We start from the raw sequence: 542,290 nt of genomic DNA, 5'->3' as shown, positions 1-542,290 counted from the left end.
GTTTTTTTTACTCGTTACTGCCAGCATTGACCTGAAGTTTAACTGCAGCTCATGTATGGTGCGCACATGCTTGTACGTACAGTACATAAAGCAATGAGTGTTTGGCCTATAAAATCAGCACCAGAAATGTAAAAAGTTAGTAGCAGGTCTGAAGTGGGTTAGAAATGTGTTTTTGCCAAGAGGGGATTAGGTGGAGGTTCGTTGAAATAGCGCTGCCGTTGCGGGAACGTGCGTAGACGTGCACAGGTGTGAGTTCGCCCAGAGTTGTTGACGCAAACCCTTCTTTATTGAAGGTACGAAAAAGGACTTTTTGGGAATTTTTGAGTTAAAAATTCAGTGGTCTGTGTACTCATCATCAAGACATTGGTGGAGCATGCATGGAGGAGAAAAGTATTTTAAATGGACTCTAAAAATCCCGTGTAGTCCTTTTAAATACTTTATAGTACTAGTAGATACTTTACAAAAAACGGCTGCAGGCTTTTGTAGCTGCTCCAGGGAGAGGCATGTGAGCCTTTTAGGTTTCTGAAAGTTCCTGTTCACCCCGAGATCGGCCAAAACAAGTGTACGACAACTGTAGGACCACTGGACCTACGAGGAAGTGAGTAAACATCGTGTTTTGTATTATATCAAATACTGGGATAATGGCACACCTTTTAATATGGAGGTGGCTTGCATTTTGTGGCTGACTGTCCACCGAAAATGCCATTCAGCCGACGACTGGTGGCTTGTCGCACACCCTCCTGCCGGGAGGGCGCGATACTTGGCTTACTGCCCTCTTTGTGTGCCCGGTGTTCTGTCAAATTTTCGACCCAATCAGAAATTGCAACTTTGTGGTAAAAATGGCCGCGAATACAGCGATTACAAAGTAAACACTACAAACTTTCTTCAAAAAAGGAATATTTACTTACGTTTGATCATGGACGGGCATGTAGAAAAGTTCTCCTCAGACACATCCTGTCTTGTTAGCTGCACACAACAACTGCACGCCGGTCTCCCACTGTTTACATCTTTGCCGTGTACTAAAGCATTAATTTACGCCATATTCGTGTTAACCATGTGGCAGCTATGAGCTCCTCCGACTTCGGACAAAGAAGATAATCGACAACCCCACCGCCGTGTGACATGTTCCGGGGTAGTAATGTGTGATTTTTCGCTTTGAAACGCGAAAATAAGACTTTGAGACGTCACTCAGTTCGCGTTAGCATGTCGGCTAGCTGTCACGCCTCCTGGTTTGTCTACGCTCGCCGAAGCCAGGGCAGGGAAATGACAAAAGCCAGACTGACTCCGGTGGCATAAAATATCGTGGGGAGGTGCCAAGAAGTCGACAGTTTTGACCATTATTGAGTAATTTTGCCATATGCTACTAAATAAATGCATTTTTAATATTTTATATTTTATTTAGCACAAGACTATTATTTGTCATGACCATACTATTTATTTAGCAATTGGGGAAAAAATACTTTGATAAAAAGATTATCCTGTAAAAATATTGTAGTAGATAGATTGAAACAATGACATTTTGCTACTCTCTTCGTTGCCTTTTTCTCGTTCTGAATAATTCCCCCTCAATGGGCCGAATTCTAAATCAGATGAACTCATGACCTTGCCGATACATCCTCTATTTGGGGACGCTGGAGCGCTACAATAACAGGCGTGGCTAAACAGCAGATTAAAAGACTAATTTCTCGTCATCTGTGCTTTGCCAAATTGTTGTATATAGTCGAATTGTCTCAAAATATGATTCTAATTCACATAATAATGCTATTTAAGACTTTTTTTTTTTTTTTTTAATCCTGTCATATAGACTTTAGGGATACAATACACCTTGATAATGTGCACCCCAGCAGGGAGAATCTTGTTTAATGAAGTGAAAAGACACAGAATTTCATTTTCCAGGGTGTGTTAGAGTGGCAAGAACAGGATTTATGTGCCGTATCCACATGGCGTGATGGACATCACGTTCGCCACACAATGGCCTCGCTCATAAACTGTGTAATTTTTTGTGTTTAAACATTATTTTCTCCATTATCAGATGTCTACAAAATGTAAATACTTTTTGTAATTGTCTTTCACATTGCTTTAACACTATCAAACACCAAAGACATATTTCCCCTTCTTTTTTTCTAGTTTTGGCGGAAGAAAATGTTCTATTGCGGTTTTATCTACTGTGTTCTTATATCAAAATAGGTTGATTTCTACTGATAAGGTTATTGTCAAACTAGCTGGTTTCCATTAGGTAGCATTATTCAAAGTAGGAAAAACTAGAAAACTAATCATATAATCATCAATTATATACAGTACAGATCAAAAGTTTGGACACACCTCATTCAATGCAACACAAATGAAGGTCCCAACCCCATTGATAAAGCAATAAATTCCACTAATTAACCCTGAAAATGTATAAGGGCATACATGTGAAGTCAAAAACCGTTTCAGGTGACTCCCTCTTGAAGCTCATCAAGAGAATGGCAAGAGTGTGCAAAAACGTAATCAGAGCAAAGGGTGGCTACTTTGAAGACACTACAACAGGGGTCCCCATCTGCTGGGCCGTGGCCCGCTACCGGTCCGTGGCGCATTTGCTACCGGGCCGCATAGAAATAATAATTTAATAACGACCGCATTCTGGCCGAATTAACCCTGTGCCCCTGTTTAACACACCAATATCCTTGTCTACTCTAGATATAATACTACAGGATAGATTAGAATGTTGTCATAGAAATCCATTGATTTGACTGCTAGCAGTACATCTTGTTTGTGTAAAAAATATATCTATGTGCGCTTGTCCTCGATAATAACTATTACTAGGCCGCGGGCGCAGCACGTTTGTTCCCGGAAATAATTAGCCCCCACACAAGCAAAGATGACTGGAAAACAAACGTCTTTGGAGATGTTTTGGAGAAATATTGGAGATATAAAAATTCTTCAAATTTGTAACGACATGGGACTGGTCAATTGGCCACTGTCCTGCCAGAACCTGGACAACGCGCCTGCCTGGAAAACATTTTTACGTCTGGATATTGTGGAGGATAGCTGGGGTAGATGGCGGCCGCTGTGTCTGACCACACTCGAAGAGGAACGATATCGAGGATGTTTCCTTATGGTGCGCTGCTGGCAGTTTCTGATTGTGCCAGGTGGGACAGTGATCGCTGGGACGGTCCTTCTGAAGGACCTAGCGACGCCAGTCCCCCAGGCCATGAGTCCACAACCGAAATGGCGATGCAACCTACTACGAAGCTGCGCAACCTTGAGATGAATGTTCGTCGGGAGTCAGCAAGGAACAAAAACTGCGACGAGGATTAAGTCAACAAAAGGAGTGTGGCGGACACGGCCTGCCATCGGTCCTCAGCTATTCCCTATCTTCTGGATCGAATCGACTGAATAAACTAAGTACTAAATTATGAACTAGTCTACTGGATCTAATCAACATAACGAGCACATCGATCGACTATGGACTATTGGGAAAATGAACAATCAGAGGGGATGGTTATTATTTAAAAAAAACAACAACTTGTGATCATTACGAAATCTGAATGTCAAAAATTTGATATTTGATATTTTCTGCGTCCTTTATGGTATACTGGGGACGGGTTAGGGTTAGGGTTAGGGCACCTGACGAGCCTACAACCTCGAAGACCCACGAACTGCAAAGGAGTGGATTCGTGACCCGTTTGTGAATAAACCGAGTGTTTCGAGCATGTCTGTGCAACAGGATTATCAGCTTGTAGAGATCGCAAATCACGGCGACCCTTAACGTACATTTGAGACAACAACTCTACCGAGGTTCTGGATTAAAGTCATTCCGGAATATCCTGACATCGCTACGAGAGCATTGAAAACCTCGCTACAATTTCCAACATCGTATCTTTGAGAAGCGGGCTTCTTAATTAATGCTTAACGACAAGACAAAGTCGTTCATGGTGAGAGCGGTGTGCAGTTGTTGTGTGCAGCTAACATGGCAGGATGTATCTGAGGAGAACTTTTCTACAAGTCCTTCCATGATCAAACGTAAGTTAATATTCCTTTCTTTCAAGAAAGTTTGTAGTGTTTACTTTGGAATCGCTGCATTTGCGCATTTTGCGGCTGTGTTTAACGTTATGCGCAGGTGCAGAACCGCATTGTTGCAATTTTTTAAGGGTTGCAAAATTTGTCAGAACACCGGTAGGTGAAAAAAAGACCCAAATAACACCGGTCCATCCATCCATCCATCCATTATCTTCCGCTTGTTCCGGGGTCGGGTCGTGGGGGCAGCAGCTTTAACAGGGAAGCCCAGACTTCCCTCTCCCCAGCCACTTCAACCAGCTCCTCCGGCGGGATCCCAAGGCGTTCCCAGGCCAGCCGAGAGACATAGTCTCTCCAGCGTGTCCTGGGTCGTCCCCGGTGCCATAACACCGGTCCGTGGTGCAAAAAAGGTTGGGGACCCCTGCACTAGAATATTATACATGTTTTTATTTATATCACCTTTTTGCTAAGTGCATAATTCCACACATGTTCATTCATCGTTTTATGACCTTCAGTGAGAATTTACGAAGTAAATAGTCATGAAAGCTAAAAAAAACAAAACAAATATGCACGACAGAGAAGGTGTGTCCAAACTTTTGGCCTGTACTGTATATCGCTCAAAACACAAATACACACCATATGACCTGAATTGCACAATAGAAAATAGTTTTAATAAATTATGACATCACGATACTCATGTGTAAGAGTGTGACAATATCTCGATACAGCGATATATCGCGATATTTTGCAACCCGATGGGTTATCGATATGCTCCCGCCAAGAATCGATACTTTTATTTAACATATTGGCCATACAATGGAGTATGGATGCTGTAAACAGCTCAATGTTTGTTGAGCAATTCCTTGGCGGTCCACTAGGGGCGCTCGGGAGTGGCGGTGAGGGTAAAGTGCGCACAAGTTGTCTCGAGAAGAAGAGAAACTCCAAGTGGGTTGAAAAAATAAAAAAGCTCCGTGAGAACGGTGGAGGGAAAAAATGAGAAAAATATTGCTACAAATCACACATGGGGACACACTTTAGATTTTACACCAACAAGAAAGGAAGCAAGGTGAACAAGGACTTTGCTGTATGCAAGAATTGTCTAAGAAAAATAAGTTTCACTGGGAGCTGGTGACGTAGTGGACACTGGAGTTTGTGAGCTTTGCTTTCATCACTTGAGGTAAGAAAGTTTTGCAATGTAATTGACTTTTTAATTTACATGTATTATTTTGATGACATTTGGTGTTGAATGATATAAAATAAACCAGGACCCTAAACTGGATGAAAATAAATATCGAACAAGCCCACATGAATTTACCGATTTATTTGAGAACCAATTTCCATCTAGTTTACTACACAAACTGTTATTACTGTCATTTTGATACAATAAGCTATAAAAATGGTTTGAATAGGTTCCAAGATATATAAAGTGATGTGCATAATTAATGTAGCCTACATATTAAAAATAGGTAATTATTGATGTAGCCTACATATTAAAAATAGGTAATTATTGAATTTTTAATTTCTATACATTCAATTCATATTTTTTTTAATTCAATACTTCCAACACAAAAAAAAAAAATCAGGATTTCAACTCAAACGCTATGAAGTAGCTAATATTTTTTGTTTTATTTTGTTGTTTTTAAGGTGAGGAAGACTGTGACTGAGCAAGTCTGACATCTTAATTGCTGAAGCAGATAGCGGAAGTGCTCAAACCAAGCAACAAAGTTCATATACGAAGAAAAGACCCACCAATTTTATCATTGCCCCACTCCAAGCTCAACTGCTGACACCTACGGCACTTTTTATTTATTTTTTGATCTCTCCAAGCGATATCAGTGGTCGTGGTTGGTTTCTTCTATATGTGCAGGGGCACAATTTGCAGTAGATTTATATTTTACAGCAATGTTGCACAGAAAAGGTGTCACTGTTTAATAAATGACTTAAACAGTATTTTTTTCTATTTTCAAATATCTTTTTTTTTTTTTTTCCGTTTCAACAGTTGTATCGTAGAATTTCATGTATCCAATTTCTGACCAATACATCGATAATCGCTGTATCGTGATATAATCGTTATCGTGAGCCTTGTATCGCGAATCGTATCGTATCGTGAGGTGCCCTGAGGTTCCCACTCCTACTCATGTGTACCGTAGGCATCAATTAAACAGCAGTTTCACAGAGTTTCTGAGTAGTTTGCCAGCAGGTAGCGCTGTTTGTCAAACAACGAGAAACATTTTAAGGCTCTCTACAGGTATTCCTGCTATCAGTTTACATTCCCAAACCATACAATTTGGGTAGCTTTAAAATTCTTAATCATCCCAAGGTAATATGAATGATTGTTTATAAAGTGAGGGGCAGAAGAATTTGCACCCCTTGTGATTTTGCAAGTTCACCCACTTAGAAAATAGGTAGAGGTTTGAAATTTCAATCATAGAAGCATTTCCACTTATAGAGACATAATAAACAAAAAAATCCAGAAATTACATTGTATGTTTTTTCAATATTTGCAATTTACTGGGGTTTATAAGCATTTTTACCCCTGAGAAAATAGTGCTAATATTTAGTGCAGAAGCCTTTGTTTGCAATTACAGAGGTCAGACGCTTCCTGTAGTTCACCAGGTTTTCACATATGAAAGCAGGGAGTTTGGCCCATTTCGCCACAGAAATCTTCTCTAGATCTGTCAGGTTTTGGGGTTTTCGTTGAGAAACATGACGTTTTAGCTCCATCCAAAGACTTTCTATTGGACTGAGGTCTGGAGACTGCCTAGGCCACTCCAGAACCTGGATATGCTTTTTTCGCAGCCACTCCTTGGTCAGCTTGGCTGTGTGCTTCGGATCATTGTCGTGTCGGAAGATCCAGAGCACAACTCATCTTCAAGTCTCTGACTGACGGAAGGAGGTTGTGGCTCACAATCTAACTGTACATTTCACCCTTCAACCTCTGCATTATACAGTACAGTCCATAAGCGGAGTTAAAGGGGGGGGCAGGCTCATTGCACGAAATTGACTTTCCTACATATACTGTATGAAAGTTGTAAAGCAAGAAAACAAACAACAAAAATGAATGAAATGAACAAAAAAAAGATAACTTTATAATGGGTCAAATATTTTTCGAACAGATCATGTGACTAGCACCTTAGATGGTCATTTGCTTTGCATATTATTTTCACACAAAAAAAAATAGGGGAGGGCAATTTTATTTTTCAAATGATTTATTCTTTGATTGAAAATATTTTTATATGATTGAAGCAACTTTTTGGGGGATTGAATGATTTAGAGACAAATGTCCTACCCGTAATATGGCGCAAAAACAAAAAGGATTGCCAAAATCAAAGAAAACTTTTTTTTAATGAAAATGTATGTTTACATGCAAATTTTTGAGTCTCATTTTTTCACATTCAAAAACTTTTTTCTATGATTGAAAATTTTTTTTTGATTGAAGTGATTTTTCTTTTGAAAATATATTTTTTTTGTATGAAGCTTCTATGAAACTTATTTTTTGATTGAATAATAAAGACACAAAAGTCCTAGCCAAAATGTGGTCCAAACATAAAACAACATTACTTCAATCAAAAAAGTTGCTTCAATCAAAAAAAAAAAAAATTAATTAAAATAGCTTTTCAAATGATTTTTTTGAATGTTATTTTTGCATTCAAACACATTTTTTTAATTGAAGTCACTTTTTTTTAAAAATTTAAAATATATATTTTGATTGAAGCAACTTTTTTTTTTTTTTTGATCGAATAATGAAGACAAAAATCTACCTCCGTATGGTTCCGCCTTGGGGATACAATTTTTGACTGAGGTAACTACATTGGCACAACACCAGCGGGCGTACCATATTCAATGGATGACGATCTTGACGAAAAGTATTGCCTGATTTACAATTCCCCTCAAAAATGATCATCATTTTCAACTTATTATTATAAATATTCTTGTAAGTTAATTTTATTGCTGACACTGCATTTAGGGGTCATCAACATGTTGTGCCCCCTCTGCCCCAAAGGTCAAGTTCTGCCTATGGTACAGTCGTCTTGTCCCCTTTGCCGAAAAGCAGAGTTTCCATCCCCATACTTCACAGTGGGGATGGTGTTCTTGGGATTGTACACACCCTTTTTTTCCTCCACACACGTCGAGTAAAGTTTGCACCAAAAAGTTATACTGTGGTCTCATCTGACCACATGACTTTCTCCCATGACTCCTCTGCATCATTCAGATGGTCCCTGGCAAACTTCAGGTGGGCTTTCACATGTACTGGATTCAACAGGGGAACCATCTGAGCAATGCATGATTTTAAACCATGACACCGTAATGTTCTATTAACAGTAGCCATTTAAACTGTGCATCTAGCTCTCTTCAGGTCATTGACCAGATCCTGCTGTGTAGTTCTAGGCTGAGCCCTCACTTTTACCATCATGAGTGATGCCCTACGAGGAGAGATTTTACATGGAGCCCCTGTCCGAGGTAAATTATCAGTCATGTTTAGCCTTTTCCATTTTCTAAGAATTGCTGCAGCTATTGATTTATTCTCACCAAGCTGCTTTCCAATTATACCATAGCCTTTTCCAGATTTGTGGAGCTAGTGGACAATTGTGGATTTTTTTTTTTCTCTGGTGTCTTTCGAAAGTTCTCTGGTCTTGCCCATGGTAGCAGTTGGATTATGGCTGACTGTGTGGTGCACAGGTGACAATATTGAGCTCAAGCGGGTGGTGGGTGGTTACTCATGGGGTAGAGGTGGACTTTTTTAAGGTTGACATTAGGGTTGTTCCGATCATGTTTTTTCTCCCGATCCGATCCCGATCGTTTTAGTTTGCGTATCTGCTGATCGCGGTATTTCCCGATCCGATTGTTTTTTGTTTTTTTTTGCTCCCGATTCAATTCCAATCATTCCCGATAATTTTTCCCGATCATATACATTTTGGCAATGCATTAAGAAAAAAATGAATAAAACTCGGACGAATATATACATTCAACATACAGTACATAAGTACTGTATTTGTTTATTATGACAATAAATCCTCAAGATGGCATTTACATTATTAACATTCTTTCTGTGAGAGGGATCCACGGATAGAAAGACTTGTAATTCTTAAAGGATAAGTGTGACTTTGTATATTATGACTAAATATTGCCATCTAGTGTATTTGTTGAGCTTTTAGTTAATGATACTGCAGCCATTTAACTTCTGCCCAAATGCATGATGGGAATTGCAACCATGACTGTGCGTAGGGGCACCAATTGATACATCTTCTCTGCGTTGGGAAAGAACATAGGGTGTTAAGAAAATGATCAACTACTACCTTTCTTCCCCACATTGCCTCCCACGCCAATTTTAATTGCTGAAAGAGGTATTGCAAGGCTTCAGCCACATATAAAATGGCTCCAAAGGCTGTCAAAATTTTCTCTTCTCATTATACGCTGCCTTTTAGCGCTATCTATAGGTAAAACGGCGTCTTTATAGAGTGAACGCGACAATGCGTGAGTGGGTCGTGCAGCGCATACGTTAATTATTGAACGTGATTAATTAAAAAATTTACTTACCGCCGTTAACGCAATAAATTTGATAGCCCTACTTTAAGCCAAAACTACTCTGGATGAGTGTAAGACATTTTGTCTGTAATGTTAAATACAATTAGAAAACGATTTAAATAAAAAATATACAGTATATAGATTAAAAAAAGGCATGTCCGATATTTTTTTGCCGATTCCTATACTTTGAATATGATGTGATGCCGATCGATCGGGACATCTTTAGTTGACATACAACTCTTTGATTGTCATAATTATTGCTGATTCTCAGGGGTACAAATACACATGAACCCTAGTAAATTACAAATAAATTATTGAAAAATGATACAATGTGATGCAGATTTTTCTTTAAAGATTGTGTCTCTACGTGTGGAAATGCACCTACTGTGTGTTTGAAATTTCAGTCCTCTACCTATTTTCTAAGTGGATTAACTTGCAAAATCACTAAGGGTGCAAATACTTCTGCTCCTCACTGTATGTTGTCTCAGTCTACTTGACAGCTCGGCTGTATAGCCCGTATTTCAAGCAGTCAGTAAATCTATAGAAAAAGAATGACCACTTTGCCGATGTTCTACATACATATTTATTTTGCAGAAAAGTGTTTCTGGCACAAGAATAACATACAAACAAACACAAGTTAAATAATTCATAGGTCCTATAGTGGAGGATATACTGTGTGTGTATCATGCAGTCTTGAAAATATACTTCATGGCAGGTGCACGTTAAACACGAGTGCACATTTAACTGGATTGTCAGTTAAGTCAGTTGATTCTTTGTGCAGTTTTTAATCAAATTAAATAATGTTTTTGTTTCTTAACTCATCGCTGCTATTGACGCTGTCACTGTCAGCCCGTCCCATTTCAAATGGATTGGACGTCTATCTCCGTCAATGGCAGGCAAGCAGCATTATTTTATCCACGATTTAAAAAAACAAAATTATACACAACGGGGGCCTGGTACTTTTCCCAAGTCACTGCTTTTCAAGGCCAACCTTCACATTCCATGTTCTAGGTTCCTCCTTGCAGTCCTAGAGCTGAGATGAGGTCTTCCAGCGGTTCTGTGTCTTCGGCGTCCAGCAGTCCGTGCTGCCGGCAGAAGAGTGTGAGGTGCGAGAAGAGCGTGTTGAGGTGCGGGTGGAGGCCCATTGCGTGCGTCTGCCGGAAGTGGGAGCAGTAGATGTGGGCCAGAGTCCTGAACAGCAACAAAAACACTTTCTGCACCAGGAAAATGAAGCCCGTGGGGAACACTGAGCCTGAAATTGAAAGGTACATAAATGATGGCCGTGCATCATCATGTTTCTGTGCCATTGACTCAAAAGTCAATTTGCAGTATTTACCTGCTTTTGTTGGGAATACATCTTCATCTGTGAGTAGGTCCTGAATGTAGGACATGGCATAGTCAAAGTAGAGAGGAGCAGAGCACTTCAGCTTCCTGCCATGGTCGTCAATCCAAAAATAAACTCTAAATGGTAAAGGTAGGAGAAGCCAGTGTTGTTAATCTTACTGAAAAAAAGTAATTAATTATAGTTACAAATTACTTCTCCCAAAAAGTAATTGCGTTACTAACTCAATTACCTGAATGTAAGAGTAATCAGTTACTTGGCAAAGTAATTGGTGATAATTAGTTTTTTTTTTTTTTTCCCTCCAAAAAAAAAAAAAAAAAAAAAAAACATTGGCCACACTATGTGAAGTTTTTTGTGGAGGTTTTTGGTACAATTGGCCCGAGCTCAATTCTTTACCCTAATTTACCCTTTACCCTGAATCAACTGTTAAAAGTTGTTAAAGTTGCTCCCATTATTGCATTAGTTCCCTTCTCTCTACTTTCGACATATGAAAGTTTTAAAACTGTTTCATCATTTAAAGAAAGATTCAAGTCAAGATTTTGCCGATTTAGAAGTATTTTAGATAAAAAGTTACTTAGGTTCGCGAGGTTCTTCTCTACAACAGAGCCGTCCTAAAAAGCCTACTGCTTTAAGATGGCGGCTGTCATTTTGCATCTAGTTATATCTATAACCAGTACATGGGATATCTACTATGTCTACCATATCTACCATAACATGCGGGCGTAGTTTGTCCGGCTATCGGCTACAACATGTATTATTGGAGCTACCTAGCATCGCGTTTGCTCGGCGTCACAACTTTCTTGCCTCCTCCCCGCTCCTGCTCTGCTCTGTCGTCTCGGTGAGTCCGTCTCCCTCAGACTTTTCGACCAATATAGTAACGCATAGTAACGCATGCCTTTCCGTCCTCAGTAACGGTAACGCCGTTGCCAAGATGAGAAAAGTAATTAATTAGATTACCCACTACTGAAAAAAAATAACGCCGTTAGTAACGCCGTTATATTGTAACGCTGTTATTAACAACACTGGAGAAGGCATAGTATTAAAGGGGAAATAAAGTAGTTATAAACTATTGAACACAAGTACAGTAATTTTCGGACTATAAACCGCTACTTTTTTCCCCTCAATTTGAATCCTGCGTCTAATAGTCTAGTGCGGCTTATTTGCTGATTTATTTGTGTTAACAGGTAACACTCTATTTTTACAGTGCCATCATAAGATTGCCATAAGACCGTCATAATTATGACATGACACTATCATGGGCATCAATGAATGCTTATGACAGATGTCGTTAAGTGTCATCTTGCAAATTATGTCACTAACTCCATTTATGTCCTGCTCAGATCTTTTACATCCATTCAAAAGTGAGATCATTTTCCGGATGACTCAAAATGACATCTGTCATAAGCATTCATCAATGCTCATGGCTGTGTCATGTCGTTATTATGATGGCCTTATGACAGTCTTATGACGCCACTGTCAAATAAAGTGTTACCAAATACCATAACTAGCAATTAATGAAACAACTGGAACAGTAACTGAAGAAATAATTAGCATAGAACATGAATTGTGATTGGTTTTTACACCTGTAGCGCTGCAATGCATGCTAGGGGGCCTTTTGGACGACAACAGTGTTGACATCAGATGGCAACAGAGTCACCCCCAAGGGAGCAGTGATGGCCAAATGAAGTTTCTCGAAGCTGCTAATTGGTTCCAAGCTTCTTGGTGGTTCATTTGGTCTTATGACAGTCTCATGATGCCGCTGTCAAACAAAGTGTTACTGGTTACTATGTTTTGGTGTTGATATCCCATAATACAGTGAGGACAGCTGCGGCTGATAGTCCAGTGCGGCTTATCTATGAACAAATGCCGTTTTTTTTGTCAAATTTAGTGGGTAGCAGCTTATAGTCAGGTGCACCTAAATAGTCCGAAAATTACGGTAGTTGTCTAAATAAAATCTAAAAGTAAATACATTTTTCAACAAGATAAAAAATGTTTAAAGTGGACCTCCTTACAGTCAAATCATGTTTAGTATGTGGCTGACTGCATTGCAGGGTCACTACAGTGGACAGCTATTCAAAAGTTGACACCTTTAACTAGTGCTGCAATGATTAATCGATTAACTCGAGTAATTCGATTAGAAAAAAAAATTCGAATTTAATTTTGCTGCTTCGAGTATTCATTTCATTCAAGTGGCGTTTTAATGGTTTGTTTTGAAAGTGTTTGCATTTAGTTTTATTGATTTGGGACTATACACTGCCCTCTAGTGGCAACAGCGAATGTGACAACTCATTTCACATGGCTGAATCAAGCTGCTTCCTGTAGAGACCAGTATAAACTACTTTTTTTTTTCTCTTTTTTTTAGCAGTTTTTTTTCGTGCATTCTTAATTTAGTTTATAGGTATATTTAGCCATTTTTTGTAGGAATACGTGTTTGAACTATTTGTTAAGAGCATTGTAAAAAAAAAAAAAAAAAAAGTCAGTATTTTATAGCATTTAAGCTAGCAGACTTCTGCTATGTAAGTTAGCCAATTGTTTTTGTTGTTGTTGTTGTTGTACTTAGATTCTCATGTATTTATTTATTTATTTCATACCCTTTGAGGCTCAGCTCAGGTATTTTATTTTTTTATGTTCCTTATCTTATTACTCGATTATTCGAACTAACTAGGGTCATCGATTAATCGACTACTAAAATAACCGATAGCTGCAGCCCTACCTTTAACCCTTTATAGAGCAAGTGACTATTTTTGCTCATTTAAAAAAAAACTTAAATTATTATTATTATGTTTTATTTATTATTATTAATAATTAAAGTATTTTTTGCACTTATAAACAAATTTATAAATTGATGCAATGTTAATAAAAACAATGAAAATAAAAAAAACAAATACACATTGGTTCTGGCCTTACGTAACACTCTAAAATTGATTTTTTTTTTTTCCTCATACAATTTAATTAATTGAATGCCAATGATGGCAAAAGACATCAAATTTATTTAAATCGGAAGATTGGCTGTGACTGCTTATATTTCAGTGTCATTGGACGTCCAGCGGCGTTAATTGCAGCCAATTAGTTAAATGAGTGCCTTGAAGGGTTCAAAACAAACAAACAAACAAATAAAAGTATCATAATTCATGCACGAAAGGGTTAATAGTACATATTAACTCTTAATACCCACTGGTGAGTGAGTGTGTCGGAAGCACAAATTGGACAGTTTTATGTTTTTGTTTTGTTTTTTTGTTTTTTACAGAGTAGACAGGTACTTGCATAATAAAGCGGGGTGTGACGTCACACACTAACTGATTTGAAACGTGCTCACATAGCGATTCAAATCAAATCCCAAACTGCCTCGAAGGCAAGCATCAACCTGGACACACCTAAATTTTAATCATGGAACTGGAAAAAGTTGAAATCTGACAAAAGGTCATCTTCAAAACCTGCCTAACGGCTTCACTGGGTTTCTTCCCTTTATATGGCAGCAGAATTGCACATAAAACACGGACACTTTGAAAAGGTTCATTTCACAAAATAACATGAGCATAAATATCCTTATTATCTGACAACTCCATTTCACGGTGCGGATTGCCATTAACTCACGTGTCGCCCGGTCCACAGGCGGTCGGGCAGGTGCTGGGGGTGCAGAACTCGGACAGCGCGCTGGAGAACAGGTTTATGTGCTTGAAAAACCACACGGCTGTGGGGAGTGGGGACAATGAGGTGTCACATCCTCTTTAGCTGGGTTGTCATTGAAAATCAAGAGTTATACTCACTATTGCTGGCCAACCACTCGGTTTTGTCCACGCCGGGCGGTAGGGACGTGAGCGCGCACATGTCCATGTTGTTAATGTGCTGGCACGTGTACTCATGCTGGAGGTACGGACGCGCGTCCAAGATGTTGTTGTTGATTCCCCTTTAAAGAGAGTGCAGAGACTATAAAATGTGATTCTGAAATACCGTATTGGCCCGAATATAAGACGGCCCTGATTATAAGACTACCCCCTCTTTTTCAAGACTCAAGTTTGAAAAAAGACTTTTTGAACAACAAATTAATTTTTATACAGAAAATAATTACAGTACATCCAAAACAAATGATTATAACAATATATTTGAGAGAAAAAGCATGTTATTTTGCCTCAATCAAATCTTAATATCTGAACATCTAAATATTTAAACTAAAGTACAATCACATTCGTAAATGAATGGCTTCTGGTTTTTGAAATGTAAATAAACCAATCTATTTTGATAAAACAACAAAATTGCAATAACTGCATTAACCATCAAAGTGAGGTCTAATTGTAACTGTAGTCATGAAACAAATCTGAATAAGGAAAAACATTGCAATAAAATAATGCAAACTGGTTAACCCTGAGAGTAGCTGAGATCTCTCATGACAGAACATTACTCCTCAAGTTCAGCATTCGCTTAATCTTAATCTGGCGCCATCTAGGGTCGTGAATGGGTATAATGTCTAGACCCCGAATATAAGACGACTCCCACTTTTTCAGTCTTATTTCAATGTAAAAAACACCGTCTTATATTCGGGCCAATACGGTACTAGGATATTTTCAAAAATGGTTTGATTAGATTTTTATTTGATTGACTGTTTTCCCTTTAATTCTTTCATGGAAAAATTATGATTTTTTTTTTCCTTCAATGTTTTTATTTAGTTCATATAGGACAGATGTCATGATTATTTTGCAGCTCTCATTTGACATCCAATTGTAGTACAATATTACTGTTGCCCAGGTGTATTTTTGCCAAGGCTAATAAAAACATATATTAATAACTTGAATTAAATGAATTCATTAAAGGATCCATTTTCGGAGTAAAAAAAAGCAATTATTTAAATAGTTAAAAAAAAAAAAATTACATTTTTCAACAACAACAAAAAAATCCCACAAATAAAGGCCTCGTCTACACGAACATGCATTTTTTGGGCATTGAAAACGAGGATTCTTAAAAACTCCTACCAAAGTGAATACGTGCAAATTCTGTGTTTGTAGCGCCATCCTATGGACACTGATAACCGAAGATTTAACTGTGGAAACATCACTGTCTGCGACAAACTGTTTTCCTACGTAACACATGAGACCAATATTTACATTTAGAGTCAACTATATACAGTGCCTTGCAAAAGTATTCTTCCCCCTTGAACCTTGCAACCTTTCGCCACATTTCAGGCTTCAAACATAAAGATATAAAATTTTAATTTTTTTGTCAAGAATCAACAACAACTGGGACACAATCGTGAAGTGGAACAAAATTTATTGGATAATTTAAACTTTTTTAACAAATAAAAAACTGAAAAGTGGGGCGTGCAATATTATTCGGCCCCCTTGCGTTAATACTTTGTAGCGCCACCTTTTGCTCCAATTACAGCTGCAAGTCGCTTGGGGTATGTTTCTATCAGTTTTGCACATCGAGAGACTGATATTCTTGCCCATTCTTCCTTGCAAAACAGCTCGAGCTCAGTGAGGTTGGATGGAGAGTGTTTGTGAACAGCAGTCTTCAGCTCTTTCCACAAATTCTCGATTGGATTCAGGTCTGGACTTTGACTTGGCCATTCTAACACCTGGATACTTTTATTTTTGAACCATTCCATTGTAGATTTGGCTTTATGTTTTGGATCATTGTCCTGTTGGAAGATAAATCTCCGTCCCAGTCTCAGGTCTTGTGCAGATACCAACAGGTTTTCTTCCAGAATGTTCCTGTATTTGGCTGCATCCATCTTTCCGTCAATTTTAACCATCTTCCCTGTCCCTGCTGAAGAAAAGCAGGCCCAAACCATGATGCTGCCACCACCATGTTTGACAGTGGGGATGGTGTGTTCAGGGTGATGAGCTGTGTTGCTTTTACGCCAAACATATCGTTTTGCATTGTGGCCAAAAAGTTCAATTTTGGTTTCATCTGACCAGAGCACCTTCTTCTACATGTTTGGTGTGTCTCCCAGGTGGCTTGTGGCAAACTTTAAACCAGACTTTTTATGGATATCTTTGAGAAATGGCTTTCTTCTTGCCACTCTTCCATAAAGGCCAGATTTGTGCAGTGTACGACTGATTGTTGTCCTATGGACAGACTCTCCCACCTCAGCTGTAGATCTCTGCAGTTCATCCAGAGTGATCATGGGCCTCTTGGCTGCATCTCTGATCAGTTTTCTCCTTGTTTGAGAAGAAAGTTTGGAAGGACGGCCGGGTCTTGGTAGATTTGCAGTGGTCTGATGCTCCTTCCATTTCAATATGATGGCTTGCACAGTGCTCCTTGAGATGTTTAAAGCTTGGGAAATCTTTTTGTATCCAAATCCGGCTTTAAACCTCTCCACAACAGTATCTCGGACCTGCCTGGTGTGTTCCTTGGTTTTCATAATGCTCTCTGCACTTTAAACAGAACCCTGAGACTATCACAGAGCAGGTGCATTTATACGGAGACTTGATTACACACAGGTGGATTCTATTTATCATCATCGGTCATTTAGGACAACATTTGATCATTCAGAGATCTTCACTGAACTTCTGGAGTGAGTTTGCTGCACTGAAAGTAAAGGGGCCGAATAATATTGCACGCCCCACTTTTCAGTTTTTAATTTGTTAAAAAAGTTTAAATTATCCAATAAATGTTGTTCCACTTCACGATTGTGTCCCACTTGTTGTTGATCCTTGACAAAAAAATTAAATTTCATATCTTTGTTTGAAGCCTGAAATGTGGCGAAAGGTTGCAAGATTCAAGGGGGCCGAATACTTTTGCAAGGCACTGTATATAGTCTATATATTAGACAGGTGCTTTTTGCTTCCATTTATTTATAAACTGTAGCATTGCTCCATATTAAGGAACACATGTGAAGGACTTAAAAGCGAATAAATGCCGTTTGCAGAGGTTGTTTTTTTTCTACAAACGTGGTGGTGCAGACGTAATTATTTTTTTCAGGACGTATGAGGGCAGGATCCTCAGTTTAAAAAAAAAAAATCCCTTCTCGGCGTAGACATGGCCTAAAAGTGCTATATGGAGTTTGTCACTTTTTTACTCACGACTGTGTAACTGCAGCATGTGTTAAAGGGGAAGTTCAGAATTTTTAACATAAGGCTTAATCTTCGAGTTAGCGTGGGTTTACTTAGTCAGTGGAGTTGATTTCAACAAATTCTGTGCAATTTGTTAGTTACTTGTTAGTTTCAAGGCTCCAGAGTGGCTAAACTAGAGTAAGTCAATGGTGCCTGCTTAGCACACCAATAAAAAACAACATATGCACACATGAGAACCACCAATGAACCATGCAATCAATAGTATTGGCTATGTTTTTAGGATAAAGTTATTAAAACTTACCACTGCATGTCAATGTTTGTAGTATGAACAGCAGAATTTGTAATCCAGCAGCTCTGCAGGGAACAGGCTGTCTAAGCAAGCAGGGCGGAGTGATATCACATCGTTTTTTTTCACCGCTGATTTTGTTGCGGGAAAGGGACTGTCAAGCAGACTGAGCACGAGTGGCCGAAACACTCCTCTCTATTGTGGTCGCATTACGCAACTAAAAAAATAGTCCCGTGGAATGAAATGAATTACGGCAGTTATGTGTGACATTGTTTTGGCCACATGGGAATTTGGAGAAATGATCTGCATTTTAAATTTATTTGACTATTTTAGATCTGTTAAGCACGTTTTTTTTTTGTTTTTTTTTATTGCCATGCTAAGCAGGCACCATTGACTCGTGCTAGTTTAGTCACTCCGGAGCCCTGGAACTAACAAATAACTGACAAACTGCACGGAATTTGTTGAAATCAACTCCAATGAGCTCAACTCCCGGTATCTCTAAGATTAAGCTTAATGTAAAAAATTCTGAATTTCCCCTTTAAGTTCGTGCATTGCACACATGCATGTACGAGAGTGAAAATAAAGCAAAATGCATTTGGCACCAGAAATATAAAAATGGCAATCGTAACTTTTTACTGTTTGTAGCAAGTCTAATGTGGGTTACAAAAGTTTTTTTGCCAAGCGGGGACGAGACGGAGGCTCGGTGAAACTAGCCGCGGGGATGCGCATGGACATGCACAGGCGCGTATTCGCCCAGAGTGTTCAACACAAACTCACTCTATTGAAGGGAAGGAAAAGGGCTTTTAGGGGCAGTCTCAAAATGTCAGGGCACTGTTTACTCATCATGGCATTGGTGGAGCATGCATGGAGTAAAAAAAAATGTATTTAAAATGACCACTAAAAATGCTGCATCGTACCTTTAATAATAATTTAAAAGTTTTTTTAAAAAAAACATGAGTAATAAAAATATAAATAATTTGAAATGAAATAAAATTAATTTAAAAATATAGAACTTGAAGAAATATATTGTAATGAATTGAAAAAACAGAATAAAGACATATTCAAATAACTGTGGCCTGTGTGTATGTTGCTCTGGGATTTTTGTCGGCTTGGTTTTGTTTTATAGATCTTTTGTGACTTAGCATAGCTTAACTATTTGGATGCCATTGACAGCAATAGACGTCCAATCCGTCATTGGATTGCTGCCAGCCTTTCCTAGTTGAAATGGGAAATAAATGTTTCAATATCAAGGGGTTAATAAAAAGCAGAAAGTGAATTTCTATGCTATTACTCCTCTCGCCCACAAACGAGGGAAGTGAACAAAAAAAACAAAACAAAAAAAAATAGATGATTTGCAAAATTTGAATACTCTACATGCAAAGCAGTAAAGCAGCGCACAGTGAAGACACGTGCTGTTACACTTCATTTTTTAATACTAGGAGGATAGTAGTGGTTAGCATGTCTGAGACAGTCAGGAGATCTCTGTTTGAATCTCCATTGTGTTTTCTCAGGGATCCTCCCAAGACGCTTTTGAAGTCCATTTAATTAAGGATCCTACATTTTTACATTTTATGTTATGAGTAGGGCTGTCAAACGATTAAAATTTTTAATCGAGTTAATTACAGCTTAAAAATTAATTAATCGTAATTAATCGCAATTAATTGCAATTCAAACCATCATAAAATATGCCATATTTTTCTGTAAATTATTGTTGGAGACACAAGATGGATATATACATTCAAAATACAGTACATAAGGACTATTTGTTTATTATAACAATAAATCAACAAGATGGCATTAACATTATTAACATTCTGTTAAAGCGATCCATGGATAGAAAGACTTGTAGTTCTTAAAAGAAAAATGTTAGTACAAGTTATAGAAATTTTATATTAAAACCCCTCTTAATGTTTTTGTTTTAATAAAATTTGTAAAATTTTCAATCTAAAAATAAACTAGTAGCCCGCCATTGTTGATGTCGATAATTACTTCCACAATGCTCATGGGTGCTGAAGCCTATAAAATCAGTCGCACCCAAGCGCCAGCAGAGGGCGGCAAAACTCCATAAAACACAATTAACAAGCGGTTTACTGTACTGTCATTTAAATCTGTCTGAGCGGGGGGAGTGCGTTAATTGCGTCAAGTATTTTAACGTGATTAATTTTTTTAAAAAAATTAATAAACGCCCGTTAACGCGATCATTTCGACAGCCCTAGTTATGAGCCACAATTTAAGGTACGGGCAAATTCACATGCTCTGCCAAAATTAGGTAATATCTCTAATGGAGAATAAGCGGGTTTTAGTCAAAGATTCGCTTTCAGAATTTTATTGAACGGAACAAACAGTCAAATATACAATGTTAAATAAAAAACTAACAAAATAGTACGTACAATGACTGCACTTTTTAAAGACCACTTTTCTTTTCATTTTTTTTTTTTTTTTTTTTTTTTAAATTGTCAACAGTCACTGATGATGTAGTGGTATGCTCATCTGCTGAAGTATGGGTTCAGTTCCAACTCAGTAACTGCTAAGCTCCAGTAAGTGTGAATATTTGTCTTGCAGTCCAGGATTCAGTATTTGATAAAGAGGTCAATTGAACTACAAGCTTGGTCATGAAAAAAATTACACTTGCAGTCGGAAACGGACAGCTGCCATCTGCTTTTAGACAGCAGCTGGGAGTTTGCTCGCTGTGACCTCGCCTGCTTACTATCAGTTGTGTGCGGGGCGCTGAGAAGAACTCGAATAGCCCAAGTCCAACAAAAAGGTCAGTGAGGTTGTTGAAGGTTTGACGAATTTACGGCGGTGCACTTCAAAATGGGCTGTTTTTGAACAAAACATCCTAACTTGTTCAGTGTTTCTACTGTTGGATGGCATTGTTAGTGCTGTATAGTGCTGGCCAAAAGTATTGGCAATTCTGTCAGATAATTCTCAATTTGTCAGAAAAAATGATTGCAATTACAAATGCTTTGGAGCTTTGGAAAGATTTTTTTTTTTTTTAAATCACTATCATTTTACACAAAACTCCAAAAATGGTCCGGACAAAAATATTGGCACCCTCAGCCTAATACTTAGTAGCACAACCTTTAGACAAAATAACTGCGAACAACCGCTTTCCAGTATCCATCAGTGAGATTCTTACAATGCTCTGCTGGAATTTTAGACTATTCTTCTTTGGCCAACTGCTCTAGTTCTCTGAGATTTGAAGGGTGCCTTCTCCAAACTACCATTTTCAGATCTCTCCACAGGTGTTCAATGGGATTCCGGTTTGGACTCATTGCTGGCCACTTTGGAAGTCTCCAGTGCTTTCTCTCAAACCATTTTCTAGTGCATTTGAGGTGTGTTTGGGGTCATTGTCCTGCTGGAAGACCCATGACCTCTGAGGACGACCCAGCTTTCTCACACTGGGCCCTACATTATGCTACAATATTTGTTGGTAGTCTTCGTACTTCATAATGCATTGCACGCAGTCAAGCAGTCCAGTGCCAGAGGCAGCTAAGCAACCCCAAAACATCAGGCAACCTCCGCCTGCTTGACTGTGGGGACCGTGTTCTTTTCTTTGAAGGCCTCGGTGTTTTCCCCTGTAAACTCTATGTTGATGCCTTTTCCCAAAAAGCTCTACTTTTGTCTCATCTGACCAGAGAACATCCTTCCAAAACATTTTTGGCTTTCTCATGTAAGTTTTGACAAACTCCAACCTGGCTTTTTCTATGTCTCTGGGTCAGAAGTGGGGTCTTCCTGGGTATCCTACCATAGAGTTGCTTTTCATCCAGACACCGACGAATAGTACAGGTTAACACTGTTGTACCCTAGGACTGCAGGACAGCGTTAACTTGTTTGGATGTTAGTTGAGGTTCTTTATCCACCATCCGCAATCTTTCATTGAAATCCCTTGTCAGTTTTCTTTTCAGTCCACATCTAGGGAGGTTAGCCACAGTGCCACGAGCTGTACACCTATTGATGACACTGCGCACGGTAGACACAGGAACATTCTGGTCTTTGGAGATGGACTTGTAGCCTTGAGATTGCCCATGCTTCCTCACAATTTTGCTTCTCAAGTCCTCAGACAGTTTTATGGTCTTCTTTCTTTTCTCCATGCTCAATGTGGTACACACAAGGACACAGGACAGAGGTTGAGTCAACTTTAATCCATTTTAACTGGCTACAAGTGTGATTTAGTGATTGCCACCACCTGTTATGTGCCACACTTGTACGGCTCACTTTTGGAATTTTGTGTGAAATGATGATATCTTTTTTTTTTCTCCATTCTCTTTTGTGTTTTTTCATTTCAAGCAAAATAAATGAAGACATAACTACCAAAGCATTTGTAATTGCAATTATTTTCTGGGAGAAAGTAAGCAATATCTGACAGAATTCCAGGGGTGCTAATACTTTTGGCCAGCACTGTATATTAACTTCATAGCTGCCAGAAATACTATAATTGATTATAATTAAATAATAATTAATTAAATTGCCTGCCTTTAACAACAATAGATGTTCAATTAATTTGAACTGTGAGAATCGTCTGTGAACGCTTGAGTTTCCAAGCCATTAACGCAGTTAGACGTCCAATTCATGATGAAAGCGAGGGAGCGATTGAACGTTCGTTCATTGGCCCCCGTCAAGGGCAGATAATAGGTTAACGATTATTTTTTCTGACAAAAAAATACTACATTGTTCATAAATGACGCCGAGGGAAACAGTGCGTTGACTAGAAGACAATGCGCTGTTTGATTTCTCTCGAGCAGACGTAACAATGTTGATGACAGAATTGCTGGGATTCTTTGCCTTAGTTATGGCAGACATTTTTGTTCTTAGGCAATATTCTCTTAGGGCTCAATCTTTTGAATTCTTAAACTTCAAATTTTGTGACTCAAATTGCGCGTTTTCTGGATGGAAAACACAACAAATGTCTGAGTGTTATTGTTCTATGTAGAGCACAGAACGGTATAAAAAAGGATTAGGCACCTTTGATTACAATTCTTTGATTGACTATGTTGGGTATTGCGGATGCTCCAGGTGTCCCAAACCTGTGGCGCATTTGCTACCGGGCCGCACAGAAATAGTAATTTATTAACGACTGCATTCTGGCCAAATTAACTTTGGCGTGTGCCCCTTCACACCAATATCCCTGTCTACTCTAGATATAATACTACACGATAGAATGTCGCCATAGAAATCCATTGATTGGACTGCTAGCAGTACATCATGTTTTTTATATCTATGTGCGCTTGTCCTCGATAATAACGTATGACGTAGGTCGTCGCCCATCACATTGGTTCCCGGAAATAATTAGCCCCGACACTAGAATGACTGAAAAACAGACGTCTTTGGACAGATTTTTTACGGGGAAAAGGGCACCTGACGAGCCAGAAGATGAGCCTACAACCTCGAAGAAAACAAAATCTATGCTACTTCTCAATCACTAAAGACCCACGAACTGCGAAGGAGTGGATTCGTTACCCATTGGTGACTAAACCGAGTGATTCGAGCATGTCTGTGCAACCGGATTATCAGCTTGTACAGATCACAAATCACGCCGACCCTAAACGTACATTTGAGACAACAACTCCACCGAGGTTCTGTATTAAAGTCATTTCGGAATATCCTGACATCACTAGGAGAGCACTGAAAACTGTGCTACAGTTTCCAACATCGTATCTTTGTGAAGAGGGCTTCTCTCACTCTCCCATCTTGGGACCATCTCCTCTCAACGAAACAAGCTCAGGCCTCCCACTGATTCAGCGGGTGAGTTGTATTGTCCCTGCACTTAACACGACGGGTCTGAAAACAAATGTTATTTTATATTTGCTGTATTTTTCTGCCGCACATATGTTGGTGTTCTGACAAATTTGGCATGCGCGTAACGTTAAAAATGATCGCGAATGCAGCGATTCCAAACTAAACACTACAATTTTTTTTACAGTGTCGTTAAGCATTGATTCACGCCATTTTCGTGTTGCACATGTATGTTGATGATGGACAGTGGGGCAAATAAGTATTTAGTCAACCACTAATTGTGCAAGTTCTCCCACTTGAAAATATTACAGAGGCCTGTAATTGTCAACATGGGTAAACCACAACCGTGAGAGACAGAATGTGGAAAAAAAAAACAGAAAATCACATTGTTTAATTTTTAAGAATTTATTTGTGAATCATGGTGGAAAATAAGTATTTGGTCAATACCAAAAGCTCATCTCAATACTTTGTTATAAACCCTCTGTTGGCAATAACGGAGGCCAAACGTTTTCTGTAACTCTTCACAAGCTTTTCACACACTGTTGCTGGTATTTTGGCCCATTCCTCCATGCGGATCTCCTCTTGAGCAGTGATGTTTTGGGGCTGTCGTTGGGCAACACAGACTTTCAGCTCCCTCCACAGATTTTCTATGTGTTTGAGATCTGGAGACTGGCTAGGCCACTCCAGGACCTTGAAATGCTTCTTACGATGCCACTCCTTTGTTGCCCTGGCTGTGTGTTTGGGATCATTGTCATGCTGAAAGACCCAGCCATGTCTCATCTTCAATGTTCTTGCTGATGGAAGGAGATTTTCTCTCAAAATCTCTCGATACATGGCCCCATTCATTCTTTCCTTTACACAGATCAGTCGTCCTGGTCCCTTTGCAGACAAATGGACCCAAAGCATGATGTTTTCACCCCCATGCTTCACAGTGGGTATGGTGTTCTTCGGATGCAATTCAGTATTCTTTCTTCTCCAAACACGAGAACCTGTGTTTCTACCAAAAGGTTCTATTTTGGTTTCATCTGACCATAACACATTCTCCCAGTCCTCTTCTGGATCATCCAAATGCTCTCTAGCGAACCGCACACAGGCCTGGACGTGTACTGGCTCCAGCAGGGGGACACGTCTGGCAGTGCAGGATTTGAGTCCCTGGCGGCGCAATGTGTTGATAGTAGCCTTTGTTACTGTGGTCCCAGCTCTCTGTAGGTCATTCACTAGGTCACCCCGTGTGGTTCTGGGATTTTTGCTCACCGTTCTTGTTATCGTTGACGTCACGGGGTGAGATCTTGCATGGTGCCCCAGATCGAGGGGGATTTTCAGTGGTCTTGTATGTCTTCCATTTTCTAATAATTGCTCCCACAGTTGATTTCTTTACACCAAGCGTTTTACCTATTGCAGATTCAGTCTACCCGGCCTGGTGCAAGTCTACAATTTTGTCTCTGGGGTCCTTCGACAGCTCTTTGGTCTTGGCCATAGTGGAGTTTGGAGTGTGACTGACTGAGGTAGACAGGTGTCTTTTATACTGATAATGAGTTAAAACAGGTGCCATTAATGTAGGTAACGAGTGGAGCCTCGTTAGACCTCGTTAGAAGACGTTATACCTCTTTGACAGCCAGAAATCTTGCTTGTTTGTAGGTGACCAAATACTTATTTTCCACTCTAATTTGCAAATAAATTCTTTAAAAATCAAACAATGTGATTTTTTTTTTTTTTTTCTTCTCCACATTCTGTCTCTCATGGTTGGGGTTTACCCATTTTGACAATTACATGCCTCGCTAATCTTTTCAAGTAGGAGAACAATTGGTGGTTGAATAAATACTTATTTGTCCCACTGTATATATATTTAAAGCAAAAATAGGTAACTTTTCAGTTTTGGTCGCTCTTAGCAACACCGGTGGACAAAAGCAGTAGTGTTTTGCTTTAAGAGGGACCAGCGCACACCCGCACAGTGTCGTACAATCGTTATCTCATGGTCGCCCGCGGATGGATTAAATGACATTTCTGTTTCCAGCGATTCCCCCCCCCCCCCCCACATTCTCTCTCTCATAGTTTACCCATGTTGACAATTACAAGCCTCTCTAATCTTTTCAAGTAGGAGAACTTGCACAATTGGTGGTTGACCAAATACTTATTTGCCCCACTGTAAATAGTTTTTTTTTAGCACCGTTGGATAACATTGAGAGTCCAACTGACTATAAGAGAGGGCTTGTTTCACCGCCATAAAAGCTTTGGGAGCAAAATTTTGTAAGGGTGAAAAATTTGACAGAACACCGGTCCGTGAAAAAAAAAAAACAAATTACACCGGTCCGTGGTGCAAAAAAGGTTGGGGACCCCCAATGTAGCACAACAGGGAGGTGCATGCGCACCCATACTAGGCGTTCAAATCACCCGTTCCAGACTACACTGTGACCAATGTAGCGGGTTAGGTGAGGCGTTGCATTAAAGGGTGTGTGTTTATGTTTCAATCCGTGTCCTTCATCAGTTGCATAGGCCCTTTGTCTCTGTGTCTTCTGATGATGATGATGATGACAGTCACAGGCAAGCCTTGTCTGGGACATAAGTACACAAGAGGAAGCAGTAAGTGAAAGAGATGCCAGACTAAGCTTCCTGTCTGCATAACAGACAGGACAGTGACATGATAACAGCCTATAATGACTGGTTTGCCAATGAAGTCAGTAGTTTTGGATGAAGCTGACTCTGGTATTTTTCATCAGCCTTGAGTCTCCGTGGCTTCTCAGTCATTAATTGTCCAAATCCGGTTGACCATTTCTGCCGAGCAGTCAACTTGTTCAAGTCTGCATACATTTTGCAAAGGAGTTCATGCATTGAATTCGGCCCATGATTGAGCTCCCAAATTTCTGGAGTCTGGAGGGTTGTCCATTCCCTCAGTCATGGTGGCAAGCTTCTCAAGTACAAAAGTGCTACCAGCCCCGTTCGAACTTTGGGATGAACCAGGAAACTGCTCATTCTAAACAGCAGAATACATTCAAATCAAGGAAGCATCTGCAAAATCCTTGACGGAAAGGATCGGCATGTACATGATCGTCCATTTCTCACAGGAGTCCGTCCTGTATCTAGCTGCAAATATTCTTTCAGGGCCGGCGGGAACTGTACTGTGGTTGTCAGTACAGCCTGGACTGGTCGCAAGTCAATTACAAGGCACGTATCGACAAAGTATTCACACTCCCATTCATATCTACGAGAAATTGAGTCTTTAGTGCACCATGCATGCATGTTGTAGGAATTTGGGAGGAAATCGGAGTACCCAGAGAAGACCTACGAAAGAATGAGGAAAAACAAACTCTACGGAAAAGAATGGAAACCAGAACTGCGATGCAGATGTGCTAACCACAAGTCACCGTACTGGCCTATTTTGGTACCCCTTAGTGGAAATACCCCCCACCCACAAACTGTGGTGCTCGGTGGAAGGAAATGGAGTGAACATCCTGTCCTGCCTCGACTTCTTTGCTCGGAACCCCTTTAAGGCCTCAGGGTCTATAATGGAGATCCACTCTTGAACACACAATGGACCCACAGCTGGTGTGTTTGTGTATAAACACACTGCAGGTGACGTGTGTTTACCTTTTCCTGCTGTCCTGTCGCCCGGGTGGAATCGACACCCATGTATTCAAAGAGCAAACATTTGCACAGTAACTTCAGCTCCCTGCTTTCGCTTTGCACGACTCCTCTGCCTTAGGAATCCACTGATGCCATCACACAAGTATGCAATGCACATAAGCTGTTATCTGGAGAACATTTTTCCATTTTTTTTTCCCTTGAAAGGATTGGACTGGAAAAGAAGCAAACGTAAAAGCACAACTTACAGTTTGTCATTGCAGACGTCGGGAGGAGCGTTGCCGTCCGCCTTGGTGGCGGTGGGGTAACTATGGCAACCCCCCATGGCGGAGAGCTAAGAGCGGAGCCAGCCCCTCTTTGCCATCCCAAGCACGTTAATACACACGTACTTTTACACACAACATATGGCAACACAACTTATGGATCCAAACAGCTGGAAAACGCAGAGCTCCCCCTTTTTGACAGCTTTGTTAGCCAGGGGGGTGAAAAAAAATAGAAAAAGTAGTCCCAGGAGTTGGAGATCGTTTCCAGCTGTCCGAGTCGACTCTTGTGTGTGTGAGCGTTGTGCGTGAGTGTGTGAGTGTGTCTTCTTTGTCTGGAGTCCCACGCCCCACAAGCGCCGCCTCCCCAGCCCTGAGCGGACAGGCAGGTTTCTCCTACACTAGTTGAAATACTCAACACAACTCCACCCCCTTCCCCTCTCCGTAACGCGGTTTGTGTGGGTGTGGGTGCATGTGTGTGTGTGTGAGGAGCGGACAACACATAACAACATAAAGGTGACTGAAAAGAGGAGGGACAGATTGCGTGGAGCGCCGTTTTTGTAAAAGTTGATGATCGATGCGCAGCAACTTAGCAGTGTTGGGCACGTTAGTTTAAAAAAGTAAGTTATAGTTACTCACTACTTCTTCCAAAAAGTAACTGAGTTAGTAGCGGAATTACTCTATAGGAAAGGTAACTAGTTACCAGGGAAAGTAACTATTTCCGTTTCTTTAAAAAGAAGTTGTTGGATGTCAAAGAATCTGAAATTTTCTGAGCAGTATTCGAGTCAGTTGAAAAGAGAAGAACAGACAGGTAGTTGTGTTATAGAACCTTGTAATATTTATTGCACCTCACCAGCAACAGATTTATCCTACACTTGCAAGTGCAACAAAAATAAACAGATTTGAATGGCGTACCGCAAGCAATACGTCACTTCCGCTCATTAATATTCATGACATTAGCTACTGTTGCTAACCGTTTGTGTAGCCACCGTTTGTCCCTAATAGGAAATGAATGGAAATCGTGTACGAAGGAGATGTTTACAGAGTTAAACCTACCAATTCTCTCTGAAAATGATGTGCCTGGTGCCAAATTCACTAGCAAAGATGTGGAAGAACATAAAAATGTTCAGTTAAAGAGATGGCTTTAGTGTCGAAGGCTGAAAAAGACGAAAAAAACGAGCCGACCTAAGCATAGCTTTAGCTTTTTTATTGACGCGACTGACAATGACGTTCTCCTGTTTCAACAAGCTATCCTTTACCATCAGCCCTGTCTTTCTTATATATCCTCTGGTTGTCCTACGTCTCTTACCGTTCTTGGGGGTAATTTAGTTAGCTTTGTGTAGCGATCGCAAATGCTACTCAGTGACAGCCAACGAACACTTTTAATTTTTTCATTGATAACACATCTTAATCCTATAATTTATTTACACTTTTCCCTTACTAAAGTTGTTTTATATATATATATATAACAGAAACGGTAACAGTGGCAGTCGGATACTATTGTAAATTCTTTTCAGGTCATTCATTGTCAGACAGAAGCAGTACGGCACAACGTTACGCTAAAAAAATAAGTTAAAAATATAAAAATGGCTTACCTCTTTGTCCTCTGAAAGACCATGCCAACCCAACATAATGTTTACTGCATATGAAACGTGAATGGATTCGCCGAGCTGGTGTTAAAGTCCGCGCAAGTTGATTCGGTCTTCACAGTTTTTCCTCTAGAGTTTTTGGTTTCCGGAAACGTATGAAGAAAACATCCTTCATGTGTCGTAATGTCTAGAGTCGTTTCTACAAGTTCCAAAAAAGCAATGCGTGATCGGCATGTTCGCTTTTGAAAGATTACCGGAGAAAAGTAGCACTTTTTATGTTGGGTCTATGCGAGGGTGGGTCTATAATGTCCCACTTCGGCTTTACTTCCGCTTTACGATGTTACGTCACGGTCTAAAAATAGCCTGCATGCAGTACGCCATTGCTTACACCTCGGGTTGTTCCGATCATGTTTTTTGCTCCCGATCCGATCCAGATCGTTTTAGTGTGAGTATCTGCCGATCCCGATATTTCCCGTTCCGATTGCTTTTTTTTTTTGCTCCCGATTCAATTCCAATCATTCCCGATAATTTTTCCCGATCATATACATTTTGGCAATGCATTAAGAAAAAAGTGAATAAAACTCGGACGAATATATACATTCAACATACAGTACATAAGTACTGTATTTGTTTATTATGACAATAAATCCTCAAGATGGCATTTACATTATTAACATTCTTTCTGTGAGAGGGATCCACGGATAGAAAGACTTGTAATTCTTAAAGGATAAATGTGACTTTGTATATTGTGACTAAATACTGCCATCTAGTGTATTTGTTGAGCTTTCAGTAAATGATACTGCTGCCATTTAACTTCTGCCCAAATGCATGATGGGAAGTGCAACCATGACTGTGCGTCGTGATACCAATTGATATATCTTCTCTGCATTGGGAAATAACAAAGGGTGTTAAGAAAAAGATCAACTACTACCTTTCTTCACCACATTGCTTGGCACGATAATTCTAATGGTTAAGAGGGGGATTGTAAGTCTTTAGCTAATTAAAAAACATCTTCAAAGGCTGCCAAAATTCTCTCTACTCATTTTACGTTGCCTTTTAATTCTATGAATACGTAAGATGGGGCCATAATAGATTGAACGTGAAAATGCGTGAGTGGGTAGTGCAGCGCATGCGTTCATTGCGTTAAATATTTAAATGTTATTACCGCCGTTAACTCAATAAATTTGATAGCCCTACTTTAAGCCAAAACTACAGACTCTGGATGAGTGTAAGACATTTTGTCTGTAACATTACATACAATTAGAAAACAATTTAATTAAAAAATATATATATTAAAAAAGGCATGTCCGATATTTTTTTGTGATTCCGATACTTTGAAAATGACGTGATCGGACCCGATCGATCGGCATCCAATCGATCGGGACATCTCTACTTACCACAGATGTCGACAAAAGCTTTGCCCCGGGACATAAATGACACTTTACATGCACGTTCTTTCTTTTAATTTTGACCAAGTTGAAATAGTGTTTATATTTCCACCTCGTAAAGGACAAAATTTCCTCTGAATGCTCTGCCATCATATCCCTCTGCATCTGTTTTGCGTGTGTGTGTTTGACGCACGCACTTTTCCGGTTTGTGTGTGAAAACACTGGCTCTGAAGTACATGCACTATTAGGCTCGAGCGTTTACGTCACAGAATGGGGGATTACGTGAGATTTGACAACAACGCAGCCATATTGGAAGCAGGTCTGGCTCACGGGATATTAAACTTTAATTTGCCAGTTCGATAAAGAGACAAACTCGTTACTAAGGCTAAGAACAGATATGTGATCAAACTTAAGGATGTGAACAATGTTGACCCTTACAAGCAAGCCGAAGACAAATGGAGTAAAGGTGTCGACGGGCTTCCACAATTACGCAAAATGGACATTCTGCTGTGTGTATTGTTTGGTGTATGTTACTAAACTCATCAGCGATTCCGAAATTACAAATCGCTACAAAGCTACAGTTTTGCTGCGGATGGGTGCAGGACCTGCACATTATGACCGTATCAAACGGCAACTCCATCGTTCTTGCAAAGGTAGGCTATGTGTGTTTACTATTTTCATTGCTATGAACCTGAACGCACCCCAAGTCTTGGATGACAAATAAATAGAGCAAAGTAGACTCGCTGCGGCTGGTAGTTTCTACAATTTATTCAAAGTAAGTAACGCACCGCTTCTGAGCGTCAGTAACGGTATTGGTGTTGTAACGGCGGAAAAAATAATTAGTTAGACTACCCCGTTACTGAAAAAAAATAACGCCGTTATGTAACGGCGTTATTTATAACGGCGTTATTCCCAACACTGGTGGTTAGCATGCATGAACAAAGGTGTAGGTTTGGGCTCAACATTGGTAGGGAGGATATAACAGCATAACATGCATGTACACTTTTCGCTGGGGACGGGACATTAATAAGGCCAAACAGATTGGGTAAACGGGGGTCAGGGCTACATTTTTCACAAATATGAACCTAATTAACTGATAGGCTAACTGTTAATTGCAAAATAAATCTGTATTGAGTTATACCAGTGCTTCTCAATTATTTTCTGTTACGCACCTCATAGGAAGACACTATGCGCTCATGCGCTGGTCCTCATGGGAAACACAGTCTTCAAAAACTACCACTTTTGTCCACCAGCGTAGCTAAAATCAACCAAAACTGAAAAGTTACCAAGTGTTACTTTAAGACCACAAAAACAAAATGAAAATTAGGTAGAAGGGGGTAAACCTCTGTTCACTACATTTGTCACAGTTTAATTTACGTTAACAGCAGAAAATACATACAAAAGTGGAGGACACTTCTAAGCAGCTTCCTACTCAAGTTTTGCAGGTTAGGAAATTCACACAGTTTAATGTTGTGCAAACTCTGATGCAGGTTGTAGCAAAATTTCAGTAGCAAAATTAGTGGTGTGTTCCCCACCTCCATAACATTGACATCTTTTTACTAGGGCTGTCAAACGATAAAAAATTTTAATCGAGTTAATTACAGCTTAAAAATTAATTAATCGTAATTAATCACAATTCAAACCATCTATAAAATATGCCATATTTTTCTGTAAATTATTGTTGGAATGGAAAGATAAGACACAAGACGGACATATACAGTTATTTGTTAGTTTTAGAGCTCCGGAATGGCTAAGGTAGGGTGAGTCAATGGTGCTTGAAATCAACTCCATCGACTAATTAAACCCCCGCTAACTCAAAGATAAAGCCTTATGTGAAAAACTCAATTACACGCGAAGACGTTTGTCTGTTATTTTTATGTTGAGGCAGCAAAAGGAGAAAAGTTGGTAAAAGGTAACTGATAAGTTACTTTTAAAGTAACTTAGTTACTTTGATAATAATCAGTAAAGTAACTAGATTACTTTTTTGAGGTGTAATCAGTAATTAAATTACTTTTTTAAGTAATCCGTGACAACACTGAAAATGACCCAAATTATGATGTCCACATATGAGGACACTGGTCTCAATTATGATGTACTTGTTATTATTTATTTTTCATAAAATATTATATTTAATTCATAAAATTAAGGTGAATAAGAACAGAAAAAGACTCTGGCTATGGCCGATAAACACATTTATATTTTTAAATTATCTAATAAAGTGATCCCTTGCTACTTTGCGCATCATACTTCGCAGTCCATCGCGGATTTTTATTCAATTAAAATAAAAAAAAATAAAAAATTTTTAAAAACAGATGAGCTGTTCCGAACCGCTCGCGTAGTCTCACTTCGATTCCTCTCCCTGCTCATTGTTGGTAAGGCAGTGAGTGCACTCCAGTTGCATAAAGTTAAATATGATTGACAGGCGTTGATGTTTGATGTTGCCAGACAAGCGAGCTTCAAAGTGCCGGATGCCCCAATCATCGTTTAACATGTTAACCCTTTACTGCCAAATGTATTACATTTGATACACCTAAAATTTTATGATTTTGAGAGTAATTCAGAATTTTGACTTTTCTTTTTGAAAAAAAAAAAAAAAGATGGATGCAAGTCCATACATGCATCTGCAGGTTCCATGAGGGGAAAAAAAAAACAGGATTTAGCTAGGGTTATAGATAATAGAGCGCTTATTACACATATTCATTTTGACATTTCTTTTTACAAATTAGGGACTTATTTTTCAAATTTTGGGATTCTCTGATAATTGCTTCATGTAGCAGGTCTTTAAGGGTTAAACAATTGCTGTGGCAACTCAGTGAAAGTGAGCAGCTTGAGCGAATTTGGGTGGACTCACTCAATAAAGCTTTTAATAAAAACAAGCATTTTCTACATTATTCTTGTTTAAAAATAATTCGGTGGGACATTAAGATGTTCGAAACTAACAATAATTATTACATTTGAAGTGCCTAAAAAATATTTAAAAATATATAGGCTATACATAAAAGTAAAAAAAAATTGTGGTGGGGCTACTTCACGGTTTTTCACTTATCGGGGTTCTGGTCCCCATTAAATGTGAAAAACGAGGAATCACTGTATTTTAACTAATTCCCTGCTATTCATGCATTGTAAATTGTGACGACTGGCTGTGAATGCTCATGTTTCAAGTAGTGCTATGGTGCTAAACGTCAATCCATTTTCACTAGGACGGCTGGCAGCAACCTTTGCCGTCAGTCTTGCCGAGCCAAAACGGATTGGTCATCTCAGTGCAATCAATGGCAGCCAATGAGATGTGTCCTATCACAGATTAGGAAAAATGTTACCTGTGCGTCCAAATAACAGTTGGCAGCTCTCCCACCCATTAGTTAAACTAGCCTCAACGTAAACATATTTGAGCTTGCCGTACGTGTCCTTGTCACACTAGACTTCACAAACACACAGACTCCCATTTCTTTTAACATCTTTATTCAGTTTATATATGAATTTACAAGCTAAAGTGACAAGTAACAGACAATTGCTTCCAAAAAAATAACAGTTTGCATGACAAAAAAGCCAAATGCATTTTACAACAAAGCTGTACTTTCTAACACATACACACAAACAATACACAGTCACATCTACCCAGCAATTTATTCATCCCGGAACCCTGACTTCTCTGTGGACTTCACAAGATGTAAACAAAGCCATAGCGTCACATTCAGAAAGAAAAACAACACGGCACAGCTTTGGATTTTAATGGGCACCAAAGCTGGAGCCTAGAACTACTCAAGGGGAAGACTTTGGCAAAAAGTAAAACATATTCTTAAAATATATTTACTTTAGTGTCCACCATTCCACATTCGAACCCTAAACCTCAGAACTGCAAGGCAGACACGCTTACACTAGGCCGATGTGCTGCTTGCAAATAAGTCCACAGATAGGCAAATGTGTAACTAAAGTCACCAACAGCACTGAGAAGAGTGGAAAGATAAAGTGCCACTGAGAGTAAACAACCGCCCAACAGTCACTGTATGACCAAATATTCAAAGTTAACTCATCGGCTGCCATTGACAATGATAGTTGTCAAATCTAATTCAAAACTGCGAGATCTGGCAGTAAATGAATTTTATTTAGCACTATACCCCTGAATCATTTTTTTTGTACCATCTTCAGTTGAGTAAACAGTTTTGGACTTTACTTTATCCTGATGAAATGCTTGATACTGGCTATTTTCTCTTTAATGCCTCATGAGTGGCAACAAGAGTTTTGCCCAGTGTGCTAAAAAAACATGTCAATGATAAGGAAGACAACTACTATACATACATAGTCACACTCCTAGAACTGCTGCTGGCATACCAAACATTATTATTGCCTCATTTCACACACATACCGCACACCCATTCTACTTTTCTGTCTTTTGTTCCAAAAATAGATGATTATATGTATTATGTATATATATTTATAGTATACATTTATATTACGTTTCTTACCGAATAGCCACAACCTAATACAAGTGCAAATATGACAATAGTACACTGACACAGCTTCTTAAGAGGAGGGAACAGGAAAGGGTACGTGCACATCCATGTGTCTTTTGGAGATTTTTTTTTAAATAACACATTTTTTTGGGTGACACGCTTGTTGTTTATGTACATCAGGTCACAAATCTAAATGGATTTGTCAGAGGAGTGACACATTTAACGCTTCCGTGTCTGATACGCCCGGTTGGGCATGAGTAAAATATTTGAAATATTTGCCCACGAGTATGAAACTGTGTCAGCAATTTCTTTTTCAATACCCTTGACATCCAAATACAAAGTGCAATAGTACACACTATTAGTAGAAAGGCTTTTTTTCTACTAACAGTGCCAATTTTAAATAATTCTGCCATTGATGGCGATAGACGTCGAATCGAAAATTCGCTGCCAGATTCTCCCAATTCAAATGGATTGGACGTCCGTCACCGTCAATGGTAGTCAATGAGGGTCGCCGATGATAATGATGGTGATGTGGTTAAGCTGGTCCGTTGGCTGAGGGTTTCTTCTCTCTGTAAAACCAAAAAAAGGACATATTAGCATAGGCGGAGTTTGACTGATTTTATGGGTTTCAGCACCATGAGCATTGTGTAATTATTGACATCAACAATGGCGAGCTACTAGTTTATTTTTTTGAATGAAAATTTTACAAATTTTATTAAAACGAAAACATTAAGAGGGGTTTTAACATAAAATTTCTATAACTTGTACTGACATTTATCTTTTAAGAACTACAAGTCTTTCTTTCCATTGATTGCTTTAACAATGTTAATAATGTTAATGCCATTTTGGTGATTTATTGTTATAATAAACAAACACAGTACTTATGTACAGTATGTTGAATGTATATATCCGTCTTGTGTCTTATCCTTCCATTCCAACAATAATTTACAGAAAAATATGGCATATTTTATCGATGGCTTGAATTGCGATTAATTACGATTAATTAATTTTTAAGCTGTGATTAACTCGATTAAAAATTTTAATCGTTTGACAGCCCTAGTTTTTTGTTTCCCATCATTCTTGAGGGGAATTGTAAATCAGGCTGCTGGCAGGACAGCTATACTTTTCACCAAGATCATCATCCATTCAATATGGTACGCCCACCGGTGTCGTGCCAATGTAGTTACCTCAGTCAAAAATTGTATCCCCTGGGTGGAGCCATATGGAGGTAGATTTGTGTGTCCAATATTCGATGAAAAAAAAAAGTTGCTTCAAACAAAAAAAAGTTGCTTCAATCAAAATATATATATATATTCAATAAAAAAAAGTCACTTCAACCAAAAAAAAATGTGTTTGAATGCAAAAACAAATTTGAAACTCAAAAACATGCATTTGAAAGCTATTTTTTATTTAAATTTGTTTATTTTTTTTGATTAAAGTCAACTTTTTTGATTGATGTAATGTGGTTCTGTGTTTGGGCCACATTTTGGCTAGGATATTTGTGTCATTATTAATCAAAAAAATAGGTTGCTTCATACAAAAAGATATATATATTTTCAAAAGAAAAATCACTTGAATCAAAAAAAAAAAAAAAAAAAGAAATTTAAATCATAGAAAAAAATTTTTTGAATGCGAAAAAATAATTGAGACTCAAAAATTTGCATTTGAACACTTAGTTTTTCATTTAAAACTGTTTTCTTTGATTTTAGCTATCCTTTTTGTGTTTGGGCCATATTATGGGTTGGGCATTTGTGTAAAAATCATTCAATCCCCCCAAAAAGTTGCTTCAATCATAAAAAAATATTTTCAATCAAAGAAAAAAAATCCTTGTAAAAATAAGAATTGCCATCCCCATTTTTTTTTTTTTTAAATGATATACAAAGCAAATGACCGTCTAAGGTGCTAGTCACATGATCTGTTCGAAAAATAATTTTGACCCATTATAAAAATTTTTTTTGTTTATTTCCATTCATTTTTGTTGTTTTCTTGCTTTACAACTTTTATATATATAGGAAAGTCAATTACATGCAATGACACTTTTCAGCCACCGGGGGGGGGGGCTGCCCCCCCTTAAACTCCGCTTATGCATATCAGTTATTTCTTTTGAATGAAGACTCGCATAATCATAAGCATTCATTCATATTCATGACAGGTATCATGTCATGATTATGACAGTCTTATGTCATAAGAAGCATTCAAATAAAGTGTTACCCAAATATCTAGTTGACGAGTGTTTCCCGCAAAAACTTTAAAAGCCTGGTGGTAGAGAAGCCCACTGATAGCTCACTAAGTTTTTGGGAAAAAAATCAAATGTTGACAGGAATTTTGAAATAATGACTTGTGCGATAAGAAGCCAGTTATTATTAATACTTAAAGGTAGAAACCTAAAAAAAAAGGCACAGTGCAATGACAGAGAGGTGGGAAAGGTTTTTGCATATACAGTGGAAAAAAATAAGTATTTGAACACACTGTTATTTTGCAAGTTCTCCCACTCAGAAATCATGTAGGATTCTGAAATATTCATTGTTAGGTGCATGTCCACTGTGAGAGAGAGAATCCAGAAATCACAGTGCATGATTTTTGTAACAATTTATTTGTGTGATACACCTGCAAATAAGTATTTGAACACCTGTCGATCAGCTAGAATTCTGACCCTGAAAGACCTGTTAGTCCGTCAATTAAAAGTCCACCTCCACTCCCATGTATTATCCTAAATCAGATGCACTTGTTTGGGGTCGATAGCTGCATAAATACACCTGACCACCCTATATAATCAGTAAGACTCAAACTTGTAACATGGACAAGACCAAAGAGCTGTCCAAAGACACCAGAGACAAAATTGTACACCTCCACAAGGCTGGAAAGGGCTACGGAGCAATTGCCAAGCAGCTTGGTGAAAAAAGGTCCACTGTTGGAGCAATCATTAGAATATGGAAGAAGCTAATCATGACAGTCAATCTCAATCAGAGCTGAGCCCCATGTAAGATATCACCTCGTGGGGTCTCAATGATCCTAAAACAGGTGAAGGATCAGCCCAGAACTACACGACAGGAGTTGGTCAATGACCTGAAAAGAGCTGGGACCACCGTTTCCAAAGTTACTGTTGGTAATACACTAAGACGACATGGTTTGAACTCATGCATGGCATGGAAGGTTCCCCTGCTTAAACCAGCACATGTCAAGGCCCCTCCTCAAGTGCCTACGACAGCAGGATAAAAAAAAAAAAAAAGTCTTGAATAGCATGATGTGAATTAGAATCATATTTTGAGACAATTCGACTATATACAACAATTTAGCAAAGTGCAGATGACGAGTCTTTTAATCCGCCGTTTAGCCCCGCCTAGCGTCCCCAACAGGAGGATGACAGCAGGGTCATGGTTTCATCTGATTTAGAATTCAACCCACTGAGCGGGAATTATTCAGAACGAGGAAAATACGACAAAGAGAGCTGCAAAATGTCATTGTTTCAGTCTCTCTACTCCAATATTTTTACAGGATATTCTTTTTATTGAAGTATGTTTCCCCAATTGCGAAATAAATTGTATGGTCATGACAAATAACAGTCTTGTGCGAAATGGAATATGAAATATTAAAAATGCACTTATTCAGTACAACATGGCAAAATTACTCCATAATGGTCAAAACTGTCCACTTCTTGCACCTCCCAAACTATATTTTATGCCACCTGAGTCAGTCCGGCTTTTGTCATTTCCCTGCCCCGGCTTCGGAGAGCGTAGACAAACCAGGAGGCGTGACAGCTAGCCGCCATGCTAACCAGAACCGAGTGACGTCTCAAAGTCTTATTTTCGCTTTTCAAAGCGAAAAATCACACAAAACAAGCCCGGATCATGTCACATTGCGGCGGGGCTGTCGATTGTCTTTGCCGATCGGCAACCCGCCCGGCGACGAGCAGGGGGAAGCGGACAAACCGGCAGACGTCGGAGGAGCGTGTAGCTGCCACATGGTCAACACAAATATCACGTAAAATAATGCTTTATTGCATGATGAAGACGTAAACAGTGAGAGCGGCATGCAGTTGTTCTGCAGCTAACATGGCAGGATGTGTCTGAGGAGAACTTTTCTAGATGTCTGTCCATGATCAAACGTAAGTAAATAGTCCTTTATTTAAAGACAGTTTGTAGTGTTTACTTTCTGATCGCTGTATTCGTGGCCTTTTTTAACACAAAGTTACAATTTCTGATGCGGTGGAAAATTAGAACACCAAGCACACGAAGAGGGCAATAAGCCGAGTATAGCGCTCTACCGGCGGAGGGGTGTCCGACAAGCCGCCAGTCATTGGCCAAGTGGCATTCTCGGTGGACAATCAGCCACAAAATGCAAGCCACCTCCGTATTAAAACGTGTGCCATGATACCAGTATTCGACAAAATACAAATACGATGTTTACTCACTTCCTTGTGAGTCCAATTGTCCCACAGTAAGTAGTAGGGCTTGTTTTGGTCAATATCCACGGTGAATGGGAACCTTTTGAAATCCAAAAAGGCTTACACGCCTCTCCCTGGTGCGGCAACAATTTTCTGCAGCACATGTGGCTGGCGTGATGCGAAAAATACACCAATTAATCCGCAAAATCAGCTGAATCCGCAGTCCATCTGCATGCTATAAAGCAATACTGTATTGTGAGATGCTGCCTCGGGTGACGTCACATTCGCATTCATCCTAAACCCGATGCTGGAGCTGGAAATCACTCATTTTCATGGCGCGGGATTCAAAAATTGAATATATAAAACAATCGCTTCCACACACATCCTGGCGGTCCATTTCATTCAGGAGCAAAAAATACTGCGTGAAATATGAAATAAACATGCTTTTTGGTGTCATACACACTTTAAGTTTGCCTATGACCATTTGGATGATGCAGAGGAGTCATGGGAGCAAGTTTTGTGGTAAGACAAGAGCAAACTACAACTTTGTGGTCGTAATTCCACTCACCGTGCTTGGAGGAAGAAGAATGATGAGTACTATCCCAAGAAGACCGTCCCTACTGTGAAGCATGGGGGTGGTAGAATCATGCTGTGGGGTGTTTTTTCTGCGCATGGGACAGGCCGAGTGCACTGTATTAAAGAGAGGATGACTAGGGCCCTGTATTGTGAGATTTTGGGAACAACCTCCTCCCCTCAGTCAGAGCACTGAAGATAGGTTGTGGCTGGGTCTTCCAAGATGACAATGACCTGAAGCACACAGCCAGGAAAACCAAGGAGTGGTTCCGTAAGAAGCATAACAAGGTTCTAGCATGGCTGAGCCAGTCTCTAGACCAGGGGTGTCCAAACTTTTTGCAAAGGGGGCCAGATTTGGTGTGGTAAAAATGTGGGGGGGCGACCTTGGCTAACGTCCTTTACGTAGAACAATATATTTAAGCAAATTTTAGCAAGCCATTCTGTGTCACATTTGCTTTATTATTTTTCTTAATAATTTCAAAAATCTCCCAAATAGCCTTTGTGATGTTCTCTTTTGACTCTCGGGGTCTTGCGAAATACTGCTGCTGTGGAATTAAACTAGCTTCAAGTTGCTTCAATTTCCCGCTACGTATCTTCCCTGTAATCTTGTCGTAGGCCCTACATGTCAGCGTGTCCTGTTTGGTAATATCGCCTCACATTCAACTCTTTAAAAACAGCGACTGTCTCTTTGCAAATGAGGCAGTCACAGTTGTTGCATATTTTAGTGAAAAAAATAGTCCAATTTCCACCTATCCTTGAAGCGTCGGCCGTCGCAGTCAAGTTTCATTTTTTTTTGTTGATTGTCGCCATTTAGAAAATTGGGTCACACGGGGTAATGTTGCTTAGAGTGCTGCTGCCTTTTAGTGGGTAAATGAGGAGCAGTATTTAGTGTGTAAGCTACTTCATTTGCTGGTATCAGTACTGCTGACCAATTTATTAAGTCTGTCTGTGGGCCAGACGTTATTGATTTTATGGCAGAGGCTGGGGGCCGGATGAAATTTGACCATGGGCTGCATTTGGCCCCCGGGCCAGACTGCTCTAGACCTAAACCCAATAGAAAACCTTTGGAGGGAGCTCAAACTTCATGTTTATCAGCAACAGGCCAAAAACCTGATTGATCTAGAGTAGATCTGTGAAGAGGAGTGGGCCAAGGCCCCTCCTGCAGTGTGTGCAAACAAAGGTTACTGTACGAAATATATAACATTCCTTTTCTGAGGTGTTCAAATACTTATTTGCAGCTGTATCACACAAATAAATTGTTTAAAAAAATCATACATTGTGATTTCTGGATTTTTCTTCTTACATTACCCCTCTCACAGTGGTAATGCACCACCGATGAAAATTTTAGACCCCTCCATGATTTCCAAGTGGGAGAACTTGCAAAAAAGCAGGGTGTTCAAATACAAATTTTCTTCACTGTAGCGATAATAAGATGTCGGCATTGCGCCTTCAATCATATCACCAGACGCGGTTAGAATATGTACACTTTCTTTTGTAGCACTGTTTTAACCTGCTGGGGATTGGTGGGGGAGGGCAAGAAAAAACGTGCAGCCCGCCAGGCTTATAAAGCACTACGTTGACACATCCTGTGCGATAAGAGGATGTTTAAGTGAGGAACTCACTCCACCAATGTGCATTCAGTCTATAGAGACTACTGTACTTACTGTGTAACAGTAGAAGGTTGCTGGGTCGGACTGGCCTTAGCTGGACTGGCACAGTCTCCGTGTTCCGCCTCATTTCCTTTGGCTTTGTCATCTGCTGCCATCTTCTCTGTGTGACTTCAAAACAAACATAAGAAGTGTTTTTAGTAAAGAATTGGGAAATTGTTAGCCGGAACAAAAAAACTGGTTGCAGTTTCTGTTTAAAAGCTCACCAGTGTTATCTGCTGCTGCCCCGCCCAGCAACCCAAACAAGGATCAATTTGTGCATGCTTGTAAGGGTGGCAGTGTTTGTTAGTAAATTGCGTGCTAAAGCATTGACTTGGGCTGAAAAGACTTTTTGTTCAAAGCATGCAATGTGGCAAAATAGGGAACATCCCTACGCAATAGCTGGACGTTTAATAGAGAATGATGCACTGGATGTGTCATTATTACAAACATCTGCGCCACATGTGTGGCTGCAGACACGCCTTTGGCTATTTACGGAGGGTTAATGCCGGACTTGATACAGGGACTAGCTAAACTGGGTTAGTGATGAATTAGTCCTCATAACATCCTTGTTCAAGGCAACAAGCACTTCCTTTTTTGTTATCAACGGCAATTGCCTTTGTCATACAAACTTCAGGAAATCATTGCACGCTCCACATACCGTCTAGTGGCTGGTCTGAATACTCTGAGGATGGAAGGGGGTGGTATCAGAACAGCATAGGGAGAAGGAGGGAGAGGGAAAGGCTTTGAAGAACGGGTGCTCTATGTGAGCAGCAGAGGATCAGTAGTAGATATAGTCTAGCACTGATTGTGCATTGGATAAGGGAATGTTGATTTTTCTCATTTAAGGACAGTGGATATCAACTCAAAAGTTATTATATTAACGCATTCACTGCCAGCACAGGTCAATAAGTATGTGTTGTGATAGTTAGTAAAAGAGAAATATTAAAAGCACCTATTGGTGGCAACTGACATCCAATCCATTTCAACCCGTTGAAATAGCTTGGACATCTGTTGCTGTCAATGGCAGGAAAAGAGTTCAGCTATTTGAGGTCACAAGAGAACATATAAAAACTGGGGGGGAGGGGGGGGGGGGGGGGAATCAGAGCAAAATGCACACAAGTCACACTAATTTGAAAGAAAATATATTTCTTTATTCTTTTTTAGAGCTGTCCCGACTAGTCGACATAGTCGATGTCATCGATGACGTAAATCCGTCGACGGGGGTTATAAAAATATATGCGTGGAAAGTTCAGAATGCCGGACGCTCTGTATGCAAGCGGGGCAAGCGGCACAAAGCCAAAAGAGAGCACCAGAATGTCCAAAACATGACTTATTTCAAAGAAACAAAGGAGGGTACACTCTTGTGTTCTGTCTCTTCGATGCCAAGCTTGGCTGCACGTCGGCCGTGAATAAACACCTAAAGCGCCATCACGCAGTTTGTAAGTCCATCTAAATAACCAACTAACAACATGTTTTATTGAAGTTGCCAAGCCTGTCGCGATATGCAATGAGTCCATTTATCGCACGGCAAATAAAAATGAGGGCGGTAATTTTCACGGCTGTGTCTCATCGCTGCGCACGTGCGTGCGTGCGTGCGTGCATACATTGGTGCGTGCGTTCTGATGGCATATGAGACTCCAGTTCCTTTCTCTTATCAACTCGCTGTGGAATTAAAGTTCAGACATACAAAATAAGAAAACACATCTATATTAAACACTGTAACGTTAGCACTGCTACACTGAGGTGAATGGGGGAAAAAAGGCAACCTACTTTAGCCTGCTATAAAACATTGGCCGTCGTCTCGTGAAAGCAAACTCGCGGTTAAAAGGTGACACTTCAAACATGAAAAATTGTTGGTTAACAACATTTGCAAATGAAAAAAATGGAAAAAAAAAAAATCTATTACTGACACTACCAGTGTTGTTAATCTTACTGAAAAAAAGTAATTAATTATAGTTACAAATTACTTCTCCCAAAAAGTAATAGCGTTACTAACTCAATTACCTGAATGTAAGAGTAATCAGTTACTTGGCAAAGTAATTGGTGATAATTACTTTTTTTTTTTTTTTTCCTCAAAAAAAAAAAAAAACAAACAAAAAAAAACATTGGCCACACTATGTGAAGTTTTTTGTGGAGGTTTTTGGTACAATTGGCCCGAGCCCAATTCTTTACCCTAATTTACCCTTTACCCTGAATCAACTGTTAAAAGTTGTTAAAATTGCTCCCATTATTGCATTAGTTCCCTTCTCTCTACTTTCGACATATGAAAGTTTTAAAACTGTTTCATCATTTAAAGAAAGATTCAAGTCAAGATTTTGCCGATTTAGAAGTATTTTAGATAAAAAGTTACTTAGGTTCGCGAGGTTCTTCTCTACAACAGAGCCGTCCTAAAAAGCCTACTGCTTTAAGATGGCGGCTGTCATTTTGCATCTAGTTATATCTATATACAGTACATGGGATATCTACCATGTCTACCATATCTACCATAACATGCGGGCTCGGCGTCACAACTTTCTTGCCTCCTCCCCGCTCCTGCTCTGCTCTGTCGTCTCGGTGAGTCCGTCTCCCTCAGACTTTTCGACCAATATAGTAACGCATAGTAACGCATGCCTTTCCGTCCTCAGTAACGGTAACGGCGTTGCCAAGATGAGAAAAGTAATTAATTAGATTACCCACTACTGAAAAAAATAACGCCGTTATTAACGCCGTTATATTGTAACGCCGTTATTAACAACACTGGACACTACATGCAATGACAAAAAGTGCTTTTTTTGCGGAGTGTAACGCTAAAGTTAGCTGTTTAGCGAACGTACTTCCGGTGAACATTTCAAAATAAAACTATGTCATGTTCGTCATATAAATAACGCTTTCTGGAGTTAATCCCACATACTTCAGAATTCAGATTCTACACTAAGAATACCTTTAAAATGACACCCTTTATGAAAAATCTGATTGGCAATGAATAATTACTATAATTATTATAATACTATAATATTAATGCTAGGTGTTTTTTTAAGAATTGTTTTGAATCATGTTGGAAAGGCGAAGTCAGTGTTCTGAATCTGTTTACGTTCCATTCTTTTGCACTACCGTAGTTAATTCTATCAGCATTTGAACTCATTGTTTATTTGTGATTTATTATTGTTATTTACATGTTTATTTGTACTTAAATAAATCATTTAAGTGTTCCAAAATGTTTTTGTGAATTGATTAGCGTCACTCCGCGACCCTCGTGAGGAAAAGCGGCATGGAAAATGAATGAATGAATGAATTAGCGTCAACAAAAAATTCATTGCTAAATTATGTACAAAAATACAAATTAAAAAAAATTTTTTTTTTTAATTATTAGATTAGTTGACTAATCGTAAAAATAGTCGGCTGACTAACCGGGAGAAAATTAGTCGTTTGGGACAGCCCTATTCTTTTTACCAACTAATTAAATTAGTTTAAATATATTTTTTCAAGTTTTAATTTTATATTTCAACTTTATTTACAATGTTATATTTTGTAATCCTTGTATCCAATACAATTCAATGTGGTCGAAAAATTTGAATACTTGGGGATTCAAATTCTGCCCCAAATGGAACGTGTGGTTAAAGCAAATTATTGTCCTTTAAGGAAAGAAATAATAAATCAATAAACAGATGAACTTCATTACCAATATCAGTCATTGGAAGAATGGAACACAAGAAAATCTAGATTGAGATTAACACTGCTGTACCTCACATTTGACCGAGGGGGCTTGAAATGCCCCAACCTGAATTGGTACCATCAAGCAGCTCAACTGAGAGCCATTATGTTTTATTTTTTGATCAAAGACCCTCCATGTTGGGTCGAAATGTAGTCATGTGGTCTTAAGTTGCCGATGTTTTTATATATCTATACTCTGATTTGAATAAAAGGTTGCTCAAGCAGACCAAAAACCCAATCTTGAAAAACATTATAAAAATATGGCATCAAATAAAAGAATGTTTACAAGTACCAAATACGTTATCCCGGTTTAGTCCACTCTGGGGAAATAATTTGTTCGTTCGAGGGAGGGCGGATGCTATAGTTGAGTTGTGGCACTCGAAGGTACTTAAAACAATTAATGACTTTTATATTTCTGACACCAATATTATGATGTCCTTTGATCATTTTAGATTGAAATTTGGACTTGATAGGAATTTTTTTTCTTAGATACTTGCAACTCAGGAGTTTTATTAAAACAAATCACAGTCTCTATCTCCTTAAACCTCCTCTCTCCCTCTTAGAAGATTTAATGACTAAAGACATCCTTGGGAGAGGGGTTATCTCGAGGTGGTATACAATTTTAATGTGTAACTCTCCTGAAAACTCAAAGGACAAAATGAGGGCATAGATTAATAGGGGTGCACAATATCCAATTTTTGAAACCAATACCAATATCGATAATTTCCTGCTCCTCAAGGCCGATACCGATACGATAACCGATTATATATATATATATATATATACATACATATATAATTTTTCAATGTATATTCACCTGAGTTTTTGAACACCTGTAGGTCAAAAATACTAGCGGTTGATTCAGCATAGCATTTGCCGTTGACCAAACCAGAATTTTCATGATGACATGAACATTATTATAATGAACAAAACAAAGACAAGAACAGTTTTGACTTCAAATAAAGTGCCCATATTAATTTTTTCAAATAAATATAATTTGAGTCAATCACAATTAATCAGTCAATATCATTGACAATGCGTTCCCCTGAGCAATGAGCACTGATCTAAAACAAACATAAACCGAACAGGTATTGTGCTTTGTCAGCAGGTAAAACATTTGGTGCAATAGAACAGGAGACTTTTGTCGTCTTGGTCCATGAAACAACTTTCTTAACCTGCCGATTATAGAACAGCAAGCCTATCAATAACCAAAAGGCCTCTTAAGAACTTGTAAACATAACACTGTAAAATGCAAACATTTGCTAATTGCCATTGTAAGGTTTATAACTCAGTGAAGGAAAAATATGGACTCTAGAACAGTAACAAAACTTTGCATACTGGCAAAACAGGAGTGGAAACAAATGCATACATCCCAATCCGACACAGTGCCAAAAATATTATTAATAGGCCCAATAACATATTGTTATCAGATTTATTGGGATGACGTCATAATTCCTATTATCAGACCGATAATTATCGGACCGATAAATATCGTGCACCTCTAATCGATTCATAATTTGGTTGAGGACATAACAGAAAGGGATCGGGCTAAATTGTGTGTGAATGCTCAAACTAAATGCATGAATACACGGCTGAGACTTATTCAATATAAGTGGATAATGCGAACAAACATAACACCTGTAGAACTAAACAGATATAATAAAAACATTCCTAATATCTGCTTTAAATGTACAAGAGAAAAAAGTACTCTATTTCACTGTGTATGGCAATGCGGAGAAGTTAAATTTTGGCACGAGGTAAAAAAGATGTTTGAGGAAGTGATATTAAAAGACATTCCATTCGGACAAAAGTTTTTTTTTGTTGGGACTGTTTCCAGAAGAACATAATTTAACCAAACATGAACAGACACTTATCAATCTTGGTTTAACCTTGGCGAAGAAATGCTTTGCACTGGTATGGAAATCGAATTATGGACCTTCTCCCAAACAGTGGATGAATCAGATGTTGTCAGTAATGCCTCTAGAACGCATGACATACATTTTGAAGGGCAAACAACAGACTTTTGAGGACATGTGGACACCTTTTATGAGTTATGTCAGGAAGAGGAAACTAACATGAGGTCCAATGGATCAAATTGTGAACTGTGATTCTGTGTTATGGAGGATAAAAGGGGAAGAAGGAGGAGGAATTAAAAAAAAAAAAAAAAAAAGAGAGGTAAAGCTGGAGCTTAATAATGGTAGAGGAACAACTGTTTGTTTGTTTATTCTTTTTTTGTTGGTTTTTTTTTGTTCTGGTGTCTTTTTTATGGTATTGTTTTTGATGGTGTGAATTATTTGTTGGAAAATCAATAGAAAATATAGTGGGGGGAAAAAAAGAATGTTATATTTTGTAATCCTAATGGCCTTTTTCATTTGCTTATTTCATTAAATTATTTTCTTATTTACAGTGATTCCTTGTTTTTCGCAGTTAATAAGGATTGCCCATTTTTTGTGCGTTCAATGTATTTTCTCAGATTTAACATTGGCAAGAGATACATATAAGGCATGTTTTTCCCCCAATCAAAAAAAAATTGTATATTGTAATAAATGTGTTTGAAGCACTTCAAAGTAATAATTATGATAGGTTTTAAACATGTTACTGTCCCGCCGAATTATTTTTTTAAAAAGTATAACATAGCAAAATGCTTGTCTTTATTCAATGCTTCATTGAGTGAGTCCACTCAAATCCGCTCATGCAGCTCTCTTACACACACAATGAGTTGCCACATGTTTAACAAGCTAAACGAGGCAGCTCCTTTGAAGCGCAGCGCTCCCAAGCTTCTCTGGCAAGATCAAAGGTTGTACGCCTGTCACTCACCGTTACCTTTAACAAACAAACTGCAGCTGCCCTGGTGAGTAAGAAAAGCAGCAGGAGGGAAGGTGAGAGGCTGTACTTGATATATGATCGGATCGGGACATCAAAACAACACATTATTTACAGTGGGGCAAATAAGTATTTAGTAAAACACTAATTGTGCAAGTTCTCTCACTTGAAAATATTAGAGAGGCCTGTAATTGTCAACATGGGTAAACCTCAACCATGAGAGACAGAATGTGGAAAAAAGAAAACAGAAAATCACATTGTTTGATTTTTAAAGAATGTATTTGCAAATCATGGTGGAAAATAAGTATTTGGTCAATGCCAAAAGTTAATCTCAATACTTTGTTATGTACCTTCTGTTGGCAATATTGGAGGCCAAACGTTTTCTGTAACTCTTCACAAGCTTTTCACACACTGTTGCTGGTATTTTGGCCCATTCTTCCATGCAGATCTCCCCTAAAGCAGTGATGTTTTGGGGCTGTCATTGGGCAACACGGACTTTCAACTCCCTCCACAGATTTTCTATGGGGTTGAGACCTGGAGACTGGCTAGGCCACTCCAGGACCTTGCTACGAAGCCACTCCTTTGTTGCCCTGGCTGTGTGTTTGGGATCATTGTCATGCTGAAAGACCCAGCCACGTCTCATCTTCAATGCTCTTGCTGATGGAAGGAGATTTTCACTCAAAATCTCTCGATACATGGCCCCATTCATTCTTTCCTTTGCACAGATCAGTCGTCCTGGTCCCTTTGCAGAAAAACAGACCCAAAGCATGATGTTTTCACCTCCATGCTTCACAGTGGGTATGGTGCAATTCAGTATTCTTTTTCCTCCAAACACGAGAACCTGTGTTTCTACCAAAAGGTTCTATTTTGGTTTCATCTGACCATAACACATTCTCCCAGTCCTCTTCTGGATCATCCAAATGCTCTCTAGCGAACCGCAGACGGGCCTGTACGTGTACTGGCTTCAGCAGGGGGACACGTCTGGCAGTGCAGGATTTGAGTCCCTGGCGGCGCAATGTGTTACTGATAGTAGCCTTTGTTACTGTGGTCCCAGCTCTCTGTAGGTCATTCACTAGGTCCCCCCGTGTGGTTCTGGGATTTTTGCTCACCGTTCTTTTAATCATTTTGACGCCACGTGGTGAGATCTTGCATGGAGCCCCAGATGGAGGGAGATTATCATTGGTCTTGTATGTCTTCCATTTTCTAATAATTGCTCCCACAGTTGATTTCTTTACACCAAGCGTTTTACCTATTGCAGATTCAGTCTTCCCAGCATAGTGCAGGTCTACAATTTTGTCTCTGGTGTCCTTCGACAGCTCTTTGGTCTTGGCCATAGTGGAGTTTGGAGTGTGACTGACTGAGATTGTGGACATGTGTCTTTTATACCGATAATGAGTTAAAACAGGTGCCATTAATACAGGTAATGAGTGGAGCCTCGTTAGAAGAAGTTAGACCTCTTTGACAGCCAGAAATCTTGCTTGTTTGTCGGTGACCAAATGCTTATTTTCCACTCTAATTTGGAAATCAATTCTATAAAAATCAAACAAAGTGTTTTTTTTGTTTTTTATCCCCACATTCTGTCTCTCATGGTTGAGGTTTACCCATGTTGACAATTACAGGCCTCTCTAATCTTTTCAAGTAGGAGAACTTGCACAATTGGTGGTTGACTAAATATTTATTTGCCCCACTGTATATATTTTTAATTGCCCGTCACACAATACGTGTGGACAACTCTAATATTATAGTTGGATGTTCAATGGGGGATGCAAAATAATGTCTCGAGGACCGCAATTGGACACGAGGCAGCGAGTGAGATCCTTGTCTTATATAAATGTATCAAAACAATTTGATAATATTATTTTTTTATTAAAAGAAAAAAAATGTGTATGAAAGGGGTAGGCCATTTTTAACTCATTGGCTGTCACTGACGGCGATAAAAAACATCCAATCTGGGAGGCCAGCTCTCACAGTTGAAATGGATCATATGTCTATAACCGTCAATTGCATTGCAGCTAGATCATCTAGGTTGTGCAGTGTTAAGAAAAGAAAGTTTTTTATCTTTTCTGTTAAATGTGTTTTTTGGATGTCAAGTCAGGCGCAAAAGTAATTTTTGGTAGTTTGTGATATTTTCAAGCAAAAGTAATGTTTCTTCTTGTACCTGCTGAACACAGCGCGTTCATTTTTGGCATCGACGGTGAGCCGGATGGTTTCCTTGCCGTCGCCCATGTTGATGGTCTCCATGGTCGCCGCCTGGCCGGCTCCGGACCCAGTCTTGCTCTCATCTTCATCGGTGTCTGAGCTCCCGGAGGAGGAGCTGTCCGAAGCCACCAGGGGGGCTTTCCTTGCTCCGCATACGCTCCACACACAGGCTGGAGAGATTTTAGATGAGATCACTGAATTTATTTGACATGGAGTAATCCCGCTAAAATGTTTCATTTTCACATAAATCATCTTACGGTTCTGGCTTGGTTTTGTGCTGAAGTCCGAGTCGATGGGGGAGCTGCATCGGGGACCTGTTTCAGAACTGAAGATATATACTATTTCACAAACATGATAGAGCACCTTTGACACACTGCAACTGTCTGGCAAAAGTCCGGGAGGTCACATTCCTCGCATTCCTAGCTCTAAATTTCATTTCCTACATGATCCAAACATTCAGTGGCTGACACCTTGGACAAGAAAAAAAAAAGTTGACCAGTCAAAAGTGAACCCTGGTTCCAAAAATGCCTGTAATCAAAATTTAGGATATAGACTACATTAACTGCTGCCACTGACGGCAACAGATGTCCAATCCATTTAAACTCGGAGGTCTGGCAACAATCATTCGCTCATTTTCAACAAAGACTGTTGTGGACGAGATGACTCAGAGTGGGCTGTAGGACGAAGGAGTAAATTCACTGTGCGTGTTTGGTGGTTTTTCTTTTGGAATGTCGCCCCGGCCTTGTTCTGCCACTCGTAAATGCCACTAACTGCACGTTGCTAAAGTTTGCCACTAAAGTTAGGGGTTTGCCTCTCACAGTTTTGTGGCCAATGAGAGGAAACAAAACCCTTGTGGTGGTTGGGGACATTTTGAATTTCCAGTTGTGTACGGGAGAGTATTTAGCAGGCTCACCAACAGAAAGGCTGGAAGTCTGTAAACTTGGCCCAGCCCTTCTCATCTGTCTCGGTGGCGGCCGGCTGGGGATCGTCCCAGGCTGCGAAGCCGGCGCCTGCTGCGGGAGCCTTTGAGTTCACCTCTCCGAAGTCTGCAATCCATCCAGAGTCTGTGAAACAATGTACAAGAAAGAAGCAATTACTCAAAGCCTGTCATTCAGAGAAAGCGAAACAATGGTATGATGCTATGCTTGATCTCACTCTTTGTGGCCTCAGTCTGGCTGGAGAAAGGGTCCATGTTGTCTTTTAGCTCCTCTCCTTCGTCAGAGTCTGAGCTCGCCGCTTTGTCAGAAGACGTGGACCTTTCACGTGTTTTACCTGGGGCTTGGCCTTGGGCTGCCTGCGACCCACCGAACCTTGTTTGGGTCGATCAGATGAGTATCTCTACACCAGGATACCATAGAGGGGACAAACGCCAACATGACAACATCTGCAAACCTGTTCCTCGACTTGGCTTGTGTTGCATAGTTGATCTCCTTTTCCTCCCAGATGTCCTCTTCGTCGTCATCGAAGGCTTGAATCCTCTCTTTGGTGCAGGCATCAAACGAAGCCATATTGGCCTGTAAAACAGCAAAAATATCAATTACTGTAATTTTCTGACTATATGGCGCACCTGACTATAAGCCGCCAGTGGCCCGCCACCCACCAAATTTGACACGAAAACAGCATTCGTTCATTGATAAGCCACAGCTACCAAAGTTGACAAGAAAACCATTCGTTCATGTATAAGCCGCACTGGATGATAGGCAGTGTTATTAATAATGACGTTAGAATATGACGGCGTTACTAACGGCATTATTTTCTTCAGTAGTGAGTAATCTAAGGCTACGTTCATATTACAGGTCTTAATGCACGAATCCGATTTTTTGTCATATCCGTTTTTTTGGTGTGCCCGTTCAGACTGCCTTTGTCCATTGAGACCGTTCAAGTATTACGCATGCACACTAATTCGCAGTCCGACACGCGCTGAGCAAGAAGACCCGCATGCGCAGAAGCATCAAAACAAATGACACACGTCATCCGCTGTTTATGTGACGTCGTGAAGTGTAAATCGCATAAGTAGAAAACGTCGTAACCCGGAGAGTACCTGTATTTTCAACTTGATATCTATACTCCAAAAATACCATATGCCATTTGAAATACTACTTAATTATTTTTTTAAATGTTTTTTTTTTTTTTTGGGGGGGGGGGGGGGGGGGGGGGGTCTCTTTCAGTGCCATTGGACGATGATAGACATCCAGTCTTGTGGCTCATGAAAAATTAAAACTTTTTAAAAGAGTTTATGACTAGTACCGTCATTTTCGCACTACAAGGCGCACCGGACCATCAGCCACCACCCACCAATTTTGACACGAAAACGGTTTTTGTTCATAGATAAGCAGCAGCTGTCCTCACTGTATTATGGGATATTTACACTAAAAGATATTAACCGGTAACACTATTTGACAGCGGCATCATACCACTATCATAAAAGCAAATGAACCACCATGAAGCTTTGAACCAATTGGCTGCAACACTTCATTTAGCCATCACTGCTCCCTTGAGGGAAACAGTCAACCTCTGCTGCAACCTGCTGTCAACACTGTTGTTGTCCAAAATTCCTCCAAGCATGCATTGCAGCGCTACAGATGTAAATAGCAATCAAAATTCGTGTTCTGTGCTAATTATTTCTTTAGTTACTGTTTAAGTTGTTTCATTAATTGCTAGTCATGGTATTTGGTAACATTTTATCTGACAAGGGCGCCATAAGACTGTTAGTGGACAATCAAAATTATGATACGACACTGTCATCCGCACAAATGCTTATAAAAGAAGTCATTTAGTGTTATCTGGCAAATTATCACACTTTTGAATGGATGCAAACGATCCGAGCTGGACATAAATGAAGTTAGTGACATAATTTTCCGGATAACATTATCAATGACATCTGTCATAAGCATTCAGTAATGCCCAGGATAGTGTCATGTCAAATTTATGACGGTCTTATGAGAATCTTATGTTGCTGCTGTCAAATAAAGTGTTATCTATTAAACCAAATAAAACAAATAAGTCGCACTGGACAATAAACCGTAGGATTCAGAATGAAGGAAAAAAGTAGTGGCTTATAGTCAGAAAATTACGGTAGACGTCAAATCCATTAGAAGTGTAAGGTCCGGCAGCGAATGAATTTTCATCTTCATACCCTCCTACTTCAAATAGGTTTGAACGTCAAGCGCAGTCAACGACATCCAATGCGTTAACAAGGCGAATGCAAAAATATCCTGCATGACTACCAGGAGTTGTGCAGAATCAAATTCACCCCATGACAACAAAAGTCTATTAACCTGTGGTAGCCAAAAAAAAACAATAGATAACTGAGTAGTAAAATATCATATCCCGATACAACATTTCAGTATCGATACAATTCAATACTTTTAACAACCCTACTAAAGACATACAGCCTATCAGCCTGCAAAATCTGCATTTAAGACACACTGGACTATAAGCTGCAGTGTTCAAAGCAGAGGGAAAAAGTAGCGGCCTTATAGAAAATGACGGTATAAAACTTGTACTGCGTAGTGAAAATAGTTTCTCCATTGGGGTATCTCTATGCGATTCTTAACAAACTCACGCTGTCCTGGCCCACGTCAATGTTGATATTGATCTCAGCAATTCGATTAAACGTTGCCCTGCAACATGAAAAACATTGGGTTTGTCAATGTACGCATACTTAACAAAACGTGTAAAACATCCACCACTGGCGTATACACACCCGATGCCCTCATCGTGATCAGTAAACTCGTCGTCGTTGAATCCAAACTGATCCACAAAATTCGCAGTCATTTGCTGAATTTGGTAGTCGGAGAAAGCCTGAAGAATAAATCGAAATAGTTAGCTCACAAGACATCTAGCAAAAGGCCTTTTAAACTTCTCATGTGTGGTGAAACCTGCTGTAGTGTGAGTTCTTTTGGGAAAGGGCTCTCCATTTCATCTTCTGAGGAAGGCCGTGGATTACCGCTGCCGACCTGAAAAACACAAACATAACATTGAGAGTTTGTATGTTAAAAATCTGACATGATTTGCATGTGTTCTTGTTTACCAGATCGATGGTGTTTCTCCTGTTGGTCTCTGACAGGGTCTGGCAAACAAAAGTCTCCCAGCGCCCTCTGCAGTCATCTGGTAGCTCTACAACCAAAAAGGGAACAACCCCAATAAGGGAAGGACAAATTAAATGATAATTTTGTGCATACATATACTGTGTCTATATTAGCGGTCTCCAAACTACGGTCTGTGGGCCAACTGCGGCCCATCTACCAAAAATTATGTACATATCATCAAATATGGCCTGCACAAGAAGCTTAAATTCAGCCTACATTCTGTTGCACTTCTCAACTTTAACACTTGATTGAAATAGTCACTTAAACAGTGCCGCTCCATTAGCTCAGGGGTCGAAAGTTAAAATCTGACAAAATCTTTAAATCAATGTCGGAAACTGTAGAATTTCATTATTTTGTTTTACATTAATAAATGTATATAAAAAATATATTAAGTGTGATAAATTGATCTTGGTTGTGATTTTCTTGACTTTTTGATTGTCGTCGGATATTTTCTATACTCTGCAAAGTTTAAGTAGTATAAATAGAAAAATATATATATTTTGTAATACCGATACTGTATATTTCAGGATTATTTTGTTCACTTACAGTTATATACATCAAACTATTCCAACTGGGAAGTCTGGCACTGTCAATGATGGAGATAGACGTCTAATCCATTTTGACAGACAGTTGGCAGCAATCAAAATAAATACATGTTTAAAAAGCTATCTTTTTTTACCTGATTGTGATCCTCTGTTTAACAAATGAAAGTGGAAGGATTTCAAGTTTGAACACCTATATTGTGACCAGAATTCATAAAAAGAAATGAATACCATTTCGCACAAATTCATTGGTGTCGACACGTACCGCTGATAAGATTACTAATCTGTGTGTGAACAGGGCCTTTTTCCAGATTGTGCACAATTGTGTTGGCAATTCTAGTCAGATGTCCCATGTAGCCTCTTCTCATTCCACCTTCTGATCTAAAACGGACCATTTCCACCATTAGATCGTTCCGTAGTAAACAGTCCTATAACCTCAATCATCTAAACACTTACTGGGTTTTGTCGTTCTCTTCCCAAGCCAGTAGAATCCGTTGAACGAGGCGGCAATGTTGAAACAACTAAAAAAAAAAAAAAAAAAAAAAAGAATTAGGCCATGAGTGGTCAAATGCAACAGGACGCTATCAGCGATCAAGATACTTACGTGAGTCACCAACAAATTATGTGCAGAATTGTCATGGGGGACTGCGACCTCCGCCGAAGCCTGCGACGCATCCTGAGGAGGATGGACGGTGTCCTGGGAGACGGCGCCCAGCTGAAGTCTCATTTCGTGGGCGCAGGGCCGCAAAATGGCTGCCACGCAGAGCTCCACTTGGAGGTGCAGGAAGTTATTCCATGTGTACTTAAAAAACGAGTTCTGAAAATACAATTGGGTCATTTAAAAAATATATATACTGTATATCGACACTTTAAAAAGTGTGGGTTCGTCTCACCAAAAGCAGGTCCATTGTATTAAGTCTGCAGAGCTCCTGCGCTATGACTGCGTGGCTGGCGGAGCTGGTATAGAGAAGGGAGGCCACTAGTCTAGATACGTGTAGCCGTGTGCTCCCCAAAGGTTCCTCCAGCACACCCAAAGTTGTCAGCATAGGATTTCGCTACACAAGTTCAAGAAATCAAAGACACATAAATCTTCCAGGAGTGTCAAACATTTTTCCATTACCTAGTTCTCAAAGAGAAACCCATGATTATCAGTTGAAACATGAGGAAGTAATCATTTATTTTCAATATACAGTACCATGCATTGCCTTTGATAGGAATATTGCCCTTGTCAACCTGGCTGCAACATAGCTTTGTCACTTAAGCCCCTTTCAGACTTATATCCCGGTAAATTCCCATGAAAGGTGACTCGGGATTTACCCGCGTCATTGCTTTCACACATGGAGAAATATCCCAGGAATGACGCAGGTTGGACACTTTCACGGACTTGTCCTATGTTGCTGACTCCGCACTCTCTGTGTGGGGAGGGCGGCTAGCGCGATTGTATAACCCGGACATTACATCATTTTTGGTGGGCATCGGGAATAAAATAAACCACACATTTCCAAAGATTCTTCTTCGGCTTTATGATCCAGTAGCAATTTAATTTCGTTACGTTTTCCGCTTAATTTAGCTACTTCCAGCTTGCCATGTTGATAATTGCGATGTTTGTTTACCGCTTTTCGTCTTACTGCGAAGAAAGAGGAAATGACGATCAGCCCGCCATGATATTTACGTCCTTACCCGTTAATTTAACGGCTGCTTTGACACATACCGCTTCCCGGGAAAGTCCCGGACATTATACTAGGACGCGACTCGGTAAATGTCTTCGTCATCCAGTGGCGCCACCAGGGGGTGGCCAGGGGTGGCCATGGCCACCCCTATAAATTGGTTGGCCACCCCACTGGCCACCCCGCTTGTCAGTATATCGTTAGATTGTTGTAGCATCAGTTATGCATTTCATCCCAAATGAATACATTTATTTTGTTTTGTTAAATGTAGGGCTGTCAAATTTATCACGTTGACGGGCGGTAATTTTTTTCCCCTTAATTATTCACGTGAAAATATTTATCGCAATTAACGCATTCGCAGTACGACTCATTCACGCATTGCCGCAAACAGCCTACAATGGTGCAGTTTTACTTATATACAGAGATAAGAGGCAGAGTGGAGTAGATACAAGCATTCATTGGGGCCATGCTTTTAATTGGCAAAAGCTTTGTCATCTCGCCCACAGCAACTATAATTATTGTGGGAAGCGACGTGGGGAAGAATGACAGGAGTTGATCTTTTTCTTAACACCCTGTTGTGTACCCAACGCAGAGAAGATATAGCATTTGCAGCCACCACACACAGTCACGGTTGCACCTCTTCCCATCATGCATTTGGGCAGAACAGTTAAGTGTCTACAGTATCATTTACTGAAAGCTCAACAAATACACTAGATGGCAATATTTAGTCCCAATATACAAACTCACATTTATCCTTTAAGAATTACAAGTCTTTCTATCCGTGGATCCCTTTCACAGAAAGAATGTTAATAATGTTAATGCCATCTTATGGATTTATTGTTATAATAAACAAATAGAGTACTTATGTAAGTATGTTGAATGTATACAGTATACAGTACAGTCTTGTCTTGTCTTTCCATTCCAACAATAATTTACAGAAAAAAAAAGCATATTTTAGAGATGGTTTGAAATGCGATTAATTACGATTAATTTTTAAGCTGTGATTAACTCGATTAAAAATTTTAATCGTTTGACAGCCCTAGTTAAATGTACATCTTATACCTAGTATATACATAACACAATAAAACAGAATTGTTGTGGAACTCAAAATGTTGACTGGACAGTTATGGACTATGCACATTAAATCATTAGTAACATCAGATATTACACAATACACCAAAGTATATCAGTAGCTGTGTCCTTAAGTCTTTTTGATAGTTTTCCCCTGACCTTTTTACTGCAATGATATAATGAAAACCTGAAATTATGGCTTTTAGTTTTGGCCACCCCAAGATTTTAAGTGGCCCCATCTGGCCACCCCTAAGAAAAATTTCTGGAGGCGCCACTGTCGTCATCTCTGTGTCAGTCGACCCGGGAAATCGCTTTCACACATAAGGGCTACACGTTTAAATCCCAGGATTTAAACAGCATTTAAGTGTGTGTGAAAAGGGCTTTAGTAATTGGTATTAACCCTTTTTTCCCGTTTGTTTTTGTACTAAAAAAATAATATCGAAACTAAGTTTACATTTTAAACAAATAAGAGAATATTTACTATCTCTTATTCCCTGCCATTGACAACAATAATCATCAAGTTCATTTAGCCCAGGAGGACTGGCTGTAAGTGCTCATAATTCAGTGCCATTGACGACACTAGACAACCAATCCATCTTGACTGGGAGGGTTGGCAGCAAAAAGTCAATTGCTAGCTTCTCTTAGTCAAAATGGATTTGGCGTCAATCGCTGTCAATGGCAGCCAATGAGCTCAATGAGTGCCCTATAAAGGCTTAAGGATGTAGAGTTTAAGTGATATATTTTAACTGCGTGATCTACAAGAAGCTCGTCAATAAGAGCTGCAAATGTTTTCATGTGTCTTGTTGACATACCTTAGGAGGCTCCAGAAGAAGCTGGTGGAAGTGGAGCAAATGAGGCTGAATGGCCAACAGGATGCTGCTGTTCACGGTGTAACTTCTTTCAAACCCTTGCGCGTCCATAACACCATCCACGCTGCAGTTTCAAAAACAAATCAGGAGCGTTCAGACAATTTCACACAAATGCAAATGTTCATAAAGCGCTAAGGGAAAGATACTCACACAGGTCTCCTAATTTCTAGCAGCGTGAGCAGAACCTGAATCCCATTGACAATGCAGCTTTCAGTTCTTTCTCCTGAGAACATGTTCTGTAGCAGCTGCTCTACACACTCCTGCCTGCAGAATAGAAACAGACATTTTTTTGTATTCCTTCCAAAGATAATGATATGGTACAGTTACATCTATGTGACTTACGATTCCAGCACAGTCAGCAAAGGGTCGGCCTGGGACATCTCCTGAAGCTGGTTGGCCTGGTCCCTGCTTAAACGAATGATGTCGCACAAAGTCTGAGAAGCGTTGGACTGCCTCTTAACAGGAAATACAAAAAGTTGTGAACTTTCAAGGTTGTAAACACCAAAGCAATAAGGCCATTGGAGTTAAACAGTGCCTCCTTGACTGTTTACTTCTACCATATATCAAAGTTTGAATTAATTATAGAATATGCAGGTACCTCTTCATCCATCTCTGGATGAATTATTTGCACAAGTCTCTGGGCCAGCTTTTCTTCATTTAGCCACTGTAAACGATAAACGCAAAATATTCTAGCGGAAAATTTAAGTGTTTGTTTTATTATGTAAAGTATGTATTCAATCATCTAATACAGTTAAAGTTTCCAGCCGAAGAGGGGGCGGCTCCACACAACTAATGAGTCGTAGCAGGACATCCATCATTGCCGACGTGTCGATGTGCTTTAGAACCAGGGTGAGGAATTCCTCCTTTCGCCGCAGGAAACGAATCACCTTGACACAACGGAAACACTTGTCACAAGAACATACAAATGTATGGCACTTACACTGCTGGCCAAAACTATTGGCACCCATGCAATTCTGTCAGATAATGCTCAATTTCTCTCAGAAAATGATTGCAATTCCAAATGCTTTGGTAGTTTTATATATATTTATTTTGCTTGCAATGAAAAAACACAGAAGATTTTTTTTTTAAAAATCACTATCATTTTACACAAAACTAAAAAATGGGCCAGACAAGGGTATTGGCACCCTAAGCCTAATACGTGGTAGCACAACCTTTAGACAAAATAACTGCGAACAACCGCTTCCGGTATCTATCAATGAGTTTCTTACAATGCTCTTCTGGAATTTTAGACCATTCTTCTTTGACTAACTGCTCCAGGTTTCTGAGATTTGAAATGTGCCTTCTCCAAACTGGCATTTTCAGATCTCTCCACAGGTGTTCTATGGGATTCAGGTCAGGACTAATTGCTGGCCATTTTACAAGTCTCCATGCACACAGTCAAGCAGTCCAGTGCCGGAGGTAGCTAAGCAACCCCAAAACATCAGGGAACCTCCACCATGTTTGACTGTGGGGACCGTGTTTTCTTTGAAGGCCTCATCTGTAAACTCTATGTTGATGCCTTTTCCCAAAAAGCTCTACTTTTGTCTCATCTGACCAGGGAGCATTCTTCCCAAACGTTTTTGGCTTTCTCAGGTAAATTTTGGCAAACTCCATCCCGGCTTTTTTATGTCTCTGGGTCAGAAGCGGGGTCTTCCTGGGTATCCTACCATAGAGTCCCTTGTCATTCAAACGCCGACAGATAGTACGGGTTGTCAACTTTAATCCCTTTTAACTGGCCGCAAGTGTGATTTACTTATTATCACCACCTGTTATGTGCTACAGGTAAGTAACAGGTGCTGTTAATTACACAAGTTAGAGAAGCATCACGATTTTTCAAAGGGTGCCCATACTTTTGTCTGGCTTATTTTTGGAGTTTTGTGTAAAATGATAATGATTTAATTTTTTTCCATTCTCTTTTGTGTTTTTTCATTGCAGGCAAAATAAATTAAGACATTGCTACCAAAGCATTTGTAATTGCAATAATTTTCTGGGAGAAATTGAGCATTATCTGACAGAATTGAAGAGGTGCCAATACTTTTGGCCAGCAGTGTAGGTCATTGCAAATGTCAACCTGTTCAGTCTTTCGTGCAATAAGGTTCCCAACGGTTTTGCTGAAGAAAGATGACAGAAGAGGGTTGAGAGGGGAGGGCTGTTCCAGGAAGGAATACAGGCTTTCCAGTAGCGGCTCCTCATTGCCCAGCTTGTCATTGATCACCCCCACGTCGCTTGTCAACAACTCGCAAGCTATATTTGAATACCTGCGAATCAACACAATACACAAAAATGAGTGTAGTACAGTAGCATCATTATTTTTATATTATTGCATTTTTGAAAATCAACGAGGAAAAACCATTGAAAAAAAAACTTAAATTGTAGTACTTTCAAATCAAGCTACACTAGTCTAATTTACTCCAAGAACACCCACTTAAATCGCTTGGTCTCCTCGATACCAGCAGGAGGCTCTGTGGTAATCTTGCGTACCAGCTCCTGCATACACTTGTCCTGGCACAGGAACAGGAGGAGTCTAGAAAAAACACATTAAAAAGAAAAAAAAAAAGTCAGCTCACTCAGCGAGATGCAGAGAGCAGAGATGAAGTCAAAATGACCTTTTGTTCTGAGCCTTGCACTCCTGCAGCACGTCATCCTCATCCATGAGCTCAGTGAGCGTGACATCCTCTTTGTCCAATAAAGCCTCCAGATGAGAAGCCGTGTGTAGGTCAATCTTCCAAAACATGGCTGACGTCAGTGGTGACCTTTGCACTTAGCTATATGGACAGAGACAGACAGAGTAGCATTGTAGTAGGTACTATGAAAACGCACGTCATGCAATTTGGAGCTCATCCCACAAATTTCAGAAATCTGGAAATTGCACCCAAGGATTAAAATAGATAGATTATAAGTGTGATTGAAACATTACTTCAGTTTTATACTTAACCCTTTCATTCATGAATTATTACTTTTTTACCCTTGCAGGGCACTCATTTAACTCATTAGTTGTCATTGACTGCACTAGATGTCCAATTCATTTTGATGGTCAAAATGGATTAGACGTCAAGTGCCGTAACACACACTGAAAGATGAGCATTCTCAGCCGGCCCTCTCAGTTTAAATACTATGGAGAGGGGGTCTACTTTAGCTTGTTACTTTTTACCAGAGTTGAATTCTGTTTTTAGACATTTTATTATTTAGCTTTTATTATGTTGTATTAACTCATTTATGATTACAGAAATGACCAAAAATAGTCACTTCCCCTATAAAAGGTTAAAGTTCGTTAAGTGTCAACCAACTTCATAATGATATTGATAGGACATTTCCCCAGACACTGCGCCACGCCTTCAAGTAGGGGGCCGTCCCACACTCCGCTTCGGTCGAAGTCGGTCGCAGTCATTCTCAAACGCACGCAGCGATCTATCCCCGAATTTAGGCTGAAAAGTATAAAAACTGTACCGCATACAAACTGGAAGGATTGTCTCAGGAGTGATTGTTTGAGGATTCAAGGTAATTATTATATATTTCGTACCATGCATGCATTTTGAAACGTTGAGAAAAAAATCAATGGGAGAAATTAGCCACTACAGCATTGACGTTATTATCGCATTATTTACATAAAATAAATGCTAACTGCTCGGTTTTATGCTTTTAACATACAATCGAGACTGTTTTACATCCATTTCTATAAGAAATTCAGGGATTTAAGCATTTATTCACAAGAATTTTCAACGTAAAAAGCTCTTTGTGGTGATAAGGCGGCGCCACAGTGGCTTAAAGACTAGCAGCACATTCGACATATTTACGTAAACTAAATGCTAACTGCCCGTTTTTTTTCTTTTCTGCTTTTAACCAAGAATCGACACTGTTTTACGTCCATATCTATAAAGAATTCAGGGATTTAAGCATTTATTCACAAGAATTTTCATTGTAAAAAGCTCTTTGTGTTTCCACTCTGTCAGCTTGGACGGAGATAGCCCCCCTATGATTAGCTCCAGGCCCTGTTTCCCGTCAATACATTATGAAGTCTATGTGTCAACTTTTGAATAGGTGTCCACTGTAGTGACCACTGTTCCTGAAATAGTTCAATTAATATAGTGAGTATATATTACTCTATAACCTTTTTTGTATAATTTTCTGAGTTGTGCTGTTATTTCCCTCATGTGATATCATTTGACAAAGGATAAGAAAAATGTTTAACAGCATTTTATCTTAAAAGTACAATGTTTCGCGCAAGTGCGACTTGTTTTCAAGATGGTCTCAAGAAGAGAGGTGGGTAGTAACGCGTTACATGTACTCCGTTTAGGCATGTGCCGATTACCGGTTTCAAGGTATACCGTGGTATGAAAACATCAAGGTTTCAAAACTGCAAAAATTTTCTATCATACCGTCCTAAGGTATTAGCTACTCGTTATGTCCCAAAAATGCATGGAGAAATCCCTCACATGCAGCTGTAAGGCTCAACCCTCCCCCACCGGTTGTTACTCAGTGTCAGTGAGTGAGCAGTGCTACACGACAGCTGGAGGAGGTGAAACTCCTGAACTTTTTCCCCCATCGAAGAAAATGAAATCGCTGGAATGGGAAAACTTCAGCTACAGAAAACTTACAGACGACAGCGGCTTAGAGGAGGGCCAACCAACATGTAAAATGTTGCGGAGGGTGCCTGCCGAGGAGGCAAAACTTCCAATATGATTTCACATTTATAAAAAATTAAAGGTTAGTAAACAATGTCATGAACGTTTCCCACCAGCTACGAGTATTAACTCCAGCATGTTTAGTGTGTCTAGCGGTGGTAAAATATGTTTTTTTCTTTCTGGCACTGTCTGTGTTGAAAAAAAAAGAGTGTGAGTAGAATGTAAATATCATACGAGTTATACACACGTGCTTTTTATGGAAAATAATTCAATTATTTTTGTTCTGATGGTAATAATGTTGAGCTGTGGCTGTGGGTTTAGGCATACTTAAAGGACTTCATTTATTTAAATTTTATTTATAACATTTCCGTTATAATTTTTTTCTAAATTCATTTTAACTTGACATTATACTTTTGTTGTAATTTGCTAACATGTTTTCCAAAAATAAAAATCTTGTTCAATGGAAATAAGTTTTTTTGTTTTTTTTTTAACCCAGATATCTCAAAGTAACACATTAGAGCTTTAATTGCAATACCGTGATACCGAATAACCGTGATATTTTTGCTTAAGGTTATCATACCGTGAGAATCTCATACCGGCACATGCCTAACTCCGTTACATTTACTTAAGTAACTTTTTGAGAAAAATGTACTTCTAAGAGTAGTTTTATTAAGCCTTACTTTTTACTTTTACTTGAGTAGATTTGTGAAGAAAAAACGCTACTCTTATGCCGCTACTTTGAGCTACACTAGAGTCGTTACATTTTTCCTCTTTTTATTCTACGTATTAGATTTATTGTTTTTTTTTTGCCAGCGATGCGAAGAGTAGCTCTACCAATTTCACAAATGAGACGTTGCAACAATAATCACATGACTCCATAACACCAATCCAACGTAAGCATTTCTATGATCACGTCAGCCTGTTCAATCACGTGGCATCTTTAAAGAAAAAAAAATGAAGTACATGTAGGTACAAGTAAAAGTAGGATGAGAAGCTCAGTCATCTGGGAGGGACTTTGCGTCGAGCCGCTACTCCTCTGCGTTGAGAGGAGCCAGCTGAGGTGGCTTGGGAATCTGGTTTGGATGCTTCCCCTGGAGAGGTGTTACGGGCATGTCCCAAGGCGTGAGGCCTCGGAAACGTCCAGGAGGACTATGTCTCTCGGCTTGCCTGGGAACGCCTTGGAATCCCGCCGCAGGAGCTGGTTGAAGTGGCTGGGTAGAGGGAAGTCTGGGCTTCCCTGTTAAAGGTGCTGCCCTCGCGACCCAACCCCGGAGCAAGCGGAAGATGATGGATGGATGTATTTGACATAGAGCGCTGCCCTCAACATGAATCGAAAGCGCGGAAAGCCTTCCAGTTTTTATTTGGCACCGACTGACCACGGAAACCCGGAGATATGATCCTTCCGATTTCATAAAACTATGAAGGAACTATTCACTATTCAAATTCGGAACTATTTTCTCCACTAAAGGGCACTTATACTCTTTGGACGAATAATGCTTCATTTCTGTCTTTTTTTTTCCTCTCGCCAGAATTCAAATTTTTTTTTGTATTTCTGTAATGGGTTATTGTAAAATATCATTATAACAACAGTTCATATTACCGATCACGTCATTTTCAAAGTATCGGAATCGGCAAAAAATATCTGACGTGCCTTTTTTTAATACATATTTTTAATTAAATTGTTTTCTAATTGTATTTAACGTTACAGACATAATATGTTACACTCATCCAGAGTCTTTATTTTAGGCTCAAGGTAGGGTTATCAAATTTATCCCATTAACGGCGGTAATTAATTTTTTAAAAAAATGTATCACGTTAAAATATTTAACGCAATTAACGCATGCGCTGCACGACCCACTCACGCATTGTTGCGTTCAATCTGTAATTGCGCCATTTTACCTATATATAGAGAGAGCTAAAAGGCAGCATAAAATGAGTAGAGTGAATTTTGGCAGCCTTTGGAGACTTTTTTTAATTGGCTAAAGCCTTTCAATCCCTCTCCCTACGATTAGAAACATCGTTGGAAGCAATGTGGGGAAAAAAGGAAGTAACTAATCTTTTTCTTAACACCCTATGTTATTTCCCAACGCAGAGAAGATATATCAATTGATACCACTACGCACAATCATGGTTGCACTTCCCATCATGCATTTGGGCAGAACAGTTAAGTGGCTACAGTATCAACAAATACACTAGATGGCAATATTTAGTCACAATATACAAAGTCACATTTATCCTTTAAGAATTACAAGTCTTTCTATCCGTGGATCCCTCTCACAGAAAGAATGTTAATAATGTAAATGCCATCTTGAGGATTTATTGTCATAATAAACAAATACAGTACTAATGTACTGCATGGTGAATGTACTGTATATATTCGTCCGAGTTTTATTCATTTTTTTCTTAATGCATTACCAAAATGTATATGATCTGGAAAAATGATAGGGAATGATTGGAATTGAATCGGGAGCAAAAAAAAAAAAAAAAAGCAATTGGATCGGGAAATATTGAGATCGGCAGATACTCAAACTAAAACGATCGGGATCGGCTCGAAGCAAGAAAACATGATCGGAACAACCCTAGTTCATAGAGAAGTTTTTTTTCTGAGAAAAAAAAATACCATTGTTTACAATGTTCACAATGTTATTCATTACTTGAGTACTCTTTTCACTGGATACCTTTTTTACTTGTACTTTACATTTTTTGGATGACTACTTTTACTTGAGTGATATTATTTTGAAGTAACGCTACTCTTACTTGAGTAAAATTTTTGGCTACTCTACCCACCTCTGCTCAAGAGTGACTTTACATTAAATGTAACACAACAATGACACATCTTAATTAGCTTACACGTTTAATTTACAGCACAGCGCGTCCAGTTTCCTTTTCTCCCGTTTACAACACATGCCCCAACAGAGTTTCCACTTGCGACTGCAGCATCTCGTACATATGATTTAAATATTGAGATAGCGAGGCCATTTAAACGCAGTGCTAAATGACAAGCTAGCTCGATGAGACCCTCAGTTCGGCGTCGCCGCCTTCAACTTGGCTTTCTTTTCCCCCCCAATTCCAAATCTTTCACCATGACAAACAAGGCTTACCTCTCAGTGGTCATCCAGGTTCGCGGTGTCAGGTGACCCTGAGCGGCCCATTCCAAGGTTCTTCTCTTGGAATTGTGGCGTTTGTTAGCTCCACGCTAGCAATGCCCTCCACTCAGCATCCATACGCAGGTGGTCCGTCTGTTGTCGACCCTACCGAAACCGGTCAATTCAACTTCTAGCGGCGGGCGACGCTGGTGTCGTCGATCAAAATGGCCGAGTAGATAAAACGCAGTCCATATGTTCGGCTGTCTGTCAAGTCGTGTTATCATCAACCTGATGACATTTTGACTAGAGGAAGGAAGGAACGCTGTTGTTAGGAGTTACATCTCTTCAATAGGTTTAAAAACAACAACATCGATGGAGTCACGTTACATTTCACGTAAGGAATTATATATATTAAACGATTCGACCCGAAATATTTGACCATTTGAATTAGTTTTCCATTCGTTTCTGTTCCATCTCTGCTGTGGTCATGGATTTAGGGAGTGTCTTTCAATTTTCGCAATTTCAATCAAGAGTTAAGGGACCTGCGCAAATTTCTCCAATTTGGGGTGGCTCCAAGGACCAGTTTCACGTAACGTACCGATACAGGAACAAAGGGCGTAGGTTTGGTGTCAACATAGGTAGGGACGCTATAAATTTTCAATGGTTGTGTATTTGTGTGTATTTTACTTTTTTTTCTTTTTTTTTTTCTTCTTTTTTTGGGAGGGGGGGTGTAAAAAAAGTTCTATATAGGCTGCAAATACAAATATTTTAAATAAATGATGTAGAAAAGAAAGAAATATTTAATTAATGAATAACTGAACTTAATGCACAGTTGAATTTACAATAAGAGTAGAAAACATACAGAAGGACGCGTCTCTCTAAGCAGCTCTATACTTGAGTTTTACAGGTTAGCAAGTTCACACAGTTTAATGTGATGCAGACTCTGATGCAGGTAGGACTTTCAGTAGCAAAATTTGTGCCGTGTTCCCGATTACCACCACATTCAAGTCTTTTTACATTACTTACAGTGGCTGCTGCTAGCCGAAAAAAAACTTCTAATATCCTCTCTCTTCTAAGGGGGTGGTATGTTGTCGACACAAATCTGTCGAGGCTGTGTCTGTGTGGTGGGGGTTCAAATCATCAGTCAATCATACGTGTTTGAGGGGGGGAAATGCAAGTGAAAAGGGATACATGTAAGTCTGAACATAATGAAAATAATTCACTAAATAATGGTATGGTCTATTCTATCCATTCTATCCTTACAACATTTGGGAAGACAGTCTAACTGAACTCGTTATATAATGCAAATAAGGTTGATTAAAAGTTGGTAGGGACAATTTGAGCATCCCAAAAAGTTGGTAGTGTTATGTTCCTACCGTCCCTATGCAAATCTATGCCCTTGGCAGGGACATATAAATATTTTAATTATTTTAGGAATCTGCATGTTTTTATAGGCTGAAGAGTTTTAATGTGCCACATGGGAGTTTGTCACATTAACCGTATATTAATTCAGACGTTTATAAATTCAGTTGTATGTATCCACTGAAATTGATTGAAAATGACAGAAATCACATGAACATCACTTTTTGTTACTTTTTTTTTCTTTCATTTTTTTTAATCTGTATTTTGTCAAAATACAAGCATTACCCCTTCAGAGGATACTAATTGGCTGCCATTGTCGGCGCTAGACGTCCAATCCATTTTTCCTTTTTTGCTGCCAGTCCCAATCAATGGCACTGAAATATGAGCATTCATAGCAGTCCTTCTAATTTAAATGAATTGGGTGTATGTCCATATGGTCTGTCATTGTGAAAGTATTTCATAGTATTTAATTTAATGATTGCTTCCAACCTTATCAGCATGACAAGGAGATCCCACCTGAGATGTTTTTCGAAACAAATTTATGAAATGATTAAAAAAAAAAAAATGACGGAGCTACTAATTACTGTTTTTATTTTTTATTTTTTTTACTTAAGTAAAAGTACAGATGCAAGTGCAAAAAATACTTATGTAAAAGTACAGGTATCTAAGAAAAAAAAATGACTCAAGTAAAAGTACAAAAGTACTTGCTTAAAATTTACTTTACAACTAAAAAGTAAAAGTATTTTCTCCTGATGCAAAAATGTAATATGTATATATATATATATATATATAAATACAATGTAATATAAATGTTATATAATTTTTTAAATATACATACAGAGATATGAGTCAATACTCAAATAAAGAACCAGAAAGTTCATTGACTGCTTAGTTTTAATTAAAACTGATAAAACTGTGCAAAATGGGGAAAAAACAAGCAATCAAATTGACTGAACTCTAAACAGAAGCTTCACAAGCTCAAAAATATCTAAAATTTGCTTAATGGTGGATTGCAAGCAACTACCTGGTGCACCCACTGTACAAGAGTGTCCAGCACCCATCTAAAGGTGCGCTACTCTATTGTTTTTCATTGGTCAATATCTTGTTCCCCTGCTTAATCTTGCCTGTACTCGTGTTGCTGCCTCAAGTGCTCAATTACAGTATAGTTGCACAGGGGTTTATCGATTGCGCTGGAAGCATGAAAACGAAACTATCAATTCACAATGAGAAAAAAAAAGCAAACAAACAAAAGTAAAGCGTAACACAGGCAACAATTTGAAAAGGAGTGGAGTAAAATGTAGTGAAATAAAATGTGGTGAAGTAAACTTTGAGAAGTTTTTTTATGTTGTTATTTTGTGAGCAAATGTCTTGTCGTGGCGCAGTTGGTTGCTCCAGTTGTCCTGGGGCAGAAGGATCGGCGGTTCATTTCCCGGCTACAACTGCCCACTATCGAGGTGCCATTGGGCAGGCACTGAACCCTCATTTGCCCCCAGTGGGTTGGCAGCGCCTTGCACAGCAGCAGCACCATTGTTGTGTAAATGTGTGCTAATGTAAAGCACTTTGGGCATTGTAACAATGTAGATAAATGCGCTATATACACTGCTGGCCAAAAGTATTGGCACCCCTGCAATTGTGTCAGATAATGTTCAATTTCTCCCAGAAAATAATTGCAATTACAAATGCTTTGGTAGTAATATCTTCATTTATTTTGCTTGCAATGAAAAAACACAAAAGAACACAAAAGAGAATGGAAAAAAATTAAATCATTATCATTTTACACAAAATTCCAAAAATGAACCGGACAAAGGTATTGGTACCCTTTGAAAATCATGTGATGCTTCTCTAATTTGTGCAATTAACAGCACCGTTACTTACCTGTGGCACATAACAGGTGGTGGCAATAACTAAATCACACTTGCAGCCAGTTAAAATGGATTAAAGTTGACTCAACAACTGTACTGTGTCATTGTGTGTACCACATTGCGCATGCAGAAAATAAAAAAGACCAAAGAACTGTCTGAGGACTTGAGAAGCAAAATTGTGAGGAAGCATGGGCAATCTCAGGGCAACAAGTCCATCACCAAAAACCTGAATGTTCTGTGTCTACCGTGCGTCGTGTCATCAATAAGTGTAAAGCCCATGCCACTATGGCTAACCTCCCTAGATGTGGACGGAAAAGAAAAATGGACGAGAGATTTCAACGAAAGATAGTGCTGATGGTGGATAAAGAACCTCGACTAACATCCAAACAAGTTCAAGCTGTCCTGCAGTCCGAGGGTACAACAGTGTCAACCCATACTATCCGTCGGCGTCTGAATGAAAAGGGACTCTATGGTAGGATACCCAGGAAGACCCCACTTCTGACCCAGAGACATAAAAAAGCCAGGCTGGAGTTTGCCAAAACTTACGTGAGAAAGCCAAAAATGTTTTGGAAGAATGTTCTCTGGTCCGATGAGACAAAAGTAAAACTTTTGGGGAAAAGGCATCAACATAGAGTTTACAGGGGGGAAAAAACGAGGCCTTCAAAGAAAAGAACACGGTCCACACAGTCAAACATGGCGGAGGTTCCCTGATGTTTTGGGGTTGCTTAGCTGCCTCTGGCACTGGACTGCTTGACCGTGTGCATGGCATTATGAAGTCTGAAGACTACAAACACATTTTGCAGCATAATGTAGGGCCCAGTGTGAGAACGCTGGGTCTCCCTCAGAGGTCATGAGTCTTCCAGCAGGACAGACCCGAAACACACTTCAAAAAGCACTAGAAAATGGTATGAAAGAAAGCACTGGAGACTTCTAAAGTGGCCAGCAATGAGTCCAGACCTGAATCCCATAGAACACCTGTGGAGACATCTGAAAATGGAAGTTTGGAGAAGGCAAAGAAGAATGGTCCAAAATTCCAGCAGAGCATTGTAAGCAACTCATTGATGGATACAGGAAGCAATTGATCGCAGTTATTTTGTCTAAAGGTTGTGCTTGTGCTACCAAGTATTAGGCTTAGGGTGCCAATACTTTAGTGCGACCCATTTTTGGAGTTTTGTGTAAAATGATAATGATTTTATTTTTTCATTCTCTTCTTTGTTTTTTTATTGCAAGCAAAATAAATGAAGATATTATTACTAAAGCATTTGAAATTGCAATTATTTTCTGGGAGAAATTGAGCATTATCCGACAGAATTGCAGGGGTGCCAATACTTTTGGCCAGTAGTGTAAGTACTTTCCATTTAAACTTTAATCAGCTGATAAATACTCTATTTTAATTTTTGTTTTGAAAAAAAAAAATTGTATTCAAAAAGTGCTTTTTGCCACACTCCCACTTCTTGTTTTTGCATATTGTAGCTGTACTGAAAACCTCATTAGTATTAGAATGTGCAAAACAGTAAATTCAAGGTATTTTTCAAAAGGTTGTAAGATTTTGATCAGGTCTAAAACAATGAATGGAAGAAGAATACAGCTGAAACCTTAGACATTCATATTTATACATTAAAAATATATATTTATTGGTATATTATTTTGATTTAATGAACTCAATGTACATTTGCATAGCCTTTATTTTTAACATACATGTAAATATATATTTTATAAATAATATTTTTTCAACAAGAAGAAAATATGTAATTCATAGAGCTTATCCCATATCTTTTTTTTTTTTTTTTTTTCCCGGCGTGTACCTTGTATACAAATGAGCGAGCAGGTCTGCCCCTGTTCGACCCCGATGTGTATTTTGGTCTTCATACAAACACAATTGGTCTCTACATTGGGTCGTCATAAAGAGCGTCATGGTACGTAAGGCTAATAATAAAAACTGATCTGAAGTTCTAGAATTGCCTTCTCCCCACCCCCCGGAAATGCGACCACTGTGGTACGGGGGCGTCAACGTCAGAGGGGGGACTTTGTGTGCGAATCTGGCAACCCGGGACGATCCCAGCCGGTTTAGCTTGTGTTTCCTTCCTCACTCAGCTGAACGTCCGCTCTAGGTAGCCGGCGCCGAAGCATCATGTCCAAAGTCGCGGACACTAAGCTCTACGACATCCTCGGCGTCTCCCCGTCGGCATCGGAAAATGAACTTAAAAAGGTGAGACTTATGGAAATGACAAAAATGAAGCGGCGATGTAGGTCACCTGCAATATGGGCCTAGAAATTGCTTACCCAACATGAGCTAGCTCGCTCGCTAGCTTGTAAACTAAGCGAGAGAACTGTCGAATAAGTTCACGGCGTTCCCGAGCCTAACAGTGCTACGCATTTTTGTGAAGTCACGCGGAATAGGTTATGTTTTATGGATACACAGAAAAAAGCCAACGTTGAAAGGAAACACGAGTGACCTAGCTCGGCGGATATTAGACGATAAATTGCAGGAAATAGTCGCCGCCATGTAGCCCACTAAATAATAGTACTTTTTATATTAAATGCACCAGGGCAATTAAAACGATTTTGTTTTTACTGCTCATACATCTCCATATGGCGATCTTTGCTAGGCTTACGGTGAATCATCAGAATGTATTTGAATTCTTCGCATGAATGCATTAATAATGGATAGGCTTGTGATTGTTTAATCTTCAGACTACCATAACCTAATAACATGCTTGCCATATCTCTTGGAAAAAAAAAAAAGCCATAAAATATGAAGCCACGCATAGTTTTTTAAAATATATTCAGGGTGCTTTGAAAGAAGTTCAAATAGATATGAAAGCAGCCCTACAATTCTAATCCTAACATTGCAGATTTCTAACTGAGGTGCTAAGCTTTGTAAATATCGCCCTATCAAAAGAATGGTTGATATTTTCAATTGAAGCATATCTGATGATATGTCAAGACTGTCGGAGGTGTCAAAGACAGAGATGTCCCTGCTGGTGTCCTGATGTTTTTGACGGCAGGCCCACCAGTTGATCCCGGAGCTTTTTTAGAAACATAGCTGGTACCTGAGATCAAGGTCTTTGTTTGTGTTTTCTTTAATGTAGGAATTTTAACAATTTATGTCTCAACCTTTGTATGTTACAGGCCTACCGAAAATTGGCTAAGGAGTACCATCCCGATAAGAACCCAGATGCGGGAGACAAGGTATGAAATGGATGGCTGTGAACCAACTACTTCGACAGGCTAGATTCAAATCCCGTTAAAAAATAAGGGAATTAGGGTGTTAACATTATGCAGGTCATTTCAGGATTTTTTTTGCCCGTATTTGACATCATGAATGGAACCATTCTGATGTTATTTTCATATCCGACTTGACGTCTGTGATTTACCCCAGAAATTTGAAATGTGAACTAGACATGTGCCGATTACCGGTTTCAAGGTATACCGTGGTATGAAAACATCAAGGTTTCAAAACCGCAAAATTTTTTCCGTCATACCGTCAGTAAGGTATTAGGTATTTTTTATGTTCGAAAAATGCATGGAGAAATCCCTTGCTTTCAGCTGAAAAGGCTGAGTTATGCTTCTGCGGCAGACCTACGGCGTCAAGGCAGACCCGATTTATGACCCTCCGCCGTAGCCTGACGTGCAGCTCCACAAAATTCTGACTAGGCGTGGTGTCAACGTGTGGTGACGTGGTGCACACTCAGACTGTGCTTTCCAGTTCAGCGCGAAATCACCGCCATTTACAAACATTCTTGCGCTAACGACCACCTCCCAACCGTCTTCTGTGTCGCCTGCGCCTCAACATTTGTATAATCAACATTTGTTGTTCAATGTTGATGAGCTGAAGATCCACATTCAAGCGTTCCATTTCCGTTGGGATTGTTGTGTAACCGGAGGAAAACTAGAGAAAGTCGACAGGAGTCCCCCAAAACCATACAAATACAACGCCACACCCCTTTAGTGGCTTGGCGGTGAATTACAGAGCAACGTGTTCCCTTGCCACGAACTATCAAATGCTCATTGACGCCATAGTCGCTACGTTGTCACCGCAACGCAGAAGCATAACTCTGGTTTAAGGCTCAACCCTCCCCTACTGGTTGTTGCTCAGTGTCAGTGAGTCAGCTGTGCTACACGATGGCTGGAGGAGCTGAAACTCCTGGACGTTTTCCCCCTATCTAAGAAAACGAAATCGCTGGTATGGGAATACTTCGGCTACAGAAAAGTTACAGACTGCCGCGGCGTAGAGGAGGGCCAACTGACGTGTAAAACATGTCTGCGGAGGATGGCTGCCGAGGAGGCAATACCTCCAATATGATTTTGCATTTATACAAAATTTAAGGTTAACCCTTTAACACCTAAGCCTATTTTGGCCGAATTTGCATGCATTTGATGTTGCCTTTATATTTCAAAGAAAAAATTGTTCACAATGGCCAAGTTGGGTCCCTTTTTTAAGGACACCTTGAACTTCATGTCCAAACTGTTGTTTTCTTCACTGACCAATTATAATCCACGTTTTGGACCCAAAAAGACAAAAAAATCCCAAAATATTTTTTCAAAATTTGTAATGTTGATGTCCCATTGACAACCAATCATGCTGGCCCAAACGTTTTGAAGCTTGATAATATTTATTCTACTTGTTAGGATAAACATTCAATAGAAAAAAATAAGATTGAATAGTTTTATGTCTGACAATTCAACACAAACAGCAAGTATGGTCATAGGCGTTTTTGGCCTTTACACATACTATGGTCAAAACGGGTTATATACAGTGCAAAATAGTGAGGAAAAAAAAATATATATATATATATATATTATCTAACACAAAAAGGGTTTGGAGGATATCTCTTTATGAAGTTAGGTATTATACCCATCACCTTATCTAAAGTATTTACGTACATGCAACCAAGCTTCTCGAACACTCATCTTTATAAAAATTTTCTTGAAGAAAAATGTATATAACATTGAAAAAAAGTATTTAGTAAGCAGTAAGCAGTTCAATTCAAATTTTTCTGGCATACGACCCAATAAAGTGTTTTTTTTTTTTTTTTTTTTTTTTTTTTTTTTTGCGAACTCAATAAAGCTTCTGCATGAACAGGTCACGGAGCTGCGTCACACACAACGTCACACAGCCTACTCCGTCCCGTTTGCGCGCTGCTGTCAGTCTGTCACTTCTACTCATAGAAACGCCGACTCATCCCAGGAAAACAACGGCAAATACTGCTCATCTTCTTCCTTGAGTTAATGAAATAATGCATTAGCTTGCGCTAAATTTAGTTTTAGATTCATTCTGCACGTTTCAAAGTCGCTCACTCAAACTGGCCGTTGTTTGCTTCAGCATGCCTCCTTTTCCTTAGTTGGCGCCTCGCTCGGAAATGTATTTAATTTTTTTTTTCAACAAATGTCCACATTCGGTTCGTCCTTCTTGACATCACAACGACTCTTGGGATATGTAGTCTTTTGTGCTTCTTTCGGTTTTGAAAAAGGACAAGAAATGATGGAAATATGGAGATAGATACATGGTCCATGAAGCGTTTTAATGCATATTTATGAGTGCAATAAAACTATAAAACTCAAATGACAATATCTCCCGTTTTTCTTGGTCGATTGACTTCAAATAAAAACTGGTGTGGACATCAACTTCCGTACGTTCAAATGAGACCAACCAGCGGCACGTGGGTGACGTAATTACAGCGTGACAAAGCTTCAAAGACGACATGGGTAAACGCGACGCTGCCGACACGTTCGGTGTTAAAGGGTTAATAACCACTGTCATGAATGTTTCTCACCAGCTATGAGCGTTAACTCCAGGGTGTTTAGTGTGTCTAGCGGTGGTAAAACATGTTTTTTTTCTCTGGCAACTTTCGGTGTTGACAAAGAGTGTATAATGTAAACATGATACGAGTCATACACACATGCTTTTTATGGAAAATAATGTAATTATTTTTGTTCTCATGGTAATAATGTTGGGCTGTGGCTATGGGTTTAGACTCACCTAAAGGACTGCATTTTAATTTAGAATATTTTGTTAGTTTTCTTTTATATTAACAATATACTTATGTTCCAATTTGCTAATGTTTTGAAAAATAAAAATCCTGTTCAATGAAAAAAACTTGTCAGACCACGGTATGCATTTTCCCTTAATTCCAATCAATCTCAGATTTGCTTGTGCCGACAGAAGCTAGTGTTGTTTCAAAGTATTGTTGTTACGTGGCTGTTTATTTGGCAGAGTTTTATCTTGCGTTTGTAGATGTAGTGATTAATTGTGTTCACTGAAATTGGTTTTTGGAAGTATCCCTGAGACTACGTGGCAACCTGAGTGGTGGAAGGAAGGTCATGAGAAATTATTGTTGGTTCTTGGCCTTTCTGCTCAACATCCTGTTTGTTTCTTTATTATTGAATCCCTAAATCTTTTGAAAATGTACAATGAGACGTTTTCTTTGAACCATTATAAGACTTATTTATTTTTTTGCTTGTGCAGTTCACAAATTGTTGAATTTAGTGCCATCCTAGTTTCTGAACAACTGCGGTTTTTGGGGATTGCTATTCTCATTCCCCAAAAAAAGACTCTCACTTGTTTCTAATATATCAGTTTACCTGAGAAAGGTTTCAACTTTCAAACAAGTGTTTTTTGAGCATTCCTCAACTTTGACAGTCTTTTGTTGACCCAGGTCCAGCTTTTGGATATGTGTTGCAAGCATCAAATTCCAAATAACAGAATATTAGCCTCTTAAGTTGAAAATGATTTTAAGATCATTGTGTCACTGTTTTTATTTTACACAACCTTGCAACTTTTTTTTTTTTAAATTGGCATTCATAATTTGAGTACTGTTGGAATTCTCACATCAGCAAAACCATTTTGTAACATGCCAGAAACATACACAATTTGTTAAGTCATTAACACTGTTTTGTCAAAGGCAGCAATCATCTTTGATACTCATGACTGGGCAGTCAAATATAAAAAATAACTCATGGAGACTGACCAATACAAAGTTTTTAAATAAAATTGACATTGACGGAAGATGGAAACGCTATTGCCCATTCATTTGTATCTGATGCATCCAGTCTGTGCACTCGCGTCTGACCTTACCTTTTTCAAAATGCTATAAACATCACAGTTCATCAAAAAGAAAGATGTGCATGAAAAACAGTAGCGGACAAAATGGTAGAGAAAAAGTCTGCGGCTTAAAAATACATAGAAAATAATTTGAAGTTTTAGCAGTTGGTGGTCATTTATTACCTTTACAAACATTGTAATACGTAACATTTTAACATTCCAGAATCGAGAAGATCAAATGAGTAAACAGATTTTTATACTATGAAACAGTCCCAAATTATTTACCCTTCCTTTAACACATGAACTGTGTCGGTAAAGTATTTCTTTTCATGTTGACAATGTAAGGTTCTTAAAAAATATAAATAAATATGTTCGACAATATAGAGTAGAACTCGCATATGTCATTTTCCGGTATCTGTTCCTCCGTATTATACTGACCCACTGGGAGTACAGCTCTTGAATATTTTCAATTTTTGTTGCTCAATTAGCATTTTGACAAAACTCGTGATATTCTTAGCTTTCATACATACTGTAAGTCTGTAGAAAATTTCCATCCGTCAGCATTGTTCACTAAGCTGTAGGAGCGCCATGACCTAGGACAGGAATAGGAAGTCAGGTCAGAGAGAAAACAACATGTGTGTTGCAAAACAATAGTTTATAAAAGCGGTAATTCAGTTTATACAAGGCAGGTGTAGATGTGGTAAATCAACAACTAAGATATATTTCATTTTTAATGATCACACTAACCAAACATTTTGGTATGCTAAACTAAAATACTAAACATTCATGTCAGACCATTTTTCCTTGTGCTTTGTACTGCTTTGTTCGCTACGTTGGGAACTTCGAGCATGTATTAAATACCTGCAAGCTAGGGGTTAGGCCTGAACAATATATTGTTTGAACTAGGGCTGTCCCAAACGACTATATTTCTCCTGATTAGTCAGCAGACATTTTTAACGATTAGTCGACTATCCTAATAATTTTTTTTTTTTTTTTTTTTTTTGGTGCTAATCTAGCAGTTAATTTTTGTTAACGTTTATTCGTTCACAAAAACATTTTGGAACACTTAAATTCACATTAAAGTACAAAAACACATAAATAACAAATCACAAACGATGAGGTCAAATGCTGATAGCATTAACTAATGCAAAAGAATGGAATGTAAACAGATTCAGAACACTGTAACTTCACCTTTACAACATGATTCAAAACAATTATTTAAAAAACTACATATTAAAATTATGTAGCATTAATATTTAGAGCTGGGAATCTTTGGGCACCTAACGATTCGATTACGATTCAGAGGCTCCGATTCGATTATAAAACGATTATTTATACACCCCCCCCCCCCTCCTTTTTAAAAAAAAATTATTTAATTTTTTTTTGTTTAATGTTTTGTACATTAGTTCCAAAATTGTTCAAAAATCCTCTCAGGCTAAACCAAACTACTATTTTAGTATCAAGTTAACATATAACAGTAAACAAATATAAAAAAATAACAGTAAATAAAATACTCCAGTCCCCATTCTGTATCAGCAGCTTTAAATTACATTCAATTAATTTAATGTTGTGAATCAACCGTTACAGTTGTTAAAATTGCACCCGTTATTCCATAATTTCCCTTCTGTCTACTTTTGACATGTCAAAGTTTTAAAACTGTTTTATCATTTAAAGATAGATTCAAGACAAGATTTTGCCGATTTAGGAGTATTTTAGCTAAAAAGTTCATTAGGTTCGCGACAACAGAGCCTTCTCGAGAAGTCTACTCCTTTAAGATGGCGGCTGTTTACTAACGCCGGCAAGTCTGTCATTTCGGATCTCTGTTCAATAATACATGTTCTAACACCACCGTCGTCTGTCATTTTGCATCTAGTTCTACATATATATGATATCTACTCTAGCCGTATGTTTGTAGCAACTAGCAACTGGGCGTTGTTTGTAGCCGTTGTCGGCCCCAGTCAGGTATGATTGTTTTTTTGTTTTTTTTTATCTAACGGCATGAGTTGAACATGATATTTACTCTCGGTCCGTTCCTCATTGCGTCCCAAAGACCGCGCTGACTGTGTTTTACTTCCGCTTTACCTGGTATAATTCAATAATCGGAATTTGGATGTTTGTGAATCGTTCTCGAATCTTCCACTGCCGAATTGCGAATAAACTAAGAATCGGAAATTTCGCAGGCTTCTATTAATATTATAGTATACTACTAGACGTATATGGCGGAAAACACTCAGACCGCTCCGAAACCCCCAATTTGGCCAAATTTCAAAATTGGAGGGCAATTTTGAAAAAAGAAAAAAATAATTTTTTTGACAGCAAAATCCTAACTGGAGGCGAGAGCACGCGAGAGCAGAATTAAAGACGCCACATTTTTAACGAGATATTATCGCGTACCTACCCCTTTTAGATCCCAAAACTCCATGTAGCATCTATCACCGAGTGTCAAGACACAGTTGTGAATGGCCATAGCCGGATTTTGGGGGAATTTTAAGGGTGAAACATGGTCATATAACAAGGGTCGCGATGCAGAAATCGCAGACATCAAGGAGTGGTCGAGCTCTTCATTTTCATATATTTACCCTTTTAAACGTTTTTTTTTTTTTCAATTTTTCTTTGTTTGGATCGATTATTTATCATCTAAAATATTGGGGAAAATGGGACAGTAACGAAAAAATACAATTAAGCGATAGTTATGAGGTAGATATCCGTGACTTTTTTTACAGACGCCAATTTTTTCATTGTGACATAATTTGTTTAAAATTTTAAAATATGCGAGTGAATCATTTTTTAAAGTAGTTTTTTTTTTTTTAACTAAATATTAGACCTCAATTAATGATTCTAAGCTAAAAATGACAGGCATTTCAAATAATAAATACGATTACTTACCTTCTTTTTATGGCTGGGTTGAAACAAAGGCGGTTGCGCGACGTCTGTAAACGGGGGTTTTCAGGGTAAAACGGACAAATTAAGAATAGTTCGGGGCCTTAATGCGCCATGAATCTGCTATGGCAGCATATAGACATATTGTTCTATCAAACACAACAGTTGTTTTGGCTGAGAATACAGCAGTTTCTTTTAAAGAGAAGTGCAAGAGCAGAAACTGCTTTTTCAGTCTTGTCTGTGTTTTCCGCCATACACATAATACAATACAATATAAAGGAAGATTAGTGCAGTCGTGGACTATAGTAAGCAGGCCAGTGTTTGCATTTTTGGTTTTTTAAATCCCACAAGGTGGATATTTGTGGTCATTCAAGAAAAGTTATGGGCAAGTGACTATTTTTGGTAATAAAAACCCAAAACAAATTATTATGTAGTTGTTATGTTTTATCTAGAAGGACAACACCGACTTGGTGATGCTAATGCATACTCAACAGGAAAATGCTAATGCAAGTGAGAACACAAATACTAATCTAACGCTACGATGTCCGAGCAACCTAGCATCGCGTTTGCAACTGCGTCACAACCCCCTTCCCTCCTCGCCCTCCTGCTCTGCTCTTCGTGTCTCCCAGATCTCTCTCACGTCATTCAAGTTACCAAATTATAGTAAAGCAAGCCTTTACATCCTCAGTAACAGTAAGGGCGTTGCAAAGATGGGAGAAGTAAGTATTTGGATGACTCACTTCTCACAAAAATACTGCCATTATTAACAACACTGGTTATATGGACTTACGATCTGCCAGCTTGTGTCTCCTGTCGTCTTCCAATATTACAGCTGGGTGCCTGCGCTTCAGGTGTTCATTCGCAACCGATGTCCAGCCGTGGTATGAAATTGCAAGCGTAGCATTGAAGAGACCGCACACACAGTCTACCCTCCTTTGTTTTGTTGAAATAAGTCTATAGTTTGGGCACTCTAGTGCGTTTTTTTGGATTTGTGTCGCTTTCTCCACTTGTGCTCCCTCATTCTCAACTTTTCACGCATACGTATATTTTAAAATCTTTATTCACCGTTGACGCATTTACGTCATCGATGACGTCGACTAGTCGGGACAGCTCTATGTGTTATAATTTCAAGAATTTAGACAAGCTTAAGGTGAAGAAGGTCCTAAACGATTATTCGGTTATCAAAATGGTTGTCGATTAACTTGCTAATTGATTAGTTGTCAATTAATCGATTAATTGTTGCTCCTATACTTATTTCATTTTCTCACCAGTTCAAAGAGATCAGTTTTGCATATGAAGTACTGACTAATCCGGAGAAGAAGGATCTATACGACCGCTATGGAGAACAGGGCCTGCGGGAAGGTGGAGGCGGCGGCCCAGGCATGGACGATATCTTCTCTCACATTTTCGGCGGAGGACTCTTCGGTTTCATGGGGGGCCAGGGTAGAGGACGCAATGGCGGACGGAGGCGAGGCGAAGACATGGTGCACCCTCTCAAGTAAGTCACCTTGGAAATCGTTGGCTGCCATTGACTGCGATAGATATCTAATCCATTTGTGACTGGGAAGGTTGGCAGTGACCGAGCGCCGCTGCCAACCCTCCCAGTCAAAATGGATTGGATGTTTAGCGCATTGTGTTGTTTTATTTGCGTACTGATGTGCTTATTCTTCTCTGCTAGAGTTTCTCTTGAAGATCTCTACAATGGTAAAACTACTAAACTACAGCTAAGCAAGAATGTGCTTTGTGCTGCCTGCAACGGGTTAGTCTTCTTCGATCCATTTTGACTCGACTGTATGTGGACAGTATTGACATTCTGCCGTTTGCCATCCAGTCAGGGGGGCAAGGCGGGCGCCGTGCAAAAGTGTGTGGCATGCAGAGGACTAGGTATGCGGGTGGTGATAAGACAGCTGGCCCCTGGAATGGTCCAACAGGTGCAGTCGGTCTGCACGGACTGCAAAGGAGACGGTAACGTGACTGGAAACAATTTCCACAATTTGATGTTTCAAGCGCAGGATCAAAAACTAATCAGTCTGTGTTTGTGCAGGCGAGGTGATCAGCGAGAAGGATCGTTGTAAAAAGTGTGAAGGTCATAAGGTCAGTAAGGAAACAAAGCTGCTGGAGGTGCACGTGGACAAAGGCATGAGACACGGACAGAAGATCACCTTCACCGGGGAAGCCGACCAAGCGCCGGGTGTGGAACCTGGAGACATTGTCCTGGTCCTGCAGGAAAAAGAACACGAGGTAGAAAAATAACATTCAAATGACAAATGAACGAGGTCGTTGTTACTTTTTTTATTATTATTATTATTTCTCTATCTCAGGATTTTCGCCGGGAAGGCAGCAACCTTCACATGGTGCAGCGCATTGGCCTGGTTGAGGCTCTTTGTGGCTTCCAGATAACCGTCACACACCTGGATGGACGGCAGCTGCTTGTCAAATACCCACCTGGCAAGGTCATAGAACCAGGTACACAAGCCTACTAGGAGGGCGAACATCTGGGTACCTCACTATACTATATGATTTGCGATACAAGTAGCAACGATTAATAGATTAACTCGAGTAATTTGGTTAGGGAAAAAAAGCTTTGAATCAAATTTTTTCCTTTCTAGTTTTCGTTTCGTTCGAGTGGCGTTATAATGGTTTGGTTGAAGGTGTTTGCATTTAGTTTTATTGATTTGGGTGGATACAGTGCCTTCTATTGGCAACAGTGATTATGACATAACTCATATGTTATAACTCATATGTCTTAACGCGTATGAATCCAGCTGCTCCCTGTTAAGACCAACATAAGCTAATGTTTTTTTATGCAGTCATCATTTACCGTATTTTTCGGACTACAAGTCGCACCTGAGTATAAGTCGCACAAGCCATAAAATGCCCAACAAAGAGAAAAAAAACATATAAGTCGCACCGGAGTATATGTCCCATTTTTGGGGGAAATTTACTTGATAAAATCCAACACATAGAACAGATATGTCATCTTGAAAGGCAATTTAATATAAAAATACAATAGAGAACAACATGCTGAATAAATGTACAGTGTACAGTGCATGAACAACGAAATGCGAATATACTGTCCTCACCAGGACGCTATCGCTCGGCCCTGGCTATATACAGCGAACTCCAAAAAGACAATGCTGGACGTCCGCATAATTTGCTGAATCAATTTGGTCCTCGATAGCAAACAGGTTCGCATCAACGTAAATAAATGATAATTAGGTACTATTACAGCAATAACGTAACAGGTTAGCATGGGTTCGCTAGCATTAGCACACCGTTCAAACAACCACACAACTGGCTCTAAGTGTCCGATCGCGGGTGGAAAACACACAACAACAACAGAAAAGATGATACACGCAGGCGTTGGCTCTGTAGAGATATTTTGAAAGCATAAACAATGAACGTAGGTTCGCAGCCGTCTTTCTCTCTCGCTAACTCGCCCACTCACTCACTCAGAGCTACGTAGCTGTCCGTCTTCTTCTGGTGTGCGAGCGCTCTTTTTCACGTAAACAAGTGCGAGTGCGCTCCCAAGTGGGCGTGAAAGCGCCACAAACTAAATGCATCCATTTCAATATAAAAAAGTCAATAATACAATTGAACATACATTGCCAAAGGCAGAACGCGAACGTGGCCGTAGCTATTAAGAGTTATTCAGATAACTATAGCATGCTAACAAGTTTACAAAACCATCAGTCCAAAACACCAAAATAACATGTGAAATTATATCATAATGTGTTAATAATTTCACACATAAGTCGCTCCCGTGTATAAGTCGCACCCCCAACCAAAATATGAAAAAAACCGCGACTTATAGTCCGAAAAATACGGTAGTTTATAGGTATGTTTAGCTGTTTTGTGGGAATATGTGTTTCAACGATTTGTTAGAGGTATTGTTTAAAAAAAAAAAAAAAAAATGTTAGCATTTTACAGCACTTAGGCTAGCAGACTTTTACTATGTTAAGCCTAAGTTCTTTTGCTGCACTTAGATCCTCATTATTTTTTTCAATACCGTTTGAGGTATTTTAATTCTGTAATCAGTAGATGAAGATGATGATGTATTTTAATTCATTTTTAAATGAAAGCGTAATTCTGCATAGTTTCAAGAAACACTCAGGAATTGTCTGTTCGCATTTAATGCTCTTATGAAAGTGAAGTCTTAGTAAGCCTTTGTTTTACATCTCCTATAATTTATTGTCCAATTCATTAAATGTTCCTAGTTCCTACTCCGATTAGTCGAACTAACTAGTTGATGGATTAAATGACTACTAAAATAATCGATAGCTGCAGCCCTAGATACAAGGCTAACGATATCGATTATCTCACGATGCAATGCAACTATCATCGATCCATGGGTGAAGAAATCATTCTACAACATACAATGTATTGATTTTTTTTTTGTCCCTCCCTGTTGATTTGGGGGAATTTCTGGGTCATTTTCTGTTGATTTTGGGTTTGTGAACAGGACATGACCTGGGAATGTTCCCCAAATGAATAGGAAGTGACTCAAAATCAACAGAAAGTGACCTGAAAATGTCTTAAAATGAACATGACGTAACTGTCAGGAAATAAAACACAACCAGTATTCCATTTCAAGGACAGTTGCAAGGAGAAAAAGCTCACTCAAATCAGGAATTACTCGAGTTCCATTTTTAACGTGGCACGGGGATCATCTCCCCCTCTCTGCTGCCCATGCACGCTTTTTATTAGGGAAAATCACATGATAACAGAATATGCAACAAGTGAGTCCATGGTGTTGTTTAAGCAACACCAAATAAGGCACTTCCCAAACTATTGCTACTCTGAACTAACCAATAACTGCATGCCATGGATAATTCCTGATTTGAGTGAGCTTTTTCTCCTCGCAACTGTCCTTGAAATAGAATACTGGTTGTGTTTTATTTCCTGACAGTAACCTATAAATGCCCTCAAAACCGGGAAGACTGGCTGTGAATGCTCCATTTCAGTGCCATTGACAGCACTAGACGTCCTATCTATCTTTGGCCCTGCCAGTCAAAATTGAACGTCTAGAGCCGTCAATGACAGCCAATGAGCTAACACGAACACTATTCTAGTGAAAGATTTTAGTAGCAACCTGTTGGTTGCTTTTTTTTTTATTATTATTAATTTTTAAAACAATATATCGATTCTTGGCAGGAGCATATTGATAACCTTTCGGAATACAAAGTACTGAGGGCTGAACGATATTGGAAGAAACTGACATAGCAACTTTTTGGGGATTTGCGTTATTTTGCGATATCGAAACTAGAAGAATTTTCACCAGATGACTTGAATAGATCTGTTTGGGAAGACTTTGGTTGAGTCGCCATCACCGCACTGTATTCATATACAGGAAGTCCCCGGCCCGGATTTACATGATTTCAACTTTATGATGCCAGAGCCTATTCTGCCATATTGTGTCCAGTCGATTTTTAGTCGCGTAAACAGTATATACAAAACAAGATGTACTGCTAACAGTCCAATCAATGCATTTCTATGACGACCTCCTATCCAGTAGTTGTATATCTAGAGCAGACAGGGATATTGGTGTGTTAAGCGGCACAGGCCAAAGTCAATCAGCCAGGATGCAGTCGTTAATAAATTATTTATTATTTCTGCGCGGCCCGAGACCAAATGTGCCACAGACCGGTACTGGTCCGCGGCCCGGTCGTTGGGGACCCCTGCTTTAAATGTGCCGACTGCGCTATGAAAATGCCGAAGTGACACAAATGAGTCAGGAAGCGCACATGACCAGAAAGCAGCATTCCTTGTTAATTTATTTGAAAGAGAGTTTACGACTAATGATTGCGATACTAAAAAAGACCTACACCCCTATGAAATTTTTACAAAGCACTGATTTCTCCACACAGACCAAATTTCAAGTTTCTGCTAGGTTTACTTGTGATCTAGATCTACTAAATAGCTGTGATTGTCTTCTTGTATGTCAGGCTGCATTCGTGTGGTTAAAGGCGAGGGAATGCCACAGTATAGAAACCCTTTTGAGAAGGGCGACCTCTATATCAAGTTTGACGTGCAGTTCCCTGAGAACAACTGGATAAGTCCTGATAAACTAAACGTGAGTCCCGTCCGTAAGACGCTTCATAAGAAGAGTGCCGTAGACAGACGCTGATCAAAAAATCGCTCCCTTAGGAACTGGAGTGCCTGCTGCCGAGCCGCGCCGAGGACCCTCTAATTTCCGCCGACGCCGAGGAGGTGGACCTGACGGATTTCGACAGAAGTCAAGGGTCGGGCGGGGGAGCCAGGAGAGAAGCGTACAACGACAGCTCCGACGAGGAGGGCGGCGGCCATCACGGTCCGGGGGTGCAGTGCGCACACCAATAAAGAAGACATTGACGCGTTTACATGCATCATCTCTCCAGTTCCGCTTATACAAACCCCATTCAGAACGAGACAGCACACACAAACACACTTGCACCTTCTTCTGTTCTATGGTGCCCATTAAGAGGTGCTGGAGTTGTGATGATCATTTTGTGTTTAAATGATGTTAGTGCTCAAAACGCCTCAGGCCAAAACTTGACTCAGACCTCCGCGACGGTTCTTCACTCAGACAAACAGCAGTTGTTCTCACGAGGAAAAAAAACTCCAGTATTCTCAACCCGTGTAGTCTACAACACACGAGCATGCCGCTTACTTACTGATGACGTCGTACAAACTGGGTCCACACACAACCAACACAAAATATTTTGTGACATCACACAAATGACGTCAAGCCTGAAGGTTCCACACAGCCTCATCCATGTTTTTTTTTTTTTTTTTCAATTTTGTCCCCTATGCTGTCACCTCACTAGAAAATAACAAAGTCCTAAATTGAAGTATCAATCTTTGAAGTTTTATGTTTAAGGCGTGTTCTTGAGACCACTCAACCTAATCTGTGAACTTTTATTGTGTTTAAAGCGGCGACCCGTCAAGTCGGAGCTGCTGTTCGAATGTTCGGCTCTCGCTTTCGATGCCTTTTTGTTCAAACTGTATAATCGTGGGTGGACGCTGTCAAACTATTGAATGTTTGTCAAGAAATCGCCAACCTGAGTTGACAGCATCAAATTCATCTCACAAGCGCAAAAGACAATGTTACATATCCTAATTGTTGGAGAAAATTCTGTTACTACGAGATGTAACCCTGAACCTTGTCAATAGTCATGGATCTTGTTGCGTAATTAAAACTACGCCCTGTATAGTATGGATCTTTACAAAAAAATACAGAGCTTAAAAGTGTACATTTGTTCACAGACCACAAAGGGTTATCATTGGTTTAGTGATATAACTGTTACTGCTTATGTTTGTCCAGATAATTGTATAATAAACAAACTGCAAGTTCTCCATTTTTGACATGCGAAGCTTTTAATGTTAGTAGAAGTAGTAATTCAGCCTGCCTTTAGCTCAAAACTCATTGTGAGCCATTTTCTTGGTCCTCTTCTGTTCTTCCACTCCGGAGATTGACTGGTATCAAGAGTTCCCTGAAGCCTGCAGTGTTTCTTTGCAGAAACAGAAAATGGGTGATATTGCAAAAATCCAAATGCACCATGAATCTACCTGTTTCTTCTGGACTGCATGATAAAAGAGCGTTCCCGTCGGAGCTGCTCCAGTTGCTCTCTGACCAGTGTCTTCTGTTGATTCTTGTTTTCCTGAACAGTAAACGAGTGCATTGATTTGCCATGTGCCACATTAGTATTTCCATTCATGTCAAATTGTTTACTTCTCGCTCTCTACTGATGCGTCTTATCCTGTCTCTGTGCTTGGGCCCAAATATATCCTCGTCGGCCTTCCTGCTCTGGATGATGGACAGACGTTCTTGAACCTAAAAGGAGGGTTACCTCTGGTTAGCCTTTACCACCTTTCTTTTTTCCCTTCCTTTTACCCTCAGCTGCTGTCTCTCTCTGTCCCAACGCTGCCTCCTCTCAACTCGACGATGAACATCCACCAGCTTTCTCATGGTCTTCTCTCTCTCAATTGCTGACAGGGGTTCTCTTGCTCGAACACACTCCATGCCCGCCTCTCTCTTGCTTACACTGCTGTGGACCTTCAAGCAAGCAAGTTTATGGTGATAGTTGTCCAGCCCATTGGAACTGGGAGGGTTGGCAGCCATCATTTGCCTTCAATTCCCGATTGGTGGCTATTCAATTGAAATGTAAAATCCAAAAACATCTATAACTGTCAATTCTGAATAGAGCTGTATCCGTCAAATCCGATGACTGCTGTATCTGTCAATAGCGTACCCATAAGCAGAGTTTAAGGGGGGCAGGCTCCCCCTTGTGGCTGCAAAGTGTCATTGCATGTAATTGACTTTCCTATATATGATTTTAAAATGAAGAATTTTCTGGTAAAATATTGTCTATAAAAGTTGTAAAGCAACAAAACAATCCACAAAAATGAATGAAATGTACAAAAAAAGATATTCGAACATGATCATATCACTAGCACCTTAGACGGTCATTTGCTTTGCTTGGCCAAAACCACCCGAGGACCAAAGAGGCAAGATAGATGTACATAGTTTTTTAAAACCTAAGCTTTCAGAAGCGACATCAACTACCGAGCAAGAACCAAGGATTGAACCAAGCCCCACTAAAGATTAAAGATTAATTGAAGCCAGAGAAGAACCAGTTATATATTTTGGACATCAATCATCAATGTTTATTAAACTGGAGAAACTCCATACAGGACTTGAATTACAGTAATAACAGTTACAGGTCATCCTACGAGTAAAACAGTGAAACATTGCCTTTTTTTAAGTTCAGTACGTATGTTACGTGATACGACTGAATTTTTTTTTTTTTTTGATGGATGGGCCATGTTTTAAAACCTCGTAGATACCTACATCACCAAAACGCGGAAATCAAGCAAATCAGTGCAGCGCAGTGGCGCCGCCCAGGGGATACAAATTTTGACGGGGGTAACTACATTGGCACGACACCGGCAGATGCACCATATTCAATGGATGACGATCTTGGCGAAAAATATAATTGTCCTGAGCAGCCTGATTTAGAATTCCCCTCAAGAATGATGGGAAACAAAAAAATGCTCATTTTCAACTTCTTGAAAGTTAATTTTATTGTTCGCACTGCGTTTCGGGTTCATCAACATTTTGTGCCCCCTCTACCCCAAAAGTCAAACTCCACCTATGAGCGTACCCCACTTAACACGTCACCTTTGCTCATTAATATTCATGACGTTAGCAACTGTTGCTAGGGGGTCAAACTCACGTTTGTCCGTCATGCTAAGTGCATGTAAATAATGTACGAACGAAATGTTTACTGAGGTAAACCTACCAATTCTGTCCGAAAATGATGTACCCGGTGCCAAATTCACTGGTAAAGATGTGGAGGGACCAGGGGTCACGTTAACCGAATATTTTCCGTCGTTGACCGGTTTTTATAAAACGGTGACGGAAAAAACTGAAGTCCATCCATCATTTTGACAGGTTGCAATTCACACCCCAGACCACAGGGTGGCGAGTGAGCATATTAATTAGCTATTGTCTCTCTTGATGCATGACGTCGTTGGCCTTACTCGAAAAACGTCAAGGCAAATGAGCGTCCGAACTAAGGCTACGTTCATACTACAGGTCTTAATGCACGAATCCGATTTTTTCGTGTTTTTCCGACTCAAGTGAGGCATTAACTTGACGGTCTGAACGTGACAAGTCGCATAGAACGGGACCATTTCAAATCCGATCTGGGTCACTTTCGTATGTGGTCTAAATCCGATCTGGGCCACATTTTTCCAGACTGTCGCGGCGGTCTGTACTGTCCAGTCCCGCAAATCGGATTTAATGCAGCAATTACGTCATCAAAAAGCGAGAGACGGTACGGTAGCTACGATAGCGATGCAGCAGTGCGTTATTAGCGCCTAGCTTGCCTTGAACACGGCTCTTTAGGAAGGGTCGGACTTGACAACAGTCATAAAAAAATAAAAATAGGTTTGAGGATAAGCCTGAGAATGATCGGTTTTCTCTCTGCTCCATATAAGCAATATTTCAACATTGCTTACACGGCCGAGAGTCGGGCCAAACTGCCCGTATGTGTGTGTGACATGCACGAACAGTGCGTGCATGCTATCGGTCCATATACTTTGAATAGAAGCCTAAACGGGGATTATATATGCCTGTTATTTGTGTCCTCTTTTTAACAGCAACAAGCCTGTGGCTACGTTCATACTACAGGTCTTAATGCACGAATCCGATTTTTTGTCATATCTGCGCACTAATTCGCAGTCCGATATGCGCTGATGCCCAGAAGCATCAAAACAAATGACCATACAATCACACATGCTGGCTGTCATCTGTCATTCCAGGCATATCATATTTTGCTTATTAAAAAGAGGACACAAATAACAGGCATAAATAATCCCTGTACAAGTTTATATTCAAAGTATATGGATCGATAGCATGCACGCACTGTTCGTGCATGTCACACACAGATACGAGCAGTTTGCCCCGACTCTCGGCCGTGTAAGCAATGTTGAAATATTGCTTATATGGAGCAGAGAGAAAACCGATCATTCTCAAGATGAATGAAAACTAAATAGTATTGAATATGTGACTATGTGATTATGACCGGATTTTTATGACCTTGTCAGTCAAAATGACAGACAACGAAAAAGTCTAGCGCAACCTCTGGTCCGAGGGACATACAAATGTTTATTTAAAGAGATGGCTTGAGTGCGAGGGCTGAAAAAGACTGGGGGAAAAGTGCCGGCCTGATCCAGAGGTAGCTTTTTTATCGATACGTTTTTCTTATATTCATTTCCTTACACCACTGCAAGCTATTCCTTGCCTCCAATTGCCATGTCTTATATTTTATAATCCTCTGGTTGTCTTACGTCTCTGACCGTTCTTGGGGGTAATTTATATGGCTATTTTTGTGTAGCGATCGCAAATGCTACTCAGTGACAGCCAACGAACACTTAATTTTTTCATTTATAACAAATCTTAAGTCATTTCATTTATCTACACTTCCCCTTACTAAGGTTGTTTCATTACAACAGAAAAGGTAAAGCTGTTAAATCTAGAGCCTACTGTAGGCATGAACAGGCTTACTACAAAAAGACCAAGGCCAAACATGGCAAATTTATTTAAATATCCGTATTTTAGGAAAAATAGGCTTACATAACTGTTGAGATATACAGTATACATTAAAAAATTTTCAGGTCATTCATTGTCAAACAAGCAGCACGGCAAAACGCCACGCTAAAAAAATAATTAAAAATATCAAAATAGGTTACCTCTTCATGGCAGGTAATGGATCAGGATTGTCATCTGTAGGACCATGGCCCCCAACAAAATGTTTACTGCATATAAAGGTGAATGGCTTCACCTGACTGGCGTTAAACTGGTCTTTTGGACGTCAATACAAGTTGATCCATTGTTCACATTTTTTCCCTCTTGAGTTTTTGGCTTTGGAAAACATATGAAGAAAACATCCTTCATATGTGGACGGTCGTAATGTCTAGAGTCGTTTCTACAAGTTCCATAGCAGCAGTGTTTAATCGGCATGTTCATTTTTGAAAGATTAATGGCAGAAAACAAGCAGTACTAGCATGGGTTGTATGCAAGCGAGCTTCTATGTTGACCACCTTCCGGTTTATGATGGTGATGTCACGTAGCGTTGTGGTCTAAAAACAGGGTTAGGGTTTTTTGTGTTCCCCATCATTTGTGAGGGTTAACATCTTTAGTGGAGCAAACTGAAACTCTCTGGTGTTTCATGGTCCACATCTTCAATTAATGGTTCTTGCTCAGTAGTTGTTGTCTTTTGAAAGCTTTGGTTTGAAAAAAATATGTATAGCTATCTTGCCTCTTCTGTCCTCTGCTGTTTTTTTTTGGATAAGAATAGCAGTTGACTGTCTCTAAGGTGCTCGTCACATGATATGTTTGAAAAATAATTTTGACCCATTATCTTTTTTTTTTTTAATTCATTTTTGTTGTTTGTTTTATTGCTTTATAACTTTTATAGACAACATTTTACCAGCAAAGTCTTAATTTTGAATTTAGATATTGGAAAGTCAGCTATATGCAATGACATTTTCGGCCATCGGGGGGGGGGGGGGGGCGTATGGTGACATCACAAAACTGATGTTGCAAAAAGAAGTAACCACTTATAAAAAGGGGGTTGTCCCAAAATGTGTTGAAAGCTGTAAAAAAAAAACAACTTACATCTATTTGGGTTTCTTTGGTTGAATGGTTAATTTTAGTGCTGACATAATTTTTATATACAAGTAGTCCCCAGGTTACTAACGAGTTCTGTTTCTACGCTGGCGATGTAACCAGAATGTCTGCGTAAATCGGAATCCACCCATTAAGAAAATTTCAATATATCTATATAAAAAGTCCAAAAGTACTATACTGCATTCTGTCTAATGATGTAGGATACGCTGCCCTCTAGTGGCAGCGTTGGGTCTGGATGGACTGTCACCTTGTATGACTGAGAAGCAGACTCGGACGTCTGACATTGATAAAGGATAGCTAGGCTGTAAGTTGTTTCAGCTAATATATATTTGCGTATGCATTTCTAATTTAGCTTTACAGCTACAGTTTGTGGAGTTACGTGTGAGCGATTTGCTATGCGAATTGTAAATACGTTGGCATTCATAGCATTTAAGCTAGCGGACTTTTGTTAGGCAAATTAAATTTACATATTGATCAGACTAGATGGACGTTTAAACACCAATAGTTTGTGTCAAGTGTTTTATTGGTAAAATGCATGTTTTTTAAGTGTACAAATGTTTGTTCCAGCTTTACAAATTGTCAAAAGTGAAGGAAGTAAAAAGCTCAATTCCCTTGTTTGTTGTCTGTAGAGCTGAAAAACTTCACTTTTAGTGAGGACAGAACACGTCTTATTAATAATGTAAAAAATAATATACTGTGATATACAATAAGGTAGTGTTTATGCGGTTAAAAAAAAAAAAAAGACGAGACAAAATGGTGGACGAGACTCCTGTGTCGTAAATTCATTAAAATTGCGTAAGTCGAGTGCGTTGTAACCCGAGGACTACCTGTATAAACCTCATAAGTGCAAATGTTAAACCTATATTTAGGTCCTCTTAAGCCGACCCAAACACATTGCCAATCATTCAGAGACATACTGTAGGCTGAGCAGGAGGTCCAAGGTCCTTCACCATATCCCTGTCCTTGTCGCTCGTCTTCATGTCCACAGAGTCAACCAAGGCTTGCTGTGCTGCGTGCAGGACATTTGCTTTCTCTGGTTCCCCCTCCAAAAAAGAATCGACTGTCAACCAACAGTAGATATTTTACATGTTACACCTCTCGATTCCTCACCTTTGACTCTCTGCCCGTGTGTTCGACTATGCCACCTTCACTTGGCTGCATATGGACATTAACAACATGTGCGGTCTCAACCCCCTGGTGACCTGTCTTGGCCTCAAGCTGTGTGCTCCAAGCCAGTGCAATCAGCGAGTCCTGCTCCTCGCTATTGAGCTGCTTTGTCTCACTGTCCTGTTTCTCAACTTCTCCATCAGCTTTGGTCATTTCATCTGGCGCGCACAAGATCTCCAGGTAGGGGACACCCCCCAGTGTCACACCACAGCCTGGTAGAAAAACACATCAATCCAAAAAGATGGCAGTACAATGAAGAGATGCTTGTATTTGTGGTACCTGCGCAGACGCCCTGCTTGTCAGGAAGATCTCCAGTTTGGACAACCTCAAGTGGTGCGCTGGTCGAAGAGTCACATAATCCGGCAGCAGACTTCTGCACCAGTACAGATCCGCTACAACTCGTCTGATGTGCGACTTGCTCCTTGCTGCTTAAATCAGAGTTTGAATTCGTGGAGGGGCCATCGGGATCAAGGACTTGGATAAGGTTGATGTTCAGCTTCTGTGTTTGGAATTTGGACTGGTATTCTTGTCTTAGCGTGTGGAGATGTTCATTCTAAAACCAAGTCAAACTCCTCAGTCAAATTGCTGTCATCTGATCTGATTACATCCTCGCTCGCGTTACCTCGTCCAACAGTGCTGGTAGAACGGAAGATGTTTCCCTGTCGTGGATTTCCAGGAGATGCACCACAAGGGCCGAGGCGGCTCGTTCCAGCTGGTCCTGCGACCAATTAATTGGGGGTCCGATCGTGCTATGCTGGGCTTGATTCTCACAGATTTGTTGCAGCTTCTTTATACAACCTAATTGGCAAAAAGTTTAGTTTTCATACAGTTCAGATTAAGAGTTGGCGTATATTATCGGGTAGCCGATAATATCAGTCAAGTTTAGCACAGCAGTTAAAATTATGGTACTTATTTTACTTGAAAAGTTATTGCCAGTTGGTTTTCAAATGCCAACCTTTTACCTCATTGACTGTGCTGAACCTGTGTGCCTTTGTTGTTATTTTGAGCCACAAGTACTGTGTGAGGCATACAGTATGTGATATGGCAGTGCCTTATTGGCACTTTGCACGTGCACTTGATCCAAAAAACTGATTTTTGCACTATTTTAATTTCAACAATAAATATCGTGGTGCAATATAAGAAGTTTTTCCTTAACTTCAGTTGAAGTTATTCCCTTATTTTTCCACAGAATGTTTATTTGGAAAACCTTGAAGTTGTTACATTTATCATTACTAAAGCATTCAGTGGGGCATCACAATACAATTAGCCGTAAAATGTTAAGTCCACGACCGCATATATCGATATCAGATTTTTTGAGTTGGACAATATCGGGATATTGGTTAAAAAGTCATTATCGGACAACTCTAGTCAAATTGTCCAATGGTGCCTTGCATTAGTGCTTCAATTTGACCTTGATCACAAGAGAAATGAGTGGAAAAGAAGAATCATAATCTCTTATCATACGTTTTTCCTTGCTAGTAAAAGCAAAAACATTGACCAAGCCACAGCTGATGTCTCATTGAAACATGTAAATCTGATTACCGTAAATTTGGACTATAAGGAGCACCTGACTATAAGCGTCCGCCCACCCAAATTGGACACGAAAATGTCATTTGTTCATAGATAAGCCGCACCCGACTATAAGCCGCAGCTGTCCTCACTGTATTATGGCATATTTACACCAAAATATATTAACCGATAAAACTTTATTTGACAGCAGCATCATAAGACTATCATAAAACCAAATTAACCACTATGAAGCTTTGAAGCAATTGGCTGCAAAGTTTCATTGCTTCAAGAAGCTTCATTTGGCCATCAATGCTCCTTTGGGGGAGACAGTCAACCTCTGCTGCCTTCTGCTGTCAACATTGTTGTAGTCCAAAATGCCCCCTAGCATGCATTGCAGCTGTTCTATGTTAATTATTTCTTCAGTTACTGTTCTAGTTGTTTCAGTAATTGCTAGTTATGGTGTTTGGTAACACTCTATTTGACAGTGGTGCCATATGACTGTCATAAGGCCATCATAATTATGACATGACATTGCCATTAGCATTAATGAATGCTTATGACATATCATTTTGTGTCATCCGCAAATTACCTCACTTCCAATGGATGTAAAAGATCTGAGCTGGATCTAAATGGAGTTAGTGATATAATTTGACGGATGACACTTAATGAAATCTGTCATAAACATTCTTTAATGTCCATAATAGTGTCATGCCATAATTATGACGGTTTTATGGCAGTGTTATGACGCCGTTGTCAAGTAAATTGTTACCGATTAACCCAAATAAATCAACAAATAAGCCGCACTGGTCTCCAAGCCGCAGGATTCAAAATGAGGGGAAAAAGTAGCTTATGGTCCGAAAATTATGGTACTACTAATTGGAGGTACGATTCTAAATATTGAACATCACTTGTTTTCGATGCGTGTGCAGTTGTTAGAGTTTGTACTTCCTCCAGAGTGACTCCACGTAACAGATGAACTAGCTGCTTTCTCTCCTGTTGCTGAGTCAGCAGCAACAACTGGAGTAATGTCTGCAGTCAGAATAAAAGAATACAGTTTAGGAGACATTTGCAGGTTATTCCAGAATTGGAGGACAATTTACGCCCCTTCAAATTTTAAATCATCCATATATGAAGTATTAAAACATCCAGTTTTTGAGTAAATGTACTTTTCTTGAAACACAATCTTAAAAACAACCCTAAGAGAAAAGAATGATTGAAAATGTATTTTACACTACCTAAAATGTTTGTAGGCAGGGGTTAAAGCGGCTAGAATTTCTTGCAGCAACGCCCTGACAAAAAGGTCACCACGGAGCCAGATGCTTAATGTATCATTTATGATACAAAGAAGAGACCATTTATATACAAATTGATTTTTTAAAAATGTTCAATTTTTCCTATTACATTTAAGGACCAGATTAAGCTGTTTATCGCATTAATTCAACAAGTTTGTTCCTTTTTTTTTGTCCCAGAAAACGTGCACTTGAATCAGAGCTAACTATCCATGCTGATCACATCAGTATGTCAGCCAATTGAACTGGAGTCCAGGCCAGGGATGGTGAGCGCAACGCACACATCGACAAGACACATCAGACACATGCTGGGAGAACTCCGTGCTGCCCGTAGAATAGATAAATAATAAATATCGGGATAAGGGATGACTTTATAAGCACTTTATTATGCTTGCTGTCAACACTTGTGTATGTAAATCTGACGTTAGTAGATTGTTTTCCTCTCGGAGATGCCTGTTTGGCAGCCAGGCAGGTTGTTTTTAGCATGGGGTTTTCACAGTTGCTGTCATATTTTCGGGATCAAAGCACCGTTCTGCCCCGTTCCGGCCCACTTTCACCCCTGTCTGTAGGTACTACAGGCATTTTAGGTATTGGGTACTTATTCGCTGATACACTGGAATTGACATCATCAGAAAGTTGGAAAAAAAAAAAAAAAAACGGTTTTGTTTTCTTTGTTTTTCTTATTTTTGATTTCAGAAGGAAATTTGTCCTCTTGGTCAGTAGTAACAGCGAGCTAAACAGATTATGCCAAGTATTCTTAATACGAAAAAAAAAAAGATGATAAATTAAGCTAATCAAGCTTTTGATAGTTTATTGTTCCTACTGTAAAGCGTCTCTGAGCATTGGAAAAAAGCGCTCTATAAATAAAATGTATTATCATTATTATTATTATTATTACCAAGCAGAAAACCAGAAAAGTGAAGGCTGATTTTTAAAAGAATTTTGTCCCAGAAATTTCCTCCAATTCTGGAATGACCCACGCATTGGCCCGCAAATGAAAGCACTCTGAATTATTAAGTAGTGCTGTACCTGCTGTGCAGATAGTGAGTTGAGTTCCATCACTTGCTCTTGAGCATCCTCGTCACTGCTTAGCAACGCAACTGCAAACTCTTCTCGGCATGGACTCCGAACATGCGGCCTGCAAAGACACAGAACCAATTTGTCCAGTATTTAAAGCGTCAAATTGAAATTTTAGTCTTAAACCCACCATGTGTCCCAGGATTGCCAGACTGCCATAAAGGCATTGTAGACCGTGGTTTCTCTTTGAGCCCTGAGCGTTGCTGATTGAATGTACAAACAAATCAGCCTCAGGTTCTTCTTGTCCAACCTACAAAGTGCAAAAATCAAGAGTGAATGCATGAAAAAAAAAATGTTCAGATGTTCATGAAGTGTTGCTTGTACCTCTCAACTAAAGCAGACAGAGCTTCCTTCTCTTGTTGACGGCATGTGTTTAATTTATACAAGAGGGAAACTGCAGTGAAGCACTCGTTTCTGGATTCAGGATAAGCAATATTTGAGATGACACGTTTCTATTTACTCATTAGCTGCCAATGACAATGATAGTCGTCTAATCCTGTGCTTCTCAATTATTTTCCGTTACGCCCACCAGAAGAAGTGAATGTTTCGCGCCCCCCCCACCCCCAACTTTCTGCTGCCACTGTAAACAGTATCATTTGTCTATAAGATTTTTATAAGCACGCCTCTGCATAACATTGTTCCTTGTTAACATTAAACAAAAAAATATAGATCAGTTTACAATAAAATATAACTTTATTAACATCGTTTTTGTTTGTAACAGAAAAGACTTAAAGCACATCAATTTGCCTGAATAAAACAAAAATACACTCAAGGCACATTTTTGGACTATTTGATACTGAAAAATACATTTTAATAAAATCAATAAATGATAATAAATTCAAATTAATTAGCAAACATTAACTCAGAGCACAATATGCCAAACAAAATTAATTTTAAAAAAACAATGAAATTGTGACGCTGTCATAAATTGACGCATTTTGAGCATTTCGTCGGATGTAGAAACAATTGGCGAGTGAAATTTTACGTCGGATGTCCCAAAAAATCGGGTGTCGAAGCGATCGCAAGTCGAGGTACCACTGTATCCTGCTCTTTGCTGTGTGCTCTTGTTTAAAGTGAAAATACTGTGCACACTCTGAAAAAGAGAGCGCCTCCCACTGAGTGGATGTGCAATTACACGTTATTTTAGTACGGCAGAAAAGTATGTTATGTAAGGTCACATGCACCCAAACCCCCCACTCCACTCTCATCCCCTGGGCATCGCTTTGTCTTTGCTAATCGACTTGAACTGGGAAAAGCTGGTGTTTAAAAGTGCCTGTGACACGAAAAAGCATGTTTATTTCATAATACACACGGTATTTTATGCTCCTGAATGATATGGACCGCTTGGATGTGTGTGGAAGCGATCGCTATATTTATTTAGTTTTTTGAATCCCGCGCCAGGAAAATGAGTGATTCCGGCTTCGGTCTTGCATTAAGGAGGAGGGCGCTGTGACGTGTACGGTAGAAGACGTCCTCTTCACGCTACAGTGTACTGTTGTGTATGAGGACGAAGGATTCAGCTGATTTTGCGGATTAATACGTTTATTTTTCGCATCACGCCAGCCAAACGGCTGCGGAAAAATCATTCTGTATGAGGGAGAGGCGTATGCGCCTTTTTGGAGTTTCAAAAGGTTCCCATTCACTGTGGATATTTACTGTGGGACCATTGGACTTACGATGAAGTGAGTAAACATCTTGTTTTGTATTATGTCAAATACGAATACAGCGATTACAAAGTAAACACTACAAACTTCCTTTAAATGAAGGACTACTTACGTTTGATCATTGATAGGCATGTAAAAAGCTCTCCTAATGCATTAGCAGCAGCACGTTAGCTGCGTTCGCTCCAGCCACCCTCCTCCGGGGAACGAACTGTAAATTGCTCTCTGCCGGGCGGTTTGCCGATCCAATAAGACATTCAACAACCGGGTCGTCATGTCAAATAATCCAGGATAGCTATGTGTGATTTTCCGCTTTGAAGACTTTGAAACATCACTCGGTTCTGGTTAGCATGTCGGCTAGCTGTCACGCCTTCTGGTTTGTTTACATTCTCCGAAGCCGGGGAAGGGAAATGACATATGTCCGATTTAGGTGTCATAAAATATCGTTCGGGAGGTGCGACAGTAAAGGTGAAGTCGACAGTTTTGACCATTATGGAGTAATTTTGCCATGTCGTCCTGAATAAATGCATTTTTATTATTTCATATTCCATTCAGCACAAGACTGTTATTTGTCATGACCATGCCATTTATTTAGCAATTGGGGAAAATACTTGGATAAAAAGAATATCCTGTAAAAATATGGAAGTAAAGGGACAGAAACAATGACATTTTGCCGCTCTCTTTGTCGTGTTTTCCTCGTTGTGAATAGTTCCCCCTCAACGGGCTGACTGGTCCTTCTCAAGCCATTTATATAGCTATTGGGGAAAAATACTTGGGTAAAAAGAATATCCTATAAAAATATTGGAGTAGAGAGACTGAAACAATGACATTTTGCGGCTTTCTTCGTCGCGTTTTCCTCGTTCTGAATAATTTCCCCTCAATGGGCTGAATAGTATAATCGATGAGCCAAGTCTACCGCTGACGTCATCCACCTGTTGGGGACGCTAAAGCCCTATAATGGTGGGCGTGGCTAACCGGCAGATTAAAAGACTAATTTCTCGTCATCTGTGCTTTGCTAAATTGTTGTATATAGTCGAATCGTCTCAAAATATGATTCTAATTCACATAATAATGACATTTTAGACTTTTTTTCTCGTGTCATATGCTCTTTAAGTTCAAATGGATCGGACATCTATCGCCGTCAATGGCAAATTGGAATATTGAATTTATTAAGCTGTGAAAGCAAACCTGTATATCAAAAACGCTCCCGGTAGGTCGGCCAAAGCGATCATGTCGTCAGATGCCAAAGCATCCTCCACGAGCTCCTCAAGCCAAAGTGTTTCATTGTGTCGTTGCCATGGCCTCAGAGTCTTCCACACGTGTGCACCTATGATGTCACTGACAGTGAGGCCTTCAAGTTGTGAGAAAACACAAAAACTACAGCTTGTATAACCCTTATATGGTATTTGGGCCTGTTGGGCCCTTTTTTGCCATTACTGACAACAATGGTCAGGACACGAACACCATAGAAGGCAGTGTTTTACAACCACCGTACCGCGTAGTGTCGGGTGTGACGTAGAAAGTCATCCAATTTCACCTAATTTATTTGAAAAATATATACACTCACCGGCCACTTTATTAGGTACACCTGTCCAACTGCTCGTTAACACTTCATTTCTAATCAGCCAATCACATGGCAGCAACTCAGTGCATTTAGGCATGTAGACATGGTTTAAGACAATCTCCTGCAGTTCAAACCGAGCATCAGTATGGGGAAGAAAGGTGATTTGAGTGACTTTGAACATGGCATGGTTGTTGGTGCCAGAAGGGCTGGTCTGAGTATTTCAGAAACTGCTGATCTCCTGGGATTTTCACGCACAACCATCTCTAGTGTTTACAGAGAATGGTCCGAAAAAGAAACAATATCTGCTGCAGTTCTGTGGGCAGAAATGCCTTTTTGATGCCAGAGGTCAGAGGAGAATGGCCAGACTGGTTCGAGCTGATAGAAAGGCAACAGTGACTCAAATAACCACTCGTTACAACCAAGGTAGGCAGAGGTAGATGGGCTACAGCAGCAGAAGACCATGCCGGGTGCCACTCCTTTCAGCTAAGAACAGGAAACTGAGGCTACAATTTGCACAAGCTCATCGAAATTGGACAATAAAAGATTGGAAAAACGTTGCCTGGTCTGATGAGTCTCGATTTCTGCTGCGACATTCAGATGGTAGGGTCAGAATTTGGCGTCAACAACATGAAAGCATTGATCCATCCTGCCTTGTATCAACGGTTCAGGCTGGTGGTGGTGGTTATTCACTGTACTCAAATAGCCTCCATAGTCACCAGATCTCAATCCAATAGAGCATCTTTGGGATGTGGTGGAACGGGAGATTCGCATCATGGATGTGCAGCCGACAAATCTGCACCAACTGTGTGATGCCATCATGTCAACATGGACCAAACTCTCTGAGGAATGCTTCCAGCACCTTGTTGAATCTATGCCACAAAGAATTGAGGCAGTTCTTGTCAGGAATACGCGAGCAAGCAGGTGGTGTGGACCCAATTGCAGGGAAACAAAAACAGCAAAGCAGGTGGTGGTGAACTCAAAAAACGTTTTAATGACAACTAACCAAAAGCACAAAGTACAACCAAAAGGACTGGGGATCAAAAAGGCAATGTTCAAACCAAAACTTAATTAAACAGAGGGACTGGTACACGAGGGTGTGGACAGGACTTGAAATTGACGTTGGCATAGACATAGACATTGACAATGACGCAACAAGGACTGAAAAGAAACTGGGAGCTTATATACACACGCAGACAAAGGGTAACGAGACAACGAGAAACAGGTGAGCACAGGAGGATGCAAGTTCAGAGATAAACTAGAAGGCACAAATGGTGAAATTAATAGGCAATCACGGGGACACACAAGGAGGAAACCAACACAAAACCTAACAGTTCTGGAAGAAAAAGGGAGTCCAACCCGTTACTAGGATGGTGTACCTAATAAAGTGGCCGGTGAGTGTGTATATATATATATATATATGTGTGTGTATGTGTGTGTATATATATGTATATATGTATACAGTGCCTTGCAAAAGTATTCGGCCCCCTTGAATCTTGCAACCTTTCGCCACATTTCAGGCTTCAAACATAAAGATATAAAATTTTAATTTTTTGTCAAGAATCAACAACAAGTGGGACACAATCGTGAAGTGGAACAAAATTTATTGGATAATTTCAACTTTTTTAACAAATAAAAAACTGAAAAGTGGGGCGTGCAATATTATTCGGCCCCCTTGCGTTAATACTTTGTAGCGCCACCTTTTGCTCCAATTACAGCTGCAAGTCGCTTGGGGTATGTTTCTATCAGTTTTGCACATCGAGAGACTGACATTATTGCCCATTCTTCCTTGCAAAACAGCTCGAGCTCAGTGAGGTTGGATGGAGAGTGTTTGTGAACAGCAGTCTTCAGCTCTTTCCACAGATTCTCGATTGGATTCAGGTCTGGACTTTGACTTGGCCATTCTAACACCTGGATACGTTTATTTTTTAACCATTCTATTGTAGATTTGGCTTTATGTTTTGGATCATTGTCCTGTTGGAAGATAAATCTCCGTCCCAGTCTCAGGTCTTGTGCAGATACCAACAGGTTTTCTTCCAGAATGTTCCTGTATTTGGCTGCATCCATCTTCCCGTCAATTTTAACCATCTTCCCTGTCCCTGCTGAAGAAAAGCAGGCCCAAACCAAGATGCTGCCACCACCATGTTTGACAGTGGGGATGGTGTGTTCAGGGTGATGAGCTGTGTTGCTTTTACGCCATACATATCGTTTTGCATTGTGGCCAAAAAGTTCCATTTTGGTTTCATCTGACCAGAGCACCTTCTTCCACATGTTTGGTGTGTCTCCCAGGTGGCTTGTGGCAAACTTTAAACCAGACTTTTTTATGGATATCTTTGAGAAATGGATTTCTTCTTGCCACTCTTCCGTAAAGGCCAGATTTGTGCAGTGTATGACTGATTGTTGTCCTATGGACAGACTCTCCCACCTCAGCTGTAGATCTCTGCAGTTCATCCAGAGTGATCATGGGCCTTTTGGCTGCATCTCTGATCAGTTTTCTCCTTGTTTGAGAAGAAAGTTTGGAAGGACGGCCGGGTCTTGGTAGATTTGCAGTGGTCTGATGCTCCTTCCATTTCAATATGATGGCTTGCACAGTGCTCCTTGAGATGTTTAAAGCTTGGGAAATCTTTTTGTATTCAAATCTGGCTTTAAACTTCTCCACAACAGTATCTCGGACCTGCCTGGTGTGTTCCTTGGTTTTCATAATGCTCTCTGCACTTTAAACAGAACCCTGAGACTATCACAGAGCAGGTGCATTTATACAGAGACTTGATTACACACAGGTGGTTTCTATTTATCATCATCGGTCATTTAGAACAACATTGGATCATTCAGAGATCCTCACTGAACTTCTGGAGTGAGTTTGCTGCACTGAAAGTAAAGGGGCCGAATAATATTGCACGCCCCACTTTTCAGTTTTTTATTTGTTAAAAAAGTTTAAATTATCCAATAAATGTTGTTCCACTTCACGATTGTGTCCCACTTGTTGTTGATTCTTGACCAAAAAATTAAATTTCATATTTTAATGTTTGAAGCCTGAAATGTGGCAAAAGGTTGCAAGATTCAAGGGGGCCGAATACTTTTGCAAGGCACTGTATATACAGTGTATATATATATATATATATATATGTATATATATATATATATATATATATATATATATATATATATATATATATATGTATATATATATATATATATATACGTGTATATATGTGTCGCTGTTGAAAACTTTCACTAAATAAAAATAAAAACTAAATTGCTATTTTGGCCAAAAATTTATATGTCACATGACAAACACTATCCGGTTACTTCAATATCCATTCTACGCGGCAAGACGTCCAGCACATGCGCACACCGGTGAAAAGCGGCAAGTACTTACTATTTGTGTTTTTATTGAGTGTTTTATTACCTTTTCATTGCCTCAAAATACTTTTTGCATGGGTTTCTCTCTCATACTTTTAAGCATTGTGTTTGCTTGTGGTAGCTTTAAAGCAGATTGTTGATCTGTTGACCACAGTGCTGTTCATTTTGCTTTTGCTGTTCATTTTGTGAAATATCGACAGTGCTGTCATGCTCATTAATGTTACTCTCGGGTTCAAATTGAAAAGGTTGAACAGATGAGATGTTTATGTCGCTAGAGTCATACGCTGGAAGCTCGGCAGCGTAACCATGTGACATCTCTGCTCTGCGATGTCAACAACAATGGCGTCTACTGGTTAAACTAATTTTACACACTGTATAAAAACGAAAACATCAAGAGGGGTCTCAATATAAAATTATTTTAACTCATAATAACCTTTATCTTTTAAGAACTACAAGCCTTTCTATCCGTGGATAGTTTAAATTTCATTTTTTAAGAGCCACGTGATTGGACATGAATCAAAGTCAATGTAATTTCTTTGCAATACAATACAGAAATATGCTGGTGGTGCGTTTGGGATTTTTTTAAATGAAAAAACTGTTCCTTGACTCAAAAAAGTAAAAAAAAACCACGATACGGGATAACTTATCGATCTTACCATGGTGTTCCCGCAGCATGTCATCAAAAAGCAAATGAGTCACCACGTCGTATTTGACTTCAATGAGGAGGAGGATGTCAGAGGGGGAGACGCAGCTCCACGTTTCAGTTCGGACCCCTTGCATTTGAACTGCCTGTGGACAGGCCAGTAGGCTTTGCACGCCTTGTGTCATCAGTCTGAACACACACATTCGAAATTCAATCTGAAAAACTCAGTAGATGTGTTGGTCATTAATGGATTTTATGACCAAAGAATTGTATTATTGTATTATTATGTATTTTTTAATCCTAGCATGCGCTTGGCTTCTCATCATTTTACTGTATCTTAGAATAGAATTTATTTGTCATCATACATAGTAAAATGTAAATTAGCAACTCCCTTCCAGTGCATCGCACTTTAAAAGACGTCTATTGCCATCAATAAGTTAAATACAAGGGGGGGGGATCATCTTTATAGTGTTGCTTGGGACCACAACCGTATTTCTGTTTTTAGTCATTTGAATTTCATTAATTTAGTTTTTGTTCATATTGTATTAGTTGATTCATAATTATAACAATGATATACAAAAATAACAATGTTTAACTCCTTGATGCATGAATTTACTGTGCATTTGAAATGTATCCATCAAAAAGCATAGATGCGGGTGACTCTCATGAAAGCTATGCATTCAGGTAATGAAGGATATTGACTAAATCTTATAATAACAGAATAACTTAGTATTTTTTTTTTCTGTCAACACTTTGAGCACCCTAATATTTTATATACAGTAAAATATCTAATTGATTAATGTCTAAAAAAATGTAATATTACATATTATAGTAATACTCACCTATGGTGGCGAAGTTGGCATATGTAAACATAACATAACAACTATCGTGGTACATTATGGATCAAAACAACTTTGTTTTAAAAAATGGGATGATAAACACAGTGCAACAGTAATGAAACCTGCATGCTTGGACGCTGGATAGTTTATCATAATCTGCTAAATTATATAGTTTTAAAGAAATATTTCAGAAAATGAAATTTATTGATTATTTATGATGCTGTATTGAAGGGAAAACAATAAATATAAAAAAAAAACATTAAAAAAATATAACAAAAAAAATGGAAAACCTTAAAAAATATGCATTTTTTAAATTAATTGAATATACAAAAATACATTACAAAATGAAAAATTAAAGAAATACATTTAAAATATACATATATTTGTATTTACTTTTAGATTCCCCCCCAAATTTCTTTCACTTTTTTATTTTTAAATTAAATATAATTTTCATTTTTAATTAATTTGTTTTTATTCATCATTTTTCATCTATGATTTTTATTTTCTCATTATTATCTGTATTTTTTATAATTTACCATAATTTTCTATATTTACTATTGTTGTATTAACACTATTTTTATGTATTACTGTTAGTTAAATGTAAATTCAGGCCTCTAGAGGTTGATTATTAAAACAAATGATACAGTCATGTGAAAAAATTAGGACACCCCATGAAATATTCAGTTCTTTATTTAGAAATGTTCACATATCAATGTCTGATCTTGTTTTTCTTTTTCTCTGGAAAAGAAAGTGATTTAATTGCAGATAAACAACAAAAATTAACTTAGTTTTACTCATTAACCAAATATATCAACAAAATGCATATTCTAACTGAGGAAAAAGTTAGGACACCCTACCACCTAATAGGTAGTGTTACCCTCTTTAGCTGAAATAACTTCAGTGAGACGCTTTTAGTAGCCATCTACCAGTCTTTGACATCGGTCTGAAGAAAGTTTTCCCCACTCCTCAATGCAGAATACTTTCAGCTGTGAGATGTATGTTTGAGGGGTTTCTTGCATGTACAGCCCATTTCAAGTCACCCCACAGCATCTGAATTGGATTAAGATCTGGGCTTTGACTTGGCCATTCCAGGACTCTACATTTCTTCCTTTTCAACCAATCCTTGGTGGATTTACTGGTATGTTTTGGGACATTGTCATGTTGCAGGGTCCAATTTCGCTTCAGCTTTAATTTTTTTCACAGATGATCTCACATGTTCCTCAAGCACCTTCTGATACACAATAGAATTCATAGTGGATTCTATGATGGTGAGCTGGCCAGATCCTGCTGTAGCAAAGCATCCCCAAACCATGACACTTCCACCTCCATGCTTCACAGTTGGTATGAGGTTCTTTTCTTGGAATGCTGTATTGAGTTTACGCCAAACATGTCCTCTGTTCTGGTGTCCAAATAATTCAATTTTAGATCCATCTGACCAAAGAGCATTATTCCAGAAGTCCTGGTCTTTGTCTACATTCACTCTGGCAAACTTCAGTCTGGCCTTCATGTTCTTCTTGGAGAGCAAAGGTGTCCTCCTTTCACACCTCCCATGAAGGTTAGATTTGTGAAGTCTCTTTCTGATTTTAGAGGCATGCACTTTCACATCAACAGTAGCAAGAGCCTGCTGTAGGTCCCGGAATGACATTTTAGGGTTTTTGGAGACTTATTTTTGCATCTTGTGGTCTGCTCTCGGGGTGAACTTGCTTGGACGGCCAGACCTCGGCATGTTGACAGTTGCTTTGAATGTCCTTCACTTGCAGACTATTTTCCGGACAGTGGAATGGCTGATTTTATGTTCTTTTGAGATCTTTTGAAATCCCTTACCAGACTCATAAGTGTCTAAAATCTTTCTGAAGGCCTTAGACAGCTCCTTTGATCTCACCATGGTGTTTTCTCATACTTCAACAGCCAGGGGCACACCAAACTACATGTGAGGTTTAAATAAGGCAAACCTCCTTCAAAACACTGGGTAATGATGTTCTAATCATGTGCACCTTAGTTGATACCCCTGTGTGCGATTTTAGCCATTTTAAGTGGGATTGAATATGGGGGTGTCCTAATTTATTCCTCAGCAGAAATTGCATTTATTTAAAATTACATTTTACAGAAAGTTATAAAAAAATATGTATATATTTTTTCAGTTTTAATTGTTTAGTTCTATTACTTGAATCTCTCAAGATTGTTCAAATCGATATTAAAAATCCATTTGACCAAATTCCATAACTTCCCGAATATAACGCGTACTTTTTTCCCCCCAAAATTAACTTGTAAAATCATGGTGCGCATTATACACGGGTACAGGGGTGGAGACAGAAATATATACACGTATATATTATCTATATATAAAAAACGATTAAAAAAAATTTTTTTTTTATTGACACGGCCATGTTATGTTGAAGAAACGTATGCGGCGATCCATTGCCGACCATTACGGTACGTGACATCACCATTTTGTTTCGGTAATACTTCACTCTGATCGGTCGAATGATTTCGTCTGTGTTAAATTCTGCTTTTTTCATTCTTCATAAAGCACAGAATTTAGTTTCTTGAACTCATTTGAGTCAACGTTTATTGCAGCTCCGCAACTCGGACCATAACAAACGTAACACAACACAGACTTCCTGTGTCCGTCAACTATATCTGTCCCTCGGGAAACTCAAACCCAAATAACAATAGTTCCTATTGTTACTGTCGTGTTGACAGCGATGAGCTCTCACGGATTTCCGACTTCCGTTCTCACTTTCATTTTACCGTATCAATCCATGAAGGAAACATTTACTCATCATGATGAAACGAGCAAGTTAGCCTTTAAAAAAAAAAAGTAATTCTGGTAAATTGAAGAAGTTATTAGATTATATTATTACCGTACATATTGTCAGTTTACGGTAATGTTTTGAACTACCAATGGGCTATACTTATGCTGTGTTTCACCAGTCAGTAAAATGACATTTCTGTATCTGTACTAGGGCTGGACGATATGGCCTTAAGTACGTATCACGATAAATTGAGCAGATTTACCTCGATAACGATAAATGACGATAAATTCGCCCAAGCAAACTGTTATATAATTTGAAAATTTGAATCAATGCATGGAATACAAATGAACAGTTTCTCGTTAAATTTATTTACCAGCTTTGAATTTAACAATTGCACATGCAGTCTAAACATTAAGTATTAAAAAAATCTTGTAAACAATAAGAATTCTTGTGTGAACATTTATAACAGCTTGTATGACTTGAAAAATATCATCACTTGAATTTCATTAAATTCATTCCGCATTGTTATACACTAGATAGTGGCATACGTTTAGATATTTAGAATAGATACAAATACGACACATCCACCCGCCCCCCAGAAATTATACTTAATTTAAAAATAAAATGTTTCACAAACCTTTCCTTTCTTTTATTCAGCTCAATTATTTACATCTTATGATTTTGGAAATCCTTACAGTATGCAATAAATAATATTCCTGTTCCCAAGCACTGTGCTTACTGTACTGTAATTTTTACAAAAAATAAACAATGCATAGTTACTCCCTGTCATCTAGGACGAGCCACTTACAAGACTAGCACTGTCGTGTATTACAAATACTGCTTTGAACACATCTTCACAGACAAAAGCAATGACACAGGCTTAAAGAGGTCAACTTTAATTGTGTAAATCACACTTAATGACGAAACGATCTCCTGGTTGAAATAGACGACATCCACTTAATTCTATTGAAGATATGTAATGCTGAGGCAATTTGTCAACTTTACTTTTAAAAAGAAACGTGCACTGTTTATCCAGTAGATGGGGCTCTTGCAGTGTGTCAAACAGTGATTCAATTTAGGGCAATTGTCTTAAAAGTGGTTCATTGTTTCAGAAAGCCTCGGTTTTTCCATCCCTATCTGGAACCTGTCAAGAGTTTACTTAATGTCGGGTGAAAGTTTGGCGAAGCTAACTTAAGCCCGACTTCATCCCGTTTACTTGTAGCGTTAGCAGCTAGCGTTAGCCTACCGGGCTTCTGTTTGATTGGCTTCCTGAAAACCATGTGACTCCTAACGTAAGCACACTGTCTGCTTTCTTAAAGGGGAATGAACATAGCCGAACAACACAGAGTCAAAGCGGGATGAAAAGACTATATTTTCTTCTTTTATTAAATTACCAAATTTACCGACATGGTCAAAATTACGTCGGTAACGGTAAATTTTCGGTTTACCGCCCTGCTCTAATCTGTACACGAGCTCTGTTTTCTTGTATTCTTCTATTTATTGGTGCTAAAATTAGGGTAAGCGTTATACACGGGTACAATAATTTCCCCTAGATTTTACAAGTAAATTTGGTGTGCGCGTTGTATACGGGTTCGCCTTATATTTGGGGAAATTACGGTATGTTAGAAAACACAAAGGCTTCCATAGGGTGTCCTAATTTTTTCACATGACTGTATATTTATAATAATTGTTAATATTTAAGTCTTTTTTATGACCATAAATAGTCACTTGCTTTTTAAAAGGTCAGCGGTCTTTTGAATAGCTGTTCATTTTAGTGACCGGTTCCTGAAAGGGTTAAATACAAACTTAATTACCGGTAATTGATATTTATAACTAGCAAATACGTTTTCGTTTATAGTTTGCAATGTTCAACTGTACTGCATCATACTATTAGCTATTTCTAATATTTTGACCACGTACCTGGCCCAGCTCTGTCTAGCTGCCTTCAGTAATTGCCGCATTCCTACTTCCACTTGTGTCTTCTTCTGTGTTAAGTAGAACCAAATGTGAACATGAGTGATATACAAGTGTAATACAATACAACACGATGATTCATCAATGTGATTATTGTTCTGTGGAATACCTTTACGGTTGTATGTGAACACTTGCGTACGGAGGCATTGGTGACAATTGCCACGTTATTTTCATGCAGTGTTTCTTGACATCCCACGTTAAGCAGCTGGAGTTCCCAGCAGAACTGAAAACAAAATGGGATTACTAGCAGAAAGGAACTGATGTAGGTCTCAACTCACACTTAAATTACTCACAGTATTTCATTTTAACACTTGATTTACCGTTTCTTTTTTCTCTTTGGTTTTCTTCATTTCTATGAGAATGTCTAAAATACGCTCACCGACAGAGCGTTTCAACACCTCACTGCCACCCTCTGAAAACTTAGAGATGCACAAAATGTAGTCAGACTGAGAATGAAGTTGTCATTTCATGGGGATTAAAAAAATATTCAAACAGTCACGATAAAATGTCAAATGTTAGTCGACATAGTCCGACAAAGATCTAAAGCAGTGCTGCAAACCATGATAGTTAGGATGCTATTACTGCAAAACAAGGTACAAACAAGTTTTTCATAACTTCTTGAAATAATGTGACACTAAATTTAGATGAAAAAATAAACAAAACACTGCAAGAAAATTCAAACAAATCAGAACTTATTGGAATATTACCACTGTAATGTTTTGTTGGAAAATACTAATACAGTACTGCAAAAAAAAAAAGTGTAAAATTGTAGGGGTTTTTTTTGTTTTTGTTTTTAATATGTGGCAGAAAATACAGACAAGGCTGAAAAGCACTTTCTGCTCTTGCACCCCTCTTTAAAAAAAACTGCTGTATTTTAAGCCAAAGAACTGTTGTGTTTGATAGAACTATACAGTGCCTTGCAAAAGTATTCGGCCCCCTTGTACCTTGCAACCTTTCGCCACATTTCAGGCTTCAAACATAAAGATATAAAATTTTAATTTTTTGTCAAGAATCAACAACAAGTGGGACACAATCGTGAAGTGGAGCAAAATTTATTGGATAATTTAAACTTTTTTAACAAATAAAAAACTGAAAAGTGGGGCGTGCAATATTATTCAGCCCCCTTGCGTTAATACTTTGTAGCGCCACCTTTTGCTCCAATTACAGCTGCAAGTCGCTTGGGGTATGTTTCTATCAGTTTTGTACATCGAGAGACTGACATTCTTGCCCATTCTTCCTTGCAAAACAGCTCGAGCTCAGTGAGGTTGGATGGAAAGTGTTTGTGAACAGCAGTCTTCAGCTCTTTCCACAGATTCTCGATTGGATTCAGGTCTGGACTTTGACTTGGCCATTCTAACACCTGGATACGTTTATTTTTTAACCATTCTATTGTAGATTTGGCTTTATGTTTTGGATCATTGTCCTGTTGGAAGATAAATCTCCGTCCCAGTCTCAGGTCTTGTGCAGATACCAACAGGTTTTCTTCCAGAATGTTCCTGTATTTGGCTGCATCCATCTTCCCATCAATTTTAACCATCTTCCCTGTCCCTGCTGAAGAAAAGCAGGCCCAAACCAAGATGCTGCCACCACCATGTTTGACAGTGGGGATGGTGTGTTCAGGGTGATGAGCTGTGTTGCTTTTACGCCAAACATATCGTTTTGCATTGTGGCCAAAAAGTTCAATTTTGGTTTCATCTGACCAGAGTACCTTCTTCCACATGTTTGGTGTGTCTCCCAGGTGGCTTGTGGCAAACTTTAAACGAGACTTTTTATGGATATCTTTGAGAAATGGATTTCTTCTTGCCACTCTTCCATAAAGGCCAGATTTGTGCAGTGTACGACTGATTATTGTCCTATGGACAGACTCTCCCACCTCAGCTGTAGATCTCTGCAGTTCATCCAGAGTGATCATGGGCCTCTTGGCTGCATCTCTGATCAGTTTTCTCCTTGTTTGAGAAGAAAGTTTGGAAGGACGGCCGGGTCTTGGTAGATTTGCAATGGTCTGATGCTCCTTCCATTTCAATATGATGGCTTGCAGTATCTCGGACCTGCCTGGTGTGTTCCTTGGTTTTCATAATGCTCTCTGCACTTTAAACAAAACCCTGAGACTATCACAGAGCAGATGCATTTATACGGAGACTTGATTACACACAGGTGGATTCTATTTATCATCATCGGTCATTTAGGACAACATTGGATCATTCAGAGATCCTCACTGAACTTCTGGAGTGAGTTTGCTGCACTGAAAGTAAAGGGGCCGAATAATATTGCACGCCCCACTTTTCAGTTTTTTATTTGTTAAAAAAGTTTAAATTATCCAATAAATGTTCTTCCACTTCACGATTGTGTCCCACTTGTTGTTGATTCTTGACAAAAAAATTACATTTCATATCTTTATGTTTGAAGCCTGAAATGTGGCGAAAGGTTGCAAGATTCAAGGGGGCCGAATACTTTTGCAAGGCACTGTATGTCTATATGCTCCCATAGCAGTTTCATGGCGCATTAATCCCCCGAACTATTTTTAATTTGTCCGTTTTACCCTGGAAACCCTCATTTACAGACACAGCGCAACCGCTTTTGTTTCAAGTAATTATATTTATTATTCGAAATGTCTATCATTTTCAGCTTAGAATCATTAATTGATGTCTAATATTTAGTTTAAAACAAAAAAGACTAAAATTATTCACTCGCTTATTTTAAACTTTTAAACAAATTATGTCACAACGAAAAAAATTGTGTCTGTAAATAGGTCACGGATATCTACCTCATAACTATCGCTTAATTGTATTTTTTTGGTTACTGTTGCATTTCCCCCGCTATTTTAGATGATAAATAATCGATCCAAACATAGAAAAATTGGGGGGGGGAAAGAAAACGTTTAAAAGGGTAAATATATGAAAAAGAAAATCTCGACCACTCCTTGATGTCTGCGATTTCGGCATTGCGACCCTTGGTATATTACCGTGTTTAACCCATAAAATCCCCCAAAATCTGAGGCCATTCACAGCTGTGTCTTGACACTTGGTGAGACGTGCTACAGAGGTTATGGATCCAAACAAGGTAAGTACTCGATAATATCTTGTTAAAATCACGATGTCTTTAATTATGCTCTCTCATGCTCTCATCTAAAGTTAGGGTTAAGGGGTTTACATTTTTTTAACACCCTCCTGTTCAAAAATTTTCCTTCCCCAGAAAATGGAGATTTTAAGCTTTCCAATGATGTATCACACATGCATATAGGACAATTTTGAAATTTGGCCAATTTGGGGGTCTCAGAGCAGAACTTCGAGTCACCTGAGTGTTTTCCGCCATTTATATATATTTTTAAATTAGTAATCGTAAAATTCTGTATTACAATTGCATTTCAATTATATGGCAATAAAGTTGTCATTTTATGTAATTCAACAAGAAAAAAAAATAGAATAAGAAAACTGATGTAATATTTTTAGAAAATAGTTATAATTTTGTGAGGAAGCATCATCTTTGTAAAAACAAAGTAATTTAATAAGAAAGAATAACTTTTCTGGGAAAAAAAGTATTGAATGATGTGGTAATGCAACAAGAAAATGTATATATTTTTTAATTAACAAGTTGAAAAATTGCAATACTTCCAATATGATTTCGCATTTATACAAAATTAAAGGTTAGTAAACACTGTCATGTTTCCAACCAGCTATGACAGTTAACTCCAGCGTGTTTAGTGTGTCTAGAGGTGGTAAAACATGTTTTTTTTTCTCTCTGGCAACTCTTGTGTTGAGAAAGAGTGTGTATCATGTCAACATGATACCAGTCATACGCACATGCTTTTTATCGAAAATAATTTTGTTCTTGTTATGGTAATAATGTCGAGCTGTGACTGTGGATTGAGGCTCACCTAAAGGACTGCATTTATTTCAATTTTAGAATATTTGTTATTTAAAAAAAATAAATAAATAACATGATACTTATGTTCCAGTTTGCTAATATGTTTTGAAAAATTGAATTATTATTATTATTTTTTTAACCGAGATATCTCAGTGCAACACATTTTAGAGCTGTAATTGTAATACCGCGATACCGTAAAACTGTGATATTTTGGCTTAAGGTTATCATACTGTCAGAATATCATACTGGCTCATGCATACAGAAAAATAAAATTGTTGTACTGTATAGAAAAAAACCTAACACATTTACTTTTTTTTTTAATGTATCTATTTAGATTATAGATTAAATATCTATATAATTTCTTTTAGAATCAAGCTACAACTTTATGAGACCAAAAAATACTTCCATTCCATTCCAGAAATTGTCTTCTACCAGAATACAAAATTTACACTGTACAAAACAGAACATAAAAAAAAAAAAAAAAAACACACACACAATAATTATAAATAAATGAATAAATATCGCAGTTTTACAAAATGTATTTGAAAAGTACAAAAGTTGTAATATGATAACGACAACGTTTCAACAATAATATTATGAAAGTACGTACCGTATATTATTAGACTTTTGGAGCAGAAACTTGAAACACTCAAAGTAGTTTTTCTGTCATTATTGTTGTTACCAATAAAAAATATGTATTCCAAAAATGTGCAACACCTGTTTCTTTTTCTAAATACGGCCATTTGTCTTTTTAATCCTGCTTGCAATCCAACTTGATTTCAGTGTTGTTACCTTAGTGGAGGTCGCCTGCATTTTCTCCACATCGCAATCGTCAGCTAACACTTTGCCGTCGAGCCGACCGGTGTCCTCTGCGCAGAACATGCCTGGTTCTGCTTTGGGGCAGCCAGCCATGGACCCCCACAAACATACAACAAAAAAATTCCACCAAAAACCTACCTTACTCAGTCCAAGGTGCACTACCTATAAATTATAGAGGCTATTGCTATGGTTACCAGGAGGGCAGTAGCATCAAATGACAGTCATCACATTGGATATTATTAAGAGCTTTATTCATTCTACATATAAAACCTGAGATAATGTGACATTGCACAGTGCTTGAAAAACAGTGATCAAGTTTCAGTGCCATTGACGGTGATAGACATCCAATCTATTTGAGCCGGAAGCTTCTCCCAGTTCTAACGGATTGGACGTCTACCATTAATGGCAGTCAATTTAAACAAGAACGCTTCGTGGTCTATATTGTATATTCACGTGAAATAGTCATTTAAAGTCAAGTTAAATATCAGTTCAGCGCTCGCATGAGCAGTCACGACCGGTCGCCGTGGATGATTTTCGGGCACTTTGAAGGATGGACACATTGGTTGTTGTGCAGCACCAGGCCGGCGGGGCACTGGCAACCAGGCACGCAGGGCTTGAAGCAGTGGCTCTCAATCACTCCCAGCGGCACTGCGGCATTGAAGCAGGTGACGGGGCACGGCGGGCCGCACTCGTCAAACACAAAGCCCCTCTCTGTCGGGCAGCCCACCGCTGCGTACACAAACCGAGAAATTTGCTGAGTTTATTTTTTTGCACCTATATCACTTTTTGTCTCCCGATTACGATACCTGCCCGTGTGATAACAGCCAATGTAGATACTGTATGATGTGAAATAATATTTTATTCATGCTTATAAAACACATGACTGCTGTGATACTATATTGATTTGTTAGACTGTATTCATCTAAGTTCTTGCGCTGCACATGTATTTCTTTGAACATAATACAAAGGGTTTATGTGGACTCTTATCTGACTTTACTCCCTTTTCATGCCAGCTACGGCTCAGTTCCCAAGGTCGTAACTCACAATGTTTTTCAGCTAAAAATCACCAGAGATGGGCTGTAATAAATTTCGTTTTCGCTTTCAGGTATCGTTTTCATAGTAGGCAACGCCCTTTCAACAAGCATATGTAAACCCTTGACTTGTGTATCCTCTTTGTACTCCTGCGTGTTCACGGCTCCTGGCCGAATCACGCCATTGTATCCTTGATATATATCAAGTTTTTGTATAAAGTCTTCGAAGCAGGCAATCCTTGGCTGGGTCTGATTCATTTCTCATTTGAGCTATCGAGTTGTGACTTGTCTTGGAGTTCAAAATTGAACTTCCCTGACACATGAGGACCAGTTTAAAAAAACAAAACAAAATGAATGCATCCTCAATTGAACGTAAAGTCATTGCTATCATTGCTTGATCAGACTCATTGACGTCAAATCCATTTCAAGCGTGCTTAGTGAGGGAGTGGGAAAGTCACTCACAGCAGGGGGTGCTGAGGATCTTATTTAGTGTTTCCCATCCAAAAACAGCCGTTTCTGTCCAATTTTGTCATGCTCGCACATTTTCTCCATATAAGGCCTGCACAATGGCAGTACACACACATGCCGGATACTTTACGTAATACTACTAGGCTACTACAAAAACAGCTTTCTATTTTACCAACAGTGTGTGTTGGAGTTTTTCTATTGGATATAAAAGTGCCCGTGTATTATGATGCAAATCATTGTAGCCAGACAGCGCAATGACACACGAACACGTTTAAAAACTAAACGGTCCAATAAGCCACAGTTTAACACTCCCTTTTCACAACATTAAAATAAATTGCACACGAATATCTAACAGTGCTCTGCATGGCGGCAGCTGAACAGCAACAACAAACAATAATATGGCTACAATGCAAGCATGTCTTACCTATTTAAAGACACTAAAGGTAGACAGAACTATCATCAAAATACTCTTTTTCTGACCTCGAACTGAATTTTGACCATGGTGACCATGTTATTGACAAAAAAAAAAAAAAAATTCAACATATATATTTAATCGCCAAAGTTAAATACTCCATTGTTTCAATATGGTTTATTTATTTATTTATTATTTATTTTTAAGGGGAAAAAAAAGATCTACCAAAACATTTTTTCCCCCTCCCCAATACCAGGGAGTGCTGCAGCACCCTCAGCAACCCACTTCCTGTGCAAGTAGTTGTACTAAGCAGTGTTTCACCAATGCAGTGGCGAATGAAGTACCTACTTTTTTTTAGTTACGTAAAAGTACAGATTCAGGTGGGAAAAAAACACTTTAGTAAAAGCACAAGTATCAATGAAAAAAAAATACATTCGCTGCCACACTCCAACTTCAAATCAATCTATTAGTGATAAACTAAATTAAATGTACAGCAGAAGGATAATAGGACACCAGATAAAATAGACTTCATCCTCTATGAGTATCATTATCAATGCAACACTAATTGTCAGAGGAGCGTTTCCGACTTACCGCACAGCGAGGGTCCCCTCCAGCGCAGGACCACCCCGGCTTCGCGACACTGCCCGGCGTAGGCCTCCAACGCGTCGCACAGACACTGGTCAGTGTTGGCCCCGCAGGCGCACAGGTCATAGACGCAGGCGGCGTACCAAGCCTCGGGGGGGACCACGCGGTGGCACGGCCGGAACACCGCCGATTTGAGGACCTTGCAGCGAGCGTTGGCGTTTTTTCGGGCGTGGTAGCCCGCCTCCTTGCAGGGGTCCACGTCCTCCCCCGGGCGGCATGATGTCAGGGCGTGGCTTCCGTTTGTCACCTTTAAAAAAGTCATTTGGTTACAATCATGGAAATTCTGTTAGGAATTTACTTAAACTCACAACTCTACACCAAATCCAAACATTGTAGTATCTAGATAAAAACATCAAACAGTTTCAGATTTTAAGTACTCTGGTATGCTCATAGATTCAAATCTAAAATTTAAGTCACATGTTACTAAAATTGTCAAAGCCGTCAAATTTATCCAATTTTAGGTACAGTGGGGAAAATAAGTATCTAGTCAACCACTAATTGTGCAAGTTCTCCCACTTGAAAATATTAGAGAGGCCTGTAATTGTCAACATGGGTAAACCTCAACCATGAGAGACAGAATTTGGAAAAAAAAACAGAAAATCACATTGTTTGATTTTTAAAGAATTTATTTGCAAATCATGGTGTAAAATAAGTATTTGGTCAATAACAAAAGTTCATTTCAATAATTAGTTATGTACCCTTTGTCGGCAATAACGGAGGCCAAACGTTTTCTGTAACTCTTCACAAGCTTTTCACACACTGTTGCTGGTATTTTGGCCCATTCCTCCATGCAGATCTCCTCTAGAGCAGTGATGTTTTTGGGGCTGTCGTTGGGCAACATGGACTTTCAACTCCCTTCTCACCCCGTGGCGTCAAAATGATAACAAGAACGGTGAGCAAAAACCCCAGAACCACACGGGGGGACCTAGTGAATGACCAACAGAGAGCTGGGACTACAGTAACAAAGGCTACTATCAGTAACACAATGAACTGCCAGGCACTCAAATCCTGCACTGCCAGACGTGTCCCACTGCTGAAGAAAGTCCACGTCCAGGCCCGTCTGCGGTTCGCTAGAGAGCATTTGGATGATCCAGAGGAGGACTGGGAGAATGCGTTATGGTCAGATGAAACCAAAATAGAACTTTTTGGTAGAAACACAGGTTATCGTGTTTGGAGGAAAAAGAATACTGAATTGCACCATACCCACTGTGAAGTATGGAGGTGGAAACATCATGCTTTGGGCTGTTTTTCTGCAAAGGGACCAGGACGACTGATCTGTGTAAAGAAAAAAATGAATGGGGGCCATGTATCGAGAGATTTTGAGTGAAAATCTCCTTCCACCAGCAAGGGCATTGAAAATGAAACATGGCTGGGTTTCAGCATGACAATGATCCCAAACACACAGCCAAGGCAACAAAGAAGTGACTTCATTAGAAGCATTTCAAGGTCCTGGAGTGGCCTAGCCAGTCTCCAGATCTCAACCCCATAGAAAATCTGTGGAGGGAGTTGAAAGTCTGTGTTGCCCAACGACAGCCCCAAAACATCAATGCTCTAGAGCAGGGGTTCTTAACCTTTCTGACCCTGAGGCCCATTTTTTTCAGTACAGAGTGGCCCAGGGCCCATTAAATATAATTTTAATATATATTATTTATTTATAATTATTATTATTTATTATAACTACTTCTCACTGAAGCAGTTATCAATGCAGTGGAAACATTCCTGAGCCGTAGTTCGTGTTGGTAGCTCTCCACAAAACAGCATGTCTTCGTGCAAACTACTGTCCAAACGATAGCGAACAAAAACCAACAGCACCGCAGCATTCGTGACATCAGTGGACTCGTCAAGTTGCAAAGAGAAAAATGGGCTACTTTTTATTCTTTCAATGAGTTGTTGCTGTATGTCTGAGGCCATGTCCGCGATACGGTGACTCACAGTGTCGTTTGAGAGTGGGATGGTCAGCAGCTTCTTTGCAGCGGCCTCTCCGATCATCTCACGGCACATATCAACAGCAGCAGGCAGAACCAACTCCTCCGCTATGGTGAATGGTTTCTTACTTTGTGCCACACGTCTGGCTACGAGGTAGCTAGCTTTCAGTGCACTTTTAGAGTTGCCAGTCAGTGACACGATCGATCTTTTCTGCATCTGCAGCCCATCTTCTTTTCTCTTGAAAAATTCCACCGGCTTTCCCACAAGCGTCGGATGCTTGGTCTCTAGGTGCCGCTGTAGTTTTGACGGCTTAAGTGCTTCGTTAGACAGCGTTAACCCACACTCCACACACTAGGCTCTCGGCACTGCCTCGCTACCTCCGTTTACGAAGCCGTACTTAATGAAGTCGGGATTGTACTTGCGCAAAAAATTACTTTTTGGCAGGGGGTCGTCTTCATTTTTTCGTTTTAAATATTTCTCCATCTTGTTTGTTTACAGCTAGCTGAATGACTTCTTCTCCTTATTTATGGAGCTGGTTAAAGTAACAACTGACTGATGCATTAGCGCCACTACATGGTCGGGAGTTGTTATTGCGTCCAGCGGCCCTCGCGGCCCACACGTACAAAACAGATTTTTTTTTTTGCGGCCCACTAGGTGGCGCTCGGGGCCCAAGTTTGGGCCGCGGCCCTATGGTTAAGAATCACTGCTCTAGAGGAGATCTGCATGGAGGAATGGGCCAAAATACCAACAACAGTGTGTGAAAAGCTTGTGAAGAGTTACAGAAAACGTTTGGCCTCCGTTATTGCCAACAAAAGGTACATAACAAAGTATTGTGATGAACTTTTGGTATTGACCAAATACGTATTTTCCACCATGATTTGCAAATAAATTCTTTAAAAATCAAACAATGTGATTTTCTGTTTTTTTTTCTTTTCTCCACATTCTGTCTTTCATGGTTGAGGTTTACCCATGTTGACAATTACAGGCCTCTCTAATATTTTCAAGTGGGAGAACTTGCACAATTAGTGGTTGACTAAATACTTATTTGCCCCACTGTTTATCAGAAACTCCCATGTACACCCAAGCATCTAAAATATACATGAGCTCAATGATTTCTTTCACATGTGATCTGTTGCATCACCAGCTTGTCCCGGGCCACCCACGCCGTTGTCAAACTGTTACAATCCTTCTATGAGCAAACACTTAAAGTGCTGGATAAGAAGTGTTGAGCTGGGAAAATCTTATCAAGTTCATCTATCTGATTTCTACATTGTTTACCATTGAACTGTAAAAAGGTGCTGTAGACAAATGGAAATGGACAAGACCGTTAATTTTTTTATGGTAATCAATATGAATGTCAAAACTAATTGTTTTTCAACAGCAAAATGTAAAGAATTGGCCCTTGGTTTAAAATTCGTTTTTTAAAAATTGTATTTTAGTTGTCAAAGCCAAATGTTTCAATCCACAGCAAAAAGAAAAGGATTACCGTATTTTTCGGACTATAAGTCGCAGTTTTTTTCCCATAGTTTGGCTGGAGGTGCGACTTATACTCTAGAGCGACTTACGTGTGAAATTATTAACACATTATTTTATCATTTCACATGTTATTTTGGTGTTTTGGAGTGACACTGATGGTTTGGTAAACTTGTTAGCAAGTTCTTTATGCTATAGTCAACTCGTAATATCTATGTTACGTTAACATACCTGCCACGTTCGCATGTCGTTGTTCATGCATCATGTAACATTATAATACTGTACACTTATTCAGCATGTTGTTCTCTATGTATTATTAGTTTAAATTGCCTTTCAAGATTATATATCTCATGAAGATATCTCAAAGTCAAAGGTAGCTTTATTGTCAAGTATGCATATATGTAGAACATACAGTGCCTTGCAAAAGTATTCGGCCCCCTTGAACCTTGCAACCTTTCGCCACATTTCAGGCTTCAAACAAAGATATAAAATTTTAATTTTTTGTCAAGAATCAACAACAAGTGGGACACAATCGTGAAGTGGAACAAAATTTATTGGATAATTTAAACTTTTTTAACAAATAAAAAACTGAGAAGTGGGGCGTGCAATATTATTCGGCCCCCTTGCGTTAATACTTTGTAGCGCCACCTTTTGCTCCAATTACAGCTGCAAGTCGCTTGGGGTATGTTTCTATCAGTTTTGCACATCGAGAGACTGACATTCTTGCCCATTCTTCCTTGCAAAACAGCTCGAGCTCAGTGAGGTTGGATGGAGAGTGTTTGTAAACAGCAGTCTTCAGCTCTTTCCACAGATTCTCGATTGGACTCAGGTCTGGACTTTGACTTGACCATTCTAACACCTGGATACGCTTATTTTTGAACCATTCCATTGTAGATTTGGCTTTATGTTTTGGATCATTGTCCTGTTGGAAGATAAATCTCCGTCCCAGTCTCAGGTCTTGTGCAGATACCAACAGGTTTTCTTCCAGAATGTTCCTGTATTTGGCTGCATCCATCTTCCCGTCAATTTTTAACCATCTTCCCTGTCCCTGCTGAAGAAAAGCAGGCCCAAACCATGATGCTGCCACCACCATGTTTGACAGTGGGGATGGTGTGTTCAGGGTGATGAGCTGTGTTGCTTTTACGCCATACATATCGTTTTGCATTGTGGCCAAAAAGTTCAATTTTGGTTTCATCTGACCAGAGCACCTTCTTCCACATGTTTGGTGTGTCTCCCAGGTTGCTTGTGGCAAACTTTAAACGAGACTTTTTATGGATATCTTTGAGAAATGGCTTTCTTCTTGCCACTCTTCCATAAAGGCCAGATTTGTGCAGTGTACGACTGATTGTTGTCCTATGGACAGACTCTCCCACCTCAGCTGTAGATCTCTGCAGTTCATCCAGAGTGATCATGGGCCTCTTGGCTGCATCTCTGATCAGTTTTCTCCTTGTTTGAGAAGAAAGTTTGGAAGGACGGCCGGGTCTTGGTAGATTTGCAGTGGTCTGATGCTCCTTCCATTTCAATATGATGGCTTGCACAGTGCTCCTTGAGATGTTTAAAGCTTGGGAAATGTTTTTGTATCCAATTCCGGCTTTAAACTTCTCCACAACAGTATCTCGGACCTGCCTGGTGTGTTCCTTGGTTTTCATAATGCTCTCTGCACTTTAAACAGAACCCTGAGACTATCACAGAGCAGGTGCATTTATACGGAGACTTGATTACACACAGGTGGATTCTATTTATCATCATCGGTCATTTAGGACAACATTGGATCATTCAGAGATCCTCACTGAACTTCTGGAGTGAGTTTGCTGCACTGAAAGTAAAGGGGCCGAATAATATTGCACGCCCCACTTTTCAGTTTTTTATTTGTTAAAAAAGTTTAAATTATCCAATAAATGTTGTTCCACTTCACGATTGTGTCCCACTTGTTGTTGATTCTTGACAAAAAAATTAAATTTCATATCTTTATGTTTGAAGCCTGAAATGTGGCGAAAGGTTGCAAGATTCAAGGGGGCCGAATACTTTTGCAAGGCACTGTACAGCACAGATGAAATTGCTTACCCCTCTTCCCACGTGCAAATATGCGATATCAAAACACAAGAGTATAAAAAAAATAATAATAATAATAGATAAAGATAATAATAGATAAAAGTGAAATAGCAACTGGAATGTGTACAAAAAAAAATGAATATAATATAAAATGTAATATGGTGCAAAAGATATGTGGTAGTGCATTTTTAAGAGAGAAATTCTATGTGTTGGATTTTATCAAGTAAATTTCCACCAAAAATGCGACTTAGGTCCGACTTATAGTCCGAAAAATACGGTAGTTTCACATATTGTTTGAATACATTTTTTGGGTTTGTTTTTTTACCCTCCAACTGTTGCCAAATTCGGCTTCCGACAGGCTTATCTGTCCACTGGGCATGCGAAGATCATCCTGGTGATAGTTGTTGAAGTTGCCACAGAGGCCGCAGGTATGTTCCTTGTAGGTGCCCGGAACGCTGAGCTCCAAGTGGGAACGGCCGTTCCACAGCACCTGTAGGACACAAAGACGCCTTGAATACTGTGCGTCGTTCGGTTCCAGATCAAACCAAGTAAAACCCACCTTGAGGCCGATGTTGGTATTGAGCAGGACCGTGTTGGCCTTACGCTCTACATAAATGTACGGTTCTCGGAGGAACGGCAGTGTCACTACCTCGCCATCTACCTGAGCAGGATTGCGAAATACATAATGTCACGTCTCCTGGCTGAAGAGATTATTTTTTTTGTCCGGGACACACTTTTACAAGCCAGTTCTGCAGTAGCTGCACAGTGACATCACCGATGAAGACGGTCACCTCTTTGGTCCACGACACCCCTTGACGGCCGCGGTCGTCGTTGGTGGCGTGGATACTTGAAAAACAGGGGAAGACGTCATTCGAGCGTCACGCAAATCGCCGGTTTTTACAGCGACCGACTGACCTGAAGTCGCCAGCCTGGCAGTCCTGCGCCAAAATGTAGGTGCACGCCCCCTGAAAGTGGAGCATGCGACCGTCGAAGGTGCGGTAGTGGGGGTCGCCGAATGCGATGCACGTGGCTGGCCGGGGGAGGCAGTGAGGGCAGCACAAGCCGGGCACCACTGCTGCCATTTCATCCTAACATAGGCACAAGATCGTGCACAATGGGCCATGACATTTTGTGAAGATTTTAATGTTTTTTTTTTCTCCATTTTTCGTTCACATTTTTATAATGGAAAATAATTTTAAAATAAAGCGTTTCTCCTTGTCATCATGCTTTGTTTTCATCCGGAGGTTTTGATTAAAAAAAGAAACTACTGAATTATCATTCAAATTTGGGAATGTATTTTTTTAAGTAATAAATATTTAGAAATATTGAATGAATCGCATAATGTACGTATACTCTGGAAAAATGCAATTAATTGCATTTCAATTCAAAACGGAGCCCCTACGGCAGGAGTCTGCCACCTGCGGCTCCAGAGCCACAGGTGGCTCTTTTATTCTTTGCTGTGGCTCTTTGTGACAATGGCAGTTAACGTTTTCAGTGCCATTGACGATGGTAGACGCCCAATCATCCTTCTGTTCGAATGGATTGGACTACTAGCGCCATCAATAGCATTGACAGTGGCTTTGGCATTGATTAAATAATCGGTTGAGAAATAAGCTAGTTCCAACCAGAGATGGGTAGTAATGTGTTAAATTTACTCCGTTATATTTACAGTGCCCTCCATAATTATTGGTACCCCTGGTTAAGATGTGTTTTTTAGCTTCTAATATATATATTTTTTAATTCAAATAATGTGGGACCTTAATGGAAAAAAAAGACAAAAATCCAACCTTCAATACAAGTGCATTTATTCAGTGGGGAAAAAATCCCACATAAAGAAATAATTATAATAATTATTTGACATCAAATAATGTGTGTCACAATTATTAGCACCCCTTTGTACAACCCCCTTGTGCCAACAAAACAAGGTCTGGGGACTGAGATGGCCATGGGAGGAGCTTGATTTTGTGTCTGGTGAACCATTTCTGTGTAGATTTGGCCATATGTTTAGGGTCATTGTCTTGCTGAAAGACCCAGCGACGACCCATCTTCAGCTTTCGGGCAGAGGGCAACAGATTTTGATTTAAAATGCCCTGGTATTTCAAAACCTTCATGATGCCATGCACCCTAACAAGGTTCCCAGGGCCTTTGGAAGCGAAACAGCCCCACAGCATCACTGACCCACCCCCATACTTCACAGTGGGTATGAGGTGCTTTTCAGCATGCGCATCTTTCGTGGCACGCCAGACCCACCTAGAGTGTTTGTTGCCAAAAAGCTCAATCTTGGTCTCATCTGACTAAAGCACACGGTCCCAGTTGAAGCCCCAATACCCCTTGGCGAACTCCAGACGTTTGCGTTTATGATTGTGAGTGGGGAAAGGTTTTCTCCGTGCGTGCCTCCCAAACGGCTTGTTGGCGTGTAGACAGCACCTCATACCCACTGTGAAGTATGGGAGTGGGTCAGTGATGCTGTGGGGCTGTTTCGCTTCCAAAGGCCCTGGGAACCTTATTAGGGTGCATGGCATCACGAATGCTTTGTAATACCAGGACATTTTAAATCAATCTGTTGCCCTCTGCCCGAAAGCTGAAGATGGGTCATCACTGGGTCTTTCAGCAAGACAATGACCCTAAACATATGGCCAAATCTACACAGAAATGGTTCACCAGACACAAAATCAAGCTCCTCCCATGGCCATCTCAGTCCCCAGACCTTGTTTTGTTGGCAAAAGGGGGTTGTACAAAGTATTAACACCAGGGGTGCTAATGATTGTGACACACATTATTTGATGTCAAATAATTATTTCTTTATGTGGGATTTTTTCCCCACTGAATGAATGCACTTGTATTGAAGGTTGGATTTTTCTCTTTTTTTCCATTAAGGTCCCATATTATTTGAATTTAAAAAATTAAAAAAAAAAAAAAAAAAATACAGTACTGTGCAAAAGTTTTAGGCAGGACACCTGCCTAAAACTTTTGCACAGCACTGTATATTTTTATTATATTATGTATATACAGGATATACTGTATGTATATATTTTCCCCAAGTGGAAGCTTCCATGATCCTAATAAATTTAATAATTATTAAAAAAAAAAAAAAAATATATATATATATATATATATATACATATATATTAGAAGCTAAAAAACACATCTTAACCAGGGGTGCCAATTATTATGGAGGGCACTGTACTTGAGTAACGTTTTGAGAAAAATGTACTTCCAAGAGTAGTTTTACAAAGCCATACTTTTTACTTGAGTAGATTTGTGAAGAACAAACGCTACTCTTACTCCGCTACTTTGGGCTACACTAGTCGTTACATTTTTCCTTTTTACGCTGCATATTTGTTTTTAATTATTTTGTTTTTTGCTAGAGATTCTAACAGTGATTCTACCAGTTTTCTACCAGAGACAATTATCACAGGACTTTGTTATATTAATCAGACTCCAGCTTGCCGTTCCATCACGTGGTGTCTTTAAAGCACTGTTAAAAAGCATTTGACATAGAGAGCCCCCGTCAACTTGACTCGAAAACACGTCTTTTACTCTTTCTCCCAGTTTTTATTTGGCACTCATTGACCACGAAAAAAGATATGATCCTTTTAAAGGACAAAAGGGAAGCCACAAAATATTAAATGTGATGCTTCACTTACTTATTTTTCCCCCTTCTGTCATTGTTTGTATACTAAATATGAACACCTATAAATGTTTGGTTGGTTTTAGTTGAAGCAGACTCTGTTTTTTCATCGTGTGGTTTTGACAAAGATCAGATCACATTTGATGGTGATTTTATGCAGATATCTGAGAAATTCCAAAAGGTTCAGATACTTTTTCATACCACTGTATCTGTCTTCTGGAAGAAGAACCACAAAAATATTATTTGAGAGGTCTAAAACTCCAAGTGACCTTATTAAAAATGAACTAGGTGACTAATATTCAGCAAACCCAGATTTATTAAAATTAAAAACCCTTTTTACAGTAGATGAAATGCTTAATTAATTTTATTTCTCAAATGCATTAGCCGTTAGTTGACATAATGTATGCGTCAATTTAGTCGGTGTACCAAAAAAATGGTTAAACTGCGATAAAAAATGTGTTCCTTTTTTTTCAATCTAATTAAATTGTTTGTAATTTATTGTAATCAATATGTTAAATGTTAATGTCCCACCTCTATCAATTAGATTTTGATATAGTCAACACTCAAAATTTTCAGCTTTCATATTTAAATTTCCCTATAATGTATAAAAACTGGCAGTATTTCATTGATTTATTTTCAGACCCTCCTACTTTATAAATCTAGCTGTATTCAAAAATAATGGATGATTGAATGGCAAACATTTCAAAGAATGCTGTTTGGTATAATTAGGTTAATTTTTTTCTCTTCAAATACTAAAATCCTGGCTACCAACCGTATTGCAGGAGAGTAGAGGGCAGCGTTCAGTGTGACAGTGCACATCCCCAGACACGCAAGTGCAGCCAGTGCACTCGTTCACTTGCCACTGCTCGTCCGATTGGTACACCGTGCCCTGGTGCGTACATGACATACCCCACTCTAACACAAACACAAAGGTAAATGTAGCGGAATCATTGCAAACAGTCTAAAATCCGTCTGTTTGTGTTACCTTGACATTCAAGGCAACATTTCCCTGCTACCTTCACTTGTTTTTGACCATCAGGACAAGGCTTGGATGGACACTCCTCAATGTTGCATTCAATGTAGCCCAACTGAACAACACACACGCAGATTGGTTTTTAAAATTGCCAAGTTAATGGTGCGACTTACTTTACAGCTGCAAGTAACACAATTGTCATCGCTGTCCGTCCAGCTGCTGCCACTGGGCACGCGTCGGTTCTGACCCTCCAGCACGCAATCTGCACCAGAAGCAGGTTAGCATTAAACATTTTTGGTGCCATTGACGGTGATGGATGTCCAAACCGGCAGCGATTATTCACATTCGATTGTTCACCTTTACACACAGGGCAGCATGAGTCCGGAGGGGTGAACTGCTCACTGGGAGGACAAGTCAGGGGAAGGCAGCCTTGATGCAGGCACGTCCAAGTTAAGTCCTATATAACACACACAGACACACGTTAATGCATTTCAAAACTATTATAATTTAGGCCAACAAAAAATGAAGAAAAAAAATAGATCAGTAAGAATACACAGTGATCCCTCGCTACCTCGCGCTTCAAGTTTTGCGCTCCCAGTCCATCACAGATTTTTTTTTTTTTTCAATTAAAACATAAATAAATACAGATGAGCTGTCCCGAGCCGATCACGTAGTCTTGATCTCCCTCCCTCTCCCTGCTCTTTGTTGGTCAGGCAGTGCACTGGAGTTGTTTATTAAAGTTAACGATGATTAACAGACGGTTCAGGTTTGATCTTGCCAGAGACGCGAACTTCAAAGCGCTGCATGCGTCAATCATCCGTTAACTTGTTAAACAGTTGCTGTGGCAACTCATTGTGTGTACGTGAGCAGCTTGAGCGGATTTGAGTGGACTCACTCAATGAAGCGTTTAATAAAGCCAAGCATTTTTCTACTTTATTCTTGTTGAAAAATAATTTGGTGGGACAGTAATGTTTTTAAAACATAATCATTACATTTGAAGTGCGTAAAAACCGTTTATTAAATATATATACATTTCTTTTTCATTTTTTTAAATCATACTTTGGGAAAAAAGTGAAAAAACGTCTTATACAGTATGTATCTCTTTTCAATGCTAAATCTGAATAAATACATTGAACAGACAATGTTCAAGACGCTACTTTGCGGTTTTTCACTTATCGCAGCGGGTTCTGGTCCCCATTAACCGCGAAAAATGAGGGATTAGTGTAGTGGTAATATTACAAGATAAAAGTGATAATAACACAGAAATAAAGTCACATGTTATAATATTATGAGATTAAAGTCCTAATAACACAAGAAAAAAGTCATATGTTGTAATACTTTTAGAATAAAGCAATAATATTTTGATTAAAATAGTAATAAAACAAGAATCAAATCAAATCATTTAATATTACGACACTAAAGTTCACAAGAAAAAAAATCATAAGATTTAAAGTTTTAACATCATGAGAAAAAAAGTCATTTTACAATATTAAAGTCGTTTATTATGTATCTTTACTTTATGTAATATGTATGGATGCTAATTTAGCTAAATTAGCTGCTATGTACTTAACATAGCGAGAAACTGTAAAAATGAACAAATAATGACAAAGTATTGATGTTAATTCTCATTTTGATTTTAATTTCATGTAGATATGGCAAAAGATTAAGGATTTCCTTAACGAGGTCGTTTTTGAAGCAGATTGTAAAATACAGACTCACGCACGAGATGCTCTTAGTATTATTCATTTTAACGGAGGCGGCGAAGCACTATGTAACGTACGTAGTTTATTTAGCTAAATTAGCCACAATGCATCCATACATACAGTGAAGAAAATAAGTATTTGAACACCCTGCTATTTTTCAAGTTCCCCCACTATGAAATTGGGGAGGAGTCTGAAATTTTCATCATGGGTGAATGTCCGCTGTGAGAGAGATAACAAAAAAAAAGAAAAATCCAGAAATCACAACGTATGATTTTTAACTATTTATTTGTGTGATCCAGTTGCAATTAAGTATTTGAAAACATTTTTATCAGCTAGAATTCTGACCCTGAAAGACCTGTTAGTCCACCTATTAAACGTCCTCCTCCACTCCATGTATTATCCAGAATCAGATGCACTTGTAACATTGTCAAAGACCAAAGAGATGTCCAGAGACACCAGAGACAAAATTGTTCACCTCCACAAGGCTGGAAAGGGCTACGGAGCAGTTTGGTGAAAAAAGGTCCACTGTTGGAGCAATCATTAGAAAATGGAATAAGCTAAACATGATGGTCAATCTCAATCGGAGTGGAGCCCCATGTAGGATATCACCATGTGGGGTCTCAATGATCCTAAGACAGGCTGCTTAAACCAGCACATGTCAAGGCCCATCTACAGTTTGCCTATGACCATTTGGATGATGCAGAGGAGTCACGGGAGTAAGTTTTATGGCCAGAAAAGATTTAAATAGAAGTTTTTAGTGCACCAGGAGAGCCGTCTTGCCCAGACAGGACCTTCGCCACTAGATATGTGAGGGATTCATGGGATCACTGGAAGCCAGCCTTACTGTCCTATCTGTGGAAGATATCGATGATATTTGGCTGTTTGGCATAACGGTTGTGGGGTTCCTTCTGCTTGGTGCCCTGCTCTACCGGAAAGTTTCCAAGACGGCAGCTTTCGTGGAAATCAACAAATTGACCTTGGATCAAACGGTGCGATTCAAGACATTGGAAGATCGCGTCGAGGCTTGGATCGAGAAGTGGCTCCATGGACTCACGGTTCGGTCCGAGGAAGGATGGAGAAAAGTGGATGCTACCTTGCACCAGGTGACGGAACTGTCGGGGCAGGTGACTGAATTGTCGAGGCTGACTGCAACTATTGGCAATGACTTGAAGGACCTGAGGTCTCGCCTACGCCATGAGGAGCGCGAATTTGACTGAAGACCAACCGTATTCGGACATATTAAATTCTTATTCGGTTTAATTAGATTATAATTTTCCTCTACTTTTCCCGAACACCCTTACAGCAACCCTCCCTTTTCCTGGAGAGAGCCGCACAGATGGCCCTATCTCTTGCCCTTGATCCCTTCCCTAAGCTGCTCGCAGGACCCTGCGACTCTTATTTTGTCTACAGACACGTACAAACACTGATACTTTTTTTTTTTTTTTTTTTTTCGCCTATAAAATATTTTTTTTTAAATTAATTTATTTATTTATTTTCCCTTCAGGCTTGACAAATCCAAACAAACATACAGCATTTATATGTGTTTACAATTAATTCAACCCGAAAAGAAAAGGGCTGACGGGAGAAGCCGAAGCTTATTGAAACCCGTCCCCTGTATACCATAAAGGACGCAGAAAATATCAAATATCAATTTTTGTCATTCAGATTTCGTCATGATTACAAGTTTAAAAAAAAAAAAAAAATTTTTTTTAATAATAACCATTCCCCCGATTGTTCATTTTCCCAATGGTCCATAGTCGATCGAGGCAATGTGCTCATTATGTTGATTAGATCCGGTAGACTAGTTAATAATTCAGTAATTAGTATATTCAGTTGATTTGATCCAGGATAGGGAATAGCTGAAGACCGATGGTAGGCCGTGTCCGCCACCCTCCTTTTGTTGACTTAATCCTCGTCACAGTTTTCGTTCCTTGCTGACTCCCGACGAACATTTATCTCAAGGTTGCGCAGCTTCGTAGTAGGTTGCATCGCCATTTCGGTTGTGGACTCAGGGCCTGGGGGACTGGCGTCGCTAGGTCCTTCAGAAGGACCGTCCCAGCGATCACTGTCCCACCTGGCACAATCAGAAGCTGCCAACAGCGCACCAAAAGGAAACATCCTCGATATCGTTCATCTTCGAGTGTGGTCAGACACCGCGGCCGCCATCTACCCCAGCCATCTTCCACAATATCCAGACTTTAAGGTGTTTTCCAAGCAGGCGCGTTGTTCAGGTTCTGAAGCAGGACAGTGGCCAATTGACCAGTTCCATGTCGTTACAAATTTGAAGAACTTGAAGTCAATTGTCTGTGCATTTACAGCCAACAGATGATATGTCCTTGTGAGTTCTGTTTGCATTGGCTTTGAGTCCTCCCCTTTTTTTTTTTTTTTTTTTTTGCCTTCCATTGTTTTGGGTACACTCGGTTTTGCTTCCAGTTTTGAGTTGCCACCAAGACATTATTTATCATTTGTACAAACCAGACATTATTTCACATTTGTACAGTTCTTATTATGTCCAAGAGTTAGCTTGAGTCAGCAACAGCAACACTTGTGCATACACACTCACACACAACCCCCCCCCCCCCCCCCAGTCCGCCACCGCCTTTTTCTTACTATAACTGCCCCCCCCCCTTCCTCCAGCCATGACTGGTAGTTCTTTTTTTCGTACAAAAAAATACCCATGCTATGTTGTATGATATATGTGTGTCTACTTGTAACTTGCGCTGTAATTTCTGAAGAAGAGAGAGAAGTGGCAGCGTGGAACAAAGTCTTCAGCGGCCCGATGCTCGCTCATCGAACGGAATTTCATTGCATCTGTTGTCATCTTGTGAGAGCTGGTGTCAATGACAAATAAATCTCTGAATCTGAATTCCACTAAACGTGTTTGGAGGAAGAAGAATGATAAGTACTATCTCAAGAACAGCATCCCTACTGTGAAACATGGGGGTGGTAGCATTATGCTTTGGGGGTGTTTTTCTGTGCATGGGACAGGACGAGTGCACTGTATTAAAGAGAGGATGACTGGGGCCCTGTATTGTGAGATTTTGGAGAACAACCTCCGTCCTTCAGTCAGAGCATTGAAGATGGGTCGTGCCTGGGTCTTCCAACATGACAATGACTCGAAGCAAACAGTGCATGGGACAGGACGAGTGCAATGTATTAAACAGTGGATGACTGGGGCCCTGTATTGTAAGATTTTGGGGAACAACCTCCTTCCTTCAGTCAGAGCTGGGTCGTGGGACATGCACCTACGATGAAAATGTCAGACCCCTCCATGATTTCTATGTAGGAGAACTTGCAAAATAGCAGGGTGTTCAAATACTTATTTTCTTTACTGTATTTAGTAAAGATCCATAATACAACGACTTTAAAATTGTAATACTGCATTACGATTTTTTTCTCTTAATGCTCCGTAAAAGTACGACTTTCCTTCTCATGAAATAACAGTTAGTGATCCAATCATGTTTTTTTGCTCCCGATCCGATCCCGATCGTTTTAGTTTGAGTATCTGCCGATCCCGATATTTCCCGATCCGATTGCTTTTTTTTTTGCTCCCGATTCAATTCCAATCATTCCCGATAATTTTTCCCGATCATATACATTTTGGCAATGCATTAAGAAAAAAATGAATAAACCTCGGACGAATATATACATTCAACATACAGTACATAAGTACTGTATTTGTTTATTATGACAATAAATCCTCAAGATGGCATTTACATTATTAACATTCTTTATGTGAGAGGGATCCACGGATAGAAAGACTTGTAATTCTTAAAGGATAAATGTGACTTTGTATATTGTGACTAAATATTGCCATCTAGTGTATTTGTTGAGCTTTCAGTAAATGATACTGTAGCCACTTAACTGTTCTGCCCAAATGCATGATGGGAAGTGCAACCATGACTGTGCGAAGTGGTACCAATTGATATATCTTCTCTGCGTTGGGAAATAACATAGGGTGTTAAGAAAAAGATCAATTACTACCTTTCTTCCCCACATTGCGTCCCACAATATTTCTAATCGTAGGGAGTGGGATTGTAAGGCTTTAACCAATTAAAAAAAGGCTCCAAAGGCTGCCAAAATTCACTCTACTCATTTTACGCTGCCTTTTAGCTCTATATATAGGTAAAACGGCGCCATTACAGATTGAACGCGACAATGCGTGAGTGGGTCGGGCAGCGCATGCGTTAATTGCGTTAAATATTTTAACGTGATAAAAAAAAATTTAAATTAATTATAGCCGTTATCGGGATAAATTTGATAACCCTACCTTAAGCCTAAACTAAAGACTCTGGATGAGTGTAACATATTATGTCTGTAACGTTAAATACAATTAGAAAACGATTTAATTAAAAAGTATATATATATTAAAAAAAGGCATGTCCGATATTTTTTTGCCGATTCCGATACTTTGAAAATGACGTGATCGGACCCGATCGATCGGGATGCCGATCAATCAGGACATCTCTAGTTAGTAATAATAATAGTTATAATAGTCATAAGAGTTATGAAGTATGGTGACTTTAATCTTGTAGTAATACAACTTTCTCTCATAATATTACAATTTTAATCTTGTGATATTACGATTTTGCATAGTCCTATTTTTTTGTCTTTTTGTGGTTGTTCCATAATACTCCATCCTATATAAAAAATAGAAAAATATGCATATTTTGTCTTGATGGGTTGTTTTTCCTTACCTTGCACTGGCAGGTAAAACATGGGTTGTCTGTGGCAAGTACCTCATTGCCGATCAGCGTTGAAGTGCAATTGCTGAGAGGCTCTGGACACATACAGCAGAGTACGTATTTTGTGTTCAGTAAAACTGGAAACATTTGTTTTTCTTGTGTGGTTTTAGTTAAACCCTTTCATGAATGCATGCGAGCATTTTCTGTTTTTCTTAAAATAGTTTTTTATTACATTCATATAGGACAGTGGTCTCAAAACCGCGGTCTAGGGGCCAATTGCAGCCCATGGGACAATATTTTGCAACCCCATTTCTCATGCGATTGTAGCACTAGTGTTGCTTTTTGCTTGCACGTACTTTGCGATGGGCAAGTTAAAAAATACAAACATTTTGAAATAAAATGAATCACCGGTAATTAAATTGAAGGAGAAAAAAATGATTATTGAAATAGCAATAATTAATGAAAAAAAAAACATAAATAAAGAAAAGCTATGAATAATAAAAAGATATATGGCGGAAAACATTCAGGTGACTTGAAGTTCCGCTCTGAGACCCCCAATTTAGCCAACTTTCAAAATTGTCTGATATGCATGTGTGATACATCATTGGAAAGCTTAAAATCTCAATTTTCCGGTGAAAGAAACATTTTGAGCTGGAGGGCATTTAAAAAAAAAAATTTTAAAACAGCAAAACCCTACCTGGAGGTGAGAGCACGCGAGAACAGAATTACAGACGCCATGACTTTAACGAGATATTATCGCGTACCTACTTTGTTTCGATCCAAAAACTCCATGTAGCATGTATCACTGAGTGTCAAGACACAGCTTTGAATGGCCAAGGCTGGATTTTTTGGGGATTTTATGGATGAAAGATGGTCATATAACAAGGGTCGCGATGCAGAAATCGCAGACATCAAGGAGTGGTCGAGTTTTAATTCATATATTTACCATTTTAAATGTTTTTTTTTTTTTCCCAACTTTTTTTCTTTGGATCAATTATTTATCATCTAACATATCGGAGAAAATGCGACTAACAATAAAATACAATTAAGCGATAGTTATGAGGTAGACAGCAGTGACTTTTTTACAGACGCCATTTTTTTCATTGTGACAATTTGTTGAAAAGTTTAAAATATGTAAGTGAATAATTTTTTAAAGTCTTTTTTTTTTTTTTTTAAAACGAAATATGAGACATTAATGAATGATTCTAAGCTAAAAACAACAAACAGTTTGAATAATAAATATAATTAATTACCTTTGTTTTATGGCTGGGTTAAAACAAAAGCGTTTGGGCGACGTCTGTAAACGGGGGTTTTCAGGGTAAAACGGACAAATTAAAAATAGTTCAGGGGCTTAGTGTGCCATGAATCTGCTATAGCAGCATATAGACATATTGTTCTATCAAACACAACAGTTGTTTTAGCTTAAAATACAGCAGTTTCTTTTAAAGAGGAATGCAAGAGCAGAAACTGCTTTTTCAGTCTTTTCAGTGTTTTCCGCCATATACATAATTCCAAATAAAATAAAATCAATTAAAAAAATTTTTTTTTTAAATTAAAAAAAAAAAAAAAAAAAAAATTGTAATAAATTGGAATGTGTAAATGAATGACGTTATAAATACAAACAAGTGTTGCCCGTGTGAATTTTTGCTCTGAGAATTAAGATAACTGTCTCAACTCAGATGAAGACTAAATTACATTTTATGACCATTTTAAAACAAAGAGTTCATATATGAGTTCTTTCAAATATAAAGCAACGTCATTCGTGATCATTTCATATTGTTATGACGAGTACTAACGTGCGCAAATAGGGCAGCAGGCGTCTGGTCCAGAAAACATGATGTTTTTCTTGGGACAGTCCACCAGACTGGGACACTGTTTCCGGTAACAACGCAGGTGTTGCTCGCCGTCTGGCATTACCTGAAGGCACACATGCTTTTGTTAACTGACAGTATATTACTAGTTCTATAATTACCACGAAGACTGTCTGCTTCACTACTGTTCTAAATGCATGTATCAATGTGTAAGACCGTGGGAATGGGGAAAAGCTGAAATGAGTTTAAATGACGTTGTCTTCAAGTGATTTCAAAATTTAAAAAAATAGAGAGGTAAAACAAGCAGTTTTAGGAAAAGTCATGAAAGCGCGACACTGTAAGTTGAACAGGCATAGAGATTTTTTTCCCCATGGTCTTAATAGTGTTGAAAATTAAATGACGAGGAAGGGAAGGAAATTTTGATGGGTCCAGTTGCTACCCGCAGTATAAGCCAACCACACCCCCTGCTTTCAACGATCAATCAGATCAAGCTTTTGCCCTCCGCCAACCATGCCCACTGCTTTCAACGACCAATCAGATCAAACGTTCATCATCTGCCAACCACGTCTCCCTTGCTTTCAACGATTTTAACTGTTATAGATATGTTGATAATGGGGGACTTGCTCATATACTGTACATGTAACACCTTTTAAACAAGAACCTGATTAACCACGAGTCACTCTAAACTTAACTAGATGGGTTTGAGACCAAAGCTTAACTAGTCTTCCTTATAAATTGAAAATGATATATTTCTTTAGCCCAGGTTACGACATACTCGACTAACCTGTGATTTCAACTTTACGACGCCGGAGTCTTATGCTCCATTCTGTCTCCAGTCGTTGTTTTTTTTTAGTCGCATAAACAGTATCTAGTTCTTGCCATTTCAGGATAACTTTGTCCAGTGTTGTTATTCTTACTTTTAAAAAGTAATAACAGTTACAAATTACTTTTCCCAAAAAGTAATTGAGTTAGTAACTCAGTTACCTGAATGTAAGAGTAATTAGTTAACTGGCAAAGTAACTGGTATTGCCTTTCATGTTTTGTTTTGTTTTTTCATTCAAAAAAAAAAAAAAACACAAAAAAATCCAAAAATGTCATGTCATGTCATTTCCTGTTTTATTTTGAAGGCTTCACCCTCCTCGTGTCTGCGTACTTGCCTTTCCTCTGGTCACCTAATCACCCATTGTTTTCACCTGTTCCCCATTACCTCCTGTGTATATATTGCCTTAGTTTCCCTTGTCCTGTGCAGAAGTGTCTTTCGTCCAAAGTCAATCACGTCAGCCTCTCACCATAGCCTGTCATAGTGATACTGAATATTATCCTCCATTTGGAGCGCTTTGTGTTTGAACATTTTTGATCTTAGCCATTTTGACTTTTTCCTCCATTTGGAGCATTTTGTGTTTTTGCCTTTCCTCCCTTTTGGAGTGCCTTTTTGTTTGAACATTGATTGTGGTAGCCCTGACTTATTCCTCCGTTAGAGAGCTTTTAGTTTGTACCTTTTTCTCATCCCCGCATGTCAGCGGAAGAACCTCTGTTTTCAAAATAAAGTTTTTGCCTGAACCTCCGCAACTGAGTCTGCCTCGTCATCTCGGCCTGACAAAAAACATAGTAACCTTTGCTTTGTTTGGAAACCGTTGAAGTTGTTAAAATTGCTCCCGTTATTGCATTAGTTCCCTTCTGTCTACTTTTGACGTGTGAAAGTTTTAAAACTGTTTCATCATTTAAAGATAGATTCAAGTCAAGATTTTGCCGATTTAGGAGTATTTTAGATATGAAGTTACTTAGGTTCTGTACAACAGAGCCTTCCTGAGAAGTCTACTGCTTTAAGATGGCGGCTGTTTACTAACCCCGGCGAGTCTATCATTTCGTATCTAGTTCTCTATACATGTTCTAACGCCGCCATGTCTGTCATTTCACATCTAGTTCTATATACATGTGATATCTACCGTAGCATCATGCGAGCGTAGTTTCTTGGCTATTGGCTACAGTTAGGTGTTATTGGAGCCACCTAGCATCGCGTTTGCAACGGCGTCACAACTCCCGTCTCTCCTCCTCACTCCCGCTCTGCTACGTCGTCTCCGTGAGTTCATGTCTACCAGACTTTTCTCGCGTCACCAACATAGTAACGCATAATAACGCATGCCTTTACATCCTCAGTAACTGTAACGCAGCTGCCAAGATGAGAAAAGTAATTAATTAGTTTACTCACTACTGAAAAAAATAACGCCGTTATTAACAACACTGCCTTCGCGCCCCAGCAGTGTCGCTGCCGTCCTGCAGTTCCTGATAGCGTCAGGTTTAACTTCCTTCTTCTCATGCTGCTGCTGCTTCTACCCCGGCGCCGACTCCTCTTGCAAGTCCCAGTCCGTTTTTTTTAATTCAGATGGTGGGCTCACATTAAGAGAGGGGACGCTGGCGACCTGAGTGGCCATGATATCCCCTGTCTCTCGCCTCCCTATTCTTTCCACAGCGCCCTTCAGCAAGGCGACTCACTCGCGAGTTAAGCCCGAATTTTTTTTTTTTTTTTTAAAGCCCAAATCGTCATTGAATATAACAGCATTTAACTCAACGTACCTCATAATATCTTATCTTTTTACTTTATCTTACTAATATAATGTAGAATACATGTTTTTGGACATTTACTTTGAGGTTTAGGGGGTATTCCGGGGTACTTATAGAGTTAATTCCGACTTATGCGGAAATTCAGGTTACATCGTCAGCCTAGCAACGTATCTAGCAATCCTATCAAAAATTTAACAAGACTTTTAAGGATTAATATATCTAGTTCAAAATATTTCTAGTGTTTTTCCCTTGCTTTCAACGAGCAATCAGATCAACCATCCATCATTCACTTACCATCCCCATGCTTTTAATGAACAATCAAATCAAGCATTTGTCATCCGCCAACCGCGCCCACTGCCCACTAACCACTTCCCCTACTTGAGTGCTGCGGCCACAGCTGTACGTACTTGGGGAAATTTGGGATACTTACATATGATTGGCTAAAATAGTATCAGCATTGATAAAATGTCTGCTCCCGTGTCGGGAGGCCACTTGTTGGAAGTACTGGCTTTTTATTGTTTTTTCCACTATTAGACATCAGAAATTCAGTGTTTTTATTTTTCAATTTATGAACCAAGATTGTTTGTTTCCGCTAAGATGGACGTGATAAAGTTGTTGTCTTTTCCTTGGAAAAATATTTAAATATCAGTTTTTTCCTTACCTCACAGGAGCAGACCTGGCAGGGGTCACCAGCTGGATGGAAGCTGTCTCCTGGACCGTACACCCTGCCCTCAAACACACAGTCTACAAAACATAACTCCATGTGATGCAGTGCAAGACTACAAGACTGCCAACTATTACATTTACTCGACTACCTGCGCACATGGGGCAGCACTCTCCAGGAACCTGAATGAAATTGCTGCACGGGGACAGGCAGTGAACTTCCGAGCAGGTTGTCACACCGTCCACACACATGCAACTGCGACAGTGAGACGAGTCAGCAAACCAGCTGCTTCCCTCCGTGTACTCACCTCCGTCGTACATACAACCTGCCAGCCGACAGTCATGACACTGCTTGACTTCTTGACTATTATATATGTCATGTACAGTGCTATGACAAGTATCTGAACCTTTTGGAATTTCTCACATTTCTGCATAAAATCACCATCAAATGTGATCTGATCTTTGTCAAAATCACACAGATGAAAAAAAAGTGTCTGCTTTAACTAAAACCACCCAAACATTTAGAGGTTTACGTATTTTAATGAAGATAGCATGCAAACAATGACACAAGGGGAAATAATAAGTAAGTGAACCGTCTGCCTAAGGAGACTTAAAGAGCAATTGGAACCAATTTTTACCAAACAATTTAAGTCAGCTGTCCAGGGCAGGTGCCCAATCACTGATGAGTGGTTTAAAGCTGCCCTGCCCACTATAAAACACACACCTGGTAAGAAATGTGGTGATGAGAAGCATTGTCTGATATGCATAATGGCTTGGTCAAAAGAGCTGTCTGACCTGCGATCAAGGATTGTTGATTTTTATAAAGCTGGGAAAGGGTACAAAACCATCTCTAAAAGACTGGATGTTCATCAATCGACAGTCAGAGGAGTTGTCTACAAATGGAGAGAGTTTGGCACTGTTGCTCCTCTCCCGAGGAGTGGCCGTCCACCAAAAATGACGTCGAGTTAGGCGCAGAATACTCAGAGAGCTAAAAAAAAATAACCCTAGAGTGTCTGCTAAAGACTTACAGAAATCACTGGCACAGTGCAATATCTCTGTGCACACATCAACTATATGTAAAACTATGGACTAAAATGGTGTTAATGGAAGCACTCCATGGACAAAGCCACTGCTGTCTAAAAAAACATTGTTGCTCGTTTAATGTTCGCAAAAAGGTACTTGGACAATCCACAGAAGTTTTGGCATAATATTTTGTGGACTGATGAAACTAAAGTCGAATAGTTTGGGTGTAACACACAACGTCATGTGTGAAGGAAAAATGGAGCATAATGATTTGGGGCTGTTTTGCTTCATCGGGGCCTGGACAACTTGCAATCATTAATGGAAGAATGAATTCAAAAGTTTATCAGGATGTTTTGCAGGATAACCTGAGGCCGTCTGTCAGACAGTTGAAGCTAAAAAGAGAATGGATGTTGCAAAAAGACAATGATCCAAAACACAGAAGTAAAAATACCAAATGTTCACTTACCTATTTTCCCCCTTCTTTCTATGTTTGCATGCTATCCTCATTAAAATACATGTTTGGGTGGTTTTAGTTAAAGCAGACACTTTTTTTCATCTGTGTGCTTTTGACAAAGATCAGATGACATTTGATGGTGATTTTATGCAGAAAGTAAGAAATTCTAAAAGGTTCAGATACTTTTTCATACCACTGTACATTATATATATTACTAATATATTCAAATGGTGGGAAATAACTAAATACTAAATTTTTATTATACCTCTGCAGCGAGGACAGCAGGCCCCAGGCTCGGTCACCTGATGCATGCAAGTCAGTTTGGGACACTGTGGAGATGAACACTGCACCTCGCCGGACTGTAATGTGTACACCGGGTCATACTTTTGAAATTTCTGGTATTTTTGTGAAGGAACAAGATGAAAATATCTACCTGACAGGCACACGTAGAACAGTGGTTTGACGTGAGGGTCCATGTCTGGCCGTCACTGTACTCTTGTCCGTCCAGCATACATCCTAGGAACATTACAATAGTCAAACCCAAAGCAGTTCAAAATGTACTGTTTCATATGTCCATCTTTACTCCGAGTATGTTACATTACCTGTACACTCGGGGCAGCAGCGTCCCGGCTTCTTGATGGCTTGACTGCAGGGAGCCGGCGGGCAGACAAGGGGCATGCATGTGACGGTGCCCCTGACGCAGGTACAATGCTGGCAAGGCTCGGAAGATGGCGTAAAGTCGTGGCCATGGGCGTGGATCGTGCCATCGTACAAGCAAGAGTCGCACACGGGACAGCAGGCATCGGCCGGCACTGGGTGGGAACACTGCACGGGACAAGGTCGCCTCTTACAGCTCACCACTTCCTCCTAAAGGATATAGGCAGAAATGAGCAAACGTTGATAGCACAGTGTCAAAATGAGATATGACGCGCTCTTAAGGCAATGTGTAGGGAGGCAAAAACAGTTTTGGGATATTTTCTAAACGAATTCTGAATAAACTACCACCTCAGAAACGTTCATTTGAATATTTGCATGCTAAAGTTGTGTTTAGGTGCCATAATCATTGAGAACACAGCTACTATTTACCACTTTGTCTTACTACTAATCGTTTTTTTCTACTTCTAGCTAAAAGTACTGTATGACATAATTAGCAGTGTTGTTAATAACGGCGTTAGAATATAACGGCGTTACTAACGGTGTTATTTTCTTCAGTAGTGAGTGATCTAATTAATTAATTTTCTCATCTTGGCAACGCCTTTACAGTTTCTGAGGCGGGAAAGCCGTGCGTTACTCTGCTTTACGATGTTGGTTGACTGACGCGAGAAAAGTCTGAAAATGACGGACTCACGGAGATGAGAGAGGAGGCAAGAGAGTGTGACGCCGTTGCAAATGCGATGCTACAATGCTAGGTGGCTCCAATAATACCTGACTGTAGCCGATAGCCTACAAACCACGCCCACATGATGCTTCGGTAGATATCACATATATACAGAACTACATGCAAATGACAGACACGGCGGCATTAGCAACACTTACAATAAAGAACAAGATGCGTTAGTAAACAGCCGCCATCTTAAAGCAGTAGACCTCTCAGGAAGGCTCTGTTGTAGAGAACCTTCCTTGCAAACCTGAGTAACTTTTTATCTAAAATGCTTCTAAATCGGCAAAACTTAAATCTATCTTTAAATGATGAAACAGTTTTAAAACTTACACATGTCGAAAACAGACAGAAGGGAACTCATGCAATAACAAGAGCAACTTTAACGGTTGATTCACAACATTAAATGACTTCCACACATAGCAAAGCTTACTATCTAGTTATCGCAATACCCGCAATACCCCTGCGTCTAGTTAATTTTAGAGTAAAGAATTGGGCTAGGGCCAATTGTCCCAAAAACCCTTCAAACCTCACATTGAGTGTGAAAAAAAAAAAATATGAAAATTATCACCAGTTACTTTGCCAAGTAACTAATTACTCTTACATTCAGGTAACTGAGTTACTAACGCAATTACTTTTTGGGAAAAGTAATTTGTAACTAATTAATTACTTTTTTAAAGTAAGATTAACAACACTGATAATTAGTTGCCCAGTGTTTCAACTCAAGATAATGAAAAACATTGACCTATACAGTATATTATTCAAAAGGTAGCATTATGCAGTTTGAGGTTTAGGTTCTTTTAATCAAGCAGACTAACCAAACAGGAGCAGGAGGCACAGGAGTCCGAAAGCGAGGGAAAGGATGAGCCGGACTGATACTCCCTCCCTTGATATCGACACATCCCGGTGCAGACTGGGCAGCACTCGCCCGCTGGTGTCGTCGGATGCAAGCAGGCGGTGTTCGGACACGAAACGTGCGAGCACAGCACACCTCCATTCTGCATTTTCACAATTACAGCTCGGTAGTACCACCATAATGACTAAAATGAATTAATTGGCTGCCGTTGATGACAATAGACGTCCAATCTATTTGAACTGCAAGAGGCTGGTAACAAATTCACAATTTGTATTTTCAATTCAAATGGATGGGACTTCTATCATCATCAACCGCACTGAAACATGATCATTCACATCAAATGTTTATTTGGACCAACCAAACAAGAGCAGAGCTGGCAATGATCTGTCGGATGTGGGAATCGTTCTCCATTGAAACAATCACGTCCCTCAAAATTGCAGCCATCGCACACTCCGCACGCGCATCCATCCAGCGCAGGATGAGAACAGGACACGGCGGGACATCTCCTTGTTGTGCAAATCACCTCACCCCTCTAGGAGAAAAATGATGACCATTAGCATAATTTAGTGAGGAGGTCATGTGTCTCAGTAGAGATTGTTGTACTTACTGAACACACACACTCCTGGCAGCTGCCCCCGCCTCCTGTGACGTTCTGCCCATTAATGTAATCCACACCTTGGAAGTGGCAACCTGAATGGATTTGTCATGAAAATCCTTCTTTGACCTCTGTGACCTTTGATCTCATTACCCCAAAAATTAGATAACGGCTTCTGTTTCATATTATAAACATATCCTGCAAGTGGGATAAAAATCCCTTAATTGATTCGTGAGTTATCACAAAATTCCTTTTCTGACCACTGTGACCTTTGACCTCATTACCCCATAACATCGAAAGAAATAGGAATAGGAGTGGGAACCTCTTTATCTCACGATACGATACGATTTGGAAGGAATGTTCATTCGCTGCCATCCCTCCCACTTCAAACGGATTGAACGTCTATGCCCGTCATTGGCAGCCAATGCCAGGCAACGAGGTAATTTTGGGTCATTTAAGGTCATTTACCTGTTGATTTGGGGGTATTTTATAGGTCACTTCCTGTTTATTTTGAGTTACAGAACAGGTAATGACCTGGGAATCACCCAAATGATTAGGTAGTGACTCAAACTCAACAGGAAATGACCTGTAAATGAACAGCAAGTGACCTGTAAATGCCCCGAAAAATCGGACGGAATGACTGTGAATGCTCTGGTGTCGAATTAGTGCTGCAACGATTAATCGATTAACCCCAGTATTCGATGAGAAAAAAAAAGATTCAAATTAAATTTTGCTGCTTAGAGTATTCGTTTGTAATGGTTTGTTTTGAAAGTGTTTGCATTTATTTTCATTGATTTGGGTGGATACACAGCCCTCTAGTCTACCTTACTTCACATGGCTGAATCCATCTGCTCCCTGTTAAGACCAACACAAACTAATTTTTTGTTTGAGCTAATGATTTTTTGGAATGCATTCGTAATTTAGTTTAAATGTATATTTAGCCATTTTTTGTGGGAATATGTGTCTGAGGGGCCGTTTACATGGTGGCTCTCCGAGAAGACAAAAAATTTCATGTTTGCATTTATATGAGCCCGTCTCCATTTGAACAATGTTGCAATTCTGCATGAAAACGATGTAGTATTCATGCCAGGCCCTAGGGGGCAGTGCAGATTTACAAGGCGACAGCGAATGATGCACTTTGACCCCACCAAAGTTCCTCAGCCCAGAAAAAAATATGCCCGCCCACTCGAAGCGATGGCATTTTCTTTTTGTTCAAAAAGGCACAAAAATGGATACATTCAACATATTTAATTTAAAAATATGATTAAAACAGTAAATTAAAGCCAACATTCAACCCTATTTGCTGTTTTTAATGTTTAGTAGCAAGCGATGGCATTTTTCTTTTGTTCAAAAAGGCACAAAAATGGATACATTCAACATATTTAATTTAAAAATATGATTAAAACAGTAAATTAAAGCCGACATTTGGCCATATTTGCTGTTTTTAATGTTTAGTAGCAACGCTGCGCAATGTGCCCAATGTGACGTGTACGAGTGCTGACGTTATCGGCGCGGTGTCGAGTCACAGGAGCCTTTGATATGCATGTGGAGATAGCCCCCTCAATCAAATTCTTCCACTTTGGAGGCAGGATTTAGAATTTTTCGTCTTCGCTGACACCATATGCATGCAAGGCAGGGGTGAAAGTGGGCGGGAACGGTCAGAAACGCAGTTCCGGTATAAGATTCAGGGCTGGAACGCAGTTCCGGTATAAGACAGCTACGGGACAGCTACGGTGCTTTGATTCCGAAAATATGAAGGCAACTGACGAGGGATGGCGTGGCTCAGTGGTAGAGTAGTTGTCCCCCAACCCAGAGGTTGTGGGTTCGATTCTCTGCCCCTATGAACTCGCCTAAGTATCCTTGAGCAAGATACTGAACCCCACATTGCTCCTGGTGCTGCGTCACAAGTACGTAGATGGCGACATAGTGTAAAGCGCTTTGAGCGCCGTTAAAGGTGGAAAAGACCAATTGTCAAAACGCTATGTAAAAACAAAAAAATACAAAGCTGCCACACATGCGTTTCATCTCCAAGAAGTAAACAATCTACCAACATCAGATTTACATACACAAGTGTTAACAACAAGCATAATAAAGTGCTTGTGTAGGGTAATCCGTTTCCACTGATATTTATTATTTTATTCCACGGACGGCATGAAGGTTTCCCCAGCTGCTGCAGTTATCTGAGTCTGACGATGACGAGTCACGTCAATGTGCGTATGCACGCAGCAAAGCAAAACGCCTGGACTCATTTATCTGTTCAATTGGCTGACATACTGACATGTGATCAACAGAGATAGTTAGCTCTGATTGGTTCAAATGTGCATGTTTTCTGAAACAGCAAAAAAGTAATACAACGGAATATGGATCAAATCTTTAAGAGCAAGGAAAGAGTTAAGGCGGCCTTTCTATCATTTAGTTTTATTTGCTCTGATGGGGACGTTCAGAACATTTTAGCTGCCAATGTGCACTTTGGACTTATATTTCTTCATTTATGTTAGGCTACTTATTCATTTCCTTATGATTAAAAAAGTCAATGGTTGCGCAATCTTCAAAATATATTCCATTTCACTCTGCGTAATATAAGTCATTTGTTCTCATTTTTCTGAATGTATGTTACTTATATCTGTATTATTAAAAAACACAACAAAAAGTAAATGATTACACCATCTTCAATTTTAATATACATCCTATGTTCTTCAGTAGTTAAAATTGAGATTTGGCATTTAGTATGTGAGGAAATGAGGGAAAATAAAAATTAGGAGATGGAGGTTGGGTTTATAGCTGTTTTTGTTAACTTTTATTTTGCAAATCATTAAAAAAATAGAATTTTGAATGAAAATCAGTTTTTGTATGTGTTATAGAAATAACTGACCAAATCAGTTTTCTTTGCATTTCAGTTGTTTTGACCCCCCACCCCCCACACACAGACAAAATAAATAAATGAATAAAATTTCTGGCTCCGTGGCGACCTTCTCATCAGGGAGTTCCGCCAAGAAATTCGAACCACTTTCACCCCTGATGCAAGGCACCACTTCAACACAGTCATTGCGTCTTCCTTCGTGTCACAGAGTCGCCATGTAAACTGCCCCTGAGCCATTTGTGAAGAGGATTTTAAAACAGCGTTAGCATTTTATAGCATTTAAGCTAGCGGACTTTTGCTATGTAAGTTAGCCAATTGTTCTTTTGTTGTACATAGATCTTTTTTTTATATATACCGTGTGAGGCTCAACACAGGTATTTTAATTTTTTATGTTCCTCATCCTATTACTTGATTATTCAAAATGAATAGTTCATCAATTAATCGGCTACTAAAATAATCGCTACCCGTAGCCCTATTTCGAATGATCGAACGTTCCGAGTCTAAATGGATTGGGCGTCGAGCCATGTCAATGGCAGCCTAAAAGTTACCTGAGACACTATTATGGTGGAAGATTTTGGTAGCAACTTGTTGGTGCTTTTTAAAAAAAAATTTTTTTTAACACTGAACCCTTTTTAAAACGATATCTCGATTCTTGGCAGGAGCATATCGATAACCTTTTGGGATACAAAGTATCACGATATATCACCATTTCGATATTTTGTCACACCCTTAAATAGGACATGCATGAAGGCAATATCGTTAGCACTTGAAGGCGCAGTATGAAACGAATGAGACAAAGGATAACATACCATCACACACGGGGCACCCGCATGCGTCTGTGAGCGGGTGAGGGCAGAACGTCACTGGACAAGACTTTTTGGCGCAGCGCACGGTGCCTGTCTAAATGCAAAAGCACACACTGAATGAAGTCTTAAAAGTAACTTGGCTGTTTATGTGTGTGTTTATTGGTTGCTACCTGGCAGGTGCACTTAGAGCAAACATCCCCCGGCTCAGGGATTGACTGTCCATTAGCGAGCAGCGCACCATTGTAAAAGCAGCCTGACAACCGAGACAACATTTATCGAGTGTTATATTTTATAAGGACGTTAATAAAAGAAAAAGACCAAAGAAAACAACAAACACACAAAACCGAGTTTATTTCTTAGTCAAATATTCTTTATTCTCCCAAGATTACATTTTCATCTAACAATATGAGAGGGAAAAAAGCTGCTATATCTGTCAATTCCAATGAGGCGATAGCTGTCAATTTTAAAGATGGACATAACAGTCAAACCCAAATACGGCTATATCCGCCATTTTGAATGACTGCGATATCCGTCGATTCCAAAGACAGCAATATCCGTCGATTCCAATGATGGCAATATAAGTCAATTCAAAAGATGCCACCCAATGATGATTGCTCTAAGACTGCAAAGGAAGCTCAGCTTCCCCCAAAATGTCAACAAATTAGCGATCAAATACTAATCCTTCTCAAAAAATGAGCATATTGTGATAAAGTTCATTATTTTCTGTAATGTACTGATAAACATTAGACTTAGTTTCATATATTTTAGATTCATTACACACAAATGAAGGAGTTCAAGCCTTTTATTGTTTTAATAGACATGATTTTGGCAAAAAAGTCAAGAAAAAACAAAAATCCCTATCTCAAAAAATTTGCATATTTCACCCGACCAATACAAAAAAAAGTGTTTTTCAATACAAAAAAAAGTCAACCTTCAACTAATTTTATGAGCTATGCACTCAATACTTGGTCGGGAATCCTTTTGCAGAAAAAACTGCTTCAATGCGGCGTGGCATAGAGGCAATCAGCCTGTGGCACTGCTGAGGTGTTATGGAGCCCCAGGATGCTTCGATAGCGGCCTTAAGCTCATCCACAGTGTTGGGTCTGGTGTCTCTCAACTTCCTCTTCACAATATCCCACATATTCTCTATGGGGTTCAGGTCATGAGTGTTGGCAGGCCAATTGAGCACAGTAATGCCATGGTCAGTAAACCATTTACCAGTGCTTTTGGCACTGTGAGCAGGTGCCAGGCCGTGCTGAAAAATGAAATCTTCATCTCCATAAAGCTTTTCAGCAGATGGAAGCATGAAGTGCTCCAAAATCTCCTGATAGCTGGCTGCATTGACCCTGCCCTTGATAAAACACAGTGTACACCAACACCAGCAGCTGACATGGCGCCCCAGACCATCACTGACTGTGGGTACTTGACACTGGACTTCAGGCATTTTGGCATTTCCTTCTCCCCAATCTTCCTACAAACTCTGGCACATTGATTTCCGAATGACATGCAAAATTTGCTTTCATCTGAAAAAAATACTTTGGACCACTGAGCAACAGTCCAGTGCTGCTTCTTTGTAGCCCAGGTCAGGCGCTTCTGCCGCTGTTTCAGGTTCAAAAGTGGCTTGACCTGGGGAATGCGGCACCTGAAGCCCATTTCCAGCACACGCCTGTAAACGGGGGCTCTGGATGTTTCTACTCCAGACTCAGTCCACTGTTTCTGCAGGTTCCCCTAGGTCTGGAATCGGCCCTTCTCCGGAATCTTTCTCGGGGTGCGGTCACCTCTTCTGGTTGTGCAGCGTTTCCTGCCACACTTTTTCCTTCCCACAGACTCCCACTGAGGTCCCTTGATACAGCACTCTGGCAACAGGCTATTCGATCAGAAATCTCTTTCTGTGTCTTAGCCTCTTGCTAGAGGGTGTCAATGATGGCCTTCTGGACAGCAGTCAGGTCGGCAGTCTTGCCCATGATTGCGGTTTTGAGTAATGAACCAGGCTGGGAGTTTTTAAAAGCCTCAGGAATCTTTCGCAGGGGTTTTGAGTTAATTCGTTGATTCAGATGATTAGGTTAGTAGCTTCTTTAGAATACCTTTTCATGATATGCAATTTTTTTAGATAGGGATTTTTTTTTTTTTTTCTTGACTTTTTTGCCAAAATCATCTATATTAAAACAATAAAAGGCTTGAACTACTTCAGCTGTGTGTAATGAATCTAAAATATATGAAAATCTAATGTTTATCAGTGCATTAAAGAAAATAATGAACTTTATCACAATATGCTATTTTTTAAGAAGGACTAGTATATACTGTTGCATATACTTTGAGTTGACTAAATATACGCTACAACTAGACATGTGCCGATAACCGGTTTCAAGGTATACCGTGGTATGAAAACGTCAAGGTTCCAAAATCACAAAATTCTCCGTCATACGGTCCCTACGGTAGTAACTATTTTTTGAAGGAAGAAATCCCTCGCTTGCAACTGCAAGGCTCAAGCCTCCCCCACCGGTTGTTGCTCAGTGTCAGTGAGTCAGCTGTGCTACATGATGGCTGGAGGTGGTGAAACTCCTTAACTTTTTCTTCCCCCATCAAAGAAAATGAAATCACAGGTATGGGAATACTTAGGCTACAGAAAAGTTATAGACGGCCGCGGCTTAGAGGAGGAGGGGCAACCGACATCTAAAACATGTTTGCGGAGGGTGGCTGCCGAAGAGGCAATACCTCCAATATGATTTTGCATTTATACAAAATTAAAGGTTAGAAAATACCGTCATGAACTTTTCCCACCAGCTACAAGAGTTAACTCCAGCGTGTTTAGTGTGTTTAGCGGTGGTAAAACATGTGGTCTTGTCTTCTTTCTGGCAACTGTCAGAGACAGAGAGTGTATGCATAATGTAAACGTGATACAAGTCATACACACGTGCATTTTATGGAAAGTAATCCATTATTTTTGTTCTAATGGTAATAATGTTGAGCTGTTGCTGTGGGTTTAAGCTCACCAAGAGAATTGCATTTATTTTAATTTTATTTAAAATATTTTGTTATTTTTAAAATGTATTTCAACTTAAAATTATACTTAGCTTCCAATTTGCTTATGTTTTGAAAATAAAATTCCTGTTCAATGGAAAAAAGTTTCAAAGTAACACATTTTAGAGCTGTAATTGCAATTCCATGATACTGTGAAACTGTGATATTTTGGCTTAAGATTACCAGACCATCAGAATCTTATACAGGCACATGCCTAATAACGGGCTCAACTTTTTTCCACTGGTTAAGATGCAGCTTGTTTTAAATTCATTGGTGCAGCTGCACAGTCCTTTAAACTGTGTGGAAGCTCAGCCTCTCCAGAGTTAAGAATGCATTGTTCCACTAGAGCGAAACGAGATAGTCTTTGGCTAAAAGCTGGGTTTATTTATGGGCAGTCAGCGGGGCTCAGCTGGCCCGGATGCTCTCATTCTCTGCATGAAGATTTGTGATCTGTTTGAAGCTGAATCATTTTTTATTGACAGCGAGATTAGCAAATTTTTCAATTTTCCTTCCGTTAAAGCGGAGACTTTCATTATCATCCTAGCGACACTAGCGCAAAATTGAGCTTCTATTTCTGGAGTTTTTTTATTGTAGCTTCTGTGTTTGTAGACTTGACTTCTGGCACTCTAGTTTCTTTCCCCCGCTGAGCACCTCCACCGTCACAAAGCACTCACAGGCAGACACATTTTTGGTTTCCCCTCAGAAAGACCAGCATCCGCTACTGATGCCAGCATATGTCAATTCCAATGGCGGAAACAGCGGTTGATTCCAATGAGAAATTGGAAAAAGTTACTGACCAACAGAGCAAAGCTCAAATCCCAGTTTGACAGCACACTTACGTTGACACTCCCCACAGCATTGTCCAGGCGCTTTGTAGGGGTGGTGGCACTCTCCATAGCAGGGCAGCTTGGTGCAGACCACCTCACCAGCATAGCAGTAGCAGACAGCACAGGGATCTTTGTCATCAGTAAACTCGCTACCGTCGACGTATTCTCTCCCGTTATACATGCAGCCTGGAGAAAGCAGCCAGTTGCACAAAATGTAATACAATTCCTGGGTCGGTTTCATAATTAGAGTAGATGTTGACAATTTTTTCCTCACCATCGCAGGACAGGCAGCAGTGTCGCTGAACAGGGTGCTTACAGTTGCTGGGGGGGCAACGCTTCCTCTCGCACCTGACAGAGCCCTCCTGGCACACGCACGCAGCGCAGGGGTCCGAAGCGTCGTCCCACATCTCCCCATTTCCTCTCTCTCGACCTTCATACAGGCAGCCTGCTAGAAATAGAATAAAAGTTCCAAAAACGGATGTTGAGAAAGGCAGTGACCAGCCCTTCCATTTCATATAGATCAATCGGGATCTATTAAGCGCAGAGGGGGCCATGTGTGACCGGAGGGCCATACTTTGCCCACCCTAACTGCATTTGAGCATCAATATGGAAGACTTTTTTTTCTCCTCCATTTTTTTTACCTTGGCAGGTACGGCAGCAATCCTTTGTAACAGGATGCGAACAGGAAGCGAAGGGGCACGGCTTTCTGTGGCAGTGCACCGTGCCATTGGTGCACGAGCATAACTGACAGCGCTCCGACGGCGAGTAGAAGCGCTCACCATGCCTGTATATTTGGCCCCCTGACTCGCAGTCTGACGGGGGCGCTATGGCCAAATGAGTCAATAGGAAAAAATATACATTATATGTATTTTCTGAATTTATTTTTGTGTACACATTTTTTGATGCTCTATCCAGCTTCTAAAGGATTTTGCTTGCAGTTTCCTACCAGGACATTGGGGGCAGCACTCGCCTTGCAACACATTTGGGTTGGCACATGACAACGGTGGACACCTCGTCATAAGACATTGTACATTTCCATTCTGCAGGAGAAAACAAAAAAAAAACCACTTATACAGTTTACATACTGCCAGAGGTGGGTAGTAAAACGTTACACGTACTCCGTTACATTTACTTGAGTAACATTTTGAGAAAAATGTACTCCTAAGTGTAGTTTTACTAAGCCATACTTTTTACTGGAGTAAATTTATCAAGAAAAAATGCTACTCTTACTCCACTTCTTTGGGCTACACAAGAGTCGCTACATTTTTCCTCTTTATTGTACATATTTTTAGGGGTGTCAAACGATTAAAATTTTTAATCAAGTTAATTACAGCTTAAAAATTAATTAATCGCAATTCAAACCATCTATAAAAGATGCCATATTTTTCTGTAAATTATTGTTGGAATGAAAAGATAAGACAAAAGACGGATATATACATTCAACATACGGTACATAAGTACTGTATTTGTTTATTATAACAATAAATCAACAAGATGCCTTTAACATTATTAACATTCTCTTAAAGCAATCCATGGATAGAAAAACTTGTAGTTCTTAAAAGATAAATGTTAGTACAAGTTATAGAAGTTTTATATTAAAACCCCTCTTAATGTTTTCGTTTTATTAAAATTTGTAAAATTTTCAATCAAAAAATAAACTAGTAGCTCGCCATCGTTGATGTCATTACACCATTCTAACTCCCCAAACCCATAAAATCATTTGGACCCAAGCGCCAGCAGAGGTCGCCAAACAACAAAAAACAGGTAACAAGTAACAAGCCGACATTACACTGCTGTCAGTTTAATCTGAGCGGGGCATGTGCGTTAATTGCGTCAAATATTTTAACGTGATTTAAAAAATTAATTACCGCCCGTTAACGCGATAATTTTGACAGCCCTACATATTTTTTTTTTTGCCAGCGATGCCGAGTATCTGTACCAATTTCACTAATTAGACATCACAGCAATAATCACATGACTCCATTATACCAATCAGACGCAAGCTTGCCGTTCTATGATCATGCAAGCCTGTTCAAACTATATACAACAATTTGGCAAAGCACAGATGACGAGAAATTAGTCTTTTAATCTGCCGTTTAGCCCTGCCTGTCATTATAGCGCTCTAGCGTCCCCAGCTGGAGGATGACGTCGGCAGGGTCAGATTTCATCTGACTTTGAATTCAGCATATTGAGGGGGAATTATTCAGAACGAGGAAAATGCGACAAAGAGACCGGCAAAATGTCATTGTTTCAATCTCTCATATCCAATATTTTTACAGGATATTCTTTTTATCTATGTATTTTACCCCAATTACTAAATAAATGTTATGGTCATGACAAATAACAGCCTTGTGCTAAATGGAATATGAAATGTTCAAAATGCATTTATTCAGTACAACATGGCAAAATTACTCCATAATGGTCAAAACTATCGACTTCTTTCACCTCTCGAACGTTATTTTATGCCACCGGAGTTAGTCCGGCTTTTGTCATTTCCCTGCCCGGCTTCGGAGAGCGTAAACAAACCACGAGGTGTGACAACTAGCCGACATGCTAACCCGAACCGAACGGCGTTTCAAAGTCTTATTCTCGCCTTTCGAAGCGAAAATCATACAAAACTACCCTGGATCATATCACACGCCGGCGGGGTTGTCGATTGTCGTCACCGATCGGCAACTCCCCAGCGGCAAGCAAGTTACAGCTCGTCGTTGTGGTCTATTGCCAGGCGCACGAAGCGGGCAGAGGGAGCTGGAAGTCTGGACGATATGGAGAACCGCATGAGAATAAGCCGAGTATAATGTTCTCCCGGCGGGCATGCGAAGAGGACCGAGTGGGGTGTGCGACAAGCCGCTGGTCGTCGGCTGAGTGGCATTCTTGGTGGGCAAGGAGCATTGTCAGCCACAAAATGCAAGCCACCTCCATATTGAAACGTATGCCATGATCTCAGTATTTGACATAATACAAAACATGATGTTCACTCACTTCCTACTAAGTCTAAGGGTCCCACAGTTGTCTGACTTGTTTTGGCGGTGAACGCGTTTTTGAAACCAAAAAAGGCTCACACGCCTCTCCCTGGTGCAGCAACAAAACCCTGCAGCACATTTGGCTGGTGTGATGCAAAATATAAACGATTTAATCCTCAAAATCAACTGAATTCGCAGTCCATCTGCGTACTATAAATCAATGCTGTATTGTGAGATGCTGACCTGGGTGACGTCACATTCGCATTCCTCCTCAAAACAGGAAGTTAATCATTTTCATGACGCGGGATCCCAAAAAATGAATAAATAAAATGATCGCTTCCACTCACATCCAAGCGGTCCATTTCATTCAGGAGCATAAAATACCGCGTCAAATAGGAAATAAATATGCTTTTTGCTGTCATAGGCACTTTAAAGCACCGTAAAAAATGAAGTTTTGACATAGAGCGCTGCCCACAATATGACTCGAATGCGCTGATTTTACCTTCTCTCCCAGTTTTTATTTGGCACCGATTGACCTCAGAAATCCGGAGATATGAGCCTTTTAATTTCAGAATAGTAACTATGAAAGAACTAATCACTATTCAAACTAGGAACTATTTTCTCCACTAGAGGGTTAGGACAAATAATGCTTCATTTCTGTCATTTTTTTCTCTCTCGCCGGAATTCAATGTTGTTGGGGGTTTTTTGTATTTCTTTGGCTTAATGTGGTTATGTAATGGGTTCATGTACAGTATCATTATAACAACAGTTCATACAGATAACTTTGTGCTGAGAAAAAAAAAACAGTTACTCACAATGTTACTCATTAGTTGAGTATTCTCTTCACCAAACACTTTTTTACTTTTTTTACTTGAATACATTTTTTGGATGACTACTTTTACTTTTACTGGAGTAATTATTTTGAAGTAACGCTACTCTTACTTGAGTAAAATTTTTAGCTACTCTACCCACCTCTGCATAGTGCCTCCAAGTATGAATACTCACAATACAGCTGCAGGTCCTGCATGAATCAGTGGGATGTGAAAACTGCTGACCATTGAGATGCTCCTTCCCGCCATAGCTGCATCCTAAAATGGGAGAAAGTCATTAAAATCAAACAATTAATCAAAATCTTTTTAAAAAAATCTTTCAACCTGTCGTATTCAAGTCATCTATCTATCTAGAAATCTACCCACCATGACAGTTGTTCCTGCAGCACGTCCCCGGTAGGGGAGCGTTACATTGAGGCCGAGGACAGTGAGCCCGCTGGCAGTCAATGGTGCCGCTGGCACACTTGCACTCCTCGCACGCGCTTAGTGGATTGGGGAAGGCTTGACCGTCCACAAATACATGGTTCTCAAACAAACAATCTTAAAAAAAGGAAAGCAAGAGGTTAACTTAACATCCAATCTGTTTGAAAAGGGGGGCTAGCAGCGTTCATCCGATCAGACACTATATGATCTTAAAAAGACTTTTTTCCCACAACAATATGGAATGTTTTTTCATGGAAAGGTACAGTTTTTTCCACTCTAAAAATTACAACTTTACTCCTAATACTAATATTTTATTTATTAGAAATGGAAATATATCCGTATTTACATGTATTTTTAAATACGAAATTGATTTTTTTTAAATTATTCATTTAAAATATAAAAAATAAAATATGTATTTCTTTTCTTCATGAAGAAATAAAAAAAATATTATTATATATTCTTTGAAATCCTTACAAGGGTCTTCTTATTTTTTTTCCCTCAAAAGTATATACTTTTTTCTATGACCTTTTTTAATGTTTCTTTTTTGTGAAAATGTAAAACATTCTTTTTAAGCGTAATATATACACAAAATGTAAAATCTATTCATCCATCCATTATCTTCCGCTTAAAATTATATTTATATGTACATAATTTCCCCTAATTTTATGACTTTTTCTTCTTTAAAACATATTTTCTTTTGGGGGAGTTTTCCCTTCAAAATTATACTTATGCTTGTCCTTGAAACCTTTTTTTTTTTTTTTTTTAAATGTGAGAAATAAAATAAATACGTAAAATATAAATATAATAGAAACTAAAATAAAATATTGGGAATTTGGGGGGGCATCCATGTTTTTTCCTCAAAAATGTCAACTAAAATTTCAAAAAAATATAATTAAAGTCAACAAGCTAAGAAAAAATAATCAGGGTTTCTTCAGGTATCAGCAAATCGCATTTAATGCTTTTACTGACACTTTTATGCCACTTTATACTACAGTAATTTAATGCTCAACTGTAGATAGTTTCACACACACAAATTGTAAGTCGTGTTGTCCGATAATGACTTTTTAATCGATATCCCGATATTGTCCAACTCGTAAAATCCGATACCAATATCAAACCGATACTGATATATGCAGTCGTGGACTTAACATATTATGGCTAATTTTACTGCGATTCCCCACTGGATACTTTAATAATGATAAATGTAACAACTTCGAGGTTTTCCAATATGCTTTATGTGAAAAAGAAGAAAAACAACTTCAACTGAAGTTCTGGAAAAAGTGCATATATTGGACCACTATATTTATTGTTTAAATCAAAGTAGTGCAAACATCAGTTTTTTGGATGAAGTCACGTGCAAGTGCAAAGTGTCAATTACGCACTGCCGTATCACATATGGCTCACACAGTGCTTCTGACTCAGAAAAACAACAAAGGCACAAAGCCTCAGTACAGTGAATGCGGTATGTAATGATAATGATAATTCATTCTTTTTCATTTTTTTTGTTCATTTAATTTTTCTCAATGAATGTAAAAGGTCTGCTCACATAACAAATCCCAACCATCTTAGTTTTGGAGACATATGATCTATGACCAGCTCTTATACAAAGGCAGAAAGATTCTACATTCACTTTGAAGGCAACATGCATATTGGCCCAGAACCAAGTAAAAACCTTTTTTCCCTTCTAAGACAAGGCTTTTTGTTTTTTTTTTGTTGCTCTGCCATCTATGCAGAATTCGCACAACGTTCGCATTGACTTATTCGTTATAATGAATGGGGAAAGGGGGAAGTGATGTATGCTGTAAAGCAGTCAGCACATTTGTAGGGTTTTTTTGTGTGACAGGGTTCCTGCCACCCTCCTCAAAATTAATTAGCGCCGGTGAAAGCGATACAGACCCCCTCAGGGTATGAAAGAGGTGTCGTTCAACTAGTTGTAAGTCGACATATTATCACAAATGTTATGAAAACATTTTATAACGTTTGAAAAATTACCTAGTGTTGCTTTAAATTATGTAAAAAGTTTGTTTATAAAGTTTACATAATTCTTAATGATATGAACATTTAGTTTAATGCTTTTTAAGGCTTGAATTTGGACAAAAATGCATTTAATGACTTTTAATACTTTTTAATTATCTGCATAAACCCTGATATTGGCCCAAAACCGATAATGAAAAACGATTTATCCGATATCATTTTTTAAATGTGTTTATTTGCCAATACTATCGGGTAGCAGATAGTATCGGCTTTCTTATCCCATAAAAATCTAATCTTTTTTTCTCTTATCCCGGCTAGCCGATAAAATCAGAGGATTCTAATAAAAAATTTAAATAAAATAAAAAATGATTTTTTTTAAGCATCAAGTTAACATAATTTTTAATGCTTCACACATTTAATTTTATGCTTTTTACGGCCTGAATTTGGAGAGAAAAAAATTTAATGACTTTTAATGCTTTTTAATGAGCCACATAAACCCAGATAATAACAAGGAGGCTTGGTATGGTATGGACATGACTAAGGAGGAACTTGACGTAACTACTCAAATTAACCGCAGAGCTCTGAACAATATTTCCTGTTACACGCTTTACTATTCAAATGCGCTCAACAAAACTCCTGTAAAGCTCTTAAAGTCACCTGGACATTTGGGGCAGCACTCTCCTGGTGCCGTGTACGGGTTGCTGCAGTTGAGCGTTGGACAAGAGTTTCTCTCGCACTCCACGGTGCCATGCTAAGAAGAAAAGGTAGGTGGAGGACACAGGGTCAGCAGGTAGGAATGTGAAGTCGAAGGATTGACTCAATGCTCACCAGGCAGGTGCAGATGTGGCACGGCCGCTCGGGCGTCCCAAACTTCTGCCCGTTGCTGTAGATACGGTGTAGAAACGTGCAGCTGTCGCATGCTGCACAGCAGGAGCCTGGAGCAGCATGCACAAGTCAAATTTTGTTATATTTGTGCAATTTCATACTTTTTTTTTCTTCAGTATAAGTTTATTGCAAAAAAGAAAATCCACTTATCTTATTTGAATATTCTTGTAAAATTAAGATTCATTTTCTCACCTAAAATTATGCATACATTTCTGGTTTGCATGATTTCTTCCCCCGATAAAAATAATTACATTTTCCTCTTTTAAGATTCTATTCACTTTAAAATGACTTCTCCTACATGACTTCAAGCACACACACACACACAATTGATTACCTGTGGGCTTGGTAGGATGCAGACAGTTGGTGGCGGGACACTGAATGCGGGTGCACTGTGGGGCTCCGTCTACACACGTGCACCTGGAGCAAGGATCCCTGGGATGCCATTTGGAGCCGTCTTCGTACTCAGAGCCCTCAAAAATGCATGCTGCATAAAAAAAAATAAAAATAAAAAAAAAAACAATACAGTAGTGTCAATAATCAAGTGTGAACTTTTGAGTATCTACCTTTGCAGAAGGGGCAGCATTGATGTGGCTCTCGTATGGGGTTGGAGCATTTCACGGGTGGGCACTTTTCTTCATGGCAAACAACGTTTCCGCTCTGTAACGTGGCAAATGCGCGTCATAGAATGATGCAGAATGGTAGAAAATGGCTATGCGGACTCGCCTTACACCTGCACTGCAGGCAGGGTCCACTTCCGGGTGGGACGAAGACTTTTCCGTCGGCGTACACCCGCCCGTCAAACTCACACTCTGCAATAGCATACACACAATGACATTTAAAAACATTACAATTACTACTAGAGATGATCACGTCATTTTCAAAGTATCGGAATCGGCAAAAAAATATCGGCCATGCCTTTTTTTATTAATATGTATATATTCTTTTATTAAATCGTTTTCTAATTGTATTTAACGTTGCAGACATAATATGTTACACTTATCCAGAGTCTTTAGTTTAGGCTTAAGGTAGGGTTATCAAATTTATCCCAATAACGGCAGTATTTAATTTTTTAAAATGTATCACGTTAAAATATTTAACGCAAATAATGCATGCACTGCACGAACCACTCACGCATTGTCGCGCTCCATCTGTAATGACGCCGTTTTGCCTATATAGAGAGCTAAAAGGCAATAAGTAGAGTGAATTTTGGCAGCCTTTGGAACCTTATTTTAATTGGCTAAAGCCTTACAATCCCTCTCCCAATGATTAGAGATATCATGAGAAGAAATGTAGGGAAGCAAGGTAGCAATTGATCTCTTTCTTAACACCATAAGATATATCCCATCGCAGAGAAGATATATGAATTGGTAGCACGACGCACAGTCGTGGTTTCACTTGTCATGGTTCCACTTCGCATCATGCATTGGGCATGCCTTCAGTATCATTTACTGAAAGCTCAACAAATACACTAGATGGCAATATTTAGTCACAATATACAAAGTCACAAGTCTTTCTATCTGTGGATCCCTCTCACAGAAAGAATGTTAATAATGTAAATGCCATCTTGAGGATTTATTGTCATAATAAACAAATACAGTACTTACGTATGTACTGTATGTTGAATGTATATATTCGTCCGAGTTTTATTCATTTTTTTCTTAATGCATTGCCAAAATGTATATGATCGGGAAAAATTATCGGGAATGATTGGAATTGAATCGGGAGCCAAAAAAAGCAATCGGATCGGGAAATATCGGGATCGGCAGATACTCAAACTAAAACGATCGGGATGGGATCGGGAGCAAAAAAACATGATCGGAACAACCCTAATTACTACAAAACCTTAATATATACCGTATTGGCCCGAATATAAGACGGTGTTTTTTGCATTGAAATAAGATTGAAAAAGAGGGAGTCTTCTTATATTCGCAGTCTAGACATTATACCCATTCACGACGCTAGATGGCGCAAGATATCATTGAAGCAACGTTCTGTCATGACAGATCTCAGCTACTAGTTTAACCAGTTTGCATTATTTTATTGGAATGTTTTTCCTTATTCAGATTTGTTTCAGGACTTCAGTTACAGTTAGACTTCCCTTTGATAGTTAATCCAGTTATTGCAATTTTGTTGTTTTATCACAATAGATTGGTTTATTTACATTTCAAAAACCAGAAGCCATTCATTTACGAATGTGATTGCACTTTAGTTTACATATTTAAATGTTCAGATATTAAGATTTGAATGAGGCAAAATAACACGCTTTTTCTCTCAAATATATTGTTATAATCATTTGTTTCAGATGTACTGTGATTATTTTCTGTATAAAAGTTAATATGGTGTTCAAAAAGTCTTTTTTGAAACTTGAATCTTGAAAAAGAGGGGGTCGTCTTATAATCAGGGCCGTCTTATATTCGGGCCAATACGGTACATATGGCTGTAGCTGTCGATTATTTTAGTAGTCGATTAATGGATGAACTAGTTAGTTTGAATAATCGATTACAATACCTGAGCTGAGCCTTAAACAGTATAAAAAATAGATAAATAAATGAGGATCTCAGTACAACAAAAGAACAATTGGCTAACTTAAATAGCAAAAGTCCGCTAGCCTAAATGCTTTAAAATGCTGGTTCTTTTTTTTTTTATTTTTTTATTTTTTTTAAATAAAGCTCTTAACAAATGGTTCAAACACATAATTCAACAAAAAAAAAAAACGGCAAAATATACCCATCAACTAAATTACGAATGTATTAAAAACCATTAGCTCAAACAAAAACTTAGCTTATGTTGGTCTTAACAGGGAGCAGCTGGATTCAGCCATTCAAAATGAGCTGTCATAGTCACGGTCGCCATGAGAGGCCAGTGTATCCACCCAAATCAATAAAACTAAATGCAAACACTTTCAAAACAACCCATTACAACACGAATACTCGAAGAAGCAAAATTTAATTAGAATCTTTTTTATAATCCAATTACTCGAGCTAATCGATTAATCGTTGCAGCACTAATATATTATGTCACCAACTACTTTTTTCATAAATATACAGTAAATGCTGAGAATACGTAAGGTTTTTTCGCTAAGTATGTTGCAATATTTTTGCTAAATAAGTTTATTTTTACATTTTCAACTCGAAATTTTTACTCCTTGAAAATGTCCCACCAAAATGCATTGGAATGTCATTAAAAAAAAAATTTTAAAAAATAAAAATAAAAAATCTCAAAGGTAGGAATGTTTTCACTGAAAGTATGTATTTTGTTTGAAAATCAACAAAACAAAACAAACAGTTTTTTCAACTCATTCCTTATTTGGTTGCTGTATTTAAGGGACTTATGTATTGTATTGTATATATTTATGTATCGATTTTCTGCAAGCAAAATATAATCCTAAAATATTCTTGTTTTTTACGCTTGAAATTTAAACTTTTATTTTGAAAATATTTTTTTTCTAGACATAATTTTCTTAAAAATCCATTCCAGTCTTTTTGAAAACCTCTGAATTTTTTCTTACAAATAAAATACTTTGTTAAAGTTATCCCTCGCTGCGTCGCGGCTCCACTTTTGCGCCCTCAGCGCATCGTAGATTTTTAAAAATCTTGTTATTATAAGAATATGAGAGTTCTAAAAATATATTTATGTACACTCTATTTACATCTACGTATGTATATACACTTACACCCCCCCACACACACACATATCACATGAGAGTGAGAGAATGAATGTACACTCTGTATTATTTATACTTTTTATACATTATTTTATGTATGTTATTTATATTATTAATATATTATAATACATGTTTCAAACTATTCTATATACTATACTATACTATACTATACTATACTATACTATACTATACTATACTATACTATACTATACTATACTATAACATATGCATTTATAGGGTTTTATATACACTAATTGATATAACATATAGACCAAAAAAAAAGTATGTTAAAAATGGGGAGGGTGACACTACTTTATGGTTTTTCACTCGACTCGGTCAGTTCTGGTCCGTCTGCATTACCAGTGATAAGATAGGGATCACTTTATTTCTATCCTTTTCTTGAAAATGCATAACTTTTGTTCTCAAACAGACATTTATTTTTAGAGCGCAGAGGGAGGTCTCAAGTTCTTGCTCACTTTGTCCTTGCTATTCTTTTTATTAAAATCAAAATTAAATTACCACTCTTCCATTATTCGTGGACAGATTATATTCTAAGGAGGTATAAGCATTGCACCTTGTAGCCCGATTTTTTTTTTTTTTTAACCCCGGCTCAAGGCTGATTAGTTACATGAATGAACTGCGGACTTAATGTGACCTGTAGGTTCCGAGTTAGCCAGTAGAGGGCATGTGCGCTCTTTGGTTGTGTTTTTGATATCAACAGACTGATGAGACGTTTAGGGAGCGAGCAAGGTGGTTGTGGTTCGTTTCTAAATTCTTTTACATTTGATGAAATCTATAGTTCCAATGTTTTCTCCTAAATAGTGTATGTAGTATACACTGCTGGCCAAAAGTATTGGCACCCCTGCAATGCTGTGAGATAATGGTCAATTTTTCCCAGAATATGATTGCAATTACAAATGCTTTGGTAGTAATATCTTTATCATAGACTTCATAACATAGATTTTTGAAGTCTATGTCTTATTTTGCTTGCAGTGAAAAAACACAAAAGAGAATGAAAAGAAAAAATTAAATCAGTATTTACACAAAACTGCAAAAATGGGCCAGGCAAAAGTACTGTATTGGCACCCTCAGCCTAATAGTTGGTAGCACAACCTTTAGACAAAATAAGTGTGAACAACCACTTCCGGTATCCATCAATGAGTTTCTTACAATGCTCTGCTGGAATTTTAGACCATTCTTCTTTGGCCAACTGATCCAGGTCTCTGAGATTTGAAGAGTGCGTTCTCCAAACTGCCCTTTTCAGATCTCTCCACAGGTGTTCAATGGGATTCAGGGATGGGACTCATTGCTGGCCACTTTAGAAGTCTCCAGTGCTTTTTCTCAAACCATTTTCTAGTGCTTTTTGAAATGTGTTTTGGGTCATTGTCCTGCTGGAAGACCCATGACCTCTGAGGGAGACCCAGCTTTCTCACACTGGGCTGTCCATTATGCTGCAAAAACTGTTGGTAATCTTCAGACTTCATAATGCCATGCACACGGTCAAGCAGTCCAGTGCCAGAGGCAGCAAAGCAGCCCCAAAACATCAGGGAACCTCTGCCATATTTGTCTGTGGGGACAGTGTTCTTCTCTTTGAAGGCCTCATTTTTTTCCCTGTAAACTCCATGTTGATGCCTTTTCCCAAAAAGCGCTACTTTTGTCTCATCTGACCAGAGAACATTCTTCCAAAACATTTTTGAATTTCTCAGTAAGTTTTGGCAAACTCCAGCCTGGCTTTTTTATGTGTCTGGGTCAAAAGTGGGGTCTTCCTGGGTACCCTACCATAGAGTCCCTTTTCATTCAGACGCCGACGGATAGAACGGGTTGACACTGTTGTACCCCCGGACTGCAGGACAGCTTGAACTTGTTTGGATGTTAGTCAAGGTTCTTTATTGAACATCCGCAAAATCTTTCGTTGAAATCTCTCGTCAAATTTTCTTTTCCGTCCACATCTAGGAAGGTTACTTTACACTTATTGATGACACTGCGCACAGTATACACAGGAACATTCAGGTCTTTGGAGATGGACTCGTTGCCTTGAGATTGCCCATACTTCTTCACAATCTTGCTTCTCAAGTCCTAACAGTTCTTTGGTGTTCTTTCTTTAGTCTATGCTCAATGTGGTACACACAAGAACACAGGGCAGAAGTGAGTCAACTTTAATCCATTTTAACTGGCTGCAAGTCTGATTTAGTTATTGCCACCACCTGTGCCACAGGTAAGTAACAGGTGCTGTTAATTGCACAAATTAGAGGAGCATCACATGATTTTTCAAAGGGGGCCAATACAAAAAAAGAGTTTGTGTAAAATGATAATGATTTTTTTCCCATCCTTGATTGTGTTTTTTCATTGCAAGCAAAATAAGTGAAGATATTACTACCAAAGCATTTGTAATTTCAATCATTTTCTGGGAGAAATTGACCATTATCTGACGGAATTGCGGAGGTGCCAATACTTTTGGCCAGCAGCGTAGCGTAACGGAGTGTAGCCGACAGTCTCCACAAACCATTGCAAGTTGGACAACATTCTCCCTTGCGTTTCGCCGGGTGGTTGCAACGCGGCGCAGGACACGATGCCTCCGTGCGCTCACAGGACACTTCGCCTGCCTGACGAAACACAATGACACTTTCCATGATGCTCACGTCAGCATAACAATATCCTTGTCAAGTAAAAGATTGAGCACAACGATAGCAATTCACAACTCACCGCGCAGCGGCACTCGATGCAGGGGTCACCTGTTGACGGAAACTTCTGTCCGTCCACGTACACTCGAGACTCATACTCGCATTGATCACACCTATGAGTCACATGAACATACTCATACTGGACGGATAGAATTCACTGATTAGTTATTTGTAGGCAACCGTGTTACCGTGGGCAACAGTCTCCGGGACGATGCACGGGATTTTGACAAAACAGGGCAGGACAAGGGTGAGGTAAACATGCCACATTTCCATCCTGAAAAAGAGAACGTTCATGACATCAGTGTGTATTCAGGCACTCTTGAAATATGTTATTTTGGTTATTCAGCATACCAGACATGAACATTGTTCACAGCGATCTCCTGTAGAGATCGCAGCTCCATTTGGGAAGTGTTGGCCATTCACACCACAGCCTGAAAGACACCAACTCACACTTACACAAACCACTTCTATGTTTATGTGACAAGATATGCACACCTTGACACACTGGACAGCAGGCGTTTTGTGGAGGAGACGCAGGGTTGGTACACAGCAAGGAGGGGCACGGCTCCCTCTCGCAGCGAATGTCACCCTCCTGGGAGCATAGCCCACCGTTAAATGGTCCAAATTTCAGGACATGACAAAAAAGCAAAACGACAGACTTCATTATCAGTTGACAAGACAGCTCCTACAAACATTGCGCCGTTGGGGGCCAACCCAGGCAGAGCGTTTGGCTTTCACAGTGATAAACTCAAACATACACTGCGTTCAAACACCAGATTTAGGTGGAAAAAGGATGAAGATTTTACTGCATACAAGCAGGCAGGAGTATCTCAAGAGTGATTTGGTCATTGATTCAATGTAAGTATTATATAAAATAGGCCAATGCATGCACTTTGAAATGTTGTGGAAAAAAATGCTAATATTTACGTAAAATGAATGATAATGCTTGTTTTTTTGTTTTTAACCAAGAATCGAGACCGTTTTACGTTCACATCTATAGAAATTCCGTGATTTTCGCATTTATTTACAAGAACTTTCAACTTAAAAAGCTCTTTGTTTTGTGAAGGCCACCACGTTGGATTACACAAAAGCGTAACTTTAGCTTGAAATATTTTCGTGAAATGAATGATAACTGCCCATTTCATTTTATTTTTTGCTTTTATCCAAGAATATAAACTTTTTTATGTTCATATCAATAGAAGTTCCAGGATGAACGCATTTATTTACAAGAATTTTTAACCTAAAAAGCTGTGATGGCCGCCTGTTGTATTTTGTATCCATACACTGTAGCGTAACTTTACATTCAAATGATCAGGTAATTTTCGGCCAACTGCCCGTTTTTTGGGTGGGGCAAAAAAGTAGTAATTTAGACATTTCTGCGCACATACAAAAAAATTGTGTGTTTTATTTTATGTAACATTTCAATCAAAAAACGGCAAGGCGGCCAGATAGCCGGCAAGATGAGACAATAATAACATCGGAATTCAACCTAAAAAAGTTTTGATTGAAAAATGCAAATTTTGCTTTTGTTGAGTAAAATTAAGATGATTCCGCATGCTTTCCTCAAGTATTAAGTTTCTGATGTGAAAATTGAGTGATATATTAGCTGTTGAAAACTTGCACTAAGTAAAAAAAATAAATAAATAAAAAAAATTGCTATTTTGGGTAAAAATTTATATGATATGTTCAATATTGCTATTGATCCTGAAAATATACTGTAGGTGATTAGCATTTGGTGATTTTTGGGCATCTAGCATAACATTTGAGAATGTTATAGCCATTTTAAGTTTTGTTATACTGCACATGTATAAAAAAAAAAAAATAGTTAATCGGGATTTTATTAGGGCACGACTTTGAATTTTTTTATGTCGCTGCTCATGGAGATTCGTATATGCCTAAGGGAGGTGCCTGTTTTGGTTTTAGGTCACTAGCGGCTTTGGTTTTGAAAATATTGGAATTTTAAGTTTTTGAAAATAGGCCCCCTACGGATCGGCCCCGAGCCTCGTGTCCCGTCAACTGATAGTGAAGTTTGAAATGAAACCAATGACTGAATTCCACTACCACCACACATGATCATTATTTAATAAAATGGATACTGTATCTTTTTTGTGCTATTTTCGTACAGTTGCGTGCCATGACATACTACAGTACTTCTACAGTAAAACAAGTATCTATCTGAGAAAAATTTGAGGAAACAGTAACATGAATTCTACTCACCAAACAGTGGCAGACATCACATGGACTCTCGGCTGGCCTCCATTTTGCATCGTACTCATAACGTACACCAGAAAGTACGCAGCCTGGTGACACAAATTCACCAATTCTTGTACATATGCGTATGCAACATATGCAACATTATCTGCGGAACTCTTTAAAATTTTAAATGAATTGTTTGTTTGTCTATGAAAACCTTTGGAATCTCTTGATGATTATGAGCTATATAAATAAATCCCACATGACTTTTTAAAATCTAAAATAAAAGACTTTTGGACATAATTCATCCACAAAACTATGGGCCGACTCGTCGAAAAGGTATGTGAAATTAAAAAAAAAAAAAAAAAATTGTAATTACCGTATTGCCCCGAATATAAGACGGTTTTTTTTCCATTGAAATATGACTGAAGAAGTGGGGGTCGTCTTATATTCGCGGTCTAGACGTCATACCCATTCACGACGCTAGATGGCGCCAGATATCATGGAAGCGATGTGCTGTCATGACCGTTCTCAGCTACTTTCAAGTTTAACCAGTTTGCATTATTTTATTGCAGTGTTTTTCCTTATTCAGATTTGTTTCTAGACTACAGTTTCAGTTCAACTTCACTTTGATGGTTAATGCAGTGAAGGGAAAAGGTACCGTTCTCGCACACACCATATTATTGTTTGCATTAGTCTAACACATTCATCTAACTATAGTTTAGGCAGACTTCACTCAATGCCCTTGACACAGTAAAGTTAATCACCTTATCGGCGCTCATGAGGGGGAAAAGGAAAAATGGTACAGTTTCTCGTAGGCACAGTCTAACTGTTTGCATTACTCGAACACACGTAATCAATCAGGGAATAGTATCATTTCTCATATTCACTGTTGGACTGCACTACTCTAACACACCTAATGTAAAATAAATAGCACACCATAGTTTAAAGAAACAGAATAGATACACAACGCCATCTTATCATAGAAGCCCAAAAGTGTGCGCCGCAAGCAAGATTGACGCACCAACTCTGGCAATCAGTCCTCCTGACAAACGAACAAGGACAAAGACCAGCGCGCTTTGTCCTAAAACAAGTAGTGCCAGCCCGGATAACAAAGTTGATAGCAGGCGCTTGTGACGTCAAGACCAGCGGTCGCTGTGGCAACCACATCCCATCCATGCATGAACCTCAACAGCCCGAAACCGGCCAGAGAGGGATGATCCCAAAGCAACGCCCGGACACACCTTTGGCCGGCCCACAGACTTAAAAAAACACTGGACACCGAGATAAGGCAGATTTTGCTGCTCGGAAACATTTGCTATGTAGCCTTGTTTTGGATCTAGAATTGTCCCTCCGTCGTCTGTTTTTGCCTTGTTTTTGACCACTGTCGACGAATAAATTGTCAACCTGTTTTCGGTGAGTGTTCTTCAAACTTTTGAAACATGGAGTCAGTACAAAGGGTTAAAATAAGAAGGGAACGCGCAAAGTTCCGCCTTCCCGGTTGGCGCGCGCGGAGGCAGCATCGGCAGAGCGGCACTTTGTTCGGCTGTCGCTGTTTCCGTGCGCCTTAGCCGGGGGGGCGAATTTCAACAGCACTTATTGCAATTTTGTTGTTTTATCACAATAGATTGGTTTATTTACATTTCAAAAACCAGAAGCTATTCATTTACGAATGTGATTGCACTTTAGTTTACATGTTTAAATGTTCAGATATTAAGATTTGAATGAGGCAAAATAACATGCTTTTTCTCTCAAATATATTGTTATAATCATTTGTTTCGGATGTACTGTAATTATTTTCTGTATAAAAATTAATTTGGTGTTCAAAAAGTCTTTTTTCAAATTTGTGTCTTGAAAAAGAGGGGGTCATCTTATAATCAGGGCCATCTTATATTCGGGCCACTACGGTAAATATACAAAATATACAAAAATAATGGTTTTATTTCTCTTCTTCTATGTATAAAAACTGAGCATTTTGCTTTTTAGAACTTATTTTTCTCATAAATGGGAACTTTTTCCTTTGTGAAAATGAGACAGGAAGCTTATTGCCGTCTTAATTTAAAAAAAAAAAAAAAAAACTCAAAAAGATACAACTTTTTCTTGGAAACACGCACAGGCTGATGGTTTCCCTCTACTGGCTAACTCGTAACCTACAAAAGGCTGCCCTCTATTGGCTAACTCTGAACTATAATTCCGCACTTCTAAGCAAACTAATATGCATTATATAATTTGTCCAGTTATATACAGTGGGGCATATAAGTATTAAGTCAACCACTAATTGTGCAAGTTCTCCCACTTGAAAATATTAGAGAGGCCTGTAATTGTCAACAAGGAAAATCTCAACCATGAGAGACACAATGTGGAAAAAAAAAAAAAACAGAAAATCACATTGTTTGATTTTTAAAGAATTTATTTGCAAATCATGGTGGAAAATAAGTATCTGGTCAATACCAAAAGTTCATCTCAATACTTTGTAATGTACCCTTTGTTGGCAAAAACGGAGGCCAAACGTTTTCTGTAACTCTTCACAAGCTTTTCACACACTGTTGCTGGTATTTTGGCCCATTCCTCCATGCAGATCTCTTCTAGAGCAGTGATATTTTGGGGTTGTCGTTGGGCAGATTCAGTCTTCCCAGCCTGGTGCAGGTCTACAATTTTGTCTCTGGTGTCCTTCGACAGCTCTTTGGTCTGGGCCATAGTGGAGTTTGGAGTGTGACTGACTGAGATTGTGGACAGGTGTCTTTTATACCGATAATGAGTTAAAACAGGTGCCATTAATACAGGTAACCAGTGGCGCCTCGTTAGAAGAAGTTAGACCTGTTTGACAGTCAAAAATCTTGCTTGTTTGTAGGTGACCAAAGACTTATTTTCCACTCTAATTTGGAAATAAATTCTTTAAAAATCAAACAATGTGATTTTCTGTTTTTTTCCCCCAACATTCTGTTTCTCATGGTTGAGGTTTACCCATGTTGACAATTACAGGCCTCTCTAATATTTTCAAGTAGGAGAACTTGCACAATTAGTGGTTGACTAAATACTTATTTGCCCCACTGTATATAGCTACAAAGTTTCAAGATGACTGGTTCGTGAATGACGGAGGAATGGGACTTCAAAGTTAGTGTCCACAAGAACAAGAACAACAACCTGAGTGGTGACTTCACATGCCTTCAGCCTATAATAATAATTAAAATATTGGCATGTGCAGTATTTAGATTATATTTGGACACACCAAACTGGATGATGTAACAGTGAGCCAACCATGTGTTACCTTTGCATCTCTGGCAACACTCCCCGGGTACGCTCTCTGTTTGTGTGCAGTGCAGCGGTGGGCAACGCACCGACGAACAATCCCTCTCGCCCCCCTGCATTGCCAAAGAGAAGACATTTTTCTTTTAACATTTATTGGCTTAAATTCTCCCAATTTACTAGTGTGACGCATTGTGAGTGTTTAAAATACTCACCCCGCATGTGTTGGCACTGTGGGACACATTATGAATTCTTGTGTCTTGTGGCTCACAGTCTAGGGAAAAATAGACAACAAGCATCATGTTGTGGTTATTCAGTAGCCTGTTTGTGTGTTTGTGAGAGAGTAATACAAGAAGCAGGAGTGAGAGCACTGCTGGGCAACTAAAAGAGGAATGTGGAAATAATGGTGTCACCCCCTCATGCGCCAACATTGTCTCAGTGTATCAGCAGCAGGTTTTCACCAGGTCACTGCTTGGGGAACATCTGGCTCCACTCTTAATGACAGAGCGGCGGGCCTGTGATGTCACATGATTCACGGGAGAGAGTCAGTTAACTCATTGGCTGCCATTGGTAGGAGTGGGAACACCTTGTTACCTCACGATATGATACAAAGCTCATGATAACGATGATCTGACGACATGGCGATCCATCCCTCCCACTTCAAACAGATTGAACGTCTATGGCGGTCATTGGCAGCCAATGCCGGGCAATAAGGTAATTTTGCACGCTCACACTTGCACAGCCCCCATTTCGACAACATGCCGTCTCCTCCGCCCCCTTCGAACAAGAGGGAAATTATAAGGTTTTTTTGGCCAGCAGCAGCCACTGTAAGTAATTTCAAAAGACACCAATGTTGTGGGGGTGGGAAACACACCACTATTTTTGCTACTGAAAGTCCGACCTGCATCATAGTTAGCATAATATTCAACTGTGTGAACTTGCTAACCTGAAAAACCCTAGTAGGAAGCTGCTTAGAGAGAAGTGTCCTTCTGTTTGTGTTTTCTACTGTTAACGTTAATTAAACTGAGAAATGTAGCGAACCCTGCTGGAAGCTATAGAACCAGAAAAACGTGAGCAAGAAGCTGCTTAGAGAGAGAGGGTTGCTGCATGAACTCATACGTTGCTCACACAACATAACATACACACAACATAATCATATTTAACTATGTACATAAAAAAAAAAGAACCTTGGGATGCTGTGAGCTACCCACACTAGCGTTGCGATCGACATCGACGTAATGAGCACCCCTGATTTAGCATATCAATTAATTAGGTTCATATTCGTGAGCAATGTAGCCCTGACCCCGTTCACTGAATCTGTTTGGTCGTATTTATGTCCCATCCCGAGCAAAAAATGTACATGCAGATTATGCTGTTACACTGTCCCTACCAATGTTGAGACCAAACCTACGCCCTTGCATTCTAGGGTGATCATATTTTGATTTCCAAAAAGAGGACACAAATAGCAGACATAAATAATCCACGTTTAGTCTTATATTCAAAGTTTATATGGATTGATAGCATGCACGCACTGTGCATGCATGACGCACACATATACGGACAGTTTGCCCCGACTCTCGGCCGTGTAAGCAATTTTGAAATATTGCTCATCTGGAGCCCAGAGCTCCCCACCCCCATTTTATTTTTTATATGACTTCTGTCAAGCTCGCCTCTCCCGAAAAGCCACGTTCAAGCTAGACGCTAACGCTAAAGCACAGCTTCATCCCTCTTTGCTGACGTAATGTCTGCATGAATTCCAATTTGAGGGACTTGACAATTCAGACTGCAGCCACATTTTGGAAAAATGTGTGCCAGATCGGATTTTAACCACATATGAAAGTGACCTAGATCGGATTTGAAATGTTCCACTTTTATGCGACCTGTCCCGTTCAGACCATCTACTTACAGTGGTATGAAAAAGTATCTGAACCTTTTGGAATTTCTCACATTTCTGCATAAAATCACCATCAAATGTGATCTGCTCTTTGTCAAAATCACACAGATGAAAAAAACAGTGTCTGCTTCAACTAAAACCACCCAAACATTTATAGGTTTTCATATTTTAATAAGGATAGCATGCAAACAATGACAGAAGGGGTAAAATGAGTAAGTGAACCATCGCATTTAATATTTTGTAGCCTCGCGTTTGGCAGCAATGACTTCAACCAGACGCTTTTTGTAGCTGCAGATCAGTCTGGCACATTGATCAGGACAAATCTTAGCCCATTCTTCTCTACAAAACTGCTGTAGTTCAGTCAGATTCCTGGGATGTCTGCTATGAATCACTGTCTTCAGGTCATGCCAAAGCATCTCAATGGGGTTCAAATTTTGACTTTGACCTGGCCACTCCAGAACGTGTATTTTGTTCTTCTGAAACCATTCTGAATTTGATTTACTTCTGTGTTTTGGATCATTGTCTTGTTGCCACATCCATCCTCTTTTTGGCTTCAACTGCCGACAGACGGCCTCAGGTTTTCCTGCAAAACACTCATCAATGATTGGGCACACACCCGACTTAAATTGTATGGTAAAAATCTCCTTAGGCAGAGAGTTCACTTACTTCTTTTTCCCCCTTGTCTCATTGTTTGCATGCTATCCTCATTAAAATATAAAAACCTATAAATGTTTGGGTGGACACCGTTTGTTCATCTGTGTGCTTTTGACAAAGATCAGATCATATTTGATGGTGATTTAATGCAGGAATGTGAGAAGTTCCATAAGGTTTAGATATTTTTTCGTACCACTGTAATGCTTGACTCGAGTCAGAAAAACACGAAAAAATCGGATTTGTACATTAAGACCTTCGGTATGAACCTAGCCATCATGTCACCAGAATTAGGACTGGTTTCATATCAGTTACAGTATAAAATTTAATAATACTAAATACTACACTGTTTCTACGTTTATTTTACAGTTTCCCTTTTTTTTTTTTTTAAACCCTTTTAGTGGTCACTACAGTGACTATTCAAAAGTTGACACTTAAAACCTTTAATCCTTTATACAATATAGCGAGTGGCTATTTTTTTGTTAATTAAAATTAAAAACTTTTTTTAAACACTTAAGATCGTTAAACCTTTATAGGGCAACTGACTGTTTTTGGTCATTCTAAAGAAATTAAATGTTAGCAATTATTATATTACATATATTAATATATATATCCGCGACCCTCGTGAGGATGAAGCGGCATGGAAAATGAATGAATGAATAATATATATATATATATATATATATATATATATATATATATATATATATATATATATATATATATATATATATATATATATATATATATATATATATATATATTTATATATATATATTTTTTTTTAATTAATAATCATTATTGTATTTTATATATAACGTAATTTTCGCACTATAAGGCGCACCTGACTATAAGCCGCCACCCACCAAATGTGACTCAAAAACTGCATTTGTTCATAGATAAACCTCACTGGACTATAAGCCACAGCTGTCCTCACTGTATTATGGTATATTTACACCAAAAGATATTAACCGGTAACACTTCATTAGACAGTGGCATTATGTGACGATCAGAAGACCAAAACAACCACCACGAAGCTTTGAACCAATTGACTGCAAAGCTTCATTGCTTTAAGAAGCTTCATTTGGCCATCACTGGTCCCTTGGAGGAGGCAGCCAACCTTTTTTGCTACCTGCTGTCAACACCTTTGTTGTCCAACATGCCTCGTAGTATGCATTGCAGTGCTACAGATGTAAATAACAATCAAAATTCATGTTCTGTGCTAATTATTTCTTCAGTTACTGTTCCAGTTGTTTCATTAATTGCTAGTTATGGTATTTGGTAACACGTTATTTGACAGTGGTGCCATAAGACTGCCATTAGACCAGGGGTGTCCAAACTTTTTGCAAAGGGGGCCAGATTTGGTGTGGTAAAAATGTGGGGGGCCGACCTTGGCTGAATTCCTTTACGTATAGAACAACATATTTAAGCAAATTTTAGAAAGCCATTCTGTGTGTCACATTTGCATTATTATTTCTTTTTAATTAAAATTTTCAACAATCTCGCAACTAGCCTTTGTGGTGTTTGCTTTCGACTCTCGGGTTCTTGCGAAATACTGCTGCTGTGAAATTAAAGTAGCTTCCAGTTGCTTCAATTTCTCGCTACGTATTATAGCTTTCCTGTAATCTTGTCGTGTATGTCAGCGTGTCTTGTTTGGTAATATCGCCTCACATTGAACTCTTTAAAAACACCTCCGTGAAGTTGGCCCCCCATCAGACGCAAATTTATATAAAAATTATGTCAATCGTTTGTGCTATGATTGTGCTCGTTTGTGCTGCAAAAAGTTTCGTTTGTGCCATCATCGTTTTGCAGTTATTAAACATTGTTTTTTTAGGTCATCCAGAGTTCACCTAGCCCCCCATCTGCGGCGGAATGGAACCCCGGTGGTGTCATTTGATTCTGCCTCGTTAGTGCTGGATTGTGCTGCAAAAAGTTTTGTTTGAACTGCTACGGTTTTCGAGATATTCATAAAAATGTCTAGTGATGACGTCACGCGCAGCCCCCCATCTGCGGCGGAATGGAACGGCGATGATGCCATTTTTTTCTTCGTCGTTAGTGCTGGTTTGTGCTGCAAAAAGTTTTGTTTGTGCCATCAGCGTTTTGCAGTTATTAAACATTGTTTTTTAGGTCATCCAGAGTTCACCCAGCCCCCCATCTGCGGCGGAATGGAACCCCAGTGGTGTCATTTGATTCTGCCTCGTTAGTGCTGGATTGTGCTGCAAAAAGTTTTGTTTAAACTGCTACGGTTTTCGAGATATTCATAAAAATGTCTAGTGATGACGTCACGCGCAGCCCCCCATCTGCGGCGGAATGGAACGGCGATGATGCCATTATTTTCTTCGTTGTTAGTGCTGGATTGTGCTGCAAAAAGCTTTTTTTGAACTGCTACGGTTTTCGAGATATTCATAAAAATGTCTAGTGATGACGTCACGCGCAGCCCCCCATCTGCGCCAGGAATGGAACGGCGATGATGCCATTTTTTTCTTCGTCGTTAGTGCTGGATTGTGCTGCAAAAAGTTTTGTTTGAACTGCTACGGTTTCCTAGATATTCATAAAAATGTCTAGTGATGACGTCACGTGCAGCCCCCCATCTGCGGCGGAATGGAACGGCGATGATGCCATTTTTTTCTTCGTCGTTAGTGCTGGATTGTGCTGCAAAAAGTTTTGATTGAACTGCTACGGTTTTCGAGATATTCATAAAAATGTCTAGTGACGACGTCACGCGCAGCCCGCCATCTGCGGCGGAATGGAACAGCAATGATGCCATTTCTTCCTTCGTCGTTAGTGCTGGATTGTGCTGCAAAAAGTTTTGTTTGAACTGCTACGGTTTTCAAGATATTCATAATAATGTAAAGTGATGCCGTGAGTTTTCAGCGCTGCAGGCCGCACAATAGATCAACGGAGAACGTCACTAAAACCTGCCAATGGACGCAATCTTATTCCTGCACGACGACGACCAAAAAATTTAAACACTGTAAATAAGCCATAATATGTTCAAATCGCCATTTTTAGTCCGAGCCAGTCTAATTATTTCCCTTATTTCACAGGAATAAAGAGCAGGACATGAGACCGCAAGTTGCAGACTGTAGTCAAGGCCGGCCCGCAGTTTAAAAGCTTTTATTAAATTTTTATTTTTTTTATAATTAATTTTTGGTATTGTTGTCATTACAATAAAGAATGTTATTTCAAAGCATTTGTAGTTGTTTATTTATTTATTTATTTTTGCTGCTGTTCCCTCTCCTTTTCAGAGAGGCGCGTCCATGTGAGAACAATATCCTACACACTCAGAAATATATTTAACAAACATTCCCAGCGTTATTTCGTTGTGTAAATGTTTTTATAATACTCATAAAAATATGTAGACTATTTAAATATTGAGTAAACTTGCATTTTTTTTCTGACAACTGTGAATTCGTTACGAAAGACACTTTTATTTATGCACACAAAGGCAAGACAAATGTGATCCTTTTGAATCTTCTCCTCTGTGTGTCTGCAAAACCGCATATACTGTTTTTAATATTAAACTTTCCCTGCGTTATTTCGTTGTGTAATATTTTTATCATGATCATAAAAATATGTCGACTATTTAAACATTAAGAAAACTTGCGTTTTTTCTGCCAACTCGAAGAAATGAAAATAAATTGCTGCTGTGTTTTTTTTCCGCGTCACTCCAACAAATTAAAAAAAAAAAAAATCGGGTTTTTCGGGCTCGGGCCTGCAAATCTAGTTAATTGATCGGGCTCGCGCCGGGTCGGGCCTCAATACCAGCGGGCCGTGTCGGGTCGGGCTGGATTTTTTTAGGCCCGAACTAGGCTCTATTATGAGTATCTCGAAAACTGCAGTTCAAACAAAACTTTTTACAGCACAATACAGCACTAACGACGAAGACAGAAATGGCATCATCGCCGTTCCATTCCGCCGCAGATGGGGGGCTGCGCTTGACGTCATCACTAGACATTTTTATGAATATCTCGAAAACCGTAGCAGTTCAAACAAAACTTTTTGCAGCACAATCCAGCACTAACAACGAAGAAAAAAATGGCATCATCGCCGTTCCATTCCGCCGCAGATGGGGGGCTGCGCGTGACGTCATCACTAGACATTTTTATGAATATCTCGAAAACCGTAGCAGTTTAAACAAAACTTTTTGCAGCACAATCCAGCACTAACGAGGCAGAATCAAATGACACCACTGGGGTTCCATTCCGCCGCAGATGGGGGGCTGGGTGAACTCTGGATGACCTAAAAAACAATGTTTAATAACTGCAAAACGCTGATGGCACAAACGAAACTTTTTGCAGCACAAACCAGCACTAACGACGAAGAAAAAAATGGCATCATCGCCGTTCCATTCCGCCGCAGATGGGGGGCTGCGCGTGACGTCATCACTAGACATTTTTATGAATATCTCGAAAACCGTAGCAGTTCAAACAAAACTTTTTGCAGCACAATCCAGCACTAACGAGGCAGAATCAAATGACACCACCGGGGTTCCATTCCGCCGCAGATGGGGGGGCTAGGTGAACTCTGGATGACCTAAAAAAAACAATGTTTAATAACTGCAAAACGATGATGGCACAAACGAAACTTTTTGCAGCACAAACGAGCACAATCATAGCACAAACGATTGACATAATTTTTATATAAATTTGCGTCTGATGGGGGGCCAACTTCACGGAAGTGTTGTACCGTATTTTAGTGAAGAAATAGTCCAATTTCCACCTATCCTTGAAGCGTCGGCCGTCGCAGTCAACTTTCTTTTTTTTTGTTGATTGTCGCCATTTTAGAAAATTGGGAGTAAAGGGTCACATGGGGTAATGTTACTTTGAGCTGTCATGAGCATTAATGAATGCTTATAACAGATGTCATTTAGTGTGATTCGGCAAATTATCTCACTTTTGAATGGATGTAAAAGATCTGAGCTTGGTAACAAAATTTGCCGCATGACACTTAATGAAGTCTGTCATAAACATTTATTGATGCCCATGACAGTATCATTTCATATTTATGACGGTCTGATGACGCCGCTGTCAAATAAAGCGTTACCAAATACCATAGCAAGCAATTAATGAAACAAATGGAGCACTAACTGAATAAATAATTAGCACAGAATATGAATTTTGATCGTTATTTACATCTGTAGTAATGCAGTGCATGCTGCTAGGAGGCATGTGTTGCCTCCAACTAAGCCGCACTGGACTATAAGCCGCAGGGTTGAAAATGGAGGGAAAAAGTAGCTGCATATAGTCCGAAAATTACAGTATACTAGTACATATATAAATTAATAAGTAATAATAATAGTAATAATAAATGTGCTATTAAAAATTAAGTAAATAAAGCTCAAGTAACACTTCAAATTTGTTGTTTTTTTAAAATAGAATTTAACCCATTGCATGCCATTGACGGCGATAGATGTCCAATTTATTTAAACTAGCATGACTGGACGTGAATGCTCATGGTTCATTGCCATTGACAGCATAATTTGTGAATGAAGAATTCTGGCAACCAAAGCAACCAGTATTTAACTTAACTAAGTTTTTTTTTAACAGAGTAGCTGATTGACCTCAATCTGCAGGATATCCTCGATATGGGACCACACTTATCTGAGGTATTTCCCCTAGATCGCATATCACACAAACGCACACATGACTGACATGAGTGCCTCTGTCGTTGCCGAATGACTTTTTCTTGGCTTGAACTTTTTGGTAAATAATGACTTAAATTGTGTGCACAAGGGGAGTAGTAATCACAAAGAGAGGCAAACTATAGAGTTGCCTGCAGCCAATAAACATTTCCTCTAGCAAACCAAGCATAAATGAGATCAAAGTGTGTGTGTGTGTGTATGCGTTCGTGTCCGTGCGCGTGAAGAGGCCACATCTGGAGTCTCCTCAGCCCGACACACAGAAACATTTAATGGTAACTTGGAAGAGAAGGCAAAAGAGGGAGGATAATGAGGGGAACTGGGGATCCACTTCCGGGAGGCTGAGTAGCAACATGGTACCATCGGGTACAAAATATGAAGAAAGGATGATATTAACAGAAATATTTGTACATGTAACTATTCTACATATCCAGGAGGTAAACGCTATCTCGCCAAACTCCACCTACAAAAGGACACTGTTCTCCAAATTGTCCTAAATGGACACAGTGGTTAGACAGACTGTTATTATTAGAGCATGATCTACACTCTAGCTGTTGAGTCCATATTTATCGTAGAGGATTAAGGCCATTGTTACTATGTAGGGACTTTTGTCTTAACACCCTCAACTCGCTCCCCTCTTGGTCCATCTATTTAAAGTCGAAGTAGAGCAATTGAAAAAAAGTCTTGCAACAAAAATGAATCCTCGCTCACCATCCTGCGGGCCTGTCCTCTGTGTCATGAGCGACAGGCAGCAAATGTGCTTTATGTGATGAAACCAGATAGGTGGCCAAAGCAGTTGTCTCAGTCATGTTAACAGAGCATGTTTTTAAGCCAAGATTTTGATTGGCACTTCCTGTGTCATCTGCGACTCCTGTGACCCAGTAGGAAATTATTTTATCGTATATAGTTAAGTAGTCAAAATGGATTGGACACCTAGCGCCGCCGATGGCATTTAAACATGAGCATTCGGAGCAAGAATTTGAATGGCATGCAATGAGTTAAATACTATGACATTTTTTTTTTTTTAAACTTTAGTTTTACTTCGTGTAGCAACCAGTAGTTTTCCGTTTTTATTCATTTCAATTTCATTAAATTAGTTTTTTCTAAATTAACATTGTATTCATTTTGAGATTAATTTGTAATCATTATCCATAGACTTCATAATGATATTGACGGGTCAGATTCTACCTCCACTGCGCCACGCCTTCAAGTAGGGGGCCATCCCACAATCCACTTCAGTTATTCGCAGTAAGTCGCAGCAACACATGCAGCGATCCAACGGCGGATTTAGGTTGAAATAGTACGAAAGCTGTACCGCATACAAACAGGAAGGATTGTCTCAGGGGTGATTTGTTCGAGGATTCAAGGTAATTATTGTATTTTTCGTTTTTTTTCACGAGAATTTTCATCGTAAAAAGCTATTTGTTGTAAGGCTGCCACCACATTGTCTAACAGACTATTATCGTTCTTCAGCATATTTACGTAAAACACGTTTTTTTGCTCTTTTAATGAAGAATCAAGAGTGTTTTACATCCACATCTATAATGAATTCAAGGATTTAAGCATCTATTCACAAGAATTTTCACCGGAAAAGCTCTGTTTACACAAGGCAGCCGCCACATTGACTAACAGACTAGCATCGTACTTCGACATATTTACGTAAATGCAGGCCCCCTATTAGGCCGCCCCGCACCCCGTGTCCCATCAATATCATTATGAAGTCTATGCATTATCATAATACTACTAATCTATATCCAAACTTATATATAAATGGTACATTTTGTGTGTGTGTGTCTGTGTGCGTCGTTCCCTATGGACTCCGAAACTGCTGGGCGGATTTCGAAACTTTACACAGTTGTACTTTATGTTTCTTAGATGGGTTTAATGTCTGTAGGCCTCCATTTAGTACTTAGAAATCATTCAAAACTCCAAAAATTAGCACAGAAAATCGCTGATTGCAGAGGCGTCAGCATCTCTTATGTGGCAAAAGGGATTTTGCCATGTGGCATTTTTTAAAGTGGTATTTGCCGTGTGCCAAAATGTATTTTGCCATGTGGATTTTTTTTTTTTTCTTTTTTTGCCATGTTGCATTTTTGAAGTGGTATTTGCCATGTGGCAAAATATATTTTGCCATGTGGCATATTTTTCCATGTAGCATTTTTTTTTTGCCATGTGGCAAAATGTATTTTGCCATGTGGCATTTTTTTGCCATGTGGCATTTTTTTGCCATGTGGCATTTTTTAGGTGGTATTTGTCATGTGGCAAAATGGATTTTGCCGCGTGGCATTATTTTTTCCATGTGGCAAAACGGGGTTTGCCATGTGACATTTTTTTGTCCATGTGGCAAAATGTATTTTGACATGTGGCATTACCGTATTGGCCCAAATATAAGACGGCCCTGATTATAATATGACCCCCTCTTTTTCAAGATTCAAGTTTGAAAAAAATACTTTTTGAACACCAAATTAATTTTTATACAGAAAATCACCATAGTACATCCGAAACAAATGATTATAAAAATATATTTGAGAGGAAAGCATGTTATTTTGCCTCTTTCAAATCTTAATATCTGAACATTTAAATATGTAAACTAAAGTGCAATCACATTCGTAAATGAATGGCTTCTGGTTTTTTAAATGTAAATAAACCAATCTACTGTGATAAAACAACAAAATTGCAAAAACTGCATTAACCATCAAAGTGAAGTCTAATTGTAACTGTAGTCTTGAAACAAATCTAAATAAGGAAAAACATTGCAATAAAATAATACAAACTGGTTAAACTTGAGAGTAGCTGAGATCTGACATGACAATATCACTTCAATGATATCTGGCGCCATCTAGCATCGTGACTGGGGAGAGTAGCTGTGATCTGTCATGACAGAACATCGCTTCAATGATATCTGGCGCCATCTAGCGTCGTGAATGGGTATAACGTCCAGACCGCGAATATAAGACGACCCCCTCTTTTTCAGTCTTATTTCAATGCAAAAAACACCATCTTATATTCGGGCCAATAAGGTATTTTTTGTATGTGGCCGAATGGATTTTAGTTTGTTTGTTTGTTTGTTTTCCTGCCGTTTAATATGAATGGAAAATTTGGACGTGCATAGCCATCAATGGCATAGCCTGACTGAGGTGCCAGTTGAATGTCAGTGCGCTGTAAAGGTAAGTGGATGGTCAAAAATCACAACCACACGTTTTTCTGCCATTTAAAATGAATAGAAAATTTGGACCTGCATAGCTGTCAATGGCATGGACATGCATTGCCTGCAAAAATTTCATATACCCCAAAAAATGCTACATAGCAAAAAAAATGCCACAAACCAAAATCCATTTTGCCACATGGCCCAAAAAAAAAATTTGACATGGCAAAATCCATTTTGCAACATGCCAAAATCCAGTTTGCCACATTGCAAAAAAAAAAAAAAAAATCCATTTTAGCAAAAAAAATACCACATGGCAAAATCTATTTTGCCACATTGCAAATACCACTTTTGGTTCTCGCAGTCTCTCCAAATGGAAGCATCTTCAAGAACCACTTTACACTCCAACATTGTATTTAGGCAGATAGTTACTTCCTGGTCACGTCGGCAGCTCCCGCCTCGTTCTTAATGGCTCTAACGTCAGATGGCTGAGGAGGTAGTTGGGCAGTTGAGGTTTGCAAGACGGTAAGGCATGATGAATCAATGAATCAGGAAGTACAGTCTTATTTGCAAGACTACGTCAATGGCAGTCAAGGAGTTAAGACCAAAATGACAATGTGCAAGTCGTGTCAAATGAAATCGGCCTGTTTGAAAGCTACCTCTTATGTTGGCTTGACACGTGACCTTTCCAGATGCGCATGTGCACACGGTGCTGACGTCAGTCTGCCAGCGCCGGCCGTCCTCCACCTCTCCACCCTCCCAAATACACGATCGCTGCACACACTCACATCCCTCCAGGTAGCGCACACGCGACTGCAACTCCTCGTTCTAGAAGATAAAGTGTGGACTGTAAACAGATGACACACTACTGCTGACCCACTACATGCCACGGGGTGAGATCTTGCATGGAGCCCCAGATTGAGGAAGATTATCAGTGGTCTTGTATGTCTTCCATTTTCTAATAATTGCTCCCACAGTTGATTTCTTCACACCAAGCGTTTTACCTACTGCAGATTCAGTCTTCCCAGCCTGGTGCAGGTCTACAATTTTGTCTCTGGTGTCATTCGACAGCTGTTTGGTCATGGCCATAGTGGAGTTTGGAGTGTGACTGACTGAGGTTGTGGACAGGTGTCTTTTATACCGATAATGAGTTAAAACAGGTGCCATTAATACAGGTAACGAGTGGAGCCTCTTTAGACCTTGTTAGACCTCGTTAGAAGGAGTTAAACCTCTTTGGCAGCCAGAAATCTTGCTTGTTTGTAGATGACCAAATACTTATTTTCAACTTTAATTTGGAAATGATTTAAAAATCAAACAATGTGATATTCTGTTTTTTTCCACATTCTGTCTCTCATGGTTGAGGTTTACCCATGTTGACAATTACAGGCTTCTCTAATCTTTTCAAGTAGGAGAACTTGCACAATTGGTGGTTGACTAAATACTTATTTGCCCCACTGTACATGTGCTTTTGCTGTGGTTTAGGACAATAATTTTATGGCACAAACGCTTCCTCTTTTTGTCGCATTTTTTCCACGACTTCCACACCCCCTCTGCCAGTCGCCGTTAATCCGGCTGGGAGCGACTTCGCTTGGATTTGTCGCCGCTAGGACTCGGCCAATTCGCCTGGCTGTCGATCGATTCCACTTGTTGCACAAGAAAACAGCGAATCTTATTTTAAGTAGTACAAGAGATGTAATAGCCTTGTAAAGAGCTTTACTAATTTGGGCGCGATCAGAATAGTTTTATTGTTGTTGTTGTTGTTGTTGGGAACTTCGATTCCACACAAACGTACATCGATATCTCATTTAGTTTAGCAACCAGCGGTGTGAGACCCATTTTTTTGAGTGTTCCAAACTTCCAAGAAAGCGCATTTATCAAAGGTTTCATCAGTCGTGACGTCCAACAAACAGAATGCTTCGACGACGTCAGCACCTCACCATTAGGTCGCGATCTGAGTTTGCCACAAAATGCTCACTGCTGCCGGGAACGCACGCTCTCAAGGGGTTTCAGAATCTGCAACTTTCAAACAAAATTTCTCGAACTTTGGGGGTCATAGAACATTTTGGAAGATGTTTGTATATTTGTGAGAAGCAGAGGTGGGTAGAGCAGCCAAAAATTTTACTCAAGTAAACGTAGCATAACTTCAAAATAATATTACTCGTAAAACTAAAAGTAGTTATCCAAAAAATGTACTCAAGTACAAGTGAAAAAGCATCCAGTAAAAAGAATATTCAAGTAATGAGTAACATTGTGAGGAACTGCTTATTTCTGTTTTTTTAAAACAATGTTTTTTTTTGTTTTTTTTTTTCTCTCAGTACAAACTTATTTATACGAACTGTTGTTATAACGATACTGTACAATAACCCATTACAGAAATTTTTAAAAAAAAAATTTAAATCATTGAATTCTGGCAAGAGAAAAAAATGACAGAAATGAAGCATTATTCGTCCAAAGAGCGTGAGTGCCCTCTAGTGGCGGAAGTGTTCGCCGAAACATGTCAGGTAATTAAACCACCTACTATTGTCTGGGATAAAAAAAAAAAATCGACTAATCTATAAGTGTAAGCAAAATGAACTCAATACAACAAGTGGAGAAAGTAGTTCATAGTTTGAATAATGAATACTGTAGTTCCTTCATAGTTACTATTATGAAATTAACCCTGGAGAGTCGAAGGACGCGCTGGCGCGTCCTCAGCGCACGTCGTCTTTGAAGCGCCCTCACGTTTTAATTACGTCACCCACATGCCGTTGGTTGGTCTCGTTTTAAAGTGCGGAAGTTGCGGTTTACTCTCGTTATTATTTGAAGTCAATCGACCAACTAGAACGTGAGATATTGTCATTTAAGTTTTATAGTTTTATTGTCCTCTCAAAAAAACATTAAAACGCTGCATGGATCATTTGTTTATGTCTATATTTCCATCATTTCTAGTCCTTTTTTCAAAACGGAAGCTCCATGAAAAAAACACAAATCAAACGAACCCTTTCGAAGTCACAGTGGAAGCACAAAATGCGTTTTTTTTTAATAAATATAACTGCGGTGCGAGGTTCAACCGAACGAGAGGGAGGAGTGTTCTGAAGCAGCGAGGTGGCGAGCGACGGCCAGTTGGATACTGCTGGATCGAGCAGCGACTTTGTGTGACTTTGACAATGAACGGAAAACTAAATTTAGCGCAAGCAATTGTGCTTCTGATCAACTTGGGGAAGAGGATGGTCCAAATTCGTCATCATCGTCTTCTTCGGAAGAGTCCTCGAGTGAAGATAGTGACGGATTTGAACACGTGGGTGACGCCATCGACGAGCAGAGGTAAACCAACTCACTCTTTTTTTTCATGCTGAAAACGTTTCTTTTGAAAGTTTCTTTTGATATTGCAAGACAAAGTTAATTTTGATGCGATATAAGTGTGTGTTTGTGTATATAATAATAAAATGTGCATATCAGATCAAAGTCGTACGTGCACTGTGGGTATCCCAGGCAGGAATTTATAATTTGTGGTGTTCTTCTTTCTATATGAAGATTAGGGATGTAGCACATATTCAGCTATGGTATTCTTTCTATTGTCATACATATAGATTTCCATTATTATTTATTGCTGTATATATTTTTATTTTATACTTTATTATTTTCATAAATACTGACTTATTTTCATGTACATTTATAGTGACAATGAAAGTAAAGTGAAATGAAAATGGAAGGGTGGAAAGAGGACCGACACCCCATGGAAGTGTGAGCTGTGTGATGTAGCCGTGTCTAATTCCAGGACGAAACTGCTTTTCGGAGTGGCATGACTGAAAAAAATTTAACTTGTTTATTGTAAATATTTTTGAAAAAACTTTTTTCCCCCCAATGTTATATATATATTTTTTTCCCACATCAATCTTCTCAATTTGTGTATATAAATGTGTGTTCAAGAAGCTTGATTGTGTGTACATAGTTTTCATCAGGCGATGGGCCGCAATACCTAAACTCATAAAGAGATGGCCTCTAAACACTTTTTGTGTTAGATGGTATATATTTTTTCACTGTTCTTCACTGTTAGGTCTGCTGTATATAACCTGTTTTGACTGGAGCATGTATAAAGGCAAAAAACGCCTATGGCTATACCTGTTGTTTATGTTGAATTGTCAAATATAAGACTATTTATTCTAAATTTTTTTGGTTGAATGTTCATCCTAACATGTTGAATAAATATTACAAAGTTTCAAAACGGTTCGTTACGCATGTTTGGTTGTCAATTGGACATCAATATTAAAAATTTTGACAAAACGATTTTGGAATTTTTGGTCTTTTTGGGCCCAAAATGATGATTTATAATTGATCAGTGAAGGAAACAACAATTTGGACATGAAGTTCAAGGTGTCACAAAAAAAAGGGACCAAACCAGGCCATCGTAACCAATTCTTTCTTTGAAATATAAAGGCAACTTCAAAGGCATGCAAAATCAGACAAAATAGGCCCAGACCTTAAAGGGTTAAAAGGATCATATCTCCGGTTTTGACCGTGGTCAATCGGTGCCAAGTATAAACTGGGAGAGGATTAAATCCGCGCTTTCGAGTCATGTTGAGGGCAGCGCTCTATGTCAAATACTTCATTTTTTAACGGTGCTTTAAAGACGCCACGTGATTGAACAGGTTGGTGTGATCATAGAACGGCAAGCTTGCGTCAGATTGGTGTAATGGAGTCACGTAATTATTGTTGCGACGTCTCATTGGTGAAATTGGTCGAGCTACTCTTGGCATCGCTGGCAAAAAAATAATAAATCCAATATGTAGAATAAAGAGGGAAAAAGTAACGACTCTTGTGTAGCTCAAAGTAGCGGAGTAAGAGTAGTGTTTTTTCTTCACAAATCTACTCAAGTAAAAGTAAAAATTATGGCATAGTAAAACTACTCTTAGAAGTTATTTTTTCTTAAAAAGTTACTCAAGTAAATGTAACTGAGTACATGTAACACGTTACTACCCACCTCTGCTGAGAAGGGACCATACTTCATTTCCGCCTGATCATGTAAAAAAAAAAAAAAAAAAGCCAAGGCAATGGCAAAATAATGACATGAAAAATGTATTTTTTTTAAAAATCAAATAAAAAAGGATTTGTATACATGTGTATTATTCGGCCTTTCGATTTTCGGCCAAGTCTTTCCAATATTCGGTTTCGGCCAATAATTTTGCTTTCTGTACATCTCTAGTAAAGACATATTGGAACAATGAAAAAAACATGGTTAGCATGTATAGTTTCCACCTGAATTTGGAGCAAGTCGAGCATACGAGTCAGGTCCTCCAACCTGCTCTCCAGTCTGCGAAGGCCGTCATCCCCATGGGTCTGGGAAGTGGACTTCCCCCCTTGAGGGAGTCCTGGTGGCCCCAGGACCACTCCCCTTTGCAGCTGCTCACTCTGGATGCTGTGTGGTGGATAATAAGCTTTCTGGACTGGCGTTCTGTGCTTTCTTTTTGCTTTCGTTGTAGAGTTAGAGACCTCCCGTTGCTGCACTGGTCCATCTACATTGAGTGAATCTGCAGTCTGTGTGTAAGTTGATGCAGGTAGCGCATCTATAGAAGGAAAAAAAATACACACATGTGTGCAATTCTTTATTTTAATTTAAAACACATTCTGGATTAGTATGTGATCATACTGCTGGGTGAACATTCAGCCTGAGGCCAAGGAAAATTTCCAGGCAGAGTTAATTGAGTTAACTGTTTGTGTAGACGCTGATGGAAAGACAAGATGTTAAAAATGTAAACAAGAGGCAGGAAATGACAGACAGTATGGCCTTCGGCGCACTGAAATTGTTAAATTGTCACTTAAGCATGTGTTGTAGCGTATACACCAAAATGCACATGTACGGACGTGCTAAAGACAACAAAGACGGATTACACAGAAAGAGAGAACGGTGTGCTCTCATGTCTAACATGCTGTATGGTCACAGTCCAATGAAAAACATGTATCTCCGCATTTCAGTAAATGAAAAAATATACTTCCTTTTGATCTTATTTGCTCATTCGTTCAATCATTTTTTACAATATTTTTACACTTTTTACCCGCAAGTGTTTTTTTTTCTTTTAGGAAAATCTTTGTCCCTTTAAAATCTTATTTTTGAAATATTCTTTGTTTCAACAGGATTTAAAGATATCTACTGTATTTTCTTTCCCATTGATTTTTTTTCTTCTGACATGATTATTTAATGTTTTCCACAATTTAATGTTTTGCAAACTTTCTTTGAAGACAATTTAAAAACATGTTTTTTAACTGTGTTATTTATTCTTTAATCTGATTTTTTTTTCAACTGTAATTTGATTTTTTTAAAGTCATTTAAATTACATTTTTATGTATAAGTATTTTATTTTTGGAAAAACAAAATCACATTCAATTGGATTTTTCTTACATTCTGGCTTTTTATTTTGAAATGTTTCCATTTCTATTCAGACAGACTTATAAAAATCCTTTTTTCTAAAAATTTTATTTTCATATCAGATATTTTTCTGCATCAATCTGGTATTTTATTTCAATACCAATCTGCAAACTAATTCAAAATTATTAATATAACATTAACTAACACCATTTTCTTTAATCAGATTTTTGCACTTATTTTGTGTTTAAATACATTTTATATTTATGTGTATTTTTCTTTTTATCTTCCATTTGTAAAAACTATTTTTGAAAACAAAAACACTTTCACAGATACAAGAATACCACTCACATGCAAGTATGCATCACATACTTCAATTACAACATTATTAAAACGCAATTTTTTTTTTTTAAAGATGGAAATTTTTACCTGTCATGTCACATTGCCAAGGGCGTGTCAGATAGGCCTTCATTGAAATCTCTGCTGTCTTAAAGTGGCCCTGTAGAGAAGTCAAACAAAAAATATTATATTATTTCATGTTTATATTTCAAGTCATTCTTATTCTTTTTTTTTTACCCTTACAGGGCACTCATTGAAGTCATTGGCAGCCATTTACGATGCTAGATGTCCAATCCATTTTGACTGGGAGGGGCGAATGGAGTGGCACTGAAACGTGCGGATTCCCTGCCAGTCTTTTCGGTTTAAATGAATTCAACATCTAGCGCCATCAGTGGCATGCTATAAGTTAAATACTATTAAAAAACTTTTGAACAGCTGTTAAGTGACCACTTTCCTTGAAAGTGTTAAGGAAATGAATTTCTTACATCCGCTCCTCTGACATTCCCATTCCCGTTATTGTGCTCCTGGAATAAGAACACTGGTCTACAAACAAAATGCTTCCTGGATAAAAGTAGTGAAAATTTACTAAATTTATGTCACTAAAAAAGATGAGGTGAAAAGTGTCAATTGGATATAGTTTTTGAGATACAGTATCTGATCGATGTGTTAAAGGGATCCACGGATAGAAAGGCTTGTAGTTTTTAAAACAAATGTTATTTTGAGTTAAAATAATTTGATATTGAAACTGCTCTTGATGTTTTCGTTTTCATACCATTTGTAAAATTAGTTTAACTAGTAGGTCGCCATCGTTGTTGACGTCGCAGGGTGGTGACATCACCTGGTTATGCTGCCGGGCTTCCAGAGTATGACTCTAGCGACATAAACGTGTCATCTGTTCAACCCTTTCAATTTGAACCCAAGAGGAACATTAAAGAGCATGGCAGCACTGTCGATATTTCACAAAATGAGCAGCAAAAGCAAAATTAACAGGAAAGACGAGATGAGACGAGATGAGGAAAAAAAATTGTGTTCTGTCAAAATGTGCTACACCGGCAAAACGTCCAACAAGAGGCGAATTTAACACCCGAAGTACCACTGTGCACTTTCAGCTTGTTTTGTTTACAGGCAGAACATACTAAAGTTGCCTTAAAAAAATACTTAAACGTAGTAATATCAAATAAGAGTGGCTTAAATATGCTATGTGACTAATGTGGTCTACAGATCAACAATCTGCTTTAAAGCTACTACAACAAAACACAATGTTTTAAAATTATGAGCGGGAAACACATAAAAAAAGTATTTTTGAGGCAATGAAAAGGTAATAAAAGACTCAATAAAACACAAATAGTAAGTACTCGCCGCCTTTAACCAATGTGCGCTTGTGTTGGACGTCTCGCTGCATAGAAGGAATTGGAGTAACCCAGTAGTGTTCGTCCTGTGACGGTGACAATCTACGTCATCATCCCGAGCCTCCATTGCGCCCATAAAACATGGTCGGTCAAAACATGTACTAAACATTATAGATTTTAAAATCAATGGCAATATTTCATGTGTTTCTAATAACATATTTTAGCAAAAGAGAACAATTGCGGCTTATTAGAGCTTATAAGTCTAAGTCCGAGGTTCCCTTTAAAATCCAAGCAATTTAGGCGAAAATATCTATTAATTGCAATGGAAATGGTTCTTTCTGGGTAAACATATCTACCTAAAAAATTGTCTATCATTTCAGAATATAATCATGTAGGCTTGCAATGTATTGCATAAATCCTGGGGTTTTGGAATTGGACAAATTGCATTCATGTAGACACATTTCATAAGCGGTGGCACGCGCTGATATATCCATCTCATGTCAAATGTAGCAACCTTTAAAACTGATATTATATAATAACCCCAATGTATCTTTTTAATCAAACTTTTACGTTAAATATGTTTAATACTTTAGCCAACCAGCATTAAAATCTTGTATTGTATAAACCTTGTATTTTCCAATCTATGTCACCACAGCAAGTATGATTTAGCCATTTATATCTCTGTGGCAGATATTTTCCCAAATTTTGTAGACCAGTGGAATCAAACAATAATAATTCAGTGCAGGCAAAGTTAGGCAAAATTTTCATAAAAACCAGATTAGAGTGGTGTCAATTATATGAAAATCCCATGTACCAAGCTAAAATGAAAAATATGAACAGCCATCAGTCATTGGTGTGAAAACGTACAGTAAATTTGCTGTCTTTTCTTCCCGGTGTGCTTCCCAGGGTGATGACAACATCTTGCGGAAATTCTAGCTCGAACTTCTCCTTCGGTTTTATGAGGATGACTTGGGCTTCTCGACAGTCCACAAAATATACGAGCCTGTCTGGCTCCAGGCTTATGGCCAACTGCACCCATTCCCCTGTGGAGAAGGGGTTGGTGCCGGGTAAAAGAAAGCCCCGGAGGCCCCCTCCCCCTCGGTAGTCCAAACGGAGAACGTTCTCCGGGGTGGATGATGTGAGCCGGAGAACAATGTCCAACGATGAGGTGGAGAAAGACAAAAGTGTAACGTTGCTGCCCTGCAGCTGTTGGCCCACCAAATGTAGCCCAATGCTTCCCTGGAGGTCAGAACTCAGTATTCGGGAATATTCCGCAGAGAGCGTCAGGTGAGGCGCTCGGGGACGCAGTCTGTACACGGCTCCCGTGGGACTGTGCAATCTGGACACACCGCTCTTTGAGTGGGATACATCTAGAGCTGATAGAAGGTCAATGACTGGGGAAACACATGCAAAACGTTACATTGTGCTGAAATATTGACACGGTGACATGAGCAAAGCGAGACGTTATTTATAAATAGTTGTGCATACTGATTGATAACAGATGGCGCTTATGACCATTTATTACAGAGTTATGGAATGCAACAAAAGGGGACGGATGGATGGATGGACGGACGGACGGACGGACGGATGGGTTGGTTCAAATAACAGCTTAGATGCGAATCATAGGTGGAAAAGCAAATTAACCCTTTCAAGGTCAACGGACAGGTATTTAAAAGTTGACAACAAGACCTTTAACCCTTTATAAAGCAAGGGACAATTCGTGGTCATTTTTGTGTGTGTGTGTGTTCTATTAATTTGGGTCATGTAAAAAACATTAGCAATTTTTGTTATGTTTTTTTTTTTTAATCAGTCATTATTGTATAATTTCCATTTTTATAATTTAGAATACATTTAAAAAATAATGCAATGTTGATTAAAAACTAAATCAATGAAATGTAATAATAAGTGAAAGAAGAACAGAAATACATGCTGGTTACAGGCCCAAGTAAGACTCTAAAATACTTTTTCCCCCCATAGTACTTAACTGATTGCATGCCACTGAAGGCGATGGATGTCCGATTCATTTAAACCTGGAAGACTGACTGTGAATACTCATGTTTCACTGCCATTGACAGTGTTAGTTAAATGAGTGCCCTGTTTAAACTGTGCCCTGGTTAAAGTTTAATATTTTATATACATGTTTTATCACATAAATTACTTGATATTTTCACACCAAACATTCCAACTCAGATATATTTTTCTGAAAAAAACAAACATTTTAAATGATGTATAACCATACATTTATATTGCATATACACAAACACATAGTGCTGTTGAATATACAGTATATTATACCAGATATGTAGTATTTAGTGTTGTCAAAGCTAAGCTATAAACTGACATTATTAATATTCAGTAGAATAAATTCAACAAAACAAAACAAAAACATTAAATTCTATCGCCACTCATCTTTTTAGGGTGATATTCCTTTTCGTTTTCTACCATAATACAGGTCTAGTTAAATAAAGCCTACCCAGTGGACACAGTGCATGTTGAGTAATGCAGTGACTTGGAGTGCATTGTATTATCTTCAGAGCATCAAGTTAACAAAAACTAGGAATGGAGTTCAAATGAATAAGAAAATCTACTTACCACTTCCATGACTCAAAGCATTCAGTCCCTGTGAAGACATTGCCACCACAAACAAAAATACCAGGAGCCTCTCCATTGTCTGCCCACAGAAAGTACCAGATTGCATGGTATCATTGACTTGGGAGCTTCAACATTGAGATGTTCCAGAGCACATGGACAGAGAACATCTGGATCTCTATCTTCCCTCAGTAAGCCACACACAGCATACTTTCTTTACCACTCCACTCCACGATGACAATCAATTTTCCTGTCTTCATTCTTCTTCTGCTTATGAAAAGAGTTGTAAGGTGAATGAGAAGTCTTGCACTTTCCCAAAGTTTTTTTTCCCTCTTGTCTTCCTCCCCTTGTTTGCTTGGGAGTCTCTTGCTCTCCACCCATCACGGGCCTGCACTCTGCAGTGTTGATTCTCATTCACCCCCTCCCTCCCTAACTCTCTCTAACTCCCTTCTCCTCAATCCCCTTGGCTATCAGCTAAACCTGGTGTGGAGACTGGAGAGGAGCCATGGGACACAGTGGAGAAGAAACACATGTTTTTCCTTTTCTCATAGGAAATAATGCTAATCAAATTAATGTGCTGCAGGGTCAAAATGTCATCATCGTAAAATATTTAACATACTGTAGTCCGCCACTTCATTGATGTTGACGACGCAAAAAACGTAAAAGAGAGCTGTAGAACACCACAGCGCATGTATTAACTGTATATAAACCATTTGTTAAGGAGCCATACAAGTCAATTGCTAAAATACATAAATGGAGCACCCACCCTTAATTTTTATGGCACATGACTGTATCTGTAAAATACAAAAAGGTGGAAGGCAATTTAATGTGATACCTTTTAACATTACTAGGACTACTTTTAATATTACTTGTCATGCAAGTGTGTAAGGCGGAAAACACAGACAAGACTGAAAGACCAGTTTCTGCTCTTGCACTCCTCTTTAAAAGAAACTGCTGTATTTTAAGCCAAAACAACCGTTGTGTTTGATAGAACAATATGTTTATATGCTGCCATAGCAGATTCATGGCGCAATAAGCCCCCAAACTATTTTTAATTTGTCCGTTTTACCCTGAAAACCCCCATTTACAGACGTCGTGCAACCGCTTTTGTTTTAACCTAGCCATAAAAAGAAGGTAAGTAATCGTATTTATTATTTGAAAAGTCTGTCATTTTTAGCTTAGAATCATTAAATGATGTCTAATATTTGGTTTAAAAAAAAAACGACTTTAAAAATTTATTCACTCGCATATTTTAAACTTTTAAACAAATTACTTCACAATAAAAAAATTGGCGTCTGTAAAATGGTCACGGATATCTACTTCATAAGTCATAACTATCGATTGATTGTATTTTTTTCGTTACTGTCGCATTTTCCCCAATATTTTAGATGATAAATAATCGATCCAAACAAAGAAGAATTGAAAAAAAAACGTTTAACAGAGTAAATATATGAAAATAAAAATCTCGACCACTCCTTGATGTCTGCGATTTCTGCATCGCGGCCCTTGTTATATTACCATGTTTCACCCATAATTTCCCCAAAAATCCAGCTGTGGCCATTCACTGCTGTGTCTTGACTCTCGATGATACATGCTACATGGAGTTTTTGGATCGAAACAAGGTAAGTACGCGATAATATCTCGTTAAAATCGTGGCGTCTTTAATTCTGCTCTCACGTGCTCTCGCCTCCAGTTAGGGTTTTTCTGTTGATTTTTTTTTTTTTTTTTTTTTAAATGCCCTCCAGTCAAAATTTTTCTTCCCCCAGAAAATGATGTATCACACATGCATATCGGTCAATTTCCGCCATAAATAAGTTAAACACTATATATAACTAGGAATTTGATGTGTAATGTGGAAATAAACTTTCACAAAAACTTATTTAAAAAAAAAAGGAAAGATCAAAGATAAGCAGCCAACTTAGCACAATGTCACTTACAGCTACAAATCAAGTCAGAAACCTTGGCGTAATTGTTGACTCAGACCTAAAATTTGATAGCCATCTAAAGTCCGTCACTAAATCCGCTTATTACCACCTAAAATATATAACCAGAATTAAGGGGCTTCTGACTCAACAAGACATGGAAAAACTTATGCATGCATTCATTTTCAGCAGATTGGACTATTGCAACGGTATATTTACAGGTCTTGATAAAAAATCAGTCAGGAAGTTGCAGCTGGTACAGAATGCTGCAGCCAGAGTCCTCACAAATACAAGGAAGCTGGACCACATTACACCAGTTTTGAAATCGCTACACTGGCTTCCAGTAAGTCAAAGGATAGACTATAAAATACTACTGCTCGTCTACAAAACACTTAATGGCCTTGGACCAAAATACATGCTTGACTTGTTAGAGTCCTATGAGACATCTAGACCCCTAAGGTCGTCTGGAACCGGTCTTCTGCATGTTCCAAGAACAAGAACCAAGCAGGGTGAGGCTTATGCTCCTCACCTCTGGAACAAGTTACCCGAACGTCTGAAGTATGCTCAAACTGTTAGCTCCTTTAAATCAGGGCTAAAAACGCTTTTGTTTAGCACTGCATATCCATAACTGTCTATATATTTCGATCTACCTGCCTTCTATTCCTCTTGTGCTTATCTCCATTGCTGATTTCAATGATTATTAGTAGTAGTAGTTTTTGCTTTATTTTTATTTTTGTTTTATTTTTATTTATTTATTTTTATTCTGTGATTAAATGCGATCTTTTGTCTTGGTTTTTACGTTATGTTGATTTAAATGTGATTTTTATGGTCTTCATGTGATGTAAAGCACTTTGAATTGCCTTGTGTTGAATTGTGCTATATAAATAAATTTGCCTTGCCTTGCCTTGCCTATTAACTTTTAAGGTATTTTCTAAAATAACATTTTAATATTTACCTGTCAAACAAGCACACTAATTAAAACAAAAACATTCGCAGTAAATTATTAGGACAAATATTTCAGCACAATTTTGACATCGTTACACATCATTCAGGTGTAAATTAAAAAAATAAGCAAACCGTGGTATTATTTTGTGTAGTACTTACATGTGACTTGCATGATGCATAAAATATGATAAAAAGTAACATGTAATATAACGCGGGTAATGTAGATAGACCTAAACATACATTGCTGGCCAAAAGTATTGGCACCCCTGCAATTCTGTCAGATAATGCTCAATTTCTCCTAGAAAATGATTGCAATTACAAATTCTTTGGTAGTAATATCGTCATTTATTTTGCTTGCAATGAAAAAACACAAAAGAAAATTTAAAAAAAATGAAAGTCTTCATTGGCTGTCACTGAGTAGCATTTGCGATCGCTACACAAAAATAGCAATGTAAATTACCCCCAAGACGGTCAGAGACGTATGACAACCAGAGGATATAATATATAAGAAAGACAGGGCTTATGGTGGAAAAGGACAGATTGTTGATAAAGGAGAACGTCATTGTCACAAGGCAATGCACACAAGAAAAAACTGTCTCAAAAGCTACCTCTGGATTAGGTCGGCTCTTTTTTCTGTCTTTTTGAGCCCTCGACACTCGAGCCATCTCTTTAACTCAGTACTTCTCAAATAGTGGGGTGCACCCCCCCAGGGGGGCACAGAGCGATGTCAGGGGTGGCGCTTGTGACCTCGTTTTTTTTTTTTTTTTCGTACTGGAATAAAGTGTACTTGCACATCCACTCGGTGGGTGGCAGTGGCGCTCTCATATTCAGAGTGCGTGCAATATTTTTGAACTAAGCAAGAGCACACAGAAAAGAGATATGAAGAGCTGTGAGTGTGCGCCGTTTTCGAAAGCCGTTTTCCAGCCGGACTCACGCAGCACCTTCTCCGGTTCTCACGTGTCGGCCCGAGAAGTGCCATTTTCGGCTTGGGGTCGTCACGACGACCGCCCTCACCTACGGTTCTCCCTCGGCCGCCGAGAATGCTCATTTTATCGTGCCGTTTGCCTTTTGGTTTTGACTTTTAATACAGTGGGAGATGAGGAAAGACCACTTTTTACCGTGTGTAAAAATAAGTATAGCGGACAGCCGGAAGCCAAATCAATTAAGACGCCACTTAAAGACATTGTACCCCAATCTCATTGATAAGCCGCTTGTTTTTCAGCGAAAACGTGCCGAATATTGCCAACAATCGTCCCGCTTTGTCATTGTTATATCAGTAAACCAGTGAGCACTGTTTGCCTGCTCAGTGCAAAATAACCCCACACCATTGCAAAGGAGGTGATGCGGTGAGCAGCAAAAATAAAAACTGTCTTTCTGTCCAAAGACACTCTTTTTTTCTTTAATTCAGTTTTGGGGTTTTTTTGTCTAATTTTTTGGCATATTGTCCTCACGTTTCTAATCAATTTGAATTTGTTATTATTTACTGATTTTATTACATTTTATTTTTCTGTATCAAGTGGTCAAAAATGTACCTTGAGTGTATTTTACAGTTTGGATGTTTATTTGTTTTTGTTTTTTTAAATTCAGGCAAATTGATGCGCGCTAAGTCTTTCCTGTTACAAACAAAACATTGTTAATAAAGTTATACTTTATTATAAGTTGATCTATGTTACTTTTTTTCTTCAATAGAATAAAAGGACAATGTTAGGCAGAGGCGTACTTATAATAGTAATTTTATAGACAAATGATACTATTTACAGTGGCGGCAGAGGGTTGGGGGGGCGGAACAGTTACGTCTTCCTTGGGGGGCGTAACAGAAAACAATTGAGAAGCACTGCTTTAACTGAAGATTTGTATGTTCTTCCACATCTTTACCAGTGAATTTGGAACCAGGGACATCATTTTTGGACATAATAGGGAATGGGACGTACTACGTCATTGTTTGGACGCGCCTCCATGCTGGTAAAAAGATTCACTTCCGGTCCGGCAGACTCAATGCGGATTGTAACGTGTGGTAGTGCTAAGCTAATTCCTTCGGTGTATTAGAAAGAAATTATGAGTGTGTATTGTTGTGTTACCGGGTGCAACAGCTTCTCCTACGACAAAAAAAAAAAAAGGGCGAGGAAAACTGGACTCACTTTTCACCGTTTTCCTGCATGGAGGACCAAATATCAGATCACGATGGCACGACGGATGGCTGGGGCGCAGCAGTTCGTCGGAAAAGCATTTCTCTTGATCATATTTCTGCTGGAATGAGAGTGTGTTCCCGTCATCTCTACTCTTGTAAGTTGAACGATTTATCTGTTTTGGTTTCAATACGGTTTTTTTTTTTTTTTTACTATTGTGTAAATCTGCCTCGGTAGCAATGCTAACCTACTCCTCCTCCTCACCTACCTGTTGTGTTCCGAGGAAAACCTCCATATGAAATGCTGACAACACATCCCGATTGGTCACCATATCTCTTCTTGGGTTATTCTGAGGTCAAGCGCACCACATCGGAGCGTTATGAGAGGTTGGAAAGGCGAAGAGTGCACGCTGAAACTTCTGTTTGCTGTGCTCTTACAAACACGAGCCCAAGTGTTGTTGTGAAAAGTCAATAAAATATGAATACCAAAACATGACTCGAACAACCTCTTGACAAACTGTAACTGCTTGTTGTTTACTTCAGGTCTTCATAATAAACAGTCAAGTCAGGTGACTTAATTTTGTTATTCTATTTGGAATATGCATTGACAATTTTTGGACAGTGTTGTAGACAAGAATTGGGATTGATAAATTGCAATAGATTTATTTCAAGTAATGCAATTTCTCCAATACGATATTTGAATTGACATTTTAAAATCTTTAAATTAGTGCAAACAAGGCCCACCCTCTGACGGGGGCAGCAAATATTATATAAATTATGAGTAATACACAAATACAAGATTACAATAAACGTGTCTCTGTCAAAGCAGTTTAAAACACTATTTACTGGCCTTGGGTAAATTGCCAGACAGAATAAATATGTACTTTAAAGTTCTTGCATTTCCATTTTAAGTATTGCAAGTACTAGTCTCCAACACAGTATTTGAACTGACAATTTAAAATCCTTTTAGTACAAAATGGCCCACACTCTGGCAGGGGGCAGCAAATATTATAATACGTAATACATTATAAAAAGCTATATACTATATAAATACAAGATCACAACAAAACCTGTATTTTTCAAAGCAGTTAAAAAACATCCAGTGGCCTTAGGTAAATAATGGTGTATAAATATGTACTTTACAGTTCTTGCATTTCTATTTTCGATATTGCAACTTTTCCAACACTATTTGAATTGACAGTCTAAAGTCTACATTAGTGCAAATAAGAATATTATAAATTAAAAATAATAATAGAATATATAAATTCAACATTACAATGAAACGTGTCTTTGTCAAAGTGGTTAAAAAAAAAAAAAAAAAAAAAAAAAAACACTTCACTGGCCTTAGTTAAATAGCCAGGCAGAATAAATATGTACATTAAAGTTCTTGCATTTTCACAAGTTAAAGCCCGCAGATTTTCGACAAGAAGGGCAGACCCAGATGGCGTCTGCTGCAGGGGCTTGTTTGAGTCCGACACAGGACAAATGGAACCACTCCATTGAACAAATTTTCTTTGTCAAATGATCCAAGAAGAGAGATGGTGACCAATCGGGATGTGTTGTCAGCAGGTTTACCTAGGAACACAACAGGTAGGTGAGTCGTAGTAGGCGAGCATTGCTACCGAGGCAGGTTTACACAACGGTGTAAAAAAACAAAAACGTATTGAAACCAAAAGTGGATAAATCGTTCAACTTACAAGAGTAGAGATGACAGGAACACACTGTCATTCCTGCAGAAATATGATCATAAGAAATGCTTTTCCGACGAACCGCTGCAATCCAGCCATCCGTCGTACCTTCGTGATCTGATATTTGGTCTTCCATGCAGGAAAACGGTGAAAAGTGAGTCCATTTTTCCTAACCCCTTTTTTTTGTCGTAGGAGACGCTGTTGCACCCGGTAACGCAACAATAAGCACCCATATTTTCTTTCTAAAACACCGAAGGAGTTAGCTTAGCACTACTACACGTTACAATCCGTATTGAGTCTGCCGGACCGGAAGTGAATCATATTACCAGCATGGAGGCGCGTCCAAACAATGACGTAGTACGTCCCATTCCCTATTGGTAGGTTTAACATCTCGTTCGTACACTATTTCCATGCATTTAGCATTAGGGGCAAACACTAGCTTGACCCGCCTAGCAACAATTGCTGACGTGTTGCGTGCGGTACGCCATTGGATCTTTCCCGGATTGATATACGGAATATATACATAGTGGATATATGGAATATTCCTACTGTTTCCCACTAAATTACCATCCAAGAGCTTTGCTGACATCTAGCGGACAGATTGCATCAAAACACACTGAGAGAGAGAGAGAGAGAGAGAGAGAGAGAGAGAGAGAGAGAGAGAGAGAGAGAGAGAGAGAGAGAGAGAGAGAGAGAGAAGGATGTGGGTTAATCTTCAGAAGGTAAATGGCGGATGTTTGATAGCTAATCCCTTGTCAGGCCTCATTAGGGTTTCTCCATAACAAGTTAAACAAATGCCACATTCAGGCACAAGTAGTGGCCCCTATACATGGTCTTCAAATTAGGGTCCAGGGGATCACAGATTGTGAATTGGAGGTGCACTAACCAATTTGCCACAAATTATGTTTTTTCCCCCTAATGCATACATACGCGACGGAAATGCGTGTCACTAACGCAAAGCATACTACTTACTGTACACCAATTATTGACTTTTATCCTACCAGTGTGCGAACAACAGTGGCATGACTGACATATCACATAAATCTGACATCTGTGAATAAAAACAAAAGAATGAAAAAATTGATTGCAAGAAAAGTTGTTTTATTGCCGGAATAGATGCACTTTTTTCAAGGATAAAAAGCATACTTTTAATGAAGACACAATGATTTTAACGAGATATTATCGCATACTTACCATGTTCCAATCCAAAAACTCAGTTTAATATGCCTCACAGAGTGTCAAGACACAGCTGTGAATGGCGACAGCCGGACTTTTGGGGGATTTTATGGGTGAAACACGGTAATATAACAAGGGTCGCAATGCAGAAATCGCAGACATCAAGGAGTGGTCGAGATTTTCTTTTTCAAATATTTACCCTTTTAAAGTTTTTTTTTCCCAATGTTTTCTTTCTTGTGATCGATTATTTATCATCTAAAATATTGTGGAAAATGCTACAGTCACAAAAAAATTTAAATAATACAATTAAGCGATAGTTATGAAGTACAGTAGATATCCGTGACCTGTTTACAGACACTATTTTTTTACATTGTGACGTAACTACACAAACTTGACAATCACCCTAATCAAGGAACTCAAACCATTCGACAACATTGCTTAAGTGCCATGCAATTAATAACTTTTGGGAAGATAATTCATGTGAAAAAAAGGAAAAAAAAAAAAAGAAAAAGCTCATGTAATGTGATGTATGCAACTCTACCATGTTTGATTGTGCACCTTTTAGCTGTTTGGGGGACGGGAAAAAGATCAGCATATGCTTCTCCCGTCTGCCCTTGTCCGTCTTCGGTTCTCTCTTCCTTCGGGCAAATCATACCAAATTTTGTAATCGTCAATGATATCGATGATGATGACAATAAATATTTCATTCATTCATTCATTCATAACTTGTTTAAAAGTTTAAAATATGCGAGTGAATAATTATATTAATTCGTTTTTTTTTTGTTTTTTTTAAACTAAATACAGTATTAGACATCAATTAACGATTCTAAGCAAAAAATAATAGACATTTCGAATAATAAACATAATTATTTACTTTCTTTTTATGGCTGGGTTGAAACAAAAGCGGTTGCGCAGTGTCTGTAAACGGGGGTCTCCATGGTAAAACGGACAAAATTTAATGTGACATGAAACTGCCATTGCAGCATATAGGCATATTGTCCGATCAAACATAACAGTTCTTTTGGTTTTATTTTAAAGGAGGGTGCAAGAGCAGAAACTGCTTTTTCAGCCTTATCTGTGTTTTCCGCCATAAATATTATGCATTTTTTTTCACAATAAAGTCAAAAGATTACATTATTTTAGATGTGACTCTGATGAATTATATCACAAGGATAAGAATGAATTTATTCTTGCTAGATCAAGACTATGACAAAATACATCTTTGTCATATTACAACTTATTTTGTTTAAAAATATGAATGTGTTATCATAAATGTACATTATCATTATAACAACATAATGAACTGATTTTCCTCCCAAATAGACAACCCTTGAATTCTACTGGTATAAATATCATGCTTACAGCATGTTGAATTGGCATTAGGATTATAAGAGGGTATTTGGGAAACAAGTTTTCCTTCTACCTGGATTGAAAGAGTTAGTACACACACACACATACACCTACACACACATCTAGTTTCCTTTTTTTAGCGCTACGTACAGTAGCTGCTGTGCCTCATTTGCATAACAATCTGTTTATCAAGGTCAAACGGCGTCTTTTGAGCCAGACAAATCTCTTCAATTCACCAACAGCAAGTCTGGGCTCTCGATGCCAGCATCTTGCCAGAGTCTTAATCTGATTGGCTCCGTCTTTCCCCCCGACCAGGTAAGACCCACCCCCCGGAGGCTTATCCCCTGAGCTGACAGTTATCCCTGGATACGCCCCGTAAGCTGCTGTCTGCTTTTTAACGTGTGTGAGGTGTCGGTGGGTTGATTGTGTTGTCTTGCTACTTGTTTGGTTTTTGTCCACCCAAAAGTTGCATTTGCCTGCGCTGGCGAAGCAGTAATATGTTTGTCATCCAAACGGAGGACATGGAGGCTGACGCAACCGCCGCAGAGGAATTGAGGATAGCAGGTAGGTGTGAGAAGTGGTTTGTGTCTTTTTTAACATCCAGCTTTAAGACAAGTAAAGTCTTCTTTATGACTGTATTGTAGTACAGTGGTTCTTGAACTTCTTACAAGTTACTCCATCATGACATCATTATACTACAGTTGCATAAATGACCTAAGAGTTTATCTAAAATAAGACGAAAGATTACTTACTACTTATTGTTTCTGAATTATTTGCACCATTCAGCTACCTTCAGATCCTAAGGCCCGACTGAGCTCAGGGATGGCTGTTTCAGCCAAACTGTGTTGGACCACCCCCTTGATGCTCCTACTGTGCACGCATGGAGTGACAGGTACAGTATGTCACACTTCCCTTCACACAGCTGCCAAGTGCTTCCTTTATAAAACTTCCTGTGTGGGAAACAGGGATGTCCGGATGGGGGGGTTGCATGGATGGTCAGGACGTGTACTCCAGGGTGGCTGAAAACAGTCTATGTGGAGAAGTGGTGGCTGACCTTATGGCGGACAACCCAGTGGAGGGTATTGAGTGGAGACTGCAAGGGAAAGATGCCGACTGGTTCTTCTTAAATGGTGGAGTCTTATGTCTGAACACATCACCGGAGAAAGTGCTCGACAGAGAGGTACTTCCAGATGAACGCTGTATGCCCTATGATTGATTTGAATTGCAGAATGGTTAATACTTAGGAAACTTCCAATCTTGCCTGTTCCCCTCCCTGCTTGAAACTCAAATGGTTAACTAGATTAACGGACACCCTCGTCTTTCTTAAACCACACTGAGATTTTAAGTCTTAACCTAACAACATAGATAAAAAAGCAACAATTCAACTGACCAAGCAACCAACAACACAACCCCAAAATATAACCAATGTAGAAAACCTGACTACTAACAAAACAACCCACAATTAAACAACTGACCAGCCAATGAACTAACTAAACAAGATAGTTTCAAACCAAGCAAAAATCTTTTATATTCAAAAGCCCCATTTACACTATCAACATCGCATCACATCAACTTTTCTGGAGTTAGCAGGAGTCAACCTCAAGTTGAGCCCTATTGAGTGACCCATTTACACTATACAGGTAGTCCCTGGTTTACAAACGAGTTCCGTTCCTGCGCTGGCGATGTAACCTGGATTTCCACGTAAATCGGAATTAACCCTTTAAATACCTCAAAACACCCTTTAAATATACTGTATATACAGTGGGGGGAACAAGTATTTGATACACTGCCAATGGGTTTTCCCATTGGCTGTGTATCAAATACTTGTTCTCCCCACTGTATATGGTGGAAAACACTCAAGTGACTTAAAGTTCCGCTCTGAGACCCCCAATTTGGCCAACTTTCAAAATTGTCCGATATGCATGTATGATACATCATTGAAAAGCTTAAAATTTCAATTTTCTGGGGGAACAAAAACTCTGAACAGGAAAGCATTTTAAAAAATAAAAAATAAATTTAAAAAGCAAAACCCCAATTGGAGGCAAGAGCACGCGAGAGCAGAATTAAAGACGCCACGATTTTAACAAGATATTATCACGTACTTACCTTGTTTCGATCCAAAAACACCATGTAGCATGTATCACCGAGTGTCAAGACACAGCTGTGAATGGCCACAGCCGGATTTTTAATTTTATTTTATGGGTGAAACGTGGTGATATAACAAGGGTCGCGATGCAGAAATCGCAGACAAGGAGTGGCTGAGATTTTCTTTTTCCATATAGTTACCCTTTTAAACGTTATTTTTCAATTTTTTTTTTTTTGTTTGGATCGATTATTTATCATCTAACATATCAGGGATAATGCGACAGTAACAAAAAAAATACAATTAAGCGATAGTTAAGAGGTAGATATCCTTGACTTTTTTACAGATGCCAAATTTTTTATTGTGATGTAATTCGTTCAAAAGTTTAAAATACGCGAGTGAATCATTTTTTTAAAGTCTTTTTTTTTAAACTAAATATGAGACATCAATACATGATTCTAAGCTAAAAATGACAGACATTTTGAAGAATAAATATAATTACTTACCTTCTTTTTATGGCTAGGTTGAAACAAAAGCGGTTGCGCGACGTCTGTAAACGGGGGTTTTCAGGGTAAAACGGACAAATTAAAAATAGTTCGGAGGCTTAGTGCACCAAGAATCTGCTATGGCAGCATATAAACATATTGTTCTATCAAACACAAAAAATACTTTAAAAACTTAAAATACAGCAGTTTATTTTAAAGAGGGGTGCAAGAGCAGAAACTGCTTTTTGAGTCTTGTTTGCGTTTTCCGCCATATATATTTTTATTTTAAACCATCCAAACACATGTATTATACCTCGATTGTACTGTCCTAGTTAGATATGAGCTAAGCTATGAAATAACAATGTCAGACGTCCGTGTGGTTTGCTGAGTTTATTCAGCTGCTCATGACATCAACACTTAATTAAACTAAAATAAAATGAAATTATATCAGCGTCTTCTTCAATAACAGCAATTCAAATTTGCGTTTCAAAAGTAGCTGCTGATACAGCAATAAAAACGATTAGCATGTATCAGTTAGTGTCCGCACATCATCAAAAACAATCACATAAACTCGCCCCAAGTATTCGACCACAATTGAAAACACATAATAAACAGTACAAAAGGGGTTATATACAGCCGTCGCCTCTGGATGATTCACAAGCAACAAATGTGCGCGCAGGCTGTCACCCCTGTCACTCGGCTACTCTGTGTGTGCGTGCCGTGTGCGGGGTGGGTGGGCGCGTCTGTACATGCTCTCACGTCCTGTTCTACGCTTCCTGCGCAAAAAAACCCAAAAAAAACCGACGAGATGCAGGTGTCGTAAAGTCGAAATCGCGCAAGTCTGGTCTGTCGTAACCCGGGAACTACCTGTAAAATGATTTCCGCAAAAACATGCAACACTGTTGAATTTTCCCTTTTTCTTCTTCTTCTTCTTAAACAAAACCAACAAGGTAACCAAGAAGGCCACTATTTAAATTGCTTGAAATAGTAACATAATCGTACCTTTGTGTGTTTCAGATGCAGGGTCCCGTCCTGATGGCTGAATTGTCATGCTATGAAGATGACGTGCTTCAGGTACACTCTTGACATTAAAAGAGCAGAGGTAGAAAAACAGATCACACTCTACTTGTGTAGTAGTATATATTCCTGTTTAAAAAACAACACTCTTTAGTAAGGGTAAAAAGAAAGGCTTAAATAACCATGCATGCAAAAGACAAAAAAATAGAAGATAAAGGATTTAAAGCAACTGACTTTTTAAAAACCAAGTTCCGATAGCATCGTTAACAACTGAAATGAAAAAACAAAAATGCAAATTAGTTAATAATTACAACTGGTGTTTTAAACACCAGAAATTGTTTTTGTTAAGCATACACAACAGAATACATTCACCATGAACGCTTCATGTAACTAACATCAAACAATTGATATGTGTGACAGAGGTGTTACCAGGATGCCAGGTGTGGGTGGGCATTAGTCTTACCCAGGGGGCAAAAAAAAAAGCTACAATGCTCAAGTAGGTCAAAATCCAGCGTAGGGCTACTGCACCTTAAAACATAGTTTGTTTTCTCCTTGAGATAACTGTTGTTGTGATTTGGTCTAAACAAATAAAAGTTGATTTGATTTGACTTAGAACACATCCATAGCTGAACAGTATGGCCAAGCAGGTGACAATGTTTTTTTTTTAGGTAACCTATTGTGCTTCCTCATTTTTATTATTATTATAAGAGTTATTCTTTGTTCCGCAGCCCCTTTGAGCTCAATTTGACCCCCTTAGAATGCTTGAAAATGCACTAAAATCGCAAGGCAGGTCAAAAGAGGTGCAATCTTTGATACCGTGTAAAGACAAATTCCAAATACACTATGTAGCGCCAAGCGCCCCCTAGCAGTCATTCTTTGTCCCGCCGACACTTTTAGCCCTACTTTGACCCCCTCAGAATGCTTCAAAACTCACCAAACTTAACAGCCAGGTGAACACTGGTGCAAACTTTGATAAAATGTAAAAAAAAAAAATATATATATATATATATATATATCAAAATATGTGTAAATGTGTGTAGCGCCCTCTAGGAACAAAACCGACATTTCTTTTTCTTTTTTTTTTTTCTTTTTTTTTTTTTTTTAAAGGTGAAAGAGGAGGTAACAACGCAAAGGTTAAAACTTAGAACACATCAGTACTATATGAATGGGATACCATACGCGGTGCCCAGACTGCCATTAGTACTACATCCAGTTTTCTTTGGGTGGGCAGAGCGTATCCTTGGGTGGGCACTGCCCCCCCTCCCCCGGTAACACCCCTGTTGATTGACATGTGATACGTGTTTTCAGAGGTTTGGAGTAAAAGTCAAAATTCGTCAAACAAATACTCAAGTGCAGAAACTTGAAAAATGTACTTATAGTAAATTGAGCAGAAAGTGGAATGTGAGTGTCTAATGTCTCCGCAGAGCGTTTCTAGGATTGTGGTGGAGGTTCTTAACGAGAACGACAACTGGCCCGAGTTTGGGGAAAACACTGTCCAATCTGTTGCCTTAAATGAGGTAGGGCGCTCCGACACAAAAAGGCCTGTTGGTGATTGGTCAGCTTATGCCTGTCATGTGTTGTGTTGTCCAGCTGACTCCCATCAATACGCTCGTGTTTACCGTCCTGGCAACAGATGAAGACAACGATCAGATCATTTACTCAATCGACCAGTCATCTGTAAGTTGACCTACAATGAGGATGAGATGATAGATAAAGAAGTACACAAAGTAATTTATGTGTTCTGTAGCCTGACGCGGACTTCTTCAAAATCGATCTTCCCAACAGTGGTGAGGTGTTGCTTGCCAAACCTCTTGACTACGAGACCAAAACCCATCTCTTCCTCACTATTCATGCCTCTGTAAGATGTTTCTCTTTTAAATAAAGATTTTCATTGCCACAGGGGCAGAGTGAGGGATCAAGTAGTTAGCTGAGGTTAATTGTTCTCATCTCATTTTAGCATAGGTTTTCCCGTTTTTGTGTATGCATGTTTTTCTGGTACTTTGGGTACTGTGGCTTTCATATACAGTGGGGCAAATAAGTACAGTGCCTTGCAAAAGTATTCGGCCCCCTTGAACCTTGCAACCTTTCGCCACATTTCAGGCTTCAAACATAAAGATATAAAATTTTAATTTTTTGTCAAGAATCAACAACAAGTGGGACACAATCGTGAAGTGGAACAAAATTTATTGGATAATTTAAACTTTTTTAACAAATAAAAAACTGAAAAGTGGGGCGTGCAATATTATTCGGCCCCCTTGCGTTAATACTTTGTAGCGCCACCTTTTGCTCCAATTACAGCTGCAAGTCGCTTGGGGTATGTTTCTATCAGTTTTGCACATCGAGAGACTGACATTCTTGCCCATTCTTCCTTGCAAAACAGCTCGAGCTCAGTGAGGTTGAAGGAGAGTGTTTGTGAACAGCAGTCTTCAGCTCTTTCCACAGATTCTCGATTGGATTCAGGTCTGGACTTTGACTTGGCCATTCTAACACCTGGATACGTTTATTTTTGAACCATTCCATTGTAGATTTGGCTTTATGTTTTGGATCATTGTCCTGTTGGAAGATAAATCTCTGTCCCAGTCTCAGGTCTTGTGCAGATACCAACAGGTTTTCTTCCAGAATGTTCCTGTATTTGCATCCATCTTCCCGTCAATTTTAACCATCTTCCCTGTCCCTGCTGAAGAAAAGCAGGCCCAAACCATGATGCTGCCACCACCATGTTTGACAGTGGGGATGGTGTGTTCAGGGTGATGAGCTGTGTTGCTTTTACGCCAAACATATCGTTTTGCATTGTGGCCAAAAAGTTCAATTTTGGTTTCATCTGACCAGAGCACCTTCTTCCACATGTTTGGTGTGTCTCCCAGGTGGCTTGTGGCAAACTTTAAACGAGACTTTTTATGGATATCTTTGAGAAATGGCTTTCTTCTTGCCACTCTTCCATAAAGGCCAGATTTGTGCAGTGTACCACTAATTGTTGTCCTATGGACAGACTCTCCCACCTCAGCTGTAGATCTCTGCAGTTCATCCAGAGTGATCATGGGCCTCTTGGCTGCATCTCTGATCAGTTTTCTCCTTGTTTGAGAAGAAAGTTTGGAAGGACGGCCGGGTCTTGGTAGATTTGCAGTGGTCTGATGCTCCTTCCATTTCAATATGATGGCTTGCACAGTGCTCCTTGAGATGTTTAAAGCTTGGGAAATCTTTTTGTATCCAAATCCGGCTTTAAACTTCTCCACAACAGTATCTCGGACCTGCCTGGTGTGTTCCTTGGTTTTCATAATGCTCTCTGCACTTTAAACAGGACCCTGAGACTATCACAGAGCAGGTGCATTTATACGGAGACTTGATTACACACATTTGGATTCTATTTATCATCATCGGTCATTTAGGACAACATTGGATCATTCAGAGATCCTCACTGAACTTCTGGAGTGAGTTTGCTGCACTGAAAGTAAAGGGGCCGAATAATATTGCACGCCCCACTTTTCAGTTTTTTATTTGTTAAAAAAGTTTAAATTATCCAATAAATGTTGTTCCACTTCACGATTGTGTCCCACTTGTTGTTGATTCTTGACAAAAAAATTAAATTTCATATCTTTATGTTTGAAGCCTGAAATGTGGTGAAAGGTTGCAAGATTCAAGGGGGCCGAATACTTTTGCAAGACACTGTATTTAGTCAACCATTAATTGTGCAAGTTCTCCCACTTGAAAATATTAGAGAGGCCTGTAATTGTCAACATGGGTAAACCTCAACCGTGAGGACAGAATGTGGAAAAAAAAAAAAAAAAAAAATCCCATTGTTTGATTTTTAAAGAATTTAATTGCAAATCATGGCGAAAAATAAGCATTTGGCCTATACCAAAAGTTCATCTCAATACTTTGTTATGTACCCTTTGTTGCCACTAACGGAGGCCAAACGTTTTCTGAAACTCTTCACCTGTTATGGTCAGATGAAACCAAAATAGAACTTTTTGGTAGAAACACAGGTTCTCGTGTTTGGAGTAGAAAGAATACTGAATTGCACCATACCCACTGTGAAGCATGGGGGTGGAAACATCATGCTTTTGGGCTGTTTTTCTGCAAAGGGACCAGGACGACTGATCTGTGTAAAGGAAAGAATGAATGGGGCCATTTATCGAGAGATTTTGTGTGAAAATCTCCTTCCATCAGCAAGGGCATTGACGATGAGATGTGGCTGGGTCTTTCAGCATGACAATGATCCCAAACACACAGCCAGGGCAACAAAGGAGTGGCTTCGTAAGAAGCATTTTAAGGTTCTGGAGTGGCCTAGCCAGTCTCCAGATCTCAACCCCATAGAAAATCTGTGGAGGGAGTTGAAAGTCCGTGTTGCCTAACGACAGCCCCAATACATCACCGCTCTAGAGGAGATCTGCATGGAGGAATGGGCCAAAATACCAAAAACAGTGAGTGAAAAGCTTGTGAAGAGTCACAGAAAACGTTTGGCCTCTGTTATTGCCAACAAAGGGTACATAACAAAGTATTGAGATGAACTTTTGGTATTGACCAAATACTTATTTTCCGCCATGATTTGCAAATAAATTCTTTAAAAATCAAACAATGGGATTTTCTGTTTTTTTTCCCCCCACATTTTATCTCTCATGGTTGAGGTTTACCCATGTTGACCATTACAGGCCTCTCTAATATTTTCAAGTGGGAGAACTTGCACAATTAGTGGTTGACTAAATACTTATTTGCCCCACTGTACATTCCCAAAAGATGAACACGTAACACATTGAACACTCTAAAATGCCCATACCCTAGATGTGAATGGGATTGTGAATGTTTGTTAGTCTTTATAATGACCAGTCCAGGGTTTACCACACTTCAAAGCCAGCTGCGATAGACTACAGTTCACCCTTCTCCCGAATGACGACAAGCAATATGAAAAACTGATGAATCTACAAATGTCTGCTTCAGTATGTTGAATTGACAAGGCTTTACCTGTCCCACTCTTTGATAGGAAATGAACACCGCTGAGCACTTCAACACCAGCACCGATATCACGGTTGATGTCCAAGATGGAGATGATCAGTACCCTCAGTTCCTGCCTTGCACACTGCTGTTTCATGACCAAACCAATCAGATTTGCACCAGTCCCATGTACACCGTTAATGTCACAGAAGGAATAGAGGTTTGGTGTACTTTGGATTTAGCCATTTGCACACCACTTCTTTTCAGACTGTAATACTCCAAATGCAAGTGTTAATGGTTGCTTACGATAAGGTTCAATCAAGGTTGCTCGACTCTTGTTTGTTGAAGATGTGTCACTTTAAATCCAAAAGGGTTGTAATCTTCAATTCTAAATTACTGAGTGTGTCTTCTTCCTATTTATGTATAAATAACATGTTGGTCTGCAAGGATAGCTGGAAAACAAGAACCTTATTTGGCCGCCTCCTAGGGAGATGCCACACTTAGTTTAAAGTGAATAAGCTTGTTGGATTAAAGGTGAAATGTCTTCAGCTAAAAGGTGAAGTACAGAAGCACAAATTCAACTGTTGCCAGTTAACATTAATGAATATTGCAAGTTTTCTGGTTTTCCCAATCCTTAGGTATTGTTCCTTTCTGTACCTTGAAAAAGACATGTTCTATACATTTTGTTCTGACGTAGGACTTTGTACTGGATTTCTCCCCTGGTCCCATTCATGCAGTGGATGGAGACAGAGGACTCGGGGCCACAGTCAGCTATGCCATCCTTTCAGGTAGCACAATAAAAGTGGTCAGCGATCAACTTTTTAGCAGGCTTTTAACAATATTGTGTCGACACCAGGAGACGACCATGGCCGTTTCCTGATGGATCGGCAGACGGGAGAGGTGAGGTTCACCCGGGCGGTAAAAGACAGACTCGCCATACCGGCGCTGCATCTTCAAGTCATGGTAAGCATGTCTTCTGTCGCTGATCAAGATGCGCTTCTTTAGACTTACACTTACGTCTAGTGGTATTGCGGTTTGGGGTTTTGCTTCTGTAATTGCGATTTGATAGAGGCAACACAAGGTGGCTTAACTCAGTTAAGTAGGTACCAAATGCACATGTAAATGAACTGAGTACTTCTGTTTGGACTCATTTGGTGTACTGCCATACAGGCGTTTCAGGACGACGACCCCAGGAAGTATTCTGTTGCCACCGTGCTGGTCCGCGTGCTGGCAGTGAACCGGTTTCATCCAGTTTTTGACATGGCCGAATACCATGGCTTTGTGACGGCAGGGAAGAGTCCTGCCTCCTTGGTTTATACCTATGGTAACAGGGCGCTGATGTTACATGTGCAAGACCAAGACTTTAAACATGTAGGTCCATCTAAAAAACATCCACAGTACAATAAAGTTCTTGGCCATTGTTCAGTTGTCCTCACTATCCTGACCTGCAGGGATTTAATCCGATGATCTACTTCACCTTCAGCCCCGCGTCCAATTACACAGACATCTACCGGGTCACACAGGAGGGGCTTCTCATTGCCAGGACCAATCAGCTCAAAGCGAGACAAAAGCACCTTCTGCAAGTAAGCCCCAGCAACCAGCAAAAGACTCGATGCATGTGTTGCTCTAACCTGAAAAGCAGGCTTACTGTGATCAATTTGAAGGTTTGCTGAGTTACAAAGAAATCCAAACTATTTTAATTTGTGTCAATGCTTAATCAAAATGTAACCTAAACTGCGGAGAAACCACGTGGCGATTAATTGACAACAGAGTACTATTTAGCTGGGCAAATTTCAACTAGATAATAAACTCAAGAAGATGACTTTGCAAACGAGGTCAGCCATGAGAAGGACAGCATACAGTGCCCTCCATAATTTTTGGCACCCCTGGTTAAGATGTGTGGGACCGTGTGCTTTGGTCAGATGAGACAAAAATTGAGCTTTTTGGAACCAAACAGTCTAAGTGAGTCTGGCGTGCCACCAAAGATGCGCATGCTGAAAAGCACCTCATACCCACTGTGAAGTATGGGGGTGGGTCAGTGATGCTGTGGGGCTGTTTCGCTTCCAAAGGCCCTGGGAACGTTGTTAGGGTGCATGGCATCATGAATGCTTTGAAATACCAGGACATTTTAAATCAAAATCTGTTGCCCTCTGTCCGAAAGCTGAAGATGGGTCGTCACTGGGTCTTTCAGCAAGACAATGACCCTAAACATATGGCCAAATCTACAGAGAAATGGTTCACCAGACACAAAATCAAGCTCCTCCCATGGCCATCTCAGTCCCCAGACCTTGCTTTGTTGGCAAAAGGGGGTTGTACAAAGTATTAACACCAGGGGTGCTAATAATTGTGACACACATTATTAGATGTCAAATAATTATTTCTTTATGTGGGATTTTTTCACCACTAAATAAATGCACTTGTATTGAAGGCTGGATTTTTCTCTTTTTTTCCATTTAGGTCCCATATTATTTGAATTTTAAAAAATTATTAGAAGCCAAAAAACACATCTTAACCAGGGGTGCCAATAATTATGGAGGGCACTGTATGTGCACTCTCAGATAAAAAGTATAAACTCAATTACGTGCCAATAATTATGGAGGGCACTGTATGTGCACTCTGAGATAAAAAGTATAAACTCAATTACAGCAACAATATCAATCCATGGCAGGTAATGGCAAGAGACAGAGAATCAGGTGACACTGTTGTCTCTACTGTGGTGGTGGAGGTGTTATCAGAAAGTCAATCAAGTAAGAACCCTCCTGAAATGCTTTAAAAAGGTGAAAGAATGTCAAATATGTATGCAGAATAACTTTACGCTTGGATACCACAGTTCCTTTAAGTGCACTGGTAGATGACCGAACCATCAGCTGCACTCTGGGCAAGGCTCTGTTCCTCAGCACGGTCTTCCTGACCTTACTGGGCTGCGGCGCGACTCTGGTTCTGTGTATCAAGAGGAAACGCAGGGGACATCTGGACCCCCTGGAGAGAGGATGCGTGGCCCAGTGCAAGCACCCCAATGTGGTGAGACGTCTGCATCGTTAGGATCAGTTGATAAATCAAGCTTGTGTTCTGAAATGTTATTTTTTTTTGTCTACAGAGCCTTCGATGCTTCCAAATGGTGAGTTGCGGAATTATATCCATCACAGATTAATTTAAGAGTTCAGTTGTAAATGTAGACAATAAATGGATGGATAGATGAATGGCTGGACGCAAGTGGGTGGGGGGGGGGGGGGGGGGTGGCAAGAGAGGAAGCAATGAATGAATGAACAAACCAACGGATGGATGGACGGACAGACGGAACGATCTCAAACACCCCACTAACCTGTTGTCTGCGAAGCAGGTTAACCCAAGCAGCGGCACGCCTCGGGTGGATGATGTGAGCTTCAGCAGTGAAGACTACGGAACCATCAACCCTTCATTCAGCTTCTCAGGCAAAGATCCCACAGCTCACCAGGAGTCGGTACAACCCAACAACAACCCGACAGTACCCCCAGACGCAACGCTGAGCTTGGCTGAAGCGGTGTGCACAACCATCTCCTTCAACAACAGTGTTTCAACACCAACCAGAAGCCTGTCTTGTTTGTCCACCTTCCGGCCAAACTCAGTGGACATGGACCCTGTCGAGCCCAAAGAAACTAACTTGGGGACACCTCCACCAGATGCAACTGCACCTTCAACCTGTCTGGACTCGCAGACAAACAGTGACGAGGACTCTGTCGGAACCCCCGCCAGTCCCTCACCCTCTTCAGCAAGCGTACCCCGAAGTCAGGCCCGGATCGCTTCAGCCGAAACAGAGAAACCTTTCAGGAAAACTTGTACTGAATCACCCCTGAATCCCAACCACTCTCCTTTAGTGTTGTCCCTCACCAAACAGACAAGCACACCACCACCCACCCCGGAGCAGGCCCCATTGAAAGCCACAATGATCATGGTGGATGCGTCCCCGGAACCATCGGAGCAGAGGTGGAGCGAAGAGGAAGACCAGCCCTGTACATCGCTAGACCAGCCTGAGCAAGCGGACCATCAGGAAAAGGCAGGGCACCCATCAAATCTTGAGGACGACGATGGATTCCTGGGTGATGAAGATGCTGACAAAAACAGCATAGGTGAGTTAGAAGCGGACGAAGAAGAGCTATTGGGGGTGCTGGCCCGGTGCAACCCAACATTTATCACATACACACAGTGATGGAAGAATGCGAGGCTATCTACCGTACTTCCACTTCTGACAATTATTTCCTATTGCAGAGTCAGAGGAGCAGATGCATTGAAACACATGTTCATTTGGAGCCTAGCAACATTTTCTCCATAGATCAACTTACTTTTGCTTCTTCATACCATCCTTGTCCTTTACTCAACAGGCCTACGAATAATCTCTTCACCAAACTCTTACTGTACTTTGTGCAAAACCATCTTCCCTTCGATGGGAATGTATTAGCATGTCCAGAATTCACACTATCTGCTATTAAACCTTTTCTAAATGGGCAAAGACTACTGGCTGTTTGATCTTTCTGAACACCGCACGTTCCTGCTCACTTTACAGTTAGCACACGACAGAAGCACTCTGGAAAAATAATTGGCATTCAATTTATCTGCAATTCACAAATGTATCGCGCAAGCAACTCTCAGAACACGCCTTCGTAAAACCAGTGGTTGGATATTTTTTCAATGTCATTTTATTTAAGATGGTCTGATCACAAAAACTACTTGATCGTCAGCTCAGTTTGTAGACCAATATATTTACAGTTAAATCTACAAAAGGCTTCTGTGTGTGCCTGTAAAAAAACATCAACTTTACATGATGAACATAAAATGATCAACAGTGGTTATAAACGGTTGATATACACAGCAAAGATATTTAAAGGTTCGTGTTATTAATGGAGCCGAATGGCTTAACTGTTTTTGGTATGTCACAACTCAAATGCAGAAAGTGGATGTCGGTCATCAAAAAGACAATATACTGTACACACAATAAATTGACACAAATGAGGCAATGCATAAATTAGTTGCCTGAACTACCAATTCAGCCCTTTTACTAACATCCAGATAGTACAAAACAATGTTATTAGATCGGGCTGGGTTGTTCTTCCAGTGCAATGGGGAAAAATAAAGACCAAACCTATTGTGCATGCTAAGGCTTAACTTTCTTCTGAACTGATCTAATCGTTTGATCCCAAGACGACCAAATCAAGCTTTGAAAATGTAGTGTGTGCATGCGTGCGTGTGGCAACATTCAACAAAAACTTAAATAAATTAGATGAAGTCGTGGTGCATATATATCAAAAAAAATAATAATACATTGTCCTCTTAAGACTTAGAAGACGTCATGGACACACAGTCTTTGTGGACGGCTACAAATTTAGAACTCGTCGTGGCGAGTGAGGGCTTCTCCAAAGTTGGTGGCCTGACTGCCCACAAATAAGTCGTACTTGTCCACAATCTCAGCCTTGGTCAGGCGGCCATCCTATGTGGAAAGAACAACATTTTAAGACCATATTGCCAAGCTTACGCTTAGTGAATTGCTAAAAGAGGTACGAGGCACAACAGCTTACCTTGTCCATGTCAGACTCATAAACAAGGTGCTTAGCTTCTGCCTCAACATGGTCATAGTCTTTTGGCATAATCCAGTCTCTGGTCTCGTCCTTGTCCATTTTGCCATCCTTGTTCTTGTCCCGGAACTGGGTGAACTGCTCTCTCTCCGTCTTCACCCACTCAGGCTCCTCCAAACCCTCCGCGTTGTACATATCACCTGATAACGTCAAAGAAATGGTAAAAATTCTTTCTGTACTGTCTTGTTTGCTTTGACAGACACCTTTCATTCAAAAATAAAACGTACCAATGTACTCATCTATGTCAATTACACCATCTTTATTCTTGTCAATATCTTCCATCGTTTCCTAGAGTGACAAAAAGTGCAGCGCAAAGTAAATCAACAGCTATGGTCAGTGGTGTCATACGTCAGGCATGTTTATCAACTCACAAGCACCACGATCTCTCTCAAGTGCTCAAACTCCTCAGGGTGAAGGAAAGCAGTGAACTCTTCTCTATTAGCAAGATTGTCTCCATCCATGTCGGCCATCTTGAACCTCCTCTCATCACGCGCCATCATCGTACTGTAGCTGTAGTTATCTTCAGCGTCTGGTTCATCTGTGGTCAAATGCATGTACTTGAGCATCAGCGGCTTCTAAGCATTTAAAATGCTATCAGGGAGGTTCTTACCAAGCATGTATCCGTACGTGGAGTTCTTGTACTCTTCCCATTCCAGCTTGCCATCATTGTTGAGGTCATAGGTCTTCCACTGGCGATCTGCATCCTCGAACATCCACTTCTTCTGGGTGTATCTGATCCAATCTTTCATCTCCTCTGTCGTCACAAAGCCGTCTTTGTCTTTGTCGATACGTTCCACAAGCATGCTAAAGACAACACCAAAGCAAATTTGTAATGGGCAGACCGATGACACGGAAGAAATATTGCTCATGTTCTGACAACTTTTCTTATCTGATATGAAAAATTAACCTCAGCCTTACCCAAGACTAAGCCTGAACGATATATCGTTTAAACATCGCCATCGCGATGTGTGCATGCGCAATAGTCCCATCGCAAGGACGTGCGATAGTTTTTTTGTTTTTTGTTTTTAATCCCACAAACTTCATGCACTCGCACAGCCTCCCTCGCTCCCTCTCCCAGCTCTTTGTTCCTTAGTAGCTGACTTAACTGTATCATTGCATCCCTATGGAACACCATTGCAGAAGCTATGACGGGAAAAGTTTTCATTTGCCTAAATGCTTAAGTAACTAAGTGCAATTTTTTTTTTTTTCCCCCTTGAAAAACACATTTATTCTGTGTTTCTGTGCGGTATCAATATCGTTGTCTTTTACTTAAGAGGCATGGTCTATTGTTTTTAGTTGTGATTTCTTAAAAAGTATTTTTGAATTTAAGAGTAAATATCGCGTTTAAATGGGTGTACTTGATCTATTAATATATACTGTATTCTCACTGTGTTGAAATGGGGGGGGGGGGGTGCAATAATATCGCAACAATTTATGAGATAAATTATCGCACACTAAAATTTGTTAACAGGCCTATTTATACCGTTATTTCCCGAATATAAGGCGCACCCGTGTATTACGCGCACCCCAAATTTACTTGTAAAATCTAGGGAAAATTATTGCACCCGTGTATAATGCGCACCCTAATTTTAGCACCAATAAATAGAAAAATACACGGAAACAGAGCTCGTGTACAGATACAGAAATGTCATTTTACTGACTGGTGAAACACAGCACAAGCATAGCATATTGGTAGTTCAAAACATTACCGTAAACTGACCCTAAAAAATCGGAAGAATAGTTTTTTCCAATATCGTTCAGGCCTACCCAAGACGCTCTTTGCTTTCCTCAGGTGAAAGCTGGTCGAAGGTCTTGGCCTCCTCCTGCCCCAGAAAGGCCTCATGGTCATAGTCAAAGTTGTCACCGTCGTTGTGTTCCAAATTACTAAGTGGGTCATCGTGGAGGACGCGTTCCTTCTTGTCCGTGGGCTTGCTGGTGGCGTACACCACGCAGAGGGCAAAGCACATTAAAAATGGCCTGAGCGCCATCCTGCATTTCAAAATAAGAGCAAATAACATATTGAAAAATGTCTTGTCTCTGAAGTCTTTTTCTCAACATTTTTCTGTAACTTACTTCTCCTGCTGTCTTCCACCTAGTCCGGGTCTCATGATTTTTGTCTAGTAGATTCAACCTTTTTTCCTGTTGAATTAAAGAGTTACTCAAGGGCTGAATGATTGTGAAATCAACAAAAAGCATTTTAAAAGCTTCTAATTGTGTAAATATGTTGTGTGAACTATTTTGGTTTTGTGATTTTGATTGCAGTTTCGCCTATGCATTCATTATGTTTTGTTATTACTAGGAGTGGGAACCTCTTGGTACCTCACGATACGATACGATTTGCGATACAAAGCTCACGATAACGATGATCTGACGATACTGTGATACAGCGATTATTGATACATTGGTCAGGAAATAATTCTAGGATATTCTACAAACAACTAATAAACAGAAAAACACGCTTCTGCTGTGAATTTGAATGAGTTTATCACCAGTAGACGTCCAATCCGTTTGAACTGGCCACCCTCCCAGTTCAAACGGATTGAACGTCTATGGCCGTCAGTGGCAGCCAATGCCAGGCAATGAGGTAATTTTGGGCCATTTAAGGTCATTTACCTGTTGCTTTTCAGTCACTGCCTGTTGATTTTGGGGTATTTTATGGGTCACTTCCTATTTATTTTGAGTTACAGAACAGGAAGTGACCTAGGAATCCCCCAAATGAATAGGCAGTGACTCAAACTCAACAGGAAATGACGTGTAAATGCCCTAAAATGAACAGCAAATGACCTGTAAATGCCCCGAAAATCGGACCGAATGACTGTGAATGCTTTGGTTTTGAATGAACGAACGTTCCCAGTCTAAATGGATTGGGCGTCGAGCACCGTCAATGGCAGCCATAGTTAACAGAGACACTATTATGATGGGAGATTTTGGTAGCAACTTGATAGTTCTTTTTTTGTTTTGTTTTTTTAAAAACATTGACACCTTTTTAAAACGATATCTCGATTCTTGACAGGAGCATATCGATAACCTTTTGGATTTGATAATATCACGATATGTCACCATTTCAATATTTTGTCACACCCCTAGTTATTACAGAGTATTTATACAAATTAACTCATTGGCTGCCATTGACAGCAAAATAGACGTCCTATCTATTTTGACAGCGATCGTTGCTAGCCTTCCAGTCAAATTGGATTGGACGTCTGGCGCCGACAATAGCAGTGAAATATGATAACATAATGAAAGCCATCCCATTTAAAATTGATTTGTTATCCATCCCTGTCAAAAGCAGTGAATGAGTTAAGATCAAAAAGATCTTTAACTTGTGATTTTCCCAAGTTGAAATAATGAAAAAAAAAAAAAAAAAAAGATTATTTTCCATGTTGCAAATTAGTGACAACAGGCATCTATGGTTAAAACAAAAATCTTTGATGCTCCTTTGCTCTGAAAGATCTTTAACTTGTGTTTTTACATGTAATGACAATAAATTATTTTCTTTCTGATTAAAAAAAAAAAAAAAAAAAAAAAATCTGACAAATTCAACTAACACTTTTCGGATACTCCTAATACTGACCAAGACAAAATCCAATCCAGTTTAATTTCATCATGAAGACCGTGGCAACAACTTAGGAAATATGTAAAGCTGGAACATGCTCCTCATCATATGAGTCACAATAATATACTATGTGTGTGCATTTATACAGTGAGGATCAGAAGTATTTGCACCCCTTGGGATTTTGCAAGTTCACCCACTTAGAAAATAGGGAGAGGTCTGAAATTTCAATCATAGATGCATTTTCACTTACAAAGACAATCTAAAAAAAACTCTGGAACTCACATTGTAGATTTTTCAAAACTTTATTTGTAATTTACTGGGGTTCATAAGTATTTGTACCCCTGAGAAAATATGTGCTACTATTACGTGCAAAAGCCTTTGTTTGCAATTACAGAGGTTAGAACCTTTATGTAGTTCTTCACAAGATTTTTACATATGGAAAAAATGATTTGGGCCTATTCCTCCACACAAATCTTTTGTAGATCTGTCAGGTTTCTGGGCTGTCATTAAAAAAACAACGTTTAAGATCAGTCTAAAGACTTTCTATTGGATTGAGGTCTGGAGACTTTCTAGGCCACTCCAGAACCTTGATATGCTTTTTACGCAGCCACTCCTTGGTCAGCTTGGCTGTGTGCTTCAGATAATTGTCATATTTCAAGATCCAGCCACAACTCATCATCAAGTCTCTGACTGAGGGAAGGAGGTTGTGGCTCAAAATCTGATGATACATTTCACCGTTCATCCTCTGCTTTATACAGTACAGTCGTGCTGTCCCCTTTGCTGAAAATCAGCCCCAAAGCATGAGGTTTCCACCCCGACACTTCACAGTGGGGATGGCGTTCTTGGGATTGAACTCATCCTTCTTTTTCCTCCACACATGATGAGTAAATTTTGCACCAAAAAGTTCTACTTTGGTCTCATCTGACCACATGACTTTTTCCCATGACTCCTCTGATACATTCAGATGACCCCTGTAAACTTCAGACGAGCCTTCACATGTACTGACTTCAACAGGGGAACTTTCTGAGCAATTCATGAGTTTAAACCATTGCACTGTAGTGTTCTGTTAATAGTAGCCTTTGAAGCTGTGCATCCAGCTCTCTTCAGGACCAGCTCCTGCCGTGTAGTTCTAGGCTGAGCCCTCACTTTTCTCATCATGAGTGATGCCCCACGAGGAGAGATTTTACACGGAGCCCCAGTCCGAAGTATAGTATCAGGCATGTTTAGCCTTTTCCATTTCCTAACAATTGCTGCAACTGTTGATTTATTCTAACCAAGCTGCTTTCCAATTTCCCATAACCTTTTCCAGCTTTGTGGAGCTCAACCATTTTTTCTCTGGTGTCTTTCGAAAGCTCTCTGGTCTTGCCCATGGTAGCAGTTGGATTATGACTGACTGTGGGGGTACAATAATGAGCTCAAATGCGTTGTGGGTGGGTTGTTACTCAAGGGGTAAAAGAGGACTTTTTTAAGGTAGACTGAAAACTCTTTGAGTGTCATAAATATTGCTGATTCTCAGTGGTACAAATACTTATGAACCCTAGTAAATTACAAATACCCTAGTAAATTACAAATAAATTATCTTAAAAATCATACAATGTGATTTCTGGATTTTTTTCAGATTATGTCTCTAGGAGTGGAAATGTAGCTATGATTGAAATATCAGACCTCTATTTTCTAAGTGGGTGAACTTGCAAAATCTCAAGGGGTGCAAATACCTCAGCTCCTCACTGTATATGTAAGGGGTTTGGCGAAAAAAAATACATTACAACTTAATGTAGAAGGGAGCCCTTGACGCGATCAGATTGTCCTAATTTTTCTGTAGTCGACTAACAACAGGAAACACTAAAGTTTTGAATTATGGCGCCAATTAATAATTGCTTAGAGATACTTAAATACAGTAGTTCTAGCTATTGACTACGCTTAAATTGACAACTGTTAAGTCGCCCCTTTACAAAAGTCATACAATTTTAAATAATGGCCTGATTAAGAATGCACAAGAACGAGACCTATTATGAAGCGACATGCGTGTAAATTTGATAAGAACATGATAAATGAGTCATGAGGACATGCCTTTATATGCTTAAAGCTAGGGCTATCCGAAGCGAAACAATAGCAAAATTAATAAAACAGATCCAGATGTCTAACACTAAACTTAGAAATTGTGCTATAAAAAGAAAAACGTTAAAAACTAATAACGAATTTTCAAAAAAAAGTGTGATTTAAGAACTTACCGATGAAGTTTGTTGATGTGGCCGTCAACTGTACCCACGGAAACACACCCTGAGATATTCACTTCCGGAGGTCGATCACTAACTGGCCAATGACGTTGCGAAGACGCTCATTGCACGGCGTTCGCTCATTGGTCCACATCTGTGAGCATCGTGATTGGATTGGCCGAAAACCGCCACGTCCACAAAAACAACCTTTCCCTTTCATTCAAAGAGATGATGTTACAATAACCCAGGGAACTCGTCAAAGTACATCATAGAATAGAAAAGCGGAAAAAATAATTGATATTTGTGAAAAGCTACGACTTTTTGTTAAGTTATTATAGTATTATTCATTTATTTTTTATTTCTCTCTGATATGCAATGTTCGGTATGTTTATACCCCCTGGCATATTTGTGTTTATATTCTTGTTTTTTGGTTTGTATTATTATTATTTTCTATTTTTGTGTTTGTATTGTTAATTATTCTGTCGTATTGTTTTTGTTGATAATAAATAAATAAAAAAAAAAGTAGGAATGTTTTTATTAGACGATTAATCCATGTAACAACGTTTAAAAGACACACGAGTATAAAAAAAAAAAAAAAAACTATAACCATTTCAAGGACAGTTTCACTACAGTGGACATCTATTAAAGATTTATCATTACCTTGACGCAATCACAGCCATCCCAGGTCATAGAGTATGTGTTGTGGTAGTGAGTAAAAGAGGGAAATTGATACTGAAAACACCTATTGACGGCAAATCGGCAATAGACGTCCAATTCATTTCAACTGGGAGGGGCTGGAAGCGATTATTTGACCCACTTGTCAATGGCAGCCAGAGTTAAGACAAGGGAAGTTACACGAAATTTATAAAATAAAACAAAAAATTAAAATATAAAATACCTATGGGCCACAATTATTAGAATTTTGTCGTTATTTCATTCAATTTATCACAAATTCTTTGTAACTTTGATTAAAAAAAAAAAATTAATGAAGATTTATATTGGTTATTAATTGTGGCTTTTTATTAAACTTGCATTATTTTTTACTTATTATTTTTTTTACCCCCAAAATGCATTCTTCCATTAATTCATTAATTGTATTTTATTTTTTAAACAGGGCATTAAAACATGCAACATGTGGCCAACACTAATACTACAATAAGAGTCAAATGGGGGTTGCAAAATATTTTCTCGTGGGCACCAATTGGTCCCTGAGTAACAAATATGAGACCCGTCCTAGATGGATGGAATAAAAATATCTACGGGGAGAAAAAAATCATAATTTTTGCATGAAAGGGATGACTGACACTTCCCTACACAGTTCTAATCAGTGCTTTGTGATGCCAACTACAAATAAAAGACTGTAAATTACCTTAATTCATTCACCACCAAACATCATGCCACAAGACATCCCCTTAAGCACAGAATATGTTTTCTTCTTCTCTATGGCTACATGAACACATAATTTACAAAAAAAGATTCTATCTTTCTATCATAAAAAAAAGTTTGTTTCTACTGGTTTTCGTTCCTAAATTAGTACATAGTACATTAGTACAATACACAGTATCGGCGACCGATACAGCTATTTTTAGAGTATTAGACAGTATTGGTTTTGGTCATGGGATCGGATGAAAGGATTCACATTTTCAGCCAGGATTCACATTTTCAGCACCATTGCACATTTCGGCTGCTGTTAAACAAACCAATGGGCAAACATGTCCGCTCTGAGGGACTACTTCTCTTTATAAACCAAAAATAGCAAAGGTTTCATTGGGATATATCCAAACATGGAGCATGTCACAAGAGGGTACTATGGCTCACTTTAATACAAAAAAGATTATTCGTCGTTTACGTATTATTTTTAATTATAAATACTGTATCAGATCGGCAAAATATGTCTTGATAAAAATCCGCTCAGATCAGAAGTTAAAAAAATATCAGGACATCTCAGATTTTCACCCCCACAAAATTTGAAATTTTGCATCAGTTCATTAATTGCTAGTTAAGGGTTGTGGAGAAATGGAGCCTAAGATATAAGGAAAATGGATGTAAAGTAAGTGTCCTCAGAGTTGGAGTATTGTATTTTGCTTCATCTTCATGTTAACAGTGATTCTGATGCACAAGGGCCCTTAATAAGTGTCATTGACTCGTCACCTATTTACATAGATAATATGACCAGATTGAGTCACCTCTCAACTGATCAGGGAAAACAAACAAAAATATTGTAGCATTCTGTCCATGGCATAGTCATAGTCACTAATTATTGAGAGTGTGTTTTTTGTTTGTTTTTAAAATAATTTCTGAAGTACAGCAATGGAAGCGCTTTCTTCAAATGTTTGACCATCAATGTCTCATCCAACTGACTGGTCTCCTTCCGCCTGTTCAGTTTCTTCTTCCGGTTGGCAGACTGTTGCGCACCTCTGCTCATCACTTTGGCCACCTGCTGATAAGGAAGCACAAAGCACAGTATTGCTTATGAATGGAACGGGTGGCGACACATATTTGTAGCAAAGACATTATATTTTCAGACCAACAAAGTAAAATCAGATCATTTCTCAAAAAAATACATATATATTAAAATAATAAATTGTTATACACTGTTGCCAGTGCTTTTGCTTCTTCATCATTGCTGCCAGACTTTTCACATTACATTTACATTTCAATGACCTGGGTCCCCCGCGGCCTCCTCCCAGTGGGACGTTGCTAGAACACCTCAACAGGGAGGCGCCCCAGAAGCATCCTAATCAGATGCCCGAGCCACCTCATCTGGCTCCTCTGGATGCGGAGGAGCAGCAGCTCTACTCCACGCCCCTTCCGGATGACCAAGCTTCTCACCGTATCTCTAAAGAAGAGCCCGGACACCCTACGGAGGAAACTCATTTCGGCCCCTTGTATCCCGGATCTTGTTCTTTCGGTAACGACCCACAGCTCGTGACCATAGGTAAGGGTAGGAACGTAGATTGACCGGTAAATAGATAGCTTTGCCTCTCGGCTCAACTCCCTCTTCACCACGACGGATCGATGCAGAGTCCGCATCACTGCATACGCGGCACCGATCCGCCGTTCCATTTTCCCGTCACTCGTGAACAAGACCCTGAGATACTTGAACTCCTCCGCTTGGGGAAGGACCTCATCCCTGACCCGGAGAGGGCATTGCACCTTTTCCCGACTGAGGACCATGCTCTCGGATTTGGAGGTGCTGATTCTCATCCCAACTGCTTCACACTCGGCAGTTGAAGGTCACGGCTTGATGAAGCCAACAACTCTACATTCTCTGCAAAAAGCAGAGAAGCAATACTGAGGCCAAAACACCGGACCCCCTCAACACCTCGGCTACAACTAGAAATTTTGTCCATAAAAGTTATAGACAGAACCGGGGCAGCTTTGGCAGAGTCCAACCCTCACTGGAAACTGATCTGATTTACAACCGGCTATAGACCCTACTCACCAACGTCACAGAATGACGTGTCGCTGCATCTGGCCGCCATATTGTCCGTCTTTGTTTATCCGTATTCTCAATGGTTTTAATTTGTCGTGCAATTTATAGTGCAATTCATGGAAGCCCCGGTGCTTTCAGAAACTGTAATCTCATTGGATGCGTTGCATAAAAGGCGTTATGTGGAAAAGCTTCAGTCTATCCATTCGCCAGATCCATATTTGATGCCTAAATCGATATTTTTCGACCCGCTGTCTTCGCCCTCTCTGCCTGACATCTGCTACCCTGATATCTCCAACTATTTTGCCCACACAAAATCAGCCTATTCTCACGAAAGTTTGAAAAACTTTAAGAGCAGCACTCTAAGCAACATTACCCCGTGTGACCCTGTACTTCCAATTTTCTAAAACGGCGATAATCAATAAAAAAAAAAAAGTTGACTGCTATGGCCGACGCTTCAAGGATAGGTGGATATTGGACTATTTCTTCAATAAAACACGCAACAACTGTGTCTGCCTCATTTGCAAAGAGACAGTCGCTGTTTTCAAAGAGTTCGATGTGACACGATAATGATATTACCGAACAAGACACGCTGACATGTACGACAACATTACAGGGAAGATACGCAGCGAGAAATTATAGCAACTTGAAGCTAGTTTAATTTCACAGCAGCAGTATTTCGCAAGAGCCCGAGTGTCGAAAGAGAATGCCACAAAGACGAGACTGTTGAAATTATGAATTTAAAAAAATAATAAAGCAAATGTGACACACAGAAGGGCTTGCTAAAATTTGCTTAAATATATTGTTCTACGTAAAGGACGTCAGCCAAGGTCGGCCTCTCACATTTTTACCACACCAAATCTGGCCCCCTTTGCAAAAGATTTGGACACACCTGTAAAACTGATGATCCGTAGACGAGGCCAGCTTCTTTCACTTGGTACCAGCTAAATATTATTCAAAATGTAATGATGGTGGAAGAAATAAGCATCTTGAATTTGAAACTGTATGTTGTCGGCGATTAGCCTCGCAATGATCTTAATTGTGGTTGTCAGCCCAAAACCCTCTAAATATATATTAAATGCATCTTACCAGATATAAAATGACTACTACATAATCTGTGGTAATCGTTTGGAGCCCAGTTTTCTCGACGAATTGCAGCAGTCCATCTCGCTCTCCTCTCCGGGTCTCTCAGAATACGGTAGAACTTCAAGTCTCTCCGTCTATTTTCTCTGTTATTGCAACCAACCGCCACACACGCCTTCACCATTTTGATTATTAATGTTAACGAGCAGAAAAACACGCCATAATAGGAGGAATTTATGTAGCGGTAATGCGTCAACACGACGAGTAGACGGACAATATGGCGCGGAGGCGTGGTTGTGACGTCATGTGAGTAGGGTCTATACGGACCAGACTCTGACACCGGTCATATAGGTACTGGACCGCCCCCGTATTAGGGATTCCGATACCCCATACTCCCAGAGCACCCCCCACAGGACTCCCTGGGGAACACGGTCGCACGCCTTCTCTAAGTCCACAAAACACATGTAGAGTGTAGAACCCTGCTTAGGGTAAAGAGCTGATGCACTGTTCCGCGGCCCAGACAAAAATCACACTGTGCCGCCTGAATTCGAGATTCAACTTCGCAACGGACCCTCCTCTCCAGCACCCCTGAGTAGACCTTCCCAGGGAGATGGAGGGGCATGATCCTCATATAATTGGAACACACCCTCCAGTCCCCCTTTTTTGTGTTACAAAAACATCTTTCGTGTCGCACCATCAAAACTATTAAAGTGTGTTTCCACTTTTACCTGCATCTGTCTCATTTTCTTTCTTCTCACTTAGGAAGATCCGCTGCATCATGAGTTTCTTCACTGTGTGACACTTGTACTTGAGCTCGGGTGCACTGCCGTCTTTTACTGTACACACACACAAACATAAACGTCAAGTATGACTATAACATAAAATGTAAACCTTCATACAAGTTGTGTAAAGTGAAGAATTTTTTTACCCTTGCCTGATCCCTCCTCAAAGAGAACGCACGTTCCCAGGGTATCTTTGGAAGGTGAAACAATTACATTAGTAAACTAATGATAAGAATTTTAATTGCTATTTTATTCATTTCATTTTTCATTTCATGCATCTGTTAACCAACGTTTTTGGTAAAGCATTTCAAAGACTTTAATCGGATAAAGGTTAGTCTTACCTTCATATTGGCCTGCAAACACATACTGGCCCACTTGCATCATTGGCTGTTCACTGTCAATACCCTATTAGAAAAATGCAAAGAGGTTTTTTTAAAAAAAATTTTTTATAATAATAATCACAGTGAACGACGATAGCTATTCTTTAATATAAGAACAATAGTCAAACTTACCAGTATTTCGCAGGTACCACGAGACTTGAACATAGAATCATTATTTATGATTCCAGAAAGCTCGACAACAACAATCTGCTCCTGGACACATAAACACAGTTGATTAACAACCATCTGTGAAAACGTACAGGGAAAGAATTATACTTTGATATGTCAAAAGGTTCTTACACTACCTCAACTCATTGTAGGACTGCGAAAATTGATGTTTGTAGTTTTACTAGCCTAAATGTCCATTAATTGCTTGCACGTGCAATCAGGTCGCAAACCCCCGACACAAACTAACGTAACCAACGCTAATGTTTCACTATTCCAAATGCATTTATACGCATTGGTAATTTCACATACCTCTTCTTCCCATTCCTCATCCATCTTTACTCCATCCGCCGTCTGGATCACAACAGTGACTCGGTTACATCCGCGATTGTTACGGTGGCCGAGAAGACAATTTGTCAAATCATAATCTAATTGTGATTTTTTTTTTCTTTTTTTTTTCTAACACTTGGTGTCGTTGTTTTTCTCTTTTATAAGAGGACGTTGGGAACGAAAATGGAATAAAAAGCTCATACTAACCTGGCACACCAGATTGCTTGCTGTTAGTCACTTATCCACTTTATTCCCAATCTGTGTACCCTGTAACCTGTGTTTTTATATTAGCCTTATTGTACTTTAGTTTTATGTGTTGCATTTTATGGCGTAGCTTTAAATCTCTGTATAATGACAATAAAGGCTGCATTGAGACCTTTTTAATGGGCGGAACCTTAAAAAAATATACGGCCGCTGATTGGACGATGGCTCTTCGCGTCACACTCGCGAAAATATCGTTTCCCGTCAAAAAAGCTTTTAGTGACGTTCTATGCTCCTGTTTTAATGAGGAAATAAGTATATTTCACACATATCTTAGGAAATTGACCTTTGTACAAGAACCGCTTTGCATTCCGCCATAGTATTCGAGCAGATGGCCGATTACTGGTCACCACTGAAGCTCCCGCCTCTTTCCCCTGATTGGGTCGCCATCAGAAGGTGACCAATCCACAGTAAGCAACAGTATGACGTAATATATTACACTGCGATTATGTTTTCTTTTTTTCATATGGGTGATGATAATGTATGTATTTGATGTGATGGTGTATGTGATCCTTATGAGTAAAAAGTGGTTGGTTGGTTGTCCTTTTAAAAAAAAGTGAAATGTTCCTTAAACCCTTTTTCTGTCTGCTCTTAATGTTTTACACACAGGAGCAGAGATATTACAATATTTACAAAAAGAAAAAAAATAATAAATAAAAACCGAACAACTTTTACCAATGACTACTTCATGACGCTGAGAGAAACTGTTTTGTGTTCCTGAAGTGACTGACATTTGAGGCTGTTGTGCAGCACAAACGCAGCTGTTGCATGTGGATGTGTGTGCATGGGTCTTTCTCGACGTACCAACTTATGGTAAGTGAATGCCACTGTGATACATAGATACAGTTTATTGTATTTAAATTGGAATATATCACTCTCTGCTCACTTTTCAAAAGTTAAAAACTAGTGAGTGCGTGGGAAAAGTCTGTAAATAGAAGAAGGCTGAAAATGTTGTTTCTCATTGAGACTTTTGTGACAAGAGTTTTAGGACATAAATCAGATAGACAAAAGATCTGCATTTTAAGAGACTGTATATAGAGATTTAAAACTACAGAAAGAAGACAGACCTAGATTAACTGCAAAGGCGAGCAGAACAGGGTAAATTCTTTGTACTAAAAATAAACTGCACACTTCACTAATGTCTTGATCTTGGAATTGCCATAGAGTTCATTTTTACAGTGTTTCATGACAGCACATTGTGTGTGTTCATTCTCAACTGCAGTCAAAGTTGAGCAAAAAGTTAACAGGTGGATTAAAAATCCTGAAATTACAAGCAGTATCACCCCCTCGCATATATGATTGTTTGCTTCTTGGTCTGCACAGATAGTCACCCTCTGGTCTACCCTGAGATCCTGGCAGGAAATAGGCCAGAATGACTCTTCAGTGGACGGCAGTGGCTTTTTTTCTTTATGTACAGATAGCCTTCAACATCATCCTGTGTGTCCCATTCATATCACCACAAAGGTACATTTAAGTAAGAAAGCTAGTGGGCCAGAATTGTAGTGCAATGATTCCCAACCTTTTTTGAGTGGGTATTAGAGTGTATTCATTTCATACAAATCATTTAACTCATGTTTATGTTAGATTTCAATGCCAGCAAAGTAAAGTTACAGGCAGAACAAATCAAAGCTCTTCTGTAGAGTAGTATTTGTTTAAATGAATATGAGCCATTTTAATAGGGAAAATGGATTTGATATCTGAATAATTAACTTATGAGCTTTGTCACATAATGAACAAAAGTTAAGTAAAAGCATCAATGGATGTGCCTTTGCTCAATAATAGTTGGGAAACAGTGTTGGAAGGCATAAAAAGTGTTTTTCTGTCTTCACAGATGGTGTTTGATTTTTAGTTGGAGAATATGGAAGTGGTTATCACATTACTGGAACAAGTGCTTCTTCACCATAATCATGGTTCTCATAGTTCTTTTCCTCGGTGAGCTACCGTCGCAGCAAAATGCAGTCCAAAATACTGATATATTGTTTTTAACTGTCGTATTGATTGATGTTGTTGTATGTTATTGGATAAATACATCATGCATGGTGAAACAGTTGCATTTTGGGTCATAAAAAACCTCCCTATTTGCATTATTTTATTTTATTTTTTCCCCTTTTCTCTGTACGAGGCTGGGGAGCAGCTCTGTTGCTAAAAGGCAAATGCAATTTGTTTTAAAATTTGTTTATTTTCGTTGTGCAAAATGGATATTGTGCATACGGTTAACCGCAAGTGAAGGTGTTTAATCAGTGCCTATTTAAAGGGACACTCCAGTGGGAGTCAATATTAAGATATTAATAATAATTATTTTAATTTGTAAAGCACATTAACAGATGAGCAAAGGTGCTGTACAGTTAACAACAAAGAAACACGGCAAAGAACATGAGCAGAAAGAAGCCGATTATTAAAAAAAAAAACAGAATTATAATGCAAACCCCGTTTTGAAAAGGCAGGTTTTTAGACATTTTCATATTATGTAGAAAGGTGTGTATGAGTTGAATTCCATAGGGAGGGAGCAGCAATGGTGAAGGCTGTGTCCCCCCAAGTTCGGTGTGTTATTTGTGGTGGCGGTGCTAAGATGATTCCATCGATGATCGGAGGTGGCAGGAGGGCGTTTGGAAACAGAGAAGGTCTGTGAGGTAAGGAGGGGCCAATGCTTTGAGCGTGAGCAGGATGATTTTAAGTGTATCCTGTGGGTGATGGGTAGCCAGTGCAGGTCGTGAAGTACGTACAGGGGTTATGTGATATCTAGAACAGGTTCAGTTGAGAAGGTGTGCAGCAGAGTTCTACATACATTGTAGTTTATTGTGGAGTTTGGATGGAGAACTGTAAAGAATCCTGTTACAGTCAGTTTGCTTAAAAAATCCCTTGGGTGATTAATAACAAAAAAGGACCAAATTGGTGAGAAATAAAAACAGTACAATCAAAGTCACTGACACTATGCTTCAGTGAGTCAGATCTTATATACAGGATCGGGATTTCTATGTGTCAATCGGAAATCATGACTGAACCAAATTCATATGTGGGATTCCTCATTCTCGCACAGCTTCTATTTAACATCTATATGCATCCTTTAGCTCAGATTATGCATGATTATGTTACATTTCAATGTCCCCACATGAATATAGTCCCTAAAGCCTTGTTCAGACTGGCAGCCAACATCCAATTTTTGCCCATACAGATTGAAACTGGGTGGCTCTATTGTAGTCTGAACAGTCACAAAGTACAGAAATCTGATTTCTGCGAGACGGCTTGAAACCACATACAGTGGGGAGAACAAGTATTTGATACAATGACAGTGTATCAAATACTTGTTCTCCCCACTGTACGGGAGGTAGTTTCATATCCGATATGGACGAGATGCTTCTCAATCTGAACAGTTCAGATGGGTTTTGACTGTTTGACTCTATGCTGCATGACTCCTTCATTGCTACAGCAACCTTTCAGGTGTGTCAACAATAGGGATAGGGATTGATAAGATTTTTACGATTCCGATTCCATTATCGATATTGCTTAACGATTCGATTCTTTATCGATTCCCTTATCGATTCTAATTTGGACTAATGGACTGTATGAGGTTCTGGGTTCAATATGTTTTATGGTTCATTCGCCTCGGGGTGTCGGTTAGAACACAAGGACCGGAGAGTGGAGTTGGTCTTTGGCACTTTTAATCCAACTTGGCAACAGGCACAACTATATACAGGCAATGGCACTAGATATGACAATCACTCAATGAGCAGATGAGAGCATGCGTGGAAAGATGTTGATGTATTTGTATGTGTGTGGAAGAAGACTGGAATGTGTGGGTATACATGTGGTTCTGAAAGGAAAGAAAATTAGATCATATTAGTGTTGATGCAATAAACAATGCAAATTGACTGTAAAGCAGTCAAAAACACACATACACGACTCGCACCTTATAATAACACAAAGTGGGGGGCGCGAGCGCGCGCACACAACCCAGAGGCACGCTACATGCACGTGCGGTCATCTTGGCCATAAAAGTGGCGAAAACTAAGCACTTTACACTCATATGGATGTACAACATCATCTTAAGATGCTAAACTATCACATTCCCCATTAGCACAAATGTGCAACGCGAATATAATGTAAACAACGCTCTCCTTGACGCAGCAAGAACGAGCAGGAGCAACCAGCTGACGTAACAGTAAAAACACGAAACGGTCGTGCTGATAACGGCTCTAACTTATAATAAGAACTTTATGGCATACTTACATTCGTTCATGGACGCACACAGATACTTCCTCTAACAGGTGGCCGTCCTCTGCTCGAAATGCGCAACTTACGCCTATTCTCGGTCCCAGAATACCCAGCGTGCATGATGTAGGACAATAACAGGAACTAACTGACTGGTTGCTATGGGAACGAACGCATACCCATGGAATCTTTCTAACAGGAGTATTAAAATTGCTAATAAAATCATTTAGGATTATTTTAGATGCATATATGTTATATTTTTCTTATAGAGTATTCGACGAGGAATACGATAGACCCATTAATAGACTTTTTTGGGGGGGAAAAAAGTCACCATTTTTATGTAGTGTCATGAATAATGACCTGGCCTGTGAAAGACAATGCAAAATCGCCCAGTGACGACTCTCTCCAGGTTACACTTAATATAAAGTCTCTCCATGAGTAATTTAATTATATATCCGTGCTTGCCGAATTGAAGGTGAATAACATGCGCAAATTCCAAAACGCAAATCATGCTGGTTGGAATCGATAAGAGAATCGTTAGATAAGTTGCCAAACAATTCCATGGAATCGGAACACACGAACTGGGTCTCTCTAAGAACTGGTTCTCGATTCCCATCCCTAGTCATCAATGTAGCCCAGTCTCAACAGGCCCAGATCTGATTTGGACACTTGCTAAAAATAGAATGAACAGTCAGCTCTAAAAATCAGATATGAGGAAGAATCCAATTTGAATCGGATATGCCTGTAGTCTGAACGAAGCCTTTGTCTCATTGAGTAATTGTGTTCATCAAATCAATGAATGGATGTCCCAGAATTTTCCCAGCTAAATGTAGGAAAGATAGAGGTGATCATTTTTGGGCCAAAAAAAGGAAAGGTCAGAGATCACTCAACTTGGCAGAATGTTACTTACAGCTGCAAATCGAGCTAGAAATATTGTTGTAAGTACTGACTCAGACTTAAAGTTTAAAAGCCATCCGAAGTTCGTCACTAAATTTGCCTATTACCATATAAAACTATGTCCAGAATTAAAGGTTTTTTTTGTTAAAACAGGACATGGAAAAACATGTCCATGCATTCTATTTTTTTCTTGTAGATTGGACTATTGTAATGGTATATTACTAGGTCTTAGTAAAAAAAAAAAAAAATTGTCAGGAAGCTTCTGATAACACAGAATACTACTGCCAGAGTCCTTGCAAATACAAAGAAACTGGACCACATAACACCGGTTATCAAGGATAGACTATTAAAATACTACCCTTCATCTACAAAACCCTTAATGGCCTTGGACCAAAATACATATGACAAATAACGAGAAACGAATCATCTCCCGTTTCATGATTAAAAAGTGGTAATTCAATAACGGAAAGCGAGCCTTGATTCGTTTTTCCAATATTAGTTTACTGAACAGAAATCGAAAAACAAAATACTCCCAATATTTGTATTCCACCAGGTTCGCTTTTAAAATGAGCCATGGCGCAGCAGACATTTTTCTTCTTATAAATAGACAAGACCCTGCTGCAGCCATATCCAGTGTATCACAAAAGTGAGTACACCCCTCGCATTTCTGCAGATATTTAAGTATATCTTTTCATGGGACAACACTGACAAAATTATACTTTGACACAATGAAAAGTAGTCTGTGTGCAGCTTATATAATACAGTTAATTTATTTTCCTCTCAAAATAACTCAAAATATAGCCATTAATATGAAAGTAAGCCCGCCCGTCTCATCAGACCATAGGACATGGTTCCAGTAACCCATGTGCTTTGTTGACATGTCTTCAGCAAACTGTTTGCGGGCTTTCTTGTGTACCGTCTTCAGAAGAGGCTTCCTCCTGGGGTGACAGCCATGCACACCAATTTGATGTAGAGTGCGGCGTATGGTCTGAGCACTAACAGGCTGACATCCCATCTCTTGGATGTCTGCAGCAATGCTGACAGCACTCCTCTAACAAGTCACATGACATTTTGGAGGGAAAATGACAAGTAGTACTCAATTTGGACATTTAGGGATGTACGTAGTTTCTAAGGGGTATACTCACTTTTGTTGCCAGGGGTTTAGATATTAATGGCTATATTTTGAGTTGTTTTGAGGGTGTTGAGGTGGTTGCAGCTCAACGTTGCATTCGTAGGAAGAATTGACGGAGAATAAGTTGTCTTTTAGCCAAAACGTGTTTAATTTCCATCGACATGCGGATACATCCTCTCTCATTGCTGTCTTCACAGGCAATCCCACAAATCAAAGTCATCAAAGTCAAACAAGAAGAAGTAATAAAAGTAGCACTTTAGACAATTAAGTCCCATCCTGCCATCTTGTGGCGAAAAGATAATATGTCAATATTAACAAGCAATAGGAACATTATTTCAACATCAACTGAGGACACATTTATGAATACAAAACATTTCCTCCACCATTTCTCTCAACAGAGGGGAAAATAAATCAACTCTATTATATAAGCTGCACACAGACTACTTTTCATTGTGTCAAAGTGTCATTTTGTCAGTGTTGTCCCATGAAAAGATATGCTTAAATATCTGTAGAAATGCGAGGGGTGTACTCACTTTTATGATACATTGTAAATTTATGAGAAGAAGAAGAACATTGTCTTCCGGGTCATGGCTCATTCCAAAAGCGAACTTGGTGGAAAACAAATATTCGGCATATTTTGTTTGTCCACTTTATTTCAATAACCTAATATTGGAAAAACGGATCAAGCCTCGTTTTCCGTTATTGAAATTATTTTATTTTTCATTTTAAATAAATATTTTAAATGTTTTTGTTTTTGACTTTCTTTATGATGTAATGTGACTTTTATGTACCATTTCATTTGTGTTTTGGAATTTACATATAATGCAAGCACTTTGAATTAACTTGTGTTGAATTATGCTGTAGGAATAAATTTGCCTTGCCTTGCCTTACCTTGCCTTACAGTAGACGAGTCTGGAGGTGATGAAGGGATGGATGAGTGTTTCTACAGCAGTGAAGGTGAGGGAGGGGCGAAGACGGGCTATGTTCTTGAGGTGGAAGAAGGCAGTGCTGGTGATGCAGTGTACTGTATATGGTGGTTGAAACTTAGTTTATTGTCAAAAATTATTCCTAGGTTGCAGGAGTGTGTTGAGAGAGACAGGGTGCAGTTATCAAAGGTGAGGGAAAAGTGATTGTCTTTGATGTGATCTGCAGGGTTGATTATGATTGTCTGATATGTCACTGTTAAGTTGAAAATAGTTTTCTTGCACCCATAATTTAATTTCACTGAGACAATTGTGAAGTTTAGAGTAGGTGGTGTCCGAGATGGTTTTAGTGGAGATGTAGAATTGGATGTCATCTGCGTAGCAATGAATATTAATTGGTTGGGTCAAAAAAATCAGTGTTAACAAGCCTGCCAAATTTTGATTAATAAAAAAAGATTACTAACTACATTTAATAAGATTTTAAAATGGAGATAAACCAAGGCAGGGCCATCAGGTTTCAGATTCAGTAGGCATGTACGCTTAATGTGCAAAGGGCCGGCCACAGGACTGGACGTTTGTTACGCTGTGCATTATAACACAAAGCCCAAATTACATAAAACACATACACATGTTACTGCTAATGCAAATGTCCCGGGGCAGAAATCAACCAATGATGCCACGCTTAGCCTTACAGTGGGGCAAATAAGTAATTAGTCAACCACTAATTGTGCAAGTTCTCCCACTTGAAAATTTTAGAGAGGCCTGTAATTGTCAACATGGATAAACCTCAACCATGAGAGACAGAATGTGGGGGGGGAAAAAAACAGAAAATCACATTGTTTGATTTTTAAAGAATTTATTTGCAAATCATGGTAGAAAATAAGTATTTGGTCAATACCAAAAGTTCATCTCAATACTTTGTTATGTACCCTTTGTTGGCAATAACGGAGGCCAAAAGTATCCTGTAACTCTTCACAAGCTTTTCACACACTGTTACTGGTATTTTGGCCCATTCCTCCATGCAGATCTCCTCTAGAGCAGTGATGTTTTGGGGCTGTCCTTGGGCAACACGGACTTTCAACACCTTCCACAGATTTTCTATGGGGTTGAGATCTGGAGACTGGCTAAGCCACTCCAGGACCTTGAAATGCTTCTGCGAAGCCACTCCTTTGTTGCCTTGGCTGTGTGTTTGGGATCATTGTCATGCTGGAAGACCCAGCCACGTCTCATCTTCAATACCCTTGCTGATGGAAGGAGATTTTCACTCAAAATCTCTCGATACATGGCCCCATTCATTCTTTCCTTTACACAGCTCAGTCGTCCTGGTCCCTTTGCAGAAAAACAGCCCCAAAGCATGATGTTTCCACCCCCATGCTTCACAGTGGGGATGGTGTTCTTCGGATGCAATTCAGTATTCTTTCTTCTCCAAACACGAGAACCTGTGTTTCTACCAAAAAGTCCTATTTTGGTTTCATCTGACCATAACACATTCCTCCCAGTCCTCTTCTGGATCATCCAAATGCTCTCTAGCGAACCGCAGACGGGCCCAGACATGTAATTGCTTTAGCAGGGGGACATGTCTGGCAGTGCAGGATTTGAGTCCCTGGTGGCGTATTGTGTTACTGATAGTAGCCTTTGTTATTGTGGTCCCAGCTCTCTGTAGGTCATTCACTAGGTCCCGCCGTGTGGTTCTGGGATTTTTGCTCACCGTTCTTGTTATCATTTTGATGCCACGGGGCGAGATCTTGCATGAAGCCCCAGATCGAGGGAGATTATCAGTGGTCTTGTATGTCTTCCATTTTCTAATAATTGCTCCCACAGTTGATTTCTTTACACCAAGCATTATACCTATTGCAGATTCAGTCTTCCCAGTCTGGTGCAGGTCTACAATTTTGTCTTTGGGGTCCTTCGACAGCTCTTTGGTCTTGGGCATAGTGGAGTTTGGAGTGTGAGGTGTGAGTGTGACTGAGGTTGTGGACAAGTGTCTTTTATACCGATAATGAGTTAAAACAGGTGCCATTAATACAGGTAACGAGTGGAGCCTCATTAGACCTCGTTAGAAGAAGTTAGACCTCTTTGACAGCCAGAAATCTTGCTTGTTTGTAGGTGACCAAATACTTACTGTATTTTCCACTCTAATTTGGAAATAAATTCTTTAAAAATCAAACAATGTGATTTTCCACATTCTGTCTCTCATGGTTGAGGTTTACCCATGTTAACAATTACAGGCCTCTATAATCTTTTCAAGTAGGAGAACTTGCAAAATTGGTGGTTGACTAAATACTTATTTGCCCCACTGTATGTAGTGGTAGGCACGGGCCAGAAAGTATAGCCATCCAAAAAATTCTTTGGAACTGAGGAGACAAAACTGTTTCCTGCAATAACTCAGTATCAGCGCTCAAATGTTCACAGCCTATGCACATGAACATGTTTTCAGCACTTATCATCAAACATTTAATCTATTTTGAAACAAATCATCATAATGAATGGAGTGTCCCTTTAAGTACAGAGCGTAAGTACATTTACTATTCTGTCACACTCAGATGCCGCTCGTGAAGTACACAAGTACTCATGCCCCGAACCCATGCAAGAGGATACGGTGAACTCCAATCTCTTCGATCATTTTTACATGAGGCTTTTCAGAGCTCAGAGGAACGTCTACATCACAGGCTTCTCACTTTTCCAGTGGCTGTCAGTCTTATTTCATTATTAATGTGAAGTTTATATACTGTGAATTTGCAAAGCATGATTGCTTTAGAAAATCCCAGATATACACCTGTAAATGTTGGAAAACAATGAACCACAATATCATGGGGGTTCACTTGAGTTCCAAACATGCAGTCTTGCTTAACTTGTCCTCTCAATACATTTCATGTTACAGTATTATGTGGCGGATCATCATCTTGCTGAAGAAGGTGGCTCTAGCTATAGAGAATAATGCAGGTCTCCAGGCGCAGATGGAGAATGCTGCCAAAGCTGCCGAACAGCATCAAGAGGAAAACCGTCGACTCAAACAAGTTAGAGGAAATTGCATCATTATGAAAGCAATTTATGATGGAAAATGTGACACTGATAAATGCAATCATTTTTCCTAGACTCTTGTAGATGAGGAAAAAGTAATTTCGGAAGACATTCTGCAGCTAAAGCTTGAAGTTGAGAGCCTCTCAAGTCAGTTGGAAACAGCAGAAACTGGTACGTATGAATGCTACCCTTTTCCAGAAGTGGAAAAAGTACTCACAGTCTCTACAGTACTTACAGTCAGCAGAAGTATAGATATTACTACTATACTTGTTAGCTTAGCTTTTAGCAGATAATAAAAACATTTTGTGGTAAGTTGTCACAGTTTGGAAGGTGTCAGGGTGTCATACCGTTAGTAGTTCGGATGTTTTGTCGCGTTTATGTTGAAGCAACATGTCAAAGGATGGTAAAACCAAGCCAAGATAGTGAACCTCCCAGTAGTATATGAATCATTACTGGTCTAAGATTGTTGATTGAAAGATATTCATGACAGGGTAAAAATGTGACAACAAACCCTGCTTTCTCCTACATAAATGCACAAAATAGTTATCTTCACCTCTTAAATTTCATAATGGTCTTCTGGAAACAGTATTAAAACAGGTTTTGCTCAACATTGTAAATGACTGACCAAAAAACCCTATTCCTAAAGTAGTTAAAGATAACAGCTGGAAAAATACACCTTATTTACATAGGTTTTTGTCAGATTAGCCTTGGAATTTCTGAATGTCAGGAGCTGGTGCTTTTTTGATTGGCACAAGACAACGCTCAAATCATTTTTCTACCCAAATAAATGATAAACTGTAAACAACTTGGTAAAGGATTGAGCACCTCAAAGTGATTGATTTGAAATGCTGTTTGTGTGTGCAGCAGTCCGCAAGTCCCACGCTGAAGTTGAGGCCATGAAGATGCAGATCAAGGATCTGGCCAAGGAATACGAACGACTGTTGAGCGAGCATCATCAGCTCCAGGTAAATGAACATGGATGCACTCATTAAGATGATGTGTTCACTGAACCTGTTAACTTTTTTGGAACTCATTTTTATTCACAGAATCTTCAGAGTGCAGCAGACGAAAAGATCCAATGATCAACATGACAGGATGCCGTCAGCTCATCAATATATTATGGAAAATCGACTTTTTTTGTCCTTGTATATAGAGTGGTACTGGCAGTGGCGGAACAAATGTGAACAGGGCCCGGGTGCAGTGAGCATAAATGGGACCCCCCCCCCCCCCCCTCTAGTGGACGTCCGATGGGGATGGGGGGGGGGGGCTACCTTTCTGTTTGACCATCTGTTCGCCCAACCATGCCCACTTTACGTCCGCAAACCGGGCCCCTTAGAGACCCAGGCCCAGGTGTGGGCACATTCCATAAGTTCCGCCTTTGGCAAAGGCGTAGGTTTGGTCTCAACATTGGTAGGGACGGTATAACAGCATAACCTCTATGTACACTTTTTGCTGGCGATTGGACATTAATAAGACCAAACAGATTGGGTGAACGGGGGTCAGGGCTACATTTGTCACGGATATAAACCTAAGTCATTGATAGGCTAAATGATCAATGATAATAAATCTGTATTGACTTATACTAACTTGCATGTGTATTGGTCAGGTGATACACCATATGATTCAAACCTTTGTTTTAAAAAACAACTAAAGAAACATTTTGAAAACTTCCAGAATAAATGTCTGGATTTTATTAGCAAATTTAAATAGCAATATTTGAATATAGATTATATTAACATACTTACATACATACTTTTTACCTTGACTATGATTAATGTATGATTATCTGAAAAAATGTCTGCATAGACTGCAAGTAAAAAAATATCCTAAATAATGTAGAAAACATTTCAACAAGTCATCAGCCAATCAAATGTGCATTGAGGGGGAAAAATGGACCAGAATATTCAGCAAGTGAAAAGAAGTAAATGTATGTCTTAAAATAATGAAAATAATTCACTTAATAATGGTAGGGTCAATTCTATCCTTAAAGCATTTGGGAAGACAAAATTACCTTTACAACTGGACTCATTACTATATGCAAATAAAGTTTCTTAAAAGTTGGTGGGGACAATATGATCATCCTGAAAAGTTAGTAGTGCTATGTCCCTACCGTCCCTATGCAAACCTACGCCATTGGCCATTGGGTACCGGTATCTTAACTTATGAGTGCTCCAACTTGGGAATTATTGCACCTGCTGTTTGGCTTTGTGTTTTTTTAAGCCAAAGTGTAATTTATGAGTAAATTTAGGGGGGCAAACTTCAGGAGGGGATTATGAGTAATTAAAGTATCCAAATACGCTTCCCCAGTCGCTAATGCATTTACAACAAATACAAAAGGCAATTTGGTGCTGCAGGCCATAACTCAGGCAGTGGCTGGATTGGATTCAGGCTAGGGCGTAGGTTTGGTCTCAACATTGGTAGGGACGATATTATTGTAATGCATAAAGTGCAAACAATGATCCAAATAAGGGACGGCTAGCTTGACTTCGTTGTTCCTTGTGGAGGCCGGCCTGACCACAGTAGTTTTGCAGGTTAGCAAGTTTAATGTTATGCTAACTCTGATGCGGGTCAGACTTTCAGTAGCAAAATTAGTGGTGTTTTCCCCACTTCCACGACATTGACGTCTTTTTACGTGACTTGCAGAGGCTGCTAACAGCCCAAAAATAAGCTTCTAATATCCCTCCTCTCCGAAGAGGGTGGAGGATGCCGCATGTTGTCAGCATGAATCTGTTGGGGCTGTGTGAGTATGTGTGTATGTGTCTTTGTGGCTGGACGGGAGCACTTGAACTCATCTGCCAACCGTGTGTATGTGTCTGTGTGGCTGGACGGGAGCACTTGAACTCATCTGCCAACCAACGTTTGGGGTGGAGGGGGGAGGAGTGGCACATTCAGTAAGTGAAAAGGGATAAATGTAAGTCTCAATATAATGAAAATAATTCACTTAATAATGGTAGGGTCTATACTGTCATGACAACATATGGGAAGACAATCTAAATTACCTATATACCTGAACTCTTTATATAATCCAAATAAGTTTGCTTAAAAGTTGGTGGGGATAATTTGAGCATCCTGAAAAGTTGGTAGTGTTATGTCCCTATCATCCCTATGCAAACCTACGCCCTTGGATTCACACACTTTAAATGTTTTTTTTCTATGAATTAAGCCAGTTGATCCCATGACAAATGGCAAACATTGAGTGTAAAATTAAAGAACCCATTCTTGTTCCCTCCTTATTTCTGAAATTGTGGATGTGAGCAAGAGCTTTTGCACTTTAATTTATGTTATTGTTATTGATTAATTTTATTACCACCCATCCTACCTATACCTACCTACCTACCTACCTACTGACTAGTCCTTCTCAAAAAATTAACATATTGTGATGAAGTTCATTATTTTCTGTAATGTACTGATAAACATTACACTTTCATATATTTTACATTCATTACACACAACTGAAGTAGTTCAAGCCTTTTGTTGTTTTAATATTGATGATTTTGGCAAAAAAAGTCAAGAAAAAAAAATCCCTATCTCAAAAATTAGCTTATCATGAAAAGGTACTCGAAAGAAGCTACTAACCTTATCATCTGAATCAACGAATTAACTCAAAATTCCTGCGAAAGATTCCTGAGACTTTTAAAAACTCTCAGCCTGGTTCATTACTCAAAACCGCAATCATGGGCAAGACTGCCAACCTGACTGCTGTGCAGAAGGCCATCGTTGACACCCTCAAGCAAGAGGCTAAGACACGAATAGGCTGTTCCCAGAGTGCTGTATCAAGGCACCTCAGTGGGAAGGAAAAAGTGTGGCAGGAAAAGCAGCACAACCAGAAGAGGTGACCGCACCCTGAGAGAGATCATGGAGAAGGGCCGATTCCAGACCTGCAGAAACAGTAGAGTAGAAACATCCAGAGCCACCGTGCACAGGCGTGTGCTGGAAATGGGCTCGGGTGCCGCATTCCTCAGGTCAAGCCACTTTTGAACCTGAAACAGCGGCAGAAGCGCCTGACCTGGGCTACAGAGAAGCAGCACTGAAATTTTTCATGTCATTCGGAAATCAAGGTGCCAGAGTTTGGAGGAAGACTGGAGAGAAGGAAATGCCAAAATGCCTGGCCAGTGTCAAGTATCCACAGTCAGTGATGGTCTGGGGTGCCATGTCAGCTGGTGTTGGTCAAGGGCAGGGTCAATGCAGCTAGCTATCAGGAGATTTTGGAGCACTTCATGCTTCCATCTGCTGAAAAGCTTTATGGAGATGAAGATTTCATTTTCCAGCACGACCTGGAACCTGCTCACAGTGCCAAAAGCACTGGTAAATGGTTTACTGACCATGGCATTACTGTGCTCAATTGGCCTGCCAACTCTCCTGACCTGAACCCCATAGAGAATCTGTGGGATATTGTGAAGAGGAAGTTGAGAGACACCAGACCCAACACTGGATGAGCTTAAGGCCGCTATCGAAGCTTCCTGGGCCTCCGTAACACCTCAGCAGTGCCACAGGCTGAGTGCCTCCATGCCACGCCGCATTAAAGCAGTCATTTCTGCAAAAGGATACCAGACCAAGTGTTGAGTGCATAGCTGATATAGTTGATTAAAGGTTGACATGTTTTGTATTAAAAAAACACTTTTTTTTGTATTGGTCGGATGAAATATGCTAATTTTTTAGATAGGGATTTTTGATTTTTTTATGACTTTTTTGCCAAAATCATCAATATTAAAACAATAAAAGGCTTGAACTACTTCAGTTGTGTGTAATGAATCTAAAATATATGAAAGCGTAATGTTTATCAGTACATTACAGAAAATAATGAACTTTATCACAATATGCAATTTTTTGAGAAGGACTAGTACCTTCATACATACATACATACATACATACATACATACATACATACATACATACAAACATAGAATATATTGAATAAAATCGAACATCTGTAGTGCGTGTGTTGGGCGCGCACGCACTCACGCTCGCGCACTCTTCTTGCGGCGAGAGCGCGCCGCGGCGGTGACAGTCGCCATTTTATTTTGAAAAGCAAACTGCACTTGCAGGCGCCGCGACCCTCTTTCATTTTGCCCAAGTTTGTTTGGAGAGAACGGAGGAATGTTCCATTAAATCACTCGCGTGGAAACACGGTGAGATTTAGAATATAAACCCGCTGAGAAGCCATTTCCCTCGTTCAGGTACTCGTTCATTTGAACGGGTACGGTTTGAAATCAACAGGACGGCAGTTAGCCACAAGCGTTGGGGATGGACTATTTACTGGAGAGCAGCTGTCATACGTTATCAAAGTAATTGCTTAATTTGACCGTTGCTCCTGTAAAGGTCCCTCGTCTAGTGCATGTGTATAGTTTACGATTCCACTTTTCTTACATAATGCCATTAGAGTCGTGGTACCTATATGTGTTGCATGCACGATGCTCGGATCTAAAGTGATTGCAGTTCCGTAGACTAGACGGGACTCGTATGAGATAAGCTAACAAGGCTAATGCTAGCGGGAGCACACCATAGGGATCATTATATGTAGGTAAATGTCTCCCTGTTATTCTTGTTTCGTATGGTGAAATACCAGTAAGCTGGTAGTCTATTTCTGTATTCATAGTTTATTTAATTCTGAGTTTGTAGCAACTAAAGCTAACCTTGTGAGTCGGGCCCAAAATAGTAGCATGATTAGCTTCAGTAATGTATTGGCGTGCAGAAGCGCTAGATTGTTCTTTAGCTAATATCCACACATGGACCACAATAACTGACTTTATAGATATAGACAATATTTTGACTGTGTGGTAATATTGCTGGATTATATACGAGCTCCTCATATCATCATGCAAAAGTTAATGGGCTAAAATTCAGTTCACTGTCTAATAGGTTGCTAACTTCGATGGCTAGTTAGGTTAAACATACGACATTCGAAAACGAGCTCGCCTTCTAGAAAGATTGAAGTCTGAATCGCTCACTGACTGTTGTTTATATCATATGTGGAATTATGACTCTTATTGGACACATTGTTAATACATTTAAGCAGCAGCTTGTTTAAGGGTTCCGCGCAACATTTGCTGTTCTCCATGCACTTGTCCTTTGTTTCGCAGTTTTTATTTTTCCCACCCGCCATACAGTACCATACCACGTGTATGTGTGAACATCCGTACCTTTGTTGTTTATTTGGGGCATGTGTGTATTTGGTCGTTAGAGAAGAGGCACTTGTCTCTATCGATTCTCTTTCCTGTATGTTTTAGCTCAACTGAGGCCTAGTCTTTAGCTAATCGAACCCTCGTTCTGGGGCTTTCGTTTACATCCCGGACAAGATAAACCCTAAATTGCGTGTCGTAAACATCCAAATGGATGTACTCCATTTGCTCAGTCGCAGTAATAGACGTCGAAGTGTGTCAAACGGAACATTTTGAGCTGTCATACTCGTAGGCCTCATAACAGCTAGTCATATTTTAGCATGACATGATTTTGGTAAATAGTAAACTCTTAACAGAAGCATTATCCTTAACTATATAAATGATTTATAGGTTAGACTTTTGCAGAACCTGGTGTGTATTTCACAAATACCGAAAAATATAAACTGAGCCACATTATTTTTGCCTCCAGTGATGCGTAGGTACTACTATATTTTTAAATGCACATATGCAATAATGCAAATAACATTAGTGGGATGATCAAAATTTGGTAAAGCAACCTAGTATCTGAACCACTTCCACCAATGGACCTTTTTCTGCATTATATCATCCTGTATTATTCTCTATCAACAACACAAGGAGCCCTAACATCCCTTTACTATAATCTATCATAACACAATGTCTAAGAAAGCGCTATTTTCGTCCGAAATTATTTATGGCAAAGGGTAAGGTTTTTACTAGGGATGTCGCTGATTTGGCCAAATCATCGGAAATTGGGCCCTATCACAAATTTTCAGAAGATCGGAATTGGGCTAAGTAGATCGTGTTTTTAAAATGTATTTTTATTTTTTACTTTTAGGGCCACAAAGCACCTAAATAATACAAATGTGCCAGAATATTGCCAAAGGAAACAAAAATGTTTTATACTACACAACACAGGTGGAAAGCGCGGAAGTGGAAGTAAAACTCAGTTGAAAAGGCGAACGTTCTGGTAGCTACGCTAAAATAGCATCACGCAAAAGTAAATCTCAGCAGTATGGAAATATTTTGCATTTAGATGAGTACCCTGCACCTCAATACTTTACCGAGGTATCTGATGGGCACTCGGTAATGGCAGATCCTCAACCTCGAGTGACTGACTGGATTCTAAAAATATGTGAACGGGAAATTTTTTACACAATTGTCCTGCATGAAAGCAGAAATTTGTGTTTAAAGAAATAATATGCCTACATGTATGCACTTACCTCAGAAATCATATGACTAATTTAGTTTTATTTTCTTTCTTGCAGATGCTGAAGCTTATTTTAAACTGAAAGACTACTTGGGAACGGGATACACTGAAAAAAAAAAACTATTTGGAGACACCATTTTTTCACACCTTTTTGGGGGGGGGGAGAAAAAGTAACTTATCACTGAAGTGACTAAAGGGGAATAATGGTGATTTTGCGCCGTGCTCGGCCGCCTGCTTCCGCCCCAACCAGCAATGAATCTTGACTCGCTCTCGCTGGCTTTGTCTCAAATCAGCTATTTGGTGGACAATTTGACAAAGAAAAACTACAGAGCCAGCCAACAAGAAATACAACATGTAAGTATTTTTTAAAAGTAATTTGACATGAAAGTGAATCTAGTAAAAGGAGCAGAATTAACTCATTGGGCTTTTTCCCAGATTGTAAATCGTCACGGTCCTGAGGCAGACAGGCATCTTCTTCGCTGTCTTTTCTCACATGTGGATTTTAGTGGCGATGGTAAAAGCAGTGGCAAGGATTTTCACCAGGTAATTTTTTTTTAACTAGAAAATTACAGATATCTTTGACTCTTTCAATGCCATTGACGAGGATAGCGTCCAATCATGTGGCTCTTTTAAACATTATGCTGTGAATTTACATTAGTTTTTCACCAGTAGATGTCCAATCCATTTTGACTGGATTGGCTGGCAGCCAACATTATTTAATCCTGCTACCTCTCCAAATTCAAAGGGATTGGACGTCCATCGCAGTCAATGGTAGCCAATGATTTTTTTTTATTTTTTTTTTTCACCCTGCCTCTTGGTTATTATAAATAATACCAGAGCCATCATGAAAAGAGCAAAACAACTCCCATTGAAATATTGAAGTCGTAGTATTACCAGAATTCTTTTTTTTTTTTTTTTTTTTTGCCTCCAGTGGGAGGGTCATATTTTTTAGATTTAGCAGCTAATCAGAAAAAATTGAATATTTTGGCACTTACAAAAAAGATTACCGTAATTTCCCGAATACAAGGCGCACCCGTGTGTAACGCGCACCCCAACTTTACCTGTAAAATCTAGGGAAAATTCTTGTACCCGTGTATAAAGCGCACCCTAATTTTAGCACCAATAAATATGAGTCTCGTGTCTCGAACTTTTATTAAGTACGCGGTTGCAGCATTTTTTTTATCCTTATGTCAAATATTAAAAAAATAAAAATAAAAAATTCTGTGGTAAAATTGCTCATAGTTTACGATAATGATTTTCACAAAGTAAGGAGTTGTAGCGAGTTTTAACAGAATTCACCAGCAGAACTAATGTTGGCAAGTCGTGTAGTTCCCGGGGGGAAGAGTTTAGTTAAGGGAACAGCCGGAAGTAAACAAATGTCCCGCGATTTGTGTGCAAGACGTACATGGTTACTTTGTGAGTTTCAATGTAAATATAACAACTAGGGTTGGGAATCTCTGGCATGAAGCCGATTCGATATGTATCTAGATACACAGGTTACGATTCGATTAAAAAACGATACATTTTTAAGGCCCAGCGATTCGATACGATTCGATACAGTTTAAGAACGATACGGTTCGATACAGAGTGAAAACGATACATTTTTAAGGCCCAGCGATTCGATACGATTCGATACAGTTTAAGAACGATACGGTTCGATACAGAGTGAAAACGATGCGATAGTAAACATTTGTTGTGTGTGTTCGTACAGTATTTTAAAAATATAAAAAAGACCATATTTTTTAATAGCAAAATTTACAAAATTTGATACCAATGTTATGTTTTATTTTTTATGAGAAAATAAATAAGGCTTACTATATGACCGTCATTTTGTTGGATGGGACTGATAATACAATAAAACTCCAGTCACAGACAACAATAAAGTGCAGTAATTCAATTACTGTATTTCCTGGTGTTTTTAACACAAGAGGTAAGTAATTTAAGTGCAAACTTTCAATGTAAACATCTTACAAACAAAAAATATTAATTATATGCAGCAGCTCTTGAAAAAAAAAATTAAACCTGCTAGTGTTATCATAAATAAATAATAAATTATGCTTTACGACTGGTATAATTGGGGGAATAAAAACATAGCATTTTAGACAGGTCAGTAATCATTACTTTAACCTAATACACAGCAAAGTCATTCACTTATGCCCGTGCTTCCTCATTTTTTATTGCTCATCACTGTCCATATCTTTTTTGAAGGGCAAATTTTTCTTGAGGAAGATCAACTAATCCACATGTTCATATTTAAGCAGACTGCGTTTCGTGGAAACAATATGCCGCCCTTTCCAGCATTGTAGTGGGTTATTTTTCAGGGTTAAAACTCACGATTTCTGTACAGCTCCACACTTCACACAAGCTCTGTCCCATGCGAACAGATCTGGCTGCTTTCATCACTTAAAAGTCCGACTTTTGTTTTCCTGGGTGCGTTGAAAATCAATCACAGCACGTCGCTGCCGTCGGTGATCACACTGTCCATTGTTTTAGCATGTTGCTTCGTTGCCACTACTAGTTTCGTTTTCGTTTTGGGCTGTGAAGAAAACGCGACGCTGTGTGCGTTACAGTGGTTTCGTTAGCTCTCGCGTTGTTATGACACGCCCGTGACGATCAGGTAATGACGGCGACTAGTAGCGGTTCTGCCGAAATGCATGGGATGTAACTTGTGGCAACCACGACTGTGAGTAGTGCTTGTCCATATTATATCATGCGTGCGGTCTCGATTTAAGTGTCCGCTGTGTGGCGAATGACGCGCACTTGTGTCATTCACTGAAAGACACAAGCGTAGCATGTGAAGTAAAAGCTAAATTATCATATTAAGCAATGCATTGAACTAGGCATTAGAAGCCGATTCTTGTGCTCGCGATAGCCGAATTCTATCTCTACTATCGGTTCACTGAATATTTAATGGCTAATTACTGTCGAATGGTAACTTTACAATCGATACATCTGTATCTCTCACCTGGAAAACCGGATATCCGGTCGTATCGGTTTATCGTTCTCAAGCTTAATAACAACGCGGCTTGGCTCAGTGGTTTGACACTCTTTAGACTCCTGTCCTAGCTCGCCATACGGTCATTATTTATACGAAACGGATCGCCGTATACATTCTCTTCAAGACAACATCACCGTGTGCCGGCATGTTGCAACGCAAAGTTTAGAAAAATGTACCGGTAAATAATAAACAAATAGTACAAAAAAACATTTTAATTTTATTAGATGTGAAAAATATGAAAACAATTTTTTACCACATGAAACTTGATTATTATATCACTGTCGTTCGGATTAGGCAATATTGTGCTGGTCCATGCTTACAATGGAACATGAATCCTGATGAATTTTTTCTGTCTCCGTCCCTGTACCCATGAATAACGCACACCCATGATTTTATGAGTAAATTTTGGGGAAAAAAAGTGCGCGTTATATTCGGGAAATTACGGGACTTTCAGTAATAGAACTTTGAAGCGTAAATACCTTATGTTCTAAAGTAAATTAAATGAGTTAGTCTTGTTAAAAAAAAAAAAAAAAAGTCAATCATAAATTTTATGTTTTTTTTTTTTCATTTTTTTCAGTGAAAATGCTAGAATGTAGCTTCCCTTTAGTCTTATAAGTTTACAATTTCGTAATGTATTTTTTTGCTGTTTTGACTTTTAGCGCGATGCGTTGTTTTTTTTCTCCTCAATTTCATTGTATAATACTTCCCTGCCTTTTATTTATCATGAACCATTTTTTATCATTGTTGTAAAACACTTTGAGGGGCTTTTGGGTTTCTATATAACTTGGTTTGATAAGAAAAAGTACATTTGTGACTTAACACATAAGTACGGTGAGACATTTATAAATGTAAGGATACCATTTTTTACAGCAGTATTGAACAATTACAGCCAGGCAAGGCAATTTTATTTGTATAGCACAATTCAACACAAGGCAATTCAAAGTGCTTTACATCACATGCAGATCCACAAAGAGATAAAATGATTTTTAAAAATCACATTAAATCAAAAGGAAAGTTAAAAACAAAGACAATTGAAACAGGAAATAAAATTTTTATATAAAAATCATATTAAACCGTCAAGAGAATTAAAAACTAATTAAAATCTGAAAGGTAGATTAAAAATAAGAAGCAAATAACTTGAAATTATAAATTTATAGACCGTTTTGAATATTCTGTGGTAAACAACAGCGTTTTTAGCCCGTATTTAAAGGCGCTAACAGTTTGAGCACACTTCAGACTTTAGGTAACTTATTCCAATGGGGAGGACTATAGTAAGTAAATGCTGCCTCAACCTGCGAGGTTCTTGTTCTTAGAACAAACAGCAGACCGGTTCCCTACAACTGTAGGGGTCTAGATGCTTCATAGGTGTCAAACAAATCAAGCATGTGTTTGGGTCCAAGGCAATGAAGTGTTTTGTAGACAAGCAATGGTATTTCATGGTTTATCCTCTGACCCAATAGAAGCCAGTGCAACGATTTTATAGCTGGTGTAATATGGTCCAATTTCCTTGTTTTTAAGGACTCTGGCAGCAGCTTTCTGTACTTGCTGCAGTTTCCTGACTGATTTTTTTTAAGACATGTACTGTAAATATAGCATTGCAATAGTCCAATCTACTGAAAATGAATGCATACATTTTCCATGTGCCGTTTAGACAGAAGCCCCTAAATTCTGGCTATATTTTTTCGGTGGTAGTAGGCAGATTTAGTGACTAACTTCAGTTGGTTGTCAAATTTTAGGTATGAGTCAATAATTATGTCAAGATTTTTGACTTGATTTGGCAGCTGTGAGTGACATTGTGCCAAGGTGCGTGTTGATTTTTGACCTTTCCTTTTTTGGCCCAAAAATGATCACCTCTGTTTTCCCCACAATTAGCTGGAGAAAATTTTGACACATCAGTTCATTGATTTGAGGAATACGTTTATTCAGGAAGACTATAATGATGTCTGAACACAGGAATGAAATGAGTTGTGTGCCATCTGCATAGGTGAGATAGATGTCATAGTGTTCCATGATCTGAGGCAGAGGAAACGTATAGGTGTGAAATAAAAGTGGTCTGAGAATGGACCCTTGAGGGACCCGCACGTCAATTCGGTTTGTTCCGACTCCTGGTTTCCGATTGACACAAAGAAATCCCTGTCATGTGGATAAGATGTGAACCACTGAAGAATAGACATGTGGCAATTACTGGTTTCAAGGTATACCGTGGTATACTCTTCCAATCTGCTGAGTAGTATTGTTGTGATCAACAGTGTCGAATGCGGCACTGAGGTCCAGTAGTAGCAGAACAGATGATTTGGCCGCGTCATTATTACGATGAATATTATTTAAGACTTTGATAAGTACGGACTCGGTGCTGTGGTGTGGCCGGAATCCAGACTGAAATTAGTTAAAAGGAATGCTTTATATCATAAAAGCCTGGGTCTTTTGCTTTATATCATAAAAGCCTGGGTCTTTTCAAAAACAATCTTCCTAATAACTTTCCCCATGAATGGCAGATTTGATATTGGCCTGTAATTACTAATGGTTGTAGCATCCAGATTAGTTTTAAGTTTTATTTACTGCAGTTTTTAAAGTCTGTGTTAACTCTCCTGCTCGGAGAGAAGTATTTATAATTTGCAGTATGTCTGTTGGTATGCAATGAAAAACTGTTTTGAAAAAGTTTGAAGGAAGGATGTCAAGGCAGCAGGTTGTGGGCTTTAATTTTGACACAATTTCTGTTAAAGTGGCGTCGTCCAGGAGGCTAAACTGTCGAAGATTGACTTAGGGGACGTTTTGGGAAGCATTTAGTGTCACAATTACTGATCTGGATTTGCACACTGTCAAATCTGTAATACTTTGTAAAGAATGCTGCGAAAACATTACAGGACACCTCAAATGCCAATACCTGAGGTACTGCTGCTTGTGGATTCGTCAGTTTGTCAACAACAGAAAATATTGTGCGGGTATTATTGATGTTTGTACTAATGATCTATGAAAAATTAGCCTTGCATTCTTCAGTTCCTGGTTGTATTTGAAAGGACTCTTTGTAAATGTCATAAAAAACCTTGAGTTTTGTTTTTTCGCCACCTGTGTTCTGTTCGTCTGCAATCTTTTGTTTTAAAGCTAGTGTGGCATCTCCAGGGTGACCTCTTTCTTGACAGTTTTCGTCTTGATTTTGGCAATAGTGTCAGCAAAAGTCATCACGCTGGTACTGAAACGATTTACAAGTTTATCAACTGGAGCTGTTGTAAGGGTTAATGATGATGCATAAACCTGATTGAATAATGCACAAGTGTTATCATTTATGTAATGCTTATTAATTACCCCTACTTCCCTTTTTGGAGGATGGACAGAGGTAGTCATTCTAAGATGTTAAGAGATTGACCAAACATATCCCAAATATTTAAAAGCTCTCTTGCAAATCCTTCAGGATTATTAACATGAATGTTAGTCACCTGCTAAAACAACACAATCAAAGTCCATATAGTTAAAAGACATTATTGTGGTAAACTCATCAAAAAGCCTTGCATCGTATTTAGGTGGCCTTTAAGACAGCTGTGCAAATTAGGGGTCCAACAATGCACCAACATGAGCTGTTACTTCGGTTTGTTGAAATTTTTGGTTATGTTAATTTTCACTACCAAAAAAGGAAAAGCTTAAAACCCTTCCCTGAGGGAACTCTCCCAAGGGATAAATAAAGTCTATTGAATTGAATTGACATTGAACTAAAATGGTACGCAAGTGAACCGAACATGCAAAACAGTTCAATCCATTCACGTGAACAATTACACTCCAAGTGAAAATATAATGACAGTTGTCAAATTATATAAAGTTATCAATCGAGCAGTAATTTTTATACAACAATTGTGCAAATAATGCAAAGAGTTGTCATGCAATGTTAAATGACTACAACTTAAGTAATTAGGATACAGGATCAATTGTACAAATGATGCAGAGTTGTTGAGCAATATAGAATTTCCTGGTGTGTGGTAACAATATAATTGTGCAATTGATGCAGTGAATCCTTTAGCACAATGAGCACACTGAAGTCATTTTTCAAACACTACACATGTAGCCATGGACGTAAGTATTCCTTTACTAATATTTACTGTCTCATTGATTGCTGTGGTATTAAATATGGCGGAAAACACTCAGGTGACTTGAAGTTCTGCTCTGAAAACCCCCAATTTGGCCAAATTTCAAAATTGACCGATATGCATGTTTGATACATCATTGAAAGCTTAAAATCTAAATTTTCTGGGGTAAGAAATTTTGAACAGGACGGCATTTAAAAAAAATAAAATAAAATAAAATAAATCTTAAACGCAGAACCCCTAACTGTTGGTGAGAGCATGAGAGAACATAATTAAAGGCGCCATGATTTTAACAAGATATTATCGCATACTAACCTTTTTTCGATCCAAAAACTTCATGTAGGCTGTATCACTGAGTGTCAACACACAGCTGTGAATGGCCACAGCCGGATTTTGCCGGGATTTTATGGGTGAAACATGGTAATGTAACAAGGGTCGGGGTGCAGAAATCGCAGACGTCAAGGAGTGGTTGAGATTTAAAAAAAAAAAAAAAAAAAAAAATTCTTTGTTTGATCAATTAACATCTAAAATACCGGGGAAAATGCGACACTAACAAAATAAATACAATTAAACGATAGTTATGATGTAGTAATCCATTACTTATTTAAAGACACTATTTTTTGTGTCTGTGTCTATAAACGGTCTTCAGGGTAAAATGGACAAATTAAAAATAGTTCGGGGGCTCAATGCGCCATGAAACTAGTATGGCATCATATAGACATATTGTTCTATCAAACACAACAGTTCTTTTGGCTTTATATACAGCATTTTATTTTAAAGAGGGGTGCAAGAGCAAAAACTGCTTTTTCAGCCTTGTCTGTGTTTTCCGCCATATACGTATACTGTGTATTTTTTTCAACCATTCATTGCCCTTCATCTGCCTTTGTTTCCCTTGTTCTCTCCTTTCCGGCATGTTGTTTCCAAATTGCCCAAGACACAGTTTCTGATCCAGGAGTGTGTTTCGCTGATATCAAAACCTAACTTTATCTCGACACTCTGCTACGCCATCGACAATCCCCTGCACTACCAAAAGGTATGGTGCAGTTTTTGCCCTAACACTTTCTAAGCAAAATAAAATACACACCTTACATGTACATAGCAAAGTGTTTTCATCCAATATTTTCAACTTTATATTCCATTTTAATCAAGTATTTGACATGAAATTTTGACTTTGAATTTTAGAGTTTGAAACCATCTGCTCACTTATTCACTCAACTAAGTAAAGTTCTGAAGCTCAGCAAGGTCCAAGAGGTAAACTAGATCTTTCTGTTTCTGTGTAAACACAAAATAACCTGTGAAAAGATACATTGTAAAATAGATGAGCATGTTTGTAAGTTCCTCTTGGTCTTTACGTTGTAGGTGATTTTTGGCCTTGCTCTGCTCAACTCCAGTAACGCGGACCTTCGGGGATTTTGTAAGCACTCCAACTCGAAAGAGCTTCATTGAAAACAATTGCATATATTTGTGTCCTGATTGGTTTCCATTTTTACTTCCTCAGCTGCACAGTTCATTAAGCAGAAGCTTCCTGACCTCCTGCGGTCATACATCGACGCAGATCTCAGTGTAAACCAAGAGGGTGGCTTCCAAGATATCGCTATAGAGGTCTTGCACCTGCTGCTCTCCCATTTACTGTTTGGTCAGAAGGGAGCAAGTGGGGTTGGACAGGAGCAGATTGACGCCTTCTTGAAGACACTTTGCCGAGGTAAGCTGAATTCCCAGAAGTTGGGGAACATAACACAAACATAAAACAGAATACTATGATTTGCAAATCATGTTAAACTTACGTTTAACTGAATACACTACAAACACAAGATATTTCATGTTTAAACAAATAAACTTTGTTTTTATCAAATAATCATGGATTTAGAATTACTTGGCTGCTGATATTTGAAACTGTACACTAGCTGTGTGCCAAAAAATCGATTATTAGATGCATCGAGACAGGGGCGGACTGGGACTAAAAAGCAGCCCTGGACTTTGACTCAGCCCAGCCCACAAGATACGCTATACGAAGGGAAACAGACCCCGTAGGGGTGTCCGGGGGCATACCGCCAAACCCTCGGGGAGAATTATTTTTTTTTTTTTACATTTTATTGTAAAATGCATCAATTTCTTGCACTTTAAGAGAAAATGAAGAAAATATGTCTAGACTGTCACTGTCTGACTTGGGGCGCTCAAAGTACTGCAAGGCTGAACTGGAGTTGGGTGCATTTTCTGTACTAGCTCTATGATAGACCTGAATAAACAAATGAAAATGTATTCTTCAAAGCAAGTTTTATGTATTCGGGCAAATTCCACATTCTGAAACTGTCAATGATTATGATGATGATGACAATAAATTCATTCATTCATTCATTCATTCATGTATCCAATTGATTATAGTATATCTCTATATATCTGTCTATAAAACGATTTCATTGTTTATGCCATAATTCAGTGGTCTCCAAACTATTCCACATAGAGCCGTAGCGGGCACAGGATTTCATTCCAACAAAACAAGACAACACCTCTGCACCAATCTGGTGTCTTACAAGTGTAATCAGTTGATTGCAGTCAGGTGCTGCTTGTTTTAGCAGAAACTTCATTGGTTAAACTGTCGGTACTCGATCGGTTGAAAGAAAAACCAGGCCCCGCAGTGGCCCTTGAGGACCGGTTTGGAGACCCCTGCCATAATTAATCTTCCCATACAAATAATACATTTCAATGAAAATACAAAAAACATTTCAAGACAAATCCTGTATACATAACCTTCATTGGAAAGTATTAACCAGAAAACAAAACGATATATAAATGATTAAAAATATATATCAATTTAACTACCCAAACTTTAAAGTAAAACCATTCATTTTATTAATATTTTGTTATATTTCTTCTGAATTAATATTGCTGCTGCGTGTGCATACGTTGTTTTACAGCTATAATATTTTTTCTTAGGAGAGTGATAGTAGGACTAGCATATTATAACTTGACACAATTGCAAACGGGTACATCGACTAGCTGGCACTAACCCTTTAATTGTCATTTATTTCATTTAAAATGTACCTACCTTGTGGATAACAATTGTCAGTATACCGAGCAAGTGACCCTCTTCATCCCTTTTTACTTGCTCTGCGCTTGTCTGGGGAACTTCCCTCTCGAACTTCCACCAGCTTATCATTACCTCCTCCCTCTATTTTTCTCCCTCCCTGCACCGGCTGCACGTCAGAGCGGCTGCCCCCTCTCACCATCGCCGGGGCTGGGCTGCTGTTACCCAACGTGGCCGTTGCAGCCAGACTGCTGCTTGCGAAAATATTTGTCAATTTATGACATTTTAATGCTTTGCCCTCCAGTTTCTTTAATTTTTTTCTTCCTAACCTTCTCCGCGCCACCCTTCTCTTTTCTTCTCTGGGCATTAACGCTCGTCGCCATTTTGCTTCCACAAGGAACCAATGAAGGCAACTTTGTGCTTCTTTCGTTCTTCTATCGGACTGGCGATGAACAGCCAGGCGCATTGCTGCCACCTGTCGGATTGGATGCAAACTGTAGATAATCAGAGGCTAGGGGGGACAAAAACAGTGATCTATAATGAATGGCGGCCGCCGGCCGTCCAGGGCACCGGCCGTTCTGCGATCCTCCAGAACCCACAGATTACCAGTCCGCCCCTGCATTGAGATTCGACACGTGACGATTCAATTAAGATTAATAAATGTTAAAAAACGATGTTTTTCACTAACTTTGTTATGCTAGTAGCGGAATGAAATTCAAGACAGGTCTGCCACTCGGACACCTTTAACGGACGCATGCACAATGTTATGATGGATGCAGCTGAAGTTACTGAGCAAGAAATTTACTCCCGTTCAAAACACTCAACAATAAATTTATGAGACAGGCAGGGACCCGGCGGTTGCTCTTTGGGTCCTCTTCTGTGTGCAAGGTAATTTTTAGAGTGAGAGGGGAAGAGAGATAGTTGGTCGCTCCTTGTCTTTTAGTTGTCCAGCAGTAGGTTCAAGTCGTGTTAATTGGGAAAAGTCCCTAGTGTTTTGCTAAGTCCCGTGTCCGTCTATCAGAGGTGAGTACACGAACCCTCTTGTACCATTTAGCTTTTATTGTTGTTTTTGAGATGTTACGAGTTAGCGCCGAGTGCAATGCTAATTAGCAACTTTTCTAACATGTATTTCCATGTCAATTTGTGCGTTGCTTAGTGGTGTACAAAAGTTACTCCACATGCAGAATGTTTAAAACCAGGATTTAGTACAGCGGTAACTCTACAAACATGCAAAATAGTACAGAAATCTGTGAAAACAAAGTTTATTGGTTAAAAGAAGTCTTATTTCTAAAGACACTTTGTTTCCAGAAAATGTGGAATTCATTCCACCAGTGTAAATTTTATTGTTGAAATAAGTACTGCCTTTGAAACTGCTAATGTTTTTGCACTTTCATGTAAAATAAGAGCATCTCAAGGTCGGCTGTGTGTTGAGAAATAAGTACTGCCTTTAAAATGGTTAATGTTTTTGCTAGGGATGTCCCGATCCAGTTTTTTGCACTTCCGATCCGATACCGATATTTTGCACTTCTGATCCGATACTGATACTGGCCGATACCGATACCGGCCTATCTGAGCATGTATTAAAGTTTATTTAGCCTCCTTACTTAGTTGTCAGACTCATGTTGAAAAGGGTTTTAGTACTCTTGATAACAACTAGCCAGCTGAATTAGGTGAGTTTGAATAACACACAATGGTTGGTAACAAGAAACTGACCTGTTTATTCAGTGACAAACACAAAACATTCTAAATAACAAACAGAAATGGCATAGTCAGTCGGTAAAACGTGCAAATAATATTGTAAACTGTCAGTGGAAAATTCCACAAACTTCCCAAGCTATTAGATGCTTTTAATGTTTCGTGCTTTAGTTACAAAAATTGTATAAAAAGCCTCTCAGGTTTAAATAAACGACTATTTCAGTATCAAGTTAACATTTTAAAACCGTAAATAAAATACTCAAGTCCCCATTCTGTATCAGCAGCTTTAAACTACATTCAATTAATTTGATTTTGCGAATCAACTGTTAATGTTGTTAAAATTGCTCCCGTTATTCCATAATTTCCCTCTGTCTACTTTTGACACGTAAAAGTTGTAAAACTGTTTTGAAGATAGATTCAAGTCAAGATTTGGCCGATTTAGGAGTATTTTAGATAAAAAGTTAATTAGGTTTGCTTGGAAAGTTCACTACAACAGCCTACAAGGGAAGTCTCCTGCTTTAAGATGGCGGCTGTTTACTAACGCACGTAGTTTTCAATGCATGTGTTGCCAACGGCGTCGAGTCTGTCATTTTGCATCTAGTTCTATATACATATGATATCTATTAGACAAGCAGGATGTTTATGCTGCATTCCAGAGAAGTGGGAAGTCAGATTTATCCCACTCGGATGGTACCAGTTCCGACCTCAAAGCGTTCCAAGCAAATGTAAACAATGATGGCTGATCGCGACGAGGTGTTTTTTTATTTTGGCCATCCAAAGACATTTTGACCTCCAGCGAACCTGCCTTCCTATAAGCAATCAAATAGTAGAGGAAAAACGACGGCTGTGTTATAGCCCACACTGTAAACTGCCTTTTTTTTAGTTGCATCCTTTGCTGATCGTCAATATAAAATCATAGCACAACAAAGATGATATCGGACTTTTCAGGCCTCCGACTAGGAAAATATCATTGGAACGCCACTCGAACTGGGAGGTCCAAGTCGCGAAGTCGGAGGAAAAATAACTACCCCGACTTTCAAGTTGTTTCAATCTGACGTCACTGGACAAAATGGCGCTCAAGAAAACGTATTGAATGATAACACAATAATGAAGTAAATCAAGTTTATTTGAGACGCCATGTATTTTTTTCTCATACAGTGAATTATCTTATTTGTGCTATGTTTTTATATTGACGATCAGCAAAGGATGTAACTCAAAAAGGGCAGTTTACAGTGTGGGCAATAATGCAGCCGTCGTTTTTCTTCTACTATTTGATCGCTTATAGAAAGGCAGGTTCGCTGGAGGTCAAAATGTCTTTGGATGGTCAAAATAAAAAACACCTCGTCGCGATCAGCCATCTTTGTTGTTTACATTTGCTTGGAACGCTTTGAGGTCGGAACTGGTACCATCCGAGTGGGATAAATCCGACTTCCCACTTCTTTGGAATGCAGCATAAAAGTGTTGGATGGTGCGTCTTTACTCACAAGAGATAATGGCTCGTCATCCAGAATGAATTCTTCGGTAATGACTCTTGTTATTCCCTCGGCTTTGGGACTGTCGAGTGCCAGTTTGTCACGCATAGCAAAAGTTTCTGCCAGTGTTAGTTGCGTAGGACCTTTCTTTTTGTCTTCGGTTTTCTTAACATACTCCTTATATTGTTTGTGGTGGTATGTCACTAAATGCTTGATTAGTTTGGTTGTATTAAAACTTCTTACAGCTTTACCACCACGCTTGACTTTATTGTGGCATATGTTGCACTCTGCCTCTTCGTCTTTGTCGAAGGTTTAAGGTCAAATGAACCCACACAGCTGACATTTTTACCAATAAAGTCTCTCGGTAAATTGGGAGACCGTAATGTAGTGTGTTGAAGGAGTGCTGTAAAATGTGGACCGGAGTTTAGGGAAACCGAAGCAAAAACTGGAATGGATTATGTATATCGGTGCGCTGGAAATCCCGGACCGGATTTTCAAAAAAAAAAAAAAAAAAAACTGGATCGGAAGTCTGGATCGGAATTTTTCCGTGTCGGCCATCCGATACCGATGCGCATTTTTTTGCCCATATCGGCATCGGACATCTCTAGTTTTTGCACATTCTTTAAAAAAAAAAAAAAAAAAAAGGCAGCTTAAGGGAAACTTTTTGTTGTATGGGCATGTTTCCATCGTTCCTGTTGAATCATTAGGATATTTTAAATAAATAATGTACATAAATTTGTTTAGCTACTTTATTAATTAATAATGCATGACAAATCAATAATCATGATCATCGTCAATACTGTGATCATCATTCAATCATCTAATCATAGCACCCTGAATCGTAATCGAATCGAATCGTGGGGTGCCTAAGATGGCACACCCCTACTGTACACTGTGCACTCAGGGCTTTTGTAAAAACGCTACCCACTTAGGTGCCAAAAAAACAAGCGCCTCACAGTAAAGGGCGACTGCCAAATAGCCGCAATATACAACAGTAACGCAGTGTCTGCTGCTGTTATAAAGCACAGCCAGCGCACGCATATACTTTCAAAGAATTTCATGTCCAAAAAAGATCAGAATGGTCCATATGAGCAGGGTACCCGCCGGGTTATTAAAAGTATTAAAAAGGCATTGAATTTAGTTTTCCATTATTAAAGATATTAAAAGTATTAAATTAGCTGTCGTAAGTCTGGAATTTTTTCACCGTGCTTTTGATTTTCAAGAACATCTCAGTGCAACCTAAATTATATCCGTGACGAAGTTGTTTTTTTTTTCTTTAAATCCATGACAAAGATGACGCGTAGAATTTTTACGATGCACTGCACCTCGTGCATCATTAGCATCAATATCACAACAGCAGGCAATCGCACAGTACCTGGCCCGGAGTGGCTAATTGGGAGAAACGGGACAGTTACCGGTGGGCCGGCCTGACATTTGGGCCGGCCGTAATACACATTTTTAACGAAGCTTTGTTAAACTATTTACTAACGGTATCACGCAACCCTGCTTTGCGCGATAAATTGTGGCCCTTCTAGCGTTCCGTAGTTGGAAATTCGATACCCCGCAACACTGGTGCCTCCAGCTCTGCCTGTGGGAAAGAGTATCATGATATCATCCTGTTGACTTGATTCTGGAAAAACTTAATTTTGGGTTTTAATGGCCGAAATGGGGCACGTTGAGGCAGCATGACGAGCGTGAACCCGTCTGGCTGTTGGAGCGACCCATTATCGTTGTTTTTGAGCATATTTGGATAAAAGTACAGCGATAAACTGTAAATTAACATGCAGAATGAAATAATTTTAATGAGAGCACCACTAAAACTTCCAGCATGGAGGCTCTAGGCACTATTTTTGGGCACAAAGACGGAGGATTGGGGTGAAATCCACGTTCTCAGGCAAAACATAAGTTGGGCATTTTAACCCAAAACATTGCACTCTGAGGTGGACTGATGAGCATGAACTACCCTGAAATACACAGGTGTCTGAACTGTATAAGTGCATTGGGAGACAACCGTTTTGGTGAGTTCCAATTATTCTTTCAATCAATCATTCAATCTTTCACATTTAATTGCGGTAATTTTATGTTATGAATAATATGAAAACACTCATAAGTAATGATATATTACATTAATTTTTTATTTATTGAAAACTATATACAGTACGCCCTAGGCCTGAACGATAAAAAAACTATTGTTGCGATTTTTTTTAAGGTTTACAATATATTGCGATATTATATTGCGATATTAAAAAAAAAAAAGATCTATCTTTTTTAAAGAAATTTTCACTAAATGACTTGAATAGCTGTTTGGAAATACTTTACATAACACACCGTGACCACAGTGTATTCATATAATACCGTTTAATTTGTGAATGATGAAGATTTTTGTATGAAGGTATCCAGGAAGTCATGTCTGCACAAAATAGATCATTTATTGAATACAATATTTTACACTTCAACAGCAGCAAATACATTAAATGATAAATAAAAGAGCAGGTGCATTAGTCCCCTAAGTTTTTGACAAAATATAACAATAAATAAAAACTTCTGTAAAATAACAACAAAGTTGTCAACATATTTGAACAAAAATATTAAATATGACAAATAAAAGAGTTGTTCACAAACTATAACAATAAATAAAAACCTCAGTAAAACAACAAAGTTGTCAACATATTTGAACAAAAAAATTAAATATGACAAAAGAGTTCACAAACTATAACAATAAATAAAAACCTCAGTTAAACAACAAAGTTGTCAACATATTTGAACTTAAATATTAAATCTGACTAATAAAAGTGCAAGTGCATTAGTCCCCTGAGTTGTTTACACAAAATATAACAATATAAAACTGCAAAACGGCAACAAAGTTGTAAAAATATTTCAACAAAAATATTAAGTATCAAAACTTTATGTGCAGCTGTACTATATATAGTTATTTGAAAAATACGGTTTACAATAAATTTAAATATAAAAGATACAAACTCAATTGAACTTGTAAATAATTTAACTGAATAACTGCAAATAACTGTGATGAATAACAGAACCATTTTAACTCCCAAATTTCCTGCCTTCCTGATAGCTGTCACATGAATAAAAAGAAGAAAAGACATTCCTTCAGCTGTGTTATGTATTTGTCTGCATATCGTCCACCTTCCTTGCTCAGCAATTCTCAACTGGGTCTCGTAGGTTTTTGGCCAAGACTATTAGTTTATCCACTATAGCAGGCTTGAGACAAGAACGTTGGCACGTAACAATGTTCCCACCTGTGCTAAAAAGCCTCTGATGGGGAGCTCGTAGCAGGAATGCATAGATACCTGTGTTTTAAATGGTCCCACATGTTTGACAGATTACTTCTTGTTGAGGCAACCATGGCGAGGCACTGTCGACAGGGCTGTTTTTTGTCCCTTATAGTCTTGTTCTTGTCAAAATACTTCCAAAACTCCTTTTGGATACAGTCTTCCTTGCTCCTCCAACGTGTTGATTGCTTGCTTTCACTTTGAGAACGGGCCCTCCTCCCTCCGCTTTGCTGTTCAGCCCCTCCTCCCTCCACTCCGCTGTTGCAGGGGGAGGGGGAGGAGCCGATGACTTGCTGGAAGGAAGAGAAGCTGTGCGCTTTTTTTCCCCTCTCCTTCCTCAAAACAAACGTTTGTGGATTAAAAAAAATGAAATTAAAAAACTATCGCACGTCCTTGCGATGGGACTATTGCACATGCGCACATCGCGATGGCGATGTTTAAACGATATATCGTTCAGGCCTAGTACGCCCCCAAAATTTTGAATATCAGGTAAACGTTGTTTTATTTTGGTAGATTAAACCAACAAAATTGAGTATGTCAATTTGCATGTACCACAAACCAAAAAAAAAAAGAATATGATGAAAAGCTTCAGTTTTGTACACACTTGCCACATGTGTAATTCAAAACACCTGCCAAAGGTTCCTCATTCTTTAAAAAGTCAGTCTAATATAAGACAAAATTATAGCTAGTACCCCAAAAATAAAATGGTAACTTCACACAGAACCTGCGCTTGAGCCCTTGATCTCAGAACTGTCAGTAGACATGCTCTTCCTCTGTGCCTCCCTTTTTACAAGTTATTTGGGGAAAATTCATATTTGATTCATCTTTACAAGTGTAAAGGAAAACTCTTTTCTTGTTTCTAATGAGGCTTAAATTTGATGAACTCCTGTGCTAATAGGTGTATTTAAAAATTGAAATATATATTTTATGCATTTTAAACGATCGCAAGTTTACTATTGACAGCATGCGTAGTCGCGATTTTAAAAAATTAATCGCTTGACAGCACGATTATTATTACAATATTTTAATAAGGTAGGTCATGACATAAAGAGGGCCGGTCTGTGGCACGAAACTTTTTGTTTTAATTGTATCTTCAATAAATGTGCATTCTTTTGTCAAACACACTTAGTAATTGAGGTTAAAGTTGATGTTCAGTGCTTTATTTTTTTAATATGATTCAATATTATCTAAATAATGGGTGCGAGAAAAGTATTCATTTTCAGTTGAAATGGCATTAAAAAAGGTCTTAAAAGTCTTGAATTTAGATTTATCAATCCTGGGGGGACCCTGATGAGGGACAATGCTGGTCCTCAGATAAAAAGAAATAAAAACTGATTGTTTAAAGAAAGTCTCACTGCTAACAGTATAAGTTACGCAGTGGCCAACACTGATTTTGTAGATATTTATTTAATGAAAGCAACATTTGTATTTAGATTGGAAAATGTAAGCCAATTGTTTTTACAGTGTTTGTTAGGCTCAAAGGCCTTGCTGTCCCAGAAGGCCATTGATTGAGAATGACTAGTACAAATGAGTGTTACCTGTCTATATATTTCAGATTTCCCGCAGGAGCGCTGCCCTGTGGTGCTCGCACCACTGCTATACCCTGAAAAACGGGACATTCTCATGGCCAGGATACTGCCTGACTCGGGGGAGTTAGCAAATACTATAATGGAGAGTTCTCTTGCAGAGTTCATGCAGGAAGTCGGCTACGGCTTCTGTGCCAGGTATTTTTGCGCTCTGCTAGAAATAATATGCACATTGTGTGTATACTTTTTTCATCAGTATTGACCCATTTGTTCTTTATTCTTAGTCTGGATGAGTGCAGAAACATTATCCTCCAGTATGGGGTTAGGGAAGTGACAGCCAGTCAGGTTGCCAGAGTCCTTGGCATGATGGCTCGTACCCACTCTGGCCTAACTGATGGAATCCCCCTACAGGTGAGTTGGACATTTTCTGTTCGGTTCTAACGTTTCTATACATTCAATCTTGCTTTTTATATCCTTTCCTAGTCCATCTCTGCTCCTGGAAGTGGCATCTGGAGTGATGGAAAGGATAAGAATGACAGCTCACAGGCGCACACATGGAATGTTGAGGTGCTCATTGATGTGGTTAAAGAAGTGGTAAGTCAACACGCATACTGTTTCAAATACAGGTGCATCTGGGTTTTTCAAGACTATATTGATCTATTGTCCAATCTATCAATTACGAGATCAAATTATCATCCGGTTTGGGCTGCAATTAAAAATTATTTTCATAATTGTTTATTTGGACAGTTAAACGATTAATCAATCGGATAATTTTTTTTTTTTTAAATTGAATTACTTTCATAATTTACATCGGAGTTTATTTTAGGCATGTTCTAAATAACAATGAAGACGAAATGGATGATTTCCTTCAAAAATATTTTATTACAGCTTCCTGACTTAACTGCAGGCTACAAATGTATTACAAATTAGTTGGCAACTAGTTAATTAATCGATTAGTTGTTGCAGCTTTTTTCAGAAGGTAATTTAGACAGTCAGAAGTCCGATGATTGGCAAAAATGTGAATTGTTGTTTTCCAAAGTAAAAGCTAATTTTCATGTTCTACTTTGACTGAACAAAAATATAATGAAAAATGATATTTACAACTGAGAAGTTGTTTATTACAACATCAGCAACTTAGACAAGTTTAAGGTGAAGAAGGTCCTAAATGATTAATTGCTTAATAAATAGTTGTCGATTAATTTGCTAATCAATTAGTTGCCAATAAATCGATTAATTGCTGCCCCGCTACATAAAATGGCCAACGATAGTTCCCCCCACCACCACTGGTCCTGAAAATTATCTCTGATGCTCAATTATCACATTTTTTCCTAGAATCCCAACCTGAACTTCAAAGAGGTGACATACGAACTGGATCATGCAGGATTCTTAATCCGGGACAGTAAGGGCCTGCATATAGTGGTGTATGGCATTCAGCGAGGTTTGGGAATGGAAGTTTTTCCTGTTGATCTCATCTATCGGCCATGGAAACATGCAGAAGGACAGGTAATATTAGACTTGGCTCCCTTTGGCCTGTGTGGTTTTACATATTCGGTCTATGACAATAGCATGAATTTGTTGCCGACTTGACAGATTTTACTTTTTGTTAAATGTTTGAAAAACGCCTACTTTTCTTCCCCCTCAGTTTTCATTTATCCAACACTCACTAATGAGCCCTGAAGTGTTCTGCTTTGCCGACTATCCATGCCACACAGTAGCCATTGACATCTTGAAAGCGCCACCAGAGGATGACAATAGAGAGATTGCAACATGGTAGGGAATTGGTCGATTTCAAGATATTTTCTATTATGTGTGACAACGCGTAAAATACTAGAAAGCACAAACCAATTGTGTATCCCACAAGGTGTCTGAAACCTCTGAATTTGTTACAGGAAAAGTCTAGATTTGGTGGAAAGCCTGCTTAGGCTATCAGAGGTTGGCCAGTATGAGCAGGTGAAGCAACTGTTCAGCTTTCCCATCAAGCACTGCCCGGATATGCTGGTTCTAGCATTGCTGCAGATCTCTACCTCTTGGCACACACTGCGCCATGAGCTCATCTCGACCTTAATGCCCATCTTTCTGGGCAACCACCCCAACTCCGCTATCATTCTGCACTATGCTTGGCACGGACAGGTTTGTTATAAAGTCTGTTTAATAATTTATTTTGTGGATAAATATTACTGATACTTGACAACATTCTTTGCCTAAATCATATGTACTTTGTTTTCACTTGCACCTTGGTCTTGGTTGTGAACCAATGAATCGATTCTCTTTTTACAGGGACAGTCTCCTTCCATCCGCCAGTTGATAATGCATTCGATGGCTGAGTGGTATATGAGAGGTGAGCAGTATGACCAAGCCAAGTTGTCTCGCATCCTGGATGTCGCCCAAGACTTGAAGGTTTGTCAATACACAATAAAATTATTGGAACTCTGTTACACAATGGCATCAATGTTTATAATTACAAGAGTGTGAGTAAAGCAAAGCTTGTTTTATTTAGTGACAGGCTGTAAGACATTGATGTTGGTCACTGGTTTGTAATATGCCAACATTGTGTTTTTCCTCCAGTCTCTCTCAATGCTGCTGAATGGTACTCCGTTTGCCTTTGTTATTGACCTTGCTGCACTTGCCTCTCGCCGTGAATACCTCAAACTTGATAAATGGCTGACTGACAAAATTAGAGAGCACGGGGTATGTCTCCACATTGTGTTTTGAGCACTCCCAATGGAAGCCGTGTTAAAGTATTTGTGTTTTTTTTCTGGATCAGGAACCTTTTATCCAAGCTTGTGTCACATTCCTGAAGAGGCGATGCCCGTCCATTATGGGGGGTCTGGCCCCAGACAAGGACCAGCCTAAAAGCTCTCAGTTGCCGCCAGAAACCTTAGCCACCATGCTGGCCTGTCTTCAGTCTTGTGCTGGGTGAGAGGCTCCTGTCAAGTCATTGTTTTTTCTTTCTTTGATTAGTATGGTCCTCTTTATTGCAACATTTTGAACTGAATCGGTTGTTTGTTTTTTTTTCAAATCACTCAGGAGTGTTTCGCAAGAGCTATCAGAGACTATTTTGACCATGGTTGCAAACTGTAGCAATGTTATGAACAAAGCCCGACAACCACCACCTGGAGTCATGCCTAAAGGTCGGGCCCCGAGCACCAGCAGCCTGGATGCCATTTCCCCTGTTCAGGTATCTTGCTTTGATGACACAACTAGGGCTGGGCGTTATGGCCAAAAGTGTTTGAAACATCAATTCTTTGACCTGTCCATATTCTTCAAAAACTACAGTTAAAGTAAACATGAATCAAATAAATGAATTGAAAAGTATAGGAAAATGAAGATGACTTGAGTGTTATTCATCGGCCACTGGGAGGTAGCACTTGATAGAGAAGCGCAAGCATTATGATAATTGTCGAAGAATACTCTATTGATAATTTTTTATTTATTTTTAACAATCTGGTTAATTTATTTTTGGCACCATACAAAGACCATAAAGACCGGGAGTATTACAGTATTTGTCTATGAATGTTCCGGAGACATTTTTGCGTGAAAATTCATTGTTTCCGGAACAACAGACAAATGAGCTTCGCTTCAATGGATATCTATAGGGGAAGGCTTTAACTTTCCAGCTCAGATTTATGTCAGTTTTACATTTCCAAAATGTGGTATTCCAAAATCCCACCAGAGAACAAGCATCAATAAATAATGTCTCTTTGTGGCCATTTTTAAGCACTATAAAATGTTTTTTTGCATTATAAAAATGTTTTAACTTTTTCAATGAATCCAGAAGGATCAATGAAAGCAAATTAAAATCGACTATTTTGTACTAAATTGTCTGAACCACTTCCTGCCTCAAGCATAATTAATAAAATCTTCTCTTTCATTAGATGGACCCTCTAACTGGGATGGGCTCCTTGAACCTAGGTGGCACAGCCACCTCCCACACTCAGAGCATGCAGGGTTTCCCCACCTCTCTTAGTTCAGCATTCAGTAATCCCCAATCGCCAGCGAAGGCATTCCCACCACTCTCAAACACCAATCCAAGCACACCTTTTGGGGGTATTGGCAGCTTGTCATCGCAGCTCCCTGGTATGGACTCTGGTACTGTGCTTTTTTAAAAATGTTTTCCTTCAGTGTCAGCAATGGAAGTAATTCCCATATTAAAACCCCTATTTAGTTAACACCTCAAAGTGTTTCATTTCATGAAATGAATGTTTTTTCTAGGTTCTTTGGGTTCGGGCATCGGCACTGGTATTGGGTCTAGTCTTGGAATGCCAGCAGTAAACACTGATCCATTTGTGAGCAGAAAAATGAGCACTCCGAGCTTGAACCCACCTACCTTCCAGCAGAGTAAGATGAAGGCCTGTAAGTGGCGGTAGTAGTGGTGTGACTGAGAGCCCCGCCTTGCGCTGCTCAGCACTGTATTTCCTCTGCAATTGTCACTTTACAGCTGCGTTTGCAAACTTGAATTTTATAGTGACATTGTGTTCTTGACATATACAGCGTACAAGATCAATTTTATTTGTCTCTGGCATGTAATGTTTTTTTAACCATGAAAACATTTTGTAGAGGAAATACAGACCAGTCTTCCATTCCTTGTCTGCTTAAGCTGACAACCCCACTTAAGTCATTTTTACTTTACAAACCTTGGGAATTTGCAATTGTACAGGTGCATCTCCAGTTAGAATATTCTGGGAACATTCATTCAGTTGGTCAATTAAAAAAAACTTTTCTCGCTATACAACAAACGCAGGAACATTTTATTCAAAATTCAGAGTGGGAAAAAAAATACTACTATTGCTACTGGTGTAATCATTTATGCAAAACAAAAGCTGACTAATTATTACCTTTTTTGAATAATGTCTTTTAATGAACCTGATGGGATTCAACTAAAACTTTACTAGTCAAGGTTAGAGTAAAAAATTCAAAAGAGGTGACTTACTCTGTCCCTGCAGGCTACAAGCATGGCATAAAGATTGACACTATGACTTGGTCACACTATCTGAAAATTATATTGTCAGTCAGTTTGAAAATAATTCAAAATAAAATTATAAGAATTAGATTGGGCCAGTTGAGGCGAATTTGTCCAAAGGTGATCTTAATACATTGAAGTCACATCACACTTAAATTTAAAATAAATAAATAAATGCATGACAAAGGGTTATTTTTATTACTTACAATGACAACTTTGTAAATCTTACTGTGCTTAAAAGTTAAATACAACTGAATTGTATGTACACAAATGTACAGTACTGAATTTAAAAGAAAACAAGTTTGCTGGTAACAGATTAAATATTTAAGTTATTTTTTAAGTACAATTACCACACTTTAAGAACTACTGCCCTATTTCAATGAGATGCTCCATGTAGACTTGTGATTTTCCAAACAAAAATACCTTGCTTATGCTTTGCTTATGTGCAGTCAAATTCCCTTTAATCTTAAAGAATGTAAAATTCTTCTACCAGCTGACCTTTCTCAGGTTTGGCCTGAGGCAAACCAGCACTTTAGCAAGGAAATCGATGATGAAGCCAACAGTTACTTCCAGCGCATCTACAACCACCCACCTCATCCAACTATGTCTGTTGATGAAGTAAGTCGCCAAACGTATTTGTTGTGAATTGTAACTTATATTCTCTAGAGCAGGATGTTTCGGTGCAAAATTGTCTTCTGGACTTCAACTTAATTGCTTAGCATAATGACATGGATGTACATGACGTATGAAAATTGTGCACATCCAGGTTCTAGAGATGCTACAGCGGTTCAAAGATTCCACCATCAAGCGGGAGCGGGAGGTGTTCAATTGTATGCTTCGAAACCTGTTTGAGGAGTACCGCTTCTTCCCCCAATACCCGGACAAGGAGCTTCACATCACAGCATGCCTTTTTGGTGGCATCATTGAAAAGGGTCTTGTTACATATATGGCCCTTGGCCTGGCTCTCCGATATGTGCTTGAAGCCTTAAGAAAACCCTACGGATCCAAAATGTATTACTTTGGAATTGCTGCCCTGGACAGGTTCAAAAACCGGTATTACATCTTGTTTATTCTTCATCTAACAGCTGTCATATTGCATGGAAATTGAAATTGGTAAATCCTATGTGCTTTTAGATTGAAGGACTATCCTCAGTATTGTCAACATCTTGCATCAATTGCTCATTTTCTGCAATTCCCCCACCATTTACAAGAGGTAACAAGGTTTCCCTAATTTATCGTAATGCATTTTATAAGTCTAAAAGCCTGTAGCATTGTCTGCAGGGAGGTGCTACTGACAGATAGATTAAATCCTTCGCTCTGCATTTTCCAATATCCTGTGTGTACAGTATATCGAGTATGGCCAACAGTCACGGGACCCCCCGGTGAAGATGCAGGGCTCCATCACCACCCCGGGCAGTCTGGCGTTGGCACAGGTTCAAGCCCAATCGCAGCAACCTGGTGTACCAAAACCTCCGCAAGGACAGACGAGCACCCTGGTCACAACCACTACGACTACTACCACAGCCGCTAAGACCACTACCATCACAAGGCCAACGCCCAGCAGCTTCAAAAAGGATGTGCCCGTGAGTTCAACTAAAAAACTACTTAAATACCTGCAACATATCAGGCATATGAATGATTAATTATGATGTAGCTCATTTGTGTAAATTGTTTGGAAGGTAAAATTTAAATTCTCCCTTGCAGCCCTCCATAAACACTACAAATATAGACACTCTACTAGTGGCCACTGACCAAACAGAAAGGATTGTAGAACCGCCAGAAACTGTCCAGGAGAAGATTGCATTCATCTTCAACAACCTTTCTCAGTCAAACATGACACAAAAGGTAAAAAAAAAAAAAAGGCTGAAAATGTCAATTTCCTTGATCATATAAAAGCCTTTTCTAAAACCCTATCTTAAACAGGTAGAGGAGTTGAAAGAGACAGTGAAGGAAGAGTTCATGCCATGGGTTTCCCAGTACCTGGTAATGAAGCGTGTCAGCATTGAGCCCAATTTCCACAGCCTATACTCCAACTTTCTGGACACGCTCAAGAATCCAGAGTTTGTCAAAATGGTCCTCACTGAGACATACAGGAACATCAAGGTTCGAAATTTTTATCAAATCTAGCTTAAATGCAATGTAGGTGCCTACTAGAACAGCTGCTTTTTGTTGTTCATTTAGGTTTTGTTGACATCTGACAAGGCTGCTGCAAATTTCTCTGATCGATCATTGCTGAAGAATCTTGGTCACTGGCTAGGCATGATTACATTGGCTAAAAACAAGCCAATTCTCTACACAGTAAGATATTTTAACATATTTGGTCCTTTGTATGGTCCCCCATACTTTGACATGGCTCAATGTCCCCTCCCCATTATTTTTCCAGGATCTGGAAATTAAGTCTCTGCTCCTGGAAGCCTATGTCAAAGGCCAACAGGAACTACTTTACGTGGTTCCCTTTGTGGCCAAAGTTTTGGAGTCCAGCCTGCGAAGCATGGTGAGCATCGTAGGTTGAGAGAGATCACTCATACGCTATCACGCCACTTAATAATTCATTCTGACTTTTGTAGGTTTTCAGGCCCCAGAACCCTTGGACAATGGCTATTATGAATGTTCTCGCTGAACTACATCAGGAACATGATCTTAAGGTAATTGTACGAATGACGAAGATCCTGAGAAAAAGTTTAAGTATTACCTATTATTCCCAAATGTTTTATACATTTTGTAACACTGTACCAGTGTTGTTTTTGGCTGCCCTTTGTTACTTTCGTCTTTTGGACAAAAATACTTATTAGTCTCCGTCGTATTTTAGTCATTTCAAAATGTGTTCGTCTATTTTCGTCGACGAAAGAAAATTCTATTTTCAGTCAAATAGTTTCCAACAATTTCGAATGAACATTGACAGACGGGCACATATTGTAGCATCTCCAAGGACAACAGTAACATTGTGATAATACACATTCAGCAAGAGCACAGTAATTATTTTCAATTAAACCTACCTGGACACCACAAACTGCATGTAGAAAAAGTTGTCAGTTTAAGGGGACGCTCGCCACGCTAAAACTAAATGCTAATGCAAATGCTATGCTAATGCAACGAGTTATATTTAGTGTGTGATGATTGCTCTGCACAGACCTTTGAAGGCTAAGGCAACATTGTATATTCTCTCTTGCCAAGATAAATCTTATCGTATGTTTCAAAACAAGCAGGCCTGGAGCGCAGCCTAAAATCCTAAACAACGTCAGGGTGGGGGCGCAGGACGTGTGACATGACCCAAACCCTGCTACCACGCAGGCTGATGCACTACACGTACAGTGCTCTCCATAATTATTAGCACCCCTGGTTAAGATGTGTTTTTTAGCTTCTAATAATTTTTTTATTCAAATAATATGGGACCTTAATGGAAAAAAGAGAAAAATCCAACCTTCAATACAAGTGCATTTATTCAGTGGGGAAAAAATCCCACATAAAGAAATAATTATTTGACATCAAATAATGTGTGTCACAATTATTAGCACCCCTGGTGTTAATACTTTGTACAAGCCCCTTTTTTCTTTTTTTCCATTAAGGTCCCATAATATTTGAATTAAAAAATATTATTAGAAGCTAGAAAACACATCTTAACCAGGGGTGCAAATAATTATGGAGGGCACTGTGCATAAGAAAATGTCAAGCATTGTGAACAAATGATTAGAAATGTATGCCGCATTTCCGTGTTGTTGTCGTCTCGTCAGATGAAACTGGCATTTGTCTCGTTATATTTTAGTCTCACGACACGTTTTTAGCTTGTCAAAGTCGCATCACTATGAAAAAAATTGTTGGTCAACTAAATATTTTGGTTATCGTCATCGTTGACGAAAACAACAATGCAGTGTACTAAACGTTTTTGGGCAATTATCATGCAACATCGCAGTTATCTGAGAATGATGAAAAATGTGTGGCATTTTTGTTCAATTCCAGCTTAATTTAAAATTTGAGATTGAAGTTCTGTGTAAGAACTTGTCTCTGGACATTAATGACCTGAAGCCAGGGAACCTTTTAAAGGACAAAGACAAACTTAAGAGTCTCGAGGAGCAGCTGTCAGCACCAAAGAAAGAAGTAAAGCCTCCAGATGAAATGCTCCCAGTTTCTACTTCAGGTATTTTAACCATTTTTAACATGGGTTGTTTTGGTATTTGAATGCAGTTTTTCTCTTTCCTGTGCTTTTTCTCCCCCCCCTCATATTTTAATCTACATTTTTTGTGACCCAACAGGGGACTTTGTTCCATTTTCAGCACCACCCTCCACGCCAGCTGCCACCACCACCCCTTGCACAACAACGGGACCCCCCACTCCACAGTTCAGTTATCACGACATTAATGTGTACGCTTTGGCAGGCCTGGCACCGCACATTAATATAAATGCCAATGTAAGTATTGATTGAATTTGATCAAGCACACATTGGCAGGGTGATTGTAAAGTAACTCCATTTTAGAATACTGAAATATTTTTTTTAAGTGTTCATTTTACTTATTTGTCAAAAAGTTTGTTTTGGCATTGTTACGTTTCAATCCGTAAATTACATTTTTAAACCGTGTGAATTACTACCAATTCAACTTTTGCCATTTTCTCTTCAGATCCCTCTTCTACAAGCCCATCCTCAGTTAAAGCAGTGTGTGAGGCAATCAGTTGAGCGTGCCGTCCAGGAGTTGGTCCACCCAGTAGTTGACCGCTCAATTAAAATTGCCATGACGACATGCGAGCAAATCATCCGAAAGGACTTTGCCCTGGATTCGGAAGAGTCTCGCATGCGTGTAGCAGCTCACCACATGATGAGGAACCTGACTGCTGGAATGGCCATGATAACCTGCCGCGAGCCCTTGCTTGTCAGCATTTCCGCTAATCTGAAGAATAGTTTCGCAGCAGCATTAAGGGTAAGGGAGAATCTTACTCAAAAACATATCAATTACACTACAAACAACAATTTGGACTTGACAAGTTACCCAAATATTTGAAGTTATTGAAAAATATATATATAAAACTAGAGGAGCACTCTGAGAGCAGTCCGCCGCCTAAGCAGACAAATTCAGAGCGTTGTCAAATTTCTGACCTTTTACCTTGCTCTTATATCACCTATATTGCAAAATTTAATTAAATATGCTGATTCTTTATCAAGTTATTGCAAAATTCCTCCTCTGACCTCTTTGACATCATTACCCCAAAATTTAATCACCTCTTCTATTTCATAAACATATGCTGCAAGTTTGATTATCCCTTTATTCGTTCATGACTTATTTTGAACACGTACAGACATACGGAAGCCAATACATAACCTCCACCTTCCATAGGTTCGCCAACTTGCGGTGGTAAAAAAAAAAATTATTAATCATCCTGCCTTCTTTGACATTTTCTTTCTACCAGGCACCCACTCCCCAACAGAGGGAAATGATGGAGGAGGCTGCAACGAGGGTTGCTCAGGAGAACTGTGAACTGGCATGCTGCTTTATTCAGAAGACAGCAGTGGAGAAGGCTGGCCCTGAAATGGACAAGAGGCTAGCTACGGTGAGGGCTTGGGAAGGTCATTGTTAAACTTCTTCCCACTAGCTATAGCTGCAACCAAATTCGTACGAAGCTCAAATTTTGGAAATTGTTATTGTTGGTATTTCTTGAAGACATGTTGTGTCAAACAAGACATTGTAGATAGTTGCTTTGTCTTGGTCTACAGCCAAAATACTTTGCCATTTGCAACCTGTTTTCATTAATGCAGAAGTTTCTCAATTTCCTAAATTGTTAATTTAAAGCATAGATATACAGAAACGTATGCTGCTGTTTAGGCAGCTGGGGTTACAGTGGTTAATGTTCCAGTGTTTCATGACTTAAAAACCATCCCGTCTCATTCAGGAATTTGAGCTCAGGAAGCATGCACGCCAAGAAGGACGCCGTTACTGTGATCCAGTTGTTTTGACTTACCAGGCTGAACGTATGCCTGAACAGATAAGACTCAAGGTAATATTTAAACTGATGATGTTAATATGTTTAGAGTATGCACAGCTCAATCTTATAACTTGTTGCAAACTTTCAAACATTTTCTTGAATTTTCAGGTGGGAGGAGTTGACCCCAAGCAGCTAGCAGTGTATGAGGAGTTTGCAAGAAATGTTCCTGGTTTCTTACCCAGCAATGATCTTTCTCAACCAACGGGTTTCCTGGCTCAACCAATGAAGGTGACTAATTTCTTAAGTCAAAAGCAGCACGACAGAAAATCGGTTGTCTTTTTCCATAAACCTATATTGTAATTCTCTTTGGTAACAGCAACAAGCCTGGGCCACGGATGATGTTGCCCAAATTTATGACAAGTGCATGGCAGACTTCGAGCAGCATCTTCACGCCATCCCTCAGGCACTGTCCATCAACCCCCTGACCCAAGCCTTGCGTAGCCTGCTTGAGGCTGTTGCCTTGGCAAGAAACTCCAGAGATGGTATTGCAGCACTTGGACTGCTTCAAAAGGTAGGACCTAAGGTTTTCTTTGGTTTATTTAAAAAAAAAAAAAAAAAAAAAAGACGAGCTTTAGGGAATACTGGTAACTAGGGTTGTTCCGATCATGTTTTTTTGCTCCCGATCCGATCCCGATTGTTTTAGTTTGAGTATCTGCCGATCCCGATATATCCCGATCCGATTGCTTTTTTTTTTTTGCTCCCGATTCAATTCTAATCATTCCCGATAATTTTCCCCTATCATATACGTACATTTTAGCAATGCATTAAGAAAAAAATGAATAAAACTCGGACTAATATATACATTCAACATACAGTACATAAGTACTGTATTTGTTTATTATGACAATAAATCCTCAAGATGGCATTTACATTATTAACATTCTTTCTGTGAGAGGTATCCACGGATAGAAAGACTTGTGACTTTGTATATTGTGACTAAATATTGCCATCTTGTGTATTTGTTGAGCTTTCAGTAAATGATACTGTGGCCATCCAAAATGCATGATGGAAGTGGAACCATGACTGTGCAACATGCTACCAATTGCTATATCTTCTCTGCGTTGGGAAATAACATAAGGTGTTAAGACAATGATTAATTGCCACATTGCTTCCCATGATATTTCAAATCATAGGGAGAGGGATTGCAAGGCTTTAACCAATTAATACAAGGCTCCAAAGGCTGCCAAAGCTCACCCTACTCACTTTGCATGCCTTTTATCCCTCTATAGGTAAAACTGCGTCATTACAGATTGAGCGCGACAATGAGTGAGAAAGTCATGCAGCGCATGCGTTAATTGCGTTAAATACTTTAACGTGACACATTAAAAAAAAAAAAAATTAATTGCCGCCGTTATTGGGATAAATATGATAACCCTACCTTAAGCCTAAACTAAAGACTCTGGATGAGTGTAACATATTATGTCTGTGACGTTAAATACAATTAGAAAACGATTTAATTAAAATATATACATATTTAAAAAAGGCATGGCCGATATTTTTTGCCGATTCCGATACTTTGAAAATGACGTGATCGGATCCGATCTGGTAACACCTATTTATGGAGCGAAATGTCGATCTAGACCACTTAGAAAAGGTTTTTCCTTATTGTTTTACCACTCTTTAATTGTCCAAAGTGTTTATTGTATATGTATAATAAACATTTAAACCTTAAAGTTCTTCATACATCGACAAATTTTGACTACCATGTTTTTCGGACTGTAAGTGGTGAGACCAGCGATGTTGTTTGGCCTGGAGACCTCGGCGCTGAGGAGGAGACAAGAGCTGGAGGTAGCAGAGATAAAGATGCTGAGGTTCGCTTTGGGAGTGACCAGGATGGACAGGATCAGGAATAAGCTTATATGAAGGACAGTGCATGTTAGAGGATTTGGAGATTGTCAGAGAGGCCACACTGAGATGGTTTGGGAATGTCCAGAGGAGAGCTGGTGGGTAAATTGGCAAAAGGGTGCTGAATTTTCATATGCCAGTCAGGAGGTGTAGAAGATGACCAAAGAGGTTTATGGATGTACTTGAAGAGGACATGAAGGTAGTTAGTGTTAGAGCAGAGGATGCTGAGGACGGGGTTAGATGGAGACAACTGATTCGCTGTGGTGACCCCTAAAAGGGAAAAGCAGAAAGGAAAAGAATATGATTTCACATTTTCACGTTAAACCGCAAGAGGGCGCTCTATGCCTGTGTTTCAACATTGGCAGTAACTTAGAAAAACTGAGAACAGAATGCTTTTAAGATGACATGTCTGTTCTTGGTGTTGGATTTCATCAAATAAATGAATAAGAGATGGATTTTCTTCTTGAGCAGTAGGTTCCCGACTCCTGGTATAGAACATTGCAAGGTTTTTTCAATGTTCTATACCAGGGGGAATTGCAACAATTTGCTAATTGTATCAATAATTTTGAACATTCCACCCCTTTCACAGGCTGTGGAAGGTCTTCTGGATGCCACGAGTGGGGCTGATAATGACTTACTTCTTCGGTATCGGGAATGCCACCTGCTAGTTCTTAAAGCGCTCCAGGATGGGCGTGCATATGGACCACAGTGGTGCAATAAACAGATCACCAGGTAAGAAGGGGATCAGTTTAGTCATGATATCCTCATTGCTATTTGGTTCGGTCATTAGGCAACAATGTAAACACATATTGTGCCAACTACATTCTGCATCCATCTTACACAAACAGTCACAACATTATGACAGTCAACATTAGGGGTAGGAACTTCTTGGCACCTCACGATACGATACGATTTGCGATACAAATCTCGCGTTAACGATCTCACGATATGACGATACAACGATTATCAATACATTGGTCAGGAAATCATTCTACAAAACTAATAAACAGGAAAGCAAGCCATCTTCATCCTTCTGCTGTAGGTTTATCACTAGTAGACGTCCAATCCATTTCAACCGGGAGGGTGGGAGCGAATGAACCCCTCCCACTTTAAACGGGCCCCTCCTACTTCTATGGCAGCCAATGCTGGGCAATGAGGTAATTTTGGGCCATTTCAGTCACTTGATTTTGGGGCATTTCAGGGTTACTTCCTGGTAATTTTGGGGCAATCTCCATGCACTTCCTGTTGATTTTGGGTTACAGAACAGGAAGTGACCCGGTAATTAATAGGCAGTGACTTACTCAACAGGAAGTGACCTGTAAATGCCCTAAAATGAACAGAAAGTGACCTGTAAATGCCCCGAAAATCGGAAAGAGTGACTGTGAATGATCTGGCTTCGAATGAACGAACCCCTTTGCCGTTCCCGGTTGTAATGGATTAGGCATCGAGCGCTGTCAATGGCAGCCATAGTTAACGGAGACACTATTATGGTGGAAGATTTTGGTAGCGACCTGTTGGGCAAAACAGTTCATTATGAGCAATTTATCACCTTGAAATATGTTTGGGTTGTTGTAAAATGAAGAGCCTTAATCTTCTGACACCAGTTACTAGTTTGTTTTTGAAATTCTTTGAAAATAATTTTTTTTTCATTTTTATTTTTACTTGACAGGTGTCTAATTGAATGCCGAGATGAGTACAAGTACAATGTTGAGGCAGTGGAGCTTTTGATCCGAAACCATCTTGTGAATATGCAGCAGTATGATTTGCACCTAGCCCAGGTACAGCAAACCTAATCTATATAATTATATTTTTACTGCACTAACGCCATAAAGACACCATTCCTACATTTTTGGGATCGTGCAGCCTTTTAAATATAACAAATTATTCCGTCATTGTTTTCTTGCAGTCTATGGAGAATGGACTTCACTATATGGCTGTGGCGTTTGCCATGCAGTTAGTGAAGCTGCTGCTGGTGGATGAGAGGAGTGTCAGCCACGTCACTGAAGCAGATCTCTTCCACACAATCGAGACTTTAATGAGAACCTGTGCACATTCTCGAGCAAATGCACCCGAAGGGTAAATTAAACGATTAAAATAGAATCATCCCATGCTGTATCACAGAATTTAAAGCAATTGTTTTTAATAGTCTTGAGAGATTACACACTTGTCCAAATCCATTGTAATTAGGGATGTCTCAAACGCATATTTTGCACTATTGAGTCAGTCACCTGATTTTGAAAATCTGCCGATAGTCCCGATCCATTACCCCCCCAAAAAACGTGTAGTTTAAAAAAATTAAACATGTTAGTTGCCCCGATGTGCCTCCTTCATAATGAGAATTATTTAAACAAAACAAAAAAAAACAACGTAGAAAAATGCTTGTCTATATTAAATGCTTCATTGAGTGAGTTCACTCAAATACTTTTATGCTTTGACTCTCACAATGAGTTGCCACAGCACACTACCGCTGGTGTTTAACAAGCTAAATTTACAATGATTGACACTTTTAGGCCTTTGATGGTATTGCTAAGCTTCTTTGGCAAGATCAAAGCTACACCCCTGCCAATTATCATTAATTTAAAATGACTAACTCAAGGGTACTGCTGACCAAGAAAAGCAGCAGCAGGGAGAGTGAGGCTGTACAAGCTTGAAGCAGATACCGGTATATTTATTTATTTAATTAATTAATTAAAAACCTGATCCTTTGAAAAATGGCGTGATTGACCCGATTTCCGATCACGTGATCGGATCGGGACACCCTTAATTGTAATACAACACCTTGGAAGAGATCAATGCGCAAGAAAAACTATCACATTTTGTTGTTCCTACATACCAGATAAAGTATATGCCCGAGTAATGCTTGTCACCCATCAACTGATTGTTATTGTGGGTGAGACAGGAGTGTAATTCTTGAAATTAGGATTCACTGTTTACATTTGCCATAGGTAAAAAAAATTTTTTTTTATAAATGTAATGTTTTTTTCTCCCAGTCTTCCGCAGCTGATGGATGTCGTCCGCTCCAACTACGAGGCCATGATTGATCGGGCACACGGCGGTCCGAACTTCATGATGCACTCTGGAATATCCCAGGCTTCGGAGTATGACGATCCTCCTGGCCTGAGGGAAAAGGCTGAGTATCTCCTAAGGGAATGGGTGAACTTGTACCACTCCGCTGCCGCTGGCCGGGACAGCACCAAAGCGTTTTCTGCTTTTGTCGGCCAGGTAGTCAGACTCTCACTGAATAGTCATGTGAACCCATATTGGTTCTTAGCTCATACTCTTGCACATTTCCCTTTCAGATGCACCAGCAAGGTATTCTGAAGACTGATGACCTCATCACACGCTTCTTCCGGCTGTGCACAGAGATGTGTGTAGAAATCAGCTATCGCGCACAGGCTGAACAGCAGCACAACCCAGCCGCCAGCGCAGCCATCATCCGAGCCAAGTGCTACCACAACCTGGACGCCTTTGTTCGACTCATAGCTCTCCTCGTCAAACACTCTGGAGAGGCTTCCAACACAGTGACTAAGATCAACCTCCTCAACAAGGTGCGGCAATTTTGGGATGGTTCAGGGTTTACGATAATTTCAATTTGATTAAAGCGGATTTAACCAGATTTTGCATGTAGGAACTTAGTAATTACTAAGGCTTGGTATGGTTTGATTTAATTTAAAAACTAGGTAGTTCATAACAAACAGTTCCCTATACCTAGTGTTCAGAATCCCAAAGGAAACACTAAAATCAAATTAGGAAGTTTCATTCCTGTTGTAGGGAGACATTTTTTAAATGATCACTCCCAGAATACTGGTGACTTTTTAATAAATATGCACCCGAAATGCAAAAGGAGGCAATATATTTGGGACATTTCAAAATGGACATATCTGAACTGTTCAATTAAAAATAATTTAGTTGAATATTTTTAATGTCATTGCCGACTGACGTGCAGCACTAACATGGATCATTTTAGAGACTAGAGAGTTTACAAATTGCTAAGAAACATGGTGGTTATACCTTGAACCTTCTGTATTCTCCAATAGGTGCTGGGAATCGTCGTTGGGGTGTTGATCCAGGACCACGATGGCCGTCAGACAGAATTTCAGCAGTTACCCTACCACCGCATTTTCATCATGCTACTATTAGAGCTCAATGCTCCTGAGCATGTCCTTGAGACCATCAACTTCCAGACGCTCACTGCTTTCTGGTAGGACATATCTACATCTGCCGAAAGTGGGCCTCTTTCCAAGATTTCTGACTTGATTAACCTTGTTTTCTTTCTCTATAGCAACACTTTCCACATCCTCAGACCCACCAAGGCTCCGGGTTTTGTGTATGCTTGGCTTGAACTGATCTCCCATCGCATTTTCATTGCCCGAATGCTCGCGCACACGCCACAGCAAAAGGTTTGTCTTTGCTGATTTCACATCTCAGATCAATGTTTGTCAAATGTTTCTGGAGTTTTAATGCAAATGTTTTTCCTCTTAGGGTTGGCCCATGTATGCACAGTTGCTCATTGATCTCTTCAAATACCTTGCACCTTTCCTGAGGAATGTAGAGCTCAACAAACCTATGCAAATCCTCTACAAGGTAAACGATGAATGAATGATCATGTTCAATGCCAATGACAGTATTAGACATCCAATCCATTTGAACTCGTCTATCGCCATCGATGGCAGTGAATCGGTTAACTCATAAATCAAGATTGTAGTGTGCTTATCTTGGAATTCAACATTTCATCCATTGTTTTAACTGTTGTCTTGTTTCAGGGCACATTGAGAGTACTGTTGGTCCTGTTGCATGACTTCCCAGAGTTTTTGTGTGATTACCATTATGGTTTCTGTGATGTGATCCCACCCAACTGCATTCAGCTGCGTAACCTCATCCTGAGTGCCTTTCCACGCAACATGAGGCTTCCTGACCCTTTCACACCCAATCTCAAGGTAGATAGCAGCAATTGATTGGTTGGTGTTGAAAGCAGTCACATATACACACTGACCAATGACAGACGAACTCTCGTAGTTGTACAGACTACTTGACTTTTACTTATTTTTTTATTTTTAATATATAGAGCTTTAACAAATACATTCAAATGTCAAGATGTTAACTTGTGTGTGTATATTTGCTAAATGTATTTTATGGCAATTGTAGGTGGACATGCTGAGTGAGATCAACATAGCTCCTCGCATCCTCACCAACTTCACAGCCGTCATGCCTTCCCAGTTCAAGAAGGATCTGGACTCCTATCTCAAAACGCGCTCGCCAGTCACTTTTCTTTCAGAGTTGCGCAGCAATCTACAGGTAAAGTCTGTTCTATTTTTTGACCAAGGGGTGTGTGTGTGCGCGCCTTTGGAAATCTGAATTCACTGTTTTGTTTTTGTCAGGTTTCAAATGAACCAGGGAATCGCTACAACATTCAGCTGATCAACGCTTTAGTGTTGTACGTGGGCACGCAGGCCATCGCACACATCCACAACAAAGGCAGCACACCCTCCATGAGCACCATCACCCACTCTGCACACATGGATATCTTCCAGAACCTGGCTGTGGACCTGGACACAGAGGGTAATATGACTAGACTATTACTATATTATTCGGTCACACCAGCCAAAGAATGCACAATGAAACCAAATTGTCAGAGGTTCCCAAACCTTGCAGGCCCAGCCATACTATGAAAAAAGTGTGACTTATTGTCCATAGAATATATTTAATATGACTGGGCAATGACACTAAATCTATGCTTTTTAGGACGTTACCTGTTCTTGAACGCAATCGCCAATCAGCTGCGCTACCCGAACAGCCACACACATTACTTCAGCTGCACCATGCTATACCTGTTTGCTGAGGCTAACACAGAGGCCATCCAGGAGCAGATTACCAGGTCAGTTTGATAATAATAATAAATAATAATACATTTTATTTATAACGCACTTTACATTTGAAAACAAATCTCAAAGTGCACATCGCCAGAAAAAAATAAAATAAATAGACTAAGAATAAAAGAGGAAAAGCAAAACAGGCAGAAGCACAGATAAAATCAGATACCAATCAGATAAAAATAAGATAGTCAAATAAAATTAGCTAGAATAAGCTTTTTTAAAAAGGTGAGTTTTTAGTCCTTTTTTAAATGCATCCACCGTCTGCGGGGCTCTGAGGTGGTCTGGGAGGGCGTTCCACAGACGGGGAGCAGCAGCTGCAAAGGCCCTGTCGCCCATAGTCTTGAGCCGAGTCCTGGGCGGGAGTAGACGGTGCTGTTTGTGTAGACTCACTCATGAGGCCGCAGTCACATCATGAAATGATACAGGTTTGAGCACGGGACGAATTAAGCTTGTTCATGGTATCCTGCAACAGTATGTGATTGTTGTTGTTGATCTTTTTTTCTTTTTTTTCGTAATACTGTAAAAATGGAAAAAACAGTTATGTAAAATGTTCATTTGGTTTTGATTTGCCTAAGACTAACACCACCTCTCTTGCAGGGTCCTGTTGGAGAGGTTGATTGTGAACCGGCCTCACCCTTGGGGTCTCCTCATCACCTTCATCGAGCTCATCAAGAATCCTGCATTCAAGTTCTGGAGCCATGACTTTGTGCACTGCGCCCCTGAGATTGAAAAGTAGGTTTGGCACACTAAATAGTTCCTGTTTAGACATCTTATTTTAGTTGCCGAGTTGCAATAAACGTTCACTCAAATGAGTTGAAGAAGCTAAAATATGTGCTTTATGAAGAGTAAAAACAGGGTACCCGCGGGTTATTAAAAGTATTAAAAAAGCATTGAATTTAGTTTTCCATTATTAAAGGTGTTAAAAGTATTAAATTAGCTGTTGTAAGTCAGGAATTTTTTCACCGTGGTCTTGATTTTCAATAACATCTCAGTGCAACCTAAATTATATCCGTGACGAAGTTTGTTTTTTTTTAAATCCATAACGAAAATGACGCATAGAATTTTTACGATGCACTGCACTCCAAATCGAAATGCAACTCGTGCGTGCCAAACCACCACAACCGGCAAAACTGAGAATCCATCCACCTCTGCATCGGGAATGCGTCCGTTTGTCAGTGGAACGAAAACCCTGCAGGCAGAAGTATTGTGGATTCTGAACACCAAAACAGACCACCATTCATATACTTCAAATGAGTCCATTGGGGATCTGTTTCGGATATTACGTCATTTTTGGTCGGCATCGGCTGTCACAATGTTGGTCATATTGCGTTTTGTTCCAGAGGGAGCGTTCCCGATGTCTTAACTGTCTTTTGTAACGAATTTTGCAGTTGGCAGAAAAAAACGCACATTTTCTTAATGTTTAAATAGTCTATATATTTTTATGGCCATTATAAATTCATTTACACAATGAAATAACGCTGGAAAAGTTTGTTAAACATAATGTTGCTCAAATCGTGGTTTTTTTCCGGAGGGAGCATTCCCGACTTCGTAACTGCAGCCAATTTAAGCTCATCAAGACTTTAAGATAGAGGTAAAATCGGGCCTAAAAAGTCCAGCCCGACCCGAACTGGTCCGCGGGTGTTAAAGCCCGACCCGCTTTTTGTGTAATAACATTTGTGACAATTTCTGCATAAAAGCGTGTCTTTTATAACAAATTCTCAGGTGGCAGAAAAAAAACACACATTTTCTTAATGTTTAAATAGACTACATATTTTTATGATAATTATAAATTTATTTACACAACGAAATAACTCTGGAAACGTTTGTTAAATATAAATAAACATTTGCGGTTTTGCGGACTCGCAGAGGGGAAGATTAAAAAGGGCGTATAAGCACGCTCTGGCTCTGCAATGAACATACAGTGCCTTCTCTTTTTTTTATCCAAATTATTTATTTTAAAACAAGTTTTCCTTAGTTTATCATTCATACATCGTTAATATATAGTTATTTCAAAAAGTTAGCGAGAAAGAACCCTGGCCCGGCCCGACGTAATAATTGACATTTTAATTTTGGTCATGTTTTCAGTTTAATATAGCTGTTTCCAGCTTGCTATGTTTATAATTGCGATGTTTGTTTACCGCTTTTCTTCTTATCATGCGAAGAGGGAGGAAGTTACATCGGCCGCCGCTATGATATTTAAGTCATCAGCCATCTGCTGTGACCCAGGGATTTAACACCTGCTTTTCACACACACTGCTTCCCATGTCAGTCGACACGGGAAATTGTTTTCACACACAACTGCTGCACGGTTAAGTCCCGCGATATTCCCGTTGTTTTGGAGTATGTGATAGGGGCTCAAGTTACATCCAGATACTTTAGGTTGCAGTTTATGGGTCATGCGAAGGCAGTGGACCTGCTTAAACATTTCGGTTTGCCTTTCGAATTAATGTGAATTTCACCGTTTTAACTAGAGAGTTAGCCATGTTCACTGGGGTCTTGGCAGGTGCACTAGGGGCTAGCCTGTTACAGAAGATGGCTGGTCTGAGTCCTGTCCTCCTCCTCTTTTTGTCCATAATTATTGTGTGCTTGTGTGTGTTTAAAACATTTCTGACAACTTTATAATGTTACTTTAAATGTGTTTTAATTGTATCTTCAATATATGTGCATTCTTTTGTCAAACACACTTAGTAATTGAGGTTAAATTTGATGTTCAGTGCTTTATTTATTTAATATGATTCAATATGATCTAAATAATGGGTGCGAGAAAAGTATTAATTTTCAGTTGAAATGGCATTGAAAAAGGTCTTAAAAGTCTTGAATTTAGATTAATCAATCCTGGGGGGACCCTGAAAAAAAGCTGAATTTAACACAGACGAAATCATTCGACCAATCAGAGTGGTATTACCGAAAGAAAATGGTGACGTCATGTACCGTAATGGTCGGCAACAGATCGCCGCATACGTTTTCTTCAACACAACATGGCCGTGTCAATAAAAAAAAAACTGTCTTTATAATATATATGTATATTTGTCTCCATCCATGTACCCGTGTATAATGCACACCCATGATTTCACAAGTTGATTTTGGGGAAAAAAAGTGCGCGTTATATTCGGGAAATTACCGCTCGACATACAACCATTTCGACTTACAACCCAGGTCTTGGAACGAAATAAATTCATATATGTAGGTACGTACCATGGGGGGACCCTGAAAAAAAGCTGAATTTAACACAGACGAATTCATTCGACCAATCAGAGTGGTATTACCGAAACAAAATGGTGACGTCATGTACCGTAATGGTCGGCAACAGATCGCCGCATACGTTTTCTTCAACACAACATGGCCGTGTCAATAAAAAAAAATCTGTCTTTATAATATATATGTATATTTGTCTCCATCCATGTACCCGTGTATAATGCACACCCATGATTTCACAAGTTGATTTTGGGGGAAAAAAGTGCGCGTTATATTCGGGAACTTACCGCTCGACATACAACCATTTCGACTTACAGCCCAGGTCTTGGAACGAAATAAATTCATATGTGTAGGTACGTACCACTGTATCTCAGATTGTTCTGGCTACTCATTACGCATTGGCTACCCACTGTGCTATGCACTGTCAATGGCCTATACACGCTTTAATGGACTGAGGAAATGTAGTAGGCTTTGTCTCAAACGTAGGCAGAGACATTGCACAGGTATAGAAACTAGGAGTGGGAACCTCTTGGTACCTCACGATCCGATACGATTTGCGATACAAAGCTCACGATAACGATGATCTGACGATATGGCTATACAACGATTGTCTATACATTGGTCAGGAAATCATTCTAGGATACTCTACAAAGAACTAATAAACAGAAAAACAAGCTTCTGCTGTGAATTTATCACTAGTAGACATCCATTCCATTTGAAGTGGGAGAGTGGCAGCGAATTAACATTTGTTCATTCGCAACCATCCCTCCCACTTCAAACGGATTGAACGTCTATGGACGTCAGTGGCAGCCAATGCCAGGCAATGAGGTAATTTTGGGCCATTTAAGGTCATTTACCTGTTGATTTTCAGTAACTTCCTGTTGATTTCTGCGTATTTTATGGGTCACTTCCTGTTTATTTTGAGTTACAGAACAGGAAGTGACCTGGGAATCACCCAAATGAATAGGCAGTGACTCAAACACAACAGGAAATGACCTTTAAATGCTCTAAAATGAACAGCAAGTGACCTGTTAATGCACCGAAAATTGGACCGAACGACTGTGAATGCTCTGGTTTTGAATGAACGAACATTCCCAGTGTAGATGGATTGTGTGTCAAGCACAGTCACTGACAGCCTTAGAGTTAACTGAGACCAGGGGTGAAAGTGGGCCAGAACGGTCAGGAACGCAGCTCCGGTATAAGATCCAGGGCCAGAACGCAGTTCCGGTATAAGATTCAGGGCCGGAATGCTTTTCCGGTACATAGAGCTTTGATTCCGAAAACATGACAGCAACTGTCAAAACGCTATGTTAAAAAAAAAAAAAAAAAATTAAAAATGCTAAGCTACCACACATGCATTTCAGCTCCAAGAAGAAAGCAATCTACCAACATCAGATTTACATACACAAGTGTTAACAACAAGCATAATAAAGTGCTTGTGTAGCGTAATCCGTTTCCACCGATATTTATTATTGATTTTATTCCACGGACGGTATGGAGGTTTTCCCAGCTGCTGCAGTTATGAGTCTGACGATGATGAGTCACGTCAATGTGCGAATGCACGCAGCAAGGCAAAACGGCTGGACGCATTTATCCGTTTTATCCATTCAATTGGCTGACATACTGACAAGTGATCAACAGAGATGGTTAGCTCTATTTGTTTCAAATGTGCATATTTTCTGGAACAGCAAAAAAAAAAAAAGCTTGTTGAATTGATGCAACAAAAAAAGGGCAATGCAACATAGAATGGATCAAATCTTTAAGAGCAACAAAAGAGTTGAGGAGGATTAATTCTCATATTTAGTTTTATTTGCTCTGATGGGGAGGTTCAGAACATCTTAGCTGTCAATGTGCACTTTGGACTTATATTTGTTCTAGGGCTGTCAAACGATTAAAATTTTTAATCGAGTTAATCACAGCTCAAAAATTAATCGTAATTAATCGCAATTCAAACCATCTATAAAATATGCCATATTTTTCTGTAAATTATTGTTGGAATGGAAAGATAAGACACAAGACGGATATATATACAACATACTGTACATAAGTACTGTATTTATTATAACAAATCAACAAGATGGCATTAACATTATTCATTGTTAAAGCGATCCATGGATAGAAAGACTTGTAGTTCTTAAAAGATAAATGTTAGTACAAGTTATCGAAGTTTTATATTAAAACCCCTCTTAATGTTTTCGTTTTAATAAAGTTTGTAAAATTTTCAATCAAAAAATAAACTAGTAGCTCGCCATTGTTGATGTCAATAATAATTATAGTGCTGAAAACCCATAAAATCTGTCGCACCCAGCGCCAGCAGAGGGTGGCAAAACACCAAAAAACACAAGTAACAAGTGGAAATGACACTTGCTGTCATTTTAATCTGTTTGAGCGGGGCATGTGCGTTAAATGCGTCAAATATTTTAACGTGATTAATTGAAAAAATTAACGCCCGTTAACGCGATAATTTTGACAGACCTAATTTGTTCATTTATATTGGGCTACCTTTTCATTTCCTTATGATTTAAAAAAGTCAGTTTGCACAATCTTCAAAATATAGTATTTCACTCTGCATGATATGTCATTTGTACTTATTTTTCTGAATGTATGTTTATAATATCTTCATTATTAAAAAAAAAAAAAAGTAAATGTTGACATGAACTTCAATTTTAATATACTGTATATCCTATATTCATAAGTAGTTAAAATTGAGATTTGGCATTTAATATGTGAGGAAATGAGGGAAAATACAAATTAGGAGACAAAGGTTGGGGTTATTGATGTTTTTGTTAACTTTTATTTTGCAAACCATTGAAAAATTACAATTTTGAATGAAAAATAAATAAATACAATTTCTGGCTCCGTGGCGACCTTCACGTCAGGGAGTTCCGGCAAGGAATTCTAGCAACTTTCACCCCTGACTGAGACACTATTATGGTGGAAGATTTTGGTAGCAACTTGATAGTTTTTTTTATTTTATTTTTTAAAATAAACATTGACACCTTTATAATAAGCCTGAGAACGATAAACCGATACGACCGGACATCCGGTTTTCCAGGTGAGAGATACAGATGTATCGATAGTAAAGTTACCATTCGACAGTAATTAGCCATTAAATATTCAATGAACCGATAGTAGAGAGAATTCGGCTATCGCGAGCACAAGAATCTGCTTCTAATGCCTAGTTCAATGCATTGCTTAATATGATAATTTAGATTTTACTTCACATGCTGCGCTTGTCTCTCATTCACCACACAGCGCACACTTAGATCGAGACCGCACGCATGAGATAATATGGACAAACACTACTCACAGTCGTGGATTATTGACCTGTCTAAAATGCCATGATTTTATTCCCCCAATGATACCAGTCGTAAAGCATAATTTATTATTTATTTTTGATAACACTAGCATAGGGTGACCAAACGTCCTCTTTTGCCCGGACATGTCCACCTTTCCCGTCTTGTCCTCGTCATCCGGCCGGGTTTTATAAATTGATGGTTTTTATGATTTTTCACGGGATCAATTTGAAGAGAATATCTCCGGCCGCTGGGGGGGCAGCGCTTGCCTGCGTTGTCGTGGCTCCTACTAGTAGGGGCGGGAGAAGGAGTACAGTTTACCCCTTGTATTATGGGCCATTACCACCATCTACTGGGTTGACAGTTTGGCAAGAGAAGAGGCAGTTACAGACTACAATAAGGAGTAGTTTTAAAAGACGTTTATCGTGCTCCGTACACCTTTCTGCAAGTTTATCTTCTGTTAATGTGGCTCATGTGTCTTCTGTTATATATTATACAATATATGGGTACAAAGAGATGCAGTACGTTGTATTAGTCTTGTATTAATTGTTCTGCGTTCGTGTATTTGGTTTAATGTTAGTATTATATTTTAAGTAGCCTGCCCAGTTGTTTTTTTTACGATAAATATGTATGTAATGGCAACTGTTGACTTCTGTCGGAGCTTTGTACTGGCGTGTTCTGTAAAATCCCGTTTGATGTCAAATCGTTGTGCTACCAATGATTGTAAACTTAGATAGCAAAGTTTGATTTTGCCTCGCTAATAGGGTAGCTATCAGTGAGCTAAGCCGCGCTCGGTATTATGGGAAACGTAGTTTTGAACTGCTGCGTTTGGAAACATGCTGGTTCAATAGTTTGTCGGTTTGGTTATTGTTTGCGTGTAATCTAGAACATTGAATGGGAATAAAAATTGAGTGGGGGTAACAATTTCTCAAAGACAATTGTCGTGATAGTAATTTATAAAAAAAATTATGTGGCACAAGCCTACTGTGTGTCTGTATTGACTACTATATTTCTACGGGTTTGCATGCTAATTTTTTTTTTATTTTTTTTTTATAAGAATAAAGCGTGTTAAGTAAAAATCCTATTTCCATATAGTATATAATATATACTATATGACTTTTTTTTTTTTTTTTTTTTTAAATAAAACTGAATTTTCTGTCCAGACTGAGGAGGCACACATTAAATATATTAAAGTGATATAGGCATCTTTGAGTGAACTGCGAGTAAAATTCAAGTATCTCGAGGCCCGGCTGAGTGTCCTCTTTTTTGGAAATCAAAATATGGTCACCCTACACTAGCAGGTTTAATTCTTTTTTTTTTTTTCAAGAGCTGCTGCATATAATATTTTTTGTTTGTAAGATGTTTACGTTGAAAGTTTGCACTTAAATTACTTACCTCTTGTGTTAAAAACACCAGGAAATACAATAATTGAATTACTGCACTTTATTGTTGTCTGACTGGAGTTTTATTTCATGATCAATCCCATCCAACAAAATGACGGTCATATAGTAAGCCTTATTTTTTTTTCTCATAAAAAAATAAAACATTGGTATGAAATTTTGTTGTTTAAATTTGCTATTAAAAAATGTGGTCTTTTTTATATTTTTAAAGTACTGTACGAACACACACAACAAATGTTTACTGTCTTATCGTTTTCACTCTGTATCGAACCGTATCGTTCTTAAACTGTATCGTATCGAATCGCTCGGCCTTAAAAATGTATTGTTTTTTAATCGAATCGTAACCTGTGTATCTAGATACATATCGAGTCGGCTTCATGCCAGAGATACTACTACTTTATAAACCGATATGTCGATTCTTGACAGGAACATATAGATAACCTTTTGGGATACAAAGTATCACGATATATCCCCATTTCGATATTTTGTCACACCCCTAATAGAAACTGAAATGTGTGTTCTGAGTATAACGGTATTTGTGCTGTATGTGCGTGGGTTACCTGACGTTTGTCACACGATGGCTGCAATGGCGTACCGCAAGCAACACGTCACTTCCGTTCATTAATATTCATGACATTAGCTACTGTTGCTAAGTAAGGACAGGCCACCGTTTGTCCCTAATAGGAAATGAATGGAAATCATGTACGAAGGAGATGTTTACAGAGTTAAACCTACCAATTCTCTCCTAAAATGATGTGCCTGGTGCCAAATTCACTGGCAAAGATGTAGAAGAACATAAAGATGTTCAGTTAAAGAAATGGCTTTAGTATCGAAGGCTGAAAAAGACGAAAAAAAATGAGCCGACCTAAGCATAGCTTTAGCTTTTTTTATCGACGCAACTGACAATGACATTCTCCTGTTTCAACAAGCTATCCTTTACCATCAGCCCTGTCTTTCTTATATATCCTCTGGTTGTCCTACGTCTCTTACCGTTCTTGGGGGTAATTTAGTTAGCTTTGTGTAGCGATCGCAAATGCTACTCAGTGACAGCCAACGAACACTTTTAATTTTTTCATTGATAACACATCTTGATCCTATAATTTACTTACTTTTCCCCCTTACTAAAGTTTATATATATTTATATATATATATAACAGAAACGGTAACGGTGGCAGTCAGATACCATTGTAATTCTTTTCAGGTCATTCATTGACAGACAGAAGCAGTACGGCACAACGTTACGCTAAAAAAATAAGTTAAAAATATAAAAATGGCTTACCTCTTTGTCCTCTGAAAGACCATGCCAACCCAACATAATGTTTACTGCATATGAAACGTGAATGGATTCGCCGAGCTGGTGTTAAAGTCCGCGCAAGTTGATTCGGTCTTCGCATTTTTTCCTCTCGAGTTTTTGGTTTCCGGAAACGTATGAAGAAAACATCCTTCATGTGTCGTAATGTCTAGAGTCGTTTCTACAAGTTCCAAAAAAGCAATGCGTGATCGGCATGTTCCGTTTTTGAAAGATTACCGGAGAAAAGTAGCACTTTTTACGTTGGGTCTATGCGAGGGCTGGTCTATAATGTCCCACTTCGGCTTTACTTCCGCTCAGGGCCGGCCCAGCCTATATGCAGACTATGCAGCTGCTTAGGGCCCCTGACCACTAGGGGGCCCCCAATCTGGCAATTGTTCAATTTATATTCTATTTTGTTTACTACAGTTTGCTTTATTTGACTTTTGTGAGTTTTGATACTTGATTACAAGCTTAAAAAAATAAAAGTTCTTAATTTCTTTCCTCTTTTAGAAAAAGGTTTGGCGCTATCTACTGTAAGTACTGACAACTATTTGGGGTGGGAAGTTTGAAGTCTGCAGTGCAACAAAATCTGATTAATATACAAAATATGGACGTATGGGTTGGAAAATATGGGCCCCTTTGCATTATTTTGCTTAGGACCCCCAAATGGCCTGGGCCAGCCCTGCTTCCGCTTTACGATGCGACGTCACGGTCTAAAAATAGCCTGCGTGCAGTACGCCATTGCAAGCAGTGTCATTTTCTCCCTACCACAACACAGCACCGAGACTGTGCTTATCAAAGTCCTAAATGATATTCGTCGGAATACCGATGCAGGCAAATCATCTGTTCTGCTACTATTGGATCTCAGCGCCGCATTTGACACGGTTGATCACAACATACTACTCAGCAGATTGGAACAGTGGGTAGGGCTTACTGACACTATTCTTCAGTGGTTCACATCCTATTTACATGATAGGGATTTCTTTGTGTCAATCGGAAACCATCAGTCAGAACGAACCAAGTTCACGTGTGGAGTCCCTCAAGGGTCAATTCTTGGACCACTCTTATTTAACATCTATATGCTTCCGTTAGCTCAGATAATGGAACAGTATGACATCTCCTATCACGCCTATGCAGATGACACACAACTGTACATTTCTGTGTCCCCACATGATTATAGTCCCTTAGTCACCCTGAGCAAATGCATTCATCAAATCAATGAATGGATGTGCCAGAATTTTCTCCAGTTAAATGTGCAGAAGACAGAGGTGATCATTTTTGGGCCAAAAAAGGAAAGGTCAAAGATAAGCAGCGAACTTAGCACAATGTCACTTACAGCTACAAATCAAGTCAGAAACCTTGGCGTAATTATTGACTCAGACCTAAAATTTGATAGCCATTTAAAGTCCGTCACTAAATCCGCTTATTACCACCTAAAAAATATAACCAGAATTAAGGGGCTTCTGACTCAACAAGACATGGAAAAACTTATGCATGCATTCATTTTCAGCAGATTGGACTATTGCAACGGTATATTTACAGGTCTTGATAAAAAATCAGTCAGGAAGTTGCAGCTGGTACAGAATGCTGCAGCCAGAGTCCTCACAAATACAAGGAAGCTGGACCACATTACACCAGTTTTGAAATCGCTACACTGGCTTCCAGTAAGTCAAAGGATAGACTATAAAATACTACTGCTCGTCTACAAAACACTTAATGGCCTTGGACCAAAATACATGCTTGACTTGTTAGAGTCCTATGAGACATCTAGACCCCTAAGGTCGTCTGGAACCGGTCTTCTGCATGTTCCAAGAACAAGAACCAAGCAGGGTGAGGCAGCATTTAGTTATTATGCTCCTCACCTCTGGAACAAGTTACCCGAACGTCTGAAGTATGCTCAAACTGTTAGCTCTTTTAAATCAGGGCTAAAAACGCTTTTGTTTAGCACTGCATATCTATAACTGTCTATATATTTCAACCTACCTGCTTTCTATTCCTCTTGTTTTTATCTCCATTGCTGATTTCAATTATTATTATTATTAGTAGTTTTTGTTTTATTTTTATTTTATTTATTTATTTTTATTCTGTGATTAAATGCGATCTTTTGTCTTCGTTTCTACGTTGTGTTGATTTAAATGTGATTTTTATGATCTTCATGTGATGTAAAGCACTTTGAATTGCCTTGTGTTGAATTGTGCTATATAAATAAATTTGCCTTGCCTTGCCTTAACATTTTCTGTTATCAAAGTTCTTGATTAGCATAGATGGATTTCAGAAACCATCTTTCACAGTCATTTATACTACGTCTAGTCTTTTTTACTTAATAATCGGTTAAAAAAAAAAAAAAAAAAAGTCCAGAAATGACATACAACTACCTGAAAAATACTTCCAATTGCTGCTTGTTGACTTGGATGTTGAAAATGTTCCCTTGTCCTCATCAGATTGTTCCAGTCAGTGGCTCAGTGCTGCATGGGCCAGAAGCAGGCTCAGCAGGTGATGGAAGGAACCGGTGCCAGCTAGCCTGGCTCACTTTCAACTTGTAGCCCTCAAGAGAGAGAGAACACACATACACACACCTCCCCCTTCACTGTTGGCAGCACTGGATAAACTGGCAACCACAGTCTTTGTAAAGAAATGTGGATTTAAGGACTACTACTCCAGGTTCTGAAGATTTACATTTTTTGTTGTTGAAACCCTTTTGGAGTCGAGAAGGAAATAATGGATGTGAGATGTTGTTTAAATACTTTTTTGATTCTTTCATGTAAATAAAGGGGGCAGGGGTCTGATAAGTGGAGAGTGGCGAACATGTCGTTTAAATTGTACACTGACATGTAAAAAGAAAAAAAAAACTTAACATATTTTCACTCTACCAAAGTTTTGGGTTTGCTTCCCTCTGACAAATCTTTTCTGCCCCCTCACTTTTTTTTGCTCTCAAGAAGCTGAAAACTAAAATGTTTGAAGAAAAAAGGTTTGGTTTATTTTGGGGTTTTTTTTGTCCTCAAGTTGACCCGAAGATGTAGTTTAGTATCCCAGTGGAGGGGGTCGTGTTTGGTGTGTGTTGTGTGGAGATGGTTTACTGACGGCTGGCGCTGACACGTCTCTCTCCCTGGCACTTGTAAAATTGTGCAAAGTGAAAATGGTTGAACTTGTATCTTGACAATTTGTACAAAGATTCAAATTGAAGAACAACTGAAGGACCAATACAGCTCATTTTGTAACATTTTGAATGTTTTGTAAATGTATTGGTCCATGTGTATTTTGTAGTTCTTTCTAGTTTGCCTTTAGTTCTTGCTACTTAATTGCAGTATGCGTACATACAGTTAATAAAGCATTCAAACTGCAAAGCATGATTGTGATGCCTCTTAATGTCAGGATTAGGAGTGGGAACCTCTTGGTACCTCACGATACGATACAAAGCTCACAATAACGATATGGCGATACAACGATTATCGATACATTGGTCAAGAAATCATTCAGTGATATTCTACAAACGACTTAAAACAGAAAAACAAGCTTCTGCTGTGAATTGGAATGAGTTTATCGCAACTAGACGTCCAATCCATTTGAACTGGGAGGGTGGCAGCGAATGAACATTCGTTCATTCGCTGCCATCCCTCCCACTTCAAACGGATTGAACGTCTATGGCCGTCAGTGGCAGCCAATGCCAGGCAATGAGGTCATTTTGGGCCATTTAACCCTTAGATGCACAAGTTACTGGACCCTCTTCCATAAGTGGGTCAAAAATGACCCATATTAGAACCAATGTGTTTTTATGCCATTTTGGTGAAAAATAATCACTTGTATATTAGTATGATATTTAGAGCTACACAAGAATGATTTCATGCTTGAAATATCTTTATGATTCAATTAACATTTTTTTGGGGGGGGGGGGGGGCAACAGCAATAGACTTCATCCTTCCTTGTATTTTACTGTATCATCAATGATAGAAGAGCTCCCATTCATCTTTTTGTTGAGACAGTGGTGCTAAGCCCTTGTGGAGGCACTGACCAATTTCTGAGGATATCGTGGCTCTGTGTTCTGCCCTGGGTAGGAGGTAATTCTCTCTAGGAGCCCTACCAACTCCTTCTGTTGGTCATGATTTTGACACATTCTTCTTCAGAGGACGCAAAAGTGGAATCTGAGTCAGATTGATCCTGTTCAGTTTGATTTCCAGGTGGACAACTGCCACCTGGACAATAGTCTGGGTCCTCATCAAAAATTTTGGACACTTGAGTACAACCCTGTCACTGCCTCTCCATCATCCAACATCTGTAGGACCATTTCAGCTGTAAATCAAGCACAAATCCGATTTTTTTTCGTGTTTTTCCCAACTCGACTGAACGGGAAAAGTCTCATAAAAGTGGAACATTTTCAAATTCGATCCAGGTCTCTTTCGAATGTGGTTAAAATCCCCTCCACATTTTTCAAGAATGTGGCTGCGGTCCGAACTGTCAAGTCCCCCAAATTGGAATTCATGCAGCAATTAACATCAGCAAAGAGCGAGCGAGATAGGGTGCTACGGTAGCGGTGCAGCTGCGCATTGGCGTTAGCGCCTAGCTAGAACGCGGCTTTTGGGGAAGGAGGGGGCTTGACAACAGTCATAAAAAAATAAAATGGGTTGAGAATAAGCCTGACAGTGCTTGGTTTTCTCTCTGCTCCAATGCGCCTGCGCATGCGGGCCAGTTTGCTCAGCGCACCTCGGACTGCGGATTAGAGTGCATGTGTGATACTTGAACAGGCTCAATAGACAAAGGCAGTCTAAACGGGTACGCCAAAAAACATATGACAAAAATCGGAATTGTGCATTCGGACCTGCGGTATGAACCTAGCCTTAGTTAGCTTGCTAGTTATGAAGTATGTTAATTTGTTGATAAATAATAATGAGTCATGAAAGACACACACAAAATACTATATGGACATAATACGTACAGTACACATATCAGCTCTTGCTGTGTAAAATAATCTTAAGGGATGTCACTTTTTACATACCTAGTCTGTGTGGTCCATGGTAAATTTATTCTTGACCGCCAAAGTTGATAAGAATGAAAGATTCCCATTGGATTCCATAGAAAATGCATGTGGGTCATTTCCACTTGTGGAAGCTTAGGGTAGTAATACAAAAATGACAATTTCTTCAAATGTATAAAAAGTTCATCAAAAATTTGAATGGCATTATATCAAAAACATGTTCTTTGAGGAATACCTGGAATATGAATTGATGACAATTTTTCATTCCGAAGATATTTCAAGAAAACAACCTCACCGGTTCATTTTTTGACCCACTTTTGCATCTAAGGGTTAAGGTCATTTACCTGTTGATTTTATGGGTCACTTCCTGTTTATTTTGAGTTACATAACAGGAAGTGACTCAAACTCAACAGGAAATAACCTGTAAATGCCCTAAAATGAATAGCAAGTGACCTGTAAATGCCCTAAAAATCGGACAGAATGACTGTAAATGCTCTGGTTTCGAATGAACGAACGTTTTTAGTCTAAATCAAGGGTACCAAGGTCTGGTCCTCGAGAGCCCCTATCCGGCTTGTTTTCCATGTCTACCTCCTTTAACACACCTGAATCAAATGATCAGCTCATCAGCAAGCGCTGCAGAAGCCTGAGAATGATCCGGATTATTTGATTCAGGTGTGTTGGAGGAGGGCAACATGGAAAACAAGCTGGATAGGGGCTCTCGAGGACTGGACTTGGGCATACCTGATCTAAATGGATTGGGCGTCGAGCACCGTCAATGCAACCTTAGAGTTAACTGAGACACTGTTATAGTGGAATATTTTGGTAGCAACTTATGGTTCCTTTTGATTTTTTTTAGACATTAACACCTTTTTAAAACGAGATCTCGATTCTTGGCAGGAGCATATCGATAACCTTTGGGGATACAAAGTATCACGATATATCACGATTTCGATATTTTGTCACACCCCCTAGTCAGGATAGATGGGTTGAGTGAATATGGAGAATATGAGAACGATAATGAGAATATTTATTGATCATTGCTGCATAAGAGAAGCACTTCCAATTTCATGTCTTTGTGAGCTCCATGACTTTTTCCAGAATGGTTTTCTGTCCATATCGGACGTGAAGTGCGTTCCTTTGCCTGCTGCTCAAACCTTCCAGCAAAGCCCGTTCCTCCATCAGGACCCGGTCTCTGTCTATGTTGTGGTAGCCCTCCACAGTCAGACGTGCTGCTTCGTGGATATACTGCTTCCACTTGCTCGTTAATCCCGGGAGCCCTTCATTGGAGAAGGCTTGAGAAATCTCTTCCTCATCTTCGTCATCCTCCCAGCCATCATTGTCTTTGAACTCTACAAACTCCTCCCTGGACATGCACAGCATCTAAAAAGATTATTATTGATTGTTAGTGGCCAGCAACTTCAGGTTCAAATGGATGTCTTACCGCCGTTGATGCGTAATCTTAATTGTTTTTGTACACGCAAGGTACTGTTTATTTTTCTTAACATAGAATATTTTTCACTAAAAAAAAGCTCTTCTACCACATATGCTCACTTGTCATTGATGTTTACATGGGAAAAAAAAAAGAGGCTTCAGGGGGACAGAACAGAAGGAACTGTGAAACGTACAGTGGGGCAAAATGTATTTAGTCAGCAACTAATTGTGCAAGTTCTCCCACTTGAAAATATTAGAGAGGCCTGTAATTGTCAACATGGGTAAACCTCAACCATGAGAGACAGGATGTGGGGGGGGAAAAAAAAACAGAAAATCACATTGTTTGACTTTTAAAGAATTTATCTGCAAATCATGGTGGAATATAAGATTTTAGTCAATATCAAAAGTTCATCTCAATACTTTGTTATGTACCCTTTGTTGTCAATAACGGAGGCCAAACGTTTTCTGTAATTCTTCACAAGCTTTTCACACACTGTTGCTGGTATTTTGGCCCATTCCTCCATGCAGATCTCCTCTAGAGCAGTGATGTTTCAGGGCTGTCATTGGGCAACAGGGACTTTCAACTCCCTCCACAGATTTTCTATGGGGTTGAGATCTGGTGACTGGCTAGGCCACTCCAGGACCTTGAAATGCTTCTTACGAAGCCACTCCTTTGTTGCCCTGGCTGTGTGTGTGGGATCATGGTCATGCTGAAAGACCCAGCCACGTCTCATCTTCAATTTCCTTGCTGATGAAAGGAGATTTCCACTCAAAATCTCTCGATATATGGCCCCATTTATTCTTTCCTTGACACAGATAAGTCGTCCTGGTCCCTTTGCAGAAAAACGACCCCAAAGCATGATGTTTCCACCCCCATGCTTCACAGTGGGTATGGTGTTCTTCGGATGCAATTCAGTATTCTTTCTCCTCCAAACACGATAACCTGTGTTTCTACCAAACATGTTCTATTTTGGTTTCATCTGACCATAACAAATTCTCCCAGTCCTCTTCTGGATCATCCAAATGCTCTCTAGCGAACCGCAGACGGGCCTGGACATGTACTTTCTTCAGCAGGGGGACACGTCTGGCAGTGCAGGATTTGAGTCCCTGGCGGCGCATTGTGTTACTGATAGTAGCCTTTGTTACTGTGGTCCCAGCTCTCTGTAGGTCATTCACTAGGTCCCCCCGTGTGGTTCTGGGACTTTTGCTCACCGTTCTTGTTATTATTTTGACGCCACGGGGTGAGATCTTGCATAGAGCCCCAGATCGAGGGAGATTATCAGTGGTCTTGTATGTCTTCCATTTTCTAACAATTGCTCCCACAGTTGATTTCTTTACACCAAGCGTTTTACTTATTGCAGAGTCAGTTTTATAATTCTGTCTCTGGTGTCCTTCAACAGGTCTTTGGTCTTGGCCATAGTGGAGTTTGGAGTGTGACTGAGGTTGTGGACAGGTGTCTTTTATACCAATAATGAGTTAAAACAGGTGCCCATAATACAGGTAACGAGTGGCGCCTCGTGAGAAGAAGTTAGACCTCTTTGACAGCCAGAAATCTTGCTTGTTTGTAGGTGATCAAATACTTTTTTTCCACTCTAATTTGGATATAAATTCTTTAAAAATCAAACAATGTGATTCAGTTTTTTTTCCCACATTCCGTCTCTCATGGTTGAGGTTTACCCATGTTGACAATTACAGGCCTCTCTAATCTTTTCAAGGAGAACTTGCACAATTGGTGGTTGACTAAATACTTATTTGCCCCACTGTATATACCTGTAAGTATCTCTAAGATCTTTATGACTACCTTGTGGGGATAGGATACACCCCCCCCCCAAATACCTGCCCTGTTCAGCTGATTGACAAGAAGAATAGAAATCTGGGTGTCCGATTGGAGGAGGGAAGATAGGCAAGATTAGGGAGTGACAGAGCAGGGAGAGTGAAAGCGGTGTTAGTGATGTATAGTTAACGGTAACGCCAGGGATTAATTTGTGCCGGAGAAGCCGGAACCTCTTGATTTTCGACTCCACGTGTTCCGCGACTTATTTGGTCTGTTTCGGCGCCTTTTGAGTGTAAATATTCATGATGATAATATGCCAGATGTTTTAGAGGAGAGCGTAAAGCGACGATAGTCTCCTTTAATGCTGCCGCTCTCTTCAGTACATTACCCCACGATTTGCAGTAGTCTGAATCACGGAGCACACATTAAATAACACTGGAAACCAACCACCACTCTAAAGTCATGGTTGCCCAAACTTTTCATCGAGCATTTGGGCTTAACAGAAAACAGTTGCTTTAAAATGTAACACTTGCTAGGTGAAAGCTTGGCAGCGAAAATAACACAGGAACCTTGACGCTTTTTACCCCCTCATTTTATTCTTCTTTCCGCCACCCTAATGCAAAACAAACAAGTCACTGCCTGGCGGGCGGCTATGCAGTCCACCAATCGGAGCGTCGTGCTGGCGCACCAATAAGAGCCCATAATATTATATAAAAAAAAAAGTTTGTTTTTTTTTTAATTCATAAAAAACAATAATAATGTACATAAATTCATTTACAGAAAAAAATCCCAAGAATTGTATGCTGTTTATTAAAAAAAAAAAAAAAAACGTCGTTTGAAAGAGTTGGAGATTTGGTGATGACAAATTACGCCCCTCCCCGACATTAAAAAAAAAAAAAAAAACTTCGGCGGCATCTGGAAAGCACGGAGCCAGGAATCGGATTAAACATTATTTCAACATGCCAAAAAGGCAATTGAATTTACAGTTTTTCTTTCAAAAAAAGGGAAGATTCAAAACGAGTCAAAAAAGCCACAGCCGGCGAACAGGGAAGCTGCAGCAAACATGCTAACAGTGAGAAGCAGGTGCAGCAGGAGGCTAGTGCCGCAGCAGGTAGCCAGGTTCACGGGGAGCCAGCCAAGCAGAAGGCTACTACTGCGGCAGCAGCTGGTCAGGTTCAGCGCCACCCGGATTCGGGACCAGCTACAGCGCCAGCAGTCAGCCAGGTGAACCACCAAGAACCGGAACAACAGGCCTGTACCCTGGCATCAGCTAGCCCGGTAAAGCAGCCGGAGCGAAAGGCGGGAACCGCCACATCCTCTCGCTCAAAGGAAGGTACATTACTAGCATTTTGTGTAATTTATTTATTTAAAACTGATTTTACAGTCTTAAATCCATTACTGTAAAGCGTCCATGAAAACATTTGATGTTTTCACCTCAATAAAGCGTTATAAATAAGCTTTCGCGTCAGGGGGGACACTTCACGCGGGTCGGCTATTTTTCAGCACAACACCTGGTTGGTCTTTAATACCCGCGTGCCAGGTCGGGTCGGGCTGGATTTTTTAGACCCATCTTACCGCTACACACAACACGGTAAATGTGGTTATATGGGCAATTGCCCGTGCTGTGCAGAGAAAAGCCAAAATAATTGTAAATTGTTGTCATAGCATTTATACCATGGATATTATCTGAAATTGGGGCTTATAAATCCCACAGTATGGCAAGTGGGCATTTGCGTGTTGTTTTTGACAGCAGTTTTTGCCTGTGTTCCGGGACCTGTGCGTGTCTAGTCATCCCTGCGCTGTCATATGTACTTTGCGTTCCGGCACCTTATGGTTTACAAATTAAGCACTGGGTAACGCCCTACTTTTTACTGTGTAATCACTAGTCCTGGTACCAATAGTTATAAACCAGTGTGCTAAATTTTGCATGTGTGTCACCTTGAGTGTGTTATGTAGTTCCATGTCAGTGAGGCAGCCGTTTTTTCCAAAGACAAATGCTCCTTTCTCCTGTAGCACCTCCCACATCTCCTTCAACAGCTGCTGATCACCATCTGTTAAAAGATGTAATTCACAGCGTTGTCGCAGGTGTATAAAGTGATCCCTTTTTCGCGTTTAATGAGGACTGCTCCACCCCCGCGAAAATCGAAAATCTGCGAAGTAGAGGCAAAGCCTATTTACATTAATTTTTAAACAAGTTTTAAACATGTTACCGCCCTACCGAATTATTTTTAAACAAGAACGTAGAAAAATGCTTGCCTCAATGAAGCATTTAAGAGTCCACTCAAATCCGCTTATGCTGCTCACTTGCACACACGGCGCCTTTGAAGGTAGCGCTCCCAAGCTTCTCGACAAAGATCAATGCTTCAACGCATGTCAATCCTCGTTAAATTTAACAAGCAAACAACAGTTGCCTGCTGAGCAAGAAAATCAGCAGGAAGGAAAGTGAGAGGTTGTACGTGATCGGACCGGGACATCTCTAATAAAAAGTTTTTAATTGAAAAAAAAAATCTGCGATGGACTGAGGGCGCGAAGTAGCGAGGAATCACTGCAACTAAAGATGTTCCGATTGATCGGGATGCCGATCGATCGGGTCCGATCATGTCATTTTCAAAGTATCGCAATCGGCAAAAAAATATCGGACATGCCTTTTTTTAATATATATATATTTTTTAATTAAATCATTTTCTAATTGTATTTAACGTTACAGACAAAATGTCTTACACTCATCCAGAGTCTTTAGTTTTGGCTTAAAGTAGGGCTATCAAATTTATCGGGTTAACGGCGGTAATTAATTTTTAAAAAAATTTATCACGTTAAAATATTTAACGCAATTAACGCATGCGCTGCACAACCCACTCACGCATTGTCACACTCAATCTATAATGGCGCCGTTTTACCTATATATAGACCCTACCTACGTGACGTCACAACTCCTTCCTCCTGACTGGTGCCGCCCAATTGTCCGTCAACACATCATGTTTCCCTGTTACGGCTACTTACATTCCTCCTATTTACGACGTGTTTTTCTGCTCGTTAACATTAATAATCAAAATGGTGAAGGTGTGTGTGGCGGTCGGTTGCAATAACAGAGAAGATAGACGGAGAAGACGGAGAGACTTGAAGTTCTACCGGATTCCGAGAGACCCGGAGAGAAGAGAGCGAGATGGGCTGCTGCAATTCGACGAGAAAACTGGGCTCCAAACGATTACCACAGATAATGTAGTAGTCATTTTATATCTGGTAAGATGCATTTAATATATATTTAGAGGGTTTTGGGCTGACAACCACAATTAAGATCATTGCTAGGCTAATCGCCGACAACATACACGTATGTATGTAGTGAGAGTGCTATCGCTAAACCATATAAACATTAAAAGCCCTAACTCCATTGACAAACGACATGAAATACATTAGACTTGACAGTGGATGTTAGCAATAACAAAAGATTTTGAATTGAAAATTTCGTAACTCACCTTTCCAAGCACAAGATAGATTCCTGCCGAATTTTCGTGGACGAGGACCTGTTTCACCCAAGCAGCAACGAAGTATTTATAAGCCTCCAAGCTCTTAAAGTTTTTCAAACTTTCGTGAGAATAGGCTGATTTTGTGTGGACAAGATAGTTGTACAGTTCAGGGTAGCTAGCAGATGTCAGGCAAATACGGCGGAGACAGCGGGTCGAAAAACATCGATTTAGGCATCAAATATGGATCTAGCGAATGGATAAACTGAAGCTTTTCCACATAACGCCTTTTATGCAACGCATCAAGTGAGTTTACGGCATCCGAAAGCACCGGGTCTTCCATGAAATGCATTATAAATTGCTCGATCAATTGAGACCATTGATAATACAGACACAAAATGACGGACAAGTGGGCGGAACCATAAAGCGAGCACGTGATTTTGTGACATCGGTGGGTAGGGTCTATAGAGCTAAAAGGCAGCGTAAAATGAGTAGAGTGGATTTTGGCAGTCTTTGGAACCTTTTTTTAATTGGCTAAAGCCTTACAATCCCTCTCTCAACAATTAGAAATACCTTGAGCAGCAACGTGGGGAAGAAATGTAGTAATTGATCTTTTTCTTAACACCTTATATTATTTCCCAACGCAGAAAAGATATATCAATTGGTGCCACTACGCACAGTCATGGTTGCACTTCCCGTCATGCATTTGGGCAGAACAGTTAAATGGCTACAGTATCATTTACTGAAAGCTCAACAAATACACTAGATGGCAATATTTAGTCACAATATACAAAGTCACATTTACCCTTTAAGAATTACAAGTCTTTCTATCCGTGGATCCCTCTCACAGATTATTGTCATAATAAACAGATACAGTACTTATGTACTGTATGTTGAATGTATATATTCGTCCAAGTTTTATTCATTTTTTTCTTAATGCATTGCCAAAATGTATATGATCGGGAAAAATTATTGGGAATGATTGGAATTGAATCGGGAGCAAAAAAAAAGCAATCGGATCAGAAAATTATCGGGATCGGCAGATACTCAAACTAAAACGATCGGGATCGGATCGGGAGCAAAAAAAAAAAAAAAAACATGATCGGAACAACCCTAACTGCAACTATAATTTTATTTTTTTAACTTATTGATTTTGAAATAAAAAATGATGAGATTAACCTTTTGCAGCCGCTTTGTGTAGGTTGGCAACAGGAATGTCAACCGTGTCGTCTGCGTTGTTGCGATACGGTTGAGTGAAACCGTACATGTGCAGTAACTGCCAGTTGGCCATCTGCCCATATGTGTTGAACACCTCCTCTCCTTTCTTGATGGGGCACACGCACACCATCTTCAAAGTGTCCTGAGTGAGAAAAAAGTTTGTGAGCAAATTGACTATGTTTTTCAGGGATTTTGACAAAAGTAGGAGTGGGAACCTCTTAGTACCTCACAATACGATACGATTTGCGATACAAAGCTCAAGATAACCCTGATATGGCGATACAACGATTATCGATACATTGGTCGGAAAATCATTCTAGGATATTCTACAAACAGCCATTAAACAGAAAAAAGAAGCTTCTGATGTAAATTGGATTGATTTTATCACTAGTAGACGTCCAATCCATTTGAACTGGGAGGGTGGCAGCGAATGAACGAATGTTCATTCGCTGCCATCCCTCCCACTTCAAACGGATTGAACGTCTATGGCCGTCAGTGGTAGCCAATGCCAGGCAATGAGGTAATTTTGGGCCATTTAAGGTCATTTACTGTATTGGCCCGAATATAAGATGACCCTGATTATAAGACGACCCCCTCTTTTTCAAGACTTAAGTTTGAAAAAAAGACTTTTTGAACAACATATTAATTTTTATACAGAAAATAATTACAGTACATCTGAAACAAATGATTAAAACAATATATTTGAGAGAAAAAGCATGTAATTTTGCCTCATTCAAATTTAAATATGTGTAAACTAAAGTGCAATCACATTCGTAAATGAATGGCTTCTGGTTTTTGAAATGTAAATAAACCAGTCTATTGTAATAAAACAACAAAATTGCAATAAGTGCATTAACCATCAAAGTGAGGTCTAACTGTAACTAGTCTTGAAACAAATCTGAATAAGGAAAAAAATTGCAGTAAAATAATGCAAACTGGTTAAACTTGAGAGTAGCTGAGATCTGTCATGACAGAACATTACTCAAGTTCAGCATTCGCTTCAATGATATCTAGCGCCATCTAGCGTCGTGAATGGGTATAATGTCTAGACCCCGAATATAAGACGACTACTACTTTTTCAACCGTCTTATATTCGGGCCAATACGGTATCTGTTAATTTCCAGTTACTTCCTGTTGATTTTGAGGTATTTTATGGGTCACTTCCTGTTTATTTTGAGTTACAGAACAGGAAGTGACCTGGGAATCACCCAAATGAATAGGCAGTGACTCAAAATCAACAGGACATGACCTGTAAATGCCCTAAAATGAACAACAAATGACCCTGAAAATCGGACAGAATGACTGTGAATGCTTTGATTTCGAAAGAACGAACGTTCCCAGTCGAGCGTCGAGCATCGTCAATGCAGCCTTACGAGTTAACTGAGACACTATTATGGTGGAAGATTTTGGTAGCAACTTGTTGGTTAATTTAAAAAAAAATTTTTTTTTAGACATTGACACCGTTTTAAAGCGGTATCTCAATTCCTGCCAGGAGTATATCGATAACCTTTTGGGATACAAATTATCACGATATATCACCATTTTGATATTTTGTCACACCCCTAAACAAAAGCGTAACAGAAAGTTTAGTTTATTTTGTGAAAAAATATTTTAAAAGTGTGTTTTACAGGGGTGAACTCCAGATTGGCATTGTGCTTGGACACATGGTTAAGCATGTCAGCCATAGGAACCATCATAGGTGGATTTGGGGCCTTCTCATCTTCTTCTTCCTCTTCGTCATCCTCCTCTAACTCTTCTTGTGGCTCTTGGAAACTACACAGGGTGGGATAGTATAGTGGTACCTTGAATCAAGAGTTTCATTTTGTCACCAAGCTCGTGAATCTACTACTTGTATTTCAAGTGTGTTGACTAACCTGTATGCCATGACAAAAGCCACCAGTTGCATATACAGCTCCAGTGTGTGCGTGAGCGGGTTCCATATATCGGGATGCTTGGCCATGAAGGGCAGGACAACATCTCTGTATTCCCTTTGGATGTTGGCCAGGTCTTTGTCCACTGCCTCTGGTATTCCAGTTCCCATCAGCAGTCTGTCTCGCTCCGCTTTGGACCTGAATGTACAAGCAGTGTCACATTTTCACCACTTGGGGGTGTTGTTTCACCCAGAAGCAACTTCACACACTTGCCACATCACCAAGTTTGAGGTTTGACTTCTGGAGGTTCTGCAATTTATTACAAGGCTCGTTGGTCTAGGGGTATGATTCTCGCTTAGGGTGCGAGAGGTCCCGGGTTCAAATCCCGGACGAGCCCAGTTTTTCACATTTTGGTGGGCTTAACATAGTTCAGATGGACCTAAATGAGGCATTCTATTCCATCTGAATGGTTCAAGTCACGAATGTCTTCATAGACTTATACGGTATTGTGTTTATTTTCTCACCAGAACATGGGATGATCTAGCATCTTGAAGTCAGTCCATAATGACAGATATGGTTTCCATTTGGATTGTGGTGTAGTGTATTCATACAGAAGAGCCAGCAGAAGGGGCACCCACCCTGACGAGCTCTCCAGGGAGACCCTTTCTGACAGGGGTTAAAAAAAAGGGAGGGGATTAAATATATTCCAAACCAAACCAAACCACAATAGACAAATGTTACGTACACTGCTGGCCAAAAGTATTGGCACCCCTGCAATTCTGTCAGATAATTCTCAATTTTTCCCAGAAAATGATTGCAATTACAAATGCTTCGGTAGTAATATCTTCATTTATTTTGCCACACGGAGTACTTGTAAGTAGGGCTGTCAAACGATTAAAATTTTTAATCGAGTTAATTACAGCTTTAAAATTATTTAATCGTAATTAATCGCAATTAATCGCAATTCAAACCATCTATATAATATGCCATATTTTTCTGTAAATTATTGTTGGAATGGAAAGACACAAGATGGATATATACATTCAACATACGGTACATATGGACTGTATTTGTTTATTATAACAATAAATCAACAAGCTGGCATTAAAATTATTAACATTGTGTTAAAGCGATCCATGGATAGAAAGACTTGTAGTTCTTAAAAGAAAAATGTTAGTACAAGTTATAGAAATTTTATATTAAAACCCCTCTTAATGTTTATGTTTTAATAAAATTTGTAAAATTTTCAATCAAAAAATAAACTAGTAGCCCGCCATTGTTGATGTCAATAATTACTTACACAATGCTCATGGGTGCTGAAGCCTATAAAATCAGTCGCACCCAAGCGCCAGCAGAGGGCGGCTAAAGTCCATAAAACACAACAAGTGAGCGTTTCACTGTACTGTCATTTAAATCTGTCTGAGCGAGCATCTGCGTTAATTGCGTCAAATATTTTAACATGATTAATTTAAAAAATTAATTAACGCCCGTTAACGCGATAATTTTGACAGCCCTACTTGTAAGTAGTATTTTGTAGTAGTAGTAGTAGTAGTAGAAGTAGTTTGAGCACTTATAAAACATGGAATAAAACTTGAAGTGATGTTCAACACATGCGTCCAAGCTACAGTTTTGTAATGTTTTTCATTTTTGATATGTTGTGTTATGATTTTGGCACATTCACCCGATTGGTCATTTAGATTGTCTTCCTATATGTTGTAAGGATACAATTGACCCTACCATTATTAAATGACTCATTTTCATTATGTTCAGACTTACTTTTACCTCTTTTCACTTGCTGAATGTGCCGGTCCATCCACCCCCTCCCCCAAAATCACATTTGATTGGCTAATGACTTGGATTTATTTAAAATGTATTTATTTATTTTCTACTATTTTTATTTAGAAAAGGTTTTTGTTTGCAGCCTACGTAGACATTTTTTTTTTCTTCAGATAATCATACATTAATCATAATCGAGGTAAAAAGTTTTCATATTTTGTTGAGTTTGGCTGTACTTGTGGACAAAAACAGTAGTGTTTTACCTGAACGAAGGCTCCATTTTTATTATAGTCTGACTAAGAAGTTTTTTCAGTTATACTGTATTTAATTTCTTTATTGCGACAGATAATGTTGAGTAGTCTTAAGACAAATCTTTATATTTTGCATTCCTGGATAGTTAAGCGATTATTTACAAGTTTGTAGTTATGGTGCATGTTAATATAATTTATGTTCATATATTGCAATTTAAATTTGCTAACAAAATCCGGTCATTTATTCTGGAAGTTTTCAAAGTGTTTCTTTAGCAGTTTTGAATCGAACAGGGAGGTCACTAGATGGGATACACGTGAAAGTTAGTATAAATCAAAACAGATTTTTTTATTTTTGCATTGGTCATTTGGCATATCAATTATTAGGTTCCTATTCGTGAGAAATGGAGCCCCTGACCCCATTTCAATAATCTATTTGGGCTTATTAATGTCCCGTCCCCAGCAAAAAATTTACATGCAGTTTATGCTTTTATATCAGGGGTTCCCAAACTACGGCCCGCCTCCACATTTGGTCCGGCCCCCTGAACAATACCACAGAGCATTTTTATTTATTTATTTTCCCCCCTCAATAGTGTTATTTATTTCCTGGCCTTTTCTGTGAAGAACTCAGAGAGGGTTATTTGGTTATTATCTATTTAATTAATAGTATTTTTTATTATTATTATTATATTATATTATTATTTTTATTTTATTTACTTTTGTTCCGTGAAGAATCCAGAAAGGGTTATTTGATTGTGGCTTTCTGAAAAAAAAAAAAAAATTTTTTTTACATTTAGGCACTCCTGCAATCGTCACACTTTTTCTTTTACAAACTGACCCCAACCCCTCATCAAGGAAGGGAAAAGTTATATGGCCCTCACAGGAAAAAGTTTGGGGACCCCTGTTTTATATCATCCCTACCAATGTTGACACCAAACCTACGCCCTTGCTGTCAACCATGATATATCACAGTTGTTACCTTTCTCCAGCAGTGCTGAGACGCTTGTTGTCCCTTGGTGAAGAAGAACTGCTCTGGGGATGGTGAACAATACCTCACCAACCTCGATGTCGTCCTGAGCCAACATCCCATATTCGGCTACAGTGCCTTCTTTGCTCACTCGTACCTGCATATGCAGTTGAAAAGATGCAGCAGACTCAACAGACAATTGTGCTCTGGGTATCAACATACCTTAGAGCTGAGCCCAAGACCGACGCCGTTACACCACCGGAGGAAGTTAAGTAGGGGAGTGTCATCATCTATCTGCAAAGTAGGAGCAGAAATATGGTTGCAAACCCCACTACATGACATTTATTTGAGTCTACAGTTCATCGGGAAGAAAAATGCCCAAAACTTTAGGCCTAGGCTGAGTGAAGGCTACAACCAGATTAGAGATGAAATAGAGACTGGGGCGTTACCAGGGAGGGTGGGCAGGGGTGGGCAGTGCCCACCCACGGACATACTCTGCCCACCCAAAGAAAAACTGGATAGTACTAATGGCTGTCTGGGCAACGCTTATGGTGTCATATTCATACGGTACTGATGTGTTCTAAGTTTTAACGTTTGCGTTGTTACCTCCTCTTTCACCTTGAAAAAAAAAATGAAATCTTGGTTCTGTTCCTAGGGGCGTGACACAGATTTATACATATTTTGATTTTGATTTTTTTTTTACATTTTATCAAAGTTTTCACCAGTGTTCTGTCACCTGGCTGTTGAGTTTGGTGAGTTTTGAAGCATTCTGAGGGGGTCAAAGTAGGCGTCGGCGAGACAAAGAATGACTGCTAGAGGCTGCTAAAGGCAGTGGATCCCTCATCAGCTGGGTGAAAGCTGGTTAAACTGTAAGTTATGTTGTTGTAAGGTGTGTTAAATTCTTATTCGTGTACCCCTTTTGATCTATCAGCACCTGCCAGTCCTCCGCTGGTCTCTGCACGATCCTGGTGTTTACTGTAACATTTAGGTACCCTTCGCGATATATCATCAGCAACTTACAATACAATCAAGGTGTAGGTTTGGTCTCAAAATTGGTAGAAACGATAGAACAGCATAATCTGCATGTACACTTTTTGCTGGGGACAAACTGATTGGGTGAATGCGGGTCAGGGCTACATTTCTAACGAATATCAACCTAATTAATATATGCTAAATGATCAATACAAAATAAGTCTGTATTGACTTATGCCAACTTTCATGTGTTTGGTTCAGGTGATAAACCGTTTGATTCAAACCTTTGTCTTCAAAAACTACTAAAGAAACATTTTGAAAACATAAATGTCTGGATTTAATTAGCAAATTTAAATTGCAATATTTGAACATAAGTTAAATTACATTAACATACACAATAACAACAGGAATGCAAAAAAATAAACATTTGTCTCGAGACCACGCAACATTGTCTGTCTAAATAAATTAATTTAATACAACTGAAAAGAAAAACTTCTGAGACAGGGAATAGCAAAAATAAATAAAATGGGGCCTTCCTTCAGATAAAACACTACTGCTTTTGTCCACAAGTTCAACCAAACTCACAGAAAATGAAAGCTCCTTTGGGCTGCTTTAAGGCCACATAAATAAAATAAATACGACAATTGGGGAGAAGGGAGTAATCCTCGGTTCACTACATTTCTAACAGTTTAAGGAGAAAAAACACACAGGAGGACACTTCTCTAAGCAGCTTCCTACTCGAGATTTGCAGGTTAGCAAATTCACACAGTTTAATGTAAAGCTAAGTCAGATTGAATTTCCAGTAGCAAAATTTGTGGTGTGTCCCCCACCTCTAGAACATTGACGTCTTTTTACATTACGTACAGTAGCTGCTGATGCTGTTGGCTGAAAAAAAAGTCTAATATCCCTCCTCTTTGATGGGGGTGGAGGAGGCGGCATGTTAACAACATATTGTCTAAGTGATCAATCAAAAGGATTTGAAGGGGAAAAATGGACTGGCACATTCAGCAAGTGAAAAGGGGTATATGTAAGTCTGAACATAATGAAAATAATTCTCTTAATAATAGTAGGGTCAATTCTACCCTTACGGCATATGGGCATACAATCTAAATGACCTATATTGTTTTAAACCCATTTCGCGACAGTAAAAATTGTAAACAAGAAAAACATGCATGCGCGGGTGTGCGTAGTGGGTAGGTGTTTACATACACGCAACCGAAGCTAGCTTGCAACTGGGTTGGGTAAATATTATATAAATGCAGCCCGGGTGTTTGGGTTATTTCAAACACATTCTACTTGGATACATTAACGATACACTAACAAAACAGAGTCAGAATAAGAGGTTGTATTAATAGCTAATAGCACGTGTTAACCACATTGTCATCCACTCTTACATTCACCATTCGTCACAATGAAATATGACATCGTCTCAATTATATTGATCAGGCGAAACCAAACCTTGGCTCTTTTGGCTTCCGATGTCATTTTCAGCAAATGAGTCCTATCAAGCGGCAAAGTGATTTTAAATCGCTTCACGGTCCATGGATAAGCCACTCAAGCGAGTCTGTTAAGTTTTTTGTGGGGGAAAAAGCCCGGATACTAGTCTGGAAGGTAAACCGTGAACAGACTCGCGCTCGATAAAATGAACAAAAAATATTGTTAGAGCCAACAATGCAATCTTGTAATCATCCATCAATAGTAAATCTCTACAAATTATCTTATCCAATGTTGGTAAGAAATGCCAATTGAAAAAAAATCAAAGCAAATGTACTCATTTGCGTACTTGTTCTGCTAACAGTCAAGAAATGACCCCGAATTCAGGCTTGCAGGCAACGTCGACGAGCATTGTGAAGACGATAATGCCGGATAGAATAGAATGATATACTAAATATATCACTCTAAGGTCACTAAAATAAAGATTTTCATCACACATTGGACCGGTGAGACAAATATATAATTTATGGGGTTCGTCTTTGAAATGTGGCTCGTTGGTCTAGGGGTATGATTCTCGCTTTGGGTGCGAGAGGTCCCGGATTCAAATCCCGGACGAGCCCTTTCTTTTCCCCCTCCCTTGCATTTATTTATTGGTCGGGGCGCCCGTTCTACGTACATCGCGTTGACCAAATGAACCATGTTTCTATTTCATTCCTTCTGACCGCCAGAGGGCGGTGCTTAGCACCTGGATATCTACGTGTGCGCAGCACAAAGGTCGAGAATAAAATACCAACAAAGTCACGCCATTGGACGTGACCTGGGTGACGTCAGAGGTCGATAAGAGCCCCGCTCACCCAGCACTAGTTCCTTTTCTACATTCTCGCATCGGCGAAGGTCGTATTACCGCGCTCGCCGGAAGCCTCGAAACCGGCTTGGTTGGAGCTACGTGGATTACGTCCTCCAGAGGCTGCGAGCTGCGGCTGGACTATCGATTTCTTCACGTTCTGGATTATCTTCAGTTGCATATTTTCTGTGAGTGTTTTCCGCTCCGGACTCTATTGATTGTATTGTTGTGTGTATATTTCGCTCTGATACGCTAATGTAGCACCGCGGCTATTTCCACCAATCATGCGGGCCCGCACTGGCTAATGTGTCGCCGCGGCGGTTTCTTCCGAACCGGGTTATTGATTAGGCTGTGAGTGTTTCCCGCTCCGCGCCATTTTTGTTTGGTGTGCAGTGAGTGTTTCCTCGCTCTTTGCATTTATACAACGGGAGTGTTTTTGCTCACTCTTTGCATTTCTACAACGGGAGTGTGTGAGTGTATTTTCGCTCCGCGCCTCCTCCAGCTGTAACCGAGTGGCTTGTTTGCTTCGAGCCTCAATACTGTGGACTGGTCCTCGAGTGTTATTCGCTCGGGGAGCCTCGTACTTTGCTGACTCACTCCGGAGTTCGTGAGTAGGGCTCGCACTGTGTGTAGGCATGTCGGGACCGCTCGTGAACGCGTGTGCTCGCTGTTTAGCCCACCTGAGCCCAGAAGACGGACACACTTTATGCCCGTCGTGTTTAGGTGTTGGGCATTTAAGAAAGGCGCTCACCGAGGAAGCGTGTCTTAATTGTGTCTGCATCCCGTTGTCGGAAAGGTCCGCTAGACTGGCTTTGGTGGAAAATGAAATTTCTCACGGCGCGTTGGCGTCGAGCCCAAAAAAGACGACCAAGCGCCATAAGAAGCAGCATGTTGGGGCCACCTCATCAAAGAAGGCTTGTGATACCGACCACATGCTATCTGCTAAGGTTGACACTTTGGCCTCTGAGTTCGCTCAGATTAAATCATTACTCCTGAATTTACAGCCAGGGGGGGATATGTGTGCAAACACAGGTGTCATTGATAGCGTGCCTGAGCAGGAGCACTGCAGTGTAGTTGGCCACCTGGAAGAGGACGTTGTGTCCATAGCTGCAAGTGACTCGCTGTTTAGGACCGGAGATGTTACCTATGGTGGTGACCTTGACATCGGGCCTTCTCCATGCCCCTCGGTAGCGGACTCTGACACTTCCGAGTCCCTACCCCCAGACTCTAGTCCTGGTTTGTCTTTCATAAAGCAAACTGTCCAATTAGCCCTTTCACAACTGGGTATTGAGACATTACCAGCTGAGAATTCGGTTTCTAATGCCTTCTTTAAGACCGCTCAAAAACCACAATTCTGTGTGCCAGCATCACAACCCTATATCAATGAGCTTCAGCTTTGCTGGACGGATCCTAAGTCGTCCACCCACTTGTCCCAAGACTGTAGGGCACTCAGCTCTATGCATGATGCTGCTCAATATGGGTTAAACAAGATGCCGTCGGTGGACAGCATTGTCGCGAGCCTGATAGTGGACCCAGCAGATGCTGCCCGCGCAGAGGCACGATGCCCGCGCCCACAGTGCCGGGTGACTGATGATCTCCTTACCAAGGCCTATGATGTTGCGGCTCGGATTGGCCGCTTGGGTAATACGTTTTCCCACCTTGCCCTGGCCCTTTCACAGTCATTGAGGGTTGCAGGTGTCAATGAAAGTTTACAGAACCTGAGCGATGCTTCCCTCCAGACATTTGCATATATGTCCAGAGAACTTGGCAGACTCATGTCGACACTTACTGTGACCAGACGCCAAGTATGGTTGGCACAGTCTCCTCTGACTGAGTCGTGTAGGGGTGCGCTTCGCACTCTACCTGTTGTTCCGGGTCAAGTGTTTGGCCCAGCAGCCCAACAAACCCTTGAGAGAGCTGTGGAAGCCAACAGGTCCCGGCAACAGTTTGTTGACCTGCAACGAGCTTCCAGGCCCCCCCACAGACGTGCTCCTACCTATCACTCTGCTACCAGGGCTCCACCTGCGCCGAGAACTGCACGTCCAGTTTCTGCGGATGGACATTCCTCTCTACGGCCTGTTTTTCGGGAGCCGACAGGAAGACCTCCAAGAGCCGACCGATTTCACAGACTTCAACACACTCGCCCCTCCAAGCACTCTACCGCTAGTAGGGGCAGGAACGGTAGAGTTTGACTACCATTGCCAGGGCCTCAGCCATTTTACCGAACTCCATCTCAGACGCTGGGTCGCCCTTGTTCCAGACCCATGGGTCATTTCAACTCTGTTCAGAGGTTACACTATTCAGTTCAAGCGTCGTCCCCCAAAGTTCAATGGGGTGAAGACAACAGTTGTGTCAGATCCAGGGAAACGTATGGCCCTCAGAAAAGAGATCGTAGAACTCTTACAGAAGGATGCTATAGAGTTGGTTCCCAGTTCAAACCTGTTGAAGGGGTTTTATTCAATTTATTTTCTTGTTCCGAAGAAGGACGGCGGATTTCGCCCTATCCTCGACCTGAGATCACTAAATTGTTACCTCAAGCGTCTAAAATTTCACATGCTTCGCACGACGGACGTTCTCCAATCAATCACTCAAGGAGACTGGTTTACAAGTGTGGATTTAAAGGACGCCTATTTTCACGTGCCAGTGGTACCACACCACAGGCCTTTCCTTCGCTTTGCCTTCGAAGGAAAAGCATACCAATACAGAGTGCTGCCATTCGGCCTCTCTCTTGCTCCCCGGACATTTACAAGATGCATGGCTGCGGCGCTGGCCCCCCTGCAGAGCCGCGGCCTCAGAATTCTTCCTTACTTGGACGATTGGCTTGTGTGTTCACAGACTCGGGAACAAGCTCTCAGCCACACCACGCTGCTGTTGGACCATGTGTAGCAACTAGGTCTCAAGGTAAACCTTTCAAAAAGTCATTTGATTCCCAGCCAACATGTGATTTTCATCGGCATGAGCTTAAGCTCCTTAACTATGACCGCCTCTCCGTCGCCACAAAGGGTGGACGACGTTCTCCGAACGGTCACGCGTGTCAGACACAGTGCGAGTCTGTCATACGGGACCGTCCTCCAGTTGTTGGGGAAACTGACTGCACTATCAGTTGTGGTGCCATTGGGGCTTTTGTTTTTGCGCCCGTTACAGATTTGGATGAACGGTTTGGGATTGGATCCCACCCGGCATCAACGCAGACTTGTGACTCTCTCAGGGCGTTGTCATCGACTTCTAAGGCCCTGGATGGACAGGCAGTTCATATGCAAAGGGGTCACGTTAGGTTCTCTTCCCTCACGCCGAGAAGTGGTTGTAACGGATGCGTCGTTTTCAGGCTGGGGAGCAGTGTGGAACCACAGGACGATCAGGGGTGTTTGGTCCCCACTGGAGAGACTTTGTCACATAAATGTATTGGAGCTTCGTGCTGTTCGACTTGGTCTCAAGCATTTTCTCCCTGCGCTGAGTGGAAAGCATGTTCTGGTTCGGTCGGACAATACGTCCACTGTCTACCATATAAACCACCAAGGGGGGACCAGATCTCCTCTCTCACTGGTGGAGGCTCAAAAACTTCTCCTGTGGGCTTTTCCACACCTTCTGAGTCTCAGGGCTGTCCATCTTCCGGGGGTGCGGAACTGTGCAGCAGACTTACTCTCCAGGCAGAAACCACCGCCTGGGGAGTGGAGGTTGAACCCTGCTGTGGTTCAGGAGATATGGGGGAGGTTCGGTGTTGCAGAGGTGGACCTCTTCGCTTCAGAAGCAACCACTCATTGTCAACTGTGGTTTTCCCTTGCGGAACCGAACAGTCCACTAGGTCAGGATGCCCTAGCACACTCATGGCCAGACTCTCTCCTGTATGCGTTTCCGCCTCTTCCTCTCTTAATGGTGACTCTGCACAGAATCAGCCAGAGCAATCACAGGGTGTTGTTGGTCGCTCCGTTCTGGCCAGGAAGAATGTGGTTTCCGTTGATTCTCAAACATCTCAATGGGGATCCTTGGCCTCTGCCCCAGAGAATGGACCTGTTGTCCCAGTTGGAGGGGAGCATCTGGCACCCCCACCCGGAGCGTCTTCACCTGTACCTGTGGCCTCTGAAGGGCCGGACTCTCTGTTAGAGTCCTGTACAGAGGCGGTTGTACAAACTGTACTTGATGCTCGTGCTACGTCCACGAGGGCGCTTTACAGTAACAGGCGGAGACTGTTCAATAAATGGTGTAAGGATCACGATGTGGATCCTGTGCGCTGCTCTGTGCCAATATTACTTAGCTATTTACAAGAACTTCTTGATAAGGGACTTTCTGTATCAACCTTAAAAGTGTACGTGGCTGCGATAGCCACCCACCATGTTTTGGTGGATGGCCGATCAGTGGGCTCTCATACCCTGGTGTGTCGGTTTTTGAAGGGTGCCCTTCGTCGACGGCCTCCAAGATTACCACGCGTCCCCACGTGGGACCTTCCGTTAGTCCTGGAGGGTTTGTGTTCAACCCCTTTTGAGCCTTTGGATGGGGCTGACCTTAAGTGGGTCACAATGAAAACTGCGTTCCTCCTCGCAATTACTTCAGCGAAGCGAGTGAGTGAATTACATGCTTTATCGATTTCTCCGAACTGTTTAAAGTGGAATCCTGACTGTTCTGGGGTTACATTATGGCCCAATCCGAGTTTTCTACCGAAGAGACTTTCAGCCTTTCACATTAACCAGCCAGTTACCCTGGCTATGTTTAACGATGTGAGTGAACCTGACGGACATTTGCAAAGTTTGCTATGTCCTGTTCGTATGCTGAAGCACTATATTAGCGTGACTGCAAGCACTCGTAAAACAGATGCTCTTTTTGTATGTTTTGGTGACAAAAATAAAGGCTGCACAGTCTCGAAGCAACGCTTGTCACATTGGGTTGTCGAAGCTATTCTTCAGGCCTATGAATCCAAAGGTCTTCAGCCTCCTAAAGTCACGTGCCATTCCACAAGGAAGATGGCAACTTCCTGGGCGGCACTGAGAGGTGTTCCTCTGAATGACATCTGTTCCGCAGCAACGTGGGCATCGTCTTGTACGTTTGCCCGCTTCTACAGAGTGAATGTGGCAGCTCCTCACCCGGTAGCTTCAGTAGTGCTGTCGGCTTCCTCTCACCGTGACTGATCCTCGGTATGTGTGGTGTCTTCGTGACATTGTTGGTATAAAGTCATCCAGGTGCTAAGCACCGCCCTCTGGCGGTCAGAAGGAATGAAATAGAACGAGAGTTACTTCTGTAACTAAGGTTCTATGAATTCCGGATGACCGCCAGAGCTGCCTGTCACTCAGACTCCCTGCGAGTACATTCCGAAAAGGAACTAGTGCTGGGTGAGCGGGGCTCTTATCGACCTCTGACGTCACCCAGGTCACGTCCAATGGCGTGACTTTGTTGGTATTTTATTCTCGACCTTTGTGCTGCGCACACGTAGATATCCAGGTGCTAAGCACCGCCCTCTGGCGGTCATCCGGAATTCATAGAACCTTAGTTACAGAAGTAACTCTCGTTTTCCATTGTTGGCATCTTGTGCCACCTGCACCAAAAGTAATGTTCGTTGCTAACAAATCTATGCAAAATTCAGAGAGCACGACTGCGTTTTTTAAAAATATATTTTTGCATGATTAAACTCATTAAGTATTCGATTAAATTTAAAATGACATTGATTTTCCAACTAAATGTTCATCTTTTGCAGACTCTTAAATGGCGGAACCATTAATTTTTTTCAGCTGTCTGTACGGAAGTCTCAAAGTGAAGCACGCCATCGGAAGCATGCAGCAAGGACTTCCGACACTAAATCAACACAAACTAAATGGACAAGAGTTGAGCGTCAATATTTAAAAAACGAAATACATTTTAAAGACTTCAAGTCAGAATGGAGGTACTTGGAGGCGAATTTTGTAATATGTCCCAGCAGGAACTGGCTGCTCCTGTCAACACTGTAGAGGTAAGCCTTAACACGCCGACATGGTAATACCACGAGTTCGTAAATATGAAGTAATGATCTCAGGTCACTTAGGCAAAATTTTGAGAACAAATTGTTTGCCATTGACGGCGTTAGACGTCCATTATCATTGGCAGAGATTATTTGCTGCCAGCGTCTCAGTGACATACAAGCATTCACAACCAGTCCTCCCAGTTTCAATGAATTATACCAATGCCAATAGCAGGCAATGAGTTAAATACTATTAAAATAAGAATTAAACAGCATTAAAAATAGACTTTTAAGCGTTATTGGGGTCCATAACCAGAGTGTATATTGTTTTTATTAGTTTAAATTATTATAAATATTGTGTTAATTAAATTTTTTATTAATTTATCATTATATTTATTCATTAAAATGATAAAAATAATAATCAATAATGAATATATATATATAATTTCAAATTTTGGGTCATGTAGGTCTTGAATGTGATTACCACTTACAGTTTATGGACACCAGGTCTTTATGGAGTGGATTAAGCTTTGAAACTACCAAAAATAATGACTTGCTGTATGAAGGGTTACCTTTGGAGTCCCAATTCATTTTGTCTTTTCCAACTCATCCAGTCATCCATTCTTCTGCGATGGGTCAAGTTTTTTAAATTAAACCACCTTTTTTCATGCCGCCTCCAGCATTATTGGGCCTTTTGTAGAGAGTAAGGCCAAATAATGACACTTTGACACGGCAATTTGACGCCACTTCATAACACAACTTGAACATCAATTCTTTCATCCATAAGGACCGTATATTTAATTTAAAGAACCTAACTTGCATCCCCCTCAATGTGGTATCATGGAAAGCTGACAAAACAGTCTCACTGATATTCAAGGGCGTACTTACAGTGCTGGCCAAAAGTATTGGCACCCTTGCAATTCTGTCAGATAATGATCAATTTCTCCCAGAAAATGATTGTAATTACTAATGCTTTGGTAGTAATAGATTCATTTATTTTGCTTGCAATGAAAAAACACAAAAGTGAATGGAAAAATTAAATCATTATCATGATACACAAAACTCCAAAAATGGGCCTGAAAAAAAGTATTGTGACCCTTTGAAAAATCATGTGATGCTTCTCTAATTTGTGTAATTAACAGTACCTGTTACTTACCTGTGACACATAACAGGTGGTTGCAATAACTAAATCACACTTGCAGCCAGTTAAAATGGATTAAAGTTGACTCAACCTCTGGCCTGTGTCCTTGTGTGTTCCACATTGAGCATGGGAAAAAAAAAAGAAGACCAAATAATTGTCCGAGGACTTGAGAAGCAAAAATGTGAGCAAGCATGGGCAATCTGAAGGCTACAAGTCCATCTCCAAAGACCTGAATGTTCCTGTGTCTACTGTGCGCAGTGTCATCAATAAGTGTAAACTAGCCCATGGCACTGTGGCTAACCTCCCTAGATGTGGACGGAATTAAAAATTGACAAGAGATTTCAACGAAAGATTGTGTGGACGGTGGATAAAGAATCTCGACTAACATCCAAACAAGTTCAAGCTGTCCTGCAGTCCGAGGGTACAACAGTGTCAACCCGTACTATCCGTCAGCGTCTGAATGAAAAGGGACTCTATGGTAGCATGCGCAGGAAGACCCCACTTCTGACCCAGACACATAAAAAAGCCAGGCTGGAGTTTGCCAAACTTACCTGAGAAAACCAAAAACGGTTTGGAAGAATGTTCTTTCGTCAGATGAGACAAAAGTAGAGCTTTTTGGGGAAAGGCATCAACATAAGAGTTTACAGGGAAAAAGACGAGGCCTTCAAAGAAAAGAAAACGGTCCACACAGTCAAACATGGCAGACGTTCCCTGATGTTTGGGGGTTTGAGGGTTGCTTTGCTACCTCTGGCACTGGACTGCTTGACCATGTGCATGGCATTATGAAGTCTGAAGACTACCAACAACTTTTGCAGCAAATTGTAGGGCCCAGTGTGAGAAAGCTGGGTCTCCCTCAGAGGTCATGGGTCTTCATGCAGGACAATGACCCAAAACGCACTTCAAAAAGCACTAGAAAATGGTTTGAGGGAAAGCACTGGAGACTTCTAAAGTGGCCAGCAATATGTCCAGACCTGAATCCCATAGAACACCTGTGGAGAGATCTGAAAATGGCAGTTTAGAGAGGGCGCGCTCAAATCTCTAGGATGTGAAGCAGTTGGCCAAAGAAGAATGGTCTAAAATTCCAGCATAACATTGTAAGAAACTCATTGATGGATACCGGAAGCGGTTGTTCGCAGTTATTTTGGTTGTGCTACCAAGTATTAGGGTGAGGGTGCCAATACTTTTGTCCGGCCCATTTTTTGTAAAATAATAGTGATTTTTTTTTTTTTTAATTCTCTTTTGTGTTTTTTCTTTGCAAGCAAAATAAATGAAGATATTACTTCTAAAGCATTTGTAATTGCAATCATTTTCTGGGAGAAATTGAGCATATTCTGACAGAATTGCAGGGGTGCCAATACTTTTGGCCAGCACTGTATTTGTTGCCATTTTTAAAAGAAAATGGATTTAACTTATGGCTTTTATTTCTGTTAATTTTAACAGGAAAAATGGAAACTGCTGCCTGCCTTCTTAAAGGTAATACATGGACACCTGTGGCTACCTTTTTTTGTATTTGAATGATCTCTTGCACATGTACTGCATTATGCATGCCGAAAGTATTATAAAATGTAATTATTCAAATCACTCAAATGTCATGTTTAAAATACTGGAATTTGTGACATTTCTGTTTTAGGTGAAAGGCTTGGTTAAGCAGCACATTGATTCCTTCAATTATTTCATCAATGTAGAGGTAAATCTTAGGGCAGTCTACTAGGAGCGTTTGTGTCTGTTAGTTCATTTTTTTTTTTTTTTTTGCATATTTGTGTCTGTTTCTTGGCGTGTTTGTATGTGGCAGCCTAGGCAATGCGTAATCTTAAAATCCTACTCCACAGATCAAGAAAATCATGAGTGCCAACGAAAAGATAACAAGTGACGCGGACCCAATGTGGTACATCAAGTAAGTGACATAATCACTGAGAAGTTGCACTTAAATCTTTTGAATTTATTAAATGCGTATATACGTCAATGCAGATTATGTGATTTAAGTAATCATCGAGATCAATCATTGAGTCTGATTTAGCTCACTTCCCCTGACTTTGTATGTTTTAAAGATACTTGCAACATTTTTGACAGCCCATCTTTCAATCAGATCTGATTATTTGTATTCAGTGACATGCTAATTTTTTGAACATTGTACATTTGCACATTTATATTTACACTTTTATTTTTGCAGGTACCTCAATATCTACATTGGCATGCCTGATGTGGAAGAGAGCTTCAATGTTACCCGGCCAGTCTCGCCTCATGAGGTGAGCCATCTAACTTGGTGCAGTTATGAACCAATCTTCAAATATAATGTATTTGGGATGTTGTTGATTAAAAAAAAACTAAAATGTTTATCAGGTTTGAGAATATATATGACAGTACTGGATAATGTTATTTTAATAAAAAATATGACTAAAAGAAAATTACAAACTTTATAATTATTTCTTGAAATTGTACAGTTTGTACCTTGCGACTTTAATATTTAAATAATAAAAATACAACATTTTGTTTAAAATTACAACTGAATATTGAAGTAGATGTGTGTATTATTATAATTATTAATAGTAGTAGTAGTTAGAGGTGGGAATCTTTGGGCACCTAACGATTCGATTACGATCATGATTCAGAAGCTCCGATTCGATTATAAATCGATTATTGAGATACCCCCCCTTTAATGTTTTGTACATTAGTTCCAAAATTGTTAAAAAAAATCCTCTCAGCCTAAACCAAACCAATATTTCAGTATCAAGTTAACAGTTAAAAAAAGTAAATAAAGCACTCAAGTCCCCATTCTGTATCAGCAGCTTTAAACTACATTCAATTAATTTAATGTTGTAATGTTGTGAATCAACCGTTAAATTTGTTAAAATTGCTCCCGTTATTCCATAATTTCCCTTCTGTCTACTATCGACAAGTCAAAGTTTTAAAACGGTTTCATCATTTAAAGTTCGATTCAAGTCGCATGTAGTTCTACATACTAGTATATTTGATATCTACCGTAGCCGTATGTGGCCGTATGTTTGTAGCAACTAGCAAACGGGCGTTGTTTGTAGCAGCTGGCAGCTGCGGTCAGGTATTATTGTGTTTTTTATTTAGCGGCATGAGTTGAACATGATATATACAGTTGTGGTCAAAAGTTTACATACACTTGTGAAGAACATAATTTCATGGCTCTCTTAAGTTTCCAGTTATTTCTACAACTCTGATTTTTCTCCGATAGAGTGATTGGAACAGATACTTCTTTGTCACAAAAAAAAATCATGAAGTTTGGTTCTTTTATGACTTTATTATGGGTTAACAGAAAAAGTGATCAAATCTGCTGGGTCAACAATATACATACAGCAACACGAATTAGCAATTTCTTGTGAGTGATTACTGACTTGAACAATCATTGACTTGAACAAGTCAGGAAAGTCACTTGGAGCCATTTCAAAGCAAATGCAGGTCCCAAGAGCAACAGTGCAAACAATTGTTTGTAAGTATAAAGTGCATGGCACTGTTTTTCACTGCCACGATCAGGAAGAAAACGCAAGCTATCACCTGCTGCTGAGAGAAAATTGGTCAGGAGGGTGAAGATTCAACCGAGAATCACCAAAAAGCAGATCTGCCAAGAATTAGAAGCTGCTGGAACACAGGTGTCAGTGTCCACAGTCCAGCGTGTTTTGCATCTCCATGGACTGAGAGGCTGCCGTGCAAGAAGGAAGCCCTTGCTCTAAAAGCGGCACGTTAAGGCTCGACTGAAGTTTGCTGCTGATCACATGGACAAAGATAAGACCTTCTGGAGGAAAGTTCTGTGGTCAGACGAAACAAAAATCGAGCTGTTTGGCCACAATGCCCAGCAATATGTTTGGAGGAGAAAAGGTGAGGCCTTTAACCCCAAGTACACCATGCCTACCGTCAAGCACGGTGTTGGTAGGATTATGCTGTGGGGCTGTTTTGCTGCCAATGGAACTGGTGCTTTACAGAGGTTAAATGGGATAATGAAGAAGGAGGATTACCTTCAAATTCTTCAAGATAACCTAACGTCATCAGCCCGAAGATTGGGTCTTGGGCGCAGTTGGGTGTTCCAACAGGACAATGACCCCAAACACACATCAAAAGTGGTAATGGAATGGCTAAATCAGGCTAGAATTAAGGTTTTCGAATGGCCTTCCCAAAGTCCTGACTTAAACCCCATTGAAAACTTGTGGACAATGCTGAAGAAACAAGTCCATGTCAGAAAGCCATCAAATTTAACTGAACTGCACCAATTCTGTCAAGAGGAGTGGTCAAAGATTCAACCAGAAGCTTGCCAGAAGCTTGTGGATGGCTACCAAAAGCGCGTAATTGAAGTGAAAATGGCCAAGGGATATGTTACAAAATATTAGCGCTGCTGTATGTATATTTTTGACCCAGCAGATTTGATCACTTTTTTCTGTTCACCCATAATAAAGTCATAAAAGAACCAAACTTCATGAATGTTTTTTGTGACAAAGAAGTATCTGTTCCAATCACTCTATCAGAGAAAAATCAGAGTTGTAGAAATAACTGGAAACTCAAGAGAGCCATGACATTATGTTCTTCACAAGTGTATGTAAACTTTTGACCACAACTATATGCTCTCGGTCCGTTCCTCATTGCGTCCCGAAAACCGCGCTATGTTTTAGATCTGCTTTACTGCTTTAATTAAATAATCAGAATTTAGATGTGAATAATCTAAGAATCGGACATTTCACACGCCTCCTGTAGAACTATTATTTTTAATCTCTGTGGCCCTAATACCTACTCAGGGATCTGTGGACATATTGCATTCTACATTAAGATCAATAGGGGCGCTGTTGCAACCAGTTCAGTTTTGTGCAGATTCGCCACATCACCACATTCTTGTAGTCTACAATTTCCCTCAATTCATATGGCTCGTTGGTCTAGGGGTATGATTCTCGCTTAGGGTGCGAGAGGTCCCGGGTTCAAATCCCGGACGAGCCCTCTTTTTAAGTTTTTGAGGTTGCCAGTAACATGAATCAATGAATATTCCCTTAACATATCCAAAACATGATAATCGCCTGGCAAAGATAACCGGAGAATGTTTACTTGTTGTATTAAACACCATTTGATTTTACGAGATTGCAAATGTCTTCAAAATTGAATAAAAACAATTACTCATTTTGTTGAATATTTTATTGTAAGTCATTTTTTACTTTGTTGTACTAGTGTCGTCTTCGAGACATGACCTACTCGGCACCTATCACTGTGGACATCGAGTACACACGTGGCAGTCAGAGAATCATCCGCAATGCTTTGCCTATTGGAAGGTACTTCAGTTGGTCGGAAGTGCCAAACTTGTTTTTATCATAGGCCGCATTGTAGTTAACTAACCTCTTACGTTGAATGTGTTTTCACAGGATGCCCATTATGTTACGGAGCTCCAATTGTGTCTTGACAGGAAAGACACCCTTGGAGTTCTCCAAACTGAACGAATGCCCCCTGGATCCAGGTACCAAAAGTGTCCTTTGAACAACTTAAATCTTAACGACGCATTAATGTTTTCTGGCTTTGGCCTTGCAGGAGGCTATTTCATTGTAAAAGGTCAAGAAAAAGTCATTCTGATCCAGGAGCAGCTGTCCAAAAACAGGATCATTGTGGAGCAGGACAGGAAAGGTGCAGTGGGAGCCTCAGTCACCAGGTAGAGACCACCAACAGGAAACACCTCTATGTAGTTGGCAAATGCCAAATTGGACTGTTGTTTTGTCATGTTTATTTTTGCTTCCTGTGCAGAAGTAGGTAGGGTAGCCAAAAAAATTACTAACTCAAAAATTTACTCAAGTAAAAGTAAAAAAAAATATTTAGTGAAAAGAATACAAAAGTCATGAGTAACATTGTGAGTAACTACTTACAATGTTTGATTTTTTAGGTTTTTTTTCTTGGCACAAATTTGATCTGTTATTATTATACTTCGAGGAAGAAGAATACTACAGTCTACTTCATAACCATATTAAGCCAAAGAAATTTTAAAAAATCATTGCATTCCGGCGAGAGAGAAAAAAATACACAAATGAAGCATCATTCGTCCAATTAGCATGAGTGTCCTCTTGTGGAGAAAACCTATTTCCTGTTAGGAAACTTAAAGGATCATATCTCCGGTTTTCCGTGGTAAATCCTGTGCCAAAAAATTTACCCTAACTCAAAAATATACTCAAGTACAAGTAAAAAAGTTATTTAGTAAAAAGAATACTAAAGTAATGAGTAACATTATGAGTAACTACTTACAGTGTTTGATTTGTTGGTTTTTTTTTTCTTGGCACAAATTTGATCTGTTATTATTATACTTCAAGGAAGAAGAATACTACAATCTGCTTCATAACCACATTAAGCCGAAGAAATTTAAAAAACATCATTGCATTCCGGCGAGAGAAAAAAAAATACAGAAATAAAGCATCACTCATCCAATTAGCATGAGTGCCCTCTAGTGGAGAAAACCTATTTCCTATTACGAAACTTAAAGGATCATATCTCCGGTTTTCCGTGGTAAATCCTGTGCCAAAAATTTTAACCCTAACTCAAAAATATACTCAAGTACAAGTAAAAAAGTTATTTAGTAAAAAGAATACTAAAGTAATAAGTAACATTATGAGTAACTACTTACAATGTTTGATTTGTTAGTTTTTTTTTTTCTTGGCACAAATTTGATCTGTTATTATTATACTTCAAGGAAGAAGAACACTACAATCTACTTCATAACCACATTAAGCCGAAGAAATTTTTTAAAAAATCATTGCATTCCGGCGAGAGAAAAAAAAAAAATACAGAAATAAAGCATCACTCATCCAATTAGCATGAGTGCCCTCTAGTGGAGAAAACCTATTTCCTATTACGAAACTTAAAGGATCATATCTCCGGTTTTCCGTGGTAAATCCTGTGCCAAAAAATTTACCCTAACTCAAAATTATACTCAAATACAAGTAAAAAAGTATTTTGATAAAAGAATACTAAAGTAATGCGTAACATTGTGAATAACTGCTTACAATGTTTGATTTGTTAGGTTTTTTTTTTTTTGGCACTAAGTTGATTTGGTATTATTATACTTTGAGGAAGAAGAATACTACAATCTATTTCATTACCACACTAAGCCAAAGAAAAAAAAAAAGAAAAAAAATCATTGAATTCCGGCGAGAGAGAAAAAAAAACACAGAAATGAAGCTTCATTCGTCCAATTAGCATGAGTGCCCTCTAGTGGAGAAAACCTATTACCTATTACGTAACTTAAAGGATCATATCTCTGTTTTTCCGTGGTAAATCCGTGCCAAATAAAAACTGAGAGATCGGCGCTTTCGAGTCATGTTCAGCGCTCTATTTCAAATACTTCATTTTTTTCTGTTCCTTTAAAGACGCCACGTGATATAACAGGCCGGCGTGATCTAGAACGGCAAGCTTGAGTCTGATTGGTATAATGGAGTCATGTGATTATTGTTGCGATGTCACATTTATGAAACTGGTAGCGCCATGGTTGTCTTCTCTAGCAATAAAAACAAAAAAAGTAAAATCCAATATGTAGAATAAAGAGCAAAAACTTGCCCAAAGTTGCGGAGTAAGAGTAGTAGTAAAATCTACTCAAGAAAAGTAAAATGTATGGCTGAGTAAAACTATTTTTAGAGGTACATTTTTCTTAAAAGGTTACTTAGCTAAATGTAATGATGTAAATGTAACACGTTTAGTGCTGCAATAATTAATCGATTAACTCGAGTAATTCTATTAGAAAAAAAGCTTCAAATCAAAATTTGCTGCTTCAAGTATTTGTTTAGTTAAATTGGCGTTGTAATGGTTTGTTTTGAAAGTGTTTGCATTTAGTTTTATTGATTTGGGTGGATACACTGCCCTCTAGTGGCAACAGTGAATATGACATAACTCATGTAACATGGCTGAATCCAGCCGCTCCCTGTTAAGCCCAACATAAGGTTGTAATTTTTTGTTTGAGCTAATATTTTTTTATACATTCGTAATTTAGTTTAGAGGTATATTCAGCCGTTTTTTGCGGGAATATAATTTTGAACGATTTGTTAAGAGCATTTTAAAAGCTATAGCATTTAAGCTAGTGGAATTTTGCTATGCAAGTTAACCAGTTGTTCTTTTGTTGTACTTAGATCCTCATTTATGGTTTTTTATACCATTTGAGGCTAAGCTCAGGTATTTTAAGTTATTTTTTAATTAAAGTACAATTCTGCATAGTTTGAAGAAATATTTTGCATCTCCTAAAATATATTCTGCAATGCATTAAATGTTCCTAATCCGATTACTCGATTATTCGAACTAACTACTTGATAGATTATTCGACTACTAAAATAATCAATAGCTGAAGCCCTAAACGCATTACTTACTACCAGTGTTGGGAATAACGCCGTTATAAATAACGCCGTTATTTTTTCAGCAACGGGGTAATCTAACGAATTATTTTTTTCCTCCGTTGCAACGCCGTTACTGTTACTGACGGTCAAAAGCGGTGCGTTACTTTGAATAAATTCAAGAAACTACCAGCCGTAGCGAGTCTACTCTGCTCTGTTTATTTGTCATCCAAGACTTGGGGTGCGTTCAGGTTCATGGCAAAGAAAATAGTAAACACACATAGCCTACCTTTGCAAGAACGATGGAGTTGCCGTCTGATACCGTCATAATGTACAGGTCCTGCACCCATCCACAGCAAAACTGTTTGTAGCTTTTGTAGCGATTTGTAATTTCGGAATCGCTGATGAGTTTAGTAGCATACACCAAACAATAAATACAGCAGAATGTCCATTTCGCGTAATTGTGGAAGCCCGTCGACATCTTTACTCCATTTGTCTTCGGCTTGCTCGTAAGGGTCAACATTGATCACATCCTTAAGTTTGATCACATATCTGTTCTTCGCCTTAATAATGAGTTTCTCTCTTTATCGAACTGGCAAGTTAAAGAGCATACGACACGAGAAAAAAAGTCTTAAACGGCATTATTATGTGAATTAGAATCATATTTTGAGACGATTCGACTATATACAACAATTTAGCAAAGCACAGATGACGAGAAATTAGCCTTTTAATCTGCCGGTTAGCCACGCCTACCATTATAGGGCTTTAGCGTCCCCAACAGGTGGATGACGTCAGCGGTAGACTGGGCTCATCGATTTTACTATTCAGTCCATTGAGGGGGAATTATTCAGAACGAGGAAAACGCGACGAAGAAAGCCGCAAAATGTCATTGTTTCAGTCTCTCTACTCCAATATTTTTACAGGATATTCTTTTTATCCAAGTATTTTTCCCCAATAGCAATATAAATGGCTTGAGAAGGACCAATCAGCCCGTCGAGGGGGAACTATTCACAACGAGGAAAACGCGACGAAGAGAGCGGCAAAATGTCATTGTTTCTGTCTCTTTACTTCAATATTTTTACACGATATTCTTTTTATCCAAGTATTTTTCCCCAATAGCTATATAAATGGCTTGAGAAGGACCAGTCAGCCCGTCGAGGGGGAACTATTCACAATGAGGAAAACGCGACGAAGAGAGCGGCAAAATGTCATTGTTTCTGTCTCTTTACTTCAATATTTTTACAGGATATTCTTTTTATCCAAGTATTTTCCCCAATTGCCAAATAAATGGCATGGTCATGACAAATAACAGTCTTGTGCTGAATGGAATATGAAATAATAAAAATGCATTTATTCAGGACGACATGGCAAAATTACTCCATAATGGTCAAAACTGTCGACTTCACCTTTACTGTCGCACCTCCCGAACTATATTTTATGACACCTAAATCGAACATATGTCATTTCCCTTCCCCGGCTTCGGAGAATGTAAACAAACCAGAAGGCGTGACAGCTAGCCGACATGCTAACCCGAACCGAGTGATGTTTCAAAGTCTTCAAAGCGGAAAATCACACATAACTATCCTGGATTATTTGACATGACGACCCGGTTGTCTATTGTCGTTGCGGATCGGCAAACCGCCCGGCGGAGAGCAATTTACAGTTCGTTCCCCGGAGGAGGGTGGCTGGAGTTATTGTGCCGCTAACGTGCTGCTGCTAATGAGCATTAGGACAGCTTTTTACATGCCTATCAATGATCAAACGTAAGTAGTCCTTCATTTAAAGGAAGTTTGTAGTGTTTACTTTGTAATCGCTGTATTCGTATTTGACATAATACAAAACAAGATGTTTACTCACTTCCTCGTAAGTCCAATGGTCCCACAGTAAATATCCACGGTGAATGGGAACCTTTTGAAACTCCAAAAAGGCGCATACGCCTCTCCCTCATACAGAATGATTTTTCTGCAGCCGTTTGGCTGGCGTGATGCGAAAAATAAACATATTAATCCGCAAAATCAGCTGAATCCTTCGTCCCCATACACAACAGTACGCTGTATAGTGAAGAGGACGTCTTCTACCGTACACGTCACAGCGCCCTCCTCCTCAATGCAAGACCGAAGCCGGAAGTCACTCATTTTCCTGGCGCGGGATTAAAAAAACTAAATAAATATAGCGATCGCTTCCACACACATCCAAGCGGTCCATATCATTCAGGAGCATAAAATACCGCGTGTATTATGAAATAAACAAGCTTTTTCGTGTCACAGGCACTTTAAAGTTCAATGTCCCGCGAGCCAGACCTGCTTCCAATATGGCTGCATTATTGTCAAATCTCACGTGATCCCCCATTCTGTAACGTAAACGCTCGCGCCTAATAGCGCACGTATATGTGTATATGGTGTTAATAAAGTTTGTTTAAAAAAATAAAAAAAACTTCACAGCCGGTGTTTTCACACACAAACCTGAACAGCGCGTGCGGCAAACACACACACGCAAAACAGATGCAGAGGAATATGATGGCAGAGCAGAGAAAAATATGTCCTTTACGAGGTGGAGATATAAACACTATTTCAAGTTGGTCGAAATTAAAGGAAATAACGTGCATGTAAAGTGTAATTTATGTCCCAGGGCAAAGCTTTTGTCAACATCTGTAGTAAGCAATTCAAATCTGTTTATTTTTGTTGCACTTCAAGTGTAGGATAAATCTGTTTCTGGTGAGGTGCAATAAATATTACAAGGTTCAATAACACAATTACCTATCTGTTCTTCTCTATTTAACTGACTCAAATACTGCTCAGAAAATTTCAAATTCTTAGACATACAACAACTTCTTTTTAAAGTAACGGAAATAGTTACTTTCCCTGGTAACTAGTTACTTTTACTATAGAGTAATTCAGTTACTTTTTGGAAGAAGTAGTGAGTAACTAACTAATTACTTTTTTAAAGTAACGTGCCCAGCGCTGTTTACTACCCACTTCTGTTCTTGTGTGACGCTCATTTTTTCTCACCTCACTATTCCAGTTCCACTCACGAGAAGAAAAGTAGAACAAACATGATCATGAAACAAGGACGATTCTACTTGAAGCACAACACGTTGACGGAAGATGCTCCCATCGCCATTATATTCAAGGTGTGTGTTTTGAGGGGTGCACCAGGGGGCGCCAAAAGACAGCACTTCATAGTTCACTTGAAGACTAACAGGAAAAGGGCAATGCAACGGAATATTGATGAGATATTTCAGAGAAAGGAAAGAGTTGAAGAGACTTTGTTTTATTTTCTTTGATGGAGAGGTTCAAAATATCTTCCATGTTAACCCTATAACGCCTGACACCAGAAATAATGAACCGAAAATTCAGATTTTTTTTAAATCTGAAAGCTTTATGGAGTTAAACATAATAAAAAGTTAAAAATTCTGGCTCCAAGGCGATGTTTATGTCCGGGAGTGAGAAATTCTTGTTACTTCCACCCCTGGTAAGATGTCAGATCCATTTTGACTGGGATAATCAATTGCATGGAAAAATGAGCATTCACAGCCAGGTCTCACAGTTCGAATGGATTAGTCTTAAGTGCCAGCTTTTGAATAACTGTCCAGTAAAGTGACCACTGTCCCTGAAAGAGTTAACTCATTAGCTGCCATTTACAGCGCTAGGCATCCAATCCATTTGAACTAGAAGGGTGGCAGCGAATCGCTACTAGTCATAAACTCATTTAAATTCACAGCAGAAGGAGGAAAGGAGCCACATAAGTGGTTCGATGAACTCTTTGACTTGAATAAAAAGTTGGTAAGACGAGAGAAGACAAAATTCTGCACTATTGTTTTTTGAATTTACAAAACAAATTGCTTTAAAAAACAAAATATATGGCGTATTATGTTGAAAATCGCCATTTTTTAACGGTAAAGAGATTACTTGTCAATCATATTTGAAGTCAGTCACGTTGAGTCTTGAAGCAAGTCCTTAATTTGTCAACCTTAGTCGCTTCACCTTTGCGTTTTCAAGGATTTTCTACTGACTCAGGTTGGGGAAAAACATATAAAAGTCAAAGTAAGCACATATTTTTACTTTCACTAATATGCAATAAGATTTTTGTTGATTGCAACCCAAACTGAGGCAGATTACACTGCTGTACTTCACCTGATATGACTTAGTTCTGTGAAAATGTCAGTCAGCCAGCTGGCCTCATTAACTTCTCTACCCTCTGAGAACATAGCTCACGTCAAATAGCAGTCTCTATCCCGAAGTTATCACTTTTGTGTGCTCACTCTGTTTGCACGTGCTTGTCTTCCATCCTGCTCTCCCTTCATTTGTGGAGACGGCTCCACAAAACCACCTCAGAATCCAACGCTGGACAAGTGTTTGTTCCCACAGTCTCGCATTTCCATAAGCAAATGTCACAGACAACCCTGCGACTCCATGTACAAACCTGCACACACAGCCCTCTGGTTCACCTCTACTCTCATTTTGTGTGTGTTAAGATATCTCATGTGTATTCACTTTTACAGTAAGGTGTTGTTGACACAAACACTTTTGTATCAATTCTACTTTGGGGTATCCTGTAAGTTTTGTATTTTCTCAAGAATCCTCATATGTGCTTCAGAATTAGTTTCTAGAAAAGTGCTTGTCAAACTTACTTGTGTATGTTCTCTCCATAGGGAATGGGTGTGGAGAGTGACCAGGAGATCGTACAGATGATTGGTACTGAGGAGCATGTGATGGCTAGCTTTGCCCCAAGCTTGGAAGAGTGTCAGAAAGCACAAATATTCACACAAACCCAGGTAGCTTTCGAATATAAGCATTTTTCTTTCCTGTCCCATCTGGTTGAATGTCAGGGCCAACATTAACTCATCGGCTAGTATTGATTGCACAAGGTATCCGATGCATTTTGACTGGGAGGAATGCAGATAGAGAGATTGTTTTTATGAGCCATGTTTTGAGCATCAGCGCTGTGTTTAGATTTTGGAAAAAATGGTTATGCACTGAACCCTTAATAGAAAAAGTGAATACTTATTATTGTATATTCCAATAGTATTAATATTTTTATATAGGGGTGTGACAAAATATCGAAATGGTGATATAGGTTTATCGTGATACTTTGTGTCCCAAAAGGTTATCGATATGTTCCTGCCAAGAATCGAGATATCGTTTTAAAGAGGTGTCAGTGTCAAAAAATAAAAAGGAACCAACAAGTTGCTACCAAAATCTTCATGTTCATTCGCTGCCACCCTCCCAGTTCAAGTGGATTGGACGTCTACTAGTAATAAACTCGACCTAATTCACAGCAGAAGCTTGTTTTCTGTTTTTTAGTTGTTTGTAGAATATCCTGAAATGATTTCCTGACCAATGTATTGATAATCGTTGTATCGCCATATCGTCAGATCATCGTTATCGTGAGCTTTGTAACGCAAATCGTATCGTATCGTGAGGTACCTAGAGATTCCCACTCCTATTTTTATATGTATAGTGGTACTACATAAAAAGCTAATTCGTTCCAGGACCTTGTTTGTAAGTCGAAATGGTCGCATGTCGAGTAGGATTTTCCCATGAGAAAACATTATAATTCCATTAATTCATTCCACAGCCCGAAAACCTACAATAAATCCTTCGTAAATACTGCTGGTATTATTGCAAGTAGCAGTTACACAGAGGAAAACATAAATTATAAATAAAAATTGGAAAAATAATATAATAATTCCATGTCCCAAGAGTTAGCTTCTGCAGCCTGGGGTCGGACCGCCAAGGCCCCCGCCTTTGGCTGCCGCCCAACTCCCTACGCACCCGACCCCTTTGGCCCCTCCCACAGGGGGTGAGCCCATGGGAAGGGGAACCCACGTTGCCTTTTCAGGCTGAGCCCGGCCGGGCCCCATGGGGACAGGCCCGGCCACCAGACGCTTGCCTTCGAGCCCCACCTCCAGGCCTGGCTCCAGAGGGGGGCCCCGGTAACCCGCGTCCGGACAAGGGAAACTGGGGTTCATTTATGTTGCTCATCATAAGGGGTCTTTTTGAGCCATACTTTGTCTGGCCCCTCACCTAGGACCTGTTTGCCATGGGTGACCCTACCAGGGGCTTAAAGCCCCAGACAACATAGCTCCTAGGATCATTGAGACACGCAAACCCCTCCACCACGATAAGGTGATGACTCACGGGGGTTGGACTCTCTTCCACTCTGGAGTTGCCCATGGTGAGAGGCGCCGGGCAGGTGTGGGCATGCTTATTGCCCCCCGGCTTGGCGCCTGTACGTTGGGGTTTACCCCGGTAGACGAAAGGGTAGCCTCCCTCCGCCTTCGGGTGGGGGGACGGGTTCTAACTGTTGTTTGCGCTTATGCACCGAACAGCAGTTCAGAATACCCACGCTTTTTGGAGTCCTTGGAGGGTGTGCTAGAGAGCGCCCCCTCTGGGGACTCCCTCGTTCTCCTGGGGGACTTCAACGCTCACGTGGGCAACGACAGTGAGACCTGGAGGGGCGTGATTGGGAGGTTTGTCTATAACGAACGCCATGTTCAAACATAGGGTTGTCCATATGTGCACTTGGCACCAGGACACCCTAGGCCGCAGTTCGATGATCGACTTCGTAATCGTGTCATCGGACTTGCGGCCGCATGTTTTGGACACTCGGGTGAAGAGAGGGGCGGAGCTGTCAACTGATCACCATCTGGTGTTGTGTTGGCTCCGATGGTGGGGGAAGATGCTGGCCAGACCTGGCAGGCCCAAACGTATTGTGAGGGTCTGCTGGGAACGTCTGGCAGAATCCCCTGTCAGAAAGAGTTTCAACACCCACCTTGGAGTCTTGTTCACGAGTGACGGTAGGAGGGAGCGGGAGATCGACAGGCGAATCGGTGCAGCGTCTGCAGTAATGCGGACTCTGCACCGGTCCGTAGTGGTGAAGAAGGAGCTGAGCTGAAAGGCAAAGCTCTCGGTTTACCAGTCGATCTACGTTCCTACCCTCACCTATGGTCACGAGCTTTGGGTCGTGACCGAAAGAACAAGATCCCGGATACAAGCGGCCGAAATGAGTTACCTCCGCAGGGTGTCCGGGCTCTCCCTTAGAGATAGGGTGAGAAGCTCGGTCATCCGGGAGGGACTCGGCGTCGAGCCGCTACTCCTCTGCGTAGAGAGGAGCCAGCTAAGGTGGCTCGGGCATCTGGTTCGGATGCCTCCCGGACGCCACCCTGGAGAGGTGTTCCGGGCATGTCCCACCGGCGGGAGGCCCCGGGGACGACCCAGGACACGCTGGAGAGACTGTGTCTTTCGGCTGGCCTGGGAACGCCTTGGGATCCCGCCGGAGGAGCTGGTTGAAGTGGCTGGGGAGAGGGAAGTCTGGGCTTCCCTGTTAAAGCTGCTGCCCCCGCGACCCGACCCCGGAACAAGCGGAAGATAATGGATGGATGGATAATATAATAATTGTAATAATAACGATAATAATCCCTGTTATAATGTAACGAATCGGGTTATAATGTGACGGATGTGTTTTGCGTAGTGTACTTGAACGTACCGCGCGGTTGATGTGACAGAGTAAGATAGGTGCATTAGAGTTTATACTTTCTCTTTTCATGTTCTGTTGTTGGCGTCAGCTGTGGCGGATAGTAGGCATGTTGTGTTGCACAAGTCCTGAAATAAATGATTAACTCATTCACTCCCAGCCATTTTCACCGGTGCTCCCAGCCATTTTACTGGATTTTGACTGATTTTGCAAGGCCCACAGAAAATTCTGTTCTATTGCTATATAAACATGGAACCCACCAAAAGAAAGATTACTCTCTTCTTTCAACAGGAAAAAAAAGTTAGTTCATATCTTTTTCTGTTTTTTAGAAATCAGCATTACAAAATAGCTTGGATTGAGCAATTTTCCAATTTCTGATGAAAAAACAGAGAAATTGAGCTTTTTGTGAAAGCATACATTTCAAACATAACTTTGACTTTAACACAGCTATTTTTTGCTTTAGTTACTTCCCAAACATCTGAATAATGTTTTTCTTTTACAAAATAACATAAACAACAAGACAAATGGAGCTTTTGATAGCAAAGTAACAATTTATTTACACATAACTAACTGAGAGTTGACGCTGTTGTGGCCGCGACAGCCGGGGTAAACTGTTCCCTCATCGCTGCCTGTCTCTGCTCGGCGAGCAACACGGACTCAACGGCATCGCCCGCTGCACTGGTGGTTCCGGTTGTTCCTCTCGGTCGTCCAGCTCCTGGCATCCTGGACGTCCATTCGGTCGTCCTCCGCCGGCGCCCCGGCCGTTCGGCCTGCCCGTTCGTTCCGTTGAATCGGGTTGCGGGATTTACCAAATGCGCTACTGCCCTCCAGTGGACAGTTTTATTGCTTTAAAATGGAGTTTCAGCTTTGTGCTTTGGAGCTAAGTTGAATCAGAACCCAGAGATGTCTCTTGTGAAAAAAAAACTTAAAAGACGTATAAATACGTCTTTGGGATGCTGAAACAATTAAAAATAGAACGTATTTATACGTTTTTGGGAGCAAATGAGTTAAAAACCTGACAAAGCTGGTGATTTTTTTTTTGCGATGTTTCAATTATAATAATTGTCACCTTAACTTATAAAGACCCCCAATAGTATTTAACTCATTGCGTGCCATTTGGACATTTAATTCAGTTAGTCTTCCGTGTACCGCTAGAGGGAGCATGCGCACCACTGGTGGTAATACTACTGCACTTTGAAAACCACTCATACAGAATATGGCGAAAAACACACAGGTGACTTGAAGTTCCGCTATGAGACAACCAAACCAAATTCTGGGGGAAGAAAATTTTTGAACAGGAGTGCATTTCTAAAAAAAAAAATTTTTAACAGCAAAACCCTAACTTGAGGTGAGAGCATGCGAGAGCAGAATTAAAGACGCCACAATTTTAACGAGATATTATCGCGTAATTACCTCTTTTCGATACAAAAACTCCATGTAGCATGTATCACTGAGTGTCAAAACACAGCTCTGAATGGCAACAGCCAGATTTTTTGGGGATTTTATGGGTGGAACATGGTCAATTCAATTCAATTTTATTTGTCATATAACAGGTTGGATGCAGAAATCGCAGACGTCAAGGACTGGTCGAGATTTTCTTTTTCATATATTTACCCTTTTATACGTTTTTTTTTTTTTTTTCAATTTTTCTTTGTTTGGATCAATTATTTATCATCTAACATATCGGGGAAAATGCGACGGTAACAAAAAAAAATACAATTAAGCGATAGTTATGAGGTAGATATCCATGACTATTTTACATACACCATTTTTTTCATTGTGATGTCATTTGTTTAAAAGTTTAAAATACGCGAGTGAATAATTTTTAAAAGTTTTTTTTTTTTTTTTTTTTTAAACGAAATATTAGACATCAATTAATGATCCTAAGCTAAAAATGACAGACATTTTGAATAATAAATATGACTAATTGCCTTCGTTTTATGGCTGGGTTGAAACAAAAGCGGTTGCGCAACGTCTGTAAACGGCGGTTTACAGGGTAAAACGGACAAATTAAAAATAGTTTGGGGGTTAATGTGCCATGAATCTGCTGTGGCAGCATATAGACATCTTGTTCTATCAAACACAACAGTTGTTTTGGCTTAAAATACAGCAGCTTCTTTTAAAGAGGATTGCAAGAGCAGAAACTGCTTTTTCAGTCTTGTCTGTGTTTTCCGCCATATATAAATTTGTTAATTATGCTACAATGAGACCTCACTGCATTTGCTTCAGGATGTTTTTAAAAGAAAATAATGACAGTCACCTGAGTGATATCACTGAATTAGTGATATAGCTGAAAAGCAAGATGCCGCCTCTTGACAGACGACCCCTGCCTTTTGACGTTGCCTTTAGTCATCCTTTTTTTTTTTGTGGTTGATTCATGTTTTTTTTCTGCGTGAATGCAATTTGTTTGGGTTTTTCTGCCCCCTTGAAGATTATGTCGTTAAAAAGGAACTGCTTGGTGCACTGATGGGATGTCATTTGGATCCTAGCAACCAGCTACTGTTGCGCCCATGTTTCTGCCTTCTCCATGTCTTTTCAGTGTGTTCACTGGGTCATTAAATGCCGGATAATGAGACCTAAATATATGTCTTAAAGATGGATAAAGAGGAGAAGCATTTTCATCAGATTAGGATACTGTATTTATCAGACTATAATGCGCACCTGATTATAAAGTACACCATTAATGAACGATTTTATTTTCATACATAAGGTGCAACTGATTATAGGGCACATTAGTGCCTCAATGTACTGAATTTGTTGTTTGTTCTTTATCTTTTAACATTGTAATTAGTCTTTTATTTATTCATTAATTTATTATCTGTCTTATTGTTTATGGGTTTGATGAATGGTGAATGTGTGTCTTGAGCACTTTTGTGGGAGTGTATAATGCAGTTATGTTCCAAAAAAATAGGTTTGAGATCAGTAGGCACAATCAGAATTCATTAATCAGATGCACTGGATTAAGAGGTGCACTGTCAATTTTGTGGGGAAAAAATGATATGTTTTAAGTGAGAAAAATCTAAAAAATATATTGGAAAAAAAAATACATCAGTAAAAACAGTAATGACCTTAGTTCGGGTTGTTATCTTGTATTTACACTTCAGATTCAAGCAGCAATACTAAGCTAAGTTGTGAAGTTACTTCTGTACTTGCTTTTTTTCATTTGTTTCATGTTTTAGGTCTAAAATAGTTTTACATTAAGTATTTACTATAATTCTGACTTAAGTACTTGTGTTGGTGTTGGCTTTTGTTAGAAGACAGCACATTCTGATTTTGGTACTAATTCCTGTTACAACACCACCTCAGGAATGGAACTCTTAGAGACGTCTAGTACTTTCACAGGGATGAAAAATATCTGACAAAAATAGAATGGAGGACCAATGCCAGATAGAAAAAATATGACCAAAACATTGATTCATTTCTGATAAACAAAATATGGCAACAAATTGGTCAAAAACATGTTCAAAATAACTTGACAAATTGGGCTTACATCACTCAAAGAGCTCTTTGTTGACAAATAATGGTCCTGATCAGAAGTGTTGTGTTTACTGTTGTTGCCAGGCTCTGAGGTACCTTGGTAATAAAGTCCGCAGGCAGCGCATGTGGGGAGGACCTAAGAAAACCAAAATGGAGGAGGCCAGGGAACTACTGGCATCGTTGATTCTCACACACGTGCCTGTATGTGGAAAAAAACTTGATTGTTGATCTCGTCAAGTACAGTAACTTTTTTGCAAAAAATAAAATTGCTTGTGTGTGTTCAGGTCAAAGAGTTTAACTTCAGGGCCAAATGTATATATTTGGCCGTGATGGTACGCAGGGTGATCCTAGCACAAGGGGACAACAAGGTGGACGACAGAGATTACTATGGCAACAAACGTCTGGAGTTGGCTGGACAGGTATGTCTGTAAAGACTATTCCACCTCATTTTGGTACAATGCTTGCAACTGGGTTGTTCTTGTTGTTTTACTACATTCAATACAATTATTATACAGTGGTCACTCGCTACTTGCGCTTCAAACTTCGTGCCCTCAGTCCATCGCAGATTTTTTTTTTCAATTAGAAAATAAATAAATAAATACGCTGAAATAAACTGGTATCTATGAATAAATAGATACGCTGTCCCGAGCCGATCGCATAGTCTCACACTTCCTCCCTCTCCTTGCTTGTTGTTGGTCAGGCAGTGAGTGCACTGGAGTTGCTTATTAAAGTTAACAATGATTGACAGACGTTGATGTTGCCAGAGAACCGAGCTTCAAAGTGCCGCATGCGTCAATCATCGTTGATCTTGTTAAGCAGTTGCTGTGGCAACCCATTGTGTGTAAGTGAGCAGCTTTGGATTTGAGTGGACTCACGCAATGAAGTATTTAATAAAGCCAAGCATTTTTCTGATTTATTCCGGTTTAAAAATAATTTGGTGGGACAGTGACATGTTTAAAACTTATCATAATTATTACATTTGAATCTTTCCAATGCTAAATTTGATTAAATACATTGAACACAAAAATTATTATTTTATGGGATTGGGAGGCGCCACTTTGCGGTTTTTCACTTATAACGGCGGGTTCTGGTTCCCATTAACCGTGAAAAACGAGGGATCACTTTAATACCATTAATTTGACAGAAACTCAGTTGAATCTAATCTCTTCAACATTCTCCCACAATGTTCACTGAAATTTCATTTTGTTATATTATTTATTAGGTGGAACTCACAAGTTCATGATGATATATGATACTGCTACGCTGACGACATCCAAATTTACATAACCATGCAACAATCTCGCACAGCACCCAATCCACACTTCAAAACTGCCTCAGTGAAATTAATTCCTGGATGCAAGAAAACTTATCTTCAACTCAACAGTAACAAATCAGACATAATCATCTTCGACCCTGCAGCCCACATCATAGACAGTCATTTTTCCCTCACCATCAACAACTGAACCCTGCCTCTCTCAACACATTCCCGCAACCTTGGTATCATTTTTGACAATAAACTAAGATTTGACCACCACGTCAACCATATCACCAGAACTGCCTTCTTCCACCTCAAGAACATAGCCCGTCTTCGCCCCTCCCTCACCTTCTCTACTGCTGAAACCCTCATCCATGCCTTCATAACCTCCAGACTTGACTACTGCAACAGCATTCTCTTCGGTTCTCCATCCAAACTCATCAATAAACTACAATATTTCCAAAACTCCGCTGCACGCCTTCTCACCCGGACCGCCTATAGCATGGGTGTCCAAACCTGTCCTCAAGGGCCACTGTGGGTCCTGGTTTTTGTTCCTACCAATCGAGCACAGACAGTTTAACCAATGAAGTTTGTGCTAAAACAAGCAGCACCTGACTGCAGTAAACTGATTACACTTGTGAGACACCAGATTGGTGAAAAGATGTCTTGTTTTGTAGGAACGAAATCCAGCACCCACTGCGGCCCTATGTGGAATAGCTTGGACACCACTGCCCTATAGGAACCACATTACCCCCGTCCTCCACAAACTGCACTGGCTTCCTATTTCATACAGAATTCAGTTCAAAATCATCCTTCTCACTTACAAAGCACTCAATAACTTGGCCCCGCCCTACCTCACAGACCTTCTCTGTCCCCACACCCCTTCCCGTCACCTCCGCTCTTCTCATGGAAACATCCTCGCACCGCCCAAACAAAGAACACACCGAACTAGGGGGGACAGAGCCTTCTCCGCTGCTGCCCCCTCCCTTTGGAACTCACTCCCAAAACCCATTCGTACCTGTTCAGACCTTCCCACATTCAAAAAACTGTTAAAAACTCACCTTTTTAAACTAGCTTTTAACTTATAATTATTTTCTTTGTTTTGTTCTGTTCACGTTGTTTGCTGTTTTTTTTTTTAACTGTAAAGCGTCTTTGAGCATTGGTAAAAGCGCTCTACGAATAAAATGTATTATTATTATTATTATTTATTTATTATTATTTATATACGATATTGATTCAATGGCCAATATTTGCTGATATTACAAAGTCTACCACAATACTATTTGGTCGCCGTCAATGGCAGTCAATGAGTTAACACAGTAAATAAATAAATACAAACATTTTGAAAACCCGATATTTTTTGACTGATTCCGAGCCTTTGAAAATTACGGTATGTGATCGGGCCCTCTTAGTCCTAATGAATTGGTCGAAAACTCGACTTTTTAGTCGACAATTCTAAAAATGTTCTCCACTATAAACTAAATACGTTTTAGTCCACGAATAAATAAATAAATAAATAAAAGGTTTACAACGGTTTTGACAAGCCCATAACTGTTGAGTCTACAAGGACATCACCATTTCCATGATGATAATACGTACTCAGCAGGAAAACGGCACATTATTTTCCATTAGTTAAACTCACCTGGACGCCACAAACTGTATGTAAAATGTTTTCCAAGAGTTTAAGAAGACACTGAGTCACCGCGCTAAATGCAAATGCTAACGCTGTGCTAACACTACAAGTTAGTTTAGTGTGTGAGGATCACTCAGCACAGCAAAAGCAACAGGTATTGGTCCAGGTATAAACTTACCAAGCAGCACCTGACACATGTTTCACAAAAAGAGCCTGGAATGGGCACAGACTTACTCACCAGTAGGTGAGTGTGTATGTGTGTGGGGCGGGGGGAAGGCGCAGAACATCACATGAGTGACATGACCAAACACCTGGTAAATGCATGCTAACTACACATACAATAAGAAAATATCTACATTGGGAATTTATGACGGAAACTATGGCGAATTTTAATCTCGTTCTTGTGTCGTCAGATGACAACTGGCATCCATCATGTTATGTTTTATTTTCCAAGACACGTTTTCAGCGCGTCATTGTGACGTCACCGTCATAGAAAAATTGTTCGTTGAGAAAATCTTTTCGTTATCGTCATCGTTGATGAAAAAAAACCACTGTTAGCAAGTTAGCAACTTGTTGGTTGCATTATTAAACAGTGATAACTTTTTAAAATGTTATATCAATTCTTGGCGGGAGCCTATTGGGATATAACCTATAGTATAAGATAAATTGTCACAGCACTAGACTCACCTGCATCTGTTGTTTGTTCCTGCCTCCGCCTTTTATTAAGACTCATTATTTTTCCCTCTGCTTTTTTTCTGTTTTGTTGTCTTCACACCGTCAACCCTGCTTGTATTGCAGCCCTGCCTTTGTCAGGCGGGAGATATGCAGCGGCACCAAAATCCCAAAGCTTTGGAACGGCGGGGATTTTTCAGCGCGCTGACAATAGACGCGCTGCCTTGACTGGAGCGATTGAGCTAATCCACGGGCCCCTGCTCTGATAATGTCATTACGGGTGTCTTAAGGCCTTTAATTTCCCCCCACCCCAACCTGGAGGAGGCGGGAGGGAGTCCTCTTACAATAGGGGCTTACGCCAACAATCTTCTCACTCTCCAATTATGCTTCCCTGACATTCAACTAATTGGCGTGGCTGCGCAACGGAAGCTTAATTTCTTTATTAATTTGAAGCCTGTTTATTGTGATGTATGTTAATGCTTGGGCCGGGCGGCGGGGGTGCGGGGGAGGCGGAACAGAAAACATGACTCGGGCTCGCTGTGTTCTTCACTCACTGGCTGCCATTGATGCCGATAGAAGTCCAAATTCATTTGGACTAAGAGATCTGAAAGCAATCTGCCAACCCTCCCAGTCGAAAAGAATTTGGAAATATAGAGCCGCCAGTGGCAGCAAATTTGTTTTCTCATTCACTTTTGAGATCTAGCCCTGTTCTCGAGCGCAAAGGTGTCAAACTCAAGACATGGGGGCCAGATCTTGGCCGTCACATCATTTAAGTGGCCTGCGAAAGTCAATCTGAAGTTTCTTGCTGAAATAAATTTTAGAGTTTCAGAGATTTTTTATTTTTTTTTAAACGGTTATTATTTTAATGTATTTTCCTCTAAATTTAAAATTATGGAAGAGGATTATGGCCAGTGAAAAAGAAAAAGAAAGCCGTTGGTCAGAATTATCTCATTGAAGCAAGAATTTTGAATTTATAGACTGATCAGAATTCTCTCATTGAAGTAAGAATTTTGAATTTATAGACTGAATTCTGATATTGTTCTTGCCATAACTTTTTAGAATTCTGATTACTTTCGGAGAATTCAAGGTCAGAATTCTCACTTTAGAGTCAGAATTCTGAGAATAAAGTCAGAATTCTCACTTCAAAATGTGTGAATCCTGCCAATTGTTTTTTTTTCTTCACTGGACTTAATCTTTTTCTGTAGACAATAAATAAACATTAAAAAAATGTATCTGTCCGTCTGTCTGTCTGTCTACATACAGTGCGGTGAACAAGTATTTGATACACTGCCAATGGGAAAACCCATTGGCAGTGTATCAAATACTTGTTCTCCCCACTGTATATGTGTGTGTGTACGTACGTACACACACATATACAGGTGTATGTATTGCGGGCTCAGGTGGCTTGAAGTTCCGCTCTGAGACCCCCAATTTGGCGAAATTTCAAAATGGTCCTATATGCATGTGTAATACATCATTGGAAAGCTTAAAATCTCTATTTTCTGGTGGAAGAAGAATTTTGAGCAGGAGGGCATTTAAAAAAGAATAAAATTTAAGCCTCTAAATCCTAAGTCGAGGTGAGCGCTTGAGAGGGAGCATAATTGAAGACACCATGATTTTAACGAGATATTATTGCATACTTACCTTATTTCGATCCAAAAACTCCCTGTAGCATGGATCACCGAGTGTCAAGACACAGTTGTGAATGGCCAAAGCCAGACTATTTGGGGATTTTATGGGTGAAACATGGTAATATAACTAGGGTTGCAATGCAGAAATCGAAGACATCAAGGAGTGGTCGAGATTTTCTTTTTCAAATATTTACCCTTTTAAATGTTTGTTATTTTCAATTTTTCTTTGTTTGGTTGATTATTTATCATCTACAGTACCGGGGGAAATGCGACAGTAGCCAAAAAAAATACAATTAAACGATAGTTATGAGGTACATATCCGTGACCTATTTACAGACACTGTTTTTTTAATTGTGACGTAATTTGTTTAAAATATGTGAGTGAATACTACTAAACTAAATATTAGACATCACTTAATGATTCTAAGCTAAAAATGATAGACGTATCAAATAAAAAATATTACTACTACTTTTTATGGCTGGGTTAAAACAAGCGGTTACGCGGTGTCTAAACAAGGGTCTCCAGGGTAAAACGGACAAATTAAAAATAGTTTTGGGGCTTAATGTGCCATGAAACTGCTATGGCAGCATATAGACATATTGGTCTATCGAACACAACAGTTCTTTTGGCTTAAAATACAGCAGTTTATTTTACAGGGGTGCAAGAGCCTTTCAGCCTTGCCTGTGTTTTCCGCCATATATATATATATATATATATATACACAGTGCCTTGCAAAAGTATTCGGCCCCCTTGAACCTTGCAACCTTTCGCCACATTACAGGCTTCAAACATAAAGATATAAAATTTTAATTTTTTGTCAAGAATCAACAACAAGTGGGACACAATCGTGAAGTGGAACAAAATTTATTGGATAATTTTAACTTTTTTAACAAATAAAAAACTGAAAAGTGGGGCGTGCAATATTATTCGGCCCCCTTGCGTTAATACTTTGTAGCGTCACCTTTTGCTCCAATTACAGCTGCAAGTCGCTTGGGGTATGTTTCTATCAGTTTTGCACATCGAGAGACTGACATTCTTGCCCATTCTTCCTTGCAAAACAGCTCGAGCTCAGTGAGGTTGGATGGAGAGTGTTTGTGAACAGCAGTCTTCAGCTCTTTCCACATATTCTCGATTGGATTCAGGTCTGGACTTTGACTTGGCCATTCTGACACCTGGATACGTTTATTTTTGAACCATTCCATTGTAGATTTGGCTTTATGTTTTGGATCATTGTCCTGTTGGAAGATAAATCTCCGTCCCAGTCTCAGGTCTTGTGAAGATACCAACAGGTTTTCTTCCAGAATGTTCCTGTATTTGGCTGCATCCATCTTCCCGTCAATTTTAACCATCTTCCCTGTCCCTGCTGAAGAAAAGCAGGCCCAAACCATGATGCTGCCACCACCATGTTTGACAGTGGGGATGGTGTGTTCAGGGTGATGAGCTGTGTTGCTTTTACGCCAAACATATCGTTTTGCATTGTGGCCAAAAAGTTCAATTTTGGTTTCATCTGACCAGAGCACCTTCTTCCACATGTTTGGTATGTCTCCCAGGTGGCTTGTGGCAAACTTTAAACGAGACTTTTTATGGATATCTTTGAGAAATGGCTTTCTTCTTGCCACTCTTCAATAAAGGCCAGATTTGTGCAGTGTACGACTGATTGTTGTCCTATGGACAGACTCTCCCACCTCAGCTGTAGATCTCTGCAGTTCATCCAGAGTGATCATGGGCCTCTTGGCTGCATCTCTGATCAGTTTTCTCCTTGTTTGAGAAGAAAGTTTGGAAGGACGGCCGGGTCTTGGTAGATTTGCAGTGGTCTGATGCTCCTTCCATTTCAATATGATGGCTTGCACAATGCTCCTTGAGATGTTTAAAGCTTGGGAAATCTTTTTGTATCCAAATCCGGCTTTAAACTTCTCCACAACAGTATCTCGGACCTGCCTGGTGTGTTCCTTGGTTTTCATAATGCTCTCTGCACTTTAAACAGAACCCTGAGACTATCACAGAGCAGGTGCATTTATACGGAGACTTGATTACACACAGGTGGATTCTATTTATCATCATCGGTTATTTAGGACAACATTGGATCATTCAGAGATCCTCACTGAACTTCTGGAGTGAGTTTGCTGCACTGAAAGTAAAGGGGCCGAATAATATTGCACGCCCCACTTTTCAGTTTTTTATTTGTTACAAATGTTTAAATTAACCAATAAATGTTGTTCCACTTCACGATTGTGTCCCACTTGTTGTTGATTCTTGACAAAAAAATTTAATTTCATATCTTTATGTTTGAAGCCTGAAATGTGGCGAAAGGTTGCAAGATTCAAGGGGGCCGAATATTTTTGCAAGGCACTGTATGTATATAGTTTTTTAAAAATGTTTAAACAAATCTTTAAAAAAATAAAAACAAAAAAGCACTACCAGCCCCAGTCAAAAAGATTTAGACCTTGCTTATGGCAGCCAGTGTTTTACATGTAACTGTAAAATTGCACAAAACTGACTGTCTCCTCTGATTACGTTTTAACTGGTCTACTTATAGTATTTTATTCACAGAGTATGTGTTGTGGTATTTCTGTAAAAGAGGAAGAAAAGTTACATAAAAAAAAAAAAAAAAACGGATTAGACGTCGAAAGAATTAAGCAGAAGTGACATACTTTTGCCTCTTGCAGCTTCTATCTCTACTTTTTGAAGACCTGTTCAAAAAGTTCAACTCTGAACTGAAGAAGATAGCCGACCAGATCATACCCAAACAACGGGCAGCACAGTTCGATGTGGTCAAGCACATGAGACAGGACCAGATCACAAATGGCATGATTAATGCCATTTCCACTGTGAGTGTGTGTGGCCGGATGGCAATAGAAAATGGAAAGTGACCAATTAAGAAGATATTTTTAACCATTTTTCTTATCACAGGGCAACTGGTCCCTGAAGAGATTCAAGATGGACCGTCAGGGGGTGACGCAGGTCTTGTCTCGCCTTTCTTACATTTCAGCCCTGGGCATGATGACCCGGATCTCCTCCCAGTTCGAGAAGACCCGTAAGGTTAGCGGCCCCCGTTCCTTGCAGCCCTCACAGTGGGGCATGCTGTGCCCGTCCGACACACCCGAAGGAGAGGTGAGCCTACTCTAATGGACATTATTGGGTGGTTACTCACAGTTTGGGCTGCTACGATTGAGTCTTTGACAGCTCATCAATTTTTGACTTACCGGAAACACCTATTTTGATAGTTAATCAATTGTTTAAAGAGATTTTTTTTTAATCAAAGAAAAATCGTTAAAAGCTTCTTTCTTGAGCCTCTTTACTCATTGGGTGCCATTGACGGCACCAGATGTCCAATTGAATCAAATAGATGCCAGACGGGTTGGATGTCTAGCACTGTTCATGTCATTGAAACATGAGCATGAGTTAATTGCAATTACTTTCTCATGGTTTTTTTGTGTTTTGTTAAAAAATTTTTTTTTTTTTAAGTTTTAAATTACCAGTTCAGGGTGTCCCCTGCCTACTGCCCGTAGTTAGCTGGGATAGGCTCCAGCACCTCCGCGACCCTCGTGAGGAAAAGTGGCATGGAAATTTTTAAATTTCTTAATATTTTTTAAATTAAAAAAAAAAATCTTTTCTTTTTAATTATTTACAATATATGTATTTATTTTGTTATTAAACCAATGATCCCCAACCCTCGGGCCGGGGACCGTTACTGGCCGTAGCGCATTTGCCTGTGCCTCCTGACACATCTATACTAATCTGAGTAGAGATGTAGGTACGTCGCCCTCTAGTGGTTGGCTGCCCTGACTGGGGTGTTTGCAGCCCAGTGTCAGTCAATGTAAATGGCAATGTTAGCTGTTGTTGGCTGTGTGCTGCGGACAGCGATGTCTTTGGACAGCTTTTTACGGGGAAAAGGCCACCTGGTGAGACAGGAGAGGAGCCTAAAACCAAGTCCATTCTGCATAATATGTGGCAAAAAGCTAGCAAACGAGGCAACAAACTGAGAGCATTGAGAACATCATACCTCGTGGCGAACTGTATTGCTAAAGCCAAGAAACCTTTCACAATAGGGGATAACTCATTATGCCTGCGACCAAGGATATTTGATGTCAAGTTTTAGGAGACGCCGCTGTTAAAAAAGGTTGATTCAGCCTATGAGGAATTACATTTTCCTGCACTTAATGTTCGTTTTTAGCCCCATTGTGTTATTTTATATTTACTGTCTTGTCACACCAGTCTGTGGTGCAAAAAAGGTTGGGGACCACTGATTTAAACTACACAACAGCTAGGCATGTGCCATTATGTGATTCTGACAGTATGATAACCTTAGGCAAAAATATCACGGTTTCCCGGTATCACGATGTTGCAACTACAGCTCTAAAATGTAAATATTCTAAATGAAATTTTAAAAAATGCAGTACTTTAGGTGAGTCTAAACCCAAAACAACAGCTTAACATTATTACCATCAGAACAAAAATAATTGAATTATTTTCCATAAAAAGCGTATGTGTATGTTCGTATCATATTTACATTATACACACGCCCTTTCTCAACACAGACAGTTGCCAGAGAGAAAAAAACACGTTTTACTACTGCTAGACACACTAAACACGCTGGAGTTAACTCTCGTAGCTGGTGGGAAATGTTCATGACAGTGTTTACTAACCTTTAATTTTGTATAAATGCAAAATCATTGGAGGTATTGCCTCCTCAGCAGCCCCCTTTCGCAAACATGTTTTACATGTCGGTTGGCCATCCTCTAAGCTGCGGCCAACTAACTTTTCTGTAGCGGAAATATTCCCATACCAGCGATTTCGTTTTTTTTTTTTTTTGATGAGGGGAAAAGGTTCAGACAATTCATCCAGCCATCGTGTAGCACAGCTGACTCACTGACACTGAGCAATAACCGGTAAGGGAGGTTTGAGCCTTATAGCTGCAAGCGAGGGATTTCGTCACGTATTTTTGGGACATCAAAAATAGCTACAGTACGGCGGAATATTTTTGCGGTTTTTAAAACTTGACGTTTTCATACCACGGTATACCTTGAAACAAGTAACCGGGACACAACACAAAACAATTTTTTTAAAAACTATTTTTCAAAAAAGAAAACCAGTAAAAAAAATAAAGATGATGTAATGTAATGAGTAATTTGCTATTTGCAATAAGCATGTGACAAAATATCGAAATGGTAATATACCGTGATACTTTGTATCCCAAAAAGTTATGGATATGCTCCTGCTAAGAATCGAAATATCATTTTAAAAAGGTGTCAATGATTCAAAAAATAAAAGAAACCAACAAGTTGGTACCAAAATCTTCCACAATAATAGTGTCTCAGTTAACTATATGGCTTCCATTGACAGCGTTGTCTGTTAAGACTGGGAAGGTGGAATGAACAGTCGTTCATTTGAAAACATTCTTTCCGATTGTCGGGGCATTTAGAGGTCACTTTCTGTTCATTTGAGGGGATTTACAGGTCATTTCCTGTTGAGTTACAGTCACTTCCTGTTCTGTAACCCAAAATCAACAGGAAGTGACCCATAAAATGCCCCCAAATCAACCGGAAGTGACTGAAAATAACAAGTAATGACCTGAAATGCCCCAAAATTACCTTGTTGCCTGGAATTGGCTGTCACTGATGACCATAGAAGTGGGACTGGCTGCCATTGACGGTGCTCAACGCCCAATCCATTTAGACTGGGAATGTTCCTTAATTCGGAACCAGAGCATTCACAATCATTCTTTCTGATTTTCAGGGCATTTCCAGGTCACTTTTTGTTCATGTTAGGGCATTTACAGGTCATTTCCTGTTGAGTTTGAGTCACTGCCAAATCATTTGGGACATTCGCGGGTCACTTCCTGTTCGTTAACTCAAAATAAATAGGAAGTGACCCATGAAATACCCCAAAATTCAACAGAAAGTAACTGAAAATAAACAGGTAATGACCTGAAATGGCCCAAAATTCTCTCAATGCCTAGCATTGCTTGCCACTGACGGCCATAGACGTTCAATCCGTTTGAAGTGGGAGGGATGGCACAGATGAACATTCGTTCATTCGCTGCCACCCTCCCACTTCAAATGGATTGGACGTCTACTAGTCATAAACTCATTCCAATTCACAGCAGAAGCTTGTTTTTCTGTTTTTTTATTTTGTAGAATATCCTAGAATGATTTTCTAGAATGTATGGATAATCGTTGTATCTCGATATCGTCAGATCATCGTTATCGTGAGCTTTGTATCGCAAATCGTATCGTATCGTGAGGTACCAAGAGGTTCCCATCCCTAATTTGCAATCATCCGCTTCTCCTATGGCAAAAAAAAAGATTGTTGCTTACTTAGTCCAACTTTACTTAATGCATTGCTTTTAGTTTCAACGCACATAGAGAAATATAACACTTAATATTTATAATAATAATCTGTAACGTCTATGTGAGCCGACTAACCGCAAAAGTTGTGTAATTAAAACAAGAAATAAAATCACTACACAAAAAAATGATATGTGATTGATTGCATATAGATTCACACCAACGGGAAAGATTGATTTGTTATACAAACGCTACATCATGTCATCTCTATGTGGTAGGCCTGTGGGTTGGTGAAAAACCTGGCCCTGATGACACACATCACCACCGACATGGAGGATAGTCCCATAATCAAGCTGGCCTTCAATCTGGGTGTGGAGGATGTCAACTTGCTGTGTGGAGAGGAGCTGGCTTACCCCACTGTCTTCCTTGTCTTCCTCAATGGTAAAACATTTCGTTCATTCACACACAGAGAAACATTCAAATCATTCATTCCCAATCACTCTTGCTTCATTTTTGTTTGGTAGTCGTTTAATTTTATAGTACCGTATTTTTCGGACTATAAGTCGCACCTGAGTATAAGTCGCACCAGCCGAAAAATGCATATATAAGTCGCACTGGAGTATAAGTCGCATTTTGGGGGGAAATTTACTTCATAAGATCCAAGACATAGAACAGATATGTCATCTTGAAAGGCAATTTAAAATAAAAATACAATAGAGAACAACATGCTGAATAAGTGTACAGTATGATAATGTGACATGATGCATGAACAACGAAATGCGAACATGGCCGGTATGTTAAAGTAACATAGGTATTAATAGTTATTCAGATAACTGTAGCAAGCAGAACATGCTAACAAGTTTACCAAACCATCCGTGTCACTCCAAAACACCAAAATAACATGTGAAATGATATAATAATGTGTTAATAATTTCACACATAAGTCGCAACCCCAGCCAAACTTAAAAAAAAAAAAAAAAGCTGTGACTTATAGTCAGAAAAATACAGTAATTGCCTTGGCTTATTACACGTTGGGAAGCACAGCTGCTGATCACTCCAAACTATAATCCTCTGTCTGTGCATGTCAAGTGAAAAATTAGCTTTGTGTTCATGTGTTATTAATTTCACAACAGAAATATACTGCGCTTTAATTACTCTGTTTATGTGGCCCATGATAACTGTCGTTAGCTGCTGCTGTATTTAATTAGCTGTAAGCAGCAGGTAACCAATCTTGTCAGCGCTTGCTCAATATACATATTCACGCACACGAGCAGTGTCCTCCACTGACTTGGTTGTCCCACATGATGTGAACTTGAAGACACCTAGTACTTTAGCCCATGTACTGTGAACCTTGCCTAAATAGCAAAACATGGCAAATATTGGGCAGGTTTCTAAAATGTTTACAATCTTATATCTACGTACTATAATGTGAAAACTTCTAGGGATCGTTTTTTTAATGCTTGTCATCATTAGCCCAGCGACGAAGCTAAGTCTCCCTCAGCTGGTATTTGGCAAGAGCCCTCTAGATCAGGGGTGTCCAAACTTTTTGCAAAGGGGGCCAGATTTGGTGTGGTAAAAGTGTGGAGGGCCAAACTTAGCTGACGTCCTTTACGTAGAACATTATATTTAAGCAAATTTTAGCAAGCCATTCTGTGTGTCACATTTGCTTTATTATTATTTTTTTCAATGAATAATTTCAACAATCTCGCAACTAGCCTTTGTGGCGTTCTCTTTCGACTCAGGCTCTTGGGAAATACTGCTGCTGTGAAATTAAACTAGCTTCAATTTCTCGCTACGTATCTTCCTTGTAATCTTGTCGTACATGTTAGCGTGTCTTGTTTGGTAATATCGCCTCACATTGACCTATTTAAAAACAGCGACTGTCTCTTTGCAAATGATAGACACAGTTATTGCGTATTTTAGTGAAGAAATAGTCCAATTTCCCCCTATCCTTGACACGTCGGCCGTCGCAGTCAACTTTTTTTGTTGTTGATTGTCGCCATTTTAGAAAATTGGGGGTAAAGGGTCACACGGGGTAATGTAGCTTATAGTGCTGCTGCCTTTTAGCAGGTAAATGACGAGCAGCATTAAGTGTGCAAGTTACTTCATATGCTGGTAGCAGTACTGCTGACCAATTTATTAAGTCTGCGGGCCTGACTTTATTGATTTTATGACAGAGGCTGGGGGCCGGATGAAATTTGACACCGGGCTGCATTTGGCCCCCGGGCCGGACTTTGGACATGTCTGCTCTAGATTAATACTCTTGAACATACGCAGTGTTGTATATTTTGAGTAATTCCCTTCTGGCATCCACAGGAAACATTCTCGGCGTCATTCGGGATCATCAAAAGCTAGTCAGCACCTTCAGGCTGATGCGCAGGGCGGGGTTCATCAACGAGTTTGTGTCCATTTCCACTAATATGGCTGACCGATGTGTGTACATCTCATCGGATGGAGGCCGCCTTTGCAGGTCATTGCTTTTGCTAATATTTTTCTTTGTTACAATAAATACTAATGAAATAATAAAACGTTCCGTTATTTCCAGGACTGGAACAGACATGGAATTTCAATTACTTTCAAAGGGGAAATTTATAATACAGTGGTAACTCTATTTATGAAATCACTTAAGTTCTGGAAGTAGTCTCGTAGTGTGAAAATTCTGAATGTATAATACGTGTTTTCCATGTAAATGCCCTAATCCGTTCCAAGGACTACTGAAACGCCACAGTAAATTTTTTATCGGGGTAAAACCGGAATAAAAAGACAGCCAAACACATAGGAATTATTCCATATACCTTACCTAACATAACCATTATTACTTGTAATGATATAAGTAATAGAAAATAATGCAATAGAGAAAAGAAATAAAATATACCGTAATTTTTGCACTAAAAGACGCACCTGACTATAAGCTGCCACCCACCAAATTTGACACAAAATGGCATTTGTTCATAGATAAACTGCACTGGACTATAAGCCGCAGATGTCCTCACTGTATTATGGGATATTTACACCAAAAGATATTAACCGGAAACACTCTGTTTGACCACGACATCATACGACTGTCATAAGACCAAATGAACCACCATGAAGCTTTGAACCAATTGGCTGCAAAGCTTCGTTTCTTCAAGAAGCTTCATTTGGCCATCACTGCTTTCTTGGGTGAGACAGTCAACCTCTGCTGCCACCTGCTGTCAATACTGTTGTTGTCCGATATGCCTCCTAGCATGCATTGCAGCGCTACAGATGTAAATAACAATCAAAATTCATGATTTGTGCTAATTATTGCTTCAGTTACGGTTCTAGTTGTTTCATTTATTGCTAGTTTTGGTATTTGGTAACACTTAATTTGACTGTGGCACCATAAGACTGTCATTAGACAATCATAATTATGACATAAGACAGTAATGAGCATTAATGAATGCTTATAATAGATGTCATTTAGTGTTGTCCAGGAAGTTATTTCACTTTTGAATGGATGTAAAAGATCCGAGCTGGACATAAACGGAGTTAGTGACATAATTTGCCGGATGACTCTTAATGACATCTGTCATAAGCATTCAGTAATGCCTATGATAGTGTCATGTAATAATTATGACGGTCTTATGACGCCGCTGTCAAATAAAGTGTTACCTATTAACCCAAATAAATCAACAAATGAGACGCACTGGATTATAAACCGCAGGATTCAAAATGAAGGAAAAAAGTAGCGGTTTATAGTACGAAAATTACGGTATACAGGTAGTCCTCGGGTTACAACTTACCCAACTTACATGATTTCGACCTTATGATGCCGCAGTCTCGTCCGCAATTTTGGCTCCAGTGTATTTATTTATTTACTTTTTTGTCGCGTAAAAACTATCGAGTTCTTGTTGCTGTTGTTCATGTCAAGATCCCTTCCCCCAGCAGCGTTGCCGTCATCCTGCAATACCTTTCGGGGTGAGTTCTGCTGCTTCCCTGTTTTCATGCTGCTGCTGCTGCTGCTTCTCCCCCTGGCTGCCGACTCGACATTTTGAGTTTGGACTCTGGCGACCTGAGCGGCCATGATATCCCGCCTCCCTACTCTTTTTACAGCGCCCTTTTCTCTCAGCAAGGCAACTCACTCACGAGTAAACCGCGAATAGTCATTGAATATAATAGAATTTAACACAACGTACCTCACAGTATCTTTTTTTTTTTAACTTTATTTTATTAATATGATGTCTAATACATGTTTTTGGATAGTTATTTTGAGATTATGGGGTATTTAGAAGTACTTAAAGGGTTAATGCAAATTTACAAAGAAATTCGGCTTACGTCGCCAGCGAAGGAAAGGAACTCGTTAGTAACCCGGGGACTACCTCTATTAACTTTCGAATGAGGCGATGTCCTCACCTTTTCATGAGATCGAAAATGGCGTTGGCTTTGTGGCAGACTACTGTCTCAGTGATTGTGTCTCCAGCAATTTCCTTTTGCTTAATCCAGAGGAGAAGTCGTCTCTCTCTCTTCATCTCATCATGAAACTGACTCTTGCATGAAAGGATAGTCACACTCTTCGAGGGTGTTATTTTACTGCTTTGATGGTTTCCTTCTTTTTCAGGGTGGTGCATATCGCTAATCTTAGTTTTCGTGACGCAAAAATGCAAGGAGACCTGTGCTCTTATGTAGTGAACTGTGTGTGGGTTTAAAAAAAAAATTTCTTCGTGAGACAAAAACGCAAGGAGACTTGGGCTCTTTTGGCGAAGACGTCGATAACAACAACACAATCACCTGTGCAAGTCATTATACTGCGACACCCAAATTGAAACATCATCAACGATAAACCAATAGGCGAGCAGAATCGCATTAGTGAAGCATGATGGGAAAGATTATGACCAGTCGGGCAGCAGGATCTTATGGCGCGAGATTTGAAAGCAGGAAGTACTTGCGTACATACGTCAGTACACCTTTAACAGTACTGTACTATATTTTTGTCTTTCGTATCCTGAAATTTCTTTTGTAACAAGAGGGAATTCTGCGCGTTCGTGTTGTAACCTGAAAATTCCGTTTATAGAGACGTTCGTAAGTAGAGGTACCACTGTATATGAGGATATGGGTGAATTGAAAAGAACAAATTAAATTTGCAAGTCAATATACGATTCTCTTCACTTGTTATCTTTGTAGACCATACATCATAGTGAAAAAGGGTCAACCCATGGTCAAAAACAAACACATCGAGGATCTGTCGCAAGGTTACAGGTAATACCCGCTACATGTTCTAAAGTTTTCTGCCCTCACTTACAGTATATGGCGTTTGATTTACCGGTACTCATGTTTCTATGCACTTCAGATCCTTTGAGGACTTCCTTCACGAAGGTCTGGTGGAGTACCTGGATGTCAACGAGGAGAACGACTGTCAAATTGCCCTTTATGAGTACATGATACACAAGTGAGTGGTGTACATAATTTGTTCATGCAAGCAACCGTAACCCGACTATGCGATGTTACGTGTGAAGGTGTTTTTTAATGGGGATGTTTTTACTTGTTTTTACACATAGAGACACAACACACTTGGAAATCGAGCCCTTCACGCTACTTGGGGTGTGTGCCGGCCTCATTCCCTACCCCCACCACAACCAGTCGCCCAGGAACACATACCAGTGCGCTATGGGCAAGCAAGCCATGGGTAAGTTAACTCTTTAGCTTTCATGGACAGCGAGAGATGTCCAATCCATTTGAAACGGGAACCCTCCCGGTTAAAATATTTGGGCATCTATTAGTGACAAACAAATTTTTAAATTCACAGCAGAAGGATCAAACAGTTAAGTGATGAGCTTTAGTCTTAGGGTCAGGACAATCTATCACTGTTATCGGTGCAAGTTGAAATCAGAAAGAGTAGAGATAGTCGGATTTTCAAACCAAGCATGCGAGTGTTTTCCCTGCCTGTGTATGTTTGTGTATTTGTAAGTGTGTATGCACATGGACATCAAACACGGGGCGCTTGCGTAGGTCCTCCATTGTGCCATGTGTGTGCGGAGGCCCTTTCCCTGCCAGTCAACCCGAGCGTCATTAGCAATTCATTGTGTCTGCGCTGACCGTGCTCGGGGGAGGTCGGTGTGCTCAGCTGCGAAAGAGCGCCGAGTGCGCACCCGCGGCTCCTTGGTAACCACAACTTCCCCAAACGGCCCCACGAACATTGGTAACCCCCACTGCAACACTTTAGTGCCCCCCCACCCATCTTTACAAAAACACAGACTGGAACTATATTTGGCCCGATATCCTCTGCCTGCTCTGTTTTGTGTGGACAAGGCTATACATGTGCAAATCTGCTTGTGCGGCCCGGGCCTATTATCATAGGCTCTGCGCTTGTAGCCCGATTGTCAAGTAATAGCATGTGACAAATGTCAAAGCCTCCCAGGGAGGCCATTAATTATCCCATAACTTGGCCTGTTCCGCCTCACTAGTGGGGTTAAATAACCACCAAAAACCCAAATCTGCCATTTAGAGATAATTGAAGCAGAGGCATTGAAAAAAAAATCCCATGAGATAGATGACATAATTTACTGTTAATATCTTTATTTTAATTATTTTACTTCTCCAACACGCTTTAATCATAGTTAGCAATAGTTCTCCATAGTTGTAATGTTTTCTACTTCGAGTAAGTGAATGGGTGAGCGAGCAGCTGTCATGCTGTTTGCCGGTCAGTACTGGTTCATTCCAGATTTCTTGGAAATTCTGATTTAAAAAAAAAAAAAAAAAAATCTGATTTTCTACGATACATTCATCAATAGGTGATTAGCAAAGGCTTGACTTGCCATGCCAAATACTTGCCATAGTCACAGTACCAGGAACATGCAAATTTGTACTAATGTTAGCTTTTCTTCCAGAGTGAAAGCTAGTTGATTCTCCAGTGGTTAATACTGACCAGTTATTATAAAGTAAGAATTACATTGTAAAGTAGTGCAGTCATGAAATAAATACTGTAAATCAGTGTTTCTTAACCTAGGTTTGATCGAATACCAGGGGTTCAGTGAGTCAGTCTAAGCGGTTCGGTGAAGGTTAAGACTAAATCTGAGAAAAGTGGCGTTTTACACTGGCTTTTAGACTGGTCAGTCCACTAAATGTATGCTTTTTACCAGCTCTTTTAACTGCTAGTCCTCTATCTGATGGGAGGAGAAGCTGGTTTGCTCAGTGGAAGGTCGACTTGCTTGGTATGAGGAAATTTAACAGACCTGTGGGTAACTGCGTTGACATAAAAAAAAAAAAAAAAAAACATTTGCATCATTTGCATCATATTTTACGCCATGAAAACAGTATGTGAGGCAAGGATGCGATGGACATGAAAATGAAAATAGAAACAGTGTGAAATTAATCGAGTTTAATTTCATTTTCCAATTTGAAAAGCAAATCAAAAGGCCAGGCATGAAAATCTCTCACTTTTTGGCGAAATTCGCCATTTTGAAGTAAAAAAGGATGACCTACGTGAATTGTGTAGATCCGAGGGGAAAATTTTTAAAGGGGGGGTTTGAGGGCTCGGGAGATCTTTTTAATGGCGGACTGTTGGTATGCAAGTGGGAAAAGCGGCACAAAGCCCAAAAAGCGCACCAGAGTGGCCAAAACATTGACTTATTAGAACGAAACCAAGGAGGGTACACTGTCCTGTCTCTTCAATGCCAAGTTTGGCTGCACGTCGGCCGTGAATGAACACCTAAAGCGCCGTCACCTAGTTGTAATTTTGGAAGACCACAGGACAAGCTGGCAGATTGTAAGTCCATCTAACTAACTAACGACATGTTTTATAGAAGTTGCTAAGCCTGTCGCGATATGCAATGAGTCCATTTATCGCACGGTAAATAAAATTGAGGGTGTTCATTTTCACGGCTGTGTTTTATCGTCGCGTGCGTGCGTGCGTGCATACATTTGTGCGTGCGTGTACACCTATGTGTTAATGGCATATGAGACTCAAGTTCCTTTAACAGATGTTTATTGGTCATCATCACGTTGTAGAATTAAAGTTCAGACATACTGTACAAAATAAGGAAATACGTCTATATTAAAAGCTGTTAACGTTAGCATTGCTACATTGAGGCTAATGGGGAAAAAAAACAACCTACTTTAGCCTGCTATAAAACATTGGCAGTCTTCTCCAAAACGCAAACTTGCGGTTAAAAGGTGATGCTTCAAACATGAAAAATCGCTGGTTAACAGCATTTGCAAACGAAAAAATTGCAATGACAAAAAGAGCTTTTTTTTGCCGAGTGTAAAGCTTACTGTTAGCGGTTTAGCGAACGTATTTCCGGTGAACATTTCAAAATAAAAGCACGTCATGTTCATCATATAAATAACGATTTCTAGAGTTAATCCCATATACTTCAGAATTCAGATTCTACACTAAGAATAGCTTTAAAATGACACACTTTATGAAAAATCTGATTGGCAATGATTATAATACTATTATATATAGTAGTATACTATAATATTAATGCTAGATATTTTTTAAAGAATTGTTGTGAATCATGTTGGAAAGGCGAAGTCAGTGTTCTTAATCTGTTTACAGTCCATTGTTTTGCACCAGTTAATGCTATCAGCATTTGACCTCATTGTTTATTTGTGACTTAGTGTTATTTATGTGTATATTTGTACTTTGATAAAGAATTTAAGAGTTCCAAACTGTTTTTGTGAATTAAAAAGCGTCATCAAAAATTTAAATGCTAGATTAGTTAAAAAAAAAGGGGGGGGGGGGATTATTTGATTTGTCGACTAATCATAAAAATAGTCAGCTGACTAATCGGGAGAAAATTAGTCGTTTGGGACAGTCCTAGTTGTACAGTGTGCCGGAACATATTTCCTCCACACCCTTCTCACCTTTTTAACTCCTGACCCATTTTCATGCCTGAAAGGCAAATTATTTGTTGTAAATTCAAATTTTGGGGGGATTTTTGAGAAGATTCATGTGTATATTTTTTTAACGTAATGGCTTTGTGTACAAACTTGGCGATCATTTTGTACAGGGTATTTCATTAAATTTGAATAATTTCATATCATTTGAGATGTAAACATGACAGAAACTGCACGGTCAAGGTGAATGCAACCAAGCAAGTTTAATATTGAACAATGTAAGATATATTCTTCTAAATCTGAATGAAAAAATTCTAAGATATGCGCATTGAGCCAGTCTTGGTTTAGTTTTGTGATGATGCTGCAGGCATAAAGATAAAAACATACATTCTGGCCTGATTAAAAACATGCTATCTAAATGTAAAGAAATTTGAATGGAAATTCACTTAGGTTTTAGCTTTCTAGCTTAGATATATTGATTTGGAATTTAAAAAAAAAAAAAAAAAAAAGGATATTTACAGTGCCTTGCAAAAGTATTCGGCCCCCTTGAATCTTGCAACCTTTCGCCACATTTCAGGCTTCAAACATAAAGATATGAAATTAAATTTTTTTGTCAAGAATCAACAACAAGTGGGACACAATCGTGAAGTGGAACAACATTTATTGGTTAATTTAAACTTTTTTAACAAATAAAAAACTGAAAAGTGGGGCGTGCAATATTATTCGGCCCCTTTACTTTCAGTGCAGCAAACTCACTCCAGAAGTTCAGTGAGGATCTCTGAATGATCCAATGTTGTCCTAAATGACCGATGATGATAAATAGAATCCACCTGTGTGTAATCAAGTCTCCGTATAAATGCACCTGCTCTGTGATAGTCTCAGGGTTCTGTTTAAAGTGCAGAGAGCATTATGAAAACCAAGGAACACACCAGGCAGGTCCGAGATACTGTTGTGGAGAAGTTTAAAGCCGGATTTGGATACAAAAAGATTTCCCAAGCTTTAAACATCTCAAGGAGCACTGTGCAAGCCATCATATTGAAATGGAAGGAGCATCAGACCACTGCAAATCTACCAAGACCCGGCCGTCCTTCCAAACTTTCTTCTCAAACAAGGAGAAAACTGATCAGAGATGTAGCCAAGAGGCCCATGATCACTCTGGATGAACTGCAGAGATCTACAGCTGAGGTGGGAGAGTCTGTCCATAGGACAACAATCAGTCGTACACTGCACAAATCTGGCCTTTATGGAAGAGTGGCAAGAAGAAAGCCATTTCTCAAAGATATCCATAAAAAGTCTCGTTTAAAGTTTTCCACAAGCCACCTGGGAGACACACCAAACATGTGGAAGAAGGTGCTCTGGTCAGATGAAACCAAAATTGAACTTTTTGGCCACAATGCAAAACGATATGTTTGGCGTAAAAGCAACACAGCTCATCACCCTGAACACACCATCCCCACTGTCAAACATGGTGGTGGCAGCATCATGGTTTGGGCCTGCTTTTCTTCAGCAGGGACAGGGAAGATGGTTAAAATTGACGGGAAGATGGATGCAGCCAAATACAGGAACATTCTGGAAGAAAACCTGTTGGTATCTGCACAAGACCTGAGACTGGGACGGAGATTTATCTTCCAACAGGACAATGATCCAAAACATAAAGCCAAATCTACAATGGAATGGTTCAAAAATAAACGTATCCTGGTGTTAGAATGGCCAAGTCAAAGTCCAGACCTGAATCCAATCAAGAATCAGTGGAAAGAGCTGACGACTGCTGTTCACAAACACTCTCCATCCAACCTCACTGAGCTCGAGCTGTTTTGCAAGGAAGAATGGGCAAGAATGTCAGTCTCTCGATGTGCAAAACTGATAGAAACATACCCCAAGCGACTTGCAGCTGTAATTGGAGCAAAAGGTGGCGCTACAAAGTATTAACGCAAGGGGGCTGAATAATATTGCACGCCCCACTTTTCAGTTTTTTATTTGTTAAAAAAGTTTAAATTATCCAATAAATTTTGTTCCACTTCACGATTGTGACCCACTTGTTGTTGATTCTTGACAAAAAATTAAAATTTTATATCTTTATGTTTGAAGCCTGAAATGTGGCGAAAGGTTGCAAGGTTCAAGGGGGCCGAATACTTTTGCAAGGCACTGTATAATTCCAAAGGGTTTGGTTAATGTGCGTGTGAAACAGTGTTCGGTACCTTTAGCAAGGTTAAGAACCACTGCTGTAAATACTAATCAATTAAATACTAATACTAGTCAATTAAAAGTGGGCATTCCAATCTCTAGGTACGATCGGGTACAACCAGAGGAACCGCATCGACACGCTGATGTATTTGCTGGCGTACCCCCAGAGGCCCATGGTCAAAACCAAAACCATTGAGCTGATTGACTTTGAGAAGCTTCCTGCTGGTCAGAACGCCACCGTGGCAGTGATGAGCTACAGCGGCTATGACATTGAGGACGCCCTCGTCCTCAACAAAGCGTCGCTTGACCGAGGTGAGGAACATTTTCATTGGGGACTCACCTGACATAATCCATGTATTAATATCAACAATAATATCCTGCACTCATAGAAAATATTGATACAAACCCAACTGCAATATAACAGCACACAACTGTGCCACACATATTTTCTCCAATGGTTCACCAACCAATCAGAGGATGGAAAAAAAGCTGCCGTTAATGCGGGCCAGCAGTTTAGGTTTTATATTAGGTCATTGCTTCTCATACTGTTGCTGTAACTGACAACATCTTCAGGCTTTGGTCGTTGTCTGGTGTACAAAAATAGCAAGTGCACACTGCGACGCTACACCAACCAAACCTTTGACAAGGTGCTGGGCCCCATGTTGGATGCCAGCACTAGAAAGCCCGTCTGGAAGCACAAAATCCTGGATGCTGACGGGATCTGCTCTCCGGGTGAGTACTTAACTATGTTGAACTAGACTTCACACAGTAAACCATTGCTATCCGTGTAGATGTGGGGAATTTCGCTATGTTAGCGGCGTATGGACGTAGAATTTGCTCAATGCATGAGTTGGGTACATATAGTAGTAGATCAGCCGTCATTTCTGTATGATCGCATTTATTATTACAGGAGTGCAAAATTTCCGATTCTTAGAGTATTTGCGATTCGGCAATGGAAGATTCGAGAACGATTCACAAACATCCAAATTCCGATTATTGAAGTATGCCAAGTAAAGCGCAAGTAAAACACAGTCACTTCTTCACGGCTCTGGCTCAACTCATGCCGCTAGAGGAAAAAAAAAAAAAAAAAAGGCAATAATACCTGACTGTGGCCGACAGCCGCTACAAACTACACCCACATAATGCTACGGTGGATATCACATGAACTAGATGCGAAATGACAGACTCGGCGGTGCTAGCACGTGAATAGAAAAATAGATGCGAAATGACAGACTCGTTGGCATTAGTAAACGGCCGCCATCTTAAAGCAGTAGACTTCTCTGGAAGGAAGTAGCAAACCTTCTGAGCGAACCTAATTAACTTTTTATCTAAAATACTCCTAAATTGGCAAAATCTTGACTTGAATCTATCTTTAAATAATGAAACCGTTTTAAAACTTTCACATGTCGAAAGTAGACAGAAGGGAAATTAGGGAATATCGGGAGCAATTTTAACAACTTTAACGGTTGATTCACAACATTAAATTAATTGAATGTAATTTAAAGCTGCTGATAGAGAATAGGGACTTGAGTATTTTATTTACTGTTTTGAACTGTTAACTTGATACTGAAATAGTAGTTTATTTAAGCCTGAGAGGATTTTTGTACAATTTTTATAACTAAAGTACAAAACATTAAAAGCAGCTAATAGCTGGGGAGTGGGCATCAATAATCGATTTATAATCGAACCCTAGCCTCTGAATCGTAATCGAATCATTAGGTGCCCCAAGATTCCCACCTCTATTTATTATTCAGTCAGAGGATGATGGAAATGGTGCGCCGATGGCGTGCGGCATGCACATTAAGTAGTCACGCGCATTACATTTAGGGCTGCAGCTATCGAATATTTTCGTAGTCGATTAATCGATGAACTAGTTAGTTCGAATAATCAAGTAATTGGATGAGGAACATAAACAATTAAAATCCCTGAGCTGAGCCTAATAACAATAAAGCGGTAAATAACAATTAGCTAACTTACATAGAAAAGTCCGCTAGCTTAAATGCTATTTTTTTTTACAATGCTCCTAAATGGTTCAAACACATATTCCCACAAAAAAAGGCTATAAATACCTATAAAATAAATTTCGAATGCATTAGAAAAACATTAGCTCAAACATAACCTAGCTTATGTTGGTTTTAACATGGAGCAACTGGATTCAGCCATGTGAAATGAGTGATGTAATATTCATTGTTGCCACTAGAGTGCAGTGTCTCCACCCAAATCAATAAAACTAAATGCAAAAACTTTCAAAACAAACCGTTACAACACCACTCTAATTGAACGAATACTCGAAGCAGAAAAATTTAATTCAGATTGTTTTTCTAATCGAATTACTCGAGTTAATCGATTAATCGTTGCAGCACGAGTTACATGAAAATGTACCAGTACGTTGGTGGAACGTGGTTATGGAATTTCTTCCTCGTCTAGTACGCTGACGGCATTTGAAGAGTTAAAAATATTGAACTGCGTGCCTTTTGCTCCTGTGATGTGCCCCAGGTGAGCGAGTTGAGAACAAGCAGGTGCTGGTAAATAAATCCATGCCGACCGTCACACAGACACCACTGGAGGGCAGCACCCAACCAGGACAGCCACAATACAGGGACGTGCCCATCAGGTGGGCTTAAATCTCCATCCATCCATTTGCTTGTCCTTTTCAGAATTGCAGGGAGCTGGAACTTCTCCCCGTTCAATTCAGACTGCACCCTGGATTGGTCGTCCTTCAATCATAGGGCACATTTAGAGACAGACGACAATTTAAACTAACGTTCTCTTTTTTGAGTGGGAACTTTCAGGCAGTTAAAAGTAGCGATGTGCTGATAACCTGTTTGAAGGTATATTGAGGTTTTAAAAACTCAAGAAAAAAGGTATCGTAGAAACTCATCATATCGGTACTAAGATATTTTAGTTATTTTATTTTAGTCATTTTAGTCTGCACTCTGCATCCCACATTATGATCGACCGCTTGCAATCTAGACTTGGTGGGTAGAGTAGCCAAAAATTTCACTCTAGTAAGAGTAGCGTTACTCAAAAATAATATTACTCAAGTAAAATGAAAAGTAGTCATCCAAAAAATGTACTCAAGTAAAAAAGTATTTGGTGAAAAAAATACTTAAATAATGAGTAACATTGTGAGTAATTTATTATATGTTTGATGGAACTTTTTTTTTTGTTTGTTTTTGTTTTTGAGCATAAATGTATCTATATGGACTGTTGTTATAATGGAACATTGGTACATTAACCCATTACATAACCACATTAAGCCAAAGAAAAAAAAATTTGCATTCCGACGAGGGGAAAAAAATGACATAAATGAAGCATTATTCGTCCAAAGAGCATGACTGCCCTCTGGTGGAGATAATAGTTCCGAGTTTGAATAGTAAAAAGTCCCTTCATAATTACTATTTTGAAATTAAAATGGTCATATCTCCAGTTTTCCGTGGTCAATCGGTGCCAAATAAAAACTGGGAGAGGTCAAAATCTGCGCTTTCGAGTCATGTTGAGGGCAGCGCTCTAGATCAAATACTTCACTTTTTACAGTGCTTTAAAGACACCACATGATTGAACAGGCTGGCGTGAAAATAGAACGGCAAGCTTGCGTCTGATTGACATATGGGAGTCATGTGATTATTGTTGCGACGTCTCTTTGGTGAAAATGGTAGAGCTACCCCGGTAATACACCAGGCAGGTCTCTACTCTTGGCATCGATGGTAAAAAAAAAAAAAAAAAATCTAACATGTAGAATAAAGAGGAAAATTTTAACTCTCTGTAGCCCAAAGTAGCAGAGAAAGAGTAACGTTTTTTTCGTCACAAATCTACTCAAGTAAAAGCACAAAGTATAGCTTAGTACTACTCTTGGAAGAACATTTTTCTCAAAAAGTTACTCAAGTGAATGTAAGGGAGTACATGTAACCCGTTACCACCCACCTCTGCTCGCTGGTGTTTTCTAAGTAAACAGCAGAGACGCAGGGGATATTAAGTATAGACAAGCCAAGTGCTTGTGTTGTGTTTCACAGTGATTTTATCACTTTAAAGCCTGAGCAATGAATAGATTGTTCACTCCATTTCAAAGTTGAATTCTTAATATTTACATTTGTTTATTTCTGATTTTTTTTATCCTCTTCTGTATGGTAGAGCTAATCAACATGGTGCTCACAGGCATCAGGTACTCCCTAAGGAGCACAAATCTAGGGTTGCCAGCAGTCCCGGATTGTGCGGGACAACCTGGAATTTAGTACCTATTTGGTATCGCCGCCGGACAGTTGGCAACCCTACACGAACCCAACCACTTATGTTCTAAAAATAGCTCACCGATCATGCAAAATTGTAGTTTGAGAATTGTAATATTTATTAATCAATTTCAAATTCGCATGGAATACATTTTTATTGTAGCAAGTCCTCCAAATATTGCTTAACTCCTTGGCTGCCATTGATGGTGACTGACGAATCAGTTTTTACATTACCCACACAGTAATTTTATCACATTATTACTTACAGCACTGAAAGCAATGAATCACTTCAACAACATTCTTGCTGTTCTAACGGCTTCAACATTTAACTCCCTGGCTGTCATTGATGACAATAGACGTCCAATCATTTTTTACTTCCAGTCAAAAAAGATTGGACGTCTATCGTTATCAATGGCATTTAAGTGCAGGTAGTGCCTAGGTTACGAACGAGCTCCATTCCTGCTCTTGTGACGTAACCCGGTCTAGACACATCTCAGCTACTCTCAAGTTTAACCAGTTTGCATTATTTTATTGCAATGTTTTTCCTTATTCAGATTTGTTTCAAGACTACAGTTAGACTTCACTTTGATGGTTAATGCAGTTATTGCAATGTTGTTGTTTTATCAGAATAGATTGGTTTATTTACATTTCAAAAACCAGAAGCAATTCATTTCCGAATGTGTTTGCACTTTAGTTTACACATTTAAATGTTCAAATATTAAGATTTGAATGAGGCAAAATAACATGCTTTTTATCTCAAATTTATTGTTAGAATCATTTGTTTCAGATGTACTGTAATTATTTTCTGTATAAAATTAATTTGGTGTTCAAAAAGTCTTTTTTTCAAACTTGAGTCTTGAAAAAGGGGGTCGTCTTATAATCAGGGCCGTCTTATATTCGGGCCAATACAGTAACTACCCAAAAAACATGTATTATATGTCATATTGATCAAATAAAGTAAAAAATAAGATACTGTGAGGTATATTGTGTTAAATCCCGTTGTATTAAAGGACTATTCAGGCTTTACCTGAGAGTGAGTCGCCATTCTGAGAGAAAAGGGCGCTGTAGGACGAAGGGAAGGCGAGTGAGGGGGGATATCCTGGGCGCTCAGGTCACCAACGTCGCCTCTCTCAACGTGAGCCTGCTGTCCGAACTCAAAAACCGGATCGGGACTCGCAAGAGGAGTCGGCGCCGGGGGGAAAGCAGCAGCAGCATTCTAAGGAGAACAAGGAAATGGGATCTAAAGGCGGATCTCCCGGTAGAAAGCAACTGCAGGACGCTGCTTGGGGGATAAGGGGATCCTGACTTAAAGAAAGGCAATAGGAACTAGGTACTGTTTATGCGACTGAAAAAAAAACTAAAACAACTGGAGACAAAATGCTGGACTCTCAGGGGTCGTAAAGTCGAAATCACGTAGTCGGGTACGTCGCAACCCGGGAACTACTCATATTACTGGATCGCCAAAATGAACCGAACTGTAAAAGTGTTGAAGACCGCTGTCCATGACAGACTTACTCACAGTCAAAATCGATGTCGCCTACGATGGCAGGGAATCAAAAATACATAGTTTAATGGAAGTAAAGAATGTTTAACCCCAACTTTTCAAAATAACACATGTAAGACCTTTGATTTTGATTCCGTAATACCACAGTATTTTTCCTCAGGGTAATCGTACCATGCAAAGGTGATAGCAGCCCCATGCTTATAAATAGGGGTGTGACAAAATATCAAAATGGTGATGTATCGTGATACTTTGTATCACAAAAGGTTATCAATATGCTCCTGCCACGAATCGAGGTATCGTTTTAAAAAGGTGTCAATGTCTAAAAAAATGAAAAGGAACCAACAAGTTGCTACCAAAATCTTCCACCATAATAGTGTCTGTTACCCCTAAGGCTGCATTGACGGAGCACGACACCGAATCCATTTAGCCTTTGAACGTTCATTCGAAACCAGAGCAGTCAGTCATTCTGTCCGATTTTCAGGGCATTTACAAGTCATTTCCTGTTGAGTTTGAGTCACTGCCTATTTATTTTGGGTGATTCCTAGGTCACTTCCTGTTCTGTAACTCAAAATCAACAGGAAGTGACCCGTAAAATACCCCAAAATCAACAGGAAATAACTGAAAATCAACAGATAATGGCCCAAAATTACCTCATTGCCTGGCATTGGCTGCCACTGACGGCCATAGACGTTCAATCCATTTGAAGTGGGAGGGATGGCAGCGAATGAACGAATGTTCATTCGCTGCCACCCTCCCAGTTCAAATGGATTGGACGTCTACTAGTGATAAACTCATTCCAATTCACAGCAGAAGCTTGGTTTTCTGTTTATTAGTTTGTAGAATATTGTTGAATGATTTCCTGACCAATGTATCAATAATCGTTGTATCGACAGATCATCGTTATCGTGAGCTTTGTATCGCAAATCGTATTGTATCGTGAGGTACCAAGAGGTTCCCACTCCTGCTTATAAACACGTTGCTTTCTTTCTCCGCAGCTACAAGGGCTCAACGGATTCATATATCGAGAAGGTCATGATCTCGTCCAATGCCGAAGATGCCTTCCTTATCAAGATTCTCCTCAGGCAGACCAGGAGGCCCGAGATCGGAGACAAGTTCAGCAGTCGACACGGACAGAAAGGTGCGCAAGTAGCAAGGGAAACCTGTTGCACAAGATATCTCCACAGGTTGTTGGCGTTTTCCACCCACCCATCCCTTCCAGAGGTCTTTTCAATTAATTGGCTCTTTGTCCTGTGCCAGACTATGCAAATTTATTACACCCCAGCCGTATTCTGGCCTTAAAAAAAGTGTTTACAGCCTCCATTGTTGGCCGGAACTTCCCCTATAGAGGTGCCTCTATGATGTTTTAATCAAAAAACAGCTAACTGGCGCCGTGCATAATTTACTCTCTTCATTAAGGCGGTGGCCACAGGGCGGTCAGCTCAGTACGGGATAATGTCTGCTGTCTTGCTCCGTGACGGAAAACGCGGGGTCGCTGGAGGGTTAGGCCGGGTGGGGGGAGTTTGTCGAGGTGTTCACTAACTGTTATGAGAGGATAATTTGCTGTCAAAACTGCCATGAAATCAAGCAAGAATCACTTTTTTATGCATGGAAGCAAAACATACAGTATACTGTTTTAGTTGGGCCTAGCTGATATGTCCTTAAAATATAAATGTACTGTATTTTTTTGTGAAAATTCCTAATTTGAATCCACTTCCCCTTAGCTTATACAAAAAGCAACATTTTTCCTTTTTCATTCTTGTGCCAAAATTGGGTTCTTTTATATTTTTTCCAAGCATCAACTACAACATAAATATTGGAAATTACTAGGGCTGTCAAAATTATCGCGTTAACGGGCGGTAATTAATTTTTTTAATGAATCACGTTAAAATATTTGACGCAATTAACGCACATGCCCCGCTTAAACAGATTAAAATGACAGCAGTGTAATGTCCGCTTGTCACTTGTTTTTTGTTGTTTGGCGCCCTCTGCTGGCGCTTGGGTCCAAATGATTTTATGGGTTTGTGGAGTGAGCATGGTGTAATTATTGACATCAACAATAGTGAGCTACTAGTTTATTTTTTGATTGAAAATTTTACAAATTTTAATAAAACGAAAACATTAAGAGGGGTTTTAATATAAAATTTCTATAACTTGTACTAACATTTATCAAGTTTTTCTATCCATGGATCGCTTTAAGAGAATGTTAATAATGTTAATGCCATCTTGTTGATTTATTGTTATGATAAACAAATACAGTACTTATATACCGTATGTTGAATGTATATATCCGTCTTGTGTCTTTCCATTCCAACACTAATTTTCAGAAAAATATGGCATATTTTATAGATGGTTTGAATTGCGATTAATTAATTTTTAAGCTGTAATTAACTCGATTAAAAATTTTAATCGTTGGCAGCCCTAGAAATTACATATTATTTCCTTCTACATAATATAGGAGCAAGTGTTTGTTTAAAGGAAACAATATCTCTTTTGTACAAATTCAACCATTGACTTGACATCTTTAACTTTTTTCAATTTTTTTCTTTTTTTTTTGACATATAAGACCCTTAGCCCTTTATAATATTAGCTATTATTATTTTAATATATTAATCATTACTGTATTTTTAAGTAATTATAAATAAGTGTATCCTTTAAAGATCCGTATTTTTCAGACTATAAGTCGCAGTTTTTTTTCATAGTTTGGCTGGGGGTGCGACTTATACTCAGGAGCGACTTATGTGTAAAATTATTAACACATTATGATACCATTTCACATGTTATTTTGGTGTTTTGGAGTGACACTGATAGTTTGGTAAACTTGTTAGCATGTTCTTTATGCTATAGTTATCTGAATAACTCTTAATAGCTATGGCCACGTTCGCGTTCTGCCTTTGGCAATGTGTGTTCAATTGTTTCATTGACTTTTTTATATTGAAATGCATGCTTTTAGTTTGTGGCTCTTTCACGCCCACATGGGAGCGCACTCGCACTTGTTTACGCAAATAAGAGTGCTCACACGCCAGAAGAAGACGGACAGCTACGCAGCGTCTCTGTCTGAGCGAGTGGGCGATAGAGAGAGAGAGAGAGAGAGAGAGAGAGAGAGAGAGAGACGACTGCTAACCTACGTTCATTGTTTATGCTTGTAAAATATCTCAACAGAGGCAACGCCTGTATGGATCATCTTTTCTGTTGTTGTTGTGTGTTTTCCACCCGCGATCGGACACTTAGGGCCAGTTGTGTGGTTGTTTGAACGATGTGCTAATGCTAGCGAACGCATGCTAACTGTTTGTGACATTGCTGTGATCGCACCTAATTATCATTTATTTACGTTGATGCGAACCTGTTTGGTATCGTGGATGAAATTGATTCAGCAAATTATACGGACGTCCAGCATCGTCATTTGGGAGTTTAGCTTGCTGTATAGCCAGGACCGAGCCGTAGCGTCCTGATGAGGACAGTATGTTCGCATTTCGTTGTTCATGCACTGTACACTGTACAGTTATTGAACATGTTGTTCTCTATAGTATTTTTATATTAAATTGCCTTTCAAGATGACATATCTGTTCTATGTGTTGGATTTTATCAAGTAAATTTGCCCCAAAAATGCGACTTCTATTTTTTTTTTCTCTTCGTTGGGCATTTTATGGCTGGTGCGACTTGTACTCAGGTGCGACTTGTAGTCCGAAAAATACTGTAATACAATTTTATTAAACTACTAAATTAAAATGGGAAAAAAACAACCTCTGGTCATAGACTGCATAATATATTCACGGGGCGCATGGTCGATTAATAGGGGGCCTATCTCCGTCAAAGCTGACCGAGTGAAAAGACAAAGAGCCTTGACAATTCTTGTGAATAAATGCTTAAATCCCTGAATTCTTTATAGATATGGACGTAAAAGTTTTGCTTTTTTGTTAAAAGCAAAATAACTGGGCAGTTAGCCTTTATTTTATATGAATATGTCAAATACGTCTTTAAGCCACTGTGGCGCCACCTTATTACCACAAAGAGCTTTTTATGTTGAAAATTCTTGTGAATACATGCGTAAATCCCTAAATTCTTTATAGATATGGCCATAACACAGTCTCGATTCTTTGTTAAAAGAGCAACGAACCGGGCAGTTAGCATTTATTTTATGTAAATATGTTGAATGTGTCGAACGTTGAAAATTCTTGTGAATGAATGCTTAAATACCCGATTTCTTTATAGATATGAAAGTGAAACAGTCTCGATTGTTGGTTAAAAGCAAGAAGACGGGCAGTAAGCATTTATTTTACGTAAATATTGCGAATTATGACGCCAATGCCGAAGCGATTAATTTCTGATTTTTTTCACGTTTCAAAATGCATTAATGGTACGAAAAATATAATAATTACCTTTAAACCTCGAACAAATCACTCCTGAGACAATCCTTCCTGTTTGTATGCGGTACAGCTTTCGTACTTTTTCAACTTAAATCCGGCGTTGCGTTGGTTTTAAAAATTACTGCGACCGACTGTGAAGCATTACTTAGCCTAAACTGAAGCTGAGTGTGGGCAGGCCCCCAACCTTAGGCGATGGGTAGGGTCTGGCGGAAGTCCATGCTCTGGTTATGGCCCCAAGTAACACTATACATTGAAGTTGATCATTTTTTTCTTCATAGTATTTAACTCATTGCACGCCATCGACGGCGATAGACGTCTGATTCATTCAAACTAGGAGGACTGGCATTGATTGCGCCTCTTTCAGTACCATTGACGGCACTGGACGTTCAATTCATTCTGACTTGAAGGGGCGATTTCATTCATTCGCATCTCCCAGTCAAAACGGATTGGACATCTAGCGCCGTCAATGGCAGCCAGCGAGTTAAATGAGTGCATAATAGTAATTTGCGCATGAAAGGGTTAACGGTTGATTGAAGTATACATTTCTGTTATTTAATTAAAAAGTGAATGTGAGTGTCCTCCATCTTCTCATGACTAGTCCCATAAGTCCTGGTCAGCAGAGCAGAATAAGTTAATTATTTACCGGTCTCTCTCACACACACTCACACACGGCTGAAGTTGTGAGGAGGAGGGGGGGTGGTCCATTGTGCGAGCCGCCAGCATGGGGCTGTAAGAGCTGTGATGGAGGGCGGTGGACCCACACTGTTGTCTTGCCTTTCTCTGCTGATTTCATGCCTCTTTTATCATCCACTTTCACACAAAACAAACAACACCGAGCACGTCTGCCATGGGAACCGCCGCCCGGTCCTCGCTGCTCACCTACCCCACTATTTTACCCTACTTTCTATATTTTTCTTCGACACGTTTTCTCCCCCTCCCCACTCTTTTGACTACGCCGGCCTTCCTCCTGCTCCCATTCAGCCCACCGCTTCCTGCTGCTGGACGACTTTCCAGTAAAACGTGGCACTTGTTGCCGGTCAACATCCTGTCACAACATCCTGCCTGACATTAGCAGTCAGTGACATGAACCAGGCAGGCCAAAAAAGAGATTTATCCTTTTTTTTTTCCATGCGTGCAGAGGTTTCAATATCTCTTCTCCAAAAGTTCCCTCTTTACTTGCTCTGAGGGTCAGCAACGTGTAATCCCGAGCGCTCTCTGTCGAATTTATCTCGTTGTATGGCATTGACAGCGCTAGACGTCCAATCCATTTCAACAGGGAACTCTCCAGTTAGAATGCATTTAAACGTCTACTAGTGATAAACTACTAATAAACTCATTTAAATTCACAGTGGCACTGAAAAACTTGAGCAGATTTTTCTCTACTTCCTTCTCCGATTCTTTTTTTTTTTTTCATTTGCAAATGGGCCTGCAATCTGTTTGCCCTGGCCAGGCAAGAGTGCTGCAGTCCCCCTCCGCAAACATTTGCACTCGTACTTAAACGCTCAGCTACGGGGATGCTTGACGAATCATAAAAGCGAGCCTGTCTGTCCACATGAGGGAGGAAATGATCCAGTAGAAGTCCTCACCAAGGAAAACATAGGAGCAAAGCTCTCACAATAGACAAAATAATTACTGCCTGAAAAAAAACTACAAATATCTAGGAAAAAAACTGACAGAAAACAGGAAAATAATAACTCAAAAGAATTTTCTAAACATATCCCACAAACCTGACAAAATCTGGATACAACTCATTAAAATGGAATCAAATCTGTAAAACCATAAAAACTGTAAATGGAAAAAAAAAAAACACACGCCCAAAAAACCAAATCTGACAAAATGCACTTCCGGATTAGCGATAGGAGTGTATCATCAATATTTCTTCAATGTGATTGTGTGCACTGCGGATATATAGAAAATTTATTTTCGCTCTTTGGATGACAAAGGCGTAGTTTTGCATAGGGACATTAGGGAAATAACACTAACAACTTTTCAGGATGCTCAAATTGTCCCCACTAACTTTTAAGCAACCTTATTTGCATTACATATAAAAGTTCAGTTATATAGGTAATTTATATTGTCTTCCCATATGTTGTAATGACAGAATAGACCCTACCATTATTAAGTTATTTTCATTATGTTCAGACTTACATTTATCTCTTTTCATTTGCTGAACGTGCCGCCCCCCCCCCCCCCCCCCAACGAACGTTTGGTTGGTTGATGAGTTGAAGCCCACCCCCCACCACTATAAAGACACACACACACACTCACACAGCCCATTTATGTCGACAACATGGCGCCTCCTCCGCCCCCTTCAGAGAGGAGCGAAATTAGTTTTTTTTCGGCCAGCAGCAGCCACTGTAAGTCATGTAAAAAGACGTCAATGTTCTGGAAGTGGGAGAGACACCACTAATTTTGCTACTGAGATGCCGACCTGCATCAGAGTTAGCATAACATTAAACTTGCTAACCTGCAAAACTACTACTGTCGGGCCACCCTCCACAAGGAACAAAGAAGGCAAGCTAGCTGTCCCTTATATGGATCATTGTTTGTATTATGTGCATTACGGTAATATTGTCCCTACCAATGTTGAGACCAAACCTACGCCCTAGTTGGGTGATAATCGTTCTTGTAAAGGTCGAGCATTATATTGGCTGGCTGATAAATGTCCGGCCGACATATGGATTTTTTTTTTAAGATTAGGCTTACAGTATATAAGACTTATTATGTTAAGATAACTGATGTTCACTCTTTGGGTAAGGATTTTCGTCAATTGTTTTGCATCACCTGGTGGCCAGTGTTACAAATTGAAGTAGCAAATGAAAATGTTTTTACCTTCTAATATAGAAATTTATATCATGAATGTTTCAATTGCCTTTTATAATCAAAGTGATTTGGGGGAAAAAAATTGGCTTAGAAAATCTGCTTTAGACATCGGAAATAGGCTGCTTTTTCTACCTATAGTAATAAATACAACTAATGGGCAAAAGTGTGAAAAAATATTTGTCCAAAATTCTGCCAAATCTTACCAAATTCACAAAAACAAGCATAAATCTAACAAAGGACATGAAAAATTGAAAAAATCTGAGAATACATCTTCCACAAGTCTAACAAAAATCTGTTAAAAGCCAACAAAATGTTTTAGTAAGACCTAAAAATATGTCAGGAATGACCATTAAAAAAAAAAAAAAAGAAGGAAACTTAGGGTAATGAACTGTGCGGCATAAGAATACGTTGACATGTGGCGCATAATGAATGCTCAATTGGCGCTGTACTTTGTTCAGCATTTTATATTTGTTGATAAGTTTTTTGTTACTGTCAACTGTAATTTGACTGTTTTTTTTTTCTAAAGCAGTTTTACTAATGCTGTTTAAGCTGTTTAAGCGTAGGTGAGTGGTAACCATATTTCATCTTCACAATTTAAATGTGAGTTTAGGGCTTTTTGCAAAACATCACAGTAACCCAGCGACCAACAATAATCAGATAAGGTTCAATACTGGCTTATGAAAATGTAAAAAATTAAATGGTTGCCAGTCGGGGACCTGGAAGCCACAGTAATAGGGCGGTTGACGGGTGCCGTGTTAGTTGGGGGTTGCGGCGGTGTCTGGTGGGCCGGGTGGGCGGACGATGATGGGAACGGGAGTGGAGGGCGGTGGCGCATCCCCCATCGATAACCTCACGGGATACAAAGTATCACGATATATCACCATTTTTAAATTTTTTCACACCCCTAGCAATAGGTGAATTTAGTAATAGTGAATGGTGAAGACAATATGCAGTGGAGTACTACAGTATATACATTTACTTATACTATAAAACTAATATTTAATTGTATTGTTTGTGCTTTTATATTTCAGGTGTTTGTGGCCTCATCGTCCCCCAAGAAGACATGCCTTTCTGTGACACGGGCATTTGTCCCGACATCATCATGAACCCACATGGCTATCCTTCCAGAATGACAGTATGTTCTTTGCACCGTCATTTGAATAAGAAGGCTGGCAGTAAATATCTTCTTACAGCGCCATTGACGGTGCTAGATGTCCAATCCATTTGAACTTAGAGGATGGCAGCCACCCTCTAAGTTCAAATGGAGGACTGGACGTCTAGCACTGTCAATAGCCGTAAAAGAGTTGGATTGCATGGTCTGCTGAGTAAATTCAGGAGGTGAATTCTGCCGAAATCATTTGATTTAAAAGCGTATAGATGTGTGTCAATCCCATTCCTGTGACAAAGGCATCCTTATCACCTCCTGAGGTTATCATTGTCTCCCAGCACTCTCGTCCTTTTGACTAAAAGACATTTTGACCATGCCGTACAAACAGATAGCCATTACCAAGGCGACGGATGCCAGCTGAGTGTTGCAAGTTTTATCGAACACGCACAGAAGACGTTTAGAGCGTCTCTGCCTGTAAAAGCAGCGGTGATCTTTACTGCTCAAGTTGCCTCTGCCAGCACGGTTGCTAGTCACTGTTGTCGCCATGGCGAGCGTTCAGCAATGTTTGGCTGCGGAGGATGTCGGAGAGTAGGTGTCGGGCTTTTATGGCGCGGGGTCAGGAGTTGGGCCACGGCGACCTCAGCAAAATTACAGAAATCAGTCATCCTCATGGCTGGTTTTAACTCATTGATCTTTATAGAAGCAGCTCCTCCCCTCACATCAACATAGTTCCTTGGCACAAAGGTGGCACCAAAGCAATAGTTGCATTAGGGCTGGCAGCGAATAATCTATTTTACTACTATATTGTTAATTGAGACATCGCAACTTTTTTTTTTGGGGGGGTGGAGGGTTGTGTTTTGGAGACACACACACAGCTTTGAAATCACCAATACCATGATTTATTTAATGTTCACTTGCCTGATCCAGGATCTGTTGTGCTAAACTAATCTACTAATTTCTGCCCCTTTTACAAGAAATATTTACATTTCACAATTTAATAAACAATTCTGACAAAATACTAAGCGCAATTTAAAATGATCACAATAGATACACTGTTACTGTAAAGCAGGGGTCCCCAAACTTTTTCCTGTGAGGGCCACATAACTTTTCCCTTCTCTGATGAGGGGCCGGGTCATTTTGTAACAGAAAAAGTATGACGATTGCAGGAGTGCCTTAATGAAAAAATTTATTGTTTTTCAGAAAGTCACAATCAAATAACCCTATCTGGATTCGTCACGGAACAAAAATAAAATAAAAATAATAATATAATAAAATGTAATATACTATAATATAATATAATATAATATAATAACAATATTAATTAAATAGATAATAACCAAATAACCCTCTCTGGGTTCTTCACAGAAAAAAGCCAGGTAATAAATAACACTATTGAGGAAAAAAAAAAAAATGTTCAGGGGGCCGGACCAAATGTGGAGGCAGGCCGTAGTTTGGGGACCCCTGCTGTAAAGGGATTTAATTTATCCAATGATATTAATATTATGTCATCATGTATATTATATATACTACTAGGGCTGCAGCTATCGACTATTTTAGTAGTCGATTAATCAATGAACTATTTAGTTTGAATAATCAAGTAATCGGATAAGGAACATGAAAAATTAAAATACCTGAGCTGAGCCTCAAACGGTATAAAATAAATGAGGATCTATGTACAACAAAAGAACAATTGGCTAACTTACATAGCAAAAGTCCGCTAGCTTAAATGCTATAAGATACTAACTTTTTTTTACAATGCTCCTAACAAATTGTTCAGACACATATTTCCACAAAAAATGGCTAAATATACCTATAAACTAAACTATGAATGCATTAAAAAACATTAGCGCAAACAAAAACTTAGCTTACGTTAGTCTTAACAGTGAGCAGTTGGATTCAGCCATGTGAAATGAGGCAGACCAGAGGGCAGTGCTTCCACCCTAATCAATAAAACTAAATGCAAACGCTTTCCTGAGACAGTCAGGAAATTAGAATATTGTGTATTCTAATTTCCTGAGACAGTCCTGTATATATACACAGGACTGTCTCAAAAAATTAGAATATTGTGTATTCTAATTTTCTGAGACAGTCCAGTATACTACCGTTCAAAAGTTTGTGTTTTCCATGTCTTTTTCAATCAAAGAAGTTACCGGATGAACAGAAAATATAATCAAGACAGTGAGAAGGTTAGAAATGATTTTTGTTTGAAATAGTAATTTTCTCATTCAGACTCGTTCAGAAAAAAAGAAATGCTGAATTGCAGACTTTTTGTTGATTTGTCGAGTGATTCTGGAATTTTTCCACATGATCCCATGATATGCATTAGCTTGATGGGCCCGTCTTGTGGTCAAGCTTCTTCTAAAACAGCCAGCTCAATGGGGTTGAGATTTGGTGACTGTGCTGGCCACTCCATTACAGATAGAATAACAGGTGCCTTCTTCCCGAAATTGTTCTTGCATAATTTGTAGGTGTTTGTTAGTTCATTGTCCTGTTCTATGATGAAATTCACTGCAATCAAGCGCTGTCCACAATGTATGGTATGGCGTTGCAACATGGAGCGAGACCCTTTCTTATTCAAAATTCCTTCTACCCTGTACAATCCATGATCAAAGCACCCTAAAACCATCACATTAACTCCACCGTGCTTGACGGATGACATTAGGTGCTCTTTAAGGTAAGAAGATTTTGATTTATGGGAGGGACTTATGGAAGCGTGGGGTGAAATTTCTCCAGATCACGTCATCAAATTAACAGCTAGAATTATAAAAGTCTGCAAAGCTGTACTTGCTGCAAATGGAGCATTCTTTGATGAAAGCAAAGTTTGAAGGAAAAAAAAAATACTTCAAATAAAAATCATAATTGTAACCTTGTCAATATAATGACTATATAGTTTCTATTCATTTTATAACTACATTAATTTGATTCTTTTTTTGTTTGTTTGTTTTGAAAATGTGACTTTCTGACTTTTCCTGAAAAACACCCCAAACTTTTAAACAGTAGTCTATATATACTGGTACTAGTATATATACATATATATATTTTTTTATTTTATTTTATTTTATTTTATGGAAAATATAACTTACCACAGTGTTTTTCAACCTTTCCTGAGTCACGGCACGTTTTTGGAAAAAATCTCACACCACAAACCAAAAATGTTTCAAAACTACTTTCTTTACAGTATATTTAATTATAAAATAATTTCTCTGTATTTATACGTACTCAGTGTGAAATTTGAGCCTGTTTAGATGAACACAAAGTCAATATCCTGGCAGGAATGTTCTTCAACAGCTCTCAGTCTCTTTGTTTTTATTTTTTATAGCAGTTAGGATTGAAAAGCTCAGAATTATCAGACAGGGGGCAATGTCTTTAACCGCATCAGGGCCGAGCATCTCGCTGACAATGGCTTTGCTGGCAGGTAGTATTATTGTCTCTGCCACAGTGTGGGACCTTTTGTGTCTGTGTTTTCACGGAGGCGAACAAGTAGTCCATCGACTTGTTTTGAAGTTTTGTTTGGAGACTACGTTTAAGCTTGCTTGGCACCATGGCGCTGTTGGAAAGCTGCCCCTGTCACGTTCAAGAACTGCTCTGATTTCTAGCCATCAGCCACCTTGCTGTCCTCGACAAAGTGTTGGAATAAAACACGGGGAGGATTGCCGGTTGTCACATACGGATAAAATGGAAAGGACACTTTTGTGAATAAGACACTTGACGAGTCTAATTGTAAGATAAGCTTGTTTTTGGGTGCCAAATATATTATACCAGTTTGCTCTCCCACAGCTATTATACGCGCACTCCCAAGCTATTATGAAGAATACAGTTTTAGCCCATAATCATGTGCTTACCAGTGATTGTTCACATCCTGCTGATAAGTAGATACACACACATATGTTGATTCATCACACAACGTGTCAGTACTTTTCCACCAAGCTGCAGTACTTTGAGTGCAAATGTGTGTTCAAAACAAAGATATCTTGCCTGCTCAGGTAATTCAATCAGGAAGTGTGACTTTTAACCAGGAAGTGTGACTGTTCAATCACTGACTAGAATACCGCCACGTTGGACAACAGTGTTGTAACTGTATTCCGCCCATCAACAAGCCCTCAATAAAAGTTAGCAGCGCGGGAGAGTTCAGAGAGAGACTCTAATGAGACATTGGTCGCGGAACATGTCTCCTGGCTCTCCCAACCTGCAGGTTGAAAAATGTCAACTCTCTGACTCTGTCTCACCGTGCCCTGCCTTTTGTCAGCTTGCCTTGGATAAATAAGTAAATAAGTTTAGAACGAGTTTTAGACCCAACACTAATCAAATTATGTACAGTAGATGTGCTGGGGTCCACATTGTCGCGGACAGCGAGGTGGGTGATGGCTAGAAATCCGAGCAGTTCTTGAACGCCACATGAGCAATACCTCGCTCATCTGCGCACAACCGAGAACTTTCTACCTACTCCTTCCTTCCTTCTGCAACTCCGCCCGACGATATTAAAAAAAAAAAAAAAAAAAAAAAAAAAAAAAAAAAAAAGTAAAAAATGCGATATTGGATAATTTCTCATCTCTCACGGCACACCGGTTGAAAAACACATTGACTTATTTAGAGAAGCATGGCAGCAAGCATCACTGCGTTTTGGAACCAATTTTTAAAAAACTTAAAAGGACCAATAATAACTTATGTTTTTTTTTGGTATTATCATGTATTTCCATTTCATGTTTGTAAATAAGACTTTGTCAATGATAAAAAATTGTGAATCCACTTGAAATGGCATGCATTGGCCAGAGAAAAAAAATCATATTCTTTTTCTAAAACCATTCAGCTCTAACCTTCATCACGTCAAAATGCTTTGGTCGGAGCAGAACTCAGCAAATGAGTTTTTTAATGAATATTGTAGGAAAAAACTCCATTAGAACTTTTTGTGACATACTTGTTTGATGATGTGGTGTGAATTGTTTTTTCTGGTCTAGAATTTGCATAAGTTCAATAAAGGATGAAAAGCTTTGATCTACAATGTCTCCTGGTATAAAGAAAGGGAACATACAGTGGGGCAAATAAGTATTTAGTCAACCACTAATTGTGCAAGTTCTCCCACTTGAAAATATTAGAGAGGTCTGTAATTGTCAACATGGGTAAACCTCAACCATGAGAGACAGAATGTGGAACAAAAAAAACAGAAAATCACATTGTTTGATTTTTAAAGAATTTATTTGCAAGTCATGGTGGAAAATAAGTATTTGGTCAATACCAAAAGTTCATCTCAATACTTTTTCATGTACCCTTTGTTGGCAATAACGGAGGCCAAATGTTTCCTGTAACTCTTCACAAGCTTTTCACACACTGTTGCTAGTATTTTGGACCATTCCTCCATGCAGATCTCCTCTAGAGTAGTGATGGTTTGGGTCGTTGGGCAACACGGACTTTCAACTCCCTCCACATATTTTCTATGGGGTTGAGATCTGGAGATTGGCTAGGCCACTCCAGGACCTTGAAATGCTTCTTACAAAGCCACTCCTTTGTTGCCCTGGCTGTGTGTTTGGGATCATTGTCATGCTGAAAGACCCAGCCACATCTCATCTTCAATGCCCTTGCTGATGGAAGAAGATTTTCACTTAAAATCTCTCGATACATGGCCCCATTCATTCTTTCCTTTACACAAATCAGTCGTCCTGGTCCCTTTGCAGAAAAACAGCTCCAAAGCATTATGTTTCCACCCCATTGCTTCACAGTGGGTATGGTGTTCTTTGGATGCAATTCAGTATTCTTTCTCCTCCAAACACAAGAACCTGTGTTTCTACCAAAAAGTTCTATTTTGGTTTCATCTGACCATAACACATTCTCCCAGTCCTCTTCTGGATCATCCAAATGCTCTCTAGCGAACCGCAGACGGGCCTGGACGTGTACTTTCTTCAGCAGGGCGACACGTCTGGCAGTGCAGGATTTCAGTCTCTGGCGGCGCATTGTGTTAATGATAGTAGCCTTTGTTACTGTGGTCCCAGCTTTCCGTAGGTCATTCACTAGGTCCCCCTGTGTGGTTCTGGGATTTTTGCATTTTGACACCACGGGGTGAGATCTTGCATGGAGCCCCAGATCGAGGGAGATTATTTGTGGTCTTGTATGTCTTCCATTTTCTAATAATTGCTCCCACAGTTGATTTGTTTACACCAAGCGTTTTACCTATTGCAGATTCAGTCTTCCCAGCCTGGTGCAGGTCTACAATTTTGTCTCTGGTGTCCTTCGACAGCTCTTTGGTCTTGGCCATAGTAGAGTTTGGAGTGTGACTGACTGAGATTGTGGACTGGTGTCTTTTATACCGATAATGAGTTAAAACAGGTGCCATTAATACAGGTAACGAGTGGAGCCTCGTTAAACCTCATTAGAAGAAGTTATACCTCTTTGACAGCCAGAAATCTTGCTTGTTTGTAGGTGACCAAATACTTATTTTCTACTCTAATTTGGAAATTCTTTAAAAATCAAACAATGTGATTTTCAGGTTTTTTTTTTCCACATTCTGTCTCTCATGGTTGAGCTTTACCCATGTTGACAATTACAGGCATCTCTAATCTTTTCAAGTAGGAGAACTTGCACAATTGGTGGTTGGCTAAATACTTCATTTGCCCCACTGTATATCAGGCATCGAAGTAATGCTCATGAGTTCAACCCTTTGGTGTCAGGTGGGGAAACTCATTGAGCTGCTGGCCGGCAAGGCAGGAGTGCTGGACGGACGCTTCCACTACGGGACGGCTTTTGGTGGCAGCAAAGTGAAGGATGTGTGTGAGGACTTGATCCGCTATGGATACAATTACCAAGGGAAGGACTATGTCACTTCAGGCATCACTGGGTAATACATGACCAACATCAAGTTTTTTTAATAGAAATGTTATTACTGAACAGTGAAAATGTTCAATATTCTATTGATTCCCCTCAGTGAGCCTCTGGAGGCGTACATCTACTTTGGCCCAGTGTATTACCAAAAACTGAAGCACATGGTCTTGGACAAGATGCATGCAAGGGCACGGGGTCCCCGAGCTGTTCTGACCAGGTAGCTTTGCTTCTAAACACCTGTCAAGTTGTATGGTTTTGGAGTAATTTGTACAAGTGAGCACTGATTTTTAAATGTGTACGCCGTACATTTTTCGTGCATTACGTTTTTTTTTTTTTCCTCCGTTCGGATTTTGTCACCGTTTCGACAACAAGACAATGTGCATAACTACGTTGGTTGAATGACGCGAGAAAAGTCAGAGACACTGAGAGAGAAGAGTGTTTGTTGTGACCAGTGTTGTTAATCTTACTGAAAAAAAGTAATTAATTATAGTTACAAATTACTTCTCCCAAAAAGTAATTGCGTTAGTAACTCAATTACCTGAATGTAAGAGTAATTAGTTACTTGGCAAAGTAATTGGTGATAATTACTTTTTTTTTTTTCCCTCCAAAAAAAAAAAAAAAAAAAACAAAACATTGGCCACACTATGTGAAGTTTTTTGTGAAGGTTTTTGGTACAATTGGCCCGAGCCCAATTCTTTACCCTAATTTACCCTTTACCCTGAATCAACTGTAAAAAGTTGTTAAAATTGCTCCCATTATTGCATTTGTTCCTTTCTCTCTAATTTCGACATATGAAAGTTTTAAAACTGTTTCATCATTTAAAGATATATTCAAGTCAAGATTTTGCCGATTTAGAAGTATTTTAGATAAAAAGTTACTTAGGTTCGCTAGGAAGGTTCTCTACAACAGAGCCGTCCTAAAAAGTCTACTGCTTTAAGATGGCGGCTGTCTACTAACGCATTTAGTGCCATGCAGTGTTGTTAATTTTACTTTAAAAAAGTAATTAATTACAGTTACAAATTACTTCTCCCAAAAAGTAATTGCGTTAGTAACTCAGTTACCTGAATGTAAGAGTAATTAGTTACTTGGCAAAGTAACTAGTGATATATTTTTTTTTCTCAAAAAAAAAAAAAAAAACACACACACAGGTCACACAATTAAAATTTCTACTGTTATTGCATTAGTTCCCTTCTGTCTACTTTAAACATGTGTAAGTTTTAAAACTGTTTCATCATTTCAAGATAGATTTAAGTTAAGATTTTGCCGATTTAGGAGCATTTTAGATTTTAAAAAATTACTTAGGTTCGCTAGGAAGGATCTCTACATCAGGGCCTTCCTGAGAGGTCTACTGCTTTAAGATGGCGGCTGTTTACAAACGCATGTAGTCCTTAAAACATGTTGGCAGTGCAGCAGTGTCTGTCATTTGCATCTAGTTCTATAATATGATATCTACCGTGTCATGTGGGCGTAGTTTGTCGGCTATGGCTGCAGTCAGGTATTATTGGAGCCACCTAGCATCGCGGTTGCAGCGGCGTCTTCCCCACTCCTGCTCTGCTCTCGTCCCCGTGAGTCCGTTTCTCTCAGACTTTTTTTTATTCAACCAACTTAGTAACGCATAGTAACGCACGCCTTTCCCGCCTCAGTAACGGTAACGGCGTTGCCAAGATGAGAAAAGTAATTAATTAGATTACTCATTACTGAAAAAAATAACGCCGTTAGTAACGCCGTTATATTGTAACGCCGTTATTAACAACACTGGTTGTGACGCTGTAGCAAACGCAATGCTAGGCTAGGTGGCTCCAATATTTCCTGACTGTGGCCAACAGCCTACAATCTACGCCTAGATATCACATTCTTATAGAACTACATGCGAAATGACAGACGGCGGCATTAATAAACAGCCGCCATTTTGATGCAGTAGATGTCTCAGAAGGGCTCTGTTGTAGTGAACCTTCCTAGCGAATTTAGGTAACTTTTTATCTAAAATACTCCTAAATCGGCAAAATCTTGACTTGAATCTATCTTTAAATGATGAAACAGTTTTAAAACTTGTCGAAAGTAAACAGAAGGGAACTAATGCAAAAACGGTAGCAATTTTAACAACTTTTACAGTTGATTCACAACATTAAATGATTTCCAAACATAGCAAAGGTTTTTTTTTTTTTTTTTTTTAAATGAAACAAAACAAAACATAAAAAGGTAACACCAGTTATTTAGCCAAGTTTAATTGGCTAATTACTCTTACATTCGGGTTACTTAGTTACTAACTCACTTTTTGGGAGAATTAATTTGTAACTATAATTAATTACATTTTAAAAGTAAGAATAACAACACAGGTCATAAAGATGAAGTCTGCAGAATGAAAAGTAACGAAAGCAGAGATTTTATTCTGCCAATTTGTTGCCGTACACAATTTGCCCACAACTATTGCTAATCACTTCTCAGAATTAGCAAAAGAAATGTTCCCTGACTCAAAGATAGGTTAATTTTATCAATAGACCTTTTTAATTTATAATTGGACACACTAACGAAACACCTTCAAGTCAAACTGAATTGCGTGCTGAAGTGCAGCCAATAAGACATGGTAGAAATTGCCAAAAGTGCTACATACAATTATAACAAACGTCACTGTTAAATTGTAGTAATGATGTAGCCGAAGATATTGATTGTTCTTTGATTGCACCAGGTTATATGTTACAATATTACCAATAAAAATTTGTATTATTTTAAAAATAAGTTTTATTTTTGTTTCGTATTGCACGTTATATACACAGTGTAAGATTAGTCACCAATTTGGAAGGGCATACGTCACTATTTGTAAGATTGCCAACGGCCTCGGGTTGACAGGTATGCTTCTACAACTCTTAGGATGCAGTCCAACAATGACAATTTTGTGTTTTTCTTTGGTCGTTTTAAGGCAACCAACAGAGGGTCGTTCCAGAGACGGTGGTCTGCGTCTGGGTGAGATGGAACGCGACTGTCTGATTGGTTATGGCGCCAGCATGTTGCTGCTGGAGCGTCTCATGATCTCCAGTGATGCTTTTGAAGTAGACGTGTGCGGACAGTGTGGCCTTTTGGGATACTCTGGATGGTAAGACGATCACAAATTGTCTCTTTCCTTAACTCTTTGGCTCTCAATGATCGTTCAATCGCTGCCAGCCCCTCTCAGTCCAGATGGATTGGACATCTATCAATTTTCTTTTACTAACTACCACAACACCTTTTCTGTCACCTGAGCTGCCAGTGAATGAACTAATCAATACTATTCTCACCCACCTCACAGGTGTCACTACTGCAAGTCTTCATGTCACGTGTCATCGCTACGTATTCCCTATGCTTGCAAACTGCTTTTCCAGGAGTTGCAGTCCATGAACATCATCCCCCGTCTCAAACTGTCGCGCTACAACGAGTGACTGAACCAAAGAAACAGGCAAAAGGCTTGACGTTTTTTTTTCTTCACTCTTTTTTTGTGTATGATATTTCAGCCTTTTGCTCTACTTTTATGTAAATAATAAACACTTGATGCAGTTTTTTGTTTTTTTGCTTGAGTGTTGACAATCACATGACAGTAAGAACAGCTATTACAGACGGTTCAATACTAAAATACATATCCCAATGGAAAAACACCTTTTTTTTTTTTCGAATATACACGTCACATGATCTTCTTTCAGTAAATTGAGTGTGTGTGTCTGAGGTGGGGCGGAAGGTTGTAGCATCTCATAATCAGAAAATGCTGGTAAATTAGTGAGTTTTCCAATAATAATTGGCAATGGATTCCCAAAATATCAACTAATCACAAGGGCTTGATTAAACTAATGGGTGGCACATCTTTGAAGATAAAAGTTGTGGTATGTTCATTGACTAAGAACACAAAAATTGTGTGAAGGAAGAACTTATTTTAGTCATACCTAAAGTGACATAAAGTTTGAAATATTCATCAAAAACATTTTGAATTGTACTGTTAGTGCTTGGAGATAGAAATACTAACTCATTAATGCAAGCAGAAGTAATGAACAAAAATAGGTTTCACACAGGTGATCAAAGATGATAATATTTCCCTGTTACAACCACAGTAGTCACATAAAAACTGGGTTCCCATGTGTCCTTAAAAAGTCTTAAAATGTTTTAAATTTTAAATCCAGATAATCAACATCTTAAAGAACCATTTGATAATTTTTCAGTTTTTGGCTATTTTAGCGATGCCGATGGACAAAAGTGGTACTGTTTTGGCTTAAGTAAGACTGCATTTCCCATGAGGCCCAGCGCCCGCCCGCAAACTGCCGTAAAATCATCAATCAATTACCATATTGGCCCGAATATAAGACTGTGTTTTTTTGCATTGAAATAAGATTGAAATGATTATGACAGATCTCGGCTACTCTCCCCATTCACGATGCTAGATGGCGCCAGATATCATTGAAGCGATGTTCTGTCATGACAGATCTCAGCTACTAGTTGAACCAGTTTGCATTATTTTATTGCAATGTTTTTCCTTATTCAGATTTGTTTCAAGACTACAGTTACAGTTAGACTTCACTTTGATGGTTAATGCAGTTATTGCAATATTGTTGTTTTATCACAATAGATTGGTTTATTTACATTTCAAAAACCAGAAGCCATTCATTTACGAATGTGATTGCACTTTAGTTTACATATTTAAATGTTCAGATATTAAGATTTGAATGAGGCAAAATAACATGCTCTTTCTCTCAATTATATTGTTATAATCATTTGTTTCAGATGTACTGTAATTATTTTCCGTATAAAAATTAATTTGGTGTTCAAAAAGTCTTTTTTTCAAACTTGAAGAAGAGGGGGTCGTCTTATATTCGGGCCAATACAGTAATAAAAAAATCTAACTCCCTGTCGCCTGCAGATGGATTTAACATTACAGTGGTATGAAAAAGTATCTGCGCCTTTTGGAATTTCTCACATTTCTGAGTAAAATAACCATCAAATGTGATCTGATCTTTGTCAAAAGCACACATATGTAAAAACAGTGTCTGCTTTAATTAAAACCACCCAAACATTTATAGGTTTTCATACTTAAATGAGAATAGCATGCAAACAATGACAGAAGGGGGGAAAATAAGCAAGTGAACCCTCTGTTTAAGGAGAATTAAGGAGTGATTGAAACCAATTTTTAACTAAACAATTTAAGTCAGATGTGTGCCCAATATCTAATGAGTGATTTAAAGCTACCCTGCCCACTATAAAACACACCCCTCCGACGAATTGTCTTGATAAGAAGCATTGTCATGGTTTGGTCAAAAGAGCTATCTGAGGACCTGCGATCAGGGATTGTTGATTTGTATAACGCTGTGTAAGGATACAAAACCATCTCTAAAAGTCTGGATGTTCATCAATCTACAGTCAGAGATGTTGTCTACAAATTATAAGATAAGACCTTTATTGATCCCACATGGGGAAATCCTTGGTGTTACAGCAGCAAAGATATAGGTAGCTCAGAGGACGGCGTGATGTGGCCGTTAATGTATAACATTAGCAGCAAACATTCGAAAACACACTAATAGTCTGTACATAGTACAGAGGGAAAAAATAGGTGGCAGTGCAGCAGTGCAAATATAAAGTACAGAATTGGAAGCAATAAAAAATACAGTAGTGTGTCTGGAGAGAACTGGAGAGAGGTTGGCACTGTTGCTCCTCTCCCAAGGAGAGGCTGTCCACCAAAGATGAGTTCAGCGTAGAATACTCAGAGAGGTAAAAAAGAACCCTACAGTGTCTGCTAAAGACTGACAGAAATAACTGGCAATATGTCCAATATCTCTGTGCACACATTAACTATATGTAAAACTATGGCCAAGAATGGTGTTCATGGGAGGACTCCAAAGAGGAAGCTACGGTCTTAAAAAACATTGTTGCTTGTTTAATGTTTGCAAAAAGACACTTGTACACTCTACAGAAGTTTTGGCATGATATTTTGTGGACTGATGAAACCAAAGTTTAATTGTTTGGGAGTAACACACAATGTCATGTGTGGAGGAAAAATGGAACAGTTCACTAACATCAACACCTCATCCCCACCGTGAAGCATGATGGCGGGAGCATCATTATTTGGGGCTGTTTTGCTGCTTCAGAGCCTGGACAACTTGCAATCATTAATGGAAGAATGAATTCAAAAGTTTATCAGGATGTTTTGCAGGAAAACCCGAGGCCGTCTGTAAGACAGTTGAAGCTAAAAAGAGGATGGATGCTGCAACAAGACAATGATCCAAAGCACACAAGTAAATCAACTTCAGAATGGTTTCAGAAGAACAAAATACATGTTCTAGAGTGGCCACGTCAAATTCCAGACTTGAACCCCATTGAGATGGTATGGTATGACCTAAAGACAGCGCTTCATGCCAGACATCCCAGGAATCTGACTGAACAGTAGTTTTGTAGAGAAGAATGAGCCAAGATTAGTCCTGATCAATATGCCAGACTGATCTGCAGCTACAGGGAGCTTCTGGTTGAAGTTATTGCTGCCAAACCGGTGGCCATAAAATATTAAATGTGATGGTTCACTTACTTATTTTTCCCCCTTCTGTCATTGTTTGCATACTATCCTCATTAAAATATGAAAACCTATAAATGTGAGAGTGGTATTAGTTAAAGCAGACACTGTTTTTTTCATCTGTGTGATTTTTGACAAAGATCAGATCACATTTGATGGTGATTCTATGCAGAAATATGACAAATTCCAAAAATTTCAGATACTTTTTCATACCACTGTATTTCTGTTTCCAGCGGCTGTGTGAAGGATGAATAGTAAAACGGTAACGAATCCAGTTGTGGCTAAGCAATAGCATATGACGGCTAGCAACCGTGTGGCTTAGTGTGGCTCCCCCACCCGAACTCGTCAGGGCTGGTTAATTTGACGGGGGGTTGGCGCCAGGCATTTTTTTCCTCCTCAGACAAAACTTTTTGTCTCTTTTGTTGCTCTGCCATCTTTGAAGAATTCAAACAACGTTTATGCCACTCACCGTACTGGAATTATTTTGTCTAAATTATGTGATTTGGTCAAAAATTGTGGGACAATAATCGTTATGATACCCCCCCACCCCCGCAAAACCCACGTTTACGGGCAAACGGAAAATTTTTGGGAGCCATTCGAAAAATTCCCTGTGTCGCACAAAAATTCTAGTCTTTTGGATATTAGAACGGTGCCGATCGGTCAAGTGGTTGGGCTGTGCGGCGCGCTCAAAAAACGCGGAGGATAAAATAAAAGCTAAATAATAAAGTTGAGGAATTTTACTATCGGAGCTTTTGCAATGCAAGCCCCATATAAAAATGCTCCCTTGTGTCAGAAAGCTTTGCTGTCACCGGTCACGTGTAATTAGCCATAACGGCTAAAAACTGCCAAGAATGGCTATGAGCAGTGGTGTTACCAGGATGTCAGGTGTGGGTGGGCATTAGTTTTACCTGGGGGACAAAAAAAAAAAAAAAAGCTACAATGCTCAAGTAGGACCACTGCACCTTAAAACATGTTTGCTTTCTCCTTGAGATAATTGTTGCGGTGATATTTGGTCTAAACAAAAGTTGATTTGATTTTATTTGACTTAGAACTAGGGCTGTCAAAATTATCCCGTTAACGCGCGGTAATTAATTTTTTAAATTAATCGCGTTAAAATATTTGACGCAATTAACGTACATGTCCCGCTCAGACAGTATTCTGCCTTTTGGTAAGTTTTACAGCAAGGCTTTTTGTGCTGTCTAACAGCGAACTCTTGTGGTCGCTTTGCGACATGGTTTATTGTTTTCATGCCAGTTCACTATGGCCGCAAGACGTCTCTGGCTGACGCCTACGTTGTAATGTTGTGCTTATATGATCCTTGGACAAGATTTGTCCGTAAGTATGGTTGTTGTAAAGAATGTACATATTATGTTAGTAAGCGAAATGTTATATTTTTTGTATGAGACGCTTTTTGTTTATGTTTAGTGAACCTGTATAGCGTGCTAAGCTAACGTTATTGCTAATGCAATGCTTGTGTACTTTTTTTTTTTTGTAGTTTTACGACGGTCTAAAGAGGACAATGGTTTGAGGCCATTTTATTAATAAATCAGATGAAAAAGGAAGAAGTCTGATTATTAAGGCGGCGTTCACTAGCTGTCTAGCTTTGGAAAAAGTAGACGCTTAGGAGTGAGGACAGCATAGACAGATTTAAATGACAGTAGAGTGAAATGCCCACTACAGTCCTTATGTACCGTATGTTGAATGTATATATCCATCTTGTGTCTTATCTTTCCATTCCAACAATTTTACAGAATATATAATTTACAGAAAAATATGGCGTATTTTATAGATGGTTTGAATTGCGATTAATTGCGATTAATTATGATTAATTAATTTTTAAGCTGTAATTAACTCGATTAAAAATTTTAATCGTTTGACAGCCCTACTTAGAACACATCCATACCTGAAAAGTATGGACATGCAGGTGACAATGTGTTTTTTTAGGTAACCTATTGTGGTTCCTCGGTTTTATTTTTATTATTATAGTTATTCTTTGTTCCGAAGCCCTTTTGAGCTCAATATGACCCCCTTAGAATGCTTCAAAATGCACCAAAATCGGCAGGCAGGTTAAGACAGGTGCAATCTTTGATACCGTGTAAAGACAAATTCAAAATCCAAATACACTATGTAGCGCCCCCTAGCAGTCATTCTTTGTCCTGCCGATGCTTTGAGCCCTACTTTGACCTCCTTAGAATGCTTTGAAACTCACCAAACTCAAAAGCCAGGTAAACAGTGGTGAAAACTTTGATAAAATGTAAAAAAAAAAAAAAAAAAAAAAAAAAAAAAATCAAAATATGCGTAAATGTGTGTAGCGCCCCCTAGGAACAAAACCAACATTTTTTTTTTTTTTTTTTTTTTATTAAGGTGAAAGAGGAGGTAACAACAACAACAACACATCAGTACTATATGAATGGGATACCATACGCGGTGCCCAGACTGCTGTTAGTACTACATCCAGTTTTCTTTGGGTGGGCAGAGCGTGTCCATGGATGGGCACTGCCCACCCTTGCTCCCCACCGGTAACGCCCCTGGCTATGAGCAAAACATTGGATTATTTGAAAGTGGCCTTCTCTGAGCCCAGATCAAAACCCTATTGAACATCAATGAAAGGATCTGAAACATGCCGTTTGTGGTGCACAGCCTTCAAACAAAGCCGTTTGCCAATGAAAAGTACGCCAGTAGACCTACTGAGAAGTGCTGAAATCTTATGGAATGGAATATCAAACAAAAAAACATGAACTCTTTCAGTACTTTGATGATGATGGACGTCCAGTCAGCTGCCTTATTCTGTGAATTTAAATTAGTTTGTCACAAAAGTAGATGTCCAATCTATTCCAACTGGGCTCTTCCAGTTCGAATGGATTGGACGTCTATCGCAGTGAATGGCATGGATACATAATCATTCAATGGTTTTATACTGGTTGCTTATGTGTATTCCACACTATTTCCAATGGGAGCAAATAATGTAAAAAATAAAGTATTGTACTGAACTATTAAACAGAAAAATAAATGAACTCCAACCAAATTTTGGTTTATTAAAATGCATGGAAATCAAATTTTAAAAAGCATAATCTAGTCAAAGCAATACCATTAAATCCTTGTCCCATTTGAGAGTTGCAGCCATGAATAAGATGACATGTTTGTTTTGCTTGCGGGATGTCATAACCTGCTTTGTATCGGGCGACATTCATGTCAAGTCGACAAAATCCCTTTTCGGCTATATGATTTCCTCCCATCAAAGGCTGAATGCCACACACGCACACAATCAGGGTCTTGAGCAATGGGACAAAAGACGTGCACATCCGCTTGTGATAAGCGGAAGGATGCACCTGTCCTTGTTAATTGGCAGCAATTAATGACATCCTTTTTTTCCTCACTTTTTTGTATTACATCTTAACATTTCGTTATGTGTGAGTGTGTGTTGCAGCTTCCACAAAAACAAAAAAGTCCAACGAAAAAGTCCTCTACGTTGCGGTGAGTAATTCAGCCATAATCCGCCTTTCTCCTCTTCTTCTTCTTCTCCTCCTCCTCTCCTGTGGTTCCATTCATATTCTAATCACAGCTTTCCCTTCTCCAGCTCTCAGGCACTCCATCAGAGCGTCGACCAGCCCGGGGCTTTACACTTTTACCCCCCGCTCCCCCTTTTTCTCACTCACTTTCTCTTCTCTTTGGCCTCCCCTCCTTTTGTGACCGTCCCCATGCACTGCTTGTCGGAGGCGCACCAAAATAAGGTTGAGGTGATAAACCCCCGGACAGGAAATCAGTATTACTGCACTGTCGCACACTTTATATAGCTGAATGGCTCGCCGTACTTTTGTGAAGCAATTTTAGAAAACGAGAAGAAAAGTTTGTTAGCACAGATTTGAAGCGTATAAGTATTGTGTGAAGAGTCTACACACAAAAATAGCATTTTTGAGACTTGCATGTTAACAAATAGTGAACAGACTGTTTCATTCTTGACTTGCAAAGAGAGAAATTGATGTTGAAAACGCCTATTGACGTCAATAGACGTCCAATCCATTTTAACTGGGAGAGGCTCAAAGCATAGTTGGATGGATTGGACGTCTATTGCCTTTAACGGCAGCCAATGAGTTAAGATGTGTAAGGTCACAAGAGATTTGTAAAACAACACAAAAACCAAACATCCAGAAATTCCCAGAGAAAAATGCATACGAGCCACACTTATTTGAATTTATAGCTTAATTTTTATTTATTTTTTTAAGTGTCACAATTTGTTATTCATAGTGTTATGAAAAAGTATCTGAACCTTTTGGAATTTCTCACATTTCTGCATAAAATCACCATCAAATGTGATCTGATCATTGTCAAAATCTTACAGATGAAAAGACAGCGTCTGCTTTAACTAAAACCACCCAGGCATTTATAGGTTTTCATATTTTAATGAGGATAGTAATCAAACAATGACAGAAGGGAGAAAATAATTAAGTGAACCATCACATTTAATATTTTATGGCCACCCCTTTGGCAGCAATAACTTCAACCAGACGCTTCCTCTAGCTGCAGATCAGTCTGGCACATCGATCAGGACTAATCTTGGCTCATTCTTCTCTACAAAACTGCTATAGTTCAGTCAGATTCCTGGGATGTCTGGCATGAAGCGTTGTCTTTAAGTCATGCCATAGCATCTCAATTGGGTTCAAGTCTGGACTTTGACGTGGCCACTCTAGAATGTGTATTTTGTTCTTCTGAAACCATTCTGAAGTTGATTACTTCTGCGTTTTGGATCATTGTCTTGTTGCTCGATTCAACCTCTTTTTAGCTTCAACTATCTGACAGACGGCCTCAGGTTTTTCTGCAAAACGTCCTGATAAACTTGAATTCATTCTTCCATTAATGATTGCAAGTTGTCCAGGCCCCAAGATAGCAAAACAGCCCTAAATCGTGACGCTCCCTTCACCATGTTTTACTGTGGGGATGAGGTGCTGATGTTGGTGAGCTGTTCCATTCTTCCTCTACACATGACGTTGTGGATTACTCTAATTCAACTTTGGTTTCATCAGTCCACAAAATATTTGGCCAAAACTTCTGTGGAGTGTCCAAGTGTGTTTTTGCAAACATTAAACGAGCAACATTGGGTTTTTTTTAGACAGCAGTGGCTTCCTCCGTGGAGTCCTCCCATGAACACCATTCTTGGCCATAGTTTTACATATAGTAGATTTGTGCATAGAGATATTGGACTGTGCCAGTGATTTCTGTAAGTCTTTAGCAGACACTCTAGGGTTCTTTTCTTTCTGAGTATTCGGTGCTGAACTCTTGGCATCATCTTTGGTGGACGGCAACTCCTTGGGAGAGAAGCTAAAGTGCCAAACTCTCTCCATTTGTAGAGAACTTCTCTGACTGTCAATTGATGAACATCCAGACGTTTAGAGATGGTTTTGTATCCTTTCTCTTTAATTCTCCTTAGGTAGAGGGTTCACTTACCCTTTTCCCCCCTTCTGTCATTGTTCATTCATTAAAATATGAAAACCTATAAATATTTGGGTGGTTTTAGTTCAAGCAGATACTGTTTTTTCATCTGTGTGATTTTGACAAAGATCAGCTCACATTTGATGGCGATTTTATGTAGAAATGTGAGAAATCCCAAAAGGTTCAGATACTTTTTCAAACTTCTGTATATTTTGATCAGCGACCCTTGTGAGGATAAGCGGCATGACAAATGAATGAATGTATATTTAGAATTTTGTATTAATTATATTTTATTCAGAATTACAGTGGTACCTCGACATACGATTGCATCGACATACTATCTTTTCGACATCTGACGTAAAATTTGACTCGTCATTTGTCTCGACTTATGACGACATGCTCGAAATACGACGATTTATGACAACGTTGCAATTTGGTTGTTTTCCCGCAAGACAGACCCACAGCAGGTTTTCTTGTTAGAGAAATCAACATGGGTTCCAAAAGGGTTAATGCAGGTGGTGAAAAAAAGAAAAAAGGTGACGCTTACCATTTAAATTAAGAAGCAAATGATATGAACGTGGTGTGAGTGAAGTGGCCGCCACGTAAAACCTTCCCACTCTTCCACACCTCTCTCACTCTCTCGTCAGTCACACGGTGTGTTCAGGAACAGTATGCAAAAGACAACTGCCACATTAGAACCTGATTCATTACATTTATTTATTGTTATTATTACCTGTATTAATATTATTTGTATTTGTATTTATAATTCATTCGCTTTGCTATGTGTAATTGCTACTAGTAATTGTACCTGCAGTATTTACCGTATTGTCCCGAATATAAGACGGCCCTGATTATAAGACGACCCCCTCTTTTTCAAGACTCAAGTTTGAAAAAAGACTTTTTGAACACCAAATTAATTTTAATACAGAAAATAATTACAGTACATCCGAAACAAATGATTATAGCAATGTATTTGAGAGAAAAAGTGTGTTATTTTGCGTCATTCAAATCTTAATATCTGAACATTTCAATATGTAAACCAAAGTGCAATCACATTTGTAAATGAATGGCTTCTGGTTTTTGAAATGTAAATAAACCAATCTATTGTGATGAAACAACAAAATTGCAATAACTGCATTAACCATCAAAGTGAAGTCTAACTGTAACTGTAGTCTTGAAACAAATCTGAATAAGGAAAAACATCGCAATAAAATAATGCAAACTGGTTAAACGAGAGTAGGTGAGATCTGTCATGACAGAACATTGCTTCAATGATATCTGGCGCCATCTAGTGTTGTGAATGGGGAGAGTAGCTGAGATCTGTCATGACAGAACATCAATGATATCTGGCGCCATCTAGCATCGTGAATGAGTATATAGTTTACACCGCGAATACAAGACGACCCCCTCTTTTTCAGTCTTATTTCAATGCAAAAAATACCGTCTTATATTCGGGCCAATACGGTATTAAGGATTTAGCGTAGCATTTTGGGCTGTGGAACAAATTCATAGAATTACAGTGGTACCCCAACGTACGATTGCTTCGACACACGATCTTTTCGACATCCGACATACAATTTGACTCGCCATTTGTCTCTACATCCAACGACATGCTCAAAATACGACGATTTATGACAGCGCCGCAGTTCCTTTGCTTTGCCTTAAGACAGACACACGGCGGATTTTCTTGTGAGAGAAATCAGCAGGTGAATTGAAATGAAGATGAAAATGATCAAATATGAAAAAATATGAGCCAATGTTAATACGTTAACCACTTCAGACCCGCATTTTTTCTGCTGGGCAAAAAAAAAAAAAATCTGCGCTGATTTTTACTCTACTTAAGAACATGAATAAAGTGCTGTTCTTTGGTCGGAGATATTTCATGCTTTTTTTTGGTTATTTCTTTGGTAATGTGTTTTTACATGGTCCTTTTTGAAGTTGCGTTTGGTCAGCCATTTTTAAAGAGCCAAAAATAGCAAAGAGGGTAAAGTTTCTTCCAATCATCTCCCGGAAGTGGCAATAGCAACAAAATTCAGTGTATTTATTGGTTTAGAGACGTGAACGCATCATGTACTTCAGCAGCTTGGTCTGAAGGGATTAAGGTGACAATTATTATTGTGGTAAAATCGCCCCCAAAATTGCCAGCTTCGCCTGGATTTTAATCATTTATTTCAGAATTCGTGCAACACAACACGCCTACTATCCGGAGCAGTTGACGGCAACAATAAGAAAACATTAAAAGAGGGGAAAAAAAAAAAATCTCCAAAACACATCCGCCATCTTAGAACCCGATTCATTACATTAATACAGGAATTATTAATATTTTTATTATTTCATTTTTTATTAATAATTTATCTGTTTTGCTATGTTTAATTGCCATTTGTAATAGTACCAGCATTATTTATTAAGGATTTTGTGTAGGTTTTCGGGCTGTGGAACGAATTAATGGAATTATAATGTGTTCTTATGGGAAAGTCCTGCTCGACATACGAGCATTTCAACTTACAAACAAGGACCTGGAACTAATTAACTTTGAATGTAGAAGTACCTCTGTATAATGTATTCCTATGGGACATATGACCATTTCGACCTACACCCCAGGTCCTGGAAAGAATTAAATTCGTATGTAGAAGTACAACTGTGTGTAATTTTTAAATCACTCATAGCTGTTTTTAATTTGCATTTTAAAAATTCTTTTAATTTTTTGCTATATAAAAAATTGATTTTTTTCCCCACAATGGATCCTTCAATTCATTCTTTTATTTAAATTATTAGTATATATTTTTTTAATTGTACAATGTAAAAATGTGCGGGTAACAGTAATACTGCAATTCAATGTCAAATAGCAGCTGCAAAATTGTATCACGTGGGTTGCAGTTGGTTCCTGGGCTCAAGTCTGAGACATATATGAATATATTTGCAGTTGTTCGATAATGACTATTGAACCAATAACCGATATCCCAATATTGCGTAACTCCAAAAATCTGATAGATATATGCGGTTGTGGATGTAACATTTTCATTATTTTTCAGTCATTTATTGTTCATTTATCTTTCGGAGTATGAATGAGAATAGTCTGCTCATATAATAAATCCCAAGCATCTTAGTTTGGAGACATCTAATGGTCAATAAGAATAACTGCTGTGCTAAACTGTGACAAGCCCTTGTACAAAGGCAGAAGGCTGCTACATTCACTTTGATGGCAACATCCATATTGACCCAAACCCGATAATGAAAAACCGATGTCGATATTATTCGATATCATTTTAAAATGCTTTCATCGGCCTATATTATTGGGACAAGTCTAAATGCAACAACAACAACAAAAGATGCTTAACCAATTCATGTATCAATCCAAAATGATGTATTGTTCCACCACAATTGCTAACGTATTATTTTGATTCCACACAAACATTACAGAAATTGGAAAATGTTAACAGAAATTCCAAGAGTATGGATTTAAAGCTCTCTGTTAGTTTTCAATTAATTACTATATCTTTGCTAGTGTCCTCTGAGCATTTACTCAATATTCTTGATATTAAAGGGACCCACAGATAGACAGACTTGTAGTTCATAAAAGATAAATGTTATATGAGTTAAAATAATTTGATATTGAAACCCCTCTTGATGTTTTTTTTTTTTTTTTATACAATTTATAAAATTAGTTTAACTCGTAGGTCGCCATTGTTGTTGACGTCGCAGGGTGGTGACGTCACATGGTTACGCCGCTGGGCTACCAGAATATGACTCTTGCGACAAAAACATGTCATCTGTTCAACCCTTTCAATTTGAACTCGAAACGAACATTAATAAGCATGACAGCACGTCGATATTTTACAAAACGGGCAGCAAAAGCAAAATGGACAGGAAAGACGGGATGAGACGAGAGTGTGTCAAAATGTGCTACATGGGCGAAACGTCCTACAAGAGGCGAATTTGACAGCATAAGTACTACTCTGCGCTTTCAGCTTGTTTTGTTTATCTGCATACAGACAAAACATATTAAAGATGCTTCAAGAAAATACTACAACATAGTAATATCAAATAAGGGTGGATTAAATATGCTATGTGACCAATGTGGTCAACAAAGCAAGAATCTCCTTTAAGGCTTCCACAAGAAAACATAATGCTTAAAAGAATGAGATGGAAACGTATTTTGAGGCAATGAAAAGGTAATAAAAGACTTAATAAAAGCACAAATGATAGGTACTCGCCGCTTTTAACTGATGATTGCATGTGTTGGAAGTCTTGCCGCGTAGAAGGAATTGCAGAACACTGGTAGTGGTCGTCCAGTGACAGTGACAAACTACGTCATCATCCTGAGCGTTCTTTGCGCGCATAAAACGTGGCGCCCTCCGTAAGTCAAAACATGCACCAAATATTATAGATTTTTAAATAAATAGCATTATTTTATGTGTTTCTAACAAAAATATTTTAGTAAAAGAGGACAATTGTGGCTTATTAGATCCTATAAGTCCTTAAGTCCAAGGTTCCCTTTAAGAGCCACATACTAGTTGGCCAAAAGTGGCACTACTAGTAGAAAGGACGTTACTCATTGTCCACTTATTTGTCCTACTTGTGAGAACAAATAGAAACATGGATATCAAGGATTTGAAATAAATGTGGAACAGATTTTGAATTGAATTGTAAGCAAAATAGGGGTTTGTAAGTGACCAATTGCTCCTATATTTGAACATGCACACATTCTGGTTATGAGGAAATGTTGGAAAAGTGTTTAGTGTGGTGTGAAAGCGTATGAAATGCCATCATGGAGGATGGGTGGACTACCCCCCTTTTGCCCTCCTTTTTTTCCTTGGGAGGGGAGCTTTTCTTATTCAAAAGAGGCCCACAAAAGACTTCCAGTGAGCCTTGCCACATCCCCATCTGACTCGGGGGGCCATTCATCAGCCTTGCAAGCCTATCAATGACACGTCCCCATCAGGGCTCCTATAAAAATCAGCCCCCTTTCCCATGAAACATCAGCAAACATTTTGACGGCTCTGCCTTTGCCCCCACTGGATTTCTGGAGGACCCTCCAAAACGCCACCCCACAGTTCCCCACCCATACGTACTCTCCCTCGCTCTCTCTCTCTCTTCTCCACTCAGACCCTCAGCATCTCCCCTCCGACGGCCAGTGGTCGCGGAGACGGCGAGCGGGGAGAGGATAGAGAGCAGGTGGAGGAGGAGGAGGTGGGAAAGCCGTGGCCGTTTTCTACTGGGGGGAGCGCTTTGATGGGAAGAGGATGCACTGTGGGCTACTGGAGGAGCCTGACATGGATTCCACAGGTCAGTGGCAAGCCTGGAGGCCGCGAGGGAATGCGCCAAGTCGCCTAGGGCCTCTCCCCAAGCGCTTTTGGGATATTCCGGGTGGAAAATAGGGCTTTCGCTTCTTGCTGCTCACAGCTGGTGTTTGGAAAGTTGGTGCAAAATTTTGCAGTTCATTCTTTAATGTTTTTTTTTCCCTTAAATGAGGATCTTTGCCTTTTGTCTAGTTTGAGTTTTCTCATTTAAGAGTAGTGTTTTTTCTTTTTGGTAATTTCTGATCCAGAAATGGTAGTTTTATACTTTAAGTAGTATTTGGCCTACATATAGTTGATTTTTTTTTTTTTTTACTCTATTTTTAAAGAGTACCGTTGATACTTTTTTTGTTTTTAAGCTGAGTTAGCAAGTAAACATAATAACTAGTACAGTTTTGTCATTTTATTTTCAAACCGTACATTACATTAGATTCCTGCTGTTTAACGTAATTATTTTGTTTCATAAATCAGTTATAATACAGGTCTAGAATTATTTAAAAATAAATTTAAAAAATCAGAGGCAGTGACGTTTCAGAAAATGTTCCATAGTGAATTTTAGAAAATCTCTTTTTTAAGTAGCTTTCTTAATAGGCAAAACTTTGAAATGAGTTTTTTTTTTGTGTGTGTTAAAATGTGCATTCCTTAAATGTTATTTTGCTTGATTAGACGTTTGTGTTGCTTTTTGGATTTGGCTGAATGGTTCATTTTTTTTAGATGTTTAAAATGCAGACTAAGTAAACCTGTGCTATTTCCAATTATATATTGAAAAAACATCTTTAAAAAACAAACAAATCCATCTCTATTTGTACGGCATCATAGTTGAAGTACCGCAAGTGATAAAACTGTTATTGTCTGCGAAGGAAAAGCAACGTGGAAATTCAGTCAAAAGCAACCTCAAACTTGCAGGTGCATTAGTAAACTAAATAAATAAAAATCTAGCATGAATTTCATATTATTAGTAAACTTTTTAATTCTATCAACTTTAAAAAAGAATTGTGTTTGCATTCGGAAGCCTCTTTTTTTTAATTATTATTAATCAAGTTAGTAAATTAAACAGAAAATTGCAGCATCAAAGCTCACGAAAATATAGTGTGTGTAGCGTGTTGTTTTGACATATGAATATGTATTACAGTAAATCATACTGAAATGTGTAGTAAAAAATCAAAAGTAGGCTCGAATATCGTACAGTGATTAAATGTTTGCATAATCTTCAAAAAAGTTTGGGGGGCTGTTAATAGTATTAATCATCGTGATAAGTAGTATTTGCGATTAAACCGGAGCGTCTCGGTCAATTGTTTTCAAATTAAAGTTTCAACTTGGAAAAAAAGAATGTCATGCAAGCTAAAAAAGATGACCAATTTAAATTGAGATTAAAATCAAAAGTCCAGTGTCAGGTCACATTTAAAAGAAAAAAAAATGCTTCAAACTAAAAGCACATATCATTCACCCCTTTACTCTCAATACAATTAGTCGTTAAAGTCCAGCGGAATTGCATCCATGGCACAGTATGGCGAGGTTATTGAGTGAGCTTGCAGGTGCACGCCGTGTGTGTGTCGGGTCACTTAGTCCACAGTCCGCGTTCAGAAATGTGTGAACATCCGTCCCACTTGTTGATCGACTTTAATCCAATTATTTCCGTCCCGTACTTATCTTCCCCCGAGGCAAATGAAGCCTGTGTGGAGAATTAGCTTCACTTCAGCTGCTTTCGCTTACCCCCCACTCCCCGTTAACCTCCTCCGTGACACCCCCCTTTTTCTTTTTAGATGAATTTTAATCACAACAATGAAATTAGATCCTAATCTAGCGCTTGAGGGCTGAATTTGTGTTTGTGTTGTTGCCCAGTTGGAAAAACTGGTGTTGCTTTGAAGTTGCGCGTCGTCATTTTAGAATAAACGGACATAGAAAGCGATTAAAACTAGTCAGATCCAATGCTAAGATGCTATTGCTCATCTTATTCAGAAGACTGACAGAACTTTGCCCATATTTTGGACATTATTAGAGTTCAAATTTGACTTGCGTAATAACATACACACAAACAGCTTATAAACAACAAAACAACGTTTATTGCTGGGGATAAACTTCCTGTGTTATATGTCGTTTTGAATGTGGATGTTTTACCCCTCTGTTTGCAATAAACACATTTAAAGTTAATTAAACAAGCCTAAGCTTATCACAAACATTTTAAAGTACATTTCTTTGTGCATTAGTGAGATACACACTCATATAGTGAGACTATAACCCCCGCAAAAAAGGAATAAAAATACCCCACCCCACACTTTCTATACATTTAAACTTATCGAAACACTAGTCTCGAGTAGTTTTAATACTACATTTTGAAACCATTCATTGGTTTCTTTTCATTTGTCACTCGCATTTGAAGTTTCTTCTGAAACTGACACAGAAGACATATTTGTATGTGTATATGTTAACATATTCAAACAAACCATAGAATTTCCACTAGCTTGATGCTAACACCACACAAAACCCTTTATATGGGCGAATTGAAATTAGCATCGATGTTGGATTAATTATGATTTTTCTAAGAACTGCTACTTTAACGCACACAGAGCAGCAACACATACAAATGGCAGGTACAGCTATTTTTACAGCATTTTCTATCTTCTTTTTAACTCTCTGCCTCTTCTTTCTTCTTTAGCATTTCATGCTGTATCTGTTCGAACACTAAATGCACAAATTCAGACTTTCCTGGACGCTAAAAAAGTCCATGCTTCAATATATCCGGCGGAAAACACTCAGGTGACTTGAAGTTCCGCTCTGAGACCCCCAATTTGGCCAAATTTCAAAACTGTCCTATATGCATGTGTGATACGTAGTTGGAAAGCATAAAATCTCAATATATGGGGGGAAGAAAAATTTTGAACAGGACGGCATTTAAAAAAATTTTAAAAATAAAATACACCCCTAAACCCTAACTCTAGGTGCGAGCATGAAAGAGCGCAATTAAAGACACCATGATTTTAACAAGATATTATCGCATACTTACCTTGTTTCGATCCAAAAACTCCGTGTGGCATGTCTCACCGAGTGTCAAGACACAGCTGTAAATGGACACTGCCAGACTTTTGGGGGATTTTATGGGTGAAACATGGTAATATAACAAGCGTTGCAATGCAGAAATCACAGACATCAAGGAAGGGGTCGAGATTTCTTTTTCAAATATTTACCCTTTAAAAAATTTTTTTTTTTTTTTCCCAATGTTTCTTTTTAGGATCGATTATTTATCTAAAATAACGGGGAAGATGCGACAGTAACAAAAAAAAATATATACAATTAAGCAATAGTTATGAGTTAGATATCCGCAACCTATTTAAAGACACTGTTTTTCATTGTGACGTAATTTGTTTAAACATTTAAAATATGCGAGTGAATAATTTTATAAAGTCGTTTTTTTTTTTTTTTTTTTAACTAAATATTAGACATCAATTAATGATAAAAAAAAATGATATACATTTCGAACAATAAATATAATTACTTCTTTTTATAGCTGGGTTGAAATAAAAGCGGTTGTGCAATGTCTGTAAACGGGGGTCTCCAGGGTAAAACGGACAAATTAAAAATAGTTTTGGGGCTTAATGTGCCATGAAACTGCTATAGCAGCATACAGACATATTGTTCTATCAAACACAACAGTTGTTTTGGCTTAAAATACAGCAGTTTATTTTAAAGAGGAGTGCAAGAGCAGAAACTGCTTTTTCAGCCTTGTCTGTGTTTTCCGCCATATATTTAAAAGTGCAATATAGCCAAATGTAATGTGCAATATAGGTGAAGTATCTTCATAAAAATTGCAAAAACTAGTTCAAGTGTCCCTAATATTGTGATTAAGCAGTATGTTAAAAGAAAGAAGGATTCCCTGCAGGGCGTATTGCAATAGCTATATTACTGAATCTTATTAGATTGTGTGGCTCATCATTTGACTTGCCTACAATCTAAAACGATGAAGTCTGCTGTAGTTGTTTCTAAATTAGGAACACTGATTTTTATGGTGAGCATGATGTAGCATTTGTATTGAATTTTTATCTCATCTAATAAATTGGCCCATTTGTTTCTAATAAGATGGACTTTGTTAGAAAGTGTGAGCGTACCTATTTTTTGTCCAAAATTTAAAAGAAAGCCTATTTTTTTTATAGTGCTGATGCAGATGCGTGGATACCAAGGGCTTAAGTTTGCATAGGAACGGTAGAGACGTAACACGACCAACTTTTCAGGATGCTCAAAATGTCCCACTAACTTTTATGCGACCTTATTTGCGTTATATAAGGAGTTCAGTTATATAGGTCGTTTAGATTGTCTTCCCATCTGTTTTGTAAGGATAGAAATGACCAAACCATTATTAAGTGAATTATTTTCATGATGTTCAGACTTAAATTTACCCCTTTTCACTTGCTGAATGTGACGGGCCATTTTTTTCCCCCCTCAAACGCCCGTGCGATTGACTGATGACTTGTATTGATTTAAAATGTGTTGATTTATTTTCAACATTATTTATTTATTTATTTTTTTTACTTGCAGCTTATACGGACATTTTTTCCCCCTAGATAATCATATACATTAAACATAATCGAGGTAAAAAGTTTTCATTTTTTTGTTGAGTTTGGCTGTGCTTGTGGACAAAAGCAGCAGTGTGTTACCTGAAGAAAGGTTCCATTTTTATTTAGTTTTTTATACCCCAAGATGTTTTTTCTGTCATATTTATTTATTTATTTCGACAAATGTAGAATGATCTTAAGACAAATGTTTATTTTTTGCATTCCTTGATAGTAAATAGATTATAAACAATATTCTAATAAAATCCAGACATTTATTTTTCAAAAACGTTTCTTTAGTTGGTTTTAAAAACAAAGGTATGGACCAATACACACGAACGTTAGTATAATTCAATAGAGATTTATTTTGCATTGATCCTTTAGCCTATCAATTAATTAGGTTCATATTTGTGAGAAATGAAACCCTGACTCACATTAACCCAGTCTGTTTGGTCTTATTAATATCCCGTCCCCAGCAAAAAGTGTACATGCAGTTTATTATGTTATATTGTCCCTACCAATGTTGAGACCAAACCTACACCCTTGGTGGATACGTTATTTATTGAACATCATTAGGTTATGCAGGTGAATGTCTAACGACCTCACCTCCCACCCAATGTCATCTTGTGCACGTGTCACTGATGTTGTGGCTGTATGTTGTATGCGGCTGTTCACAATAATAACAATAATGATACAAGAATGCAACTTTTGTACATAGAAATTGTGTGTGAATGTGCTGCAGTGCTAAAGCTGAATGTTATGGAATTTGTTGAATGTTGGAAATTTGTGGGACTTGAATTTGGAATGGTTTGAATAATCAAAATGTGTAAAATGTAAATATCTCTACATTGGAGATTTTACTATGAACATTTGTTCTTTTGGGTAATGTGATTTTAAAATAGTCATTGAGATGAGTGGTGCTTTCAATCAGTTGAGAAATATGCAAGTGGGAGGTCAATCTGTAAATTGACTCATAATTTAGGAATTTTATTGTGAACATATTGAGATTTTCGCGATATGATGAAATCTTTCCATACCCTACCCTATCTGAACAAGATGCACAGTTTGAAGTTGGATTCGTTTTAATCAATGAACGAGCTGTGAGGCAGCTTGTCCTGAGATTTCTCTGTGTTGCAGCCCATAATTGTTTGAAACATTAGCAACTTTTTGCCTCTTTTAGTTGAAAGTTTATTTTTCTTTGAATGGGCAATGGTTGGAAATAGGGTTGTTCTGATCATGTTTTTTTTCTCCCGATCCGATCCCGATCATTTTAGTTTGAGTATCTGCCGATCTCGATATTTCCCGATCTGATTGCTTTTTTTTTTTTGCTCCCGATTCAATTCCAATCATTCCCGATAATTTTTCCCGATCATATACATTTTGGCAATGCATCAAGAAAAAAAATGAATAAAACTCGGACAAATATATACATTCAACATACAGTACATAAGTACTGTATTTGTTTATTATCACAAAAAATCCTCAAGATGGCATTTACATTATTAACATTCTTTCTGTGAGAGGGATCCACGGATAGAAAGACTTGTAATTCTTAAAGGATAAATGTGACTTTGTATATTGTGACTAAATATTGCCATCTAGTGTATTTGTTGAGCTTTTAGTAAATGATACTGTAGCCATTTAACTGTTCTGCCCAAATGCATGATAGGAAGTGCAACCATGACTGTGCGTAGTGGCACCAATTGATATATCTTCTCTGCGTTGGGAAATAATATAGGGTGTTAAGAAAAAGATCAGTTACTACCTTTCGTCCCCACATTGCTACCCACGATATTTCTAATTGTTGAGAGAAGGATTGTGAGGCTTTAGCCAATTAAAAAAAGGCTCCAAAGGCTGCCAAAATTCACTCCACTCATTATACGCTGCCTTTTAGCTCTCTATATAGGTAAAATGGCGCCATTATAGATTGAACGCAACAACGCGTGAAAGGGTCGTGCAGCGCATGCGTTAATTGCGTTAAATATTTTACGTGATTAATTTTTTAAAAATTAATTACCGCCGTTAACGCGATAAATTTGATAGCCCTACTTTAAGCCAAAACTCAAGACTCTGGATGAGAGTAAGACATTTTGTCTTTAACGTTAAGTACAATTAGAAAGAGATTTAATTAATAAATATATATATATTAAAAAAAGGCATGTCCGATATTTTTTTGCCGATTCCGATACTTTGAAAGTGACGTGATCGGACCCGATTGATCGGGACATCTTTAATTGGAAAACTGCATTTCTTCCCCCAGAATGTGAACTATAAAAGTTGAAATATCCTGAATTTTGGGACTGCGTATACCTGATCTTTTGTCAAAAATAGCAACCTACCACAGCAGTCCTAGTATGTGTAGTGCGGCATTGACCAGGATTCCCTAGTGGTGTTGGATCGTGGTTGTCTGCAACCAGCTTGTAAAGGCCAACTGACTTTGGGCTAGAGAAATAGAGCGCCCTGGACTGGTCGCCAGACCAGCGCAGGGCAGACACAGACAAACAATACCCTCGTTCACATTTAGTGCCTACCTTGATTAGGGATGCATCAAAATGAAAATTGGAAACCAAGGACAAAAATCAAAAACCTTGAAATAAATGATCATTACGTAAAAAAAATTGTGATAAAAATGAATTTTGGGTGTTTTCGATCTTATTTTTCACTTTGCTTAATTCATCAGATTGAAGTGTACATTCCCTGGTTTCTTCTTTAGTCATGTATTGGCATATTTAGATCGAGCAATCAATCAACGCTTTAATTGTACGCCTTTTTTCATACACAGAAACGAAACATACAAGCCATACCGCTTGCGTGAAAGGTTTTTGGTTGCTTTTGCCGTGTAAGTTCAGTGATTTTTTTTTTTTAGAAACCAAAAAAGTGCCGTGTGGCTGTTCTTTGAAGGGTTAGAATAATTAGCATTTGTGTTCATTTCTGTTAGCGAAGCTTTTTTGTTTACAAATTATTGAGTTTTGTTAAACATGTTTGAGTTTGAATATGCCAAGGTGAATTCCCCTGTGTTATCTTCATTGGAATTGCAGTAAACAGTTTGAAACACGTACACTTTGCCTCTTATTTCGAGGACCGTACAAGCAAGTATTTCTTAAAAATAATGTACGATTGTCCCCCGATTTTTGACAGCGAAGGTATTAGAACAAGTGCTAAGCTAGCAATTTAGGGATTTTTTTTTAATTTGATGAGTTGTGTGCCTTTTGGTGTAAATATCCCATAATGTAATGTGAATGCCTGTTGTTTATAGTCCAGTGCAGTTTAAATGTGGACAAATACACTGCTGGCCAAAAGTATCGGCACCCCTGCAATTCTGTCAGATAATGCTCAATTTCTCCCAGAAAATTATGCAATTATAACTGCTTTGGTAGTAATATCTTCAATTATTTTCCTTGCAATAAAAACCCACAAAAGAGAATGGGGGAAAAAAAAACATTATCATCCTACACAAAACTCCAAAAATGAGCCAGACAAAAGTATTAGCACTCTTTAAAAAAAAAATCATGTGATACTTCTCTAATTTGTGTAATTAACAGCACCTGTTACTTACCTGTGGCACATTACAGGTGGTGGCAGTAACTAAATCACACTTGCAGGAGTTAAAATGGATTAAAGTTGACTCAACCTCTGTCCTGTGTCCTTGTGTGTACCACATTGAGCATGGGGAAAAGAATGAAGACCAAAGAACTGTCTGAGGACTTGAGAAGCAAAATTGTGAGGAATCATGGGCAATCTCAAGGCTACAAGTCCATCTCCAAAGACCTGAATGTTTCTGTTTCTACCGTGCGCAGTGTCATCAATAAGTGTAAAGCCCATGGCAATGTACGGAAAAGAAAAATTGACAAGGGATTTCAACAAAAGATGGTAAATGGTGTTATACTTGTATAGCGCTTTTCCACCTTTCAAGGCGCTTTACACTACATCGCCATCCACCTACTGGTGACGCAGCACCAGGAGCAATGTGGGGTTCAGTATCTTGCTCAAGGATACTTAGGCGAGTTCATCAGGGCAGAGAATCGAACCCACAACCTCTGGGTTGGGGGACAACTACTCTACCACTGAGCCACACCACCCCTGGAAAGATTGTGCAGATGGTGGATGAAGAACCTCGACTAGCATCCAAACAAGTTTAAGCTGTCCTGCAGTCCAAGGGTACAACAGTGTCAACTGTATTATCCGTTGGCGTCTGAATGAAAAGGGACTCTATGGTAGGATACCCAGGAAGACCCCACTTCTGACCTAGAGACATAAAAAGGACAGACTGGAGTTTGCCAAAACTTACCTGAGAAAGCCAGAAATGTTTTGGAAGAATGTTCTCTAGTCAGATGAGACAAAAGTAGAGCTTTTTGGGCAAAGGCATCAACATAGAGTTTACAGGAAAAAAACAAGGCCTTCAAAGAAAAGAACACGATACCCACAGTCAAACATGGCAGAGGTTCCCTGATGTTTTGGGGTTGCTTTGCTACCTCTGGCACTGGACTGCTTGATCGTGTGTGTGGCATTATAAAGTCTGAAGACTACCAAAAATGTGTGCAGCATAATGTAGGGCCCAGTGTGAGAAATCTGGGTCTCCCTCAGAGGTCATGGGTCTTCCAGCAGGACAATGACCCAAAACACACTTCAAAAAGCATTAGAAAATAGTTTCAGAGAAAGCATTGGAGACTTCTAAAGTGGCTAGCAATGAGTCCAGACCTGAATCTCATAGAACACCTGTGGAGAGATCTGAAAATGGCAGTTTGGAGAAGGCACCCTTCAAATCTCAGAGACGTGGAGCATTTTGGCCAAAGAAGAATGGTCTAGAATTCTAGCAGAGCATTGAAGGAAACTCACTGATGGATACCGGAAGCAGTTGTTCGCAGTTATTATCTAAAGGTTGTGCTATCAAGTATTTGGGTGAGGGTGCCAATACTTTAGTCCAGTCCATTTTTGGAGTTTTGTGTAAAATGATAATGATTTTTAATTTATTTTTCAGTCTCTTCTGTGTTTTTTCATTGCATGCAAAATAAATGAAGATATTACTACCAAAGCATTTGTAATTGCAATCATTTTCTTGGAGAAATTGAGCAGGGGTGCCAATACTTTTGGCCAGCAGTGTATACTGTTTTTCTTGTGAGAGATATTCGGTGCGGCTTATAGTCAGGTGCGATTTATAGGTCAGAAATTAGGGTATTTTAATCTTAATTTGCTTGGCGCCAAACTATGAAAAGAAAGGTTTTCTATTCTATATTGTTTGTATATTGTTGTTTATCACCTATTCCTAACGTAACCCTCACAATAAACAGAGGAGATTCATTGTACTACTACTGCTAGTACTAATAAAAATCATGGTGATGATCACAGTAATGAAATTAGTTGTGTTTGTCCCCTGCTGAGACACTTGTGTGTTTTTCCTTCATCATATATTCTTGCCTTTGCAAAGTACTTTTAAAAATGTTTGACCCCCCCACTCTTGCCAATGCTGTGTCCCAACAACAGCCGCTGTGCTTGTCACATCCCATCAATGTTGGCATGCAAGAAAAGGGGACTTTTTTCCCTTGCCCTTCACTGCCTTGTATCTCATTAAAATTCAGAGTTAGTCCATGCCTCCTTGTGGACTTCAACAAAACTACATTTAAAGGGCCTTCTATTGCTGACAATATTGTTTATTGATACACCAACTATAATTTTATTGCGACCGTAACACATCAGGAGATTTGATTTAGATAACATTCCAAGTGATATTACTTTAACTCAGTGGCTGCCATTAACGTGGAAGTATGAGCGAATGTGCATTCGCTGCCACCTTCCCAGTTCAAATGGATTGGACGTCTTCTAGTGATAAACTAGAGATCAGTTCATTGAAATTAAAAAATAAAAAAGTTGTTGCCATAGGACCATTCAAAAGCAAATGTAGTGGTTACTTGATGTACTAGTTTTACGAGATACGAGCTATTGCCCGAAAGATTATTTTTGTCCAGAAAAAATTGGGTGTAAAGCTCGAGTTGGGATCACTAAACCTCTCAACCAACAAAGGTTAATGCAACTACCATTCAATCAACACACGTGGTGCAGCAACACATGTAGACAGACAATAAAACAATACTTCTAAGCTGTCGCCTTCATACACTGAATATGTGTATGTACAGTACACCGTATATTAATATACTCCTGTTAATTTTATTCAAATATATTGTTATTAAATGTTTGTATGACGTACATACTCATATGGTACTTGTCGGGTGCTATTTTAGAGAAATTTTAGAAAATACGTAAAGCATTGAAGGAATACAAAGTAAATAGAATAGTATGAATAAAAAAAAAAATACTGAATTGGAAATTAAATTGAAAAATACAGCTAAAAAAGAGAACCACACCCTCCAAAAAAAACTCATAAAAAATTTAAAAATAAGAAAGAATAAAGTAAATATAGAAAATTAATTGAAAACTGATTGAAAATCATAAATTATGTTTTTTTTTGTTTTTTGTTTTTGTGTGTGTGTGTTTTTGTTTTTTAATTAAGATTTCTTTTGGGGGGGAAAAAGTCAACAGAAAAAGATTTATTATATTTTCTCCCAAATTTTCTAATTCTTCTAACTCCTTTTGTTTTTAAATCTATAATGTTTTTTTTTTTTTTCAATGGAATTTGTGTTGTATTTTTCATTGTGTGTAATACATAATGAAATAAACTGCTGCATTTTAAGCCAAAACAACTGTTGCGTCTGATAGAACAATACTGAATGTCTATATGCTGCCAGAGCAGATTCATGGCGCATTAAGCCCCCGAACAATTTTCAATTTGTCCGTCTTACCCTGCAAACCCCCGTTTACAGACATCGCCCAACCACTTTTGTTTCAACCCAGCCATTAAAAGAAGGGAAGTAGTGATATTTATTATTCAAAATGTCATTTTTGGCTTAGAATATTAATTGATGTCTAATATTTTGTTTAAAAAAAATTTTTTTTTTTTAAAATATTCACTTGCAAATTTTAAACTTTAAAACAAATTACGTCACAATGAAAAAAAATGGTGTCTGTAAATAAATCACTGATATCTACCTCATAACTATCGCTTAATTGTATTTTTCATGTTACTATCGCATTTTCCCCATTATTTGAGATGATAATTTAATCGATCCAAACAAAGAAAAATTGAGGAAAAAAAAGTTTAAAAGGGTAAATATATGATAAGGAAAATCTCGATCACTTCCTGATATCTGCGATTTCTGCATCGCGACCCTTGTTATATGACCATGTTTCACCCTTAAAATTCCCCAAAAATCCGGCTGTGGCCATTCACAGCTGTGTCTTGACACTTGGTGATACATGCTACATGGAGTTTTTGGATCGAAAAGAGGTAAGTACGCGATAATATCTCGTTAAAATCGTGGCATCTTTAATTCGGCTCTCTCATGCTCTCACCTCCAGTTAGGGTTTGTGGTTTAAATTAAAAAAAAAAAAAAATTCTAAAATGCCCTCCTCTTCAAAAATTTTATTTCCCCAGAAAATTGAGATTTTAAGCTATCCAATGATGTACCACACGTGCATATAAGACAATTTTGAAATTTGGCCAAATTGGGGGTCTCAGAGCGGAACTTCAAGTCACCTGAGTGTTTTCCGCCATATGCATAAACTGCAAATAAATATTTAGTCAACCACTAATTGCACAAGTTCTCACACTTGAAAACATTAGAGAGGCCTGTAATTGTCAACATGGGCAAACCTCAACCATGAGAGACAGAATGTGGAAAAAAAAACAGAAAATCACATTGTTTGAGTTTTAAAGAATTTATTTGCAAATCATGGTGGAAAATAAGTATTTGGTCAATACCAAAAGTTCATCTCAATACTTTGTTATGTAACCTTTGTTGGCAATAACGGAGGCCAAACGTTTTCTGTAACGTTTCACAAGATTTTCACACACTGTTTCTGGTATTTTGGCCCATTCTTTCATGCAGATCTCCTCTAGAGCAGCTATGTTTTGGGTATGTTGTTGGGCCACACAGACTTTCAACTCCCTCCACAGATTTTCAATGGGGTTGAGAACTGGAGACTGGGTAGGCCACTCCAGGACCTTGAAATGCTTCTTACGAAGCCACTCCTTTGTTGCCCTGGCTGTGTGTTTGGGATCATTGTCATGCCATGTCATGCATGTCAGACCCAGCCACGTCTCATCTTCAATGTCCTTGCTGATGGAAGGAGATTTTCACTCAAAATCTCTCGATACCTGGCCTAATTCATTCTTTCCTTTACACAGATCAGTCGTCCTGGTCCCTTTGCGGAAAAACAGCCCCAAAGCATGATGTTTCCACCCCCATGCTTGACAGTGGGTATGGTGTTCTTTGGATGCAATTCAGTATTTTTTCTCCTCCAAACACGAGAACCTGTGTTTCTACCAAAAAGTTATTTTGGTTTCATCTGACTATAACACGTTCTCCCAGTCCTCTTCTGGATCATCCAAATGCTCTCTAGCGAACCGCAGACGGGCCTGGACGTGTACTTTCTTCAGCAGGGTGACACGTCTGGCAGTTTTTGTTATCATTTTGACGTCACGGGGGGAGATCTTGCATGGAGCCCCAGATCGAGGGAGATTATCAGTGGTCTTGTATGTCTTCCATTTTCTAATAATTGCTCCCACAGTTGATTTCTTTACACCAACCGTTTTACCTATTGCAGATTCAGTCTTCCCAGGCTGGTGCAGGTCTACAATTTTGTCTCTGGTGTCCTTTGACAGCTCTTTGGTCTTGGCCATAGTGGAGTTTGGAGTGTGACTGACTGAGATTGTGGACAGGTGTCTTTTATACCGATAATGAGTTAAAACAGGTGCCATTAATACACGTAACAAGTGGAGCCTCGTTAGACCCCGTTAGAAGTTAGACCTCTTTGACAGCCAGATATCTTCCTTGTTTTTATGTGACCAAATACTTATTTTCCACTCTAATTTGGTAATAAATTCTTTAAAAATCAAACAATTTGATTTTCTGTTTTTTTTCCACATTCTGTCTCTCATGGCTGAGGTTTACTGTCAAGTTAAAAAATGACCCTTAGGTAGACATTTGTAAAATTACCCCAAAATAAGGAGAGAAGACACTCAGTTTTCTTGGCCAAGAAGAGCAAAGAGGGACCAGACAAAGGAATGCTAGATTACGCTGTATAGTCACCAAAATTGATCTAAGGAAAAAACCCTCTTTGCTCTTTTTATTAGGGGTTTGTCCTAACACAGAAGGATGCCGCCCTGAAGGGAGGGGGAAAGCAAGCTGGAGACACCCATGTGATTTTGGTTGGCTATGTGTGAGCATGTAGGTGGAACTAACTAAATACACGTGTGTAAGCAAAGGCATAGGTAAAAAATGGTCAGAATGACCCAGACACTTCAGTTATGCAACGCTGCGGCCATGGAAGATGTCCTCGAATGGAAAATTGTCCTCGAAGGTCTAGACGAAAGTCCAGACGCCAGGTGCTGAAGATGTCCCGGAAGGTCTAGTTACGCAATGATGCGGCCATGAAGCAAGGCAGTTGTCATCCCGACCCTCTTTGTAACACTTAAACATTATACTACAACCTAGTATAGCAAGCAATAATACTTTACAGGTTATATCAATAAGAAAAAAATATGGCAATATGTATTATGTATGGTATATATGAGCACAAGCAAATATTCAATCAATCAAGCAAATATTCAATCAATCAACCCTCGATAATTACCTCAACATTTACCCATGTTGACAATTACAGGTCTGTCTAATCTTTTCAAGTAGGAGAACTTGCACAATTGGTGGTTGACTAAATACTTATTTGCCCCACTGTATGTATATGTATACAGTGTATCATATGGAATTTTTCATTATGTACACTACGGTTCAAAGGTTTGGGGTCTAAGCGACCCCAAACTTTTGCACAGTAGTGTATAAATGCATTCAAAGATATATATTTCTGTAGTATTTTTATTATGTATATTTATTTACTTGTGTATCCCCCAAAGATAAAAAGTGTATTAAGGTGTCAAGGGGTTAATGGCCTGTCTATTCATTTCAATGCAATTTGCCATAAGGATATTTTGAGTTACAAGTGTTGTCGTGGAACGAATTAAATCCGTAAGTCAGGAGGGCAAGTTGAATCGTCAGGTCTTTTTAAAAAAAAAAAAAAAAAAAAAAAAAAAAATGTCCAAAGTCCAAACATTTGACTTCTTCAACACTACTACAAGTCATAAATGTAAATAATAATCACACTCCAAGCGCTATTGACCAATAATTGCTCAGCACTAAGCAGGTGCTTAGTTTGCCTTGAGCGGGGTCTCATTAAAATGCTAATGTTCTCCTAATAAACACCCAGCAAAGTCTTCATAGGCTGATTAATTAATTTTATACATGTTCGTTTTAGGGAATTCCAATACTGAGCCTCCCAGTCAAAGCCACACATGCACACACACAGAGCAGTTGAGCTTGAAATGAAAACAGGCACAATGGCTTTCTCACTAAATGTGCACAGGCTCTTTTAAGCCGGGGTTCTCCGTCGTCATCTTCTCCCGCGGGCGGGGGTAATGGGGTCCCGGTGGTGGGTGGGTTGTTGGGACAAAGCTGGCCGGATTCCTGCCGTGTGGATGAAAAAGCTCCTCAAATAGAGCCGTGGAGATGGCAAGCCATTTGTGCATTTATTCCACATCCTTGATATCCAAGTGAAGGCCCACTAGTACATACCATAAGTAACAACTACGTTACCCATGAAGAAAAAACGGGCGCTAGGATATACAGTACATACACAACATTGTCAAATTTTTGTAATTCTATTCATTTTCATTATTAATTTAGGCTTCAACATGCCGCCATTCACTGTCAGTCACTGTATGTCACAAAAAGTTTTGTGATGAAAATGTTTTGTTTGTTAATCTTAACAAATTTTTCAACTGCGACATTTGATAAAGCTAAAATCCGTTTCCCTTTTTCTGTGTTTGGGATTTGTATAAGAGAAGACATTCGTCAGACTATGATTCATCAGAATTTGTTTGCTCGGCTTTAGTCGGAGACTATGAATCGGGTTTATTCAGACACTAGGAATTCGCACGGTCGTCGAAATTGGTGGGAGGGTGCATCTTGGGCAGAGGAAGAACGCGTTTATATATATATATATTTAAGCAATTTGCCAAGAAATTAACTCAAAATTGCTAAAAAAAAAATATATATTATAAACAGATATTAATACATTTTGGACTATAATGCAATTACTCTACTATAAGCCACACATATCATATTTGACAAGAAAACTCGTTCATATTGTATAAACTGCAATGAATATGAGCTGTACTTGACCAAATTGTATTTTACGATTTTTACAACAAAAGACATGAAGCTCATTAGCAAAACAATGGAAAAAAGTAGCGCGTCACAGTCCAAAAATTCCAGTACAGTAGTACCTCGACATACGATCGCTTCAACACACGATCTTTTCAACATCCGACGTAAAATTTGACTGGCCATTTGTTTCTACATCCGACGACATGCTCGAAATACGACAATTTATGAAAGCGCCGCAGTTTCTTTGTTTCCCGCAAGACTGACGCACAGCGGATTTTCTTGTGAGAGAAATCAACATGGTTTTCAAGAATCTTAGTGCAGGTGGTGAAAAAAGGGAAAATGAGAGGCTTACCATTGATGGAAATGACAGAAAAATCTGAGCGTGGTGTGCGCGTCCGTGAACTGGCTTGACAATACGGCCGTAAAATGTCTACGATCTCGACGGTCCTCCTCCGACCTCCGTTCGCCAGTTTTATAAGTTAAGGTGACAATTATTAATGTTGTAAAATCGCAAGCTTCGCCAGGTTTTTTAATCATTTATTTCAGAACTTGTGCAACACAACATGCCTACTGTCCGCCGCGGATGAACATGAAAAGTGAAAGTAAAATAGTCCTCTCTCACTCTGTTACGTCAGCCACACTGTGTACAGTGTATACCACGCAAAACACATCCACCACATTAAAACCTGATTCGTTACATTATTACAGGTACTATTACTATTATTACTATTATTATATTATTATTCCGATTTTTATTCATTATTTATTTGTTTTGTGTAATTGCTATTTGTAATAATACTAGCAGAATATATTAAGGATTTACAGTAGGTTTTCGGGCTGTGGAACGAATTAATGGAATTATAATGTATTCTTCTAGGGAAATCGTGCTTGACATACGACCATTTCGACTTAGACAAGGGTCTGGAACGGATTAACTATGTATGTAGACGCTCCACTGTAATTGTTTTTGCCACCAGCTGTTGGCATCGCCACAGGAACCAACTGGTTCCCATTCCTTGAAAGACCCAGTTTAGATTTTATATAAGCGAGCGTACAAAAATTAATGACGTCTAGTTAATCTAAACTTCTAAAAATATGATAGGTTAGCAAGGAACGTCAACTGATTGATAGAATTCGAATTTATTGAGATGTACCGTAAAATTCTTCAGGGCCTCTCCCGCTAGTGCAGTACTTCTCAAATAGTGGGGCGGGCCCCCCCAGGGGGGCACAGAGCGATGCTGGGGGTGGCGCATGTGACCTTGGGGAACATACATTTTTGTCATTATAGAATAAAGTGTAATTGCACATCCACTCAGTGGATGACAGTACCACTCTCATTTTCAGCGTGTGCGCAGTATTTTTGAACAAAACAAGAGCACACAGCAAAGAGCTCTGGAGATAGGAAAACCTAAGACAAGAAAATAAGATGAAGCATGTGTAGCTTTTGGCTTTGACTATTAGTTCAGTGGAAGACAAGGAAAGACCAGTCTTTTTACTATGTCTAAAATTGTTCGCAGCGGAAAGCAGGAATTATTTTTTCAGCCAAAACATGCAAAAAATTGCCAACATTCCTCCTGCTTTGTCAGTGTTACATCAGTAAACCAGCGTGCAGTGTCAGCATCATATAAGGTGGCATACCAAGCTCAGTGCAAAATAACCCCACAGCCTAGCAAAGGAGCTGATACTGCCTGAAGCAAAATTAAAAACTGTCCCTCTGTCCAATGACACTGTCGTTTTTGTTCTATTAATTTTTGTTTTTTTCAGTCTAATTGTTTAGCATATTGTTCTCGTGAGTTAATGTTGCTAATCAACTTGAATTTATTATTACAGTGGGGAGAACAAGTATTTGATACAAATACTTGTTCTCCCCACTGTATTTATTGATTTTATTACATTTTATTTTTAAGTATCAAATGTATCTTGAGTATTTTTACAGTATGGATGTTTTTTTTTTTTTTTTTTTTTTTTTTTTACACTTTATTGTTAGTTCATCTATATTACTTTTTTCTTTAATATTAAAAATAACACAATGTCATGCAGAGGTGTACTTATAAGAATTTTATATACAATATTCTACGGTATATTTACAGTGGCGACATAGAGTTGGGGTGGGGGGGGGGACTTTTACGTTTCCCTGGAGGGAGGGCATCACAGAAAATAATTGAGAAGCACTGCGCTAGTGTATCTGAATTAGGGCTCTGTGTCCCTAAGAACTTTACAGTTTTGTAATAAAACAGAAAATCCTGTTTTACAGAGTGACGTATTGTATGATTCACATTGTCCACCACTCCAATCTACATGTATCTAACAATACAGTACAGTGGGGCAAATAAGTATTTAGTCAACCACCAATTGTGAAAGTTCTCCTACTTGAAAAGATTAGAGAGGCCTGTAATTGTTAACATGGGTAAACCTCAACCATGAGAGACAGAATGTGGAAAAAAAAAGAAAAAGAAAATCACATTGTTTGATTTTTAAAGAATTTATTTCCAAATTAGAGTGGAAAATAAGTATTTGGTCACCTACAAACAAGCAAGATTTCTGGCTGTCAAAGAGGTCTAACTTCTTCTAATGAGGTCTAACAAGGCTCCACTCATTACCTGTATTAATGGCACCTGTTTTAACTGATTATCAGTATAAAAGACACCTGTCCACAACCTCAGTCAGTAACACTCCAAGCTCCGCTATGGCCAAGACCAAAGAGCTGTCGAAGGACACCAAAGACAAAATTGTAGAACTGCACCAGGCTGGGAAGACTGAATCTGCAATAGGTAAAATGCTAGGTGTAAAGAAATCAACTGTGGGAGCAATTATTAGAAAATGGAAGACATACAAGACCACTGATAATGTCCCTCGATCTGGGGCTCCATGCAAGATCTCACCCCGTGCCGTCAAAATGGAAACAAGAACGGTGAGCAAAAATCCCAGAACCACATGGGGGGACCTAGTGAATGACCTACAGAGAGCTGGGACCACAGTAACAAAGGCTACTATCAGTAACACAATGCGCCCCCAGGGACTGAAATCCTGCACTGCCAGACGTGTCCCCCTGCTGAAGAAAGTACACGTCCAGGCCCGTCTGCGGTTCGCTAGAGAGCATTTGGATGATCCAGAAGAGGACTGGGAGAATGTGTTATGGTCAGATGAATCCAAAACAGAACTTTTTGGTAGAAACACAGATTCTCATGTTTGGAGGAGAAAGAATACTGAATTGCATCCGAAGAACACCATACCCACTGTGAAGGATGGGGGTGGAAACATCATGCTTTGGGGCTGTTTTATTGCAAAGGGACCAGGACGACTTATCTGTGTAAAGGAAAGAATGAATGGAGCCATGTATCGAGAGATTTTGAGTGAAAATCTCCTTCCACCAGCAAGGGCATTGAAGATGAGACGTGGCTGGGTCTTTCAGCATGACAATGATCCCAAACATAAAGCTAGAGCAACAAAGGAGTGGCTTCGTAAGAAGCATTTCAAGGTCCTGGAGTGGCCTAGCCAGTCTCCAGATCTCAACCCCATAGAAAATTTGTGGAGGGAGTTAAAAGTCCGTGTTGCCCAACGACAGTCCCAAAACATCACTGCTCTAGAGGAGATCTGCATGGAAGAATGGGCCAAAATACCAGCAACAGTGTGTGAAAAGCTTGTGAAGAGTTACAGAAAACGTTTGGCCTCCGTTATTGCCAACAAAGAGTACATAACAAAGTATTGAGATTAGCTTTTGGTATTGACCAAATACTTATTTTCCACCATGATTTGCAAATAAGTTCTTTAAAAATCAAACAATGTGATTTTCTGTTTTTTTTTTTTTTTTTTTCCACATTCTGTCTCTCATGGTTGAGGTTTACCCATGTTGACAATTACAGGCCTCTCTAATATTTTCAAGTGGGAGAACTTGCACAATTAGTGGTGGACTAAATACTTGTTTGCTCCACAGTAGGTACTTGGATGTTTTATTGTGATGTGAAGTGACAACTACATGAAACGTGAACATTTCCACAATATGGAGACTTTTCAGATACTGTATGTACCCCTCCAGAGGTGGGTAAAATAGCCAAAAATTTTACTCAAGTAAGAGTAGCGTTACTTCAAAATAATATTACTCAAGTAAAAGTAAAAGTCATCCAAAAAATGTACTTAAGTTCAAGTAAAAATATTTGGTGAAAACAATACGGCGGAAAACACTCAGGTGACTTGAAGTTCCGCTCAGAGACCCCCAATTTGGCCAACTTTCAAAATTGTCCGTTATGCATGTGTGATACATCATTGGAAAGCTTAAAATCTCAATTTTCTGGGGGGAAGAAAAAATTTGAAGAGGAGGGCTTTTTTTTTTTTTAAACAGAAAACCCCTATCTGGAGGTGACAGCACGCGAGATCAGAATTACAGACGCCATGACTTTAACGAGATATTATCGCATACTTACCTTGTTTCGATCCAAAAACTCCATGTAGCATGTATCACTGAGTGTCAAGACACAGCTGTGAAAAGCCACAGCTGGATGTTTTGGGGATTTTATGGGTGAAACATGGTAATATAACAAGGGTCGCGATGCAGAAATCGCAAACATCAAGGAGTGGTCGAGATTTTCTTTTCATATATTTATATATTTTCATAATTTTTCTTTGTTTGGATCGATTATTTATCATTTAACATATCGGAGAAAATGCGACAGTAACAAAAAAATACAATTAAGCTATAGTTATGAGGTGGATATCCGTGACTTTTTTACAGACACCATTTTTTTCATTGTGACATAATTTGTTTAAAAGTTTAAAATATGTGAGTGAATCATTTTTTAAAGTCGTTTTTTTATTATTTTTTTTATTTATTTTTAAACGAAATATGAGACATCAATTAATGATTCTAAGCTAAAAACGACAGACATTTTGAATAATAAATATAATTAATTACCTTCGGTTTATGGATGGGTTGAAACACAAGCGGTTGCGCGACGTCTGTAAACGGGGGTTTTCAGGGTAAAACGGACAAATTAAAAATAGTTTGGGGGCTTAAATATAGACATATTATTCTTTCAAACACAACAGTTTTTTTGGCTTAAAATACAGCAGTTTATTTTAAAAAGGGTTGCAAGAGCAGAATCTGCTTTTTCAGTCTTGTCTGTGTTTTCTGCCATACTCAAGTAATGAGTAACATTGTGAGTAACTGCTTAAATTTTTGTTTGATTCTTTTTTTTTTAAACAATGGTATTTTTTTCTCAGCACAATCTATATGAACTGTTGTTATAATGATACTGTACAATAACCACATTAAGCCGAAGAAATACACAAAAAAAAAAACATTGAAAAGATACATTGAATTGCGGCGAGAGAAAAGAAATGACACAAATGAAGCATGATTCATCCAAAGAGCATGAGTGCCAACTAGTGGAGAAAATAGTTCCTAATTTGAATAGTGATTAGTTCCTTCATAGTTACTATTATGAAATTAAAAGGATCAGAACTCCGGTTTTCCCTGGTCAATCAGGGCCAAATAAAACTGGGAGAGAGGTTAAAATCCGCGCTTTTGAGTCATATTGAGGGCAGACCTCTATGTCAAATACTTCATTTTTTACGGTGCTTTAAAGACGACACATGAGTGAACAGGCTGTCTGATTGGTATAATGGAGTCATGTGATTATTGTTGTGATGTCGCATTGGTGAAATTGGTAGAGGTACTCTTGGCATCGCTGGGCCAAAAAAAATCCAATATGTAAACTAAATAGGAAAAATTTGACAACGCTTGTGTAGCCCAAAGTAGCGGAGGAAGAATAGTGTTTTTTTCCTCACAAATTTACTCAAATACATTGTGTCATAATCATTCTATACTTAATTCATTTCTTGTCATTGATTACATTTTGAGTGAGTAAAAGGTTTGCCATGTTACTCAAAAAAAAAAAATCACAGCAATAATCTACAACAAAACATGGCAGCCCGGTAAAAGTAAAAAGTATGGCTTAGTAAAACTACTCTTACGAGTACCTCAAAAAGTTACTCAATTAATGTAACGCATTACTACAAATCTCTGTACCCTTCCTTGTGTGTATGGAAGTCTCTATATCTACACATTCTATCCTTTATGATACAGTGCCTTGCAAAAGTATTCGGCCCCCTTGAACCTTGCAACCTTTCGCCACATTTCAGGCTTCAAACATAAAGATATAAAATTTTAATTTTTGTCAAGAATCAACAACAAGTGGGACACAATCGTGAAGTGGAACAAAATGTATTGGATAATTTAAACTTTTTTAACAAATAAAAAACTGAAAAGTGGGGCGTGCAATATTATTCGGCCCCCTTGCGTTAATACTTTGTAGCGCCACCTTTTGCTCCAATTACAGCTGCAAGTCGCTTGGGGTATGTTTCTATCAGTTTTGCACATCGAGAGACTGACATTCTTGCCCATTCTTCCTTGCAAAACAGCTCGAGCTCAGTGAGGTTGGATGGAGAGTATATGTGAACAGCAGTCTTCAGCTCTTTCCACAGATTCTCGATTGGATTCAGGTCTGGACTTTGACTTGGCCATTCTAACACCTGGATACGTTTATTTTTGAACCATTCCATTGTAGATTTGGCTTTATGTTTTGGATCATTGTCCTGTTGGAAGATAAATCTCTGTCCCAGTCTCAGGTCTTGTGCAGATACCAACAGGTTTTCTTCCAGAATGTTCCTGTATTTGCATCCATCTTCCCGTCAATTTTAACCATCTTCCCTGTCCCTGCTGAAGAAAAGCAGGCCCAAACCATGATGCTGCCACCACCATGTTTGACAGTGGGGATGGTGTGTTCAGGGTGATGAGCTGTGTTGCTTTTACGCCAAACATATCGTTTTGCATTGTGGCCAAAAAGTTCAATTTTGGTTTCATCTGACCAGAGCACCTTCTTCCACATGTTTGGTGTGTCTCCCGGGTGGCTTGTGGCAAACTTTAAACGAGACTTTTTATGGATATCTTTGAAAAATGGCTTTCTTCTTGCCACTCTTCCATAAAGGCCAGATTTGTGCAGTGTACGACTGATTGTTGTCCTATGGACAGACTCTCCCACCTCAGCTGTAGATCTCTGCAGTTCATCCAGAGTGATCATGGGCCTCATGGCTGCATCTCTGATCAGTTTTCTCCTTGTTTGAGAAGAAAGTTTGGAAGGACGGCCGGGTCTTGGTAGATTTGCAGTGGTCTGATGCTCCTTCCATTTCAATATGATGGCTTGCGCAGTGCTCCTTGAGATGTTTAAAGCTTGGGAAATCTTTTTGTATCCAAATCCGGCTTTAAACTTCTCCACAACAGTATCTCGGACCTGCCTGGTGTGTTCCTTGGTTTTCATAATGCTCTCTGCACTTTAAACAGAACCCTGAGACTATCACAGAGCAGGTGCATTTATACGGAGACTTGATTACACACAGGTGGATTCTATTTATCATCATCGGTCATTTGGGAGAACATTGGATCATTCAGAGATCCTCACTGAACTTCTGGAGTGAGTTTGCTGCACTGAAAGTAAAGGGGCCGAATAATATTGCACGCCCCACTTTTCAGTTTTTTATTTGTTAAAAAAGTTTAAATTATCCAATAAATGCTGTTCCACTTCACGATTGTGTCCCACTTGTTGTTGATTCTTGACAAAAAAATTAAATTTCATATCTTTATGTTTGAAGCCTGAAATGTGGCGAAAGGTTGCAAGATTCAAGGGGGCCGAATACTTTTGCAAGGCACTGTACAATTCATTTTGCAGATGAATGGACATTTCAATTTTGTTGTACCTGTGCAATAAGACTAAAGACATTCACTTCCATTCTATACTCTGTTAACACTTGTAAATTCATCCGAACATTACAAATTTGGCACTTTGTAGTTCCTCAAGTTATATTTTGTGCATTTGTATTCTTTCACTATGTTCAAGTTGTATACTAAACATTGGTTTGTGTGTCCACAGAGAGCTGGATCGAGCGCTGCCTCAATGAGAGCGAGAGCAAACGTTACTCCAGCCACATGTCCCTGGGCAACATGTCCACCGACGAGCGTGAGTCACATAATAAACAATGTCACGCTGACTTAAAAGTAAGAAATGACACTCTACTGTGCTGACATTGTTGATAACTTGTATCATTTTGTTCTAAATTCAGATGAGGAAAAGGAAAATAACAGGGCCTCCAAACCGCATTCGACACCTGCCACTCTGGAATGGTAATACTATTTGAAGCAATTTTCTAGTATTTCGAAGTATCTGTCTTTTTTTCTTTTTAGTTGCTCCATATCTGACTCTATCACCTTATGTATTGTAACACAGCAGATTCTGTGCTGAAGTAACCCATGTGTATTAACTGTGTCGTCCAGGCTGGAGGAAAACTATGAGATTGCAGAAGGCGTGTGCATCCCAAGAAGCGCCCTCTACATGCACTACCTCGACTTCAGCGAAAAGCACGACACGCAACCCGTCAATGCTGCTAGCTTCGGGAAGGTAATCATTCATTGTAAAATCAATGGAGAAAAAAAAATAATAGTAAAAAATTGTGAATGTTTTTAAACTTCCTACATATATACTGAGAAATTATGACCAAAATATAGTGGTACCTTTACTTAAAAACATCTCTACATAAATAATTTTCAGGTTAAGACACGCCTCAACGGGAAAATACTGCCTCTTGTTATGAAACAAATTACAAGAAGCGAAAGGCAAAAATACAGTCTAGCTGGTACTCGCAGCTTTACTGAATGTAACATACTTAAAGCTGCTCTGCCATTCGCTGTTGCCTAGAATTCCTGGCATCCAATTAGCTCGGAGGGACCTCTACTGTATGTATTGTGTATCCCAGCGTCCTCTTCATTCGCCCCTCATGTTCTGACAGCTTTACATGAGTGTATTAACTTTTATTTTTTATGCTTGGTTTTTTTACATTATGCACAACTCTGATTTTATGTTTATTGTGCAATAATCTAATAGTAACTTGTATTTGTAAGGCATTTATATACATTATAAAAGATTTGTCTGAATTTTGAGGGGCTTGGAATGCATTAGGGCATTTACATTGAAAACACGTCTCTACTTAAAGAATTTTAAAGTTAGGAAACTACTTCCAGAACCAATTAATTTCGTAAGTAGAGGTACCACTGTATAGTACTGGTGTCAACAATAATCGATGCAGCGATGCATCCCGATGCGGGGCATGGACGATTCGATTCGATGCGGGCAACAAGCCGAATCGATTCAGCGCATTTTAAAATATATAAGACTAATAGCCTAGATCAGGGGTTTTCAACCCAGTCCTCAAGGCACACTGTGGGTCCTGGTTTTTGTTCCAGCCGATCCAGCAGAGACAGTTGAACCAATGAGGCTTCTGCTAAAACAAGCCACACCTGACTGCAATCAACTGATTGCACTTGTAAAACACCAGATTGGGGAAAAAGTGTTGTCATCTTGTTTGGTAAGAATGAAATCCTGCACCCACAGTGTGCCTTAGTGGAATAGGTTGGGAACCCCTGGCCTAGATCTTGAGCCCGAACCTGAACCCGACCCAACCCGACCCGAATTTCGGCCCGAGTCGGCCCAAAATGTCAATGATTTACGTTCGGGTCGGGCCGGACTTCTCCTCGCTTTTTTTTTTTTTTTTTTTTAAATATATATATATTTATATACTAAAACGATGTATGGATGTGAAACTAAGGAATATTTGTTATAAAAATTGGATAAAACAGAGAGGAGGCACTTTGGTAATCCCAAACATGAGCCGCAGCAGAGCCAGTGCATTGTTTGCGCACATGAACGCTGTGGCCCCGCCCTCCTTTTAATCTTCCCCTCGCGCTTTGGCCTCTCCGCGAGTCTGCAACTGCATCCTCGTATTTCCTTTTCAAATTTCGATATAGAGCAGCAAGAGGTGAAAAGCAAACTAAAGACGGGGGGATTGAAAAGGCAAGAATCCACGAGTGGTGTGTGGAAAGGATTTAAATCGATAGTGGAAGATGCTACAGAAAACCGTGTTGCCGAATGCAACAAATGTGGCGCTTTGCTCTCGTACTAGAGCAGAAAGACTGGCACCTTGACGCTGAGCAGGCATTTTAAAAACTGTACTGGCCTAAAAGATGATATTAGTCAAACATCGTTATTATCATTTGTTTCGAGGGCTGCACCTCTTCGTGCTAAGCAGGACATCGTGGTGTTCCTTTTAATGTTATTATTTATTTTGTTTCAGTGCTTCTTAAGGCAGGTTGTTCTTTTGTGTGTTCTAATGAGAGTCATTAAAATAAAGAATGTTGTTTAAAAGTATTTTAGTTTATTTTTGTATATGCTGCTGTTCCTCTCATTGTCATAGAGGCGCGTAGTGAGCAAAATATCCCACACAGAAATATATTTAACAAACCTTTCCAGTGTTATTTCGTTGTGTAAATGCATTTATAATGATCAGAAAAATAGCGTTTTTTTCTGCCAACTCAAAGAAATATTAATATTAATATTAATATCTCTTGCATTATGCCGAGGAAATGACGCATGAACTAGCCACCTGATAGCACAGACACAAAAATATAAAAGATATAAATGTTTATTGAATATGCATCTTACAGTCTTGCTTAACTGGGAGAATTTGTTACAAAAGACGGGCTTTAATTTGTCATCATTATGCACATGGCATCATCACAAAAAACGCAACCACGCATCACATCCCCGCATTTCCTCCTCCACCTGAGTCCTCACAAATAAAACAGGCTCAGGTCTACGAATAAAACATACATTTTCGGGGGGTTCCAGGCACGGGCCTACAAATAAAACGTAAAATTTTGGGGTTTTCGCGGGCTCGGGCATACAAATAAAAAATGAAATTTCGGGTTTTTTCGAGCTCGGGCCTGCAAGGTAAGTTAATTGATCGGGCCGGGTCGGGCTTCAATACGCGCGGGCCGGGCCGGGTCGGGTCGTGGTGGATTTTTTAGGCCCGAACTAGGCTCTAATATAAGTACGTTAAAAAATCTTCCCTCCGCAATTCTAGTAATGCAACGGATTTGGTTTCCCCATTTGTATTATTATTCTCATGTTTACCTGTAGAGGAAGCTACTTTACATTCAAAGCAATGCAGAGGGGACGAGGAACCCAAATCCGCTTCCTCACCGGAGTAACGTCACAGATATGGGCAGTTGCAATCGAGGGAGCAGAGCGATAGGACATAACATAACAATGGCTGAAGCGGAAAAAGAGAGAGTGCTACTGTGTGTAAAAAAAAAAAAGAGAAAGCCCTGGTCTCATTCAAAGCACAAATTAAATGCTGTGATGTTTTTTTTTTAATTGACGTATTTATAGACGTCCAATTTCTTTAAGGTGGGAGGAATGGCCGGGAGTATTGATTTTCAGTGCAATCTGTGGCGCTAGACGTCCAATCTATTTTGACTGCTCAGATTCAGTTCAAAATCATCCTTCTCACTTACAAAGCACTCAATAACTTGGCCTCTCCCTACCTCACGGACCTTCTCTGTCCACACACCCCCTCCCTTAATCTCCGCTCTTCTAATGGAAACATCCTTGCACCGCCCCAACAAAGAACACACCGAACTTGGGGGGACAGAGCCTTCTCTGTTGCTGCCCCCTCCCTTTGGAACTCACTCCCTAAACCCATCTGTACCTGTTCAGACCTTCCCACATTCAAAAAACTGTTAAAAACTCACCTTTTTAAACTACCGTAGCTTTTACCTTCTAATTATTTTCTTTATTGTTTTGTTCTGTTCACGTTGTCTGCTGTTTTCGTTTTAACTGTAAAGCGTCTTTGAGCATTGGTAAAAGCGCTCTACAAATGTATTATTATTAAAATGGATTGGCAATCCGTCAATGGTAGCCAGTGAGTTAAAGGAGTGGCTTGTAAGGGTTAAAACAAAACTCATAATTCGTAGACTAAAATTATATTGTTTTAAATACACAAAGTATAATTCATGTTATTTTAGGTTTCATTTGACTATAGGTTTCATATAAGCACACCAATAAATAGTTTGACTTTTATTTGAAAACTGTTCACTATTTGTTAAAGCGCTGCTGAATGTGAAGCGAGTTACAGTTACTGCCACTGTTCATACAGTGCTCACATCTTTGGCAAGCAGTGTTGTTTTCGTCAACGATGACTATAACGAAAATATTTCGACAACAAACAATTTTTTTCATGATGGTGAGACGATAACGAGCTGAAAACTGGGAGACTAAAACATAACGAGACGACTGCCAGTTTTCGTCTGATGAGACGAGAACGAGACGAAAATGCGCAATAATTTCCGTCGAATGTTCATAATGTGTGACATTTTTATGAGTAGTTAGCATGCATCGTAGCAGTATCTGGTTGTGTCAATCATGTGATGTGCTGCTGCTCTCCAGGCTTGCTCACACGTCAAGATTTGTTTTCATATCTTGGCCAGAGAGAATATGCAATGTTGCTGTAGCCTTTAAAGGTCTGTGCTGAGTGATCATAACACACTAAATGTAACCCGTAACATTAGTATAGAATTTGCGTTAGCATTAGGCTAATGCTAGTGGCAAGCGTCCTCTTAAATGACAACTTTTTTTACATACAGCTCGTGATGTCCAGGTGGGTATAATTCATTGAAAATTATGTACTGTTTTCCTGCTGAGTTGTATTATCACCAAGTTGGCGTTGTCCTTGTAGACGCTACAATATGTACTCATCTGTCAATGTTAATTTGAAATAGTTGGAAACCTTTATCTATTTTGGATGTAAAATGTTATTAATTTTATAGACGAAAACACGTTAGTAAACGTCGACTAAAACTAGTCTGAATTAGTCTTGAGCAGTGTTGTTAATCTTACTTTAAAAAAGTAATTAATTATAGTTACAAATTACTTCTCCCAAAAAGTAATTGCGTTAGTAACTCAGTTACGTGAATGTAAGAGTAATTAGTTACTTGGCAAAGTAACTGGTGATAATTTTCATGTTTTTTCCGGAAAAAAAAACAAAAAAAAAACAGGTCACACAATGTGAAGTTTAAAGGGTTTTAGGGACAATTGGCAAAACTAGCCCAATTCTTTACCCTAAACTTAACTAGACACAGGGGTATTGCGGATATTGCGATAACTAGATAGTAACCTTTGCTATGTGTGGAAGTCATTCAATGTGCTGAATCAACTGTTAAAGTTGTTAAAAATTGCTCCAGTTATTGCATTAGTTCCCTTCTGTCTATTTTCGACATGTGTAAGTTTTAAAACTGTTTCATCATTTAAAGAAAGATTTAAGTTAAGTTTTGCCAATTTAGGAGCATTTTAGATAAAAAGTTACTTAAGTTCGCTGGGAAGGTTCTCTTCAACAGAGCCTTCCTGAGAAGTCTACTGCTTTAAGATGGCGGCTGTTTACTAACCCCTCTAGTTCTTTATTATACATGTTGCTAATGCCGCCGTGTCTGTCATTTGCATCTAGTTCTGTATATATGTGATATCTACTGAAGGATCATATGGGCGTAGTTTGTACGCTATCGGCTACAGTCAGGTATTATTGGAGCCACCTAGCATAGTAGCATCGCGTTTGCAACGGCGTCACACTCCCTTGCCTCCTCCCCACTCCTGCTCTGCTGTCTCGTCTCCGTGATTCCGTCTTTTTCAGACTTTTCTCGTGTCAGTCAATCAACATCGGAACGCATAGGAACGCACGCCTTTCCCGCCTCATTAACGGTAACAGCGTTGCCAAGATGAGAAAAGTAATTCATTAGATTTTCACTACTTATATTCTAACGCCGATATTGACAACACTGGTCTTGAGTTTTTGTCAACAAAAACTATAAGATGACAAACCCATTTAAGATGACTAAAATATGACTAAGACTAATAAGTATTATCGTCCAAAAGACTAAGACGGACATTAAGGGCTGCCAAAAACAACACTGTTAGCAAGTCAATGAAAAAAAAAATCATGTCTATAGCTGTCAATAGCAGTGAAATACTGCATCACAAATGTTGAAAAATAAAATAAAATAAAAAATTAATTCTGTCCACCGGCAGATAAGTTAAAACAATATTGCAATGTTTTGAAAAAATAAATTTCCATCCATATATTTCCTATTCTCACTGGAAAATATGAAAAAATGACAAGTAGTAAAAATCCTTTCTCCAGTTCCTCCCGAAAATGTAACACGTTGTCATCCCACTGTCCTCCAAGTGTTGACGCTTTATTAGTCTTTGCGCAAAGCAGCTTGAGCCGGGTCTCAGTGTGAGGCCTCCGGCTGCAGAATCCCATCCCGCCGACAAGATGACCGACTCTGCTCCGTTCTCACAGGCCTGACAAAGGCGCCCGGCCCTGGTCCACCCTCCAAAACCAGCAGCCCTCCCCTCCCTGCTTTTCCCCTCCTGTCGGAAGATATTGAAAAAGAGAAGGGGCTGGGATTAATGTGTAATTAAAGGAAATTTGGAAGGGTGAGATGTTGCGGAATGTTAGATCAGTGGCTGGAGCGGTGTGGGGTGTCCTTTAGGAAGGCTTCATTGATTCAGGACAAAAAAAAAGAGGGAGAGAAGAGGAGAGGAGAGAGCGGGCCCTGCACTGCCTCCCCTGTCTACTCATTTATCAAGCGGGGGGCCTGACAGAAAGTTCACAGCTTGGCCTCTGTTTTCACGCTTCACAATGGAGAGCGACACTGTTTGCTAAAGTTCCTCCACCCGCGGCCCGACCCTTGGAGACAGCCACAAAAAAGAGGGGGTTAGTGGCAAACTTAGCATTTATGTCGCTCCACGAAGAGGGCAAGAGAATGTTACTGTCACCATCAAATATGCTATACAGTATGTGAAAGTGTACATAAGGCATCTTTATTTGTTTTTTTTCTTTGAACAGATTATTCGGCAACAGTTTCCAGCACTAACCACCAGACGACTCGGCACAAGAGGGCAATCCAAGTAAGTTGGTAGACATTTTGTGGCATTTTATGTGAATTTATTTCCAGACTCAGAATCATCTTTAATGGTCAAGTAGGTTAAAAACAGACGATAAATTCATCCTTGGTAGTGAGAGCCACTCTAGTATCAGAGCAAACAAGCCACAATGATAAAGTATGGATACAAGATATAAATATATATAGAATTTTTTCAAGTTGCTTGTCAGTACGGTACTTATTTTTCACAGAGCGTTTATTTGGAAAACCTTGAAGTTGTTACATTTATCATGATTAAAGCATCCAGTTGGGAATTACAATACAATTAGCCATAACACATTGAGTCCACGACCGCATATATCTTATCGGTTTGATATCGGCATCAGATTTTCTGGATATCGGTTAAAAAGTCATTATCGGACAACTGTAGTCTTTTATACATAGTATATTTACATTAAAGCAGAAGTGGGTAGAGTAGCCAAAAATTTGACTCAAAAAAAGAGTGGCGTTACTTCATAATATTACCCAAGTAAAAGTATGAGTAGTCATCCAAAAAATGTACTCAAGTACAAGTAAAAAAGTACTTGGTGAAAAGAACACTTAAATAATGCGTAACATTGTGAGTAACTGCTTACATTTTTGTTAGATTTCTTTTTTTTTTTTCTCAGTACAAATTCATCTATATGAACTGTTGTTATTAGGGTTGTTCCCATCATGTTTTTTTGCTCCCGATTCAATTCCAATCATTCCCGATGATTTTTCCCGATCATATACATTTTGGCAATGCATTAAGAAAAAAAAAGAATAAAACTCGCACAAATATATACATTCAACATACAGTACATAAGTACTGTATTTGTTTATTATGATAATAAATCCTCAAGATGGCATTTACATTATTAACATTCTTTCTGTGAGAGGGATCCACGGATAGAAAGACTTGTAATTCTTAAAGGATAAATGTGACTTTGTATATTGTGACTAAATATTGCCATCTAGTGTATTTGTTGAGCTTTCAGTAAATGATACTGTAGCCATTTAACTGTTCTGCCCAAATGCATGATGGGAAGTGCAACCATGACTGTGCGTAGGGGCACCAATTGATATATCTTCTCTGCGTTGGGAAATAACATAGGGTGTTAAGAAAAAATCAACTACTACCTTTCTTCCCCACGTTGCTTCCCACGATATTTCTAATTGTTAAGAGAGGGATTGTAAGGCTTTAGCCAATTAAAAAAAGGCTCCAAAGACTGCCAAAATCCACTCTACTCATTTTACGCTGCCTTTTAGCTCTATATATAGGTAAAAACGGCGCCATTATAGATTGCACGCGACAATGCGTGAGTGGATCGTGCAGCGCATACGTTACAATATTTTAACGTGATTAATTAAAAAAAAATTAGTTACCGCTGTTAACGCGATAAATTTGATAGCCCTACTTTAAGCCAAAACTAAAGACTCTGGATGAGTGTAAGACATTTTGACTGTAACGTTAAATACAATTAGAAAACGATTTAATAAAATAAAAATTTTTAAAAGTATTAAAAAAAGGCATGTCCGATATTTTTTTGCCGATTCCGATACTTTGAAAATGACGTGATCGGGACATCTTTAGTTGTTATAATGATACTGAACAATAACCCATTACATAACAACATTAAGCCTAAGAAATACAAAAAAAAAAAAAAATCATTGAATTCTGGCGAGAGAAAAAAAAAAATAAATACAGCGATGAAGCATTATTCATCCAAAGAGCATGAGTGCCCTCTAGTGGAAAAAATAGTTCATAGTTTGAATAGTGAATAGTACCTTCATAGTTCCTATTATGAAATTAAAAGGATCAAATGTTTGGTTTTCCGTGGTCAATCGGTGCCAAATAAAAACTGGGAGAGAGGTTAAAATCCGCGCTTTCAAGTCATGTCGAAGGTGCTTTATATTAAATACTTCATTTTTTTACGGTGCTTTAAAGACAAGCTGGCGTGATCATAGAATGACAAGCTTGCGTCTGATTGGTTTACTGGAGTCATGTGATTATTGTTCGACGTTTCACTTATGAAATTGGTAGAGCTACTCTTGGCATAGCTGCCAAAAATAAATACATCTAATATGTAGAATAACGAGGAAAAATATAATGACTCTTGTGCAGCCCAAAATGGAGTAAATGTAGTGTTTTCTCTTGACAAATCTACTCAAGTAAAAAGTATGGGTTAGTAAAACTACTCTTAGAGGTACATTTTTCTCAAAATTTTACTCAAGTAAATGTAACGGAGTACATGTAACGCATTACTACCTACCTCTGCATTAAAGTGAATTGAAACCTGAATTGGTGTTATTAAATGAATTGTTCAGTAAACCATGATGTCCATATGCTACAAATGCTGCATCTTGTTTAAGTCAAGCTCAAGGGATAATGAATGAGTGACATTTCCTAATAGAGTACCAGCCCGAAAGACATAAGTATCTACATGTTAATATACACTCACCGGCCACTTTATTAGGTACATCATGCTAGTAATGGGTTGGACCCCCTTTTGCCTTCAGAATTGCCTCAGTTCTTCGTGGCATAGATTCAACAAGGTGCTGGAAGCATTCCTCAGACAGTTTGGTCCATGTTGACATGATGGTACCTAGGGGCCCAAAGAGTGCCAAGAAAATACCATTACCACACCATTACACCACCACCACCAGCCAGAACCGTTGATACAAGGCAGGATGGATCCATGGTTTCATGTTGTTGACGCCAAATTCTGACCCTACCATCTGAATTGTCGCAGCAGAAATCGAGACTCATCGGACCAGGCAACGTTTATCCAATCTTCTATTGTCCAATTTCGATGAGGTTGTGCAAATTGTAGTCTCAGTTTCCTGTTCTTAGCTGAAAGGAGTGGCCCCCAGCGTGGTCTGCTGCTGCTGTAGCCCATCTGCTTCAAAGTTCGATGCACTGTGCATTCAGAGATGCTCTTCTGCCTACCTTGGTTGTAACGGGTGGTTATTTGAGTCACTGTTGCCTTTCTATTAGCTCGAACCAGTCTTGCCATTCTCTTCTGACCTCTGGCATCAACAAGGCATTTCCGCCCAAAGAACTGCCGCTCACTGGATATTTTTTCTTTTTCGGACCATTCTCTGTAAACCCTAGAGATGGTTGTGCGTGAAAATCCCAGTAGATCAGCAGTTTCTGAAACACTCAGACCAGCCCTTCTGGCACCAGCAACCATGCCCCGTTCAAAGTCACTCAAATCACCTTTATTCACCATACTGATGCTCGGTTTGAACTGCAGGAGATTGTCCTAAACCATGTCTACATGCCTAAATGCACTGAGTTGCCGCCATGTGATTGGCTGATTAAAAATTAAGTGTTAACGAGCAGTTGGACAGGTGTACCTAATAAAGTGGCCAGTGAGTGTATACTTACCATTCACAAATAAATACAGTGCCTTGCAAAAGTATTCGGCCCCCTTGAATCTTGCAACCTTTCGCCACATTTCAGGCTTCAAACATAAAGATATGAAATTTAATTTTTTTGTCAAGAATCAACAACAAGTTGGACACAATCGTGAAGCGGAACAACATTTATTGGATAATTTAAACTTTTTTAACAAATAAAAAACTGAAAAGTGGGGCGTGCAATATTATTCGGCCCCTTTACTTTCAGTGCAGCAAACTCCAGAAGTTCAGTGAGGATCTCTGAATGATCCAATGTTGTCCTAAATGACCGATGATGATAAATAGAATCCGCCTGTGTGTAATCAAGTCTCCGTATAAATGCACCTGCTCTGTGATAGTCTCAGGGTTCTGTTTAAAGTGCAGAGAGCATTATGAAAACCAAGGAACACACCAGGCAGGTCCGAGATACTGTTGTGGAGAAGTTTAAAGCCGGATTGGGATACAAAAAGATTTCCCAAGCTTTAAACATCTCAAGGAGCACTGTGCAAGCCATCATATTGAAATGGAAGGAGCATCAGACCACTGCAAATCTACCAAGACCCGGCCGTCCTTCCAAACTTTCTTCTCAGACAAGGAGAAAACTGATCAGACATGCAGCCAAGAGGCCCATGATCACTCTGGATGAACTGCAGAGATCTACAGCTGAGGTGGGAGAGTCTGTCCATAGGACAACAATCAGTCGTACACTGCACAAATCTGGCCTTTATGGAAGAGTGGCAAGAAGAAAGCCATTTCTCAAAGATATCCATAAAAAGTCTCGTTTAAAGTTTGCCACAAGCCACCCGGGAGACACACCAAACATGTGGAAGAAGGTGCTCTGGTCAGATGAAACCAAAATTGAACTTTTTGGCCACAATGCAAAACGATATGTTTGGCGTAAAAGCAACACAGCTCATCACCCTGAACACACCATGCCCACTGTCAAACATGGTGGTGGCAGCATCATGGTTTGGGCCTACTTTTCTTCAGCAGGGACAGGGAAGATGGTTAAAATTGACGGGAAGATGGATGCAGCCAAATACAGGAACATTCTGGAAGAAAACCTGTTGGTATCTGCACAAGACCTGAGACTGGGACGGAGATTTATCTTTCAACAGGACAATGATCCAAAACATAAAGCCAAATCTACAATGGAATGGTTCAAAAATAAACGTATCCAGGTGTTAGAATGGCCAAGTCAAAGTCCAGACCTGAATCCAATCGAGAATCTGTGGAAAGAGCTGAAGACTGCTGTTCACAAACACTCTCCATCCAACCTCACTGAGCTTGAGCTGTTTTGCAAGGAAGAATGGGCAAGAATGTCAGTCTCTCGATGTGCAAAACTGATAGAAAAATACCCCAAGCGACTTCCAGCTGTAATTGGAGCAAAAGGTGGCGCTACAAAGTATTAACGCAAGGGGGCCGAATAATATTGCACGCCCCACTTTTCAGTTTTTTATTTGTTAAAAAAGTTTAAATTATCCAATGAATTTTGTTCCACTTCACGGGTGTGTCCCACTTGTTGTTGATTCTTGACAAAAAATTAAAATTTTATATCTTTATGTTTGAATCCTGAAATGTGGCGAAAGGTTGCAAGGTTCAAGGGGGCCGAATACTTTTGCAAGGCACTGTATGTAAGTGTGACATAACTGTGTGCAGGTACCACTACTATGGCATCGCGGTGAAGGAGACGTCGCAGTACTATGACGTGATGTATTCAAAGAAGGGCGCGGCATGGGTGAACGAGGCGGGGAAAAAGGAGGTGACCAAGCAGACAGTGGCGTATTCACCACGCTCCAAACTGGGGACGCTGCTGCCAGAGTTCCCAAATGTCAAAGACCTCCATTTGCCTGCCAACTTGCCAGAAGAGAGGGTAAACAGACAACTCTTTTTTTTCTCCTCTTTTTAAAGTCCATCCTAAACAATGATGATAATGGCCAAGTTACTGTACTAAACTTGGTTGTCCAGGTATCTGATTAATTAGGTTTTTAGGAATTTATAAGGCTGAACTTGAACATTCAACAATGATGTCAGCAACTGATAACCCTTTTACCAGAGTATTTTTTTACATAAGTGTCTGTTTTCTAAGTAGTTTTTCCACCTCTGGTCTTTAGCGATAGAGACCCCCGCCCGCTGCCTCTGGCTCGGGCCCTAGAGAAAGACCCGGAGGATTTATACGCTGGCTCCTCACTAACTCTTAATCTTTTGGGGGAGATAATAAGATCTCGACATGGACAAAGGCCAGGCACTAGCTGTCCGCCTTTTTACACACATGGGGGGGCCGTGATTTGAAATGTTTTGCTGATCTTTAAAGCCTGCTTTATAGCTACCGTGCCGTAACGCCAATTCGCCCGTTCCCATGCTCGGCGCGGGATTTATCTTCTTGTTTTGCTGGCGCATTTCCGTGCGCCCCCTTCGATCAATACTGTGCTTGTCGCCCACAGGTGTCAACCTTCATCATGATGTACAGAACGCACTGCCAGAGGATACTGGACACAGTCATCCGGGCCAACTTTGACGAGGCGAGGCTTTGTTTTAAGCTTTTGAGGTGGTGGTTGGGGGGGCTACAGTCACGTGACTTGTCGCTAACTTGTCTCTATGTGATTCTAGTCAGACTTTAGGCTCCACTTTTAGGACTTGTTTGGTGAAAACTTACAAAACATTCTATTTGTCTTCGCAAGAACAAAGTTTTTTTCCCATTATGAACTAAACTACTAGCAGTGGACAATCATCTTTCAGCGCCATTGACGCGATAGACATCCAATCCATTTGAACTGTGCAGTGTTGTCACGAATTACTTGAAAAATTTTATTTAATTACTGATTCCTGATTACGCCTAAAAAAGTATCTGGGTCCTTTACTGATTACTTCATTATCAAAGTAACAAAGTTACATTAAAAGTAATTTATCAGTTACTTTTTGCCAATTTTTCTCCCTTTGCCGCCTCAACATAAGAATGACAACAGAAAAATGTCATCATATGTAATTGACTTTTTGATAATTGAATCTAAAGGGGAAGATCACAATCTTCCAGGTGGCGGAGGTTTAATTATTCGATGGAGCTGATTTCAACCACCATTGGCTCGCACTAGCTTAGCCACTCCGGAGCCCTAAAACTAACAAATAGCTGACAAACTGCATGGAATATTTTTGAAATCAACTCCACAGACTAATTAAACCCCGCTAACTCGAAGATTAGGCCTAATGTCAAAAATTCTTAATTTCGTGTTAGGGTTAACAGGACATCAGTGCCAATGCAAAACAATGCAAATTGACGGCACAATAATCAACAACACACAAATGAATTGCACAGTACAATGAACAAAAGGTCCCCACCTTTATGTTCATTGTACTGTGGGGCACGGATGCGCGCACAACCAGGAAGTGTGCCGTAGACACACACGGTCAATTTGGCCACAAAACGTGGTGGCAACTAAGCCCTTTACACTCAATTGGACTTCCAACACATCCCAAAGATGCTTACGAACTCGTAACCTCACGGCATAAATGTGCAACACGAATATCATGTAAACAATGCTTGCCAATTTGGAGCAATGACTGCTCGTCGTTGCAACGAAAGCTACAAAACGGCCGCGCATGTAAGGGATCCAAACTATTGCTGTTACTCTCCAGAATGAAGGAAAAATTCACGGATCAAAATTCCCTCACACATCTCAACACTCGGCTCAAATGTGCACCCACACTGGCAGCCTGGCCCACGCCTTTCTAAGTCCCAAAATATTTAGCGCGTGTGACTCAAGACCGAAACAGGAATTAGCTGTGAGCGGTTACCATGGAAACACATACCGGGAAGCTTTTTCAAGCATTTTTTATTCAAATGCTCCTCGTACAAGACTACAATATTCTTCATTCTAGATATATTATGAGGCAATAACAAAATAGTAACGTACAGACACTAAGGAAACTAACTTTAATCAGATTACTAGTTTAGAAAAATGAACGTGTTAGATTACTCGTTACTGAGAAAAATAATCAGATTACAGTAACGCGTTACTTCGTTACACGTAACTGACAACACTTGAATCAATCAGTTCAAATGAATTGGACTTGTATCGCCATCAGTGGTGGAAAATAAGCTAACACGCTTATTATCAAAGTGGGGTAAAAGTACGATCAGTAGTGCACAAGCCTTAACTTAAGCTTTTTTCTTTTCAACTTTTACGTTGGTGAAGCCTTCGGAAGGAAGCTATGTATTTGGATCGTTAATGTGTCCTTTTTTGTTTGTATATTTATGTTTAAGATAATTTAAGAATAAAAAAGGGATCATAATCAAACTTGCAGTACATGCTTGAATATTAAACTGAGGAAGTGATTAAACTCTGGAGTAATCAGGTCAAAGGTCACAGAGGTCAGAAAAGGACTTTGCAATAACTAAAGAATGAATAAAGGGATCATCAAACGTTCAGGGTATGTTTGTACTATGAAACGGAAGAGGTGATTCAATTTGGGGTAATTAGGTCAAAGGTCACAGAGGTCAGAAAAATAATTTTTTGCGATTTGTTGAGTACCGTTCAATTTTATTTACTTTAAAGTACATTCTAGTAGATCTGTTCCTTTCCAACTTTTAGCTAGTTATAATTTCTATTTACATACGTTTGTTTGCCACACTTTTTAATTAAATCTTAAGTACTTTTATTTCATTGTTAATAATAGGAAATGAAACTTCATTGTTTAGTAGTACAGTCATGATCATTTTAGGTTAGATAGATGTTTTCACTCAGGGCCCTTAAATAATTTAAAAACAGTTTGAGAATATGATGAATGAATATGACTTGAAATTGACCAAACCTATGATTTACCTATCCACAGTACAGCGGTGTTGTGTCGAAACTTTGCAAATTGTATGACTTACTCTACTTTCTCCATCTACCATAACTGTATGACGGTGTATAGGTCCAAAGTTTCCTGCTGCACTTCTGGCAAGGCATGCCACCCCACATGCTGCCAGTACTCAGCTCGCCCACCGTGGTCAACATCGTAGGAGTGTGTGACTCCATCCTGTACAAGGCCATCTCTGGGGTCCTCATGCCCACCGTCCTCCAAGCCCTGCCTGACAGGTGAGCAGGGGACTACCAATGCCCAGTTTATTCATTAAAAATGTCCATTACTTTTGAAATCAGTTCATTTTTTTCTTTCTTTCTTTCTTTGGTTCCCAGTTTGACGCAGGTGATTCGGAAATTTGCCAAACAATTAGAAGAGTGGCTCAAAATTGCACTGCATGATCTCCCGGAGAACCTGAGGAACATCAAATTTGAATGTAAGTGGCTTCAAAATTTAGTTTGTATATAATTTGGTTGAGAGTAGAGACACTGGGCACATTTACATGCATCTTGTAACCCTTTCATAAACCATTTTTTGGCAGTAACCTGGTTGTGCAAGGCTATTTAAAATCATTGAATTTACTTACAACCTTGTATGCTAGCCGCTTGCACGTGTACATGCGCTAGCTGCTAGCGCATGTACACGTGATATTCCTAATATTTCAACAACAAATTTTGACCTTAATTATATACATGTAAACTTAGTCACAGTTGATGTTCTGAAATATACTGAAATATTGAAAGAAAACTGTTTTAATTTTCCGTTCCTCCGCTAGTCGCCAGCTGTACCCCAGACAATGTATTGTATAAAAATGCTAAGCTAATTATACTATGGTAAATAGATTACAGTGCGCGATAAAGAGCACATCTGTGTCAATAATCTGGGCAACAGAAAAGTATTGACTGATTATTTTCAAAAGGAAAGATAGGAGTGAATGATTTCCACCCTGTTTATACTCCTGTAATCTTCTCTAGTGTCCAGGAGATTCTCGCAAATCCTGAAGCGGCAAACGTCCCTAAACCATCTGTGTCAGGTACGTACTATACCCCGAGAGCTTTTTAATAAAATCTTTATGAGCAAATGCACACTCTCAGATAAGAATAGGCACTGATACGGATAATGTCCGTGTGGCCGTCCACAGGCGTCGCGCACTGTGATAAATAGTGCCGACATCACCTTCCAAATGTTGGAGGACTGGAGGAACGTGGACCTGAACAGCATCACTAAGCAAACACTGTATACCATGGAGGATTCGCAGGAGGACCACCGGCAGCTCATCATACACTGTAAGTCAGTAGGGGAACACATGTACAGCCCCAAGGTGTGATGAGCAAAAATCAGAACCCCAATGGGGCGGGGGTTCTAGTGGACAATTATTTGCGGGCAGTGTTGTCAGTAACGCGTTACTAAGTAACTCGTTACTAAGTAACGCGTTACTGTAATCTGATTACTTTCTTCAGTAACGAGTAATCTAACGCGTTAAATTTTCCAAGCCAGTAATCCGATTAAAGTTAGTTTCCCTAGTGCCGGTGCGTTACTATTTTGTTTTTGTCCTCATAATGTATGTAGAATGAAGAATACTGTAGTCATGTACGAAGAGCTTTTCTTATCGGGGAAAAAAAAACGTGTCACGTGTTTTACGGTGCTGTTTGAGGCTGAGCACTGTCTGCCACGGCGGCCAACAACATAGCATTCTGACGAGGCAGCGAGGCTAACAGTGAAAGGCAGGATATGTACCGCAAATAGATGCCTTTGCTCACTGGAAATACAGCCATTACCTCACATTTCTGTCCAGTAAAGATGACAAAAGTATCTTCGTTGGATGTCACGTTTTCTCATCGGGGGAAAAACACCGGCTCACGTGTTTTACCATGCTATGAGCGCTGTTGGCGGCTTAACAAACAACTGGCTACCTCTCAGGATGCTAACAGTGGAAGACGTAGGAGAAGAACCACAAACGGCTGCATTTGCTTATTGGACATAGAGCCATGACTTCACATTTCTCTCCAATAAAGATGACAAAAAATATCTCCGTGCGTCGCAAATTTTGCGCTGGTTCAAAAGGGCAGTCGACCGCTAATAACTCTACATCTAATTCAAGGAACCACTTGGAATTACAGCACAACGCGACAAAAATCGAATCAAAGCCAACAGGTAACGAGACAGCCAGCACTTTTACAGTTTGTAACCAGCCTTTACGTACATTTTATAGTTATAGTTTGTAACCATAGGCGGAGTGTGACGTTGTGTGTGTGTGTGTGTGTGTGTGGGGGGGGGGTGACGATGACAAAAGAGCGAGTCAAAAGTTTGGACACGCCTCATCATTTGTGCTTTTTAATATATTTTCACTACTATTGTAAATTCTCAGTGAAAATATTAAAACTATGAATGAACATGAGGAATTATGTTCTTGTAAACAGGTTTTATAATGTACATTCTTCAAAGTGTCCACCCTTGAGGTGTCTCCAAACTTTTAGCCTATACTGAATGCATTATGAAATACTTTGTAGGATTCTTGTTCATTTCATTTGTTTTTGTTGTTTGTGTTATTGCTTTACAACTTTTATAGACAGCATTTTAACGGCTAGGTCTTTATTTTAAAGGGGGAGTTCAGAATTTTTGACATTAGGCTTAATCTTCAAGTTAGTGGGGGTTTAATTAGTCGTTGGAGTTGTTTTGAACAAATTCTGTGCAGTTTGTCAGTTATTTGTTAGTTTCAGGGCTCCGGAGTGGCTGAGCTAGCGCAAGTCAGTGGTGGTTGAAATCAACTCCATTAAACCCCTGCTAACTCGAAGATAAAGCCTTATCTGAAAAATTCAATTACATGCGATGAAATTTTTCTGTTGAGGCAGCAAAGGGAGAAAAATTGGGAAAAGTAACTGACAAATTACTTTTAAAGTAACTTAGTTACTTTGATAATAAAGTAATCAGTAAAGTAACTAGATTTCTTTTTTGAGGAGTAATCAGTAATCAATAATTAAATTACTTTTTCAAGTAATCTGTGACATCACTGTTTGCGGGCCCCTTCACACTTTCGGAGGCCCCTTAAGACAATTGTCCAGTGTCTATGGCTTTGTCTACACTAGGTTGGATCTTTTTTTTTTTCTTGTCTGTATATTAGGACAATATTTTATCACTGTCTGCACTACGTTTAGGGTAGGTTTATAAACAAAGCGCTCCTGCAAGGGACGCCTGCATTTACGCAGACTACGCCTGCCAAGAAGGAACAGTCTCGTGTGTGACGTCATCGTCCACGCTAATTACCTCTGAACCGGAAGCTTATTATTTTTCAACGTTGTTTATTGTCTTCTCCGGACATATTCTAATGTAAAATTTACAAGCTCTGTCAGTTGTAAAAAGAGCAGGGGAGCCGCGTCTTTATCATTTGTCTCCATTGTTTACGATCCCGTAATGCCGCACAAAAATGGCGATGGCACACTCCATGACATTACTTACCTTCACTTCCTACCTATCTGACCGCACACAATTTGTCAAATTCGGCTACCACAAATCCAAATCCCTCCTTGTCTCTGCTGGCGTGCCCCAGGGTTCCGTCCTGGGGCCGCTCCTCTTCATCATTTACATTCTCTTCCTCTGTTCCATCTTCCACAAACACAACATTCACTTCCAGTGCTACGCGGATGACATCTAGCGCTACATTTCCTCAAAACCAACCTCTTCACTTCCCCCCTTTTCCCTCACCTTCTGTTTAGAAGACATTAATTCTTGGTTCTCCTCCAACTTCCTCCTCCTCAATAGCTCAAAATCAGATATCCTCCTTGTAGGCAACAACACCACACTCTCTAATGACAATAACTTCTCTATTACTATCAACAATGTGCCGATCTCTCCCTCCACTCAGGTTAAGAGTCTGGTTGTCATCCTCGACAGCACGCTCTCCTTCCGCTTCCATATCAACGACAGCAACAGATCAGCCTACTTCCACCTTCGCAATATTTCTCGCCTCCTCCCTTCTCTCACCCGCCATACCGCTTCCACTCTTGTCCGTAGTCTAGTCACTTCCCAGCTCGATTACTATAACTCAATGCTCTTTGGTCTCCCAAATAAGTCTCTCCAGAAGCTGCAGCTCCTCCAAATTTCAGCAGCACGCCTCATCACTCGGACCCCCGCCACACACCACATCACCCCCATCCCCCATCAACTTCACTTGCTCCCAGTCAAACTAAGAATCAATTACAAGATCCTTGTCAATACCTTTAAAGCACTCCATGGCCTAGCCCCTCTTTACCTATGTAATCTCCTCTGTATGAACCGTCCCCCTTTCGGTCCCCCGTGTCCGTCGCCCCACCTTCTGTTCCAGAGCTTTTAGTCACTGTGCCCCCCCGCCCCCCGCTCTGGAACTCTCTAACCCTCGATCTTCGCAATATATTTACCCTCTCACTTTTCAAATCTAGACTGAAAACACACCTGCTTACATTTTCTTACCCACCATGATCCTTATCTCGGTTTTATCCTGACCTTTATTTATTTTTTTGTTTTGTTGCTTTTATCCTGCTTTTAATCTAATTTTATGATTGTTTTGTTATTGCTGTTGAGCTATTGTGTTCCCATCTTTCTTGTAAAGTGCCACTGTGTGTTTTGAAAAGTCCTATAGAAATAAAATGTATTATTATTATTATTATTACGTTGGCTGCGATTTTTACATGTATAGCCCGTGGCTGCATTAGACCGGGTATCCCGAGTTAAAAAAAAAAAAATCGCCTCTAGTCACTGTAATAAAATATCCCGACAAGAGGTACATTAGTGTAGCCAACATGCCGTATAGTATAATAAATTGAACGTTTAAGGCCATTATCCGCCATTATCTAGACGTCCCCTCTGGCTGGGTGTGTGGGTGTGTGCTGGTGGGATGGGGTGGGGGTGGGGGGGGGGGGCAAGTGGAAATTTTTTGCAGCCAAGCAGCTGGCAGAGATATTTTAACAATTGAACACTACTATATTACAACTCCGCGCATCATCTTACCTTTCTGTTTGACCCTCCCCTCGCCCAACAATGCCCACTTTACGCTTGCAAACCGGGCCTCTTAGAGGGCCGGGTGTGGTCGCACCCCCAGCAGCCCAGTTCCCCCCCTGCTGTAAATTGAGTCATGTAGGCCACAGTATTAGGCTACACTAGCCCTTTAATGCCAGCAATATGAAGCAATTATCAGAGAATCCCAAAATTTGAAAAATAAGGTCCTCATGAAACCTTTTTTTCAAATTTGTGAAAAGAAAAGTCAAAATGAATATGTGTTATAAGTGCTCAGATATCTATAACCCTTGCTAAATCCTGTTTTGTTTTTTCATGGAACCTGCAGATGCATGTGTTGACTTGCATCCATCATTTTTTTTTTCAAAAAGAAATGTCAAAATTCTGAAATAATCTCAAAATCATGAAATTTTGGGTGTATCAAATGTGATACATTTGGCAATATAGGTTTATGACAGATAATTTTTTTTGCCTCATAATCCGGACAGTACTTTATACCTGTCCGTACTATGTTTAAGGTGCGTTTATAAACTCCACGCTCCTGCAAGGGACGCCTGCGCAAGCCTCGTGTGTGACGTCACCGTCCGTGCGGGTCAGCTCTGTACCGGAAGATTATAATTTTTCAGCGTTATTCAATATTTTATCCGGATATATATAAATATATATATATATATATATATATATATATATATGCAAGCATCAAAATTTACAAGCTCTTTCAGTTGTAAAGAGACAAAAAAGCTGCCTCCGTACTAGACATGTGCCGATTACCGGTTTCAAGGTATACCGTGGTATGAAAACGTCAAGGTTTCAAAACCGCCAAAATTTTACGTCATACTGTCCCTTAGGTATTAGCTATTTTTTATGCCCCAAAAATGCATGGAGAAATCCCTCGCTTGCAGCTGTAAGGCTCAACCCTCTCCCACCGGTTGTTGCTCAGTGTCAGTGAGTCAGCTGTGCTACACGGTGGCTGGAGGAGGTGAAACTCTTGAACTTTTTTCCCCCATCGGAGAAAACAAAATCGCTGGTATGGGAACACTTCGGCTACAAAAAAGTTAAGGACGGCCGCGGCTTAGAGGAGCAGGGCCAACCGACCTGCAAAATATGTTTGCACAGGGTGGCTGCCGAGGAGGCAATACCTCCAATATGATTTCGCAGTTTTGCAAAATTAAAGGTTAGTAAACACTGTCATGATCGTTTTCCGTCAGCTACAAGAGTTAAATCCAGCGTGTTTAGTGTGTCTAGCGGTGATAAAACGTGGTGCTTTTTTCTCTCTGGCAACTGTCTGTGTTGAAAAAGAGAGTATGTGTATAACGTAAACATGGTACGAGTCATATGCTTTTTATAAAAAAAAAAAAAATAATAATAATAATAATGATAATTCAATTATGTTTGTTCTGATAGTAATAATGTTGAGCTGTGGCTGTTGGTTAAGGCTCACCAAAAGGACTGCATACATTTTAATTTTATTTAGAATTTTTTTTTTTTTTCAATTGATTTTAACATACTTATTTTCTAATTTGCTAATATGTTTTAAGAAATTAAAAATAAAAGTCCTGTTCAATGGAAAAAGTTTTTTAAACCCAGATATCTATAGACCGTGCAATAAAATATCCTGACAAGATAAAATTAGTGTAGCCAACATGCCGTATAGTATAAATTGAACGTTTAAGGCCATCATCCGTCCTAGTGTAGACGTAGCCTGTGTAGGGAGCATTTAGGTTTACAAATCTGGCCTACATGAAACAAAATGTGCTTACCATTCATGTAGATTGTGGACACCAGGTCTTAATTAAAATATTAAAAAAAAATAACTAAAAAATAATTATTTCATTTAATAAAGAAATTTAGCCCATTGCCTACCATTCACGCCGATAGATGTGCAATCCATTATGTCAGTTAAAAATGGATTGCACATATCACCAGATGATAACACGTGAATCCTTGCAAAACAAAGCATAACATGGCAAAATACTGTTATTATACAGTTATTAAGAAGTAATACGTAAAAAACACAATTGGACTGCTTTTGTTTCAGTATACCAGGAGTTTGATCGTCTTTTGGAGGAGCAGTCGCCCATCGAAGCCTACATTGAATGGCTTGACTCCATGGTGGACCGTTGTGTTGTCAAGGTGAGACTGCCGCCACAGTTACTCTTGTCCGATAAAGGCTTTTTAACCAATAACCGATATCCCAATATTGTGCAACTACTAAAATCGGATACCGATATCAAACCGATACCGATATATGTGGTCATGGACTCAACATATTATTAGGACTGTCAAATGATCAAAAATTTTTCAACGAGTTAATCACAGCTTGAAAATTAATTAATCTTAATTCATCGCAATTCAAACCATCTACGGATAGAAAGGGATCCACGGATAGAAAGACTTGTAATTCTTAAAAGATAAATGTGAGTACAAGTTAGAGTAGATTTATTTTAAAACCCCTCTGTATGTTTTCGTTTTAATAAAATTCGTAAAATTTTCAATCCAAAAATAAACTAATAGCTCGCAATTGTGAAAGGTAGTGATTGAAATACACCACAAGGTGTCAAGGGTGAGTTTTAAATTCATTAAAGATCTAGCCAAGTTTTTCTGGTGCATTTTGCCCCTCGACTGACGCCGTAGTTTCCGGGTTCATTGTACCTTATGTTCATTTGAGTGTTGACTTCTCAACGTACTAGACCTCTGATAGTTTGTATATTGTGACTAAATATTGCCATCTATTATATTTGTTCAGCAAAACAAAATGTTTGAATAGAGTTTGACCAAAGTCTGAGTATTATTTTGCATTGCTATTTTGATTGGGAATCGCAATTCTATTAGCATTGAGCGCTATTCTTTTTGTGAACATTATTTTTTTTGAGAGATAGGAATATTATTTTTGTTGTGTTTTCAGTAAATGATACTGTAGCGACCTAACTGTTCCGCCCAAATGCATGATGAGAAGTTGGGCAACCATGACTGTCAGTGGTGGCTGCAAATGGTATATATTCTCTGCGTTGTGTTTAATATAGTGTGTTAAGAAAAAGATCATCTCCTGTCATTCTCCCCGCGTTGCTCGCTACAATACTTATAATTGTGGTGGAAGAGATGCCAAAGCTTATGCCAATAAATAGCGCAGCCCCAATGAATGCCTGTGTACACTCAACTCGGTTGTATCTGCCTCTTAGCTTTCAATATACATAAAACGGTTGCATTGTAGTCTGCTTGTGGCAATGCATGAGTGGGTCATTCCACGCATGAGTTAAATATTTTAACTAGGGCTGTCAAACGATTAAAATTTTTAATCGAGTTAATTACAGCTTAAAAATTAATTAATCGTAATTAATCGCAATTAATCGCAATTCAAACCATCTATAAAATATGCCATATTTTTCTGTAAATTATATGTATATTCTGTAAAATAAATTGTTGGAATGGAAAGATAAGACACAAGATGGATATATACATTCAACATACGGTACATAAGGACTGTAGTGGGCATTTCACTCTACTGTCATTTAAATCTGTCTATGCTGTCCTCACTCCGAAGCGTCTACTTTTTCCAAAGCTAGACAGCTAGTGAACGACGCCTTAATAATCAGACTTCTTCCCTTTTCATCTGATTTATTAATAAAATGGCCTCAAACCATTGTCCTCTTTAGACCGTAGTGAAACTACAAAAAAAAAAGTACACAAGCATTGCATTAGCAACAACGTTAGCCTAGCACGCTATACAGGTTCACTAAACATAAACAAAAAGCAACTCATACAAAAAATATAACATTTCGCTTACTAACATAATATGTACATTCTTTACAACAACCATACTTACGGACAAATCTTGTCCAAGGATCATATAAGCACAACCTTACAACGTAGGCGTCAGCCCGAGACGTCATGCAGCCATATTGAACTGGCAAGAAAGCAATAAACCATGTCGCAAAGCGACCACAAGAGTTCGCTGTTAGACAGCACAAAAAAACTTGCTGTAAAACTTACCAAAAGGCAGAATACTGTCTGACATGGGACAGTGCGGGACATGTGCGTTAATTGCGTCAAATATTTTAACGTGATTAATTAAAGAAATTAATTACCGCGCGTTAACGCGATAATTTTTACAGCCCTAATTTTAACGTGATTAATTAAAAAAATTAATTACCGCCTGTTAACGCGATAAATTTGACAGCCCTACATATTATGGCTAATTGTATTGTGATGCCATACTGGATGTTTATATAATGATAATTCTCACATAATAAATCCCAAGCATAGTTTGGCGATATCTAATGGTCAATAAGCATAACTGCTGTGCTAAGCTGTGACCAGCCCGAGTACAAAGCCAGAAGGCTTCTACATTCACTTTGAAAGCAACATGCATATTGGCCCAAAACCGATAATGAAAAACCTATTTCGATATTTTCCAATATCATTTTAAACTGCTTTCATCGGACAACTCGAGCCACAATTTTATTTCTGCATATTTTTTTCACTTAATACGAGAAAATGATATTTTCAAAGCCTCTCTACCAGCGAAAAGACACCTGCAGCTCTCACAGAAATCTTCCCTGTAAATGATGCCCACAAGCTTCCCATTTGCGGCCATTATACACCCGATGTGGCCTTGTAAAACGCGGTCGTCCCGGCAACGCCTCGGCGTAGCCGGACAATGGTTCAATAGGAAGGCGTGTCCCCGAAGGCAAATTAAATAGTTGACTTGTTGACATGTTTTCTGGTCTCGGAGGGTTAAGCCCCAAACATAGGCAGAGGGGTTAATATCCTGACCCTCCCCCGGGCTATTCTCATGGAAATGGTCTACTTCTCCTTCTAGGTGTCCGGGAAGAGGCCCGGCTGCCTGAAGAAGGTGGCCCAGCAGTTCCTGTTGATGTGGTCTTGCTTTGGGACCAGAGTCATTCGGGATATGACGCTCCACAGCGCCCCTAGCTTTGGTAAGCCGACTCTACTTTTGCTGATTCAGTGTTCCTTAACCGCAAACAGAAGTGGCAAAATTCTAAAGCACAGTACGGAGAAAGGATTGTTCTCAAATGTAGGGAGTGAAAGGGGAAAATAGTCAGGAAATAAACACTTAAATGTACAGATTGTTGAAAAGTATGACGTAAGCACCTTGTCAGCTAATGATGTCATGACTGAAAGCTACACAACCAACAAGTCAAATCAGCTGGGAGCTTTTAGCAGCGGCGGTGGGTCGTCATGGCGATTTTCTGCTTACTCAATAGGATAATGATTCATTAGCGAAACACCCTTCTTTCGCCCACACAACTGAGCCCTAATTAGGTTAACCACCACCTAGACATCCATCTTGTCTTTTTCTATTTTTTCCATAATGTCATTTACATTTTAAAATGATAATTCTGATAATGAGTTTGATCTTTTTTGTGGAACCAACCGGGGGAATTCATAGTGCTTATTCAAGAATTTGGGGACTTTGTGGGGAAAAAAATGTTTACATTATTAACAGTCGGAGCTAGTCCGTATTTTTCAGTAATTAAATTTTCTGCGATTAAGGGAAAAACAGGAAAATAAAACATGTTTTAAAATTATTTTAAAAAGCATATAGGAAATAGTTGTTGTTTTTTTATTTTAAACACTGCATAAAGTACATATTCAATAATTCAAAATTGTTTCTTATAAACAATGCAGAAATAGCTTTTAATCAAAATTGAATAAATATGCAAAATGCATGAAAATGCCAATATTAATTATGACATTATAACATATTTTTTCATATCTTGAAATACTGATAGTGTAAAACCTATTTTATCAACAATTTTTTTTTTTAATTAACCCTTTTATAGCAAGGGTCCCCAACCTTTTTTGAACCACGGACTGGTCTGGTGTAGGCCTTTTTTCTCACGGACCGGAAATGTGTGGCAGAAAAATACAGTAAATATAAAATAACTCGAAAGGGCTGAATAACAAACGTGAAAATGTAAATCACTATACGCCGAATCAACCTTTTTTAACAGCGGCCTCTCCTGAAACTTGACGGCAAATATCCTTGGTCGCAATCATAATGAGTTCTTCTCCAATCGTGAAAGGTTTCTTGGCTTTAGCAATACAGTTACGAGGTATGATGCTCTCAGTGCATTTGCTTTTGTTAATGTAGTGACCCTCAGTAATTTGTTTCTGTCCTTCGTGCCCGCACGGTTCTCTTTTTAAAAAAATTTCAAAGGCTCATCTATTATTCCTGGGTGCTGAGTCTCTATGCGACGAAGCAGCTACTATAATGGCTTCATTGCCTCGTTTGTTAGCATGGCCTTTTCCCTGTAGAAAAAGCTGTTCAAAGATGTCTGTTTTTTCACTCATCTGGACTGGAAATATAACTGGTAATGACGAAATTAAAATGAAAACATAACGAAATTAAATTGCTACTGGATCGCACAGTCGAGGAAAAGAGCCTATCGTCGGAAATGTGTGGTATATTTTGTTACCGCTGTTAGGGTCCGCAGCTGCGGAAACAAGGTTGTACCTCAAAGTAGAAAACAACGGAGGGACGCGTTCAAGGGTTTACTAAATACAAATAAAAATACATGTGATCGTGGAAAAGGGGGAATAACACAATGGGTCCGTTACAGTAGGTCGACAGGGATTAATAATACTAACCTAAGCGGTAGTCAGCGAGCCGATAAGACAACAAAACAAATACACTGAACGCAATACACTACTGTTCTAAAGGACCCCACACTTTTGAACCGTAGTGTACATAATGAAAAATCCCATATGATAGTGTACCAGCACAACGTAAGGGATTTCAAAAACAGCAGACAAAAAAGTTCGCGAATGCACGAAATTCGAGAGTACAAGGTATTCGAATTTTGCCCAGCAAGCTCATACCTGGGGAGACCGTGGCGCAGTTGGCAGCTCGAGTTGTCCTGATACCGAAAGGTCAGCGGTTCGATTCCCTGCTACGACTGCCCAGATTCAGATTCAGTCTTCCCAGCCTGGTGCAGGTCCACAATTTTGTCTCTGGTGTCCTTCGACAGCTCTTTGGTCTTGGCCATATTGGAGTTTGGAGTGTGACTGACTGAGATTGTGGACAGGTGTCTTTTATACCGATAATGAGTTGAAACAGGTGCCATTAATACAGGTAACGAGTGGAGTCTCGTTAGACCTCGTTAGAAGAAGTTGGACCTCTTTGACAGCCAGAAATCTTGCTTGTTTGTAAGTGACCAAATACTTATTTGCCACTCTAATTTTTTTTTCCACATTCTGTCTCTCATAGTTGAGGTTTACCTATGTTGACAATTACAGGCCTCTCTAATCTTTTCAAGTAGGAGGACTTGCACAATTGGTGGTTGACTAAATACTTATTTGCCCCACTGTAATTACTCTCCATTTACCATATCTCGGCACCCTTCTGTTGGATCGCCTGGGCTTAAATACAGTCTTGATGAGCTTGAATTGGCTGCAGGTACGACGTCGGGAACGCTCTCACAACCAGCTCCGTAACAAAACCTGATCTAACCAACAGAATGTGACAGCCGATGCCGACCACAAATGACATAATGTCCGGGTTATCGGCAGCACAGAGCGCCGAGTCGGCAACATGGGACAAGTTTGTGAAAGTGTCCAACCCGCGTCATTACCGGGATATCGCTCCATGTGTGAAAGCAATGACACGAGTAAATCCCGTGTCACCTTACATGAGTATTTACAGGGATATGTGTGTGAAAGGGGCTTCGGGCTTTTTTCCCTTCTTTTCTATGCCAAATACCAAAAGAATCACTTGCCCTGTAATGGGTTAAATAGAGAGTAAACTTGAAAATTGGTCTGTTAACTATAGATCCTGCTCATGTGACGTCACAGCCACGCCCCCGCGCCATGTTGTCCGTATACTCGTCATGTTAATGCATTAGCGCTTCGTAAATTCCTCCTATTATGGCGTGTTTTTCTGCTCGTTAACATTAATAATCAAAATGGTGAAGTCGTGTGTGGCGGTCGGTTGCAAAAACAGAGAAGATAGACGGAGAGACTTGAAGTTTTACCGTATTCCGAGACACCCGGAGAGGAGACCGAGATTGACGGCTGCAATTCGACGAGAAAACTGGGCTCCAAACGACTACCACAGATTATGTAGTAGTCATTTTATATCTGGTAAGATGCATTTAATATATATTTAGAGGGTTTTGGGCTGACAACCACAATTAAGATCATTGCTAGGCTAATCGCCGACAACATACACTCAGACGTTGTGAATGAACTACCTGAAAATATATAATTATAAGGGGATAATCAGACAGTTGTCATACAATTAATTTACAATTTCACTATTGAGGTCAAAAGCCAAAAAATAAATTCAACTAGGGACAATCTGGAGTAGTGCTATCGCACTTCATATTTATTACATATTATATATATGTATGTAGTGAGAGTGCTATCGCTAAACCATATAAACATTAAAAGCCCTAGCTCCATTGACAAATGACATGAAATACATTAGACTTGACAGTGGATGTTAGCAAGAACAAAAGATTTTGAATTGAAAATTTCGTAACTCACCTTCCCGAGCACAAGATAGATTCCTGCCGAATTTTCGTGGACGAGGACCTGTTTCACCCAACCAGCAACGAAGTATTTATAAGCCTCCAAGCTCTTAAAGTTTTTCAAACTTTCGTGAGAATAGGCTGATTTTGTGTGGACAAGATAGTTGTAAATATCAAGGTCAGGCAAAGATGGCGAAGACAGCGGGTCGAAAAACATCGATTTAGGCATCAAATACGGATCTGGCGAATGGATAAACTGAAGCTTTTCCACGTAACGCCTTTTATGCAACGCATCCAATGAGTTTACAGCGTCCGATAACACCGGGGCTTCCATGAATTGCTCTATAACTTGCACGACTAATTGAAAACAATGAGAATAGGTACAATATGGCGGCCGGATACAGCGACACGTCATTTTGTGACGTAGGTGAGTAGGGTCTATACTCTAGTATGTCAACAAAATATTACTACTTGGTTGCCTTTGAGCAGTAGCACTGAGAATGGTAGAATGTCCAACCAATTGGTGTGCAGGTGAAGTGGGTGTGGCTTGGTTAATTGAGGTGCCGTAAAATGAAAAGGGAAAGCGACCTCTCGTTCCCCGGCCATTATCCTTCGCACAGCGTTTGAATATCAAAGACACAGCTGGCCGCCGTGTTTCCGTAAAGCAGCTTTATGTGCACAAACAGCTAATTAACAAAAGTGAGCCCCCTTCCCCCGCCAACTCCCCTCGAAGTGTTTGCCCGTCTTTTCCATTTTATGACAACTCAGGATTGCACCCGACAACCATGAATAGCCGGCAAGTGTTTATCATGCAGTCACACATGGACAATGACACAATTGAGGGGCTCACACACGGGACACCCAGAGAGGTCAGCGGGACCTATTTTTGGCACTGACCCGGATCATGGGAAAAGCAGGACTATGTTCAAAATCATTTGCTCATTTCCTCAAAATTTTGCAACGGTTTTACATGGTACTTTTGCAGTATTCTATTAGAAATTTTGGTTTCACGGTGGTACTTGTTTCACAGGCTCTTTCCACCTGATCCATCTCATGTTTGACGATTACGTCTTGTACCTGCTTGAGTCGCTCCACTGCCAGGAGAGGGCCAACGACCTCATGAGGGCCATGAAGGGCGAAGGCGGCGCAGGTGAGGATGACAATGACACAACCGGTCAAAAGTAAATTCAATGTAAAGTGACACCTCGATTTATGTGCAATGCTGTTGTTTTTTAAGGATTTTTTAAAATGCTTTTTGTTTTGAAATTTGCCAAAATTTCAGTCGTAAAAAATAGAGCAACTCAGGTCCAAGTAATGCATTCACATGTGGAGCCCATGCACTTTAGCTGTATATTGAATGTCAAAAACGCAATTGAAAATGAAGACACTGATAGTAAAAGCAGCGCATTATCCAATTCATCTAGTGTTGGTCTGTTTTGGTATATTTGTAGTTTATTGAAGTTATATTTTATCAAGAAAAAGTAAGACTTAATTCATGTAATTTTTTTTTTTTTTTTGGGGGGGGGGGTGGAGCCATAATTATATAGCCTCTTTTTTCCAATTAAAAATCTAAACTATTTCTAATCTAAGATTGTTTGTTTTCTTCTTCCCTTGTCATATGTTATCTTTATTTTGTTTCCCACATATTTTTTCCAATTTCCTTTTTTCTGTCCTTTTCCTTTCCTCAATTTTTTTCTTTTGCGTTTTATAAAATGTACTTTGTACCAGCGCCTTCCTTGCTGCATTTCAAAAGTTGTTTCTTTTTCATGTCTTTTTACCATTTTGACTACTTCATATTTTCCACATTTTTTCCCCTTATTGTTATTTTCACTCATATTTATATATTTCACATATAGTTATTTTCTTTTCTCTGTGATTTCCACCTTCATATTTTAAACATTTTTACTATGTTAGCCCTCATATTATTTACAGAGGACCGACACATACTGTATTCACAGTTCGGTTTTCACTATTTGCACTAGGGTTTGCACCCTATTTTTAATTTTCCTTTGATATTTTATAACTCTCTTTTCAATATGGCTGCTATTTGGAAAGGGAAAATAATTGAATAAAAAACAACAATAAGAAAATGATGTCCCCCACATATACACGCCCCCCATCAATGTTCCCTCAAAATTTTCATGTCTGAGCAGACACACAAGCTCCCTGAGCACACTGAGAACCACTGTGAGCAACATCAGATGTGTACGCTTTGGCCACACAACAGTATCATGCCTGTTCAAAACTTTGGATCGTTGCAAGGTACATGGCTTGTTAAAAGAATGAAATTACAGCAGCAATTTTTATTTGTTTACTTTTAATATAATTGATTTGGCCCACTTAAAATGAAAAATACAAAAATGTCGTTGTTCATAAGATGTGTACGATGTTATATGTGAGTCCTGCTATAACCATAGGAAGAGTCCTGCAACATAATGAACAACCACAATGGGAGTATATCAAACTCCTATGTTAAAACTGTTCAGACAATAAGGTCACACAAGATTCCTATTCTCCTTTTCTAAGCAGCTATACAGGACAGGTAAAAAAAAAAATCTCACTCAGTTTCACCGCTTGTTCTTCTATTTGCACATACTGTACTCTGACAGCCATTCCATCTTAAAAGAACCACATTTCTTTTTTACTTTGGCTTGATGAGCGTATTGTCGCAATTCCTCTAGCCATGATAAGGGGTTAGCATTTGCGTCTCTACTCCGCTGCACAGTTGTTGGCTAGCTAACCTGCAAGGCACCTATGGGCTGTGAACTGTGAGCTAAGTGAACTGTGTCACATTATTGGCTAGACATCTGTTGCTCATTGAGTTACGTTGCACAATGGTACAGAAAACCTTCCGAATATCAGCACAGAAGCTCACTTTTCACTCATTATTATTCTCTGCATCCACCCAGGTCATGCACCTCACAACTGTATATAATCGTTGGTGTAGTAACCCACCAATGGGAGCGTTGCGGTGCCATATTAAAGGCACCAATAAGAGCGTCGCGTTGGCGTATAGAATGCACCAATTGGAGCATCACATTGCCGTATCGAACGCACCAATAAGAGCGTGGCGTTGGCGTATGGAATGCACCAATTGGAGCGTCGCGTTGCCGTATCGAACGCACCAATAGGAGTGTCGTGCTGTGCTATATTTCTGTTGAATTTTATTTTGTGCGCTGCATCGATTTTCTTGCGCGCTAAGTTTGCGCAAGCAGTGCGCGATTTCACACGCGCGCAGCTTAGAGGGAACATTGCCCCCATTCCACTTTTTCGGCACACCTCACAACACACACACTGATTCTCACCGTTCCGACTTTGACCAAATAACTCTGTTTATTCTAAATGGCAAAAACATTAAAATGCTCTTATTTTAAAATTTTAAATATTAGTTAGCTGGGATAGGCTCCAGCACCTCCGTGACCCTCTTGAGGAAAAGCGGCATGGAAAATGAATGAATGAATAATACAAATATTTTAAAATGTATCTCATCCTAAATTTTTTTAAAAATCCAATTCACTTCATTTGCACATCAAAAAATGAAGGAAATCAAAGCGCACAAAAGTCATACTCAGTTTTTGCAAAAAAACATGGTTCCACCAAAATTTGACCCAAAAATATCTCCATTGATTTACAATTAAGCCATTCATTTCCAATAGAGGAAAAAATGACCTGGCATCAACAGGGAGTGACCTGGAAAAGCCCCGAAACCTAAAAAAAAAAAAAAAAAGGGGGGGGGGGGGGGGCACCCGGGGGGGCCCACCCAAAATTAACTCATTGCCTGCCATTAGCAAAGATAGAAATCCAATTAATTTAAGCTGGGAGAACTGCCTGTGAATACTCATCTTTCAGTGCCATTGATGGTGCAGGACGTCCAGTCTATTCAGGATTGGACAGCAGTAACGTCCAACCTATTTAGAATTGCACATCTAGCGCCGTCAATGGCAGCCATTGAGTTAACAAGAAGCAAACCCGAAATGCATCAAAATTGACTAAAAGTCCTCAAAAATCTACACGGAGTTATCCATAGGAGAGTAGAGCATTTCCACACAATTTCTCCAGAAATTGCATTTTCTACCAATACAAGTGTAATTTAGTATCACAGTGCATTATCCGACCAGCGGTGTAGATCCAATGTTGTCGTCACCACCCACAGAGCAAGATGAGGAGTTCACGCTGACGGAAATTACCGCCTCATCCTCTCCATCCCCGGACTCATTCTCACCGGCCCGCTCCGTCCACTCGGGTGCTGTGTCGTCAGCCTCGCCTGCGGCCGAAGCCTCACCCGAGTACCCGTCCAGCACAGGTAACAAATTAGTTTTAGAGTTGAATCAGCACTTATAATTAGGTACAGAGTGTGAGTACTTTTGTGAGTACTTTTGCCACCTCTGTGTATGTGTCTGGCAGGCGCCGTTCAGTCATATACGTGGTCCCTTACATACACAGTGACAACAGCGGGCGGTTCCGTGCCTGACGCCGGCCAGCAGCTGTCCTGCATGAGGAGCAACGGCGGCGCCGCTGGTACGCCGCCGCCGCCCTCCTCCTCCTCCTCCTCCGCTCATCGGCTGCCCGTCTATGCCCACAGAGAGGAGCATGGGTAATTAGTCACGCATTTCAGTTCTGTCTGAACTGAGACTAAATCACCCTACCCCCATATTTTCAGATACACTGGCAGCTACAACTACGGCAGCTATGCCAACCAGCATCCTCACGCCATCCAGAGTCAGTACCCGGGCCTCAGCCACGATGGCTCTATCCCGGCACCGTTACACTACTCCGCCTACCACCGCTCATCTGCGCAGGTCAGTCTGAACTCTTTAGCCGCTTTCAGATATAAATACTAGGGGGTGTAAATCACCAATTTCATAACCGTACAATACATCATCAATTATTTTGACACAACACAACTTTTTTCTAGAGTCCAATACTCTAAAAATCTGATACCGATATCAAACCAATATAGGCGGTCGTAGACTTAACATATTATTGCTAATTGTATTGTGATGCCCCACTGGATGCTTGAATAATGATAAATGTAACAACTTCAAGGTTTTCCAAATAAACATTCTGTGAAAAATAAGAGAACAATTTCAACTGAAGTTATGGAAAAAAGGCCTATATTGAACCACTATATTTATCTTTGAAATCGAAATGGTGGAAACATCAATTTTTTAGATCAAGTGCAAAATGTCAATAAGGCACTGCCATATCACATATGGCTCACTCTGTGTTTCTGGCTCAAATTTACAACAAAGGCACACAGCCTCAGCCCAGTCAATGAGGTATGTAAGGAGTTTATAATTCATCATCTTCAATCATTTATTTATTTTTCTCAGAATGAATGCAAATGGTCTACTTGCATAACAAATCCCAGCATCTTAGTTTGGAGACATCTAATGGTCAATAAGCAAGTGCTGTGCTAAGCTGTGATCATTCCTTGTCCAAAGGCAGAAGGCTACTACATTCACATTGGAGGCCACATGCAAAATCGTTAATAAAAAAACGATGTCGATATTATTCAATATAATTTTAAAATGCCTTTATCGGTTATCAGCTACCTGACAATACTGCACAACTCTAGTTTAAAAAAAATATATATATTTTTTTTAAATTAACCCTTTCAGAGACAGTGGTCGCTAAAATGGACAGGTATTCAAAAGTTGGCATTAAGACCATTAAGAGTAATTTTCATCATTAAAAAAACAAATTTTATCATGAGATTTATTATTATTTTGATTTATGGATAGTTATAAATGAATTTATAAATTGATACAATGTTAATAAAAACAAAATGAATGAAATAAAAATGAATAAAAACGGAAATAAATTCTGGTTATGGCCCCAAGTAACACTTTTAAGTACATTTAATTCATTGCATGTACTGTGAAGACAGAAGTCCAATTCATTTAAACTTGGAGTACTGGCTGGAATGGTCATCTTTCAGTGCCATTGACAGAACTAGATAGGCAATCCATTTCGACTGGGGCGGGAGGGGGTGTAAATGAATGTTTGTTCACTGGCCCCTCCAAGTCAAAATGGATTGGACATACAGTAATCACTTGCTACTTCGCGCTTCAAACTTCGTGCCCTCAGTCCATCGCGGATTTTTTTTTCAATTAAAAAAAAAGTTAAAAAAAAAACAACAAAAAAAACAAATGAGCTTTCCCGAGCCGATCGCGTAGTCTCACTCTCCCTCCCTCCCTCCCTCCCTCCCTCCCTGCTCTTTGTTTGTTAGCCCTGGAGTTGCTTTTTAAAGTTAACGATGTTGACAGACGTTTAATGTTTGAAGTTCGCTCCTTTGGCATGATCAAAGTGCCACATGAGTAAATCATCATTTAACTTGTTAAACAGTTGCTGTGGCAACTCATTGTCTGTAAGTGAGCAGTGGAGTGGAGTGAGTGGACTCACTCAATGAAGCATTTAATAAAGCCAAGCATTGTTCTACTACTTGTTTAAAAATAATTCGGTGGGACAGTAACATGTTTAAAACGTATCATAATTATGACATTTAAACTGCTTAAAAATCATTTATTAATATATACTTTTTTTTTTTTAATTATGCTTTGGGGGAAAAAAGGTAAACCTGTCTTAAATGTATCTCTTTCCAATGCTAAATCTGAATAAATACACTGAACACACACTCCCTGGGGGAGTGTGCTACTTCGCCGTATTTCACTTATCGCGGCGGGTTCTGGTCCCCATTAACCGCGAAAAATGAGGGATCACTGTATAGCGCTGTCAATGGCAGCCAGTGAGTTACAAGAGGGCCCTGTAAAAACAACAACAAAAAAATCACAATTTGTGCATCAAAGGGTTAAAAAGACAATTCGATTTCGATTCAAGAGTCTCTAATCGATGTAATATGATATTACCGTAATTTTCAGAGTATATTCTGTTTTTCTCTCACTCGGAACAGTGCGGCTTATACTAGTAGTTCAGTGTGTCCTATATTAGGACAAATACAGTTTTTTTTAAATTTGGTTGGTGCATCGTATTGTCAGAAAATTACAGTATCTGCACATTAACCGCAATAAGTTACATTTCACCAAAAGCAATAACATATACACACACCCTAAAATCAAGCAGCTCTCAGACGTTGATGTCTTTCATTTTGCCATCTTAATTGTTTCTGTTATTTGCCCCCTGCTTGCAAAAAGTTGTTGTTCTGTGTTGCGTTGGAGAAGAATAAGGAAATCACGTCTCACAATTTGTATCTCCCTACGAAGCGGAAACAGCTGTCCATGCATGTATTACTAAAATATTGTTATTCAATGCTCTCTTTTCAGCTGGTAGACCCCCCTGCTCTGCCCTTTGACTCCCCCGCAGTGACTGTCTTTTTCCAATCGCTCATAATGGGGCCGACTGTGGTGTTTATATGTTAACGTGAACACTTACTTCCCTTTTATTAAGACGCGTTTGGGGTTAAATCTGGCACAATGCTGGCGCTTTGTTGGGACTTTGTGTAATGTCGGAAATATGGTGGATACAGAGTGCGCTGTTTGGCATCTGTCACCATGGAAACGCAGCAAAAAGTGTTTTTTTTTTTTTTTTTTTTTTTATACTGCTGTATGAGTTGACAAACTGCTACTCATGTTACGCTTTTGGCCGCTGTTGACGGCGATCGATGTCCAATCCATTTTGACGGGGAGGTTTGGCAGCGATCATTCGCTGCAAGCCTCTCCCAGCTTTTGGGTTTTCTCATTCACTTTAAAGTTCCAGCCCTGTTCTCTAACTAACACAGGTGTCTGCGGGCCAGATTTGGCCCGCTTCATTATTTTGTGTAGCCTGCGAAATATGGAGGTAGTGTCTTTATTTTCTTTATTTTTCATTTAAAAAAAAAAAAAGCTGCTTCAAACAAAATATATATTTTCAATCAAAGAAAAAAAATGTAAATGCAAAAATAATTTTGAGACTCGAAAAAATGCATTTGAACAGACTCAAAAGATGCATTTGAACACTGTTTCGTTGAAGTTTTTTTGATTGAAGTAATGTAGTTTTGTGTTTGGACCACGATTTGGGTAGGACATTTGTGTCTTTATAATTTAATCAAAAAATAAGTTGCTTAAAAAAATATTTTCAAAAGAAAAATCACTTCTATCAAAAAAAAAAAAAAGTTTTTTCATTTATTGAAAAAATGTTTTTGAATGCAAAAAAATATTTAAGACTCAAAATTTGCATTTGAACGTTTAATTTTTAATTGAAAATGTTTTCCTTGATTGAAGCAATCATTTTTGTATTGGGACCTGTTATGGGTAGGACATTTGTGTCTAAATCATTCAATCCCCCAAAAGAGTTGCTTCCATCAAAAAATAATATTTTAATATAAAAAAAAAAACTCATATGCAAAAATACAACCACACGCCCCCAAAAAATAACATTGATTTTTTTTTCTTTTTTTTTCTTTTTTTTTTTTTTGGATAGAAGTAAAAAAAAAAAAACTTTCTTTTATTGAAGTGAAAAAAGTTTTGAACTCGCTTTTTTTTTTTTTTTTTTTTTTTTTTTTTGGGGGATTGAATCATATTGACACAGATGTTGTGCTTCGCTTTTAGTCAGACATGTTTGAGTGACAAGTGGCAACACCAATGGCGGTTTTCTGAAAAGCATGAAAAAGCAAAGATCTTGGTCGCAGCCGACCAACCAGCCAGCCGGTTGATTGAAGCAACTTTTTTTTGGATTGAATAATAAAGACACAAATCTAGATCCAAAGCGAAAGTAAATCGAATGCATCGACTTAATTTTTCTTGGTAAAATTCAAATTAAATAATATTGAAAATTTCAGAGAATATTTCATTTTTATTTTTTAATTTGACTTTTTTTTTTTTTTTTTTACGTATTTTTCAACATTTTTATATTTAATATCTTTATACCGTATTTTCAGATAGTCATGTAAGTCGTATAAGTATATTTCGCACCAGTCAAAAATGAAGTCGCAATGAAGTAAAAGTAGAATTTCTGGGAGTTCATTTTATTTAATCAGAGACCAAGCACAAGCATTTTACATAATAGTTGTAATAAACTTGAGAACAAAGTGCTAAATAAGTATGTGTTGACATGTTAGCAGTTATATAGATAACGATAAATAAACTAAAGTCGCGATCTCCCTCGAAATTAGTACCAAACCCATTCAAGGCTTCATCTTCAGTATAACTTTTGAACAACTGCACCAACTTGAAGTAGAGGGCACGTCTCGATTATAAGTATCAATATATACAGTAAGTCACAACTGTTGCAGGCCCAGCCAAACTATGGAAAAAAAAAAAGTATGAGTCATAGTCCGGAAAATACAGTAATTAAAAAAACCAAGAATATTTACTGTTTTTCCTTTTTTGTTTTTCAAATATTGTTTAGAAATAATATCTAAAACAATATTTACAGTTATTTTAATTTTTTAATATAAAAGATGTAAATTTGAGAAATTAATCTAAAAATAAGTAGGAAAATTTGCTATTCACAGGCTCAAGAAAGAGGATTTGGACATGTCTCGAAATGATTAATCGACTATTAAAATAGTTGTCCATTCATTTGATAACTTGTAGTTGTCGATTTTACAGGGCAGCCCGAGGAGGAGATCATAACTATGATTTGTTTGACACACCTGTTCTAACCAGTGTTGTTCATAACGGCGTTAGAGTAGAACGGCGTTATTTTTGAAGGCTTGCGTTACTACAATTTGGGTGAATGAGGCGGGAGACACATAGAGAGCAGAGCAGGAGGGGGGAGGAGGGAAGGGGGTTGTGACGCTGTTGCAAACGCGACACTAAGTGGCTTGGAGCGTTAGCATAGCATTTGCGTTCTCACTAGCATTAGCATTTAGCATGGCAACATTTTTTAACTTTTTTTTTTTTTTACATAGATATCGTGGCGTTCAGGTGGGTACAATTAATTGAAAATAATGTTTTCCTGTTCAGTATGCATTATCATCACCAAGTGGGCGTTGTCCTTGTATATGCTACGAAATAATAATAATAATTTATCTTTTATTACCAAAAATAGTCACTTGCCCTAAACTTGTCTTGAATGACATATCCATAAACCTTGTGTGATTTCGTTTTATGAAAAAAACTAGAGCAAAGATTGAAGAGGGAAGAGATTCAGAACCTCACCTGCATATTGAAAGATATATCTACATATACTAGTATATATTAGGGGTATGACGGGACACACAAGTCACGGTTCAGTATGTACCTCAGTGTGGGGGTCATGGTTTGGGGCGGGTTCAGCACAACAGGAAAAACAAAAAGGCTTTTTTCTCACAGCATTTGAAAGTTAAAGTTTGTATACCATTACACTCTTATATTGGTGATAGGGCTGTCAAACGATTAAAAATTTTAATCGAGTTAATTACAGCTTAAAAATTAATTAATCTTAATTAATCGCAATTCAAATCATCTATAAAATATGCCATATTTTTCTGTAAATTATATATATATATATTCTGTAAAATAATTTGTTGGAATGGAAAGATAAGACACAAGATGGATATATCCAGTGGGGAGAACAAGTATTTGATACACTGCCAATAGGAAAACCCATTGGCAGTGTATCAAATACTTGTTCTCCCCACTGTACATTCAACATACGGTACATAAGGACTGTAGTGGGTATTTCACTCTACTGTCATTTAAATCTGTCTATGCTGTCCTCACTCCGAAGCGTCTACTTTTTCCAACGCTAGACAGCTAGTGAACGACGCCTTAATAATCAGACTTCTTCCTTTTTCATCTGATTTATTAATAAAATAGCCTCAAACCATTAGACCGTCATAAAACTACAAAAATAAAAGTACACAAGCATTGCATTAGCAACAACGTTAGCTTAGCACGCTATACAGGTTCACTAAACATAAACAAAAAAAGCGTCTCATACAAAAAATAGAACATTTCGCTTACTAACATAATATGTACATTCTTTACAACAACCATACTTACGGACAAATCTTGTCCAAGGATCATATAAGCACAACATTACAACGTAGGCGTCAGCCCCAGACGTCGTGCAGCCATATTGAACTGGCAAGAAATAGATAAACCATGTCGCAAAGCGACCACAAGAGTTCGCTGTTAGACAGCACAAAAAGCCTTGCTGTAAACTTAGACAGTGAACAAAAGATCCAACTTGGACATCAACTGATACAATGAACCCACTCAAATTGAAAATATGTGAAATTCCATGGCAATCAATGACTTTTGAATGATGTGGAAAAAAAACAACAACAAAAATGATAAGAACTGGACTGTAACACAAACATGCTTGACTGTGCGTCCCGGGCTGTTGGGGGATGGGTATCGATAAGCATTTGCTTTTTCCCGGCTTTCCTTTGTCTGTCATCGTCTTTCTTTCGGGCAAATTCCACACTCTGACAATGATTATGATGATGATGACAATGACAATAAATTCATTCAAATTCATTCATAACATGAAAAGTAACGTTTGTTACTTTGCCGAGTGACTAATTACTCTTTCGTTTAGGTAACTGAGTTACTTTTTGGCAGAAGTAATTTGTAACTGTCACTAATTACATTTTAAAAGGCAGATTAACAACACTGATTGTAACTTCTCTTGTCCCTGCTCCCGCAGTACCAGTTCAACGGTCAGATGTCTCGCATGGATCCGTGTCTGATGAGCGGCACCCCACGACTCCACCCGGCGCCTGTGGCCCCCCGCTGGCCAGATATGTCCTCGGTCAACGGCTGCTACGCCAGCCCGCCTATGCATTCGTCCCGCTACGCCACATCAGCCGACGTTTACTCGCCTTTGGTGCCCCGTAGGAACTCCGAGTACGAGCACTCGCAGCATTTCCCCGGCTTTGCCTACATAAACGGTGAAGCCGCCGCCACCGGTTGGGCCAAGTAGCCTGGGGAAACACTTTGAACTGTAAAGGACATCATCACTCAGTCAAGGTGTGAGGACAACCCAGCAGCAAAATCATCCGACGCTGCCGCCAAGCTGTGCCTTTGTTTTCAGGAATGTCCGCCTCTGCCAGTTAGCCCGCCATGTCCGAAATGATATGAGAAGTTCGCGCCGAGCTCTCGAGCGCACGCACAGCAGCACTGCCTTAACAGTCTCCCAAAAAAATGAGCCTAAACATCACAGAAAGCGACTTCCTGTGATCCACGCCTGAAGCTCAAAAACGTGTGTATTCTGTGTTTTTTTTGTGTGATAAAATCTATATATATTCTATGTATTTTCTGTAACTATGTAACATGGTGTATCGTTTGCTTTCTATGGTACTCGGTTGTTCTGTTTTGTAAGATGATTAGTACATTAACATTGGGTTGTGTGTTTTTATAATGCACTCAATCGCTACTGAGGACCTATTACCCTATGGGTATTTATAAAAAAAAAATCAATAATGAAAGATGAAAGGAAATTATGAAAGTGTACAGTAACATTGTCAATGCAAGCACTGGAAAAGCATGCGTGGTGAACGTCGCAGTTGAAAGGGAGAATGTTGCCACATAAAGGATTTCATTATGTTTTACTGCTGACTCCCTTTTGTTTTATTTCTTAGCAATATTTTTCCCAATGAATCCAAAGAAATGTATTTTCGTGATCATGAAGCCACGACTGAATGATGGCAATTATTTCATTATCATTATATACTGTATTTATTTTAACATTTGCAAGTTCAAGAGAAAATTATTCACATACTGGTGAAAAAGTGGGTAATTTGTTTGAAGTCTGAAAATTTTCTACAGTGTTTATTCTTAAAATGAAATTATTAATATTACCGTATTTTTCGGACTATTTATCGCACCTGAGTATAACCAGAAAAAAATGCACAAAGAAAAGGGAAAAAAACATAACGGAACTTTCGGACTATAAGTCGATATTTTGTTTTACACTCATTTTGAATCTTGCGTCTTATAGTCCAGTGCGGCTTATTTGTTGATTTATTTGGGTTAATAGGTAACACTTTATTTGACAGTGGCATCATAATATTGTCATAAGACTGTCATAATTATGACACTGACTTGAGCATTAATGAATGCTTATGACAGATGTCATTAAATGTCATCCGGTAAATTTTGTCACTAACTCTAATGTCCAGTTTGGATGTTTTACATCCGTTCAAAAGTGAGATAATTTGCCAGATGACACAAAATGAGATGACACTTGTGAGCATCCATTAATGCTCATGAGTGTCATGTCATAATTATGACAGTCTTATCACAGTCTCATGACGTGACGTACACAAGAAAGGCTGTCCGGTTCATCAGACCATAGGACATGGTTCCAGTAATCCATGTGCTTTGTTGACATGTCTTCAGCAAACTGCTTTCCTGTGTACCGTCTTCAGAAGAGGCTTCCTGCTGGGGTGACAGCCATGCACACCAATATGATGTAGAGTGCGGCGTATGGTCTGAGCACTAACAGGCTGACCCCCCACCTCTTCAATCTCTGCAGCAATGCTGACAGCACTCCTGTAACGAGTCACATGACATTTTGGAGGGAAAATGACAAGCAGTACTCAATTTGGACATTTAGGGATGTACGCAGAGGCGTAGCAAGGGTCCCCGGGGGCCCCAGGCAACATGGGGCCCTTTGAGCATTTGCAAGTAAGGGGGGCAGTTGGACTTGGAGCAATAGCATATTTAAAGGGGAACTGAAGAGCTTTTCAGATTTCGCTCTTAAGTGTTTTACTCAGTTGAATTGTATTAAATGCGTCATTCGCTCTCTCAAAAAGTCACATAAAAAAAATAATAATAATTGACCGCGTAGTTTTTGAGTAGCAACGAGGGACGCGCCGTCCTGCCGACCCCTACCTCGTGACGTAACTTCCAGGAAGCCTCGCCACCACTCTGAACACGGAAATATAGCACCACGCTATCCTCGCCATATATTGCAAACATTTTCTGGGTTTTACTCGCGGGATTCGTCATGCCATCTCTATGTGTAGCGATATGAATTACTCACAGGAAGACTCGAGACTCTAGGAGTGGTCCAAAAAAAAACTTCTGCAAAGGTTTGGACCGTTTTTGTTAGCATGCATACAGGTCCCCAATCGGCTCATTGTTTTCATCATTTCAGCCACGACAGCTTTGAAAACCTACAACAATGCAACCTTGGTTTTCCAAAGACATAAGTAGAACATTAATGGCTTTTTTTTTTTTTATAAACGAGGGGGACTCCTACTGCCAGTTTGTTGAAGTGCGACATTTTTTTTTTTTTTTTTTTTGCTGTTGGCCTGTCATAAGTAGATAGGTTGGCTGACATGTCGTCTACTCATCTATACCTATATCACCTATATCAATAGGTGTTATGTAAATTCAAATGTCCCCAGCACCAAATAGGTCCTTGGCTCGTTTTTTATATTTCAACATCAAGGTCTGCCTATTTGAAGAGGGAACAATAGCATCAAATAGATGCTGCTATGACTGGGGCATTATTATTTGATCACCAAGAAATTATTATTAAATTAAAATTGGGATTCATCCAATATTTTCATGCTGCTGTGATTTTTTTTTTCCTCCAGGAAGCCAAACATAAAAAATTAAGTGGCGGAAACCCTCAACACGATGAAAAAAGCGTTGCAAGTCAGTTGCCACCCAGTTTCCCAAAATCAAGAGAGAGTGGGTCGAGTCATATAATGACCGAAGTGATGCGGTGTCCAGCGATGACGACTGAAGAGATCCTATGAGGCCTGCCAGATGCTGAATTTCTTCCGTCTGCGACATCAGATGACGATGATTTAGGAGAAATAAATGTAGCAAATTTTGATATGAAATCATAAACTAGTCATATATAGTACACATTTTTTAAAAGAAAAATCAAGTTACCTTCATATTTTAATGATAATGCATTATCTTTGTATAGAGAACACTTCATGCTACAGAAAAGAGTAAATACATATTTCCCACTGCCATTATCATTTTTCAATGTTGCGCTAGTCCGTTGCTATCCTAACTTTGTGTTGCTTACTAAAATTATGCTCTTTGATGTGTGCCGTTGTGTGCTTGGTATAACATGTTGTGTCACAATCTGACAACGAAAGCTAATGCTGATTCAACATAAACCTGGTATCATTTATTATTGCGGCCTATTGAATATTTTTTCAGAATGTAATATAATTACAATATATTATATACCAATAGAATACATTAAACAGTCAACAAAATGTGTCAATGTTGTTAACAATTTATGGTTTTATTTTTTTAATGAAATTCATGCCCCTGTCAGTGCTTCAGCCTCCGCAAGTTTGGCTCTCACGTCTGGGATCTCCTGATGACACAGGCATACTCTTGGAAGGGTAATTACTTGACGGTTTACAGCAACACCTGGAAAATAAAATGGTTTTGTCATTTATTTTGAAATATCAATAACATATCATTCATTTAGCCACATTTGGGCTAGCTTTATCATATTTAGATCGGTAGGAGCTGTCCCATTACCTAAAATCCAGTTTTGGCTATGTGTAGAGCATTCATTTAGCCACATTTGGGCTAGCTTTATCATATTTAGATCGGTAGGAGCTGTCCCATTACCTAATATCCAGTTTTAGCTATGTGTAGAGCATTCATTTAGCCACATTTGGGCTAGCTTTATCATATTTAGATCGGTAGGAGCTGTCCCATTACCTAATATCCAGTTTTAGCTATGTGTAGAGCATGGAAAATTATACAACCGTGTAATCGCATTCTAATAAAAAAATCACGATGCTGGATTTACCACTCACTCTCCCGTTCGTGAAGTGTCGAGCTGTCAATTGGCGTCATGACGCCATCTGCTGTGTCAAGTAAATCGCCGTCATCTGACGCCTCAGGTTCAAACATGTAGGGATTAATTGTAGTTCATCTTTCCTGGGAGCCTTTGCCATCGGTAGCGTCACGAAAGAGCGATCCTGAATGGTTACCTTTGGTGGAAATATCACTTGACATCGTTGTTGCTGCTATGTTAGCTGTGGGTAGTCTTCTGTTGCCTACGTCACACTTCTGGGTTTGCGAAGGGACCATTAACGGAGTGCAAAAAAACTAAAAAAACGCAAATTATCCTTACAATTACGTGTTGATAATGTCATGGTTGTTTTGACGAACTTGTCCCAAGTTTATATTCATAAAATTACACCAAAATCCGGAAAGGTCTTCAGTTCCCCTTTAATAAAACTCTAATAACACCTCGCACTTATAGAGCGCTTTTTAGGACACTTAAAGTGCTCCCTCCCCCAATTGCATTATTCATTCACTTCACACTATTCTTAATTATTTACACACATTTGCCTTAATAAACAAAATGTACTTCAGATTATTATTATTATTGTGCTTAGTACACATACCTTTACACATACCGTATTCTACTGACTAGCTGGTAAGTTATATTGCTTTTACTTAATAAGGATAACATTCTGGCACAGAAGTGAATCATGTAACATCTTATCAGTATGGCTGATCAGTGTGTATGGTGATTCTAAACACTGATTTAATGTTCTAGGTAACATCTTTATGTATGAAGAAACGCTAGCATGCTGCAATGCTGTTAGCAAACGCTAACAAGCTAGTTACAACAAGTCAAGGCAGTTAATTGGTTTAGGACATAAAAATACTACTACTTACTACTACTAGTCTGCAGTGCTTCGACTACATTAGGACAAAACTACAGTAACATAGTACACTCACCGCTGTCTTGCTTCCTTTTCTCCTCTTCTGCTTTTTTTTCTTTTTCATTTCCAGACAGATAACTTCTCTTCATTTTGCCAATTAAAAAAAGGCCCAATCGCCGCCCACTCTCACTGAGTCACGTGACACACATACATATTTGCGCAGTAAAATGAACACGAGGGGGGGGTGGGGGGTTCGAGTGCGCGTTGCGTGCGGTCATCTTGGCCATAAAAGTAGCGAAAACTAAGCACTTTACACTCATATGGATGTACAACATCATTTTAAGATGCTAAACTAACACCTTCCCTCTTAAAGCAAATGTGCAATGCGAATATAATGTAAAGAATGCTCTCCTCGAGTGGGATCAACAAGCCGACGTAACAGGAAAAACACAAAATGGTCACGCTGATAACGGCTCTAACTTATCATAAGAACTTTATGGCATGAAGAGGAAATACTTACATTCGTTCATGGACGCACAGATTAATCCTCTAACAGGTGGGGTGGCCATCCTCTGCCCGAAATGCGCAGCTTACGCCTATTCTCGTTCTCACAATATGCAGCGCTTGTGACGTAGGACAATAACAAGACTGGTTGCTATGGGAACGTACGCAGCGGCATACCGCATACCCAAGGAACCTTGCTAAAAGGAGTATTAAAATTGCTAATAAAATCGTTTAGGATTATTTTAGATGCACATATGTTATATTTTTCTTATAGAGTATTCACCGAGGAGTACGATAGACCTATTAATAGACTTTCTTGGAAAAATCACTATTTCTTTAAGTAGTCACATGAATAATGAGCTGGCCTGTGAAAACCAAGGACTACTCGTGTCACTCTTTGCACATACATGCAGTGTTAAAACTGATTGGACTTGCCTAAACATGTATGCTAATTGGGACTGATAACGGAATTGATAGATAATCTGCCAAATGATTCCATGGTATTGAATCATTCTCAATACTTGTAGCTACAACAGTGCGGTGAAGCTGAGTGTGTTCAATCTTTGTGAGCCAAATCTGTTGGTCCTCTGGGGGCCCTAGGCAATCGCCTGCGTATGTCTAATGGATGCTACGCCTCTGGATGTACGTAGTTACTAAGGGGTGTACTCACGTTTGTTGCCAAGGGTTTAGATATTAATGCCTATAGCTTGAGTTATTTTGAGGGGAAAATTATTTATTTATTATATAAGATGCACACAGACTACTTTTCATTGTGTCACAGTGTCATTTTGTCAGTGTTGTCCCATGAAAAGATATATTTAAATATCCGCAGAAATGCGAGGGGTGTACACTCTTTTGTGATACACTGTATTAAGAGTTATTCAGATAACTATAACATAAAGACCATGCTAACACTCTAACTCTTGCGATTTAGTGTGAAAATGACGTGAAATAAATAATAAAATGCAATAATTTCACACATAAGTCGCACCCTTGGCCAAACTATGAAAAAAACTATGACTTATAGTCCGAAAAATACAGTAATTTGAGGTTAGGTTTCCTCGATGGAATACAGCGAGAAAAAAAAATTCACTGTATTCCCCCAATTTTCTGCAAAAGCCGCGAAAAACGAAGGAATACAGCGAAAACATTTTCACTGTATTCCCCTGCTTTTCTGCGAAAAATGAGGGAATACAGCGAAAAAAAAAATTTCACTACATTCCCCGCTTTTCCGTGAAAAATGAAGGAATACAGCGAAAAAAAATCTGTTTTTTGCAGAAAAGCGGGGAATACAGTGAACATTTTTTTCGCCGTATTCCTTTGTTTTTCGCGGAAAAGCGGGAGAATACATTTTTTTTCACTTTGTTCCTTCGTTTTTATCTTTTTTCGCGGTTTCTATGGAAAAGCGGGATAATACAGGGAATTTTTTTCGCTGTATTCCTTCATTTTTCACGGATATGCGGGGGAAAACTGAATTTTTTTTTGCTGTATTCCCTCATTTTTCGCGTTTTTAGTGGAAAAGCGGTGAATATAGGGGATTTTTTTCACTGTAATCCCCCGTTTTTCACGTTTTTTTACAAAACGCGGATGAATACTGTGAAAAGAATTTTCTTTGTATTCCTTCGTTTTTTACAGTTTTGGGTCAACTTGAGCAACAGTGCCAAATTTCGTGGCTCTATAAGCTGCCTAAGTCCATGAAAAAAAACTGCTTTCTTTTAATGGCGAACATAGAGTCATCATGGCAACAGACATTGACATGTGGACATGGGCCTTAAAATGTAGTATTACAAAAGGTCTTGTAACTACAATAATCAAACGGAAAAGAACCGGAAATGTACAAGTAAAAGAGTGAATTTCTGTTGCCACTAGTTGGCGCTGAAGAGTTGATGCAAATGACCCCTACAGGACCCATCAGAGTACGACCCTCAGCAAGCACTGGAAGTTGCGAGACAAAATGGCAACGGTCATTGTCACTTTCCTGTTTCCTGTCCTCAGCTTCAACGAAACCTTAATATTTTTCATCAGGCACCTGAACACATGTCTTAAGGTTCCTCTGATGCAGATTTGAAGACAACCGATTTCTTTCCCTTGGAAGAAGAGCCTGTCTCATAAAAAAGGCCGTTTCCTGTTCCCACTAGGGGGTGCCAGGCCTAATGGGTATATATTTCAATGCAGTCGTGTTCAGGCTGGGATACCTTTCATACATGGCAGATATGAAAAAGACTGCACCTTGTATCGGGGAGTTACTAGTCATTTACTGAATATGGCGTGTTGCTATAAAAATAGCCGACTTTGGCATCCCGCCCAGGTAAGACCCGTGAATGAAAACTCACCATTTTGATAACTTAAGATCTCATATGTCTCATGAACAGTCTCACCAATTTTGAGGACGATCCAACTAACTCGCTCGGCGCCAAGGTTTCAAATGTGCACCTTGCAAATCGATAAAAATGTCATATTCAATCCAAAACAACTGATTTCCTGTTGAGTTTGGACTTTTTGGAGCAGTTTTGCACAGCGTATCAACTCCCCAAATTATCTTTCTACTTTGAACAAACCTAAGTAGTTGGGGCTCAGCTCCTAATTAAATAGAATGTGTTTTTATGTGTTCTGTTTGTGTATTTAAAATCATTTAGGAAATTATTATCTTATAGAATTTAATTGTATTTAATTTAATTTAATAGGAGGAAGAAAATTATAGAATAGATTTAAACAAACGAAAAAGCCAAGAATGAACTACGACCAGCCGGCTTCCTTTACTGGTTAACTAGGAACTTACAACCATAAATCCGAATTGTAATTATCGACAAAAAAAAAAAAAAACAGAAAAACGAAATCAGGCTCCCAGGATCGATGCGTATAAATCCCTAGAATAAAACTACCAAATTTCATTCTGATCTGTTAATGAATAACAGAGGAGTGGCAATTTTAGTGTCCCAAGGAGAAGAAAAAGAACAAGTAAAGCGAGAACTTGAGACCTTCTTCTGGAATGTCTAATGACAAAGTAAAAAAATAAATAAAAGAATGTTTACCATTTATTAAAAATGTAAATATATTTTCTGTTTTTTGTCCTTTAAAATCAATTTCTATTGATAGTAAAAAATAAGCGCTTTTTTTATAATCTGAAGATTGTGAATTAATATGTCTCCATTTATGTTATTCTTAGAGCTGTCAAATGATTAAAAATTTTAATCGAGTTAATCACAGCTTTAAAATTAATTATTCGTAATTAATCGCAATTCAAACCATCTATAAAATATGCCATATTTTCTGTAAATTATTGTTGGAATGGAAAGATACAGACACAAGACGTATATATTCAACATACTGTACATAAGCACTGTATTTGTTTATTATAACAAATCAACAAGATGGCATGGCATTAACATTCTGTTAAAGCGATCCATGGATAGAAAGACTTGTAGTTCTTAAAAGATAAATGTTAGTACAAGTTATAGAAATTTTATATTAAAACCCCTCTTAATGTTTTCGTTTTAATAAAATTTGTAAAATTTTCAATCAAAAAATAAACTAGTAGCTCGCCATTGTTGAGGTCAATAATTACACAATGCTCAGGTGCTTTTCTAATAAGAATAAAAAAGTATATTTGTATCTTGTTTGAAAAAGATGAGAAATATTTTTGTTGGAGTCAGTAAATTATAATAAAATAAAGAGTCCTAAATTTTGTTCTATGTTATGAATTTAAGAATTATAATATTAATAAAATTACATGATTTTGTATATTTATTCCAAAATCGGGAAATATACATTTAAAAGTGAATTGAGGAAGCTGAGTAAATACAAATTAATTATACTTAAGTAAATTTTTCTGGTGAAAATACAGTACATGCTTCTTCAAAAATTTCTTCAAAAGTCCCCTTTCACTTCAATACCTTGAACGCTAAATGATAAATGTTACAAAACACATTTTGAGATCTTCAATTCTTGGCGTGGACCCAAAGTGACCAAACTGCGGGGGGTTGGGTTGGGTCACGCTGCAGAAAACAATGACTTTACCAGAAAAAGAATGTCTACAGAGTTGGAGGTCACTGCACATCAGTCCCGTAACCCTTCAACCCCTGACCCCCCACTGAGGTCTGCATTTATTGGAACATTGATCCTCTGTGTCGTTATGTGTGCGGTGTAAAGAAATCCGAAGCTTTGAATGCAATCGCATAAAAGAAGTCCACCCTGGATTGGTTCAATCATCTGACCCTGAGTCTCAATACCAATAACCTCTGTTGTAGCGATAACGACAATCGTGCATGACACGATACATACAATGAATCTTTAATCCGGATCTATTTGCAAGTTACACTTGAATGCAAAGGTAATTTTTGTCTTTACTATTCGAACATTTTCTATACCTCTTCCTGTTTGAAAGATGAGGGGCGAAATGAAGTCAATTTTGAACGAAAGGCTGTTAAACCCTAGACTGGTCGACAGGACGGACAATCACTCAGTTGAAAAATGTATGTACTTATATGCAGGGGCGGAACTTAGGGGGTTGCTGGGGGTGCGGCCACACCTGGGTCTCTAACCCTTAGATGCATAAGTGGGTCAAAAATGACCCGGTGAGGCTGTTTTTTCTTGAAATATGTTCGTAATGAAAAATTGTCATCATTTCATTCCAGGTATTCCTCAAAAAAAGCATGTTTTGATAGAATGTTATTTACATTTTTAACTTTACATTTGAAGAAATTATAGATTTTGTATCACTACCCAAAGCTTCCACAAGTGAGTCAAAAATGACCCACATGTGGTGGTCCTAGCCCACACTCCCCTCTACTGGCTTTTATTGTTGTTACACTTCCTGTTTTATGTGGCATGAGCTCAACCTTGGCAGACCTGGGAGTGCACCTGCAGCTCATCACAATCAACTCTGCTTTTAAGGAGCGGCCTGGGCAGCAAGCAGGTGCCAGATGATTCTGCCAGTCACCATTGGTACATCGGCCAACTCAAGTCTGTGGTCTTTTGACTCTTGTTTTTGAAAGGTTCATTGATTTTATCTTTTGCCTTCAGGACACTCACCCAGCCAGGCCTCCTGACAGAACAACGCCGCCTGCCACAGTCACAACCTGGATCATCAACCCTTCCAGCCACTCCACACCTTGCATGTCTTTAATAAATACCATTTCACTCTACTTCAGCTTCCGGGTCGCACTTTGGTCCGCATCGCCTTCGCCTAGCCTGCCCTAACATAATCATCTGGCCACTAAAAATGGACCAAGCGACCGCTGACACCTTCCAGGAGGCCCTCGGACACCAGGGAATCATGCTGGGCAAGCATGAGCAAGTACTATGTAGCCTTGGGGAAATACTCAGGACAATTGCCATGGACTTGCAGCAGGTCAAGAAACAGCTCTCCCCGCCATCCAGGGCCGGTTCTACTGAATCCGTGAGTAGTCCGACAGGTGGCCTACCGAGCCCCCCTCAGCCGAACGTATTCATTCCAACCCCTGAATGTTATTCGGGGGAGTTGGGCTCTTGCAGTCGTTTTTTGCTCAATTGCAATCTAGTGTTTAATATGCAGCCTTCTAGTTATGCTTCTGATGCCGCCAGGGTTGCTTTTTGCATTAATCTGTGAAGGGGAAAGGCTGGTCAGTGGGCGACGGCACTTTGGGAGAGAAACTCGCCTATGTTAAATACTTTTGAGGCCTTTTCCAGGGAACTCCGCAGGGTATTTGATCACCCTGTTCGTGGGAGAGAGGCCAGAAACCGCCTCTTCTCCCTCCAGCAGGGTTCTAAATCAGTGGCAGACTTTTCAGTCGCGTTTCGTATTTTGGCCGCAGAAAGTGGCTGGGACGAGCTTGCCTTGGTCTCAATTTTCTCACGCAATTTGGCAGACGATATCAAGGACATACTAGCAACACAGGATGAACCTTCCACCCTAGAAGAGCTAATTACCCTAGCTATAAAAATAGATAATCGCCTCAGGGAACGTAGGAGGGAGAAAGCAAACAAATCATGTCCATTCCCGCCACTCGCGTCACCATCGGCTGGTGCAGTCAACCCACCCCGTGATGCCACTCCGACACTGACACTCCCTTCTCCTTTGGAGGAGCCCACGCACCTTGGGCGAACCCAGTTAGCTCCGGACGAGCGCCGCCAAGATAACCCTTGCTCTTACTGCAGACAAACTGGACACTATGCGATCTCCTGCTCAGCACGGTCACAAGACAGGGCTCACCAGGGAAAGAGCGCGCTAGTAAGCCTAAAGTCCTCAGATCCTCGCCTTCTGTCACGACTCGTACTCCCTGCTAGCATCTCCCATGATTTGGACGCTAAGCCACTTCAGGTTCTCATTGATTCAGGTGCTGACGACAGTTTCATGGACGAAAGCTTTGCAAACAAAGCCAAAATCCCTCTCGAACCCCTCAGTGCCCCGAAAGTAGTAGAAGCCGTGGACGGTAGAAAGCTGTTTTCGGTAACCCATCGCACCATCCCTCTCATGCTCAAGGTCTCGGGAAATCATCATGAACTAATTCAATTGTTTATTATCTCCTCACCAGTAGCACATGTCATCCTTGGTCTCCCCTGGCTAAAACACCACAACCCAAACATCAACTGGACGGAGGGAAAGATCGTGGGATGGAGCAATCGCTGCCACTTGGAATGTCTTGGCTCGGCGCACCCACTTGGTAGACCGGTAAGAAAGCCAACCTGTCTGCCAGTGCCTCCTGACCTCACCAATGTGCCCCCTGAATACCATGACCTGGCTACAGTGTTCAGCAAGGACCTCGCCCACACTCTGCCTCCCCATCGCCCCTATGACTGTGCAATTGATCTCCTGCCAGGGGCTCCCCTTCCATCGAGCAGACTCTACAACATATCCGGTCCTGAAAGAGCAGCCATGGAAGAATACATCAGAGACTCTTTGGCTTCTGGTATCATACGCCCCTCTTCATCTCCAGTCGGTGCCGGTTTTTTCTTTGTGGAGAAAAAGGATTCCACTCTCCGCCCCTGCATTGATTACCACAGCCTAAACCAAATAACAATAAAGGATAAGTACCCTTTGCCTCTAATTGACCCTTCTTTTGAGCCCTTCAGTCATGCCAGGTTCTTTACCAAGCTGGATCTCCGAACTGCATATCACCTCGTCCGAATTCGTGAGGGGGACGAATGGAAGACTGCGTTCAACACTCCCCTAGGTCATTTTGAATACCTAGTAATGCCCTTTGGTCTAACAAATGCCCCCGCTGTATTTCAAAGACTCATGAACGACCTGTTCAGAGACATTCTGAATCGCTTTGTGTTTATTTACCTTGACGATATACTTGTTTTCCCGTTCCCTAGAGGACCATCGCCATCACGTCAGGATGGTCCTGCAGCGACTTTTGGAGAACCGGCTTTACGTCAAACCAGTGAAGTGCGAGTTCCACGTGTCATCAGTGAGCTTTTTGGGCTACATCATCGCCCAGGGCCAACTCCAACCAGACCCGATAAAGATAAAGGCAGTCGTTGACTGGCCTACTCCCATTACCCGTAAAGAGCTGCAGAGATTCTTGGGTTTTGCCAATTTCTATCGTCGCTTCATTAGGGACTACAGCAAGGTGGCACTCCCTCTGACCCAACTCACTTCCACCAAACACCCCTTTGCCTGGTCTGAAGCCGCAGGTAACGCCTTTTCACGTTTGAAGTCCCTCTTCACCTCTGCCCCTATCCTCAAACACCCAGACACCTCACGCCAATTTGTGGTGGAAGTGGATGCATCCGACGCTGGGGTAGGGGCTATTTTGTCCCAGCGGGATCCCACTACCCAGAAATTGCATCCATGTGCCTTTTTTTCCCGGCGGCTGAGCCCTGCCGAGAGAAATTATGATGTGGGCAACCGCGAATTGCTGGCGGTTGTTTTGGCCCTGCAAGAATGGCGTCACTGGCTGGAAGGTGCTAAGATCCCTTTCTTAATCTGGACAGATCACAAGAACCTCTCGTACATCCAATCCGCACAGCGTCTTAACCCCCGACAAGCCCGATGGTCACTGTTTCTTGCCCGGTTCAATTTTACACTTTCATACCGCCCAGGTTCACGCAATGGTAAAGCTGATGCACTATCACGGTTACATTCTCCAAATCTGGACACAGAAGACCCTGGGCCCATTCTCCCCTCGGCCTGCGTGGTCGGTGCAGCTAGATGGGAGATCACATCACTGGTCAGGGAAGCTCAAAAGGCGGATCCAGATCCAGGAAACGGTCCCCCAAACCGCCTATATGTCCCATCTGGCGTGCGGTCTCAAGTCCTGGAATGGGGCCATTCGTCCAAGCTAACCTGCCACCCTGGTATCCATAGGACCCTCGGTTTCCTCCAACAATCGTTCTGGTGGCCTGGTATGGCCAAAGATACCCGCAACTTTGTCAATGCCTGCACTGTCTGTGCTCGAGGGAAGGCCTCCCATCAGCCACCCACTGGTCTGTTACGCCCTCTCCCTGTTCCCAGTCGACCTTGGTCCCACATCGCAGTTGATTTTGTAACCGGTCTTCCTCCCTCTGAAGGTAACACAGTTATACTTACCGTTATCGATCATTTTTCAAAGTCCGTTCACTATGTTCCCCTTCCCAAACTACCCTCTGCTCTTGAAACTGCAAATCTCTTGGTCAAGCATGTTTTCAGGCTTCATGGCATCCCCTTAGACATCGTTTCAGACCGTGGTCCCCAGTTCTCCTCGGTGGTGTGGAGAGAGTTCTGCAAGGCGGTGGGTGCGATAGCCAGTCTCTCTTCGGGATACCATCCCCAGACCAACGGCCAGACAGAAAGGGCAAACCAGGACCTAGAAGCTGCTCTGCGTTGTATTACCGCCCACCATCCGGTCTCCTGGAGCACTTTCCTTCCTTGGGTTGAGTATGCCCATAATTCACTCATCTGCTCGGCCACTGGTATGTCCCCTTTCATGGCTTGTAATGGATTTGAGCCTCCATTGTTCCCAGAGCAGGAAAAGGAGATAGCCGTTCCTGCTGTGAAGGACCATGTCAGCAGGATTAGGGAAATCTGGAAGACTGTAAGGGCTGCCCTCGCTCGCACCGCTGAGAAAAACAAGAGACTGGCCGATCGCCATCGTTCACCAGCCCCAGAATACAAGGTGGGACAGGAGGTCTGGCTGTCCGCCCGGGACCTCCCCCTGCAGGTAGAGTCACGCAAACTGGCCCCCCGCTTCGTGGGCCCGTACAAAATAGCAAAGATCATCAACCCATCTGCCGTTCGGTTGGACCTCCCGGCATCCATGAATGTCCACCCCACCTTTCACGTTTCCCTTCTCAAGCCAGTTTCCTCCAGTGACCTGTGTCCTCCTGCCGTTGCACCTCCCCCGCCCCTTCTCATTGATGGCCACCCCGCTTTTGCAGTCTCTAGGATTCTTGATGTCCGGCCTCGCGGCCGTGGATTCCAGTTCCTGGTGGACTGGGTGGGCTATGGCCCTGAGGAGAGGTCATGGATTTCTCGTAGCCTCATTCTGGACCCGTCCCTCTTGCGGGACTTCTATGCCGCCAACCCTGGAAAGCCGGGCAGGCCGCCCGGTGGCGTCCGTTGAGGGGGGGTACTGTGGTGGTCCTAGCCCACACTCCCCTCTACTGGCTTTTATTGTTGTTACACTTCCTGTTTTATGTGGCATGAGCTCAACCTTGGCAGACCTGGGAGTGCACCTGCAGCTCATCACAATCAACTCTGCTTTTAAGGAGCGGCCTGGGCAGCAAGCAGGTGCCAGATGATTCTGCCAGTCACCATTGGTACATCGGCCAACTCAAGTCTGTGGTCTTTTGACTCTTGTTTTTGAAAGGTTCATTGATTTTATCTTTTGCCTTCAGGACACTCACCCAGCCAGGCCTCCTGACAGAACAACGCCGCCTGCCACAGTCACAACCTGGATCATCAACCCTTCCAGCCACTCCACACCTTGCATGTCTTTAATAAATACCATTTCACTCTACTTCAGCTTCCGGGTCGCACTTTGGTCCGCATCGCCTTCGCCTAGCCTGCCCTAACACCACATGCAGTTTCTTTGGAATAAAATGGGAACCTTTGATTCTTTTCAATTTTGGCTGTCATGAATAAATTAACTGTGGACCACACAGACTAGATATATCAGAAGTATCACCCCTTAGGAAGATTATTTTACACAGGATGTGCAAGTATTATCGTCATATAATATTTCATAACTTTTGTTACTATCATTTAACAACAAATTAGCCTACTTCATACTAGCTAACACTAGCTAGCTAAGTTAGCTAGCATTACTCTATATGTAGTGTGTGTGTGTGTGTATTTATTTATGATGATGATGAAGTTTGTTTTTTTTAGCATGCACAAAAGAAATAGAAATACTGTATAATTCAATATAATTATTAAGCTACATATACACAAGTTTCCTGAGCAAAATATGGGCAATGTCTGCCTCGAACTTCCGGTTTAGAAAAACTCATGATTTGCGGTTGCAGTTAGCAGTGTGTTGACGAAGTTAAAACTGCAAAATCAAGACAGAGAAACCCACGGAATCTCCAAAAATGGATTTAGCACGACGTAGATGAGACGTACAGTTGTGGTCAAAAGTTTACATACACTTGTGAAGAACATAATGTCATGGCTCTCTAGAGTTTCCAGTTATTACTACAACTCTGATTTTTCTCTGATAGAGTGATTGGAACAGATACTTCTTTGTCACAAAAAAACATTCATGAAGTTTTGGCCATTTAAATAGGGCTCATTGGATGCAAACGCCCACAAACGCTACAATGGGAAAGTCAAAGGAGCTCAGCATGGATCTGAAAAAGCGAATCATTGACTTGAACAAGTCAGGAAAGTCACTTGGAGCCTTTTCAAAGCAGCTGCAGTTCCCAAGAGCAACAGTGCAAACAATTGTTTGTAAGTATAAAGTGCATGGCACTGTTTTGTCACTGCCACGATCAGGAAGAAAACGCAAGCTATCACCTGCTGCTGAGAGAAAATTGGTCAGGAGGATGAAGATTCAACCGAGAATCACCAAAAAGCAGATCTGCCAAGAATTAGAAGCTGCTGGAACACAGGTGTCAGTGTCCACAGTCAAGCGTGTTTTGCATCTCCATGGACTGAGAGGCTGCCGTGCAAGAAGGAAGCCCTTGCTCCAAAAGCGGCACCTTAAGGCTCGACTGAAGTTTGCTGCTGATCACATGGACAAAGATAAGACCTTCTGGAGGAAAGTTCTGCGGTCAGACGAAACAAAAATCGAGCTGTTTGGCCAAAATGCCCAGCAATATGTTTGGAGGAGAAAAGGTGAGGCCTTTAACCCCAAGTACACCATGCCTACCGTCAAGCACGGTGGTGGTAGTATTATGCTGTGGGGCTGTTTTGCTGCCAATGGAACTGGTGCTTTACAGAGAGTAAATGGGATAATGAAGAAGGATGATTACCTTCAAATTCTTCAAGATAACCTAAAGTCATCAGCCCAAAGATTGGGTCTTGGGCGCAGTTGGGTGTTCCAACAGGACAATGACCCCAAACACACATCAAAAGTGGTAATGGAATGGCTAAATCAGGCTAGATTTAAGGTTTTCGAATGGCCTTCCCAAAGTCCTGACTTAAAACCCATTGAGAACTTGTGGACAATGCTGAAGAAATAAGTCCATGTCAAAAAGCCATCAAATTTAACTGAACTGCACCAATTCTGTCAAGAGGAGTGGTCAAAGATTCAACCAGAAGCTTGCCAGAAGCTTGTGGATGGCTACCAAACGCGCCTAATTGAAGTGAAAATGGCCAAGGGACATGTTACCAAATATTAGCGCTGCTGTATGTATATATTTGACCCAGCAGATTTGATCACTTTTTTTCTGTTCACCCATAATAAAGTCATAAAAGAACCAAACTTCATGAATATTTTTTGTGACAAAGAAGTATGTGTTCCAATCACTCTATCAGAGAAAAATCAGAGTTGTAGAAATAACTGGAAACTCAAGAGAGCCATGACATTATGTTCTTCACAAGTGTATGTAAACTTTTGACCACAACTTTTTTATAGATGAGATTGGATGATTGTTCTTATCACTTCGTTGATCATTCGTGGACAAAATTATAACAAACCTGTCAGCCTGTGTTGATGTGAGTTATAGATTGATACGCCGGCCACTTGAGTGACCAAAATGAGGTGAAATTGCAAATTATATTACATTTGTCGAATGCAGAGGGGCTGACACGGATTTTGTTGTTACAAGGAAATACTACAAGGTATGTACATATAAAAAAAAAAAAGTATGTCATTCTTTTTATTGCAGATATTGATCACAATAAAACATTTAGACGGTAATTCCAGCTCCAATAGCGTATGTTAAAGTTGCTGCAGTTAAAAAGCTCGTGGTTGGATCTCGGGATCGAGATGACGGTCCGGTGCGACATAGAACGACGTAGTAGAACAAAAAACGTAACACTTGCATTTATGCGGTGGCATCCAACACGTACTGATTAGCAACAGGCTAGCAGCAGTAGCAGTAGTTATGGTAAAAATGATTAAACTTCATAATTACAATCATCATCGTAATATCAATAGCCAAAGCAAAGAGTTGTTTCATGCGGCAGATTTTAGGTTTCGTATTTTTGGCGCACATACCTTCCATAACACAGCGGCAGCATGACTAGACAAACGCTTGGGACATGTACAGCTTCCAGTTTCGACGTCTCCCTCCGTATTACCAGCACCAATGGTTTGTGGTACGGAGCATTGAGGCACTGGCTTGGTTCTACATCCACCTTAATGAAGACAAAATTCCCGTGTTCGTGTATGAGGACACATCCAACTTTGTGGCTGTACAGGTACTGGAATGACTCGGAGCTTTTCAGGTTCCTGATGGCGTTTCCATCCACTGCTGTTCAGTCAATAAAATATGATAATATTTTACTTGTGGTCACCCTCGGCCACTTCTTCCCCTGTCGAGATGGCAGAAGGATGCAGTATTTCCAAATCGTGTTTTTTCAGGGGTTTTATTGAGTGATGCCACTCCAGCGCCATTGAAGCCAATGGTAAAAAAATTGAAAACGGAAGTTGCGGGCAGACATAAAGAAGTAAAGCGGAAGTACCTCGGACACTTGTCTATAGATCTATTGAAAACATTGCTCTTATGTTTCCTAATCCAAGGTGTCATGGCTGTTAGATACACAGCTGAAATGATAGTAGTAGTAGTAATAGGTCTGAAATGTCTGATGATGAGGACCAGTGTTGTCACGGATTACTTATTAAATTAATTTAATTACTGATTACACCAAAAAAGTTAATCTGGTTACTTTACTGATTACTTTACTCAGTTACTTTAAAAGTAACTTATCGGTTACTTTTTACCAATTTCTCTCCTTTGCCGCCTTAACATAAGAATGACAGAAAAATGTCATCGTACGTGATTGACTTTCCGATGATTGAATTTAAAGGGGAAGATCAGAATTTTTCACATAAGGCTTAATCTTCGAGTTAGCTGAGGTTTAATTAGCCAATGGAGTTGATTCCAACCACCATTGACTCGCACAAGCTTAGCCACTTCGGAATTAAAGAGATACGTCAAAATATGTCGGCAAATGAAGGCAACGCAAGGAAAATTTATTTGTATAGCACAATTCAACACAAGGCAACTCAAAGTGCTTTACAACACATGAAGATCATGAAAATCACATTAAATTGAAAGAAAGTTAGAGAAAAAAAAAGGACAATAAAATTATGCATGAAAATCGCATTAAATCATGAGTAGAATTTTTAAAAAAAAATCTAATCATAATTCAAATCAGAAATGGAAATAAAGCAGAAAATGAATAAAAAGCAAATAGCTTGAAATTTATAGACAGTTATGGATATGCTGTGATAAGCAAAAGCGTTTTTAGCCCTGATTTAAAGGAGCTAACAATTTAAGCACACTTCAGATCTTCAGCTAATTTTTTCCAGAGGTGAGGAGCATAATAACTAAATGCTGCATCACCCAGCTTGGTTCTTGTTCTTGGAACATACAGGAGACTGGTTCCAGATGACTTTAGGGGTCTGGATGTTTCATAGGGATCCAACAAATCAAGTATGTACAGTATTTTGGTCCAAGGCCATTAAGTGTTTTGTAGATGAGCAGTAGTACAGTATCAGAGTAGTATAAATGAAATCCGTCCTTTGTGAAAAAAAGGTTGGGGAACACCTTGGATACATTTTATTTTTTAGGTTTACTTGTTTTTACTAGTTTTCAGCCTTTCATGTGACCATCAATAGAAAAATGATGTGCACTTCATGGAACAGTATTATTTTTATTTGACCATTTAAATGTCTTAAAATATCATTTCAAATTCAAATTCTTTAGGATTTGTCCCGGGTCTTTGTTTTTGTTGTGTTTTGTGTTGAATCACTTGAATGCTATTGCAGACTAAAATCCTTTCAAATATATATATATTTTTTTTGGGGGGGGGGGCAAAAATTGATATGTGATTAATAAAGATTAATTAATTACAAAGCCTCTAATCAATTTGAGTATTTTTTTTAATATGTAAATCTAAATCTTAGATTTAATTTTGCCATGTTTTCATGCATTCATTCATTTTCAAAATAAAATCTTTTGAAAATATGTATGCATAATTTAAAAAAGAAAAAATTTTTTTTTAGTATTATCATATTAGTCAAACATTTAAATTTCCCTACTCAGATATGATGGTACGTCTGCATGCGCGTTGAATTTTCTAAATGGTAGGCGTTAAATTTGAGACATGAAGTCGCTGACAGAACCAATTATGGAATTTCCGCCCCGGCAAAGCGACACTCAAACGCAACAGCTAACCAGCCAGCCAGCTACTAGCCAACCGCTTTCCAAAACACCCAAGCGAGCTGTGTTGTCTTTATGACAGCTGTCATGGACTTAAATAATGTTTTGTCGCAGCTCGAGAGTGCTAACGAGGTGGACATTGAGGAGCTTCTCCGGGAGTTTAATCGGGAGGTAAATTGGGATATTGTTTCATTCTCTCTTTCTTTCCACTTTAAAAAAAAAAAATTTTTTTTTTTAGCGTTGGCTAAAAACAAAACGTAGCTCAAGCGTCAGTTAGCATCACTGCTAACCTAATAGGATTGCCTTTCCTGTAAGCGTGTCATTCCGTTTAGCTTCAATAGTGCCTTGTGATTTTTAATGTTTATTTGTCACATTTGGTATATTTCAACGTTTCTAAAATGTCAATGTGGCGTTTACATTTTTGTTAAACCTGCCGTAGATGCTGGACTCATTCAATATAATGATCAATGTACTGGTTTCCTCTATCATGAGTTTTTCTCCATTTCAGAACAGCCACACCTTCACATTTGACCAGAAAGAGGAAACGCTGCGCAGTGTAAGCAAACGCCATCAGTGTGTACATATTCCATCCATCTTTAAAGGGCTTGACCTTATTAGGGGGGCTGCGGGTGATCTGTAAGTGACTATGGGACTACATGCTCACATAAACTATCACCATTTTTGGTATGTGGGAGCAAACGCAAGGAAAACCGACTTCAACATCTTGGGACTCAAAAAAGTTGAACGTTTAAGCACTTTTGAGGAGGCCATCAAAAATATAGCTTTCCTGTTGCACATCGACAGCAAACGAAGAAAAAAAAGCTGACTTATGTTTGCAATTCTATTGCCATTTCAGAAGCTGTGCCAAAGTGTCCTAATAGTGCTCGGGATGCAAGTGCAGCACAGCTGCCAGAAGACTTGTTTAGAGACCCTTCGCATCCTTTCCCGAGACAAGTCAGTCCTGGCACCGGTCGCCACCCGGGACGGCATACTGACTCTAGCCAGGATGGCCCGCTTGAGCGGCTGGGAGATAGGGGGCGACGACCGTGAACCTCCGCAGCCGAGCGCGCCGGCGACCGAGGAGGAGAGAGTGGTGGTTGTGGAGGCCCTGAAGTGCCTGTGCAACGTGGTGTACAACAGCGCGGCGGCTCAGCAGGTGAGCGTGGACGTGAAGCTGGCCCACGGGCTGTGCGCCAGCCTGCGTGCGGCCGCCGCGTGGCACCACGAGGTGGGCCTGTTCACGCTGCGCCTCCTCTTCCTGCTGTCGGCGCTGCGCTCGGATCTGCGGGGGGAGCTGAGGAGGGAGAAGCAGGTGGTCAAACTCTTGGCTGAGGTGCTGGAGCATACCCTGGACGTAAGATGGGACGGCACCTATGAGGTTGCCCGGCCCGACCCGCAGGCCCTGCCTCTGCCTGCCGAGGAAAATGAAAGAGCCATGGAGGCTCTAAAAGCCCTGTTCAACCTCACTGTGAGCAATGTCGGTGGCGTGGTGAGTTAGTTCTTTTGTTGTGAACTCAATTTGCTACACAAAGTTCAAATGCATTCACACTTACATGACTCACAAAAAGTTAGGGATATTAGAATGTCACAAGAAACCCATCATAATGACTGAAAGAGTCACAGAAAGACGTCAGAGTGGCTGTGTTTTTTCCATTTGTCTACTTATTGGAGAACAGCAAGTGGTGTAAAATATATTGCATTTCTGTATTGCTTCCACACATTTAATAATTGTCTAGTGTTTCTTTTAAAATTCACTTGTTTTTTTAGGAGGATGACCACCAGTACAGAGTCATTGCTGCCATTCTGCGCCACGTGCTGATGTTAAGGACGGAGACAGAGGAGAAAACGGAGGAAGCGCACAGGTACGAATCCCTCACTTCTCATACAAAGTAAATCTATTTTTACTACCCCGAGTAGTTCAGTTCCATATTATACGATAACAAAAGTGTAAAACATTAAAAAAATACAACTGAAAACAGATAATCAGGAAATTTTGAAGCAGGGGAAGTATTTTTATTTGTTTAAAAAAATGCTTGAAAATGACAAATCCAGGGAACCGAATAAAAACAACAACTAGATCTTAAAGAGGAAGTCCATTCTCCTTTTCCATTTCACGGCCAGCAAGGGCAAGGAACCATTAAAAAAGCAAGTTTTTATAAATGCAGAAATATTTGCATAATATTTGAAAATAATATGCATCAATGAATACAACACATGCAGGAAGAAATTAGGACCTACTAATTACTTACTAATGAACAGAAATTGGCAACACTCAAGACAACATTCTTTTTTGATTGTATTTATAACGTCAATAACCAAACTGTATCCGAATGCGCGCTCCTGTTTATACTATTCTGTGCACGTAGGAGAGGGAGTCCCCCGGTCACGCAGAGGCAGGGCTCGTAAACGTATGATAAAATAACAGATTAAACTGATATACAAAGAAAATACAAATATAGTCGGCTTTGTTCAAAGTCTTGTTCTCAAAAACGGTACGCTCTGTGCAAAGTTACCAGTCAAATAAAAAGCGAGCACTGTTCGGCTCTGTCTTATAAACTACATGGCGATAACCACCTACTGTTCAAAACCAGTCCACAAAGTAATTTTACAATCCAAACATGAAATACAGATTAAGAAAAATAAGGAAGTAGTAGGAAAAAGCGAGCGACGAGGAAACACAGAGCAAAAGCCGAGCTTTCCAGTTGCCAAACAGGATTCTCAACTTGTGGCACGGTCACGCGCGAGCACAGTCCACACACTGAATTTAATGTTTAGTGTTGTTTGGATTTTTAAAAAAAACTCATTTTACTGGATATCAGTTGAGTGTAAAGACGTAGACGCAAAATGGCGTGACAAGGCTGTGTTTAGATTTGAAATCTTAACACTGTCATTGCGGAGGTCTCCTGAGTTCAACGCCATGGATATAACGAGTATTTGAGATTTTCTTGTAAGTTTTTTTTTTCTCTGTCTGGATCAATCATTTAGCATTGAGAATATCAGGGAACTGTGACAGTAACAAAGAAATATGCAATTAAACGACAGTTATGAGAAGGGATGGGAATTGATACGATTTTTACGATTCCGATTCCATTATCGATATTGCTTAACGATTCGATTCTTTATCGATTCTAATTTCGGAAAAAAGAAGAACAAACATTTTGATTGGCATCAAGTTTGTTTAATCAGAAGTCACAACCTTACAAACTCACAACGAGGTCAAAAGAGGCCCAAAGCCTCAATGTTAACTGTGGCAATAAGTGGCAAATGCACAAGAATGTGTAACATTTTACTGTAAACATTTTTCTAATAGAAATAAAAAATATTGGTATATTTTGGCATATAGGTCGTTGTTCTGCCTTTGGCAATGTCCCCAAACTTTTTCCTGTGAGTGCCAAATAACTTTCCCCTTCTCTGATGAGAGGCCGGGGTCAGTTTGTAACAGAAAAAGTGTGACGATTGCAGGAGTGCGTAAATGTAAAAAAAATATTATTTTTCAGAAAGCCACAATCAAATAACCCTTTGTGGATTCTTCACGGAACAAAAGTAAATAAAATTAAAATAATAATATCATAATAGCACTATTAATTAAATAGATAATAATCAAATAACCCTCTCTGAGTTATTCACTGAAAAAAGCCAGGAAATAAATAACACTACTGAGGGAGAAAAAAACCAAAACAAATTCAAAATGCTCTCTAGAATTGTTCAGGGGGCCGGACCAAATATGGAGCCGCGGGCCGTAGTTTGGGGACCCCTGTTTTTATTTACCAGTATATTGAAATGCATGCCTTTTAGTTTTTATGGTGCTTTTACGCTCAAGTGGTGGCACCCTTGCGCTTCCTCACGCGAAGAAGAGCGCGCTCACGTGAAGAAGAGCGCGCTTACACCGAAGAAGAAGAAATGCCGTATCCAAGTGAGTGAGCGAGTTAGTGAGAAAGGGAAACACTGCCACGAGCCTACGTTCTTTGTTAATGTTTGTAAAATATCTACAGAGCCAACGCCTGTATGTATCATCTTCTGTGTTGTTGCTGTGTGTTTCCACTCGCGATCGGACACTTAAATCCAGTTGTGTAGTGGTTTAAACGATGTGCTAATGCTAGCAAACGCATGCTAACTGTTTGTTATTACTGTGTTAGCAGCTAATCATCGCTGATTTACGTTGATACAAACCTGTTTGTTATTGGGGACGAAATTGATTTGTTTCATTTCTATTTTCTTAGTTTCAAGTGATGGTTGAATAAAGTCAGCAAATTATACCAACGCCAACTGCATCGTCATTGGGGAGTTTAGCTAGCTGTATAGCCAGGATTGAGCCTTAGCGTCTCGGTGAGGACAGTGCAGTCTATTCCCTCCCGATGCAGTTATTTCCATCTCGCAATGACTGCAAGTCGCTTTGTTGTAATTTTTCCTCGTGAAGTGAAGACACACTTTCGAGCGTTCGAACCTACGTGCTGTCATTGTTATGTTTACAGCGGCAATGCTCGTGCTAAACTATCGTAACATTTCATTTTCACCCTTTTTCCTGGTGAAGTGTAGCCAAACTTTGGAGAGAGTGGTTCTTGGCGCCATGCTAGTTTGATGCGTCTGGACAAGAAGACACGTCATGACGCAATACGCGTCTTTAGGAATCGTTAAGGCTTGTTCATTGTGATGTCGAGGCCTCGAAACACTCGGCACCGGTTCCGAATTGGAATCGGATTTCGATTTCCATCCCTAGTTATGAGGTAGATCTATGCGATGTAAGTTTTTCTTTTGTAAACTTAACAGTAGACATTTATTACAGATTCTAAGCTAAAAATGATCATTTGAAAAATATTATAAAAAGCTGCGTTGAAAATAAAACAGTTGGGTTTGTCTCTAAATTGGGGGACCCAAGGGTAAAACGAAAAAATGGAAAAATAGGCTAGGGGGCAAATTACGCAATGAAACTGCTATGGAGGCATGTAGACATATTGTACAATCAAACAACAATTTTTTGGGCTTAAAACAAGCTGCTTAATCAGCCTCTTGTGTTACGTCACGAGAAATGTACGTATATTAATTTGTGCAGATTGCTTCAGGAAATTGATTATCAAAGTTTTGCCTTGACCAACCAATTAGAGTGGGAGAAAATGCTGACATCATTGAAGGCCTGAGCACTGGCCCTGTTTAGACAAATCTGAAATCTATAGGGCTGCAGCTATCGAATATTTTAGTAATCGAGTAATGGACTGAAAATTCTATCGATTAATTGAGTAATCTGATAAAACATATATATTTTTAGGTGGAGAGCAATTATAAATATACATAAGAAAACAAGACATTTCATGTAATATTGAACCATTTTCAGTCAATCAATGTCTTTATTTTCGATGTACCATGTTGAAAACAGCCAACAATTGCATCTCAGATGTAACTAGAATTAAAAAAAAAAAAGACTAATTCACTGCTTTCACTCAAAAAACTTTTAGATCTTGTAAAAAAAAATATATATATACATATTTCTTACGTAAAAATACCATTACGCTTTATAACACACATCACTTACCGTAATAGGGACAAGCCTTTTTCTACCTTATTTTTGTTTAAAAATAATTCACATTATGAATGCGGCTGGGTGGGAAAGTAACATGTTTCAAACTTTGGTTAAAAAAAAAAAATTGGGGGCTATCAGCTCGCGACTCTATCTCGGCAGATTTTTAAAACCAGGTGACTCGAATGCAAAAATATGTGATCGGGACATCCCCATTTTAGATTATATGTTTAGGTCAGCAGAATAGGTCCTGACAATTGACAACTGTACAGTATGGTACTTGCTGCAGGTACATGCCCATTGCAAGCACTTTGGAAGAACTTGTCTTTAAGGGGACGCATATTTATACCTGCAGTAATCTATTCAACAAAGCAGCTTTCTGAGCTTAGTGGGCGACCAAGAAGCTATAGCATTAAAAGCTCAAGTCTTTGGAGCTCAGGTGCCTCTCAAAGCAAAACACTTTGACTGCCACTGACAAATTCTGATTTTGTTCATGTGACCAACTGTAGCCATGCAGTCAACCTGCTGAACAACCTTCCCGTGTCCTGCCTCGACGTGTTGATCGACATGCCTGTGAGAGGAGGCCTTGAGGAATATGGTGGCAAAAACATGGAGGCCATACAGGTGTTACTGGAGTTCATGGAGAAACGGATAGACAAGGTGAAGTAAAAATTCAGCCAATGATATCAAAGTACATTGACATGACTGTCAACTGGCCGCAAGCCAACCACAAAGCACTTACAAACAGCTCTTCACATTCATACTTATGGACAATGTGTATGTGTATTTGTCAGGGTTCCAACTACAAAGAGGGTCTCACTCCTATACTCAGCCTGCTGACTGAAGGGTCCAGACAACACAGAGAAATCCGTAGATATATCAAAGCTCAGGTACTGTAGTATACTACTCCTTCCCACACCCCACAACTGATAAACCCATTAGATGTCATTTGAACCCTTTTACACCTAAGCCTATTTTGGCCGAATTTGCATGCATTTGATGTTGCCTTTATATTTCAAAGAAAAAATTGTTTACAATGGCCAAGTTGGGTCCCTTTTTTCAGGACACCTTGAACTTCATGTCCAAATTGTTGATTTATTCACTGACCAATTATGATCCACATTTTAGACCCAAAAAGACAAAAAAATCTCAAAATCTTTTTTTCAAAATTTGTAATGTTAATGTTCCATTGACAACCAAACATGCTCAACCAACCGTTTTGAAGCTTGATAATATTTGTTCAACTTGTTAGGATAAACATTCAATAGAAAAAAATAAGATTGAATAGTTTTATGTTTGACAATTCAACACAAACAGCAGGTATGGTCATAGGCGTTTTTGACCTTTACACATACTATGGTCAAAACAGGTTATAATCAGTGTTGTTAATTTTACTTTAAAATAGTAATTAATTACAGTTACAAATTACTTCTCCCAAAAAGTAATTGCGTTAGTAACTCAGTTACCTGAATGTAAGAGTAATTAGTTACTTGGCAAAGTAACTAGTGATAATTTTTTTTTTTTCTCAAAAAAACAAACAAACAAAAAAAAACAGGTCACACAATGTGAAGTTTAAAGGATTTGGGGGACAATTGGCCCTAGCCCAATTCTTTACCCTCCACTTAACTAGACACAAGGGTATTGCGATAACTAGCTAGTAACCTTTGCTATGTGTGGAAGTCATTTAAAGTTGTGAATCAACCGTTAAAGTTGTTAAAATTGCTCCCGTTATTGCATTAGTTCCCTTCTGTCTACTTTAAACATGTGTAAGTTTTAAAACTGTTTCATCATTTAAAGATAGATTTAAGTTAAGAATTAGCCGATTTAGAAGCATTTTAGATTTAAAAAAAAAAAAAAAAAAGTTACTTAGGTTCGTTAGGAAGGATCTCTACATCAGGGCCTTCCTGAGAGGTCTACTGCTTTAAGATGGCGGCTGTTTACTAACGCATGTAGTCCTTAAAACATGTTGGCAATGCAGCTGTGTCAGGTTTTGCATCTAGTTCTATAATATGATATCTACCGTGTCATGTGGGCGTAGTTTGTCGGCTATGGCTGCAGTCAGTTATTATTGGAGCCACCTAGCATCGCGGTTGCAACGGCGTCTTCCCCACTGCTGCTCTGCTCTCGTCCCCGTGAGTCCGTTTCTCTCAGACTTTTTTTATTCAACCAACTTAGTAACGCATAGTAACGCACGCCTTTCCCACCTCAGTAACGGTAACGGCGTTGCCAAGATGAGAAAAGTAATTAATTAGATTACTCATTGCTGAAAAAAATAACGCCGTTAGTAACGCCGTTATATTGTAACGCCGTTATTAACAACACTGGTTATAATACAGTGCAAAATAGTGAGAAAAAATTATATATATCATCTAACACAAAAAGGGTTTGGAGGATATCTCTCTGTGAAGTTAGGTGTTGTACCCATCACCTTATCAAAAGTATATACGTACATGCAATCAAACTTCTCGAACACACATTTACATAAAAATTGAAAAGATTATAGTGAAGAAAAAATTAGGGGTGTCAAAATTATCGCGTTAACGAGCGGTAATTAATTTTTTAAATTAATCCCGTTAAAATATTTGACGCAATTAACGCACAAATGCCCCGCTCAAACAGAAAGGACAGCAAAAAGGACTGCAAAGTGAAAGGTGCACTTGTTGTGTTTTTCGGAGTTTTGCCGCCCTCTGCTGGCACTTGGGTGCGACTGATTTTATAGTTGTCAGCACCCATCAGCATTGTGTAAGTAATTATTGACATCAACAATGGCGGGCTACTAGTTTATTTTTTTATTTAAAATTTTACAAATTTTATTAAAACGAAAACATGAAGTGGGGTTTTAATATGAAATTTCTATAACTTGTACTAGTTATTTTATTTTCTATAAATTTTTATAAATATTTATATATTTATTTATATATTTATATATTATTTTTATTTATCTTTTAAGAACTACAAGTCTTTCTATCCATGGATCGCTTTAACAGAATGTTAATAATGGTAATGCCATCCTGTTGATTTATTGTTATAATAAAGAAATACAGTACTTATGTACCGTATGTTGAATGTATATATCCATCTCGGTCTTTCCATTCCAACAATAATTTACAGAAAAATATGGCATATTTTATAGATGGTTTGAATTGCGATTAATTACGAATAATTAATTTTTGAGCTGTAATTAACTCGATTAAAATTTTTAATCGTTTGACACCCCTAGAAAAAATATATATAACATTGAAAATAGTATTTTAAAAAATATTGACAAGTAGTTCAGTTCAATTCAAATTTTTCAGGCATGTGACCCAATAAAGTTTTTTTTTGCGCACTCAATAAAGCTTCTTGAACAGGTCACGGAGCTGCGTCACACACAACGTCACACAGCCTACTCTTTTGCCGTTTGCGCGCTGCTGTCACTTCTACTCGCCGAGACGCCGACTCATCCAAAGAAAACAACGACAAATACAGCTCATCTTCTTCCTTGAGTTAATGAAATAATGCATTAGCTTGCGCTAAATGTAGTTTTAGATTCATTCTGCACGTTTTAAAGACGCTCGCTCAAACCAACCGGCCGTTGCTTGCTTCGCATGCCTCCCTTTTATTAGTTGGCGCCTCGCTCGGAAATTTATTAAAAATGATAACATTCGGTTCGTCCTTCTTGACATCACAACGGCTCTTGGGATACGTAGTCCTTTGTGCTGCTTTCGGTTTTGATAAAGAACAAGAAATGATGGAAATATGGAGATAGATACATGGTCCATGCAGCATTTTAATGCATATTTATGAGTGCAATAAAACTATAAAACTCAAATGACATCATCTCCCGTTTTTCTTGGTCGATTGACTTCAAATAAAAACTGGTGTAGACATCAACTTCCGCACTTTAAAATGAGACCAACCAGCGGCACGTGGGTGACGTAATTACAGCGTGACGAGGCTTCAAAGACGATATGCGTAAACGCGTCGCTGCCGACACGTTCGGTGTTAAAGGGTTAACTGGACTACCAAATCCTCCCAGTTGAAATGGATTGGATGTGTACCTCTTGCCAATGGCAGACAATTAGTTAATGGTTATTATTTTTATTTTTTTGACCCTATTCATTCACTGTTTAGGTGCTCCCTCCACTCACAGATGTAAAGATCAGACCAGAGGTGGGAACCACCACCAGGAACAAACTGGTGCGTCTGATGACGCACGTGGAGATGGCCGTCAAGCAAGCGGCTGCAGAATTTTTGTTTGTCTTGTGTAAAGAGAGTGGTAAGGAGCGAGAGCGAGTATTATTACGGTATATGACATGTTCACACAATGACTTGTCGAACTGCTTATTGTTTCAGAACTTCAAAAAGCTCTAAATTAAGGACCAGGACTGCTTAAAATTAAATTAATAAATAAAAACACATGATTAAATGAATAATCGTACTATTTCTGCAATTTATTTGAATTTGTGTTAATTCATTTAATTTCTAATAAATTCATTTAAACATTTATTCATTTCACTTTTTATGTATTTCATTTTGCCTTTTCCCTTGTCTAGCACGATATAATTTATACTTCAGTGGGCATAAACTTTGGCGGCTTAGATGGGAATGACCAAAATAATGCTCAAGTGCTAAAAAACAAAACAAAAAACATAATATTTATTTCAAGATTTTAGATTTTTCTATACTATTAACTGAAATAATCATTTTTAATGACACATTTAATTTTTTATGTTTCCACTCCTGGTCCTCCATACTAAATTGATCTGGTCAATTTTGGGGATGGGCTCATGTCACTTTTTTTCTTTCATTATTTACATGGACCTAATTTCATATCAGTAGTTAAAACTGCTAACAGGGGTAATTTAGAAAAAAAAAAAAAACTTAACTGGCTCCCTGTTGCAGAAGGTTTTTATTTTTAATGAATGTAGTCCATTTCTAAACATTAAACATACCAATTTTATTACTGTGTAAAGCCAATCGGGCTTTCATTTCCATGACATATATGTGTGTTCCTTTCTGGGATCTTTAGTGGACAACTTGTTGAAGTACACTGGCTACGGCAATGCAGCAGGACTCCTGATGGCACGAGGGCTTTTAGGAGGAGGGAGAGGAGAGACTGAGTACTCACCAGATGAAGACTCTGACACAGAAGAGTACAAAACTGCCAAACCCTTGTGAGTGAAGGGAAAACTATGTTTTCCCCATCTGCTGGATTTTTAGTCCTGTACGGGCTGAAACGTGTACCCAATAAAGTGCTTATTAAACACGCAGGCTGCCATAAACGGCGATAGAAGCGCAATCCATTTTGAGTGGGAAGATCTCAATTTAAATGGATTAGACATCCATCTCCATTAATGGCAGTGAATGAGTCAATAAAAAATAACCTTTCTGTTTGCCAGCATTAATCCCATCACTGGTCACGTAGAGGAGCCAATGCCGAACCCCATGGAGGAGATGACCGAGGAGCAGAAGGAATACGAGGCCCAGAAGCTTGTAAACATGCTGGACAAGTTGTCAAGGTAACCACGGCAAATTGAACTTTCAGCCATCGTTTGAATTGGAAATAGGCATGTGTCGGTATGATATTCTGATTGTATGATAAAGTTAAGCCAAAATATCACTGTATTGCATTCACAGCTCTAAAATGTGTTACTTTGAGATTTCTGGGTTTAAAAAAAAAAAAAATCCATTGAACAGGATTTTTATTTTTCAAAACATATTAGCAAGTTGGAACATAAGTATAATGTTAAGTTAAAATAAATTTTAAAAACCAAATTTAATTATTTTCCATAAAAATCACGTGTGTACGACTTGTATCATGTTTACATTAAACACACTCTCTGAAGTATTCCCATACCAGCGATTTTGTTTTCTTCGATGGGGGGAAAAAGTTCAGGCGTTTCACCTCCTCCAGCCGTCGTGTAGCACAGCTGACTCACTGACACTGAGCAACAACCGGTAGGGGAGGATTGAGCCTTAAAGCTGCAAGTGATGGATTTCTTCATGCATTTTTGGGACATAAAAATAGCTAATACCTTAGGGGACGGTATGACAGAAAAGTTTTGTGGTTTTGAAACCTTGATGCTTTCACTGTAGCCAAGAGCAGCAGACATTACAATTGTAAACATGTTGGGATGGCGAAGGAATGAATGTACCTAACAAGTGCACATATATACTCATATTAATGACCAAGAATGTCCACGACCAAAGGGCTAGTGTGCTAATGTGGCTAACTGACTCTAGACATGATTAGCCTACAAGATTGGTACAGTACATGTTAAGTGAATGACCGATCCATCTTAATTTATTAAATCAGCCCCGATCGATCGACCAACTAATCAATCAGTGCCATTTGACTTCAAAGCAAAAGCCTAACCCTTGAGGCGAGAAATGGGGTCTCGTGCCGATTTTTCTATGTATGACCTTAAGGTGTTAGTTGTGCAAAGGGGCTGAAAGACTTGTTACTCGCAGTGCTAACATTTTAACAAGCAGCAGCATTGAGGCACCTTGATGTATATTAGCGTTGACCTTTGCCGCTCTCGCATCCAAACACTCGTCTCGTCTCTCCCTGCCAACAGAGTCGCCCGAGCAAGAATCCCCTCCGCGTCAATTAGACGCGGGAGTGAAATGGACGTGGTTATTAAGGCTTCATCAATTAAGCCCTAATTGGTGAACCAAACAGACTCTTTGCACAGTTATCTATTCATCTTTTTACCATCAAACCCGAGTGTCCTGACTTTATTCTTTGGCGGAAAATGTGGAACAATTGCGCGGGCTTGGCCATTGTCACAAGGGCTGATCCGTAATGAGGCACGTGCCTCCTTAAAGAAGAAGATGCCTTTCTGAGAACTGCTTCCCCTTTCTTTGGTCCTGGGTGTTGTGACTCCAGAACACGTTGACTCGAAGGGGATGAGACAGCCCTTAAAGAATGTCGTCCACTAACTGCTTAACTGCTCCTCCAATTAGTACATACTCCACCTGTATGCCTTTTGTGAATCTGTGTGATGTCGTTAATTGGGGGAGATTATACTTCAGGGTTCTGTGGGTAAACATCTCGTTAGGCTTGACTGGGCCTACTTTGATTATTAATTTTGGTGGGTGATGTCTGTAATCTAGGAAGAGGAACAGCACTGTATTGTAGGCACGATGTTTCTAATAAACCAGTAGAATACGCACCTGCGTATTTCAAGATGATAAGAGTAATTCGCTACTAAAAACTTTACCTACAGGCTTTTTATGCTTTATGTATTTTTATGTAGTTTAGTTATGCCTTGAGATATATAGGGGATAGCAGGAACATTTTACCACTCTTTCATGAATATCTTCCAATCAACGCATCTTGGAATAACACCATGTAACACGTTTTGTTCCTAGGTTCTATATGGCATATCCTAGTTTGCTTTGTCGCGTTGAGATATATAAACACTTTGGTTCCCCAAAAAGTTTAAACACATCTTGGAATAACACCATGTAACACATGTTTTGTTCCCAGGTTCTATATGGCATATCCTAGTTTGCTTTGTCGCGTTGAGATATATAAACACTTTGGTTCCCCGAAAAGTTTGGGTTTCTGGTCACGACTTTAAAATTCTAATTTCCACTTTTCTTAACTGTTGTACTTTCTAATGGTTTTATACTATATACACTCACCGGCCACTTTATTAGGTACACCTGTCCAACTGCTCGTTAACACTTAATTTCTAATCAGCCAATCACATGGCGGCAACTCAGTTCATTTAGGCATGTAGACATGGTTTAAGACAATCTCCTGCAGTTCAAACAGAGCATCAGTATGGGGAAGAAAGGTGATTTGAGTGACTTTGAATGTGGCATGGTTGGTGCCAGAAGGGCTGGTCTGAGTATTTCAGAAACTGCTGATCTACTGGGATTTTCACGCACAAGCATCTCTAGGGTTTACAGAGAACGGTCTGAAAAAGAAAAAATATCCAGTGAGCGGCAGTTCTGTGGGCGGAAATGCCTTGTTGATGCCAGAGGTCAGAGGAGAATGGCCAGACAGGTTCGAGCTGATAGAAAGGCAACAGTGACTCAAATAACCACCCGTTACAACCAAAGTAGGCAGAAGAGCATCTCTGAACGCACAGTGCGTCGAACTTTGAGGCAGATGGGCTACAGCAGCAGGAGACCACGCCGGGTGCCACTCCTCTCAGCTAAGAACAGGAAACTGAGGCTACAGTTTGCACAAGCTCATCGAAATTGGACAATAGAAGATTGGAAAAACGTTGCCTGGTCTGATGAGTCTTGATTTCTGCTGGGGCATTCAGACGGTAGGGTCAGAATTTGGCGTCAACAACATGAAAGCATGGATCCATCCTGCCTTGTATCAACGGTTCAGGCTGGTGGTGGTGTAATGGTGGGGGGAATAATTTTTTGGTACTCTTTGGGCCCCTTGGTACCAATTGAGCATCGTTGGAACGCCACGGCCTACCTGAGTATTGTTGCTGACCATGTCCATCCCTTTATGACCACAATGTACCCAACTTCTGATGGCTACTTTCAGCAGGATAATGCGCCATGTCATAAAGCTGGAATCATCTCAGACTGGTTTCTTGTACATGACAATGAGTTCACTGTACTCAAATGGCCTCCACAGTCACCAGATCTCAATCCAATACAGCATCTTTGGGATGTGGTGGAACGGGAGATTCGGCCGACAAATCTGCACCAATTGTGTGATGTGTGATGCCATCATGTTAATATGGACCAAACTCTCTGAGGAATGCTTCCAGCACCTTGTTGAATCTATGCCACGAAGAATCGAGGCAGTTCTGAAGGCAAAAGGGGGTCCAACCCGTTACTAGCATGGTGTATCTAATAAAGTGGTACCTCAACATACGGTCGCTTTGGCACACGATCTTTTCACTATCCGACGTAAAATTTGACTCGCCATTTGTTTCTACATCTAACGACATGCTTGAAATACGACGATCTATGACAGCGCTGCAGTTGCTTTGTTTTCCCGCAAGACAGACGCACGGCTTATTTCCTTGTAAGAGAAATCAACATAAGTTCCAAGAATGTTAGTGCAGGTGACGAAAAAAGGGAAAAGGTGACGCTTACCATTGAAATGAAGATGGAAATATTAGAAAAATATGAGTGTGGTGTGCGCGTCCGTGAACCGGCTGGGCAATACGGCCATCGAATGTCTATGATCTTGACAGTCCTCCTCCGACTTCCGTTCACCAGTCTTCATAAGTTAATGTGACTATTATTATTTTAACATAGCCAAAGAAATCTCCAACTGAAGCAGGTTTTTAATAACTTATTTCAGAACTGCGACACAACACGCCTACTATCCTCCGCAGCTGACGCCATCAACAGAACATTAAAAGTGAAAGTAAAATTTCTAATATATCTCGCTCACACTCTGTCACGTCAGCCACGCAGTGCGTTCAGGTACACCACGCAAAACACATCCGCCACATTAGAACCCGATTCGCTACATTATTATTATTATTACTATTGTTATAGTATTATTCTGATTTTTATTTATAATTTATTTGTTTTGCTCTGTGTAATTGCTATTTGCAATTGTACCAGCAGTATTTATTAAGGATTTAGTGTAAGTTTTCGGGCTGGAACAAATTAATGGAATTATAACGTATTCTTATGGGAAAATCCCGCTGAACATACGACCATTTCAACTTAGTGCTGGAACGAATTAACTTCGTATATAGATGTATCACTAGATATACCAGTATGTACATTTTCCTCATTTTATACTTAGTTTGAGCTGAAACACAAAGAAATTGTGTTTAACAAATATTTTCTGCATAACAAGGACATAAAATCGGAATTTTTAAATATACTGTACAGCCTCTAATTTTAGCAAAAAAAACCCCCTACCTTTTTAGTGGCACTTTTTCATTTAGTTTAGATCCAAGCAACACAAAATGATTACAAGCCAGGAATATCAAGCAAGCAAGCAAGCTCAATATATTGGCTTGACCTTTTTGGTTTTCAAATATATCATTTTCAAAAGTGATTTATTAATCAAAGACAGCCTGACACTTTGTGACAACAGTCCCCATTTTGGCAAGAGATGTCACACACTATTGGGTTGGTTGTCACGTTTGATTTAAGTGTGATTTTATTTAAAAATGATGACCATTTCTAAGTATATTTGTATGGCGGAAAACACAGACAAGACTGAGAAAGCAGTTTCTGCTCTTGCACTCCTCTTTTAAAGAAACTGCTGTATTTGAAGCCAAAACAACTGTTTTGTTTGATAGAACAACATGTCTATATGCTGCCATAGCAGATTCATGACGCATTAAGCCCGCGAACTATTTTTAATTTGTCCGTTCTACCCTGAAAACCCCCGTTTACAGACGTCGCGCAACCACTTTTGTTTCAACCCAGCCATAAAACAAAGGTAATTAATTATATTATTCAAAATGTCGTTTTTAGCTTAGAATCATTAATTGATGTCTCATATTTCATTTAAAAAATAAATAAATAAATAAAATGACTTAAAAAAATTATTCACTCACATATTTTAAACTTTTAAACAAATTATGTCACAATGAAAAAAATGGCGCCTGTAAAACAATCATGGATATCTACCTCATAACTATAGCTTAATTGTATTTTTTTTGTTACTGCCGCCTTTTCTCCGATATGTTAGATGATAAATAATCGACCCAAACAAAAAAACAAAAAAAAAAGAAAAAAAAAAAAACGTTTAAAAGGGTAAATATATGAAAAAGAAACTCTCGACCACTCCTTGATGTCTGCGATTTCTGCATCGCGACCCTTGTTAAATTACCATGTTTCACCCGTAAAATCCCCCCCAAAATCCAGCTGTGGCCATTCACAGCTGTGTCTTGACACTTAGTGATACATGCTACATGGAGTTTTTGGATCGAAACAAGGTAAGCACTCGATAATATCTCGTTAAAGTCACGGCGTCTGTAATTCTGCTCTTGCGTGCTCTTGCCTCCAGATGGGGTTATGCTGTTTAAAAAACCCTTTTTTTTTTTTTTAAATGCCCTCCTGTTCAAATTTTTCTTCCCCCAGAAAAATGAGATTTCAAGCTTTCCAATGATGTATCACACATGCATATCGGACAATCTTGAAAGTTGGCCAAATTGGGGGTCTCACAGCGGAACTTCAAGTCGCCTGAGTGTTTTCCGCCATATATATATATATATATATATTTTAATGATTTTAACCACAACCATTTAACTCAATCACTGCCATTGACAGCGATCCATTTGAACTGCTTCTTCTATTGTTGTAAATGGCTGCCAATGTGTTAACAGATTGCACACAAACTGTGCAACAAACACATGTAGATAAACACCAGTATTTGAAGTTTTTTTTTTTAACGGCACAGATGGACTGGTAGTGCCATATTTTAAAAAAATGTTTTTATTAAGTAACAATTTTCTGTTGAAATGCCATTTTTTTCCTGGTTAAACTACACATTACAAGTTCAGGGTTTGGAAGTAAAAAGTAAAAGTCTGGTCACAGACAATTGTGTGTGAAGTCTTCTTGGAAGGAGTAGTGACACACACAAATACACACAGGAGGTATAATTGGATTAGGATGAAGGGGCAGTCGTGGCTTTGAGGAGCTTAGCCCTTGCGCTGATCCTGTAATTAAACTGCCACTGGAGTTGAGAGGAGAGGAGAGCAGAGGGCAAACTGGTGAGGGGTTGTCTGGACTTCGGCAAGTGTCCATGGGAGGTGTTGGGGAGTTTAAATTGTACAAAAGAAAAAATTAAAAATGAGTGTTTACCTTCAAATATATACAATGAACAAGTAACGTTTTTGAAATTCAAACTCGTACAAAGATGAAACAAGTATACTTGAGCAGAGTACAATACCGTTACCTCCCACTACAGCTGTACAGAAATAAAAACCCCTATTTACAAGACTTCTCCCATGTTTGCGTGTCCCCGCAGGCAGAACTTCATCCGGCCCATTGGAGTCAAGCCAGATGGGACGTTCGCACCCCTGGAAGAAACACTCTGCGCGCCGCCTGGCGATGATGTTGCATCGGACTCTGATTAGTGCATCACTGTTGTCCTGTATGTCAGGATGGGAGCGGGTGGGGGCTGAGCCCAGACAGAGACAAAACTAATGCTAAGATGTGTCACATTTGAACGGTTGGATTTTTGGATTAACTTAAATTTTTCCTGATTGTTGGTATGCATGTACCTAGCTTTGCAAGGCAGCCAATCAGATCATGCTAGTGCTACGTACACTTTTAGGTGACATTTCACAATACTTTCAAAGTTTGGAATGCTTCCAAGTCCAACTCTTAACTCATTTTACTGCCATTGATAGTGATAGACGTGCAATCCATTTGAAATGGGAGGAGCCCGATGGGAGCGAAATGGGTTGCAAGTCTTATCACAGTCAATAGCAGCCATGGAGTTAAAGTTTCAATACTTTTTTCACCTCTTATAGCTATCTTTTTTAGACTCTTCCAGTCTCTACCTCTGTTGAAACCTGCTTAAGACAGTAAGCTTAGCAAGGCAAGGCACTGTTAATCGATTGTTGAATGTCACCTTGATATCATAATGTCAAAACTTATTTATATACAGAACTGTGAACTTTCACATATAATGGGCTTGACCTCCAATAAATCAACCCATGTTTTTTTTTTTTTTTTACAGGAAAAGTACACAATAGTAAGCAAAATGGTCACATATTCAAAAGGCCCAAAGGATCCAACCCTTTCAATGTGTAACACAGCTAAAATGGCATAGGTCTCCGTTCAGGTGGACAGTGTAGTTCTCCAGTGAGGGTGAAGAGACCTCACTGTTGCACTTTTCTTTTGTTTTGGGGGGGGGGGGGGGTTTATTCGTTCCTAAGTTGAGTTGTTTAAAACATAGTTGATCGAATGGCAATGCACGCATCAATCATTCCTTGAACAGTACTATTTATTTTTAGTACTTTGTCCTGATTTGTTGCAATTTGTTCACACATATACAGTTAAACATGAAGTCTACTTGAGGGAGCTGGAAAGATCTACGCCTTATGATTTTGGAAGTGGCACCATGACGTTTTTTTGGAGAGAGGCCATTGAGTTACGAAGAACTAAACTCACAGGTTACGGTTTCATTGTTTAAAAAAAAAAAAAAACTTCTTGACATTCTTTTCATTTAGTGGACTTTGATGGTAATGTCTAACCTGCTTACTGCTGCCATCAGGCTAAAATAGCCTTTATCTTGATTTAGTCAGTTTTGTATTTTTTCAGGGTGGGATTTTAATGTGTTGTTTATGATTGATTACAAACGATTTAATTCACAGGTTGCATTCCAATCACGGAAGCTTTAAACAACACAGGACTTTAGTGAGAGCACAATTTTGCGATACACCATTTAATACATATAATATGCTAGTTCTTAGACAATTAATCCACAAAACCTTTGACAAGGTCTGTAAAATATGTCCAGATAAAAATAGTCCGTGGTGAAAAGAAGGTAGGTGACCAACTAAAGAACAAAATAATTCTTGCTAAGATTTTTTGGGGTTTTTTGGCCTCAAATGACCATTTATAAAAGAATGACGGTAAGCCATTTTTCAAATATCTTAAAATGGCACATCAACTTACTATATTTTAGGTCTTTGATGATATTTTCCATTGAAATGCAATTAATCGCCACACTAAAATCATTTTAGATAAAATAATTGCTATTTAGTTAATTACAAAGACAATCCCACCCCTAATTTTTTTTTATTTTTTTTTACACAAATCAATACTGTTGGTCGGTCTGTTATTCCATTTTTTTACATGACACTAACTTATTGGCTGTCATTAACTGTTCATTGTCATCAAATGGCCTGCTCTCCTTGACAGTGCAGTGTTAATGGCTGAACAAACTTTTTTTGTTTCCTTAAAAATGATGGTCTTGGAAATGTAAGCAAATGTCAGTGATGCATAAAGTTCACATTGCATGTCATATCCTTCCATTTATGTATATTCTTTCCTGAGGAGATTGTTCTTTTTGCACACTTATGTGATGTAAACATCACAATATTTATTTTCGGTAGGAAACGTATCACTGGGACAAAAAAAGTTTGATTAAAAATAAGCTGTCAATGTGGTCTCATTGTTCAACAGTTTTATTAAATATGGTTTAAAATGTAGTGCTTGTACTGTACTAAAAAAGTTGACGTCACATGTGCTAAAAATAGATTTGTCCTTTGTAAAAAAATTTTTTTTAAATCTTTCCAACCTTCCATCAGCTTAGGCAGGACGAGGCCGAGCATTTGCTGCAAGTCTCAACGTCTGACTCGTCGCTGCCGGTTTGGTGCTTTCCACTTCTGCCACTGACCAATGTCGGGATGCACTGCTGACAATTGATTCAATTGGATTACCTAGGTCCTCAGACACCACTGAAGCTATGATAATACAATCTCTTGCACAACAAAACAATTGAAAATAACGAGGGCTGTCAAAATTATCGCGTTAACGGGCGGTAATTAATTTTCTTAATCAGGTTAAAATATTTGACGCATTTAACGCACATGCCCCGCTCAAACAGATTAAAATGACAGCACAGTGTAATGTCCACTTGTTACCTGTATTTTTCGGTGTTTTGTCGCCCTCTGCTGGCGCATGGGTGCGACTGATTTTATGGTTTTCAGCACCACATGAGCATTGTGTAATTATTGACATCAACAATGGCGAGCTACTAGTTTATTTTTTGATTGAAATTTTTACAAATTTTATGAAAACGAAAACATTGAGAGGGGTTTTAATATAAAATTTCTATAACTTGTATTAACATTTATCTTTTAAGAACTGCAAGTCTTTCTATCCATGGATCGCTTTAACAATGTTCATGTAATGCCATCTTGTTAATTTATTGTTATAATAAACAAATACAGTACTTATGTACCGTATGTTGAATGTATATACAGTGGGGAGAACAAGTATTTGATACACTGCCGATTTTGCTGGTTTTCCCACTTGCAAGCCATGTAGAGGTCTGTAATTTGTATCATAAGTTCTCTTCAACTGTGAGGGACGGAATTTAATATAAAAATCCAGAAAATCCCATTGTATAATTTTTAAATAATAAATTTGTATTTAACTGCATGAAATAAGTATTTGATATATTACCAACTAGTAAATATTTCAGCTCTTAGTTCTTTGTTAAGAACCCCTCCTGTTCTCCACTCATTACCGGAAGTAACTGCACCTGTTTGAACTTGTTACCTGTATAAAGACACCTGTTCACATGCTCAAACAAACAAACTCCAACCTCTCCACAATGGCTAAGACCAAAGAGCTGTGGAAGGACATCAGGGATAAAATAATAGACCTGCACAAGGCTGGGATGGGCTACAGGAAAATAAGCAAGCAGCTTGGTGAGAAGGTAACTGTTGGAGCGATTATTAGAAAATGGAAGCAGTTCAAGTTGACTGTCAATCTGCCTCGTTCTGGGGCTCCTTGCAAGATCTGACCTCGTGGGGCATTACTGATCATGAGGAAGGTGAGGGATCCGCCCAGAACTACACGGCAGGACCTGGTCAATGAACTGAAGAGAGCTGGAACCACAGTCTCGAAGAAAACCATCGGAAACACATTACGCCGTCATGGATTAAAATCCTACAGTGCACGCAAGATCCCGCTGCTGAAGCCATGTCCAGACATGTCTGAAGTTTGCCACTGACCATCTGGATGATCCAGAGGAGCAATGGGAGAAGGTCATGTGGTCGGATGAGACCAATATTGAACTTTTTTGTCTAAACTTGGCTCGTCGTGTTTGGAGGAAAAAGAAGGATGAGTACAACCCCAAGAACACCATCCCAACCGTGAAACATGGAGGCCAAGGGTACAGGACGACTGCCCCGTATTGAGGGGAGGATCTCAAGCCAGATCTTGGCTGACAACCTCCTTCCTTCAGTGAGAGCCCTGAAGATGGGTCGTGGCTGGGTCTTCCAGCATGACAACGACCCAAAGCACACAGCCAAGGCAACTAAAGAGTGGCTCCGTAAGAAGCATCTTAAGGTCCCGGAGTGGCCTAGCCGGTCACCAGATCTGAACCCGATAGAAAATCTATGGAGGGAGCGGAAAGTCCGTGTTGCCCGGCAGCAGCCCCGAAACCTGAAGGCTCTGGAGAAGATCTGCATGGAGCAGTGGGCCAAAATCCCTGCTGCAGTGTGTGCAAACCTTGTCAAGGACTACAGGAAACGTTTGGTATCTGTAATAGCAAACAAAGGTTTTTGTACCAAATATTAAGTTCGATTTTTGTGATGTATCAAATACTTATTTCATGCAATTAAATGCAAATTTATTATTTAAAAATCATACACCGTGATTTTGTTTTTTTGTATTAGATTCCGTCCCTCACAGTTGAAGAGAACTTATGATACAAATTACGGACCTCTACATGCTTTGCAAGTGGGAAAACCAGCAAAATCGGCAGTGTATCAAATACTTGTTCTCCCCACTGTATCCGTCTTGTGTTTTATCTTTCAATTCTAACAAAAATTTACAGAAAAATATGGCATATTTTATAGATGGTTTGAATTGCGATTAATTACGATTAATTAATTTTTAAGCTGTAATTAAAAGCTGTAATTAACTCGATTAAAAATTTTAATCGATTGACAGCCCTAAAAAAAAAATCCAAAAAACCCACGTGTCAGAGATCCCTAGCATAGCTTCAATTCAAGTCCCAACCTCTTGTTCTTGACTCTTCATCAACTCCACTATGTCGTTGTTCCAACCGAGCATTTCGGCGAACCGCCGCACTGTGTCTTCCAGGTCTCCCAGTTCCACATGATCACCCCTACGCAGCGGGATCCTCTGAAATGGGCCTACAGCATGCCGGTTGAGGAGAAGACGCGGCACCGTGGCACGCACAGTGTTCACCAAGCTGGCAAACGGTTCTATCTGAAATGCCATTTTGTTAAGAATCAATTCATGTGGGCTATCATGATTTTGGAGATCCTCAAACACCACCTGTAGTGAAGTCCCCATGACGAGAAGTAGGTCAGCTTTGGGGAAGTCTTGAGTGTGAAGGAAGTACTTCTGTGGAAGGTCCTCGCCAAAGAAAACCACATCAGGTTTGACCGTGGCGGTGCAGAACGTGCACGTGGGGACATTGCCATTCATGATTAAGCGCTATGAAACAAACCAGACATTAAAATTGGACAGCAGTGGTAACGTCCAATCAGTTTGAACTGGAAGAGGTTAGTAGCAAATGATCGCAACTTCAGTGGCAGCCAATGAGTTCAATGGAAACGCACCTTAGCATCTTCTGCGGGGTACGGCGTGTAGCACAGGTGACAGGAAGCGGTGGTGAAACTACCATGAGCTTCTACTAGTTTGTCATCTGGAATACCGCACACTGAGGTAAACAAGAAGAAATTCTAAAAATGGACTCAAGCAGTTTGGAGACTAGATAGGGGTCTCGACCCATTGTTTTTTTCTATAACTTTTGGAAAAAGAAAAATATCGTTTTGTTTTGCTGTGTTTCAAGAAAAACGGCATAGACTTGAAAAACAGTAAATGAAGTCTTTAGCCGTTGTTCCATTATGATCTTATCTACCACAAGTGGATGGAATAAAATATAACTGTTTTACCTAAATTTGCATTGCCGTGAGTCCCGTGACCCAGAAGATGTTCTGTTGCCTCTGATTCTGCTCCCATAACAAGGATTTGCTTACCCCTAGTGCTAATTAGGAATGGGACGATATATCCACGATATGGTGCCCCTCGATAAGCCAGAGTCACGATACGATATTGAAAAAAATATTTCTTAAAAATCTAAAAGTAGAGATGTCCCGATCGATCGGCATCGGGTCCGATCACGTCATTTTCAAAGTATCGGAATCGGCAAAAAAATATCGGCCATGCCTTTTTTTAATATATATATTTTTTAATTAAATCATTTTCTAAATGTATTTAACGTTACATACATAATATGTTACACTCATCCAGAGTCTTTAGGCTTAAGGTACCGATAACCGCGGTAATTACATTTTTTAAAATGTATCACGTTAAATATTTAATGCATGCGTTGCACGACCGACTCACGCATTGTCGCACTCAATCTGTAATAACGCCGCTTTACCCATTTAGAGAGATAAAAGACAGCGTAATATGAGTAGAGTGAACTTTGGCAGCCTTTGGAGCCTTTTTTTTAATAGGCTAAAAGCCTTACAATCCCTTTCCCTACGATTAAAAACATCATGGGAAGCAATATGGGGACGCAAGATAGCAATTGATCTTTTTCTTAACCCCTTATGTTATTTCCCAACGCAGAGAAGATATATCCATTGGTAACACTACGCACAGTCATGGGTCCACTTCCCATCATGTATTTGGGTTGAATGGTTGCAGTATCATTTACTGAAAGCTCAACAAATACACTAGATGGCAATATTTAGTCACAATATACAAAGTCACACGTTTTTCTATCCGTGGATCCCTCTCAGAGAAAGAATGTTAATAATGTAAATGCCATCTTGAGGATTTATTGTCATAATAAACAAATACAGTACTTATGTACTGTATGTTGAATGCATATATTCGTCCGAGTTTTATTCATGTTTTTCTTAATGCATTGCCAAAATGTATATGATCAGGAAAAATTATCGGGAATTGAATCGGGAGCAAAAAAAAAAAAAGAAAACAATCGGATCGGGAAATATCGGGATCGGCAGATACTCAAACTAAAACGATCGGGATCGGATCGGGAGCAAAAAAAACATGATCGGAACAACCCTATCTAAAAGCGTTCAATTAAATGCTATTTTGTTTCAGTTGCACATGCAAATGCAGTACAGACTACAGTATAAAGCGGCCACAAAACGCAATGGCGATTGCCAGTCATCGCACATTTTATGGATTTAAAGCAGTGAAAGAACGTTTTGAAGATCTAGTGAAGTACCCCCCCACACACACACAAAAACTGGGAGCTATTATTTCTAAATAAAAACTTGCAGCATTTTCATTTTGTTTCTACAGTAACAATCACATTGAAATTTTCTTAACAAATAGCCATAGAATTATCAACACTGTTGGTCTCTTGGGCTTCAAGACTACTTGATAGCGCCATCCCAAAATTATTCACCATGAAGATTTGAACCAACTTCCCTTGCGAGAGACAGGCAACCTCTGCTGCCACCTGCTATCAACACTGTTGTCGTACAAGATATTGCTACCATGCCTCATGCCTCTGAGTATGCAATACGGCACCACAGATCCAAAAGTTAATGTTCTGCGCTAATTAATTCTCCCATTAATGTTCCAATGAGCTCTTTCATTAATTGCTAGTTATGCTATTAGGTTGTTGTTATGTCATAATTTTAGTATCGTTTTGAAAACGCGAGGTTGAATGACCTATTACTTTTCGTGGAGAGGGTGGAAGCCTGTTCTTCTGCTAACATAATGTGGATGAAAATTGATTTATCCTGCCTCATGAGCGCCACTACATGGTCAGTGGAAACTTGTGGTAAAACTGTGGAGGTAAGCCAGCAATTTGACTATTAATATTAATTGATAATATATAATAATATTATAATTTAATAATATTAATGAGGTTTATTTCCCAAGTCATGTAGCAGTGCATCTAGTCTATATATCGCGGGTTCATCGTGACCTTTCATATCGCGATATATCGTCAAATGACATTTTGTCCCAAATCTAGTGCTAATCTTAGCTAGTGCTGCAATTTCAAAACCTCATGTTATTGACACACCTGAAATTCTGCATACATTTTTAATTGTCATATCATCTTTCCGAACTACATGTTTACCAAAACTGGTAGGAGCATAACTTCGAAGACAGGGATATGGTTGAAGTTAACGTTAGGAATAAAGTTAGTTTTAGACCACGTTACGAACATCCGGATCACGGCAATGTGGGGAAAACGAAAACATAATGGTTGTATTTTATTTCCAGACTTATGGTAAATACAATCATAATTGAACTACAGATAAAGGATTGTTTTCTGATTTTTAATAGCCAATTATGAATTGGAAAACGTAAAATGATTAGTTTCCCGTTTTTTTGTTGTTGTTGACCCACACATCAGACGAAACATGACAATAGGCTTGTTTTCCATTTTTCTTTTACCGAAACTTGGAAGAAAAAAACAAATGGCCAAAAGCCACTGCCACTCACATTTCTCCAGGCCATCGATGTTCTGCGTGTACATTCGGAGAAGCAGGCCTTTGTGGTGTAGCATGCGGATAAAGTAGTGGATGTAGTTAGGCTGATGACTGCCGGGATATAGCACCTTGGCCAGAGAGAAGAAAGGCTGTGGGTCGTTGGAGAAGTAGTCCACGTTAAAAATGGCCTCCGGGTAGGGGATGTTGTACGCCTCCAAGTTTGCGTAAAGGCCCGTCCCTGGAGTTCTGACAGAGAGCAGTGACCAGTATAAGAGAGTGTGCTTCAATTAAGGCATACACACAAACAGCAACACCACAAACCTGAAATCGGGAATTCCGCTGGCGGTACTGATTCCGGCTCCGGCTACCACAACCACATTCTTACAGCGACCCATCTTCATCAGGCGGGCGACTGATGCGAGACCTCCACCAGATTTGTTTGCAGAAGGACCACTAGGACGTTGACCTAACTGCTTTCCTACACTGAAGAAGCCAAGAGCAATTTCAGTTTCCCAAATTATGTCATCATTGGATTCTGCAGCAAATATAAGTTTTCCAACCTCGCATTTAGGCCTCCTTGCCCATTGACATTCATCAGACTGAGGTCCTGAGCCAGGGTCGAGTCAGCCTGCTTTTTGCGCGGTTTTCCATAGCGGCCTGATCCAGAGTCCTGTGACTCAGCGCTTCTTGAACTACGCGTTATTCGTGCATCTGCTGGCCGTGAGGATCTATTGGACACGCTCATCTTGGCTCTTTGTGAAAGGGAAAAAACAAAATTACAAAAGAAGGGAGCCAAAAATCAAAGCAACATTTTTACAAATAGGCAGATCTAAACAATGACAGACAAGAAAGACAACGTTGATTGGTGTTTTGCGTTTTGATCAATTTAATTGGCTCGTTGCTAAACCAATCAATGTTTTGATCAAAATCCATATACTGTTATACCCTTAGTAAAAAGTACACTGCTCAGGATGTTTTATTGTTATTGCATGTGGGCAAAGCATGCTGGTTAAGTTTGATGACTGGCTATTAGGGGTGTGACAAAATATCGAAGTGGCGATATATCGTGATACTTTGTATCCCAAAAGGTTATCGATATGCTCCTGTCAAGAATCGAGATATCGTTTTAAAAAGGTGTCAATGTTAAAAAACTAAAATAAAGGAACCATCAAGTCACTACCAAAATCTTCCACTATAATAGTGTCTCAGTTAACTCTAAGGCTGCCATTGACGGTGCTCGACGCACAATCCATTTAGACTGAGAACGTTCGTTCATTCAAAAACAGAGCATTCACAGTCATTCGGTCCGATTTTCAGGGCATTTACAGGTAACTTGTTCATTTTAGGGCATTTACAGGTCATTTCCTGTAGCGTTTGAGTCACTGCCTATTCATTTGGGTGATTCCCAGGACACTTCTTTTTGTGTAACTCAAAATCAACAGGAAGTGACCCATAAAATACCCCAAAATCAACAGGAAGTAACTGAAACTCAACAGCTAAATGACCTTAAATGGCCCAAAATTACATCATTGCCGCATTGGCTGCCACTGACGGCCATAGTCGTTCAATCCATTTGAAGTGGGAGGGTGGCGTTCATTCGCTGCCACCCTCCCACTTCAAATGGATTGAACGTCTACTCGTGATAAACTCATTCCAATTCACAGCAGACACTTGTTTTTCTGTTTATTAGTTTGTAGAAAATCCTAGACCAATGTAAGAATGTATCGATAATCGTTGTATCGCCATATCGTCAGATCATCGTTATCGTGAGCTTTGTATCGCAAATCGTATCGTATCGTGAGGTACCAAGAGGTTTTCACTCCTACTGGCTATAAAACTTGTAAATAAGCTCTACAAAATCAGAGATTAACCAAACATATTCTGTGTGATGAGCGTCACACTCATTCCACTCATATTTAGGAAGCTTTTAGCTTGGAATCAACTCCCCATCGGCCACCCTCGGCACTGTGAAACGCTTTAAAACGGTCAACTGTTGAACAAAAGCTAATGGCTGCAATATATTTGGTTCTGACACCACCTTTACCCAGCTCTCACTTCTGAGAAGCTATGCTAATACAGTCCACAGCTGTGGCAGCTTTACTGTTCAGGGAAAGTCAGAGGGGTTAGCTGAGGGGTGGAGGCAGGAAAAAAAGAGGACCAAGATTGACCGTGTGTCAACAAACCCAGCTGGAGAACAGAAAAAGATGCCCCCTCCCTTCTCTGAGTAAGGACTGCAGAGATAAATGATACAGAGGCGGGATTCAATAAAGAGGGAACAGAGGAGAACAGGGGGTGAGGGAGAGGGGGGGGGGCTTCTTTTCCAAAGCTATTCCGGGCGGAGAGGAATGAGTGATCAGCAAGGAGGCCAACAATAGGAGAGACAAGCTGTAAAACATGGCTGCATCGAAGATAAGGCCTTGGCTTTTCTCCGCTGGTGGCCCTTTAGCACTCCCTAGAGGCCATGACGGCACCACACGTAGAGCTGGAATGCCAATTGGGTATACAATTTACCAAGTTGGCTTCCATTGAAGACGTTAGATGCCCGTTTGAACTGGGAGAGACTGGCAGCTTCTGATCACTGTCAGCCATCCTAGTTTATATGGCTTGGAAACCTCACCGTCATTAGCAATGTGTTAATCTGGAAATGAAGAACAGTACAGGTAGTCCCCGGGTTAAGAACGAGTTCCGTTCCTACCCTAGGGATGTAACCCGAGTTTCAGCGTGAATCGGAATTAAAATTTCAAGTACCCCCAAATCTCAAAATAACTATCTCAAAAGTCCAGAAATATTGTATTTTGTATAATGATGGCGGATACACTGCCCTCTGGTGGCAGCCTTGTATGACCGAGGAGCAGACTCAGATATCTGACATGGATCAAGGATAGCTGCGCTGTGTTTTGGCCCACATAAGGCTGTAAGTTGTTTCAGCTAATATATGTTCGTGTAAGCATTTCTAATTAGGTTTAGAGTTAGTTTGTGGAGTTATGTGTGAGCGATTTGCTATGAGAATTGTAAATACGTTAGCATTCGTAGCATTTAAGCTAGCAGGTTTCTGTTAGGTTTTAGGCTAATTTATTCCAAATTTACATATTGATCAGACTAAATGAATGTTTGAAAACCATTTGCGTGTCGTTTTGAACATAAGTGTACATGTGTGTTGCAGCTTTACTAATTGTCAAAAGGAAGTAAAAAGCTTCAAAAAGCATAATTGCCTTGTTTGCTGTCTGTAATGCTGAACAACTTCACATTTAGTGAGGACAGAACATGTCAAATTAATGAAGTAAAAAATAAGATACTGTGAGATACAATAAGGTACTGTTAATGCGACTTAAAAAAAAACAAAAAACAACTAGAGACAAAACGGCGGACGAGTCAAGTACGTCGTAACCCTGGGACTACCTGCATATCGAAGCAATATTTAAACTACTTTCAGGGGATTTAGTTACACAAATGCAGAATAAATGGTATTTTTAAGGAATTCAAACCTTCTTGTGCACATTTAAAAAGGCTATAATTCAATCACACTTCAGTGGGTTTTTTTGGGGGGGAGGGGCACATCCTTAAGAACTATTAAAACAGCTGGATGTTGGGGGTGTCTTTTGTGTGGACTCCCCTCCGTCAGACATTGCTGCAGAGTACTGGCAGTAAATCAGCCGCCTACTTAGTTATTAACTCAAAAATGGGGTAGATAACACAGCGCCTACCACCCTTTTTTTTTTTTTTTTTTTAATCCATGCATGTTTTTTTATGTCAACACACTTACTTTGGTTTTGTCAGTCAACACACTTACTTTGGTCACTGATAGATTGATCAAAACAATTATATATATATATTTTTTTACTGAGAATGGTTAAAAAAAAAAAAAAAAACTTAGCCCCATTCCCATTGTGTCAGTATGTTGCACCTCCATGAAATAAGCAGTATGCACCAAAGGGAACTGCTTTTTTCCCGCATAACACATGTGAAGTGTTGATTTTTTTTTTTTCATGATTAATATTGCTTTATAGAAGCTGCCAGCAATTAAGCAGAAGAAACACATGCACAGAAGAGGAGCTTAAGGATTGAAGTAGTTAAGAAAATCAGTGAAAGCAGATAATGGAATAAAGTAGGGCTGTGACAATACATCGTAAAGGTGATGTATCGCGATACTTATTAGCCCAAAAGGTTATCGATATGCTCCCACCAAAAATCGATATACCGTTTTAAAAAAAGTGCCACTGTTTAAAAAAAAAAAAATTAACCAACAGGTCGCTGCCAAAATCTTCCATTAGAATAGTGTCTACGTTCACTCACTGGCTGCCATTAACGGCGCTAGAATTCCAATTCGTTTATACTGGATTGGACGTCTAGCGTCGTCAATGGCACTGAAACATTTCATTCATTCAAACATTCATTTTTAGGGGATTGACAATATATCGAAATGGTGATATATCGTGATACTTTGCATCCCAAAAGGTTATCGATCATGCCAAGAATCGAGATATCGTTTTGAAAAGGTATCAATGTTTTATTAAAAAAAAAAAAAAAAAAAAAAGGAACCAACAAGTTGCTACCAAAATCTTACAACATAATAGTGTTTCAGTTAACTCAATGGCAGCCATTGAGAGTCACTGTTTCCAATTTTCAGGGCATTTACATGTCACTTTCTGTTCATATTAGGGCATTTACAGGTAACTTCCTTTTGAGTTTGAGTCACTGCCTATTCATTTGTGGGATTCCCGGCTCACTTCCTGTTTTGCAACCTAAAATCAACAGGAAGTGCCCATAAAATGCCCCAAAATCAACAGGAAGTGACTGAAAATCAACAGCTAATGACCTAAAATGGCCCAATGACCTCCTTGCCTGGCATTAATTGACTGCCACTGATAGGTATAGAAGTGGGAGGGGCCGGTTTGAAGTGGGAAGGGTTAATTTGCTGCCACCCTCCCAATTCAAATGGATTGGACATAAACTTACAGCAGAAGGATGAATATAGCTTGTTTTTTCTGTTTATTAGTTGTTTTGTAGTATTATTTCCTGACCAATGTATCGATGATCGCTGTATTGCTATATCGTGAGATCATCGTTATCGTGAGCTTCATATCGGAAATCGTATCATATCATGAGGTACCAAGAGGTTCCCACCCCTATTCATTTTGTGGGCATTTACAGGTCACTTCCTGTTCATTTTAGTGCATTCACAGGTTACTTTCGGTTGATACTGAGTCACTTCCTATTCATTTGGGGACCTTCTTGAGTCACTTCCTTTTCAGTAATCCAAAATCAACAGGAAGTGATCTGTAAATGCCCCAAAATCAATAGGAAGTGGTCCATTAATGTCCTAAAGGAAAAGGAAATGACTGAAAATCAACAGCAAATGACATGAAATTCCCCAAAATGAACTCGTTGCCTGGCATTGGCTGCCACTGACGGCCCAAGAAGTCCAATCCGTTTGAACTGGGAGGGTGGCAGTGAATGAAGACTTCTACTAGTGGTGGTAACTCATTCTAATTCAAAGAAGGAGGATGAAAATAGATTGTTTTTCTGTTTATTAGTTGTTTTGTAGAATATAGTAAAATGATTTCCCGATCCACGTATCGATAATTGTCGTATCGCCATATCATGAGATCATCGTTATTGCGAGCCTTGTTTCGCAAATTGTATTGCATCGTCAGGTACCCAGAGGTTCCCACCCATAGAGTAAAGTGGGGAAAAAAAGACTGGCACTAGCCCTCCATCTGTGAAATGGGAAGAACTAGGGCAAGTATTTGAAGCTCATAGTAACAAAGGTGTAAAGTGTGTCTCAACAAATGCATATGTTCGGAGGTCAGCCAGGTCAGAGAATGGAAATCTTGCAATAAGTTATTCAATAGATCATTCCATTGGAGTGAGTTTGACTTAGTTTCTTTGTGTAGTTTACTTTGTATTTGGGGCTGACTGCACAATAAAGGGAGAAAAGAAGAAGGAAAAACAATTTATATTCAAGACAGGTTTTTCACTTAAGTTCCAGGAAGGAAATAGCAGAACTCTTGTTCAGCATTCTGTTAAATAAAATAAAACTTGAGAAAAAAAGGATTCTGAAAATAATGTTTAGTTCAGGCCATAATGCCCACCCTTATATTTACCTCAATCAGAGTTAAAAACGTCAGTCACTTTGGTTAGAGAAGGCCCTGATGTGATAGAAAACACTTTTATCGTTGTTAGAAGCATTATATAAATGACAGAGCGTCTTTAAAAAGACTTTAAGTGGTCGCCCTGATGTGAGCCCCTCCCTTGTTTGGCCTTTCACACAGTTTACTCTTCGCAGTGTAGAATTTGAAGGCCCGTTGTGGCCAAAGCTCCAGACCACCGGCAGTGTCGCTGCTCACATGAGTGCTGTGGTGATCTCATTAGGACCTCAGCTCACAACACTGGGCACACTCCAGTGCTCACCACTACACCCCCTCCGACCACAATAGATAATCCGTTTACAATTTTCACCGGGAAGTGATCAGACCCAAATCTTGACATAGAACACATCAAGTCAGTGCAAAAACAAACCACTAAGGCTGCAACAACTAATCGATTAAATCGGTTAAAAACAATAAATAAATTAGTTGCCAAGGAATTCGATAATCAATTTTTGACAGCAGCTATGAGCAGTCCCGTTTGGATCCTTGTTTGTGTGTAATATGAGGCTACGCGCGCACAAGTGATTAGAGCAAGAGAGAGAGATTTCACTGCTACACTCAGTTTGGGTTCCTGAATCTACATTACGAAGTGTCAAGAGTTAGATTGTCTTTTGTGTTGTTGGAACCAGTGTACCTCCGTCAGAGGTGAGTGAATGAATTCAGTTGTATTGTTTGCATTCTTTGTTCATGAGATGTTACTACTTAGCACGGAGCGCTAAGCTAGTTAGTGATTACGCTAATCAGTGTCTTAGGTGTCCGTTTGTATTGTCTTTTGGAGAAGCATACCAGCACTTGAGTTATTGTTAGATAGTAAAGTTGTCTCATTTCTTTTTATTTCGAAGACGCAAAACATGCAGAAATAATGCAAGTGAGCTTGCTCGCAACATCGGCGACGCTATCAATGCGGGATGCTCCAGCCTCAACAAGGCCTGTGATGAGCTGTCACAGGTGAAGATGGACCAAGCAGCGTCTAGTGTCGCCACAGCATAAATGGTGACGAAAATCATCACGGAGATTCGGGACCAAGAGAGGCTTGTTCGCGGGAACCAAGCCAGGGCTGACGGTGACTCAACCACCCGCACGGGTTGCGGCAGAGGTGGGCTTCGGTGTCTCCCTTGGCTGTCTTCCATCAACGGAAGATCTCTTAGCAGAAAAACTCTAACCTAATCAATGAGCAAACGGATGACTGACTGCTTGACCCAAGTGTTACGTCTAATCAATGACTTTTGGGAAGATAATTCATGTGTAAAAAAAAAAAAAAGGCGGGAAAAAAAAAAAGAAAGAAAATACTGCACTTGTATCGCAATGTGAAATGCCTACGTTATCATACAAAGATCAACTTCCTTTGGTTTAATGGGGACGGGATTTTATAAGCCTAGGCTTCTCCTGTCAGCCCTTGACTTTTCTTTGGGTTAATTAATCTTATCGCAATGCAGTCTTGTAACTGTCAATGACACCGATGATGATGACAATAAACAACAAACAACCACAAACATTACCCATTCATTTAACAGCTTAAGACCCTTTCACACATACCTGAACTCTGGTCAATTCCCAGGATTAAAACAGGTAGGTTTTATGTGTGAAAGCAATTTCACACTGACGCAGACATTTACCGGGTAACGTCCTAGTATAATGTCCTGGACTTACCCGGGATGCAGCATGTGTGAATTCAGGCATTGAATTTCCGGGTCACAGCATGAAGGCTGATGATGTATATATCATTTCGGGTCGATCGTCATTTCCTCTTTCTTTACAGTAAGACGAAAGGCGGTAAACAAACATCGCAATTATCAACATGGCAAATTGGAAATAGCAAAATTAAGCTGAAAACATACTGAAATTAATTTGCTACTAGATCGTACAGCCGAGAAAGAGACAGTCCATCGTCCATCTTTAGAAATGTGTAGTTTATTTTGTTCCCGATGCAGACCAAAAATGACGTAATGTCCAGGTTATACAATCGCGGCAGCCGCCCTCCCCGCACAGAGAGCTTCGAGTCGTCAACACGGGACAAGTCTGAAAGTGTCCGACCCATGTTATTCCCGGGACATCTCTCCATGTCTGAAAACCACGACACGGGTAAATCCCGCGTCACCTTACACGGAAATTTTATTTCAGTCTCATAGGGGCTTTAGTCTCGTTTCAACAATAACTCCCATTTAAACTGTAATTTGTCATACAAAAGAGTGTGCTTTGAAATTTGAATTGTATCTATGAACAACTGTTTGATAAAGAAAACTGATTCATTACAGTCTGTCTCCTCCTTATTCGATTTTGTATTAGTTTGTTTAAAGAAAATAAATGAGTCATTGAAACAATTTATATCAGAGCTTTGCCCACAAGAAAAAAAAATGTCAATCAGCATTCAAAAGGACTTTTTTTAATTGAATGAAGAGGACTTTTGTCTGATTTGTGTACTGAGGAATTCTTTTTATGTTTTATACTCAGAACCTTTATTTGAAAACTTTAACAAGTTTTATGTACGGTACCTAAAACAGTACATTTGTAGGCTACAATTGAGTCAGGAAGCTATAATAAAATAGTATTTTTAAAAGAAATAGTCATCTATTTTGTCTTCATTTTTACTTAGAACATGCCTAAAACAACTTCAAGTTAATTTGTGAAGGTAACTGAAAAAAGTGACATTCATCTGATTAGTTGTTTAATTAATCAATTACAAATAATAGTTAGTTGCAGCCCTACAAACCACATTACTGAATTTGTGGGGCTGTTATTGTGGCATTTTATCAGTGAAAAAAAACTCCCTATTTGCAGTCTTTGTCTACAGGCCAAAGCCATGTGTTTAATATAAAAAACACTTTTTTAGCACCAACTTGCGGCATTTAAGGATCGGATTCGGGTGAAAAGGATCGTGTTAGTAATTTTTTTTCTAAAGAAAAGAATATATATATATATATATATATATATATATATATATATATATATATATATATATATATATATATATATATTTTTTTTTTTTTTGGTGTGTGTGTAAAGGGCTAAAAAGTAACAAAATAATCCAGAAATACAATGGCATTCCCAAAAGAAACAAAAATATATGTTTTATACTCTGTAACGCCCCCAGAAAAGTGGAAGTACTGTAAACAGTACAGTACAGTACTGTAACATGTCTGTAACTTTTGTTAAAATTGACATAAAAACAATTTTTTTTCAGTATCAAATCGGCACTCGGTATTGGCAGATTCTCAAAATCTGGTGACTCAGACGCTGGTGCAAAAATATGCAATCATGACATCCGTACTCTAAACCTTTTCTTGGTTTTCATTTGATAATTAGCAAACGTTTGCAAATATATAGTGGGGTTAACCATAGTTTCAAAAGAGTAGTAATACCAGTCAGATATTACAACTGAAAGGCATCTTAAATTGTTCCAAATCCATTTTTCCATGTATTTATTAAAGATGCACTGATACCGATACTAGTATCGGCAGGGGGCGCCGATCCGGCCCGAAATGGTGGTATCGGTATCGGCGAGTACCAACAAAGACGGCGCCGATACCATTTACCGGTCCATTATTATAACATTTGACCGCAGCCTTTTTTTTTCCTCCTGGCGCTCACTACACTCTGTCTCTGTGTTGTGTGATGACACGTGAACACCAAGCAGCTATCGCTATTGGCCTGCTCCAGACCAATGAGAACGGGCCAATAGCCACTCCTGACCAATGACAAGGCCGCTTGGCGGCGCCGACATGGCGGCGGTCGGGAAATATTTCAAAATAGAAATCCCGTCAATTAAAATCAATGGCTGCATGCAAGATTTGCGGCCTGAAAGTTTTGAGATGTGGAGTTAAATCGGCCAGTTTCAATACCTCGAACCAGATAAAACATTTGAAGACGAAACGTGAACGAACACAACGAGTTTGAGCCTGCAAGAGAAGGACTGCTCTTCAGAGGAAGGTCGCTGGACCAGAGCAACAATCTCTGGTCAGTTCACAACGTCTACTTTACTTTTATTGTCTTTTATTGAAAAAAATGCTGCATTAATTTGGGAACTTTTTCCAAAGTAAGGTTGCCACCTTTCAGAAATAGAAATAAGGGACCCCCCCCCCCCCCCCCCCCCCCCCGAAAAAAGGAGGCTAATAGAGAGACGGGATGCTGTGGTCAATTATTATTACTTAGAATTGTTAGTGTCCGCAAATGCGGAAACAAGGTTGGACCTCGAAGCGGACAACAAGCGGGGGATACGTACAAGGGTTTAATGATTGCAAACAAAAAATAACACGCGATCGCGGGATAGTAGAAATAACAAAAGGAGTCCATGACAGCAGGTCGACGAAGCTCAATACTTCAAACTCGAAGGTTAACTAAGACGATAGGCAGCAAGCCAAAAAGCCAAAATAAAAACACTCAAATACCTGCACAGGGTAGAGGTTACAAACGAGTGCAGCACACTAACAGAAAAAACCCAATGCAGGGGCGTAACAAGCAAATGTAGCGAGACTATAGTGCGAGATGTCAAATGGCGATCTGCAAAGCAAATATCTCGGCAGCCTTCTCTGAGCTCACCCGTGCTTAAATGCTGCGTTGATGAGCCTGCATTGGATTCAGGTGCGACGTCAGGAACGCCCCCACTAACACCCCAGCAACATAACACAATCTAACCAGCAGCAGAATGTGACAATAATTTCATGAAAGTTGCACTGTTTGGCCTTTGAGAGGTTTAAAAAAAGTTTACTATGAACTTATTTTTACTTTCTTAATGTTGGGCTAGTATTATACTTTGTACTAGTCTTTTTCCTGTTTTGAAAAGGTAAGCAACAGCCTGACAAAGCCTTGATAGCAATGATTTCACATCCAATTATGTAGCTCTTTGGGGGGGGGATTATATATATATATATATATATATATATATATATATATACACACACATAAATAAACGGGGTGGTATCGGTATGGTATCGGTATCGGCCGATACTGCACAGCCAGGTATCGGTATCGGGGCCAAAAAATGGTATCGGTGCAACACTAGTATTTATACTTGTAAAGTGGTGGCATATGTCAATTTGAAAAGAAATCGTAGACCAAAATATCACACGTGCTATTTTGAAAGGAGCCATAAATTATGACAAAAATGTGGAATTCAAAATTAACATTTATGTCATCAGAGGGCTCATCCTCCTTCTTGTGATGCTTGTTCTTTGTGTTTAACCTCTTAACTGAATTTGGATCTCCCCCACAATACAAGGACTGGCAACAGGCATCTCGGTTGCCAAGGAAACCTCTTCATCACTTGGTCAGAGAGGTAAGAGCTCAATGCTGTCTCTCCACCTGCTCGCTAATGACATATCAACGTGCCTTTGTGTGGCCCGCCGATGACACAAAGCTGCATGTGCTTATTTGCGTTAGCGTATTGCTTGGTGTCCCACAAGGGAACGCGACGACTAATGACTCATCCCTTGTTACTCCTCTGAGGATGAGCCACTCGCTCCACCTTGAGATCCAAACAACTGAGGCCTTCAACTGATAGCAACAGGATAAGCTGCACTTAAAACCAAAAGGAAATCTGAGTCAACTTCAGAAGCTATAGTCTGTCACATGACAAGAGGCTGACATATTAACTTCTGCATGATTTAAAAATGAATTTGATGCAGTTGACCCGGGATTTACCAGAGATTTCAACATCTTCTGCAGAAATAAAAAGAGTCCGCAGAATACAGGACGAGGTGTACAATATTAAATTTTGCTTGTAGTTTTCATAATGGCCGCTAGATATCACGGTTAAACAGAACCTGCCACACACTGAAAAGAAATTATAATTTCTGACTGAATGTTTACCATTTTTACAGCAGTCAGCAGTAATGTTTCTAAAATAAGTGGAAAATATAGACCCTACCCACGTGACGTCACAACTCCTTCCTCCTGACTGGTGCCGCCCAATTGTCCGTCAACACATCATGTTTCCCTGTTACGGCTACGTACATTCCTCCTATTTACAACGTGTTTTTCTGCTCGTTAACATTAATAATCAAAATGGTGAAGGCGTGTGTGGCGGTCGGTTGCAATAACAGAGAAGATAGACGGAGAAGACGGAGAGACTTGAAGTTCTACCGGATTCCGAGAGACCCGGAGAGAAGAGAGCGAGATGGGCTGCTGCAATTCGACGAGAAAACTGGGCTCCAAACGATTACCACAGATTATGTAGTAGTCATTTTGTATCTGTAAGATGCATTTAATATATATTTAGAGGGTTTTGGGCTGACAACCACAATTACGATCATTGCTAGGCTAATCGCCGACAACATACACGTATGTATGTAGTGAGAATGCTATCGCTAAACCATATAAACATTAAAAGCCCTAACTCCATTGACAAACGACATGAAATACATTAGACTTGACAGTGGATGTTAGCAATAACAAAAGGTTTTGAATTGAAAATTTCGTAACTCACCTTTCCAAGCACAAGATAGATTCCTGCCGAATTTTCGTGGACGAGGACCTGTTTCACCCAACCAGCAACGAAGTATTTATAAGCCTCCAAGCTCTTAAAGTTTTTCAAACTTTCGTGAGAATAGGCTGATTTTGTGTGGACAAGATAGTTGTACAGTTCAGGGTAGCTAGCAGATGTCAGGCAAATACGGCGGAGACAGCGGGTCGAAAAACATCGATTTAGGCATCAAATATGGATCTGGCGAATGGATAAACTGAAGCTTTTCCACATAACGCCTTTTATGCAACACATCAAGTGAGTTTACGGCATCCGAAAGCACCGGGTCTTCCATGAAATGCATTATAAATTGCTCGATCAATTGAGACCATTGATAATACAGACACAAAATGACGGACAAGTGGGCGGAACCATACAGCGAGCACGTGATTTTGTGACGTCGGTGGGTAGGGTCTATATACGTAGTTTAAAAATTTTTTTTTTTTAAATAAAAAAATTATTTGTTCATAGATAAACCGCACTGGAGTATAAAAGGCATCCGTCCTCACCGTTTTATGGGATATTTACACCAAAAGATATTAACCAGTAACACTTTAATTGACAGCGGCATCATAAGACTGTCATAAGACCAAATGAAACACCATGAAGCTCTGAACCAATTGGCTGCAAAGCTTCTATGCTTCAAGAAGCTTCATTTGGCCATCACTGCTCCCTTGGGGGAGACAGTCAATCTCCCAGCCACCTGCTGTCAACAGTGTCGTCTAACATGCCTCCTAACATGCATTGCTGCGCTACAGACAAAATTCATGTTCTGTGCTAATTATTTCTTCAGTTACTGTTCCAGTTGTTTCATTAATTGCTTGTTATGGTATTTGGTAACACTTTATTTGACAATAGCGCCATAAGACTGTCATAAGACAATCATAATTATGACATGACACTGTCATGAGCATTAATGAATGCTTATAACCGATGTCATTTATTGTCATCCGGGAAATTATCTCACTTTTGAATGGCTGTAAAAGATCTAAACTGGACATAAATTTAGTTAATGACATACTTTGCCGGATGAAAATTAATTACATCTGTCATAAGCATTCAGTAATGCTCATGAGAGTGTCATGTCATAATTATGACGGTCTTATGACAGTCCTATGACGCTGCTGTCAAATGAAGTGTTACCTATTTACCCAAATAAATGAACAAACAGCTGCACTAGACTATAAGCTGCAGGATTCAAAATGAGGGAAAAAAGTTGTGCCTCATAGTCTGAAAATTATGGTTAACATTTCCTTATAATATCACTTCAAACCTGTTGTTTGATTAAATGTTTTGCACTTTGAAGTTTTGCAAATAAATATGCTGCCCAAGGGTAACACAGACAAAATGACAATTAAGGTGTTCTATTCTATTCTATTCTATTCTATTCTATTCTATTCTATTCTATTCTATTCTATTGATGTTTATTAGCTTGCCACAATGTTTCAGTGTTTTGGTATTGCAAATACTCTCAAAAGAGATTTTTTACATCACTGTTGCATAAATTATATTCTAAGTTCTAACGTTCCATTTTAGATTTTTGTTTTTTTTTTTGGGGGGGGGGGGCACAGAAAACAACTTGCGGATTCAGGATTGTACCCCGTGGAATTGACACATTTTTGCTGCTGATTCCTGGGGGAACTAAATTAAAGTAGATAGTGAAGTCAGTCTTTGTATAAAATGACTCAAGTCCTCGCAAATGTAGGCAAACTGCTCAGAAGGACAAAGAAAGGAAACTATTCATTAAATAAAAATATAATTAACATTGGTTAGAAATCACTGTACTTTTTTGTTAAATAAAAAGTGTAATAAATGCTTTATTACTTATGATGAAAAAATTGAAATGATAGCAAATCACACTTTGCTTACCAAATGCATTGTTTATTTGTGACCAATACTTGAAAGAGGTTAGAGTGCCACCTAGTGTAATAGACCGCTAATTGCATGGGGTTATATGAGACTTGCCTCTTTGTTTTCTTTTTCATTGTTTGTTTTACATTAAAAAAATGATTGACACCAAAACAACATACGAAACTGCCCAGAATTCGTTTTACCATAATCTAACAATAACTTATGTTTTTATGTTTGCCTCAAATATATCTCAAATTAAGATTAACAGAATTTTACAAGCAACATCCATTAAACAGCCTAGAAATTCCCAATCAAATCGAAAAAAAGGAAATAAGTCAATAATGTGTGTCCTAAAATGTCAGAAAAGCTTACTAGTGGTGACACAAATAGAAACACGCACATATCTGGGGGAAAACGAGATTATCTACCTTCTCTCTCCACCGAGCAGAATCTATGACAGTCCAGCAGACGAGAATGCCGTTGGTTGGGATAAAATACGTTTTGGGAAGAGGAACGGGCGGGTCACGGCTAATGGAAGACGGTCCTAACCGAGTCGAAAAAACATAACTGTCAAACTTGGGAAGCTGCTTCCGGAAACTCACGGAGCCATTACAAACATCGGCGGGAAAAAAAAAAAAAAAACTAAGTTCGTGTCACGTGATATAGTGTTTCCGCTTTTCTTTTCCATTGTCATGTATATTTTTCTTTTATGGCGTATATGGTTTGTAGTACATCAAAAAAGGGAGACGACTAGAAGTAAAATAACATGATGAATTAGGATAATTAAATAGATTTTTAAAAGAGTGATTCGCAATTAAAGCCGGAAACAATGCTATGACGTCATTTCCGTTTTCACCCAACGTAAACCCCTCAAAAACAATACGCAACTTCGCATATATGAAATAATTTTCCCTTGACAAAAATAATAAAATGTATATCAATTTTCACAATGTTTAACATATTTTATGGAATTGCACTCGAATCTAAGCCAGACGAAAGGGAGGCAAGAAAAATGCATTCAAAGGGGGTGGAGCCTTGTCTCATCCTAAAAAAAAAAACAACCAACTGGGACGGGCCAGTTTGTCCGTCGACAAGCCACATAAATTCACGCTAAATTTGTTTTATTTAACGCAATAATTGGAATTGATTCTTTGTGTCAAAGGGTGTAAGAAAAGAAGGTAAGTTGCTATATTGTCTCAATTTACTGGAGTTCGTTCAGCCACGGCAACTGCTGCTGCTCCTCAAACCTTGGAGTTGGTCTAAAAACGCGCTAAAACTACTGATTCCATTTTAAGTAACGCATTACATTCATATTACAAAAAAACGTAAAACCAACGTATTAAATGTTTTTTTTTCTTTCCGAGTAATAGGGCCTGTTGTTCACCGGCAGCGAAGTGACGTGTCTGGACGTGTGACCTACAATATTCGACCGAAGGCGAAATAATACACAGGATTATCCTATAGCCACAACTCTATCTAAATTCTATTAAACATCACGTTTAGGTTCTTTTAAACGCAAACGCAGTCACTGCAAGTGGTTGTGTTTAGGTTGGTGTAAAGTTGGCAAAAGTTAGCTCTTTAGCCTGTTTGCTAGCTTGCGATGCTGCACTAAAGATCTTTAAATCCTTGCTCCATATTGCCACGTAGCTGTGCGCTTATGTCAACAAGTAACGGCCTGTCCTGCTTCAGTGCCGGCAATGTTTTTTTGGTTGAATTCGCTTGCAGTTTACTCTCCCAGCCATGCAAAGCTGTCGTTGTATTTACAGTGAACAGGTCTGCCTTGTTTGCGGCTCAGCAGCACATCCCAGAGCAAACTCTTCTTTCACGTTTCACTCATTTGCTGTTATTGACGGTGATAGACATCCAATCATTTTTTGACAGGGTTGGTAGCAATAGCCCCTCCCTGTTAAAATAAATTGGACGTCGTTCCTGCCAATGACACAGAAACATGATCATTCACTGTCGGACCTCCTAGTTAAAATTGATTGGATGTGTCAGTGGCAGCCAATTAATTTAGCTTTACTCTACAGGGGTTGGACAAAATAATGGAAACACCTAACATTTTGGCATCATAATTATTGAACATAATGTTTAAAGAATCACGTGAGGAACATTCTAATGAAGTTGAGCATTTCGTATGGCTGGCACAATCCCCAGACCTCAACATCATTGAGCATATACAGTTTGGTCAGTTCTAGACATTCAATCAAGACGTCGATTTCCACCTTCATCGTCTTTAAAAGAGTGTATTCTAACTGAAGAATGGCTTAAAATTCCTTTGGAAATGATTAACAAGTTGTATGAATCAATAGCTTGGAGAATTGAGGCTGTAATTGCTGAAAAGGCGGACCTGCACCATGTTAAATTAGTTTTTGTCGATTTTTTTAAAGGTGTCGCCATTATTATGCCAACCCCTGTATGTGTCCGGAAAATTTGTCTTGCATTTTTTTAACATACACACCAAATTTGTTATTTCAGAAGAGTGTATCAAACTGTTGCATTTCTCATTAATATATATTAAGGATTAACTCTCAGGTTCAAAAAGGTTGGTGACCATAAGTGTGAATAGTGTTTATATACAGTGCTGCTCGAAAGTTTGTGAACCCCACAGCGATGGTCAGATTTTTTGTAAAAAAAACTAAAATAACCTTATGAAATGTTAAGTTATACCCAAATCCACAATACTGACATTCCAAATAATGGACTGAAACAAAAGAAATAGTTATATTGTCATTCTTTATTTAACAAAAGTGGTTGATTTAAGAAAAACTCAGATATCATGTGTGCAAAAGTATGTGAACCCCTTCAGTTAATAGGATATTGCGCCTCCTTTTGCAGAGATTACCTCAACCAAACGGTTTCTGTAGTGACTAATCAGCCTCTCACATCTACTTTGGGGGATTTTTGCCCATTCTTCCTTGCAGAACGCAGTCAGTTGAGAGAGGTTTGATGGGCGTCTGGCATGAACTGCTCGCTTCAGGTCCCGCCACAGCATTTCAATGGGATTTAGGTCAGGACTTTGACTGGGCCAGTCCAGAACACGAATCTTCTTCTTTTTCAGCCATTCCTTGGTTGTATTGCTGGAATGCTTTGGATCATTATCATGTTGCATGATCCACCTTCTGCCAAGCTTTAACTTCAAAACAGATGGCGTCAGGTTATGTTCTAGGATTTGACAATATTCCTCAGAATTCATGATTCCCTGGACTATGTGGAGTTGTCCAGGTCCTGAGGATGAAAAGCAAGCCCAGATCTTGACATTCCCACCTCCATGCTTCACTGTTGGGAGAAGGTTCTTTTGGTGGTATGCAGTGTTGACTTTTCGCCAGACGTGGCGGTTTTGGTTGTGACCAAACAGTTCAATTTTGCACCTACATCAGTTGATGAAAACTCTTTTTAATTTAGTCTCGACAACACAACTGTTAAAAAACAAAAACAAAAAACTACTGAATTGATTGATTAGGAAATCAGGTTGAAATAATAGAAAATTCCAAAATGTTGAGGGGGTTCACAAACTTTTGAGCAGCACTGTAAGCCCTTTGACTGTTATGGCGACCGGTTCAGGGTATATGCAAGTCTGTCAGCCACATTAGAATAAGCACTGCAGAGTCTGAATGGATTTGCACAAAAATGTTATTGCAACTGTTTGCTATTTTTATTGCTTTTTGTGTAATTCTGTATTATTTGCCCATACAGATGAATCAGGAAGAGCAGGTGCTTGAGGGCACACCTGCTAACCTTAGTGATGAACCAGTAGATTCAGGTTAGTAACAGCAGATACAATCTACACATATATGTCCAATGCAGAATTTACGTGCATCCTTCTTCAAAATGCTACTGAGACCCGACATATGACAGGGATGAAATTATGTCATTGTTGAAAGATATGTTCTTATTATGTGAACTGTGCTCTAAATGACTAACACAAACCTGTCAAGTTGTACGGTTTCGGCGTAATTTGTACAAGTGAGCACTGATTTTTAAATGTGTACGCCAGACGCTCAAAATCTGTACGTTTTTCGTGCATTATGTTTTTTTTTCTCCGTTTGTCACCGTTTCGGCAACGAGACAATGTGCGTTACTATGCGTTACTACGTTGGTTGAATGACTCGAGAAAAGTCAGAGACACGGAGAAAGAAGAGCGGGAGTGGGAAAGGGGGAGTTGTGACGCCTTTGCAAATGCAATGATAGGCTAGGTGGCTCCAATAATGCCTGACTGTAGCCGACAGCCTACAAACTATGCCCACATGATGCTACGCTAGATATAACATTTATATGAACAAGATGCGAAATGATACACTTGCCGGGGTTGGTAAACATCCGCCATCTTAAAGCAGTAGACTTCTCAGAGAGGCTCTGTTGTAGTGAACCTTCCTTAGCGAACCTAAGTAACCTTTTATCTAAAATACTCCTAAATCGGCAAAATCTTGACTTGAATCTATCTTTAAATGATGAAACAGTTTTAAAACTTTCACATGTCGAAAGTAGACAGAAGGGAACTAATGCAAAACGGGAGCAATTTTAACAACTTTAGCGTTTGATTCACAACATTAAATTACTTTCAAACAGCAAAGGTTACTAAGTTTTTTTTACATGAAAGGTGACACCGGTTACTTTGCCAAGTAACTAATTACTCTTACATTCTAGTAACTGAGTTACTAAATTACTTTTTGGGAGAAGTAATTTGTAATAGTAATTTTTTAAAGTAAGATTAACAACACTGGTCATAAAGATGCAGTCTGCTTAATGAAAAGTGACGAAAGTGGAGATTTTATTCTGCCAATTTGTTGCCGAACACAATTTGCCTGCAACTATTGCTGATCGCTTCTCAGAATTTGCAAAAGAAATGTTCCCTGACTCAAAGATTGCATCGGTAAGTTAATTTTATCAATTGACCTTTTTAATTTATAATTGGACACCGTAACGAACTACCTTCAAGTCAAACTGAATTGCGAGCTGAAGTGCCATGAAGTGCAGCCATCAAAAGACATGATAGAAATTGCCAAAAGTGCTACATACAATTATAACAAAAGTCACTGTTGAATTTTAGTTATCATGATGTAGCTGAAGATATTGATTGTTCGTTGATTGCACCAGGTTATATGTGACAATATTACCAATATATTCATATTATTTTAAAAATTGAGTTTTATTTTTGTTTCATATTGCACGCTATATAAAACGTTGTAAAATTAGTCACCAATTTGTAAGGGCATACGCCACTATTTGTAAGATTACCAATGGCCTCGGGTTGACAGATATGCTAACAGCATACCACACAGAACGACACCTTGACTTTCAATAGTGAGACCTCTCTCCTGAACAGGATGTCTATTGTAGTACCAAGGCTAACCTGTGAGAGGCAGCAAAGTGCCATACAGCATCCACTGCGAGTAATTTACTTAGGATCAAATGAATGATCGATTTTAAACACTATTCTCAGACATTCTGTTGATTGTTCTTTCAGTAACACGTACCAGATCAATACCATCTGGTGTGGCCACTGTAACAAAAAAAATAACTGATAAATAATCTATTGGAACAAATTATTTAGCTGTTGGTATTCATACTGAAGAGTCACTAATGTTTTACTACTAGTAAATACTGCATATTAGTTTTTATTGTAAAATTGGTGCCCAAAATGTATTGTAATTAATATTTATATATTTATTTATTTATTTGTTTAATATTTTCAAAAACTGCACTACACAGTCAAAACAACACTACAAAATAGTTAATATACTGTTAAGGACACTACCAGTATATGTTGGATAAAGTTTGAGATAAGATCAAACAGTACTATTGTTCGTGAAGGCCCTGGTCAGTTTAGGTTGACACAGCAGCACATAAAAGGCTGAAATCTTATCGAATGGGAGAAAGGCTGTGAATTAAGGATACTATAATCTGTTGGGAATAAATTTGTTTAAAGAGCATACGACATGAGAAAAAAGTCTTAAATGGCATTATTATGTGAATTAGAATCATATTTTGAGACGATTCGCCTATATACAACAATTTAGCAAAGCGCAGATGACGAGAAATTAGTCTTTTAATCTGCTGATTAGCCACGCCTACCGTTATAGGGCTTTAGCGTCCCCAACAGGTGGATGACGTCAGCGGTAGACTGGGCTCATCGGTTTTACTATTCAGCCCATTGAGGGGGAATTATTCAGAACGAGGAAAACGCGACGAAGAGAGCCACAAAACGTCATTGTTTCAGTCTCTCTACTCCAATATTTTTACAGGATATTCTTTTTATCCAAGTATTTATCCCCAATAGCTATATAAATGGCTTGAGAAGGACCAGTCAGCCCGTCGAGGGGGAACTATTCACAACGAGGAAAACGCGACGAAGAGAGCTGCAAAATGTCATTGTTTCTGTCTCTTTACTTCAATACTTTTACAAGATATTCTTTTTATCCAAGTATTTTCCCCGATTGCTAAATAAACGGCATGGTCATGACACAAATAACAGTCTTGTGCTAAATGGAATATGAAATAATAAAAATGCATTTATTCAGGACGACATGGCAAAATTACTCCATAATGGTCAAAACTGTCGACTTCACCTTTACTGTCGCACCTCCCGAACGATATTTTATGACACCTAAATCGGACATACTGTATGTCATTTCCCTTCCCCCGGCTTCGGAGAATGTAAACAAACCAAAAGGCGTGACAGCTAGCCGACATGCTAACCCGAACCGAGTGATGTTTCAAAGTCTTCGAAGCGGAAAATCACACATAATTCGCCTGGATTATTTGACATGATGACTGAGTTGTCGATTGTTTTTGTGGATCGGCTAACCGCCCGGCGGAGAGCAATTTACAGTTCGTTCCCCGGAGGAGGGTGGCTGCAGTTGTTGTGCAGCTAGCGTGCTAATGTGCATGAGGAGAGCTTTTTACATGCCTATCAATGATCAAACGTAAGTAATCCTTTATTTAAAGAAAGTTTGTAGTGTTTACTTTGTAATAGCTGTATTAATATTTGACATAATACTAAACAAGATGTTTACTCACTTCCTCCTAAGTCCAATGGTCCCACTGTAGTCGGGCTTGTTTTGGCCAATATCCATGGTGAATGGGAACCTTTTGAAACTCCAAAAAGGCTCATACGCCTCTCCCTCATACAGAATGATTTTTGTGCAGCCGTTTGCCTGGCGTGATGCGAAAAATAAACGTATTAATCCACAAAATCAGCTGAATCCTTCGTCCTCATACACAACAGTACGCTGTATAGTGAAGAGGACGTCTTCTACCGTACACGTCACAGCGCCCTCAATGCAAGACCGAAGCCGGAAGTCACTCATTTTCATGGCGCGGGATTAAAAAAACTAAATGAATATAGCGATCGCTTCCACACACATCCAACGGTCCATATCATTCAGGAGCATAAAATACCGCATGTATTATTAAATAAACATGCTTTTTCGTGTCACATGCACTTTAATTTCACAGAACAAACCCTGACAGTCTTTAGACCGGGGTGCCCAATCCCGGTCCTCGAGAGCCACTATCCAGCTTGTTTTCCGTGTCTCCCTCCTTTAACACACCTGAATCAAATGATCAGCTCATCAGCAAGCTCTGCAGCAGCCTGATAACAATCCTGATTAGTTGATTCAGGTGTGTTAGTGGAGGGGCACCCCTGCTTTAGACCAACAGAGAAGGCGTTGCTTGTCCCTGACCGGTCTTGACTGCATTAAAGTGACATGCAACCTTTATCCCACAGACACCCTCAAAGAGCACCCACCAACTCAGACAGGCATGTTGGGCAGGTTGGCGGGGGGCTTGTACGGCGCCACCAAGGGGGCATTAGGAGCTACCGTGGACGGCGTGACTTGGATTGGAGGAAAGAGTCTGGATCTCACCAAGACCGCCGTCTCCTCTGTGGCCGCCGTGCCCGCAGCTGGAGTGGGCCTAGTCAAGGGTGGGGTGTGCGCTGTGGCCGGCGGCGTGACAGCTGTCGGTTCCGCTGTGGTCAGCAAAGTTCCAATCGGAGTGGGCAAAAAGAAGGACAAGTCCGACTGATGGCAAGAGGAGAGCGAATGCACACCTTGGGAGCGTTGTTCACACTAGGTTTTTGCTTGTCGTAGCATCAGATCAAACCGGGTCGCAGCAGGTGGTGACGAGCAACACTGGACTCAATCATTGTGAATGTGTTGTTCTTTGCTTTTTGTATACACTCTCTGTGTAGTTTAATGGTGTTTTGTAAACTCCAAGTAAGAGACTACTTATCTGATATGTGAGGAACACACTGTCCTCTCCCCATTGCGTCAAGTGGTCCAAATAAAACGTCCATGTCTCATTTTGAACACAAGCCTCAGGAATGTTTTCACTGCGGACTGCTCAAAGCAAACCTTTAATGCACTTGAATATTACCAGCAAGACAATCTGCCATGAATGATCTTCAATAATTTAATTTTTGCCTCATTGTTTTTACTTACATTACATTAGTCACTATATGTTCATGCCCTCGCCACCAATTTGTACAAGTGTATACTAGTAAAGAAAAGTCAGGAATATTCAGGTAAAATTGACATTAAAAAAAACACTATTCACTTTACAGCAATCTCCATTTTCTGTACAGATGGACATAATTTGACCGCTGCAAATCCAACTATTCAGTTTTTGAGTATTTCCCCATAACTGAAAAGTTCACATTAGGTGTGTAACTCTTCCTCTCTTTCAATAGTAACTTGCTAAATTAGTGTGACATGCTGTGCTCCGTAGCCACTATTGATGAAGCATTGCACGATGAATCGTTAGGATGAATCCTGGATTAAAAAAGGCAAGCAAGATGAAGAAGACTTTCATTTGCTTACAAATTCTAATTCAACCAATACTGGTCCATTTATAGGTCAAAGCTGTGTGTCCCAGTGTCTTCCACAGGTTGCAACAGAGAGAAAGACAAGTCAGAAATGGACAGCTTTAGAAGTTTATTGGTCTATTCTGTGAATATCATTGTTAAGGTCCTTTTAGAGCTAAAAAAAAAATGTGCAAAATATACTAAAATATTGAACAGTTGGACATGTGCATTCAAAGTCAAAATAGGTCCACTGGTAAAGGTCTAATAGTTGCCATGAATTTTAAGTTAATCCTCAAAGATCACCCCAAAGCTGAATATACGTAACATTTTTGAGTGATTAAAGTTAGTTACCCCCCAAGATGCGCACGTATCTGTCTGATGTTAATGATAGCTGTTGCGTAGAGTAAGAAAACCAATTTTATGAAGTAAAAAATATTGTAACTTAAGTGCAGGCAGCACTAGAGGTGCTGAACAATCACATTCCTAATCAAAAATGGCTCAATTATATGAACCCTGAACCAAACCTTATTGAATTCTGAAATCAGCCCCTCCAAGCATTAGAGGGGATTTTTTTTGTGTGTGATCCTCATAATGACATGAACTCAATACCCCCCCCTCCCCACACACACACACGTTTCTGTCCATTTTTAAACTTTCATGTTTGCAAAACTCTTTTACCTTTTGAATAAAGAAAACAGAAAAATGATAAAATTGTAAGGTATTGTGTGAATGTGTGTGATGCAGAGGAAACATTTACAAGCTTTTATCCTTCATACATACTGTTTGGATAGCTTCATTTGCAAAGTGACAATTGTTTGGAGTAGAAAAAGCCATGTTTTATTTTTATGTTACAAAAAATGCTGGATTTATTTAGTGTTTCAGTTTTAAGTTTAATTTGACCATTGCTTATTGCAAGTTAGTTTTTTTTTTTTTTTTTTAAGGAATAAATGATGAAGCTATACACTCAATTAGCTCAATTACATTTGCTCATTCTACCATATTATTTACAGTGCACAATTATGGAAAAAAAATATTGTTGGACACAAAATATCTGTATCGGCGCATAAAAGCACTTTTTTAATATTTCCTTACAAGCATTTGAGGAATCCAATACCATTGCAGTGCATATTTGATGTATGCATTTTCTAGTAGACGAGATATTGCTGTTAGTGTCAGGACACTGCACAAATGTCGTTTCATTGCAATATGGAACTTGGCAACTGCACTGTTTACACTGTAGGGCTAACCATCTCCACAGGTCCAGAGGACACCACAATCTTTGGTTCAGCCTGCTTCTGGACTGCATCTTTCGCTTCCCTTCCTACATGCACACACAGATGTATACACAAATAGTTAATTTGAGGTTGGCATAACTTAGCAGTGTATATTTCTTTTTATAAATAAGTTTCCCTTACTTCTGCGACTGAAGCAATTCGGCTCACAAGAGAAGCCAGATCCGGCATTACAAACAGATGTACTGCAATGAATGTAAATCTGGACAAGGAAAGCAGCACAGATTAAATCGGGTCTTTAGGTTTGTCGATAGAGACTACACAGGTACACTGCATGACTGGTCACTGTGACAAAAATCTAAATCTTTGCAGTTGAGTTAACAATCTGCAGGGCTTGTTATTTCAAATTCAGGACTGCAAACTTTGAAAGTTTAGTTTGGTGGACTTTGGCTACAAGACGGGTTACCTGTTCCTTTTGTGGTTCAAGTGAGCTTGGGTCTACGAAGGTAAACATTTGGAATATAAAACGCCTGTAATGACTTGGGAAGTCCAGACCAGAGTTGGACCCAACTGGAACCAGGGAGGACCTATAGCGATCATCCCTGTTAGGACACCTGTAGAAGAAGCATTTTTAGGCAATGAGAAATGTTTACTAAGAGAACTGTCAAAGTCTTTCAATCTGATGACATAACAGTCCCCCTAATAAGTAAATGAACAGGAATTTTGTTAAGGAAAAATAAATTGTTTTTACCCATCGATGAGAAGGTCCCACTGAGGCAAACTGTGAGGATTTGGACTGGTGGTGGTCCAACAACGCCCAAGGTTGAGGACAAGATTGGCGTCGGACCTGTCCATGAGTTGAACCTCCACGTAGACAGGGTCCCTCAAAACTCTGGTCACAGGATAGTCCGTGGACATATAGTAAGAGTTGTAGGCCACTTCCTCTGGGAACACAGCGATGCATACGAATTTGAAGTCTGTCTCCAAACGAAGCAGGTTGCCAGGAGTGTGTGCAAATACCTTCATTACAACCCTTTGAAAGGCATTGTCCATTACCCAACCTCATCTGAACATTGATGGGACCACTGGCAGACACTGATAGAGGTGGATCTGATATTTGTAGTACTTCTACAAGCAATGTTTCAACTGAAGTGGCTCTGTATCTGGCCTGGAAGAGTAAACTGAAAAGAGAATAATTAGATTACAGAGCTGTCAATTTCACAGTGTTTCACATAGAATCATAATCTCTTACTCAAAACTGCTATCCCTGGTAATAGCTCCCAGAGGTCCCATTGCAACTTCATACGAGGAGGTCATCCTATTCTCATAGATAATCATACCGGGCTCCTCCTGCAGATGTTTGTGTTGATTATCCACATACAGACTTTAGACTTCAGTTTTTGTTTTCGTGGGCATGAAAATGAAGGCTTACCGCAACAACAGTGCCACAAGCGGTCACAGGAAATTGGTAGATGGCAAAGGCAGAATTTGAGTCAACAGCCGTACAGCGAGGACCATCTCCCAAGAGTGATATGGTCTCAAGGTCAATGCTGGGTAAAGTGGCATCTCGAGCCACTACCACAATGAACTGACCGTCTTTTGTGCACTGGACAGTCACTGATGGAAAACAAAGATAATGTGATAAATCGGGGTTTTTTTTGTCCTAAAAACCTAAAAGAAAAAAAAACTTTATTCAGTTGCTCAAATAGAATGTTAGGTGTTCCTAAAACTCACCCATTTTCCCGAAGTAACACATGCCTCCATTATAGCAGCAGTTAAGAGCTTCACAATTGTCGGCACTGATATCTGGACTTCCGCATGGTACTCGAACAGTTGAATGCACATCACAAGTATTGATAGGCGTCTGGCCTTTGCCAGGGTGTGTTGTTTGTTTGACTGATTGATCATGAGCTAAATTGCCCTTCGTAGTATAATGGTTTTGGGTAGGAGACTGTTCTCCATAAGTTTGAACAGGAATCTGCCCCCCAGGAATTTGAATATTTTGCTCGTCATAACCAGACCAACCATGAGGAGGAACTCCACCATATGTTGAAGGATTTTGACCAGGTTTCGGCCCCACAATATTTTGATTAGGCTTCTCCCCAGGAACATGCCAAACAGGGGGTTTTCCAGGATGTGTTGACGGATTTTGACCAGGAATTTGCCCAACAGGATTTTGACCATGCTGCCCTCCGGAATTTTGAGGATGCTGGCCCCCAGGAACTTGCCAAACAGGAGGATAAGTTCCAGGATACGTTGAAGGATTTTGATTCTGCCCAATAGGTTTTTGAAGATGCTGGTTCCCTTCCCAGTTTGGAGGATAATTTCCAGTACTTGGCCAATGAGGTTTTTTACCAACAATCGGCCCTGATGGATCACTGGGAGGTTTCTGCACTGGCCATTGATATGAAGGATCACCAGGGTCGGTTGGTATTTGGCTGCCTGGAGGATACATTGAATTCTGTTGATTATTTGTAGATTGCCATGTCTGAGCTTCCACCTTGGTCCTTGGGAAGCATACCACAAGCAGGTATGCTATTAAGATGGTCACACCCCTGCAGTTTGCCATGGTTTCACCCTGTTTAGACCTGGACAGCCCCCAAGTAGCCCGCATATGTGTGCTGCTGCATTTATATATGACTAGAACCATTAACAACCACACCTCCTTAAATCAAGGCTGTATTTTCCCTCAATGGTCATTCAAAAGCTCAAGGGGTTTATTATGTAATTGTATATTTTTGTTTGTTTTTTTTAAAGCTGGTGGTTTCACAAGTTTTTTGGAAGCTTCTTGAGGTCAGTTGCACTACGACGGGTGGCATTGTGACATTACGATACCGATGATATTTATGTCACAAAAACCTTTTCAAAGGTCTGTGTGTACCATGTTGGTTGCCAACAGTTTATGTGTGCATGGCGTCAGAGCTATTGATCGTACTCCTAAAGCCGTATCAAGGCAATCATGCAGGTTGATACAATATATTAGTCCTCGACATCTTTTAGTAACTTTGACAAATAGTGATCATTAAAAAAAAAGTTTAATATATTTCGCAAATTTATGCATTTTATAGTGTGTCAAGACTGATAGATGATAGGCTTATTTTTAAAATTGCATAGAAAATTTCACACTTTTAAAATTGTATATATGTATTTTTATTTTATAATCCATCATGGGGATATACACTTGCGTTGCACACGACCTGATCACACACACTTTCGGATATACATGTTGTTTCACTCAAGCTGAAGTGATGGTAAAGGTGATGGCTTCCTCAAGGCACATTGGCAGTCATCAGCAAATAGACAACCCCAAAACTTGGTGCCATTTTTAATACTTTTTACTGCAGTGGGACTCAAGCCCACACCCTTTCGACTCCAAAACTCGTCTTTGTAGACCGCACTGGCGACTGTAAGCACATTTATACATTGGACCCTTTTAATTCTTTGTCTTTCTGACCTTTATTAGTGGATTGGTTAATAATTGAAATACTGTGGTTGACTAATCAGTGAGTGTTTTAACAACTACTTCAACTTGACTAATCGTGTTTAATGATGAAAAGTTTCTTTTCAATGAAGCTCTGAATATGTGTGTATAATTTGTACAAACATTGGTACTATAAATTAAACCAAATACAGTTTTTTCATATGAACCCTTGTTGCTCTGCTATAAACCTATCAGGCACATATTGTAGCTAGCCAACGGTCTTGCCAGGGTACAAGTGTTCTCTGCGTGGTGACCATGGACACTGACCAGCTGGTCACTGTGACATGTTGGTTCTGAGATGACCATCCAAATCTACTGGTCAGAAAGGAGCCACATGATCGGGTGTGTGACTGTGCCCACATACAAGTAAAAGACACAGTCTGTGTGTCACAAACTTTGAGTAATTTTAGTTTGGAAGATATTTCAACAATTTGAGAAAATTGAGTAAACTTGGCAAACAACTAGTTTCTGCACAGTAGTGTGGTATGGAAGTTACAGGTAGTTCTTAATGGGTAAATATCATTCCACCTTTGTACGGTAAATCCTCCATCTCAGGTCACTTCAGGATTTCCCCCCCACAATGAACAGTGGTTTCCTTATTATTTGAATATACAACAGTTTGGTAATTGTTATTTGCAACCTTTTTTGAGTCAAGCCACATTCTGGCATTTTGTCTGAGAAAAGTTGTGACATAACCCCTGTTAAAAGAATTGCTATGAAGGTTCATTAATACACTAAACTAATGATAATTTCACCTCTATTTGGCATAAAACACAGACAAGACTGAAAAAGCAGTTTCTGCTCTTGTACTCCTCTTTAAAAGAAACTGCTGTATTCTAAGCCAAAACCACTGTCGTGTTTGATGGGACAATATGTCTATGTGCTGCCATAACTGATTCATGGCGTATTAAGCCCCCCAAACTATTTTTAATTTGTCTGTTTTGCCCTGAAAACCCCCGTTTACAGACGACGCGCAAACAATTTTTGTTCCCACCCAGCCATAAAACGAAGGTAATTAATTATATTTATTATTCACGATGTCTGTCATTTTTGGCTTAGAATCATTAATTGATGTCTCATATTTCATCCCCCCCCAAAAAAAAACACGACTTAAAATTTTTTTATTTACTCACATATTTTAAACTTTTAAACAAATTATGTCACAATGAAAAATATGGGCGTCTGCAAAAGTCACAAATATACCTCATAACTATTGCTTAAATGTACTTTTTTTGTTACTGTCGCATTTTCTCCAATATGTTAGATGATATATAATCGATCCAAACAAAGAAAAATTGAAAAAAAAATGTTTATAAGGGTAACTATATGAAAAAGAAAATCTCGACCACTCCTTGATGTCTGCGATTTCTGCATCGTGACCCTTGTGATATCACCATGTTTCACCCATAAAATCCCCCAAAAATCCAGCTGTGGCCATTCACAGCTGTGTCTTGACACTCAGTTATACATGCTACATGGACTTTTTGGATCAAAACAAGGTAAGTACGCGATAATATCTTGTTAAAGTCATGGCATCTGTAATTCTGCTCTCGCGTGCTCTCACTTCCAGATAAGGTTTTGCTGTGTAAAAAACTTTTTTTTTTTGTTTTAAATGCCCTCCTGTTCAAAATTTTCTTCCCCCAGAAAACAGATTTTAAGCTTTCACACATGCATATCGGACAATTTTGAAAGTTGGCCAAATTGGGGGTCTCAAACCGGAACTTGAAGTCACCTGAGTGTTTTCCGCCATATACCAATGTTCGCTCTCTGAAGTAGCCGCTGTTTTATGTGACACAAAGCTACCACCTGGAATTTTTTATTTAAATGGGGACAGGTGGCTATAGTAGGGGAATCCTCTGTCATCTGGTGGAAGCTCATTTAATTGTTCTGCCTTTGTTGCTAACTTGCTAGCGTATAGTAGAAGAATGAAGATATTTTATTTTAGGGTGACCATATTTTGATTTCCATAAAAGAGGACACTCGGTTCAGCCTCGAGCTCCTTAAATTATACTACAAGTTCACTCAAAGATGCCGTAACAATTTAGTATATTTCAAGTATGCATCCTCCGTATGGATAGAAAATCAAGTTTTATAACAAAATAATAGCTATATATATTAGGGCTGCAGCTATCGAATATTTTAGTAATCGAGTAATCGACTGAAAATTCTATCGATTAATCGAGTAATCGGATAAAACAAATATATTTTTAGGTGAAGAGCAATTATAGATATACATGAGAAAACAAGACATTTTATCATTTTCAGTCAATCAATGTCTTTATTTTTGATGTATATTGTTGAAAACAGCCAACAATTGCATCTCAGATGTAACTAGAATTTTAAAAAATGACTAATTCACTGCTTTCACTCAAAAAACCTTTAGATCTTAATTATATATATATATATATATATATATATATATATATATATATATATATATATATATATATATATATATATATATATATATATATAAACACACCTAAAAATGCCTTTACGCTTGATAACACACATCACTTAAAAGTTAGGATTTTTTCCTACGTTTTTCAATTAAATTTCTATTTGTGTCAAGCCATTTTTAAGTTCTAGTTAAGTTTTAAGTTAGTCTAAACTGTAAGTCCTGATAGGATTTAAGTTTTTGCACTGTTCAGAATAAATGTATGATACAGGCTGTATTGGAGCACATCAGGGACTAGTGCTACTTGGTGTTTTATCCAGCAATGATTACTGAGCTAAAATTGATAGTTAGCATTGTTGAGTTTTTATTTGACATGCTCATCACTCCACAACGCTATGTTATGTTATAGCCTGTATGTAAGACACGTTAGCCACGCATCGAAAGCGGTCTTAATTAATTGAAACCTAGCCCTCCGCAGTGCTAACGTAAGGTGAGCTAGTAGTGACAGTAACGTTAATCTTATACAGTATATTAGCGTTTAGCGCTCTTTATTAGCGCTTAGCGCTATACTGCTTTAAGATGGCGGCTGTTTGCTAACGCTGCCCAGACGCGGCCTAGTCTGTCATTGCGCATCTAGTTCAACATACATGTGATCTCTATGAGACTCACTGGACGCCACCTGCAACTAAAGTAGCATGAGCGGGCTAGTATTTAGCAACGTCGGCGTCGTTTGTAGCGGTTGTCGGCTGCAGTAAGTTTTTTTTTTTTGCTTCTTCCTCTACGCACGTGACATCAGCGCGTTGTCCCGCATTAAAAGTAGTCCGAGCAAAACGTGATGCTTAGAGCTGTCAAAATAAACGATTACTCGAGGTGAATAAAATTACTCGGATCAGTTTTTAAACTCGAGTTACTCGAGTTGCTCGAGTATTCGTTTCAGCTCTAATATATATGCTATATATATGCTATATATATATATATATATATATATATATATATATATATATATATATATATATATATATATATATGTACAGTAAGGAGAACAAGTATTTGATACACTGCCAATGGGTTTTCCCATTGACTGTGTATCAAATATATATATTTATATTAGGGCTGTCAAAATTATCGCGTTAACGCACGGTAATTAATATTTTTAATTAATCACGTTAAAATATTTGACGCAATTAACGCACATGTCCCGCTCAGAAAGTATTCTGCCTTTTGGTAAGTTTTACAGCAAGGCTTTTTGTGCTGTCCAACTGCGAACTCTTGTGGTCGCTTTGCGACATGGTTTATTGTTTTCTTGCCAGTTCATTATGGCTGCACGACGTCTCGGGCTGATAATGTTGTGCTTATATGATCCTTGGACAAGATTTGTCCATAAGTATGGTTGTTGTAAAGAATGTACATATTATGTTAGTAAGCGAAATGTTATATTTTTTGTATGAGACGCTTTTTGTTTATGTTTAGTGAACCTGTATAGCGTGCTAAGCTAACGTTGTTGCTAATGCAATGCTTGTGTACTTTTTTTTGTAGTTTTACGACGGTCTAAAGAGGACAATGGTTTGAGGCCATTTTATTAATAAATCAGATTAAAAAGGAAGAAGTCTAATTATTAAGGCGTCGTTCACTAGCTGTCTAGCTTTGGAAAAAGTAGACGCTTCGGAGTGAGGACAGCATAGACAAATTTAAATGACAGTAGAGTGAAATGCCCACTACAGTCCTTATGTACCGTATGTTGAATGTATATATATCCATCTTGTGTCTTATCTTTCCATTCCAACAATTTATTTGACAGAATATATATATAATTTACAGAAAAATATGGCATATTTTATAGATGGTTTGAATTGCGATTAATCACGATTAATTAATTTTTAAGCTGTAATTAACTCGATTAAAAATTTTAATCGTTTGACAGCCCTAATTTTTATATACGTATATATATGTGTATATATATATATATATATATATATATATATATATATATATATATATATATATATATATATATATATACAGTATACAGTATATGCCTTTTCTGCATTAACGAATCATCCTTGAACAAAATTCTTTTCAATTCTTACTGAACAAATAAATAATCTGAAACAATATACCTCTTCTGTAGAAAATCCAGCATTTACAAAAAGTGCTTTTCTCCGGTGAAATAATGTAAATCAAACAGTAGCCTCACAACAATACTAATTTAACAACAACAACAAAAGTGTCACTTTAGTCTTGAGTTTTCTTCCTCATTCCTGTTTTATCCTTCTCCCTGCCTTTCTTCTTCATCTTCCCAGTCTGCCCATGCAAATTTTGCTGTAGGGCTGATCTTTCCCAGTAGTTTTTGCTTTCTCAACAAATTAGTATGAAAATCTTTGCAAGAAGTGTCTTTGAAATTGTATTGCACTGACCAGGACGGTAAGTGGCAATTTTTTTTTTTTTTTTTTTTTTTTTGCAGCTCATATGGGAAGATTCACTTGCTCTTAAGCATTTTTGGGGGGCGACGGAACAGTGCTCCGACATGTTTTCTCTGTTCCTGAGCATAGCAGAACAAACCACAGGACAGGCTCTCTGGGAACACGTCACAGGCACCACGGTACCGTAGTTTATGTGCAAAGTGTCAGTTGATTTCAACTCATGCAAATTGGTCCTACTAAAAGCAATGAAAACTGGACGTTTTCATGAATTTGTAAAATGCCAGGGGAAGTCCCAGACAGGATGTAAAAAGTGGATATGTCCGGGCAAAAGAGGACGTTTGGTCACCTATTACCGATCAATGAAATTTTATTAGCTTTCCCAAAGTACCCCAGACAAGCTCAGGCAAAAGACACACTTTATGTGTTACCATGGTTGAGAATCATTGGTACAATAAAATATAAAACTAATATTTTACATTCTTTTCAAGTACATCCAACACACTAATTTGGTATCATAATCTCACAATATTTTTTCCCATTCTAATTCCAGCCACCCACTGCATGTCGTTGACAACATCTCAGCCGACTTGGCGAGAGGACTAGGTTTTTAAAATGAGAAAAAAATAATATAGCCATGGATTGACATGTTTGAAGTATTGTGTTTGTGAATTAACTGAGAGAGACTTTTGTGGAAGCACTGACACTGACACCATACAATATCCATGCAGTGTGAAGACTATTTTTTATTGGTTTTACAGTAAACCCTAACCCAGGGGTCGGCAACCCAAAATGTTGAAAGGGCCATTTAGGAACAAAAAAAAAAAAACATATGTCTGAAGCTGCAAAAAATTAAAAGCCTTACAACGAAGGCAACACATACTGTATGTATCTATATTAGCCATCTATCAAAAGAACTAAATTGGCAATAAATACATAATGAGCCTTTATGATTAAATGTTTATTTTTCCTGCCATGCATCCTATAGAGAATAACACATCATGTGACTACTCTGTTGTATGATGCTGCCTCAAGTTTAACTTCATTACAATATTAATGAATTAGAAGAATGTTTGTGTCATGTTTGTCCTTCTACAGAAACCGTATTTAAAAAAATAATAATAATAAATTAAAAAAAACATTTCCCTCCACCAACTTTTTCCATTTTCAAACATTTTTGATAAAGCTCCGGGAGCCACTAAAGCAGTGCTAAAGAGCCGTGGGTTGCTGACCGCTGCCCTAACCTAAAATTATGGGGGTTCACATTATAAATCAATCCATGGAGTAAATATTCACATTTTTACTCAATATAACAAACAACTGGACTAAAGTTTTTCAGCACCAAAATATATTCAACATATTTTCCGTAACAAAATATATTCAAGGACGACAATCATCAAAAAATAACTCCGTTAAGTTACTGCTAACACAGGCATGAGTAGATTAAAAAAAAAAATCTTGCACTGTGTCTGCTCACACATGCAGGAAATGGGTAGATAAGAAAAAAATACTTTCTCTGTCACGTTTCAGGCGCAGTCTGAAGCCCTGATATACTTTGTATATTATGAATGTAAGGGTATTTACTATTTTGGTTCAGATATGCGTGCAGGTAGATGTGTGCATTGTTTCAACAGCAAAATAAATGTTGAAAATAATGAAAAAAAAATACATTTTTGCACCCACAAGGTTGATAGAGTGAGTTGCTGAGCAATGAGTACCAAGAGATATTAAATTTGTTAGTATGGCTTTTAAATGCTCTGTGAAAAGTGTATGCAACAACAAAGTCCATTTTTATACAAATCTTTTATTAGAACTCCTAAAATAAGATTTGATTATGGAGTGATTCCGAATCAGGCTGCCATGGCACATAGCCATGAGATGTCATTAGGAGTTGGGGGAATTCATCTAATTTCACTCAATTTGTCAATTTGTTCATTAAATAAACATATATTTTAATTGACTGTTTATGTGACATGCAACAATAGAACAATACATCTGTCATCATCAGGAATGCGTGCT

General features: G+C 39.3%; 16 protein-coding genes, 2 long non-coding RNA genes and 3 other non-coding genes across 40 annotated transcripts; 12 read left to right on the top strand and 9 right to left on the bottom strand.

Moving 5' to 3' along the window:
• Nucleotides 1–4,713: 4,713 nt before the first annotated feature.
• Nucleotides 4,714–6,137, top strand: LOC130916547 (uncharacterized). The gene is made up of 2 exons (XR_009063306.1): nucleotides 4,714–5,176; nucleotides 5,644–6,137. It is a non-coding gene; the product is annotated as an uncharacterized LOC130916547 (long non-coding RNA).
• A 3,349-nt stretch (nucleotides 6,138–9,486) lies between these two features.
• Nucleotides 9,487–28,096, bottom strand: LOC130916785 (MOB kinase activator 2). Its single transcript, XM_057837753.1, has 5 exons — nucleotides 27,727–28,096; nucleotides 14,635–14,774; nucleotides 14,462–14,558; nucleotides 10,862–10,986; nucleotides 9,487–10,777 (listed from the first exon to the last, which is right to left on the bottom strand). Exons 1-5 carry the CDS (start codon nucleotides 27,801–27,803, stop codon nucleotides 10,533–10,535), a joined length of 684 nt encoding a protein of 227 aa, XP_057693736.1. The 5' UTR covers nucleotides 27,804–28,096; the 3' UTR covers nucleotides 9,487–10,532.
• Nucleotides 28,097–33,214: 5,118 nt separating this feature from the next.
• On the bottom strand, nucleotides 33,215–66,990 carry ppp6r2b (protein phosphatase 6, regulatory subunit 2b). Its single transcript, XM_057836043.1, has 24 exons — nucleotides 66,448–66,990; nucleotides 61,331–61,489; nucleotides 61,150–61,248; nucleotides 60,796–60,982; nucleotides 59,474–59,611; nucleotides 59,323–59,388; nucleotides 59,067–59,179; nucleotides 58,875–58,988; nucleotides 58,668–58,788; nucleotides 56,011–56,172; nucleotides 55,722–55,934; nucleotides 55,574–55,638; nucleotides 55,383–55,498; nucleotides 54,518–54,603; nucleotides 54,366–54,443; nucleotides 54,191–54,288; nucleotides 54,050–54,107; nucleotides 51,877–51,998; nucleotides 51,640–51,794; nucleotides 51,398–51,548; nucleotides 50,742–50,809; nucleotides 50,444–50,654; nucleotides 41,788–41,901; nucleotides 33,215–35,735 (listed from the first exon to the last, which is right to left on the bottom strand). Exons 2-24 carry the CDS (start codon nucleotides 61,456–61,458, stop codon nucleotides 35,702–35,704), a joined length of 2,697 nt encoding a protein of 898 aa, XP_057692026.1. The 5' UTR covers nucleotides 61,459–61,489; nucleotides 66,448–66,990; the 3' UTR covers nucleotides 33,215–35,701.
• Nucleotides 66,991–71,553: 4,563 nt separating this feature from the next.
• On the top strand, nucleotides 71,554–86,380 carry dnaja2b (DnaJ heat shock protein family (Hsp40) member A2b). Of its 2 annotated transcripts, XM_057836046.1 has the most exons (10): nucleotides 71,554–71,572; nucleotides 71,751–71,865; nucleotides 72,789–72,848; nucleotides 80,853–81,079; nucleotides 81,260–81,340; nucleotides 81,413–81,546; nucleotides 81,626–81,822; nucleotides 81,903–82,047; nucleotides 85,527–85,654; nucleotides 85,729–86,380. In XM_057836046.1, the coding sequence occupies exons 2-10, from the start codon at nucleotides 71,788–71,790 to the stop codon at nucleotides 85,918–85,920; spliced, it is 1,242 nt and encodes a 413-aa protein (XP_057692029.1). In that variant the 5' UTR covers nucleotides 71,554–71,572; nucleotides 71,751–71,787; the 3' UTR covers nucleotides 85,921–86,380. The 2 variants fall into 2 exon arrangements, with proteins under 2 accessions (XP_057692029.1, XP_057692028.1); XM_057836045.1 differs by lacking the exon at nucleotides 71,554–71,572 and having other exon boundaries at nucleotides 71,663–71,865.
• A 438-nt stretch (nucleotides 86,381–86,818) lies between these two features.
• LOC130915874 (uncharacterized) lies at nucleotides 86,819–114,407 on the bottom strand. Its single transcript, XM_057836044.1, has 18 exons — nucleotides 114,252–114,407; nucleotides 109,916–110,014; nucleotides 109,705–109,818; nucleotides 109,542–109,606; nucleotides 104,040–104,215; nucleotides 99,648–99,786; nucleotides 97,123–97,212; nucleotides 96,929–97,048; nucleotides 96,751–96,859; nucleotides 95,341–95,461; nucleotides 93,546–93,721; nucleotides 93,203–93,476; nucleotides 92,867–93,135; nucleotides 92,674–92,799; nucleotides 87,455–87,616; nucleotides 87,293–87,394; nucleotides 87,130–87,221; nucleotides 86,819–87,071 (listed from the first exon to the last, which is right to left on the bottom strand). The coding sequence occupies exons 1-18, from the start codon at nucleotides 114,369–114,371 to the stop codon at nucleotides 86,984–86,986; spliced, it is 2,442 nt and encodes an 813-aa protein (XP_057692027.1). The 5' UTR covers nucleotides 114,372–114,407; the 3' UTR covers nucleotides 86,819–86,983.
• A 19-nt stretch (nucleotides 114,408–114,426) lies between these two features.
• On the bottom strand, nucleotides 114,427–191,312 carry kcp (kielin cysteine rich BMP regulator). Of its 3 annotated transcripts, none has more exons than XM_057836040.1 (46): nucleotides 190,944–191,312; nucleotides 189,219–189,745; nucleotides 187,093–187,162; nucleotides 185,559–185,866; nucleotides 180,983–181,151; nucleotides 169,208–169,266; nucleotides 169,015–169,108; nucleotides 165,771–165,853; nucleotides 164,049–164,145; nucleotides 163,905–163,984; nucleotides 163,742–163,827; nucleotides 163,576–163,666; nucleotides 163,376–163,475; nucleotides 157,932–158,017; nucleotides 157,772–157,865; nucleotides 157,543–157,692; nucleotides 157,152–157,258; nucleotides 156,981–157,074; nucleotides 154,293–154,466; nucleotides 154,102–154,184; nucleotides 151,080–151,173; nucleotides 150,775–150,957; nucleotides 150,408–150,581; nucleotides 150,146–150,319; nucleotides 146,456–146,538; nucleotides 146,289–146,379; nucleotides 142,632–142,714; nucleotides 142,383–142,556; nucleotides 141,987–142,166; nucleotides 140,393–140,657; nucleotides 140,224–140,306; nucleotides 140,056–140,149; nucleotides 138,466–138,639; nucleotides 138,312–138,394; nucleotides 135,074–135,194; nucleotides 133,290–133,372; nucleotides 127,247–127,346; nucleotides 127,063–127,151; nucleotides 126,902–127,004; nucleotides 126,689–126,831; nucleotides 123,201–123,373; nucleotides 123,020–123,131; nucleotides 122,845–122,946; nucleotides 122,611–122,775; nucleotides 116,781–117,081; nucleotides 114,428–115,007 (listed from the first exon to the last, which is right to left on the bottom strand). In XM_057836040.1, the coding sequence occupies exons 1-46, from the start codon at nucleotides 191,047–191,049 to the stop codon at nucleotides 114,787–114,789; spliced, it is 6,306 nt and encodes a 2,101-aa protein (XP_057692023.1). In that variant the 5' UTR covers nucleotides 191,050–191,312; the 3' UTR covers nucleotides 114,428–114,786. The 3 variants fall into 3 exon arrangements, with proteins under 3 accessions (XP_057692025.1, XP_057692023.1, XP_057692024.1); XM_057836041.1 differs by having other exon boundaries at nucleotides 150,408–150,578; XM_057836042.1 differs by lacking the exons at nucleotides 185,559–185,866; nucleotides 187,093–187,162; nucleotides 189,219–189,745; nucleotides 190,944–191,312 and adding an exon at nucleotides 181,332–181,588 and having other exon boundaries at nucleotides 114,427–115,007.
• A 9,213-nt stretch (nucleotides 191,313–200,525) lies between these two features.
• LOC130916325 (cadherin-related family member 5) lies at nucleotides 200,526–213,136 on the top strand. 2 transcript variants are annotated; one of them, XM_057836972.1, is made up of 17 exons: nucleotides 200,526–200,710; nucleotides 200,933–201,038; nucleotides 201,112–201,326; nucleotides 203,732–203,788; nucleotides 205,156–205,248; nucleotides 205,322–205,408; nucleotides 205,479–205,589; nucleotides 208,710–208,880; nucleotides 209,358–209,448; nucleotides 209,517–209,623; nucleotides 209,831–210,031; nucleotides 210,112–210,243; nucleotides 211,329–211,407; nucleotides 211,491–211,681; nucleotides 211,758–211,778; nucleotides 212,001–212,766; nucleotides 212,906–213,136. In XM_057836972.1, exons 2-17 carry the CDS (start codon nucleotides 200,969–200,971, stop codon nucleotides 212,926–212,928), a joined length of 2,415 nt encoding a protein of 804 aa, XP_057692955.1. In that variant the 5' UTR covers nucleotides 200,526–200,710; nucleotides 200,933–200,968; the 3' UTR covers nucleotides 212,929–213,136. The 2 variants fall into 2 exon arrangements, with proteins under 2 accessions (XP_057692955.1, XP_057692954.1); XM_057836971.1 differs by having other exon boundaries at nucleotides 212,001–213,136.
• Nucleotides 213,137–213,311: 175 nt separating this feature from the next.
• calub (calumenin b) lies at nucleotides 213,312–220,855 on the bottom strand. The gene is made up of 9 exons (XM_057837909.1): nucleotides 220,699–220,855; nucleotides 220,054–220,251; nucleotides 216,340–216,405; nucleotides 216,034–216,255; nucleotides 214,877–215,070; nucleotides 214,638–214,804; nucleotides 214,494–214,554; nucleotides 214,210–214,406; nucleotides 213,312–214,121 (listed from the first exon to the last, which is right to left on the bottom strand). The coding sequence occupies exons 3-9, from the start codon at nucleotides 216,372–216,374 to the stop codon at nucleotides 214,017–214,019; spliced, it is 981 nt and encodes a 326-aa protein (XP_057693892.1). The 5' UTR covers nucleotides 216,375–216,405; nucleotides 220,054–220,251; nucleotides 220,699–220,855; the 3' UTR covers nucleotides 213,312–214,016.
• Nucleotides 220,856–227,015: 6,160 nt separating this feature from the next.
• Nucleotides 227,016–239,858, top strand: LOC130916390 (B-cell receptor-associated protein 29-like). 2 transcript variants are annotated; one of them, XM_057837087.1, is made up of 9 exons: nucleotides 227,016–227,285; nucleotides 227,796–227,936; nucleotides 228,304–228,404; nucleotides 233,614–233,667; nucleotides 236,177–236,324; nucleotides 236,515–236,650; nucleotides 236,729–236,825; nucleotides 237,519–237,619; nucleotides 237,701–239,858. In XM_057837087.1, the coding sequence occupies exons 2-9, from the start codon at nucleotides 227,845–227,847 to the stop codon at nucleotides 237,734–237,736; spliced, it is 765 nt and encodes a 254-aa protein (XP_057693070.1). In that variant the 5' UTR covers nucleotides 227,016–227,285; nucleotides 227,796–227,844; the 3' UTR covers nucleotides 237,737–239,858. The 2 variants fall into 2 exon arrangements, with proteins under 2 accessions (XP_057693070.1, XP_057693071.1); XM_057837088.1 differs by lacking the exon at nucleotides 233,614–233,667.
• Nucleotides 239,859–241,627: 1,769 nt separating this feature from the next.
• Nucleotides 241,628–293,261, top strand: cnot1 (CCR4-NOT transcription complex, subunit 1). Of its 10 annotated transcripts, none has more exons than XM_057836303.1 (49): nucleotides 241,628–241,783; nucleotides 244,060–244,355; nucleotides 244,437–244,544; nucleotides 252,013–252,105; nucleotides 252,255–252,323; nucleotides 252,432–252,486; nucleotides 252,571–252,774; nucleotides 262,113–262,281; nucleotides 262,368–262,494; nucleotides 262,567–262,677; nucleotides 263,416–263,586; nucleotides 263,726–263,853; nucleotides 263,973–264,213; nucleotides 264,361–264,480; nucleotides 264,649–264,771; nucleotides 264,848–264,999; nucleotides 265,111–265,261; nucleotides 265,959–266,160; nucleotides 266,296–266,421; nucleotides 267,537–267,661; nucleotides 267,810–268,096; nucleotides 268,178–268,256; nucleotides 268,390–268,626; nucleotides 268,748–268,888; nucleotides 268,967–269,146; nucleotides 269,225–269,341; nucleotides 269,427–269,537; nucleotides 269,611–269,688; nucleotides 271,001–271,178; nucleotides 271,294–271,448; nucleotides 271,657–271,953; nucleotides 272,441–272,581; nucleotides 272,921–273,025; nucleotides 273,122–273,241; nucleotides 273,330–273,524; nucleotides 275,448–275,590; nucleotides 276,528–276,636; nucleotides 276,765–276,934; nucleotides 277,849–278,080; nucleotides 278,158–278,406; nucleotides 278,896–279,059; nucleotides 279,141–279,258; nucleotides 279,341–279,442; nucleotides 279,622–279,795; nucleotides 280,004–280,153; nucleotides 280,237–280,417; nucleotides 280,601–280,733; nucleotides 281,329–281,463; nucleotides 292,355–293,261. In XM_057836303.1, the coding sequence occupies exons 2-49, from the start codon at nucleotides 244,254–244,256 to the stop codon at nucleotides 292,431–292,433; spliced, it is 7,137 nt and encodes a 2,378-aa protein (XP_057692286.1). In that variant the 5' UTR covers nucleotides 241,628–241,783; nucleotides 244,060–244,253; the 3' UTR covers nucleotides 292,434–293,261. The 10 variants fall into 10 exon arrangements, with proteins under 10 accessions (XP_057692286.1, XP_057692279.1, XP_057692285.1 ...); XM_057836296.1 differs by having other exon boundaries at nucleotides 265,959–266,172; nucleotides 266,296–266,436; nucleotides 268,381–268,626; XM_057836302.1 differs by having other exon boundaries at nucleotides 252,007–252,105.
• Nucleotides 293,262–295,888: 2,627 nt separating this feature from the next.
• Nucleotides 295,889–310,409, bottom strand: setd6 (SET domain containing 6, protein lysine methyltransferase). The gene is made up of 9 exons (XM_057836413.1): nucleotides 310,059–310,409; nucleotides 307,851–307,922; nucleotides 307,641–307,785; nucleotides 305,162–305,303; nucleotides 304,641–304,835; nucleotides 304,395–304,539; nucleotides 302,728–302,908; nucleotides 300,026–300,138; nucleotides 295,889–296,262 (listed from the first exon to the last, which is right to left on the bottom strand). Exons 1-9 carry the CDS (start codon nucleotides 310,083–310,085, stop codon nucleotides 295,948–295,950), a joined length of 1,335 nt encoding a protein of 444 aa, XP_057692396.1. The 5' UTR covers nucleotides 310,086–310,409; the 3' UTR covers nucleotides 295,889–295,947.
• trnap-agg (transfer RNA proline (anticodon AGG)) lies at nucleotides 304,963–305,034 on the top strand. The gene has a single exon. It is a non-coding gene; the product is annotated as a tRNA-Pro (tRNA).
• Nucleotides 310,410–310,582: 173 nt separating the features above from the next.
• Nucleotides 310,583–310,654, top strand: trnap-ugg (transfer RNA proline (anticodon UGG)). The gene has a single exon. It is a non-coding gene; the product is annotated as a tRNA-Pro (tRNA).
• A 222-nt stretch (nucleotides 310,655–310,876) lies between these two features.
• Nucleotides 310,877–384,972, top strand: polr3b (polymerase (RNA) III (DNA directed) polypeptide B). 3 transcript variants are annotated; one of them, XM_057836412.1, is made up of 30 exons: nucleotides 310,877–311,066; nucleotides 313,714–313,779; nucleotides 316,562–316,813; nucleotides 319,383–319,415; nucleotides 319,573–319,629; nucleotides 319,772–319,836; nucleotides 320,113–320,188; nucleotides 323,115–323,215; nucleotides 323,306–323,397; nucleotides 323,469–323,586; nucleotides 329,261–329,369; nucleotides 330,891–331,013; nucleotides 337,277–337,393; nucleotides 337,477–337,611; nucleotides 345,050–345,211; nucleotides 345,294–345,494; nucleotides 348,949–349,111; nucleotides 350,987–351,140; nucleotides 353,813–353,887; nucleotides 353,979–354,077; nucleotides 354,187–354,314; nucleotides 359,753–359,962; nucleotides 360,224–360,382; nucleotides 362,147–362,264; nucleotides 366,376–366,518; nucleotides 373,599–373,702; nucleotides 380,335–380,501; nucleotides 380,589–380,702; nucleotides 383,403–383,576; nucleotides 383,769–384,972. In XM_057836412.1, exons 3-30 carry the CDS (start codon nucleotides 316,742–316,744, stop codon nucleotides 383,896–383,898), a joined length of 3,399 nt encoding a protein of 1,132 aa, XP_057692395.1. In that variant the 5' UTR covers nucleotides 310,877–311,066; nucleotides 313,714–313,779; nucleotides 316,562–316,741; the 3' UTR covers nucleotides 383,899–384,972. The 3 variants fall into 3 exon arrangements, with proteins under 3 accessions (XP_057692395.1, XP_057692394.1, XP_057692393.1); XM_057836411.1 differs by lacking the exon at nucleotides 313,714–313,779 and having other exon boundaries at nucleotides 316,596–316,813; XM_057836410.1 differs by lacking the exon at nucleotides 313,714–313,779.
• trnap-agg (transfer RNA proline (anticodon AGG)) lies at nucleotides 322,818–322,889 on the top strand. Its single transcript has one exon. It is a non-coding gene; the product is annotated as a tRNA-Pro (tRNA).
• Nucleotides 384,973–396,796: 11,824 nt separating the features above from the next.
• Nucleotides 396,797–462,618, top strand: rfx4 (regulatory factor X, 4). 2 transcript variants are annotated; one of them, XM_057835685.1, is made up of 18 exons: nucleotides 396,797–397,715; nucleotides 421,466–421,552; nucleotides 421,656–421,716; nucleotides 421,867–421,990; nucleotides 428,328–428,389; nucleotides 433,447–433,660; nucleotides 434,232–434,309; nucleotides 436,702–436,865; nucleotides 436,965–437,065; nucleotides 437,604–437,662; nucleotides 437,771–437,915; nucleotides 443,657–443,751; nucleotides 446,438–446,555; nucleotides 451,141–451,260; nucleotides 454,264–454,413; nucleotides 454,554–454,704; nucleotides 454,771–454,909; nucleotides 461,685–462,618. In XM_057835685.1, the coding sequence occupies exons 1-18, from the start codon at nucleotides 397,673–397,675 to the stop codon at nucleotides 461,958–461,960; spliced, it is 2,187 nt and encodes a 728-aa protein (XP_057691668.1). In that variant the 5' UTR covers nucleotides 396,797–397,672; the 3' UTR covers nucleotides 461,961–462,618. The 2 variants fall into 2 exon arrangements, with proteins under 2 accessions (XP_057691668.1, XP_057691667.1); XM_057835684.1 differs by having other exon boundaries at nucleotides 454,515–454,704.
• A 2,615-nt stretch (nucleotides 462,619–465,233) lies between these two features.
• LOC130916622 (uncharacterized) lies at nucleotides 465,234–466,018 on the bottom strand. Its single transcript, XR_009063316.1, has 2 exons — nucleotides 465,777–466,018; nucleotides 465,234–465,385 (listed from the first exon to the last, which is right to left on the bottom strand). It is a non-coding gene; the product is annotated as an uncharacterized LOC130916622 (long non-coding RNA).
• Nucleotides 466,019–481,877: 15,859 nt separating this feature from the next.
• On the top strand, nucleotides 481,878–501,104 carry ric8b (RIC8 guanine nucleotide exchange factor B). The gene is made up of 10 exons (XM_057837094.1): nucleotides 481,878–482,055; nucleotides 482,393–482,440; nucleotides 482,741–483,373; nucleotides 483,652–483,746; nucleotides 487,906–488,056; nucleotides 488,191–488,286; nucleotides 491,510–491,654; nucleotides 492,408–492,552; nucleotides 492,778–492,897; nucleotides 499,305–501,104. Exons 1-10 carry the CDS (start codon nucleotides 481,960–481,962, stop codon nucleotides 499,411–499,413), a joined length of 1,638 nt encoding a protein of 545 aa, XP_057693077.1. The 5' UTR covers nucleotides 481,878–481,959; the 3' UTR covers nucleotides 499,414–501,104.
• Nucleotides 501,105–501,272: 168 nt separating this feature from the next.
• si:dkey-103i16.6 (uncharacterized protein LOC557125 homolog) lies at nucleotides 501,273–522,548 on the bottom strand. 3 transcript variants are annotated; one of them, XM_057837098.1, is made up of 9 exons: nucleotides 522,366–522,427; nucleotides 519,054–519,143; nucleotides 508,041–508,233; nucleotides 507,802–507,963; nucleotides 507,494–507,726; nucleotides 504,613–504,713; nucleotides 504,326–504,487; nucleotides 504,044–504,256; nucleotides 501,273–501,704 (listed from the first exon to the last, which is right to left on the bottom strand). In XM_057837098.1, exons 3-9 carry the CDS (start codon nucleotides 508,223–508,225, stop codon nucleotides 501,594–501,596), a joined length of 1,167 nt encoding a protein of 388 aa, XP_057693081.1. In that variant the 5' UTR covers nucleotides 508,226–508,233; nucleotides 519,054–519,143; nucleotides 522,366–522,427; the 3' UTR covers nucleotides 501,273–501,593. The 3 variants fall into 3 exon arrangements, with proteins under 3 accessions (XP_057693081.1, XP_057693079.1, XP_057693080.1); XM_057837096.1 differs by lacking the exon at nucleotides 519,054–519,143 and having other exon boundaries at nucleotides 501,279–501,704; nucleotides 508,041–508,232; nucleotides 522,366–522,548; XM_057837097.1 differs by lacking the exon at nucleotides 519,054–519,143 and having other exon boundaries at nucleotides 501,279–501,701; nucleotides 508,041–508,232; nucleotides 522,366–522,548.
• Nucleotides 522,549–522,985: 437 nt separating this feature from the next.
• Nucleotides 522,986–531,626, top strand: tmem263 (transmembrane protein 263). The gene is made up of 3 exons (XM_057837482.1): nucleotides 522,986–523,115; nucleotides 525,634–525,700; nucleotides 529,667–531,626. The coding sequence occupies exons 2-3, from the start codon at nucleotides 525,634–525,636 to the stop codon at nucleotides 529,963–529,965; spliced, it is 366 nt and encodes a 121-aa protein (XP_057693465.1). The 5' UTR covers nucleotides 522,986–523,115; the 3' UTR covers nucleotides 529,966–531,626.
• Nucleotides 531,367–534,573, bottom strand: LOC130916623 (zona pellucida sperm-binding protein 4-like). The gene is made up of 8 exons (XM_057837481.1): nucleotides 533,710–534,573; nucleotides 533,408–533,592; nucleotides 533,228–533,325; nucleotides 532,996–533,156; nucleotides 532,727–532,919; nucleotides 532,442–532,589; nucleotides 532,159–532,237; nucleotides 531,367–532,064 (listed from the first exon to the last, which is right to left on the bottom strand). The coding sequence occupies exons 1-8, from the start codon at nucleotides 534,542–534,544 to the stop codon at nucleotides 531,973–531,975; spliced, it is 1,791 nt and encodes a 596-aa protein (XP_057693464.1). The 5' UTR covers nucleotides 534,545–534,573; the 3' UTR covers nucleotides 531,367–531,972.
• Nucleotides 534,574–542,290: the final 7,717 nt, after the last annotated feature.

The sequence above is a fragment of the Corythoichthys intestinalis genome, chromosome 5, assembly GCF_030265065.1.
Source record: "Corythoichthys intestinalis isolate RoL2023-P3 chromosome 5, ASM3026506v1, whole genome shotgun sequence".
NCBI lineage: Eukaryota > Metazoa > Chordata > Actinopteri > Syngnathiformes > Syngnathidae > Corythoichthys > Corythoichthys intestinalis.
Note: the sequence above shows the minus strand (reverse complement) of the source record. Positions and strands in the feature narration are given on the sequence as shown.

Excerpts from the sequence above, each read along its gene's own strand:
- LOC130916785 (XM_057837753.1), bottom strand. The coding sequence starts at position 27,803 with ATGGGGGGTTGCCATAGTTACCCCACCGCCACCAAGGCGGACGGCAAC. Across the intron at positions 10,987-14,461 it reads GCCTGTGGACCGGGCGACAC|AGTTTATTTTTGGATTGACG; the intron begins GTGAGTTAATGG and ends TTTACCATTTAG. Across the intron at positions 10,778-10,861 it reads TGTATTCCCAACAAAAGCAG|GCTCAGTGTTCCCCACGGGC; the intron begins GTAAATACTGCA and ends TTTCAATTTCAG.
- ppp6r2b (XM_057836043.1), bottom strand. The coding sequence starts at position 61,458 with ATGTTTTGGAAGATTGACCTACACACGGCTTCTCATCTGGAGGCTTTA. Across the intron at positions 56,173-58,667 it reads TTCTTCTGGAGCCTCCTAAG|CGAAATCCTATGCTGACAAC; the intron begins GTATGTCAACAA and ends GAACTTGTGTAG. Across the intron at positions 41,902-50,443 it reads GAACGCGCTGTGTTCAGCAG|TCACACAGAGAAGATGGCAG; the intron begins GTACAAGAAGAA and ends TTTGTTTTGAAG.
- dnaja2b (XM_057836046.1), top strand. The coding sequence starts at position 71,788 with ATGTCCAAAGTCGCGGACACTAAGCTCTACGACATCCTCGGCGTCTCC. Across the intron at positions 72,849-80,852 it reads ACCCAGATGCGGGAGACAAG|TTCAAAGAGATCAGTTTTGC; the intron begins GTATGAAATGGA and ends TTTTCTCACCAG. Across the intron at positions 85,655-85,728 it reads TAAGTCCTGATAAACTAAAC|GAACTGGAGTGCCTGCTGCC; the intron begins GTGAGTCCCGTC and ends TCGCTCCCTTAG.
- LOC130915874 (XM_057836044.1), bottom strand. The coding sequence starts at position 114,371 with ATGGCTGGCTGCCCCAAAGCAGAACCAGGCATGTTCTGCGCAGAGGAC. Across the intron at positions 104,216-109,541 it reads GCTAGACAGAGCTGGGCCAG|ACTGATGACACAAGGCGTGC; the intron begins GTACGTGGTCAA and ends GTGTGTGTTCAG. Across the intron at positions 93,477-93,545 it reads TACCAGCACTGTTGGACGAG|AATGAACATCTCCACACGCT; the intron begins GTAACGCGAGCG and ends ACTTGGTTTTAG.
- kcp (XM_057836040.1), bottom strand. The coding sequence starts at position 191,049 with ATGCAATCTGGTACTTTCTGTGGGCAGACAATGGAGAGGCTCCTGGTA. Across the intron at positions 138,640-140,055 it reads CTGCTGTCCTCGCTGCAGAG|GTTGTATGTACGACGGAGGT; the intron begins GTATAATAAAAA and ends GTCGGCTGGCAG. Across the intron at positions 115,008-116,780 it reads GAGGGGACCCTCGCTGTGCG|CGGTGGGCTGCCCGACAGAG; the intron begins GTAAGTCGGAAA and ends TTGTGTACGCAG.
- LOC130916325 (XM_057836971.1), top strand. The coding sequence starts at position 200,969 with ATGGCTGTTTCAGCCAAACTGTGTTGGACCACCCCCTTGATGCTCCTA. Across the intron at positions 205,409-205,478 it reads ACTCAATCGACCAGTCATCT|CCTGACGCGGACTTCTTCAA; the intron begins GTAAGTTGACCT and ends TGTGTTCTGTAG. Across the intron at positions 209,624-209,830 it reads CGCTGCATCTTCAAGTCATG|GCGTTTCAGGACGACGACCC; the intron begins GTAAGCATGTCT and ends ACTGCCATACAG.
- calub (XM_057837909.1), bottom strand. The coding sequence starts at position 216,374 with ATGAGACCCGGACTAGGTGGAAGACAGCAGGAGAA. Across the intron at positions 215,071-216,033 it reads GAAAGCAAAGAGCGTCTTGG|CATGCTTGTGGAACGTATCG; the intron begins GTAGGCCTGAAC and ends TGTTGTCTTTAG. Across the intron at positions 214,805-214,876 it reads CACGTACGGATACATGCTTG|ATGAACCAGACGCTGAAGAT; the intron begins GTAAGAACCTCC and ends ATTTGACCACAG.
- LOC130916390 (XM_057837087.1), top strand. The coding sequence starts at position 227,845 with ATGACTCTTCAGTGGACGGCAGTGGCTTTTTTTCTTTATGTACAGATA. Across the intron at positions 227,937-228,303 it reads CCATTCATATCACCACAAAG|ATGGTGTTTGATTTTTAGTT; the intron begins GTACATTTAAGT and ends CTGTCTTCACAG. Across the intron at positions 233,668-236,176 it reads GTGTTTCTACAGCAGTGAAG|ATGCCGCTCGTGAAGTACAC; the intron begins GTGAGGGAGGGG and ends TGTCACACTCAG.
- cnot1 (XM_057836294.1), top strand. The coding sequence starts at position 244,254 with ATGAATCTTGACTCGCTCTCGCTGGCTTTGTCTCAAATCAGCTATTTG. Across the intron at positions 263,854-263,972 it reads AATAGAGAGATTGCAACATG|GAAAAGTCTAGATTTGGTGG; the intron begins GTAGGGAATTGG and ends AATTTGTTACAG. Across the intron at positions 276,637-276,764 it reads ATGATTTGCACCTAGCCCAG|TCTATGGAGAATGGACTTCA; the intron begins GTACAGCAAACC and ends GTTTTCTTGCAG.
- setd6 (XM_057836413.1), bottom strand. The coding sequence starts at position 310,085 with ATGACATCGGAAGCCAAAAGAGCCAAG. Across the intron at positions 302,909-304,394 it reads CCAATCTGGAGTTCACCCCT|GACACTTTGAAGATGGTGTG; the intron begins GTAAAACACACT and ends TTTCTCACTCAG. Across the intron at positions 296,263-300,025 it reads AACTACATAACACACTCAAG|ATGCTGTGCATGTCCAGGGA; the intron begins GTGACACACATG and ends TAATCTTTTTAG.
- polr3b (XM_057836411.1), top strand. The coding sequence starts at position 316,742 with ATGGAGGTACTTGGAGGCGAATTTTGTAATATGTCCCAGCAGGAACTG. Across the intron at positions 329,370-330,890 it reads CCATCGCCATTATATTCAAG|GGAATGGGTGTGGAGAGTGA; the intron begins GTGTGTGTTTTG and ends TTCTCTCCATAG. Across the intron at positions 331,014-337,276 it reads AAATATTCACACAAACCCAG|GCTCTGAGGTACCTTGGTAA; the intron begins GTAGCTTTCGAA and ends TGTTGTTGCCAG.
- rfx4 (XM_057835684.1), top strand. The coding sequence starts at position 397,673 with ATGCACTGTGGGCTACTGGAGGAGCCTGACATGGATTCCACAG. Across the intron at positions 421,553-421,655 it reads CAACATGTCCACCGACGAGC|ATGAGGAAAAGGAAAATAAC; the intron begins GTGAGTCACATA and ends TTCTAAATTCAG. Across the intron at positions 437,663-437,770 it reads CCCTAAACCATCTGTGTCAG|GCGTCGCGCACTGTGATAAA; the intron begins GTACGTACTATA and ends GGCCGTCCACAG.
- ric8b (XM_057837094.1), top strand. The coding sequence starts at position 481,960 with ATGACAGCTGTCATGGACTTAAATAATGTTTTGTCGCAGCTCGAGAGT. Across the intron at positions 483,374-483,651 it reads TGAGCAATGTCGGTGGCGTG|GAGGATGACCACCAGTACAG; the intron begins GTGAGTTAGTTC and ends TTGTTTTTTTAG. Across the intron at positions 488,287-491,509 it reads GTAGATATATCAAAGCTCAG|GTGCTCCCTCCACTCACAGA; the intron begins GTACTGTAGTAT and ends TTCACTGTTTAG.
- si:dkey-103i16.6 (XM_057837096.1), bottom strand. The coding sequence starts at position 508,225 with ATGAGCGTGTCCAATAGATCCTCACGGCCAGCAGATGCACGAATAACG. Across the intron at positions 507,964-508,040 it reads CAAGGAGGCCTAAATGCGAG|TGTAGGAAAGCAGTTAGGTC; the intron begins GTTGGAAAACTT and ends TGGCTTCTTCAG. Across the intron at positions 504,714-507,493 it reads CATCGATGGCCTGGAGAAAT|TGTGCGGTATTCCAGATGAC; the intron begins GTGAGTGGCAGT and ends TGTTTACCTCAG.
- tmem263 (XM_057837482.1), top strand. The coding sequence starts at position 525,634 with ATGAATCAGGAAGAGCAGGTGCTTGAGGGCACACCTGCTAACCTTAGT. Across the intron at positions 525,701-529,666 it reads TGATGAACCAGTAGATTCAG|ACACCCTCAAAGAGCACCCA; the intron begins GTTAGTAACAGC and ends TTTATCCCACAG.
- LOC130916623 (XM_057837481.1), bottom strand. The coding sequence starts at position 534,544 with ATGGCAAACTGCAGGGGTGTGACCATCTTAATAGCATACCTGCTTGTG. Across the intron at positions 533,157-533,227 it reads ACCAGGGATAGCAGTTTTGA|TTTACTCTTCCAGGCCAGAT; the intron begins GTAAGAGATTAT and ends TTCTCTTTTCAG. Across the intron at positions 532,065-532,158 it reads GAATTGCTTCAGTCGCAGAA|GAAGGGAAGCGAAAGATGCA; the intron begins GTAAGGGAAACT and ends GTGTGCATGTAG.